We start from the raw sequence: 576,716 nt of genomic DNA, 5'->3' as shown, positions 1-576,716 counted from the left end.
GTCACAACTCATAGCAACCTCAAACTCCTGGGCTTGGTGCCGCCCAGACCTCCATAAGAGCTGTGCAGCGACCCCCAACCGGTGACCCGCACCCACCGGGCCTATTCATTCCCTGACCAGGAACTGCGGGAGCCACGCAACCCTGCATCCTCCCTCCTGTGTCCTCCCAGCTTCCACACTAGCCCATTCATCTGGACAGGGACTCTGGTAGCTGCGTGCCCTTTGGAGCCCTCCCTGCCTCTGTGTAGAGCTCTTCTCCTGGCCAAAGACTGCTGGAGCCTTGGGCTCTCTGTGCCAAAGTCACTGGGCGCCTGGCAATCCCAGAACCGTGCGCATCACCCCCAGCCCTGTTGCTGGATCCAGGTGTGTCACAAACTGGAGCTGCTTCCACAACCAGAACTCCCTAGCTATAACAGCCCCAGAGGAACTACACAGGGTCATTCCCTACAAAGATCCAGCAACAATAGAGTGATCCCGCTGGGGTCTAATCTTGGAGAGACACCTCCCCAACTCTGAGGACAGCCAGAGGCAATGGTGAAGAACAATCATGAAGCAAAATCAACAGAAAAACTCTGGCAATATGAATAATCAGAGTAGATCAACTCCCCCAAGGATCAATGGGGTAGAAACAGCACAAGACCACATGCACAAACAAATAGCTGAGATGTCAGAAATTGAATTCAGGATCTGGATAGCAAATAAGATCGAATTAGAATTCCAAAAGTTATCTCAACAATTCAAAGGATTCAAAGACCAGATGACCAAAGATTTTGACACATTGAGACAAGAAGTTGCATCCCTCAAAGATCTGAGAAACACAGTAGAATCCCTCAGTAACAGAATGGAGCAAGCAGAAGAAAGGATTTCTGACATTGAAGACAAAGCTTTCGAATGTTCCCAAACACTCAAAGAAGAAGAGAAATGGAGAGCAAAAACAGACCACTGTCTCAGAGAGCTCTCGGATAATTTGAAGAAAACCAATATTCGTCTTATAGAGATCCCCAAAAGTGACGAAGTGGCTTCACAAGGCACAGAGTCTCTTCTCCATGAGATTATGAAGGAGAACTTTCCAGACATGCCAAGAGATTCCAAAATTCAGATAGCAGACAGTTTCAGAACTCCAGCACGATTCAACCCAAATAAGACACCCCCCAGACACATCATAATCAATTTCACTAAAGTTAATGTGAAAAAGAAAATTCTGAAAGCTGCCAGACGAAAGAAAACCATTACCTACAAGGGGAAGAATATCAGAATAACTGCAGATCTCTCTGCTGAAACCTTTCAAGCTAGAAGAGGATGGTCATCGACTTTTAATCTCCTAAAACAAAATAACTTTCAACACAGGATCCTGTACCCAGCTAAACTGACCTTCATTTATGACAGAGAAATTAAATACTTCAACGACATTGACATGTTGAAGAAATTTGCCACAACTAAACCAGCTCTCCAGGACATTCTTAGACCTATTCTCCATAAAGACCAGCGTAATTCTCCACCACAAAAGTAAACCCACCCCAAAATTTTTTGATCAAATTCCAACTTCCACAGCCGCAAAAGGATTAAAAATGTCCACCGGTCTCTCGAAAGGCTTATCAACACTCTCAATTAATGTGAATGGTTTAAATTGTCCTCTAAAGAGGCATAGGTTGGTGAACTGGATACAAAAACTCAAGCCAGATATCTGCTGCATCCAAGAATTGCATCTTACATTAAAAGACAGATATAGACTCAAGGTGAAGGGATGGTCATCTATATTCCAGGCAAATGGAAAGCAGAAAAAAGCAGGCATTGCAATCCTGTTCGCAGACACAATAGGCTTTAAACCAACCAAAATAATTAAGGATAAGGATGGACACTTCATATTTGTTAAAGGCAATGCTCAGTATGATGAGATCTCAATTATTAATATTTATGCACTCAACCACAACACACCTCAATTTATAAGAGAACCCTAACAGACATGAGCAACTCGATTTCCTCCACTTCCATAGTAGTTGGAGATTTTAACACCCCTTTAGCAGTCCTGGATAGATCCTCCAAACAGAAGCTAAGCAAAGAAATTTTAGATTTAAACTCAACCATTCAACATCTGGACTTAACAGACATCTACAGAACATTTCATCCCCCCAAAATTGAATACACATTCTTCTCATCAGCCCACGAAACATACTCCAAAATCGACCACATCCTAGGCCACAAATCTAACCTCAGCAAATTTAAAAAAATAGAAATTATTCCTTGCATCTTCTCAGACCATCATGGAATAAAAGTGAACTAAATAACAACAGGAATCTGTATACCCATACAAAAACATGGAAGCTAAACAACCTTATGCTGAAGGATACATGGGTTATAGACGAGATTAAGAAGGAAATCACCATATTTTTGGAACAAAACAACAATCAAGACACGAATTACCAGAACCTCTGGGATACTGCAAAGGCAGTCCTAAGAGGGAAATTTATAACACTGCAAGCCTTCCTCAAGAAAACGGAAAGAGAGGAAGTCAATAACTTAATGGAACATCTCAAGCAACTGGAGAAAGAAGAACACTTCAACCCCAAACACAGCAGAAGAAAAGAAATAACCAAAATCAGAGCAGAATTAAATGATTGAAAACAAAAGAATTATACAACAGATCAATAAACCCAAAAGCTGTTTTTTTGAAAAGATCAATAAAATAGATAAACCTTTGGCCAACCTAACCAGGAAAAAAAGAGTAAAATCTCTAATTTCATCAATCAGAAATGGTAATGATGAAATAACAACAGACCCCTCAGAAATTCAAAAAATCCTTAGCAAATACTACAAGAAACTCTACTCTCACAAATATGAAAATCTGAAAGAAATCAACCAATACCTGGAAGCATGCCACCTACCAAGACTTAGCCAGAACGAAGTGGAAATGTTGAACAGGCCTATATCAAGTTCTGAAATAGCATCAACTATACAAAATCTCCCTAAAAAGAAAAGCCCAGGACCAGATGGCTTTACATCAGAATTCTACCAAACATTTAAAGAAGAACTAGTACCTATACTACTAAACCTCTTCCAAAATATAGAAAAAGAAGGAATATTACCCAGCACATTCTACGAAGCAAACATCACCTTGATCCCCAAACCAGGGAAAGACCAACAAGAAAAGAAAATTATAGACCAATATCACTAATGAATATTGATGTTAAAATACTCAATAAGATACTAACAAACAGAATCCAACAACACATCAAAAAAATTATACATCATGACCAAGTCGGATTTATCCCAGGGTCTCAAGGCTGGTTCAATATACGTAAATCTATAAATGCAATTCAACACATAAATAAACTTAAAAATAAAGACCATATGATTCTTTCAATTGATGCAGAAAAAGCTTTTGATAATATCCAGCATCGCTTCATGATCAGAGCACTTAAGAAAATTGGTATACAAGGGACATTTCTTAAACTGATAGAGGCCATCTACAGCAAACCCACAGCCAATATCGTATTGAATGGAGTTAAATTGAAATCATTTCCACTTAGATCAGGAACCAGGCAAGGTTGCCCATTGTCTCCATTGCTCTTTAATACTGTAATGGAAGTTTTAGCCATCTCAATTAGGGAAGAAAAGGCGATCAAGGGTATCCACATAGGGTCAAAAGAGATCAAACTTTCACTCTTTACAGATGATATGATCGTATATCTGGAAAACACTAGGGATTCTACTACAAAACTTTTAGAAGTGATCAAGGAATATAGCGATGTCTCAGGCTACAAAATCAACACCCATAAATCTGTAGCCTTTATATATACCAAAAATAACCAAGATGAACAAACAGTCAAGGACTCTATTCCTTTCACAGTAGTGCCAAAGAAGATGAAATATTTGGGAGTATACCTAACAAAGGACGTGAAAGATCTCTACAAAGAGAACTATGAAACTCTAAGAAAAAAAATAGCCAAAGATGTTAACAGATGGAAAAACATACCATGCTCATGGCTGGGAATCAACATTGTTAAAATGTCCATACTGCCCAAAGCAATATATAATTTTAATGCAATTCCTATTAAAGTTCCATTGTCATACTTTAAAGATCTTGAAAAAAAAATACTTCATTTTATATGGAATCAGAAAAAAACCTCGAATAGCCAAAACATTACTCAGCAATAAAAACAAAGCAGGAGGAATCATGTTACCAGACCTGAGACTGTACTATAAATCCATAGTGATCAAAACAGCATGGTACTGGCACAAAAGCAGAGAAGTAGATGTCTGGAACAGAATAGAGAACCAAGAGATGGATCCAGCTACTTACAGTTATTTGATCTTTGACAAGCCAATTAAAAACATTCAGTGGGGAAAAGATTCTCTATTTAACAAATGGTGCTGGGTAAACTGGCTGGCAACCTGTAGAAGATTGAAACTGGACCCACACCTTTCACCATTAACTAAGATAGACTCTCACTGGATAAAAGATTTAAACTTAAGACATGAAACTATAAAAATACTTGAAGAAAGTGCAGGGAAAACTATTGAAGGAATCGGCCTTGGTGAATATTTTATGAGGAGGACTCCCCAGGCAATTGAAGCAGTATCAAAAATACACTACTGGGACCTGATCAAACTAAAAAGCTTCTGCACAGCCAAGAACATAGTGAGTAAAGAAAGCAGACAGCCCTCAGAATGGGAGAAAATATTTGCATGTTATACCTCCGATAAAGGTCTAATAACCAGAATCCACAGAGAACTCAAATTTATTAGCAAGAAAAGAACATGTGACCCCATCTCAGGGTGGGCAAGGGGCTTAAAGAGAAACTTCTCTAAAGAAGACCGATGCAAAATCTACAAACACATGAAAAAAAGCTCATCATCCTTAATCATCAGAGAAATGCAAATCAAAACTACTCTGAGATATCACCTAACCCCAGTAAGAGTAGCCCACATAACAAAATCCCAAAACCAGAAATGTTGGCGTGGATGTGGAGGAAAGGGCACACTTCTACACTGCTGGTGGGAATGCCCACTAATACGTTCCTTCTGGAAGGATGTTTGGAGAATACTTAGAGACTGAAAAATAGACCTGCCATTCGATCCTATAATTCCTTTACTAGGTTTATACCCAGAAGACCAAAAGTCACAATATAACAAAGACATCTGTACCAGAATGTTTATTGCAGCCCAATTCATAATTGCTAAGTCATGGAAGAAGCCCAAGTGCCCATCGACCCACGAATGGACTAGCAAATTGTGGTACATGTATACCATGGAATACTATGCAGCCTTAAATAAAGATGGAGACTTTACCTCTTTCATGTTTACATGGATGGAGCTGGAACATATTCTTCTTAGCAAAGTATCTCAGGAATGGAAGAGAAAGTATCCAGTGTACTCAGCCCTACTATGAAGCTAAATTATAGCTTTCACATGAAAGCTATAACCCAACTATAGCACAAGACTATGAGGAAAGGGCCAAGGAAGGGGAAGGGAGTGGGGACGTTAGGGTGGAGGGAGGGTAATGGGTGGGGCCACATCTATGGTGCATCTTAGAATGGGTACAGGCGATTGCACTAATGTACACAGCTATGATTTAACAATAAAAAAAAAAGAAAAAAAATGAAAAAAACCCTGCAAGATTATTGCAAGTCTGCCCACAAAAATGTTTCTGGAGCCTTCTTGCCTTCTAGTATCAATGCCATCTCCAAAGATTTTCACAGAAAATAAATCAGGAAGTTGTCTCCTGTAGGTTGCCCTAGGTGCTTAGATTTACTGATGTATTATAGGGGCCTGTTCCTGAGCAGAGTGTGCAGAAGGATGTCTGAGATTCCTTGGCCACATGGCAATGTTCTAAACAGCCACAGTGGTTAAGGGCACGAACACTGGGGTGGATCCTGGCTCAGCTACTTTCTAGCAGTGTGACCTTGGTCCAGTTGTTTAATCTCTCTTGTCTCAGTTCCCCCATTTGTAAAATGTGGCTAATTGTGATGGGCAGCTCATGTGGTTGTATAGGGTTATGTGAGTTCCTACGTGTGAAGTGCTGAGAACAGGACCTGACATGTGCTAAACACTATAGAAATATTCATCCACTAAAACCTTTAATAAACTGCTTCAGCTTCCTGGTGGTAGTGTTCTGAGCTGTCCACCACAGGCCTGGTCAACAGGAGTTGCTGGATCAGCGGTCCCCAACGTTTTGGTAGCAGGGACTGATTTAGTAGAAGACATTTTTTCCATGGATGGGGGTGGGGAGATTAGATTCCTATAAGGGTCTTGCAACCTAGATCCCTTGCATGGGCTAGTTATAGATGTTATGATGTACACTACAAGTACCAATGCCGTCACTGATGTGACAGAGGAGGATCTTAGGGGCTGATGAAAATGATGTAAATACATGTGAGTCTTTGCTTGCTGGCTGGCTGCACACCTGCTGCTGTGGGGCTAAGTTCCTAAGAGGCTATGGCCCCCTACCAGCCTATGAGCCGGGGATCAGGGACCACAGTTCTAGGAAACAAGCTTAAATACCATGAGATAAAAAAAATTCTGGTTCCATAAGATTTTGCTTTTAGATTGCTTTTCAAATGCCTTTAAGTTCCCACGCCACCTTCAGGTAACCCAAACTGGAAATTATACACAATCCTTTGTGAGTGTGGTTTACATTAGAAGTTAAATGTTCTCATCAGCTGCTCCACACACAGTCTTTTTGACCTATATTAAAGTATTGCTGATAAAATACACATTTTCTGGTCAAGCTAATAGGAAATGTTTAAGGCAGGTGAATTTTTAGAGTGATTTTTACTGACTTTTTCAATTTATTTATTATTGGTCTCAATTATGTCAAATAGTATCTTCCTCTAATAACTATTTTTTTTTCTCAGAGTCTCACTCTGTCACCCAGGCTAGAGTGCTGGGGCATCAGCCTCTCCTACAGCAACCTCAAACATCTGGACTCAAGTGATTCTCCTGTCTCAGCCTCCTAAATAGCTGGGATTACAAGTACATATCACAATATCTGGCTTATTTTTTTCCTGTTTTTGTAGAGACAGAATCTCCCTTTTGCTCAGGCTGGTCTCAAACTCCTGAGGTCAAGCAATCCCTTCACCTCAGCCTCTCAGAGTGCTAGGGTCACAGGTGTGAGCCATGGTGCCTGGCCATCTAATATCTATTATAATAATCAAAATAACAAGACAATCTTATTACATCCTTATTATATTCCAGGCATGGTTGGAAGCATATTCTGTTTGTACTCACTTACTACAGTAACCCTATGAGTAGGTAGTATAATGCCCGCCATTTTACCACCTGACAATAGGTGGAACAGTGCAGTGGGAGGGACCTCACCGAGGAACATGAGTGCACCCATTGGAGTGTGAGGAATTCTAGGCAGTGTGGTATCAGGAATCCTGCTCCCTGGGGTTTATGGGTTGAAGGTTTCTTTTATGTGACCCTGAAACAAGCCTGAGAACGACCTGAAAAAAATGAGTATCCTGCATTCCAGAAAATTTGGAGAAAAAGAACATACCATGTTCATGGCTGGGAAGAATCAACCCATTTTAACAATCATTGTTAAAATGTCTATACTTCCCAAAGCAATCTACTGATTCAATGCCATCCCTAATAAAATACCAACATCATACTTTCAAGACTTAGAAAAAATAATTCTGCACTTTGTGTGGAACCAAAAAAAAAAAACCACATATAGTTCTTAGTAATAAAAACAAAGCCAGGGGCATCAGCCTACCAGATTTTAGGCTGTACTATAAGGCCACAGTGGTCAAGACAACATGGTACTGGCACAAAAATAGAGACATAGACTTTTGGAATCGAATAGAAAACAAGGAAATGAAACTAACATCTTACAACCACCTAATCTTCGACCAACCAAACAAGAACATACACTGTGGGAAAGAATCCTTATTTAATAAATGGTGCTGGGAGAACTGGATATTTGCATCTAAGAGACTGAAACTGGACCCGCACCTTTCTCCACTCACAAAAATTGATTCAAGATGGATAAAGGACTTAAATTTAAGGCATGAAACAATAAAAATCCTCAAAGAAAGCATAGGAAAAACACTGGAAGATATTGGCCTAGGGAAAGACTATATGAACAAGACTTCCATGGCAATTGCCACAACAATAAAAATAAACAAATGGGGCTTAATTAAATGAAAAGCTTCTGTACAGCTAAGGAGACAACAACCAAAGCAAATAGACAACCTACACAATGGGAAAGGATATTTGTATATTTTGAATCAGACAAAAGATTGATAACTAGGATCTATAGAGAAATCAAATTAATCCACATGAAAAAAGTCAACAATCCCATATATCAATGGGCAAGAGACATGAATAGAACTTTCTTTAAAGAAGTCAGATGAATGGCTAGCAAACATGAAAAAATGTTCATCATCCCTAATTATTAGAGAAATGCAAATAAAAACCACCCTTAGATACCAGCTAACCCCAGCAAGAATGGCCCACATCACAAAATCTCAAAACTGCAGATGCTAGCATGGATGTGGAGAGAAAGGAACACTTTTACACTGCTGGGTGGGACTGCAAACTAGTACAACCTTTCTGGAAGGAAGTATGGAGAAACCTCAAAGCACTCAAGCTTGACCTCCCATTTGATCCTGCAATCCCATTACTGGGCATCTACCCAGAAGGAAAAAAATCCTTTTATCATAAGAACACTTGCACTAGACTATTTATTGCAGCTCATTTACAATCGCCAAAATGTGGAAACAGCCTAAATGCCCACCAACCCAGGAATGTATTAATAAGCTGTGGTATATGTATACCATGGAATACTATTCAGCCATTAAAAAAGATGGAGACTTTACATCCTTTGTATTAACCTGGATGGAGATGGAAGACATTATTCTTAGTAAAGCATCACAAGAATGAAGAAGCATGAATCCTATGTACTCAATTTTGATATGAGAACAATTAATAACCTAGTACACTTGGGGGGGTGGGGGAAGAGGAGAGCAGAGAGAGAAGGAGGGAGGGGGGTGGGGGAAAGTTAGAGCAGAAAGAGGGAAGGAGGGAGGGAGTGGGGCCTTGGTGTGTGACACACCTCTTGGGGGCAAGACACAATCGTAAGAGGGCCTATACCTAACAAATGCAACCAGTGTAACCTTCTTTCTGGTACCCTAAATGCATCCCCAACAATTAAAAAAATATAGGATAGCACCTGTGGCTCAGTGGGTAAGGCACTGGCCCCATATACCAAGGGTGGGGGGTTCGAACCCAGCCCTGACCCAGCTAAAACAGGGATGACTACTGCAACAAAAAATAGCCCGGCATTGAAGTGGGCACCTATAGACCCAACTACTTGGGAGGCTGAGGCAAGAGAATCGCCTAAGCCCAAGAGTTGGAGGTTGCTGTGAGCTGTGACACCAAAGCACTCTACTGAGGGCAACAAAGTGGGACTCTGTCTAAAAAAAAAAAGGCATTTACCAAATGCAGTCATTTGTAACCCTTGCTTTCACAGTTGTTTGGAGCAAAGTAGGGATCAACTAAAGAATTAGCAATTCTTTTAGAGTCTTAAATTCCACAAATGCCATCATGCCCATATATGCTGCTGAGCTCTCAAATCTACTTGTTTAAGGAGAGCCCTTCTGCAGCGCTGACTTCCTAGGTTGGAATTCTGAATTCTAACTCTGGCGCATCAATTTAATTCACCATTTTGTAACTCAATTTGCTCATTCACAAATGGAGAAAGTAAGGGTACCTATATATTCTAGGATGTTAGAAAGATTAAATGAGCTAATGTACAAAAGTACTAAAGCAGAGCCAGGCGAATGATCAGTGTTGCCTAAGTAGTAGCTGTTAGCATTCAGTGATTCATTCTTTCTCTGACTCATTCTGCCACAAACTCAAAGGGAAATTTACTGAGCAGTGCTGTGCTTCTACCTCAACTTTACATTTAAAGGCTTTGTGCTAGATATTTTACCGGTTTCTACTTTGCATGTGGTCCACAGGTCTTCCAAAGGTGACTTTTATCTGAAACAAATTTTTCACGTTCATAATGACCCAGGTGTCAAAAGCATTAGGAACATTAAATGTTTATAAATACACGTTTTAATATTATCAGAAAAAATAGAAAATTCCTAAAAAGTGGGAAAGAAAAAAATCATAATTTACCATCTATGCATAGCGACTATTTACATTGTAATGTCTTTTCTTCAGGGTTTTTAAAAAATATGTAGTTTTCATTTTTAACATAATTATCTCCATTTGCTGTAGGCATTTTTTTTTACTATTTTTCCCAGTTACTATTATATCATAAGCATTTTCTACATTATACAGTCTTTGTGAACATTGCATTTTATGACTTCATAAAGTTCCATGAGAAGATTATGGCATGGATTTTTTAACCAAACATTTACAATTTAAAATTTTTATTTTACCATTACTTATGCTGTTGTAATGTTGATCTTATTGCATTAACTCACCCTGCCCCCACCCCAGCCCATCAGGAAAAGTTCTGGGTTATACATTAAACTATACATGCCAATGTGTAATTACTGTGCATAGAGTGTGACCAATTGAAGGCACTCTGAACACATTTGCAAATTATTCTTTTAAGAAGCCTACACCAATTTATGCTGATCTGCATTGTAAGAAAATAACCATTTGCTATACTTTTGTTAATATGCCTATTATCACTTTAAAAGACTAGCTAATTTAAAAGGCATGAAATGTTGTTTTTACTTGTATGGCTTTGATTAGTAGTGATATTGACAACATTGTCCATGTTTGTTAAACAGTAGCATTTCTTCTTTGGGGAAATACCTGTGGTGTCCACTCTTTGCTTATCTGTTGGTGTATTTGTTTTTCTTAAAGATTTGTGTTAATTGAAATATATAAACACATGGATCTTCTTTGTTATAATTGCTTCAAATGCATTTTCTTGTTTGTTATTTTCCTTTTAAGTTTGATTAGCTTTTTATGTACAGAAGATTTAAATTTTTTGTAATCTGTCCATATTTTCCTTTGTGATTTTTTAAATCTCTTCTAAATCTAGGCACTCCTGTCTCCAGAAGCTTGATAAATATTCATTTCTATTTTTTTTATAATTTCTTTATGCTTTGCTTAAAAAAACATTGATTTGATTTATCTGGAATAGGTTTTGGTGGATAACATTGAAGGGAGTTTTCACATGTTGATCAATCATCCTGGTATAATTTATTCCATTATCCTATTTTTTTTCTTATCACACATTAAATTTTCACACACAGTGAAGTATAATATAACTATCTGTTAAGTTTAGGTGAACCAAAGTACCACACTGTTTATAGCACAGTGTTTTCAAAGTCTGTTTATTTGTTCATGGTATTACTTGGGTGGTTCAAGTTTAAAGCTAACTGGAAGGAGCTACTCTTCATTTTACTAGTTGTACTTGACTCATGCAAGAAAATGTTCAAAAGGATCAACAATAGACAGAGAAGGGAGCCTATCTCCAGTGAGCCTCGCTCCTTTCTCATCTGATCTCTGACTCAGGAAGATGATTTTGTGTTCAGATTTTCCTCTACAGGCCACTTGACTTGTATTCTTACTGCTCCAAATTCAGACAGGAAGTTTAGTAGAAAGGGCACCGGTCTTAGAGATGGGTTTTATCACTACCTCTACTATATGCAGAAATAGTAAATCCCTTGGGCAGGCAGAAGTTGTCCCTTTACTAACTTTACCTCTACCAGAATCTCTCTTTTCCTTTCCCTCCTGATAAACACCAGGCCACTTGGGTTCCTCACTGGTCTGCCTTATTTTTCAGAGGACTTCATTTTTTCCCCTGACATGAGGCAGATGCCCCTCCCAAGGTTAAGACCTTATACTTCAATCCTCTGAGTACATTTATATCTGCTTCCTCCCAGACCTGATGATCTACAGCTTCTTGTTACTTCTAATCTTGTTCACAGCATCTCAGCTCTTTTGCTACACACAGTGGGGCTGGAAAGAGCTTTATATTGGGGAATATAGAATCCCTGGGACAGAAGGGGAGTGAGGAGCTGTTACAAAGAAAACCACCTGAGTGCAACTCCAAGTCACCCAGAAGTTAAAGGAGCAATGTTTGATACACATGCAGCCCTGTAACACTTGGGCAAGAGCCTCTTGACCAATAGGGTCAACAGACCATGAAATTAATACTCTATAACACCTGCAGACCAGCTCAGGCTTGTTATTCTCTCATCTAGCTATGGAACCTGCTCTTCTTGGTTTATTGTTTTGAAAAGTTAGAGTTCAAATTCTAAAAGATCATACTTTTCAAAATTCTTCAGGAAAATTCCAATAAAAAATTGGAGCAGATCAGATCCCTATGGGATCAGTGAGAGCAAAGACGCCATGTGCAGTAAATGTCCTAGGCAGGATTCGTTCATTCACTTATTCATTTCTTTCTTCATTCGTTCACTAATGACACAAACCTGTCAACTTCCTGCTCCACAGCAGGCATCATTCTCCTTCTAGGAACTTGGGATCCGGTGGTAAAATCAAGCCAATCTAGTGGAGGAAGAATTCTAGCCAAAGCAAATGGAGGGGATGGGTAAGACAATATACTATTTCTCCTCTCTTTTTATACATTTTTCAACCCTCTGCATTAACACTTAGACATGAAATGTGGGAATCAATTCTGGTTGTAGCTTATCCATAATCAGTGGCAATACCTTCCCTATAGGCAACACTGTTGGTGGTTATGTGGTGAATATGTCTTGTGATGCTTTTATAAATGTTTCTACTCATCATTGCCTCTTGAGAAAGATGGTTTCACACCCATTAGGAATTGGTACCTACTAATAAAACAACGAAGTGACAGATAACTGTCCAGGAGTTTCCCACACATGAGGCCAGACTGACTGGAGGATTTCAAGGTGATGGCAGAATCTTTGCTGTAGATCCACTCCATATATTAGCTTGTTTGAAATTAAAGAAAGTGTTTTATTTTTTACCCCTAAGGTGCTAAAAAAGGGAGAAAAAACATGTTTGAACATTTAAACAAGGAAGTTTCAAGATTACTTATACTCTATGTGTTTAACATATAGTTAGGAAATTCTTAATTCCAAGTTACAATCTCTTGACTTCTTTTATTTGGTTCAACAAATCCCTATCTGGCCACAGCCTATTATTGACCTTATACCATGTTTGGCATGTAATAGGTCCTAAATGAATTTTTTCTTTTGAATGAGGCACTGCATCAGCTTCTGGAGATATAGGATGCTGCCATTAACCTTAAGGAAATTCTAATTCGTGATGGAAGACAGTTATGTGAACAGCTAACTCTAATATAATAATGGCTGTTGTTTACTGGGCTCATCCTATATCCCAGGTACCATGCTAAGTGCTTTTTTTTTTGAGAGTCTCACTTTGTCACCCTCAGTAGAGTGCTGTGGCATCACAGCTCACAGCAACCTCAAACTCTTGAGCTTAAGTGATTCTCTTGCCTCAGCCTCCCAAGTAGCTGGGACTACAGGGACCTGCCACAACACCCAGCTGTTTTTTGTTTGTTGTTGTTGTTGTTGTTGTCATTGTTATTTACAGGTCCTGGCTGGGTTCAAACCCACCAGCCCCGTTGCATGTGGCCAGCGCCCTAACCACTGATCTATGGGCTTCGAGCCCATGCTAAATGCTTTTAATGAATTCTGTTTATTAAAGAATTTATACCCAGACCTCTCCCCCTCCCATCAGACTTTTCTAGGTCCAGCCTACTCACAGAGAGATGAGCCCTTACACAGGGTGTGATACTAGGAGATAGGGATTGTTAGATGTCTTAGGAATCTGCCTAGCACAGATATACATATGCTTAACAAAAATATCATTTAGCACATATGCCAAACATTAAGTAGGTGAACAGCTCAGCAACACTGAGATAATTTCAATCTGTAAAACCATCTACTCCATATGCAGTTGTGAGATTATTTTATTTCCCAAGTAAACTTGGAAAACTTGGGAGCAACTTGCCTCTCCCTTCAGTTGGGTGGCAATGTGACATGGTGGTGCTTGGCACCTGGTGGTTTTGACTCTTAACTCAGTATATGGCCCTGAGAAATTACTTCTCTATTCTTAGCCTTTATTTTCTTGTGTGTAAAATGCACATAAAGATATTTTACTCATAGCATCATTAAAGGAATAAAAGTGCTCATGGATGTAAGATGGAAGCACAGTGCCCAGAATGTAGTAAATGGTTCATAAATACAACTATGAGCTGTTATTATCATCACTATCAGGAAGGTCTAGGTATGTCCTAGAATGCCACAGACATATATTGATATCTGCTATTCATTGGAGTAAAGAGTTCACGTCATTCATATATTTTATTTTGTTTTCAGGTATTTATTATCCCTAATTTACAAATAAAAATAAGACTTAGGCAAACTAAAGAGTTTGTAGAGCATCATATAACAATTCAGCCAGAGAGTGAGGATCTTACTGCTTTTTAAAATTTTTTTCAGTTTTTGGCCGGGGGTGCGTTTGAACCCGCCATCTCCAGTATATGGGGCCGGCGCCCTACTCCTTTGAGCCGCAGGCGCTGCCCATCTTACTGCTTTTTTTGTAGAGTTGTTCAGGCTGGAATGCGGTAGCATCACAGCTTACTATAACCTCAAATTCCTATAATCTGAAACAATCCTCCTGCCTCAGCCTCTTGAGTAGCTAGGACTACAGGCACACAGCACTACTCCTGGCTGATTTAAAAAAATTATTATTTTTTTTTTGTAGAAATGGGGTCTCATTATGTTGTCCGGTTTGGTCACAAACTCTTGGGCTTAACCCATCCTCCTGCCTCGGTCTTCCAAACTGTGGGAATTACAAGCCTGAGCCATGTGCCCCGCAGCTTTCTTCTCTGCTGAGATGCCTTTATTGATTTCATGGTTTTGATGTGGCCCAAGGCTTGGCACTGCCAGGCTGATCCAAGGTTATGTAAAAGATCTCATTTTCTTTACTTAAGAAGCACTTTGGGCCCAAATAGAGGTTTTCCCCCATCCAAGATTCTTGGGAAATCAGGACAACTTAAATTACTTATTTTTATCATTCCTCCCTTTTTCTTTTTAAATCCTAACATTTCAGACTGAAAAAGCCAGGCCTGTCTTAGGGATTCCATACAACTAGGAGTGAGAGTTTATGAGAGATTGGAAGGGTGGGTTTGAAGCCAAATTCTTCAGGTCTCTCCCAGCCAGGCTTAAGTTCTATCACCTACAGCCTTGGGACTGTTGGGAGGGGGAGAAAGCTGGGTATACATCCTCTACCCCCACCGTCAGCTGTGTGAAGCTGGGCCTCTGCCTGCTAATGCTCTCCGTTGAGAAGAGCATTCTGCCCCGGCCTCCTGAGGAGCATTTGAAAGTGTTTCATTTCCATTCATTCTATTCTCTGGATTCTTCCATTTAATGAGGTCTTTACTTTTGCCTCTAAAGAGTGCTTTCACCCCCATAGAGTCTAGCTGTTAGCTGGAATTTGAATATGGAAGGGAGCCAGGACAGAATCAGGAAAGAGGGGCCAGAAGGTCAACCCTCCCACGCACTTCCGAAGAGCTGTCATCTCTGGCTCCCGTCTCTGGCAGGTCCTACCTCTGCCTTTCCTGACATTCCAAATTTGGTGTCAGGAGCCTCCCACTTAGGGTTATACTTGCCCCAGTTCCGGAGCAGACTTCCTCAGGGGCACAGAGTTTATTAATAGTCACCACCCCCTAGGACCAGTGGGGATCAGGATGCATTCACATCTCAGGAAACCCACAGCCCACACAACAGCTGGTGCCATGACTGCCAGCTGGCAGTCAGCTATCTGATAGCACTGGGAGGCCTGGATGCCCACATAGTCTCAGAGGCAGCACTTGTGGAATGTGGGGCTCCAGCTAGGTGGGCCCGTCAGTAGTCCTCTCAGGGATGCAGCTAAATGCCCTAAGCTCAGAGTTAGCTTCTAGCTCAACCCAGACCTAACTGTCTAGAGCACTCAGACTTTCTGGGATCAAACTGGGTCAGTAGGGAAGAGAAGAAATGAAGCCTGAGGCACCATGGTGAAGTCAGGCTGACCCTCTCCACCTACGAGAGTGTGGCAATCTCAGACTCAGGCTAAGCTCTCAGGAGCCATTTGGGAGCTAATGTTTACAGCCATGCAGGTGTTGGCAGCCGAGATCCTGGGGCAAGATTCCTTCTTAATATCACCAAGTGGTTCCTTACTCTGGCTTTACTGAGGGACCTTTTGAAATTTCAGATGCTCTGTCCCCACACCCAGAAATTATGACTTAATTGGTCAGGACTGGGGCCTGAAAATTAGCACTTTTGCAGAACTCTCCAAGGAATTCTAATGGGCAAATACTGACAATAATGAGAACTACTGGCCTAAAGAGAGGAGGATTTGGGGCCAACAAGGTTGAGGGCCTTCAGCTCTGGCATGGAACTAATACAAGGCAGGAAAAGAAAACACACAAACCTCATCACAGAGCCAAGCCCATCCCATGTAAGTTTTATGATTTCCTCCAGACCCACTAGTTATAGTCTATTCCAGATCTTTCTGTCCCATAGAGTGATAAGGTTTAGGTTCCCTAGTGAGTTTTTGTTTGTTTGTTTTTTCTTTCTTTCTTTCCTTCTTTCCTTCTTTGAGCTTTTCTCAGTAATTCTAAATGCTGCCAACTTTTCTTTAAAGCCAGCCGTATACAACGTCAGATGTTCATTTTTTTTTTCCTTCAGACTAATATTTGGGTACATGCAATTAGGTTGCATTCATTGTGTTTGTTAGGTAAAGTGCACATTGTAGTTGAGCCCTTCTCCCAGGAGGTGTGCCATATACCCCTACGTTGTACTGTTAGGTGGGAGTTTACTAACACCCTTCCCTCTTTCCCCTGCCTCTCCCCTGCTTTCTTCTTTCTGCCTTCCCCCTCCCTTTGTGAATTTGGTGATGTTTTCCTCTCTACGTGGCCTGTAGTTGTTTATCTCCTAGTTTCATATTAATATCGAGTATGTTGGATCCTTGCTTTTTCATTCTTGTGATACTTAAATTAGGAGGATGTTCTCCAAATCCTTCCAAGTAATTACAAAAGATGCAAAGTCTCCATCTTTCTTTATGGCTGAATAGTATTCCATGGTATACATATACCACAGTTTATTAATTCATTCATGGGTTGATGGGCACTTGGGTTGTTTTCACATGTTGGTGATTATGAATTGAGCTGTAATAAACATTCTAGTGCAAACATCCTTATGGTAAAATGATTTTTTTTTTTATTCTCATCTGATACCTAGTAGTGGGATTGTGGGATCAAATGGAAAAGGAGTGGACTAACTGAGTTTGGGAGTAAAGGATCACGCCTGGATGAGTCAGGGGCTGGCATTTTGGTAACATCACTATCACTATTCCCAGTAAAATTACATCTTTTATATTATTCTCTGACATAAAACCCTTTCAGAGGCCTCTTTTAAATTGTTACGACAAGAGGAAGCAGTAGACCTGGGATTCAGGGAAGATAAAATAAACCATTTAAGTAAGGGCTTCCTTTTTTACTTCCTTTTTTTTTTTTTTTTTTGACTGAAATGAGCCAAGTACATTCTTCTTTTCACAAAGTTAACCAGGAAAGAAAATAAACCCTATACGTGATGGTGATATGCAGAGAGAGGATTGAGCCTGGAAAGTGTGTAGGAGCGAAGCAATGCTAATGGCCAAACAACGATCAATTAGCTTGCAGAGTTGAGCAACTATTGGGTCTGCTACCAACCATGTCTGAGTGAGAGCTCTTCAGGGACACCCAACGGCTGTCAGTCCTAGGAACAAAGCTGTATGAGGCTGCTGATGCCTTTGGCCGGTTTCAATGAGCAGATGTTGCCTAACTATAGCTCAGCCTCATTTTCATATAGGCAGCCGTGCCCTGCCCCAGACAACCTCTGAGCGGCTGGGCCTTTGCTTTCCCCAAATTCACAGAGCCTTGACTCCAGGTAAGAATGCATGGAGGCTGCAGGTAATGCTTCTGAGACTGCTTTATGGGGAGAGAATAAACAAACCACCAAATACTACCCTTTCCTCATTGCTAATTCCTTCAACTGCCTTGCTTTTTGCAGGGATAGTATAAAGAATCTTATTTTGATGTAAAATATTTATCAAGTGGACAAAAGATTTTCTTCAGGCGCTGGAGATGAAGCAATGGGCACAACATACATTTCTTGCCTTCAGGGTGTTATTAGATTCAAGCTGGAGACAGAAAATAAGCTAGTATGCTAATAAATAAGTAAAATTTGAGATGAGCATAAAAGCTACAAGGAAAACAATAAAAGGTGACCTGGGTACCAAGAAATCAGCACAAACAACAAAGGAAGAAATAGATACATTGGACTTTATCAAAATTAATTTTTTTATGTTGCCATAGAAGTGATATAGCAAAAAAGACAACTTTTTTTGTTTTTTTAAGGGCCAAGGATCTGAATTGGTAGCTCTCCAAAGAAATATCTATAAATGACCAATAAGCACATGAAAAGTTTTTCATCAGCATTAGCTATCAGTCAAATGCAGTTCAAACCATAATAAGATACTGCTTTACGCCCACTAGGATGGCTAGAATAAAAATGACAGCGTGGGCAGGGATGTGGAGAAATCGGAGCCCTCATATTCTGCTAGTGAGAATGTAAAATGAAGCAGCTGCTTTGAAAAGAGTATGACAGTTCCCCAAACCTACAGTGTTACCTTATGCCCTGGCAGCTCCTGTCCTAGCTATATACCCAAGAGAGAGGAAAACATATGTCTAATCAAAAAGAATTATATATAAATATTCATAGAAGTATCATTCACAGTAGTTAAAGAAGTGGAAACAACCTAGTATTCCTCAACTGATGAATGGATAAATAATTGGTATGTCCATACAATGGAATGTTATTTGGCAATAAAAAGTAATAAAGTGCTGGTACCTGCTATAACATAGGTGAATCTTGAAAACATGCCAAGTGAAAAAGGCCACTCACGGAAGATCACATACTGTGTGATTCCATTTATATGAAATGTTTAGAAGAGGCAAAACTATAGAGACAGGAAGTGGATTAATGGTTGCCAAGGGATAGAGGGGAGAAATCAAAGGGGGTGGCTTTTAATGGGTATAGAGTTTTTTGAGGAGTGGGTGTTAAAATGTGGTGATGATTGTAAAACATTGTGAATATAGTAAAAGCCATTGAATTATATATTTTAAATAGGTTAATTGTATTTACATGAATTACAGCTCAACAAAGATGTTAGGAGAAGGAGGAAGAAGAAGAAGAGGTATGTCTTCTTCTACCAGCCATAGAAAGATTAAGGATTTGAGGAAATCATTTTGTACAGAGAGAACAGATAGGACATATTCCCTAGCTTTTCTGCTTAACACTTTATGGTATAATAAGAAAAATCATGGATTTGAGAGACAGGCACATCAGAACATCATCTCTACCATTTATCATAACTAAGTGTCCTTTAATGAAACTTTTTAAGTTGTCTTTTTTGAGAACTTATTGTGTATCAGACATTGTGCTAATAGAGACATGTAAATCATCCTCAGAAATATCTCTGAAGGATGTGATATTATCCTTCCTTAACCACCACACTGTACTGAGGGAATGACCTACAATAAGCCCATCACTTCTTTGGGTCTCATGCAGATCATTTATGAAAAGGAAATATTGTCTCCACACATGGTCCTGTAGATTGAGAACCCAGGTGTGCACAGACCTGTGCTAAGGATTACATGAAAGGGGCTTTTTAAATATTTTTTTTATAAATTCATGGAATTATTTCATATTAGTATCATATTTCTACATTAGATTGTGAGCCTTTTGTTAATGGTCATGATTTTTTTGCCTTTTTAATTTTGACCTTGTGATTCTCAAAAGTGTGTCTGATACTTAATAGTATGTTGAATGATGGCCTTCAAAAAGATATGTCTAAGTCCTAACATCCAGCCTTTGTGAATGTTACTTCCTTTGGAGGAGGGTTCTTTGTAGATGTGATTAAGTTAAAAATCTTGAGATGAGATCGTCCTGAATTACCCATGTGGGAACTAAATCCAATGACAAGTGTCTTTATCAGAGATAAATGAGGAGAAGACAGATGCAAAGGAGAATTCTTGACAATATGAAAACAGAAGCTGAGGTTAGAGTTAGGCAGGCACAATCCAAGGAAGACCTTGAGCCACCAGATGCTGGAAGAGGTGAGGAAAGATTGTCCCTCAGAGCTGTCAGAGCTTGACCCAACTGACAACTTGATTTCAGACTTAACCTCCAGAACTGTGAAGGAATAAATTTCTTTTGTCACCAAGTTTATGGTAATTTTTAATAGCAGTCACAGGAAAATAATACTTAAATATCCTCTCTTTTCATTCATTATGAGCACATTTTTCTTTACCATATTGAACATACTTATACTAACTGATTTATAGCCCTTGTCTGATAACTTTAGCATCTAAAATATCTCTTGGCCTCTGTTGATTGCCTTTTCTTTCAGGAATGGGTCACATATTCATTACATTCCATATGTAGAGTAGTTTTGGATTGAATCCTGAATATTGCTAATGTGATGTTTTGGATTCTATTATATTTCTTCGATGAATGTTGATGTTTATATCCTGCATTAACTTGGTTAGGTGAGTGGCAGCTTAAATCTCTTTCAATATTCTATATTCAACTGGCTGCTTGCAATGTATCTCATGCATATGTGGTCCCAGTTTAATCAGAGACATGGGCAGGGTTTACATGAAATTTAGGATTCTTCTCAGACTCTCACCAGCTTTAGGGCAGAAAGACCCTCATGGCAGGACTCCCTCACTTTTCAGCAGCCATGGTTATCCCAGGTTGACCAAAGAGTCAGTGGGTTTTCCATAGTTTTAGCATCCTTACGTCATGACTGAAATCTGCCACAGAGGTAAATTCCTGCAAATGGGAAACTCAACTCATGAAGATTCCTTCTTCTGACTTTTGACTTCCCTCACAAATATTTTGCTTGTCTTCACACTCCAGTGAGAAGGTAGTTGTTTTAGGGGAAGTTAGTCCAAAGAATATCACTATGATCTGTAGGAAGATCATTATATTGAAAGATTACTCCTCTGTCCTGAAATCAGAACCTAGTATTTAGCTGTAGGTAGACATTCATGAAGCCCTTACATAAGTGTGGCCCAATGTAGTCTTTAACAGTAATCATTAGGAATTGTTCTCATCATGACACTGTATGAAGTATTGTTATCTCATTGCCCAAAGGATGAGAGCTCAGAGAAATTAAATAACTTACCCAATGCCTTCTAGCTAATAATTGAAACTTTATCCAGTGAAATGAGTTTTAGTTTGGGGAGTTGACTAGCTATTTCTATGCCTATTCTCCCTTGAATTTTGAATGACCCTTAATATCTAAGCTCCATTTATTTCCATCTACAAATGGAGATTTATAATTGTACTTCTGAACCCCTGTGGCTTCTTTTTATTAGAAGAAATGAATTTGACGTTATGGAAGTGTCCAGCTCAGGTTCAGTTGAGGAGTACATACAGTAGCCAACAACAGTTACTATTTAAGTGAACAACAGTTACTATTTAAGTGGGAATTAGAGAAGGATCCCCAGAGCCCCCAAATCCTTTGCTAGGCTACTCAAATTTACCCAGATCCTCCCCTTTATTTACTGTATAGTTTTGATCAATATTTTTTTTCCTTTCTGAATCTCAGTTTCTTCAACTGCAAGTTGGGTAAAATAACTCCTAATCCCCAAAGTGGGAGGAAATTCTGTGAGAAAGCTGACTTTCAGATGCCTGATTTTATACCTCATAAGTGGCAAGCAATATACTTAACTTGGCAAAATCGGAATAGCAGTCTGTCTATGCAGTCCAAGAGACAGAGGTGACAAAATTCAGTGACTTGGAGGAGATCAACAGTTTCTCTTTGAGTTTTCCCATGACATAATTTTCCATTCCTTTCAGATGGGAGTGAAAGCTGGGAGTGAAGCTTCCACCTGGCTGGAAGGCCAGTCCCTAGACAATAAGCCATTGTACCCTCACTTTCTCCCTAGACAGTGTCCTCAGGCTTTGGCAAATGATTAGGCAGCTGACAAGACTGCTTGCAGTTTCTGGAGAAGTGGCCTCTTCTTGTTTGATGCTTCCTTTTAAGTTTTTATTTTCTTACCCTTCTCTTGCTCCAGGAAAGCAAGAACCCTCATACATACAATGGTACTTGTTCTTGCAAGGGAAAGAGCCATAGAAAGTAGAATTTGTAATTTCTCGGTCTCTCTAGGGATGAAATAAATAAAAACGATTACTTATTTATACCCTTGGATTTACACTCAAATATTGGGTCATCTAAACTTTGTCATGCAGGTTTTATTATTCCTATTTAACACACAAGGAAAAGAGGGTCAGAGATGTTGTGACTTGTGTGTGAGGTCCCATAGATTTTTACTTTAGAGCTGATGTACATTAAGGTCCTTGGAAAGATGAACTGTAGCTAGAGGATGATCATTTCTTCAGACATTTCTTTTGGCTTTTATTACCTATGTTTTTATAGCTATAGTCCAGATTAGGGACTTAATCTTTTTATTTTTTAATTAAATCACAAACACATAGATCATGTATACATTAATGCATTTATGGGGTACAATGTGCTGATTTCATATAGAATTAGGAATGCTTACATCACACTGGTTAATATATACCTCATCTCGTTTACTTAATTATTGTGTTAAAGCATTTTTACTCTATACTAATAGATATGACACATACCCTTGCATTATGCACCATAGGTATGATCACACCATTCACCCTCCTTCGATCTGATCTCCCCCTTCCCCGCCCATACTCCCTCATCCCTCCTTCATCTTGGGCCATAGTTGTGATCTATTCTTCGTATGAAAGTGTGAGTGATTGTAAAATGGTTTCATAATAATACTGAGTACATTGGATATTTTCTCTTCCATTCTTGAGATACTTTAGTAGGATATTTTCCAGCTCCATCCATGTAAATGCAAAATAAGTAAAGTCTCCATCATTTTTAAGGCTGCATAATATTCCATGGTATACATATACCACAATTTATTAATCCATTCATGGATGGATGGGCATTTGGGCTTCTTCTATGACTTGGCTATTATGAATTGAGCTGCAGTGAACAATCTGGTGCAAATATCTTTGTTATAAAGTCATTTTTGGTCTTCTGGATATACACCCTGTAGAGGAATTGCAGGATCAAATGGCAGGTCTACCTTGATGTCCCTGAGTATTCTCCATATTTCTTTCCAAAAGGGACGTATTAGCTTGCACTCCCACCAACAGTGCAGAAGTGTTCCCTTGTCTCCACATCCATGCCTACATCTGTAGTTTTGAGATTTTGTTATGTGAGCCACTCTTATGAGAGTTAGATGATATCACAAAGTGGTTTTGATTTGCAATTCTCTGATGATTAAAGATGATGAGTATTTTTTCATGTGTCTGTAGGCCATGTGCCTATCTTCTTCAGAGAAGCTTCTGTTCAAGTCCCTTGCCCACAATGACATGGGGTTATTTGTTCTTTTCTTATTAATAAGTTTGAGTTCTCTGTGGATTCTGGTTATCAAACCTTTGTCAGAAGCATAACCTGCAAATATCCTCTCCCATTCTGAGAGTTTTCTGCTTGCTTTACTTATTGTGTTCTTGGCTGTGCAAAAGCTTTTTAGTTTGATTCAGATCCAAGTAATGTATTTTTGGTGTTGCTTCAATTGCCCAGGGCGTCCTCCTCATAAAGTATTATCCCAGGCCAACTTCTTCAAGGGTTTCTCCTGCACTTTCTCCAAGAATCTTTATAGTTTCATGTCTTAAGTTTAAATATTTTATCCAGTGAGAGTCAATTTTTGTTAGAGGTGAAAGGTATGGGTCCAGTTTCAGTCTTCTATAAGTCGCCAGCCAATTCTCACAGCACCATTTGTTAAATAGGGAATCTTTCCCCCAATTTATTTATATATATTGAGGTGTATTATTAAATCATAGCTGTGTACATTAATGCAATCACGGGGCACCATACCTTGGTTTTATAGACCATTTGACATATTTTCATCACACTGGTTAACATAGCTTTCCTGGCATTTTCTTAGTTATTGCGTTAAGACATTTATATTCTACATTTACTAAGTTTCACATGTACCCTTGTAAGATGCACCGCAGGTGTAATCCCACCAATCATCCTCCCTCCACCCGTCCTCCCCCCTCCCTCCCCTCCCTCTCCCTTTTCCCCACATTCTTAGGTTATAACTGGGTTATAGCTTTCATATGAAAGCCATAAATTAGTTTCATAGTAGGGTTGAGTACATTGAATACTTTGTCTTCCATTCTTGAGATACTTTACTAAGAAGAATATGTTCCAGCTCCATCCATGTAAACATGAAAGAGGTAAAGTCTCCATCTTTCTTTAAGGCTGCATAATATTCCATGGTGTACATATACCACAATTTATTAATCCATTTGTGAATCAATGGGCACTTGGGCTTTTTCCATGACTTAGCAATTATGAATTAGGCTGCAATAAACATTCTGGTACAAATATCTTTGTTATAATGTGATTTTTGGTCTACCCAATTTATATTTTTGATGGGCTTATCAAGGATCAAATGACATAAGTGTCTGGGCTCATCTCTTGGTTCTCAATTCTGTTCCATGAGTCTACCTCTCAATTTTTGTGCCAATACCATGCTGTTTTGATCACTATAGATTTATAGTTTATTTTGAAGTCTGGTAGTGTGATTCCTCCTGATTTGTTTTTATTTCTAAGTAATGTCTTGGCTATTTGAGGTTTTTTCTGTTTCCATATAAAATGAAGTACTATTTTTTCTAGATCTTTATAAAGTATGATGGTGGTGCTTTGATAGGGATTGCATTAAATTTGTAAATTGCTTTGGGTAGTATGGACATTTTAACAATGTTGAGTCTTCCTAGCCATGAGCATGGTATGTTTTTCCATTTGTTAATATCTTCAGCTATTTCTTTTCTCAGAGTTTCATAATTCTCTTTATAGAGATCTTTCACGTCCTTTGTTAGGTAAATTCCCAAATATTTCATCTTCTTTGGCACAACTACAAAGGGAATAGAGTCCTTGACTGTTGTTTTGGCTTGACTATTATTGGTATATATAAAAATCACAATATTCACGGATTTGTGAGTATTGATTTTATATCTTGAATGCTACTATTTTCTTCGATCATGTCTAAGAGTTTTGTGGTTGAGTTCCTGGGGTTTTCCAGGTATAAAATCATATCTGCAAAGAGTGAAAGTTTGATCTCCTCTAACCCTATTTGTATACACTTGATCACCTTCTCTTCCCTGATTGTGATGACAAAGACTTCCATTACAATGTTAAAAAGCAGTGGAGACAATGGGAAACCTTGCCTGGTTCCTGATCTGAGTGGAAATGTTTTCTGTGATTTCTATTTTATTCCATTCAATATGATATTGGCTGTGGGTTTGCCGTAGATGTCCTCTATCAGTTTAAGAAATGTCCCTTCTATACCAATTTTCTTAAGTGTTCTGATCATGAAAGGATGCTGGATATTGTCAAAAGCTTTTTCTGCATCTATTGAGAGAGTCATATGATCTTTGTTTTTTAGTTTGTTTATGTGATGAATTATATTTATAGATTTACATATATTGAACCAAGCTTGAGGACCTGGGATAAAAGCCACTTGGTCATGGTATATAATTCATTTGATGTGTTGCTGAATTCTGTTTGCTAGGATCTTATTGAATATTTTGAAATCTATGTTTATTAAAGATATTGGTCTATAGTTTTCTTTTCTTGTTGGGACTTTCCTGGTTTGGGGATCAGGGTGATATTTGCTTCATAGAATGTGTTGGGGAGTATTCCTTCTTTTTTGATGGTTTGGAAAAGGTTAAGTAATATAGGTACTAGTTTCCTCTTTAAAGGTTTGGTAGAATTCTGATGTGAAGCCATCTGGTGCTGGACTCTTGTTTTTTGGGAGATTTCATATAGTTGATTCTAATTCAGTACTTGTTATAGGTCTGTTCAGCATTTCAAATTATTTCTGATTAAGTCTAGAAAGTTGGTGTGCTTCCAAGTAATGGTCAATTTCTTTCAGATTTTTATATTTCTGAGAATAAAGTTTTTTGAAGTATTCATTAAGGAATTTTTGAATTTCTGAGGTATCTGTTGTTATTTTACCCTTGTCATTTCTGACTAATGATATTAGGAACTTTAATTTTCTATTTTTGGTTAGGTTCGCCAAACGTTTATCAATGTTGTTGAATTTTTCAAAAAACTATTTGATTCATTGATCTTTTGAATAATTATTTTGTTTTTGATTTCATATTAGTTCTGCTCTAATCTTAGTTATTTCTTTTCTTCTTCTGTATTTGGAGTTGGAATGTTCTTCCTTTTCCAGTTGCTTAAGATGTCCCATTAAGTTACTGACTTCCTCTCTTTCCATTCTCTTGAGGAAGAGTTGCAACACTATAAATTTCCCCTGAGGACTGCCTTTGCAGTATCCCACAGGTTCTGATAATTTGTGTCTTCATTATTGTTTTGTTCCAAAAATTTGACGGTTTCCTTCTTGATCTCATCTATGACCCAGCTATCATTCAGCATAAAGATATTTAGTTTCCATGTCTTTGTATGAGTATGCAGATTCCTGTTATTGGTGAGTTCAACTTTTATTGTGTGATGATCCTAGAAAATACAAGGAATAATTTCTATACTTTTAAATTTGCTGAGGTTAGACTTGTGACCTAAGATGTGATCAATTTGGGAGGCTGTTCCATGGGCTGATGAGAAGAATGTGTATTCAGTTTTGTTAGGATGAAATGTTCTGTAGGTATCTGTTAAATTCAATTGTTGTATGGTGACATTTAAGTCCAAAATTTCTTTGCTTAGTTTCTTATTGGGGGATCTATCCAACACTGCCAAAGGAGTGTTAAAATCTTCAACTATTATGGTGCTGGAACATATTAAATTGCTCATATATTCTAGGGTATCCCTTATAAATTGAGGAGCATTCTGGTTGGGCACATAATGTTAATAATTGACATCTCATCATGTTGAGTGTTTCCCTTAACAAATATAAAGTGACCATCCTTGTCTTTCCTTACTTTTGTTGGTTTAAAGCCTAGTGTATCTGCAAATAAAATTGCCACCTTTGCTTTTTTCTGATTTCCATTTGCCTGGATTACAGATGCCCATCCCTTCACCCTGAGTCTATATTTATCCTGTAAGGTAAGATGAGATTCTTGTATGCAGCAGATATCTGGCTTGAGTTTTTGTATCCAATCAGCCAACCTGTGCCTCTTAAGAGGAAAGTTTAAGCCGTTCACATTAATTGAGAGTATTGATAAGTCTGGTAGTATTTTGGGTGTCAAGTTTTTCAAAAGTTCAGTGGATACTTTGAATCTTTTCACCACTGTGGAAATTAGGTTTTGGTCAAGAATTTCAGAGTGAGTTTACTTTGGTGGTAAAGCACTGTGCTGGTCATTATGGAGAATGGGTCTGAGGATATCCTGAAGAGCTGGTTTGGTTATGGCAAATTTCTTCAATATGTAGTTCTTCATTAAAGTATTTAATTTATTCATCATAAATGAAGCTCAATTTAGCTGGATGCTGGGTCCTGGGCTGAAAGTTGTTTTGTTTTAGGAGATTGAAGGTCGATGACCATCCTCTTCTGGTTTGAATAGTTTTAGCAGAGAGATCTGCAGTCATTCTAATATTCTTCCCATTGTAGGTTATGACTGCCTGCAGGATTTTCTCTTTCATATTAACTTTGGCAAAGTTAATTACCATGTGTCTAGAAGATGCTTTATTTGGGTTGAGTTGTGCTGGGGTTCTGAAACTGTCTGCTATCTGAATTTCAGTATCTCTTGCATGCTTGGAAAGTTCTCCTCAATTATCTCTTGGAGTAGAGTATTTGTGCCTTTTGGACCATCCTTTTCTCCTTCGGGGATTCCTATCCGGTGAATGTTTGCTTTTTTGGAGTAGTCCCACAATTCTCTCAGGGAATGATCCATTTTTGCTTGCCACTTCTCTTCCTCTTTGAGCATTTGGGAATGTTCAAAAGCTTTGTCTTCAAAGTTGGAGATCCTTTCTTCTGCCTGCTCAATTCTGTTACTGGGGGATTCTACTGTGTTTCTCAGATCTTTGAGGGGTGCAAGTTCTTGCCTCAATGTGTCAAAATCTTTGGTGATTTTGTCTTTCAACTTGAGTTCTTGAGACAATGTTTGAATTGCTTCTTGAATTTCTAATTCCATCTTTACCTCCATTCTGTTAATTTTATTTGCAATCCAAATTCTGAATTTGATTTCTGACATCTCAGCCATTTGTTTATAAATGTGATCATCTGTTGTGTCTCGTTTGTCATTCCTTGGGGGAGTCGATCTACTCTGGTTGTTCATATTGCCAGAGTTTTCCCACTGATTCCACCCCATGATTACTTTTCACTGTTTGACTAAAGAATCTGGCAAGGTGAAATTGAATTGAGGGCTCCTGGAGTTGTAATTAACCAGCCCTTTACCAAAGAACTGGGACTGGTGATTGCTACTTTTTCCTTAGAGCTTTCCAAAGGTCCCATTCAGAACTACATCCTGAAACTCTGCGAACCTGCTTGCTGTGGTGGGGCTAGATGGCCTGGATGGGTATTAAGCTAGTCTCTGTCCAATCCTAGTGAATCAGTGGCTTTGGGTTGAAATCTCAGCTGTAGAGATATATGAGCAACTAAGACACCCATACCCCCCCCCACATGTGACAACTGGAAGGGGAGAATCCCACACTCCCACAACACAACCAGGGTACAAACTTCGCCCAAGTCAAGAGTTCTAAACCAATTGTCCCAGTCAACACAAACACCAGTCAGGTGGGAGAGTTCAAAAGGTCTTCAGCATCTAGGCAGTGTGGGTCCACCGGCAGCTCAATCTGACCCCAGTGGGAGGGACTGTGGAGCCGCCATCACTGTCAGAGGCTGTGCTGCCACTGTCGGGGGTGGTGCTGATGGTCTGGGGTGATACTGTGTACAAGTTGCAGGAGCTGGTGGGGAGCTGGAGGGTGCTGCCACCAGCCCCATCGATCACAGGAGCCAGGCAGGGAAACAGAGGGTGGAGTCATTGGTCTTAGGGGCCTCAGGGGTTGCAGGAGCTGGGCAGAAGTTGCTGGTGAGGGTGGGAGGCCTCAGGAGCCAGGCGAGGAGGGAGCCAAAGGGTGGAATCACCAGCTGTGGGCCGCATGGTCACAGGAGTGGAGTGTGAGTCACCAGCTTTGGGCCATGGGTTGCAGGGGCTGGGTGGGAGTTGCTGGCCTGGGGTCATGTGTCTCAAGAGCTGGGTCGGGAGCTGGAGGGTAGCGTCTCTGGCCATGGGCTGGACTAGGGACTTAATCTTATATTTTCTCAGAGATTTTGCATTGAAGTTGTTTGTATGAGAACTTAGAGGGTGAGGACCAAGTGTGTGCATCATTTTTGTGGAATTTAAATGTGTCCGTGGGGCTGTACAAGAACAGACTTGCACTGAGCCATCCATTTCAGATCTGTTTACACTCAGTATTCTGTCTGGGCATGTAGCTCCTTTTCCTACAGTATCACAGCTGCCTCCCTCCCAGTACAATTATTTCCTCTCTCCGGCATGCACAAGGACCACAAAAACAAAGTTGTAGAGTATCACATGCAATGTATGTCTTTTGAAACTTTAAGTGCATTCCCTCCCACTGAAAATCCTGGCTCCCCAGGCTGGCCCACCTCCTCCCCTACATTGCTCTGCTGAAGAAGTATTTGTCCAGGAAGGTCTCTGACTCCACGTTTGTTTGGTGACAGCTGTCCAAATGTAAGAGGTATTATGCATTTGGAAAATGAAGTTATTTGGCTGAATTGATGGTGTGTGAACATGGAGTGGCAGATGTCTGTTTCTCTGCTGGGCACTACACCCTCACTTCTCTTGGTTTCCAAAGCAGAAGAAAGAGATGGGTTTGATGAAAATACCATTCCCCTTTGTAGAAAAGGGCTGATATTCTGCTGAGTGCGATACATCTCAACATGGGGGCTTCTCTGACCTAAAGCTGGTCCCTACCTTCTTTCTTTCTGAAAGTCTCAGTGGTTTTCCTCTTTGACTTCATCTGTGGGAATCCAAAGGCCCAGTGGACACTGAAGGATTCCATTGCAAGCCACATCTCTGAGCCTGTCCAAAGTAGACATTTCCCTTCAGAGCTGTAGTATATGCTACAGCACTGGTCTGATGCAGGTAGAATAGGCTGACTGGTGGGTTATTCTGGATGGAGTTATATATACAAGGGGAAGTGGGCAATGGGAGTCAAATGCCACTTCATCCTTATCATCAAAACATGTCCTTTAAAGCCAGCACAAACCTTTCCAACAAGGTAGGCTGCAAGGCACAACTAACCCTATTGCAGAAGGGAGCTTGCTCTCTTTCACATATAAAAACTCATTTCTTGAAGCTTACGTTTTCTGATCAATATGATGACAATACACCAAGAAGCTCAAGGGAGGAGAAGAGAGAATGGAGTATGCTAAAGCAAGTTAGAGATGGCCAGGGTGAGCTTGCTGATTTTGTCTCATGGAAACACAAGGAAGAAAGGACCATCACCATATACATACAGGCCCTCTAGTAACCCTAGAAAACATAGCCTGGCACTACCCTTGACTTTGACCATAAGGGATTAGCATTTCTTCATTCTGAGGAAGAATGAAGTTGAAGACTGAAGAAGATAGTGTCTGCCTTACTTTTTTTTTTTTAATCTAAACAAGCATTTAAACCTCATACTTTCGCAAGATCCTCCATGACATAATCAAATGGGAGAAAAATCTACATTAGTGGCAGAACTAGAGGAGAATGCCATCCATGGGCCAGGCATTCAAATAATTTCTCCAAGATAGAGTAAGAAAGGGAGGGGCCAAAGCAAAGGGGACTATAGGAGTTAGTCTAACTCTCCTTTTCTAAAATTGCAGTAGCACCTGGGAAGAATCAACATTGTTAAACTGTCCATACTGCCCAAAGCAATATATAATTTTAATGCAATTCCTATTAAAGCTCCATTGTCATACTTTAAAGGTCTTGAAAAAATAATACTTCGTTTTATATGGAATCAGAAAAAACCTCGAATAGCCAAAACATTACTCAGCAATAAAAACAAAGTAGGAGGAATCACGCTATAGACCTGAGACTGTACTATAAATCCATAGTGATCAAAACAGCATGGTACTGGCACAAAAGCAGAAAAGTAGATGTCTGGAACAGAATAGAGAACCAAGAGATGAATCCAGCTACTTACTATTATTTGATCTTTGACAAGCCAAGTAAAAACATTCAGTGGGGAAAAGAGTCCCTATTTAACAAATGGTGCCGGGTAAACTGGCTGGCAACCTGTAGAAGATTGAAACTGGACCCACACCTTTCACCATTAACTAAGATAGACTCTCACTGGATAAAAGATTTAAACTTAAGACATGAAACTATAAAAATACTTGAAGAAAGTGCAGGGAAAACTCTTGAAGGAATCGGCCTTGGTGAATATTTTATGAGGAGGACTCCCCAGGCAATTGAAGCAGTATCAAAAATACACTACTGGGACCTGATCAAACTAAAAAGCTTCTGCACAGCCAAGAACATAGTAAGTAAAGAAAGCAGACATCCCTCAGAATGGGAGAAAATATTTGCAGGTTATACCTCCAATAAAGGTCTAATAACCAGAATCCACAGAGAACTCAAACATATTAACAAGAAAAGAACACGTGACCCCATCTCAGGGTGGGCAAGGGACTTAAAGAGAAACTTCTCTAAAGAAGACCGATGCAAAATCTACAAACACATGAAAAAAAGCTCATTATCCTTAATCATCAGAGAAGTGCAAATCAAAACTACTCCTAGATATCACCTAACCCCAGTAAGAGTAGCCCACATAACAAAATCCCCAAACCAGAAATGCTGGCATGGATGTGGAGGAAAGGGCACACTTCTATACTGCTGGTGGGAATGCCCACTAATACGTTCCTTCTGGAAGGATGTTTGGAGAATACTTAGAGACCTAAAAATAGACCTGCCATTCGATCCTATAATTCCTTTACTAGGTTTATACCCAGAAGACCAAAAGTCACAATATAACAAAGACATCTGTACCAGAATGTTTATTGCAGCCCAATTCATAATTGCTAGGTCATGGAAGAAGCCCAAGTGCCCATCGACCCACGAATGGACTAGCAAATTGTGGTACATGTATACCATGGAATATTATGCAGCCTTAAATAAAGATGGAGACTTTACCTCTTTCATGTTTACATGGATGGAGCTGGAACATATTCTTCTTAGCAAAGTATCTCAGGAATGGAAGAAAAAGTATCCAGTGTACTCAGCCCTACTATGAAGCTAAATTATAGCTTTCACATGAAGACTATAACCCAACTATAGCACAAGACTATGGGGAAAGGGCCAAGGAAGGGGAAGGGAGGGGGGAGGTTTTGGAGGAGGGAGGTTATTGGGTGGGGCCACATCTACGGTGTATCTTAGAATGGGTACAGGCGATTGCACTAATGTACACAGCTATGATTTAACAATAAAAAAATAAAAAATAAATAAAATAAAATTGCAGTAGCAAATAAATAGATAAACTTTTGTTTTTATTTTTTAAAATGTCCAGCAGAAATAATCAAATTTAAAATTCATTCCTTTTTCAGAGATATAGTATTTTTGAGAGCATCAGGATGTAGAAAACAGGAATAATAATCTAGAAGATCTAAGACTATTTCAGAGAAATATTTGCTAATCTGAATTGTTTTAATCCTCCTTTTTGTTTTACCTGAGCAGGATTGGGGGAAATGATGTTTTGATTGTTAGTATAACTACATCTTTAATGACAAAAGTAAAAGAGTGTCATGATCAGTGCCATCAAATAACCTGAATTATAAAAATAAAGTCAGTTTAAACTGGAGAGTTTACTGACTTAATTCCCACATACACACACACACACACAAGAGGAGAAAAGAAGAAAAAGAAAGTAAGTAGAAGGTACGTTGCCAGAACTCTACCATCATCAACTGGTGGTTTGGAAGGGCAAGGACTGGAAGATAGATGACATCTGAGAAACACTGAACTCTGAATTTCTTTTTACTGCTGTTGAACTTGACAGAACTGGGAAGCCCCAGAGAATTAGCGGTGATACAGCACCAGGAAAGAGGCAGGTTTTTGCTGCGTTATATGTATGGAATAAAAGACAGGTCAAATACAAGATGTCAAACTCTAAATGATTGCTAGGTTGAGAAGCTGTAGAGAATATTAGTATGATGGTTACGTGATTGAACTACACAGCTCTTAGCATCTTTTCCTAATCTGAGAATGGTTGACTGTGTGAATTGAACCTAAGTGATTTCAACTTAGGCTTCAAGTGCTATGCTTTGTTATTGCTTTGTAGATTTTGATCAATTGACCCAAAGAAATGACATGGAATATACAGCAAAGACATGCTTGCAGAGGGAGTATGGGATTAATGTTTGTTCTGATCCAGTGCATTACACATATTTGAATGTCAATTATGTACTAGGTAATGGGAATGCAGTGATAAAGAAAACATCATCATGGATTAGAGAGGCTCAGAATTCAGTGGAGAAGAAATTCACATTGCGTTACAGTGTGATTAAATGGTATAATAGACCACTGCTTAAAGTGACTGGAGCACAGATGAAGGGTAATTTAGTCTGCCTCAGAGAAAGCTACAGAGAGAAGATGATTTTTGAACTGGGATTAACTCATCAGACGTGACTAAAGAGCAAATAATCTAGTATGATTAGGGTTGGGAGATGGAGGTGGCTGGATTGCTTGAGCTCAGAAGTTTGAGAACAGCCTGAGCAAGAGCAAGGCCCCATCTCTAAAAATAGCTGGCATTGTGGCAGGCACCTGGAGTCCAAGCTACTTGGAGGCTGAGGCAAGAGAACCACTTCAGCCCAAGAGTTTGTGGTTGCTTTGAGCTATGACACTATGGAACTCAACCCATAGCTTTTGCAATAAAGTCAGAAGAAGACTTCTAGGCAAGATGGTAAAGGAAGTAGATGCAAATATCTCAACCCTTCAATCCAGATACATAGAAATGATCAATAAAATACCTTGAAGATATAAAAATACATAAGGCCAGGCACAGTGGCTCACACCTATAATCATAGCACTATAGGAGGCCAAGTTGGGTAAATTGCCTGAACTCACAAGTTTGAGACCAGCCTGAGCAACAGGAAGACTTCATCTCTAAAAAAACCAGGTGTGGCAGGTGCCTGGAGTCCCAGCGTCTTGGGAGGCTGAGGCTAGAGGATAGCTTGAGCCCAAGAGTTTAAGGAACTGTGGCATAGTGCTATGATGCCACAGCACTCTAGCAAGAGTGACAAAGTGAGACTTTGTCTCAAAAAAAGTATATATGTGTGTATAGAGAGAGAAAAAGAGAGAGAGCAAGAACTACTAAAAGTAAGCATAAATAAATAAAGAAAATTCCTCCCTCATTACTTTGCCTGCAAACTACCCACAAAGTCCAAAGTATAGAGGAAGTGCCAGTTGGAGGTAATACTTTCAGCTGAGAAAGGAATAGAAAAATATGACTTCCTATAAGAAACAGGGCCTGAATATTCACCCACGTAGTGTGGGAGGTGGGGATCCTGTCTCCCTGTGTGCAGTCAGGGGCTGGATTTAAATATACTGCCTCATGAAGGGCAGGAGTATAACATAGAGGGTAAATTACTTTTAGGCCAGTCCTTCCGCAGTTTCTAATAAGTGACCTTAGACAAGTTAATCATCCTCCCTCTGCCTCAGTTTTGTCATTTTTAAAATGGGGATGCTGATAGCATCTTCTTTGTAATTTTACTATAAAGAATAAATGAATTATTTATGGAAAGTGTTTACACCTTATTGGAACAGAGTTGACATTTACCAGAGGGAAAGCTGACATAGATCTGCCAGCCTGTCCATGGTTGTGCCAAAAAATTATTTGCCTTTGGTAGACAGGGAACCAGGGCACTGGGTCTAAAATGCGGGCTGTTGGTAATGTAGCCACGTTGCTTCTTAGTGATCACTATCTAAGATTTCAAGGAGCTCAAAAGCCACTCATAACTATAGGAATAATAGCCATTCTCTATTCATGCATATCTAATGAAGACTAATGAGTCCTTTCATGTTCTGTGCTTTGAGATTCTTTTTTTTTTTTTTTTTTGGTGCTTTGAGATGTGCTTTCAGATTCTTATAGCAAAAATGTTACATGACTCTAAGGCAGGACTCTTAATCTTTTGTGTGTGTGTGTGTGTGTGTGTGTGTGTGTGTGTGTCAGTGGCCTCTATGGGAATTTGATGAAACCTGTAGACTCTTTCTTAATATAATGTTTTTAAGTGCATAAAATACAATATATAAAGCTAATTAATGATATCGAAATAGAGTTATCAAAATATAAAATAAGAACCCAAATTTACAATGTTACAATACACGTGGTTTTAATGAACACATTAAGTAAAAATATCCAGCATTGGTTCTAGCAATTACTTTCAGTAAGATGATGTGAAAATACCTGTGATTTTTTTTTTTTTTTTTTTTTTGCAGTTTTTGGCCAGGGCTGGGTTTGAGCCCTCCCCCTCTGGCATATGGGGCTGGCACCCTACTCCTTTAAGCCACAGACACCGCCCAATATCTGTGATTTTTATTAGTGACAGAATCACAGATACCAGTAAGAGTCATATTCAGAATTCAAATTTATCCCTTTGGCTTTTAGAATTAAGCCTCTAGAAATTATTTCTGGTGTTGACACCACAGATTCTGTGCACCTGGTAGGGGTGGGGAGGGTGATGTCTAATGACTATATGAGGATAGTGGCACAGAGAAGGTACTCAAGAAATATTTACCAATGAATGAATGAGTGACTGAATGAATGAATGGAGCTGATCAACCTGAAAACCAAGTAAAGGAAAATGTTTTTTTTGCTACTGCTCATGCTTTCCCTGTCTTCTTATTATTCCTTTTTATCCTCCACTTATACATTCATGTGTTCATTGCACTGATATTTATTGAACAACTACTACATGAAAGACATTAGGGTTTGTGGATGACATCAAGATGGATGAATAAGATGTGATCCTGGCCCTAAAAGAGGACATGGCCTGAGTGGATATGATTGAAACCCAGAGAAACCTCACCTGTGTTCATCATGTGACCATTTTTATCAATTGCCTATTTTTTCTCTTTAAGACTTCCCATAAAACCTAGGAAACCATCAAGGCAAATTTCGAAGTTGCCAGTAACGAAATAGCAGCTGAGTTGCAATAGCTGAAAAAGAAACCTGTCACACACACAGAGCTTGTTCTAACCACGCAATTTTCAGAGCTAGTTTGGAAGAAGTAGGTCAGTTTGCAGAGTTAGCTGCCATAAGATTCTGCAAACAGCTGTCTTAGATGGAACCTGTTTGTTAGGGGAAAAAAATCACAGATGGGACCTTTTTAAAATATTCCAGAGTGGTGCTTGCTATTGAATTTTTAAAAGATTATTTTATGAGATGTTTCTATACTGACTTATTAAGAAATAGGTCACTTCTGCCATGAAGTTTGGTAACACCTGATTGGATGTAAAAGCTTTCTTTTCAATGCTACCACTAAATTTTTAATAATGCCTACTCTGCTGTTGATTAAAGAAGTCCACTATGCAAATACAGTGGTGCTGGCTGATCAGGAAATCTTTCCTATTTTTCACTTTCCTGATAAGGGAAGTCTATGATCTAAAACAGTGGTTGGGAACCTACACTCTACAGCCTACTGCCTGTTTTTGTAATTAAAGTTTTATTGGGACATGCCACACCCATTCATAACTGAAAATATTTGCTGTTTAGCCTTTTATAGGAAAATCTTGTAATCCCTTGATTTAGAAGGTCAACAGTTCAGGTGCATCCTGCTCAGGAGACAAGTGGAATTTTCAGGATATGCATATGGATGGTAGAAATCAATACTGTGGACTGATTTAATTCAAGCAAGCTTGCCTCTTCTTTTTCAAACTTAAAAGCCCTATAAAAATGCTATGCTAGAGGTTACCAAAGTGTGCTCTATCTAAAGAGGAAGCATTTTATATTGTTGAAAGTATAGGAAGCACAGGACAGGTTCTTCAATAACTATAATACAATGATGAAAGAAATAAGAGAGATACAGAGAAAAGTACTTTAGGAGCTCAGTGTGGGAAAAACTACCTTGGATATAGGGAAGTAGAAAAAGCTTGCTAGGAAATAAAAAGAAAGTATTTAGTACAGGCTTTGAAGCATAAATAGAATTTGAATAAGAACCTCATAGAAAGAGTGAGAATTTACGTACTATGTGGGAACTTGTGAAAATCACCCAATGCCTTGGGTCTTCTATATCCACTTATCAATGCACCCAATGAAGATTTATTAATTTTCTAAGTCACAGGTATGGTATTGTGGAGATCCAAGAACAGTGGCCAACTTCTTTTTCCCTCCTCTTCTCTCAATTTTGTGCCTAAATGACCCCCCAAATCTACAAGGAGATCAGCAAAGGAAAGTGTGGCAGATGGTATACATATACCACAACCTTCAAGGAACTTCTCATAAAGTTAGAGAAGCTAGGACTAGATTAAAGAAAAGTAGCAAGGATCACAAGAAGAGCTGTGAAAGTTAAAACAAAGACTGCACTGCTTTCTCCAGGTTGGAGAGGTGGTATCAAGAGGGAAGGGCAAATCATGGTGCATATGGGAAATATAACATACGAATTTCATTCATCTGTTGAGAAGCCATTGTGTCCATGGTCAAAGATATTCAACTAATAGGAAGCTGGTAAGTAACAAGTCTTTTCTGTGATGTAGTATAATATTTCCCTGATGGAATGGGTGGTGTCACTAGGAGAATCAGGAGAACCACATTGTCTACTTGAAGCTGAGGTGAAATTTCATAGAATATAGAGTAAAGTGATGCCCAGCTCAGTAGTTTTACCAAACAGAAAATAAAAACAAAGCAAAGATTTCTATTAGCACCTGGCTTTCTCTCCAATCTAATCTGTACAGTCTGTAAGATCTTTCACCGCCTAATGAAAAAATCAGTTAAGACCATGCAGTTAAACAATAGACAAGTTAAGGAGACTATGAAGAATCTGAATTGTGATCTTTCACAAATATCAGGCCAGGATAGAAATACCTTTGATCAGGTCTAACAACCTAAGGAAAAGAAACAACTTAAATTCCACAGGAAGATATTTCAGCATAAAAAAAGAAAATAAAAGGAAAGAAAATATAAGATGCAAAAGAAAGTATCTTAGAAAAAAATAGAAGTACATTTTAGATACCATGTACTTTCTGCTTTCTGTGAAGGGAAAATAGAAAGATAGGAAGTTATCACCCCCATACCACAGTCTAAGATGAAAAGTTGTAGCCTGAGACAAAGAATAAATATAAGGAAACCAATAATGGCAGTGCACAGTTTTAAATTGCATTAGAAAACAAATCCAGTGGTATATATTATAGACTTGGGAAGCTCATGAAGACAGAGTACAAGAAAAAGAGATGGAAACCATGAGAGAGAGCATTACAACTTATGGCTAGAGGATAGAGAATGGAGATTCATGATATAGAGAATTGGTCTTAGGGAGAAAGAGAGAGGGATAAATGTTATATAATAATCAAAGACAAAATTGAATCCAGCACTCCTGAGCTGAAGAAAGAACTGAGATACTGATGTACAGGGTTCATCTGGTTGTGGGCAAATTTAACAGAAAGAAACCAACTCTGAGCTATCTATCTGTCTGTCTATCTATCTATCTCTCTATCTATCTATCTCTAAAATTAAAGACATAATCCTACAAGCATAAAGTCTATGAGAAATATTTACCTACAAAGATAGGAGATATATATCTATGTATTTAATGTGTCCTTTATCTTCCCTTTTCCCTTCCTCATTCTTATAAAAGAAAAAATTTGTCTGGGCTCCCAACCCACCATTTGTTCTTCCCTGGATCTTTGCAAAGGCTCCTTAATGGTTTCCTTGCTTCTCCACCTCGCCTGCCTCCCATAGTTGTCATTCACACAGCAGCCACAGAGATTTCTTGTTCATAAATGTACCAGGTAAAAATACTTGATTTTTCTGTTTGCTTTTATGTCATTTCTGTTTGCTTTTATGTCATCCTATCCCTGCCCATCCATCCATTTATCCATCCATCCAACAAATATTTATTCAGCACTTACTCTGTGCCAAGTGCTGCTCTAGGCACTGCAGATGTAGCAGTAAACAAAAGAGGCCAAGTTTCAACTTTTGTGAAACTTAAAAGTGTTTTTAGGAACTTCCCCCTAAGAGTGAGGAGGAAGATAATAAACAAATATTAAAAGATTTAATAAAATACATGAACAAATAAATATAGGGTATATTATTTGAGGTAAGTGCTAAGGAAGAAAAACAAAGCAGGCTAAAGAGAGAATAGGGAGAGTGGAGGACAAAGAATACCTCTCTGAGAAGAAGCTGACATTTGCACATAAACCCCAAATGGATTAAGGGAACAACCCAGGCAAATATCTTGGGGAGGAAGGAACAGTAAGTACAAATGACCTGAACTAGAAATATGCTTGATAACGGTGTTTGAAGAAGAGCAAGGAAGCTCGTTTGGTCAAAGTGGAATGAGAGGAGAGCTCAGGCACTTGTGTAAGTAGAGGTTAGACACCTAGGGTCTTAAGACAATGATTAGTATTGAATTTTACATCTGAATGAATGGGAACCACCAGTAGCATTTTGAGCCAAGTAGTCACATGCTCTAACTCACCTTTTAAGGAGGCAGGTGAGGGGAGATGCAGGGACACATTTAGGAAGCCCTCGCAAGATCTAGGAGGGAAAGCAAGGTGGGTTGGATCTGCTAAAATCTTCCCAAATTTCTAACCGAAGGGCAGGGTATACAAATCTCGTTTGTATTTAGCTCCTTCCTCATGGATTTCTACCCTCTGACATGGTACTCTCCTCCTATCTGAATCTCCAGGTTTCACATCTATGAACTAAAATTTTACAGAAAAGCAGCAATTGCTGTCAAATGCTGCCAGCAGGTTCTTACTGTCTGTCCTCACCCCTGGTGTCTTGGGGATGATACTTGCACAAATTCAATTTGCCTTCATTGTGTCCCTTCAGCTTTGCTCTTTGAATACAGAAGCGTGGTGGGTGGGACTTCAAGGATGATCCACCAGTTCCTGATTGCTGTGGTCCTCACATCTATAATTACTAAACTGAAGCAATACTGTTGTACCCTTTCAGGTGCCCTTGCTTTCATGATCAGCATACATGAAACCCTGAGAAACTCTTATTTTTCTTAATCCAGACCCATTTGCCCTATAATTTTGTCCAAAGTCAGGCATTGCAAATTTTATCAGTTTTATTTTGTGCTGTATTCATTTTCAGGGCCTCCATAAGTTTTAGAGAACAGATGGGAGTGCTAAACAAGAGGAGAGTGGGTAGAATGAGAGCTCAGGCACCTGGGTAAGTAGAGGTGCCATTCACCAAGCTAAACAAATACTACCAAGATCATACAGATAGTAGAGGCTGTCCTGCACAGAGGAACAAGATGAAAATGGCAGCGATTATCATTATTACAGGCATTTCCATAGCAGAATAAGTTTTCAAAATGAGAATCAGATATAGCTGCTTAATTAATTAGGAAACACAATTCATACCATGTGGTCCTCTAGTTACAACAAAATCTCACTTTTCTATGACCAAATAGGGGAAAAGCTATTGTGTACACCAGAGACACACATTCGCTTTGTTTTATAAATTGCTGTGTTTTATTTACTGAATTATTTTATCTGTAGCAGTTATACACTAATCAATGCTTCAAATTTCAGGTCATAGATGACAGAGGACCCCCAAGAAGTAGCTAAGGATATAGACAGAAGAGGAAATAAAAAAATGTTTAGGTCTGTTTTTGTAAATTTTAACTTGGCATTTTTAGCTTGTAATAACAAAAAAACACTCAAGGCATTAGTGTTTGAATCCCTTCAGGGTGAATAATATTATCATAATTCAGAAACTCTCTAACTCTATGACCATCATTCCAATGGATTTTTTTTTTACAATGCATTTTAAAAATTTGATGAGATATTTAAAATAAAATAACTCACAGCAAAACACACCACACATTGTTCTAGAGCAGCGGTTCTCAACTTTCCTAATTGCCACAGTGTAATTTCATTGTTAAAAAGGGGTCACAACCCACAGGTTGAGAACCGCTGTTTCAGAGTTTTCTTGCTAACATAATTAGGACAAGAAAAGATGAAATTGCTTGTGTATGTATCCAAAAAAGCAGAAACAAATTTATCTATCTATTTATTTATTATTATTTTTTTTATTGTTGGGGATTCATTGAGGGTACAATAAGCCAGGTTACACTGATCAAATTTATTATTTTTAAGTGGCGGGAAAGTCTACCTGCAAAACCCATGATAACCAAGCTAAAAACTATTCAAATTAATGTGAAAATTAAATGGCCAAACACAAGAGAAATATTAAGACATTAACACCTCCAAACATCTTTCCGAAAGGAATGTATTAATTTGCATTCCCACCAGCTGTGTAGAAGTGTTTCCCTTTTCTCCACATTCACGCCAACATCTCTGGTCTTGGGATTTTGTGATATAGGCTAATCACGGTGCATTTTACAAGGGTATATGTGAAACCTAGTAAATGTAGAATGTAAATGTCTTAACACAGTAACTAAGAAAATGCCAGGAAGGCTATGTTAACCAGTGTGATGAAAATGTGTCAAATGGTCTATAAAACCAGTGTATGGTGCCCCATGATCGCATTAATGTACACAGCTATGATTTAATAAAAAAAAAAAAAGACATTAACACTTTTCACATATGCCTCAAAAAATCAGAGAGAGAAAATACAATGGATTTAAAAGGTGCCATTTATATAACAAATTAAAAACAAAAGGTCTAGGAATAAACTTAATAGGAGTATAATTTTTATGAAGAAAAATTAAAAGATTTAAAAAATTAAAAAAGACTTAACTAATGAAAAGACACTTCAAATTATTGAATAAAAAGATGGAATTTCATAGATACTTCTATTTCATTTCCCAAAATTAATCTGTAAATTTAGGGAAATCCCACTACACATACCTAAATAGTTTTTAAGAGGTCAGGAGGATAACAAAATAATTTTATAGCTTCCTTGGAAGAAGATATCAGATTATAACCAGGAATGTTTTTAAAAGAAATGGAATGTCACACACCCTAGGTATTTAAACATTTTATAAAGGATGCACTGTTGAAATTGTGTGGTGCATGCAGAAACCAATAGATCCATTGAACACAGTAGAAAGCATAGAAATACATGTAAGTAAAATAAGTATTTACTACCAAGGGCAATGACATTTTATTTTATTTGTCTTTGTATTTTTTTACGTAGGCTCAGGAAAGTTTAATGAATGAATGATAGAGGGAAAACATTTTGAAGAGAGTTTGAATCTCTGCCTTCAGACAAAGCTAGCACATCTTCAGCTGTTAGCATTTGACATAAAGAAGTCCTTTTGGTTTCTTTTTCTTCTTTCCAAGCTGTTGTCATTTTATTAATCTTTAGAATAAACAATGATAAATATCTTTTAAAGAATTTTCTAATTGATATGAGGGTACAAATGATTAGGTTACATTGGTTTTGTTTCTAAGGTAAAGTTCAAGTTGTTGTTGAGCCCTTCTTCCAGGGGGTTTGCTGTATACCCTCACATTGTGCATGTTAGGGGAGAGATTACAATCACTTTCCCTCCTCCCCTTTCCCTCTATCTCTCCTCCCTCTTACTAGAATATACTTGTGTTTTTCTTGCATGTGAGTGTGTAGTTTATATATTGGTTTCATATTAGTATTGAGTACATTGGATACTTCCCCCCATTCTTGAGATACTTTATTAAGAAGAATGTGTTTCAACTCCATCCAGGTAAACACAAAAGATGTAAAGTCTCCTGTAGGAGACAGAGCACCACGTTTATACAAGTGGCCACTCGTTCTTGAGGGAGGCACTGGGAGCGAGATAATCTCCTGGCCGGCATGGAGATGTTTTGCAGCCCAGAGACAAGCCCTCAAGCAACTGCATATGTTAATGAGATAAGCTCCAGTATATGGGCTGCCCACACCTGTTGTATAATGCTTCAGTAAAAGGCCAGGACAGAGGTTACTCGGGGCTCTCCCTGCACCTAGAGGAAGCTCACCTTTTGCAGGTTTGTAACTTCATTCCATGTCCTGGCTGTTTTTTTTTTTTTTTTTTTGTAGAGACAGAGTCTCACTGTACCGCCCTCAGGTAGAGTGCCGTGGCGTCACACGGCTCACAGCAACCTCTAACTCTTGGGCTTACACAATTCTCTTGCCTCAGCCTCCCAAGCAGCCGGGACTACAGGCGCCCGCCACAACGCCCGGCTATTTTTTGTTGCAGTTTGGCCGGGGCTGGGTTTGAACCTGCCACCCTCGGCATATGGGGCCGGCGCCCTACTCACTGAGCCACAGGCGCCGCCCTCCTGGCTGTTTTTATTCACACGGTGACAGGGTACCACAGGGGGCACCAACAGTCTCCATCTTTTTATGGTTGAATAGTATTTAATGGTATACATATACCATGGTTTGTTAATCCATTCATGAATTGATAGGGTTGATAGGCACTTGAATTGTTGATAGACATTTGAATTATTTCCACGTCTTGGTGATTGTGAATTGAGCAGCAATAAACATTCTATTACAAGTGTTCTTGTGGTAAAATGATGTTTTTTCTTCTGGATAGATACCTAGTAATGGGATTGTGGGATTAAATGGAAGGTCCACTTTTAGTTCTTTGAGGATTCTCCATACTTTGTTGTGGACATTTTAAACAAATGAAAAGATGGTAGATTATTGAATAAATGACTCTGGAGTTAATTATTTGAAAAAAAAATTAAATTCCTATTTAATAGCAGGCACCAAAATAAATTCCAGGTAGACTAATGAACTAAATTGAAAAAAGTTTAAACATAAAACTACAGGAGGAAAATGTCGGTAACTATGTAATCTAAAGTTTAGTAAGGGAGCTTCTTGAGTATAGCACTAAATCAGCATACAGTAACTGCATGCCAGATGTTAGATGTTTTAATATCAAGTCTAATGAAGATTTGCATATATCTGAGGTGGTTGGTGACCTAGGCAGGATAGGCTTTAAAAAACAATGAGAAACTGAAAGGCTTCCCAGGAAGCAGTTCAATCCCTGGAGAAGTAAGTCAGGTGTGATAACATTGACTCTGTATCTAGGAATCATGTTTGCAGTTAAGGATTGCTTGGGGGAACCAGTGAGGTGGTTACCCCCCAATTTTATCCCTTTTTAGTCCCATGGATTAATTACTAGAGTTTGGGTAGAAAGACCTGCAAACAACAACTGAAAAAGCAGACCCAGCAGGCCAAAACTTAACACAACGATGAAACACAAGCAGCCCCACTTTGGTACTGTTCAGAACTGAATGAAAGGCTGAATGGATATGTGCAGGGAGACTAATGGGTATGTTTTGAGGCAGGATAGGCTAGAAGAAGAGGCAATAATTAATGATCCTCAAATCTCAGTAACCTAATAACAACAGATGTTTGTTTCTCTCTCACATTATCCATCCATCATCACTCAGCTGCAGTTCTGGAACAGGATGTCTGCATCCTGGAGTCAGGTTAACAGCGTATCCTCTGTTGGGGTCACTACAGCACTCATGGCAGGCAGAAAGGAAGCACAGCAAGCACACGCTGTCTCCTGAAGCTTCCAATTGGAGGTGACACTTCTGGCCAAAGTAAGTCACATTACAAAACCTGTTGTGCATGGACTGAGGAAATACAACCCTCCCACTGGGAGGGGTGTTGCTGGGGCACAAGGGACATGAGTCAAGTCAGTAATAAAATCTAAACACAGCCACGTTCCCAAAGACGACTTTTGCTCTGCAACCTACAGGGCCCTGGACACTCGCAGTCCATTTGGGAAACTTCCTGATGGCCTCAGACCCAGCAGGCCACAGAGTTTTTGTTGGAAGCCGTCTGTTTGCTTTTCCTTTTTTGAGGTGAGCACTCAGCCAGTAGAGCAGATGTTGGCTGCCAATGTGGTGCCAGACCCCACTGTGATGGACGGCTCCTTTGTTTTGTTTACTCTTCCAAGCAGGGTGATAAATTCTCCTTCTAATCAGGTTCCATGTTCCTCCTTCTCCGATGCACTAACCTTGCTAATGAATGATTCACGGAAGTTAGTGGCTAAGATACAGCATGCTGTACCCTGCTCTGCCTTTGTTATGCCGAGTCATGCCCTCGCTATCTCCCAAACACAAAATCGAGTTCCTGAGTATGGCGTGGATGGATGATGAAGTGTACGACAGCCTCGGGTAATTTGTTCACAGTAATTCAGGCCAGTATATTCTGTCAAGTCTGCTACTGAATACATTTGGTTTAACTTGCCGAGGGAGACTGGTGTTCTCAGGCCCATCACTGCACAGCCTTGGGAGTTCCCTAGCTGTGAGCCCAAGGGACTGGGGGTGCTAGTGCGGGTGGGTCTAGAGGAAGCTTCAGCTATAGAGGGATCACAGGAGCTAACTCCAAGGAAACGTGCCCCCTGATTGTCGCCATGGTTTAAGAAAAATTAAACTGAACACAGAGTGGAGATTTTCTTTTCTTTAGTTTACTTTATTTAAAATTTTACTTTATTTAAAATTTACTTTATTTAAAATTAAATCATAAGGCTGGGCGTAATGGCTCAAGTCTGCAGAGGCAGGTGAATTGCTTGAATTAGGAGTTCAAGACCAGCCTGAGTGAGAAGGAAACCTCCTCTCCGCTAAAAATGGAAAAAAACTATTGTCTTGAGCACCTACAGTCCCAGTTACTACTTGGGAAGGCTGAGGCAAGGAGATTTATTGCTTGAGCCCAGGAGTTTGAGGTTGCCGTGAGCTATGATGATGACACAGCACTCAACCCAGGGTGACAGGGTAAGACTCGGTCTTGAAAAAAAAAAAAAAGACAGACAATGAGAGTTAAAGGAACCTGTGCTTGAAGCTGGATCTTAAAAATGGGGAAGGCTTCAAGGCAAGGCATCCTCAGGTCTTAGTCACAAGGGCAGAGAACTTCGCCCTGCTGTGTGGCTGATTCTCCTGTGGGTAACAGGGTGATCCAATGTGGTGACTGTATCCAGGTGTCGTTTGGGGAAATGGTACTATCAAAGATAAGAGACTCAGCTGGCTAAATAGAGGTGGAAGTGAGGCCCAAAGGCATTGCATAGAAGAAATGTGATCACAAGATTGATTCTTTTACACTCTATGACCCGAGAGTTGAATTAGAGCCCATGTCACTTGAAATGTGGAAAAGTTAGATAGCCCATCCCAGGACTCACCTCAAGTCAGGCAGGGCCTTGAATTGTCAAGGGCTGCAATGAGACTCATCAGGATTAAGGACAGGATTCTTTGGATGTCAGCTGTCCAGTCTGCACAACATTCAAGAAAATTTATCAGGGTTAGACTTTGGGGACATAAAACACTCTGAAGTTAACTAACCTGCACGGGTAAAGAACATGAGGTTTTAGAACTTTGCAATAAGCACCAGATGTAGCAGCCACCCAGACAATAAAGGGATGTTGATAAAAGTGTCCCTGGCCATGGCTCATTTACTTTTTACATGGGCTGTCATGGCCAAAGGCATGGTTTGTCAGGAACAGAGACCCACTGGAGCCGCCTTAAGGAAACGGAATGATTATGTTAAGAGCAGCAGATGCAAGTCTCAGCCTAAGGAATATCTTTCTCTTGTCTTCCAAAGTGATCTCTCCCCCAATCCGCTAATCCTTCAGCAGTATCAGAAAACTTTAGTTCCAGTTTTTCCTGTAGGGCACCTGCTCCTTCCTGTAGGGGCCAGTTGTGATGCAGTGCTGAACAAACGTGTCAGTGGGATAGATTTCAGGTTCCAGTTTCTGGTTTTCATGGGTTGCTGCTGAGATGTCTGTTGTGTAGGGCCCTTTGGATTCAGGAGCTCTCCACTGACTTTTTTTTCAGGCTGCCAATGAGATTGGCCCCAGCTGCACTTGTCTATCTGGTCTGTGGAGACGTGTCCTCTCTGCAGTCCAGCTGCTTTCTTGCTAGTATGAATGGAAGCAGGGAGTAGGTTCCCTCTTTTTGAGCCAGTGCATTCATACAACTTCTCTCTTTCTCTCTCTCTCTCTCTCTCTCTCCTCTCTCTCTCTTTCTCTCCCTCTCTCTCTCCCTTGCTCTATGATGAGGGAAATGTCTAGGACCAAACATTTTCTCTTTTTGGCTAACAACTGACAATGCCTTGGACATTGGTATTTGAAAAGAAAATGTAGAACAAGAAGACAGGTTTGGTTGGTAACTTTGGTTTTCCACTCAGGTGCCTCTTTCTTGAGCCAATGATCATAGAACCAACCTCTATGAATTAAGGGAAATGATGGAATATGTATTGGAACATATTCTTCTTAGAAAAGTATCTCAAGAATGGAAGAAAAAGTATCCAATGTACTCAATACTATTATGAAACCAATAAATAATCACCTACACATTCATACAAATGATGAAACACAACTATAGTCCAGGAAGAAGGAGGGAAGAGGAGGATGAGAGGAGGGGACGGGAGAGGCCGAAAGGAGGGAGGGTGTTTGGTGGGACCTCACCTAATGCGCACAATGCAATGGTAGATTTCAAAACTATTAAGAGTATAAACGTCTGACCACATAAATGTGTAAGCGAGGTGATGGTTATGTTAACCAGTTTATGTAAGCACTCCACATTGTATCTCTCTCTCTCTTTTTTTTTTTTTTTCAGACAGAGTCTTACTATGTTGCCCTCAGTAGCATGCCATGGTGTCACAGCTCAAACTCTTGGGCTTAAGTAATTCTCTTGCCTCAGCCTCCCAAGTAGCTGGGACTACCGGTGCTCACCACAACGCCCAGCTAGTTTTTAGTTGTAGTTGTCATTGTTATTTTAACAGGCCCGAGCGAGCTGTGTTCGAACATGCCAGCCCTGGTGTATGTGGCCGGTGCCCTAACCACTTAGCTATGCACGACAAGCCTTCCATATTGTATATCAAATCAGCACATTGTACCCCATAAATGCATTAATGTACACAGTTATGATTTAATAAAAAAAAAAGAAAAAATAGCTTTGTGCTTATACACACACGCACACGCACACGCACACGCACACACACACCAAAAACAAAAAAATAAATACAATCCCCAAATACTAGATTGAGTGCATAAGGAAGCAGGATACTTCAGGGGACCCAAACAATGTATGCATGTAGGGTTGAATCTCACAGCAAACTGGTGAACATTGAAGAACCAAGGGAACGACTTGCTGTTTTAATCTGATCTGGCTCATGTGGTTTCTCAGCTCTGGTCTTGGGGGTCTGATTTGTCCTCCTTTCTCAACAGACTAGTTTCCTGTTGTTGCTTCTACACAGTCATCAGTGCCCACCCCACCATGGTAAATCCAGGCCTGAGATGATGTGACCTACATGTAGAGAATTTTGTAAGCTACTTAGAGTCCTAACCCCAATTTCAATCTCCGAAGAGAGAGGATTTTACTGTTTCCACTTAGGCCAGGCTCAAGGGAGTGGAAGTACATGACACAAATAGGACTTGAGTACTGATGCTTTTGGTGAGCATAGTTCTTAGATGGGGAGGTGTGAGTTGGACAGGCCCTGGGAAGGGAGACAAAATGTCCTAATAATTATTACAGTTTATCACCATACTGCACACAGATGCTATGAACACAGATGTTGCCTCGGTAGACATCAAGATCAATTCATTGGCAAAATGTGGAAGATTACGGTCTTGGACATTGAATGACCAAGTTGTGAACCTAGCTCCTTTGCCCAATAACTGAACAACCTTTTCTTTCTGCAGCCTGAGTTTTTTCATATGAAAAAATGGGAGTGAAATTAAACGTGTCACAGGGCTGTTACCAAAAACGAATTTATTAAGTTAATGATGTCTTGAAGGTACACAGAATTTAGCATCAGAATTTAGCCTCACCTGTCACTTGCTGGCTGTGTGATCATAAGGAATTTACTGAGTCTTTCCAGGCCTCGTATGCAAGACAGTGAAAAAAAACCGGTGAAAATGATAGCAAAGTCATTGCACAGCGTCTAAAAGAATAGATTTTAGTGTCAGAGCGACTCTGGTTTAAGCCTTCCTCTACTATCCCACAACCCTGTGTCCCATCTTATTGGTAGTTTATAAGCACATCAGGGGATCTAATGTGCAGCCTACTTTGAGCACTGCTGCTTGAATCCACAATGTTAACTTCAATGGAGCTTCCCTTGGCTAAATTGAGTCAGTCCCACCTGAAATCTCACCTGGTCCATGACACTTTCTCTGATTGCTGCCCTCGTTCAAGCATTTTTTTTTTTAATTGATGGTTCCAACAGTTTTTTATTTTTATTTATTTATTTAAAAAAAAAAATTTTTTTTTTTTTTTTTTGAGGAAGAGTCTCACTTTGTTACCCTCGGTAGAGTGCAATGACATCATAGCTCACAGCAACATCAAACTCTTGGGCTCAAGTGATCCTCTTGCCTTTGTCTCCCGAGTAGCTTGGCTTACAGGCACCCACCACAACTCTGGGATAGTTTTTAGAGACAGGGTCTCTCTCTTGCTCAGGCTGGTCTTGAACTCATGAACTCAGGCAATCCACCTGCCTTAGCCTCCCGAAGTGCTGGATCACAGGTGTGAACCACTGCACCTGGCCTCCAACAGTTTTTTAATTGATCTTTCTTTCTCAAGCATTTTGAGAATCATTTGTTCCCAGGTATGACATATAGATCTCAGAATATCCCTTAATTGTTTGGAAGCCTGTAATGATCCCTTTTTGTCTCAAGGAGAAAATAAAAACTTCATCATTCTGGGTGGCACCTAGAGTGGGTGGCTCACAGGAGTAGGGCACCGGCCCCATATACTGGAGGGGGTGGGTTCATACCTGGCCCTGGCCAAAAAACAAAGACCTGCAAAAAACAGAAACAAAAACTTCCTCATTTGTATACGAGCCCCTTCAAATCTGGTCCTTTAGCATTTCACTACCTCCTTCCTCCCCATTTCCTCCCTCCTTTCAACCTGTCCTTGTTTTATTTCTAGTTGCAAAATATTTAAATACATTCTTACTGCAATTACCCATAGACATATATGTACATTTAATGCAGATGTGATCAAAATACAAAGTGAAAATTCCCCTACACATTCTTCTACCTCATCTGCACATACCTATCTCAGAGGTAGTTCTTAAAATCAGTTTCATGTCTATTCTTCCACTTATCCCTATAGTGTGTGTATGTGTTTGTGTGTGTATACACAGAGGGTGCCCAAATTGCATGCACATTTTAAGAAAGGAGAAAAACTGTATTAAAATTATAGTACTTAAGATATACTGAAAATAAAAGATGACTACAAGTCACATTGAGCATCTCTTATAATCGCAGATGGCAAATGTGACCTGAGTACTACAAATTTAATAGTGTTTTTTTTTCTTTCTTAAAATGTATGCACATTTTTTGGCATCCTCTATGTGTGTATATATACATTTGTGTCTACAATTTTATCCATGTCTATATATCCATGGAGTGGGTGTTTGTGTGATCTCTTAAAACTATAGCTGAGCTTTGTATTTGTATGAATTTTAGCAGAAATAGAACCACATTGCCTGCATTGTTGTGCAACTTACTTTTTCCTTTAACAGTGTATGTTGGAGATATTCTCATATAAAGATTTATGAATCTGCTTTATTTTTGCAGGTTTTGGTTGGGGCCGGGTTTGAACCCGCCGCCTCCGGTATATGGGGCTGGAGCCCTACTCCTTTGAGCCACAGGCACCGCCCTAAATCTGCTTTATTTATTTGGCAGATGCATGGCAGTCTATTGCATAGACAGTCCACCTTTTATTTAACTGCTCTGTGTTGCTGGATATTCCGTTCATTTCCACTTATGTTGTCTTAGTGAATATGAGCTGCTATAACAAATTACCATAAACTGGGTGGGCTAAACAACAAACATTTATTTCTCACAGTTCTGGAGGTTAAGTCCTAGGATTAGGATGCCAGCATGGCTGGGTTTGGGCACGGGCTCTCTTCTAGGCTGCAGAAAACTTCCTTCTCCTCATATGTGCACATGGTGAAAAGAGGTCAAGACAGCTCTCTGGCCTCTCATAGAGCACTAATCTCATTCATGAAGGCTCCACCCTCGCAACCTAATCAGCCCCCAAAGACCTCACTTCCAAATGCCATCGCCTTGGAGATTAGATTTCAACGTGAATGTTGGGGGCACACAAACATTTTGTCTGTAACATGCCATGTTGTGCCTATGTTTTTCTCTGGGTTATCTATCCAGACTGTTTGGTAGAAGGTCAGATGAATTCCTTAAAAAAATTTTAAAAATCTGGGCTTCATGGTATGTGCCTATCTATAATCCCAGCTATTCAGGAGAATTGCTTGAGTCTAGTAGTTCAAAGGTGCAGGGTGTCTCAAAATATATATATTAAGGTAATATTGAATTGCTTTCTTGAAAACTTCACCAGTTTGATCTTCTATCAACAATGTATGGAAAGGCTCATCAGCATACACTTAATATAGGCTGAGCGTTCCTTATCTAAAATGCTCGGGATCAGAAGTGTTTCAGATTTTGGAATAACTCACATATATAGAATGAAGTATCTTAGATAGAACCCAAGTCTAAACATGACATTCATTTACATTTCATATACATCTTATACACATAGCTTGAAGGTAATTTCACAAAAAAATTTTTTTGAGACAAAGTCTCATTTTTTCACCCTTAGTAGAGTGCTGTGACATCCTAGCTTACAGCAACCTCAGATTCTTGGGTTCAAGTGATCCTCTTGCCTCAGTTTTTCATTTTTAGTAGAGACAGGGTCTTATTTTTCCTCAGGCTGGTTTCTAACTCCTGAGCTCAAATGATACACCCACCCTAGCCTCCCAGAGTGCTAGGATTATAGGAGTAATCCTAGCCACTGCGCCCGGCCTCTCATAAAATATTTTTAAACAATTTTGTGCATGAAAGAAAGTTTTGTTGCATTTTGGCTGTGATATATATCACATGAGATCAGGTGTGTAATTTTCTACTTGTGGTATCATGTTGTTGCTCAGAAAGTTTTTGCTTTTAGAGTACTTCAAATTTTAAGTTTTTGGATTTCAAATTTTCTCAACTTGTATTGCCTAAACCTTGCTATTCTACTAGAGAAAATCCCATGAAATATCGCTGTTTTATTTTATATTTTCCTGATTATTAGTAAAGTTGAGCATATTTCACTTGCATTTCTTTTTTGTCAACTACTTGTTTATATAGTTTGCCTAATTTTTCTGTTAAGTTTTAGTGTTTTTATCTTACTTATTTTTGAGAAATCTTGATATATTTGAATGTCAATCCTCTGGTTATTACACATGCTGAAAATACTTCTTTCCAGCCTGCCACTTAACTTTTAGCCCTTTTTAAAGAATATTTTTCAACTGATAGATTATCGTTAAATTTTGTGGTCAAATTTGTCAATGATTTTATTATGACTCCTGAATTTTTGCTTATGAAGAGCCTATACCAACTCTATCTTTTAAATCTTATGTATTTTTCCTATTACATAAAATTTTTGTTTAGAGATTCAGCTTTTTAATGCATCTAGAATATATCTTTTCAGTATAATCTAGACTGGTAGATATGTAATTTTCTTCCAAATGGCTAAATGCTATTTGTTGAATAATTCTGTTTTTCCCCTTCACCATTTTGAAATACAGCTTTTATAATATATGAAATGACCACACCTTTTCTGGGCTCTCTATTTTACTTCATTGATCTGTTTGGCTATTCCCACACCAGGCCATACTGCAATAGGATATAGCTTTTCAAGATGCCCTCTGGAACTTCAGAGGAAATGGAAAGGAATTATAGCACAGGTACCTGAGAGAGTAACTTACGCCTGTCACGTATGCTCAGCCCTCTCCCGGGGGAAATCTAACTTAGCACCTTTCTGGACCCCTGAGGCTATAGGAAACTTGCACTCATTGCTAGAAGAGATTCAGGAATTTGCATCATTCAATGTTTGGGTAAATGTGCTAATAATCTCAGAAAAAGGAAAGAGGATTCTGCATGCCATCCCAGTCTAGGCCTGCCTCTCAAATCTGCATGTCCTTTTCTAGGATCTATCTCTTTTCAGGATAACTGAGGACAGACCCATCTACCTCCAGGCTGATTCCACCTTGAGTGTGCAAACACGTGGCCGGACTGCATGGCCCCCACAAGAAAATCGCATCATGGTCCCACATCAGTTACTTCAGAGATACCCAGGTTATACATTATACAAAATGTATAATATGTATTATATCACACTTGTACTGTCTGAACTTGGTTAGTTTTAGAATGTGTTAAACCAACCTTATCACCCTTGAACTCCTTATCAAGAGTTAAGAAAAAATAAATATGGAATCCAGTCTCATCCAGGATCACACTGCTGTCCATCTACCACTTAACTTTATATTATGGCTTTTTGCTTCTATGTCTGCCTCTAGCTCTCCAGGCATCCTCAAACTTTTTAAAGAGGGGGCCACTTCACTGTCCCTCAGACCGTTGGAGGGCCAGACTATAGTTTAAAAAAAAAAAAAACGTATGAACAAATTGCTATGCACACTGCACATATCTTATTTTGAAGTCAAAAACAAAACGGGAACAAATACAATTCACACCACTTCATGTGGCCCGCGGGCCGCAGTTTGAGGACACCTGCTAGACCCTGAGTGCCTTTTGGGTGGAACAGCATCTGATGTACCTCTGAATACTTGTCTGCAGTGCTTAGCGTGCAGTCTGGCACAAAGGACAAACAATAACATGTGCCTCAATGGACTGAGTATTTGGCATTGTCGCACGCTCCCCTAATATTATCCTAATTAATCCTAATTACATAAAGCTTTTTAGCCTCTATCACACATCACCCCCAGTTCCCACCTGTTCCTTTGCCTTCCCTTGATGCCACTGTGTAATTTCTTTATCTCGGTGTTGCTCAATTGTGCATGTGACCCCTGTGTTTGTCTCCCTAGCATCTTTTACATTAAATCAGATATCTACACCAGCACAGGAGGCTCTTTGCAGCTTGATGGGTGAGCAATGGTTTGGGCAACTGAGCCATTGGTTTAATTGGCATGAAATAAGTAAGCCATCTGTTCCGTGGAGTTGATCTTTTAAGTGTTACTCTCCTATCTGCTCTGAAATTTCTTGGCCACTTGGAGAGACCATGTATGTCAGATGGTGGGTCATGAAAAATATCTGCTCCAAGACAGAGAGCAAGAGTTTAAGGAAAGCTGACAAATTTTATTGTGCTTTCTGTATTTTATCTTGCTTTATCTTTCTTCACTACCTGCTACATTACATATTAACTTGTTTACCTCTGTTAATGGAAGTGAAGCACCAAGGGGGAAGAGATTCTGTATCTCCATTCACTGCTGGATCCCAGGGCCTAGAATACATGGCCCACCCGGGTGGGCACCGATGAGGTCTGCTCAGTTCTTTGTTGAATTTAAGTTGCTGTAACCTGGTGTTACAAAGATTCATTGGGAATGTCAGGTAGATGGAAAAAGAGTACAGAGGCCAAAACAGGAAGGGTTCCAAAGACCAATTCAGCAAGTCCAGTTCCCATAGCAAACTTGGTGTCCAAGTAGAATGGCCTTGGTGTGTTCAAAGGGTCCAAACTAGAAAAACAAGGAGAGGTGACACAGCTGTGGCGGGTTGGGTCAATGAGGGAGACCTTGGGAATGTCTTTAATGTTTCTGAACCTAAATGAGGATAATACTTACTACCACCAATTATGAGGATTAGATGAGATAATCTATGTGAAATAATAGCAATGCTTAATAATAAAGCACTTACTACATGCCAGGTAATATTTTAAGTGTTTTGTATATACTGATTCACATAAACTCTCAGAGTTAGGAATTCTTACTGTCCTCAGCTTATCCAGATGGGGAAACTGAGACACAGAGAGGTGTCAACGTTCTCTAGCTAGAAAGTGCCAGAGTTAGGATTCAAACTAAGGGTGGTTTCAGAGTTCCTGAAAGCCAGGTGTATCGGTATTATAACGGCAGCTAATGAGACTTTCAATCTGAGAGCCCCCCACCACTTTCCACTTTTCTAGACTTTTTAGTGATGATTGGAGGGCAAGATAGGATATATTAAACAGGTTGCAAAAATAAAGACTTAGGTCATATATTTGAGTCAAGGTAATTAGCCTGTTCTTATATCACTTTAGTGAACTAATGAGGTATCAGAGGCCCAGATTCCAAAGGTTCTGGGAAAGACTTCAGTCCTATGGGAAATTAGAGTGGGAATCAGGGCAGAGTTGAGTGAACAGGCAGCCAAGAGTGCAAGTATGCAGGGAGATGACAGTTTGGAGCTCTCCCCAATGTCCAGGCATCGGAACATTGGCATGAGGCTGGTTATAGCCGCCTGACTAGGGGAGTAAAGATGTGATGATACCTTGTTAGGTAGCTGCAGCTGTTTCTAAGACTACCAGCCCAGCCCACCCCGCACACACATAGCTTGAGGTCACCTTTCCTACCTTGCCCTACCTCAGGTCAAGTCCTCCCCATCTGATTGGTCAGCACAATGGCCACGGCTTCCTTTCTGAGATAATGGATTTAAACAGCACTCATGATCTTAAGGGCAAAGGTGTTCCTGGGGCAAGTAAGGATCTAGGCTACAGAGAGCAACACGTTTTATGCAGGGGAATGGAAAACAGAAAAAAGGTTTTACTTTTGTTTAATGAATATTTATGTAGTACTCAATATGTGCCAGGCACGGTTCTAAACACATGACACATAATAACTTATTAAATATCTCAACAAGCCTGTAAGTTAGGTTCTTTTAGTCTCATTTATGGATGGAGAAGCTGAGGAAGGACAGTGTTAGTCTGGTCAGTACCAGTATGATATTGTAGATAAGGTCAGTGTTGGACCCAGTGTGGTACCCTTCTTTTCTTGGTCCTGGTGTCTTTGAAATGTGTCCCAGGCTCAGCTCCCAAAAGCTCCTGATCCTTCTGCTTTGTTCTCTCTGTCCTCCTTTTCCACCTCCTCTTCTTTATTTTCCTTAATTTTTAATAACAACCCTTCCTGTCAGACTTTGCTTTGTTTTCTGAACACTTCTATAGGTCTAAAGACAGCTGCCATATTGCTGGGCACTATTCTAGGCACCAGGGACCCTGCCCTCCTGGAGCTCACATTTTCACCAGAGTAGAGAGACAATGAATGAATGAACAAGCACATAGACACTCCATGTCATCTCAAGTAGCACTAAGAACCAAGAAGGGGATAAACAGGCTGATGAGAGAAGGGAATAGGACAACTAGGGAGGGCCTCTTAGACGAGGTGATATTTAAGCTGAGATTTGAGTAATTAGAAAGTGCAAAAATCCAGGAGAGGAGAATTTAAAATAAAGGGGATAGTAAGTACAAAACATCTGGAGTGAGAATGAAATTGCTACATTCCAGGCCTGGAGAAGAGGGAGTGACCTGGCAGGTGGGTTGGAATGAGGTGGAGAGGGGCAGGCCATGAACGCCTTTCGAGCACATTCAGGAACTCCTGGTGGCTTGGTTCCCACTTGTCCATCCTGACAGCGTGGATTATTAACCTTGTCTGGCAAAAGAATTTTAGGGTAGTCTAGTACCTATTGTTTACCATAACATTCTAGGAATTGAAGGTCTCACTCTCCCTTTCCAAAGTTGGCTTATCCACTACTTTTGAATAGCAGAGGCTGATGCTCCTCTGGTTTGGTTGTAGAAGTTTGGTTGTAGAAACCAACTTTTCCCAGGAGGACTCCAGGTCTGGCAACTTTCAATTCTTCATACAGTTTCTCACAGAAGACCTTTTTAATGACAGTTAAATTAATTATTCTGCTTAGTAAAGGGAAGAGAGTTTTGTCCAGGCCTCCTTCAAGGAAGGATGCTACGAAAACCTTTCACATTCTGCATGGGTTATTTGAAGCCCCGCTAGGAGGCTATGAGATATTGTGATTTTTGCTATTCTTTGACTGATAAACCATTTGGAAAGTGACGGATGTCACTAACCCCATGGTTTTGGTCTCCCGAAGTTTCTCCCCATTGGAATCTGCCCATCCTTTAACATTCCTGGATTTATCAACTCAACCATTGAGAATTCAGACTCCTTGGGAACCCCAGCTGGGGTATATATTAAAGGAGATGCTGGATCCAGCTTTACTATTCTACTGTTATTTTTGTAAGTAAATATAGAGAAAGAAGACACTGAAGAGCTATTGCATACAATCTAACAATTCTAATATATAAATATGTAAAGAGCATAGGCTAAGAAGGTTCTAGATTAAAGAATGAAAGAGGGAGAGAAAGAGAGAGAGAGAGACCTGCCTAATAGAACAAATATACACAATCTGTCTCAAAACTTTCTTAGTGACCCACAGATATGTATGTACACTACAAACACACTATGGTTATTCTAATAGACAAATATATAGTAAAAACAACTTTCCATATATTTGTTTACAAGAATAACTATAGAATAACAGAATGAAATATAAATATCTCTCTATATGCAGATATATACATACCTAGATCTATCTAACTATCTATCTATCTATCTATCTATCTACCTACCTACCTAACACCAAACAGAGCCAAGGCAACCATTGTAGATACACAAATATATGTAGAAGCACACTAAAGGGATTCTGAATCTGCTGCAGTCATTGTAGTATATACAGAGAACACACTGATGTTTGTTTGATCTAGAGCTTCCTTCAATCCATTCCTTACACAGTAAGCCTAGGTGATCTTTGAAAATCACAAAGTTGACTATGCTATAATCAAACAGAGCTCAGGAAACCTAGCAACATCACTTGGTGTTGGCTGTATCTCTTGGCAAGAAGGTCAGAAGAAGTATGTTTATAATACCTCTACAAACATTTGAGGATCAGATCCTAATGAATCTGAATTAAGTTCCTAGCTTATGGTGCTATCGAGAAACGCCAGCTTTCATTACCTGGGCCTCTTGAAGACTCTTGATCAGGTGAGAATTTTGGTACTGGCAAAACTCCTTTAATTAAGGATGATGGGGACTGCATCATTCATTGTCCAACAGTCGGATATACTGTCAGTCTTCTTCTACTCATCAAACATTCCTGCTAGCTTTAAAGCCTGTAATTATCATCTCATTCCTCTTGGATACAATTCTAGTTCTCATGCATTGCATACCAGGCAGAACTTGTTCCTTCTCCATGTTTCCTATGTTCCAACCATGCCAGCCTACTAGCCTCCTTTCCATTTCTTGGAAACCATGCTCCTTTTTGTCTCTGAGCCTTTGTACATTCTGTTCCCTTTGCTAGGGGATCATCACAGCTTTGACTTAAATAACTCTTGTTCTCTCTTTAGGTATTAACTCAAATGTCACTTATACAGGAAACTCTTTACACACCCCTGAAAGAAAAGTTTTCTCAATGGTATCCTATCATTTTTCTTGAAATCACTCAAGTATATTATTTAGTTATATTATTCTTTTGTTTGTGCCTTCTCCCAATTGCAAGTAATCTCATGAGGTCAGTAACTGCAGAGTTTGTTTTCTTTACTCTTGTGTCCCTGGTGTTAAACACAGTACTTGAAATATAGAAGGTACTCAACAAATAATTTGCAAAATGTCTGAATAAACCTTTAGAACATGCTTGTTCAAATTAAAACTATTCATCAACGAAACTGAAGAACCTCTCTAATTCTACTTATTATCTGGTTCAGGTTAGGGGGTCAGTAAATATTTGTTGACCAACTGGCATATATGGAAAGAGGTAATGAGGATGTCATCCAAACAGGCTTCCTGCCCTCGACATCTTTCCAACCTATCAACTCAGCCACGTACATCCCATCCATGTCTGCATCCACCTGCATCCTGGGGGCCTCTGGGATGCTTCCCAAATTCTGCCTCCAGAACCCACTTGCTTTGTTTTGCTTTCTCTCTACTGCTGATTATCTGCTGTTCCTTCTCTTTGTATGCTTGGTGAACCTAATGGTTCTGTGCTTTGTTCCTTTGCTCCAAACTCTGCCACTGAAAATAAGCCCATCTTTTTCTGAGATTAGAATTTTCTTTGTTCTAAACCCTTGGACTTGTCTCACTTTCTCCCATGCTCAACTGGTCTCTAAAGACCTCAGTTCAGACCAGAACCTTTGGACACCTTGGACACACTCAGGAGAGTGAGATGGGAAGTCATTCCCCACTGTGATTATTACTGATATTCGGGACATTTAACTGGTCACCAGTTAACTTATAAAACCAGAAATAGAGTGGCCTGCATTTAAACTACACAACCAGGCAAGGCACAAAAGCCAAGCCTCTATGCCTGACCAGATGGGCCATTTGTGGATCAGTTACTTTGGCACTGGCTGGTTATCATCTTCCAAGTGACTGAGTGTAGTGGTGGTTTCATTTCCTGGCAGGGTCCTTGGAAGAATTATGAAGTACCTGGGCAAATGGTGATTTTGGTTTCTTGGGGCCTGGGATGGGTCAGGACCCCCACTTCAACTAGCCTCTGGGAGTTTCCCTTCTATTCATACACAGTATGAACTACTGTATAGGCATGGCAACCCCCGTTCCTAGGCTTTGGCTGAAATCACCTCTTCTACTCAAAAAACGCATTCCTATTTTTCCAATTTGGAGATTCTGATATAAACTTCAACCTTGGCTGCCTGCATATTACAGCAAGCTGGAAAGTTTTTTAAAAAAACCCTAGTGTCCTACTTCACCCTAGACCAATTAGCATAAAAATACTAAATACTAAAAAGAGCTCCTCAAGAAATTTCCATGTGTACCAAGGCCGAGAACCATTGATATAGGACAGCACTTCTTGAAGTTAAACATGCTTAAGAATCATCTGCAGAATATGTCAAAACCCAGATGCCCAAGCCCCAAGCTATAGAAATTTGGATTCACTCATTCCTAGAGTGGGGCTTAAAAAATAGGCTTATTAGAATAAGCTCTTGGGAGATGCTGTTGCTACCTATCTACAAACCATAGGCTGTCCTAGAGCTTTGCACTCAGTCTCTAGGTGATGGTGTGCACACTAAAGATTGAAGAACATTAACACATAAAGAACAAAACCTTGCAACATCTGGACCAAATTTAGTTGTCAGATCTTTATTAACTGGCATGGATGGTATATATATATTTTTTGCAGTTTTTGGCTGGGGCTGGGTTTGAACCCGCCATCTCTGGCAAATGGGGCTGGCGCCCCACTCCTTTGAGCCACAGGCGCCACCCTGGATGGTATTTTTTTTTAATTTAGGCTTAATTGACAATGCTTAAAAATTGGGATTTGAGGCTTTTTTTTTTTTTTTTGAAAAAACAGGTGATCTAGCAACATTGGACCTCCATTCTAACATGACACTCTGAAGACAGAGTATATGAGCTCAAAGCTGCTACAGAAACTATTTTGTTCATTAAGATCCCTTCATGGGGCTCAGCACCCATAGCACAGTGGTTATGGTGCCAGCCACATACACCGAGGGTTTGATCATGGCCTGGGCCAGCTAAAACAACGACAACTGTAGCAAAAAATAGCCTGGCATTATGGCGGGAACCTGTAGTCCCAGCTACTTGGGAGGCTGAGGCAAGAGAATTGCTTGAGCCCAAGAGTTTGAGGTTGCTGTGAGCTGTGACGCCATAGCACTCTACCCAGAGCTCCTAGTGAGTCCTCACCCCTCCCCCGAACCCCTATTCAGAATTACTACTACCAAGCATTCATGGGGAGCTAGTCCACTTTATCCCTTTGTACCTCACTTTATTCATCTGTAAAATGGACTACTAACACCTACTCAGGGTTCTGACAAAGATTAAATGGAAAGGGAGATCTCACTTGCAAGTCCCATTCCTCTGTTTTACACATGAATGTTCTCATACCCAGAGTTTCTCAAAGCATGGTCTCTGGACCATCAGCATTAACATCACCTGGGAACTTTTCAGAATTGCAAACATTTGAGTGCTAGCCTAGATCTAAATGCTCAATGAATTACGGGTGTTTGAGGAGAAAGTGGAACATTGTGTGGATTTTGCCAGAATGAAAAGTCCATCAAGAGTGCCATAACTTAGGTGGAGAAAGTTCCATCAAGATGCACAAATGGCTGGAGGTTTGCAAGTAACAGAGATCAAGGGGAAAGTTAAGCATGTGTAGGTGGAGATTTTCCATCCCCTGTTTTATAGATTCTCAGCACCTGGTACCTCCCAGTACTCCCATCCTGAGCTAATGAGTCAATGATGGCTGGGACAGACATCTCATTCACCTCAGCCCAGCTAGGCTGAGACTCGGTGTCTGGGTAACCCACTGTGAGCCTGGGCATTAACAGCCTCCTAAGATAGACTATATCTACTTTCAACACATTGTACCAATCCAGTAAAGCACTTTCTGCCTCAGTTCACCTGACAGACATTCAAGTTCTGAATGGAAAGACCCACAGTCCATGCTGTGACTTTTGCCTTTTCTGACCGGGTTTTCCCTGTTACCTGTCCTCCCCTAATTTCATCTCATCAACTGGATTGGGTCTACTCCAATCGTCTTGTCTCCTAAACCTAGCCCGAAATGACTGTCCCATCTTAGACATTGCATATTGGGACCAGGCCAGCTTTATGGTGAGGTCAGTTTCCTCGACCCCTGCTTCTCTGCCTGTCTACACTGGCTGAAATTTTCCAGATCTCAGGATGCTTTAGCAATAGTGGAAGATAACTGGCATCAAATGAGGAAATTGTGATGGGTAACGCTATTCCTAAAGCAAGAAAAGTTGCAATAGAGAAATTTCAGAAACTTTTTGATCTTCGCTGGGAATAGAGCATGTGTTGGAACAGCCATGAAAGGGAAGGCTAGGAGATAAAATATTTTTCTAAAGGTGATGGTGGATACCTTGGGAAGGGTTCCTTGGAGCGCTTTCTCTGAAAGTTTTTAAAAAGTGACTCAGCAAGAATGACTCATGCATCTGGGATTAATTAGGTTTTAATACTGATGAAAATAAGATTCAAATGTGCTTTTTGGACATTATTTCTAAGCAAGGGAATGAGTCAGCAATAATGATAATGATAACAATAGCAGTTATCTTTTGTGTGACAGGTACTAATCTAGGTGGTTATCCTACATTATCTCAGTGGTCAGCAAACTTCTGCTATAAAGGACCAGATAATACATATTTCAGATTTTATGAACCTATGATTTCCACTCCAACAATTCAATTCTGTCCTTGTAGCTCAAAAACCACCACAGAAAATGAACAATGGGCGTGCCTATGTTTCAATAAAATGTTACTTACAAAAACAGAGTGGGCTGGGTCTGGCACACAGGCTATAGTTTGCCAACTCCAGCATTATCTCATTGACCCTCATAATACCGCAAACGAGGCACTTTCATCATTTTCTGTTTCACAGATGAGGAAATTAAATCTGAAGGGGGTTAAGCAAAGTGCATAAGGTCTAGCAGTGAGTAAGCAGCAGGTCTGGGCGTCTAGCTCAGGGTTCCTTGCGTTATCACATCTGGGCGAAGCCTTGTCTCCCCAGAAGAGTCTCATTCTGGTTCCTTGTGTGCAGGTTCAGTTCTCCAGTTATTTAATAATTACTGAGAAGCCTCAAGGTACCTTCCATATGTATATATTCATGTGCAATTTACTATTGTAAGCTATTTTAAATACTCAAACTTTACATCCACCCTGTATATTGTTTCATTTAACTACCAGGATGGTGGCATGAGATAAGTGCTGTTATTCCCATAGAGAGCCAGAGGCTCACAGAAGATAGAGCAGGATTCTCAGGGACTATCCATAGTGAGAAGCTTAGCTGAGAGTCAGGTGCACAGCTCTCTTAAATTCACTGGTCTTCCCTCCAGACCATCTTGCCTCCAAATTTAGAATGTCTTTAGATTTTTAAATTCTCAAAGTAATACATGTCTACTGCAGAGGGATTTTATTTATTTTATTTTATTTTTATTGATTTGTCAGAGCTATTTATATATATATACACACACATATTATATATCTCATAAAGATAAAGACAATGATAAAGAATCACTCAATCACTCATAACCCACCATCCCTAAGTAGCCTGTGCTACTAATCAGATACTTTTCCTTCACCTTGACCCATGACTATTTCTCCCACAAAATTACACACTAAATAAAATATTTTATGTATTTGTTGCTAATAACTCTAGAGTGGGAGCATTTTATTATGATATAAAATCTTAATAAAACCACCATCTTCTTGCCACCGAGGGACTTTGCCTAACAAATGCAATCTGTGTAATCTGGTTTATTGTACTCTCAATGAATTCCCAACAATAAAAAAAAAAGAAAAGAAAAAAAAAATAAAACCACCATCTTAATGACTGTGTATCTTCCATCGTAACATATAACATAATTTTGACAATGTAGACACTTTCTATTTTTTTCCTATCATAAATATTTTGGCTATGTTCTTATCAAAAATTACTTAATTGGAAAATAAAAAAATTATACATGTCAAGGCATACCATGTGATGATTTGACACGTGTAAATGTTGTGTGATGATTACCAGAACTAAATTATCTGACACATCCGTCACGACCCACAGTTACCATTTTGTGTGCGTATTTGGGGTATGAGGACACTAACTTAGAGCAACAGAGGGTAGGCAGCAGTTTACTGGGGGAAAGGGGCTGGGAGTTGGGAGAAATAGGGAGATATTAGTCAAAGTGTACAAATGTTTATTTATAAAATGAATATGTTCTAGGGATCTAATGTACAGAGTAGTGCCTATAGTCAGTAATACTGTGTTGTTTACATGAAATTTGGTTACATTCTTTTATATAAATCTCTATTTAGGTCTCTAGTCATTTCTCTAGTTAAATTTCTATAAGGATAATTATTGCTCCAAAGGGTTTTACTCATTTTAAAGGTTTTTTACACATAATTCCAGATTGGATATTTTAGAAATTTGTGCTAATTTTTATTTCCCTCAGTAGATCATATTTACCTTACCCCAAATCAAATCATTTTTGAAATTTTGATAATTTTATGGGTTAAAATGTTACAGTTTTACGTGGTCTTTTATTTTAAGTAGCGAGGTTTTAGAATTTTTATTGATTTGTCAGAGCACTTTGCAAATAAAGGACATTAGTAGCTCTTTCTCTAGCAAATATTGTCCTTAGTCTTTTTTGTTTTTGACAGGAAAATAAACCCATCTCTATTTACTTGCCATCTTATTTATAGTAGATGATATTCATTAGCTTTCAACAAACTTAGCAGCAAAAGTACTAGTGAAAAGTCTTCTGTGCCCTTAATCACACTTGCACTTCTGCAAGTAAAATTTACTAGATGGCTAGAGGTCATGGATAGGGAGACTTAGCTGCTCCTTGCAGATCTCTGATACAGACCTCACAGTTGCACGTACTTTGACACATGAAACTTCAAGGCAGAGTTTAGCCCAGTCAGGAGGCAGCCAGAAGACACAGAGAGGAGGGTTTGAGGTTGATCATCCTGAGCAAAAGGCTGCGTTTGTTCTATAGACAGTCAAAGGTACGTGTTACTTCACCATTCTTTCAGATGAATACAAGGAGGGAAAAAAACAATGTAATAAAAACTGTATTTAGAAGGCTATTTAACTGAAGCTGGCAGGACCTTTATTTTCATACTTCTTACTAAATTTAGAAATAAGAAAAATGCTAAGAAGCCTTACATTTCCCCTTCCCAATACTCAAGAATGCTTTGTTTTGAGGAAAATTATCTTTCATGTCAGGTAAGTTCCTTATTTGGGGCCAGTAAAATTTATTTACATGTATTGGAATCAACTAGGGTAGTGCTTTATAATCTTAGACCAGATAATTATTTGTTGCTAGGGACTAAAGAATGAATGAATGATTTAATGGTTGCATTTAAATATTTAAAGAATTATGATGTGAGATATTAACCCTTATTTTCCCTGTTCATTCATAGGGCTGATTTAATTACAGGTAGGAAGATACTGGAATCTGCTCAAGAAACTTTTGTCATCATGAAAAAATACAAAGATAGAGTGATCTATCTACAGAATTAATGAGCTCCTGTTCACTGGAGGCATTCAGGGCCAGATTGTTCTTAGGCAAGATGTTGTACAAGACACTCATAAAAGCATGGGTGATTCAAAGTCTTAGGGTATCTTCTACCCCTGAAATTCTGTAAGTCTATGTTTCTTATGATCTTTCTTTTTAAATATTTCATCTTCAGGTGGTAGTTCCACTTGAAAAACTTATTTATTTTAAAACAAAAGGCAACATTGTCTAGAGCACTGAAAAATCATCACACATAATGTAAAAAGTAGCTTCTAGGAGACCCTAGAGAGAAAGATTCTTAAAGAATTTAAGTTAGGAGTTTCCTGCAAAACTGAACCCTATTTCCACTAGTTCAGAACTAAGATTCTTCACAGTCTCTCTACTATACTGTTGAAAATGAGCAACAAAATCTATTTAGAGTTGGGAGAGAGCACAGGTATGTGTGCTTGTGTGTGGGGAGATGTGTGAAGGGGGAACTATTGTACTCCTAGTCAATTGCCATAGTTAGTGATGCAGAGATTTGTTAAGATTTCAGGCCTACCCTAAATTGAGATCTAACTTTCTAGAGCCCTAAGTCTTCTGAGGGATTGTATCCTTTTCTTCCACTAGAAGCTATGGGTGAACAGAGGTATGCATTAGCCAGAGCCATTTCCACCAAAGGACATGGGTCTGCAGAAGACAAGTCAGCAGCCACCATGAGTCAGCTGCTGCCAGGAGTCAGATGTAGCTATGAGTCACTAGGAGCCATGGGTCAGCAGAATCCATGGATCAGTAGGAACAAGGGGTGAAAAGAAGTTTTGGTTTGGGAAGAACTGTGGATCTGCAGAAACTGTGAGTCAGCATGAGTCAGCAGGATCCAAGAGTCATCAGAGGCCACAGGTCAACAGGACACATGGTTCAGCAGAAACCTGTTTATCAGGACCGTGGGTTGTCAGGAGCTATGTATGCATCACTGTCAGTAGGAGCCACTCATTGGTAGAGAGACTCAGCAGTAGGTAGTGGTGGTAAAAGATAAAAGATACATAGAAATATGCCAGCACCAGATTTGGAGGTGGCTAACGCCAGAAGGTAGTGGAAACCAGAATTGATCAAAAGCTGCAAGGTAACAAGAAGCTAAGAAGAGGTACCTAGTAACAATTGTATCAATAAAGAACAGAGAATCAGTAGGTTACCATCATAATTGTGTAGAGAACAATGTGTTTCTGAGATTATGGCAAGGTAGCCCAGTGTCTACATGTGCACTGAATCCCAAGTGACCTAATTCCTATACAACATCTTTGTCTCTGTTAGAACTGGAAGGTTGTGTTTTTTTTGTTTGTTTATTTGTTTTTGCAGTTTTTGGCCGGGGCTGGGTTTGAACCCGCCACCTCTGGCATATGGGGCCGGCGCCTAAAGAGATTCTGATCTTTCATAATTTCTTAGGTATGCTTATCAGGAACCTCTGCTACTAATTATTTCTTTATCTTGGATGCCTAAAAGGGAAATTCTTCAGACTTAGTATATAAGCGTGGCTTTTTTTGTTTGTTTGTTTGTTTTCGGTTTTTGGCCAGGGCCAGGTTTGAACCCGCCACCTCTGGTATATAGGGCTGGTGCCCTACTCCTTTGAGCCACTAAGGAGCCTATAAGCTTGGCTTTTCTTCATTTCTTGATAGGTATTGCTCAATTGCTTTTCAGAAATTTTGTATAAATTTGCTCTCTCCTACCTTCTCATTGAAATGTTTATAAAAATGTATTTCTAAAGGTAAGAAGTTTTGAGAGAAACTAAAAACTGTTAGCTCTGTCATCTATCAAGAGGAATTACCAGCACAAAGAATTTAGATGCCTGAAAGATAGAGCAAGAGAGTAAACGAAGATTGATAGTTGCCCTCCTGACTATATATACCTATGTGTAAGTCAGAACTTTTTGCCATTATGAGGGAAAAATTCAATTCAAACTGGCTTAAGTCAGTAAAAATAATGTATTAGGGCATATAACATGGAAATGTAGAAAGTAGTGTGATTTCAGGTATGGCTGGATCCACGGTCTTGATGATGTCAATCAGTATATACCAATCTACTTTTTATTCTCACCTCCACCTGGTCGTTTTAGCCTGCTGGTTGAAAATACTGAGTGATCAGGACAGGCCCATGTCCTCTGGGGGCCAGACGCAGAGGGAAATTCTACCCTTCCACCTACCCAGAGCTACATAACTTGGGAGAGATATAGTTTTTATGACCAGTCAAAACAGATGACCACAAAGCCCATCTTAAGGACATAGGCTTTAGGACACTCTCCAACTGAGTCAAATTTGCTTTTGAAAAGCAAAATACCATTTGAATATTTCTATTTGTAATTTTCATTTCATACTTTTTCTAGAATCTAGACTACCATTTCCAGTGTTGCAAAGTTATAGGTTAGGGAAAGAAAGAATAGACTGACCTGTTTCCTTTTCAGAATGTGGAGTCAACAGAGATTATAGTCTGTACCTGAAACAACCACAGGAACAATGCACAAAAACTTACTTTAAGATATTTTAAAATTTGTATTTCTTTATTTATTTTATTTTAGTATGATTTTTAATGATGGCATAATAGTCCCTCATTTTTGTGGGGGAGTGGAAGTTGGTGACATGACTCTTCTGGTGCAAGGTCCAGAAGCTTTCTGTTGACCATGGCTTGAGTCACTTTAGGCAGAGCAAACACCTTCTCCCACCTTGCCCCCACAGCAGATTGGAAGAAGGAGCATCAGTTTTTATTTTATTCAGGCCCTTCTAAAACCTCACTAAACAAAAACAATTGTCCTCAGATGTTCAGGAAATTTCCAGCCATCCCTCCTCTGACTTGCTCTCCCCCTACATAAAAACATTTCCAGAATATCACATGCTCCTGAAACCTGCTAACAGTTCCCATGAGAAATACTGGATTATGTAACAAGCACCCAGGCTCCTGGTGTCAGAGCTATGATGGAGATGGTGCTCTCCCCAGGGCAGCATTCCCTCCAAGAACTTCCACCAAGTGACCCTGGGGAGCAGTTGGTGTTAACTCCAGGCTGCTATGGTTGGGAAACCACTTTGCATAAAAACTCAATCTTCTTTTTCCTCAAGGCCCCTACGCTGAAGTGAAAAAAAAAAAAAAAAAATTATGTCTTCCACAGGCTGCTCAGCATCCGCTGCCCTTCTTCTGTAGAACGCGTCTCCAAGGAGTCTCAAATGTATCTCCATGGGCTGCATGATCAGGTGGGGAACACAGAAGTATAATTAAGCCATGATGATACAGTTTGAAAAGTACCAATTAAAAGAATCATCAAAATGATAGAGAACCTTAGGGGAAGGAGGAGGAAATTTTGCCCAGGGAATCTAGAAAACTTAGTGAGACAGGAAGCGTTCAAACTCAGTCTCGAAAGAAAGGGCATTTGCCAAATGGAGATTACAGGAGAGGATGATAAAAGATAATATTTGTTGAGCACTTACGTGTACCAGTTACTAGCACTATTCTAGGTGTTTGGCATGTATTTACATGTATTAGGCATAAAATTTATCTGTATTAATTCATTTAGTCATCACAACAACCATTTGAAGTAGTTGCTAATATTATCCCCATTGTACAGATAAGAAGACAGGCCCAGAGAGGTTAAGTTATTTTCCTAAGGTCACGCTGTAAGTATGTGGGATTCCAACCTAGGCATTTTGTTTCCAGAGTTTGTATTCTTAACCTCTTTGCCATACTATCTAAAAAGCGCAACAGTATCAGTATAATTAAAGGTTATAAAGAAGGTATTTGTAGGTGGCTTAAAAGAGTCCATTTTTTGATATTCCTTCCCACTGTGGGTAGGATCTAATTTCCCTCTCTTTGAGTATGGTCTGGACTTAGTGACCTGGTTCCTATGAATAGAATAAAGTGGAAGTGACAGCATATGGCGTTGGAGACTAGGTCAAAGACAGGAATGTGACTTCTTTCTCACTCACTCTCTCTTAAATCACTCACTTAGGGGGAAGCCCAGTGGCCAGGCTGTGAGGACATTCAAGAAACCTTTCAGAGAGGGTCATACAGTGAAGATCTCTCATCTTGCATCTGGCTAACAGCCAGCATGGAACTGAGGCCTCCTGCCCACAGCCACGAGAGTGAGTTTGTGTAGTAGAAGCAGATTCTCTGGTTCCAGGCAAGCCTTCCGATGACTGTAGCCTTAGCCAACATTTTGACTGTAACCTCATCAGAATCACTTAGCTAAGCAAGTCCAGATTCCTAGCACACAGACACTGTGGGAAAATGAATGTGGGTTGTTTGAAGCCACTAAGTTTGGGGGTACTTTGTTATACAGAAACAGATAACTAAGACCGGCATGAGGATCCTGGCATGAATGTGTCTTGCGTCTTCCGCACGCGTCGGCAGTCAGTATTTTGTGCCTGAAGTTCTCAAAGGACTAGCAAAGAGGAATAAGGCTTTTAGGATAAATTATAAAGCACTTACAGCCATTCTGCAAGCTCAAGCTCACAGGGCCTACTTACCAAAAGCAGCTCTTTAGCTCTCTAATTCCTGACCCTTCCAGAAAATGCTTCCTTTTCCGTAAGTTTTGTGCGACATGTTGCTCTTCGGACATCAATCCTCGTTGGGCAGCCGTTTGTGGATGGGCCTTTCTTCCCAACCAGATGGCAAGCTCCTGACACCAAGCTCACATTTTGTTCCTTTTCCTCCTTTTATGCAATCTTTTGGTCCCTGTGGGAGCCCTGTAAATGTTTGGGGGGATGAATGCTGCTCACTCAGAAACCATGGCTGATAAAGTGACTTTTATTCAATCCTAGCCAACAGGCTATTTTCTGGTTTGTAGGAGCTAGAGAATAATCTCTGTGAGAAGGATGGGTTGAAACCCAAGAGGCAATTCGTTTAAAATATTAGTAGATATGCTGGACACTTTAAACACAGTGGTGTGAAATGATTAACACCTGCAAGACTCAGGAGTGGTGCGTAATAGAACTTTCATAGTGGGCCAATGGAGACAGAACGATCAACCAGGAATATTCTTGGGGGCCAGGGAGACTGGCCACCAATGGTAACCACGTCAGCACAAATGATTAGTTTCTATGTAACATTTGAATTAATCCCTCCACCCCAGCTGCCTCAGTCTCCACTGTGGACTCAGTTCCTATAGCAAGAATAGGTTTGATATATACTTATTCAGTGAAAGAATGTTGATGTTCAATATAACCAATACTCATAATACTTGAGTTCTCTAGGCTGTTCCTACAGAGAAGGACTTGGCTTTTATTTCAAAGGGGTGTTTATGGATGGAGAAGGACTTCATCCAATCACAAGAGGCCATGGGCAGGCACATCCTAGCATGAGTAGGAAGGTACAGCTTATCAGAGTTCTAGGAAACCAAAGCAGGGATTCAGGGAAATAAAAAAACAAATGAGAATGACAGCCACAACAGTGTGCATAGGAGACATGGACTCCTCTGTGGGCTAGCCACGATTTTTTCCTTCCTTTACGTAATAATAGATCCCTAAGTTACACCGGAAAGTGATTCCTTTTGCTGCTTCTTTGTCTATATGATTTGAATAAAATTGACTCTTTACCACTGGATGGTGGGAAAGACACGGGGCCCAGACCTGACAATAGAAGTTCTGCATTCCCTTGGCACGAGTGATTAGTATTTTTTATTTATTTATTTTTTTAGAAACAGAGTCTTACTTTGTTGCCCTTGGTGAAGTGCCGTGGCATCACAGCTCACAGCAACCTCCAGCTCTTGGGCTTAGGCGATTCTCTTGCCTCAGCCTCCCGAGTAGCTGGAACTACAGGCGCCCGCCACAACACCCAGCTATTTTTTCATTGCAGTTTGGCTGGGATAGGGTTCAAACCCACCACCCTCAGTAGATGGAGCTGGCGCCCTACTCTCTGAGCCACAGGCACCGCCCCAAGTGATTAGTTTTGAAAAGGATAAGTGATGGAGGCAGAGTCAGTGAGAATCAGTAGGACTTTTGCCGTGACAGACAGAAGAGAACTGGCCTTCTTTTCTGCTGTACTTGAAGCTGGGAGAAGTTGGCTCCAGAGATGCTCTTACCTGTCTTGCTATGAAGCCAATAGCATGGAAGTCAGAGATGGAGCCGAGTGTAGATCAGAATTCTGATGACAGAGTTTCAGACTCACCATGAGGCCACATCCCAACATATCTTTGGACTTTTAAGTTACATGGCAACTTCTCTTGTCAGATTGTTCCCAATGTCAAATTCTCTATTTCAAGCCAACTTAAATTTAGTTTTCTTTCCCTTGAAACATTAGGAGTGATGATCCAGGAGTCTGGCTTTGGGTGTCATCCCAGTGGCTAAGGTGCCATGCAGGTACATGAAGCATCAGGCTCACGGAAGCAAGATGGAGTCAGTTTCCACTGGTTAGTAAAGCTGAGGATTGCAACCTGTTTATTCTCTTCGGCAGTGAACTGGGCTTTCATGTGGAAGAACTTCAGCCCCTGTAACTGAGCATGTTTGGCAAGACAGGGACTGATGCCACAAGCCACCATGACTGATGGATACCTTCCGTTTGGTTCCGTTAAAGGTGCTAATTACTGAATTATCTGGAGAAAGGTATCCAGGAGAAGTGTAAGCTGAGATCTGATCTCAAGTCAGCTCCAAATCCCTATAAGTGCATCAGCCAACACTTTAACCACAAGGATTTACTTTGGAGATTCATGTATAAAATCTCAGCAACTGTGTCTAGGAAGAAGGGTAAGAAATGTTGTCCAGGCAAGACAAACGGATATAGTCAAAATGATAAGCTAGTTATCTCTGCTTAAATATCAGAGGCCATAGCCAATACAGACATCACTCAGGCAGATATTAACATGAACAGGGGCCAATCTGGTAATGGCAGTGATAGTGGTAATGTGTGTATATGTGTATAGTGGAAGCCCCAGCCATGGTTTTACTGTGAAGCATGGTTCTGGGCAACCAGTCCCCTTACAGCAGGAAGCCGGCACCAGGAGGGGATAGCAGGAAAGTACCAACATCTCCATTCCCCCTACTATGGCAATGTGCAGTAATTGCAGGGAAGAAAATAAATAGAGGTAGATTCTGGTTAGGTTAGGTCATGCTAATGTGGTGGAAGTAGGAGATACTATAATTCAGAGAGTTCACAGTCATCAAAGATTCATCATATCCATTGATGTTAGGATTTAAGATAAGATAATGCATTCAACATGTTAATGGTTTAACTTGCATTTCTTTGATTACTAATGCAATTGAATATCCTTTCATGTTTTAACATTTGTGTGTCTTCGTAAGTAAACATTTTGCTGTTCATGTATTGACTCTTTTCTGGGGCTATTTATCCTTTTACGTTTATTTGTAAGATCCCTTTACACATTAAAGGCATTCATATTTTACAAAATTTCTAAAAACTTTTTTAAGTTATCTTCGGATGACCTTGCTTTTATGACTTAATAAGAAAGTTTTTCCTTTATGGATTCAACTGTGTAAGTCAAATATTATTTTTTTCCAAATGGCTAAGCAATAATTTCTAAATAATTATCCATATAAATGTGAAAGGCCACTTTTTATCCTATTTGAAACTTCCATGTAGTTTTCTTTGATCTATTTCTAGGCATTCTAGTCTATTCCATTGAAGCATGCATTTCTGTACCATCATTTTGCTGTTTTAATAATCATAGCTTTATAATACATATTAATATCTATTGAATTTTCATTACTTTTTTTTCTCTCAAAATTCAATTCTCTATTTCTATTAGGATATTTGCATAGATGAGAATTAGAAACTTATCATCCAGATACAAACAAGTCCCGGGAGACTAAGATTGGAGATAATTGGAGATACTATGTTGACTCTTGCCTTTCAGGATCTTGGTGTATTTTTTTTTTCTCTTGTTACAATCTTTTAATACCTCTTAGTTAGATTTTATAACATCACTTCTCCAGGTATAGTACATTTCTTGTTCAGTTGATTATTTGTTATTACATATTTTTTTTCTTAACAGTAGAATCTTTCCTACAATATATTTTATCACCAGTTATTTCTAGACAACGGACCTCATTAAATAATAATTGTTGATGATTAGAAAGCTCAGTGGCTAGATAATTAGGGAAAGAAAAACTCTCCACAGTTCATTTGTGAACTTGATCATTTTACAAATAAGTGAAAGAAAGAAAAATCATTACCACTGCTTTCCCCCTTAGCATCGATTTATTAGTTATGGTTATGTACATAGAGAATCATAACTTATAACATTTATATTTATTTATTTGTTGACCTGTTTTAGAAACTTGGAGGAGAAAAATAAATGTCACTTTTATTTTTCAACTTAATTGTGGGTGGTCACACACCTCACTTAGTGGGGCTTATTATTCCCACAGTGTCTACCCACACCACTTATTCATTCCAGAAGAAGCTGTCCTGCTTGCAAACATCAGGCAGAAGGAGAACCAGAGAAGATGACCCATCCTCAGACATAGCTGCTTTACCAGCTCATTCAATCTAATAGGAACTCACACGCCACCATATTGATAACCTTGCCGACCCAGGGTTCTGGTGACCACGCATGAGCTCCAGCATTATTCTACTTCTAGCCCACAGTCAGCTGCTGTTTTAAAAACGTGATTCTTTAGTGGTACGCAAAAGTTAATGCTTCTCCCATGGCTGCCTCATGCACCTCATGCTAGTGAGCAGGACCCAGGAATGTCAAGGGTGAGAAAGAGCCTTCCAGATCTATCCTATAATCTACGAGCTGTGACTACTCATAGCCCTTAACTGCATTGCTATGAGCTCCTATAATTCATATATATGTATCGGGCATCCTATGCAGAAAAGTTAATGTGTCTTGACATAAATTTCATGAATGCAAATAAATGCTGTTGTGATTAATAACACAAATTCATCTTAAAGTGTTTATCAAATTTGTGGCAGCCTTTATTGTTTGGTATTTGATAACAAATACCCCCTTTGCCTTAACCTGGTGGTCCTTGCAATCCCTTAGAGGAAAGTAATTTATTTTCTCCTACCCACGTGACTCAAGGGGACAGAAAGTATGGGTATTCTCATCTTTATTATTTCACTCTACGTTTTTGTACCTTTGTTCCAGCTCATTAAAAAAAAAAAAAAAAGCAAACCATTTTTTTGAAGTTCAAGCTGCTCAATTCTAACACCCCATTCTATCCTTTCCTTTTTATCTAATGACATTCTGGACTCTGCTTCTTTATTTATTTAGTTCTTGTTCTCCTTTTGTCTTTCCTCACTGGTGAATGCCATTACCTGCTGGCTACCATAGCCAGGTAGGCAGCCAAGGTAATGCGTCTCAAAGCCATCCTGTCATCATCTCTAATAACCTCAGTCTGCACTCCATCTCAGCCACTCATCCTAAGGATAGTACTCTCCCTCTTGTCAGCACCTCTAAGCTCTTCCACACCAAATCACTAATTCAAGCCGGAGAACCTCCTATCCTTCCAATTTACTTGCTTGAATATCTTTGTTAATACTGTTTGTTCACTTCGTAGGTATCTCCAGTTCAGTGATTCCTGTGTCCGTCAGGGCTCATTTGAGAGGAGGAAACCACACAAGTTATTTGAACAGTGAGAATTTAATATTAAAAAGTGTGAATAGGTATTGAAGAACTGAAAAGGCAAAACTCCCTAACTATAAGGTGTCATGAATTCAGTGACTGTCGCAAGAAACTACCACAGCTAGAAAGGGAGGCACAGAGGGGGAAGTTGGGAGTACAAAGAGATAGGGGCCGGGAGAGGAGTCCCATGGGGAGGACTCAGACCTGGGAAGAAGAGCAGGCCTGGCAGGTGCTGTTGTTTTTTGAGAAGGTGCCACAAGGCTGGTTCCAAGGGTATTGCTCACTGTCACGTGCTACTGCTAACAGCAGTGAAGAAACATCGCTCAGGTGACAGTCACAAGAACTCTAGGCAGACAGGAAGCCCCGAGTTCCTTGGAGGTCACCCCCTAGTGCTTCCTATTGCTGGAGTCTAATAGGACTAGCCAGGGTATTTGCAGACTAACAACCCTGGCTCCAAGCAGGTTTGAAGCTGCAAAACAAGGGCTTAAATGATCAGAACGGGCCATGACCCCGTATTCCTTGGCTTTCTAGTTTAAGAGCAATTATCCAGCATTTCAGTTACTCTCTTACTGATGTCATAAATTCATTTGTTTCAAACAAATCAATCGGTACCACTGATCACGAACCCAACACTGCCTGTAAGTCTCATTCTGTTCCCCTAGGCAGCTTGTTTCTCCACACTCTGCAAAGACTATTTGAAATCTTCTCCACTGACCTCAGATTTCTATTTCTTTTTTTCCTCTTGCTAGTTTCTGCTTCAAAGGAAGATGAAAAAATTCTTTTTAATCCCCTGGTACCAAACTGACATCTCCACCCAACCTTCCCACATTTTTCCCTTGTCACAAAAAGAAAGGGGCTTTTTCTTATGTCAGGTCAGCTCTTGCACCTGTGCTCTGGATCCCATCCCTGTCTTCTCTGGGAATTTTAGGATTTGCTGGTCTCAGCACTCTTCTATATCTGTGCTTTTTCCTCCTTTATTAGGTCCTTGATTTTCGTACATTTTTAATTTCATTCACTAATTTTTGAAAAGCTTACATTGAGGGAAAAATGTGCAGCCCCATTAGAGAAGGCTTTGGCAGTTTCTTATAAAGTTATACATGTATTTACCACAGGACTCAGCAATCCCACTTCTGAGTATTTACCCAAGACAAAGGAAAATTTAGGTTCATACAAAAACCTGTGTGTGGATATTTACTGCAGTTGTCTTCTTGATAGTCCCAAACCGGAAACAATATAAATGTTCTTTAACTGAGTAGATAAAGAAATTTTAATGCACCCATACCATGGAATAGTACATAGCAATAAAAAGGAATGGAATATTGACACACAGAACAATACAGATGAACCTGAAATGCATTATGACAAGTGAAAGAAGACCTCAGAAAGTGATGCACTCTATGACTTCATTCATGTGACATTTGGGGTTTTTTTTGTTTTGTTTTGTTTTGGGACATCATAGTCTTGTGGCATTATAGCTCACAGCAACCTCAAACTCTTGGGCTCCAGTGATTCTCTTGTCTCAGCCTCCCAAGTAGAGGTGCTGCCATAATGTCTGGCCTTTTTTTTTTTTTAAGAGACAGGGTCTTGCTCTTGATCAGGCTGGCCTGCAACGCCTGGGCTCAAGCAATCCACCCACCTCGGTCTCCCAGAGTGCGAGGATTATAGGCGTAAGCCACTATGCCTGGCCCAATGTGACATTTTGGAAAAGGAAAAGTTATAAGGACGGAAAACAGATTCATGGCTGACATCAAAATTTTAACATTTAAATAGATAAGCCTCTGCCGTTTTTTAAAACAAAACGATATGATAGAAAATCCCATTTGGATTCCATTCTTGCCTTTTGAACTGTCATCAATATTGCTCTCATTTTCATACAAAATTTTGTAAAAACAATTGTCTACATTCACTTTCTCGACTAGGGCTCCTTCAACCCATTCTCTGACCACCTTCATCCTTGCTTTCACGGTGTTAAATCCAGTGGGTTTTCTCTGTACTCCTCTTCCCCGAGAGTGAAATCATCTCTTCATTTAGTTTAGGGACTAGTCTTCCTGCCTGGACAGTGCAAAGGCAAGGACAGTGCAAAGGCGAGTACTTGGTTCTGCCCTACAGTTGCCCCCCTACCCAACACAATTCATGCCACAGAGTAGAAAAGACTCATTGAATGTTTCTGGAAAGTAGCTTTGGAACAAGCAACTATAAAAGATGATGCTACCTCATTTTCAGACTCAGTGTCACACCTGCTTTGCTTTTGCTTTTTTTTTTTTTTTATGATATTCCCTCATAAAGACTTTCCTGCCATTTATCCCCAACCATTGAAGAACAAGACAAAAATGAATTGCAACTGCATGAAAGCTAATGATTTAATTTTTACTTATTTAATTTTTGCCCCTCTAAATATATTTCTCAGAGTGATGGACTTCTTTTATTAAACCTTGAAGGAGATATCTTTTCCTCCCTGGAATGGATTCAGATTGTGGATTTATTGCAAATTCTATATATCCTCTTTGATTGATTAGTGCTGAACAGCTGAGCAGCAACATCACTAATTATCCTCAGAATGTAATGCAGTTGAAGAGTCATTAAGGACTCTAAATTTGGAAATCATCCACCGCCAAACAAAGGGATTCTCCTCTGGCTTCATCCAGGAGGAGAGTGCACAGTCAGGTCTCCAGGGCCCCCTTTGACTTAACTTGGGCTTCATTTATGTTCTAGCAACTTCACTAAAGCAGGGCATAGCCCCAATTTTGTCCTGTGACAAAGATGAAGCACAATTCTGGTAAAATACCAATACTTTATTTTTATCTTTTCTTTAGTAAGAATTTGGTAGGGCATGGGTTGCCACAGGGCAAGCAGATGGAACTGGCTTAGTTTCAAGGCAGAGTTAACATGATTTGAGGGGCTCAAATATTTCTGCCATCAGCCTGTCTCTAATGCTTGAAATTCCTCTGTTGAATATATAGTACCTTGTGGAATGAAGGAATTGTGACCTAATTAAAAAAAAAAAAAAGAAAGAAAGAAAAAAGAAACAACTGAGCAGGAGGGGAAAATGCACTGAACCTGATATGCTAACTCAGATCATATACGCAGAGTACTCACACAGTTTGTAGAGCATACAGGGTACTCAGTAAATAAGAGCTGTTGTTTCTATTACGAATAATTTGTTCAGCATTCACTGAACAAATCTTTGTTGAGCTTCTAGTTGGTGTCATGATACTGTACTAGATACAGAGATACAGAGATGGATTGCTGTCATTTCTGCTTTCAAACAGCTCAGGCAATCAGGGCAATAAAACACACAGATAAGAATTAGAATTCAGCATTAGAAGTGCTATCTACAAAAGAAGTATTGAGCACCGTGTGAAAGTGAGAGGCTTCAGCAGGAGCTGTGTTTGCATAAGACAGGGAACCCCATACCAGAGAAAAGGGTCAGGAAGAAGAGCTATGTCAAGTGATGAATGAGGGGAAGGGCAATCTGGGGAGATGAGAGTTCTTGGAAGGGAGAAAGTGACTTAAGAACAACACAACAGGGAGATAATCATTAACTCCCTGTGTCCAGAGCACACATTTCATGGAAGGGTGGGGAAGAAAATGGGATAGGAAAAAATATTCTAAAGAATTGAATGCCATAGCTAGGTAAATGAACGCAATCAGGTAAGAAAGAAAGGACCAAGGGCAAGATTTTTAGTCAGGAATACAGTAAAATTTACTGTTTAGAAAAATTCATTCATGGATAGTGAAGGACAGAGGTTGACAAACTACAGCCATCCCCTACCAGCAACTAAGAATGATTTCTGCATTTTGTAGTGGTTGGAAATCAAAAGAAAACTATTTTGTGGTGCATAAAATGATATGAAATCCAAATTTCAATGTCCATAAATCAAGTTTTAGTGGAAGATAGCCACGCCCATCTGTTTATACCATGTCGATGGCTGCTTTTGTGCTGCAAAGGCAGAGACTAGTGGCTGCCACAGAGTCTTCTACAGCATTTACTATCTACTATCCAGAGATGGCCCCTGGTTGAAGGATGTAGATTAGAGGAGAGAGAAAACAGAGTGCAGGGAGCTCAGGGCTAAGGTCCTGGCAGGAAGAGATGCTTTGCCAATGTTTCTCAAAGCCAAGTCATGTACACACCCATTATAAAACTTCTCCAGGTGCTTTGGTACCACTTAAATTATTTTATTCAAATGTAAAATTAATATTTACAATCACATTTTCTTGGTAAAAAAACTTCCTTACTCTTTTAGCTCTTACACTACTCTAAAACCAAAACAAACTTCAAAATTAAATGCAAACAAAAGTTCAAGACCATCCAATTTCACATTGAAGTCATTAATTTAATGTGACAAATCATGTCTTTCTGCTGAGCCAACATTACTACTTCTAAATCCACTGTTAGTTGTTAGATTCCTCTGCGTCTGAGTGCGGGTGTCTACCTCCATGTTGTGGGTGATGACTTAATTTTCTCACAACCTTCTCTGGGTGCAAATGCTTCAAAAATCTGCCTTCATGTAGAGCAGTGGTCAGCAAAATTATCTGTAAAGGGCCAGGTAATAAATATTTTAGGTTCTGTGAGCCCCTATGACAACTACTCAACTCTGCCATTGTAGCTGGAAATCACTCACAGGCAATATGTAAAGGAATTGGTGTGGCTGTGTTCTAATAAACCTTTATTGACAAACATAGCAGTGGGCCAGAATTTATGTGAAGGCTGTAGTGTAATATGTGTGATTATTCTAAACTGTGAACTTCTCCACAAGGAAACTGGGCAATAGGCAGAATTTTCTGTTCAGCTGTGGACAGAAAACTGTGGGACAAGGGAAAGCCAATCAATAATAGATTTTATTTACAAAATTTCATTTATAAATAGGCAATGGGCTAGATTTGGTCCACAAATCATAGTTTATTGATATCGGACATAAAATAGTATCAGATAACCTCTTTTCTTAACATCTGTATCCAAACCAGCTCACAGGAAATTGATCTTATTGCTTCATCCCTTTTTTTTTGACCAGAATATAGTTGCCACCAATAGTCTCTCAACTTTAAGAAGCTCAGAGATGCTCACAAGTCATAACCAGTTGGTTCCTTGACAAGACTTTCAGAAGGTCTGGGTCATTATGGGTCATATGTACTAGCCACCAGAGACCAAAACACACTTAACACAATCTGAGCACCATTGATGTTGTAGTCCTTAAACTCTGAAATGCAATAAGCAAGGAGATTTAGGATTTATTTTTAATTTGGTACTTCATTTTTTGTGCACACTGCAATGCATTTGGGATCAGTATTTTGATTATTTTTATGACACCTTTCTATATCCAGAGTCCTATTTTGCCTTTCTCTTAAAGCCTACCACACCAGAGCATCAATCTTACTATTATTATGTTTTAATTTTAGGCAAAAAATACATATTCAAAGAACAAAGAGCCAGGAAGTAATATCATTTAGATAAAGAACAGGCTCATTTATTAAAGCATTTCAAGTTTTGGGGAAGACCCCAAAACTTTACTACATGTTTTCCTTTAATTTAGTTGCCTTCCTCTTCCCAAGACAGTAAATTCAGGAAAAAATGAGATTTTGGTGTGTATGTGCTCACACTTCTTGTCTTGGTGAATGATGGGTAGCGATTTACCAGCTAGATGAGGAGGGTGAGTTCTCCAGTGGGGCTTATGTTTTTGACAAACTGTGTCTCATTAGTCCATAACCCTACTTATATGTGCCAAGCTCTATGGTAGGCACCAGTGAACCAGAATGGTAGACAAGAGGTGTCATACCCCCAAACAGGTAGTACTAATGTGAGCGCCACCAAAGAGTGTCTGTTATAAATGTCTACTGTGTGCCAAGAGTTACGCTAAGTGCTCTATATAAGATTTACCTGGCAATACTAATGACAGTCCCATTTAATAGATATTATTATCTTCAACCACTTCAAGGATAATACAACTGAGACCCACAGAGGCTCAATAACTTGGCCAAGGACGGACAGCTATTAAGTGGCAGAATCGCTGCCTGCCCTTGTCTCTGAGCTTCTATACCACCTCACACACAAGATGAGCCCCACACAGACAATTCCACAGCATTTCAATATGCTACAAAATGGTTAGAACTATAGGAGAGCCTCTGGGACCATGGGTGTCAGGAGAGGGTGGGCTAATCCTATGCAGAGGATTGGACAGCAAACAGATTAGGACACATGACTTACAGGTGGGACCCCAGCAAAGCCCAGCTTCTGCACTGAGTGGAGTGTTTTGCTAAGGACCCCACGCTGCCTTACTCTAGAATAGTTTGGAGGGATAAAATATATATCACAATCAAGCACGCTTTCCTTCTAGATATAGTATGGCAAACTTTTCAAATCTTCTTACAAATGTCATCTTCACAGTGCGAGTTACCCAACCATTTTATTTTAAATTGTAGCCTTCCCCTGCCTCACCATTACTTGAAGTTCTTTTACCAAGCCCCCCTTTTTCTTTTGTCACAGAACCATTTTTACCTTCTAACACGTGGTACAATCGATACTGAGTAACTTACGTATTTGTCATGTTTATTGTTGATTTTTATTATTTATTACCTGAGGGGAGATATTTGTGTCTGTTTTGTTTACTGACATGTCCCAACTTCATAAGAAGAGGGCCTTGTATACAGTAGGTGCTCAGTAACTGTTCAGTTAATGAAAGAGGGAACGAATCTTAAAAAACCAGCTGTGGGTTGAGGGATTTTGGAAGGCCCTCTTGATCCTATCATTTTCCTATTCTGAGAAAATATCTTCCTCTGGGACGCGGGAGCATGGGAAAGCAAGTTCTCCCCGTCTTGGCACCTGACTTAGGTGTCAGTGGGTTTGTGTTTTTGACCCCAGATTCAGCCTACATCTTTAATAAACTTACATCTTCTATCTACTATGCTCATCTTGATTCTGGTCTTCCATTCTACTGGCAAGAGCAGCTAAAGAAAAGAATTTAGTACATGCAGCAAATATTCCCCACATCTCAATGGCAAGAAGAAAAAACATTCAGTGATTTGAGTTGGAAATATTTTTTAAAAAATTCATGGGAGTGTCTTGGAGTGTGAAGTAACATAATTATAAAATTTATAAGCATCCAGTGTGCTTTTTATAAGGCTTCTATAACAGATGTGTCAAGTTTCTAGTTGTGAAAGGACTTCATAATTCAGACATAATTTCCTCTGGGTTAAATATTGGAGCCCACGAGTTGGGGGTGGGGGAATGCAAGAGCACTGCATTTCTTGACATGTCATCCGAATGCGGGATGGAACACAGAACACAGTATGCTTGTTTTTGTTTTTCTCATTAAGCTGAGTCCTAATGACCCTTATCGGGGTGAGGAACTCTTCCCTTCTTGAAAGGTGGAAACTACTTCTCAACTCTTTCTTGAGCACATTTGGGTTGCTACCAGGTTCAGTTTGTATTTGCACTCCAGGGATGGGAGGGATGGAGGCTACCAACCTAATGCTTGTGTAACGAATGGTGATCAGAACTGTGACTCTGATTTGACAATTGATGCCAGAAGACAAATTTAGTATCATTTATTTGTGCATTCATTTTTATGCATATTGATACCTTTTAAATATGGATCTCCCTAGAGTCCAAAGCCAGAAAAATCTGAGCAAATCATTCTGGATTATCCCTTCAATTTTACCAACACTTTCATTTAGTCATTAGGTTCTGTTAATTACCTGCTGTTTTACGACTCCACCCACTTCTCTCCTTCCTCACTGCCTTTGTTCTACTTATGGCTGCTATACTGTTCTGTGAATGTCCCACATCTTGAATGAGGCCCATAAACGTGTGGGCCAATTAATCCAGGTTTCCTTTTCTTTCTTTCTTTTTTTTTTTTTTTGCGGTTTTTTGGCCAGGGTTGGATGTGGTGACTTTAAAATACAAGTCCACATTTCAGGACCCAGTAGCCCCAGCCCTGACGTGCTCGTCACCTCACCTGTTCATCCTGTGTCTCTCTGCTTTCCTTGTCTACTCCAGCCCTACTGAGCTTTACACAGTCATGAACTTGACAGTGTTCCTCCCCAACTCAAGACCTTCACTCGTGTTGGTTTTCTATCTAAATTGCTGCCTTAGTCTGTTTTGTGTTGCTATAAAGCAGTGATTTTCAACTGGTGTGTCATGAGAGGATCTTAGGTGTGCCGTGAAAACTTTTAAAGATCATTAATTATATTATTTTCAAAAGAAATTCAAAGCATAGTAAGTATATATTTTTTACTTTTTTTTTTTTTTTGGTCACCATAATTTAAGACTGCTGTGGAAGTGTAACTATAGAACTATAGGTGTGAGCGTGCCATGAGATATAAAAGGTTGAAAAACACCACTAGAAAGAAATATCAGGCTGGGTAGTTTGTAAAGAAAAAAGGTTTATTTGCCCCATGATTCTGATGGCTGTAAAGTTCAGGACTGGCATCTGGTGAGCACCTCAGGCTGTTTCCACTCAAGGAAGAAGGTGAAGGGGAGCTGGTGTGTGCAGAGGTCTCTGGAGAGGATGCAGGGAGGGGATGGGGGCGGGCTGGTCCCCAGGGTCTTTTTAACAACCAGCTCCCTCAGAAACAAAAACTCACTCACCCTCTCACTGCTCCCAGACATAATCTATTCATAAGCGATGAGCCCCATAGCACAAACACCTCCCATGATGGCTGACCAACTTCACATTGAAGATCAAACTTCAATGTGAGGTTTGGAGGGCACCAACATCTGGTGGCTCTTCCAATCGCTCTTTGCCTGGCTAACTTCTTCACCGCATTTTGGCTTAAATGTCACAATTTCAGAAAAGGCTTTGGTGGTCCAGCACCTAGCCCCAACTTTGTTTTTGACCTTGCTGTAACCTCTCACTCGACCCTTTAATTTTCTTCACATTACTTCAATTTTCAGGGGTATTTTATCCGCAAAATGATATGTTTGAAGTAGGAACATTCCTCCTCGTCAGGAATACAGCCCCTCAAAGGCAGAACTGGTATCTTTTTATTCAGCTGTGTCTCCCCAGCACCTAGTGCGGGACCTCGCGGGGTAGGAAGCCCTCTGTAAATACATTTTCAGCAGATTTGCTTTCTGTGATTTTTCCTTTCCCCCTTGATGAACCGTGCAAGAATGCTATCTATCCTCCTTCCTTCCATCTCCCCTGCCTTCTCTCACCCCTTGCTCTTTCCCTTAGTTGAAGAAACAACTCTTTGAATTATTTAACTGTATTGTTTTTATGGTTTCTAAACCCCCAATTTCTGCTTTTATCAGCATTATTTAATTCATCTATTTTCCTTGGGTACGTTCCTTATTTTCATTTTTTGAGCTCTTGGACTAATTTCCTACCAATCTCTTTCTCCTACCAATCCTACTGCTATTGAATCTGCATTTTTTTTTTTTTTCTGTAGAGACTGAGCTGGTTTAACGCTGTGTCTCTTTTCTGAGCATGTTTTTCCCCTTCTCTGTCACATGCCCTTCCTTCAATAATTAAACAAATATTTACCAGATAGCTTCTTGCCCTGTCTACTGCACTGCTAATTCTTGAAGAAGTGGCTCAGCTGTACTTTGTTTACAGAGCTTTCCTTCTTCTACTCCCTGTGAGTTAATCTGTTTCTTAGTTCCAGAACCACACCTCAAGCAGATATCCATTACAGAACTTCTCCTGCACTAGAATTCATTATTAATACTCTACCTTTGCCACTGAACACTGAGCTTCACAATGCCAGTGTCTGACCCCTATGTCTATTTTTCAGTAGGTTACGTTCTGGATAAAAGGGGCATAGATAATAACATGGCTCTCCTTAATGTCTCAGCTCCCTAATCAGTGAAGAGATTTTCTAAAAAAACAAAATAAAAATAGGCAGACTAAGTCAATAGGAAAATGAACAAAAAGATAAATATAAAAAAATATACTAAGTTATGTACCATGTACATTTTCAATATTATTAAATAATGCTAATGGGAATTCTGAGAAAAGAAGAAAAAGGGGGGGAGGCAAATAAAAATATAAATTTGATTATAGATAAGAGAAGTTTTGAAACAAATCATTGAATGAACTCGTTCCCCACAAAATATTATTTTGAAGGGTTTTGACAATTAGAGTAGAATATGGAGTGGAATAGGTTTGAGGGACTTTAAGAATGTGTCACATAGTCAACTAGGGAAGAATCAAAGACTTTGGAGGCCCCTAAGGGCCCAGAAGGTAAAGAGCAAATGACCCTTGTGACTTCAGTGTTCCCTGACATTCTAGGTATGGAGGGGGTAATGGATGGTGCAGTTGGCAGTTAGGGAGGCAGGAATAATGGAATTTCATGGCATTTCATGGCATTTCATGGCAAGGGCATTGCCGGGGCTTACAAGAACCATGTCCTACTATGGGCTAAGATAAGGGAGGCCAGAGAGGCAAGAATGGAGCATGGCAGATAGTAGGTTCTGGGGGAAAATGGAGATGAAGAGGTGGAAGGAGAAATTTCTATGATGAGTGGGGAGGATTTCAGAATTCACACTGGGTTTAGGGTAGGTCAATGTAGGAGTTAGATCCTCTTGCTGGACAAAATCATGTTTTTATTCCACTTGATGGAAATGAAATAAAAAGTATGGAATATTAAAAGAATAACACTATTTAAAGGTTTATCAATCCCTTCACTGTCTATCAAATCCAATGCCAAGTACTATTCAGGTATTAGAACCTGCACTCTTCTTGCCTTCTGCGTATAGGTGGGATTTCCCACTAGCTAGGACAACCGTGAGCCCCAGAGCTGCTATGTTTCCTTTGGTGATGGAGCAGGTTTCAGAGTGATTGTCCTAGGTTGCAGCTAAACTTCTGTGTAGGCATGGCAGGAAAAGAGGATCCCCTCTTCTTATATTGATGCTATCCAAACACAGGCTTCTCACCTTGTTTGGAATACCAAAGGATAAGAGTGTACATTTTATGGGAATAAGGAAAACAAGCAAGAATGATTTCTAAACACATGGGGTTTAGGCTACAGATTTTCAGACATACTTTCTCCTTCTCTGTTGCATATCTGTATCCTTTTGGGAGGAAATACAGATCTTGGTGTTGCTGTCTTTGAAACAAGAGAAAAGGGTCAAAAAAATTAATCTCACATGCTTCATGTGTTAGGAAAGATCAGCACATCTTGCAGGGGGAGATGTTTGTTGGTAGCAGAGCTAAAGAAGAGGACTTTCCCAAAGGGTCTCTGTTAATGATGCTCTTGGAGGAAGGGGAACTCAGACTGATATAAAGACCCAAGGAGTGGGCCAGGCCCATGAGTAACTCAAGTTATATAGATGTGATGGTCATACCCAGTGAAAAGATCAAGGAATCATAGCCAAAAGTGTATGGATTATGCTGGCCTTGAGGATAACGGCAGAAGAGATAAGAGGATAAAGATTTAGGGGTCAAAGGCCGAGCTCTCAAACTTCATCACCTAAGATGATAATGATGTCACTGAAAAATGAAATGGATCAGGAAAAGCAAAGCTACTCTGTGAATAAGAACTAACCTGCTTGAGACTATAAAGTCATGGCTTCTTGACGTTTCATGAACTGCAGGTGAGGGAAGCTAGGGAAACAAGAAGGGGATGCCTACCTCGATCACCTTCAAATTCCAATTTAACAGAGGTCAAAGCTCCATCTTCTTCTCTGAGACTGTACACTAGTACACTAGTGCCTCTGTCTCTTAAGGCAGCCATCATGGCAGCTGACTTGGATGGATTATAGCCTATATCAGTTGTGACAGCTGTGAAAGCCTCAATATTGGGTATTCCTGATCCATGGTTGCCACTGCTTTCTTCCACCTCTACTCGTCATGAGCAGCATTAATAGCTGGGAAAATGACAAGTGGCTTCATGTGAGTTACTGCACCCATGACAAGTGGATGCTGAGTACCTCACTCACCACCCACCATCTTTGACATCCTGACTTCATAATATGTGTGGGTTGAGTTCATGCCTCAACAAAATTTCATGATCTTTCCATCTCAGAGTCACTTTCAAACAGTCTGAATTGCAAATATTGAATGTGTAAGTGCCAAGGGACTGATGTTTAAATATATTTGCATATGAACTAATTTCTAAATCATCCTCTGGGTCTCATGCCATTAGTTAATATCTCTATAGGCTCTTCAAACATAAGTTCATTCTGTTTTATTTCTTTGTGCTATTACTGTGTCTCCCTAAGGGGTTACATTTTGGAGAAGATACCGAATCATGGCTTTGAACTTTAAACTCTTTGGGAATTAAAACCACCACCACCCCAAATCCCACCCTTAACCAATTTAGTTTCATTTGTGGGAATGAGCAGATCTGAGATTGCCTTGTTGGTTGGTTCTTGGAGATTAACACAGAGTAGTATTTATGCTGAATTTTAGATTAAATGATTTTACTAAAGCCTCTAAAAAACCCTCTTTACCAGCTCAAAGAGCTTTGCTTCAGAAATGCCAGCTTGGTGTCCAGGGTGGAATGCTTGTGCATGGCATCACTTTTTTTCCCTTCCCACTTTCACTTCCCAGAGAGGAAAATCTCTTTAGGGACATCAGTTATGGGGCTACTATGTGGCCAGTTCCAGTGAGGACCATTCATATCCAAGCCTGACCATGTGAGTCTCCATCCCAGGAGGGAGTGCAGGGACCAGAGAGAAAAATTGTTCTCAGTTATGGGAATAGATATAGAAAAATCTCTTTGAAAAGCTTTCCTAGTGCGTTAGGTCAGGTTTCCAGAACGTGAGATGAAGATTCTGGTGAGAATGATCTATTGGGAGAGTGCTCTCTACGGAGGGGGTGTGAGGAAGATAGAAGATAGGAGGAGAGGACGAAGCCCCATGAGTGAGGTCTCAGCTGGAGATTCACTACAGTCTGCTACCCAGGAAGCTCGGGTCCGCTTCAAGGCCAGGTAGCTGGCCTCTCATGCCCCAGATAGTCACTAGATACTATTTGCCTCCCTGGTAACTTCCTAGGCAAAGAAGCTTCACTTTAGCACCCAGTACTCACAGCAACAGAGAAATGAGCTCATCACCAACTCAGGGGCCTGGGCTGGCACCAACAGCATCCACTACACTTGGGGAGGGGAGAGTTCAGAAAAGCAGGGAAGGCCTCTCTGAGCAAGCAGCTTACAAATGGAGATGAGATAATAAATAAGTAATAAATTTGGAGGAGAAGCAGTGAGAATTGTGTCCCAGGCAAAGGGAACTGTACTTACAATGGCCCAGTGGTGGGGTAAGCCTACTTTTCTTTTTCTTTGGCTTCTTGATTCTGGGACTGAGGGAAGGAATGTAGTGGCATTGCTGTAAAGCAGCAGCAAAGATTTTGTGTTTGGGAGGTTCTACAATGGGTCCGACAGATGGGTAGAAGAAAACATTATGACTATGCAAAGGGCTCTGAAGATGCATACCCTTTTCAAGTTCTGTGACCTCTGTATAAAAGCATATTTATGTGTTTTAGAGGGTAGGTACCTAGAAACTTTATAAATGCCTACCAAGGCTGAACCCTTGGTCTAGAAGGGTGGCATGATCTATTTTTCAAAGGTATGACATCTATGTACACAAAAAATTCAATGAAGATAGATGAAATAGATAGATAGATAGAATGAAGCCCAGGGAAGTAAAAATACAAAATTTTGCTTGGATTCTAAGATATCAAAAGCAATCAATAATGTATTAACTATCTGGTTAAGTTTAACACTTTGAGAAAAAACTATACTCTCATATATCCTTACTGCCTCAGCATGAGGTTTTTTTGATAAGTGATACTCAACTCGCTTGGAAGTGAGCAATGCAGGTGCTACAAGGGCAACAGGTAGTAAAGATAGGTCTTAATTGTGATCGCAGATAAAGGTGCTCAACAAATACTTATTGGGTAGCGAATGAATATCCTACTGAGGCCTCACCTCTTACCAGACACTATAAAACAAGCTGTAAAAGAGAAAAGACAAAGAGCAAAAGACAGGATAACAAAAGGAGTATAATAGATTAAAAAAAAGCTAGATTTTTTTTTAAATTTAATTATAGTGGGTACATAATTGTTGTATATAAGAGTACATGTGAAACTTACTAAATGTAGACTATAAATGTCTTAACACAATAACTAAGAAAATGCCAGGAAGGTTATGTTAACCAGTGTGATGAAAATATGTCAAAAGGTATATGAAACCAGTGTATGGTGTCCCATGATCGCATGAATGTACACAGTTATGATTTAATAATAAATGAATTTAAAAAAGAATAAAAAAATAAATAATTGTTGTATATCTTTATTAGGGAACATATGATATTTTTAAATGAGATAAGAGAATTTTAGTTAGAGATAGTTGAGGACAGACATACACCAAGGTCCTTAAAAATGTTTTAAAAGGCATGTATTTTTAAAATAATAAGTACATAATAATGCTAGAAAACCAGAAAGGCAGGCATTGCTGGGGAAGGAAGTTTTGAAGAAATCCTAGAATTCAGAAGCAGATGGGATCTGACTGATAAAGAAAACAGATCATGGAAATTTGTAGCTCAAAATTCTAAAAAGAAGAGGAATCCTTCCCATCAATGTCCTTTTAAAACTCCCAGCTCCTACTCCATAAATACAATGGACGAGGATGAGATACAGCACAAAGATGAAGGTAATTAATAGATTACTTATAGTCTGAGTCCTCCCACATGCTCTTTTTCATTGACTTTATATGTGTTTACTCACTGTCTTCCAGCCTCATTTGCCTTCCTTATGTCCCCTTATCTGGAACCATCTGTCTCTAGACCTTTACATGGTTGGCTCTCCTTTGTCATTCAGATCTTAGATCAAACTAAGACTTCTTTGACCACAATATCTAAAGTAGATCCAAACCCCAGTCAGTCATTCTATTACATTACCTTGCTTACTTTCCTTCCAGGAATATATTAGTCCCTGAAATTGCCTTGCTCATTTATTTCTGAGAGCAAAGACCTTATCTCTTTACCATAATATCCAAAATATCTGAAACATTCATACTATTTGGTGCTTGTGCCAGCTTTTTTTCATAACAAATTACTCCAAAATGTCATGGTTTCAAACAACAACATTTATTTAGTTTATAAAGGTTTGGGTTAGCTGAGAGAGTTCTTATCTCCATGAGGTCAGCTAATCTCTGCCAGGCCCTTTCAAACATCCACAATGAGATTGTGGTTGGCTGGTGCTTAGCTATCTAAGAGAAGTCTTTTCCACATGTCTAGTGTGTCATGGGCTGTTGATCAGTGCAATAGAGGCAACTGGGCCATGTGCCTTTGCTTATGCAGCAGCATAGCTTGGACTTCTTTTTTTGTGGATGGAGTCTTACTCTGTCACCCTGGGAATAGTGCCATGGTATCATAGCTCACTATAACCTCAAACTCCTCTGCTCAACTGATCCTCTGTCCTCAGCCACCCAAGTAGCTGGGACTACAGATGCCCACCGTGATGCCCAGCTTATTTATCCATTTTTAGAAAAGACAGGGTCTCAGGCTGGTATCAAACTCCTGAGCTGAAGTAATCTACCTGTCTCAGCCTCCCAGAGTGCTAGGATTACAGGCATGAGCCACTGTACCTAGCCTCCAGTTTGGGCTTTTTTCAAGAGCATCAAAAGAAAGTAAGCCCCAATGTGCAAAGGATTTTTAAGTCTTTGTTTCAAGTCACTTTTCTATAGTTTCATTGAACAAAGCAAGGCACATGGCTGAGCCCAAATTGAAGGATGTGAAGAATTAGATCCTACCTCTTGCTAGGAGGAACTCCAAAGTCACATCACAAAGAGGCGTGGATATAGTGATGGGCTGGACTTGTACCCATTTTTGCTGTTTTATCATACTACTCAATAAACACATGTTTTTAAAAGGTCTGACGATTAAGTTTGTGAACTTGCCACTGTCCACTTGCATTGGCAGCACTGTACCAACAACTTGGTAAGGTTTTATAACCTTGGTACATCAGTTTCTCACAGTTGTGTTTGTGTTGACATGTGGTAGTGTCTTCTGAGTAGTGTTCATTATTGTTGTGTGTTTTTGCGTGTCATTGTGAGAATGTTAGAGCTTGAATTACAACAAGAAACAAACATTCATAAATTTCTTGTTAAACTTAGCAAGAATGGAAGTGAAATCTTGGAAGGTACAGCTAGCTGTCTCCCATCTCTCTTCTCCCAGATGACAGAGGTTTTTGGCCCCATGTAAGAAAACAAGCTGTGCACTGTCAAGAAAAATATAAGCACTCCAATTTGGACAAATAATCAACACATTGAATCCCATAATGGCATAAATGTATCCATGATCTATGTACACATGACTTAATACAAAAAAAAGAAAAGAAAATTTTTTTAAAAAAGAAAAAATATCTAGCTACATGGAGATGCCTACTTATTTGAGTGTAAAACTATGAATGAGAAGCAAATCAGGGTTTGAGGAAGTTCTGGGATGCATAATAGTTAACTAATAAAAAAGAAAGACAAGATAGGTTTGCTCAAAAAGGACTCCATCAAGGTATTCCACTCTCGAACATAAAGCTCTCCTTTTTTTTTCCTTTTATTAAGCCATATACACATAAATTATGAATACATTTATGCATATATGGGGTACAATGTGTTGATTCTTTTTTTTTTTTGATTCATTGACCATAGCCTGCTAACCTTTATCCTCAACTCTTAAATGACACAGACTGTCATTACTGAGAGTCTAAATCTTTATTCCTAAATCTTAGAAACCTTAGCCAACAACAAAGAGTCAATAAACATGTGAGGAAATGAAATTACATACATAAGAAGCATTAAGTCAAATGGGTAAAATCATTTTCGTTTTTAGAAAATAAAGATTATGCAGGAAATAAAGAAAATTTTTTAAATTAATAAATGACTCTAGTGAGATTTGGAAAGATAATGCATAAAGTAAAAACACTCTTCTGCTCCAAAAATGGAGCAGTTCAATAACAAAAACGAGAGTACCTTGTAATTAAAAACATCTCTGGCACTGAATAGGAAGTTCAAAGGATAGACCAAGCAAGAAAAGGACCATGCCAATGATCTGGTGATAAATTCAATGGAATCACATAGTCCTGAGCAAGAGGCAAAATAATAGAAATTATGAGATAATTATTAAGCAGATAGATGTCTGCCATTTCCTTTATTGGGGTACCAGAGGCAGAGAATAATCAATAAAATAGAAAAAGAAATTCAATGAGCTATTAAAAGATAATTTCTCTAAGACAAAAGCCTCAGCATTCAGTTTGAACAAAGGACCTAATGAGAAATTATACATATTTAAAATAAAAAAATACATATTTAGAGAAGGTGCAGAACTTTAAGTAGTAAAAGGAAATCTTAAAAGCTTCCAGAGAGACAAAAAAGTTCATGTGCAATGACAAGGAGTTAGACTGAATTCTCATCAGCAACTCTGAATACCAGATGATGGTAAAATAGTGCCCTCAAATTTCTGAGATTATACTATTTTGAACATAATATTCAACACATTGTCGAATGCTGAAAGAATAGCTAAGGAACTTTAAGACTCAGAAGGTTTACCATTTAAGAACCTCACTGAGAAAAATTTCAGGGAGATGCTCAGGCCAAACCAAAAAAGAATGTAAGAAACTAGCAGCTGAATATCATATAAAAGAAGCAAAAAAGTTGAAAAGGCTCTAAAAGGGAGAATATTTGGACCCTAGGATTTGAGACATTCTCTCTTAAATGTAAGGATTTTAGTGACATTAAATAATGTCTTCTCAATGGATCTATTCACATTACTTGATACTTAATGAATAATAATTACATAATTTCAATTTTATTTATTTATTTTTTTCTTGACAAAGATTTTTATTATCTGAGCAATTTTTTTTATTGTTAAATCATAGCTGTGTACATTAGTGCAATCAAGGGGTACAATGTGCTGGTTTCATATACAATCTGAAATATTCTCATCAAACTGTTCAACATAGCCTTCATGGCATTTTCTTAGTTAGTGTATGTAGACATTTGTATTCTGCATTTAGTAAGTTTCTCCTGTACCCATTCTAAGATGCACGGTAAGTGTGGTCCCACCCATGCCTTTCCTCCCCCCCAACCTCCCCCCCTCCTTTCCCCTGCCTTGGCCCTTTCCCCATATTCTTGTGTTATAGTTGGGTTATAGCCTTCACATGAAAGCTACAAATTAGCTTCATAGTAGGGCTGAGTACATTGGATACTTTTTCTTCCATTCTTGAGATACTTTGCTAAGAAGAATATGCTCCAGCTCCATCCATGTAAACATGAAAGAGGTAAAGTCTCTATCTTTCTTTAAGGCTGCATAATATTCCATGATATACATGTACCACAATTTGCTAGTCCATTCGTGGGTCTATGGGCACTTGGGCTTCTTCCATGACTTAGCAATTATGAATTGGGCTGGAATAAACATTCTGGTACAGATGTCTTTGTTATATTGTGATTTTTTGGTCTTCTGGGTATATACCTAGTAAAGGAATTATAGGATAGAATGGCAGGTCTATTTTTAGATCTCTATGTATTCTCCAAACATCCTTCCAAAAGGAATGTATTAGTGTGCATTCCCACCAGCAGTGTAGAAGTGTGCCCTTTTCTCCACATCCACTCCAACATCTCTGGTTTTGGGATTTTAATCCTTTTGCTACTGTGGAAGTTGGAATTTGATCAAAATTTTCTGGGTGGGTTTACTTTTGTGGTGGAGGATTACACTTGTCTTTATGGAGGATAGGTCTGAGAATATCCTGGAGAACTGGTTTAGTTATGGCAAATTTCTTCAACATGTGAATGTCATTAAAATATTTAATTTCTCCAGCATAAATGAAACTAAGTTTAGCTGGGTACAGGATCCTGGGTTGAAAGTTATTTTGTTTTAGGAGATTAAAGTCAATGACCATCCTCTTCTAGCTTGAAAGGTTTCAGCAGAGAGATCTGCAGTTATTCTAATATTCTTCTCTTTGTAGGTGATAGTTTTCTTTCATCTGGCTGCTTTCAGAATTTTCTCCTTTATATTAACTTTAGTGAAATTGATCATGATGTGTCTGGGGGATGTCTTATTCAGTTTGAGTCGTGCTGGAGTTCTGAAACTGTCTGCTATCTGAATTTCAGAATCTCTTGGCATGTCTGGAAAGTTCTTTTTCATAATCTCATGGAGAAGAGACTCTGTGCCTTGTGAAGCCACTTCATCGCTTTCGGGGATCTCTATAAGATGAATATTGGTTTTCTTCGAATTATCCCAGAGCTGTCTGAGAGAGTGATCTGTTTTTGCCCTCCATTTCTCTTCCTCTTTGAGAGTTTGGGAGCGTTCAAAAACTTTGTCTTCAATGTCAGAAATCCTTTCTTCTGCTTCCTCCATTCTGTTACTGAGGGATTCTACTGTGTTTCTCAGATCTTTGAGGGCTGCAACTTCTTGTCTCAATGTGTCAAAATCTTTGGTCGTTTGGTCTTTGAATTCGTTGAATTCTTGAGACATCTTTTGGGTTACTGCTTGGAATTCTAATTCGATCTTATTTGCTATCCAGTTTGTGAATTCAATTTTTGACATCTCAGCTATTTGTTTGTGCATGGGATCTTGTGCTGTGTCTGTCCCATTGTTCCTTGGGGGAGTTGATCTACTCTGATTATGCATATTGCCAGAGTATTTCCATTGATTTCGCCTCATGATTTTTTTCACCGTTGCCTCTGGCCATCCTCAAAGTTGGGGAGGTGTCTCTCCAAGAGTAGACCCCAGCGGGATCACTCTATTGTTGCTGGATCTTTGTAGGGAGTGACCCTGTGTAGCTCCTGTGGGGCTGCCCCAGCCAGGGAGTTCTGGTTGCGGGAGCAGCTCCGGAGTGTGACACACCCAGATCCAGCAACAGGGCGGGGGGTAGTGCACATGGTTCTGGGAATGCCTGGCACCCAGTGACTTTGGCACAGAGGGCCCAAGGCTTCAGCTGTCTCTGGCCAGGACAAGGGCTCCATGCAGAAGCAGGGAGGGCTCCGAAGGGCACGTGGCTACCAGAGTCCCTGGTCAGATGAGTAGGCTGTGTGGAGGCAGGGAAGGTACAGGAGGGTGGACATGGGGTTGTGCAGCTCCCGGAGTTCCTGGTCAGGGTATGCGGAGGCCTGGCGGGCGCAGTTCGTGGGTTGTCGGTTGTGGTGCTGCTCTTACAGGCTATCTGCAATTTTAAAATTATAGATTTTCCACTGATTTTCAATTGTATTTATGGACACATAATTAGATTTATAGAAAAGAATATATGAGTCATTAATTTGTCAATATAAAAATATTAAAATAATGAAACCTGAGAGTGGAGACAAACTTAGTGGTAATGCAAAGGAATCAATTTCTTTATCTATTATAGCAGGATATCAATGGATGTCAATAGCAGGATCTACAGCTAGTAGTACACTGAAGAATAAAAAAGAATTACAACATATAATTTAAAATATAATGGTAACCAGAACTGTTCAAGTAAATGTTTTTAGGGAATAGGTCAGAGGAAGGTTGAAGATGAGGTAGTAGAATTTTTACTTTTCACTTTAGACTTTCCTTTACAAATGGAATAATTTCTTATTCTATTTCTGACTATAGGAAAGTATTACTTTGATTAAAATTATTTATGGCAATAGAAAAACAAATTGTTTAAGTAGAGCTTACAAATGATAAACTTTAATAAAGATTTAATGAGAAATACAATAATTTTAGAAGACCAGAAATAACAGAAGATTAAAATTAAACAAATAAAAAATTAAAACCAAAGTAAGAAGTGGTATGAAAACATTACTAAGTTGAAATTTTTTTAAAGTAGAGAGATTTTTAAAAAATACAAGTAATGGCACTTAAGATATAAAAAACTAACTTGCTACAGTTTTAAAAGAAATAGAAACTTAAGCCAATGAGATAAAAGTTAAATACGTAGAGACTGAATAAGTTAAGCTAACAAAAATTAAGATCTAGCATGTTAAGGTGAAAAGTATGAATAATAAGCATTAAAACTGTAAGGACTTTTTTCCAGAGGAAAATGTAAAATTTCATAATTAAAATGACTGAGAAAAAGAAAATAATCTCAAATATTTTTAAATAAATACTTTGATGTTTATAATTTTTGTTTATTCATTTTATCATTAACAAAAGACAAAAAGCCTTTCTTTAACATATTTAAGCAATAATCCTTGTGCAGAGGTAAGGATGAATAGACTCACTATATTTGTCAAATAAGTCAAAATAGGTCCAATCAAGAAGAGAGGGGAAAACAGGCACAACTAAATGAAACACAATAAAGTTATAACAAAGTTTGTACCATGTACTATGGAGCCACAGAGCATGGTGTAATTAATTTTTCTTAGCACATTGGGAATAATACAAAGAAGATATGCTTTTTCTGCTTCACTTGGAAAAGTAAGTGGGAATTTCCCTCTGAACTTGGAGATCCAGGTCATTCCAGGCAGAGGGAACAGAAGTGGAGGAAACATAGAAAGATCTAATATTACTTGGCAGCTTTGGAGAAAGAGATTAACAATTTAATATGTGACAGTTGAAGAAATATGGCAAGAAGTGAGTTTGAAATTGGATAGATAGATTGGCACTATATTGCAAAGAGTTCACGTAGTATTCTGACAGGTTTGTACCTTATACCACATACATTTGGAAACCCTTGGAAGATTTTATGCATCTGAATGATATAATGAGAACTCACCTAATTCTGATTTATAGATGAGAGTAAGCTGGTGCCTCATGATTAGCCATTTTCCATACTCATATACACACTCAAGAGGACATGCAAAATTTCAATAGTACTAGAAACTAGTAATATTATACAATGACTTGCTAGGAAACAGGAAGAACTTTCATGACTAAACTCTATAAAGCCTATAGATATAATGGTGAAACCATTAGTGAAAAAAATATATCAAGGAATTCAACAAGCTTGGATTTCTTCTATCAGAGTAAAGGACTTTAAATCTCCTTAAGTATGAGAATCATTTAATAGGGCACTAAGAGTCTTTTAACATCCTCACTCAGCCTTAGTTGTGATGTAAAATCCACATTTGGGAAGGAAATGAGCTGGAAGAGCCATCACAGTAGCATTTAACGGTGGTTGTAGATTTTTAATCATGAATGCAGAAATAGCCTATCCAGGTATAAATTCTAATTATAGAAAGACAATCAGGTAGTGGTAGCAAGATATCCCTCCTTAGAACATCACATTATTATTGTAAGGAATAGTTGGCTTTTAAAACTTGATAGTTGAATGACAGTTGGCTAAACTAGCAGACCTAATGATAGCTGTCTGCTTTAACCAGAAAGATGGCAATGGTTGTGCACATGTAATAATTCTTCATCTTCAGAGCAGGAAGAAGTAATATATCACCTAGCAAGTAGATGAGCATTCAGGGAAAATAAAGAGAAATTATGTATATCACCAATAGGAAAAGGCTATACATTTCTTATTCCTCAAGGAATAAGCAGAAGTAGAAATAAAAATAACATACACTTCAGCCATGTACCTCTACCTTTTCTTTTCAAAATTATATAGAATGAAGAGTCAGAGAAATTGTCTTTGAAAGAGGACTATCGGAGCAGATAAAAGTATACTTTAGAAATCACTGTTATATTTGTTTTCTCAATAAGGCTCAGGAAATTGCTCTGTGAAACAAGACATGAAAAATTATATGAAAAAAGATGATAACATAATCAATACAAATAGATAAAAAAGAAAGAAAAAGAATTTTTTTTGAGACAGAGTCTCACTTTGTCACCCTCAGTAGAGTGCTGTGGCATCATAGCTCAGCAATCTCAAACTCTTGGGCTCAAGTGATTATCTGGCCTCAGCCTCCCAAGTAGCTGGGACTATAGGTACCTACCACAAGGCCCGGCTATTTTTAGAGACGTGGTCTCACTGTTGCTCAGGCTGGTCTGGAACTCCTGAGCTCAGGCAGTCCACCTGCCTTGGCCTCCCAGTGTGCTAGGATTACAGGCATAAGCTACTGTGCCCGGCCCAGAAATGTTCTGAAAAAAATAAAATTTCCTCTTAGAAATAATGAAGATCAGAATTTAGACTACTGGAAATTAAATCAATAATGTTGAAGCCATTTTTGAAAAAATCTCTGAGTGAATTGGATGGAAAAAAAGAGAAAATAATGAGTGAGAAGATCCCAGCTATGAAAAAGACTGCCAATATGAAAAGGTGATACATGCACTTGTGTATTTAACTGCAGTACTGTTCACAATAGGAAAGATACAGAATCAACCTAAGAGTCCATCAAGGATTAATGGATAAAGAAAATGTGGGATAGGGTGGCACCTATGGCTCAGTGAGTAGGGAGCCAGCCCCATATACCAAGGGTGGTAGGTTCAAATCTGGCCCTGGTCAAAACTGCAACAACAAAAAAATAGCTGGACATTGAGGCAGGTGCGTATAGCCCCAGCTACTTCGGAGGCTGAGGCAAGAGAATTGCATAAGCCCAGGAGTTGGAGGTTGCTGTGAGCTGTGATGCCACAGCACTCTACTGAGGGCAGCAAAATGAGACTCTGTCTCTAAAAAAAAAGAAAGAAAAAGAAAATGTGAGATTATATATACATACATTATACATAAAAATGTGTCACACACATATATTTCATTTGTGTATGTATATATATATACAAAATGAAATATTATTGAGGCATAAAAAGAATGAAATCATGTCATTTGTAGCAAAATAGATGAAACTAGATGCCACTATGTTAAGTGAAATAAGCCAAAAAAGTAGAAATACCATATGTTTTCACTCAAATGTGGGAAATAAAACAATCCTATGGAGGTAGGGAGGAGAATGATAGATACCAGAGGCTGCGGAGAGGATGGAGAGAGTTTGGGCAATGAGTACAGGCATACAGTTCACTAGAATGTCTGAGTTCTAATGTCTGACAGCAGAGTAAGGTGGCTATAGTTAGCGATGATGTATCATATATTTAAAAGTAGCTAGAAGTGAGAACTTGAAATGTTCCCAACACATAGAAATGACAAATACTCAAGGTGACTCATATCCTAAATACCCTGACTTTATCATTACACATTCTATGCATGTAGCAAAATGTGACGTGCATCCTACAAACATAAAATAATCATATATCAATAAAAAAATCTAAGAGTCCATCAAGGATTGATTGGTATATCTTATGGAGAGAACAGAGCAAATGAGAAAAGTACTATTTAAAGGCATGTTGAAAAAAATTTTCAGGAACTTAAGAAAAAGTCCAGTCATCAAAAGGGTCTAATATTCCAGGCCAAATTAATGAGGAAAAGCAATACTCCCATAACACATATTGAAAATGTTTTAAAATTTAAATAATAAATAATTTTTTAACTATTCATGAAGAAAGAGAAAAAAGTCATAAAAAGTCATATTGGCATCACACTGCTCATCTGCAAGATTAGGATACAGTGGAGTAATGTGAGTGAATAGATATGAGGGACAAAATGTTATGAGATAAGCATTCTGTAGACAGACGATCTGTCATTCATGAATAAAGATAAAAAGAAGAAAAGATTTACACTAACATGTAATGGCTCAGCAAGCACATCATTCTACTTAGCAAGATTACTATAAAAGCAGTTAAAAGATGAATCAGACTCAGAAAAACATTAAAAACCCATAAAATAGACAACTGAATAATATTAATAGTGCAGAAGGAGCTTCCAAAACTCTACTGGAAAGTGAGCAACTAATGTCAATAAATAATTACAGAAAAATAGATACAGAAGACAAATATGCAAAGATATTCAGATTTATTAATTAAAAATGAAATTAGCAATGGTATACCATTTTCAACCATCCATTGGGAAAACTAATAATTCTGGACATTAATATATGGTGAAAAGCTTGTCAAAAGTGGCACTTGTAAAAACTTTTGGAGAACATTTGGGATCTGGAAGATAATGATAGCTACTTAACTCCAAATCTCTCCACAAAACTCCTTTAAATCATACAACCAACCAGAAGAATAAGCAAAAGAAAAATAAGCTACATGTAACTAAGTCTTCAGCATTACAAGAAGAGAGAGAATACCATAACCTTCAAATTACCTGTAGTTTCATCAATAGGAACTAAATTCCAAATTGGCTCTTACAACTACTGAAAGTCCTAGAGTGTGGACAGTGGAGGATCAGAAGGGTCCATGAAAAGGAAGAGATGGTCACAGAGAAATCAAATTAAACATGGAAAAAATCATCCCCCAAAGAGAAAATCCAACACTAAATGCTAAAGTACTAAACATACGTTTGGGGATGGTAATTCCCAGCATTGGCCCAAAGCAAGCAGCTTCAAAGTTAAAGACCCTAAAAGTGTCATCCCTGAAGAAATATTGCTTCTGTGAGAGAATTAGGAATATTGAAAAAAGAAGGTGCTCTTTAGAGATGTGTCAATTAAGGAAAAAAGAATTAAGAAAATAAAGGAATATAAAGGATTTTGCATAGATGAAAAAGGAAAAATATATTTGTCACTTTATAATAATATATGTATTACCCATTAAAGAAACTGAACTTCACCATACTGACAGAATGGGCTCTCTCAAGCTAGAAATAACATATATACTAGAAATAACATATATTTCATATAACATATATAAATATGTTGCCTATAACATATCTAGAAATATATTTAAAAAAATAACAAGGAAGAAGGGGTAAAGAAAAATGATGGAGTAGGACTCTCCATGGATTATCCCTTTGCCTAAATCAATTTTAACAACTATCTACACATAAAAATATTCTCACAAGAACTAAGTAAACCAGATGAGCATTCAGAGTGCTTGGTTTTAGCACAATAATAAGACAGGTGCATTGAAGTAGGTTGAATTTTTATGTTACCCATGTCCCCTTGCTTCAACCCTAGGCAGCATAGTGAGGAGAGAAACATCATCTGCTTGGCAGACAAAGAGGAAAATGAACATAGGACTTTGCCTCGACTGAAACACTAAGCCCACCATGGTAAAGCCCAGCACTGAGCAGACTCCTACGGCTCAGTATATGTTGGTACCCATGAACTGGGCCTCTTGCCAGACTAGACTGTATAGCCTCAGAATTTAGCATTGTTTGGTGGCCTCAATCTCTGGCCCATACCCATGCTGGGCCTACTTTAGTGGCTCCTGGATCTGAAAATATCTCAGGGGCAGGCAGCCCTTGACATTCACCAATGCTTTGCCAGCTGCATCTGCCCTGGGATTTTGTCTCATCTTAGTGCTACACCTGCTATAGTGGGCCCTGAGTTTCTCGAATGTCCCCGTGTCATATCTGCCTGAGGGTTTTCCCAAACAATGCCAGTCTGTGAAGACTGCAATAAGTACCCACTTTAGTTCTTCAAATGCACAGACATTGACGCACAACCACAAGGGTCAAGAACAATCAGGGAAACATGGCATCACCAAAAAGGAAAAATACAGTGCCAGTGACTGGCCACAAAGAGATGGTGATATATGAAATACCTAACAAGGAATTCAAAATAACCGTTTTCAGGAAACTCAGCAAATGTCAAGAAAATTCAGAGAAATAATTCAGCAAAATGAGGAATATAATAAATGACCAGAATGAGAAATTTAATAGATTGAAATACAGTAGAACCTCCATTTTGACCACCTCCTTAGGTGGACCTAATTTTCATAGACTATGTGTATGTATCAGCATAGTAGGCCTAGTTCTTTGTTGGCCAACTCCTTATGTTGACCAGTTTGTTACAGTCATGTGGGTTGTCAACTTATAGAGGTTCTACTGTAATTTTAAAAAATCCCAGAAATCCTGGAGCTGCAAAATGCAACGAACAAAACAAAAAAATGCAATAGGGATTATCAATAGTCAAATTGAGCAAGCAGAAGAAAACATAAGTGAACGTGAAGGCAGGATTAAAAATATATAGCCAGAGGAAAAAAGATAAAAAGGATGAAGAAAACTTATGAGATTTATGAAACAGCATCAAAAGGGCAAAGGTGTAAGTCCTTTATGTTCACAAGGGAGTGGAAAATGATAAAGAGATAGAAAGCTAATAAAAAAATAATAAAAAAATATAAAAAAGATAAAAAAAGGAGAAAGCTTATTTAAAGAAACAATAGCAGAATTTTTTCTGAGAAAGATACAAATACTCAGGTACAGGAAGGTCGAAGATCTCAAAACAGTTTCAATCCAAATAAGATTTACCTCAAGACATATAATCTAATGTCAAAAATCAAATACAAAAAGAAAACGTTGAAAATAGCAGAAGAAAAATAAATAAATAACTACAAGGCAATTTAAATGTGGCTAGCAGCAAGCTTCTCAGCAGAAACCTTACAGGCCGGGAGAGAGAGGAATGATACATTAAAAGTGCCGAAGTAAAAATACTGCCAACTAAAACTATAATACTTAAAAAGTTGTCCTTCTGAAATGGAAAGATAAAGGCTTTTGCAGACAAATGAAAATAAAAGCAGAGAGAGTTTGTGACCACCAGACCTGTCTATGAGGAATGCCAGGGAGTTCATCAAGCTGGAAGAGGACATTAATGTGTAATATGAAAACATGTGAACATACAAAACTCACTGGCAAAATTAAACACACACTTTAATTCAGAATACTCTAACACTGCAATCGTGGTGTTTAAAGCACATATCTTAAATATGAAGGTTAAAAGACAACATGATTTTTTAAAAGTATCTATAATTGTTAAAATATATGTAATATAAAAGATGTAAATTGTGAAATCAAATATTGAAAATGGGGGAGAGGGATGTATAGTAAAAGCACAGAAGGTCTTTTCCTTACCTGATCAAAGTTGTTATCACCTTAAAATAATCTGTTATAACTAAAACATGTTTGTTCTAAACCTCCTGGTAATCACAAAACAAAATCCTATAGTAGAGACACAAAATGTTAAAGTAGAAATCAAGATATACCACTAGAGAAAATCATTTAGAAGTCAGTAATAAAGGAAGACAGGAACAAAGGATCTATAAAACAACTAGAAAATAATTAACAACACTGTAGTAGCAAATCCTTTCCTATCAACAATCACTTTGAATATAGATGAATTAAATTCTCCAATCAAAAGACACAGGATGGCTGAATAAACAAAACATCAAGACCCGATTATGTGCTTCCTGTAAGAGACTCACTACACCTGTAAGGACACACATAAATGGAAGATGAAGGAATGGATAAAGATAATTATGCAAATGGAAACCAAAGGAGAGCAGGAATAGCTGTATTTATGTCAGATCAAATAGAATTTATGTCAACAACTGTAAAAAAGAGACAAAGAACATTATATAATGATAAAAGGGTCAATTCACCAAGAGGATATAATGATTGTAAATACATATGTATACAATATGGAGGCATTTAAATATATAAACCATATATTAATGGATCTTATGGGAGAAAGAGACTGTAATATAATAATAGTAAGGGACTTCAACACCCCACTTTCAATAATGGACATATCACCCTGATGGAAAATTAATAAAGAAACATTGGACTTAAACAATATCCTGGAGGTGTTACAAATGGCTCACCTTTGTAATTTCAGAGATTTGGGAGGCCAAGGCAAGAGGATTGCTTGAGGTCTGGAGTTTGAAATCAGCCTGGGCAACATAGCAAGACCCTGTCTCTATAAACAATTTTCATGTAGTAGTACATGCTTGTAACCCTAGTTACTTGGGAGGCTAAAGCAGGAGGATCACTTAATCCCAGGAGTTCAAAGGACAGTGAGCTATTATCAGATCACTGTACTCCAGGCAGAGTGACCTGGAGTGAGACCTTATTAAATAAGTAAATAAATAACATTCTTTAGGTCCATTCTAGATAAAATGGACTTAAAAGACATTTTCAGAACATTCCATCCAAAAACTGCAGTCCACACAGTTCTCATCTACACACAGAAAATAATCCTGAATACATCAAATATTAGGCCATAGAACAATTCTTAACAAATTTAAGAAGAATTAGATCATATTAAGCATATTTTCTGAAAATAATGGACTATAACTAGAAATCAATAACAGGCAAAATTTTGAAAAATTCACTAATAAATGGAAATTAAACCACATGGTCCTGAAAAACCAATGGATCAATAAAGAAATTTTAGCATTTCCTGAGACAAACAAAAATGGAAATGGCAACACAACACACCAAAACGTATGGGACAGAGTAAAATCAGTTCTGAGAGAGAAATTTATAGCAAAGAGCACCTCCATCAAAACAGAAAGATCTTAAATAAATGGACCGATTTTATAACTCGAAGAACTGGGGAAATGAAAACCCAAAGTTAGTTGTGTAAAGAAAATAAGAAAGATCAGAGTAGGTATAAATTAAATAGAGATGAGGAAAACAATAGAAGAGATCAACCAAAGTTGTGTTTTTAAAATAAAAACAAAATGTACAAATATTTAGCTAGACAAACTCTGAAAAAGAAGACTCAAATAAATACAATTAAAAATGAAGAGGAGACATTATAACTGATACAACTGATACAGAATCATGAGACTAGTATTATAAATAATTATACATTCACAAATTGCATAACCTAGAAGAAATTGATATATTCTTTGATGTGTACTACCAACAACACGGAATTGTGGGGAAATATAAAACCCTAACAGACTAATAATCAGTAAGAGTATTGAGTCAGTAATAAAAAGTTCCCCATCAAAGAAAAGCCTGGTACCCGATGGTTTCACTGTTGAATTCTATGAAACATTTAAAAAATTAAGACTATGTATTAACAAAAGTGTAAGACATAAAAAAATGGGAAAATTTCTGGCCACATATAACCTACCAATCAGGAAGATGTGGAAATCTAAATAGACCAATCATGAGTAATGAGGTTTAATCAGTAATAAAAAGTCCCCCAACAATAACAAAAAAGCCCTGAAATGGATGGTTTCACTGCCAAGTTCTACCAAACTTATAAAGAAAAACTAATACAAATTCCAAATTCTCTTGAAACTATTCCAAAGAGTAGGAGGGAATTCTAACTCATTCTATGAGACATTACCATATGAGCATTACCGTAATACCAAAACCAGAAAAGAACACACAACACACACACGCACACTACAGGCCAATCTTCCTGATAAACACAGATGCAACAATCCTCAACAAAATACTACAGGTACAATCCAACACTACATTTATAATAAAAGATAATACACCATGATCAAGTGGGATTCATCACACAGAAGTAAGCAGGTCTCAACACACATGAATCAGTAAACATGATACATTTCATTGAGAATGAAGAACAAAAACAATGCAATCATTTTTATAGATGTATAAAAGGCACTAGAAAAAATGAAACCAGCCTTTCATAATGAAAATGTCTAGAAATTACGTAGAGAAGGAATTTGCCTCAACACAAGGCCATACGTGACAAATGACAAAGCCACAGATAACATGATACTCAATGGAGAAAAGTTGAAGGTCTTTTCTTTGGAATCTGGAACAGGGGTGCCCAGTGTCGTTACTTGTATTCAATATAGTGCTGGAGGTTCTAGCCAGATTAATTTGGCAAGAGGAAGGAACAAAAGACAACCAAATAGGAAAGAAAGAAGTTAAATCCCAGCAGTTTCTTTTTGGTAGATATTTAAAAAAAATTATTCTAAAATTTATATGAAAAAGTAAGGAACTAGAATAGTTAACAATTTTTAAAAGGAACAACGTTAGAGGACTCACTGTACAGGATTTCAGGACTCACGATAAAAACTACGAATAATGAAGTTAGTACGGCATTGTTGAAAAGATAAATTCATAGGTCAATGAAACAGAAGAGTTCAGAAACAGACTCAGCACAAATAGTCAAGTGATATTTCAGAAATTTGCAAAGACAGTTAAATGGAGAAAGAACAGACTTTTCAACAAGTGATCTGGAACATTTTGACTGTTATAGCTTAAAAAAGAAAAAAAGAATATCTTTACATCTTTTGCATTTAACCTGGAGAGAGTTAAAGAACATTTTCCTTAGTAAAGTCTCTTAAGAGTGGAAAAGCAAGCATCCTATGTACTCAATGATAATTTGAAACTAGTGGATAAACAATTATAGGCCCACATAAGAGAAAAATGCAATTAATTCAAATGGGGGGGAGGAGATGGTAAGCTCCCAGCTTACCAAGTACAGTACAGTGCAGTACAGTACCCCTACCCTGTATGGGTAGGGGTATATGGCACCCCTCCTGGGTGAAAGACTCAACTACAACTTGAGCTTTACCTAACGAATGCAAACAATGTAACCCAATTGTATGTATCCTTATGTTAATTTGAAAATAAAAAAGAACATTATTGGGGTAATTCATAAAATTTAAATATGGACTGGATTAAAAATAATAGTATATGAAGGACAAATATTTTAATCTTTATCGCATACTGTGGTTATGTAAGAGGAAATTCTTTTTCCTAGGAAATACACATTGAAATACAAAGTGTAGAGGAGAAGATTATGATGTCTTCAACTTGTATGTTCAGAGAAAAATGCATATAGAGATAGAAATTGGGCAAAACAAAGAACAATTCTGAGGTATAGGAGTTTCTTGAGCCATTTTTGTAACTTTCTTGTAAGTTTGAAATTGTACCAAACAAAAGGTTATAACCAAAAACATTTCTACACTGTTAAAAATATTTTTTGTGTGGTTATACTTTCTAACAATGCCATTTAAGGCAGATCATTATATGGCCTGTCTATCTATCATTATTGTGTTAATGCGGAAACTAACATTTCCCCAAAACCAATATTGCTTAACTTCTGTTTGCTAATTGACAGAGACTCAGGCAGGATCCTTCCTTCCTTGCAAAAAGCGATTAGGAGCATTCATGTTACAAATGATCGCACTGAAAATCAGAGGGGCTAAGTTGGTTTTCCAAGTCACATACATGGTGATGACAGAGGGGGAATTAAAACTCAGACTTATTTGATTCCAAAGTTTTGTCTCTAGCTATTATGCTTTCTCATTTTAAAAACAGAGTCCAAATTTAAAAAAATAAATTGTGATTTTTGACCTCATTTCAGACTCGCAGAAAAGCTATAATAATAAAAGTAATTCCTGAATACCCTTAGCACAAATTCCAAAAATGAACATTTACTACTTTTTTTGATCCTTCTTTCTCTTTCCATTCATGTATTTTTTGTTTTCTGAACTACTTAAGGTAAGTTATGAGCATGATGCCCCTTTAGTGCTAAATATTTCAATGTTCATTTCTTTAAAAAAAGTCTTACATAATATAAGACGGTAAATACTGAAATAATACCATTACCCAATCTATAGACCCTCCTAGCTGAGTGTATAAATCATCCCAGTAATGTCCTTTCATAGTAAAAGAAAATTCCAAATTAAGGATGCAAAACCATAAGTCATATAAAATAAAGTGCAAGAAAACTTTCTGGAAATAAAAGGTAACTTGAATTTGCATTTTGAAAAAGCCCACAAGGTTCCTGGGAAAACTGACCTACAATAATTAACCGTAAGCCATAATCTAGTAGATGATTAAAATTCAAAGACAAAGAAAATGTTTTCAGGGGAGTGGCGGAAAGTGAAGAGGAATCTTGGGAATTTGAGGACATATCAGTACACACTCATGATTTCTAAGGTACAAATATAAACACTTCCTAGCTCTGCCAAGTGAAAGGACCAAAAAGCAATGGTTGCTCAGTAATAATGAACAAACCCAGAGTCCAGATCTTAGTTTTCAATTCCCAGTAAAGAGAACCAGGACTCCTGAGAAAAAAACTAATACCGGGGTTGGGACTGGGAAGGTTCAAGTACTTGGAGCATCTTATTGTGCCAAAAGGTAACTACTGAAAACAACTTGTGGAGACGTATCAAAAAAAGACATAAACCTGCAAAAGGGCCTTCCTGGAGAGAACTGGGAAAAACTGACAAACAAAATAAGTAAGATATTCATGTATCATAACCCATTGGAAAAAAACAGTCATCTGTAAATTTACATTAAGAGTAAATAGATGATAAGTAGATGGGTGGATTGATGGATGGGTGGATAGATACCAAGATAGAAAGATGGAAAGATGGAAAGAAAGACATAAATATAGATAGATTGATAAGAGCCAACTGATAAATGTGAAGGGTATAGGACAGTCAGAAATTTCATCATTTAAAAATTATTATTTTTTTAACTTTTTTTTTTATTAAATCATAGCTGTGTAGATTGATATAATCATGGGGCATCATTCACTAGTTTCACAGACAGTTTACCAAGTTTCATATATACCCTTGTAAGATGCACTGCTGGTGTAATCCCACCAATCCCCTTCCCTCTACCCACCTCCCCCCTCCCTTCCCTCCCTTTCCCCCTTCCCCTATTCTTAGGTTGTAACTGGGTTATAGCTTTCAGAGAAATGCAAATCAAAACTACTTTGAGATACCATCTAACTCCAGTGAGACTAGCCTATATCACAAAATCCCAAGACCAGAGATGTTGGCGCGGATGTGGAGAAAAGGGAACACTTTGCACTGCTGGTGGGAATGCAAATTAATACATTCCTTTTGGAAAGAGATGGAGAACACTTAGAGATCTAAAAATAGATCTGCCATTCAATCCTGTAATCCCTCTACTGGGCATATACCCAGAAGACCAAAAATCACATCCTGGCAAAGATATTTGTACCAGAATGTTTATTGCAGCCCAATTCATAATTGCTAAGTCATGGAAGAAGCCCAAGTGCCCATCGATCCACGAATGGATTAATAAATTGTGATATATGTACACCATGGAATATTATGCAGCCTTAAAGAAAGATGGAGACTTTACCTCTTTCATGTTTACATGGATTGAGCTGGAACATATTCTTCTTAGTAAAATATCTCAAGAATGGAAGAAAAATTACCCAATGTACTCAGCCCTACTATGAAACTAAAAATTATTATATTAAATACTTATTCAGACAATATTGTCAATGGATACTGTACCAGGAGATGGAAGTCTGACGAGGAATATTTGCATGGTCTGAAGGCATCTCTTTTCTGATAATTTAATACTTACAAGTGAACAACAGGGGAATTGTATAACACCTTCATCAGATGAACAAAATTAAAATCACCATCAAAGGGCAGAATCACATCATGTGTCTCCAGTTGAAATTTTCTGAGAACCCAGAATCATTTTTCCAATTTTTCAGTCGGCAATGTATAACATTCATCTAGTCATTAGGAAACTTCAGTACAACACAAACTGAGGACCAGGTATATCTGCCTTTTTTTTTTTTTTTTTTGCAGTTTTTTGGCCGGGACCGGGTTTGAACCTGCCACCTCTGGTATACAGGGCCAGCGCCCTACTCCTTGAGCTACAGGTGCCGCCCTGTATCTGCCATGTTTTTACAGAACTGTCATGAAAAACAAAGACAGGCTAAGCATTGTTTTCAGATTAAAGGAGGCTAAAGAGCTGTAACAATTAGCTGCAAAACATATTTGATTCTGAACTGGATCCTGTACTGAAGGGAAAAAAGTGCTGTAAAAGACATTAGCAGCACAATTGACAATATTGGAATATAAACCACAAAGTAAGATAGAAGTGTAGTGTCAATGCTGCAATTCCTGAACTTGGTAACCCTACCATGGTAACATAAGAGAATATCTTTGTTTTTTGGAAATTGACAGTAAAATATTTGATGATAAATTGGTATAACATATGCAAATCACTCTGAAATCAGAAAGAATGGTAAAAAAGGGAGGAGACAGAAAAGAGTGATAAAACGATTGTGGCACAGAAAAATGATGAATCTTGTTAAAAGCTATTTGGTAATTTTATACGTTAATTTTGTAAAGGTTCCGTAAGCTTATTATTTTCTCCATTGAAAACAACTAAAAATAACTGGCAAAAGTATAAATTGTCAGATTATGAAATGTACAATCCAGTTGACACAGAAACTTTTCTGCTTTTCTATACACATAGATACACACCCCAAACACCCAGGTGTATGCACACACACACATATGCTCATACCAACTCCCAATTGTAAATGAGCTTTATGTCCATCAATAGGCCAATTGTTTAATATCTTATTGTAGATACATTTTAAGTAATAAAATGGTCATTAAAAGAAATGGGGTATATCTATGTGTACTGATAAGAAGTCTCCTAAATCTGTGTGACAAAATGAAGTTGGTTAATAGTATTATTTAGTTTATAATCAAATTTTTATTTATAGTAGAAAAAACACTAGTGCCTATTAAACCATTGAAACCATTAACAATGGTTAGTTACGGCAAGTTTATATTTTGGGATAGATTAGGTTCTGAAAGGATGTTTGTAAGTCCACGTATATATTTATTATTATTTTTTTTTTCAAATTTTTAGCATTTTAAAAAATAATAATAATGATGATTTTTTGAGTCAAGGTCTTGCTCTGTGGCCCAGGCTAGAGTGACGTGGTGTCATGATAGCTCATTGCAATGTCAAACTCCTGGGCTCAAAGGATCATCCTGCCTTGGCCTCCTGAGTGGCTGAGACTTACATGCACACACCACCATGCTTGGCTCATTTTTCTATTTTTTTTGTAGAGACAGGGTCTTGCTATGTTGCTTGTGTTGTCGTAACTAGTCTTGACCTCCTGGCCTCAAGTGATCCTCCTGCCTCAGCCTCCCAAATTGCTAAGATTGCAAGTGTGGAGCACTGCACCCTTCTCCTGTATTTTTTTTTTTTTTTTTTGTAGAGACAGAGTCTCACTTTATGGCCCTCGGTAGAGTGCCGTGGCATCACACAGCTCACAGCAACCTCCAACTCCTGGGCTTAAGCGATTCTCTTGCCTCAGCCTCCCGAGTAGCTGGGACTACAGGCGCCTGCCACAACGCCCGGCTATTTTTTGGTTGCAGTTTGGCTGGGGCAGGGTTTGAACCCACCACCCTCGGTATATGGGGCCAGCGCCCTACCCACTGAGCCACAGGCGCCGCCCCTCCTGTATGTTTTTAAGCCCAAAGTAACTAAGACAGATTTAAACTTGTGATCCCCATTGCATTTCTGCCTAACAGGAGTGTGAATCAATTTCCCTGAAGCTCGAAAAGCAGGCATATTCTTCTCCCTCTTACATATCTATTTTCTAGCAGATCTATTTTTCCCCAAAAGACAAATTTTGTCTTCTCTGGAAATCAGTTAAGGCAGGTATTTGTCTCTTGCTGCATAATCTCTGCTAGTGCTATACATTATTCTTTAGCAATTTGAAGTCTACATGTGCAAGTTTGCCACTCACATTGACAGTGTGCTGATGCAGATATGCCTGAAACCCAGGTGGAAATAATCTATGAGACAAAGGATCAGAGCCCCTTCCAGCCTACTCACTTCTTACATTCTCTGTATCAATGAACACCAAAAGAATGGGTGGACATCTAAAATGATGTTAAACCTATTGGCACGGACTCAAAGTTCCCTGCCCTTCTTCCCCCATCACTTAGTTGAATAGCTTTTTTCTTTTTTCAATGCTTGATGAATACGGCCAATTTTATGGCCATAATTCTCTTCTGGACTAACACAATTCAAAATTATTTACATGCTCCTGTAAGTGGTAATTCCTGCAGGGTACAGGTGCCATGTTTTTCATCCCCTCACCTTTCATTTCTATAAAGCTCTCATTTGTTTCCTTTGTATTCGTGTGCCCTTTCTTAGTGACTTTTTCAATATCCTTGCTGCATGTCACTTATCAGATAGGATGGTGTCAATAATACTGGGGAGATATCTAAACACCAAGCATGAGCATGCAGGTGGACTGGTTGCAGGGACACTAGTGTGGAAAGGATCATAGCCTCTGTCAGGGGCAGACTTATATTACTTTGAGAAGTAGCTTTTGTTCTATCTATGAGAATCTGGAAATTCAATATTTGTTAATAGAGGAGCTTCCAATTATGCCTATATTCTTGGATTTATTTTTTGTTAGATTTGCTGGTACGTATTCCTATTTCATTTTGTAATTACAAAAACAGAAAATAATAACAAAGAAAGATATCTTATAATTGTGTTCTTTACTGGCAGGCAGAATTGCGTTTCTGCACATTTTAATTCCCTGGTGAAAAATGTTTTTGGTTTATTTGTTTGCCTGCTTTGATCTAATCATGGTTTGAGAGTCCTTTGTGTCCAGAAAAACAACCAATTCTTGTCTTTTATGTGAAAGCAGACTATTTAATTGGGGGCCTTGCCAAGTTCTGGCTCCAGATAGAAGCCCTAATCCTGTGGAAATATATATCCCAGAGAACTGAGTCAAATCAAGATTCCCCAAGGGAGTGCAAAAGGACTGGAAGGAACCATTGAAGGAATTTAACACAGCATGCGTTATGAGCAAGCGTTTGCATTATATAAATTTGGATCGAAAACATGCACGAACATGAAAGGAGCTCTTTCTGATAAACAAAGGTGTGATCGGTAATTTTACCTGTCAATTTGATTGGGTCACAAGGTCCCCACATGTCTGGTGAAAGGTTTTTCTGGGTGAGTCTGTGAGTGTGTTTCTGGATGAGAGTAATATTTGAATTGATGAACTGAGTGAAGCAGATTGCCCTTCCTAATGTGAGTGGGCCTCATGCAATCTGTTGGAGGCCTGGATAACACAAAACACCTGACATTCCCTTGAATAAGGGGGAATATTCCCTGTCTTCCAACTGGAATGGAAACATTAGCTGTCCTGGTTTCTAGGCCTTGAGCCTCAGACTGGAACTACACCGTTACCTTCCTGATGTCTAGTTTGCTTTTCTGCTTGTAGATGTTGGGGTTTGCCAGTCTTTCTGACCGTGTGAGCCACTTCCTTATAGTAAACATCTTGATGTATATCCCATTGGTTCTGTTTCTCTGGGGAACCCTGAGTAGTACGGGGGAAGTTAATATTCTTTTATTTACACCATTTAAATTTCCTCGTTTGAAATTCTTAGCTGTGTTACTGTGGGACAGCTGTTCATCTGAATCCATTTTTTCTCCACTCACCGTGAGCCGGTGCCACAGGACTTTGTTTCATATCATGGAACTGGAGGGGCAATGACGTGCTCTGTTTCCAGACTGGCACTTTTGGAAAGCAGGTATGTCTTCTCTACACATCCTCTTCTGGGTGTGCAGGTAGTTTTCAGGTAATCATAAAGCCCCCTTGGGGCAGCAGAGGCAGGAGCTAGAAGGTTGTGGGGAGCTGACATTCTCTGAACAGCCATCTGCCAAATGGCAGTGCCTGCTTGGCCTATAAGGGATCAAAGATAAAATTGCTATGGCGTTTAAGTTATTCTTTTTGGATGATCTGATTGTTACTTTCTTAACTAACATAGACTATTTCAAACATACAAAATGTATAATATAACCCATACTTACGGTCCCAATACCCAGAATAAACAGAGGTTAAATTTTGCCATATTTGCTTCAGATGTTCTATGAGCTTAGTAGGGCTGTGCTAACAAAATACCGTAGACTGCGTGGACTAAACAACAGAAATATATATTGTCACAGTTCTGGAGGTAAAATTCTGAGCTCCAGGTGAGAGCACGGTTGGGTTGTTCCGAGGCCTCTGTCACTGGTGTGTCAACGGCCACCTTCTCCTTGTGCCTTCACATCCTCTGTGCACCTCTGAGTCCTCGTCACCCCTGCTTATAAGGACAATGCTATTACTGGATTAAAGCTCACCAATGTGACCATATTTTATCTTAATCACCTTATTAAAGGCTCAGTCTCCAAATAGGGTCACACTTTGGGGTACTAGGGATTAGTATTCACATGTTGATAGGAATTTTGGAGGGACGTAATTCACTCTGTTTTAAAGAAGTACAATGTTGCAGTTACCCCCCCCCCATTCACTTTTCCATCCTCCTTCCCTTCATCATAGATATCAATGTCTTGAAATCAATTGAAACACTCTAAGAATACATATGTGTGGATGACCATTAACCAAACACTATATTTTCATGCATTTTAAAAATTTACATAAATGGCAGAACACTGCACATATTCTTCCTTGACTGACTCATTTATCAACAACAGCTTTCTGAGCTCTACCTATGATGATATGTGTAGAAACAGTTTTTTCTCTTTTTCTTTTTTGCAGTTTTTGGCCAGGGCTGGGTTTGAACCTGCCACCTCCAGTATATGGGGCCAGCGCCTTACTCCGTTGAGCCACAGGCGCCACCCAGCAGTTTGTTCTCTTTAACGGCAGTATATTATTCCAGAGCGTGAATAGACCACAACAATCCATTTCCTTACTGAAGGAATGGTTAAATTCATTCCCTTTTTAGGCTATGCAAAACAACACTCTACATATGTCTTGTGTTTATCAAATGAGCATTTTGGGGTGTGGACACATTTGGGTATTTGCTTATAGGATGACACACCTTTATTTTTACTTGACACTATTGCAGGTATTTTACTACCAATGTAGTTGTACATTTCTTTAAGTGATACGTAGTAACCTTTTCTCTTACATCCTTGCTAAAATTTGAAGCTGTAAGTTTTAGTCCTTGTAATGAGCATGACATAGACTAGTGCCTGTGTTTTCATTTTCACTATTCTGATGAATAGCGAGGTTGAATACATGTATAATCCCTTATGATTATTTGCCATCTAAATTTTCTCTGTTCTGAATTGCCTGTTTATATCTTTTTCTTTTTTTTCTAGTGATTTTCAAATTATTTTGTTGGCGTTTCTGATACATTTTCTGAATATTAAGGCATTCTCTTAGGCTACTTTGTCTTTTCATTCTGTTTATGCCATCCTTTGATTAAAAGGAATTCAAAATATAGGCAAATTTGTCAATCTTTTGCTCAACGATATATGCTTTTTTGTGTTTTGTTTATGACATTATTTCCTATTGGGATGTTAGAAGAAATAACATCTTATGTTTTTGTTGTAAAATTTAAAAAGTTTTTCTTTTTAGGCTTAAGACTTTAATCTCTTTTGCATGTGGTTCAGGAGGAAACTCGTTTTCTCTTTCTGCTATGGACAGCCAATGATTTATTAAATAGCCTGTTCTTTTCTCACTTATAATGGATATCAGAGTATGTAGTTACATCTATTCCTTCTTGAAATCTTCCTACTTGAGAGCTTCATTTTAGTTCAATATCAACACACCTGAGGTCCTTGATTAGTTCATGAAGTGGTAACTAGCTTTTTTAAAAAATCAGAATATAGGGCAGCGCCCGTGGCTCAGTGGGTAGGGTGTCGGCCCCATATACCGAGGGTGGCGGGTTCAAACCCGGCCCCTGCCAAACTACAACAAAATAATAGCCAGGCATTGTGGTGGGTGCCTGTAGTCCCAGCTGCTCGGGAGGCTGAGGCAGGAGAATCGCCTAAGCCCAAGAACTGGAGATTGCCGTGAGCTGTGATGCCAGAGCACTCTACCGAGGGCAACAAAGGGAGTCTCTATTAAAAAAAAAAAAAAATTAGAGTATAGATTTATATCATATCACTTGAATAAACAAATTATTTTCAGACTAAGAAGCTTACTTGAATGTTTAAATAAAACCCCCTTCTCTTCTTGAGGGGAGATGCATTTTCTGATTAAACATTTTCTTTTCTCAAAGAGAGGTTAGCATTACTTTTTTTGCACATTTCCATGTGAAACTTAAAATTGACTTATTCTTTTATACACATTCCACACCTACACACAGCCCTGTTGGGATTTTATTCAAAATTATTTGAAATTGACTGATCAATCGTGATCATTTTATCCTTCTGATACTAAATATTTAATTCATAAACATGATACATACATAAATGGGTAGTTTTCATTTATTTATTCATGTGTTTTTATACCTGTTGTGGGTTGAATTGTGTCCCCTCAAAAAGATATGTTGAAGTCCTCGCCCTGAGTACCTTCCTTGATTCCTTATTTGAATGGGTCCGTATTTGGAAATAGTGTCCCCATAGAGGTAATGGAGTCAGAACGAGGTGTTAGGGTCAGAACGAGGTGTTAGGGCACTATATGTCTGGTGTCCTTCTAAGAGGAAAATGCCATGTCTTCACATGGAGACACACAGGGAGGGCACCATGTGATGACAGAGGCAGAAACTAGGGTGATACAGTTGCAGACCAAGGAGTACCACGATGAACACCCATCACCAGAAGCCAGAAAGAGGCAAGGAAGGATTTTCTTCAGAGTCTCAGAGAGAACATGGCCTTGATGACACTATAATTTCAGACTTTAAGCTTCTATAACCATGCGAAAACAAATTTCTGTCATTTTAAGCAATTTGTGGTACTTTGTAATGGCAGCCCTCGGAAACTGACACAAAGCCTTCCCAAAAGTTGTATACTTCTATCTGTGCAGTTTGCTTGCCTTTTTATGACGTTTACTTCTAAGTGCTTACTGGTATGTACTGTAGTTCTGAATAAGATCTTTTAAAGTTATATTTTAAGTTTTTATCCTGGTATATAAAAATGCTGCTATTCTTTGTATTTTGAAGTTTATCCATCAACCTTGCCAAACTCTTTTGTTAGTAGATTTTCATAGATTTTTTTTCATTTGCCAACAAATACATGGTTTGCAAATAACAGCTTTTTCCTTTCTTTTCAACGTACATGTCCTTATTATCTTTTCTTATTTTATTCCATCAGTAGTGAATTCCAGTATAATGCTGAGCAGAAGCTGCAATGGAGGGCACCCTTGCTTCACTTCTTTTTTAAAGGGTTCAGTTTTAATATTTCATCATGTTTCCTGTATGGTTTTGAGAAATCTCCCTTTTCTCGTAGGTAAACACCTTCAGTTTAGGTTGCTTACTGTATTCCTAATGAATGAAGTGGATGAGATGTTGTAATCTTCTTTCTTTACCTGGCCTAATCAATTTTTTCCTTTATATTGCAAGTCCCTTCTGTGAAAGGTACACTGGGTTAGGTGCTCCATCACTGAGCTTCCATGGCACTCTCTATCTTCCCTCTTTCAGAACTTGGTTCACTTTATTAAGCTTGCTTGCTTGTTTCCATGTTTATGAAGATAGAAATCTTGCTGGTCTGTCTCACTGCTTTATCCTCCATGCCTAATAGAGTGCCCAGAATAGACTAGTCACTTCAAAATTACAATGGAAAGAATGAATAAATGAATGAAACAAATAGAAAGAGATTTTATAAAATCGAACAAAGCAGAATTAGATGTCAAAACACTGATCCAGACATGGGTTTGTTCGTGGTTTATGTCAGTAAAATTACAGAAGTCAAGAAGAGTTATAAAAGATTTTAATGAATGGACATTTGCTTTTTATATTTCTGTATTGGAAAATTATAGCATTATGGATTTATTATTATAATGATTATCTTGGAGTATCAAACTGTTGGGAAATAACTAGTGTTAGGAAAAGTTAGATACTTAAGCAAATCTGTACACCAAAATGGTTTTCAGGTGCTTTAAATATTTATATACAGAAAATAAGTAAAAATTGTACTAGAAGAAAGTATATATGAGCATTTATATACTTTGGGGAATACCTTTTTCCACCAAAGGTAAAATCCATAAAAGACATAATCAAGAGTTTGGTTGCATAATTATGAAAAAACATATGCCATCGGAAACACCAAAACCAGTTTACTGATAAAGGCAAATGCGTAACTAAATAATCAGAAGATACCTGATAGAGGAAAAAGCCTGGTATCTCTAATAAATTTGAGGCTTTTAGACATCAGTAAGATATGGTGACTAAGCAATAGAAAACTTATAAAAATATAACAAACATGTAAATAAACCTAGATCATGAAAGATAAATGTCTTAGTCAATTCAAGGTGCCCATAACAAAATATAATAGATTGAGTAGCTTGAGCAATAGAAATTTATTTTCTCGCAGTTCTGGAGACTGATGTCTAAGATCAGATGGCCAGCGTGGTCCAGTTCTGGTGAGGGCTCTCGTCCTGGCTTGCAGACAGCCACCTTCTTCCTGTCTTCACACAGAGAGAGAGCAGAGCGAGAAGGGGAGGAGGAGAGCTCTTCCTTTTCTTCTAAGGTCATAGTCCTATTAAAAATAGGACCTCATTTAACTCTGATTACCTCCTAAAGACCTTATCTCCAGATACAGTCATATTGGGTGGTTAGGGTGTCAACATACAAATTTGAGGGGCAAAATTCAGTCCATAGCAATAAATAAACAGCAAGTGAATGGAAACCAATGCTTAACTCTTTATTATTTCCTCACTTTCTCTCTTGCTCTTTTTCCAAATTCTTGAGTTGAACATGTATTCCATTTGTTTTAAATTTTTATTCTTTTACAATAAGTGTATTTGAATCTATAATTTCTCTTATTAAGTATTGTTTTATTCTATCCCTCAGAGTTTGTTGTGTTGTGCTTCTTGCTCCAAGAAATTTTTTATTTCCCATATGAGCTCTTTTTCCTATATGTTCCTATACGTTTGTACCATTATTATTATGTTTTAAATTTTTGGTTCCTTTTTCAAGTATATAATATTCCTTCTTGTTACCATCTTGTTTTTTTCTGGAGGCTTCCCTGGTTTATCTCTTAATTACTACAGATATATTTCTTTATTAACAGGTAAAGGAAAAACTGGGGAAATAGAGTTACTGTATGCGAGACAAGGGTTCTGTCCTTACTGCAAGGAAAATTTTATTTTAAACTGATGGAGTTTCTAATCTGTCATTTATCTACTTTTGTGAAACAAAAAACTCTAATACTGAAGGAATGAAGTCATTTTGTTCAACAGCAAGGAAAAAAATAGTATGTGTGTTTTAATAAACTTGTATTATGGTAGCAAACAAGCCCCAAGTCTTAGGAGCTGAATAAAACATAGGTTTGTTCCTTGATCATGTCGCTTTCACGAGGGGTTGGAACTTTGGAACTACATTATCTTTACTCAATGTGTAGGACTGACTAGATGCAGGCTAAGACAGACGCCTCCCTTTCTTCTGAGATTGCCAGAAGAAAACAGATTGTGGCAAATCTCCACTGCCTTTCAAAGCTTCTGCCTGGAAGGGACAAACTTCCTTTCTGCTCCTGTTTCATCAAAGTGTCAAAGAGTAACACTTCACTTGAAGAGGCCAATAGGTATCCCTGCCAGGTGCACACTTAGAGATTGGACGATATTTGGAGAAGTCAGTAAGGACTACTATTCACTACTGTCCTCTCCAAACCCTATTTTTGCTTTTTGTTTGTCAATTTTTAAAAATTGCCTTCAGTTATTTGAGTTATCATAAATCCTTCTAGTAATTTTCTTTAAGAAACAAACAAACAAAAAAATTACCCAGAGTCAGTATCAACTACTTAACCAATACTCTAGCAGGCTTTAGTCTTGTCATTGTCAGTGCTATGAACCAAGTAGCTTAGGAAAGTGAACTTCAGCTTTTTACATTGGGCTGGTTTTGAAAAAAGAGTATGCACATATTTTTTAAGAATAGCACTTTAACAGGATAAACAAAGCATGGCATGAACCGATATTTAGATCCAAATAATTCTTGGAAGCTACCCTGTATCAAACAGGGAGCCAGGTAGTTTTGCATAGGCTAGCCAATTCAATTTAATTCTTTACAAAAATAATTTATAATTTATATATCTAAAATTTGTATATGCAGAAACTGAGGCTCAGGGAAACAAAATGACCCATCCAAAAGCCATTTAGCTAGCAAATGACAGCTTTGTTTGAACTCTAGCATCTGATAATACAGAGGTAGAACAGAAGAACATAATTTGTGTATTAGGATAATATGCACTATTTGGTTTGGCAGAACTATGAGATGCACATAATCTGGGAGAGGACCTTTGAGTATCAAGGTAAAGAGGTTGTAGTTTATTAGTTAGGCAGAGAGAGAAGGGTCTCTGGAGTCAGGGAGGGCATTATCAGAGCTAGGGAACACTACTTTGGAAACATCGATCTATTATTGTCTAGAATGAATAGAAATGAAACACACCAGAGGCCTGCAGGCCAGTTGGAAGAATCTTGTAAAAACTCAAAAAGGCCTGAATGAGAGTAGGTGTTGGCAGTGGAAATGCAAGATTACAGTCTACCTTGTCTCCAGACCCCCTGGGAATGGCTGAATGACGTAGGAGTTTGCCCTATGTAGGTAGCTCTCACTTTTCACTGTGAGAAAAGTCCAGGTTTCTCAAGGACTTGCTCCTAGAAAAAAGCTTGGCTTGTAAGTAGAAAAAAAAAAAAAAATAGGTGACAGCCTAAGTGTGAAATTTACAAAGCTTTTCTTAAAAAAAAAAAAAAACCACCCCCTCCCTAGCACTTGTAGGGCCTGACATTTTACCAATGGGGCTACATTCTTTCAAAAGTTTCTTATTTTAAAACATGCCTATTTGAGGATCAGAGGCAAAAGAGATACTGAGAAGTTTCATTACTAGCTGTGTCTGGGCAAGTGACATAAATGTGGGGGCAATCTGGATGGGCACCATGAAAAATGTGGCACACACATTCCATCTAAAGGGGCAGCAGCTTCTCAGCTCTGGCTGAGGAACCCAAAATTCTGAGTCTGCTGAATTTTCAAGAGAAACTTCTTATTTAGGTTTTTACCTTAGGGAAAGATACCCCTCCTCCCATTTTAAACCATTATAGTCAGTTTAAATGTTTTAATATCCATATGCTGGCTACATTCAGCTGTCTGTTTGCTTTAGTATCATTTTATCATAATCTTTCCAAACTTGAGAGCACATCTTTAATAAAACTGGGTACAAAGCAGGTTCATTTGGATTACTGAAGAGGGTGAATAGAAAAGTTTTGGGGTGCTAGGCAAGAGTGGCAAGGAGGCCTGGACATCTGCTGGACACCCTGGTGCTTCGGCTTTGAATGGGAGATAGGTTGATAGGCCATAATAATATTTTTTGCAACCCAGGCTTCCTGGCTGACTACCCTGGTGCTGGGCTTGGAGCTCCAGGAGGGACGGGCAGAGAGTGTGTTTCACTGGTTCCAGTTGGCCCCTTCCCATCGACATTATGGTAATGTAGTTGTGCGGTGTTTGAAAAAGCATCCCTAGTTACACAGAATGATTTACAGGACACCAGACGCTGCATTTCAGAGGTCTCCAGTGTACCATAAAAAATATATTATAAAGGAATAATCTTTATCTGAACTGAAGCTGCAGTGAAGGAAACTCATGTCCAGCTGAGAGCAGCAGTGAGCTTTTGTTCACTCAGGGAAAAGTCCGTGTTCTTCATCTTATTTGATTAACGTTTTTTTTTTTTTCTCTTTGGCACTAGGAATCTCGTTAATATTTAGATATTATATACATTTTCTTTCAACTGGTTTTCCTATTATGTGATCAAACAAAACTGGAGATGCCAAGCCCCAGCAGCCACCATGGGGAAAGCAGCCCCACCAGGCACCCAGCTGTGGCTAGCAGGGTAAATAAATGGGTCTCACTAGAGAGGCCTGGGGGCAGCCTAGCCCATCTATGTGCAGGGCCAGCCACTGTTCAGAAAGCTCCAAAGTTTCCTGGAGCGCTTTAGTGGACACCCCCCCCCTTGCTCCAATTCCAGCCTCCCTCCTTCCTCACTTCTCTAAGTAAAAAGCAACAGGAAGCAGAGTTTAGTTTTGACTCTTCCAAAGCCTTCTGATGTTTATCATTTCCTCCCAAGAGAGGGAGGAGAGGGGTGGAAATCTTTCTGCAAAGAAAATACACTTAAAAAACAAAATTCAGAGAGCGATGCACAGACACCCTGCAACCCAGCTGGCCTCTGCTTATTAGGCTTTGAAAGCGATGATGCTCCTATTCTATTTCAGTCTCAGGGAAATCTTAACTCCTTTAGTGGCCGAGCCCCGCCAAGAGCGCGTGTGTGCACCTGGTGGTTAAGGGCGTCCAGGAGGAAACAGCTTCATATCTTGGAGTAGAAAGTACAGTCACCTGGTGATGGAACTGAAAAAAAAGCTCTGGGGGATTGTATCCAAAGCTCCACCCATCAGAAGCTTCAAGATAAGATAGGCAGGCTGGAAAGATGGAAGTTGGGATGGGAAAGCTATTGTGTTGAAGAACTCACTCTCTCATGGGGCAAAGGCAGGACAAAATCGGGGGTGAGGGATGGGCAGAGTTTGCTTGGAGTCCCAGGGGAAGAGCGGAAGCGAGAGCTCCCTGCCCGCTGTGCACCAGCTCCCCTGTGCGAGGAACCGGTGGCTGGCGTTGGGCTCTGATGCCTAAAAGTACTGAGGACAGGAAGGGAGAACCCGGAATCCCAAGCTCCCCAGGGAGGCGAGACATACGAGGTCAGATGGGGTACACCACAACTGGGTTGTCTGTTGGGGCGAGGGGCCACGATCTCCGATCTCCCGGGTGCCCCAGCCCTGGCGCTCGCCTCCGCTCCGGCGCCCCCCTTCGCAGGCGCGCGCGAGGCGTACCCCCCTTCCCCTGGCGGCGCCGGGCGCGCGCCCGGCCCCCTCCTCCTCCCCTCCGCGCTTCTCCTCTCTCCCGGCAGAAAGTTAGCAGCGGGGAAGGAACTCGGGTCTGCAACAACGCGCGGCGGCGGCGGCAGAGGCTGAGGCAGGAACCGCGGCGGAGCCGGGGAAGCGGGGGCGCTGCAGACGGAGCAGGTGCAGCCGGCGGGTCCGCGCTCCCCCCTCGGTCCCCTTGCCAGAGGCTGAGGGGGGGTAGTGGGGGGCCACCCGGACTCCGCGGGCAAAGCGGGGAGGGGGGCCATGCGGCCGGGCTCCCTCCCGGCGCAGCGGGACAGCGGCCAGGGCCGGGGGCGCAGCGGCGTCGCTTCATGCAGCCGGGGCGGCTGGGCAGCGGCGGTGGCGGCGGCGGCGGGGGCGGCGGCTGAAACCATGTCCGGGCAGCGCCGGGGGCTGCCGCCGCCGCCGCCGCCGCGAGCCGGGAGCCGCGATGGCCCGGTGGCCCGCACCTCCTCCGCCTCCGCCTCCGCCTCCACCTCTTGCCGCGCCGCCGCCGCCCGGCGCCTCTGCTAAGGGGCCGCCGGCGCGCAAGCTGCTTTTTATGTGCACCTTGTCCCTGTCTGTCACCTACCTGTGCTATAGCCTGCTGGGCGGCTCGGGCTCCCTGCAGTTTCCCCTGGCGCTGCAGGAGCCTTCGGGCGCCGCCGCCGAGCCCCCGCCAAGCCCGCCGACACCCTCTCTGCCGCCTCTCCCCGTGCGCCTCGGCGCCCCCTCGCAGCCGCCCGCGCCGCCGCCGCTGGACAACGCGAGCCGCCGGGAACCACCCGAGCCACCGGAGCCGCCAGCCGCCCCCGGGGCCGACGGCTGGGGGCTGGCGAGCGGCGGCGGAGGCGCCCGGGACGCCTGGCTCCGGACCCCGCTGGCCCCCAGCGAGATGATCACCGCGCAGAGCGCGCTGCTGGAGAGGGAAGCTCAGGAGTCCAGCACCACCGACGAGGAGCTCGCAGGCCGGAGACCGGCCAACGGGAGCAGCGAAAGGGGCGGCGCCGTCAGCACCCCCGATTATGGGGAGAAGAAGCTGCCACAGGCGCTGATCATCGGGGTCAAGAAAGGAGGGACCCGCGCGCTGCTGGAGGCAATCAGAGTGCACCCGGACGTGAGGGCTGTGGGCGTAGAGCCGCACTTCTTCGACAGGAACTACGAGAAGGGGCTGGAGTGGTACAGGTAGGACCTTGGGCTTGGAGGGACCGGGGAGACGCGTGGGGGACTCCGCAGGGGAAGCTGCCCTTGGAACTCCAGGCACCATCCTGAGCGCCCTTAGACCCCTGCGAGGGCTCTGCGGACCCTGGAGGCGTTCCTTAGGGGGTGCGGCTGAGAGGGCTGGACTCCCCTAACTCCAGGGCGAGGGGACGAGGTGTCACCCCGTGCTGTCGTACCTCAGGCTCCTCATCCAGGGAAGTGCTTTCTGAATCTAAGCAGCATCCGAGCCTGGGAATCCCCAGCACTTGTGCCTGCGGGGTGTTTCCCAACCCCGGCTCTGCCGGGCTCTGGGAGTCAGAGCAGACAGGATAGCGAAATTGACGAAGGGGCTTTGAGATCCTCTGGAATCTCTCAAAATCACCCTCAAGCGCATTTGCGTGGCCAGAATCCAACTTTAAGTAGGTCCAGGTCAGAGCACAATGAACAGGGAACAGTTAAAAAGATGAAGCTTGCGTGTGGACTTTCTAGTAAAGACAGGATGTTTCCCACCTCCCTAACTTTCTGTTCCCCTTGGCTGAATGAACGCCCAGCTCATTGGCATCGGAGCCTCAATGTCTGCACGACAGTTGGTGCCCTGAGAGTTTTTATGCCTTGCACGGCGGTGCCCTTCCTGATCTGCGCCTCCTTCGCAACAGATTGGAGCTTATGTTTTGTAAGATGTTCATTCCCTCCTCTGCCACCGTCTGCCGGTAGTGAGAGAAAGGGAGGAGAGAGCACCAGAAAGTTAAGTGCAGGTAAAATAAATTAATAATCCAGCTTTTTCGCCAGCTGTAGCATTTAAAACAACACCGGTACACATGCCCAAAATGCAAACCTCCTTTTTTTTTTTTCCTTTCCCTCTTTCCTCTCTCTCTCTCTTTTTTTTTTTTTTATCTTTCTGGAAAATAGATCTGGATGGCTGGCCCCATCTCAGTTGCATTTTAGTAATTAATTGCAATTGTCAAACCGAAACACAGGCTTTGTCAGCTGAATTGCTGTTATCATCTTAACAGAGCCAATAGGTAAAACAAGATTGTTTCCTAACAGGCCTGCCTAAAGAGATGTGCTTTCAGAGGTTTGAATTCCAGCCTGGGAAAAGTTTTAGAAATAACTTAACTTCAGAAGTATGTAATAAATGTGTGTATTGTGATTGATTTCTTCCACTTAAAAAAACATGCCTTATGCTTTAAAAGCTTGAGAAAAGTACACTTAGACATAAACGTTGCAGCACATTACACTGAAACAGCAAATGTGTCTGTTAATGTCTTGTCTGTTTCAACAAAGAGAACTAATTGCAGTATTTTAGGAGGCTTCAAACAGCCCCTTCCAATCAAAACATAAAACAGCAAATGCCTAATTTAACCAGAAAATCAGTATTTATAACATCACAAGCCACGACTTCCAGTTTGTGATTATAATTAAAAAGGTGTTAGGATGATTAATGCAACAACAGCAAAAGAAAGAAGGGGTATGATATTCAGTTTTTTAAATTGCTGGTTGTAGGGATGTTCTGGTCTTTTCTGTGGAGTAACTTTGGCTCTATGAAGGTAGCTGTGGTTTGTTTGTTCCTTTTTTCTCTTTTCTGTTCTAATTTTAATGTTGTGTTATCTTATGAGAAGTGTCAAGGGCCTTTCAGTGATGCAGAAAGATCCAATCTTTCCACCAGGTGTTTGGGTTGCTTTGAGATAGCTAGAAATGCAGAAAAGGAAGTTTTATTTAGATGACATAAAGTTAATGAGGGGTATGTGGTAGAACGCATACCGGAATGTCCCATCAGAGGGTCTGGGAAATTTTCTGAATGAAAGAAAAAGAAGATGCTGGATTTTCCTGGGTTCTGTTTTACTAATGCTGGGAAAGTATAAAAACCACCTGTCATGACATGACTGCTAAGATATATTCTAGTGCTGTGGTAGTTCTAGCCTTCTTCTCCAAACCAACACTTGTGGCTCAGTGTCAATATTTGGTAGCCACTTGCAGAACTGTTAAGCTGATGAGATGTAGCTAGAATGAGATTCCCTTGATCCTCACTTAAGAGGACCATGCAATATCTGTGTCCTGATCTCCCACCCTGCCACCATGTCCAGGGGCGTTGACTCGAAGTGCTGGACAAGAAACTCCCTTAAGAGCAAAGCTTCCTACCAATACGTGTCTATCTAACATGGAAGAGTCATTAGCCACTCAGACTTGACCCTTGGACCCATAGGTGCTGAGTGTGCTAAGACTGTCTTGGACACAGCTCTATTTTTTTCATAGTCAGTAATGCCTTGAGACATCTGTGAGGTTTTCATTAGTTCTATCTCTTCAGACTCCTCCTCCCTCTGTCCCCCGCCACTCCCATGTAGGAAGAGGGAATGACATCCTCACTATATTGTAGAAAAGGAAAGGGTGGCATTGATTAAAACTGGTACTGAAACCTTTCCTCTTGGTTTTCTTCTCCAAATCCGAATGGTGGCATTTGTGCCCAAATGGTATAATTCCTTCTCATACTGGGCATGCTGTCTGGGATCTATTTACCTTATTAGGGAGCCACAAATTAATTAAAGATTTTGATTTTTTTGACTATTTAATTATTGTTATTTCTTTAAGTGCGCTTCCATAGCCTACTAATTTTGCAAGTGTTCCTGGGTTTTGTGTTTTCAGTTAAGAGAAAGAGCTGAGAAGAAATTGGGGCTGGTCTCTCTGCATAGTGAGCGGGTTTGGGGTTTAGTCAGATTCAACTAAGCAGCCCTCGCAGTCTTTTTCCTTCCTCCGTGTCACTCTGCTTATCTCTAAATCTGGGTTTTGCTTTGCTCCAATGTTGTTGATCGAATGTGATGTAAAAACACATTTGAGATTAGAACATTGCCAGATTTTCTGGGCAAGATAGACTAATGGATTAGGATGTCTGTGTTAAAGCTGTGGGGAAGCGGTGGACTGACACAAGCCAGTGATTAATAAATCAGTAAGATTAAACCCTGCACTGCACTTCTTTTTTTTAAATTATTAAATCATAGCTGTGTACATTAATGAGATCATGGGGCACCATACACTGGTTTTATAGACCATTTGACATATTTTCATCACACTGGTTAACATAGCCTTCCTGGCGTTTTCTTAGTTATTGTGTTAAGATATTTATATTCTACATTTAGTAGTTTCACATGTATCCTTGTAAGATGCACCGTAGGTGTGGTCCCACCAATTACCTTCCCTCCGCTCATCCTTCCCCCACCCCTCCCATCCCTTTCCCTTTTCCCCATATTCTTAGGTTATAATTGGGTTATAGCTTGAAAGCTATAAATGAGTTTCATAGTAGGGCTGAGTACATTGGATACTTTTTCTTCCATTCTTGAGATACTTTGTTAAGAAGAATATGTTCCAGCTCCATCCATGTAAACATGAAAGAGGTGAAGTCTCCATCTTTCTTTAAGGCTGCATAATATTCCATGGTGTACATATACCACAATTTATTAATCCATTCGTGGATCAATGGGCACTTGGGCTTCTTCCATGACTTAGCAATTATGAATTGGGCTGCAATAAATATTCTGGTACAAATACCTTTGTTATAATGTGATTTTTGGTCTTCTGGATATATACCTAGTAGAGGAATTGTAGGATCCAATGGCAGGTCTATTTTTAGATCTCTAAGTGTTCTCCAAACATCTTTCCAAAAGGAACGCATTAGTCAACCCTGCACTTCTTCTTCCCTCTCTCTCTCTCTGAAAAGGGGCAAAGCCACAATGAACCTTTCCGTATGAGGCGATACAAGCTGTCTAAGCACAACCCTTAAACTCTTCTATGGGAGAGGACCTCAGGCCAGGTCAGCTGGCTGCCACTGCAGAACTCATCAAAGTGACAGAGACAACCTGAGCTATTTGCTCCCTGGTGGCTTTACAGGCTGTACAGTAACCGTGACCACTTTGCATTGGAAACCACTCAGGGTGGTGGAAAGTGATTCTCCCCGGTTGTAAGTTATCCTCACTGTCAAGAGTTAATACCAGCTTCCCACTGGGTAGGGGAAAGGAACTCAGGAAATTGCTCCCAAAGTCATGCTCCTGCTGCCCGGAGGAAAATGAGTGGCAGCCTTGTCTGCACAGGGTGTCTTGGAGGGAGAATGGAGGGGACTGGATGGTGCTGGCATTTATGGAATATCAGCTTTGGGGTGATTGGCATTTTACGGATGTCCTTGTCCGATTTGAGTGTCGTGATGATGCTGTGAGCTAAACTGCAGCTCCCAGAGGGTAAATGACTGGCTCACGGTCACTTGGCTGGTGAGTGCCACAGCTGTCCAATTTCAAAGTGCTGGCTTCTTCTCTATACCACAATGACATTCACAGAGGATTGGAAAGGTCTTATCTTTTGTTCATTCATTCATTGATTCAACAAGTATTTAATAAATACGTGTATTTGCCATGTGCTCAGTGTAGGTACTGGGGATTAAGTAGCCATTAAGACAGGTGAAGCACTTGTTGTCCTGGAATGGACATTTTACTAGGAGGGTAGAGGAGATAGCAAACAAACTAGCCAAAAAATACGTAGTAAAAATTCTGGTGGGAATAAAGCCTGCAAAGAAAAATAATCAAGGGTCCAGAACTCCGTTGTCTAGTATGGGAAATACTATCTGAATGTGGTATCGAACAGGCAAAACATTCAAATTGCATGTGCTGGAAGAATCAAATCCACAGATTGTTAATGTTTTCGTTAATGATTTTTATATTGACTGCATGTTGAAATTATAACGTTCATAAGTCAAATAAAATGCATTATTAAAATTTTTAACTTTTTTTTACCTTCTAAATGTGACCACTAGAAAATTTAAAATTGTGACTCACATTTCTGTTGGACAGCATTTGTGTGTGGGTAATGCTTTTTAAACTCCATGTGTGCAAAGATCACTTGGAGGTCTTATCAATAAGCAGACTCTGATTCAGCGGGTCTGAGAAAAAGCTTGAAATTTCAAATTCTTACAAAGCCCCCATGTACTGTTTCTGCTGGTCCTGGACCTTTTTGTGGAGTAAGGAGTCTAGAGAGTAACTGCGGGTGTGTGTATACACGGGTGTATGTGTGCATATGTGTGTTATTTTAAGTAGGATAATTAGCAGACACCTCTCAGTGGGGGTGATGTAAATGAGGTAAAAGAATAAGATCTAGGTGAAATTTTAAAGTAGCCAGAACAGCAAGTGCAAAGGTCCTAGGGTGGAAACAAGCCTCCTGGGTTTATAAAATAATGAAAGTGTTCTTTCATGATTTTAAAATTATTCCATCACTGGACAAAGCTGGGTTCAAAACCCGACTTTGACACTTACAAGTTGGATGGTCTTGGTTGGATGATGTATTTTACTTTACCTAGCTTCAGTAGTTTATCAGAGGGTAATGCTTTCTTTGTAGGATTTTTGGGAGGAATAAGTGAAATAATAGTGAATGTATGTTTTTCTAAATGAAATAATATCCACGAGCAGAAATCCAAATGGACCCGAATTCTGGGTTTTCCATTTCCCAAATCCTTTTGGTCTCATATGCTTCACTTTCTATTGTAGCTATTATAATATTGACTGAAGAGTCCCATATTTGAGATGGTTTGAGAAAAGCCCAGTAATGATTGGCTTGCAGTCTACATCCATTAAGTTTTTACACCAAAGGTCACAAACTCAGATACCTTCAGGACTCATGTGGGTCTTAAAAATGAGTGAGGTAGATTAAGTGGGGAGAAACTGAAGCATTTGTGCTCTGGCTGAAAGGATAGCTCCTACCTCTCAATTTCAGCTATTTTCTCTGTGCAAATGTGACATCAGGTTACTGAGATTTTCTAATCTGAGAAAATGGTAATCCAGATTTTGATGTGAAATTTTTTGATTTTTTTAATTTTGGCAACGGATTTAAGTTTCCTAAAAGTCCCTTGTGGGCCAACACTGTGGGCCAAACAGAATACATCTGTGGGCTGGACACAGCCAGCTGGCTACTGCTTTGTGACCTCTGGTTTAAACTCATTTCAGAAAGCAACTGGCATGCCCATAACCTTTGCAGTGGCCAGAATTGTGGCGTTCATGTGCTATCTTAGTTTAGAATTTTTTTCCCCTTTACGGATTTTGTAACAGCATGGGGGAAATACCTCCTTAGATATATTGCAACAATAACAAAAAAGAGCTTGATAGAAATAAAAACATTGAGCCAGAAAAATCACAGATAAATTTCCCTTTTGTTCTCAGTTAACATTCTCTTGAAGCTGGGAAAATTCTGAATTTTTCACTCATTAATCAGGAGTGGCTGTATTTGATCTACATAGATAACTCGCACTTATAAAATAGATTCTGGTCAGAATGCCCTTAGCGTTAGAAAAATTGGATTCCAGGCTTGGCTTTGCCACCTCCCAGTTTTATTGGATGTCAAGTTACTTATATTAATCTTTGTTTCTAAGGTGATGAGGCTGTATTATCTCTATAGGGTCCACTCACCCACTAAAATAATTCAGTTCTAGAACAAATTCCTGTATTAGAGCCTTTAGAGAGAGGAAGCTGGTGGAATCATGCAAGGGTCCTCAAACTACGGCCCACGGGCCACATGCGGAGGTGTGATTGTATTTGTTCCTGTTTTGTTTTTTTACTTCAAAATAAGATATGTGCAGTGTGCATAGGAATTTGTTCATAGTTTTTTTTTTTTAACCTATAGTTTGGCCCTCCAACGGTCTGAGGGACAGTGAACTGGCCCCCTGTTTAAAAAGCTTGAGGACCCCTGTATGTCTGGGCCAGAATCTATTGCATATTCAAATTAGTTAATATCACTAAGCCTCAGTTTCTCCATCTGCTAAATGGGCTCAATATTACCTGCTACCAAAGGATTACATGAGTATAAAATGAAAAGGCATTTCAAATGCCTTACAGAGAGCACGTGACAGCAGATTTCTCTCTCTTCTTTGCTCTCTTTCTTTCCCATGTTTTCTTTTCTCCCTTGCTTTTCTCCTTCATTTTCCTTCAGTGCCTTCCTTTTATCATGGCCATCAGTACTGAAGGCCCTGGAGAGAAAACTGGAATGCATTTTCATTTGAATATAGTCTTTTATTTTCAAGATTATGTCTGAATGAGGGATGTTCAACCCTGAAGCAGCTCTTAAGTAGCTCTCCCGAGAATAATCAGAACCACCGGATTCTAGAATTTGGCCCTATTGTAACTTGAACGCAAGAAGAGACTGACTTCAGGTGGTAATTGCAGCTAGAATTTGCCACAGAGGGAATGAGGGTGTTGAGGTGGACAGGCTTTCTGGGCTTACAGGCTGACTTTCTCTTGAGCCTCCAGTGGGAACTGATGCCACTTGCTCTGGGTAGAGCCAGAGGCTTTAAGACGCCAGGAGCATGCTCTGTCTTCAGGCTTCTGCAGAATTGAACACATTTGGGAATGCAGGATTGTTCGCGAAGACCCTGTGAAGCTCTCTCTCTAGAGATTTGGCTGATTGCACTGGTGTTCTCCAGCCATCCCAACGTGATTTACTTTATTTTTTATTTTTGTAAATCATAGCAGGCGTTTTTACTTTTAAATCAAGTGAGGAGAGAGGCCTCCAGACTTAGGATGAAGGAAACATTGCTAGAGTTGTACATTAGAAAGTTTTAAAGGTTTTGGTTTTTGCATAATGGATGATATCTCTGGAATTGATTAAACCACCGCCCTGTTAAAGTGATCTCTTGATTCCACTGGTTTCTGCGGTTTAACAAGCTCCTCTATAATTGTCTTGGGAATTGCATTCTGAAATTATAATTCACTAGGGGTGCTTTTCAGCCCATCTTGCCATTAATTAAAAACAGAGTTGGTGCTTTTTTTCTTTTTTTTTGGCCAGGGCTGGGTTTGAACCCACCACCTCTGGCATATGGGACCACTGCCCTACTCCTTGAGCCACAGGCGCCGCCCAGTGCTTTTTTTTCTTTTACACTTACTAGTTAGGATTGCCTTGCTTCATGTATTTTTTCAACCTTTATTTAAGAATATACAAAAGATATTATAGGGAGACAATGAAACATTTGTATCTTTTGGGGCACAAATGATGGAAATTAAACTCAAACTATTATTTTTATTATTTTTAAAAAAGATAATTTATTGACTTAGGTGATCAGGAAGTCTGAGGGTAGTTGGCTTCAGGAAAAGCTGGATCCAGGACTCAACCAATATCCCAGGCTTCTCTCTCTTTTATGCTTTGTCATCATTGTCTTTGCCTTGCTCTTTTTTCAGATAGGCTGTCTCACCACATCTTAGGCCAGATGGTAAGAAGCAATCCTAGACAAACATATTTTATGATCATTTATCCTTTTGGGAGATCATTTGTCTTAAGAGGTTCTGTAGGAAATTCCTGGAGACGCATTTTGCTCTGGTTGGGTCAAATGCCCATTCCCAAGGCCGTAATTGCGTGGTCTTCTAATCAGGCCTGGAAGATCTAGCTAGCCCTTTGGCTTGGGGTTGTGGTGGAAGTAAAGCATCAGGGTTAACCTCATTGTAACTGCATGGAATAGTTTTCCCACAAGCAAACAGGAGCTCCAGGGTTCTAGTGTTAGAAAAGTGGGGGTCAGTTAAATCATATGTCCATTAAACAGATAAGGATTCTTTCTGGGATAGGCATATAAATTCTCTAATGTGGTATTAACAGGAGAGAGGCTTAGCCTGGGGAGGTCCAGTGCACTTGTTGTTTATGTATTCATTCATTTGTACCAGTACTGTCAGCACTGTGTTACACACCAGGCTCAAACGTGAATCAGCCATGGCCTGTGGGCTGAAAGAGCTTGTAGAGGGGAGAAAGGGACGTGTGAATGATTGTAGGCTGAGGCAATTTAAGTCTTGACAAAATGGGATGTATTTCAAGAATGGAAGGATAGTTCAATCTTGGGAAATTTAACGAGGTGATTTACTGTTAGTATTGACAAATAAGAAAAATCCTTATGACTTATTCTAGGGAATATAAAAAGATATATGATAAAAATATCTATTTCTGGGCGTCACCTGTGGCTCAAAGGGGTAGGGTGCCGGCCCCATATGCCGGAGGTGGCAAGTTCAAACCCAGCCCTGGCCAAAAACTGCAAAAAAACAAAAAAAAAAAAAGAAACTGTATCTATATCTATTTCTGGTTTTTAGAACAAGCTATGATTAAAATAGGATCATAACCAAAAGCCACCATCATCCTTAGTTATATTACACAAGAAGTGTTCCTGTTCAATCCCCAAACAAGACTGGAACATCCGTTATCATTACTGTTATTTACCATTGTTCAGGAATTATTAGATCATGCAGCTGGGTGAGAAAAATAAGAAAGGGAGTAGAATTATCATTATTTTGCAATTAATTTCTACTTTTTTAAGGAAAAAACCTCTAATATAACCAATCTTCCCATGAATCTATTAGAAATATTACTGTATAATAATAGAATTCATTAAGGCAGCTGGTAAGGAAATGATTATGCAAAAATTTATAGTTTTCCCATATGCCTATGCCAACCATTTTAAAAATAGAATGGGAAAACCCAACAAATGAGATAAAGTATCTAGGCCATAGATTTAGCAAAAAGTGCATGGCACCTGTAAGAACAAAATATTAATACTGTTCTATAAGACACCAAAGGAGGTAGGAGTAAATGGAAAGAAACCCCTTCTCTAGGGTGACATTTCTTTCTTTTCCTTCCCCTTCCTCTGCTCCTCCTCCTTTCCCTTATTTCTTCATGTTTATTTAATGCTTTGCGGCCTAAATTGAGATCAGGTGTGTTTGAGAGTGATCTGAAAATATTGTTTTTATAACATGACCAAAATTTTGGAGTAATAATAACAATTATTATTATTATTGAGACAGAGTTTTGCCATCTTTCCCTTGGTAGAGTGCTGTGGCGTCATGGGCTTGAGCGATCTTCTTGCCTCAGCCCCTTGAATAGTTTGGACTACAGGCACCTGCCACAACTCTCATTTGTTTTTAGAGATGGGGGTCTTGCTTTTGCTTAGGCTGGTCTCGGAGCTCCTGAGCTCAATCAGTCCACCCGCCTTGGCATCCCAGAGTGTGTCGTACTTCTTATATAGGATTTCTTTACTTTCCACGTTTTATATGACAGAGGAAAGGATGGTAAGACAACTGCAACTGTTCAGAGTCAGGGTGTTATAATTCCTTGCAGGGGGCCTGACTGCCTTATACTCCAAATTCAAGGCTGGTAGGATCATAATCAAGGTTGAATAGATGTATATTCATTGACGTAGATGCACTTGTGATGAAGCCAAAAACAAATCAGGGGCAAGAGATGGTTATTTTAGGATGGGACAGGAGATGAAGACTTGGATCTGGAAGTGTAACAGTAGCTGTGATGGCGGTGGCAGCAGTGGCAGACACACACTGTATTCATGCGTGCCGGCTCTGCTCAATGTCTGAGTTCATTCAGGTTCCATGAGAACCTCATGAGATGGGTCCTGTGATCACCCGTGCTGTACATGTGAGGGAACTGAGGCACAGAGTTGAAGTCACTGGTTCGAAATGTGGAGAAGATTCAAACCCAGTTGTGGGCCCTTAAAACACACAACTTTCTCCTTTATTTTTCTCAAAGCTCTTTTCTACTGGAAGCGTCATCTCCTAGTATCATGGTCTTTGGTATCCCTGATCAGAGGATGGCCTATCTATAGGACAGGTTATTGCAGGTTCTTCCTCTAACAACAAACTGTGGAAGTAGCTTCCTCTCGGTTTGGAGACCCAACCAAGATCCTTCCCATTTTGAGGCCTTTTTATTTTCTATTCCCTCCTCTTGGAATACTCTGTCCTGAAAGCCTTATACTATGTTTGGGGTCTTGTTATCTATCCTTCAGGAGTTGGCTCACATTTCACCACTCAAAAAGGTCATCTCCACCTATCTAATTTAAAGACCTCCTTCCACGCCTGAGCTTGTTATGCTGTGTTATTTTCTTTGGTGCATATTTTACTCTCCAAAGTCATCCCAGTTATTTTTCTCTCTCTCTCATGGGAGCAGAGATCTTGTCCATATTGTTTCTTGCCAGTACTCAGGACAGTGCCTGGTACACAGAAGCATTCAACACATGGTGGTTTATTAGTTACCAATTATGTCTCAATGGATTAATGAACAAAAGTAAGACCTTCTAGGTGCAATACCCTGGGCTTCTGGAAAGAATGCACACTCACATTTCTTGGAAATGGTGGCTGAGAATTGTTCTAAGCTCTCTCACATACTATTTTTGCAAGACTATTTTGGGTGCAAGAAAGAGAAACCCACTCAAACAAGTTGTGTGGGCTAGACAATCTCCCCAAAAGGTTCCCACAGCACCCAACATAATCTCATTTATTCCTTACGGTAGCCTCATGAAGTAGATACTTTCTCATCCAAGTTTTACAGATGAGGAGATTGAGACTTTGCAAGGGCAAGCAGCATTCCCAGTGTCACACAGCAGACCCTTAGGAGCCCGTGGTCTTTCTAGTGTGACACATGGCTTTGGTTCCTGGTTTCTGTTGTTGGGGAGTCAAAGTTCTAGAAGAGCATGGATTATTCCTGATAGACCATGATGGTACGTAAGCAGTTTAGATGATTCTGTAAATCCATTATCAAAATTACCCAATTGCCATTTAATAAGCAAACCATTATACAGAAGTCTTGTGTTTGATTGTGCCACCCATGTAGATACCTTTCCCTATGCCTCTAGGTTAAAGCTTCTGCAGAGGGTTAGATTTAGGAGCCCCCAGATCGTAAGGAATACTTGAGACAAGCTATTTGGGCTTCTCTATCCAATCTCTCCAAGGGCAGTTTGATTGTTTGGAGCTATGTAGTGTTTTGAAAAAGAAGTTGAGTCTAAAATCCAAAGCTAAGAATTAGAGTCTGAATTCGGCCCCTACCCTGCTTTCTGTGCACAAATAAGCATTTTGCCTTTGAACCTTTGTTTGTTCATCTCTAAAATGGGAATAGCAACCTCTCATATCTCCACTGTGATTTTGTAAGGGTAGAATAATGATTATGTGCTGGAAACTGCTTTGTCTACATATGTTAGCTGTTATTAATCCACGCACGTTTTCTTGAATTCCCCTAGGTAATTGGTTTTCTGGAATGTTGCACTCCAGGGAGTACCTGAAAAACGGGAGAAGCACTCTTATCATAAAGTTAGATTAAGAGGTTTAATTTATAGCAACTCTTATATACTTATAGCACGGATATCAAATGTTCTTAGGGGCGGACTGCATAAAGATCTGGAGAATTCTGAAGAATCTCAGTCTCCATAACTCTTTCACCTGATTCATGGCTTTTGACGCATCCCTCTTTTATGCTGATACAATGGAAAAAGCTAAAGGGGTGAACTTGCTTCTTAGGACTGCTCTGCCATTGGTGAGCTTTGGAAGTGACCAGAAGATTCTCTTATTTTACTCTCAGCTGACCTGTCTTCTTCTGTCCCTGTACACCCTGCGGTCTCTTCCAGGTTGGAGTATTAGCAGTGTCCCATCTTCTAGTTGCCTAACCTGCTTCCTAACCCTTTTTAGTGGGCAGATAATAACCTCCCTGAAATACCTATGTCCTAATCCCTGAAACCCATGAGTATGTTTATGTGGCAAAGGGGAGTGGGAAGTAGGTTGCAAATGGAATTCAGATTGCTGAACAGCTGACTTTAAAATGGGAGATTATCCAGGGTTATTTGGCTGGACCCAATGTAATTGCAAGGAAGTTACAGAGTAGGCCCCTCATATCCATGGTTGCGCTTTTCTTGATTTTAGTTAACCCATGGTCAATAGTAGTCCGAAAATATTAAATGGAAAATTTTAGAAATAAATAATTCATACATCTTAAATTGCATGCTTTCTGAGTAGTGTCATGAAATCTCTCACATCCTGCTTTGTCCTGCCTGGACAAGGATCCTCCCTGTGTGCTGTATGTCCATGCTGTAGATATGACCTGCCCATGGGTCACTTAGTAGCCTTCTTAGTTCTAATAGTATTAACTTGGTTATAAGGTCACCCTTTGCAGTATCCTAGTGTGTGTATTCAAGTCACCCTTATTTTACTTAATAAGGGCCCCAAAGTGCAAGAGTAGTTATACTGACAATTTGGATATGCCAAAGAGAAGCCATAAATCTCTTCCTTTAAGTGAAAAGGTAAAAATTCTTGATTTAATAAGGGTGAGTATGATATAAGAAAATATTTCTAGAGAGGGAGGGAGAGAATATTCAGATAACATTTATTACAGTATATTGTTATAATTGTCCTATATCAGGGGTCCTCAAACTGCAGCCCGCGGGCCACATGAGGCAGTGTGATCGTATTTGTTCCCGTTTTGTTTTTTTTTTACTTCAAAATAAGATATATGCAGTGCACATAGAAATTTGTTCATAGTTTTTTTTTTTTTTTTTTTTTTTAACTATAGTCCAGCCCTCTAACGGTCTGAGGGACAGTGAACTGGCCCCTGTTTAAAAAGTTTGAAGACCCCTGTGTAGTTACTGTTGCTAATCTCTTATTTTGCCTAGTTTATAAATTAAACTTTATCATAAGTACAAATGTATCAGAATAATCATGATATATATGGTCTGTTATGGTACTTCCTGTGGTTTCAGGCATCCATGAGATAAGGAGGGAACTACTGTCAACGGAAGGGGAGGCAGAGGGACAGGAGGATGGCACCCAGGTATCCTTCTAGTGTAACATGTGGCTTTTGGTTCTTAGCTTCTGTTGACAAAGGAGGAGGCCATGAGCTAAGGAATGCAGGCAGTGTCTGGTCACTGGAGAAATCCAAGGATCAGACTTCCACCCACCCTGTCCGACTATATTCATTTGCCTCTTTGCTTCTGGTTAGGCTATGCTGGCCTTTTGAAGAGACAAACAAAAGCCCTGCCTTGGGGCATTTGTACTTGTTGCTTTCTCCACCTGTAATGTTTCTTTTCATTAAATAATTCCATAGCTGGCATCTTCCCTTCAGTCCGGTCTCTGCTCAACCATTTTATACTCAGTGTGGCCTTTTCTTGTATCATCTGGATTCACCTGCTAGTGGTGAGAGCTCCTCCCATTGGAAAATGCTGGTAAATACAATGTTGCTATTGATAACCTGCTTACATTCCATAGTTACCCCCTTACCCAGGTTTCTGGTATCTTAATGTTCTGGTTCTTAAATCTCCTCCATTGTGGAGAGAAGATCTAGTATAGACCTGGTACCACAAAATGACCTTAATGTTGCTGTGCTTAAAATTTAGGGGCTATTTCTGTAACTCTCTGAGCTATTGCTGTTATTTAAGTACACTGCCACCAGGTGGTGGTTATGTGACATAGGTTGAGTTGAAAGTGGGCATTTCTTGAGATACAAGATGTGGGTGACTCCTTGGTCCTTCCAACCTGTATAAACCCTGTATGTTTTGTCCCTTTATCATAAAATAAGAGTCTTAAAATATTTTACTTTTAGTAAATGATAATAAATATCAAAAGAGTTCTTTAGGGTCATGTTTAAAACAGACTGAAATGCAGTTGATTATTTTTTTTGTCCTTTTACTCCCTTTTGAGCCAAATTTTTCTTCATTTGTCTTGAGATACAGAAAGAATATTGGAAGATGGAAGTTTTCTTTCCTTTTTAGCAGTCCTATGACTGTCTGAACATGGACAATGGGCATCCTATGTTGCCATAAAAATATATGTTGAGGCATTTAATATTAAAAATATTACTATAACACATATGACAGAAATTAAATGGGTGCACAAGCCACTTAGAATCAGAAATTATGTTTTTTTATTAAATCATAGCTGTGTACATTAATGCAATTATGGGGTACAATGTGCTGGTTTTATATATAATTTGAAATACTTTCATCAAACTGGTTAACATAGCCATCACCACATTTTCTTAGTTATTGTGTTAAGATATTTATATTCTACACTTACTAGATTTAACATGTACCCTTGTAAGATGCACCATAGGTGTGGTCCCACCAGTTACCCTCCCTCTACCCATCCTCTCCCCTCTCCTCCCCTCCCCTTCCTCTTTCCCCTTCATCTTGGGCTATAGTTGGCTTATAGCTTTCATGTGGAAGTGTGGGTGCTTATAAATTAGTTTCATAGTAGGGCTGAGTACATTGGATACTTTTTCTTCCATTCTTGAGATACTTTTCTAAGAATATGTTCCAGCTCCATCCATGTAAACATGAAAGAGGTAAAGTCTCCATCTTTTTTTTTTTAAGGCTGCTAAATTATGTTTTAACCAACAAACCCCATCTCCTTACTCAAAACCACTGACTTCCTTATTTAGAACAAAACATTGAGTTTGTTCTGTGTTTGTTGGTTCTTCTGTTTCTGTGTTGAAAGTCCTTTTTTTAGTTTACCTTCTAACTCTTAGTCTCAGAATGTGTAGATCATCTTGGAATTATGTCCCTTTTCTGGCGTCTCTACCTCTCACCTACCAGGAGGAAGACATTGCCCCAAATCACATTATGTTAGAACACCTTTAAAGAAAATCATTGCCAGTGGTTCAAAACTCCATGTCAGGTGGAGAACTCTGTTGGTTAGCATTCTTTTGACTGTAACACAAGGAAATCTTACGTAAAATCTGAACCAAGAGTGAACTAAAAAGGAACGTGACGGCTCACGTATCTGAGAAGTCCTGGGTGGGGGTTGGGGACATCTTTTTAAATAGAATGTGGCTTAATTGGGGCTTAAACAATGTCACCAGATCTCTACTTCTGTATTCTGTGACTGAAGTGTTTGGCTGCATTCCCAAAACTTCTTTCCTTGTGGCTGTAAAGTGGCTGCTGGTCCAATTCTCTCTCTCCAAGTGCAGTTGGAGAAGCACACCATCTTTGCCCCACAAGTCTTTGGAGAAGCCTCATTGAAACTTAAGGGTTCTTAGGGGTCCTGCACATATCCATCAACCAGTCCCTTTTGTCAGGGGGTGGGAGGCTTGAGGCACTGCCTCTGGAGCAGAGGGAGGAGGCACTTCCCTCTGGAGCAGAGGAAGGATCTGGTGATCAAATAAAGGAAATGGATACGAATGCCAAAACAACAGATGTCTATTTTGAGGCTCCTCTGTTCAAACTCAATCTTTCCCTGAAGTACAACCAAATAAAATAGATATTCTGAGTCTTTCTATGGTTTACTTGGAGATAGACGGGCTGGGTTTTGTTGTGTCTTTTGTCCAAGGTGGGCACAAACTAGAGCAGCTGGAAATCTTCCTCTCTATCTCTCTGCTTAAAGATTTTGCGTCTTTTCTTTAAACCAAAAGGAAAGAAAGGAAAGAAGGGAAGAAGAGAAGGGAGTGGGGGAGGGAAAGTTGGAAAAGACTTGTCTGGTCCCTATACCTAAGCTGTGTTAAATCCTTTAAAAATCTACAGAATCTGCCCCTCAAAAATCACTAATTATTTATGTAGAATATTTTCTATTTCTATCACTTCCTTAGCAACCCCTAGCAGCTGCCTAGAAAAATGTAAAGGGATTTTACATCTTACCAGAGAATTCTTCAAATAGTAAGTGAAATTGTTTCATCACATTAAGTCTTCCTGCCCAGATTCACTTCAAGTAGAGAGGGAGAAATGATTTGGCATTTGATCAGTCTTAATATAACCACTAGAAAACCCAGAATTTCTAGAAAATCTTTGATTCTTTGCCATTTTATTTTCACTTAAGGTGAGGCTCACAATGTAAAATTAACTGCGATTTCATTTTTTATGATTTTGTGAAAATAAATCCCCATTTTGGGAAAAATTCCTTTGTCAAATCTAGTGTCTTGACTTTACACACACACACACACACACACACACACACACACACACACACACACACACACACATGCACCCCTTCCTCATTTGGGGGATTCTCATTAGCAAGAGCTGATATTTTCTTCCTCAGCTAGTGTGTAATTGTATCCTGAAGGATTTTCATGAAGATTCCTCAGCTGAGATTTCTTGGGGAGCTTGTGAACCTTGAACCTGTTAAACCCCAGGGTCATTTATCAGGTCCAGACCAATTTCCCAGGTCACCCATGAACTTCTTGAAGGCTCTAAAGCAGGAGTTCTCAACCTTCCTAATGCCGTGGCCCTTTAATATAGTTCCTGTGGGTCGCAATCTACAGGTTGAGAACCGCTGCTCTGAAGGTTTCTATTTTCCCCTCCTACCCGACTGCTGTCTTTTTTACATGGGGACCTTTTTTCTGCCCTGGCTGTGGGGTGAGAGTCTGGCTTCCTCTTCATTCTTCAGCCTCCCCCCAGCCCCCACCCTGTCCCAGCTTTGTAGAACTGGGAATAGTAATAAAATGCTTCTTATTGGGCATCCACTCACAATTAGGCCCCTCTGTGGGAGTGCTTCTTTTCAGAAAGAGATTTCTCTTCCTGATTTCTTGGCACTTATTTTAAGATTTTGAACGTTTCTTTTGAAAAGGCCAGATTTTTAAATAAATAGATTTTACATTAAGTTGGCTTTGGTGATTTCTACTTTCTAGTGATTGTGCTTTTGCATATTATACATTCTTAATAGCTGACTTCCACTGAGCGCTTATGTGATTAAAAGAATACCCGTGTTCAGCCTTTCTTTGTCTTGCTTAATCCTCACAGCATGCCCTGTTGAATTAGGGCGCTGTACGTAATGTGAAAACTGAGGCACAGAGTCATGGAATGGTACTCAGAGATACCCAGGTTGTTAGTGATGGAAGCTGGATTCTAACACAGGCATTCAGGGTGCATTAGTTTAGCCACCAGGCTATGTTGCTTCTCTGAGAACTAAGAATGTGGCACCGTCCAAAATTGCTACCCGAAAGGCGGCATATCACCCAAAGTTTCTCATGCCCGTGGTTCTCTGGAAACCACGTTCACAGCTGAATTCAGCACGTCCGCCACTCCGAGAATAGCTCCTGTTGCTGCATTTCCAGGCTGTTGGGAGGTAAATCTGCATCTTCTGACGTGGTGAAAGATGGTTGGGAATGTCTACCTACGGTAGCTTGGTTTAAAGATCTCAGCATTTCAGGTGAGTTCAGAGAGAGGTATTGATTTTCTGAGTCTTGCTGTGAACTGACAGTTTCAGAGACCTTGTGGCTCAGCTGCCCCTTCCCAACATGAGGTAGCTGAAGTAGAAGAATTGCCCCCGGGGTGTATATTCTTTAAAAGGAAAGGGAGGAAAAAAAAATCCTTGTAGCCTAGGCTATTTCAAGGCAGCCTGAAGGGTGGAAAACAACCCTTCTATCACCACCTTGCTTAGGAATGCTTCCGACCCTGCTGCCTTGGTTGTGTGGTAGCTCTGTGGGGACAGGTTGGTGGCAGAGACATCAAGTATTTTGCTTAGTAATGTAGTGATGTCATGCCCACGTTCTTATTCCATGGTGAAGAATTTTTTTTTTTTTTTTTTTAAATCCCCTAGAGATTGACAGCTGCCTTGGGAGAAGTGTTTCCAGGAATGAGACTTTAGCTAGAATTTTAGTAACACTGTGTTACTCCCTGGGGGTGAAGCTCTGTGACATGAACGCTGCCCACGCTTTATAAAGGCCGAGGTACCAGGCTGGAGAAGAGGAGCTTCTGAAGCCTGTTTCAGAGAGTCTGACTTTATTTCTGGCCTCACTTAGCTACACCGGGCAATGCAATTACGTACGGGATTTCTTCTGTCCTGATCAGGACAGATTATGCCCCATTTCTGTGTCTATCTATTAGTATTCCCGGGACTCTCTGCTCCTTTGCACTTACAGGAAAGAATTGTTGATTGAGTCCTTGCTCTACTCACCGAGACGTTTATGCGTTATCTTCTCAAAGAGCAGCCCTCAGAACAACCCCAGAAAAGGGAGACCAATATTATCCCTGTTTTACACAGGAGGAGACTAAAGCTTTAGAAAAAGTTAAATAACTTGCCCAAAGTCACCTTGATCCTAAAGCAGGTTGGAGTCTCATTGTTCTACTCTGGACCTCTATAGAAGTCAGGTCCCAAGCCACCTGACTGCTTGGCACTTAGCAGAGCACCTGGGATACAGAAGTTTACTCAAATTATATTATTTAAATAATCCACATTAGTGAAGACAGTTAGAAAATACTGAAAGCATAACAAAGTTCTATCACCCAAAGATAATTATTACAATAATTTAGTATATGTCTTCTTTAAATTTTTAACACTTATGCAGTATATACGTTATTTATTTCAAAAATGTGGCTTGGCACCTGCAGCTCAATGGTTAGGGCACCGGCCACATACACTGGGGCTGGTGGGTTCAAACCCGGCTCAGGCCTGCTCAACAATAATGGCAACTACAACAAAAAAAAATTGGCCGGGCCTTGTGGCAGGTGCCTGTAGTCCCAGCTGTTTGGGAGGGTGAGGCCAGAGAATTGCTTAAGCCCAAGAGTTTGAGGTTGCTGTGAGCTGTGATGTCATAGCACTCTACTGAGGGTGACATAGTGAGACTCTGTCTCAAAAAAAAAAAAATGTATTTTTTGATAGTTTGCTCTTTTCACCTAAAAGTATATCATGAACATCTTCCCATGTAGCAAATATATTTCTGTAACAACCTTTTAACATTTTTATGATTATAAAAACGATAGAGATATTTATCAATCATATCTTCATAAAGCTGAGGACAAAATAACATAGACAATAGACTATCCTTTTGGGAGAAAAAAAATCCTCCCCAGTTTAGAGCCTGATCACACATAAATTATAGAAATAAATTTCAGGTAAAGAATGAAACAAAAGAAGTGCCACAATAACAACAGCATCAACAACAAGAATTATAACAGCACGTGCATTAGAAGTATTAGAAGCTAACATGGATATATCTTAGTACTCTTGGGATGGCAAAATCCTTTTAAACAGAGATTAAAAAAAAAAAAGAACAGAAACTACACAGGGAAAGATTGAAGGATTTACACATAGAAAAAGTAAAATTCTTTCATCTGAGAAAAGAATCTCCAACAGAGTATTTTTGTTTGCTTCAGCTGCAGTAACAGAAAGTACCATAGACTGGGTGGTTTAACAACAGAATTGTATTTTCTCACAGTTCTGGAGGCTGGAAGTCCACGATCAAGGTGGCAGAGAATGGGTGTCTTCTGAGGCATCTCTGCGTGGCTTGCAGATGGCCACCTATTCTCTGCCTGCATCCTCAGCGGGTGTCTTCCTGGGCTGTGTGTGTCCTAATCCCCTTCGCTCTCTCTCTCTCTTTTTTTGAGACAGAGTCTCGCTTTGTCACCCTTTGTAGAATGCCATGGTGTCACAGCTCACAGCAACCTCAAACTCTTGGGCTAAGTGATTCTCTTGCTTCAGCTTCCCCAGTAGTTGGGACTACAGCCGCTTGCCACAATGCCCGGCTGTTTTTAGAGATTGGGGTCTTGCTCTGCCTCAGGCTGGTCTCGAACTTGTGAGATCAGGCAGTCCACCCACCTCGGCCTCCCAGAGTGGTGCGATCACAGATGTGAGTCACCACCCACAGCCTCCAATTTCCTTCTCTTGCAAGGACACCGGTCACATTGGATCAGGGCCCATCCTCAAGACCTCATTTTAACTTCATTACCTCTTTAAAGACTCCAAATACTGCCACATTTTGGGGTACTGGGGTTAGGGCTTCAGAATATGAATGGATTTAGGGGAAGAGGAGGGCACATCTGAGTCTATAACAAAGAACAAAAGCTCTGTGAGCAACCTGGAGGGTATACTTGCAAATGTGAGTCTGAGGGTCCAAATCTCATCTCCCCTGCATGCTGCTCAGATGGCTGTGCCACCCCTGTTGTATCTATTCCTCCTAAGCTGCTAGGATTCAGGGATGTCCCCACTCCAAGCCCAAGTGTATTCCCCTTAAGACAATGTTACGCCTGGCCCAGTGGCTCATGCCTGTAATCCCAGCACTGTAGGGAGGCTGAGGAAGGAGAATTGCTTGAGCTCAGGAGTTTGAGACTTGCCTGAGCAAGAGTGAGACTCCCAACTCCTAAAAAAAATGAAAAACCCAGCTGGGTGCCTTGGCAAGCAGCTGTAATCCTAGCAGCTTCTGGAGGCTGAGGCAGCGGGATGCCCACAGCCTGAGTCTGAGGTTGCAGTGAGCGACGATGCTTTTGCACTCTGCTCAGGGCCTAGGGTGGAACTCTGTCTCAACAACAACAACCACCCAAAGAAATAAGAAATAGGCAAGGAAATTAAAAAAAAAAAAAAAAGAAAAAGAAAAAACCCCACAATGTTACTGTTTCCAGTCCAGAGGCTTAGAATCTCCTTCTGGGAATCTGTGTGTCTCTGCACTAATACATGAAGAGGTGTAATTAAAATGTAGTTATTAATTACACGAGGCCAATATTGAAGAAAAAACACAAAAAATGCCTTTGTCATGAAAGTAATGTGAGCTCATTGTAAAAGAAAGACAGACATCTGACAAATAAATGAAAATAAAATAGACTTCTTTCCACAGCTTCTGTCTTCCCGTACTGCCAACTTCATTCCCCGGAAGGGAGCCATTGCTCACAGCCTGCTGTGTTTTCTTTCCTTCTCTTCCCGTGATTAATCCGGTAGATTAAGATGTGGTCATTGATAGAGCACAATGACACCAAGGACAAGTTCTGGATCGTGAACACCACCGCTGACACCAGTAGTTCCCATGTCCCCCATGCCAACTCACTGCACACTAGACTAGTTGCTGTGTTCATCCTTCCAGGACACTAGGAGATGTCATGACATTACCCCATTTTTCAGATGAAGAAATTCTGGTTTGTAGATGATGAATAATCCGTAGTCACAGAGCTGGAACGTACTTAAGCCTTCAGAGCCTACATTTGTTCTGTCCCCTCCTTTGTTTCACTTTTGTTGTTTGCTTTATCTGTTTACTTGTTTAATGTGCTTTGTTTTCTTGTGGTGAGATCGTGAATACTTTTCCACGACCATGCTTAGAAGTCTGGCTCATTACTTGGTAATATCTTCATTATTGTTCCCCATGGGAATATGTCACGCTTTACTTAACCACCGTCTTGATGGACGTCTCTGTAGTTTGCTTCCTTTGCTTTTCCAAACAAAGCTGCCAAGGGTATCCTTGTGTTCTGGAAGGCATATATCTATACAGAAAATGGAAGGAGTATGCACACTAAATTTTTTTTATTCATTTTGATAAGTTGTCAGAAGGCAATCTCATTTCAGGTTCTTAGGAGAGACCTCCATGTATTCCCCAAGTAATGATATAGATTTAGTAAAACGCAGCCCCTTTGTGCCTCAGGCATCCGGTGGCCTTGGATAAAAGCTTTTAATAATAAGGATGGGGATTCCATGTACAATTACCAAGAGATGAAACAATATATGTGGTTTGACTGTGGTTATGTGCTCTTATTTAGAATTTAGTTTCTGTTATCAAAATAATACCCAATGCTTCGTTCTCTTCTGAATGAAAGAGAAATAAAGTAAATACTTCCATTTTCTCTTTGAACTGCTGGAGAATCATTTTTCTATGAGACTGCAGAATTCTCAGTAAGGCCAAAGTTTCCTTTTTTTTTTAAACTTTTCCCAGGTGAATTTAAGAAAAGTGACAGGATGGCTTTAGCTCTGAAGCAAAATTAGATTTCTAAGGTGGCAGTTTGTGACAGATGGAGAAGCCCCCAATGTGTCAAGTACCACAAAGCCGGAATCCTCCTGTCCATGACCTGCCCTATAGGGGAGTTCTGTAGGCAGAAGACTGCCCTGGGGCTCCCTGAGAAGTCCGGCTTGGCACCTGTCAGCATGTTGAATATATTCAGAGAGCAAATTGGAAGGCAGGCGTATGTGAGTGACAGCGGCAAGAACCGCTGAAGGTTTCTCTTGTGCTGTGACAAGGGAAGAGGTCAGGGGAAACTTAAGTGAGATGAGAGCTGAACAACTTCCCTGGGAAGCCTGGACCCCTGGATCGAGAAGGTTCACACTTGGTGTGTCCGTAGTGGTGGTTTTGTTTAATATTCGATAAATACATTCACGTGTCAGTTACCGCAACAAGATGAATTGCTGTGGCTGGTGCTTCTGCAATCTCATCTGTCCAAATAATCTTTTATGGAGGTACTCCTTGACTTAAAGTGCCCAATTTTCATAGAAGGATTTTCCTTTCACTCTCTTGCTGTGATAGAGGCTATTTGTCCCTCTATTTTTGTTGGGTACAGGATAGTGGCGATAGGATAGTGACTACGTTTTCCAGTCTCCCTTCTGCCTGATGTGGGGAATGAAGTTAACCTTGGAGCAGTGGGATTTGAGAGAGGATGCCGTGTACAGCTTCTGGGAATACCCTGAGGAGGAATCATTTCCTTTTGCTACTGGTGAAAATGGGAACCTGATGGTTGGAACATGAACAATCATTAGACGCCACATAGAAGAAAGCCACCTCTTGATGATGATGAGGCAACAAGATTTCCCCTTTGGATAAGGCGGGAATAAATGCATTTTTGTACTGCTTAAGCCATATTGCTTTGAGTTTTCCATTGGTCCTGGCCAAACTTACTTGGCTACATTTGTCTTCTACCGTTGGGGCATTGTGCTAAGTGTTTTAGGTATATCATCTTATGAAACTCTCAGAAGAACCTTTGTTGTTATCCACATTTTACAGATGAAGAAATTGAAACTTAAAGAATTATAAGTGACTTGTCCAGCATGATGCAAAAAATAACTTAAAGAAGGATTATATCGACTGACCTTAGATTTTATCTATCTCACTTCAGAATATTTATAAATTTTACTCTCTATACTTTCTTTTCTTTTCTTTCTTTCTTTCTTTTTTTTTTTTTGAGACAGAGTTTCACCTTGTCACTCTTGGTAGAGTGCTGTGGCATTACAGCTCACAGCAACCTCCAGCTTTTGGGCTTAGGTGATTCTCTTGCCTCAGCCTCCTGAGTAGCTGGGACTACAGGCACCTGCCACAATGCCTGGATATTTATTTTATTTTATTTTACTTATTTATTTATTTATTTATTTATTTTGCAGTTTGGCCCGGGGACCGGGTTCGAATCTGCCACCCTCGGTATATGGGGCCGGCACCCTACTCACTGAGCCACAGGTGCCGCTATAATCTCTATCCTTTCCAGAAATTATTTGGACATCTTTTTTCACAACCAGTATTGACTAATTCCCAGTGTATCAGGCACTGTGCTTAGTGCTGGAGAGACAAAGGTTAACAAAAGTAATGGATTCTTGCCTTTGTGATGTTTGCCTTCAGAAGGGAAGAAAGATGCAATTACTCAAAGTGAATGAAGTTAAAATTAGGAGCCTAATGACTACTTTGAAGGAGAGATACCTACCACTATAAAAGATCATAACAAAGTGTGGTGTGAGCTTATATGGTGAGACATCTAACCTACGGGAGGGTCTGGGGAGATTTCCCCAAATAGCTGTGCTTGAGATGAGATCTGAAGGATGAGAGGGAGGTGAAGGCGTGTGCGTGTGTAGTGTATACATATCTGTGTGTGTGTGTGTGTGTGTGTGTGTGTGTGTGAGATAGCCCAGGCAGAGGGAATAGCATGTGCAAAAGCCTCACAGTAGAAAGGTATATTGCATGTTGGAAGAAGTAAAATTGCAGAGTGCCAGAGCTCAGTGAGAGAGGGAGAGGTGTGATTGCCTGGGGCTGGAGAGGAGAGTCATACAGGGACTTGTAGATCATGTTAAAGATTTGGGGGTTTGTATCATAAGGACACTTGTACTAGACTGTTTATTGCAGCTCAATTTACAATCGCCAAAATGTGGAAACAGCCTAAATGGCCACCAACCCAGGAATGGATTAACAAGCTGTGGTATATGTATACCACCATACTATTCAGCTATTAAAAAAAAAAATGGAGACTTTACATCCTTCGTATTAACCTGGACATTATTCTTAGTAAAGCATCACAAGAATGGAGAAGCATGAATCCTTTGTACTCAATTTTGATATGTGGACAATTAATGACAATTAAGGTCACGGGGGGGGGGTGAGGAAAAGCAGAGAGGGAAGGAGGGAGAGGGGTGGGGCCTTGGTGTGTGCCACACCTTCTGGGGGCAAGACATGATTGCAAGAGGGACTTTACCCAACAAATACAATCAGTGTAACCTGGCTTATTATACCCTTAATGAATCCCCAACAATAAAAAAAAAAAAAAAAGATTTGGGGATTTGTCCTAGGAGAGATGGAGGGATGTTTAATGGTTTTAGCAAGGATATAGCATGGTCAAGTGTATACTTTGAAATGCTCAGCCTGGTTGATATGTAGGGAATGGATTGGAGGGACAAGATAAGTACATATGAGAGGTTCTTAGAGTTGTCTAGGCAAAAGGTTTTTGGTGGCTCAGAGTAACGAGATGGTAGTGAAGATGGAAGGAAGTGAATGACTTTCAATGATATTTGGGTTTTAACATTGAAAGGATATGGCAGCTGAGAGAGAGGAAAGTCAGCAGGAACGCCTGCCTTTCTGGCTTGTGTAACCAGATGGGAAAATGATGACTTTATTCACCAAGACTGACCATAGTCAGTGGAACAGGCTTGGGGAGGCAGAGCACATTTGGTGAGTTTATCTGTCCAGCACACCAGTGCCCACTTTGCTCATGGTTTGGGGGGAGATTTTCCTTCCAAAAGCCCTGCTGACATGGTTGTTTCATACTGTGCCTACAACCTGGTGGGTGCAGGCGTTGACTTACAGATGCAGCCTTGCCCAATAAGATGCCTTTTCATGGATCGGAGGTGAAGGTAAAGGGGACTTTCCTTTGGAGACCTGGAACAGAGAGAATAAAGTGGTGATGAAGTTCTGGTTCTGGTCATGTCCTCTGCCTGTGGAGAAAGGTGGTTTGTATTAGCAGAGAAAATAATTAGGGAGGGATAATTTGGAGATGAGAGATGGAGAGAGAAAGAGAGAGAGAGACAGACAGACACGGACTTTTTTTTTGGTTATTTAAATCCCTGAATCTAGGCATGCCCCAAACCAGCTCTGTTCAAAATCTTTCTAGTTACTAGAGCCAACATATTTCCTTTTAGGTCTTAAGCCAGTGTGAGGTAGTTTTCTGATACCTTTATCTGGGCTCTGATTAGTCAGGTGAAATAATGAATTCAGTTCTGAGAATGTTGAGACATCCATGTATAGACATGAAATAGGTAATGGGGTGTTACGTATCTGAGCTCAGATGAGGGGATGGGGATCAGAATTTAGTCATTATCGGCATAAAGACAATAATGGAAGCTGTGCTCCATGATAATTTTGCATAGGGAGCAAGTATGCCATGGTCAGAGAAGAGAATTCAGGATTAGGCTTTGAAATTGGGTAAAGAATGCACAAAGATGAGCATATAAAGGAAGCAAAGATGTAGGAGAAAAATAAGAAAAAATATGCAGTTTTTTGGAACTGAGCATTTTAAAAAAGAGAGAGTGATCAACCACGTTGAATGTCGCTGAAAGATTTTCTACACTGAAGTCTGAAAAATGTCCATTAGATTTAGTTGTAGCTTGAGAAGGAGTTGACTTTTTAAGAAGTGTCTTTAGCATTCTGGGAGCTGGGAGATGGCAGGTCTAACATTAAAGATATCTGTGAAGGTTCAGAAAGCTAGACATGGGTCAGCCTTTCGTTTTAGTTCTCTGGAACTTGAGTAGGAGAAGTGAGGCAAATGAGTCACTCTTTAAACAAATATGTAAGGCATCCCATTTTTCTCCACATGCTAAGATGCTAGGGACTGGTAAACAACAAAGCACTTTTATCTTTGTGAAACTCACTCCAGAGGAGAAGACTGATGCGCAAAGGACAATTCCATTTTAGGCTAATAAATGCAGAATGTGTCACTCTGGACACTTCTGGCTGTAAGCAAGAGAAAACTTAAAGAACCATGAGTTAGCATACTCAGATTTCACTTAGCAAGAAATCCAGATAGGTGGAGCTGGGATAGATTTAGCAGTTTGCCAATTTATGAAGGGCTCAGGATGTTTACATCCTTCCCTCCCACCATTGTCACTTGTTGGATTTTGCACTGTGACCAGCGGCATGATCTCTCAATGGTAGCTGCCATTCGTGGATCATATCCTCACAACGTGCAAAGAAGGAAGGGAGAAAAAAAAGGGCTTTGTATTCAGATGGGTCTTGCCTATTACTGGGGAGAAAAATTCCTTCCAAAAAACCTCAGTGTATTTCATCTATAGGCCTCCAGTCACAAGTGGTCATATTCATTTTTTACATTATCCATTAATTTAAAAAAATGCTTTTTTTCACCAGTAACTACTATGGGCCAGGCAGTATTGCAGATACAGAGTGTACACAGTGACTGAAACAAACTTCCTTCTTCATTTAATAAGTTAACATAGGAAAATCCTTAGTGCAGTGATTGGCTCATAGTAAGGGCTCATTCTATGAGTATCACACACAATTTCATGGAACTCATATTCATTTGGGGAAGAAAGACAATAAACAGGTAAAAAATACAGAATAGATCAGGTGATGACAAATGCAATGAATAAAAAGAAAGCAGGAAAATTAAAAGGGAGACAGGGAAGACTTGTTGGGTAGACCACAGAAGGCGGTAAGGGAACCAGCTGTGTAGAATCTGGGATAGGACATTCTGGCTACAGGGAGTCGCCTTAAAGCATGACTGTGATTGGCATGTTTGACAGTTTGCAAGGAGGCCTACAGGACAGGGACAGAGTGAGGAAGGGAGGGAGTTAAGACATGAGGTGGCTAGGAGCCAGATCACATGGCACCGCTAGGTGAGATGGGAGCCACTGGCGGGTTTGAACAGGGGGAAGACATGATATGTGAAAAATCAATTGCAGGGGACAGGAGAGAAAGCAGGAAACTCACTGTGAGCTCCCTGCAGTGCTCCAAGTGGGAGGTGGTGGTTGTCTGGACCAGATCGGTGAGCACAGACATGGTAATATTTGGTTGGTTTCAGGATACATTTTGAAGATAAGATGTAGAGTGTGAGATAAAACGAGAAGTCATGGATGAATCCTAGATTTGAGGCTGGGCAGCTTAAAGAGAACTCTATTCTTTGTTTACCGATGAGCAGTTTGAGGGGGAGGAATAGGACTTTTGTGCTGAACATTAGATGTCCCCTGGACTTCCAGGCACACAGTTAGATGTATGAGTCTGTCTAATCTTATACCACCCTTTATTGGCACAAAAGAACAGACCATCTCAGAACAACCTTGCCTCATTTTTTAGGGCTGAGTACCCTGCTGCCCAAACAAAAGGTGAGTTCTGTTAGCAAGAACAGAAGGGGGGTACCTGTTAGCAGGTAAATACACTGCCTGCCACAGTGTTCCAAAGGAAGTGACATTTAAACTGAGAAGTAAAAGGCTTGTAGAGGTTAGTCATTTGCACTAAGAGTGAGTGATAGGGAAGAGTGTTTGGGCATGAGGAACAGAGGGTGCAAAGGCTTGGGAGAAGAGAGTGGACATGGTACATGAACGCCCGACAGTGAAATGAAAGGATTCTTTGTGAATGTGCTTGCGGTGTGTGTTATTACTGACAGGGGCTTGGGGGCTGTAACTCCAGTCTAACCTTGGGGACGCCTGGGCACACTCCCATGTTCTAGATGGATGGTTGCCTTTTATGGACTAGCCTTAGTCTACTAGCCTTAGTCTTTTTGCTTTTTTTTCTTTTTCTCTTTTCATTTTTTCCCCCTAATGGGACATGCCTACATAATAATAAAATACCCTCCTTTCACGCAAAGCAGTATTTTTCACAAATTGGTATTCACATGGATGAACACTCCCAGCTTGCCTGACTCACTTGGCAGGAACACGTTTTCCTGCTTTCACGTGGGCTGGCCCGGCTGACCGCTGCACCGAGAACGCAAGCCTGTCGGTGTATTTGTGCACAGACAGTCCTTGGAGGCTACTGACTGGTCGTTTTTCCTTCCATTTCTGCTGAATTACACCTGACATTCTGTGTAACGTGCATACGTGGGGTACTGCCCAGTGTCAGACTGGGGTAAAGGAGGAAAAGGAAGGAGATGAGAGGGGAGAGGGCCCTCACTCTACAGCGGCTGAATGTTTGTCCTGGAACCGCTTTTTTTTTGCAAAAGTAATGGGTGTATTTGTTTTGTGATTGAAACGCATGTTTATACCAAAGGTTTTTGTTCTCAGGACAAGAAACATCAAGTTGGAGGGAAGGCATGAAAGACCTGGAGAAGCTTTCATACATCTTCTTGTTCATCTGTGACCAGGTTTCTTTAGTGTTCCTGGTTTTATTCGTTCTAACAGAAGATTCTGATCCTCTGCTACTGGTGTTATGTTGTGGCAGTGTGCAGCCCATTCAGAAACTCTAGTTTATTAGATAACTGCCCTGGGGATTCTTTTGAGAGTGGGTTCACATAATTAGGTTTTAGCAGAGAATACAACTAACTCAGCTAACTTCATCCTAAAATTAACCTGCTACCTTGTACACCTTACAATGTAAATTGTTTTCATTAAAACCTGCAGGCCTCTGCCAGATCTCAGGAGGTATAAAACCTAGAATATAAGAGTCTGCCTCCCTGTATATCTCTGAGACTCCATGAGAAGGGTTATCTGGTCTACCCAAGGTACCAGGTAACCAGGTAAATGTTGCCATTCTTTTATTAAAACCATTTTATTTATACGTACACTGCCCAAAGAACCTCCTTGTTCCTTTCCTTTTGTTTTATTTTGACTTGCTTTTCAGCTACCAAGGAATGAAGCTGGCCTTGTGGGAAATTACCTTGGTTTCTCAGACAATAACCTAGCAAGGGCATGTGTCTGTAGAGGGACATGGGCAAGGTCACGAACAAGCTATCTCAAGTAGCTTTGGGGAAAAGGAATGAGGTATCATCTGCTGAACATTTAGACTTACAGGGCAGAAGGCAACATGCTTGGTGGTGATCATGGATGTCATGACCTGCTGGCTGTGAGACCTTGGATGAGTTACTGGCCTGGTAGGTGACTCAGTTTCGTTATTAGTAAAATGAGAGTACCAATAGTTCATACTTCATAGAGTAGTTGCAAAGACTAAATGAGATAGCATGTGCAAAGCTCTAGTAAACAATAAATGAAGTAGAAGATACAGACATTTTTAAAAATAAGAAGCCACTTATCAATAGACATATAGAATATAGACAGTTGACTCAGGTGCCATGGTAGGTTTTTTTTTTTTTTTTTTAAACCAATTGTTCTCCGTAAGGATGTGTATTTATTTTCTCAAATCTTCATTAGATTCCAACCATGGAACTGTATTTATCTAGTATTGGATGCTAACTCTACTGGTGTGCAGGGTGCTGGGAATACACAGAGCAATCACAGATCATGAAAAAGTAGCATAAATGTGACCAATCTGCCCTTCGAAAATCTCTTGAGATCAAGGAAGCCATCTTAGTTTGAGTGTAAATTTTCACAGCAACATTCAGAAAGGTGGGTTTGTCCATCTGCCTATCATGTTGTTACCTGTTGTCTTTAAAATGTGACCAGTGAAGCTCAGATGCTTTTTCCTCTTTAGCCTAGAAATGATGTACTTTTCTTGAGTTATCATACTTTTCCCCCATTATTCTTTGTACTCATATCTTTGTATTTATGTACAAGGTCTTATCTGGGTGGCAGGAGAAAGGGTAGTTTTAACCGTTCTCACTCCTACTTTCCACCAGCAAGCATTCTATCCCATTCAGAGTATTACTCTAAATCACCTATTGGTATAATAGAAATCCACGAGAGACCATATTCCATGGGCTCCCTCTATGGAATATGAACTTTTTGAGGCCAGGGTCGTATCTATACTCAAGGAAGATTTGGAAAGTAATGGAATACAATAACTAGAGAAGAACTGCCCTTTCCTTGTTCAAGATTGGGCAATTTTAGCAGCTCCCACCTTGCTGGGTTACCACTAGGGTAAAGCAGAATTTGAAGTAAAGTCACTAATGATTATGTTTTTATGCTAAAGCTCCCCTCAACTTATTTATTTTTTTTTAAATGTAACTGGGTTCATCTCACAGTGACGTCATCCCCTGAGCCTGACCTGATTTTCATAGACTGGACCTATCAGTACAATAGGCCTAGTTCCTTATGTTGACCACCTCCTTAGACTGACCAGTTTCTTACAGACTCTTGGCTGGTCCACTTACAGAGGTTCCACTGTGTATTTGATTGTTGATATTATCTCCGATTTGGGATTATCTGGCAGCTTTTAAACCTATGCATTCTAGTTAAACATAGAATATTGATATATTCCTATGCTTCTAAATATTTTATTACCACAATAGCTGTCAGTTTTTTTTTATTATACCTCACAGAAAGAAATGCATTTTATATAATGACCTATTATATACACTATACATACATGCATTTTATATTTATTTATTTTTTGAGACAGAGTGTCACTATGTCACCCCCGGTAGAGTGCTGTGGCATCACACAGCTCACAGCAACCTCAAACTCCTGGGCTTAAGTGATTCTCTTGCCTCAGCCTCCGCTTGGACTACAGGCACCTGCCGCAAGGCCTGGCTGTTTTTTGTTGCAGTTGCCGTTGTTGTTTAGCTGGCCCAGGTTGGGCTCGAACCTGCCAGCCTCAGTGTATGTGGCTGGCGCCATAACCACTGTGCTACGGGTGCCGAGCCCATACGTGCATTTTAACAAAACTTTCATGAAACCATACTATGTGTAATGAACTCTTATATTTTGTACTCGTTCATTCTATTTGAAAAGCTAGCCATGGCCCACTAAATTGGTTTCATGACTCATTAATGATTTGTGACCCACAATGTGAAAACTACTTCTTTACCACATGAATTTTATTGGGTATGTAGTGTTCATTGTGTGGTGTTGGGTATATTATAATGTATTTAGTTGATGCCATGCAGTTAGACATTTAAATTTCTTTCAACATTCCTCTAATCCTAAAACATTGCAGTGAACAAATGGGTACAGAAAACACACACACACATTTTCTTAAATTCCTGGACATATATTACTGGGTTAAAGGACAAGCAGTTAGAATGATTTAAAGGCCTTTGGTACACATTGCTAAATTCCCTTCCAGGAGGCTTATATTAATATTTACATTCTTGCTAGCTGTGTCAAGGGATGCCCAGTTCTCCCAGCCTTCACATGTGAACCCTGTATTCTTTGAGTTAACTTAGAATCTCAATTACAGATGAAATTTGTGGCATCGCTCAGCAGTGAGGAGAGAAATGTTTTCAGCAGTGATTGGTCTGGTCTAGGACCAGAATTGCTACTGTGTCTGAATTGTATTATGTTAATGTCTCACGCAGCATGAGCTGCCAGTGGGGTTTAGCATTTACCTGTCTCATATATGTGACCAGAAAGAAATGTGTACTTTAAAAATTTCATGATGCTTTATAGATAGTCTATATTTCCCATTCTCAGTGACCATGCTTCCACTGACTCTCAGGAGTGTGTATTCGGTAAGCATGCATTACATAATTTTCAGGACAGATCTCATTTCAAATGCTCATGGGTCTACATAGGTCTGCTTGTATTTTTTATTTGACGTCCCTACTTTTGAGTTGGAGAGTGGCATCTCTATAAGGTATATACTTACGTTGAGAGCAACTGTTACTCTATGTTCAGTTTTTAAAATCTCAATTGTTTAGCAAAAAGGACATATATAACACCCATTTTATTTTTTTTGGGGGGGGACAGAGTCTCATTATGTTGCCCTTGGTAGAGTGCCGTGGTGTCACAGTTCACAGCAACCTCAAACTCTTGGGCTTACGTGATTCTCTTGCCTCAGCATCCCAAGTAGCTGGGACTATAGGTGCCCGCCACAATGCCCATTTTTTTTTTTTTTTTTTGGTTGTTGTCGTAGTTGTCATTGTTTGGCAGACTCAGGCCTGGTTTAAACCCACCAGCCCCGATGTATGTAGCCGGCACCCTAGCTGCTGAGCTATAGGCACCAAGCCAAGACCCATTTTATTTTTAATGTTGAAAGCCTGGAGGACACCTAAGTGTATATTGGTATGAGATTGGTTAAATAAATGATGGGTTATCTACAGAAAAGTTATAATGCAGTTACTGAAAGGCATGAGATAGGGTTGTATATAGCCATGAAACAATCTCCAAGATCTACTGTTGAAGAGAAAAGCAAGGTAGCATTAATCGTTCACACCATGAACTTCCTTTTTTTAAAAAATAAAAGCTATTAAGTTTGTATTACTTCAATTAAAAACAGATACTATGTAATAGAAAAAATAAAAATTAGCGAATGTAAGATGTTTTAGAGATATGTCCATCAGAAAAAGGATGTCCTCAGTTGTCTAATATTGGTAGTGTGCAGTCCCTGGTTGGGAATTTTCAGCTGAGTTCTGCCAAAGTGGAGGAGATGAGAAAGGCATTTGGAGGCGTAAGGCCGCCTCCCACAGTGCCCGTCCACTCCCACCACTTTCACCCCATTTATATCCAGGGAGAACTCGCATCATTCAATCATACTTAATCCATTTAGAGGAGGCTTTCAATGCTGAATTATGCCAGTCAGCGTACCTCATGACTAGAATTATGATTGGCTTCTTGAGTTGCTGATCATTCAAGTGTTTTATGGAAAACGAAAACTGAGAAAAAAACCCACACATGTGCACACACACTTTCAAAATGATAAAGTTGGTATTTATGACTTCAACGTTATGGACCTTGTGGAAACGCTGGGATGAGCTTGAAGAAAGTAGATTTGGCTTAGTGTAGAGGCCTAGGCAACTTATCACCTAGATTTAACATGGCCTTTGTATTCTGATTGCATTTCCAGTCAGTTTCTTTTCAGTTTTTAGAGCCATTCTGACCCAGGCACATGTCTCAAATCTGCCAAGTCCTAGCTGTGTGACCTTGGGCCAATAGCTTGGGTTCTCTGTGCAAAACGCTTTGATTTTGCAAAGTGGAATGTGTAATATCTTTGCCATGGGGCTGTTGGGGGGATTACATGAAATAAAATATGTAAAGAGCCTAGCTGGTTGGCAGCCCCTAGGTAGGGAATGAATAATTGATAGCTGTTTCTTATTCTGATGATGCTTTGAGAACAGAGGCCTTAGGTAAGGAAAGTGTTAGTGGGAATTGAAGCAGGACCCTGGGCATGTCGGGCCAGAATGGTTAAAGCACCAGCAGTCTCAGGAATAGAGAATCAGAGACTCAGTGGAATAGTGGCTGTAGGAGCCAAGATTCCAAGAGTCTTCAGCTGTTTTTCCCCTTGTCGCTTCTGTTTCTCAGTAATGATAACAAGTAACACCTTTAACAAGTTTTACTCCTGTGGAATTTGAGGGCACCTCATTGAGAGATAAGCCCCTTTTTAGGCACCAGGCTGAGAACTGCAGACCAAAGAATCCAGCGGGGAAAAGTAGGAGTTTCTTCTCAGGATCTTCCTGAAAAAGAAATACGACATACTGCTTGGAAGATGACCCCAGACATCTAATGCTCTGTAAATCCTGTGGTTTCCTGTACTGGCCACAACTTCTTAAATATATGCATATCAAAATCTCTGACATCCCAGCCTCGCTGTAAACATCACAGCACACCCACATCCTTCTGATTTGGGAGATGCAGAGAGCCTGGAATAGATTCAGACTCTATTCCAGTGTCTGGATTCACATGCTTTTCTGATGAAGTGTCGTTAGGTTTAACAACATCACCTGGGCAGGCAGAAAAGCAATAGAGAGGAAGTTACTTTCTGGGATTTCAATCCCAAAGACAGATTTCCAAGTACAAATTAGTGACGCCTTGTATTATAAGAGACTTGAATTCTCTGATTTTTCACTCATTTCCTTTCCTCTCTTGTTGTCATGGGGACTTCTTTTCCCTGAGTTATTACATCTTGCACTTCAGCAAAAATTTTATTGCTTCGGGACCATCGAGTCTCATGTGAGACATTTTTCACTACTCGCGGTGTAATACACAGAGGTAATTTCTTTCAAATGATTTTTGCTTGAAGTGGTTTTCAATGAATTGGGAAGGGTAAGAGGACTCAGTTCTCAGCGTCAGGTCTGGGTATGAAGCATGGACCCTCTTCCTTTCCAGAGGATTGAATGTGGACTGTTCAGTTTTCCTGGCAGCCCAGAAATAGGTAGCAACTGTTTGATTCTCTTCTTTGATCACAAAAAGGAAAAAAAAAAGGCATGATTTAATGCTGCAGTCTAAGTCTCTTCCAGATCACTTTTGAAAGTTTTATTTTATTTCTGAAACTGGATCTTTCTTATCAAAAGAGAATAGTTATTACTTCTCAGACATGTACTGGGGAAGTGGTTAGACACAGAGTCGCAATGCCAGCCTGGTGGAGTGCTGAATTAGGCCCTGGGTATTGCACCAGCAGCCTCTGATTCTTACCTATTTTCACCGCCTTTCAAGGTTCCTATCTCCATGGCATTTTCTCTCCTATTGTTGCTTTGAGCCAAACAGTAAGAAATTTGGTGTTAAAACAATTCCTTGGCTTGTTTTCTTATTTTATTTCATTCCCTCCCTCTGTCCCTCCCTTCCTTCCTCTCTTCCTTCCTCCTTTTGTCCGTCCTGCCTCCCTGCCTGACTTGGGGTCTGCAATACCACCTTCAGGTCTGATGATTTGCTAGAAGGACTCACAGAACTCAGAAAAGCTGTTATACTCAGAGTTATGATTTAATTACAGTGAAAGGATGCAGAGAAAAGACAGGTAGGGCAGAGCCCAGGAGAAATCAGATGCATGCTTCCAGGTTATCTTCTCCCAGTAGACTGTCCTGGACAACACCCTTGATTACATCAGCAACAAGGTGTGACAGGTGCTAAGTGTAGTTGATGCTCAGTTGAGAATAGGTGTTCAGGAATTTCACTGGAGGTCAGTCAGATGGGCATGGAGCACCCATATGAATGACCTTAGCTGTCAGTCACCAGCCTCCTGCCTTCAGAGGTCAAACTGATACTACTACATCTGGTGTGGCTCTGGGAACCCAGCAAACAAAAAGAGCTGTTCACTATAAATCACACTGTTGGCATAAAGTATTTGGCATGGCCCAAGGTCTCAGGTATAAGAACAGTGTCATGAGGCATGATATTCCAAAGGCTCAGTGGTTGTTTTCTAGGAGCTGGTTAGAATGTTCAGGGTTTGGCCCCTCCAGCCCTGCTGAGTAAACCCTTTACTGCACCCTGCCCAACCAAACAGACTCTAGGTCAGGTGAGTGCAAGCTGCTGAGAAAATAAAGATGCTTCTTTATGTTGTGTGCAAATTTGAAGACTTGCTTGAGACTAATAGAAGATTTGCTTTTATCACTTTGCTATCCCACAGTGAGCAAACAATTTTTTTAGAATCTACTTAGTAAGGGTAAACCTTCTCAAAGGAGTTTAATCACATTGCTGTATTTCCATTCGGCTCCTTTTGATCCAAGATGGGGATAGAAACATTGCAAAACCCATTACAGGGTGTGAGTAGAGACAGCCTGACATTTGTTTCAGTCATTGCAACTGGATCAGGCTTCTGAGTTTTCACTTTTTTTTTTTTAATTTACGTCTTAAAAAATATTTGATATTTTTTTCTTCTGGGTAGATGCTACTGATGGGATTGCAGGATCAAATGGAAGGTCTATTATGAGTTCTTTGAGGATTCTTCATACTTCTTTCCAAAGAAGCTGTATTAGTTTGCAATCCCCCCAGCAGTGCAAAAGTGTTCCCTTCTCTCCACAACCACGCCAGCATCTGCAGGCAGTAGCTGAACTAATATATGTCCACACAAGAGAAAAACTCAATTCAATTCAAGTTGGGGGAAGATGGGAGGGAGAGAGGGGAGAAAGGAGGGGGAATGGGTGTGCTCCCACCTAATGGGCACAAGGTAAAAGTATATGACGTGCCTCCTGGGTGCAGAACACAATACAACAGGGACCTGATCTAATAACACAAATGTTGTAACTCAATTGTTTGCACACTTATATTAATCTGAAATAAAACACAAAAAAACTAAAACAAAACACTGTGACTTTCCTATGCCTTTTCTCTTTTTATCACCCCTTTTGCTGTCCCCCAGCCCCCCAACTCTTGGCACTAGATGAGCATTAGGAAAAATTTTCAAATAGGTAGTGCCTTTTTGGAGGCAGTTTGCATCAGCTGCCCTTTTATATTGTCTGCATTTTGTTGATACATGTTCACTAAAATAAATGGATGTCCCTAGCCTGACTGGCTCATTTGGTGAGCCACACTGATGCGCCATGTCTAGACTGACCCCTGTGACTCGGCCACCTACCAGAGAGAAGTACATGATTATTTTCATGCTAACAAGCATAGTCCAGCAAGAAGTTTTTCCTTTTCTGGCCTATCACAGTGATGCCTGCTGACCCTCAGCTGGTATTCTGGGTGCCACCATGGTTGGTCAGAAGACTGTAGAGCTCTTGATTCCCAAAAGAAGTATCAGTGAATGGCTTTTGATGATACTTTTACTGTGCAGTCTCTACGGATTTCACAGCAACAATGATAAAAAGCATCATACTACTCAAATAGGATCAATTAGGTCTCTGGAAGGAGGCAGTGTAGTGTGGGTTATTAGAGGCCCTCCATTTCTGTTACTGATTTTGCTTCTATGTCCTAGCTGTGGGATCTTGGACATGTCACCCAATTGTTCAGGTCTTTAATTTGTTCCTCTGTTACATGAGGGTAGCAATAGTCCCTCCTTCATGGCATCGCCATGCTGATTAGGAGGTCAGACTACGTGAGGTTTAGCAGCCTGCGCCTAGCATCCAGGAAACACAGCAACGTGCAACATTTGTTGTCATAATTAGTAGTAATAATAAAAATAATACATTCGGGATCTCTATACCTACCCTGTAGACTTATGGGTGAGAGGTGCCTTCCCAGGAAGACAATCTTTGAGATGCATCCCATGTAAGGCATTTCTAGAACCTTCTGCCTAGGCTTTCCCTTTCTCCAGGATGTGGGAATTTGGGAGCAGGAGCAGATTAAAGATTATAAAGTTGAAAGCACATATATCTCATCTTTCTTAAGCGCCAACAAATAGGTGAAGTGAGACATACTTTTTCTGTCTCTGGGTGCTGTTTATCTGAGTAATCACGAGTGTTCATCTCTGTTCTGAGTTGGCTGGATTTGTCAGTCTCTGCTCTCAAGCATCTTGGTGGAGGGTGATAGAAATTCACTTCTCTGCTGGTAGATGCTCATGCCCAAGTCCACAGGGGATGTCCCTCTGGGCTCAGGTGTGTGGCCCCGTGTACCTGAACATCAACCCACTCGTGGGGTAACTCATAAAGTAGGAAGTGAGGCTCTGTAAAATGACTCATTCCTCTTGGTTCAGAAACAAGTAACACTGCTTTGAAATCTGGTACAGGTTCCAAGATTAAATACCATGGTGTACTGAAGACCTTGGAGCTGGAAATCAGAAGGCTTGGGTTCTGGCACCTGGCCTGTCTCTAATTTGCTGTATGAATTTGGGAAAAATGTCACTTCCCATCTCTCGATCTTAATTTTTCCATCTTAAAAATAGTGGGGTACTAACAAATATTACTTCAGAGGTGAGTGCTATCCACTGTCACGAGGTAGTCTGGATTCTTTTAGCTCAGAAACACATTTCAGTGATGTGCAATATGTATGTGCAGGCTGCCTGGGTTCTGTTCCCAGTGCAGCTGCTTCCTGGCTGCGTGACCTTGGAGCAATTACTTAACCTCTCTGTGTTTCAGTTTATTCTGTTCAAAAATGTCTATTCACAGTATGTAACTTACAGGATCCCTTGGAGTGTTGAATGGGTTAAATAAATGTAATGTTCTTAGAAAGGTACCTGGCACATACTGTAAGTGCTATATAGATTGTATTATTAACCATGGTGATTAAGTTCACTCCTTCATAGAGAGGTGCTCTCTCTAAAGATTTTTTTAAAGATACGGATCTTATAAATATTTATTTACTAAAAAAGAAAGAAAACAGAAGCAGGGTTCAGGTGATAATGAATGATTGACTGACATGTGGCCTTGGTGCTGGGACCGTGATGGGAAGAGTGTGGGCTATGGAGGAGGGGAGATATCAGACTTCCCTGACTCCTTTCTGGTCCCTTGCTGCCATGTACAATGTGGGTTCAGTGTTGCCAGAGGATCCATTTTGCAAGAAAAGCCAGAAATCTGAATTTTCATATGAAATTTCCCCACATTTTACATCACCACAAATATGTGAAATCACAGATCACGCTAAACACAGCCATCTGTACACATCTGCCAGTTTTGATCTTAGATCTCAGAGACCCACCTCCCCATTTGTTGGTGAGGACCCAGGCCTCCAGAGAGGCTCGGCACGAATGTGAGCGTGGAGACTTAGGGCAGAGCTAGGACAAGCAGCCATTCCTCCTAACGCACATCCCCAGGGCTGTCTATCACAAACCATTCACCCAGTAAAAATTTATTCTATATTTCTGTTCCAGACACTGTGTGAGGTACTGGGGTAACATGGGGGCCCAGGAAGAGATAATTTCTCCCTTTAAGGAATTTACAGTGTAGTGGAACTCAGATCACAGTCAAGCAAACAATCCCAGGGCTTCCTGGTTTCCCTAAGAGGCTGCCAGCTAATGTAAGGAGCTGAGGAGCTGTGTGATATGAAGAAGATGAGCTCGTGAATTCAGGTGACCCCTGCTGCATGGCACAGATGTGTCCTCACAGAAGAGAGAGAGAGAGAGGGGGAGAGAGAGAGAGAGAGAGAGAGAGAGAATGAGAGAGAATGTGAGCAAAGGGCATGCTGGGGACTGAAGGGGACTTCTGATGGTCAGGATTTCAGGCTTTATTTGGGGATGGGGTGTGTGTGTGTGACCAAAGCTTACATTGATTGGCTCCGTGAGTTTTCTTGTACTTATCCCATCATTTTCTCTGGGGATACTCGTGCTAGGCGGTGGGTCACCTCACCCAACCCAGGGTGCTCTCTACGACGAAGTAGATTTTATGGATTCTGAAACAGGCATAGTTCAGAAAACCCTTGCTAATGTAACTGACTCCCTGGGATATTGTAGTCAGCGCACTTCAGATATGTGTGCGTTGAAGAGCCTGGCCCCCAGCCCCTTGCTCTTTAATAGAAGAAATTGCTTTCACAGCGTGGTTAAGGAGCCAGCATGGTCTACCTACCTGAACATTGAGGCAATCTTCATGGTAGAACCTAGTGTTGGTGATGCTAAGTCAGGACTATGTCCTTTGCAAGGGCCATTGTCTTTCCCCATGAAAAAATTTACTTGTTCGACTAACTGAAAAATTTGGTCTCCTGAGGAGGTTTGAGTCAAAACTGAACCTAGAGACTCTAAATTGCCACACATCTGTCTTTTTTCCAGTTCTTTTCTCTGCTTTGCCTTCCTTTGTTCTTACCTGGGCCTCTGTTAGGTGGTGACAGCCAACAGACCCAGATATAGGCTACCTTTTCAGTGGCCCACCCATAGTAGACAGAAGCATAGGTCCTTTTCCATGTAGACGTAGCAAATGTTCTATGGCTGATTCTGATTGGCCCAGGCTCAGCTACATACCCATCCCTGAGCCAATCACAGTGAACCTAATGACATAGAGCCCGAGCTAGGGAGTGGAGTCAGCCTGCTCTGAGCAACTTGGCCTAGAGAACAATGGGATATCTCCCATAGGAAAATTGGGGCCCTGACTACCAGAAGGTAAAGAATATAGGTGAGACAGAGAAGGGCTGGTGGGTCAAATTCTTTGCTTAAGATGTAACAGTTTCCTTTGTTTAATCACTAAGTTCTGCCTGTCTCTGCAGGACTTCTCATGAACCCCCATCATCTGTCCTAGGCTAGGTTTTCCTGTCTTCATGCCTCAGATTTGTTTCAAAACAAGTCTCTTCACAATGTCTGAGCAGAGGCCAAAAAGTATTTTCTAAGGCATAGTGGAGAAGCTAACTGGAATGACCATCCAAAACAATCTTGGAAGCACATGTCTTTGGGACCATGACCACTCGTTGTCATAACGTCCCTGCAGAGTGACCTTCGCCCTTACTATTGGATGCGGTTCATTTAAGTGAGAAGGCAAACTGTGGTACAGGAAGTGACTTACTAACATCTGTGAGGTGAGTTCATAGTACGGATTTCAAGAGTGTTACTGTGATGATTATGTGCTGTACAGCTCATATGAAATTCCTGGCACTCACTGGATGCTGAGTAAATGTTCTCAAATTTCCTCGAATTTGCAAAATATACTCTTATTCATGGGATCCCTAGGAATAAAACATTCTTAATTAAACCCCGATGATACTTCTGCACTTAGAATTTTAAAATTTTGCATTCAGTGAAAGAACATCTTCATACTTCAACATTCCTATTCTGTCACTCTTGTACATTCATGCATTAGAAAACAACAGATTAGCTCAAGCATTTCTAAAATTTCCTATTCAACGTCTGAACCTTCTAAATCACCTCAAGTTCTGAGTGACCTCCTCCTCTCCTCATAGTATTATTTGTTCCATCAAGGCTGTTGCTCTTGTCCCATTTCTTACAGGGTGCTCTGTTATTACCTCAGGATTTTCTTCCTTTGTTTTGCTTGCGACTTTATTGAACATGCTCAGGCAATGATAATACGTCATAATTACTCTTGGCCAGTGATAATTGTGAGAAGTACTCTGATTTGAGGTAGAGGAAAGTATGCATAAAAACATGCCCATTAGGATTAAAGTGTAATAGCAGTACCAGGGCAGCAGGTCTTAATCTCATTTCCCAATAATGTGAGGAAAGTGTGTGTGACTATAGATTCCATGCCTTACTCCTGCCGTGTCTCCTGCATGAAGTTTCCTCCTGATGATGGCATGGGGACCCAGTCAACCACAGCCAAGCACCGATGATGAGAAAGTCAACTCTTAGCTCTCTCCCCTCCTGTCATTATATACCAGGCACATTGGTCTTCTCTCTCTTCATTGAGTAGCTCAAGCTTAGTTCTAAGCCAGGGCTTTTGTTATTTTCACACAGGGGAGTTATTGCCCTTGGGAATAACTCTTCTTGGGAAGTGAGTGGGGGCATTTTTGGCTGCCACAATTCCCAGAGAGGGAACCATATCGATATTAAATACGTGGAGTCAAAGTTTGCTAAATGCCCTGCAATGCTCAGGGAAGACCCACGCAATGATCAGTGGCATCCAAGTGCCAGTGGCATCCCCTTCGAGAAAACCTGCAACTTAGTTGTTTTCCTTAGCTTTGCCTGGCTGTCCCTCCCACCAGGCACTCACAATGCATGTGTTGTCCTCTGTCATTGTCAGAACTCAGCCTGCACCCATAGGCTGCTCTTGATAGCCCAAGTTGCCCTCTGTCATATCACTTCCTGTATTCCCTTCATAGCCTTTGCCACTGCCTAATATCTTGTTTAGGTGCTTACTTCATTATGTTTTGTTTGTGTCTTTCTACTAGTATATACATTCCGTAAGAGCAGGGGGCTCACCTATTTTATTTTCTGCTCTATTCTCAGCTCCCAGAATAAAGACTTGCACTTAATAAATACTGAATGAATGAATGCCTAGAATTATTTGCTAATTACCTTAAGCCTCCAGTTAGAAAGGCTGCAACTTCTACTAGCCTACTTTTCTCATCTCCTTTTGTGTGTGTGAATGACATGCTTAAAAAAATACTCAAAAGACTCCCCAGTGGTTATTCAGCTGTTGTCATGACCGTCTGCCAGTCTTGTTCCTGTTTTCTAAGGAGCAGTGACATTGTTCATCAGAATCAAAGTGAATTGGATGGGTGATGTCGTAAGCTGATTGTTTCCAGAAAACTGCTTTGTGGAGCAAGACTTCCTAGACGTCTCTGTCTATTTGGAATAGTAATACAAGGAGGAGATTATGATGTTGGTTATTGAAAGATGTCTTTTCCACTTTAGCTTTCTTTGAGATTCCAAGTTTGGGTTCACAGACCTTTTGATTATAAGGGAAAAATGCTGTCTGACCCCGGTATCTCCTCTATGAGCAAAGTGATTAAAGAGACGGCATCATCTGAAAGCTTCCTCCCCTCTAGAAAGGTAGAGCTGAGACTTGGGGGACACTATTTAGCCAGAGCTCAGAGTTCCTTCTAAGCCAAGGACAAGTTTATGCCTAATTCTTTAATGGAATAATTTTTGTCCTCTGAATTGGTACAGATTTTTTTTTTTTTTAAGCTGGAATGAACTCCAAAGATCTTAGTTTGCAGATGACTCCTTTTACAGGTGGTGAATTAGTGTGGTCAAGGTAGGACAAGTAGGAACAGAGCCATGAATAAAAACCTGGTATTCCAATTGTAGCTTCCTTGATGGAGAAGATGCATTTTGAATTTGTGATGGCTGATTTAAACCATGCAAAATGAAAGGGTAGTTAAAATAATCATTCCTTCTGGTAACCACATTTGATGTCCTTAACAAGTCAACAATCTCTGAGGGCATTGTTAAGGGCACACAGGTGAGGAAACTGAAGCTCAGAGAAATGGAATGGATTGCAGAAGATCCCACAGTCCTTTTCACATCTTTTTTGTTCTTCTAACCCATGTTATTAATTGCTAAGTGGATGGAGTTCCCCTCATTATTTATTTTTTAATCTATTTGCTAAGATCCTTAGGAAAAAAAGAGTATGTGAGTAAATACAGTTGAAAGACCTGGTGAGAGGTTCTCATTACTGAGCTTAGCATAGATGTTTAGTTTCTGTCTAGAATCTGTCACTGTTAAGTTTTTGATGATACTTTACATAAAGTGTGTGTGTGTGCATGCGTGTGTGTGTGTGCGCACTTTACTTTTGCAAAAAGTGTTTGAAGGGATTTCTATTTTGGAATCATTTGTCTTCTTTCCTTCCCGTGCAAGACTTTAGCAAATGTTGCAAAATTTATTATACACAGACATTTTTCTGTCCCATTTTGCATCTGAAAAATCAGAGATGGATCATAAATTGTTTTTTTTATTGCTTTAAATGATGTACTCCTCAGTCTTTTTGTTTTGTTTTGTTTTTGTATAAAAGAATGCATTTACCTTGCTAAAATTAGACTGTAAGTACTTGAACTGCCTTCCCTTAAAGGAGACATTCAGAGTAAAAAAGGTAGGGGGAAAAAGGCAATGGGTCCAGACTGTTAGGACCATATGTAGCTTAAAAAATTACTCTGAGGATACCTCTTCTCATGGTTGAACTTCACATGCAATAAGTTTTAAAAACAAATGAGGCCGTTATATAGTCTGTGAAATAATAGTAAAGAATTCTCTGGAGCATATAAACCCCTTTTTGTCTGTATTTTATTTAATAGGCTAGAGTAATTTTAATGAGGTTTGTTTCTACTGTGAATGTACCTGGCCCTGTGCTAGCTGTGCTCCCCTGGAGAAAGCACATCTCTTGCCGTGGAGGAGTTTATGAAGGAATCTATGCTGTGATCGAGGTCTCTGTGGAGCACAGTGGTGATGTATTGACCATCACTCTCTGTGGCAAGTGTCAGAAACCAGCTGATTAACATAACTGGAAAATCCAGAGGGTATATGTAAATACTCAAAAAGCCGAATGGATCTTACCAGCATAGGTGCCCTAGATGGTAAAGAGAAGTCTCTTTCCTAATAATTTCACCAAAATTCTCTGTGTCGATTCTCAATGGACCCACTTAGGTCATCTATCCACCCTAAACCAACACTAGTGATCAAATAGACTATGGTTATTGGCCAGGCCTGTAACATGGGCAACCTTGGATTCAGGGGAGTGGGGTAAATCCCAGCAGGAAAACATGACAAGAGAGGTGTGTTTCCCAGAGGAAAATAAGGGTGTTATTAGTAAAATAAGAATGAATGAACTCTGGGCAGGCAGAAGCGACAAAGGTCTCTGACACTTCTTAATCATTCATCCTTTTGAAAGTCTCGTGTACTGTCCTCTGTAGCATTAGGCTATATCCATGCTTACCTGCCACTGGCTTTCTGTTCGACTCTCAGCGTGCAGTGCGTGCTCCATGGTTTGGGCCTTAGCGAACATCTGCCATTATTTTTCTCTGCTTTATATCTTCTCAAATGTGAATACTTCATGACTTCAGTTGTCCAACATCCACATGTTAATTTCAGCTTATTTATCTCTACCATTCTTACAAATGGGTGCCTCTAATTTCTAATGTGTCTCTTGAGCTACTTTTTGGTTGTGTTACATTCATATCAAAGTCCACGTGTTACCAACCCTACATATCAACTGCTCCACACAACCAGAATCTCACTGAGCTTCTCCAATGCTCCAGGTCACTGTAAGTATGAGAGAGCCCATTATACCCAACTGCATCCTGGTGATGAACTCCTGGGCTCTGCGGACCAGAACACTTCTTTCTTGGTTGCGCATCCATTTTCTTATCTGTGTGACCTTGAGCAAGTTACTTAACCTTTCTTTCTCAGTTTGCTTATCTAAAAATTAGAGATAATAATGGTACCTACTTCACAGAGTTGTGTGAATCAAATGAATTAAACATATAAAGCACTCAGAATAATGCTATCATGTAATCATTTTAAAATGTTAGATATTTATTTTGGGAAGAAATTAAAGTGTAAGTCAGTTAATCAGAGAAGTTAATATCCTGTATGGCAGCTTGTTTTTTGTTTAATGGACCTTTTAATACTGATTCCCTCTGACTCTGTTGCTTTTCCTCCTTCTCTAGTGATGTGGAATGATTTATATTGTTCTAGAACATGATGAATTTTCATATATTTCCCGTGATCTGTATCATACTATCTCGTTGCTCCCTTTTGCAGTTTTAGTAGCCTGAAGTTTCCACTTGACAGTTTTCTAGGCCCTTGGTCACTCTGGGCCTGGGTGATCATTCTGGATCATTTCAATTTTGTCAGCATTCTTCTTCAAATAAAGTGTCCATAAATGTATTGAATATTTCATCTTTTGTCTAAAAAGCCTATTAGGAAGCTCATCTTCTCTTTTCTTTATACTCTGCCTCTATTACTATAACCTGGCATTGAAATAGCTTTTTAAAATCAGCTGCAACACAAGTTTGGCTAATGTTGTCTTATGGTCAACTAAGACCCTTGAGACATAAGACTTTTTCATTTGTACTATTTTGGGCCCGATTGTTAAACATAGTTTTATTTTTTAATCATTCTAGAAATTTGCCTGAAGTGTGACTTTGCCACCCAACATGTTGAATAACCAAACCAGCTTGTTGTGAAATGCAAAATTAATACATGGGTCATTACAAAAGTTTTGAGGTACACAAATATGAAGAAATGTAAAATCCATGCAGAGGGAAACAAATGAATTCTTCCCAGCAACACTGATAAGCTGAGCAAGTTGAAACTTGCATGGGTGAATCAGAAAGAACACTGTCAACTGTGTTTCTTCGAAGTGAAATAATGAAGTGTAACACAGTCTGTCTCAAAGCTTTTGTTGTGACCCCCATAAGCTGCATGTATGATTTAGGCGCAGATTCAGCTGCATATAGCAGAAACATGACAAATAAGAGTGACTTAATGTGCCAGCAATTTATTTTTCTTTTCAATGTAAAGGAAGTCCAAAGTTAGGCCAGGTCTAATGTGGGCTAATATTATTAACAGGGACTCAGTTTCCTTTAAACTGTTACTTGTCTATCTTTAATATGTTGTCTCAGGACTCAAGACAGCTGCTGTGACTCCAGCCATTGCATTTGTATTCTAAGTGGGAATGATAGAGAAACAATAAGAGGAGATAAAGCTTTTCTATTGGAAAGACAAAAAAGGGCACATGCCTTCTTCTTAAGGAAGGTTTCCTAAAGGTTCTGAGAAATGCTTCTCATTGTCTAGGACTTAATCTTCTGGCCATACCTAGTTGCAAGAGAGTCTGAGAAAGATTAACTTTTGGCTGGGGAACTACGTACCTAGGTAAAAATAATTGTTCTATTACTGAAGATGAAGGGGAGCTTTAGCGTCATATTTATTTGTGATAACAATTTGAATAAGATTAAAGATTTTACTTTCACATTGGGCATCAGGTGGTTGGTTCATAGGCTATCGTTGTTCCATGGACTCATTGATTCTAAACTTTACTGAAAGCTTAGAGAGAGTTTGATATAAGTTATTAGGAACCATTTAAGATTTGTCAAAGATGCTTACAAAAGGTGCAGAATCCTGGGTCATGTTCTATGTTTTTATGCACAGTAAATATTCTATTATTCTCCATTCAGTAAAGTCTACAAAATGTACATGTTAAACTGGTGGGTCCTGACGAACATATTTTGGTCATGTAACCACCAGAGCCAGCAAAGTACACAAAATTTCTATCAGCCAGAAAAGTTCCTTTGTGCCATTTTACAGTTATTTTCCCTACTCTGGCCTCTAGAAATATACAGTTTATTTTTTATTTTTATGTCAGTTCATTTTTACCTTGATTAGAATTTTACATAAAAGAATCATATAGCATGTAGTCTTTTGTATACCATTAAAATCTGAGATTCACTAATCTATGTTTTGGATTAAAATTAGTCCTGACTTGTCCTAACCATTGCTTTCACTTTGCTTTATTTAATTCTTGCATCTGGACTCTATAGTATCATGGAACAATTTGTTAGATGTTATATTGGCAGATATTGAAACACAATGTCCACTGCAGACTTTCCCCTTCATATTAACCTTATTAAGTCATCATTCAGATCTTAGCGTAGATTTCACTTCCCCTGGAAATCCTTTCTGGGTATTTCCATGGGGCATTAATTGCTTGGTCTATATGCTACCATTGTTCTATGGACTTATCCATTGATTCTAAGCTTACCCTAAGTATGTTCCATTGGACTGTGAGCTTCTTAAAGGCAGCACCTATTCTTTGTTCATTATGGAATCCTTTGCACCTATGGCAAAGTGCCTGTTTAAGTGACAGTACTTGAAAAGTATTTTCAAATGAACATAATGGCATTTTAAAAGTTATAGTGTCATACAGAAGGGTGTAGGTCAGCAAAGGAATATGGCTGAGGAGATTCAGGGAATCATTTGCAGAGATTGTCTTCTGGACCTTGCAGGAATTTTCTAAACAAAGGATGTTCTTAGAACACTCTGAGTAATCACTGTGTGAAAGGGCATGGAAATATGAGTGGATATGAGGAGTTTGGGGAGGGAGGAATAGTTTCAAATGATTGGAGCAAGCAAGGAGGAAACCAACCTTTTAGTTAAAAAGTTAACTTTAACCATCACAATTAGAAAGAAGTAAAAGAAACTTGATGGCTGGCATGGAAAAGCACCCTCTTTGTAATTCCTTGATACTGGTGACTAATACTGTTTCCATAGATTTCTGGCTATTAGAGGCTGTAGAGGTGACAGCCTTACAGCTGGGCTATTGCGGAAGGCAGAGAGATGTCTTGCTTTCAGCACCATGGGTTGTGGACAGCACCCAGGGCAAAGCTGAGCTTTCGCTACCTTCTGTAGGTTACACGATCGCAAGAGGGACTTTACCTAACAATTGCAATCAGTGTAACCTGGCTTATTGTACCCTCAATGAATCCCCAACAATAAAAAAAAAAAGATAAGTTACTTGGCTTCTCCCCATGGAGGGCATGTGGCAGCCCGGCACTCACAGCCTGTGGTGACAGAACATTTCAGAACCAAGAAGTAATGGCTACCCTCAGTGGCTCAGGGGAATGCATAGCCTTCCTAGCTCTCCATTTAATCCTCACAGCTTTTATCAGGCAGATGTTATTTTTGTTTCTCTTTTACAGAGGAGGAAACTGAAGCATAGAGAGAAGAAATGAGGGGACAAGACAGAACCCGAGCCAGGGTCTTTCTGACACCAATGTCTGTGCTTTTAGTCATAGCAGTTGTTTTCTAGTGAGCACCAGCATAGTCTTGGGGAGGCCTCCGGTGCCTCTCAGATGCTCAAGTATAGGCATCTCCAGCGCAGGGAATGAACATTGCAGACAATGCATAGTTAGAATCTTGTTGCAGCCAGCTCAGCACTGCTAGCAATGATGAGAGGGGAGAAAGCTTTTCCTAGCTTGCCCTCTCCTGAGTTTAAAGGGCGCTCTCAGCTTCACATGTCAGCTGGCAAGCAGGTGTGTGCACTCAAAATGTTCTGGCAGTTGCACCTGTGAAAGGAAAGTTAGTGGCATTCAGGAATTAAGTTTTCTTTCTCACCCATAGGAGCATCTGAAGCTCCAGTTGTTGTTGTTAATGGTGGTGGATAGAATGGCTACTTTCTCACTAATTTCATTTATAATTATACTTCCCTAATGGTTTTCTGGGACCCGGGAAGTGGGAGGTCCATCTCGAAGTCTGTGGGAGAGATGCGTCAAGCTCTCTCCCCAGAGCTGCTGGCTCCTGGCTGTGCTTGGGTGGGCATGCTCACATATGGCACAGGCATTTCGTTCTTAATGGCTGCATGCTGCTCCCCTCCCCCCTTTAAAATGAGCCCATACTGTGCCCCATTAGCTGAAATTGACATGAGGGTTATTTTCAATGCCATTTCTTTAAAGAATTCAGTCTCAGTGTGCATTGCTAGCTTCCCCCTTTTGCTAAGTGAAATGAAGAACCCCTGGGAAAGTGTGGTGGCAGCTTTTCAGAAGCTGCAGAGCCCAGCTTCCTTCTGCCTTCCCACCCCCACACCTGCAGCTCAAAGGGCATCACTTTTTATGCAGACATTAAGGATTCCTCCCTTAATGCAGAATCCTCTGGAAATCTCAGAATCAAAAAGCTCTATGATAAAAATGCATGAAGCAATAGCCTTATTGGTAAACTTACATATCCAGCTGAGATACTGTACATGATAATGCAATTTTCTATGCAAAAAGGGTTTATCTCTATCCAAATAGTATTCCATATCATTATTCATTCCGGAGAAGTGATTGCTGTCCTAGGTTAACTGATTGAACTTTTGGAACTAAAGCTTCAAGCTTATCTTACTGGCTATGGCCTGACTTCTCACAAATTGCCATTAGATTGGTAGGAATGAATAAATGTACACTCCATTAGGAAATATTTAAGTTTTTATACCGGTTTAGAATAAAAACAGGATTAAAAGGGGGCATTTCTAGGAGTCAGTACAGCATGAAATTGAAATCTTTTTTGGTGTATAAAATGTACACTATGAATATTCTTCCTGTTTTCTGATAGCCAGGGGATTATGAAGAATGGACAAACCATTCCAGAGTTCGCCTGCAGATGCGAAAGCAGGGGAGGCAGGAAAAACCCATACTGGTACTTCCCAAGTCTATTTCTATCAATTGTCAGATTATTAAACAGTAGCAATACCCAGTGGCAGTAGCAGTAAATATTTCTTAAACTTAGATACGTGTCACTCTTAGCTGCTTGTCTATCTATGGCTTATATTAATATATTTAGTCCGATTAAGAAGCTGGGTCAAGACTTCTTTGGTTTCAAGTTCATATTCTGCCTCCTACTGTGTGAGTTTGAGCAAGGTAACGATGCCTCAGTTTCCTTATGAGCTTGTTAGGTGAATTAAATTATGTAGGTTATGTAAAATTGCTTTTGAAACATAGAAAACTCTACAACAAATGATGGTTGTTATTAGTATCATTTTATTTTGCTGACTTTTCAAAGAACCCTGTGTGGTAGATAGGATTAGTCTTGGTTTTATTTTCTAGATGCTGAAAATAATACATGGAAATTGATGATTCACTAGAGAAACAATGTATTTTTTAAACCATTGAATCACACATTTTATTTTATTTATTAATTTTTTAGAGACATAGTCTCATTTAGTCGCCCTCGGGAGAGTGCCATGGTGTCATAGATCACAGCGACCTCAAACTCCTGGGCTCAAGCTATTCTCTTGTCTCAGTCTCCCAAGTAGCTGGGACTACAGGCACCTGTCACAGTGCCTGGCTAGTTATGGAGGCGGGGTCTTGCTCTTGCTCAGGTTGATCTCAGACCCGTGAGCTCAGGGCAATCTACCCACCTCAGCCTCCCGAGTTCTAGGATTACAGGCGTGAGCCACCACACCCAGCCCTGAAACAATGTATTTGTAACACATAGTATTCTGGTTGGCAATTGTAGTATAGCAGACTCACAAAACTTTGTACATGAGACAACCACATTTCATTGCGCTCATAGATTCTGAGTGTGCTCAGAAGGTTGGTTTGTCTCTGCTCCACAGCGTGTGGGGCCTAAGATGGGAAAACTCAAATGTTTGGTACTGGAATCCTCTGGAAGCTTCTTAATTAACCCCTATGCCTTGAGCCCAGGCTGGTAGGATGCAGAAACTGGGTCAGCTGGGATGGTTGATTCAAATGCACATATGTGGCCTTCCTGTATGGCTTGGGCTTCCTCACAGCATGGTGACCTCAGGGTAGCCCAGCTCCCCAGGTTGCAGCTCAGAACCCCAAGAATGGATGTTCTAGTGACAAAGGGAGCAGCTGCATGCACTTTTATCACCTTGCCTTGGACATCACATACCACTGTTTCATACTCTCATGATCAAAGTGGTCACCAGCCTACATGGACTCAAGGGAAGTAAGTGGGCATAGACTCATTTTCCATCGAAAAAATGTCGTAGAATTTGCAGTCACACGTGCTGTTGAGACTTGGTGGCACCTTTGTGTGTGAACGTCAACTGCGTTTACTCCAGCTCGTACCGTGTGGCTCTTGAAAAGCTCAAAGCTCAGCATAGGAACTACTTGAGGTGCGTTCTCAGCACTTGTGAGCCCAGCCCTTCGCACTGTTGCCATTGTAGAAGCTATTTGCATTACTTACGCAATTTCTGTCCTGTGAATCTTCAGGCTCCCGCTCACTTGCCCGGGCCTGCGTGCGCCCTTGTGTGCGTATTTGAGTGTGTGTGCATGTCCGGTATCGGCCTCTTCTGTCTTCATCATTCTATCCTGTCACTTCACCCTCCTTTCCCCCCCTTTTCTCTTCCACTTCTCTCTTTCCAGTGGATTCAATTAGTTCTCTTTGCTGCCTTAGCAATAAAACAGTTCCCTCCACAGCATTAGAATGAGTCTCTCTCATTATTTCATTTAGATTGTTGTTATGTTTGAAAACTTGAGGGCAGGGCAGGCAGGAGGAAAGGAATGTTAATTTGTAGGGAATCCCCATTGTGCGGAGGGAGTGCTGTCAAACAGAAGCCAAGAAGCTGCCACTTGATGGACTCGCGGATACATAAAGAATTGATGAAGGATGCTTAAAACCACGCAACTCCAGTGTCTGCTCGTGCTGAGACCCGTGACCTTGCAGGAGGAAGCAGTTGTGTGGGTCCTGGCCAGAGCTCGGTTTGCAATGGCTGATTGCCCGATTCCTTTTTTCACTTGAATAGAGATATTTCCCCTGAAAAGCCTGTGTGTGCACAGATGTGGATGGATGTGTGTGTGCACATATGCATGTGCTCCTGTGTATATGTTATTTGTGTGGCTCGCTTCAGTTTCTCTCCAGACTCTCCAATTATGGAAATGCTCTTTCACTGTGGCCATTGCTGGCAAAACGCAGTGGGTTGCAGAGCCTGAGCTTAGGATCCTTGTAATTTGACTCACAGAATGTCAGGGAACATTACACAAAGCAAGGAATTAAGCTCTGTGAGTGCTGGAGTGACATTGATTATGTAGGAATGACATATAAATAATTACAAAGCACTCAGGGCTTTTGTTGGTAATCTGTGTTTAGAGCCCCCTTTCAGGAGTTTGAAATGTCATCCTGTAGCTGAGTAGTGCTAACAGACCTGCATTTCATTCCTGATTCACACTGTGCTAAATGGGAATCATATTTGTTACTACGCTGAAGAGCATCTTAGTGCAGAAAATAAAAAGAGTTGGTGGGGAGTAAGCAGGACTAGATTTAAATCTAATTGCCTTTCCTGTGTTCCACTACTGTTTGGCTTAGGCACAGTGGTAGTGTTTGTGGGAATTGAGGATTAGGCTGTTTGCTGGAAGGCAGAGTGAGGAAAGACTGGTGCTGGGGCCGCTGGAGCGACCTCAGACCAGGATGGATGAAAGGAAGGCCCTAAGCCATTATGCATTAGATTGTTTAAAAAAAAATGGCATTCCCATTGTGTTTCTGTGACTAGGAAGTTTTAAATCTTCTCTACTGCTTCCATTTTCTTTTCTTTCCTGTTTTTGATTCAAAGATTAAATCTGGGACTGTCTGTGAACACTTTCAAGCCAGGAAATAGCTCAGATTAGCTTTGGAATGTAGTTGGAGATTGGACTAGGAAGGGACCTCCCCATTCCATTTATTCTATGAATAAATATGTCACTGAAAGAGGAGTTTTCATGACAGATTCTGGGGTCACAGTCACTAATTATGCCAACCAATTATCAAATCAAGGTGTTGGGCTCTTCTCCAGCACTGCTCAGATAGCTTTAGATAAATTTCCTAATTGCAAATGGCCAGCCCAACAGGCCAATTGAAAACTATTATTAATAACCTAGAGAAGTGAAATGGAAATGCTTTCAGGGGGGTGTGTAGATATGTGTACGTGGACAAGAAAGGCCATTTTGCTCATGAAAAATGAGATCTTAGAGTTGTGTAAGAATGAGGGGAAAGTTTAGCAATTAATCACGTTGGTCATACTGAGGAGAGGAAATCAAAGTGATGAAAGGATTTGTCTGAGTGGATTATAGGCATATTTAAAAGAAGGAGGGGGAAAAAAGCAACAAAGGGCATTGCTGGCTTGGGAATTGTGCTCTTTAAAAATCCTCCATCATTCTTACAATCAATTCTGTATTTTCTCAATAGCCACGTGAAACACAGCTCTCTGTTCATTGTCTTAGATTAACCTCTAACGACAAACGATACATTAAACAAAGTATTGAGTATTTGTCTTCCGAAAATACACTTGAATGCTGTTTATTTCCCCTATAGGTCTGCTATGATGCATTTAGGTGCCATATTGCTAACTACATACTGTACTTTAATATCTGCACCAGCTAGTCTTCAACTGCCTTACATAGGAAGCAGCTGTGCTGAGGCCCCACAATTACAGATAGAGTTTTCCTCATAAACTGTTTAATTGTTTGCTTCTGGAAACAATTAGACTGATGGTATTTTAGAGGGAGTGTCGTATTGCAGGCAGCAATCCCCTTTATGAGTTTTCTTAGCAAAATGCCATGTTAGCATATATTGGATCCACAAAGAAGATTCAGTTAGATGGTGACCTGACCTCCAAAAAAATGTCATGCTCCAGAATAGGATGAAGTCAGTTGAAGTCTCCCTGGAAAGTGGCATTGCCAAGGGCAAGTCAAGTCTATAAACAAGAGCTGTTTGAGTATGAGCTGCTTCTGATGAGGTGAGGACTGGGTATGGACATGTTTCTCCTCTACTACAGTCATGGCAAACTCGGACGTTTTTGTCAAAGCTGATGGAATAGCAGAGTGTTACCATGATGTGTCACTCAGGACGTTTGTCTAAACCAGTCGTTCTCAACCTTTCTAATACCGCAGTGTATTTTCATTGTTACAAAGGGGTCGCGACCCACAGGTTGAGAACCGCTGGTCTAAACTAAGACACTTTTACAGAGCTGATGATTTGCAAAACCCCGATAAGTAAAATACTTTGGGAGCCATTCAGCTGTGTGGATATCGTTGTTTCACAGTCAGGCCTCAGAGCATCAGTTGATGGGTTCCAGTGGTAGCCCCTTTCAGTCGGATGGTCCATTTGTGGGAGACACTCTGCTATGCCTTTTTAATGCATGGTAGTCTCATTTAATTCCCTAAAAGGGCTTTATATATTTATGTTATCATTATTTTTATTGGACAGATGAGAAAACTAAGGTGTAGCATAGCTAGGTAGATTGCCCAAGGTCACTCAGTAACAAGGAACGAGTCCTAGTCTCAAACTCAAACTGTCTTTTATGCCACCAAGGGTAGTAAAAGCACCAAAGACATAGGTTCCGCTTCAATTATTTATTCCTTTAGTAATCAATCAATTTATTCAATCTTTATTGTGTTTATTCAGCATCCAGAATGTATCAGACACAATGGTAGGGGTACATCTGTAGCACAGTCTGCAGAAAGTAGCAGTGGGTGGGAGACACAGAATACACAGGTGAGCAGAAATATACAAGGCAACTTCAGACACTGACAGTCACATTAAAGTCATAATTATTAATGTGGTGGTGGGTTCTCATTACTGAGATGGTTGAACAATACTTTTCAGAGAAAGTTTAATCTGAGTCAAAGCCTGACTCATAACATAGAGCCAGTCTTGGAATGAGCTGGAGGGAAAAAAAGTTCAAAGTTCTCAGTAAAGAAATGACCTTGGTGTATTACGGAAACTTAAATAAAGCCAGAGTGTCTGAACTAATCCTCAGCAGCTGTATTTAAAGCTCTAGTGAAGAGGATTCAATCACATAATCTATCTATCTATCCATCTATGTATGTATGTATGTATGTATGTATGTATCTATCTATCTATCTATCTATCTATCTATCTATCTATCCATCCATCTATGGATCCACCTATCCACCCACCCATCTATCCCTCCTCCTATCCATCCATCCATTCACCCACCCACCACCTCACCTACACATCCATCCATCTATCCACTCATCTATATATCCACTTACCTACCTATTTCTTCAGCTACCCATCCACCTACTTATCCATCCACCCATCCATCCACCCACCCAACCATCCATCCATCTGCCCACTCATTCACTCATCCATCCACCTTTCTACTCACACATTCATCCACCCATTGATCCTTCTAACAAACATTCATGCAGGCCTACTCTACAACATGTGCCATTGCTAACATGGGAATAACAGAGATCAATGGGGTATAGTTCTTTCCATTTCTTTTACAGTATATGTTGTTTAATTAAAAAATGATTTAAAAATACGTATAATATATCTTGGCTTTGTTCTTCTATGCCTATTATTTAAGTCATGGTTCTTGCCTTTAATAAGCTCACATACTATTAACAGAGACAGAAATTAATATAAATAATGTAAAAGTGTATTTATAATTTAATGCTCAGAGAGCTAAAAGAGCCCAAGGGAGGCAGTAATAAACTCTGCTGTGGGAATCAGGAAAGGTGTAACTGAGGAGGTGACATTTGAGACATGCATTGGAGGAGAAGGAGTCTTTTCCAGGTAGAAAAAGAGGAATAGCCAACAGCATGCCCAAAGATCCAGGTTTGGTAAAGTTCATAGTATGTGTGAAAGGTGTGAGAGTGAATGAAGTGAGCCAGGGGAGCGCTGAAAGTTGAGGACAGAAATCCTTGTAGACCTTCATATTCTAGGTCAGCGGTCATAAAATGGAAGGCAAAGGTAAAGTTTGGCTTGCAGGTGTGCTTTTTTCATTCTGGACTGAAATTTTAAGCAATGAATGCAATTCTTCATTTCTGATTAGACAACACTGCACCCACATTCCCAGAAGGTTACGATGGGTTGGCTGTCAAATCTAAGTTACCCTCTTTAACTGGGGCATATGTTCCCAAATTCACCATAGTCCCTGCCTTCTCTAAATCTACTCCCAACATTGCAGCTGAGTATTAGTTTTCTTTTATCATCATGCTTGCACTGTTGTTTGTCTTACAGTAAGGGGAAAGTAAAATATTTCTTTTACTTATGTCTCTATCAAAAAAAAAAAGGAGAAAAACAAAAGCTAGATGGAAAGATCTGTCTGATTGAGGAATAGCAAGAGAGAAAACATATTTCTTTGTGGAAGTGAAGAATATTCCTTCATCTTTTATATGCAAACAAAGTATATCAATGTAGGAAGCATATAACTCTAGCTGGCTTTATAGAAACACACACATACCCTATTTTATTCTTTTGTGTTACTTGTTCAGCCCCAAAAGACATTTTTGTCTGTGACTGACTCTTCCTGCAGAGATGGGGGAATCCTGAACAATTTTAAGGAGGGAGTGACATAGGTATTGTTCGATTAAGTGAAACCACATTGGCTGTAGTGAGGAGGGTTGTTGTTGTTGACGATGATGGTTTTCCAGTGGGAGTTGAGGGTGCTGGGCAAAACCAAAAACAGGAAGGTTAAATAGGAAGATAGCTAGAATTATCCAGTTGAGGGATGATGTGAGCAATTAAGACAAGACAGTGGCAGAAGTCATGGAAAGCAAGGGCAAGGTTAGAGATTTAGACAGGACATGAAAGTGACTAAACACATGACAAACATTTGCATCCTTTCCCCTGTTCTCATTTCACTCCCAAAGAAGATCCCAAGTTTTCAAATTCAGTATTGACTGCAAATCTTCCTCAGGAGGCAGAGCCACTACAGTCTCTTGAAACCTACAATATATCCTTGTAGTGAAACTCTTTTGTTGATAAAAATGATCACCATGTGAAACAGATGTCACTGGTGCTGGTACAGAAAGATGAGGAAAGACAAAGAATTACCATGCAGTTGAAAAGCTGTTTTTGTTTTTTAAAGACTTAAGAGTATAGCACAGCAAAGAGGCAAAACTCCTTTGAAACCACATATCTTTCCTGCAACTGATGGTAAAATCCTGTGAAACTTCATACCTCATGGAAAGAATTGAAGCAAAATTTGCCCTTTTCCATTCATGCTGTATGTATGACTTAACCTCTTTAATAAGAACAAGAGCAACCTGAGAGTAAGTACCCAGCTATGTGTCCCTAGATTATTTAAAAAATCCTTTATCTGTGTTTATAGTTCAATCAAATCAGTCTTTTTTGTACTTCTGTGATTGCTATAGAAGATTGAGCATGTTGTATACTGCACAACTCTAGGGGAACACTATTCACATAGACAGCAGTGTGAACAGTGCTCTCTATACATCCTGTTCAGCCTGCATAAGTGTACTTGGAAGCCCCACTAGACTAAATGTTACACTGTTTTGATTATTGTAGCTTTGTGGTATATTTTGAAATCAGGAATTGTGAATCTGCCAGCTAGTAAATTTTCTTATGGTAAAACTTTTTAAAACATAGGTTCAAATCTCAGCTGTTTTGCTCCTAGGCTGTGTGACATTGGGCCAGTTATTTGACTTACTTTGAGCCTTATGTTCCTTACCATCATAGGCATACCTAGTTTTATTGTGCTTTGCTTTATTTCACTTTACAGCTATTACGTTTTGGACAAATTGAAGATTTGTGGCAACCCTACATTGAGCAAGTCTGTCAGTGTGATTTTTTTAATAGCTGATGCTCACTTTCTGTCTCTATGCCATATTTTGGTAATTCTCACAATATTTAAATCTTTTTTATTATTATTATATCTGTTATGAAGATTTGCAGTCAGTGATCTCTGATGTTGCTATTATAATTGCTTTGGGGCATCAAGAGCTGGATGCTGGATAAAGCAGTGAACTTAATCGATACTTGTCTTGTGTATTCTGATGACTCCACTGACTGGCTATTCCCTCATCTGTCTCTCCTTCTTTGGGCCTCCCAATTCTTTGAGACACAAAATATTGAAATTAGGCCAGTTAATAACCCTACGATGGCCTCACAGTGTTCAAGGAAGAATCACAAGTCTTTCACTTTTGATCAAAAGCTAAAAGTGATGAGACTTAGTGAGGAAGGCATGTGGACAGCCAAGTCAGGCTGAAAACTTGGTCCTTTTGCACCTGTTAGCCAGGTTGTGCATGCAAAGGAAAAGATCTCAAAGGAAATTAAAAGCACTACTCCAGTGAACACATAAATGAAAAGAAATAAACAGACATATTGGTGGTATAGAGACAGTTTCAGTGGTGTGGCTGTAAGATTGGACCAGCCACAAAATTCCCTTAGCCAAACTGCCATCTGATGCAAGACCCTACCTTTTTTCAAGTCTAGGAAGTTTGGGAGATGAATTTGGAGAGGATCTCTCTCTATAATATAAAAGCACACTGTGAAGGAGCAAATGTAAAAACTGCAGGGAATTATCCAGAAGATCTGGCTAAGGTAATTAATGAAGGTGGCTACTCTAAGAAAACAGATTTGCAGTGTAGATGAAACAGCCTTATACTGGAAGAAGATGCCATCTCTGACTTTCATAGCCAGAGGGGAGAAGTCAATGTCTGGCTTCAAATCTTTAGTGGACAGGCTGACTCTCTTGTTAGGGACTATTGCAGTTGGTGACTTTAAGCTGAAGCCAGTGCTCCTTTACCATTTCTGAAATCCCAGGGCCTTTAAGAATTCTATTATATTTACTCTGATCTAAAAATGGGAACACAAAGCCTAAATGACAGCACATTGGCATAGCTTACTGAATATTTTAAGCCCACTGTTGAGACCTATTGCTCAAAAAAAAAGATTTTTTTTTTCAAATTATGCCTGCTCATTGACAGTGTGCCTGGTCGCTCAAGAACTTGATGGAGATGTACAAGAAGATAAATGACATTTTCATGCCTGCTAACATGACATCATTCTGTAGCCCATGGATTAAGGAGGGATTTTGACTTTCAAACTTTATTATTTAAAAAACACATTTTGTAAGGCTGGAGCTGCCATAAATTCCTCAGATGGATCTGGTCAATGTAAATAAAATACCTTCTGGAAAGGATTTACCATTCTAGATGCCACTAAGAACATTTGTGGTTTATGAAAGGAGGTCAAAATATCAACCTTAGCACGGATTTGGAAGAAGTTGATTCCAGTCATTCCTTATGGATGACTTTGAGGGGTTCAAGACTTCAGCAAAGGAAGTAATTTGCAGATGTGACAAAAAGAACAAGAGAACTAGAATCGGAAGTGGAGCCTGAAGATGGGACCGAGTTGCTGCAAGCGTATGATAAAATTTGAATTAATGAGGAGCTGCTTCTTATGTATGAATAAAGAAGGTGGTTTCTTGAGATAGAATCTATTCCTGGTGAAAATGCTGTGGAAATTGTGAAATGACAGAGAGGAATATTGTGTAAGCTCGTCTGATAAAGAAATGGCAGGTTTTGGGAGGATTGACTTCAATTTTGAATGAAGTTTTCTATTGTGGGTATAATGCTGTCAGCAAATATCTTCGCGCTACCAGGAAATCTTTCATGAAAGGAAGAGTCAACCCATCACTGTTGCCCCTTTTTAAGAAATTGCCACAGTCACCCCAACCTTTAGCAACTACTACATTGACCAATTCACAGCCATCAGCATGGAGGCAAGACCCTCCATTAACAAAAAGATTATAATTCGCCGAAGGCTCAGATGATTGTTGGCATGTTTTTAGAAATGACATATTTTTAAATTTAGGTATACACATTTTTTAAGACACAATGCTGTTGTACATTTAATAGACTATAGTGTACCCCCAATGTTTACATGCACTGGGAAACCAAAAAACTCACATGACTCACTTTATTGCGATATTTGCTTCATTGTGGCGGTTTGTGATCAAACTCACAGTATCTCTGAGGGATGGCTATATTCTGTTTATTTATTTTTGTATAACCAGTTTATTTACTCTAAATAGCGAGGCATACAAAACTCCATATAAACACAAAGAAAGTAATGCTAAAATGAGATCCTGGCTCACTTTGGATCTGGTCCCCGTAAGTAACATGAGCCAGATTCTTAAAGGAGAGAATAAATGTGCAGAGAGAAGGGAGACAAGTGTGATTGTCTTTCTCACACACCAGAGGAGGCTTAGTGGAGCTCTCACTGTGTCCAGTACACTTGCTCCCAAGGGACTTATAGAATTAAATAAGTTTAATTTCATAACAGATGGAATACTGACATCAACGTTAAAACAAAAGCAACTTTCATCTTATTGATCACAAATGTAAAAGACTGAAAGAAGAGGCCCTGCAGGAAACACAGGGCTGATTCAGCACATGGAGAGCTTCAGACCAGTGGCAGAAGTAGGAAATGGTGACTAGTGATTGTACGGAGCAAATTTGGATTTGAAAAATTGTTGTCAACGACTTCTTGCCAAACCAATTTCTTTCTTTATTTTATTTTTTGTGTCATTAACTAATATAATTTGTTTTTAATTTCTTTTTTTCATTTTTTTTTTATTAAATCATAGCTGTGTACATTGATATATTCATGGGGCATCATTCACTAGCTTCACAGACCGTTTACCAAGTTTCACATATACCCTTGTAAGATGCACCGCTGGTGTAATCCCACCAATCCCCTTCCCTCTACCCACCTCTCTCCTTCCTCCCCTCCCTTTCCCCCTTCCCCCTATTCTTAGGTTGTAACTGGGTTATAGCTTTCATGTGAAAACCCTAAACTAGTTTCATAGTAGGGCTGAGTACATTGGGTACTTTTTCTTCCATTCTTGAGATACTTTACTAAGAAGAATATGTTCCGGATCCATCCATGTAAACATGAAAGAGGTAAAGTCTCCATCTTTCTTTAAGGCTGCATAATATTCCATGGTGTACATATACCACAATTTATTAATCCATTCGTGGATCAATGGGCACTTGGGCTTTTTCCATGACTTAGCAATTATGAATTGGGCTGCAATAAACATTCTGGTACAAATATCTTTGTTATGATGTGCTTTTTGGTCTTCTGGGTATATGCCCAGTACAGGGATTACAGGATTGAATGGCAGATATATTTTTAGATCTCTAAGTGTTCTCCATATCTCTTTCCAAAAGGAATGTATTAATTTGCATTCCCACCAGCAGTGCAAAAGTGTTCCCTTTTCTCCACATCCGCGCCAACATCTCTGGTCTTGGGATTTTGTGATATAGGCTAGTCTCACTGGAGTTAGATGGTATCTCAAAGTAGTTTTGATTTGCATTTCTCTGATGATTAAAGATGATGAGCATTTTTTCATATGTCTGAAGGCCGCGTGCCTGTCTTCTTCAGAGAAGTTTCTCTTCAAATTCCTTGCCCAGCCTGCGATGGGATCCCTTGTTCTATTCTTGCTAATGTGTTTTGAGTTCTCTGTGGATTCCAGTTATTAAACCTTTGTCAGAGACATAACCTGCAAATATCTTCTCCCATTCTGAGGGCTGTTTGCTTGCTTTACTTACTGTGTTCTTGGCTGTGCAGAAGCTTTTTAGTTTGTTCAAGTCCCAGTAGTGTATTTTTGAAGCTGCTTCAATTGCCCGGGGGGATCCTCCTCATAAAATACTCACCCAGACCGATTTCTTCAAGGGTTTTCCCTGCACTCTCCTCTAGTATCTTTATAGTTTCATGTCTTAAGTTTAAATCTTTGATCCAGTGAGAGTCTGTCTTAGTTAATGGTGAAAGGTGTGGGTCCAGTTTCAGTCTTCTACAGGTTGCCAGCCAGTTCACCCAGCACCATTTGCTAAATAGGGAATCTTTTCTCCACTGAATGTTTTTAATTGGCTTGTCAAAGATTAAATAACGGTAAGTAGCTGGGTTCATTTCTTGGTTCTCTATTCTGTTCCAGACATCTACTTCTCTGTTTTTGTGCCAATACCATGCTGTTTTGATCACTATCGATTTGCAGTATAGTCTGAGGTCTGGTAGCATAATTCCTCCTGCTTTGTTTTTATTTCTGAGTAATGTCTTGGCTATTCGAGGTTTTTTCTGATTCCATATAAAGTGAAGTATCATTTTTTCAAGATCTTTGAAGTATAACAGCGGAGCTTTAATAGGGATTGCATTGAAATTATATATTGCTTTGGGTAGTATGGACATTTTAACAATGTTGATTCTTCCCAGCATGAGCATGGTATGTTTTTCCATTTGTTAGTATTTTCAGCTATTTCTTTTCTTAGAGTTTCATAGTTCTCTTTATAGAGATCTTTCACGTCCTTTGTTAGATAAATTCCCAAATATTTCATCTTCTTTGGCACTACTGTGAATGGGATAGAGTCCTTAACTGTTTTTTCAACTTGACTATTGTTGGTATATATAAAGGCTACCGATTTATGAATGTTGATTTTGTAACCTGAGACGCTGCTGTATTCCTTGATCACTTCTAAGAGTTTTGTAGTAGAGTCCCTAGTGTTTTCCAGATATACAATCATATCATCTGCAAAAAGCGAAAGTTTGATCTCTTCTGACCCTATATGGATACCCTTGATCGCCTTTTCTTCCCTAATTGCGGTGGCTAAAACTTCCATTACAATGTTAAAAAGCAATGGAGACAATGGGCAGCCTTGTCTGGTTCCTGATCTGAGTGGAAATGATTTCAATTTAACTCCATTCAATATGATATTGGCTGTGGGTTTGCTGTATATGGTCTCTATCAGTTTAAGAAATGTCCCTTCTATACCGATTTTCTTAAGTGTTCTGATCATGAAGGGATGCTGGATATTATCAAAAGCTTTTTCTGCATCGATTGAGAGAATCATATGGTCTTTGTTTTTTAATTTGTTTATGTGCTGAATTACATTTATAGATTTATGTATATTGAACCAGGCTTGAGACCCTGGGATAAAACCGACTTGGTCATAATGTATAATTTGTTTGATGTGTTGCTGGATTCTGTTTGTTAGGATCTTGTTGAATATTTTTGCATCTATATTCATTAGTGATATTGGTCTATAATTTTCAATTATTGTTATCTATGCACCCAACCAGAATGCACCTCAATTTATAAGAGAAACTCTAACAGACATGAGCAACTTGATTTCCTCCAGCTCCATAATAGTCGGAGATTTCAACACTCCTTTGGCAGTGTTGGATCGATCCTCCAACAAGAAGCTGAGCAAAGAAATCTTAGATTTAAACCTAACCATCCAACATTTGGATTTAGCAGACATCTACAGAACATTTCATCCCAACAAAACTGAATACACTACTTCTCATCAGCCCATGGAACTTACTCCAAAATCGATCACATCTTAGGTCACAAGTCTAACCTCAGTAAATTTAAAGGAATAAAAATTATTCCATGCATCTTCTCGGACCACCATGGAATAAAACTTGAGCTGAGTAACAACAGGAATCTGCATACTCATACAAAAACATGGAAGTTAAATAACCTTATGCTGAATGATAGCTGGGTCAGAGATGAGATTAAGAAAGAAATCGCCAACTTTTTGGAACAAACCAACAATGAAGACACGAACTATCAGAACCTCTGGGACACTGCAAAGGCAGTTCTAAGAGGGAAATTTATAGCACTGCAAACCTTCCTCAAGAGATTGGAAAGAGAGGAAGTTAACAACTTAATGGGACATCTCAAGCAACTGGAAAAGGAAGAACATTCCAACCCAAAACCCAGTAGAAGAAAAGAAATAAGCAAAATTAGAGCAGAATTAAATGAAATTGAAAACAAAAGAATTATACAACAGATCAATAAATCAAAAAGTTGGTTTTTTGGAAAGGTCAATAAAATAGATAAAACTTTTGCTAACCTAACCAGGAAAAAAAGAGTAAAATCTCTAATCTCATCAATCAGAAACAACAAAGACGAAATAACAACAGACTCCTCAGAAATCCAAAAAATCCTTAATGAATATTACAAGAAACTGTATTCTCAGAAATATGAAAATCTGAAGGAAATTGATCGATACTTGGAAGCACGTCACCTTCCAAGACTTAGCCAGGATCAAGTGGAAATGTTGAACAGGCCCATATCAAGTTCGGAAATAGCATCAACCATACAAAACCTCCCTAAAAAGAAAAGCCCGGGACCAGATGGTTTCACATCAGAATTCTACCAAACTTTTAAAGAGGAATTAGTACCTATATTACTCAACCTGTTCCAAAAGGTAGAAAAAGAAGGAAGACTACCTAACACATTCTATGAAGCAAACATCACCCTGATCCCCAAACCAGGAATTTCTTTCTGTTTACAGTGCCATGAAATTTCTGATTCTGAAGGGAGCAAACTTCTTGATCATGCTTGAACCCTTTTCATGTAGCCCACTCAGTTTTGGCAGTAAAGCATGTTAGCCTCTGTTTGGGCTGGGTCTTGGGTAATGGATTCCTTTAGAAGTTCTTATGTTCCTAAAAAGATCTGTTGAATCCTGACAACGGCCAGCCTCCAATCCTGTCTTCCTTTATGATGAATTGTTACATGGTATCCGAAGGGAACACATTTGGGCAAAATGAGGGTGGTTCAGATTTACATTTTGGTAGCAAGGAGGGATAGTCTCCTTTGAAAAGCATTCACACTTCAAACAAGCCACCTTCCCACTGAGTCCCTTTCTTTTCTAGAATGGTGCACTCCCAGTTGGTGACGTTCATTGGGCCATCAGGATTTTTTGTTGACACAGCCACAAAAGCAAATGGGTAGTCTTTTCTCTAAGCTTTTATCTTCTGGGCAAGTCTGCCCAGGGTGATCCTGGATATATGCAAATTCCTTTAGACAGTAGAGGCCAAGCCCTCTAGTGCTTCCTGGACAGGTGGAAGATGGAGTCAGGGTGGGGTGGTGGAGCTTTGATTGGTCTCAGGATCCTTACAGTTCCTGGTCTTTAAACTTGGTAGACTTACCCTAGCTGTCCTCATCCTAAGCACTGAGTTTGAAATGCTCTTTCTGCCACTTCTTCGCTCAGTGTCTTTGAGAAAGTTAACTAGCTGTGTCTCCATTTTATCATCTGTAAAGTGGGGATAATGATAGCACATACCTCATGGATTGTTATGAGGAGTAAATGAGTTAATGCATGTGATATGGTTGGAACAGATCACTGCACATAGGAGGTCTTCAATGGATGCCAAGTGCATTGTGTGATATGCAGTAATAGATCAGTAGTTACTATTTTCATTCAGCAGAAACCAACAAAAAAAGCCCTACTGTTTTGTGGGTTTCAGATCTTATGCCCTCTGTGGAACTTGCTTCCCACTCTATAGAGGAGACTAAAGGAGATAGTAAGTGTTTACATAGTAAGTATTGACACATAGGAAGTGTTCAGTTAATTGAATGACTGCTAATATGCTGCAGAAGCATTGTCATTTTGGGTTTTTGAAAAGGCTAGAATGGGGCAATGCCAGTTTGAGCAATTGAAGCAGGAGATTTTAAGGTTTTGCTTTTGCTAGGTGGGCCCTACTTTGAAATTAATTAATTTATTTTTATAATCTTAAATATTTTTATTTGCTAAATTATTTCATTGTATTATCTTTCCATGCTTCTTAATTTTATTCTTTATAATCTATTTTTATACTCTGCATAAAAATAATGAATGTGTGCTCCCACCATATCCTGGTCATATGTTCCAGAATTTCTGTCCTTCTTCCTTTCCCACTCTTTAGATGTCTAATTTAGAGGGAATATCAGAATCCATGGGTTTTCATTCAGCTACCATTGAGGCTGTCTGGGTGCAGGTGTCTCCTTAGCTCAGCTGGTTAGAGAACCAAAGCCTGTGAAGGTCAAGGACTGAGCCTGCTTTTTTTTCTTGTTCACTGTTGAGTTCCTGATTCCCATCATGGGACATTGAAGAATCACAATAGGTGATATTAATATTTATGATTCCGAGTTGGGTCTTTGAATGGAAGATAACCTTTGTTTTTGGAGAGATGTCCCTTCCAAGGGGCACACAGTTCCTGCATACTCTCTGGAGCCCCCAAAATGACTTACAGCATTTTTTGTTTGCCACATAAAGATTCTTCCTGCCCTGTGATGGCATAAGTGGAGTCCCCATTCTCCTTGGGTGCTCCCTTTCCCTATTTCCTCCAATTTTCTCTACCCCCCACAGATGAGAGAGAAATAAGAATTCTGAGTAGGTTAGGCAGTTTCTGCTTCTTTCTTACCCCTTTAAACAGTGTATTTGCTCTAATCATTATATTGTTACAATTCGATACCAGCATTGATCACATCATTGATCTTCTTTAGTTATTTCCAGTTGGTTACAAATATTAATCATGGTCCCTTCCTAACAGATTGCATCTGTTACCAGGTCATATGTTCAAATTGCCCCTGCTTTGTAGACTCAACCCATTGTCAGGGCTCTTTGAGGACACCTTCACTTGTTGTCTCTTCTGTCATTGAACCAAGTCTTCTTCCTTTAGGGTCCTTCTTTTCATGTGGGTATAACCACTAGGGGCTTGAGGCCCCTAGGCCTGGCCTTTGTCCTTTATCTGAACTTCAGAGTGGACACTTCATTGGACGAGCCTCTGTCCCCTACCTCATCTCAGTGTCCTGCTACCCCTTTATGCCATACGAAAGCAGGTAGAGACATGGTTGATTCAGATCTTCCAAATAGTTGTAGCCAGAGAAGAAGAGGGGCCTCCAGTGTAAATAAAGGTTCCTAGAAAGGTAAGCATGGGTCAGAGATAATCTTCTTAGAATAGGAAAATAGGGGTTGAAGTCACCCAGGTGACTAACAGAGGATCAGAGCTCTTCTAATTAAAGCAATGTACTAAAAATAAAAATAGCTGGTATTCAGGAAGAACTTACCGTGTACTGGGCACTGTGTTGTGTATGAACAGTCTAGTTTAATCTTCCCAGTAACCCTTCCCTGTATTCATTTAACAATTCCTGTTGCATTCCAGGCATGGTGCTGGGTGCCAGGGATGCTAAGGTGAGCAAAAGAAAACAAGGCTTCTGTGTTGGGTAGCTTACAGTCTAGTGGTATACACTACATTAGTGAGATGACCACACACACTGGGTGCACAGGTCCCAGGGCAATGGGTGAGCTCATAGAGCTGGTGGAGCTTATAACAGGGGACTCTGAGCCCACCATGCAGTTTGGGGGTGTGACTGCTGCTGAGATCTGGAGAATGGGGTTCTGTGGTTGAAAAGGACATGGAAAGACTTCCTTAGAGAAGGATACAACCATGGAACAAGAGAGAAGACTGTAGGAAGTAGGTGTGTCCCTGGTTTATAAAGATGCAAACTGAGGCTAACAGAGATGAAGAAATCCACTGGAGGTGAAGGTACGTGGTGTATCCAGGACTTTAACATCATTCTGGCTAATAGGAATCTGCTCGTATTTTAATCCAACTCTAACCCAAATCCAACCCATTGTTTAAATTTAGACCACAGTGTTTAAACTACTGGGTGACTTAAACAACCAAAATTTATTTTCTCACTATTCTGGCAGAGGGGAGTTCAGGATCACGGTGTGTACAGGGTAGGTTTCTCTTGAGGTCTCTTTTTTGGGGCTTGCAGATGGCCACCTTCTCATTGTGTCCTCACTTGTTGTCCATTCATCTGTGTTTAATCTCCTTTTCTTATAAGGACACCAGTCTGTTGGGTTAGGGCCCACCCCAGTAACCCCATTTTAGGTCTTATCTCAAAGTACAGTCTCATTTGGAGGTACTGTGGATTAGGAATTCAACATATGATTTTTTGGGAGGAGGGAGGATATAATTTAACCTATAATAGCAACCATCCCAAAAAGAGGAGTTAATATAGTCTAAGGAAGCAGGAGAAAGCTGTAGGAGGTTGGTGCTGAGTAGGAGATGAGCAGTACAACTGCAGAAGCTCCTGATGATGGACTAAAAGCAAGAGTGTGTAGCAAAGGGATGAAAGCCATGCCAGGCAGGGGGGAGTGGTTGTGGCTTGCTGAGGGGAACGCATGCACACAGACTGACCTCCTTGCCAGACCCCAGAATCAAAAGGAGTCAGAGCCAAAGGTAAGTTGGAGGGAGCTTCAGGTCCTGGGGACACCAGGGCCTGGTCAGGATCCAGCAGTGGAGTTGCTTCAGCCACATCTTGCTCATAATCCCCAATCAGGTTCATCACTGTGAGTCATTACACAGCTCACATCCAACTCAGTGGCTCGAGACCTGCCCTGCTCCATAGAACTTTCTGTGATGATGGAAACTCTCTGTGCTGTTCATGGTGGTGGCCATTAGTTCCAGGTGGCTGTGGAGCACTTGAAATGTATTTAGTGTGACCGAGAACTAATAATTTAATACATTTAAATTGTTTACAGAGCCACATTTCCCAATATGTAGCTACCATATTAAATAGAATAGTTTCGGACAGGGCAAACTCAGCCTAAACTGATTGGTAGATGGGCCAAGAGAGATTTGGCATCTTTACCAAGCAGGGCTGGGCCTGAGCCTTTCTGGAAGTTGCCTTTGTTGGATGGAGCAGTTTGTCCTCCTGTTTGATGTGGAGACTGAGCTGAGAAACTGAGAAACTAGATCTCGAGAGTCTACGCTCCAATTCCCCATTCTAAACAAAGGGCGGAGCATTTACAACCCCATCCATTCTGCAGGTATTTCCTGAGTGCCTCCTTGGTGTCTGTGTTCCAGCATCATTGTTGTGTCCCGCCAGCATGATGATTATGACCCGATCGTAGCATTAACTGTGTAGGTGCCTTCTGCCAGGTACATACACTTTTAAAATGTATAGTAATTTAATCTTTGTGATGATTCTTTGGGAGTAAATAATATCTTTCTCATTTGACAGCAGAGGAAAGTGGGTTTCAGGGGTATGGAATGTCTTGCTTAGTGATATGGACTGAATGTTGTGTCTCTTCCCACATCCCAAATTAATACACTGAAGCCTTAACCCTTAGAGTGAAAGTGATTGGAGGTGGGGCCTTTGGGAGGTACTTAGGGTTAGATGAGGTCATGAGGACAGGGCTCCATGATTGGCCTAGGACTCTTAGGAAAAGAGGAAAGGACACGAAGCCATATGAGGGACAAAGCCAGGGAGGGAGTCCTCACCCAAAGTCTGGCCTTGCTGGCAGCCTGATCTTGGATTTCAGGCTCCAGGCCATGAGAAATATGAATAAATGTTTATTTTTTTTAAGCCACTCCAGTGTCCATCATTCTTTTATAGCAGCCTGGCTGACTGAGATATCTAGGCACAAACCTGGGTCGGTCTCATTCCAGAGTCCATTCCCATCATTGCAATGTTCTTGTGGAAGTTCCCACAGGAGAGGGTGTGTGGGTGAGGGCTGTGCGCTGGCTGGTTCCACGAAGAGCAGTGGAAGAACCAGCACATCTTGACTTCTAGAGACTCTGTTGCTTGCTAGACCAGCTGCCATGGGGTAGATTCTGGGGCAAGGCTTCTGGAGGCCCCCACTGAGGGATTTAACTCCAGCAAAAATCAGAGAGGAAGCTGATAGTGAAAATGCCCGACCAGAAGCCCAGATGCAGAAGGACTGGAATCTACTCAGCTACTAGGTTACAAAATGCATGTTGGAGAGCAGGGATAGTCAACAAGGTGCCTGGAAGGCAGGAAATGGAAGCGCTGGTCTCATCTACCTGATTTTGATCATTTCTCCCATCCTTGGCCCTCTACGAGCTTTATGATTTTCATCCTAGAGCAGTCATCCCTTGGTGTGGCAAGCTGCCTGATAAGAAGGTTGTTCCCACCCCAGACAAGGTCATGGGAGGTCTAAGAGTTATGGCAGAAAACGTCAGGTTTATAGGAGAAACTTGCCTTTGGGGAAGCTGCAGCAACTTTTGGTTTCAAAGGCTGTTTTGCTTTCTGCTCAACTGCATCTCCAGAATGGAAGACAGCCCGGGCAGCAGGAAGTGCCACCTGATGGCTGTCTCCCAACGCTCCCCCAGCAGGCTTCCACCAGAGTGTGAGACTGGGGTTTGCAGAAGTAAACACATCCAAGGCTCTTGTTGGGGGGGCAGAGAAGGCATTTTCTTGCCACATCTGGGCAAACCCTTGAGTATCATGATGTTCATGTATTTACCAAAGATTTACTGAGCACCAGGCACTCTGGCATGTGCCGGGATGTAGGTAACGGTGTGCAGGACAGACACCACGTGAAATACCCGAAGGATGAAGTGTGGCTGGAGCATTGCAGGAAGAAGGAGGGAATGTCTGTATAGGTCTGGACAATGCATTTAGGAAATGGAAATAAATTCATGGTGCCTGGATCCCAAAAGCAAGGAGGAAAGGGGCCAGAGATGAGGCTGAAGAAAGACTAAGAACATCAGACCATGAAGGCTTCATAAGCCACCATGTGTAAACAGATTATATTTTAAGCTGAGGGCAGTGATGAGCCACAAAAGATTTTTAAACAAGGAGTGACTTCTTCAGATTGGAATTTTTGGAAAAAAAAACAAAACAAAACCTCTATTTGTGGGGTTGGATAGAGGGCAGGAAAGGAGGCCCGGAGTACAGTTAAGACCCTATTAAAGGTATTAGCCTGGACTGAATTAGGGAGGCAGAAGCTGGGATGGAGAGGGATAGGATGATTTCAAGAATGGAAGAGGCAGATTGTAAAGGAGTCAGGGAAGGGGAGAGCAGCATCGCAGCTGACTCCTGGCTTAGGCAACTGGGGGGAAGGTGGTCCCAGGCAGTGATGCAGGGAACACAGGAGGAGCAGCAGGTGTGTGGGGGCAGATGATGAATTCTCTTTGGGACAGTTTGTGACAGCGCAGGAAGGTGCCCGCAGGAAGTCAGACTCAAGAGGTCTGGAGCTCAGCAGTGCATCTGGACTGCAGATGATTTGCAGAGCTGCAGGGTAGAAACGTTCATCAACATCTTCTCATTGAGCATTCACAATTCAACCCCATTTTACAGATGAGGAAGCAGGAGCCCAAAAGCCCTATGATCACACACAGCCAGGCAATATCTAAGCTGAGATTTGAGCCACATCCTGTGTGTGTATATGTGTGTGTGTGTGTGTGTGTGTGGCACCCACGTGTGTGCGTATTTTCCCCCAAAGGCAATGCTATCATCACTCTTCCCTTTGCCAGCCAGTGTTTGAAAATATCTTAGTTGCTTTTGCCAACTTGGCGAATCTCATTGGCTTAATTCTGCAGGCCATCTAGCTTCCACTACCCCTGGAACAGGGATGGCACATTGATATAGGAGCTTGGGACTCAAATTAGTGCTAGCTCCACGGATGGGAAAAGGAAGGGAGGATAATGTAACCATGAGTGGTAGATGCTAGATTTAGAAGGTTCTTTTTCGCACTCTGCCATATGGGCAGCTACCATAGCCATGGGCATAGATCTTGGTGAAGTTGCTTTTCTACTGAAGAACCAGAGATCAGAAAATAATTCCCCTCAATGTGGTGTGTACATGAACTTGCTGCTGTGGTACTGTTTGCAGTAAGAGTAACCTTGTGAGAGGCCACTTTCTGATCCTCTCAGCTATCTCCTCTACCTGGACACAAAGCTGAGACATAAGAGAAATAGCTTACGAGGAAGAGATGGAGGAGAGGGGAAGAAATAAATAGCTGAGACTGGTGGGCACAGCCATGTGTTTGCACGCTCTTGGCTATTGGAGTGCTGCAGAGAAAGCCTTTGTGAAACATTTTGAGGAGTAGCAGAGAGCAAGACCACAGCCACTGGGCTTCTAGAAACCACAGCCTTATCAAAAGTTATGTTTTGATTCTTGGAAGCAGACCCCTCTTTGTGTGTGAATAGGAAACGAATCCTGGCGTGAATTTCTGTTCCACTGAATTTATTCTCAGAGATGCTCCTGTTTGGTGGGCCAAGGAGTTATGCAAACCTGGAGATGCCACTGAGAAGCCAATCCTAAGAGATGTGCATTGTCAAGACCTACTTCAGGAGCTGGTTGCCACCTGCCTTTGTTAGAACCGAGCCAAGACTAAAAATGCTGCTTGGCTGCTTCTCTGAAGGCCCTTGAATGGAGAGCCAACTCAGATTGGGTTTAGAGCTGGGATTAGGGAACCTGGGTATAGATCCCAACTCAGATCCCAAGACAGGAGGGGCTGTCATTGCTTGGGCCAGAGAAATTCAGTAGACATTGATTCCATCTTTCTGTAAGTAGGACTGACTTTAGCTAAAGGGTGGGGCACTCTTCTTGTCCCTGTTAGGCCCTGCCTGGGCTCTTGGCTTCTGTGTCTCTCTGAGAGAATTTGCTCCAGCTGGTCCAGAGGGAACACCCTAGTCTGCTTAACTAACCCCCACCACCCCCTCAGTGGGGAGTGACCTCCATGACAATCCTCATGGAATTGTTGGCCAACCTATGGATGGATCTTTTTTGAGTCATGTGCCCCACATGAGTCCAAGAAGTGGCCAAGTCAGACAAAGCTGCATGCATCACTTTGCCAAGGAGGTGATGCCAGGGGAGGGCTTGGATGAGGTTGTACCGTGGCTGACTTGCCTAATGCACACTGCCAACATCTCTTGTCATAGGAGTGTGCTTGGCTCAAATCTGAGTTACCAGTCTAGTTGCTGTGTTAACTCACCAGTGTGATTAGAGAGTGGTCCGCGAGGAGCATAATGCATTGAATAGGAAGTCAAAACTCCCAGAATGATACAAAGACCCTCCTAACTCCAGTAGTCTATTCTGTCAGGGATGTGGGGACATCTCTGGACTTTGGTCAAAGCTCCAAAGTAGACACCGCCACCTAATACCGTGTGGTCTCAGGGAGCTCAGTTAATTAGTCAAAGCCTCAGTCTCTTGTGCTGTGACCCGGGCTAGCAACAATGCATCCAGTGAAGTCAGATGAAAGTGTCTGCCCCACCTTCTGGCTGCCACAGCATAAAGTCAGTCTCCTAGTGAGATACAAGTGATCATTCAGTGTAGAATGGATCATAGAAGGAGTATTTTCATGCAGGGACAAATGAATGGGATATAACTTGTGTAGAGATTTTAGTTATTGGAGTCAAAAGAGCATGGCAGACTATGGCCAAACTTTCTAGGTCAATACCAATAGAGAAGAGATATGGAAGGTACTAGCTGGGGATAATTCTTTTTCTTGCCTACTCATCTATTACTTTTCTATCTATATATCATCTATAAGTTCATCTGTTGGTAATCTATGTGCACATACATCATTTTTAACCAATAAATATTTGTTGAATTCCTATTATTTCAGGCACTGTAATAATCACTGGGGACACGGTGTTGGAAACAATGAACACCTTCACTTCATGGAGCTTACATTTTGGGGCAGGAATACAGTGGACTAGAGAAGAGCAAACTCATTGCAGATGCCTGTGGGGACAGTGTCACAAGCTTCCCCACGTATTATTGCCTTATTTTATGCTCATGACATCTTTGTAAAGTAAGAGGGTATTGTCTTTCCCATTTTAAAGATAAGGAATGTAGAACTCTGAAAAGTGCATTGATTTCTGCAGGTGCGCACACCCTATCTGAGGACGAGCCTCCGAATCCTGCATTGTTTTGACTTCCCCATCATGTCACTTCCTGGGGGAAGGAAAAAATGTGGAGTGGCAGAAAATAAAAGGAAGTTTTCAAACTAAGAACTTGCAAATCACCCTTAAGAAGTTCCTTGAATTTCAAGGGGACATTCATGGCTTTAAATTCTCATAGCACACTTCCTCTGAGTGGTTCAAGGTATTTTAGCTTCTCAAATTGCCAAGCAGATGTTTATCCTTATGGATATGGTAACGCCAGAGTCATCTACATGATCTTAAGCAAAAAAGTTTCTCCTTCCTCTGTGGTTTTGTACTAGTCCAGTGTTCTGGATTGCTTTCCTTTGTTCTTATATTAGTCCAGCGGCTGCTATGCAAATGCCCAGTGGGGTCAGAGTATCAAAATCAGAGACAGGCCAGTGTGAATACTGATGAACACACCTTGCAGGGTGTGGTCAAGAGGTTCAACTCTACTCTACTCAAGTCCTAGGTGGGTAGTGTGTATGAGGGTTCTCAGAATAATCAGAGTTTCTCGTTTTAAAAGAGAATCATAAATCATATACTTGTGTGTAATATCTCGATGTTAAATTTCAGCTCAGGTTCAACCAAACCAAAGCAAACCCAGCCCATGGTGTGGGTCAAGCCAAACTCAGTTGTAGGCCATTTTGGATTATAAACTGAGTTTTTGATCTCTGGATTTTGGTCATTGCTAGTTATGGAACAGCAATAACTTCTAAGCACCCACTATGTGCATGAGTACTTAGTGACGTCGGGCATACTGCACATGCTCAATAAATATGTCCCAGTGAGAAGAGAAGCTTAAAAGGGTTAGGTCACATGCATAGGGTTACATAGCTATAAATGGCAAGGGCCCTACTCAAATGCACAATGACTGATTCTCTTCTGATTCTCTTGGTACCCCAGCAAATGACATCATTTACGATGTGCTGAGTCCATGCCACTACACTTAGGGGTGAGCACTTGTACAAATAAAATCATATCTTTGCACTGTGTAGCTCATAGTGGAGATCAGAAATTCAAAGCTTAGGGCTGAAGGTTCCTATTTTGTAGAAGAGGCAGAAGCTCAATGAGATAGAAGGGACCTTTTGTTTGGATGTCACCTGTTTTGGGTGAAGCAAGATGCAGAACTAGGTCTCCAGGTGTGGAAGCCACTGCTGATGACACCCAATATTTGTGCCCTTCCTGACTCTCTTTCCTTACCTATTAATATCTAAGTCAACATACAGTAGAACCTCTGAAGTTGACCACCCAAAGGACTGTAAGAAATTGGTCAACATATAGAGGTGGTCAACATAAGGAAGTAGGCCTGCTGTACTGATATATACATGTGGCCCATGTCCAGTCTGTGAAAAATAGGACGACTTAAGCAGGTGGGAAGTGTGGGGAGGTGGTCAGCAGCCAACTATGGAGTCTCTACTGTACACGTTCTATTTTTTTTCTGTCTCACCACCCCCACCATATGCATGCCCATCCAGTGTCATTTATTCACTTATGGTTAAAAACCGACACAGCCTTCTGTTTGGTTGAACAGGGTGTATGTCTCTTGGGGAAATCAGACTAACTTAGAGGCTCTAGGAGGGCAGCTGTGTTAGATCTCTCTCTGTCTCTCTGTCTACCCCACATCTTTCTTTTGTTTGGGGCACAGATACAGACTATCTCCCTCGGAGGGTAGGAATTCTATGCATGGAAAGTCACCAGGAGCGAGCAGGCCAGGAGCTAAGGAGTCAGCACATTGCTTGGGAGTAGACTGCACATATTGCAGACCACATATGGAGGGAAACAGGGCCCGTGGGGTAGTGTGTGAGCTACCTATTATGACTTTGTGTCTGGAGCTGCACTGCTTGAATGGTCTCTCCATTTTTTCTGTTGTAAAAGTTGTCCTGGAAGAGGCGCCCAGGTCCTGCCATTCTCAGTGGGGTGAAAGAGCATCTGTATATCAGAAATTAGATTTGATTTGCTTGGACCAGAGAGTTTTAAGACAATTTTGAATCATTAACTAATATCTTAAGATTTGGAGATTTCACATTAAAAATTCAGATTCTTGGCTTCTTTAAAGAAAATTTTAAAATGGAACCAGACTAGGTCCACTTTCTTACCCAGTCACAGCCCACTGGCACTGAGTATTGCCAGACTGTGTAGACTGTTCGGGGCTGTCTCATTTGCCACAGTCCTCACCATTCCCTATTGTTGACTTCTGGTCCACTTCACTCACTGATGGGATCTTAGTGACTCCTAAGCCATTTGAGTTTGCAGGTTCAAGTCTGTTGGGTCGGAACATGAAACATGGAACAGTCATACTCACTAGGGGTCACCATGGATTAGCACGCATTGTTCTCCCCAAGCAGGAGATAGCTCCCAGGAACAAAGCCACTCCTGCCGGAGTCTTGCGACCCCAAGATTTGTTTCCTTTGTATGTGTGCCAGGCAGGAGGCCTATGTGTGTGGGTGTGGGTGTTTGTGTGTATGCACCATGTCATGGAGGTTGCTTCTTCTCATCTCTCCTTCCATCTCTCATTCTGTGCAGTTATCCCTGCTATCTCTAGCTCTGGCTCTCAGGCTTGCTGAAGCAATCCTTTGCTTACAGGGCAGGGAGGCAGGGGTCTTCCCTTTCTCTGCAGGGCTCTCTGAGTGGCTGTCACTCCTGGCATTTTACCCATTGTTCACCTCTCACAATAGTTTTCCATTTGTGATTTGAAATCTGTAAGCCATCTCCTTGAGAGATGTGTGTTGGGCAGGTGGCACCACGCAAAGCTTTAGCCCTCCATTCCGCCACCACTGCCCCTCCTATAGAAAGGATGTGAAAAGGAGACCTTGACTTCAGATTGATTTTTTAATAAGCACATAGTTAGCTGTTGGTGCTTGAAGCACAGGCAGGATTATATTCACCCAGCAGGCAAATAGTATTCTGATTCTCCTAGGTAATGAAAACAGGACGTCTGTGGGCAAGTCTGCATCCACCTCCCTTTGTGGAGGTGCTGGGGATGACCTGATATTTACCAGGTTGTTGCCAACACTGGGCAGCGAGGAGAAGATGAGAAGTGTGGGCTGGATGGAGCCTCTCCCTCCTCCCTCCTTCCTTCCCCTCTAGACACCTGCCAGCGTCTGCTCCTTCCTTCTGGTTCCATCAGCCTATTTGGGGGGAGGCGAGTCACTCTGAGGATTTTTGACCTAGTTTTAAGTGCAAAATGCAGACTTGGAAGTAGTGTTTGGTGTTTCACCTAGGGGACTTTCCACTAAAGGTCGTGGGGCAGAGTATTGAAGATTAGAATAGGACTTAGAGGTTTCAGAGTCCAGACATGCCTCTCACCTCATGCATATCTTTTCTCTACTTGTCCCAGTGATACCTAGAATCGAAAGCACTCTTCACAAGAGTTGAATGAAAGTCCTTGCTCTTCCATTGGGACTTCCTAGAGAGTGAGAGAAAAAAATGTATTCTCATTTTCTTCAAGTCAGAATAGACTTGAAGATGATAAGAATAAGAGCAAACAATTAGTGACATCACCCTATATGCCAGGCATAGGGTGCTCGGAACTTTTTACGTGATCAGTTCGTTTGTCCTTTATAACCACCTTTGGAAACTGCTCCTATTATCATCTCCAATTTATAGCTCAAGAGACTAAAGCACAAGCCTCTCTCAGGCCACCTGGGAGGAAGGAATGGTGCATGGCTTTGGGCTCAGCCCATTCTCTTATGTGTGGCAGGACACACTCTACAATACAGCCTGCCTTGATGCATTGTATTTGAGCTATTTGCTTCATGATACTTTTCTTACAACCAGTTAAAACTTCAGTGGGGGCTGTTAAGTTGCAGTTGACAAAGAGAGGTTAGTTTGGGTGACATTGCTAATCAGTCCCCATATGATAAAATTAACGATAACAGTATTCACTGGATCCTCACAGTGGTCACGGGAGTTACTTATCACTATCTTACAGCTCGGATTTGAAGCAGGGTTTGGTACAATAGGGTCAAATCTATGGCTCCTGTTCCTAGAACCATCCCTTAGGCTTACCACGACCTCTACTGTTCCCCCATCTAATGACCTGTCTGCTCCAACCACAGGACAGCTCCTTGCTGTGAGTTTAACATGCTGAGTGATTTCCTACTCCAGGACCTTTGCACCGCCTCCTTTTACTGCCTTGGCAAACCACACTCAGGACCCAGTTCAGGTGTTACCATGAGAAGGCTTCCTCATCTTCTGGGGAAAGATCAATTTGGTCTCTATGCCTGTAGCTCAGTGGCTAGAGCGCCAGCCACGTACACTGTGGCTGGTGAGTTTGAACCCAGCCTGGGCCTGCCAAACAACAATGACTACAACCAAAAAATAGCTGGGTGTTGAGGTGGGTACCTGTAGTCCCAGCTACTTAGGAGGCTGAGGCAAGAGAATTGCTTGAGCCCAAGAGTTTGAGATTGCTGTGAGTTGTGATGCCACAGCACTCTGCTGAAGGCAACATAGTGAGCCTCTGTCTTAAAAAAAAAGAAAAGAAAAAGAAAGATCAGTTTGCTTCTGCCTCTGAGGAAACACTCATGGCCCTCCTTATACTTTGGTGTCATAATCTGCGTACCTCTGTAGTTGTAAATTATTTGAAGCAGAAAGTGTAAGATATGTATTGACTGCTGTCTGCTCAGGACCTAGTCCAAAGACTGGCACATAGAAGGTGCTCAGGTGCTCAATAAACATTTGTTGAGTGAATAGTTTTTCTTTGTTGCTAGTGCCCAGCCTGGAGGAGAGTAGGGCCTTGAGTACATATAGTAGGTGCTCAGTATTTTTTTATGCATAGTTTCTCGTCTTTCTGGTCCTTCTCCCACTGCTTGTTATCTTCAAGCTTCAAAGAGCAGCACTTAGTCCAGGAATTGGCAAACTTTTTCTGCAAAGGGACAGATAAGAAGCATTTTAGGCTTCACAGCTGCTCAACTCTGCCCAGTTGCATGAAATAAAACTTTATTTATTTATTTGCGGTTTTTTTGCCGGGGCTGGGTTTGAACCCACCATCCTCAGCTTATGGGGCTGGTGCCCTACTCTTTATCCAGGGGCACTGCCTGAAATAAAACTTTATTTACAAAACAAGGTGGCAGGCTGGATCTGGTGCACAGGTGGTAGCATGCTGACTCTTCTTTGTCATACCAAGTACTGGAAGGTAACATTTGTACTTCTCTTTCACAACACACATTAGCTTAGTTGCCTAAACACAATATTAAATTGGGTTTTGAGGAAAGTATTGTCTGTTTGGTGCCATGCATTGCATCACTCTGAATGGAGTATTGCTGGTCCATTAAGCTATCGTTTTAGCCAAGAGTTGTAGGTATGTTTTGGAGTCAAGTATATTTGATAAGGATTCTGCATTTGGGCTGTGTGATCCTGGATAAGTTCCTGAGCCTCTCTGATCCTCTGTTTTGCCATCTATGTTAGTGTACTCAGATTAACATCCTTATTTACAAGGATTTTAATGGACTGATCTCGGTGAAAATGTTCAGCCTGTTTCAGGTACCTAATAGGGATCGAAGAGATACTAGTTATTTTGTCTGCTGGCAAGCTTTTATTCAAAACCTCAACCTTTCAACTAAAACATGGAAATATAAACTGTAAAAGTCAGTGGTGCTCTGGGAGGCCCAGTGCCTATAGAATTCTAGAAAGAGTCTTTGAAAAGTGAGAGACATTTAAGTCTGAGGAATTCATCGCTTCTAACTGTCTCACCATTCTCTTTGAGAGAGAGGGTGAGAAAAATTTGACATTTCATTTTTCACACCTGTAATGTTACAAGTCTAATGCAAGCCTGGGAATCAAAGGTGGTTGTGACATAGAGGGGGGGAGGGGGCACAGCAGTTGCAGGGTGAGGGTTGGGCAGACCAAGGGCAAAGGTGCCAGGTTGGGCTCTGCTAGGCAGGCACATTTGAAACTTCAAGATATCAAAGGCATTCTTAAGAAAATTCTGGGACCAGACAAAGTTAGTATGGAGAACCTCCATTAGGAAAAAAAAGGAGTTTGGATCAGACCACCACACATAGATACACATTCCACATATGATAAGTATATACATCGTACAACCACTCATGCATGGTATAGGGCAACTAAATATCACACGAAACTGCTGTCTGGAACCTCATCTGCCCACACTTCCCCAGTTTTGTTCCCAGACAGGATCTCTGCAGAGTCTTCCAAAATACCTCTGCTCAGTTCAGGCTGACTCTGCGTTCCTCGGCCCCAGTGTCTTAATCTTACAGCTACCCAGCTTTGGTGACCTTTTATATTTCATTCCCTGAGAGCGAGGTCTGCCATGACCTGGCCCCTGCCCAGGCACATTGAACTTCTCCTTACTGTCCAGTTCTGCAGCCTTTTGTCTATAAGACCACAGGTCACTTTTAACACTTCTACCTTGCTCATGAGTTTCTCTCCCTAATAGATTAAAAGCTCCTTGAAGACAGGTATCTCATTAATCCTTTCACTCTAATTCCTTGCATGGTGCCTGACATTTAATAACGGCTTGATAAATGTTGCTGAATTTCAAGGCAGTAAATCATTTATAAATGTGGAGATGTTTTCAAGCTGATAAACGGAAGAGGTCTTGAAATGCTGGCCCACCAGAAGAACAGGCTTTATGCTGACTTCTAAGTGAGCGATCTGTCCTTTTAAACCAGCCCTGCTAAACCCTGGCTGAATCTCAGAGTATCTTGGTGACCAAAGCGACATCACCAGGGCACTTGCTGGCAGTTGGCTTTATCACCGTTATTCCCATTATGTGTTTTGTGGGACTTTTCTGTGGGAGCTGCTGGAGAAGACAAGAGCCTGTTCAGAAATACCCAGGGTTCTGAAAGTTTTGACCCTGAGAACTGGTCTCTGGTATATATGTAAGGAGTGGTGTGGAGGGCAGGATGACTGAGTATAATGAGACACTCTAGGGAAAGTGATCAGGTTTCCATAATTGTGAGATGTCAAACCAGGGTACACCGGCACCATCAGAGCCCTTTGCCTGGCTTCTCAGTTTGGGATTTATCAGACTGAGTGGCTGCCTTCTGTGTGCCGGGCACTCCCTTGAGATAAGCAGAACTGTTCTTTTCATTTTATAGTTGGGAAAAACCAAGGTTCAAAAAGATTAAGCAACTATTCCAACAACTTGAGAGCTCAAGGGCTGGAAAAACTAATATTCAAACTCAAGTCGTCGTCTTCTTTTTTCAAGTCTTCTTCTTTGAAGAAGCATTCTCTTCCCTTGCTACGGCCAGATTGCCTAAGTTCCAGCTCTGACTCTGTTGCTTATGAACCGTGCATTAGTTTCCTCATCTGCAAAGTGAGGGTAATAATAGCGTCTACCCCCTTGTGAGGATTAAATGAAGTGCCAAATGCATCCAGCATACAGCAGTCGCTGCACAAATGTTTGTCACGCGCATAGGACCAGCTCTTCTATACACGCTGTCCCTACCTGATTTGTGTAGTTTTGCATTCATCTTCTTGATGGGCCAGTTGGCTGACAGTAGTCTGTTTGCATATTGCAATGTTCTCCTCTCCCACTGTCCCTTTCCTAGGCAGAACTGACTTCCCAGGGACACAGCTCGTAGTGGCAGCTCTGTTATTTTTCTCCTGCAAGATTTTGCATCTCAGGGATTTCTCTTTTAGCATTGACTAAATAGAGTGTTATTTATGCAGGGGCCTTGGTAACTGAGCCGCAGTCACACTGTAGAGTTTGTGAACTGGCAGATTGATCCATCAAGGGTTCCAGGAGCAGAAATGCATTTCATTCTGTTATTCTATGAAGACCTTGGCTATGCTCTCTGTTTGATATGTCGGAGGATGGTTTGCTGAGGGCCCCCAGCTTGCAGGACATCAATACTGAGGATTCTAGAGGATGGATTTGGACAATGAGTGTTGCTGGCATGTGTCTGCAGGACGAGCAGCTGTTGCCTGCCTCTTGCCCTCCTATAAAAAAGGAAACACATGACTGCAGCATGTGCTGTGGCTGAAGGGACACTGAATTGATTGCTACCCAGGACTTGCTAGATGTTTTAGGATAAAAGCCCTTCCTAAGCCAATTCTATCATCTCACCTGCCTGCTTGCCGGCTTCCCCTGGCTACCTCTTAGCATGGCACATAAGGCCTTTACAATCTCAGAGGCCTCACATCCTTTCGTGTCCCAAGAGTCACCCCTTCCCGACCACATGCCCTGCATAATCACATCCCTCTGAATTTCTTGGCTGGTGTCTGGGTGGTTTCCAGTTGCTCACAGCCTTTGCACATGCGGTTCCTTTTGTAGAACACTCTTCCTCCTCTTCTCCAATGTGGAGCTCCTGTTTATCCTTCACAACCCATGCCTGATGATACCTGCTTTCAAGAAGCCTTCTGCAGGGCCCCTAAGTGGTATTATTTGCCCTCCCCCCTGTCCTTGTCTTCCATTCCTTTCTCTGATATGATAGTGAATCCACTTACTGTTTGTTACGTCTCTCCACCAGGTCATACTCCTTGATGGCAGAGGCCATTTATCTTTGAACTCCTGGCATGAGTCCTAGTCTCGTGTTTTTGACAGAAATGAAAAATGAGTTTGAACTGGTTTCTGCAGGGCCCTGCCTACTTGGTGAGTCCCAGCTTTGGGTCCGGCAGTGATATCTTGCTAACGAAGTTAGTCATATCCTTTCCATCCAGAGGTCAACCTCTGGTTGAATTGCTGATGGCCGGTTCCTTCTCTTGGCTTCCCCACCCTGCTCTTGTTTGGAGTTGTTCTACACAGCCATGCAGGGACATGGGGCAGGAGACACGCCTCAGTCCTCAAATGCTTGGCTTAGTCACACTGCCTATGGTCATGGCCCCACGAGAAAAAGCAGTCACATGCTATGCTCAGTGTGTTCCCAGGTGCACACGCTCACAGGTTCCCTTTTATCTAAAGCTCAGACGACCTTGCCGAATGGGCTTCCACCGAACCCATGTTCCATCTTTTGTTAAGTGGTCACAAGAATGCCTTAACCCTAAACTCTTCTTTTTACTATTCATATGCCTCTACATATCTTGGAAATGGACACATCATATTCTTGCTGAACAAGTTACGTTTGTCTGATGTTACCGATTCAATGCATCCCATTTTTACTCACAGACTATAACAGAAAGTTCCCAAATATGCATGCCCTCATTATAAGGTGCATTTTTCCAGGGGTACTACTTAGCCACTATTTTCTTCTTGTTTTAATCCATGTCTCTTCCTGTAGTTCTTGTTCCCTGAAAGGCATTAGGTGTCCGTGATGCTCCCCTGAAACAGGGGTAGGGATTCTCTGTTGACTGAAGCACTTTAGTTCCTCCACATAAGCGAGTCAACTCACGTTGCAACCTTGGGATTAACATTTCCTGTCTCCCTTTTTCTATTTTGTTTGTTTCTCTAAACTTCTGCTTTTAGTTGAAATCTGCTGGTAGCCTTCACACCTCTGAACTAACTATGCCAGGAGTTAGTGATCATTCTTTTATTCAGAAAACACTTATCGTGAGTCTTCTAAGTGTCAGAGGCAGCTCTGTGCAGAAGGTACAACACAGTGCGTGTCTATGTGTGTGTATAAGACACAGTCTATCCATTAATAGATAAGTATGTGAAATACTATGACAGAAGAGGGAAGTACTGTGGGGAACCGTGGAGGTGAAAGAATAAGCTTTGTAGACATTTGGGGGCGGAGGATTCTGTGTAAGAGGAAATAGTGGATTCAAAGGCCCTGAGGTTGAAGGGTGCCTAATGGGTTTGAGGAACATCAGAAAGAGAGGGAGGAAGAGAGAGAGAGAGAGAGAAAGAGAGATCTCATATGGGGATTGGGAGATTATTACTTGGACTCTCTCTGGCTTTTACTCTGAATGAAGTGGGAAGACATTGGAGGGTTTGAGTAGAGGGATATGGAAGACTTCATGTCTTAACAGAATTACTCTGGCTGTTGTTTTGAGAATAGAATGTGTGCACCAAGGTTGGAAACAGAGAGAGCAGCTGGGGGGCTGCAGCAATCATGCAAAAGGTTATGGAGACTGTTCCCAGGTCTTGAAAACACACTTATTCTCACCAACTTGTGTTACTTTTTCTCCTGTAATATCCAGGGAAGAGGCATTATCCTTTTTAAACTCTTCCCCAGGCTGGGCTGTGACTTTTCACCTCTGTGCTCACATCATATTTTGTGTAAACTCCTATAGTAGCAGTTACCATGTGTTCCAGTAATCACTGATTTTTCTTTTTTAATCTTGTACTTGTTTTAATTAACTTGGAAATCTTTGGGCACTTACTCATTTGTGAATTCCCAGGGACTCTTGCAGTGCCTGGATAGTAGGCACATTTGGAGTCAGTGTTGTATTATAGAAAAGAACCTGTAAAGACCTTTCTTCAGATGTTTCCACATCTCCTTCAGCCTTGCTAGCTAAATGCATGTGGAAGAATCCTTTGAGGGCATTGTAAAGAATGAAGGAAGGGGCTGATTTTTGAGTTGATAATACTGGGCTGAGAACTTTGCCATCTTCATCTTTACACAGCCGCAGGAAGGATATTCTATTTCCATTTTACAGGTGAGATAACTGGGGTTCCAAGGGGTTAAGTCACTTGGCTAGTAAATAACAAAACAAGAAATCTAACCCCGGTCTATGACTCTCAAGGCCTAAATACTTTCTCCAAAGAGAGATTGTTCCGTTGAACCATCAGGAAATAATTAGTCATCATTTCTTATCATATTAATATGTAAAAGCTAGTAAAGAATGCTGTACCTTTTATTTTTAGGTGCTAATGAAACTGTCTACCCTGGGATGCATGAGTTTCCTAAGCAGTTTTACTTTCTTAGAAAAGAATTAGCTTTTTGTTCCCTGTTCATTTTCTACACTTCTCTAAAAATTATATATATAGGAAATGTATGTGAAATTGTGTATATCTGGTGCACGTATATGTACAATTACCCAGGATCTATATTGTCCAGGAAGTTTTTAAAAATACTTAATCCAGAGATCTTCACCTATAATTCTCAGTCAGTAGGCCTGGGACCATTGTTGAGAGCCTCTGTGTGTGTATGTGTGTGTGTATTTAATTCCCTTCACATGAACACACACTTTCATATTGTTGGTGGCAGTGTAAAACACTGGCTTAACAGACATTTTGGTCATAAGTACAGAATTATGCATTTAGTTTTATAATGTAATTTTACATGAGTGCAAAGACAAATGTGTAAGGATGTTCACTGCGGCATTATTGGAAATAAACAGAGAACCAGACAAAAATCTCACGTGCTGTCCATTGATGGGGAGTTAAGAAATGTGGGGTACGTCCTATTGCATCCATTATGCTGATAAGAGTTGAGGTCCTAGTCATATTTTAAGGAAAAATAAAATAATCAGTGTGAGCCACACTAGGGATAGTTTGTTTCTTTTTGTATAAAGAGAGAAACAGTCAGACACACAGGGTGTATACTTAGGAGAGCTCTGGAGGATGGACACAAAATGAATAGTGTTTGATCTGTAGGTAAGGCCAAGTAGATTGGGGATTGGGGAGGGTGGGAGACTTACTTTTCAATATTTCCTCTATGCTGTTTGGCCTTTTTATTTTTAAAAGATCACTCATATGTAAACATACATATTAAAATCTACTTAAAAATTTTAATGCCAAACCTAGGTAATTCAGAGAAAGAACTTCCCATCTCTTAGACACCATCTCAGGCCGTGCTGGCCTCTCCTGTCTCCGGGGACGTTGGCCACTTGGACTGGGACTTGCCACCTCTGAGGGTCTCCCCTGGCAAGCGTGGCCTGGCTCTGTGTGTTTAGCTGTGCAGCACCTGGCCTCCCTCACTCCCTCCCCTCATCCTTTTAGGCCTCAGTGCAGCAGAAAGGAGAGAGCTGGCTTCTCCTACACCTCAAACAAGTGCTGCCATTGGAACTTGCTGTTGCAATGGCTAATTTGATGTCACCTTGGCTAGGCGATTGGTCTAACACCAATCTAGATGTTGATATGGAGGTCTTTTTTTTAAAAGATGTGATTAATATTTAAATTGGTAGATTTTGAGTAAAGCATATATCCTCGGTAATAGGGGTGGGCCTCAACTGATCAATTGAAAGCCTTAAGAGCAAAGATGGAGGTTTTCTCAGGAAGGAGAAGGAGCTCTGGCTCAAGGCTGCCACATAGAAACTACCTAAGAGGCCAGCTTGCTGGTATGCCCTGCAGATTTTGGATCCAGTACTGCGACATCAAAGCGCACCTTCGTCTCTAGCCTGTTAGCCTAACCGCACCTTGCTAGTCCCCACCATCACGTGAGCCAAGCCTTAGAATAAATCTCTTTTCCGCTCAACCTCTCTCTCTCTCTAAACACACACACAAATACACTCTCACTCTACTGGTTCTGTTTCTGTGGGGATCCCTGACTCATGTATCTGGGACTGGCCTGACTCTGATGTTGCACCTCTAGGAAAGCAACACACTTGTTAACCTGGGCTGAAGTTCTATCTTCATTCACTCCTGGGACTATGGATCAAGTTTGAGCCACCCCAGTGACCATCGTGCTAAGGGGTGGAAGAGGGGTGGGTCACCAAACCCAAATCAAGATGTTACAGGAAGTAAAAAAAATCAGTGGACACCAGAAAGAAACCAAACAAAGTAGCAAACAGAAGTCCACCCTGTAGCTGTTACTTATTATCCCTTTGTACATAATCCACAAGGCTGAGAGAGGTCAAGTGGCTTGGCCAAAGTCACAAGGAAGCTGGTGATTGAGTAGGATCTGGGCCTAAGCAGGTCTGACCTCAGAGGCCATATGCTGTCCTCTGTATTAATCATTTCCCTCATTCGTTTTTTTCTCCATGTCATCAACCAACCAGGCAACATTAACATCTACTACTTGTCCACTGTCGACCTGCATGGATTGTGCTAGACCCTGAGGAATTTAAACCAGGTAACCTTAAAAGTATTCCTCGCTGGAGATCCTATTTCCTGTGCCACAGATAAAATGCACTTTCCTTGAGCTTCTCAGAAGCAGGTACATTCAAATCCAGATTGGTCTTCAGAGATGAATACAAATTATTTTTTTCCACTGAACTATCTTGTTTTTAATTCACTCCATGGAGTCAGGCACGGAAGGTAAAACAATCACAACTACAACAGCCACTGCTGTTTACAAGAGGGAAACATTCCTGATGGGTCAGAGGAAGATGTACAGCACCTGAGCGCCAGAGCTGGCCTGGCGTCCTGGCGAGCTGCGGATTTATGGCTCCGGCATCGCCAAAGGAGGAGTCCATTTCCACTGATTTCATTCCGAGGTCCCCAGGTTGGTTATTGCTCCATTTCTTCTTAACGTGAGTGATGAGAGTGTCCTAGGAGGCAAGCGGGCGCACAAGTGCGAACAGTTGTTTCATGGATTTATTGTTTATTCTCTGCCTGATTCACTTCCCAGGCTGCCCCTGTGAATGAGTTTCTCTGTGAGAGACCAGTCCTTGCTCTTGCGGCTCCTGGAATATGCCACATTCCCTCCTGCCTGCTCTGACACACCCTCTGTTATTTTGGCTTGCTCCAAATCCTGACCTCTCCGTATGGCTGTGCTATAATAATAGGAGCTATAATAATAATCACCCCATTTGACATTTGCAGTAGCTCATGGTTCACATCCCAGTTTACCTGCCATGGCTGGAGACTCTGGTGCCACTGACTGTCCCTCTGCAGCAGTTTGGTTGATCATGGAGACCTCTTATTGAGAGTAATTTGAGCTAATCCATGTCAATCACAAGGTGATCCCCAAATAAAGGATAATCATTATTTGTATCATGTAAGCCATCCCCAAAGAAAGAGGAGGTGCAAAGAATTGGCACACTGGCTGGAAATCCTAGCTCTATCACCAACTCTCATGACCTTGGCCAAGTTGTCAGTTTCCCCATCTGTAAAACAGGGATGGTAACAGTGCCCAACCCTTAATATGGTTGTGAAAGTTAAATGAGATGGTGTGTGGGATGGTACGTTTACTATGTTTCCAGCACTCAGTAAAGGTTCTTTGGAAATAAGAGTTTTTTAGCTATTACTCTGAGCCCTAAAGCATCTAACCACTAGGTTAAATGAGCATATTTTGTATGATTTAATCCTAAAGTAACTTTATTTTTGTCTCTATAAATTTAGTCAGTGGGGCTGGATTACCTCTGGATAAAAATTATGGAAGGGCCCCCTGACTTTCCAGTGACTAGTAATAGAAACTTCTAGTAACCTACAACTTCTGTAAGTTACAGAACTCAGTGACACGTCAATAACTAAAATATGCTGTCCTGTGCAATTGCCAGAACTTTGGACTTGATTTCTGGGGTTTGTAGTACACAAGGCAGCTTGTTGCCACCAAAGGGAGGTGGCTGATTTCTCTCTGTCTGCTGCCTCATCCTATTGACCATCAATTCTGTCCTCTGCAAGGTTGGAGAAGGGCTAGGAAGAAGAAAAGAAAGAAGGTGAAAGTGTTTACTTGACTGAAACTGTCAAGAGCTGGTGGCAGCATTTTCTGGAGTTGGTAGATGTTTTAAGCAGGCTCTTTTGGTCGTGGTTACTTTGGGGATTTCTTTGGAGATTCCCATACCCACCAACGCCCTTTATTGCTGGAGATCTCTCACTAACACTTCTCTTGAGGACAGTAATTGCATTTCTGTTTCTGCAATGTTCTCACTCAGGGCTTCCTCCTCCCCCCTTTGAAAAGCAGAATTTCATTTCTGTCTTCTTTCTCCTAAGATTCTATTTCCCTTCCTCTTGGTCAGAACTGTTGCTGTCACACACATGGCTCACATGTGGTGCGCAAACACATGAGTTTCCAAACTCATTTTATCTTCACTTTCCCTTATGCGATGGGAGCCGCTATCACCTGCATTTGGACCCTGCACAGTCTGAGGCATTGAGCATCCGTGTAACTTACCCAGGACCACAGCCAGCAAGGGTGAGGCAGGGATCGTAAAGTAGAAGATCTGCCCCAGAGCCCCAGGTTTGCACCACCCAGCTTGTACTGCTCATCATTGTTTTCCCTTACTCTCTGAGAGAAGATCTTTAAAGACGACGTAGAAGTAGTTTTGTTCTCTTGGGTGGTTACCTGGGGCCCAAAACGTTTTGGTCGTCCTCATCTAGTGCTTCCTCGTTTCTTGCATTTCCACTCCCCAAACTCTAATTACACGGAAAAACAAAAGCAAACCTAGCCATTATACAGAAGCGCCCCCTGGCTCTTGCTGGGGTCCATTTGTTTGGAACTCAGCCCTGTGGGTTATCTCTTTCTCATGAGTTTTCTCTGTGCCTCTTGATTTTTCTGTGTGTTTCACAGCAATTCTCTGTAGCTACACTTACATTTTCTCCACTGTAGGATCCTAACCATATATATCTTGAAATTCAATTTATAAGAAAAATCTATTACACTTGATCTGTATCTGTTTAGCACTGTCTCCCGTGTCTCAGGATTATTTTACGGCAAACCTGATTAAGACAGCGCTAGATTAGTGAAAGTCAGAAATACCTTACAGCTGCTTGGATAGCCAGTTGCTTTTTACTAAAATATTGGATAATCCAAAGCTAGCAACTCGAATGTCACCTTGTTTTTGTTCATTTTCTGACCTTTCTTAAAATTAATGAGATTTTATTAAATTCAGAGATCCAAATGAGTCCAATCTAAAATTGATCTATGTTTGCAAACATGGGCACGTGAAATCAAACTAGTTTAAAAATTCTTTTTATAGATTTTAGTTCTTTTGTAGTAACAGCTTGTCTGTTTCAGTCGTATTGGGTTTCTTGTCAAAGGCTTTCGTTGTAATCAGCATTTTCTTTTTCACTCCTCATTTTGTTGCTTTCTCTGAAGAAAAAAAAGAAGAGGTTGGGAGGGAGCTGCACAGCCAGTGTGCTCGGCTTTAATTTCTCATATCGGAGGAATCTCTTCTTTTTCTTTTCTCCTTTATATTTTGTGGATTGCAAGTATGTCTGGAGATGTCATTGTTGGCGAGAAGATTCTTTTCAATTATCCACTGCGTCTCTTTTCACCAATCTAATTATCACTTAACTCACCACTGCTTTTATATTTATAGATTGTGACTCCTCCCCCAAGCCCTTGGATATTTTCCAGAATGGTTCTGTTTTAAATCTATTGCTGATTGCCTATATCTCTGGTTTTTGCAGTTAGGACCACGGGGGCTGAGCCCCCTGCCTGCTGTTTTAACATTCACTCCCTTGATGTCAGTTGTCACTGAAAATCACTTTTCTGCTTTCCACCAGAGCTTTAGTAATCAAGTCAATTCTAGGTCCCCGCCACCTACCCCCAACCGCCACCCCAGTCAGCGGCATAATGTCAATTTCCTGCTTTCTAGACACTTGAGCTGTCTGGAAGCTGCAGCAACTCTTGAGAAGAAATCCGTTATGATGTAGAGGGCAAGGTAACTGTAAGAAATATGATTGGTAAAGAAGTCATGGTTATTCAGACACCGAGGTTAATTTTTTATTTTTCACTCAGAGAAAAGATATTTATGAACTTAAAAAAAAACTAGCAAAATAGACCTAACAAAATTGATCATTTTTATCATTTCTATGTATATTAAGTCCATTCACAGTGTGTGCAACCATCATCACCATCTGTTTCTAGAACTTACATAGATTTTAGAATAGAGAGTTGAACTACTTGGATGACCAAATTATGAAATATTTGGAAATGTATGCAGGCTTTGCAGACATTGCTTTTTTTTTTGTTAGCAAATTGAAGGTTTGTTTCAACCCTGTATCTATCTAGCAAGTCTGTGTGTGGCATTTTTCCAACAGCATGTGCTCACTTTGTGTCTTTATGTCACATTTTGGTAATTCTCTCAATATTTCAAAGTTTTTTATTACACTGTATCTCATGTGATGATCTGGTATAAGTGGTTTTTGATGTTCTATTGTAATTGTTTGGAGGCACCGCTAAGCTCAGCCATATAAGATGTTTAGTCAACTTAGTCTGTACGTGTTGTCTGTGTTCTGACCGCTCTGCCACAGGCTGTTTCCATCACTCTCCTTTTCCATAGGGGCCTCCCTATACCCTTGGATGTAATGATATTGAAATTAGGCCAACGAATAACCCTACAATGGCCTCTAAGTATTCAAGGGAAAGGAAAAGTTTCACATCTCTCACTTTAAATGAAAAAACACCACAAAACAAAGCTAGAAATGATTAGTCTTGGTAAGGAAGGCTGAGTAGGCTGAAAGCTAGGCCTCTTGCATCAAACAGTTAGCCAGGCTGTGAATGCAAAGGAAACATTCTTGAAATAAATTTAAAAAGCTACGCCAGTAAATACACAAATAGTAAGAAAGTGAAACAGCCTTACTGCTGATAGGGAGAAAATTTGAATGGTCTGGATAGAAGATCAAACCAGCAACAACACATTCTCTTAAGTTAAGTCAAGGCCTAATTCAAGCAGGGTGCGGTGGGTGGCTCATACCTGTAATCCCAGCACTCTTGGAGGCCTAGGTGGGCAGATTACCTGAGCTCAGGAGTTATAGACCAGCCTGAGCAAGAGTGAGATATCCGTCTCTACTAAAAATAGAAAAACTTAGCCAGGCATTGCGGTGGGCTCCGGTAGTCCCAACTACTCGAGAGGCTGAGGCAGGAAGGTTAACTTGAGCCAAGAGTTTGAGGTTGCTGTGAGCTGTGACATCCCAGGGTGACAGAGCGAGACTCTGTCTCAAGAAAAGAAAAGAACATAGCTTTCATAGCATTTTCTTACGTTAACTAGTGTGATGAAAATGTGTCAAACGATCTATGAACCAAGTGTATTGTGCCCCATGATCATATTAATGTACACAGCTATGATTTAATAAAAATTAAAAAAAAAAAGAAAAGAAAAAAAGCCTAAATCAGAGCAAGGCTCTTACTCTTTTCAATTCTCTGGAGGTTGAGAGAGATGAAGGAAATTCAGAAGAGAAGTTGGAAGCTAACAGAGGTGAGTTCATGAGGTTTAAGGAAAGAAGTCTCAAAACAAAGATGTACAAGGTGAAGCAGCAAGTGCTGATTCACAAGATCGGAATGAAGGTGGCCTCAGGAAACAACAGATTTTCAAAGTAGATGAAATAGCCTTATACTGAGAGAAGGACATTGAAATATTTCATAGCAAGAGACAAGAAGTCCACGTTTGGCTTCTGAACTTAAAAGGATAGGCTGACTCAAAAGAAGGCAACTGTGGTTGGTGACTTTAAGTTGAAGCCAATGCTTTTACCATTTCTAAAATCCCAGAGCTCTTAAAAGTTATACTAAATCTACTCTGCTTGTGCTCTAGAAATGGAACAACAAAGCCCGAGTGACAGCATATCTGTGTATAGCATGGTTTACTGAATATTGTAAGCCCTCTGTTGAGATCTACCATACAAAAAAAAATATTCTTTTCAAAATATTTTGGGTCATTGACAATGCACTTGATCACCCAAGAGCTCTGAGGGACGTGTACAAGGAGATTCATGTTGTTTTTATGCCTGTCAACACAACATCCATTTTGTAACCCATGGGGGTTCAAGGAATAACTTTGACTTTCAAATCTTATTATTCACAAAATATTGTATGACTAAAGCTGCCACAGATAGTGATTCGTCTGATGCATCTGGGCAGAGTAAACCGAAACCATCTGGAAAAGATTTGCCATTATCAGTGTCATTAAGAACATTCATAATTCATGAGAGGAGGTCAAAATATCAGTATTAATAGGATTTTGGAAGAAGCTGATTTCAACCCTCATGAATGGTTTTGAGGATTTTAAAAGTTCAGTGGAGAAGTAACTGCAGATGTGTTTCAAAGAGCAAGAGAACTAGAATTAGAAGTGGAGCCTGAAGGTGGGACTGAATTGCTGTAATCTCATGGTCAAACTTGAAGGGAAGAGGAGTTGCTTCTTATGGTTGAACAATGAAAGTGGCTTCTTGAGGTAGAATCTATTCATAGTGAAGAGGCTGTAAACATTGTTGACATAACATCAATGAGGATTTAGGTAAACATTACTTAAACTTAGTTGATATAACAGCCACAGAGTTTGGGAGGATTGATTCCAATTTTGAAAGAAGTTCTACTGTGGGTAAAATGCTATGGAACAGGATTGCATATGCTAGAGAAAATTTTTCTGAAAGGAAGAGTCAATCAATGTGGTTGTCTTATTTTAAGAAATTGCCACAGCCCCTCCAACCTTCAGTGACCACCACCCTCACTGGTCAGCCGCCCTCCCACAGCAAAAAGTTTACAACCTGCTGAAGGTTCAGATGATGGTTAGCATTTTTTAGCAATAATTTTTTTTTTAATTCAAGTATGTTTATTCTTTAATGAGAGATAATGCTATTGCTCACTTAAGAGACTACCTTATAGTACAGCACATACCACTGGAGACCAAAACCTTTGCATGACTCCCTTTATTATAATAGTCACTGTGTTGTGGTGGTCAGGAACTGAAACCATATGGAGATATGCATGAAAAGCTGCCATGACATCGTTCTTGTTTATTCATTCATTCCCTTATTTAATGGATACCTATTGGGTGTTTATGCTAATCCAGGCATAGTTCTAGGCACAGAAAGCTACAGTAGTGATAATTAGAAAGACATAACACTTACATAACACTTACAGGAGTGACTTATGTGTCTTATTTAACTATAAACATTTATCACATACATATATAAATGCATTCTTTTTAGAGAAGAAGGGTACACTTCATACTTCATATAAAGCCAAAGTTACCATGTAGCAGGAACTATGAAGAAGGTATTTTCATCTCTCTACTCTATTTGGTCTGGATAGTCACCCTGGGACTGAAGGAATTTGGCACTATATTCATGTTAGATATGAGAAAACTAAAAATCAAAGAGCTCAAGTGTTTGTCCAAGGTCATAAAGCTGAAGTCAAGTATAAGTAGAGTGTAAGTAGTGGTAAGTAAAGTCAGGATTCAAACTCAGATTTCTGACCTCAAAATATGTGCAATTTTATCATTTTAACCTATGGTCTCTGGTTGTTTTTCAATTCAGAAATTTCAGTCATTCAGACAAAGTTTGTATTTCTTTTTTGACAGTTTTTTTTTAATTTCAGAATATTGGGGGTTACCTGTGTTTTGTTTACATATTTTGTTTTTTCCCACAAATAATTGAGGCAAGGTGTAAGTATGCCTCCCCCCGCACAGTGTGCACCATAGTTTGTTTTTAATTTGTCCAAATGAATGACCCATTAATCATGTAGCCATATGCATACATTGTGATAAGTGTTTCAAAAGAGAAATAAGTGGTTTTATGCTAGAGGTTGACCTGGTCTCAGTTGTCCTTCAGCTTCCCTGTCTCAGTGTCCCCAGGCAGTATTAATGAGCTAAGATTTGAAGGGTGAATAGGAGTTAAGAAGGTGAAGAGAATTGAATTCAAGGTGGGGCATGGTGGCTCAGCTTGTAATCCTAGCACTCTTTTGGAGGCCCAGGCAGATGGATTGCTTGAGCTCAGGAGTTTGATTCGAGACCACCCTGAGCAAGAGCGAGACCCTGCCAATAAAAAATAGCCAGGCATTGTGGTGGGCGCCTATAGTCCCAGATACTCTATAGGATGAGGCAAGAGGCCCTCTTGAGCTCAAGAGTTTGTTTGAGGTTTCTGTTAGGTATGGTGCCACGGCACTCTACCTCCAGTGACAAAGTGAGACTCCATCTCAAAAACAAACAAAAAAAGTCCATATGTCTAAGGGACAGAGAGGAAGCAGAGAAGTGGGAGAGACAAGTAGGGAGGGGGCATTACGTACAGGAAGGGAGCATTCACCAACTGCCCACACTGGAAAGTGAGGGCTGCTGCAGTACTGAAGAAATGATGGCTTCTTGGACAAACTGCTGCTGGTGGTGAAGGCATAGAGATGAGAAGGGGTGGTGCAGTCACCAGAGGAGAGGTAGAGGTACAGTCTACAGGTCTTTAAGAGGTAATAAATTTGGGCAAGGAGGGGAGGAAGACTATGAACCAGTGATGGATGTCTCCTGGATTTCTGACTTAAGCAGCTCAATGTGACACTCACTAAGCTGGGGAAGATTGCAAAATGACTAGATTTGGCCCAGTGAGGGGTGTGTTACCCATGCAGGATATGAGGTTAGGTAGTTGATTTTCCAAGGGGGTCTCCTCCAATTTTTTAGATGGTGAATGATTGAGTGGTTAAGAACATAGTCCCTGGTATCAGATACAGACTGGATATTTTTCACCTTCTGAAAGATATGGCAAGTGACAGTTACTTCTTTGAACCTCAGTCTCTTAGGTGAAAGGGGTATTGTCAGTACCTGCCTTAAAAGGGTTAAGAGGATAAAGTAAAAAATGTGCATGAAACATTCAGCCCAGTGTTAGAAGATGGTTAGTACTCAATCAGGGTACTCAGATCATTATCTTTATCACTATTATTATTCTAAAATGTTTTGTAACTAAAATTCTAAAGGACCTCTGGGCCATGGAGGAGATAACTCTTTTACCTTTTCACTATATACCAATTAAATCTTCTTGACTTAACAATGGACTCCCCCAACAATATGATCTTGTTCCCCATAAAGGACATTTTATTACAAGTAAGTCAGACAAACAGTAGCCTTTGAATACAAGTAGTACAAGAGCCACAACACATAATTGTAAAGTCACCGGTGTCAGTTTTCAAATTAATTTTTCCCTTTCTTTAATAGATCAGATCAAATTCTTCATTGTATTAAGTTATTAAAAAAGCCACCCTGTCATTTCAGAGTAGGGCAGTGCCTCAAGAGTGACAGCCATCTGACGGTGACTCTGGGAGGGGGATGCTCTCAGCAGCATGAATGGAAAAAAATCATTTTTGTGAACACCAGATTCTCATGGGAAGAACCCAGCATCTGACACGTATCAAGAAGGAGCTGCCAAATTATTCTCTTCTCCGTACTCGCTAAATTAAAAGCAATTCAAATATTGCTGGTGGAGGTTGAAACTTCGAGGCTGTTAAAAATGTCACATAAAATGTGAGTGTATCTATTGGAAAAGGGTAATTTTCCTTCTAGAGATTGCATAGGTTAAGCCATCTGATTTTCAGAATATATTATACAGTTTCACTCAATAAATATATGCCAAAGCTTCTGTGCTTTATCTCTATTTGAAATAAATATCTTTTATAAGAAGAAAAATGCTGGGTATTTGGAGAACGGATATTAGCAACAGTGTAAGGATTGCCCAGGTGTTGGACGGAAAATAGAAGAACATATGTTCACAATGAGAGACGAGGAAGTAGTCGTGTCCAGACTTTATTCATCTTGCAGATGTGTTTGACCTGCGTAGGGATTAAAAAACACACAGCTGGGCGGCGCCTGTGGCTCAGTCGGTAGGGCGCCGGCCCCATATACCGAGGGTGGCGGGTTCAAACCCAGCCCCGGCCAAACTGCAAAACCAAAAAATAGCCGGGCGTTGTGGCGGGCGCCTATAGTCCCAGCTACTCGGGAGGCTGAGGCAAGAGAATCGCTTAAGCCCAGGAGTTGGAGGTTGCTGTGAGCTGTGTGAGGCCACGGCACTCTACCGAGGGCCATAAAGTGAGACTCTGTCTCTACAAAAAAAAAAAAACAAAAAAAAAACCACACAGCTGAGTGGATCTCAGTGCCCACCTAGGGCTGGGCATGTGCTCACTCTTTTCTGTACCAACTTATCTTACAACTGGTCCGTTTCACCTCATCTGCCTGATCCCTGCAGGAATATGAATTTGTAACCCCTTCTCTAAGCCTGTTGTTTTAAAATAGGGATATGTTACCCCTAGAAGTACTGAACCTAGTGGTGTGCAGGCTGCAGGGTCACGTCACAATAATATGGTGCACCTTTTTGGAGTATGGTTTTTATGTGACAATTGGTAGGAAATATTTTCAGATGAAGACAAACAGAATATTATGGAGTAGTTTGAAAGTTCACATGATTTTCTCTTTTTAAAAATAAGATGTGAGACTTCAAAGAAACATCAAGCTTATTGGTGGAGAGGTTCAACTGCTGAGCGTATTGATCATTCATCTCAGGCCATAAGGAATGCTTAATTAAAAGAGTTGGGAGTGTATTGCCCAAGTCATAGAATGTTAAAGATGGAAGTGGCCCTGGAAGTTTTTTTTTTTTTTTTTTAATTTCAGATTAATATGAAGGTGCAAATGATTAGGTTATATTTTTGCATTTCTATGATAAAGTTCAAGTTGTAGTTGAGCCCTTCATCCAGTAGGTTTGCTGTATACCCTTACATTGTGCACATTAGGTGAATCCTTACCAAGTCCCCTTCTTTCTCCTCTTTTTTCCTTTCCCTCTTCCTCTCCCACAACTTTAATATACTTGTGTTTTTCTCTCCTGTGGGCCTATAGTTCTTTTTCTATTTGTTTCATTTAATACTTGCTTTTACATTCTTGTGATACTTTACTAAGAAGAATGTATTTCAACCCCATCCAGGTTAATGCAAAAGATGCAAAGTCCCCATCTTTCTTTATGGCTGAATGAATTCCATGGTACACATATTCCACAGTTTATTAATCCATTCATGGATTGATGGGCACTTGGGTTGCTTGCACATCCTGGCGATTGTGAATTGAGCTGCAGTAAACATTCCAGTGCAAATGTTCTCATGTAAAAATGATTTTTTTTTTTCTGGGTAGATACCTAGTAATTGAACTGCAGGATCTAATGGAAGGTCTACTTTGAGCTCTTTGAGGATTGGAATTACATCAAATCTATAGCCTGATTTGTGGGACAGTTGGCATATGCATTTAATCGATCTTTTATCTGATGAATGTAGTATATTCTTTCATTTATTAAGATATCTTCTAATTTATCTCAGTAATGCTTTATAGATTTTTGTAGAGAAGGATTACATATCTTTTGTTATTCTTAAGTATTTGATGATAATACAAATGGTATCTTAAAATGCTGTTTTCTAATTATTGCTGATGTATATAGAAATATAATCAATTTGGGGGCTATTGATGAAATTCACTTTTATTTCTAGTAGTTTGTATATTCTTCTGGAGCTTTTGTATATGTAAGCCAGTGAGCTGTGAATGATGACAGTTTTACTTCTTCCTTTAAAATTTTTTTTGTTTTTGTTTTTGAGACAGAGTCTCACTTTGTCACCCTGGGTAGAGTGATGTGGCATCACAGCTCACAGAAACCTCCAGCTCTTGGGCTTAGGTGATTTTCTTGTCTCAGCCTCCTGAGTAGCTGGGACTATAGGAGCCCGCCACAACGCCTGGCTTTGTTTTGTTTTTGTTGTTGCAGTTTGGCTGGGGTTGAGTTTGAACCCACCACCCTTGGTATATGGGGCTGGCGCTCTACTCACTGAGCAACAGGTGCCGCCCTACTTTTCAATGTTTTTATTTCATTTTCTTGCGTTATGGCACAGTATTTCTGATGTATTGTTGGGTAGCAATGAGAACAGCAAGCATCCTGGTCTTGTTGCTTATTCCAGAGTAGAAGCTTTCAATCATTCAAATTTGATGATGATTGTCACTGTAGGGTTTTTAAGTTGCTTTGTGTTAGATTAAAGACATTTTATTTTATTCAGCAAATAGCTTGCTTAAAATAATCGTGAATGGTCTTTGGATTTTATAAATGGCCTTTAGGCATTATTATGATTTTTCCCTTCTTTTTTTCTGTTAATATGGGGGTTTATTTTGATTATTTTTCTTTTGAATAATTGAGATTATTGCTATATTCACTTACTAGATATATTTAAAATTTTTGTTTAAAAATTTTATATTCATGTACGTTAGAAAGATTGGTCTATAACTTTCTTTTCTTTTATACCAGTCATATCAGATTTTAAATAATTCTGACCTTACAAAAGTAGATGGGAATATTCATGGTATTTATTTTCCTCAGGAAGATTTTGTGGAAGGCTGGTGTTAATTATAACTTAAATGTTTGGAAGAATTTACTGATTTCTTATATTTATGTAGGACTGTTCAGATTTACCATCTCTTCCTGTTTTGGTTTTGCTCAGTCATGTTTCTCTAGGAATTTTTCCATTGATCTGAATTTTCAAATATGTTGGAATAAAGTTGTTTTTAATATTCTTATACTGTCTTTTAAATATCTGTGGGGTTTGTTATGATATTGCTTCCGCCATTCTTGACTGTAACTTAAGCTAGTTCTTTTTTTCCTTCACCAGTCCTGCTAGGTGTTTATCAAAATTTTGTATGTCTTTTCAAAGAGCCAGCTTTTTCTACTTTATTTTTTCCTGTTTTTTTTTGCCCTTATATTTATTATTTTTTAGCATTTTTTATTTTCTTGGCTCTTTTTCTACATTTTTTGTGTTAGATTACCAGATAATTATTTTCTACTTTTCTTTTTTCCAACAGGTACATTTCTAACAGGTGTATTTTCCTCTCATTACAACTTTATCTACATTCTACCAATAGTGTTTTAATTAAAATTCAGAGAAAATGTTATGTTATTTTCATGGTAATTAACGATGGCTATTAACAATTGAATTTATTTAGTTTATAAACATTTTAGAAGTCTTAGTTTTTCTAGTTTTTGTTTTGTTATCAACTTGTAATAATGTCATCAAATAGTATATTCTGAATAATTTCAGTCCTTGATGTTACTTGGATTTGGTTTATAATTCAGAGAATGGAAAATTTTAATAACCATCCAGATATACTTGAGAATTTCATTTGTTACATCATTAAGTGAAACATCCTATATATTTTAATTAGATAAATATTGTTAATCATGTTAAGATTTACTTTTTTTGATATTTTATTCTGCTTGTTCAACTAGATACTGTGAGTTGCTGAGTTTATTAAAGTCTGCTGTTATGTTTGTCCATTGGTTGATAAAAAAAACTTTGTTTTTTTGTTTATGTATTTGGTACATTATTAGTTACAAATTTGGGATGCTGTATCTTCTAGAAGGATTGACCATTTTATCAGTATGAATTTTCTTTCTCTCTGATTATATTTATGTTTCTTGCCTTAAAAGCTACTTTGCTTTACATTATTTTGTTTAGCATGTGCAAGATATAACTTTTCCAACTCCTTATTCTTGACTTTTATTTGTTCCTGTATTTAAGTTTTGTCTCTTCTAAGATTAACATATAGTTTTTAATTCAATTGTATACTTTCAATTGGTTGTGCATTTAGACCATTTATATTTAACTTAATCACTTATGCGTTGGTATTTTTTTTAATTAAATCATAGCTGTGTACATTAATGCAATCATGGGGCACCATATACTGGTTTTATAGACCATTTGACATATTTTCATCACACTGGTTAACATAGCCTTCCTGGCATGTTAAAACATTTATATTCTACATTTAGTAAGTTTCACATGTACCCTGGTAAGATGCACTGTAGGTGTGGTCCCACCAGTTACCCTCCCTCTGTCCATTCTCCCCCACCCCTTTCCTCTTTCCCCATATTCTTAGGTTATAATTGGGTTATAGCTTTCATAGTAGGGCTGAGTACATTGGATACTTTTCTTCCATTCTTGAGATACTTTGCTAAGAAGAATATGTTCCAGCTCCATCCATGTAAACATGAAAGAGGTAAAGTCTCCATCTTTCTTTAAGGCTGCATAATATTCTATGGTGTACATATACCACAATTTATTAATCCATTTGTGGGTCGATGGGCACCTGGGCTTTTTCCATGACTTAGCAATTATGAATTGGACTGCAATAAACATTCTGGTACAAATATCTTTGTTATATTGTGATTTTTGGTCTTCTGGGTATATACCTCGTAGAGGAATTGTAGGATTGAATGGCAGGTCTATTTTTAGATCTCTAAGTGTTCTCTAAACGTCTTTCCAAAAGGGACATATTAGTTGGCATTCCCACCAGCAGTGTACAGCAAACCCACAGCCAATATCGTATTGAATGGAGTTAAATTGAAATCATTTCCACTCAGATCAGGAACCAGGCAAGGTTGCCCATTGTCTCCACTGCTCTTTAACATTGTAATGGAAGTTTTAGCCATTGCAATTAGGGAAGAAAAGGTGATCAAGGGTATCCATATAGGGTCAGAAGAGATCAAACGTTCACTCTTTGCAGATGATATGATTGTATATCTGGAAAACACCAGGGATTCTACTGCAAAACTCTTAGAAGTGATACATTTTTGGGTAAAGTCAATATTTTATTATATTCATTCTCATAGATAGCCTTTCCATCCTACATTTTCTTTCCTTTTTTTTTTTTTTTGCAGTTTTTTGGCCCAGGCTAGGTTTGAACCCATCACCGCCGGTATATGGGACCAGTGCCCTACTCCTTTGAGCCACAGGCACCGCCCCTCCATCCTACATTTTCTGTATGAAATCATTTTTATCCCTCCTGAAGAATTCCTTGTCGTAGCTCCTTAGCACAGGTCTTCTGGCAATGAATTCTCTTAGGTTTTATCTGTTTTAGAAATGTTTTTATTTCACCTTCACAAGTGCAGAATGTTTTCCCTGATGTTAGAATTTTAGAATTGTGGTTATTTTTTCTCTGCTTTAAAGATGTCATTCCAATGTGTTCTGTTTTCCACTGTTTTATTGAAAAGTCAGCTATTGGTCTAATTTTTGATCCTTTGAATGTTTGTCTTTTCTACAGGATTTTTTGACAATATTCCCTTTTTATCTTTTTTCATGTTCAGCAGTTTATCTATGAGGTACTTAGGTGTAATCATTTTGTAATATTCTTGTATCACTTCTTAAACCCATACCTTGATGTCTTCAACAGTGTTAGAAAGTTCTGTTGTTATTGTCTACTCAAGTATTGATCTGGTCCAATTTTCTATTTTAACATGCAAATTTATATATGGTAAGCCTTTATCCAAGGTTTTATATGCATATGTACATGTGTATCTTTCATGATCTTTTTTGTACTTTTCATCATTTAAAAAAATTTTGGTACCTAATCTGGGTATCTCTACTCATGTGTCTTGCAGCTTTCTTCCTCGTAGTGTGATCTACCGTTTAACCTATCTACGGAATTCTTACTTTCAGTTATTGCAGTTTTCAGTTCTAGAGTCCCAGTTTAATTTTTGTATATTTATTCCATTTATGTAGTTACATGCTCTAACTTCTCATCTATTCCATCAAATATTTTACTAAAAGTGTGAATCTCATGGCTCCAGTTACTGACTCAATTGTGGGTCTCTTTTTATTGATTGCATCTTTCTCTGTTGATCCTGTATTTTGATATACCTGGTAATTTCAAGAGGATGTTGGATATTACATATGCCAAACTATGGAGGTTTCTGGATGACGCTGTTGGCCTTCTGTGTGGATTCGCCCTTTTCTCCTGCAGATGGAGGAGGAGGACACAGATCCTTGCACACCACTATGGCTAGAGCTGACTTGAGGGTGCACAACATTCTCAGGGCTGCTCAGTCTACCCCAGTTCCAGTGTGCCAGCTTGGAGCCTAAGCTATTTCCTAGAACTCTTCTCCAAGGCAGGTCTTCAAACCTAATTTTTGTCTCTTCAACACTGTGAGACTGTCAGTGCCTTCTTTTAATGCCTTTTATTGGGCCTCTGAGCCTTCTGTCCAATGACAGTTCATAGATAAATGCCTTGAGAGGAAAACTGGTATTGGATGTTGGCCTGACTTCTCTGTTCTTTCCTTCTATCTCTGATACTTGCTCAACTTCTTGCTAATTTGGCAACCCTGAACCCTAGTTTACTTTAACCCCACTCCTGTGCAATTACTTATCTCTCTGCTGGTTTCTATCCCTTGTGACAATCACCCATGCCTATCCATTCAGCCTCCTGACCTGTGTCAGTAATTGATAAATGTCCTGTGGAAAATATGAATATGTGGAAAATTGAGCTCACCTGAGTAAGCTTCCTTTCCCCCCCCCCCCCGAGGATCTGGCTTTTACAACTTAGCTGCCACAGAGAATCTCTGATGTTTTGAAACAGATGAATTTTGATATACTATTGGCTTTTATTATTGCTTTTGGTGGGAATTCTGGTTCTCTACAAGCTACTGTGCTTTGGAATAAAGTGCATGCTCCAATTTGATAGTAGGTTTTCTGTTTTCTGGTTTAATAGTACTTGTCAGTATTGGTCCATTGTTGCCACTGAATAGCCAATTATGGCATTATAAAAAATAAATTATTACAAATGACATTTACTTGGCATTTTGGAGTTTCCTGGTGTTGTTTCCATCACCTGCCACTTTCTGTCCTCATTGCAACCCTATAAAATGAGAATTATTGTCCTCGTTCTATAAATAAGGGAACAGAATTGTCAGGAGTGGTTAAGTACGTTGTTCAAGTTAACACAGCAAAAAAGCACTACTGTTTGGAATCCAAGAAAAACTATGTAGACTGAAAATTTTCAAATCTATCCATGTAACTTCTCTTCAAGGAAGATTCTAAATATGGAATGATTCCTAAATATTTTTATGTTTGGATCCTTAATCTCAGGCAGTGTAATATGGTGATTAAGGTGCTTGAGCTCTGATGTTAAGAGACCTGGATTCAAAAATCAAAAGATTCCATTGAATTATGATATAGGTCCTTAAAAGTTACCTTTTAAATTTTCTCTTTTCTTATCTTTAAGTAAGAATAAGTTGTATTTTATTATTAGGTCACTTAGGAAGGACAAAAGAATTAACACATGGGAGGAGCTGGGAACACCAAACACCATCTGGCAAAGGCTCATGTTGGCCATTTTGTCTAAGACCAATGTCATCATCATTGTTATTGCTGTTGTTCTTCTGGTGCCTTTTGGAGATTCCCAACACGTCTTGTACTTTCATTTCCTCCTGAAGACTCCTCTGTAATAACCAAGTAATAGATTTGCAGAGATCTAAAAGTACTGCTCGTAAACCATCCAGAAAGCAGATGCTTGCATTTTAGTACCAGTGACAGTGATGCCTTGCTAATGGCTAGAACTATAGATAACAGTTGGAATCCTGGACTCTTGCAAAATAGTGTTACTCCAACTGTAAATTTCCTTATGTAAGTCTTGAGAAATCCAGAACCCTCAACAATATTGACCAGAACAAGGGATTTTCTGTTGAGTCACTTTTTTGGCTGTTGTCTGAATACCTTCTTCATTTTTTGCTGGTGAAGTTATCTTTGCTTCTAATACCCTGTTATCACAGAAGTGGTAGGGGACATATGACATGTTTGAAGAAAGGAGACTTTTGATACAAGTCTTTGTGAAGCTTGTAGTAGAATGAGGGTTTGAGGAAATCATTCTACTACTTTATTCTAGAGACCAGTGATTTAAGTCATAATATCCAAAAAGGAGTAAAATGCTCCCTCACTGCTAAAAAGGAAGATGAACTCAGGCCAGGTTTTCTATTTCTAGAAATGCAGAAAGGTCACAGAGATTTTAGAAGAAGGTGATTCTTAGTGTTAGGCAGGTCTCCCAGTATAAAAGCAGGGCTACAATATTGTATCAGTCAATTTATGCTAAGCTATGCTACAGCAACAAATCAGCCCAAAGTCTCTTGGCTTGCAACCTCAAAGATTTATTTCTCACTTACATTTCATGTCCCCTTTGGGTCAGCTGTAATTATCCTACATACCTTATTTACTCTGGGACCCACACTAACAGGGCTTCCCCTAGCTGCAACATTAATAATTTTATGGTAGAGAGAAAAATCAGCGTAGCTGAATATCAGAGCACATAGTGACTGTTAAAGCTTCAAGTTAGAAGTATTTTCATGAAACTTTCATTTTTATGTCATTGGCTTAAGGAGGTCACATGGACACTCCTGATGTTAGTGGGGTGGAGAAAAATAATCCTTCCACAGGGAAAGGCAGATAATATTTTGAACAATAATAAAATCTACCACAAGGACAAGTTCATCCACCTGAAAAGGAACTAGATGCTAGAAGATGGCATGACTGAAGAAGATTTGAATTTTAAGAGCTGCCAGTTGGGAGTGGTAAGCTATATGGGCTTCAAAGCTCTGTGATTCTTTAGGTGTTTGTCTCTAGTTCTCTCCTGGAGCCTGTATTTCTGTGATTAAATAATCTCACCCTGAGACCTTGACTCACCAGAAATGCTCAACTGCCTGCTCTAGTCATGCCTTTATCTTTCCAGCACTTCCCCGGACATTAATTTGTGTCTATTGACAGTGCAGCACAGATCTTAAGACTGTGACCCCTCTACTAAGTAAGTAAAGCCTGCCTCCTTGAGGAATCCAAGTCTGATCATGCTGGTTTCTTTGAAGCAAGAAGGGCCTGTGCTATTTGAATATCCCAGTCGTCAAGCATCTCATCCGTAAGGTTGCTGCATTTTCCTTTTCATGGGAACAGACTAGAACTAGAACTAAAATTTTTCTGAACTTTACTTTTCTTTGTTGTTGTTGTTGTTCTTCTTTCTTTTATTGATAATTGCAGTCTTGAAGTGGGTTGATAGGTGCTATAAGTGAGTGATTTCCATGCCACTCACATTCTAAATCCCATTGTTACCTTGAAGCACCATTTTGATTTTTAAAAACTCTATGCTTCTTGAAGATTTTTCTCTGCTGGTTGGATTTTGTAGGGCTTTGTTCTCCTTGTGAGTTCTCACTCATTCTGTTAACATAACAAAAAAGTCCTCAATTAAATATTTATCACTTGTTATAGCCCAAGTAATACATGATTTTCATAGCTGGGAGAAATTACAAAGACAAACAGAGAGAAAACAAAGTTTAAACTAGCTTTAATTCCATAACCCACTGATAGCCATTGTTACTGTTTTAGCATCTAACTTTTCAGACTCTTGTCTGTGAACCATTATCAATGTTAGATATACCTGCTGCTCACAGCATAGTTATGACCAGTGTGGATTCTCAAGACAGATAACATGAGGTCACACACTGGCCCTTCTGCTCACTAATTTCGTGGTCTCAGGCAAGTTATTGACATTCTTACCTGTTTCCTTGTCTGAAAAATGGTAATTGTACTTTTCTCATATGGTTGTTGGGATAAAGTGAATCATTTTAATAAAGTTTTTAGAATGCTGACTGTCACATATTAGGTGCTTAATATTATTATATACATATTAGGGATGGGGTCTTGCTGTGTTACCCAGGCTGTAGTGCAATGGTTATTCAGAGGTGTGGTCATAGCATACCGTAACCTCGAAGAGGTTCAAGAGATCTCCTATTTCAGCATCCTACGTAGCTGGGACTAAAGGTGTATACCACCATGCACAGCCTATATTTTTTCTTTGTAACATAATAGCTATATTTCTATATCATTATATCTTCTTTTATCATTCATGCCATAGTTTGAAATGAAAGAATTATATTGCAATAAAATTGCATAACATAATTCTTTTAATCAATTTCCTATGGTAGATCATTTAGAATGCTTTCAGTTTTTCTAGTATAACTGGGAAAAAACATGTCCTTAACTATTTATCTAGGAGATATACGTAGAAATTGGATTACTGTGCCAAATATATGTCCAGTGTTAGAAATTTTGCTAGGAATTGGCAATGTTCTTTCTGCAATACTTTCTGTTCCCTTACACTATTGACTTCATTTGGTTTTATGATTTTTATTTCTTTTTTTTATTGTTAAATCATACCTGTGTACATTAGTGCAATCAAGGTTACAATATGCTGGTTCCATATACAATCTGAAATATTCTCATCAAATTGTTCAACGTAGCCTTCATGGCATTTTCTTAGTTATTGTATGTAGACATTTGTATTCTGCGTTTAGTAGGTTTCACCTGTACCCATTCTGAGATGCACCATAGGTGTGGCCCCACCCATTGCTCTCCCTCCACCCTGACTTCCCCTCCCTTGAGCCTTTCCCCATATTCTTGTGCTATAGTTGGGTTATAGCCTTCATATGAAAGCTATAAATTAGTTTCATAGTAGGGCTGAGTACATTGGATACTTTTTCTTCCATTCTTGAGATATTTTGCTAAGAAGAATATGTTCCAGCTCCATCCATGTAAACATGAAAGAGGTAAAGTCTCTATCTTTCTTTAAGGCTGCGTAATATTCCATGGTATACATGTACCATAATTTGCTGGTCCATTTGTGGGTCGATGGGCACTTGGGCTTCTTCCATGCCTTAGAAATTATGAATTATGACTTAAAAATTATGCAATAAATATTCTGGTACAGATGTCTTTGTTATATTGTGATTTTGGGTCTTCTGGGTATATACCTAGTAAAGGAATTATAGGATCGAATGGGCAGGTCTATTTGTAAATCTCTAAGTATTCTCCAAACATCCTTCCAAAAGGGACATATTAGTGTGCATTCCCACCAGCAGTGTAGAAGTGTGCCCTTTTCTCCACACCCACGCCAGCATCTCTAGTTTTGGGATTTTGTTATGTGGGCTACTCTTACTGGAGTTAGGTGATATCTCAAAGTAGTTTTGATTTGCATTTCTCTGATGATTAAGGATGATGAGCTTTTTTTCATGTGTTTGTAGATCGTGCGTCTGTCTTCTTTAGAGAAGTTTCTCTTCAAGTCCCTTGCCCACCCAGAGATGGGATCACTTGTTCTTTTCTTGCTAATACGTTTGAGTTCTCTGTGGATTCTGGTTATTAAACCTTTATCGGAGGTTTTCTCCCATTCTGAGGGCTGTCTGCTTGCTTTACTTACAATGTTCTTGGCTGTGCAGAAGCTTTTTAGTTTGATCAGGTCCCAGTAATGTTTGATACTGCTTCAGTTGTCTGGGGAGTCCTCCTTATAAAATATTCACCCAGACTGATTTCTTCAAGAGTTTTCCCTGCACTTTCTTCAAGTATTTTTTATAGTTTCATGTCTTAAGTTTAAATCTTTTATCCAGTGAGAGTCTATCTTAGTTAATGGTGAAAGGTGTGGGTCCAGTTTCATAATTTTATAGATCGCCAGCCAGTTCACCCAGCACCATTTGTTAAATAGGGAATCTTTTTCCCCACTGAATGTTTTTAATTGGCTTGTCAAAGATCAAATAATGGTAAGTAGCTGGATTCATCTCTTGGTTCTCTATTCTGTTCCAGACATCTACTTCTCTGTTTTTGTGCCAGTACCATGCTGTTTTGATCACTATTGATTTATAGTACAGTCTCAGGTCTGGTAGCATGATTCCTCCTGCTTGTTCTTATTTCTGAGTCATGTTTTCGCTATTGGAGGTTTTTTCTCATTCTGTATAAAATGAAGTATGATTTTTTTCAAGATCTTTAAAATATGACAATGGAGCTTTAATAGGAATTGCATTAAAATTATATATTGCTTTGGGTAGTATAGACATTTTAACAATGTTGATTCTTTCCAGCCATGAGCATGGTATGTTTTTCCATTTGTTAACATCTTCAGCTATTTCTTTTCTTAAAGTTTCATAGTTCTCTTTATAGAGATGTTTTACGTTCTTTGTTAGGTATACTTCCAAATATTTCATCTTCTTTGGCACTACTTTGAAAGGAATAGAGTCCTTGACTGTTTTTTTTGGCTTGGCTATTGTTGGTATATATAAAGGCTATAGATTTATGGGTGTTGATTTTGTAGCCTGAGACATTGCTGTATTTCTTGATCACTTCTAAGAGTTTGTAGTGGAATACCTACTGTTTTCCAGATATATAATCATGTCATCTGTGAAGAGTAAATGTTTGATCTCTTCTGACCCTATGTGGATACCCTTGATCTCCTTTTCTTCCCTAATTGCAGTGGCTAAAACTTCTATTACAATGTTAAAGAGCGATGGAGACAATGGGCAACCTTGCCTGGTTCCTGATCTAAGTGGAAATGATTTCAGTTTAACTCCATTCAATGTGATATTGGCTATGGGTTTGCTGTAGATGGCCTCTATTAGTTTAAGAAATGTCCCTTCTATACCAATTTTCATAAGTGTTCTGATCATGAAGGGATGCTGGATATTATCAAAAGCTTTTTTTGCATCGATTGAGAGAATCATATGGTCTTTACTTTTTAGTTTGTTTATGTGCTGCATTACATTTATATATTTACGTGTATTGAACCAGCCTTGAGACCCTGGGATAAATCCCACTTGGTCATGGTGTATAATTTTTTTGATGTCTTGTTGGATTCTGTTTGTTAGGATCTTATTGATTATTTTTGCATCAGTATTCATTAGTGATATTGGTCTATAATTTTCTTTTCTTGTTGGGTCTTTCCCTGGTTTAGGGATCAAGGTCATGTTTGCTTTGTATAATGTATTGGGTAGTATTCCTTCTTTTTCTACATTTTGGAAGAGATTTATTAATATAGGTACTAGTTCTTCTTTAAAGGTTTGGTAGAATTTTGACGTAAAGCCATCTGGTCCTGGGCTTTTCTTTTTAGGGAAATTTTGTATAGTTGATGCTATTTCAGAACTTGATATAGGCCTGTTCAACATTTCTACTTCATTCTGGCTAAGTCTTGGTAGGTAGTGTACTTCCAAGTATTGGTCAATTTCTTTCAGATTTTTATATTTCTGAGAGTAAAGTTTCTTGTAATATTCGTTAATTATTTTTTTTGATTTCTGAGGGGTCTGTTGTTATTTCATCTTTACCATTTCTGATTGATGAAATTAGAGGTTTTACTTTTTTGTTCCTGGTTAGGTTGGCCAAAGGTTTATCTATTTTATTGATCTTTTCAAAAAAAAAACTTTTGGATTTATTGATCTGTTGTATAATTCTTTTGTTTTCAATTTCATTTAATTCTACTCTGATTTTGGTTATTTCTTTTCTTTTGCTGTGTTTGGGGTTGGAATGTTCTTCCTTTTCCAGTTGCTTGAGATGTCCCATTAATTTATTAACTTCCTCTCTTTCTGTTTTCTTGAGGAAGACTTGCAGTGCTATAAATTTCCCTATTAGGACTGCCTTTGCAGTATCCCAGAGATTCTGATAATTCATGTCTTGATTGTTGTTTTGTTCCAAAAATTTGGTGATTTCTTTCTTAATCTCATCTATAACCCATCTATCCTTCCGCATAAGGTTATTTGGCTTCTATGTTTCTGTATGGGTATGCAGATTCCTGTTGTTGTTGAGTTCAACTTTTATTCCATGATGGTTTGAGAAGATGCAAGTTCAACTTTTATTCCATGATGGTCTTAGAAGATGCAAGGAATAATTTCTATTTTTTTAAAATTTTCTGATGTCAGATTTGTGGCCTAGGATGTGGACAATTTTGGAGTATGTTCTGTGGGCTGATGAGAAGAATGTGTGTTCAGTTTGGTTGGGATGAAATGTTCTGTAGACGTCTGTTAAATCCAGATGTTGAATGGTTAAGTTTAAATCTAAAATTTCTTTGCTTAGCTTCTTTTTGGAGGATCTATCCAGCACTGCTAAAGGGGTGTCAAAATCTTCAACTACTATGGAACTGGAGGAAATCAAGTTGCTCATGTATGTTAGAATTTCTCTTATAAATTGAGGTGCATTCTGGTTGGGTGCATAAATATTAATAATTGAAATCTCGGGAGGGGAGACAAGATGGCGGACTGAAGCCAGCTTTCAACAAAGGCTCCCATCCAGAAGGAGAGTTAAGGGACAGGAATTTAGTAAGTATCCTGGTGGACTTGAGCCTCACCAAGAGAGAAGGCTGAAGAACGCACATCAACACCGCTGAGGCAAGTTGTGATCACAAGGACGCAAACAAAAGGTACAAAATCCACCACCAAGCGGACGGGAGTCCCCCTCCCCCATGAGAACGGCTCTGGAGCCCCACAATTTAACAAGCGGGCATAAATTAAAGGCCCTCTCACTACACTCCACGGGAGAGACCTTCTAAAAACTGGACCTACCTCCCCTACTGGGGTGCCGTGGCGTTCTCCTGCCGGACATAGGGCTGAATAAAACTTTGGGAATCCTTTGCCGGCAACCCTGAATCCCCGGCGATCCCCTCCCGCCCACTGAGGTCTGGAGGCCTGTCCCCCAGGACTTCGGATCCTTGGGTGATTTCTCAAGGGGAGTGGACAGTCCCCGAGTTGCGACTGGTCAGCATTGACTCTGAGGCGCGCCAAGTGAGGAGAGGGCACCGGGCTGAGGGGGAGTCACGCCTCGCGGCACTTCCCTGCGGTGCAGTGCACCAACCCTCCCCGGGCACAAGACTGAATAAGACTCTGGCATCCCCGCTGAGAGCTGAGAGCCCCTACTCTCACTCGGGGTCTGAGGGCCTATCCCCCAGGAGTTCGAATCCTTGGGTGATTTCTCAAGGGGAGTGGACAGTCCCCGAGTTGCGACTGGTCAGCATTGACTCTGAGGCGCGCGAGTGAGGAGAGGGCACCGGGCTGAGGGGGAGTCACGCCTCGCGCACTTCCCTGCGGTGCAGTGCAGCAACCCTCCCCGGGCATACGGGGCCCAAGACTGAATCAGACTCTGGCCTCCCCGCTGAGAGCTGAGAACCCCTACTCTCACTCGGGGTCTGAGGGACTATCCCCCAGGAGTTCGGCTCCTTGGGTGATTTCTCGAGGGGAGTGCACAGTGCCTGAGCTGCGTCAGGTCAGCGCTGACTCTGGGACACGTGAGCGAGGAGAGGGCACTCCACTGAGGGGAAATCAAGCCTTGGCGGCACTTCCCTGCGGTGCAGTGCAGGAGCCCTCCCCGGACTGTAGTATTGCGTGAAACTGAATGAAACTCTAGCTTCCCCCCGCCCCACTCCCAATCCGGGTCTGGGGGCCCATCCCCCAAGAGTTCTGATTCTTGGGGGATCTCTTAAGGGGTGTGGACCCAGCACAAACTGCGGCCGCTCAGTGCTGACTCTGGGGCGCGGGACAGAGGAGAAAAGGGTCGCCTGAGTGCCCACACCAGAGCAGCAGTTCCCTGGAGGTAGATCAACAGCCGTTTTTTCTTTAACGGCAGAACGCTCACTTCTGGATATTCTGAGGCCACACCCCCTGTCTCCCTGGGCAACCAGAGGAGGCCACCGGTGACACGGCTCACAAACCCAGAAGCCTCCAGGGCGGGGCCGACCCAGAGAGGTGTTCAGACGCAATTCTCCAGCAGCAAAGACGTTTGAACTCAAAACAGCCCGTCTCCTGTAGGCGACGACAGGAACAGAGACAGAACCTCACAAAGTTGTCTGTTCTGTTCTGTTCTGTTAGCAGCATCCATCAGGGACGGGGCTAAGCCTGAGTGAACACCTCCTTCCCATCACCTGCATCAAACACTCAAAGATGTCAGGCCCCATCTCCTCCTGCTAGATAGCGGCAGTCTGCGGGGGCCTGGCAGACTTCCTCGCGATTCAGGCAGGTGCAAACCCCTGGAGTGTCTGTTCACTGCAGGCAACTGGGTTAGCCATCTGCAGAGATACCAGTGACTGGGTCCGACGGAGGGGCAAAGTGGGGAAGGAGACGTCAACCTTCCCAGACTGCTCTGTTTCCGGGGTGGCTCCTCCTGACTCCACGCTGCACTGGGGTGAGCTGTCTCAGAGGAGTCACCAGGCCCCTGTGATCCAGTTCCCAGAGACCTCTTGAACCCTTCCACCTGAGACAAGTGCCGATTGAGACAGTTGATTCGGACCTTTTGAACTGGGCTAATAGACTGAAGACTTTTCAGGTGGTGCCCTGGGTGTGCGATTGTGGGAAGGTTTGATTCTCCTTTTCCAACTGGGGCCAGAGGTGGGCAGGCGGGGTGACTTAATTGCTGATTTTTCCACACAGCTGAGACTTCAAGCCAGAGTAGAAGTTGCAATAGGATCGAACAGAAACCAGCTGAAAACAAGACAGAACCACTTTGCTCCACCACACCAGACAGGGCCCCAGTTTCTCAGGCCACAACACTGTACGGGCCCTCGATAAAACCCCAGGGGAAAAACCAAAGGGAGTAAACCATGGGGCGGAATCAGCGGAAAAACTCTGGTAACATGAATAACCAGAATAGATCAACCCCCCCAAGAAAAGATACGGCAGATGTGATTGAAGATCCCATTCATAAACAACTGGCTGAGATGTCAGAAGTCGAATTCAGAATTTGGTTTGCAGACAAGATTAATAAAATGGAATTAGGAATTCGAGGAGAAATTCAAAAACTGTCTCAAGAATTTAACGAATTTAAAGACAAAACCACCAAAGACTTAGACACACTGAAACAAGAACTTACAGCCCTCAAAGATATGAAAAATACAGTAGAATCCCTCAGTAACAGAATGGAGCAAGCAGAAGAAAGGATTTCTGACATTGAAGATAAAGTCTTCGAACGCTCCCAATCTCTCAAAGAGGAAGAGAAATGGAGAGCTAAAACGGATCACTCACTCGGAGAGCTCTCAGATAATTCGAAAAAAAATAACATAAGGGTTATAGGAATTTCGGAGACTGATGAAGTGGCAGCCAAGGGCACAGAGGCCCTTCTACATGAAATTATGCAAGAAAATTTTCCAGACATGCCTAGAGAATCTGAAATTCAGATAGCAGACAGCTTCAGAACCCCAGCACGATTCAACCCCAATAAGCCATCTCCCAGACATATCATAATTAGCTTCACTAAAGTTAACATGAAAGAGAAGATTCTCAAAGCAGCCTGGCGAAAGAAAACTATAACGTACAAAGGTAAGAATATTAGAATAACTGCAGATCTCTCTGCTGAAACTTTTCAAGCAAGAAGAGGCTGGTCATCAACTTTTAATCTCCTAAAGCAAAAAAACTTTCAACCCAGGATCTTGTATCCAGCTAAACTGAGTTTCATCTATGATGGAGAAATTAAATACTTCAATGACATTCATATGTTGAAAAAATTTGCCATAAGTAAACCAGCTCTTCAGGATGTTCTCAGACCTATCCTCCACAATGACCAACCCAATCCTATACCACAAAAGTAAACTCACTCAGAAACTTCGGATCAAACTCCAACTTCCACACTGGCGAAAGGATTAAAAATGTCCACTGGACCTTTGAAAAACTCGATACCCAAAAGCCCACCAGACTTATCCTTACTCTCCATCAATGTGAATGGCTTAAACTGTCCTCTAAAGAGGCATAGGTTAGCTGACTGGATACAAAAACTTAAGCCAGATATTTGTTGCATACAAGAGTCACATCTCAACTTAAAAGACAAATACAGACTCAGGGTGAAAGGATGGTCATCCATATTTCAGGCAAATGGTAATCAGAAAAAAGCAGGTGTTGCAATTTTATTTGCCGATACAGTAGGCTTTAAACCATCAAAAGTAAGGAAGGACAAGAATGGTCACTTCATATTTGTTAAGGGTAATACTCAATATGACGAGATCTCAATTATTAATATCTATGCACCCAACCAGAATGCACCTCAATTTATAAGAGAAACTCTAACAGACATGAGTAACTTGATTTCCTCCAGCTCCATAATCGTTGGAGATTTCAACACTCCCTTGGCAGTGTTGGATCGATCCTCCAGAAAGAAGCTGAGCAAAGAAATCTTAGATTTAAACCTAACCATCCAATATTTAGATTTAGCAGACATCTACAGAACATTTCATCCCAACAAAACTGAATACACATACTTCTCATCAGCCCACGGAACTTACTCCAAAATTGATCACATTTTAGGTCACAAGTCTAACCTCAGTAAATTTAAAGGAATAGAAATTATTCCATGCATCTTCTCGGACCATCATGGAATAAAACTTGAATTGAGTAACAACAGGAATCTGCATACCCATACAAAAACATGGAAGTTAAATAACCTTATGCTGAATGATAGCTGGGTCAGAGATGAGATTAAGAAAGAAATCACCAATTTTTTGGAACAAAATGACAATGAAGACACAAGCTATCAGAACCTCTGGGACACTGCAAAGGCAGTTCTAAGAGGGAAATTTATAGCACTGCAAGCCTTCCTCAAGAGAACGGAAAGAGAGGAAGTTAACAACTTAATGGGACATCTCACGCAACTGGAAAAGGAAGAACATTCCAACCCCAAACCCAGTAGAAGAAAAGAAATAACCAAAATTAGAGCAGAATTAAATGAAATTGAAAACAAAAGAATAATACAACAGATCAATAAATCAAAAAGCTGGTTTTTTGAAAAGGTCAATAAAATAGATAAACCTCTGGCCAACCTAATCAGGAAAAAAAGAGTAAAATCTCTAATATCATCAATCAGAAACAACAAAGACGAAATAACCACAGACTCATCAGAAATCCAAAAAATCCTTAATGAATATTACAAGAAACTTTATTCTCAGAAATATGAAAATCTGAAGGAAATAGACCGATACTTGGAAGCACGCCACCTTCCAAGACTTAACCAGAATCAAGTGGAAATGTTGAACAGACCCATATCAAGTTCAGAAATAGCATCAACTATACAAAACCTCCCTAAAAAGAAAAGCCCGGGACCAGATGGTTTCATGTCAGAATTCTACCAAACCTTTAAAGAGGAATTAGTACCTATATTACTCAACCTGTTCCAAAATGTAGAAAATGAAGGAAGACTACCCAACACGTTCTATGAAGCAAACATCACCCTGATCCCCAAACCAGGAAAAGACCCAACAAGAAAAGAAAATTATAGACCAATATCACTAATGAATATAGATGCAAAAATATTCAACAAGATCCTAACAAACAGAATCCAGCAACACATCAAACAAATTATACATCATGACCAAGTTGGTTTTATCCCAGGGTCTCAAGGCTGGTTCAATATACGTAAATCTATAAATGTAATTCAGCACATAAACAAATTAAAAAACAAAGACCATATGATTCTCTCAATTGATGCAGAAAAAGCTTTTGATAATATCCAGCATCCCTTCATGATCAGAACACTCAAGAAAATTGGTCTAGAAGGGACTTTTCTTAAACTGATAGAGGCTATCTACAGCAAACCCACAGCCAATATCATATTGAATGGAGTTAAATTGGAATCATTTCCACTCAGATCAGGAACCAGACAAGGCTGCCCATTGTCTCCATTGCTTTTCAACATTGTAATGGAAGTTTTAGCCACCGCAATTAGGGAAGAAAAGGCGATCAAGGGTATCCATATAGGGTCAGAAGAGATCAAACTCTCGCTCTTCGCAGATGATATGATTGTGTATCTGGAAAACACTAGGGACTCTACTACAAAACTCCTAGAAGTGATCAAGGAATACAGCAGCGTCTCAGGTTACAAAATCAACATTCATAAATCGGTAGCCTTTATATACACCAACAACAGTCAAATTGAAAAAGCAGTTAAGGACTCTATCCCATTCACAGTAGTGCCAAAGAAGATGAAATATTTGGGAATTTACCTAACAAAAGACGTGAAAGATCTCTATAAAGAGAACTATGAAACTCTAAGAAAAGAAATAGCTGAAAATGTTAACAAATGGAAAAACATACCATGCTCATGGCTAGGAAGAATCAACATTATCAAAATGTCCATACTACCCAAAGCAATATATAATTTCAACGCACTCCCTATTAAAGCTGCACTGTCATATTTTAAAGATCTTGAAAAAACATTACTTCGTTTTATATGGAATCAGAAAAAACCTCGAATAGCCAAGACATTACTCAGAAATAAAAACAAAAAAGGAGGAATCACACTACCAGACCTCAGACTTTACTACAAATCGATAGTGATCAAAACAGCATGGTATTGGCACAAAAACAGAGAAGTAGATATCTGGAATAGAATAGAGAACCAAGAGATGAATCCAGCTACTTACCGCTATTTGATTTTTGACAAGCCAATTAAAAACATTCAGTGGGGAAAAGATTCCCTATTTAACAAATGGTGCTGGGTGAACTGGCTGGCAACCTGCAGAAGACTGAAATTGGACCCACACCTTTCACCATTAACTAAGATAGACTCTCATTGGATTAAAGATTTAAACTTAAGACATGAAACTATAAAAATACTAGAGGAGAATGCAGGGAAAACCCTTGAAGAAATTGGTCTGGGTGAGTATTTCATGAGGAGAACCCCCCGGGCAATTGAAGCAGCTTCAAAAATACACTACTGGGACTTGATCAAACTAAAAAGCTTCTGCACAGCTAAGAACACAGTAAGCAGAGCAAGCAGACAGCCCTCAGAATGGGAGAAGATATTTGCAGGGTATAACTCTGACAAAGGTTTAATAACCAGAATCCACAGAGAACTCAAACGCATCAGCAAGAAAAAAACAAAGGATCCCATCGCAGGCTGGGCAAGGGATTTGAAGAGAAACTTCTCTGAAGAAGACAGGCGCACGGCCTTCAGACATATGAAAAAATGCTCATCATCTTTAATCATCAGAGAAATGCAAATCAAAACTACTTTGAGATATCATCTAACTCCAATGAGACTAGCCTATATCACAAAATCTCAAGACCAGAGATGTTGGCGTGGATGCGGAGAAAAGGGAACACTTTTGCACTGCTGGTGGGAATGCAAATTAATACATTCCTTTTGGAAAGATATATGGAGAACACTCAGAGATCTAAAAATAGATCTGCCATTCAATCCTGTAATTCCTCTGCTGGGCATATACCCAGAAGACCAAAAATCACAACATAACAAAGATATTTGTACCAGAATGTTTATTGCAGCCCAATTCATAATTGCTAAGTCATGGAAAAAGCCGAAGTGCCCATCGATCCACGAATGGATTAATAAATTGTGGTATATGTATACCATGGAATACTATGCATCCTTAAAGAAAGATGGAGACTTTACCTCTTTCATGTTTACATGGATGGAGCTGGAACATATTCTTCTTAGTAAAGTATCCCAAGAATGGAAGAAAAAATACCCAATGTACACAGCCCTACTATGAAACTAATTTGGGACTCTCACATGAAAGCTATAACCCAGCTACAACTTAACAATAGGGGGAAGTGGGAAAGGGGGGGTGGGTAGAGGGAGGGGAATCGGTGGGATCACACCTGTGGTGCATATTACAGGGGTATTTGCGAAACTTGGTAAATGTAGAATATAAATGTTTTGGCACAGTAACTGAGATAACGCCGGAAAGGCTATGTTAACCACTGTGATAAAAATGTGTCAAATGGTTTATGAAGTGAGTGTATGATGCCCCATAATCATATCATTGTATACAGTTATGATTTAATAAAAAAATTAAAAAAAATAATAATAATTGAAATCTCATGATATTGAGTATTACCTTTAACAAATATGAAATGTCCATTTTTATCCTTCCTTATTTTGGTTGGTTTAAAGTCTGTTGCATCTGTGAATAGGATTGCAATGCCTGCTTTTTTCTGCTTTCCATTTGCCTGGAGTATAGATGACCATCCCTTCACCTTGAGTCTATATTTGTCTTTTAATGTAAGATGAGATTCTTGTATGCAGCAGATATCTGGCTTGAGTTTTTGTATCCAGTCAGCCAACCTGTGCCTCTTTAGAGGACAATTTAAACCATTCACATTAATTGAGAATATTGATAAGCCTTTCGAGAGTCCGGTGGAAATTTTTAATCTTTTTGCGACTGTGGAAATTGGAATTTGATCAAAATTTTCTCTGTGGGTTTACTTTAGTGGTGGAGGATTATGCTGGTCTTTATGGAGAATAGGTCTGAGAATATCCTGGAGAGCTGGTTTAGTTATGGCAAATTTCTTCAACATGTGAATATCATTAAAGTATTTAATTTCTCCATCATAAATGAAACTCAGTTTAGCTGGGTACAGGATCCTGGGTTGAAAGTTATTTTGTTTTAGGAGATTAAAAATTGATGACCATCCTCTTCTAGCTTGAAAGGTTTCAGCAGAGAGATCTGCAGTTATTCTAATATTTTTCCCCTTATAGGTAATGGTTTTCTTTCGTCTGGCAGCTTTCAGAATTTTCTCCTTCATATTAATTTTAGTGAAATTGATTATGATGTGTCTGGGGGATGTCTTATTCAGGTTGAGTCATGCTGGAGTTCTGAAACTGTCTGCTTTCTGAATTTCAGAGTCTCTTGGCATGTCTGGAAAGTTCTCTTTCATAATCTCATGGAGAAGAGACTCTGTGCCTGTGAAGCCACTTCTTTGCTTTCGGGGATCTCTGTAACACCAATATTGTTTTTCTTTGAATTATCCCAGAGCTCTCTGAGAGTGTGATCTTTTTTTGCCCTCCATTTCTCTTCCTCTTTGAGAGTTAGGGAGTGTTCAAAAGCTTTGTCTTCAATGTCAGAAATCCTTTCTTCTGCTTGCTCCATTCTGTTACTGAGGGATTCTACTGTGTTTCTCAGATCTTTGAGGGCTGCAACTTCTTGTCTCAATGTGCCTAAATCTTTAGTCTTTTGGTCTTTGAATTCGTCGAATACTTGAGATATCTTTTGAGTTACTGCTTGGAATTCTAATACAATCTTATTTGCTGTCCAGATTTTGAATTCAATTTCTGATATCTCAGCTATTTGTTTGTGCATGTGATCTTGTACTGTGTCTGCCCCATTGTTCCTTGGGGGAGTTGATCTACTCTGATTATTCATATTGCCAGAGTATTTCCATTGATTTTGCCTCATGATTGTTTTTTACCGTTGCCTCTGGCTGTCCTCAGAGTTGGGGAGGTGTCTCTTCAAGATTAGACCCCAGTGGGATCTCTCTGTTGTTGCTGGATCTTTGTAGGGAGTGACCCTGTGTAGCTCTTCTGGGGCTTCCCCAGCCAGGGAGTTCTGGTTTCGGGCACAGCTCTGGAGTGTGACACACTCAGATCCAGCAATAGGGCGGGGGGTGGTGCACCAGTGACTTTGGCACAGAGGGCCCAAGGCTTCAGCAGCCTCTGGCCAGGAGAAGGGCTCCGCACTGAGGCAGTGAGGGCATGTGGCTACCAGAGTCCCTGGGCAGACGATTGGGCCGGTGTGGAGGCAGGGAGGGTCCAGCAGGGATGATGTGGGGTTGCAAGACTCCCAGAGTTCCTGGTCAGGGCGTGCAGAGGCCTGGCAGGCTCAGGTCACAGGTCACAGAGCAGCTCTTCCGGACATCCAGGCAGGTGCTGATTGCAGGTTGAGGGTTGCGGCGCAGCTCTTACGGAGGTCCGGGCGGGCACTGATCTCCGGTTTTATTATTTTTCTTAGTGCTGTTTATTTGTTAAATGGAAACGTTGTCCAATTTTTAATGTAATTTTTTTTTTAACTCTAGCCAGCTGGGATGTCTAAAACCTTCCTTTATTGGGCATTTTTTTTTTTTTTGCCTTTTGATGATGGTGGTATTAAATGTTTCATTCATTTTTCTGTTGGTCGGTCACACTTATCTCCTCCCTCTCCCCTATCCTTCTTCCCTCTCTTTCCCCTTTTCCTTTCCCTGTTTCTCCTACTAGTTCTCTCTCTAATGGAAATATATCCACTTTCTTCTTTGTTTTAACAATTTCATGACTATTTTTGAAGTCTTACCAATGGTTCGCGAGGTTGAGTGGGCCTTAGAATATCTTCAAGGATGCTGTGGTTTGCATGTGTACCTCCAGAATTCATTTGTTGAAATTCGATATCCAGTGTCATAGGAGTGAGAGGTGGGACTTTTAGGTGGTGATTAGTTTGTGAGCGCAGAGTCCCCAGCGAATTAGTGACCTCATTTTTTTTGTTTCAGATTAATATGAGAGTGCAAATAATTAAGTTATATTGTTTGTGTTTCTAAGGTAAAGTTCAAGTTGTACTTGAACCCTTCATCTAGGGAGTGTATTGTGTACCCTTACATTGTACCCACTAGGTGAGAGCTTACCATTCCCTCTCCCTCCTCCCCTCTCCACTTTCCCTCCCTCCCACTTGAATCTACTGTGTTTTACTCTCATATGGGCCTGTAGTTGTTTTCTATTGGTTTCATATTGGTATTGAGAACACTGGATACTTGGATTCCCATTGTTGTGATAGTTTACTAAGAAGAATGTGTTTCAGCTCAATCCAGGTAAATACAAAAGTTCTAAAGTCTCCATCTATTTTGTGGCTGAAAAATATTTCATGGTATACATATACCACGGTTTATTAATCTATTCATGTGTTGATGGTCACTTGGGTTGCTTCCAATCTTGGTGATTACCAGTTGAGCTGCAGTAAACATTTTAGTGCAAATGTCCTTGCCATAAAATGTTTTTTTTTTTCTTCTGGGTAGTTACCTAATAATGGGATTGTGGGATCAAATGGAAGGTCTACATTTAACTCTCTGAGTAAACTCCATACTTCTTTCCGTAGAGGCTGTATAAGTTTGCAATCCTACCAGCAGCGTAACGGTGTTCCCTTCTCTCCGCTTCCATGCCAGTAGCTGTAGCTTTGGGACTTTGTGTTATGAGCTATTTTTACTGGGGTTAGATGTCATTTCAGGGTGGTTTGGTTTGCATTTGTCTGATGATGAGGGATGATGAGCATCTTTTCCTGTGTTTGTTGGCCATTCATTCATCTTCTTCAGAGAAGTTTCTGTTCAAGTCTTTTGCCCACTTATAAATTGGATTGTTTGCTCTTGTTGATCCATTTGAGTTTTCTGTAGATTCTAGTTAGCAGACCTTTGTTAGATTCATAGCATGAGACCTTATGAAAGAAATGCAGGGAAGCAAATTGACCTTTCTGTCATCCATGTGAGGATGAAGCAGTGTGTGAGCCTTCACTAGACATTGACTTTGCTGATGCCTCGACCTGGGACTTCCTAGTCTTCACAACTATGAAAAATAACTTTTGTAAAGTTATTTCTATAAATTACCCAGATTAAGGTCTTTTGTTATAGCAGCCCAAACAAACTAAGGTACAGGGGTTTGTAAAATACAGATTCTTGGGTTCCATATGTGAAGTTTAGGATTCAGTAGATTTGAAATGAGACCTGATGATATGCATTCCTGACAAGTTTCTATGTTATGCTGCTACTGGTGTGGAAGAACCTCTGTTTCGTGAACCTCTGTTTTATATGCACTTAGAATATCCACATGGCCCTGTAACTTGCTGTCTTTTGTGCTTAATTCATCATAGATGTTATTTCACATAACTCTGAGCCATACTGGCATGCAGCATAGTGTATATTATGCCATGATGTTGATATCCCTAATCCATTTGATAGCATATCAAGTTGCTTACAGTTTTAAATACATTACTATTACAATAGCAGTGAATTCTTACTACTATATTTCTGTATACTTTTTCAGGTCTTTTTGAAAGACAATTTCTTAGAAGTGGTATTGCTGGTATTAACAAATGGCCATGTGCATATGTTTTATTCTTCTCTAGAAAGATTGTACTAAAATTATGACAGTTTACTGGGTGGTAAGAGTTCCTGTTTCTTTATACCCTGGTTGAGGACAAGATCTGATTGGAAGTTGCAATCAGTGAGGACATGAGAATTATATTTCACTCTGATTTTAATTTTAATTCTTTTGTGATCTGTGATGTTAAACATTTTAAATGTTTATTGACCACTAACCCATCTTTTCTTTTGGACATCATCTTTGTTCATTTTTCATTCTTATCATTTGATAAGGGCTAGTTGTTTAATAATAAATATTCAACCTTTATAGTATAGATTATACTTATTTATCCAGTCTATAATTTTGTTTGCCTTTTTTGATGTAGAGAAAAATGTAATTCATCTTATATTTTATGTATATATCTTTCTTTCATGTAACACTACCCTTTGATTTTATACCTTGGCAGACTTTTTCCAATCTTATATCATTCATTTAGTCAACAATTTTTTTTTTTGCTCAGCTATGGTGTGCTTGAAGCCTCCTCGGGAGCTGGAAATAAGCAGGCAAAAATCTTTCCCTCATGAAACTTACATTCTAGTGCAGAGAGAGAGATAGAAAACAAAATGGTAAATAAAATTATAATATTTTAGAAACTATAATGATTGCTTTGGAGTGAAATGAAGCAAGAAAGGATAATATGAATATTTGCTTAGATATCCTTCCATTATATTTTCATTCATTTACATACTACATTGATATAAAACCTGAGATGTGGTTTAAACTCTCTTTTCTCTAACTTTATTTATTGAACAGTTTGTTCTTTTTTGCATATATTAAATATCAGTTTTAAGGCCCTCAAAGTAGTTACACACAGGGTATCAAGTAATACTTAATTATTTTAAATTGCACATGAACTTTATGGACACCCAGTATTTGGGTCTGTTTTCTTCCCCTGTCATTGTATTACATTGATCTACTTCTGTTATGGCCTCAGCATACAACAGTTTTTATTGTTATTCATTTATGTTATATTTTTTCTTTAATATTAAAGATTCTAACTACTTATCATTCCTTTTCAGTATTTTTTTTAGCTATTCATATCTGCTTATACTAGCAGATTAATTTTAGAATCATGTTGTCAAGTTCCAAATTGAATCACTTTGGAATTTTATTTAATAATATTAAATTTGTAGATTAATGTTTAAGGACTTAGAATCGATACTGTATTGAGTTGTCCTATCTAGGGACATGGCTTGTATAACAATGTAGTCTGTTTTCCTTATATTCCCCATCAAAATGTTGTAAATATTTTTCACCTGGATTGTGCACATTTCTCTCTAAAGTTATTTCAAGGTGTTTTATGTTTCTGTTGCTATTGTGACTGTAATAACTGCATTGTATTTTAAGACTGGGTAATATTTCCATGTAAGGAAGCTATTAGCTTTTAAATTATCTATATATGTCAATGCAATATATATTTTATATATATTATATATATCCCAGCTTGTTTTATATATAAAACAGAATATTAAAAAGTTATATATCTGAGTATCTGTGTGTATATATATATATATATATAAACATGTATACCTATTATAGACAGTGCTTGCGTGCTCTGTAAAATGATTGTAATAAGTTGGCAGTGGTCTCTCTTGGATTTCTAAATGTTATTGTGTGATCTACAAATAATGATACAGATGCCTTTTCCTTCTCAATATTTATATAATATCGCTTCATCTTACATTTCACATTGCCTGCAATTGACGATGTTAAATAAAAACGGAGACAATTTCCTTTTCTTGTTCTTGACTTTAATGAGAATTCCTCCATCATATCATCATTCATAAATACGGTGGAGCTGACATTTCTTGATCGCTTATTCTTTCCCTCACGGTGCATTGTGCTGGGTGCTATTCAACATTGTCAGCACTTGCCTCTCGTCCTTTGGTCCTCTTACGACGTGCTTTTCCTAGAAATGAGGTTTTTAAAATTATTATGATTTTAAACTTCATGCTTTATTGTACTGAGTTTTTCTTCAAGATTTTTTTTCTCCCTCAAGAGAGGTAAATAATGACTTCATTTCTGTGGTCCTTTTCAATAAGAGAGTTTACTTTTTGTTATTTTCACAAAGGATTTTTAACTTGCCTGAACATAGAATTCCTGGGTAACAACTCTTTTTCATTCAAACTGCATCCCGTGTTCCATCCTTTCTGACACCCAGGACTGAGAACAGAGGGGATGGAAAGCAGTTCACTTTCTATATCTTTTGTAAGATCCCCACCCCCTGGGTAGGACTGAAAACATCAAGATGTCTCCATGTGCTTTATTTTCACTTGTTCCTTTGGTAATAAAGGAGTCTATTCATTTTCCATTTTTTAGTGGCCTCTTCCTCACTTCCCTCTCATCCAAAGAGACCTACTAGCTTCTGGGTGTAAATTCCACCTCTGTCCCCTGAGTTGATCGCAGACATGATAACTCTGAGCAAGTTACTCATTGCCTCGTTTTTCCTCTTCTGTAGAATTAGTATAACATGTTGTCTCATCGAGAGTGACAGGAGATTTAAATGTGACAATGCCAGCGGCAGCCATGTTAATATGGAAGGATTTTATATTCCCTTCCTTTTGTATTCCCCTTCAAGATTTCTAGTTTGTAACGTCTAAGATCAACATATAATCTATAGAAACCACCAGAAAAGCAATTTCTAAGTAGTTTTTACCACTTTTCATTTTTCTTTTGCAACCCAGAAAGAGCTTCTTAAATTTGTTTTCCTCAATTAAGATGTTGAAATTTCCTGTATTGTCCAGTCAGCTGTCCACCACCTTTCATGTTTTAATTCCATAAATCATTCTTTCTCTCCTTGAATTAATTCCTTAACTCTATCAGCTTATTCTTTTCCACCCTCAAGTCAATTGCCTTATTCTTCCCTCTTATTATAAAGAGTCTATGTTTTCTACGATTTCCTTGAGAGTGAAAAGCAGATGGTATCTAAAATTTCCTGAGCAATTTTTCTTGAAAATATGATCCTCCTCTGCTAGTTGTATGCTATCTTTAAATCCTTTTTCCAAGCTACACGTTCTCTTCATATGTTTCTTGTGGTGGTGGAGGTGGTGTTTGTTCTCTTTTAAATTTATCCTCAAATGTGGACAGGCATGTCCCAGCTTGTTATTTGCCCCTAAAATTGTACCACATTTTTTCTGGGGTTTAGACCTTTATGCCACTGGGAGCCTTATCTTCGATCTTGTAAGACTGTTGTGTGATGAAGTGAGATAATGTGTTTAATGAGCTTAATCCATTGGTAACACTTGATGTTAAATAATTGTTAGTTGCTGCTATTGTTATTATAGCATTTTCTCAGGCTAGAGAGGAGGATGATCTGGGTTGGGATTGGCAGGTCAAGGATACTACAACCGCAGGATGGGTCCCCAGAGGCTTGGCATCAAAGCAGGTCTGTTAACTCCCTCTCCAAGTTTGTTAAAATTCCAGAGCTTGTATATTGTGTCTGGCTGATTGCTAGCATAAGTGATGTCAGCCTAAAAACAAACAAACAAACAAACAAACCCTATCTCTTAATGTGATGAATGTATTCAGAAGTAAAAAGGATTACATCCAAGTTGCACAGCTATGGTAAGCCACATATGGACCTAAAGAGGGGAGGCTGAAAGGAAGGAAGCTTTTATTGGCAAAAGAAGAAGCTCACACAAGCTGCTTGGAAACAGAGTTCATCAGAGGCTCACAGCCAGGGTTGACATCCATCCATGGGTGGAGATGTCATTCATTACTGGGCAGGTGATCTTTGGAAGACATCTTATCTGAATTGCTGCAGTTATAAAGAAGGAGTGTTAGAAAGTCCTTGAGACGGTCTTTATCTCAGACATACAAGCATTATCTCTCCCCCTTGTAGTTTCCTAGTTTTCATTTGTTCGGGTGTGGAAAAGAGTGATTTCACCTGGGCATCTGCAGCTCTCACAGTGGGATGACAGAATCAGTCCTCTTCTTGATGGGGATGGCTATTGAATTGGCTTGTGTCCGACGTTAGCCTCCTGTCTTTCTTCCTTTAAGAAGGTTGTTAATGAGATTCTGTTTGATTTCCCTTGAATTATTTCTTGTTACCAATATTTTACAGAAAGGAAGTTGTCTGTGGTAATTATACTGATGTTCTTAGCTCTGTAATGTACACTGTCTACATCTCTCAAAGTGTTGATAAGTAGAGGACACCCTTTTCTGGATTCAGGGCAGGCTCAAGGGTCTGCAATTTTGGTTTTTATCTAGTCAGTTCATCTGTGCATGTGAGTGTGTGTGTGTGTGTCTGTCTGTAGGAAGGACATTAGTCTAATCCACATGCCTCGATTTTCATCTGACTCTCCTTTTCTTGAAGTACCAGCATGGTGGCCATTCTCACTGCACATTTTCTCCCAGTATTCCAAGGAATGGTGGGAGTTACATCTCCTGAATCCCCGTGTCAAGCTGTATGCACCGGCTCTGTGGTAGGGATCACACTCAGCTTTGTATTTATTTGCCTTCATCACCTTCTATCAGCTTCTGTACGGTGGAGTCTGCTCTTACTCATTTTTTTTGAATTGAATTTTTTATCTTAAAATAATGTGAGTTGATATACAGTTGTATGATATTACAGAGAGATGGCACATATCCCCTGTGTAGTCCCCTGCCATGATAACATGGTAACATACTGCAAAACTGTAGTGTCATATCACAATCAGGATATTGACACAGATAAAACCCCCTGATTTTATTCAGATGTTCTTGGTTTTACTTGTACTTATTAATGTGTGCACATGCATTGAGTAGTTCTGTGCAATTTTCTCACGTTCATAGGTTCCCGAGTCTGCCACCACAGTCAAGATACAGAAGAGTTTCTTTTACTACAAGGATTCCTCGTGTTGCCATTTATAACCACACCCCCAACCCAGTCTAATCTCCTGCAATTGCTACTAATCTATTCTCCATTTCTATAGTTTAGTCATGTAAAGAATGTTATATAGATGGATTCATAAGGTATGCATGCAACCTTTCAATTTTATCTGTTTTAGTCAACATCATTCCTTGGGGGTTCATCTGAATTTTTGCATCATCAATGGCCAACTCTTTTATTGCTGAGTAGTATTCCATAATATGGATGCAGCTGAACATGTTTAGCCGTTCATCTGTTGAAAGACTTCTGGATTGTTTCTAGCTTTATTAGAAATAAGGCTGCTGTGAATGTTCATGTAGATAATATAAATTTCTATTTATCGGGGATAAATGCCCAAGAGTGAAATTCTTGGATCAAATGGTAATTGCTTAGTTTTTTAAGAAAACATCAAACTTTTCCAGAATACCATTTTACATTTCCACCAGCAATATGTGAATTATCTAGATTTTCTGCAAACTTGTGGGTGTTTAAATTTGTCACTATTTTTAATATGAGCCACTTGGGTAGGTATGTAGTATCTCAGCGTGGCCTTAATTTGCATTTCCCTAATATGGAACATCTCTTCCTGTGCTTCTTTGTCATTTGCGTATTACTTCTTTGGTGTGTTCATATCTTGTGCATAATTTCCGTTTGGATTGTTTTTGATGTTGAGTTTTGAGAGTTCTTTATTCTAGATACCAATCTTTTATCAGATGTGTGACTTCCCAATATTTCCTTCTAATCTGTAGCTTGTCTTTTTATTCTTTTATTAGGGTCTCTTGCCCAGAAAAAAGGTTTTAATTTAGATGAGGTAACGGTTACTAAAATTTTGTTTTATAGAATCATGCTTTTGATGAAGTGTAAGAATTCATTTCCTAGCCTATATTCTGAAGAAGTCAAGTGTAAGAATTCGTTTCCTAGCCTATATTCTGAAGATTTTCTTCTATTTTTATTATAAAAGTGTCATAATTGTATGTTTTACATTCAAGTACAGAATGCATTTTGAGTTAACTTTCCTACAAGGTTTGAGGTTTTAGTCTATGTTAATTTTTTCCCCATGCAAATTGTCCAGTTGCTCAAACATCATTAATCGAAAAGACTGAGCTTTTCTCCTTTGAATTGCTTTCACATTTTTGTCAAAAATGTGAAAATATTTCTAGGTTCTGTTTTCTTTTCCATCGATTTATATGTTTATCCTTCTACAAACACCACAATACCTTTATTACTGTAGTAATATGTATAATAGGCCTTAAAGTGAGTGATTCCTCTCATTTTATTTTTTCTTTTTCAAGATTGTTTTAAACATTTTAGGGCCTGTGCTTTGCTATATAGAAACCTGGTGTAGGTTTTGATAGTAATACATTAAATGCATGGATCAATTTGGGGAGACTCGACATGTTTAACTGGGTTGAATCTTTCAGTTAATGAACACAGTGTTTTCCTTTAGTTAGCCCTTCTTGGATTACATTCATTAGCATTTTGTGACTTTAAGTCTACAGATCCTATACATGTTTTAGTATACAACGTCTTTCTTTTTCTTTTTTTAGACAAGGTCTAAAAGACAGAAGGTCCCCAGGCTAGAGTGCGGTGGTGTGGTGTTATCATAGCTCAAAGCAACCTCAAACTCCTGGGCTCAAGAGCCCCCTCTGCTTCAGCCTCCCAAATAGCTGGGACTGTAAGCGTGCGCCACCACGCTTGGCTAATTGTCTCTATTTTTTTCTATAGATGGGGTCTTGCTATGTTGCTCAGGCTTATAAATATTTTCTTTGGTGTAGACATAAATGACTTTGTCATTTATTTTAGTTTCTATGTGCTCATTGTTAGTATACAGACATGTACTTGCTTTTTGTGTCTTTATTTTGCGTACTACAACCTTTCTGGACAGACTTATTAGTTCTAGAACTTTTTTCCAGTCAAGAATCTGTGTCCATAGGCATGTCATCTGCAAATCAGGATTGTTTTGTTTCTTCCTTCCTAATTTATATAAGTTTTGTATTTTTTCCTTGCTTATTGCATTGGCTAAAACATCTAGTATTATATTGAATAAGAGTGGTGAGGGTGAGCGTCCTGTCTTATTTCTGATATTGGTGAGAAAACATACAGTATTTTACCGTTAAGTATGATGTTTATTGTGTTTTTTTTTTGTAGATTATCTTTAATTGGATGATTTAGTTATCCTCTTTTTTTAACAGAGGATATTATCATGAATGGTGTTAGATTTTGTCAAATGGTTTTGATGCAATTTTTTTTTCTTACAGTATTGATATGGCGGATTGCATTAATTGAGTTTTGAATAAGCTTTGCATATCTGGAATAAATCTCAGTTGGTCATGGTGTATAACCCTTTCTGTACATTATTTGATTTGCTAATATTTCACTAAGAATCCTTGTATCTAGTTCACGTGTAATATTGATCTGTATTTTCTTTTGTGTACTGTTTTCATCTGGTTTTTGTATCATGGTAATATAGACCCCCTAAAATAACTTAAAAATTGGTTCCTCCTCTTGTATATTTGGAAGGAGGTAGTGTCCAGCTAATGTATATTCTTGCTGAAGTATTTGGTAGAATTCTCCAGCAAAACCATCTGGATCTGAAGATTTCTTTTTGGGAGGAATTTGAAAATTATAAATTCAATTTCTTTATTGTTTATTGGACTATTCAGTTTTTTGTTTTCATCTTTGACTTTTGTTAGTTCATGGGTTTTGAGGGATTGGTTCATTTCTTCTATGTTTTTGAATTTATAAGTGTATAGCTATTTGTGGTATTTCTTTATTATCTTTTCAACTGACCCTAGGATCTATAGTGATATAGATCCCCTGTTTCATTCCTGATATAGGTGACTTCTGTCTTCTCTTTTTATTTTTGTCAGTTTTGCTAGAATTTTATTAGATTATTTTTTCAAAGAACCAGATTTTTGTTTCCTGGATTTTTCTCCATTTATTTTCTGTTTTCAATTTCATTGATTTATGTTCTTTATTATTTCTTCTGCTTGCTTTGGGTGTGTTTTGTTCTTTTTGCTCTAGTTTCTTTCTTTTTTCTTTTCTTTCTTCACCCTCGTTAGAGTGCTATGGTGTCATAGCTCACAACAACATCAAACTTTTGGATTTAAGCAATTCTCTTGCCTCAGTCTCCCTAATAGCTGAGATTACAGGCATCCTCCACAATGCCCCACTATTTTTTTGTTACAGTTGTCATTGTTGTTTGACAGGTCCAGGTGTTTGTCATTGTTGTTCGGGCTGGTTTGCTGCTGAGCTATGGACACTGCCTTGTTCTAGTTTCTTGAGGCAGAAACTTAGATTATTGATTTGAAATCTTTACCTCTTTTCTTCTTTTTTTCTTTTTCTCTCTTCCTTTTCTTTTTTTTGAGACAGTCTCAAGCTATTGTCCTGGGTAGAGTGCCATGATGTCATCACAGTTCACAGCAACCTCCAACTCCTGGGCCCAAGCAATCCTCTTGCCTCAGTTTTTTCTGTTTTTAGTAGAGACGGGTCTTGCATTTTTCTCAGGCTAGTCTCAAACTCCTGAACTCAAGCTGTCTACCAGCTTCAGCCTCTCAGAGTGCAAGGATTACAGGCATGAGCCACAGTGCCAAGCCTCTTTTCCCCTTTCTAAAGCAAGAATTTGGTTCTGCAAATCTTCCTGTTAGTACTACTTTAGTTGCATTTCACATATCCTGATATGGTGTACTTTTGTTTCCACTTAGTTCTACATATTTAAAAAAAGGATTTGAGACCTCCTCTCGGCTTCCTGAATTATTTTGAAGTGTGGTGTTTAATTTCTAAACATTTAGAGGTTTTTCCCTTTTAGTTTGGTTCCATTGTTTTCAGAGAAGGTAGATTGTATAATTTCAACTGTTTTTTATATTTGTTAAAGTTCGTTTAATGTCCCAAGGTGTGATCTATCTTAGTGAATGTTTTATGGTGCTTTTAAAAAAGTATATTTTATTGTTGTTGTGGGAGGTGAGGGAGTGTTACATACATATGAACTAGATCCTGTGGGTTGATTGTGTTGTTCAGAGCTTCTATTTTTTTGCTGATTTTCTGTCTGGTAGTTCTGTGCTTTGCTGAAAATAGGGTGTAGACACCCCCAGTTTCTCCTTTCAGCACTGACAGTTTTTGCTGCATTCTTTTCAGGCTCCGTTGTTTGGTGAGTACACATTTAGAATCCTTCTTTTACTCATTTTTATATTGCGAATGCAGTGCCTAGCATATAATATAGGCTTTCAGTAAATATTCCCCGAATGATTTAGCAAGTTAAAATTAAATAAGTACATAAATGAAAGATAGGAAAGATTTCACTTTCTCAAGCTGTGCTTTTCCCCCGGTTGTATAAATTATGCATCATATAGTTTTCAATTAAATTTTCTTAGTTCCTCATTTATGTTTTTTTGGCTTTGATTCGAACATGTTTAAGTTTGAGAAGGAACAAAACTTAGTAGAAAAAGCATGGACTTCTAAGTGAGGCAGATTTGACTTTAAATATCAGCTATGTGACCAGATGTTTAATAATTTATCTTCTTTAATCTTCAGCTCCTTAGTTTGGAAAATGGAAATGATGACACTTTATTAATTAGGAAACTGTTGGTGGCAAGTGAAGGACTGCAGCTTAAATAACAATGCAAACTGGTTTATTTAACAGAAAATTTCAGAAGTAACTACTATTGACCCTTGAACAAAATGGTTTGAACTACACGGGTCTCCTTATACATGTCTATTTTTCAGTAAAATTTATTCTGAGTGTGCCAGCCTTTCCTGTCTCCCTTCCCACCTCCTGCATCTCTCTCACCTCCGCCACCCCTGAGACAGACACCAACCCTCCTTTTTTTCTCCTCCTCCACAGCCTACTTAATGTGAAGTTGATGAGAATACTTTATAATGATCCACTTCCTCTAAATAAGTAGTACATACATATTCTCTTCCTTGTGATTTTTGTAACAGCATTTTCTTTTCCCAAGCTCAGTTTTTTATAAGAATACTATATATACCACATATGCAAAATATGGTTAATTGACTGTTTTGGGTAAGGCTTCTGGTCAACAGTAGGCTATTAAGCTTTTGGAGAATCAGATGTTAGATATGCAATTTTTATAACATAAAGTGTTGATCCCCCCTAACCCCAGCATTGTTCAAAGGTTAACCTTAATTCCAAACGTGGCTTGATTTAGTCCAGAGGTTTGTTTTATCCTCAGGGAATCTAGCTGTATATTTCTCTGTCAGTTGCTAGTTTTATTCTCTCAATGCCAGTTTATTTTATTTTATTTTTTTTATTATTAAATCATAGCTGTGTACATTAATGTGATCATGGGGCATCATACACTGGTTTTATAGACCGTTTGACACATTTTCACCACACTGGTTAACATAGCCTTCCTGGCATTTTCTTAGTTATTGTGTTAAGACATTTATATTCTACATTTACTAAGTTTCACATGTACCCTTGTAAGATGCACTGCAGGTGTAATCCCACCAATCACCCTCCCTCTGCCCATCCTCCCCCCTTCCTCCCCTTCCCCTCCCTCTTCCCCATATTCTTAGGTTATAACTGGGTTATAGCTTTCATGTGAAAGCCATAAATTAGTTTCATTGGTACATTAGTACATTGATTAGTTCATTAGTACATTGGATACTTTTTCTTCCATTCTTGAGATACTTTACTAAGAAGAATATGTTCCAGCTCCATCCATATAAACATGAAAGAGGTAAAGTCTCCATCTTTCTTTAAGGCTGCATAATATTCCATGGTGTACATATACCACAATTTATTAATCTATTTGTGGATTGATGGGCACTTGGGCTTTTTCCATGACTTAGCAATTATGAATTGGGCTGCAATAAACATTCTGATACGAATATCTTTGTTATGATGTGATTTTTTGGTGTTCTGGGTATATACCTAGTAGAGGAATTATAGGATTGAATGGCAGATCTATTTTTAGATCTCTAAGTCTTCTCCAAACATCTTTCAAAAAGGAATGTGTTAATTTGCATTCCCACCAGCAGTGCAGAAGTGTTCCCTTTTCTCCACATCCACACCAACATCTCTGGTCTTGGGATTTGGTGATACAGGCTAATCTTACTGGAGTTAGATGATATCTCAAAGTAGTTTTGATTTGAATTTCTCTGATGATTAAAGATAATGAACATTTTTTCATATGTCTCTAGGCTCTGCACCTGTTTTCTTCACAGAAGTTTCTCTTCAAGTCCCTTGCCCAGCCTGCGATGGGATCACTTGTTCTTTTCTTGCTTATATGTTTGAGTTCTATGTGGATTCTGATTATTAAACCTTTGTCAGAGACATAACCTGCAATTATCTTCTCCCATTCTGAGGACTGTTTGCTTGCTTTACTTACTGTGTTCTTGGCTGTGCAGAAGCTTTTTAGTTTGATTAGGTCCCACTAGTGTATTTTTGAAACAGCTTCAATTCCCCAGGGGGTCCTCCTCATAAAATACTTGCCCAGACCAATTTCTTCAAGGGTTTTCCCTGCACTCTCTTCTAGTATTTTTAAAGTTTCATGTCTTAAGTTTAAATCTTTAACTCAATGAGAGTCTATCTTAGTTAATGGTGAAAGGTGTGGGTCCAGTTTCAGTCTTCTACAGGTTGCCAGCCAGTTCACACAGCACCATTTGTTAAATAGAGAATCTTTTCCCCACTGAATGTTTTTAATTGGCTTGTCAAATAACGGTAAGTAGCTGGATTCATCTCTTGGTTCTCTATTCTGTTCCAGACATCTACTTCTCTGTTTTTGTGCCAGTACCATGCTGTTTTGATCTCTATCGATTTATAGTATAGTCTGAGGTCTGGTAGCGTGATTCCTCCTGCTTTGTTTTTATTTTTGAGTAATGTCTTGGCTATTTGAGATTTTTCCTGATTCCATATAAAACGAAGTATTATTTTTTCAAGAACTTTAAAGTATGACAGTGGAGCTTTAATAGGGATTGCATTAAAATTGTATATTGCTTTGGGTAGTAGAGACATTTTAACAATGTTGATTCTTCCCAGCATGAGCATGATATGTTTTTCCATTTGTTAACATTTTCAGCTATTTCTTTTCTTAGAGTTTCATAGTTCTCTTTATACAGATCTTTCACGTCCTTTGTTAGATAAACTCCCAAATATTTCATCTACTTTGGCACTACTGGGAATGGAATAGAGTCCTTAAATGTTTTTTCAGCTTGACTATTGTTGGTATATATAAAGGCTACCAATTTATGAATGGTGATTATGTAACCTGAGACGCTGCTGTATTCCTTGATCACTTCTAAGAGTTTTGTAGTAGAATCCCTGGTGTTTTCCAGATATACAATCATACCATCTGCGAAGAGTGAAAGTTTGATCTCTTCTGACCCTATATGGATAGCCTTGATCACTTTTTCTTCCCTAATTGCAATGGCTAAAACTTCCATTACAATGTTAAAGAGCAGTGAAGACAATGGACAGCCTTGTCTGGTTCCTGATATGAGTGGAAATGATTTCAGTTTGACTTCATTCAATATGATATTGGCTGTGGGTTTGCTGTATATGGTCTCTATCAATTTAAGAAATGTCCCTTCTATACCAATTTTCTTAAGTGTTCTGATCATGAGGGGATGCTGGATATTATCAAAAGCTTTTTCTGCATTGATTGAGGGAATCATATGGTCTTTGTTTTTTAATTTGTTTATGTGCTGGATTACATTTATAGATTTACATATATTGAACCAGCCTTGAGACCCTGGGATAAAACCGACTTGGTCATGATGTATAATTTGTTTGATGTGTTGCTGGATTCTGTTTGTTAGGATCTTGTTGAATATTTTTGCATCTATATTCATTAGTGATATCGGTCTATAATTTTCTTTTCTTGTTGGGTCTTTTCCTGGTTTGGGGATCAGGGTGATGTTTGCTTCATAGAATGTGTTAGGTAGTCTTCCTTCTTTTTCTACCTTTTGGAACAGGTTGAGTAATATAGATACTAATTTCTCTTTAAAAGTTTGGTAGAATTCTGACATGAAACCATCTGGTCCTGGGCGTTTCTTTTTAGGGAGGTTTTGTATGGTTGATGCTATTTCTGAACTTGATATGGGCCTGTTCAACATTTCCATTTTATTCTGGCTAAGTCTTGGAAGGTGACGTGCTTCCAAGTATTGGTCAATTTCCTTCAGATTTTCATATTTCTGAGAATAAAGTTTCTTGTAATATTCATTAAGGATTTTTTGAATTTCTGAGGAGTCTGTTGTTATTTTGTCTTTGTCGTTTCTGATTGATGAGATTAGAGATTTTACTCTTTTTTTTCCTGGTTAGGTTAGCGAAAGGTTTATCTATTTTATTGACCTTTTCCAAAAACCAACTTTTTGATTTATTGATCTATTGTATATTTCTTTTGTTTTCAATTTCATTTAATTCTGCTCTAATTTTGGTTATTTCTTTTCTTCTACTGGGTTTTGGGTTGGAATTTTCTTCCTTTTCCAGTTGCTTGAGATTTCCCATTAAGTTGTTAACTTCCTCTCTTCCCGTTCTCTTGAGGAAGGCTTGCAGTGCTATAAATTTCCCTCCTAGGACTGCCTTTGCTGTATCTCAGAGGTTCTGATAATTTGTGTCCTCATTGTCATTTTGTTCCAAAAATTTGGGAATTTCCTTCTTAATCTCATCTCTGACCCAGCTATCATTCAGCATAAGGTTATTTAACTTCCATGTTTTTGTATAAGTATGCAGATTCCTGTTGTTACTGAGTTCAACTTTTATTCTAAGGTGGTTCGAGAAGATGCAAGGAATAATTTTTATTCCTTTAAATTTACTGAGGTTAGAGTTGTGACCTGAGGTTTGATCAATTTTGGAGTATGTTCCGTGGGCTGATGAGAAGTATGTGTATTCAGTTTTGTTGGGATGAAATGTTCTGTAGATGTGTGCTAAATCCAAATATTGGATGGTTAGGTTTAAATCTAAAATTTCTTTGCTCAGCTTCTTATTGGATGTCTATCCAATACTGCCAAAGGAGTGTTGAAATCTCTGACTATTATGGAGCTGGGGGAAATCAAGTTGCTCATGTCTGTTAGAGTTTCTCTTATTAATTGAGGCTCATTCTGGTTGGGTGCATAAATAACAATAATTGAAATGTCATCATATTGAGTATTACTGTTAACAAATATGAAGTGACCATTCTTATTCTTCCTTACTTTTGTTGGTTTACAGCCTATTGTGTTTGCAAATAGAATTGCAACACCTGCTTTTTTCTGATTACCATTTGCCTGAAATATGGACGACCATCATTTCACCCTGAGTCTATATTTATCTTTTAAGTTAAGATGTGACTCTTGTATGCAGAGAATATCTGGCCTGAGTTTTTGTATCTAGTCAGCTAATCTGTGCCTCTTTAGAGGACAGTTTAATCCATTCACAGTAATGGAGAATATTGATAAGTCTGATAAGATTTTGTGTATTGAGTTTTTCAAAAGTCCAGTGAACATTTTTAATTCTTTTGCCACTGTGGAATTGTAGTTTGATGAAAAGTTTCTGAGTGAGTTTACTTTTGTGGTAGAGGATTGGGCTGGTCATTATGGAGGATAGATAGGTCTGAGAATATTCTGAAGAGCTGATTTGGTTATGGCAAATTTCTTTAACATATGAATGTCATTAAAGTATTTAATTTCTCCATCATAAATGAAACTCAGTTTAGCTGGATACAGGATCCGAGGTTGAAAGTTATTTTGTTTTAGGAGATTAAAAGTCAATGACCACTCTCTTCTGGCTTGAAAAGTTTCAGCGGAGAGATCTGTAGTCATTCTAATATTCTTCCCTTTGTAGGTAATGGATTTCTTACATCTGGCTGTTTTCAGGATTTTCTCCTTCATATTAACTTTAGTGAAGTTAATTATGATATGCCTGGGGGGTGTCTTATTCGGATTGAGTTGTGCTGGGCTTCTGAAACTGTCTGCTATCTGAATTTCAGAATCTCTTGGCATGTCTAGAAAATTCTCTTTCATAATTTCATGGATAAGGGCCTCTGTGCCTTGCGAGGCCACTTCATCACTTTAACGGATTCTAATGAGGCGTATATTAGCCTTCTTCAAATTATCCCAGAGCTCTCTGTGAGAATGATCCATTTTTGCTCTCCATTTCTCTTCCTCTCTTAGAGTTTGGGAGTGTCCAAAAGGTTTGTCTTCAATGTCAAAAATCCTTTCTTCTGCTTGCTCCACTCTCTTACTGAGGGATTCTGCTATATTTTTCCAATCTTTGAGGGCTGCAAATTCTTACTTAAGTGCGTCAAAATCTTTGGTGGTTTTGTCCTTAAATTCGTTAAATTCTTGAGACAACTTTTGAATTTCTCCTCCAATTTCTAATTCCGACTTTGAATTGCTCCTCGAATTTATAATTCCAAATTTTCCTCCATCTATTAATCTTGTTTGCAATCCAAATTCTGAATTCAATTTCTGACATCTCAGCCAGCTGTTTATTAATGGGATCTTCAGTTAAATCTACCATATCTTTCCTTGGGGTGGTTGATGTATTCTGGTTATTCATGTTACCAGAGTTTTTCTGCTGATTCCACCCCATGATTATTTTACAGTGTTTGACTTTTCTCCTGGAGCTTTGCTGAGGACCTGTACAGTGCTACGACCTGAGAAACTGTAGATCTGTTTGTTGTGGTGGGGCTAAGTGGTTCTGTCTTGTTTTCAGCTGGTCTCTGTTTGACCCTAGTGAAACAGGTACTCTGGGTTGAAGTCTCAGCTGTGAAGAAATACCATCAATTAGGTCACCCCACCTCCCCACAGGCAACAATTGGAAATGGAAAATCAAACCTTCCTGCAACCACACACCCAGGGCACCCCTTGAATAGTCTTCAGGCAATTGGCTCTGTTCAAATGGTCCAAATCAATTGTCTCAGTCAGCACTTGTCTCAGGTGGGAGACTATAAAAGGTCTCTGGCAACTAGATCACAGGGATCTGGTGACAGCTCAAATATGACTTGCTCCAGTGCTCCGTGAATTTAGGAGGACCCACCCAGCAAATAGATTAGTCTGGAAAGGTTGATGCCTCCTTTCCCACCTTGCACCTCTGTCACACCCAGTCACTGATAGTCCCACAGGGCTGTGACCCAGTTGCCTCCAGTGAGCAGATACTCCAGGGGTTTGCACCTGCCTGAATCACAAGGAAATCTGTATCTGCTCAGCGAGGCCACTGCTTTCTGCCTCTATCCAGCAGGGGGAGGTGAGGCCTGCCAACCTCGGGTGCTTGATGGAGGCTGGGGGTGTTCAGTCAGTTCCAGCCCTGCCCTTGATTGATGTTACCGACAGAACAGAACAACTTTGCGGGAATTTGTGTCTTTCCCTGCTAAATTCCCCTGCAGAAGAGAAGCTGTTTTGAGTTCCCAGAACCTGCGCCTCAGGCCCTGTCTTTGCTCCTGCAGGTTTGTATTTGGTTAACTGTCAGTTATAGCCGCCTGCCTTCCTTTGTCTATAGTCTGATGATCCCCTGAGGGCTGGGTATGTCTTAGACTCAATAAAGCAGTTCTTCTTGGTCAGCCCTGCCCTGGGAATTTCCCAGCTCTGCGCATGCGTTTCTAGTTCCCCACGCCACCCAGGCAGGTACCGCCTCAGGCAGACCCTTTACTCACGGGGTGTGCGTTTCCGTACCAGATCCTTTCCATGGTGGTTGCTACCTGAGAAGATGCCTGGCCTCCTCTGGTTGCCCTGGAAGACAGGAGGTGTGGCTTCGTAATATCTGGGAGTGAGCCCTATTGTTGCCAAAAACAGCTGATGCTCTGCACCTCGGGGCACCGCCGTTCAGGCGGCGTGGTTCCCTCTCAGCCGACCATCCTCTTCTCACTCCCGTGCTGCAGAATCTGCACTGAGCAGCTGTAGTCTAGACCTTGTCCACACCCCTCGAGAAATCACCCAAGAATCTGGACTCCTGGGGGACAGTCCTCCAGACTTCAGAGTGAGAGTGGAGGGGAGTGCTGGGAGCTCACAATTGTATATATACAGTTTTATACAGTTTTATGCCTGGCAAGAGAATGCTGTGGCACCCTAGTAGGGGAGATAGGTCCAGTTTTTAGAGGGTCTCTCCCGTGGAGTGTAGTGGCAGGACCTTTGAACTCTGCTCATTTGTTTGTGGGCACTCCGAGCCATTCTCATGGGGGAGGGGACTCCCATCTGCTTGGTGATGGATTTTGTACCTTTTGTTTGTATTTTTGCGATCGCAGCTCACCTCAGCGGGGTTGATGTGCATTCTTCAACCTTCTTTCTTGGTGCAGCTCTAATCCACCAGGTTACTTGCTAAATTTCTGTCTTTTAACTCTCCTTCTGGATGGGAACCTCTGTGGAAAGCTGGCTTCAGTCATTCATCTTGTCTCCACCCCCTCAATGCCAGTTTTATCCTCAGGGTGACTTTTCCCTGTCATAGCGAAAATGACTTCCTTTGTGGCAGACCTCACATATTTCTGCTTTCCCTCTGTAGCTTACACAGAAAGGGCAACCTCTCTTTGGGTCATTCTGATAGAAGCCTATTTCACAGAAGCTCCCCAGGTATTTTCTCGCTTGCTATTGGCTTTCACTGTATCACATGACCTTCCCTGAACCAATCACCATGGCTAGCAGGATGAAACAAGGGCTGAGAACTCTTGGCTGAGAGCAGGGGTCTTTGTGGATTTAAGTGGGAAATGAGTTCAGGGGGCCAGCAACACATGTCAGTTATAGCTGCTATTATTTCAAGGCTGTTTTGAGGATGGGAAGTAATACATAGAGGGTAACCCTGCTAGTGCCTGACATTATTAGTCACTTGTCAAATAGCTTGATATCATAATGACGATGAATATTAGTAGAGTCTAATAATGTTAGTCAATGTCTACAGAAAGCTCTTAGAAAGATAATATCATAAATATGCTTGTAAGGCAAATTGAGATTTCAAGGTTCCTGTCATTGTTTGTTTTAAACTATCAAAAATGACACTAACTTCTGAAGCCCAGGGAGATCTAGTTGTAGCATAGTCTTTTTTAAAATTTCATAATTTTAAGGGAGGTCAAGTATTTCATAATTTTAAGGGAGGGTCAAGTGTTTTTCTTACATAGATGACTTATATAATGCTGAAGTCAGGGCTTTTAGTTTGTCCACCATTCGAATAGTATACATCATAAGTAATAGGTAATTCTTTATACTTTATTCTTTATTCTTTATTATTTCCCTCCCTATCCCCTTCTTAGTTTCAAACATCCTTTATACCTGTGGTCTCCAAACCCAGGGTTGTGGACCTGTACTAGATGGTGGCCTGTTAGGAACAGCAGGAGGTTAGCCACAGGTTAGGGAGGGAAGCTTTGTCTATATTTATAGCTGCTCCCCATTGCTCACATCACTGCCGTAGCTCTGCCTCCCATCAGATCAGCAGGAGTGTGAACTGTGCTGTAAATGGCATAGGGACTTAAGTTGTTTGCTAAGAATCTAATGCTGGATGATCTGATGTGGACCTGAGGCAGTGATATTAGCACCTGGACTGTATACTTGCAAGAAAACAAACTGAAGGCTCCCACTGATTCTGCATTTTGGTGAGTCGGGTAATTATTTAATTATATATTATAATGTAATAATAATAAGAATAAAGTGAGCAATAAATGTAAGGTGCTTGAATCATCCTGAAACCATCCCCCCACACCTCCAATCTGTGGAAAAATTGTTTTCCATAAAACTGGTCCCTGGTGCCGAAAAGGTTGGAGGCCACTGCTTTCTATATGTACCAGTTTGTGAACATGTTTACCATCATTGAGGCCCCAGGGGAAAGCAGTGGGATCTGTTTTTCCATTCCTGAGATACTTCCCTTAAGATAATGCTCTCTAGTTCTTTCCAAGTTGCTGCAAATGACATTATTTTATTTCTCTTTATGGCTGAGTAGTACTCCATGGTGTATGTTCTTTTTTTAATGGCTGAATAGTATTCTATTTTCTTTATAGACTCATTAACTGATGTACACTTAGGTTGATTTCATGTTGTTACATTTGAGTTGTGCTGCAATGAACATTGAGTACAGGTGTCCTGAGAATAAAATCACATGGACCACATTGAAATACCGATTTTGATTTGAGCATTTCTAACAAGCTCCCAACTTAGGTTGCTGCTCTGAGGCTCATGCTTAGAGAAGGTAAGACTACATACTCTCAAGGGACACATACTCTCTGTGACAAAGATGCCTAGTAATCTGACCCTACATTCATAGCCTCATTTTCCAATCCATTCCAGCCTGCGCCACACGCTGAAGCCTGGCTTAAGTGCCCACGGGCATTTGTATCTCATTGACCCATTTATGTGTCTTTCTTACAGTCTAGAAATTACATCTTCTGTCATCTCCATTTTAAGGCTTACTAGTCTTTTGTTGGAAATTTTATGTTTGACATGCCTTTCCAGGTTCAATTAAGAGCGCTTGTAAATTTCTGTAGTTGAAGATGCTTCTTGCCTCTCCCTTCCTGTAGAGATTTTATTTCCTTGTTAATAGAAAGAGATGCTTTAAAAATATATTAGTAAGAACAACAGAAGGCTTTTTTATTATGTGCTGGATACTGTGTTAAAGACTTTCTATGTGTTATCCCATTCATTCTCATTTAATCCTCACATCTACCCTGTAAAGTAGGTATTTCTTAATGTGTTAATCAGGATTCCCACTTCCAAGGGACAGAGTCCAGAGACTCAATTCAATTGCCCTTTTTAAAAGAAGGATTCTTTATTGGTTCATATAATTGAAGGCTCCTGAGGGTAGGGATGGTAACATATATGGCTCAATGCAGTGTCTAAATAAATAATATTCACAGTGCATCTATTTGATGTACTGGGCTCATGTCCAGTATATATAAAGAATGCTTACAAAAATACATAAGCATGTTAAAATAGTCAGAAGGCTTGAAGAGACTTCAAAACAAAGGTCTACAAATGGATGATAAGTGGAGGAAAAGGTATTCAATATCGTTAGTCATTAAGGAAATGTAAATTAAAATCATAATGAGATACCATTCCACATCCACTGAAATGGAAAAAACAAACTAGCTGAAAAACTGGAAAAGCAGGTTGTTGGGATGTGGATCAACTGGCTGGCACAATGTATTGCTTGCCGGGAAAAGTGTCAAGTGGTACAACCACTTTGGAGAACTGTTCGTTAATTTCTTATAAAGTTAAACATTCGTTGACCCAGAAATCCTACCTCTAGGTATTTACCCAAGGGAAGTATAATCATGTGTTCACAAAGAGACTTGCACACAAAGGCTCCTAGTAGCTTTATTCACAATAGCCAAAACTTGGCATCATCTGGAGAATGGATAAATAGATCGTGGGGTAGGTTTATACAGTACAATATAATTCAGAAGACAAGCGGCTGATAGACACAACAGTGTGGATATAACTCAGAAACACTGTGTTGAGCAAATGAAGCAGGACACAAAAAGGTAGTTGTGTATGACAATGTTTATCTCATGGGAGGAATCAGAAGTGGTTGTTTCTGGGGGAGGGCAGGAATTGGTCTGCAAACAGCATGAGTGAATTTCTGGGGTGATGGAAGTCTTCTGTGTCTTATTTTCAGTGGAAGTCACTTGGCAGCACATGGTTGTCAAAAATCGTCAAGCCGAGTACTTAAGAACTGTGACTTTTATTGTATGGGACCTATGCAGTTAATTTTGGAATACAGTGGAAAATTAATTAAACAAGAAAGAGAAATTGTGGGGCAGGCAGAGACACCACATACTCAGTGCCGTCATTATGTCTATTTTATAGTGGGATAAGTTTGTACCCAGGCCAAATGGCTTGCACATGCTCACCAGGTATTACATGGCAGAGCAAAAGCCAAGAGCCACACATCATCTGCCATGTTACTCTATCTTTCAGGTATCTACTGCAAGATCTGGAAGATGGTAAAAGTATAGTAAGTGATTGTAAAGTGAGTGAACACATTTGTGATGATTGCTAGTATAGTGGCGCCTTGCTGAGATAATAGAACAACACATTCAGAAAGGTAAGAGAAATATAAGGTATAAGCTTATGGGAGGGCTAGTGCAAGGGCTGTCCTTGGCACTTGTACACCAGAAATGGTTTATTATTAGTTATGTGAGTGATATGTGCCTAGAGAAACTAGACTTGCTGGATTTGCTGGATTGAACCTGATGGTTGATAGGCCAGGATAGTCATGACATGTGTCTGTCTGTGTCCATGTGAGGAACATACAGAAAGCAAGTCTGAACAGAATGGCCTGTTTCACTGCTATGGACAGGGAAATGGGAAAGAAGTTGTTTGCCCTTGAGGGAAAAGGAGTGTCCAGTGACTTTTCTGCATAAAGCATCTGTCAATTCTTTACTTATTCACACACTTGTGTTTTAAATCATTGAAGCACGAATTTCATGGCAGGGCTCGGTCCAGGATTTGGAGTGCCCTCAGTATACAATTTGAGGGACCCTCCTTAAGCAAAAAAGAAAGGTATCAGCTTTAAAGAAAAGCAAACATATGACTATCTGAACACGTTCTTGGGCCCCTCTTAGGGCCTTGGGTGGGTGCCAAGCATGTGGGAGGGGTTAACTGAAGCTTTTGCTTCATCGACTTCATGGTCAAATTGTACCCAAGGATTTTCCCATTCCCTACTTCTTTCATACATCACTCACCTCATCCCCTGACAACTCCTGTCTCCAACCCTCCACCCAGCTCCAGCCTCACAGAACTTCCCACTGCTCCCTGAATTTATAAAGCTAATGGCTCTCAACATCCATTTGGCCACACATCCCTTTCTTATAACAGTATTTTGTAGGACCTTCTGAAATGAAATCCTTAGATAATATAACCAATCTGCATATACAATTAAAAAAATCAACGTAATAACCTACCTGAAATATAAAGGAGACATAAAATATAAGAGATTTATTATGAAGTAATAAACATGCCAATATGAAATGCTTGGTCGTGACTTATACCGAAAGGTCAAACGTGCCATGACTTACCAGGAGACCATTTCTGACTATAGCTTCAGTGCACCTTATACCTTCCTTCTGGACTTGCTTTCTTTTACTTTCCAATCTTCTAAGATCCCTCAGAATAAGGTGCAGACAGTGCTCCTCATCTCACCCCTTCTGAAAGCTTCCACTGACAGCTGACTTCTGCAAAGATAATAGATAATTTTGTCATCTTATCTTCAACATCCATCCAGAGTCTAGATTTCCATAGCTGCACTGTACTATTCCCACTGACATCTAATGTGATTAATATTATTCATCATTTTTATCCAGAGGAGAGGTAGAGATAGTGGCACAATGGCAGGACTTCGGGTAAAGATCACGGCCAAGATCGTCTGAGTTTATGGTTCCAAGAGGCTAGAACAGAAAGAGAATCAGAAGAACTTAAACTGGGAATCTCTGATATTGATTTCAGAGGCGTCTTTGTATATTTTCTACTGCTTATCACAGAATACCTTAAACTGAGTAATTTATGAAGAGGAGGAATTTTTTCCTTATTGTTAGGGACCCAGAGAAGTCCAGAGTTGAGGGGCTGCACCTGGTGAGGGCCTTCTTGTTGGTGAAAACTCTCCCCAGAGTTCCAAGGTGGTAGAGACATCACATGGCGAGAGCGTTCTCTTATGCTTCTTGTAAAGCCAGCAGTCTTAACTCCTGTGATAACCCATCAACTCATGAACGGATTAATACATTTATGAAGGCAGAGCCCTCATGATCCAGTCACCCCTTGAAGACCCCACCTCTCAGTACTCCATATGGGGGATTAAATTTCAACATGAGTTTGGAAAGGAACAAATATTCAAACCATAGTGACAGGCATTTCATTTTAAAGCTCCAATTTAAGTCTTAGCTCCTTTCTTTATGAGCTACATGGCCTTAGCAGGCTACTAAATCATCAAAAGCTTTGGTTTCATCAACTGTGAGGTAGGGTTAATAACAGTACCTGCCTCACAGGGCTGTTGAGAGAAGAAAATAAGAGATGTTTGCAAAGCGCTTGCACAGACTAGCACCTAGTGAGTGCTCAGTTAAGATGCCTGTGTTTCAGAACATCAGTAGTCCCAGATTCCTGGATAGATGAGTATAGAGGTTGGCAATCTTCTTCTGCAAAGGGCCAGTTGGTAAATATTCTAGTTGTTGGGGGGCAGACAACCTCTGTTGTGACTACTCACTTTCACCGTTTTAGTATAAAATGTGTAAATGGTTGAGTACGTTTGTGTTCCAACAAAACTTTATTTATAAAAATAGGCAGCAAGGCAGATTTGGCCCATGGGAATGTAGTTTGCTCACTGCTTTACTAAAGGATCAGGTAATAGGATGAACTGTACCCAGAAGAGAGGAAGTGTAAAGTGGCAGTCAAAAGCCTGGGCTGTGTACACACACATGCCTTTACTTTTTTCTTTTCATAAAAATAGGGTCATATTTTATAATCTGTTCTGTACCCTATGTTGTTTTTATTTATCAGCATGTAGAGCATATATTTTAAGTAAGTAACTATTATACAGCTTCATTTTTATTGCCTGCACTAATAATTCATTGTATGTGGATGAACTATCATTTACTTAGCTGTCCCACCATTGCTGGAGATATAGATACAGTTTTGGTCACTGAATTTCACAGTTAACTGTTTGTAATGTCATTTACTTAATACTTTTTTTTTTTTTTTTTTTTACATCAGACTGTATGGTTTTCGAAGTCAGGAATCAGTGGGTGCTATTCAGTATGTGACTGACATTTAGGAGACAAAACTCTTGCCTTGACACCTACCACTATCTTGGACGAGGTCAGTCTACTTCCCCCAGCCAAAGTTTCTTCACCAATAAATGTGGATCTAGGTGGAGTGGTGTGAGTGATGTAGGACCTAATGCTAATAAATGATTTTGGAAACTGCAAAGCAAATGCTCTTTGCAATGGACTGAATGTTTGTGCCCACCCCCCGCCCTTACATGCCCCATTCATCTTTTGAAACCTAATGAGTGAAGCCCTCATGAATTGGATGAGTAACCCTTCCCCAGGAGCTGAAAAATCCAGTGTCCTTCCTGTCCACCAGGTGAGGGCACAATTAGAAGTTGCCATCTATAAAGCAGAATGTGGGCCTGCTCCAGACACTGAGTCCTGCCAGCACCATGATCTTGGGCTTCCCAGCCTCCAGAACTACGAGAAATAAAATTCTGTTACTTAAAAGCTACTCAGTTTATGGCTTTTTTTTTTTTTTTACAACTGCCCAAACAGACTAAGACTCTACAAGTTTGAAGTGTCACTAGAGTAGCAAAACATCTTTTTTGGACTTAACATGTCATTTATTTTCTTGCTGGCCAAGGTGAGAACATGCTCATTTCCCATGAGATATGTCATTTCTAGCACAAGAGACAGAAATAAATAGTGCTTTTCTATTTGATAAAGAATTGAGAAAGTTAGAAAATAAAAGCGAGTGGGGAAAAGAAACCATTTGGGTGTCTGCATTATAAAAAGCTCTTAATATTATGTTTGGTTGTTCAGTTCAATCTTAATTTCTTTTCATTTTCATTCCTACTTTGTTCTTTCACATCCAAGGATGTTCTTAGTAGTGGTGGTACCTAAAGAGAGAGAGGGGATAGATTCAGAGATGGGACAAAGAGGAGAGACCTCAAGTTTCCTATGAGATGGCATATTTCCCTCCCTCCCTCATTCCCTCCCTCCCTCTCTTCCTTCCTTTCTTCCTTCCTTCCCTCCCAGAGTCTCACTTTATCACCCTTGGTAGAGTGCTGTGGCATTACAACTCACAGCAACCTCCAGCTCCTGGGCTTAGGAGATTCTCCTGCCTCAGTCTCCCGAGTAGCTGGGACTACAGGTGCCTGCCACAACGCCCGGCTATTTTTTGTTGCAGGTTGGCTGGGGCCAGGTTCAAAGCCACCCTCAGTATATGGGGCCAGCACCCTACCCACTGAGCCACAGGTGCTGCCCAAGATGGCATATTTCAAAGAACTGTGCAGGGTATGAGCTTGCCAGGCATACAGATGGAGGTTCCATGCAGGACTCCAGATTATACAGAGCCTGCATGGGAGTCAGGGAAACTGAGGCAAGAGAGAGAGGAAGTCAGAAAGGATTGGCCCAGGGTCATCCAATTCCTAGCTCTTGGCTAGATATACTATCAGCTTCTTTCCAGGAAGGTTGGGCTTTAAAAACATGAATTTGGATTCATTAGCAGGGGCCTGAGATCCTGCAGCCCTAAGGCTGGGAAGAAGCAGCTGGGTTGTTACCATACAAAGAGTTTTCTTTCCTCAACTCACTGCAGTCTGTGCCTTTACTCTCTTATGACATGCAGGGCAAGCCTCCCCAGGTGACATCTCAAACGTCAAAGGGTCATGCTCCCGTCACAGCCAGGTACAGTTTCTGTTGACACATGACTGGTCTGCAGAGGGGCAGCTTTCCATGGATGAAAAGCACTAAGAGATCCCAGACTTCTCCCTGAAAGTCTTGCACCTTTTTTCCCTAACTCAGTGGGATTGACAGACTTGCTGCTGCCTGCAAAAATGGGTGGCCATTTGTTTTGTGCTGGTGGGTCCATGGTCATTAATCCACAGAATTCCACGATCACTCACAGAACTGTGGTCTTAGGTAAAATTTCAGCTCCACTACACATGTGCTCTTGGGGATGCTCTGGAAGGAAGTGCTTTGTCATTCATAAGACAAAAGCTCCCTAGTAATGGGAAAATGTTTTTCAGTCAGCTATGGGTTGGCCTTTTTGTAGAAGAATAGGGAGGAGGAGGGATTTGACATTGGTGGGTCCGATCCTGGCCTGAAGCCCTGAGGAAATGCCCTTGGAGAGGGAGCTATCTAAAGTATATATTCTTTCTCTCTTTTTTTTATTAATATTAAATCATAGCTGTGTACATTAATGTGATCATGGGGCACCATACACTGGTTTTATAAACAGTTTGACACATTTTCATCACACTGGTTAACATAGCCTTCCTGGCATTTTCTTAGTTATTGTGTTAAGACATTTACATTCTACATTTACTAAGTTTCACCTAGACCCTTGAAAGATGCACTGCAGGTGTAATCCCACCAATCACGCTCCCTCTGCCCATCCTCCCCCCTCCCTCCTTTCCCTCTCCCTCTTCCCCATATTCTTAGGTTATAACTGGGTTATAGCTTTCATATGAAAGCCAAAAATCAGTTTCATAGTAGGGCTGAGTACATTGGATACTTTTTCTTCCATTCTTGAGATACTTTACTAAGAAGAATATGTTCCAGCTCCATCCATGTAAACATGAAAGAGGTAAAGTGTCTATCTTCCTTTAAGGCTGCATAATATTCCATGGTGTACATATACCACAGTTTATTAATCCATTCATGGATCAATGGGCACTTGGGCTTTTTCCATGACTTAGCAATTATGAATTGGGCTGCAATAAACATTCTGGTACGAATATCTTTGTTATAATGTGATTTTTGATCTTCTGGGTATATACCAATTATAGGATTGAATGGCAGATGTATTTTTAGATCTCTAAGTGTTCTCCAAACATTTTTCCAAAAGGAATGTATTAATTTGCATCCCCACCAGCAGTGTAGAAGTGTTCCCTTTTCTCCACATCCACGCCAACATCTCTGGTCTTGGGATTTTGTGATATGGGCTAATCTTACTGGAGTTAGATGGTATCTCAAGGTAGTTTTGATTTACAGACATATGAAAAAATGCTCATCATCTTTAATCATCAGAGAAATGCAAATTCTTTCTGTTTTGGATGTTTAGATTGCTAGAGTTGTACCCTTCTTCTATTACCCTAGCTCATGGTAACCCTTAGGTCACATAGAGATCAAGGAATGGCCAAGGCCCTGAGTTTGACTGATGGACAGTTACTTGCTGACCACCTGTGTCGCTCTCACCCCTGGACTGCTGATGTGTCTGCTAGGGGCTCAGAGGAAGTCAAATCTGAGCTCACATGCTATTTTGCTACTTCATAGCTCAAGGAACTTGGCCAAGTTAGGACAGCTCTTTGACCTTGTTTCTTGCTTGCATGACATGGATTTTTTTTTCATAATTCATTTTTCTGCCTGCAAGTGAGTGGAATTAATGAATGAAGCATTTACTTATTGTAGGGTTTTGATACATGTCATCTTTTTGTCCCCCAGAAAACTCCTATCAAGGTGTAGACTCACTAGCAGACTTTGACATTAACATTGGCACCTTAAGTTTTTTTTTTTTAGTGATGATGAATCTGTTACTACTTACTTGACTTATGACATTCGCATGCTTTAGAGGTGGTTGATAGCTCTACTCATGTCCTTTGCCCATCTTTTCTAACGTGTTTCCCTCTTCCTGAGTTATAAGGATTCTTCTCATAGTAATGCTCCTAGCCCTGCACCTGTTCGAAATGCAGCAAGTCATTTTTCCTTTACTGTCATTTTCTTTTTAAAACTATTTCTTATTTCATAGATTTAAAATTTTTTTTTATGCGATCAAGTCTATCAGTCTTTTCAATATGCTTTCCTTCTTTGCTTTTCAAAAAGGCTCTCACTTCTTGGCAGTCACAGCTGAAGAGCTTTGCATATTTGAGATTTCTTCTGCTGTTTGGATGGGATGTCTCGTAGACTGGCTTTCTACTGTATCTACTTGTCTTGTTTTTGGTGCTCCCAGGTATTTGGGATGTGCAGACATGTCTAGGTCTTGGAGCTTCTGCAATTGAGGAACTGTTCTAGGAAGCTTATTGTCTTTGTTTGGGCTCCTATAATAAAACACCACAAACTGGCTGGCTTGTAAGCAACAGAAATTTATTTCTTACTATTTTGGAGGCTGGGAAGTCCAAGATCAAAGTCCCAGTGGATTTGGTGTCTGGCAAGGGCCTGCTTCTCACGGTGGAAGGGGTGAGGGATCTCCCTGGAGCCTCCTTTATAAAGGGATTGGTCCCATTTATGAGGAGGGCTCTACCTGCATGATCTAATCCCCTCCCAAAGACACCCCCCCCTTAATGCCATTGCCTTGGGGGTGAAAATTTCAACATATGAATTTTGCGGAATGTAAACATTCAGTCAGACCATGGCTACTCCTAGACTTTCTATTTTGGGGATGGCTTCTTGGCCTTTTGACTGTGAAATGACTTCCCAGTTGGGACAAACAAAAATGTCTCCAGGTATTACTAAGCGTCCCCTGGGGGATGGTAGCTGCAAAGTTGCCCTGTGCTGAGAATCTCTGGGTTAGGGAAGTCCCTCTAGGTCCCCTGTAGTGTGCCCTTATCTCCAGCACTTGTTCTGCCTTATGAGGGTGGTGGTAGGTTAGAAGGAGAAGCTGAGCTGATAGTGTCCCCAGAACTACTTTTAATAATAGCATGTTGCTTTCTTAGAAAGGGACTTGCAATTCAGGCTCCCATTTCTTCTTTACAATCATTCTGTCCCTGCTATGTTTAGGAAGGATTCCTAGAAAGTTGTGCCAAATGGCGATTCTTATGCTATTCTAGGGAGCGAATTTCTTTAGCCCAGGGAATTTTTCAAGAATACTCTTCCACATGGTATTTTCTGTTTCCTGATTTCCCTGGGGGCTTAGGCTTATAAAATACAAAGGTCGCAATGTCTCTAAGACAAAAGCAAGAGAAAGACTTGTTCCTCTCTGGTTGTGCCACCCCTTTCCTGAGATAATGACTTGTAGCCTCATTTGTCCAAAAGGAGCAATGGTAAGAGGAGCCGGTGGTAAAAGAAATTACAGGGATGAGGCATGTAGTTCCTTACACAGCTATTCCTCATCTTAATTTTTCCTTCATCATTTAAGAGGCTGCATTATTTTTTGGATTTATAAGACTTTCAGGAATTCTTCTCCAGGGCCACTGTTCTTTATGTATTTACTTATTTTTGCCTTTTCATTTTAATTTAAATCAGCAAATAAGGAAATTTATATATAGCCTATAAAACAGTAGAACACTTAAGTAACATCATGATGTGGAGTCTATTTGGGATGGGGGGACATGAGTGGACTAGGCAAGCATTGTGCCGGGCAGCAGGTGGGAGTCATGTAGTGTAGTCTTGGCAGCTCCGGAGGAAACAGAGCTGAGTATGGGGTGCAGCTCACTGAGCTTCCCTGCCTTGGCCACGGGTTGCTGCAGAGAAGACACAAAACAGGGAGCCCTGCTTGGCTTAGGCACTCAGGACACTTATAGGAGAACCAGGGCCTGGTTTAGATACACTGTGAAGTCCAGTCTTTCTCTGTCCTATCTATTGCCCCTGCCAGCACTGTACCCTCCCAGTTGTCATATGAGGATCTTGTGTGTAGGTCATTCTGTCCATTTTTCCAGGCTCTAAGTTATCAGTGTTGTGATGTCCTGAAGGTTTTGGTCTGTTCTGGCATAGAGATGACTGCCAGGTCATGTACATGAAGCCCAAGTAGCCATCAGTTCTGCACCTGCTCCTTGTGTTTGATGTTTCACATGGGGGTGAGTGTCATGGGCTGAGTTATGTCTCCCCAAAAGATTAGTTGATGTCTTAAGCCCCCAGAACCTGTGAATGTGGCCTTATTTGGAAATAGGGTCTTTGCAGATGTGATCAAGTCAAAATGAGATCATACTTGTTTAGGGGCTCAGACCAATGATTGGTGTCATTGTAAGAAGAGGGAAGTGTGGACACAGACACACACACAGGGTAGTGCTATGGGAAGACACAGAGACAGAAGGGACACACAGGGTGAATGCCATGTGCCATTGGAGGCAGAGGTTATAGTGATGCATCTGCAAGCCAAGAATTGCCAGAAACCAGCAGACATTAGGAAGAGGCAAGGAAGGACCCTGTACTAAAGCCTTCAGAGCATGACCCTGACAACTTCCAGCCTCCCAAACCATGAGAGAATAACTCTCTGTTGTCATAAGTCACCAGATTGTGGTGCTTGGCTGTGGCAGGCCCAGGTGTTCCTGGTTCCACAGATGGTGCAGTAGTTTGCAATGGCAATGGAATAGACTTACATGTCCTGCTGCTGGAATTCTGCAGGACATAGAAGCAGTTGATGGTCCGAGTGTCCCTTGTCTTGATAGGAGCCACTATATATGTTGCTGTGGACCACAACCCTGTCCTGGGACTTCTCCTGGAGGCCGCTCAACTGCTTCATCTCCACTTTGCACTTTTCACCTTTAGGAAGCCACTCAAGAGCATTGTGCACAGAGGACAGTGTGAAAATGAGACTGTCATGGTGTTCACCGTCTTCAGGTTCTAGACGTTCCAGATGATAGTGTCTGCAGAGTCCATCTAGAGTTTGGTCTCTGGATACAGAGCTCCAGAGTGATGCAGCCATTTCTTCCAGTGTGTTCTGCCATCTGTAGGTGGTAGATGAGTTTCATACTTAGATGTTTTGGAGGAGTCTCTGAAGAGGACTATTGTATTCTCATGGAATAGTGGGGACAGATGGTATCTTGGTACCTCACCCTAAGTCCTTTGCCCTTTAAAACTTTTAGGGTCTGGGGTGGCGCCTGTGGCTTAACGGAGTAGGGTGCCAGCCCCATATGCCGGAGGTGATGGGTTCAAACCCAGTCCTGGCCAAAAAAAAAACCAAAATCTTTTAGGGTCTTAGGATTCTAGGATCCCCTACATATGTAGTCACTGGTGTGGATATTCAGCTTGAGTATTTCCCACAAGGCCTCCAGGAGGTCCTTGTTGACCGTTGGGATCTCATCCAACATGGCAAACTTGAGACAACTTTATTTTCCAGATGGCTTACCTTCTCCAGGATTGCTCACTATGGAACTCAGGAAGGCAGTTTCTCTGGGGCTATGTCACATGCAGCAGTAGGAATGGACCTGTAGGAAGGGCCCTCTGTCTGTTGAAGATTCTCCTTCAGGACCTCAAGAACTCCTTCAGACTCCAAAGCAGTGTATCTTCAAGTATGGGCTCACCTTGCAGGGGTCCTGGTTCCTCATTAACTTGGAACCACTGGTTCCGCATTTATATTTGGCATGAGGATAGTTAGTGGGCCTATTCCTCATGAGGAGGGCCTAATTTTAGGGTGGGAATTTGATGTTGGGACAAAGCATGGACCTGAGTCACAGCTCATCTTTGGTCCTTTCAAACATTGAGCTTGACAGTAAACATGGGCTGACCTTCCACAGCCATGGCTGTAGTAGGTGAAGATGTCCTCAGTCTGCTGGGCTACCATGATATTCTACATTACCACTATGAGCTTAGTTGTTTCCTGAAACATATCTCTTTCATCAACAAATATTTTCTATAATAAATGTGTCTGTGATGGTGACTTTAAACACATCACCACCCAGTTGGCCACACACCTTCACTAATGGCTGCTTGGCAAATAGCAGTCTCTCCCTTCTTCTTGGGCACCAAGGACATGCTGGATGTAAAGGGAAGGAGTGGACTCAGCTGGCTGTATCAGAGCAGTACTGATGGACAAGGGAGGGCATGCTGTCCCTCAGTCCTGTGGTGAGTAATTGGAGGAAGAGGGCATCCCATGGTGACATTTGTGTGCACTGGTCCTCTTGGTTCTCGTAACTATGGCTGGGAGCTTGTAGGTTATTTTCATAGTGATAATATCAACAATATCTATGCTAGGAGGCTTAGGGCTTTTTCCCATACAGTGGTTGTTGTGGTTGTAGTGAGAGTGCTTGCTGGTGTTCATTCTCCAGAGGGCAGCCTCCCCTCAGCACGGCTGTCCCAGAACATCACTTCTCATCTCCCTTTTCCCTGTGCTCCCTTGATGTGGGGTGGAGAAGGACTTGTACTTTATTTTAACAGACGAAGCATTTTCTTTATAGTATTAACGTCTGCATGTAAATCCTTATAAGCAATGCCAGTGACCTCACCAATTTTGTGCTAAACAACTCATTCTGGCCTCTTCATGTGATACCAGGATTATTTTATTCTCTGGAAGTCCATTAAGCACAGCTTGATCAGAGAGGCAGAACTGAGGGATTGAAGTAATTTTTAAAAACTTCTTCAAATGCCTGCTGGGAAAAGAACTATACTGTTTTTTGTTTGTTTGTTTTGGCCAGGGCTGGGTTTGAACCCACCACCTCTAGGTATATGGGGCTGGCGTCCTACTCCTTTGAGCCACAGGTGCTGCCCGAAAGAACTATACTGTTTAATCTCTCTTATTTGCAAAGTCTGTGATGTATTCTTCTCCCATCTGTATGTCAAAGAATTCTGAATGGAATTCAAGTAGGATCATGTGAGTCCGTGGTGCTCCAAGTGTGTGCTAGACTTTTGCAAATAGTTCTTACTATAGGTAGTGTGATTGTATCTACTTTAGAGTAGTAGGAGCTGAGATAACCTTGGATAGCCTTGGGTGCTTTTTAAATACTGATGGATAGAAGCTGGTTGAGGTGACATGGTTAAAAGTGGAGAAGAGAAGATTCTAAGAAGGTGAGGGGAGAGGGAGGATGGAAAGTGTGGGTGGAAAGGAGGGAGTAGTGAGAGAAAGAAGCAAATGCAGGCAGGGTTGTAAGTAGGGGGGTGTCAGAGGCTGAAGGAATTTTAAAACAAATTTTACTTGAGTGTGAAGTGGAGTTAAGATCACCATTGAGAGGACTGGGAAGCAGAGTGGAGGACATCTGGAGACAGGAAGAGAATGGAATAGATTAAAAATTGTCATCAAAGGGAATGGAAATGGAAGTTGTCCAGAGGATGGCACAGAATTCCTAGGCAATACCAAGGGTCCAGTTGGTGTCATACATGTGTAGTGAGAGCATTTTACCTGGTTGTGTAGTTTTTCTCCAGCAACTTTCAAATGCTCAGGTGAACGCACAGGGCATGGATTGTCAGGGCTGCCATAGCAAAGTACGAAGGCTGGGGGGCTTAAGTAACAGAAGTTTATATTGTAACAGTTCTGGAGGCTAGGAGTCCCGTGTCAAGGTCTTGTCAGGGTCGGGTTCTTCTGAGGGCTTCTCTCCTTGACTTCACAAGTAGAAGACTATCTCCTCTCCTCCCCATGGTCCTCCCTCTGTGTCCTAATCTTTTCTAGTCATTTTGGCTTAGGTCCCACACCCAGTGGCCTCATATCATCTTAACTACCTGTTTAAAAACCCTACCTTCAAATACAGTCCCATTCTGAGCTGCTCAAGATTAGGATTTTCAACATATGAATTTGGAGGGAGAGGATACAATGCAACATCTGACACACACAAACAGGATGACGTGGTTTATTCTGGGCTAGAGGTTTGCCTTGGTGCATGTACTGAAATGAGAAAGGAGTAGGGTGGCAAGGATGTTGTTAAGGAAATTGCAAAAGCAAGGAATGTGGGCCAAATGCACAGAGAGGGACATGAACATGGACAGTGGTGGAGGGGGTCACTACAGGAAAGGGAAGGTAGCATAGGAGCCAGTGACAAAGTGTCCTAGTGAGGTCATCAAGGGAAGTACTTGACAAGGCAAGTTGGAGGATAAGGTGATCTTTGGCTAAAGGGTAGGGGGATATTGTTAGTGATTTTAGGGGTGATTTTAATAGCTTCCATGGTACATAATTTCTATGAGTGGGTTTATATCTTTATAAAATACAGATATGTCTGCCCTTTTCAAGCCTTCCAGCATATGCCATTTTAAAGACAGTGATGATCCATCGTATTACCTCCAGCCTTAGTGAAAAGCTGCTTTCATTGGCGTGCCTTTATTTGCAAGTAACAGAAGATCATTCAAACTCAGCTATAAAAAAAAAATGAAAAGAGAACTTTATTATGAGGATTCAAAGATATAAAAGGGAACTCAGTAAGAAAAAGAGCCAGACTACTCAGGAGGCTGGAACCAGAAATTGGAAACCCAGGAGGGAGAAGAAACTGGAACCAATAACCAGAAAGGCACTGGGGTTTAATGTAGCTGCTCCCTCAGCTGCACAGTCCGACAAGCCAGACTTCCTGATGTCCGGCAGGTGTGGGAACTGCCCCATATTAGTCTCAGACATTGTATGTCCTCTGCTCAAGCAATAAGCAGAGGGTGACAGCCATCTCCACCCTGATTCCAGGGGTCTACCACATGTGCAGACCAGATCCAGGAGGGGCAACAACATTTACTGGCAGAATAAACTGCACTTCCCTAAATCCCTTTGAAGGTTTTTCTGTTTTTTCAATTCCCTGTTAATTGTAAGCGTAATAAGCAATAAAAACGTGGTCCTCACGAGAAAGCAAGCTTTTGGTTTCTACCTTCTTGGAGCTCATTTACTGAAGCAATCTGTCAAATATAAAGCACCAAAAAGAAGTTCTTAGAATAAAAAGCACTGCTGATGCTACATTTAGCATATTCTGAGTTCTCTCTCACAATAAATGATTTTAAAGTTTTTAGACTAATCTGTAGGACTATTTATCTTAAAAATATATTTAAACAAGAAATTCAGATATTGAATTTTCCCATAGATTTTGCTTTATTATTTATACTTACATTGTAAATAACTTTCCATTATATACAAATTAAGAACCGTGCATTACTTTTTACACATTTATTGATAGTATAGTACATACAGCTCAAAGATAGGCAATAGTTAAACTTAGAAAAGCTTGTGGAAAGAAGTACAAACTTTATCAGACTATTATTTTAAAAGGTTCTGACCTTACTTCTCTGTTAGATTGTTTCACTGAAACCATTCTTTGTTAAAGAAAAATGCCCAGGGCACCGCCTGTGGCTCAAAGGGGTAGGGCACTGGCCCCATATGCCGGAGGTGGCGGGTTCAAACCCAGCCCCGGCCAAAGACTGCAAAAAAAGAAAAATGCCCACATGAGGGGTGAGAGTGACAGTTTAAGTTACCACAGGATCCATTTAAACTGGTTAACAAATAAAAACATGTTACTTATTACTGTTATTAAAAGGAACATTACCACTGTCAAATAATTTAGACAAGTAGATTTGCTCTTCCATTCTGACACATTACATCGATGACAGCTGTATCTCTTTGTGACATAGCAAATGTTCCCTGCAACTTCAGGTTTTACTTGTAAACAGTTAAAGCACACATTTTGCAAAGACACTTTAATTATTCCTGGTCTTAGGTTACACAATGAGGAGTTTCTGTTTCATCAAGAGAGAAGCAGCACACACTCACCCCCGTGCACACACGCACACCTGTGCAGGCATTGCCCTACTCACCCGCCCAAGATGTGCTTGTCACTAAGCCCTGATAACAGCAGCACTTGTGCCTCGAGCACTGCACAAGGTTGCAATAGGAATTATAAAACAAGGAAGATGAAACATCTACTTGTTAAAAAGCCCCAAAAGTTCAGGTTGTGAAATGCATCTCAGAGGCTTCACACTTAGCCTGACGGGTCAGTTCACTGGGCTGTCCAGGCGGCAAACCCCACCTTCGATGGCCACGGACTGTCCTGACACTGCACCAGGAGAGAGTCTTGAAATGTGGGTCTTGGCTTTCCCATCCTGGGCTGACATATATCCAACACGCATGCTTTCCATCATGTGGCTCCACAGAAATTCCACTAGAAGTGTCTGCTTGTTTTGGGAGGAATCAGGCTCTGCAGAACATCCGCATGGCCAGAGAACAATCACTTCACCAAGCGCGCAATCCTCACTGGCCAGGAAATGTAAGCTGATAAACTTGTTTTGCATAGTCTCCAACAAAGCTTGATGAGTATCTTCAGCTTGTAAAGCATGTGAACATTCTCCAGCCAGTATGGTGTGTACAAGATGTTCTCCACATCCTGAGGTACTTGCAGCTGTGGAGTAGGGATGAGCTCTGGGATCTTCAATCCAGGAGCCCTCTCCATGAGGGGCAGCCTGCCCATCTCCCTGGATGTTTCAAGACCAGGCCTCATTGCAGATAGTAGAAGCAACATTCCTTTAGTGGTCCACAACCACAGCACCCATGGCGTCCAAAGTGCTGGAGTCGTTTTTCTTTTCTCTTGATTGTCTTCTTTTCTGTAGTTGAATGAAATCTGTTTCCACCCTCTCTTCCAGTTCTAGTTTCCTCTTTTTTTTTTTTTTTTAAATGCAGCTAAACTGAATCTTGTGGTCATGATGTTAGGAGGGCAAAAGGGGATTCCATGATCCTACTGCCCATCTGTGGGCTCCTTCTCTAACTAAAAACCACTCAATGCTTCAACAGCTCCAAAATCTAAGGATTTTCCATCCATTATGGTGGCATCACACTCGATTTCACCTAAGAGATTTAGATGAGATCCTATTCCTGCAATTGTAAGAGGAGAATCCTTTCCCTTTGTTTCTCCACATTTTGAAGATTAAACAGAATGCTCTTTGGAGTAATGTCATTTTCATTTCCACACTGCAGAACATCTTTCATATAGGAGCGGCCACCTTCCCTCCCAAAACCCTAAAGGGAGAAGCTGGTTCTGTGCAACTCTTTTTTTAAGAGTAAATATATCTTACTATGTGCCAGATTGATCTGTGAGTTGTATCTCATTAGTTTTCACAATACACTTCTGTGAAATTATCCTCCATGTTAATGGATGAGAAAACTGGTCCCAAGTTAGGGAGCTAGCAGTTAGGAGAGTTAGCATTTAAATTAAGAAATGGATTTGGAGAAACTTTCTTTACTGGTTGGCTTTGTGAACTTGAACAAGTGATTAACTTCCTTGGGCATTAGTTTTCTCATCTTTAAGATGGATCATGGGAATAAAATTATGAGGTTGATGTGAGGACTTTTTATTTTTTATTTCAGATTAATATAAGAGTACGTATGAGTAGCTTAGATTGTTTGTATTTGTGCTAGGGAAAGTCCAAGTGTAGTTGAGCCCTTCACCCAGGATGTGTGCCATATACCCCTACTTGGTACCCAACAGGTGAGGTGAGAGCTTACCAAACCCACTCCTGTATCCTCCTTGAATTTAAATATTTTTCTCTCATGTGGGTACGTAGTTGTTCATCTACTAGTTTCGTATTAATATTGTATACATTAAATGATTGCTTTTCCATTCTTGAGATACTTTACTTAGGAGGATGTTCTCCAAATCATTCCAGGTAAATAGAGTAAAAAAGATAGAAGTGAAGCTGCCATCTTTCTTCATGGCTGAATAGTATTCCTTGGTATACATATACCACAATTTATTTAACCATTCGTGGGTTGATGGGCACTTGGGTTGTTTCTACATCTCTGCAATTGTGAATTGAACTGCTATAAACATCTGAGTGCAAATGTCCTTATGATAAAATGATTTATTTTCTTCTGGGTAGATGCCTAGTAATGGAATTACGGGATCAAATAAGAGGTCTACTTTTAGCTCTTTAAGCATTCTCTATATTTCTTTCCAAAAAGGCCGTATTAGTTTTCAACACCACCAACAGTGTATAAGCCTTCCCTTCTTTCTGCACCCATGGCCAGCATTTGCAGCTTTGGGACTTTGTGATGTGGGTTATTCTGTGTGAAAATTTAATATACACAGATGTGTCCATTGGGGTCTTTAGGGCATTTTTCTTTTTTGCCTGAATTCCAAATAAAGATTAAGGAGTTATAGGTGGAGGCAATCGTGCCATCTTTATTAGTGCCCATGGGCAAGTGGAGATATGCCTTTGTATGCGACAAATGGGTCTGTTGGCCCAACTCCCACATTAGGCTGAGTTACCTATCCATGCACAGATAATACTTGATTGGGGCAAGTCTCCCTTCATGGAGACTTATCTAACAAAACTTTACTGTATACACAGGAGAAGTCCAACATCCTGTGGGAACCTTGCTTCCTAGAAGAGAAAGAACATTTTTCCTAAATGTGACAACCAGGACCATCATTCCATTCGCCTTAGGGAAGAGTAAGCAAAGAAGTGGAGAAAGGCCAGAGGTATTTAATATATGCTAAATGAGCCTTAGTTCAGGAGATAAACTCATAGACCTTTACAGTATGAAAGAAGATAGAAGACAATGAATGTTAGCTAAATATAACCACAGTAGTTACAAGTCTCAGATGAATGCATGTTTCACTTACCACAATTACATTGCTTTTCCTTTCTCACTTCACCCCCTTCCATCATCTAGGCTCGCGTCTCTTCTGTCACCTTAAATACAATTTCTCGTTTGAAGTATCAGATGATGTATCATAAGCTTCTGTCTTGCCCATGTCTTCTGTTAATGGGCTGTTTCCTCTGCAGGGAGAGGCATGGCTGGTTCTTCTTAATATCCTGGACCCCCTGACCACTTCTCTGAATTTTTCCTTGAGTATCCTATGACTTGACCTTCACACTTAAAAGATATCACCAGCATCCCAAAATGGATGTTTTGATTTTCCCCTAATCTGTTTTTCTCTTGATCAATGGGACCCTATTCTTTGATTTGTTGACGTCAAAAACTGATGAATTGGTCTTAGTTCTTTCTTTCCATTCATTCTCCACCTTCAGTCTATCAGCAAGTTCTGCGTTTTCTAGACCTTAACTATATCCTGAGTTGATCTGCATTTATGTGGTCCATGGCTTAGTTCCTAGTCCAGCCTCTTTCCATCTTTCATCCTGAGTATGACCTGAACACCCTTCTATCTGGGCACCTTTCCAGCTGGGCTCCCCCTTTCTCACTTTCTATCCATTTCACACATAGCAATGTTTCAGAATTTGTCAATGCCTTGTGTATGCACCCAAGCTGCTTCCCAGTCTGCTTAGAATCAATACTACACTCCATTCTGTGGCATCCAGGACTCCAGCTGACCTGACCTTTCCCCTCCTTGTTCCTCCTCAGGTCTTTGCCCTTGCTGGGCCTCAGGCACCCTCCCTGGGTCTTACATGGGTTGCAACTCCTCATATAAGTTATGCCTCAAATGTCACCTCTTCAGATAAGCGTTCCCTCACCACCCCATCAAGGGCACCTCTCCTCCAAGCACTCCCCACTAATTGACCCATGATGGGTCCATCACTCACAACTATCTGAAATCATATTTACTTGTATACTGATCTAAGCCCCATATTTACCTCTAAACTATAAATTCCATGGGGACATGGCCCTTGATAGTTATGTCCATGGCTCTAAGGATAGAATAACAGAAGGCACACAGTAGGTGCTCAGAAACTCTGTGTTGCATGAAAGAGTACATGAGGACATGAGTAAAGATATGTTTAGGGTCCCAGGGGCTTTCTATAGTCATATCTTTTCCTCTTGGGTCTTGTTTATTGATTCCTTAAAGAACAGTCTCCATCAGGGTCCTGCTCCTTAGTAGTCAGGGTTGATCCTCACAGCTAAAAAAAAAAAAAAAGTCTAAAAGTCCTCTTTATTAATCTGTAATAAAGAAAGTTTGTTCTCTAGTCTGTGAGCTAGCAGAGATACAACTCGATGCCATGAACACACATGGTTCCTGGGCCAGCTGAGAGGCCAGGGTCCCACAGGTTCAGAGCATCCACATGAATGCCACCAGGAAGGTGACAGCTCATTTTGATGTAATTGAAAAGTACACAATGGCTGGGACTTTATAGTTCCCTGTAATTTTGCTGACTTAGCCATTTTAGCAAAACATAATTTATTCTAATGTGATTTGCATTGCATAAAATTATAATAAATGTTTTTAAGAACAAGGTGCTGTATATTTATGAAATCGTTGTGTTTATATGAGGAAGAAGTTTAAAATGTATTGGCATGTATCTTCCACAAACACTTATATGCAAATCCATATACTATGCAGCCTCAACATTAACATATATTATTTGCATAAACCATAAACAGTGGGCAATTTCTTTGTCAAACAAAAAGTACTGATTACCTTAGAAAGGATATTAATATCTTTCCTTTATCCATATTTTAAAATTTTGCTGACTGTATTTTGATGATCATTCATCTTGTCTGGTAGCACAATTTGCAGCAAAGTCTCTCTCAATATTTCCCCAAACAAAAAATAATCATACAAGAAAAGCAAACTATTGAATGCAAATGGTCTGTGCTTGGCTGGTTGTAGAAAGCCTCCCTTTTGCTCAAGTTCACAGCTTTGAGACCTGGGCATATGCCAAGTGGACATCTGATTGACAGAGGGGTGTCACTAAATATATTTTCAAATTAAATTTCATGTTTATTTTCAGCCCTCCTTAACAGGTTTTCGGTTAGAGATTCGGTCCGCTGAACCTAGCTAGTTTCCTCTGAGGGAAACAAAAGAAGGTTGTTCAAGCGATTCTCTGGATGTTTCCCCTTAATAGCTTGGGATCTTTGGGACTAATTTCAGCTGAATTGATAGAAACAATCTGGGATTGTATCCCCCTACAGTTAGGATTCCATTTTATATGTGAAGAAATGAAGTGACTGATATTCACCAATTGGAATAACAAAGGAATATTGACTTTGGAGTTCACTAAATCTGGATTTTATTAGATTATTTAGGTTATTTAACTGCTCAAAACCTTTACTTCATTCATTAATTGGCAAGAATCAAGGTATTTGTACTAAGGATCGTAGTAAGGATTAAAATCGTTGATTCATGTAAGGAGTGCCAGATACACAGTAAGCACTCAATAACTTTAGCTGTCATTATTATTATTATTACCCTTGCGGCATGCATTATAGGTAATGATGCCTGTGATGTAGACCTCTTTGAACATGCAGTGAGATTATGTCCCTGGTGCCTGAGGGTTCATGTAAAATGAACACTGAAGGACAGGTGGGGCTCGGCCAGCATGAGCTCTGTTTTAGATATGCGCCAAGGATTATTGTAAGGAAAGAATTTGAAATCTAAAAAAATTAATAAACTCTCCAACCATGTCCCCTTTACAGGAAAAGTTTTAGTTCTTGCCTCAGAGACCGGAATTATTCCCATTCTCAGGGTAAGGATTCTGTAGGAGAACTAGCCGGCCATTCGCCCATTCATAACGCACTTTGCAGTGTGTGCTCTATGCTACGTCTACGAAACTATTCAGCTGTGAAAAGCTCAGTGCCTGGCGGGGAAGACCAATCAACAACTTTGGAAAAGAGGATTTTTCAGGGTGGATAAGAAATTAGAGAATGGGAACACCTAACATTGTTAATTCAACTGCTTTAGAAAGTGATTTAGTCATTTCTAGCAAAGTAATGTATATACTTTGGGGCCTACTAGTTCCCCTCTTAAACATAGCACAGAGCAACGATTCTCAAAGTGTGGTCCCTCGACCAGTAATGTCAACATCACCTGGGAATTTGTTAAAAGTGCCAATTCTTGGGTCTTATGCCAAGATTTACTGAATCAGAGACTCTGGGTGAGGGGCCCAGCGATCTTTGTCTTAAGAAACCCTCCACGTGATAGACTCTCAAGACGGAGAACTTGTGGCCTTAGAGAAACTGGCATCAAGGCATAAAAAAATTGATGAAAGAATGTCAGATGGGAAGTGAATTAAATGTTTGTTGCCAGTGAATTATGGTGACATCTTCGTCCAGTGTCATACTGCTCACACTGAACAAATGTACACATTGTTACGGTTGTATTCCAAAGTCATGATGTAGTCATGATAAAAAGCAAAGCAAGTTGTGTAAGAATCTATGAAGTGTGTGCCACTGCTTATATCACAATTTAAAAACATACAAACCAGTACTTTGAATATGTATGCATATATTTACATGTTGTTTAGGGATGAACACGTGAGAAATTCAAAGAGAAGGAAAGTAGTGTGATAGGGGAAACTGCACACGGGGTTTCATTGTCACTAGCAGGGTTTTATTTCTTCTACTGAATGATAGGTATGTTGGTTTTCATTTTATGTTATTCTCTATACTTCGTTGAATGTCTAAAATGTATCATCATCAATTAACTGTAAAAAGAGAGTCTTTCCTAAAATATGCCTCTTGGTCTCTAGGGCGGCTTTCTTTCCCCCTTCTTTGTTTGAACATCAAAACTCCCAACTGCTTGCTAAACATTCCCTACCAGAGGAATTGCTGAACAAACATTGCCTTGCTATATGAGCCAGTTCAATTCTGTGCATAAGCCAGAGGGCAGCTTCTCTATTGTTTTTCTGGTTTCATACTTGTAGATTCTTTATATATTTCCAAGTATGGTCTCACACATTTCATCCTGAAAATAACTCTGTGAGTGAGTGGGGATATTATTATTCCTCAGTTGACAGACGATGAGAGAACCAAGTTAGCTAAAGTTGATTAAGCACTGTACCACATGATACGGATGGAAAGAAGTGCTATGCCCGGTCTTCACAGAAGTCCAGTCCCCTCACAGTGATGCCATTTGACAGGTGAGGAAACTGAATGCATAGAGAGGGTAAAGGAGTGGCTCAGGTTCAATATGGGGCAAAGTCAGAAGTCAAAATCAGGTCTGCATATAAGGCAAAGACCTTACTTGAATGGCTATTCTGTGCTCTCTCTTTTTAATAAAGAAAGCGTGATTCTACCCTATAGCTTGACTAAGGCTGATTGGGATTAGAAACAAGTCTCCATCTTCTTCCTTATACCTAAAGGTGAGCCACACTGGTTCTTTAAATTGTTTCTTGTTTTTGTATTTGTTTTAACCCTCTCTCTTTCAAGTCAGCCTTCTTGATGGCAAGCAACAGATATTGACACTGGCTCATTCAAACAGAAGAGAATTTAGTGGGAGACTACTAAGGGGGTGATGGAAATCAAGGGTGTTGTAGAGGATTGGGTAGCAGAAACCATAGCCTTATCCAGGGAAGAAGAGAGAACAGCCTGGTCACCTCTGGGCTTGGGGATGGTCATCCTGAGTCATTTACCAAGTCTACAAAATGGAAGAACATTAAATGCTAGCTCCCAACCAAAATGTTATTAGGAAGGAGGAATTGTTTCTACCACCATGCCTTCTGTCTTCTTTTGGACCATAGTCCACAAGTAGGGAGAGCAATGGATGCCTGAATCATATGAAAATACATTAGGTGGTTGGGCAGTTCATGTCATACACATGTACACAGGAGGTTTGTACACCTAAGCAGGCAATCCCATTAAACAAGGAGGGAAAGAGATAAATACGTCTCTGTAGCCTGGCATCCCTCAATAGGTAATTAAAATGATGCCACTGCTGATTTTACTACATTCAAAAGTGTTTTAATTTGTGTTTAGCCAGAGGCTTTCCAGCAACAGGAACATTTTTACAAATCTAACAAATAATTATAAATAAATAAAGTCTCCACTTTTGCTATTTGGGGGAACGTTTCCTTTAGGTAACACATTTATAAATCCACCTGTTTGACAACATGGAACTGAAATAATAGCAGAGTTTGAACTGGCTGCTTAAGTGACAGTTGAAATGGTGTGTTTGTCAGCGTAGAAATGAAAAACAATATCATGCAGGGAGGTAATCTAGTCCCAGAGGCACTATGGACTATAAATGCTAAATTACAATAGACCTAGAGTATAACCTTACATAATTCTTGAATAAAGGATATGAGGAACAGAAAACCCAAGGTGGCAAGAATTCAGATTAAAGGAGGCCTCCACAAATTATAAGTAAGGTGTCTTCAAGGCTATCGATATGGTCTCCTTATCTTCTATCGTCTTCTCAGAAGTCTTTATCTGACTGGACTCATTCTCTTTATGGCTATTTGTCTCTTTCATTCAACATATACTGTGCACCTTTCATTTGCCCCCACCCCAGAGTATTTGACAGCCGTTCTTCCTCAGTGACACTGGGTACAATAATGACACCAGGCATTTAAGGAGAAGGTGTGATGTGGTTTCATGCTCACCTCTCCTCTTGGGACCTTCCTTGTGCCCACATCTTCTCCAGTTAGTGTGGGTTCACACCAATTATGGTTGATTTTGCAATCTCTGGTTCTCAAGTGATTTCAGATGGAGCTTAGTTGATACCAAATTTCCTTCTTGCGTATAATAACTGGTCTTATTTTGGCCAGCAAAGACATTTCTGCTGCAGAATGTTGTTGGTTCAGAAAATTCACTGGGTGCCATGTAGCTCATTCAAGTTCAGATAAGACACATGAAGACCCCGATGAGAACCCATGCTCATACCCTGTTTTCCTCTCATTCTGAATGGCCAAGACCTTATATAGGCAAGAGAGGATTGTATGTTTCCCCAGGGGAGTTTTTGCTAAACTGGTAACATATGAAGAAAATTACAAGGACCACTTTCTAAACATTTTTCAGGAATTCTTAAGAAATGGTGGAATCTTACACTTAAAAAGACTGGTGGGGGCTGGGCATGGTAGTTCACACCTGTAATCCTAGGACTTCGGGAGGCTGAGTGGGAGGGTTACTTGAGGCCAAGAGTTCAAGACCAGCCTGAGGAACATAATGAAACCCCATCTCTACAAAAACTTAAAAAAAAATTAGTTGGGCTTTGTGGCATGCTCCTATCATCCCATCTAACAAGAAGGAGGTTGAGGCAGGTAGATTGCTTGAGAATAGGAGTTTGAGGTTATGGTGAGATCTGATGATACCACTGCACTCCAGCCTGGGCAATGAGCATGAAGCTGTCTCACCAAAAATAAATAAATAAATAAATAAATAAAAAGGAGACTGAGGGGTAGAGCAGAGGAAGAAAGATTTCTTATGTCAAATGTGCAGAAGTTATCAAAACAAAATGTCTTTGGGGGGGTTGGGTTTAGGGGTTCCCTCTGGCTCTCTGAAGGCATGCGTGAATATTCCAACTAGGACCATTGTAAAGAGCATATAAGGGTAATAGTTCTTTGTATGTAACAGAGTTGTTGAAATATGTGCAAATCAGGTTTTCAAGGCACTATGAGTTTTCACTCTTAAAAAATCCTGTTGTAAATTATATATTTCTCTCGGAACTTAACCATTTTTATTGAAGAGAGATAAGCTTAGCATAGTGGTTAAAAGCAGGGATACTGGACCAAGGTGGCCGTGGCTTAGAATTTTAACTCTGCAGCTGTGTAAATGTGCTTTGGTTTCCCACATGCTAAATGGAAATACTGATAGAGGAGTAAGTTTGAATGGTGTGTCGTAAGTATTCAGTGGAAATCAACTACTACTGCTATTATTTAACTCCATCAAGTTTGCTAAAAGCTGTTTTAGCTTTCGTGGCAGTACAGTGTAGACTCCTTATCTTCTGTCGTCTTCCCAGAAGTACTTATCTGACCAGACTCATTCTCTTTATTGCTCTCCCTCTCTCTTTCATTCAGCATTTACGGTGCACCTGCCATTTGTAAGACATATGTAGCTGCTTCTAACAATAGGAACAGATAATAGTTACAGCTCTCAAGGAACTCACAATCTAATGGCAGAAAAGCAATGAGAATATGATTGTGATTCATATTTGATGTTCACTCTTCCATTTCCCTTTACTGGTAAAATTTCCCCTGCTTGCCTTCACTCCAGAGCCTCTGGATAATCCTCCGGTGTCCTCAGTTGGCTGTTCAGGAGCTGAGGTGGCCCTGCCTGCTTGTGCTCTATTTTAGAACACCAGTACCTTCTTTTCTTAGACCCTCCTACCCTCGAGCATAATATCTGGGTTTGCCTCTTCCCAGAGAAATCAGGATAGGTGCAACCCACTGAAATGGGCCCTTAAGCCCAAATCACTGAATACTTCAAAAAATAAGCTGAGAAGAGAGTGAAGCCCTTTTTGGGTCACATCTTTCATTAATCCCAAGGAGGGGTGGGAGGTGCCACGGGAGAATTCTCCTTTGTGATTTGCCTTCCCTGCCACTAGGTGTCACTGTTCTACATAAATAAAATGAAACCAAATTGGCCTTGGCACTGTGAAATTTGGCCTTTGGTTAAGGGGTTTGGCAATTTTAGGTACCTCCTCATGTTGAAGTTGTCAGGTAACCATCACTGTCACCTAATGACTGGCTTACAGTACAGGAACGAACCCTGCACAAAAGACCTTTAGAAAGAAAATATCTGACATATGTAAATCTAGAAATCTGTATATATCTTCTTTGGTATTGATCCTTTAAAAACAGATCTCTAAAGATTAATTTCTTGGAACAAATTTAATGTATTATAGAATGTAGGAAGGGTATCACTTTATTATTTATGCAGCTATTTGGGAAGATGTACATGGTTTTATCAAGTCATCATATAGAAAACAAGAGAAATCTCACAAAAGAAGAATATTTGACCTTCTACTGATGACTCTTTGAAAGACCAAGGAAGCCATAAATTCACACTCAGAGATAGTATACGAAACTATTCACTCTATTGTCTTCCCCTGTTCTTGTTTTAGAATATTCCTGTAATTTTCTACCTGTTAGGTAATTAGCAGTTTCTCAGCTGTTATGAGGGCTATAGGAAAATAGAAACATCCTCTCTGTCCTTTTGTTCAGCATTATCACTGAACCAATGATCACTAATTTCTGACACGCAGGAGTTATATATAGTTATATATAGTCTCTCTCTCTCTTTTTTTTTACTGTAAGATATTGTGTTATATTCTAGTGTTTATAACAATACATGGGCCTCACTATGGTGGTCAGTGAATATTTCTCTTCACTTTTTTGTCAATGATAAATTGTTGTAATGAGAGTCGGGCTCCACTATACAAGGCTGGAGAGAGTACTTTCTGTCGTTGACATGCCCTTCTTGGAAATTTCATTGTTAGATGAAAATCACAAAAGCCAGTCAGCACTTGGAGTTTCATATGGCACTGGATTTGGGCTCAATTTTAAGACAGATCCAGCGTCATGCTAGAGAAAGTCTAACAATAGTGCTTAGAAGGGAGAAAGTTTGGGCAGAGAGAAAATCATATGTGGAATATTTTTATTTTTAAATATTGTCTTATAAGACAGTGGCTCAGTCCAGAATGATATGGTTGGGTAATACTGAACATGGTGTGTTGATCAACGGAAACCAGAACATTCCTTTTGCTGGATCTCTTCTTGCAATAACAAAACACTCTTGGTCATCTGCGTTATCTTTTTTTCGTGATACTTGCTAGAGCATGAGGAAGTGTGTAAAGTTCTTGTTCATAATTCCTTAAATCCCTTTGACATAAGTGTCCTTAAAAGTGTTTCTGGGAAGCCCTCTGTTGTAAAAACAGTGGACAGAGAGCTTTGGTTATAGCAAAGAAATTTGAGATCAGTTTAGGATCTTTGAGCATTTTGAAAAGAAATCTACTACAGTCCAGAAACTTCCTCACATACAATGGATCTGTGAAGTATGGTATCTTGACTATTCCCCTAGAGATTGTTTTGATTGGGTTAATTTTTAAAACTTCCGTATTTTACTTTAATCTCAGTATCAAAAAGTTGTTGATTATCATGTAACTTCTACCCTAGCTAGTGCCTCTATGTAAATAGTTCTCAGATGCTATCAAATTACAATAGTAAAGATAATGTAGTGTCAGTTTCCTCAAATAGAAAAGTGATTTTTTTTCCATAAAGGCCATTTTTAAATGGATCATTAACGCATTTTATGGTACCTTAATGTCTTGAACACTGTGAAGAAATAAAGTATCAACCTACTGGGGCCAAAATTGATTCAGAAAAGAATTTAATCACCTACAGAACATCCTCTTATACATTATTAAACATCCTTACAGGCTGGATAAATAAACAATACGGAGTTGTTATTATTGCAGGCAGCACCCAAATATTACACTTGGTGGTAAACCTTTGGAGTCAGATCCAATCCATGGGCCATTTGTGGCCAAGTAGGCTTTTGGTTTAATAAAGATGATTATTATCATTGGCCAAATGAAATTAAATTCTTTTAATGTTTTATTCCTTTAGATTGAATTCAAAACCGGGGACAATCTCATGTAGCTCCATCTGTCATTAACTTGGCCTTTGCAGGTGGGTCTAAATTGTTTTCTAGTCTATGAATTTCCCATGAAGGTGGTATAAAGCAAATTAGAACCTGCATCGCTGGGTGGTGCAGAAAATCTTCATACGTTATGTTCCTCCCTTCCTTAGAGCTGGCAGTATAGTCTTAAACCCAGAGCTGTAATGAACAGTGTAGGATTATTGGTAGATAAGAGTCCTAAAGACATTCTGATAGAAGCTTATACTGAGTACAAATTGTAACGGCCGTAGAAGGAGCTGTTCTGCAGATGGCTTTATTCTTGAGTACTCAGTACCATCTGGCACTTTGGGGCTGAGCCCAGCCCCACCACTGCAAGAAACCATATTTGCGATATATTGGCACAAACACACAAGTCAATGGCTCCTTGACATTTTGGACTTTCCATCATATGTTGAGTCCAGCTGTAGAGCATGTCCTTTTCCAGTGGGCAGAGAAGTGGCTCCGTGAAGGTTGCCTTTTGTTGAAGAAAAAGTCATCTCAAGGAGTCTTCAAGCTTTAACTTAAATGTTTGCCATTAGACGAGGCACTATCAACCACTTCTTCTAGGGTGAGTAAACTGCTTACATTCCTGATGTTGAAATCTTAACAATTTTACATGGAAAGGCCTGCATTGATGGTAAATAATTCTGTTAAATAATTTATGTTCCTCCCTTCCTTAGAGAATAAATGAAATCGAGATAATTGAGATACTCGAATGACATAGGCTTTCTCCGATCTGTTTTTAGAACACTTCATACAGATTTCAGTTAGTGTGTGCATCATGCTGTTCTCTAATTTTTCCTGTTCCTGCTTCTCTTTTGCCCAGGGACTGTGATGTTTTTGGAAGAAGAAACGGTGGTGTTCTCATCTTTCTTCTCAGCATCTAGTACCCATACTGGTGCATTTTAGATACCAAGTACATTGGTTCAGTTAGCTCTGAAGTCTTTCCTATATTTGTGTTTTATTAATGTCATTATTAAAAAGTCCGTGAAGTATGGTCCACCACTTGAATTCTGGAAATCAGATCGTCAGGGATCAATAGCTATTTTGAACTCGCAGAGCTTAGTGCCATTTTACGGGTATCTGATCTCACAGACACTTTGTTAGTGTTTCCTGAAAGAATACCTGGTGATGTGAATGTGCAGATTTCACTGGATACTGGCTGTGTGGTCTTGAACAAGCTGTTTTGTCTAAGACTTTAGTGTTTTCACCTACAAAATGAGGTTGTTAAGACTATCTGTCTCTGAGGTAGGACAATTCATGAAATTAAGCATATAAAGATGTGAGCAATATGAACTTTAAATAGAAGCCTTGACCTATGTCTGACAAGAAGCATGAGCGCATCCCTGTACTTTCACAGGGTAACTTTCATTCGTTCCTCCTATAGGGCCATTTTCTTGGGAAAGCAATGATTGCTCTGATGGAATCATACCAAAAATTAGTGGATTAAAATAATAATGTGTTGTTGTTATTATTCATTATTTTGTGGATTAATTTGGCTCAGATAGACCGTTCTTATCTGAGCTCTCTAAAGTAGGTCTGAAGACTTGCCCAGGCTTCCTCTGTCATCTTCCTCTCAAGATCCGTCCACCTGAGCTCCCACATGTGCCCTCTCCATATGGCTTGGGACTTTCACAGCAAGGTGGTCTCAGGGACATTGACCCTTTACAAAGCAGCTGAGTTCCAAGGAGAAAGCATTCCATAACACCTTGTGAAGCTGTCAGATTAGACCTATCTTTGGAGGCTGTCTGTGATGTAACCTTAGACTGAAAGTAAATGCTAGGGCCAGTCCAAATTTGGGAGGAGAAAGCTATTAATATATTAGAGTGTGAATACTGGGAGGCATTATTAATTGGTGAGAAGAAGGGATAGAGAGGGTATGTCTGAAGACCAACCACCAAGGTGAGCCCAGCTCCTTTGGCAAAGAGACTTTGGGCATGAACCTGGTGGGTGTCTATCTAGTGATCTTCTACATTTAGCAACTGTAACCAGTTTCAATCTTTCTATCATGACTATAAATGAGTCCTGTTACATATGTGTCAGCATCCTGAGACACTGTATGCATGATTCTTTGATTGTTATACAAATCTGGACTGCATTATCATTTGAAGAACCAGGATTACCCCAAGCTAGGTGATCTGGCTTTGACACTGCTTAAAACTAAGTTTTGTATAGCCTCTCTCAAGTGGGCCCACTCCTCTGAGATCTGCATCCTGGAATTCTACAGCAGTAGATAATATTTTGTAAGCTTTATGTTGGTATTCCTGAGTTCATCTATAGATGAATAAAAGCACTAATTCACAATTGCTGAACAGGCAAGACATATTTTTCATATAATTATGTTTAACCCCCTCATATAAATATATGTTTATCAAAAAAATGCAATAGAAATGTAAACACAGAAAGCCCCATCTCAACCTCCTCCTCCCTGGTTCATTATCATTTTTCCCTAGATGTATCCATTTGTAATACCTTGATATCCATCCTCTGTTTTTTCCAAAGATATAGTTATAATCTTGTTGCTTATTAAACAAAATTGGGATAATTTATTCATTCAACTCTAAATTCACTTTTATTCATTAAAAATTATTTACTGAATTCCAATTTGTCTGAAAATACATTTTATTTTGAAACAACACATTTTAGCCATTTTTCTATATCAGTACCTATAATTATTCTTTTTTTTTTTTTTGAGACAGAGTCTCAGTGTGTCACCCTCAGTAGAGTGCGGTGGCATCACAGCTCACAGCAACCTCAAACTCTTGGGCGTAAGCAATTCTCTTGCCTCAGCCTCCCAAGTAGCTGGGACTACAGGCGCCCACCACAACACCTGGCTATTTTTTGGTTGTAGTTGGCCTGGGCTGGGTTCGAACCCGCCAGCTTCGGTGTATGTGGCTGGCACCCTAGCTGCTGAGCTATAGGTGCCAAGCCTATAATTATTCATATAATTGCTTCATATGATTATTCATGGAGTCACTTCTTTAATGATGCTCATGAAAAGCATTTTCACTTTTCTGATTTTGCAAACAATCCAATAGTGATCTTGTTTGAAAATTTATCTTTGGGGACATACACAACATGTTTTAAATGTAAGATAGAGTCTAGGAAGTGGAAATGCTGGGTCAAAGGGAAGACACATCTAAACTCATGATTAATTAAAGCTGAAAAATTGAACTGACTTTCAGAATGGCTGCGCCAAGGAATATCACATGATAATGATAAGGATTCCCCTGCCTCTGGTTGCACTGGATCGTATCTCTCTGTCTCCCTACTTTTGCCAATCTACAGGCTGAAAAATGTTATCTCACTCTTGTAATCTGTCCTTTCTAGCATGTTTATTCTTATAAGTTTAATGCACATTTGTTTATCTGTTCCTTTTTTTCTCTAAATTACCTATTCTGACCTTTACCCATTTTTTCCATTGGGTCGTTTGTCTTTATCTTAGTGATTCCTCTGATGTTCTTTTCACTTTACAGTTAGTGTCTGGAGTTGCCCTCTGTAAAGAACAGGGACGTAAATAAGAGCTTATTTTTCTTAAAAAGAAGAGAAGCCCAGTGGAAGGAAGCTGTTGGCATTTGTGCTGTGGCTCACTATTGTCAATGCTGGGGTCTCATCAGTATCTTAATTAAGTTTATAGTATTTTTTTAGCTCATAGATACTTACATTTTAAAGGGACTGAATTCTGTTATTGCATTTGATGATGGATTTTAGCATTCATTCTTTCTATCATGGAAAAATTTTTAAATGTTCTAACATATTCGTGGTTTTTATTTTTATGTGTTTTAGGAAAATCAATCTAAAATTTAGCTTTATCTGTGGAAAATACTCATTCTTTCTACCGGTAGAGAGTGAATTTTCTCATTGTCAAAACTGAGCTTTCCGTGTGTGCCTGATCTGTTTTAGTATTCTCTGTTCTGTTCCACTCATTTATCTCTTTACCGCCTTCTTTAAATTACCACAGCTTCGTATATATTCTAATGGTAATGTCTGGTATACAAATACCCCTCCCTTGTCTATTCTTGCCTCCCTCTTGCCCCCATCACCTCAATACCAGGATTTCTATTTTCTTTTTAATATAGTCTCCCATTTTCTAGACAAATTTTACAGGCAGTTTGTTCAGTTTTAGTAAAACGTCCCTTTGGGATTCTGAGTGGATTGCATTGAGCCAGTAGATTAATGTATGATCCCTCCCGTCAAGTAACATTGTATGTGTTTTAACTTATTTAAATATTTTTAATGTACTTCAGAATTCTTTTTAGTTGTTCTTACATTTTGTACTTTTTGTTATGTTTATAATCAGGAATTTTGTGTTCAATGTGATAACTGAGATATTTTTCTCCATTATAAATTCTGTTTAGTGTATAGGAGACTTCTTGCTTTTTGTTTGCAATTGGACACTTTAATGGCTTTCTTGCTAATTAAAAAATTAAGTTGATTTTAGCAGTTTTTTTAGGTGAAGAGCTATATAATATGCAAATAGTGACAATTTGTGGCTTTCTTTACAATTTTAATTTCCTTCAGTTTTTTGTTTTGTTGGGTGTTTGTTTTTGTTTAACTTGGTGCAGTGTCTGGAATGTGTAGAACAATGTTGAATATTAACAACCATAATACATTTCTTAATCTAATCCTTTATTCTAACTGGAATGTTTATTTTATGTCCCTTTCAAATGTATGTTTGTAGTGGATTTCTGCTAAATACTCTATTAGCTAAAATAAAATCTGTTTGTAGTTTGCTATGATATTTTCTTAGAAACTTAGGTAGATATTTATGAAGATTTTTAACATCTATTGAGTTAAACACATAGGGTCCCCCCCCCCTTTTTTAATGAAAGTATTTTATTTCAGGCATTTATTTTGAAGAATCATCGTAGCATTCCCAAGAAAATCCTACTTGGTCCTGGTGGGTTAAGGCCCTGTTAAATTAAAATTATTTATTTATTAGAATTGTTGGCATTTATATCTATATACTAGTCTGTTCTTTTAAGGGTCTTTGTATCTCATAAAGTACAGTTTGGTTTTGTACCAGTTTTATGCTTCTCTTTGAGAATGATTTTGAAAACTTTCTGTCTTTTCCAGTGTTCTAAGGCACTTATAGTAACCTACAGATCATCTATTGTGAGAATATTGGTAGAACTCATCCAGAAAACTATCTAGATCTAGTGATATGGGAGGGTTAGATATTTGTTGACCTTTATTTTCTTTTATTTTCCTTTGATCTTTCTGAACTGTTTTCGAGTTTACTTTGGTAATTTAAAGATCTTTAATAATAAGCCTTCTAATATAGACATTCAGATTTGTTGATATAAATTTATACATAGGATAAAGCCCTCCCATATTGGGAGTTCACGCCCACCTTCTTTATCATTCTTAAAAGTGTTATTTGTGGTGGTGCCTGTGGCTCAAAGGAGTAGGGCACCAGCCACATATACCGGAGATGGTGGGTTCAAACCCAACCCTGGCCAAAAATTGCAAAAAAAAAAGTGTTATTTGTGTTCTCTGTGTTTTTTGATCAGTCTTGCCAAAACTTTGTTTATTTTATTACCCTTTTTACAGATCTGGCTTTTAGTTTTATTGCTGCAGACTTCTATTTTTCTTTTGTTTTCTATTTCATTTATTTCTGCTTTTATCTTTATTCATTCCTACTTTTTATTTTCTTCTGATTTTTTTTATTGTTGTTTGTGTTCTTTTCCAGCTTCCTGAGCTGAACCTTCAGTTGATTTATTTTCAATCTTCCTCGTTTTCTAATATAAGCATTTAAAGTTGTAAATTTTCCTCGCAGGATGGCAGTATTCCAAAATTTAGATATGCAGCGTTTTAGTTGCTTGTTTCTAAATAGATCGTAATTTTGGTTTTGGATTTCTGTTTAACCCAAGCGTTATTGAGAAAGCTGTTTTTCATCTCCAAATGGATAGTTTTGTAGTCTTGTTATTTACTTTTGTTTTTTAGCCATCTATTCGTTAAGGATTTCTAAAAGTCCTGCATTAATTCCTCTACATACCTTTTACAATTTTGACATTTTTTTGGAACTTCTTGAGATTTTACAGCTTAACAAACACATTGAAATTGTTGGTAAACTTATTTTTAAAGGATGTTGATCTTCTGGCTACAAAGTATACATTTGCACACAGGTACACCTATCTTTCTCTCCATATTTACATACATGTAGGTGTATAGATGAACATATCTGTTTGATTGGACTTGTTTATTGTCATCATTCAAATTCTAGTATAGTATTCTTTTGATCTGTGAATCTCTTGAATCTCCGAGCAAGAAATATGCCCCTTACTCCTTGAAATTCTAAAGTGGTTTTGGTGTATTTATTTCAAAGTCCTGTCTGGTAGATAACTTTTCATGACTTCTAGAGCTTCTTAATGGATCACTTTTTTTTTTTTTTAATTGAGATAGAGTCTCACTATATTGCCTGGGCTAGAGTGCAGTGGCATCATCATACCTCACTGGAATCTCAAACTTCTGGGCTTGAATGATCCTCCTGCCTCAGCCTCAGGAGTAGCTGAGACCACAGAGTACACTAACATGCCCGGCTAATTTTTATATATATATATATTTTTTTAGAAATGGGGCCTTGCTTTGTTGCTCAGGCTGGTCTTAAACTCCTGGCCTCAAGCAATCCTTCCATCTCGCCTTTCAATGCCCAGCCCAAATCTTTTATTAAGAAAATATCCTCTTCTGTCTCTTATGACATTTTTCATCTTCATTCAATTTTTTTCTGATATTTATTTTACTAACTCCATGTTCTTTGTTTCTTCATTTGACTGATATTTTGCTCTTTTATTTTCAAACTTTAAGGTTACTTCATATTTTATGTCTTATAATGAACATCTAGATGCCTTTAAAAATAAAAAATAAAAAACATTCCTGGCATCAAAAATTGAAAAATTTGTATGAAGTGGGGAAAAAAACCTCCACATCTCGGCTGCCTTGATAAATCCTGCTTGGCCTTTAAGATGAAGTTCAAATAGTACCACCTATGTGAAGGCTTTCTAGAAATTTCTAGCCTGTAAAATGTGTTGATTCTTCCTCTTTATGTCTAAATCATTGCATTACCTCTAACTTTTGGCTCTTTTAACATTGTATTGTAAATATCTGCTCAACTAATATTCTCCTGGATTTGTAAAAAAGAAAACAAAATTCATATTTCCTTGTTTCTTAATCTCCATACTAGCTGCCCATCACCTCTCCTCAAACCAATTGCTCCTTCTATTCTTGGTTTGACAACTCCCTGCTGAAACTCTGGGATCTCATGAGGTTATTCCTACTATATCTGGAAGGTTTTCAATGTGACGGAAATGGGTGTTTCACAGAGGCATAAAGGCAGGAAAGCACTGCCTTTGTTTGTAGCTGGAAACTATTCTGAGTTAAGGAGGGAACAGGGAACTATTTGTTATGGAGATAATGAAAAAGGAACAGATTTCCATGTGATAACAGTCTCTTAATGCAAAAGAAGACACTGTATCTATTGATCCATTGAAAAGTCTTTTAGACTCACCTTGGACCTTTGACCTAGTAATTTCCCATTTTCACTGCCAGAGTTTAGTGCCTGGCAATTCTTATTAGTTAGAATGCTAAAGAGCAACAGTTAACTTGGAGACTTCACTCGAGGAAGATTTTTCCAAGGTAAAGGAGACAGGACCCAGCATTGTGGTGCTAATGCATAAATACTGCAACCTGTTTCCATTTCTCGCCCCATCCTGTACTAGTACTGAGCTCTAGGGGAGGTTTATATTATGTGTCTTCTTTTCTTGTAGATGCCTGGCAGCAGCCTGGTCACCAGGCCAGGTTGTTTTATTTCAAGTTTATTATTTGCTTACCATCCCTGCTTCCATAGAGCAGAGCACGTTGCAAATGGTGATCGCTATTTCCTGTTGTTCTCATCTCCCTGAGTAATTAAGCTTATGTGGTATTACAAAGAGGGCTGTTTGAATAAAGAGCCCCTCTGCTCTTCCTGTGTCTCCACTGTACACCCTGGTCCTGCCATGATGTGACATTCTGACATTCTCTTCCTTCTTAAATGATTCCCATCTCTGTCATCTATTTTGGTTACTCTTGAGACTGCCCTTCAGCACCTCACCTTCCACCTCTGGTTATTTGAATAGCCAGAGGTAGTTGAAACAGAAGTTCCTCTAAACAAAGCCATTGCCATGGGCACAATTATGGAACTCTGAGAGACCATTTTTATTGCCTTCAGGGAGGGAAGTGGGGTGAAACAGGAGAAGTGCAGGGTAGGAACAGGCAAATAAGGAACTAGTGGGCTTGAAATGCTCATGCTAGACCTAGCACACAGCCAAGAATTCATCACATGTTGGCTTAATTTTCAAAAGTTATCTTTGTTTGATTTTGATGGTGTCTCACAGTTTCTTAGTGAGAAATGCCTGTTGACCGCGGCAAAGTTACTAATGAATCTGGCCATGACATGACAGCAAGGATGGATAGTGAAAGACTATGTGCTGCACATCCCACCTTGTGCATCTTATATGCTCACTCAGATATGTTCTGATGAGGAAAGTGACAAGTAGAGAAGCAATCTCAGCTAAAATTGGGCGAGTAGGCAGTGGAGCTGGGATTTGAATCAGGTCTGCCTAACACCAATATGCTAAGACTCCAAATAAGAGAAGTAGCAGGGTCTCTCCTGACACGCAGACTCTTACTCGGTCTTGATTTTACTGGTTTCCTTCTGAATCCTCTCTGTCCATCTTCTCTCTGACACCTTTTCCTCTCAAAATATTTAAATGTTCCCGAAACACTCATCTTCAGTTCTTATTCTATGGACTCTCTGAAGAACTGCTACTGTGCTGGCCTGTCTAGTGACTGCCCCATGTTGCTGTCCACAGATTGGAATTTTCCCCTAACACGAGTGCCACACGTATGCTGGGCACTCCTATTTAGAAGATCCACAGAGCCTGACCTCAGCATCCCAGTAGTGACCTTGATTAAGGGAGTCTCTCAGGTGGAAACTTGAAATTCGTGCTGGATGTACCCCTCTCTCCTACCACCGCAGCACATACAGAGGACAGAAAATTCAGTCTTTCTGAGATCCACTGCCAGCCCCCCTGACTCCGTATTCCTTAGCAAAGCTAGAATGAGTTTTGAAAAACAAGGAAAAGAGATTCTGTCACCATCTATTTAAAACCGTTAAATGGTCTCCATCACTTTTGCGATAACAGATCATGGCAGAGACTTTCATAGCACATATTAACTCACTGAGCATTGAGTCCCTGGACCTTCCCAAATCTGCGAGGCAGCATTATGCTTACCCCTGTTATATAGATGACAAATGAAGACACAGAGAAGCAAAATTAATTCCCCAGAATACTAATGATTGAGCAGAGACTCAAACCCAGCCAGTGCGAGTACAGAGGCCATTCTTAGCCCTTAGCCTTTGCAGCCAATCTCTTTTGCGTGGCACATACCACATGACCCTATTTGAGATCTCAGACTTGTACCAATTTTCTCAGTCGAGGTGACAGGCAGAGTGGGTTATGGAGAGAGGAGGGCATAATAGAAAGCCTATCAGCCCATAATGGATGTACAGGTAAAGCAACAAATAAACCCCAGCTATTCTAGACGGTGGTGATTATTATTATTATGTACATGCACGTGCGCTGTCATATTATTGGGATTCGGTGCATTTTGGTGAAAGAACCTCTTATGTTCTGAGTATTTTACAGTGTGGTCAGTAGCATAATGTGATTATGGGGCAGTTCTAAAGTCAATAATTCTTATAGGAACACAAGATTAGGTCATTACAAATTTGTCTAAAGCAACAGAATCTACATTTGAGCTGTATTAGTTGCATCAAAATTTCTCAGTCTCATCATTTATTTCTCTCTCTCTTTTTAAGGAAATGCTATGGTTTTGTAGGACTGACTCTATAATCACCAATTTGTGAGGTTTGTAATGAATAAACAATATTGAATTACAGTTCTCAATAGGGAAAAAACTATCAAATCAAGGGCTATACAAGTAAAGCCAGGAATGTGTCAGAATCATTTCATTCTGCTTGGGGCTGATTTTATGAGGCAAAAACAACACAGGATCTTTTAGTCTAAATATTTGGATGGGTCTCAGCCCATCGAAAGTCTAGTAGAGAACCCACTCTATTTCTGAGTTCTTTTAATTTTATTTCTTGAATTAAATTACAGCAACATCTACCTTTTTTAGTATCTAGTTCTATGAACTTAAGCACCAGTATAGATAGATTCATGTGACCACCACCACAATCAGTCTAGAGAACAATTTTTCACTCCCAAAACTCTACTTTGTGCTGCCCCTTTGAAGTCACCCTTGCCCCTTACTCTTATCTCTTGGAAACTACTATTATGTACTGTATTAGTTTAGTTCAGTCTTTCTGAGAATGTCATCTAGATGTAATAATACAAGATGCAACCTCTTCAAACTATTTTTTTTTCCTACACAGTTCTCTTTGTGTGTTGATAGCTTACTCTTTTTTTATTCTTGAGTAGTGGCAGGTATTGGGTGGTTTCCCCTACAAAAATATTGGTTGAGATCCTGTCCCTCAGAAGCACAGAACATTCCTTGACTTGGAAATTGGGTCATGATAGGTGTAATTAGTTAAGATGAGGTTGTAGCAGAGTAAGATAGTCCCTAAATCTGTTTTGACTGATGTCTTTATAAGAAAACTAGGGAAACACAGGGATGAGAATGTTCTGTGAAGATCCAGATACTCACAGAGAGAAGAAGGCTATCAGAAGACAGAGGGAGGGCTTGGTGCCTGTGGCTCAGAGGCTAGGGTGCCAGCTACATACACCAGAGGTGGCGGGTTCAAACCCAGCCTGGGCCTGCCAAAACAACAATGACAACTGCAACCAAAAAATAGCCAGACCTTGTGGTGGGTGCCTGCAGTCCCAGCTACTTGGGAGGCTGAGGCAAGAGAATTGCTTGAGCCCAGGAGTTTAAGGTTGCTATGAGCTGTGATGCCACAGTACTCTACTGAGGGTGACATAGTTAGATTCTGTCTCAAAAAACAACAACAACAACAACAACAACAACAACAACAACAAAAAAAAAAACAGAAAAAGAAGACAGACGGAAGAGTTTGTGGCTCCTTTCATAAGCCAAGGAACTCCTGGGGCCACCAGAAGTTGTGTAAAGTCAAAGAAGGATTCCTACCAAGTAGACTTCCGGGGACAGATGTTCCTGGGGATGTCTGGATTTGTATTTCTGGTTTCCAGAAATGTGAGAAAATAAATTATTGTTGTTTAAAATCACTCAGTTTGTGGTATTTTCTTATATTAATCCCAAGAAACTAATACAAAATTTTTATCAGCTACAGTAGTAATAGAAAATGATCTTATAAAATACAGGACAAATATAGTAGAAACATATAGGGTATTTCAAGGAAATATAGATTATGGGCCGGTTCTGAGGTATGGAAATAGGAATTAATTGCCAGTTTCTTCTTGATATTATTATAGTACCTCAGTTCTACAGCTTTAAGATTTAAATCCATTTCCCTACTTACTAGTAAACTTGATTTTCAGATATTTGTCAGCTGTTTTTCTTTTTTCCTGAATTTTCTTCACATGTTATTTCACTTTACAAAAACGGGCAATCTTTCTTTAAAACCTGTTGTAGGGTGAAACATTGTGGATTTCAGCCCAATTTTTGTCCTATAGGATGCAAATCATTTCTCCTAGAATCTTACTTGTCCTTGTAATTTTCTTTACACAATATTCTGTCAAATAAATATTTTCTTTGATTCTTTGTTTTGTTTCATGCTTCATATTTCACCATCCCAAGACTATAAAAATATTATCCTTCATTCTTCTCTAATCATTTTGAATTTCCAATTCTTTAATTCATTTGAGGTTTAATTTTATGCCTACAATATGAAGGATCATTCTTGTATTATTTAAATTTCTCCAAGTGTATATTCAGTTGTGTTAACCCCAGTTTTTAAGGTTAGTTTCATCAGACATCTAATGTTCTGTTTCTCTTGTGTCCTGTTAATTCATTTATTCCTGCCTTTACAACACACTTCTTAAATTACCTTAGCTTCATAATATGCTTTCCCCAGCTTCATTATCAGTTATTATAGAGCTTTCACCTTTTTTTGTTCCCTTGACTATGTGATTTCAAATGACCTGTCTTTGAGGTAGGCAATTCTTTCTTCTGCATGATGGAATCTGCTATTGAAGCTCTCTGGGGAATTTTTCAGTTCACTCATTGTGTTCTTTAGCTCCATAATTTGTGTTTGATTCTTTTATGGTTTCAGTCTCTTTGTTCTTATTTTGTTCATGTATTGTTTTTCTTACTTTGTTTCATTGTCTGTGTTCTCTTATAGCTCTCTGAGCTTAAGACAATTATTTTTAATTCTTTGTCAGGCAATTCATAGATATCCATTTTTTCAGGATCATTTGCTAATGTGGGTAAGACACCAGCCCCATATACCATGGGTTGGTGGGTTCAAACCCAGCCCTGGCCAAACTGCAACAAAAAAATAGCCAGGCATTGTGGCGGGCACCTATCGTCACAGCTACTCGGGAGGCTGAGGCAAGAGAATTGCCTAAGCCCAAGAATTTGGAGGTTGCTTTGAGCTGTGATGCTGTAGCATTCTACCGAGGGTTAATAAGTGAGACTGTCTCAAAAAAAAAAAATAATGTTTAATTTTGTTTCCTTGGGGGTATCATGTTCCCCTGATTATTTGTGACCCTTGTGGCCTTGTGTTGGTTTCTATGCATTTGGAGAAATACATACCTCTTCTAGTTTTTACAGACCGGCTTTCACAGGGAAAGTCCTTCACCATTCAGTTCATCCAGAGATTCTGGGAAGGTTGGATGGCTGGATTCATGAGTGGACTTGCTGCTGGAGTCTCTTGGAGGGGGGCTGGTTTGGTATCTGGGTTGAGGGTAAGTTAGCTTGGTTCCTATATCTGTGAGGGTAGACCTAGAACTCTGGATATGGGGGAAGGTTATTAGGGGTCAGGTTGGAGTCTGCATGCATGTGGGATGGCCTGGTGCTGGAGCAAGACTAGACCCTGAATATGAAGGAACAGGCTTGGGTCCTAGGTTCACTGAGAAGCCTAAAACCTGGGTCTGTGGGGGCTGGCCTAGTGTTAAGGGCAGGCCTGGAACCGGAGTCCCTTGGCAGGAGGCTTAGCTTCTGGGTCCACAGAGCTGGGTTGGTGTCTACAGAAACCAGCCTTGAGCTTTGGTCCATGATACCCTGCCTTGAGCTTGGATCCATAGGTATTGTTCAGGTGCCTATCTAGGAGCCTAGAACCTTCAGGGCTGGCCTGGAAAATGAAGTGGGCCTTGAGGCTAGGTTGACAGGGACTGACCTGGCACCAGGACAAACCTGGAGCCTGGGGCTGTAAGGGGATGACCAGGTGGTAGAATTTACTGAAATGGGCCTGGCGCTAGGTGATGATGCAAAGTTTTGGCTTGCTTTGCTCTTCTTCTTCCATGTAGAAGATCTCTCTCTCTCTCTCTCTCTTTTTCCACATTGCACTGTGTGGTCCTGGGGCAGGGGTGATGTGGGTGATGGGAAACTATACTTCCCTATGCATCTTTTCTTGTTTCTGGGCTCCAAATGCTATAATCTCTCGCTTGGATTCCTTGGCTCTTGTAAAGGTATTTTGTGTGAGGATGGTTTTTCAAAGTGATGTTTTTGTGAGGAAACAAGTGCTGGAAGCTCCTATTCTGCCATCTTGCACATGTCACTCTCCTGTCATAACATTTTTTGATAGCAGATATAGCAAGTGGCCCTCCTGTTTTTACCAAACTTTTATGACTCTTTTTACATATTTACTTTAATAAAAGCTGATTATTTTTTATAAAAGTACTGATGAGTATTTAATTCATAGAGCACTAAATTTATAGATATTTTAAGGTAGAGATTTTAAATATTGCATTATTAATTTTCCCTGATAAAAACATAATTATTTATCAGATCATTTCTAAGATTCTTATATACATGTTTTCAATTTTCTATATGTTTATATTGTCTGTATTTTCCTGTGTATCTTGTTTGAAAAAGATATATATTTTAATAAATTCTTTTAATTCATGTTGTAGTATATGTCAGAAGTCTCTTCTTTTTAAAGCGAAATAATATTCTATTGCATGTATATATGTCACATTGTACTTATCTTTTCATCCACTGATAGACACTTGATTTGCTTCCATGTTTTAGCTACTGTGAATAATGGTACCATAAACCTGGGTGGACAAACATATTTTTAAGGCCCTGTTTTTAATTCTTTTGGGTGGAATTAAAGGAGTGGAATCTCTGAATAATATGGTAGAGTATTTCTTATGTTGGCATTTATTTCAAATTTTGTCTCACTTTTTCTTGAGTTGAGAAGTACTTTTCTAAGAATTTTCATGGATCTCTAAAGGGTTGAAATTCATAGAACGCCTTTTCAGTATCAACTAGAATAATCAAATATTTTGTTTTTAATCTGTAGTATAGTGAATGATACCAACAGAATCCCTAAAGTTGATGGGCCATTACACTTTTTGCCTTTTAACATACCTTGCATTTTTTTTTATTAGAAGTGGGATGTAGTATGTTGAATAACAGGAACTGAGGTACATAAGACTTCAGTGTGGGTGGCACCTGTGGCTCGGTGAGGAGGGTGCTGGCCCCATATGCCGAGGGTGGCGGGTTCAAACCCAGCCCCGGCCAAACTGCAACAAAAAAATAGCCAGGCGTTGTGGTGGGCGCCTGTAGTCCCAGCTGCTCGGGAGGCTGAGGCAAGAGAATCGCGTAAGCCCAAGAGTTAGAGGTTGCTGTGAGCCGTGTGACGCCACGGCACTCTACCCGAGGGTGGTACAGTGAGACTCTGTCTCTACAAAAAAAAAAAAGACTTCAGTGTACAATTTTATATTAACCTGACTGTGGGTTGGCTGGTGATTGATTTACTCTAGAGAAGATGCCAGAAGCTTCCTATCTATGTCTCTAGTCAGTGTTTTTGTCTCCCCTGTTGACTTTGGACTTTCCTGAACACTCCTTCTCAGAATGAGAGTACATCTTGTAGCTCTTTCAGTTATAATTCACCCTGACCAGGCTGTAGCCCTGTTGTGTGAGGGAAGAAATCTCAGTGTTTTAATGGACCTGTGACCTTCAAAGTGTTTCTTAAAGTCTTCTCCTTTCTTAGGTGGGGCAGGAAGGCTAGTGGGGTCTGGAGTGAGGAAATGCCCTTCCCCCAGGTGGGATAAGGCTTTGCAAAGTCTTACCCCCTGGAAAGTAGTTCTTTTTTCCTATTTTGTGGGCACATTCTTCAGGGTTTGATTCTTCTCCCTCCAGGCTCTACTAGAGCCACAGGGATCTATCTGCCTCTGTTCTTCACAGGGAAAAACCTGGTGGGGGGGTGTCCTAGTGGAGGCAAAACTAACTATGGTGTGGAGGAAGCCCTGTGGTATAATAAAAATATAAATATTTGATCTTTTCCCTGGTTCCTGGAAGAGAGCTGCTCAAGCCTTTGGAATGTACTGTATTTTATATGCTAATGAGATGACTCCCAGCAGGGGAACCCCTAGATGGGAGTTGGTTACTCAGGAAGACCAAGTCACTGTTAGAGGGTTGGAACTTTCGATCCCAAACCCCCACCTCCAGGGAGGGAAAGGAGATTGGAGATTTGATATCCAGGGGCCATTGATTTAATCCATTATGCCTACATAATGCAACCCGCATAAAGTACCCTTAAGTGGCAATGAGGTTTAAGGAGCTTTTGAGTTGGAGAACTTCTTGGTGTCCTGGGAAGGTGATGGGCTCAGAGAGGACATGGAAGCTCTGCACCACCTCCCAGCTCCCATTCCTTACCCTGAACAACGCTTCCATTTGGCTGTTGCTGAGTTGTATTCTTCATAATAAACCAGTAAATATAAATAAAGTGTTTTCTTGAGTTCTGTGCATTGTTGCAGCAAATTATCAAACTTGAGCTGGTAGTCATGGGAATTCCTAAATTTGTGGTTGGGCAGAAGTGTGGTAGAATGGGCACCCCATTTGTGGCTGACATCGAAGGGGAGCACAGCCTTATTGGAATTAACCTATGGGGTTAAATAGTTAGTGTCAAGATTGAATTGAGTTTTTGGAGACCCAGTTGATGTGAGAGGGTCATAGACCCTCTGAGAGCTGAAGGTCTTGGTATTTCTCACTCTCACACTAGTCCACACTTGGTCTCCTTCTAAATGGTAATAATTTGTCAAAATTACCATTCAAGCATTTCCACCAGTGTATGGCTCCAGGAGTTTCTTCTCGGGTAAGCAGATCTCAACTCTACCTCCGGATTCATCATGGGTCCGCCTACCTGTCTGTCTGTGTTACAAGGTAGCTGTTTGCCTCATGACTTTAGTTCTCTGATGTATCTAAGAAAAGACACTGATTTTTAGTCTGCTCAACTTTGTCTTGTTGGAAGGGTGGGAATGATGACTTGCAAGCTCTTTCCATGCTGTAACTAAAGTTGCAAGTCTCCTTACATTGTTGGAAGGAACCCTGTGTGGCTTTGGTATTTTATTCTTTCATATATGTCTGCATATGATGGGCTTAGTTTGCTTTGGTGTCTGTAAGTGGGCCTAGGCTATAGGTTTTTATTGGTGTGTGTTTCATGCTTATACAGCTTTACTATCAGCCTTCACAGATTGAGCTGACAACCTTTCTCTCTTTTTAGTTCTTGGGCTTTCTATTGGGCCTTAAAGGTTTGTCGGGACTATCTGTGAAAAGTCTGAGTTGGTTTCTCTTTATTATTTATGTTTTATTTTATTTTTATGATTCATATTTATGAATACACACAAAACACATACACACATGCATACTCAAATATACTCACATATAATTCTACATGGGAGAAATCATAGCAAGAAAGCATTTTGTCCTAAATTCCTTAATTTGTCATGAAATCCTTAGTATGCATGAAAACTTGTTTCTTACTTTTTTTTTTTTTTGCTAAATTCCTTCATTTTCCCTTAGAACTCATTTCTCAACCGTCACTCTATAACCAATGCTTACAGCTCAGTATATAGTTTTTTGCACGCAGCCTTCTCTGTGCTCATAAAATTATACACATGTACACACACATATATATTTATAATCACACACACACACACACCATGGAAGGATTTATTCTGATTATTGTTTCACAAAAATTGAGTATAGACAAGCATTTACTCTGCTGTACCTTGCTTTTTTTTTTCATTACCAATACATTCTGGAAGTTGCTCCAGGTCATCTGATAAACATCTAACTCTTTTTTATTAATGAGTATATATTTTTCTGGTAAGGTATTCACTTTGTCTCCTCTTTTTTTTTTTTTTTCTTTTACGAATGATTCTGCATTAACAGCCTTAACATATATCCTACGGAATGGGTGCTTTCATTTCTATTCGATAAACTCCCAGGAGTGGGATTTCTGACTTGCAAAGTATGTTTGTTTTTAATTATAATAGCTATTTCTAAATTGCTTTCACTGGTACCTTGTTTTGAGCAGTTTTTATGACAGCATTTGCAATTTCTACAGTGATTATTGGTCTATTCACATTTTCTACCTCTTCTTGAGTCAATTTCAGTAAATTATATTTTCTCAAAAAGTCATTCATTTCGCATGGCTTCAAAATTGGTGGTATAAATTTTACAAAGAGTTCTATCATTTTAGAAATTCTCCCCCATGCCTTTGAAACTATTAACATTGTGTTTCTGTCCTCTCTTTCTTTGTCTGGTTTTCTCTAAATGTAACTCCTCAACTTGTTTAAAACCTGAGAATACCCTGGGGCCTGCAACTTTTTTATATTATTTAATTTTGGGTTTGGAATTCAAACCCAGTCTTACCTGTGTAGCAGTCATATCCTGTTATGTGGGGGTTACTGTAGCATCCCTCCCCCACCCCGTCTCCATAGAACTGGTCTGCTTTCTTGGGCTTTTATGAATTTATACTTTAAAAAATAATTTTTTTTTTTGTCATTTCTTGGAATTGTGGAGGGAGAAAGCAGATAATTTTTCTAAAATTACATGCTAATTCAGTCTTCTTTATATATATTAGCAGTTTTAAGTGTTAAGTATGTTTGGCAAAACAGAAAGTACAAATATAATAAAACTTCTTGGAAAATCTCTGAAAAGGAGAGCAGCAAATGAAGGCATACATCAGGCTATTTCACATGTATTATCTTATTTAATTATCTCATAATTGTACTATGAGGTCACTGCATAGTCATATCCATTTTATAGTTGAGCAAGGCACATCACAGAGGGACAAATATTTACGTATTAAGTGCAGGACCAGCACTTGAAACCAGTTTCAAAATTATTTTTTCTGAATGTGTCCTACCCAGTACATTTCCTCTAAATGGATAAGTTATTTTATATATCTGATAACATTTCATCAACCTGCAAAATAACAAGACTGGATTACATGGTCTCTGTTGTTAATATCTGCTCTCCTGGATGCTCATAGATTTTTACATCTGGCATTATCCAGATAGAATTGACAACAAAAAGAAAAAGAAAAACAAACCGGGCAAGAAGAAAAACCAGGATAAAAGGTTTCCTTACAGAAACCTCATCAAAGAAAATACACAGATGGCAAATAAGCAAATAAAAAGATCTCCACGTGATGTGTTGGGGAATCTGGTAAGTGGAGATTAAGACAACGAGATACCCCTGCACACCTATTAGAATGGCCCAAATCCAGAACACTAACAACACCAAATGCTGGTGAGGATGTGGAGCAACAGGAATTCTCATTCACTGCTGTGGGAATGCAAATAGTACAGCTACTTTGGGAGACAGCGAGGCAGTTTCTTACAGAACTAAATATACTCTTGCCATATGATCCAGCAATCATGCTCCTTGGTATTTACCCAAAGAAGTTGAAAACATATGTACACACAAAAGCCTACACAGAAATGTTTACAGCAGCTTTAGCCGTAAAAGCCCAAACGTGGAAGCAACCAGGATGTCCTTCAGTAGGTGAATGGGTAAATAAACAGGTACATCCAAAGGATTATCATTCAACACTAAAAAGAAACAGAATATCAAGTAGGCATGCAGAGATGTGGAACTATCTTCCACACGTATTACTAAGTGAATGAAGCCAGTCTGAAAATGTCCGGAACGATGTGATTCCAACTGTACGATATTCTGGATAAGGCAAAAGATATGGCGACAGTAAAAAGATCAGAGGTTGCCAGGGTTTAGTGGGGAGAGTTGAATATGTGGAGCACAGAGTGCTTTTTCAGGGCAACAAAATTACCGTGTACTATACTGTAACATCGTGGTAGATTCATGCCATTGTACCAGTGATTTTCAACCCGTGTGCCGCGGCGCACTGGTGTATCATGAGAAGATCTTAGGTGTGTTGCAAAACTTTTAAAGATCATTAAATTATTTTCAAAAGATGTTCAAAGCACAGTAAGTATATTCTATTTTTTTTCTTTACTCTTTTTTTGGCTCAACATAATTTAAGTGTGCTGCGGAAGTTTAACTATAGGTTCAGGTGTGCTGTGAGATTTAAAAAAGTTGAAAAACACTGCACTATACTTTTGCACAACCCATAGACTGTACAACGTCCAGAATGAAACCCTAAAAAAACACTGCACTATACTTTTGCACAACCCATAGACTGTACAATGTCCAGAATGAAACCCTAAATGAGCCCTGATGGAAACTATGGCTTTGGATGACAGTGACATCATTGTGGGTTCCTCCATTGTAATGTAAGTGCCACTCTGGAGGGGGATGTTGATAATGGGACAGGCTGTGTTTGTGTGGGCACAGGGGCATGGGGAAATTTCTGTCCCTCCCTGTGAATTTTGCTGTGAATCCAAAACTTCTCTAAAACAAACAAACAAAGGATACAACAAATATCCGATATTCCCCAGCCTGCCTTGCTGTTAGGGTGCGGGAGTGGTTTCAGGGCTGCTACTCAGATGCCCTTGTGTGAGATACTCACTTGAACTGTGGCAGGTGCATCTGTTTTCCTAGTGTTATCAGGGCAGAAGCAGTGATGCCCTGGTGTCATTGGCTGCAGTGGTGGCTTTTGGACTCAGTAATTTCTTTGGTGATCCAGCTCTGCTGTGTGCTTCTTCAGGTTCAGCTGACAATCTATTTCTTCAGCTATTCCAATGACTTTCTGCGCTGCATACCATAATAAATTCCATTCTGCTTATATAAACTAGAGTATATCCTTTTGATTATAAATAAAAACCTTGATCAACAACAAAGGCCTGGTTGTACTATAATATTTTATTTTGGTATATGTGAAAACTTTGTTGGTTCTAGTTTTTTTTGGGGGGGGGGTAAAGTAAAACATTTATAGAAAAGTGTACCAAAAAGCATAATGAATGATAGGAATGAAACAATCATGTACCTGTTACTCAGGTCAGGGAGATAAGGCAGATAGCCTCCCCCCAGATCCCTGCTATACTCTCTCAAATAACTTGATCAGGATCACACCTTCCTTTCTCTCTCTTTCTAAAAAAACAAAATAAACGAAAAAAAAAACTGTATGGAGTGACAGTGACGGATTCCTTGCTTATATTTATGATTGTACCACTTATTATTCCTGAATGATCCAGTTTAGTTTTGACATTTGCATGAATGAGATTATACTCTGTGCATTATTTTATGTCTTGCTTGTTTTAGTCCACGTTATGTTTGTAAGCATCACTAATTTTTGTGTGTAGCTGTAGTTTGTTCACTTTCCATGTTGTGTTGTATTGTGTTGTACAACCATATCATCTAGTACTTAGAGGTGTATGTGTTGTTTTCAGTTTATGACAATTGTGAGTACAGCAATGGATATTCCCGTACGTGTATTTGGTGCGTGCGTTTCTCCTGGGTACTTACCCGGAAGTAGAAACACTGGATCATCAGGTATTTTTACCTCGAACCTCAGTGAATAAAGCCAGATTGCTTTACAGAGTGTTTCTACCAATTTTCACTTCCACCAGCAGTGTATGACAGTTCCTGTCGCTTCAAATTCTTGCTCTTTCTTCACATTGTTAGAGTTTTTCACCTTTGCCAAAGATATGTGGGGATAGCCTACTGTGGCTTTGATTTGCATTTCCCTAATTAGTAATGGCATTGAACATTCTTTTCAACTGTTTAGATTTCTTCCTTTTGTTGTATATCTACTATTTTACTCATTTTTTTTTCTGTTGTGGCCTGTTTTCTGATTGTTTTCCATTTCCTGGAATCCTCTGTTAGTTTTACGTGTTTGAGGTATATCTTTTGTCCTGTGGCTTGACATCTCTCTCCCTTAATGATAAATAGAACAACTTAAATGCAATCAAATTGATTATTCTTCACCTTTATGAGTGGAGCTTCTTGGGTCTTGTTTACTGGTTTTCTCTCATCTGTGAAGGCATGAAGGTATTTTACATGATCCTCTGAAAGCCTTATAGTTTTGACCAATTGGACTTGTAAAAATTACTCGATCTTGCTTAATGAAGTCATTTATTGGAAATAAGCATTGCACTGATTTTATAGGGAGGTATCACATGGTATCCCTTTTTTGAAAAAGAATTTAGTCTGATAGTTATAGGTTTAAAAATCTATTTCCTTTAAGGTCACCTGAACAAAAACACTTTGTGTTTAAAATTACCTTCTAATGCTTGGGCATCAGGTTACCTCAAATATCCAATGTTTGACTGGTTGGTTAGTCTACAGGGGCTCCCATAACAAAACACCACCACAAACTGGGTGGTTTAAACAAAAGAAATTAATTTTCTTACAGTTCTGGATGCTGAAAGTCCAAGATTAAGGTGTGAGCAGGGTTGAATTCATTTTGTGGCTTCTCCCCTTGCCTTTCTGAGAGCTGCCCTTCTGCTGCCTTTCCACATGAGATCTCTTGGTGCACGCATCCTTCTGTCACTGTGTGTCCTGACCTCCTCTTATTAGGACATCAGTCTGATTGGATCAGGGCCCACCCTAATGGCCTCCTTTTAACCTTTTTTTCTCCTCCCAGCTTTAGCAAAGCATAATTAATGAATAACAATTGCATATATTTATAGTATACATGATGTTTTGATACATGCATGCAATATGAAAGAATTAAATCAAGCTAATTAACATGACCATGTTCACCTACCATTTTTGTGGTAAGAACATTTCATTTTGGTTCTACTTATTTAGTAATTTTGAAGTACATAATAATATAGTGTTATTAACTATAGTCACATTATGTACATGGTATCTGCAGAACTCATGCATCCTGCGTTCCTGAAATGCGGTACCCTTTGACCCTAAATGTTCTCATCCCCCCCAACTCCTGGAAACCACTTTTCTAATCTCTACTTTAATGGGTTCAGCTTTTATAGATTCCACATGAGTGAAGTCATGAAATGTTTATCTTTCTGTGTCTGCTTTATTTCACATGATATCTTTTAGGTTCATTCATGTTGTCACATATGTGTGTAATACGATTTCCTTCCTTTTGAAGGCTGAATAATATTGCATTATATATGTACATATGTCTATATGTATATGCATTGTATATATATAACTATACATACACATGTACACAGAGGATGCCAAAAAATGCATAGACATTTTAAGCAAGGAAAATACTATATTAAAATTATAATACTCAATAACATTGATAACAAAAGGTGAATGAATACAAGTCATGTTTGACTTCTACAATTACAAAAAGTACTCAAAGTGGTTACCATCAGCGAAAAAATAGCATGTAAATAACACCTCTTAAAATGTGTGTACACTTTTTGGCACCCCAAGTATAGGAAATGTATATACCACATATTCTCTATCCAACTGTCCATCAGTGAACACTTGGATTTCATACATTAGCTATTGCAATAATGCTACAGTAAGCATGAGAATGCAGACGTCTCTTAAATGTACTGATTAATTATTTCCTTTGGATATATACTCAGAAGTGAGATTGTTGGATCACATGGATCAATTTTTTGAGGAACTTTCATACTTTTTTTGTAATGATTTAATAATGATTGTACCAATTGACATTCCCACGAACAGTACACATGTATTCCCTTCCTCCAGATCCTCATCAGCACTTGGTTTATTCTATCTTTGATAATAGCCATTCTAACAGGTACAAGGTGATATTTCATTGTGGTTTCTATTCGTGCTTCTCTGATGATTAGTGATATTGAGCATTTTTTCATTTGTATCTCTCCTTTTAAGAAATATGTCTCAGGTTCTTTGCCCATTTTTTAATCAGACTATTTGTTTTCCTACTGTTGAATTATTAGAATAAAACTGGAGGTATCATATTATCTGATTTAAAAATAAATTACAAAGCTGTAATAATCAAAATAGCATGGTACTGTCATAAAAAAGAGACATGCAGGCCACTGGAACAGAATAGAGAACTCAAAAGTGAATTCATTAAATTCTGGTCAAATGATCTTTAATGAAGGTGCCAAGAATACACATTAGGGAAAGGGAAGTTTCTTCAATCAGTGTTTTTTTTTTTTTTTGTTTGTTTGTTTTTGTGAGACAGAATCTCACTGTGTCACTCTCGGTAGAGTGCCATGGCATCACAGTTCACAGCAACCTCAAACTCTTGGGCTTAAGTGATTCTCTTGCCTCAGCCTCCCAGATAAGTGGGACTACAGGCACCTACCACAATGCCCAGCTATTTTTTTGTTGTAGTTGTCATTGTTGTTGGTCAGGCCTGGACTGGGTTGAACCCCCTCAGCCCCGGTGTATGTGGCTGGTGCACTAGCCGCTAAACTACAGGCACTGAGCCTCAATCACTGGTCTTGAGAAAACTGTATATCCACATGCAGAAAAATTAAACTGGATCCTTATTTGACACCATATACAAAATTAACTCAAAATGGATTAAAGACCTAAATGTAAGACCAGAACTTGTAAAACATAGGGAAAAAATTTCTTTACATTGGTCTGGGCAATGATTTTTTTGCATATAACCTCAAAAGCATAGACAATGAAAGCAAAAATAGAAGAATGGGATCTCATCCAACTAACAAGCTTTGGCTCAACCTGGAAAACAGTCAACAATGGGGGGACAATGTATGCAATGGCAGAAAATATTTGCAAACCATATGTTTGATAGAGGGTTTCATAACCAAAGTATACTAAAAATCAATTTAATTGCCTCTTTACTTTTTAAATTTTTAAAAATTTATTTATTTATTTATCTATTTTGAGACAGAGTCTCACTCATTGTCCAGGCTATAGTGCCATGGTGTCATCATTGCTCACAGCAACCTCACATTCCTGTGCTCAAGCAATCCTCCTGCCTCAGTTGCTGGGACTAAAAGCATCTGCTGTGACACCTGGCTAATTTTTCTATTTTTAGTAGAGATTGGGTCTCATTCCTGCTCAGGCTGGTCTTGAACTCATGAGCTCAAGTGATCCTCCCACCTCGGCCTCCCAGAGTGCTAGGATTACAGGCGTGAGCCACTGTGCCCTGCCTTAATTACCTCTTTGAAAGTTCTGAGATACTGGAGTTAGAGTTCAGTAGGTGAATTGCAGGGCACAATTCCACCCACATAGTGTCTAATGATCTGGACTTCATATGTGTCCTATATTGGTGTAAGCTCACTTGTACTTCTAAGTAATATGTGAATCTGATTGAAGGATTAGAGATGCACCTTGTAACTTAGAGGGATTATTTTTCTATATTAAAAATAGTGTGTATTACTGAGGAAAGAGTGAGGTTCATTGTTCCATGTACTGAGAATTTGCAGAGGAATTCTAACAGACAAAATTTCTATTTCACTATAGAATTTCTATTTCTCCAAGTCTCACATTCATAACTTCATGAATAGTCAGGGAATCCTAGAAGGCTCACCTGCTCATTCACACAGGGAAGGGGGTGAGCCTGAATCTTATCAGACCACAGAAAACATGTCCAATACACGCCATCTTCTCTTTGATACAATTAAAAACAAACTTTAAGATAAAATCTTTGCCTAAAATCCTGCTATCTATTGAGTTTAAAGAAGACCTGTCAGACTCTAAACCTTTTGTCCACCCTGGATTCAGAGCTGGTTTACAGACCAATGACATTGTCTTTAGGAAATTCCCCAAAGGCTTAAGAAGGATTCACAGGGGATAATCTCAGGAGAGGGGCTGGGAAGAGGATTGTAATGAGGAAGGTAACAACCATCCTGATAGGAGCGACAGATGTAGCCATTACTCCTCTGTTATTGAGCTGGAAGGAAGGAAATTAGGCCAACTCCTAGGAGGAAGGTCCACTGCCTCTACAGTTGCCCATGCATGGCCTTAGGATTCTGTGCTACTAATAAGACTGACTCGACTTCCATCCAGGTTAATACGAAGGATGTAAAGTCTCCATTTTTTTTAATAGCTGAATAGTATACCATGGTATACATATACCACAGCTTGTTAATCCATTCCTGGGTTGATGGGCATTTAGGCTATTTCCACATTTTGGCAATTGTAAATTGAGCTACAATAAACAGTCTAGTACAAGTGTCCTTATGATAAAAGGATTTTTTTCCTTCTGGGTAGATGCCCAGTAATGGGATTGCCGGATCAAATGGGAGGTCTAGCTTGAGTTAGTAAAGCATCACAAGAATGGAGAAGCATGAATCCTATGTACTCAATTTTGATATGAGGACATTTAATGACAATTTAGGTTGGGGGGGAGGAAAAGCAGAGAGAGGGAAGGAGGGAGGGGGTGGGGCCTTGGTGCGCGCCACACCTTCTGGGGGCAAGACATGATTGTAAGAGGGACTTTACCTAACAAATGCAATCAGTGTAACCTGGCTTATTGTACCCTCAATGACTCCCCAAGAATAAATAAAATAAAATAAAATAAAAAGACTGGCTCCCTTCTCAAATACATGCTGCAATGCATTCTGTCTGTTTTAAATGTGTCCATCCTTTGTCTTGGCCTTTAAGAGAAACAATCACACACACACACACACATACAATTGCTCCTATGGGCTATTGAAGGTGTTTTCTGTGGGGTTTTAATCCCTGGGACTCAACCACTATCTCTTTTGCTAGCCACAGGCCCTTGCTGCATAGTAGGTATGCAACACATGTAGGTTGATGGAACGAATGTTGAAATCATTTATAAGTCAAGATGAAGAATTACTGAGTCAGTGAGACCTTGATTAAGAATATTGGGAGTGAAATAAGAAGTGTGGAGTTCGTCTCCACTCCCCCACGTATAAGCCAATTGCTGAATGGCCCAGCATGTGGCAGAATGTGAATATTTGTTGGGTCTCAGTTTACCAGTTATACAGTAGACACAGATAGGCAGGTAGATAACAGATAGGTAGACAGGCACAGAAGCAGGCAGCTGCCCAGCCAGGTGGATAGGTAAATAGGTGTGTAGATTTAGATACATACGCAGCTCCCTCAGAGTGTTCTGAAAGTAGGCAAATAAGGCAATAACGATCTTGTAGGGTGGTCCCCCCCAGGCACATGCGTCTTTGCTGAATCAGGATCTATGCCCACCTGGCTTGTCTTGTTTCTCCTGCTTCTCTACTTCTGCCTGCCTCCCACCTGAAGGAAGCAAGATGCTGTCAGGATGGGAAAAGCCAGGACCCAGCCACTTTCTTTGGAGTCCTGTGAAGGGAGTAGAACAGACTTAGAACTTGGGCGGCTGCAACAACTTCCATGCCAACAAGCTGACTTTTTTTTTTTTTTCCAAACATTAAAGATTCATTGTAAGATACTAAATCTGGATGGAACAGCAGGCATCACAACCTGCTTCTCTCTCCTCCTTCTTCCCCTCCGTAGGAGTCCAAGGCCCTGACAACAGATGTCCCTTCTCTCAGCCTGCAGCAGACGCCCAGGAGCACCTTGACCCAGAGCAACAGCCTGCTAAGATTTCAGGGTCATCTTAAAAGAAAAAGAAATGCAACCACTGTTTAAGTTGGAGAAAAAAACATTTATAAACAGAGACCATTTGGCGAGCCCTTGCATTGCAAAGGTTTACCATTCAAGCAAACAGCAAGAAAAACCCAGCATTTCCTTCAGAGGCTAAACTCCTTATGGGTAATTTCTTCAGGGAGCAAATATTGTAATTCAGATGTCAGCTTTAAAAACCGGGTGAGAAACAAGAGAAGCAGAGTCCACCCCGATCAGCTGTAGTCGTTGCTGACCCCCCTGCCCTGTTCCTTGCAGGGAAAGTGGGGCTGAGGTGGTTAATGAACACTGTATCTCTCTGTAAGAGAAAAGCAGATTAAAAGATTTCTGGGTGGGCAGGTTTCCTACTACGGTGATGAGGGAAACTTTTCAGACTTACTTTGTCTGTGCTACAGCCTCTGACAATCCCTGTGGCATCTAAGTAAGTGGTTGTGTGTGTGTGTCTCTGTGTGTTTACTTTTTCTACTGTACCTTTGCGATCCTGAGTTTGTTAACTCCTGTTTAATGTAAGAATGATAGCAGTAATTACTGCAAGTTCCTGGGGTACCAGGGAGCAGTTAAATGAGAGATAGCTTCAGAGGTAGCCATCTGCTACCAGGGAGGGGAGGGGTTGGCATCCAAGTCACAGCCCGAGGGACCAGGCTGGCCATTTGCTCTCTATGGAGAAACAGAGCGGCTTGTGTGGCTTCACGGCTTCCCCTGGAGGAAGAGAAAGTCTGGGCTGTGAAATAATATTTTTCTCTTAACAAGTGGAGAAGGACAGGTTTCAGCGACTTCCCCTATGCAGGGTGTGGGAAGTGGATTGCTAAAGACAGACCCCTGAATTCAAACCCTAGTTGTTTTTTTTTTTATTATTATTTCAGATTAATATGAGGGTACACATGTTTAGGTTATATTGTTTTCATTTCTAAAGTAAAGTTCAAGTTGTAGTTGAGCCCTTTCCCCAGGGGGTGTGCTGAGCACCCTTATATTATGCACATTAGGTAAGAACTTGCTAATCACCACCTCCTCCTCTTTTTCTTTTCCTCCTTTTCCCTCCCCCTCACTAGAATATACTTGCGATTTTTTTTCTTGGGTGGGCATGTATTTGTTTATATATTGGCTTCATAGTAGTATTGAGTACATTGAATACTGCTTTTCCATTCTTGTGTTACTTTACTAAGAAGAATGTCTTTCCACTCCATCCAGGGAAATACGAAAGATGTAAAGTCTCCATTTTTTCCTTATGACTGAATAGTATTCCATGGTACACATATACCACAGTTTGTTGATCCATTCATGGGTTGATGGGCACTTGAGTTGCTTCTACGTCTTCACAATTGTGAATTGAGCTGCAGTAAACACTCTAGTGCAAATGTCCTTGTAGTAAAATGATTTTTTTCTTCTGGGTAGATACCTAGTAATGGGATTTTGGGACAAATCCTAGTTTTGCCACATCCCAGTTTTGCCATATGTGAATGTTGTGGCCTTGGGAACATTATTTGACCTCTTTGACTTTTTTTTTTTACCAGGTGCAGAATAGGTGGATATAATATACACATCTCATAGGTAGTTACAGGGAGGAATCAGGAGTTTGATTGTTTACCCCACTGTAGCCGTGGAACCTTACACAGGACCACATGTCCTCAAAACTCAGCATTCAATCACAGTGGGAGAGATGGCACTGCTAACATTCATTGGGTCATCTGCCCCAAGCCCAGTATCAAGTCCTATGCTCCTCCCAGACACTCCACTGTCATTTTGGTATTATTAACCAGGTGAGAAAACTGAGACACAGAATAACTTAACCCCTGGGAGTAACTAACATTTATTAAATTATAGATTCTGTGCTTAGGCCTCTCCATGTATAGTTTAATTCTTACAACACTTCTGTTGCTATAATATAAACATATTGTTATTTTAGTTTTAGAGATGAAGGAAATAGGGCTCAGAAAGACTGCACAGGGCCAGCATTCAAATCTCTGTCTCCCTTCAAAGCTTCAGGGCTTCCTGCAGTGTTCATCTCTATCTTTGGGATATTCACAGGTAGAAGTCACAGGCCCGTCCAAGCCTGTGTTGTCCCATTCAACTCAGGGCCTGAAGGATGAATTAAATTAAATTAAAGCAGGGTATTTTCATGGAAAATCCATGAGGTCACTTCCCATGGGCATCAGTTATTATTCTTTCTTGGGTGAATTTGCTTCTCTCTGATCAACTTCACGGCATTTCTACCACCCATCTGGCCCTTTTTCATTGCTTTCTTTCTATCCCTCCGTCTCTCTACCAATCTGTCCTTCCAGCTTTCCATCCATGAATCCACCCAGCTAGCCATCCATGAATCCATCCATGAATCCATCCAGCTAGGCATCTATCCATCCCCTTTGTGCCAAATACTATTCTGGGTACTATGGATACAACAGTAAATAAAACAGACAAAACTACCTGCTGTCATGGAACTTAAACTTTATTAAGGATGGATGGGCAATATCATCTAATATTATTTTTTAAATATCATCTAGTATTAAACTATAAACTATGTTATATAGTCATGAGTGTTATGAAAAAAAAATAGTGAAGACGAAGTTCACAATTTCAGGTAGAGTGGCCAGTGAAGGCCTCACTAAGAAGGTGACAATTGAATAAATTTTCAAGAGGCCGGGGAATGAATCAAATGATTATCTTTAGGTAGATAGGAGGAATGGCAAGTGGGAAGTCCCTGAAGTGGAAGATTCAGAAGAGAAAAGAAGCCAATGTAGACATGGTCAAATGGATGGGAGGTGGAAGCAAGTCTTTCAGACCATTGCAAAGACCTTGGCTTTTAATCTGAGTGAGAAGGAAATCTATCTGAAGATGTGAAGCAGAGGTGTTACATAATCTGACTTAGCTTTAATACGATCACTTAGTTTTAACAGAGCAGACTGAAGAGGGGCTAGTACAGAAACAGAGATCAGCTAGGATACTCTTACAGCAGTTCAGACAAGAGAGGATGGAAGCCTGTACCAAGGTGGTAGTGATGGAGGTGGGGAGAAGTGATGAGATCACAGATGTATTTTAAGGTGGGGGCAATAGGAAGGAGGATGACAGTAATGATGCTTCTTCCAAGTCCCATCTTCCTATTCTAATCTATCCTGTTCACAGAGAAGAGACAGATGCTCTTCGTAGGTCTTGAACTCTAGTTTTTTGGGTGATTATTGAGTTGGATGGCATAAATAAAGGAAAACAAAGAACGTAGGTAAAATACAGTGTCAAAGAGCATTCTAGTTTGAGTCTTCCAAGAAACAGAAGCAGACACCAATACGGGATGAGACTTTCAGGAGATTTTGTAGGAATTTCTGGGAAGGAAAAAGAGGGAGCATGATGGAGGTGAAATGGGAGACTTTAGATCACAATGCAGACACATGCAGGGAAGGGGGCAAAGGAAGGAGGATGGGGTAGGGAGAGTTGCAGACACAATTCTCAACAAAGTTGGGCCAGGACAGTAGAGAGTCTTCAAGCCAGAACTACAGCAGCAGATCTGAGAGGAATATTTTCTTTTTTTTTTTTTTTTTTTTTTTTTTCATTTGGCCAGGGCTGGGTTTGAACCCACCACCTCCGGCATATGGGACTGGCGCCCTACTCCTTGAGCCACAGGGGCCGCCCTGAGAGGAATATTTTCATGCTTGCCACAAAGAGGGTGCACAGGAAAGGCAAATCAGAGTTTGGGCCATAAAGTCAGAGCCCCACGTCTGGAGCTTGATAGAATCATGAGACAGAATAGAATGACAGGAGTCAGGAAGAAGGATAGTAAAAGATGATCACAAATGCTTACGTAGTGCTTACTGGGGTGAGCCAGGCACTTGTATACACGTGTGTTATCTTATTTAATCCTGACAACAACCCTATGAGGTAGCTACTATTATTTTTCAAATAAGAACATTGAATTACAGAGAGATTAACATAAATAATAACCCAGTCAGACAGTGGATCTCCAAAGTCTGTGCTCTTAAATGCTATGTTAATAGCCCAGAGAGATGTTGCTCCCCATTACTGAATGCTGTCAAGCAGGGTGTGGGCAGACTTTTTGGGTAAAGGCCCAGTATCAAGCAAGACAATTGTCGTAATGCTGTTTTGTGCTCAAGACTCTCCAGTGATGGTGTCCAGACCACATAGTTATTCACCCTGCTGCGTGGGAATAAGCATACGAAGCAGGAGTCGCTCTCTTTGAGGGACTCAGAGTGTAAGTGGTGTTAGAGGACGGTGGTTGAGTGTAGGTCCAGGATCTCCTAATGCCCTTCCAGGCCCTGATATGATTGCTTAGCCCTGTACAGGCAGGAATCACCTTACTCTCCCTTTGTAGGATTTAACCCCCATATTGGTGTTCAGTGTTTATTGAATTATTTTTAAAAATGACTGAATAAACAATACATGCCAGCTGTCTCTCAGATTCCAGGAAGTGGTCAGCTCATGTACTGGTACTGATCAGAAGTATTTCTGCTGAAATTATTCCTCTGCCCCACTGGCTGCTAACAGAAAGGTATGGCTCACCCACACCAGCATGTTCACCAATCTGATGAGTGGTCAGGGCTACTCATGATTCCCTGTTCAGAGCAGAACATATCACCCCAGTCTGTGTGGCTTAAAATTATAACCATTTTATTATTTTTCATGATTCTGTGGCTGGTTAGATGGTTCTTCTGGTGCGGGTCAACCCAGCAGATCTCTGTAGTCAGCTGGCAGTCTGGCAGGGACTGTAGCCCTTAGGAGGGTCCCCTTCATGTCTGAGAGTTGGGTCAGTGTCAGCTCGGGGAGTAGGCATGACTCAGCTATGGGCTGTCATTATCTAGCAGGCTTTGTAGCCTGGAAGTTCACATGACAGTGTTGCAAGGTTCCCAAAGCAGCAAAGGAACAAACTTTCGGGCCTCTGCTGATACCACATTTGCTAACATCTCTTTGACAAAGGAAGTCACAGCAATAAGACCAGATTTAAAGAATAGTTGACTAGATTCTGCCACTTGATGAAAAGAACTGCAAGGTCATATTGTAAAAGGGTGCCTCTGTAAAGACAGAAGACATCTGTGGCCACTTTCTGCAACACAGTACACTTGTCCCTCTGGGTCCTGCTGTCCAGGGAGGTTTTTGTGACACTTCTCCTACTGGACACTGTTCTTATCTCCCTTTGTCATCCCACTTGAAGTTTCTGCTTTTGCCCAATTCTGCTTATTTAAGAACTGGATGGAATTCTATTCTCCAGTTAAATAAATATGTGGACATTGACTCAGGATGAACTGGATATGCCCTTGGATTGCTCCCCTGTGGACTGTTGCTTCTTCTTTCCATCCATCCATCCCACTCATTCTTCCTCTCTTATATCCATTCTTATATCTCTTTGGGCACAATTATTTCATTTCCTCTTTAAGTGTTGTGTGAACCCCTCTCTAAGAGCTGTATTTAACAGGAGACACAAATGTGTGTAATAGTAGCCAACCCAAATGAAGTAGCACGGGAACATCAGGGAGGAAAGGCTAATTCTACCCTTGTCAAACACTGTCACAGAATTTTATATCTCTCTTCTCAGCACTCGTAGTACATGCTTGTTTATTTTCCCCTTGTCTTTCCTGCCTAACTAATATTAATTTGAATACAAGGACCATCTCTCTCTAATTTACTGTTGTATCTTTACCTCCAGCACAACGTCTGCATAAAGGACACAGTTCATAAATATTTCTTTGAATTGAATTGAAAGCCACAGAAAAGACATGGCATTTGAAGCAGGCTCCAAATAATAGCAAATAACATTTAATCTATGGCAACGATGTGAGTAGCTGGGGTTATTCTCATTTTCTAAGTGAGAAAATAGGTCCACAGGGGTTAAGTGATGTGCTCCAGATCACACAGATGGTAAAGGGATAGAGCCAGGCTGCTAATCCTAGAACCTGTGTGCATTCCACTGACAGATTACCAACAAATGCAGGGGAAAAACCCAAAGAAGAGGAACCTACAGCCTCTTCTGCTGATGACCTATGATATTCAATGGACCCTTTGTGCACACTTGAATCCTGCTTTGTTATTTATTTATCTATCAGTTCTTCCATCCATCCTTTCATCCATCCATCCATCCTTCCACTCATCCATTCATACATCTAGCCATCCAGAAATTATTTAATGAGCTTCTGGCCCTTTTAAAATTATTCATAGCACAATCCCAGCACCTAAAAATGTGGCTGGCATATGGTAGATACTCAACAAAATATTTGTCAAATGACTGTCTCAGGCAGTTGGAAGACAGCTGAAATACACTGATAATAACAGCATGAACGCTAGAGCCATTGTTTCAATCCAAATCCTGGCTCCGCCATATACTTCACAAGTTATTCATCTTCTGTCTTAGCTGACTTATCTGTATGATACTGACTACTTTATGGGATTATGGAAAGAATCACACACACTCAGAATATTGCTTGACGCATTGGAGTTCCATTGTAACGTTACTGGCTTATTATTATTTAACAAAGGGGATACAGTGTTGATCCAAAAAGACAAGGTCACCACTCTCATAGAACCAATATTTTAGAGGATTAGACAGACAACTAATAGCCAAACAGATGACCAAGAAAAATTTAGATAAGCCATTTATTTATTTGATTTATTTTCCATAGGTTTAGCTTTATCTGAAATTGTTCTCTTGTTCCCACTAATTGGATATCTGGGTATGAGCCTGGTGTTATAATGGCCTTCTTATTCTTTTATTTGGTCCCATTTGAGGAGGAAGGGACCATTCCCTCTCTGTGACATTGGTCCTTCAAGGTGCTGATGAGAACACCAGTCTGTGCATGTCCATGTGTGCAGCCCAGCCCGCATGTCCATCCTGACTCTGTAGGCCTCATTTCTTCCCTGGACACAGACAGATGCACCTACATGCCCCATGTGCAATGGTAGAATGGATTTCTGGTAATCCCTGGGCAATCTGACCCTGCTGTGTCACAACTGCTAAGCCCAATGTGAGGCTTGGGGACTGTGTGCTCATTAAGCACAGAGACTTCAGTCTTCATTCATTTCTCACTCTTACAAAATTTCTGGAGCCCAGAAGTGGAAATTTCTGGCACCCCTAAGTCTGATCGAATTGCATATATCTGGTGAGGGGGAGTCTTGGCCATCAGTTGTGTGATCTGTGAAGGTTATTGGCAGGTGTGTGATATGCATACCCAAGAGTCATGGGCTCCTGAAGCCCAGGGCAGTAATTCTTACCCCTGACTGTCTGCTTCCCAGCAAATTTATGGATATATATAAAATGCTTAACAGCAGGAGCATTAGGATCTGGGGCCATAACTCAGGCAAGGCTGTTCCTCTTGGGCTAATGTTCTTGTTTCTCTTGTAAAAAATTTGGAACCCAGATTCAGAAAACCAAAGAATTTTAGAAGTAGAGGGGATATAGCCTCCACAACAAAACCCAGACACAGCTGGAGTCTTTGTGACTTCTGACATGCCATCTTTGCAACCTGGACTGCTGTTTTAATTAAGAGTCATTTGGCGGTAGGTGCCAAGACATCAACACATGTTGGTTTAAGCAAAATAAAGTGTAACTATCAACTCACATAATGAAGGTGAGGTTTGACTTCAGGTATGGCTTGATTCAGGACATAATGTCAACATGGTTCTGCTATTTGCGTGCTTCTTGTGGATGGCTCCATTCCCAGGATCTGCTGTTATCTTGGCAGCTTCAAGATGGGTTGCAAGATGGTCCCGGAAGCTGCAAACCTCACATTCTCACAGCACAGAGTACAGTAGAATCCATAGTTTTGCACAATCTAGCAACCATCCCCTAAGTCTCTCAGTGGCTCTAATCATTCAAGAAAATAGAATACACTGACTGTTCTTCACTGTGTGGCACTATAAGTAAAGTCATCTAACTCAATCAATAGCACCAAGAATGCAGATGTCTCCCAAAGGACAATTTTTGTTTTTGTATTTTTATGAGAAAGAGGAAGGATGGAAACTGGGCTGGAGATAACATAGTTTTGTCATAATTTTTCTGCCTCTCATCATTAACACTTTAAGTATTCTGCCCTATCTCTTCCCCAGGTTGAGCTAATTCATTTACCTCTGTGCTTCCATAGCTCTTCATAGCTCATTCTGAAGAATATCAACATATTGTTGATCCTTTGCAGATCTGTCTCTTCCACCAGCCTTTGAGACTCACAAAGGGAACAACTTGTTGGAAAATCCCAACTATGGGACTTTATGCTAGGTATACAGCAAGCATTAGTAAATGTTTATTGAATGAAAGGATGCTATTCTAGACTGGCATTTCATTTCATTGCCTGAGTCCTCACTAAAGTCTAAAACTCTGCTTGACTGTTCCTAGAGTTGAAGCAGATCCTACCTCCTAACTTGGCTTATCCTATTCAGTGTTGTGCTGGATCAAATAATGTCTCTTCCCTCCCATGCTCCACCACCCCCTCCCCGTGTCCCCCCCCCGCAAATAAGTCACATTCACCTAAAATCTGTGAATGTGATCTTATTTGGAAATAAGGTCTATGCGGATATAGCAAAGTTAAGATGAGGTCATGATAAGTTAGGGTGGTCTTTAAATCCAATAATGGGTATGCTTATGAGGAGAGAGAGATTTGGAGACCGAGAGACAGACACATAGAAGGGAAGGCCATGTGTTGATAGAGGCAGACATTGGAGTGATGCACCTGCAAGCCAAGGAAGGCTGGCAACCACCAGAAGATGGGAGAGTCCTCTTTAGAACCCCCAGAGGAAGCACGGCTCCACTGACATCTTGGTCTTAGATTTCTATCCTCCAGAACTGTCAGAGGGTAAATTTTTATTAAGTCACCTAGTTTGTGGTACTTTGTTATAACAGGCCTAGGAAATGCATATAGTGATGATTGTACTATGGAGACTTCTTTTTTGTGTCCTTTAGTTTTGTTCTTGTTCATTGATTTACTCATTTCTTCAGGAAACATTTGTTAGTTATCGTGTATGAGGAACAAGAGATGTGATGATGACCTAGATCATCTTCCTGCCTCTCAGGAGTTTCCAGTCTAGTACAAAAGCAGACAGGCAAAGAGGCATTCTCTCCATTTGCCTTATTGCTGATGTGTCTCCATGGAAGGAGTCTGTCATCCCTGTGGCATGTAAGTTGTGGTTTACATGCTGAATCCAGAGTCAGCCAGACCTAAACTCACACCCTGCACACCAGATAAATGGTGTATGGCAAATCGTCTTTTACCCTTAATCAATTTCAGTTTCTTCATCTTAAGTTAGGGATAATGGTGGAGCTCTGGTGGTGACCAAATGAGTGATACGTTAGGAGTTTAGCTCATTACCTGGCACAAATCATCTACTATTCTTCTAGCTTCCGTAGAATTCAGGAAGAGAAATTACATCACCCTAAGTCTTCTCTCTTAATCACTCCCAGATTCTTTAACCACCAAGAGATGGCTTTAAATCCCCACTTCTTCTCTGGTTACATTTATTCAGTAATGCTCAGGAGTGCTACTATCTATCAGAACAGAACCCAAATTTAACAGCAAAATGCAAAGCAGAACAGAGATGTCACCTCCTTTGCTCCAGAACTTGACTTCAAGTAATACAACCAAAAATGGTCAGACTGTCTTTGAATGGTCAGACACATCACATTATCGACTATTATTGAGCTTGTTCTAGGTAATGAAGACTGGCCAGGTGCATTCACACCTGCTTCCCCAGTAAGGTCTTGTCCAGATGGTTGTTGGGAGCCAAGGGCAGGATCTTGTGTTTATCTCTGTTAAATTCCGCATTATGTAATTCAGCCTTCCACACCAGCTGGTGGAGGTCTTCTGGGAGCCTAATTCCATTATGTGACATATTGCCTACAAGATACAGTCCCAGCTTTGTATCACACATGGATTTAATCAGCCTTTATTCAAGTCCTCAGTCAAAATACTGAATATTAGGCCAAGGGCCCAGACTGCCCTCCCACCTGCTTAAAGTGGTGAACAATGTCTCAAGGCCCCTGGTGGCAGGCCCTGGAAAGAACTGAGAGGAGGAGCTACTGAGAAGCTCCATCCTACTTCCTCTGCCTGCTGTGGGAGCAAACAGCTCCCAGCCCTCCCCTCCCATAGCTGGTTTCCCTGGAAAATAACTTGAGGCAGGAGTGTGATATGAGGGCCTGGCTGCCTCAGGTTTCTAAGCCACATTCCCTGGCGTTAACTCTAGCTACCTTGCACACAAGAAATCTTTAGAGGTCCATTTAATTTGGATGAGCAATAGACCCACAAGTTCGGAGGCTATTGGAAAACTAATAGTCATAGCTATAACTGCTCCCTTTTATTAATCACTACTTTGGGGTAGACACAATGCACTGTCCAGTCCTTTCAACGGAATTTTGATGTTAGGCAGTATTTGGTAGATGAGGAAGCTGAGGCTAAAAAGGGACAAGTCCAAGGTCAGATAGCTAATTATCAGTAGCGTAATTACTCAAACCCAGGCTGTCTTCCCTGAGGCTAAGGGTTATCCCACATTCCTCTTTTAGCACCATGCAACTTTTCTTTATGTAACAAGTTGTATGATTCATGAATTCATGTAATGTATTGGATTGATGGCTATTTTATCCCTGAGCCTGTAAGTTCCTTTTGGCCAGAGACTGTGCCTGTTTGGCTTTCCCAGAGCTTATCACAATACCTGGCAGGTGGTTAACACTCAGTAAATAATTTGTTTAGGGAACTAACTGTGCCAGATGCAACTGTTCCATAGAGTATAAGCTGAACTTGATTTAGGATATTTTTATGTTGACACGCAACCTTGTCTGTGCAGTCGTTTCTGAGTCCCACAGGGGAGTAAATACTTTCCTCCCAGTGCACTGAATTAATTAAGGTTTGTGACACCCCTTAAAATCCCTTACACTATATAGCTGCTTTCATCTGGCTAAGTGCAAGGCAGCTTTATGGGGCTGTTACTAGGTCTGGTGCTAATGGGCATTTGTCACCTTCTGCACCCCACACAGTGCCTTTAACCTGTGTGTATATCCCAGTAGTTGCTAAATAACTCACAGACTGCTTAGGTTGCTAAATTAAGAAATGAAAGAATAAAGATAGGAAGAAGCATGTGGAATGAATTAAGATGTCCTAATCCAGAGGTTTTCCTTGCCTGTTGTGTCTTTAAAGAGTATGATACCTGTTAGGATTGTAACAATGGATTTTTATAGACTTTGAGGTAGTTCAGTGGTATTGTGGGAGGCTATGGTGGCTGTACTTGATGGGCAGTTTTCTCTAGTTTTTTTTTTTTTTTTCCTGAAATCCTGGGAGATGACAGAGGTTAGTCTTTTTATATTGATTGGAGTACAGATGGCCCATTCATGGAGGAGGTAAGTGAGAACCAGCTCTGTGACTGAGAGTAAAATGATGGCCAGTGATGTCTTTTCAACAACCATTTAGAAACAGGTTGGAAATGCAGGGGAGGGGATAAATACACGAGCCTGGTTGAAGCCAGGAGACCAGAGTGAGGACATCAAAACCATTCAGCTTAATGACAAAGATGTTCAACTCCATTTTGAGTGTTTTCTGATCATTTGGTCTGTCAATGCAAGTTAAAATCAATTTTGAGGAAGGGAATGTAACCAAAACTCATTGAATTTAGAAATTCAATGTTAGAGAAAAAAGATAGAGAAAGAAATCCCTAAAGATATAGAGCCTTCCTAAAATGAACTTGAGATTTGATCAGCATTTATTAGACATGCAAAATAAGATGAAATTATCCTTAGTTTTTTAAATGCCAGATGTCAAAGATTGACTACAAAGGACACCTGGATGTGTAAACAGATGCTCACAAGGGCATTGAGTTTTGAGCAGTGAACGCTAGGTGAAGTGGTTATTTGGACAAGATGAACCAAGATCTGCTTGGTGGTGTCCAGAATGCAGACCGAAAGGCCCTGGGCTTCTTATCCCTGTATGGCTCTTATCAGAAGGATTTGTTATGGCTGATGGAGGCTTGGGCTTCAGGTAGGTGGCCACCTGGCTTCCTAAGTAGTCATCCCAGGTGGTCGTAGGACCAGCCAGAGTGGAGGGGCAGGAATCAGAAGGCAATTCATCCTCAGGAGGGACAGTTAGCAAACTTAGTGACCTGCAAGTGTTGTTCATATTGAGTACAAGTCATATTGACTGTATATTTTATTAAAAATAAAAAAGCCTTCATATTCATACTCTGGGCTCTAACCATTCTTTTCTGGAGACAGTCATGATGGGAAGTTCTTTCCCAGTGAAGGCAGCCAATTAACCTTTGCGTCTTACGCTTTTGCTTTTGTATCATCAGATGGTTTTGCTTTAGAAGATCTGAGGACTGAGGCTCCTTGGGGGAAACTGAGGCAGTCACCCTCTATCTTCTGCCCCTTGTTGGTCTAGATATGAACAGATTCATTGTAAATCCAGGTACTCACGTGGCAAGAGGCCTGTTGCAGAGCTCAGAGGGCAGCCCAGGATGAACACACACTTTCTGAACTGAATACAACTTTGAGAAGCTCCTTCCGTCCCTTACTTATCAAGTCAGTTGTTAGACTTTCTGCAGAAGATTGCTGGAGTGTGGAGTCTGGAAAGCAAAAAGGATAAATTCGGGAGACTTGGGGACATAGTACACCCATTCTAGTACTGCTTTGTAGGAGTTTATGTTCCTGAAATTTCCTTTCAGTTCCAGGAAAGGAGGTGAATTGGAGGAGGGCAGTGAGGGAGCAGAGAGCTGTGTTGGCTTCAGGTGAGGTAGTTTCAGCCTCGTTTCCTCTGGGTTGTCTTTCTAGCAATCTCTTTTGATGCGAGTGGATAATGAAGCTGTGTGTATAATGAAGGCATGTTCCCGTGTCCTCCCAGCTCCAGGGAGAACTTAAGAACTTTTAGTTCCACTGAAGTATCAATGCTGATGCTTTTTCACCTAGATTTTTGGAGTCTCTGTTCTATCTTGAGGGCTCAAGACTAAGATGAGCTATTGTAAAGGGGTATATCCACCTGGGGCAATTTAGATGGCTCTGAGCAAAGTCTTAGGGACATAGAATGGTTTCTTTTTGTTGAGCCGTGCACAACAGACCTGCTGGCTGCTGTCATTATTAGCAAATGCCCAAGAGAAGAGAAACTAACACGGTGATACACTGTGCTCACATGACCAGCCAGAGGAGGCACCTACCTTTGCCTCTATCCGCAGAGTGCCCCTAGTTTTCTCTTAAACCTCCTCTACTGGTCTAAATCCTGGGAGGGTGATGGAGAACTCACAGATCTTGCTCACTTTCCTGGTCTTCACTTGAAAAGTGAGGAGAGGTTCCCCTTTACCCTCTTATCTGTAGTTTCATTCTTAACTCTTACATTTCACTGGACTTGGCTTCACCAGCCACCTTCATCAGATTCTAACTTTCCTGTTTTTTCACCACTGCTTCTCCCAGGCCCATAGAATTTTTTTTTTTTTTTTTTTTGTGGCAGATTAAAAACCTCATTCTCATAGATCAATGAGCATATTCTTCTATGCCTGTTATTTATCCCAGGATTTTGGTCTTTTGAAACTCTAAAGATACAGGCTCTTAAAACTCAAAAAGCCTTTTTGCTCAAGACTGTAGTCACTGCCTTGAGTTTCAAAGGCCCATTTTGAACCTCAAAGGGCAAGTACTGACTCTTTCTCTCTTTGGATCTCTGTTGGAAAAAACCTTACATGGCAGACAGTGGTATAGAATGCCCTAGCTATGGACAGGGTAGCAGGAAATACTTGGAACATAAAAATTATATCAGCTTCTGTTTTGCCATAATTAATATCAAACTCATTCAAAGAAGGGACTCAGCAGTCAAACTCAGGTTAGCTTTTCCACAGGAATAGGTATTTTTTAGCCTATATGAACCATAATGTCTTCTGGAGTGTGTCCATGGAAAACAGTAACATTGGAGTGATGAATCATTCTTGTGCGGTGTTTACCCAGGAGCAAGCTGGGCACTTTACACACAGCATTATATTTTTACAGCAATCTTATGAAATAAGTGTTATTATTCTTGCTACCATTTTACAGATGGGAAAACTGAGACTTGCTACAATTAGGCACATGGTTAGTAATGGGATTATCAGTCAAACCCAGTTCAGAGCTACATCTCTCCCCATGTAAAGGCAAATAGAGGGCATATAGAGAAAGGTCAGTGTTTGAAGAAGATAAAGAGAAGGTCAGCTGGAGAGTTCTATTGCATGGCTGTTGTACTGCTGTTCCCTTTACCAGAAATGCCCTTCCCTGACACCCTGTAAGGCTGCTTGTTCAATTAGTCCCAGATCAAATTATTTTAAAGATCATCACTGACCGCCTTGTCTAGTCATTCATAACATGTACATGTATACGGCACTCAGATGCCCATGATGGATTTTGATGAACCCTGTTTGATTTTTTTTTTTTAAGTAACAGCATTTCTTCTGGAGTTCTCTTTCCATTATTTATGTTCTCATGTATTTACTATCTCTCACTCCTTTCTAGAATCTTTCAAACATTAGCTTTTGAGGTCAGGTACTTTGTTGTGTCTGGCCTCTGTTTTTATCCCTGGTGTTTAGAACAGTGCTTGGTGGTAAAAGATTCCTTGTTAGATATATTTGAATGAATTCGGCGATCAGAGAGGTTACCAGCAGGAAAAAAAAACTATCTTGCAGATCTCTAAACCACATTTCAGAATAAAATGACAAGCTTAGCCACTCATTTTTTTCCAACCTTGATGTCAAAAGCTGCTTAGGAAGGTCTGGCTGGGTTGCCTTGGGACTGCCTCCTTAAATGAGGATCGGAAACCCCCTTTAATGTTTGGCTTCATTTGTTTATCAAAGGTAGAAAAAGCCTTTGTCCTACATCACAGCTGGGATTTGGCAAGACGGGGACTTCCTCTGCCTTGTACTTCAGCAGGGCCAAGTGTACCTAAAACATTGGTTTTTCAACTCTGAAATAATCCAGGAATATGAAAATTTAACTTAGAGATCCCGAGAAGAGGGGATCAGCAAGACATGCTCAAATTATTACTTGGTTTCTGAAGTCCTCTATGAAGCTGGGAGCATCAGGATCTTCAGAGATTTGGGGAGTGTTATGCCCAGAGTTTGGGGTACCCAATGACTACTCGAGAGAGCCAGGATCCAATGCAATGACACAAGGGCCTTTATTCAAGCTCACCCCAGACACAGCTGGGACCGAGAGCCCTGTGCTCACAGTGCACAGGGTTTTTATAGGGTAGGGGAGGATGAGGAGGCAGGATGCAGCTGCTGGATTGGTTGCCTCTCGTATCTATGGAGGTGCTTAAAGCTGATTGGGCCCTACCACCTGGCCATCAGTTGGGAGTGGTTTACCTGCCATCTGGCTAATCTGGCTGACAGTTAGAGCGGTTTATTCCTAGGAGTGGGGTGCGATGGGGTTTTACCAGAAATGGAGCGGGGGGACCTCCCAAATACCTGGTCTCCAAATGGAGGCAAGGTGCCTAAAATGGTATTGCTTTAGTCCTTCATTACCCACTTTGCTTGTAACTAAGAGGACCCAATCATGGGACCTCAGTGGTGAGTTCCAGGTCACCCGGAGGCGTCAGAGGCTGGTACTGGGCCCTAAGGACCATGAGTTGGACTGCTCCTACTCGTTATTTTACAAAGTTTATGAGTCTGTTAATTATACATGGTCCAATTGTCAAGGTTAGTAAGAGCAGTATTAAAGGTCCAACTAGGGTGGAGGTAAGGGTGGTGAGCAAGGGGGACCAATTAAACATAGTCTCATACCAACTCTGAGCTTGCTCCCCCTCTAGTTTGTGTTTTTGAAGTAGAACTAGAGCCATGGACTCCATGACTATTCCAGAGTGGTCGGCATAAAAACAGCATTCCTCACCTAATGTGGCACACAAGCCCCCTTGCTGTAGGAACAGCAAGTCTAGTCCCCTACGGTTCTGGAGCACAACCTCTGAAAGGGAGGTGAGGGATTCCTGTAGTAAAGTGATGGATTTTTCTGTTCTTTCGATGTCCCGGTCGATGGCGGCACGCAATGCCCCATAGTTCTTGTCGTTCAGGACAAGAGCTGATACCCCTGTTCCTGCCCCTTCCAGCCCTAACCCTAGCAGGGCAGAGAGGGTGATAGTGGTGATGGGTTCTCTTCTGAAGCAGAGGCTCGCACTCTCATATCTTTGGAAAATGGCTTCCTGCTCATGGTAAAGCACCTTTGGTATCAATTGTATGAGGACACGGAAATCTTTGGTTAGGTTCAAAACTCCTGAATGTATACAGGGGGCCAAGCAGTGGAGCAGGTCCACCAGGCATTATCAGGGGGCAGTAGATATCCTGTCTCATTCCACTGGTAGGTGGAGTTGCATAAATGCCTATGGGAGGTGGGTACCTGCCCAACGCAGATCCCCTGCCTTGAAACAAATTGGAGAGTAAGGAGGGGACGACCATGCTGGTGCCAGTGACAAGCAGCTGCTTCCGCAGCAAGAGTGAAGTTGCCTTGGAGGGCTCTGCCCTCAGAATAGGAGGGGTTTACGTCAAGGCAGAGCCAGCACAACTAGGTTAAGTCCAGCCACAATTGGTTGAGTACCTGATAGGTGTTTACACGGAGATCCCAAATAGGGTCTGGGGACTCGGTGAGGTTGGATGATGAAGGGCTGGTAGGGGAGTCTCTGTGAAGGGGGCTCTGGTATTGATGCTGCCCTACAACTGGGTTCTGGCCAACATCGATGGGGGGGCCTGAATGGGGGATGGTATAGGCAACCTTTAGGGTGAACGTTCCCCCTTTCTCCATGTAAGGCAACCAGACTCTATCGTATAGGCGAATACCCCAGATCTTACCCCCCTCTCACCCTGTTGCCCTCTGTCCTGCGTCAGTGAACTTAATGCATATGGGGTCACATGGTTGGTTTAGATGGCCCCACATGCCCGTCTGCTGTCAGGAAGGGGAGCTGGTCACCCTTCGTACCGTGATGAGGTCTCCTTTGCGAGGAGGATCCCACCAGATTTGGCCTGTGGAGACACAGCTCCAAGCCTGGCAGAAGAAATGCCCAGCCCCGCCACATTTGTCTATTTTATGGCCAGGGCATACATAATAGTGGCTGGTGTCCCACCCAATTGTCCCTATCAAGTGTCTAGGTCCACTGTTAAATCTGGGAACCAGGTGCCCTAGGGGTGCATGCCCCAGGTTTGATTCAGGATCCCTCCTTTGGCTCCTCCTATGATCTGCCAAGTCATGTTTAGGGGCTGGGGCGAGTTGTCGGGAACGCGGCATGAGCAAGTACAAGGGGTACATACAGTTAGTAGAAGGACCGTCAATAAGATGGTTGGGCGGGGCACTTGAGCTTGAGCGGGTTGGCAGGATCCTTTTAAAGCTTCCATTGTGGGGTACAGTGGTCTTTGATGGCAAAAAGGTCAGCCAGCTGGGCAGCAATTCCGTCAACCTTGAGTGCGGTGGGGGCAGTTAGGATGACGGTATAGGGTCCCTTCCAACGAGGCTCGAGAGTCTGTTGCTTGTGTCTTTTTACATAGACCCAGTCCCCTGGCCGGAACTTGTGGGGCTTTGGCGTTGGGCCTGACGCATAGGTGGCTCACAGGCAGTTCCAATTTTCTTTCTGAACCTTCTGGTAATACTGAAGGGAAAGAAGAAAAGTCTCATCATCTGCATCTGTTAGCAAATCTATGCGGGTGTTAGGAATGATGGGGGGTGGTCTCCCATAGAGGATCTTGTAGGGGGAGAGACTTAGGGTATACGGGGAGTTTCTGACCCTATATAGGGCAAAGGGGAGGAGAGTCACCCAGTTTCCACCAGACTCCAGGGTTAATTTAGTTAGGGTCTCTTTTCAGGTTCTGTTCATCCTTTCCACCCGCCCCGAACTCTGGGGCCTGTATGCGCAATGTAATTTCCAGGTTGTTCCCAGTGCTGTGGCTACCCCTTGAGTTACCTGAGATATAAAAGCAGGCCCGTTGTCAGAGCCAATCATAGATGGCAGTCTATACCTGGGAAGGATGTCCTCTAATAGTTTTTTTGTTACAGTCTGGGCGGTTTAATGTTTAGTGGGGAAGGCTTCTACCCATCCAGAGAAGGTGTCTACAAAAACTAAAAGGTATTTATATCCAAACCGACCAGGCTTAATTTCTGTGAAATCCACTTCCCAATACACACCAGGCTTGGAGCCCCACGTGTGGGTACCTTGGGTGGTGGGCCCGGCTCGGGCATCGGTGAGTTGACAGACTTTACAGGCACCAACTACCTGGTCTACATTAGCATCCAGCCACTCCATCTTGATCTGTGCATGTGGATCAGATCCCTTAATTTCCTATTGCCCATGTGGGTCGTCTGATGCATGCATTACAAAGTTTCCAGTCCTAATTGTGGCAGGAGGATGGTCTTTCCATTGGCGGTACGCCACCAGCCATTGTACTGGGGAGAGTTATGAGCCTGGCGAATGGTGCCGATCCATGCCAGGTCCTCTGGGGTATACCTGGGCTCCTCTGGTAGGACTGGAGGCCCAGTGTCAGGTAGGTTGACAGCTAGAGCCTGTGCGGCGCTGAGGGCCGCACTTTTGACAGCTTCATCCACCCGATGGTTGCCCCTTGCCACTAGGGTGGTGGGTTTCTGGCGTCCCGGGCAGTGGATGATAGCTAGCTTCCTTGGCAGCCAAATGGTGGCTAGGAGGTCCAGTATTTCCTGTTTATTTTTAACTGTCTTTCCTTCTACTGTCAGCAATCCCCTCTCCTGCTAGATGGCCCCGTGGATGTGGGCTGTGGCAAATGCATACTGACTGTCAGTGTAGATACTGAGTTTCTTCCCTTGCCCTAGAACTAGGGTTTTGGCGAGGGCAATAAGCTCAGCCCGCTGGGCGGAGGTCCTACCTGGGAGTGGCTTGGCCCATAGTGTCTCTGCCTCGGAGACCACTGCTGCCCCCGTGAACCGTCGTCCATCCTTCATGAAGCTGCTGCCGTCTGTAAACCAGGTATCCTCCGTGTCAGGCAGCAGTTGGTTGGCCAGGTCTTGGCGGATGCTGTGGACTTAGACTAGAATGTCCTGGCAGCACTCCCGCGTTCGGGTTGGGCAGGAGGGTGGCAGGGTTCAAGGTAGTACTGGGCAAGAACCGAATCCATGGTGGGTTTAGTAACAGACTCTGGTAGTGCGTTAACCGAGCGTTACTCATCCACCCATCTGGTGGTTGCTTTAAGACCCCTTTGATGGCATGGGGCATAGTTATCAGTAGTTCTTGCCCCAGAGTGAGTTTGTCAACATTCTTCACGAGAAGTGCGGTGGCTGCCACAATGCGCAGGCAAGGGGGCCACCCTGATGCCACCGGATCCAGTTTCTTGCACAAGTAAGCTACTGGGTGTGTCCAGGGTCCTAAGGTCTGAATCAGCACCCCCTTGGCTGCTCCCTTATGCTCATCCACATAGAGGTGGAAAAGTTTCGTGATGTAGGGAAGTCCCAAAGCGGGGGAGGAAAGCAGGGCAGTTTTGAGCTTCTGGAAAGCCTGTTCCCTATCTACCATCCACTCAAAGGGGTGCCCCTGTTTCATGGCTTCATAGAGGGGTTTAGGGATCTCAGCGAAGCCTGGCACCCACAACCAGCAGAATCCCACTGACCCCAAGAATTCCCTCACTTGCCTGGGATTGGTTGGGGTCCGGATCTTGAGCACAGTTTGCTTCCTGGCCTCAGTGAGCCACCTTTGGCTGTCCTTGAGAATATACCCCAGGTAACTTACGGCCTGCTGACAGATTTGGGCTTTCTTTGCCGAGTATCTGCCCAGTATCCCAGGTCTCTCAGGGTGGCGAGCAGGTCCTTTGTTCCTTGCAGACAGTCTTGTTTGCTGGTGGCTGCCACCAGGATATCATCTACATACTGGAGGAGGGTTAAGTTGGGATGCTGCCTGCAGAACTCACCCAGATCCTCATGCAGGGCCTCATCAAAGATGGTTGGAGAGTTCTTAAAACCTTGTGGCAGGCAGGTCCAGGTCAATTGTCCACTGATGCCATCCTCAAGATCACTCCACTTGAAGGCAAACATGGCCCGGCTCTGGAGTGCTAGTGGCAGGCTGAAGAAGGCATCTTTTAAGTCCAGTACCGTATACTAGGTCTGGGATGGGGCCAGCGAGCATAAGAGGGTGTAGGGGTTTGGCACGGTCAGGTGTATGTCCATTACCCACTTATTGACCTCCTGGAAGTCTTGGACTGGTCGGTAACAGAGGGGTGTTCCATGATGACTGGCAGGGGACCAGGATTCCGGCGTTCAGCAAGCGCCTAATGTGTGGGAGGATCCTGTTCAGTTTTCCTCCATTTTCAATTAGGACTGAGTGTTGCGTGCCCATGTCAACCAGGAAGTCTATTAGAGTTCCCTCCACTCTGAGGGTTACCCTGGGCTCGGGGAGGGGATCCGAACCCCGACCTCCCTAGTCACTGAGTTCCCCCAGCTCCAGGATGTGGGCCCGGCTACGAGGGGTATTCTCACTGTCTCGTTTCTTAGGACATTCTCTGGCCCAGTGGCCGGTCTCCCTGCAATATGCACACTGATTCTTTTGCAGCTGTGGTCGTTCCCCCTGGGGTAGCTCCCTACCTTCTCCTGTGACCAGCTTCCGTAGCCTCTGTTCCTTCTCCTTGGAGGTGTTTGCCGTGGCAGCGAGTAAGATCTTGGCAAGGTCTTTTGTCTGCTTATTGCTGACCCGTGTCTGCTTCTCCTCTGGACTCTCTTGGTTGTTGTACACTTGTTCAGCCACTACCAGCAAGTCTTGTAAGGATTTCTCTGCTAACCTATCTATCCTCTGAAGTTTTCTCTTAAGGTCAGGAGCTGACTGATTAACAAAGGCCATCATAACAGCTATCTTACTCCCCTCTGCTTCCTGATCCATGGGCGTATAGGTGCAGAACACTTCCATGATTTGCTCTAAGGAGGCAGCGGGGGACTCGTTTTTTTTCCTGCTGTACATTCCCTACCTTGGCCAAATTAGTCAGCTTTCTTGCTGCTTTACAGAGACCCTCCATTAGAGTCTGGCGGTAAACCCAGAGGCTCTCCTTACCGTGTGCTGTATTAAAATCCCAGTTTGGCCAGGTCGATGGGAGCGCTGCATCAATTAATGCCAGGTTTGTGGTGGGGTTCCTATCTTCACCCAGAACGGACTTTCATGCCTCTGCAAGGATCCGGTCCCTCTCCTCGGTAGTGAAGAGGACCTGAAGTAGCTGCTGGCAATCATCCCAAGTGGGCTGATGGGTAAAAAGGATAGAATCTAATAGGTCAATAAGACCGGTAGGTTTCTCTGAAAACTTGAGGTTTTGCATTTTCCAATTGTAAAGGTCACTAGTAGCAAAAGGCCAGTAGTGCAAGGTTTCTTCTTGGGGGGGAGGGCGGGAGGAAGGGCGGCTACTGCCCGGAGCGGCAGGGCAGTTGAATCAGCCACTACCTGCCTGGGCTGTTCGGATGCATCCCGCAGGGCCCTCCTGCAGGTATGGGGTGGACTGCCAGCGAGTGGCACTGCAGCTGCCTCAGCCTCCTCCTCTGGGACGTGCCCATCCTGGGGGGTGGTAAGGTGGGGGAAAAAGACCTTTTGGTTCTGCACCGCCCTGTAATACAGGATACAGGGGAGCAGAGGGTTGGGGCTCTTCATGCGTGGGTTTTTCCCATAGGGTAAGAACTGTGCCAGTCTCAGGTCCCCCAGCCGGGGCGGCAAGATAGTTTTTAGCCACGGGTGGGGGGTGGGGCTCTTCAACCAGGTCTTGCCAGGTGTTTATGTACGGGACCTGATTGGGATGGCCCATCTGGGGCTGGTAGATGATATCCTTAACCTGGAAGATAATGGGAAAGTGGAAAGTTCCTTCAGGCAGCCAGCCGACATTGAGGATTGGCCACTTGCTCTCCTGCAAAAGATCTTAAGCTTGTTTCTCTTCACTATCAGACCCAGGTTCTGGGGTCAGGCCTAAAAATCTTGGAAATGATCGAGAAAAAGTGAAAGGGGAGTCATCTGAGTCTGTCCCATTGTCAAAGTTGCCCAAACAATACACAAAACAACACATATAATACACAGACAAAGACAGATGTGGCCTCTGACTGACTTGAGGCAAAACTGAAAGTAAGTTGACGGCTTGATGCTCGTCCGTGGGCGCAACTCGAACCTACTCAGAAGTCCCAAGGAGATCAATTCCACGTGATCTCCACTATAGGGGGCTAGGGATTCCATGTCCCAGACCCTGCCGAGGGAGGTGGGAACATCTTCCGCAACCTCCAGCTGGTGGCCTTGCATCCACCTAGGCCTTATTCTGACCACTACATAAAATCCTGCCCAGCCCGCAAACTACCCAAACCACAGAGACAAACAGACCCACCAAACATACTTACCAGAAACAACCCAAACTACAGAGACAAACAGACACACCAAACACATTTACCGGCCCTCTGGGTGGAGTTTCTCGGGACCTTGGGTATCCCAGACGAGCCACCAAATGTTATGCACAGAGTTTGGGGTACCCAATGAGAGAGAGCCAGGATCCGATGCAATGACACAAGGGCCTTTATTCAAGCTCGAGCCTGGGCTGTCGGCACCCCAGATGCAGCTGGGACCGAGAGCCCCATGCTCATGGTGCACAGGTTTTTTTTTTTTTTTTTTTTGTAGAGACAGAGTCTCACTTTATGGCCCTCAGTAGAGTGCCGTGGCCTCACACAGCTCACAGCAACCTCCAACTCCTGGGGCTTAAGCGATTCTCTTGCCTCAGCCTCCCAAGTAGCTGGGACTACAGGCGCCCGCCACAACACCTGGCTATTTTTTGGTTGCAGTTTGGCCGGGGCTGGGTTTGAACCCGCCACCCTCGGTATATGGGGCCGGCGCCTTACCGACTGAGCCACAGGTGCCGCCCAGTGCACAGGGTTTTTATAGGGTAGAGGGGGATTGGTTGCCTCTAGTATCTATGGAGGTGCTTAAAGATGATTGGGCCCTACCACCTGGCCATCAGTTGGGAGTGGTTTACCTGCCATCTGGCTATCTGGCTGACAGTTGGAGTGGTTTATTCCTGGGAGTGGGGTGCGATGGGTTTACCAGAAATGGAGTTGGGGGGACCTTCCAAATACCTGGTCTCCAAATGGAGGCAAGGTGCCTAAAATGGCGTTGCTTTGGTCCTTTAGGCAGGAAACTTCCTTTGTGACAGTGCCCACCAAAGGTGTCACATATTGAGAGTCAAGAAAAGGGATGAGAAGATTTAGCCATTTCGGCCCATTGATCTGGGCTCCTCTCCTCTCCAGTAGGATTCATTTGAATATTATCTTCATAAATTTTTGTTGTATTCAAGCACTATTTGTGCTTAATATATGTCGTATGTACCCAGTATCACACATACATGTATATGTGTGTAAATACTTAGTATCTTTGTTTGACTCTTCACCCTTAAATGAAAACTTTGTCATTAAAATAAGTAGAAAACAAACAAAATGTATCACTTTCTTTAAGCAGAGTGGATTACAAACATAATACAATGAAATCATATTACTGACATTTCTTTTTGCCTGTTATACATGAGAGATTAACCAAAGTTAGGCATTAAAGACAAAGGAGTAACAGAAATTAGACTTTCTCGTATTGAGAGTGAAGCAAATTGAAATGAAGAGTACCTTTTATACTGTGTATTTTAATGTTACCTACTGTAGTGTTCACGTACCACCTGCCGTTATCTGGCAAAACACTCAAAAATAATGGTGGTGCTTGTCCTGAGCCTCGGGAACCACTTTATTGTCCAAATCTTCAATCCAGTCTCTAAATCTGACCAAGATATCGTCAAGCCTGGCTTGATCATCTGCTCCAAGAGAAGTAAAGTCAAGTTTCTGAAGCAACCCACTCACAGTTCTTCCTCTTTAGGGTGAGAAAGTTCTGGAACACATGAGTTTGGGTGGGTTGAGAAAGAAACAATTTCCTTAAGAACCTCTGAACAGACAAGATATTTCAGGCAGATGGAACAGCATTTAAAAAGGCAGAAGGAAGCAGACAGCATGACCTATTTTAAGGGAGCTGCAGGTAGTTCATTCAATTTGGATAAAATGCCGAAGGGAAAGAGGAGAAGGGTGAGAGGAGGGTGGGAGAGGAGGGAGGCAGGAGCCTGACCCTGCAGAGCCTGCAGACCTTGCCGCTGACTTTCGGCTTCAGCTTTGACACTGGCATAGCACTTGTCACCTGTCCTTTGCTCTGGCATTTAGAGGTAAATCATATTTGGGTGGCCACAGCATTCTCTTTGGGAAGAAATCTATTTTTTGCTGCATGAATGTATTGTTAAGTTTTTGCGGTGGGTGGAAGGGATATGAGCACTTTTAGGAGTTTGTTTTACTTCATGGGTTATGCTGGCTGAGAGGACAGATGAATTTCTAAGGATCGTACGAGGGGATTTGTAAAAGGGGGGGGCATTTGGGAGGGGGATGGCTGTCTATGAATGAAATGTCCATTAGTGGAATAAGAGAGATGGCTGATGGGGAATTTGTTGATGATTCTGTTCTCTAGGCAGAAGCAGACATGAAGACAAAGGTGGGGCATTTGTGGTTTACTTAGGAGGAAGTAGGGGGGTGATAGGGGCAAGGTAGAGCAGCTGATTAGGGCCATGGTGCTAAGCCAGCTATCATGGTGGGTACCTAAAGCTTAATCTCATGGTTGCAAATATGCTTCAGAATAATCTTCACCAAAGGGCTGGGGAAATGGAGTATTTAACCCTCCCTCCACTTTAGCCAATGACAAAGGGCTGCCCACAGGGAGATATCAATTTCCAGGCACGACAGACTGGTTGCGGACACAGGCCAAATGGGATTCTGTAAGCTGAGGGCTGCCTTCCTATAATGGTGCAGGGTCTGATTGTTGCAGTTCAGAAGGGTGAGTGTGAAAGTGTTAAGACTTATAGTGTGTATGGGTGGATCATCTCTGGCATCTGCTACATTTAATTTGGGCTGTGTATCCACCTTCTTCTTTGATGACATGCCTGTACGTTGTTCATGTAGTAGAAAGTTGAATCTGAAGATTTGAGTCATTGCTGAGTATAGCCTGAGACTGGGCTCTATGGATAGCGGGCGCTGTCTAAGCAGACCTGCCTCATCTGGGCTGTGTAGCCACATTGGAACAGTCAGATGCGTTTTCAGTTGCAGTGACTAAATCTGAATGCTAACTGGCTTAAAGCCAAGGAAAATGAAACATATTGGATCTTGGAAATGAAAAGTGTTAGAAATAGTTTTCAGGTAGAGCTTGATCCAGGAGGCCAAATGATATAATCAGATTTTAAACTTCCTGTCTCCCTCATTATCTCTGTTTTTCTACAGCTTGATTCTATTCTCCCCATATGGTAATAAGATAATTGCCAGACTCTTCAGGTTTGCATCCTTTCTCCCCAGTCACTCCAATATAAAGATTACTTATTTTAACAAAACAATTACAATAAATTCCCAAGAATGAGCAGCCAAGAATGAGCAGCGTTCCTGACTGCTGTTCCTTGGGTTATGCACACTTACCTGAAGTTCTCACTGAGACCAGGGTCTGCTGTGCTCTGTTCTGATGTGTCCAGATAAGCTCACATGCCTACCTACCCTCAGAGATGGAGTTAGGTAAAATTCCACCCAAATCTTACGGACTGAGATGTAGAAGAGGAGATATTACCTGGAGAAAAGTGGGTACTATTGATATTAATAGAAGAACAGAGATTGTCAGCTGGGCCAGCAAAACCAAGAGATCCTCACTACAACCCAAACCAAACCAAAACAAAAACAACAAAAACAAGATTCTTGAGTATTCAGAGGCCTGGAAGCTCAGGCTGATTTCAGCATACCCAGTTACCATGGCCTCAAACACCCAGTCTTGTTAACTGTCCCTCTTCCTAAGCCAGGCCTACAGCTTCCTTTCCAAGGCACTGACATCAGCTGATGGATGAGGGTGTCACTGTTTCCAAGGCACTAGATTTCTATTGACTGCTATAACCTTGAGCTACAAGCTTTATTGGCAGTATTTAACTCAAATCTGCTTTCCATCCTTGTCAGATCCCACTTCAGTATGCACCACAGGAGAAGAAGTTGAATGCTGAATTGATTTCTTTAATGGGGAGCGCTCTGCAGCAGAGAGTAACCCTTCTGGAGGTGCATTAGTTGGGTTCCCTTTGAATCTTTTCTCACTCATTCTTGTGGTCTTTCTTCTTCACCAGGAGGATGGGACTCTGAGTGCATCATTTGCCTCCTTGTTTTTTAGACTAAAGACCAAGAGAACCAGCCTCTCACCTTCTAGGTCAGAAGCAGGGTCTTCCAGTCACCAGGGATTCCAGAGAAGACTGAAATTGAGAGATGAGTTGTCTTCTGATTGCTGAGAATGATTGTGTCTGAATATTTCTTAGCAACCTGGGAACAATACATCATTGAAATCAGGTGAATGAACACTTACTTTGGAACCTGGAGGCTGATGTTCCCTGGCTCTTAGATTTTAGGGATTGCTGATACTATAGTTTGAAACAATGTAGTGTTTTGTTTTTTTTTTAAATCTAATGAGATTCTGATTACTTCTGTTCAGTAAAGATTCATTCCGTTTCTGTGTGTAAGCAACATTAGTAATGGTCATTTTCTGACTTTTATTATGTGCTGTGCTTTCTGCATTATCTCACCTAGTTCTCCCACCAACCCCATGAAATGGATCTTCTTATTGTCCCTGTTACATTGATGAAGCCGTGGAGATCAATGGAGGTTACACAATTTGCTCCAAGTCAGTAACTGATATGGTTAGTAGCAGGGCCTGCATTTATAACTTTCACTCCAGTGGCTGTTCTCTTGGCTTTCCTTGTGAAGGCATCACATATTCATCAAAGATGGATTTGTTACTATCTCATGGTATAAGCAACCAGAAGACCTTGCAATATTAGGTTCTGGAATGTGACATACAGAAATAAAAATTGGACAGTTCCTGGCTGAAGTGTATCTTCTTAACCCCATCCGCCACACCAACACATGGCGAAGGGCCGTCTTTGTTTCTTAGATACATTGATGATATGAAGTGTGTTTTCAAGGAAAGGGTGTAGGAGACTGAACACCAGGCTTGTAGGAGTGGTCCTTCAGGGAGCTGATTCTTGAGGGCGGGGTTGAGAGTGGGACAATCTCCTGGCTGGCGTGGAAATGTTTTGCAGCCTGGAGACAAGCCCTCAAGAAACTGCATATGTTAATCCGTTGCTTGTTAGCAAGCAGGTGTTTAACCTTGAGCATTTGTGTTGCTTCAGAGTAGGAGTCAAGCCCATGGGAAAAGAGCATGTAGCGATCATTAAGCACGTGATCCTGGTATGTGCCCCCCCCCCATTGTATAATGTTTCAATAAAAGGCCACGCCAGAGGTTACTTGGGGGCTTCCCTGTACCTGTGGGGAGTCTACCTCTTGCAAGCATTGTACTTCTAATCCATGTCCAAGCTGTTTCCTTCACACGGTGATGGGGTGCCACAGTGCCACTGACAGAATGGGGAGTCTGGACATGGGCTGTTGTGTATTTGAGGCATCAAGTACATTTTCTGCCTGAAGAAAAACCTGGTTGGTCCATCTTGTCGTCAGCCTTCCAAGACTTGACCTCTCTGGGGACACAGAGGGAGCTTAACCTAACTGCATGTCCCAAAATGGTTCATTCTCTCTGGCCTCGGGTTCTTCATTTGTATAATGGGAACAGTAATATTGTTAAATACATATAACAGCTTGTTAAGGTTCAATGGAATAATGAACATTAAGGGGGCAAGAGATGTCAGTTGTTACTATTTTGTTTCATTTTTCTTGGCTTCCATTTTTGCATCTCTCAAATGAAGAAGTTGGACCAGCTCCACTTCTGAACTATGACTGGGTGTTCTGTGAAAAGGCCATGTACACAAAGCAGCCTCCAAACACAGTAACCAAAGAAAGAGCCAGACAAATCCAGTTTATTGGTAAAGGGAACTTTACAGATGGAAGTGTAGTCTTGGTGTCAGTGAGACAGGTAGATCTCCCCACTGTTACTCCCCAGACTTAGGGCTTATATACCCTAAGTACATAGAGAAAGGATGTCTGTGTGCTGTTCAGACATTTAAAGGCAACCCTTTGAAATAGGTAAGAATTCTGTGTGCATCATAGTCTATAATTTGTGTGATAATATTAAGATTGCTTTTATCCAGAGAAGAATCTATGATGAGTCCGTGTTCTTACACTAAGGGCAGTGAATAAAGCAGAAATCAGGAGGTGTTTTGGGGACTGAGGTTCATCAGAAGTCAGCATGGTGGATTAGCATCCAAGGTAGAGTCTCTTGTCTCTAGGCTGGGACACTTGAAAATAGGTGAGGATGCTGGCAAAGGAATGAGACAGGAAACAGATGTATGGGCATGCTTTGAGGGGTCTAAAAGAGCTTCAGGAAATGAAGCTTGAGTTCAGTCTAGCTGGTAGCACTTGGTGTCATGAGGCTCTGGTACAGATGAAAAGAGGTAATTGAGGTTGGCTGTTGGCACTCAGGAAGCCCAACAAAAAGTGACGGGGTGACATCTCAGGCTAGCAGACTACAGTGAGCCTGTCACTGAGTATTAGGGACTGAACTACACGCTGTTCTGAGGCTGAACTCTACAGACTGGGTATAAACAAGGTCATGTGAGAGGTGATATTCTATTTACTCTTGCTGTGTAACAAATAGCTACAAAACCTGGTGGCTTAAAATGACCATTTTATTAGACTCATGCATTCAGTGGGTTAGGAATTTGGGAGGGTTTGTCTCCGCTTCCTGATGTCTGGGACCTCAGCTGGGAAAACTTGAGGACTAGGGGTAACTCAGTAACTGGAAAAGGAACCATCTGGAACATCTCTCCTCACATGTCTAGCAGGGATGCTGGCTCTCAGCTGGGACCTCAGCTGTGCTGCTAGACAGAACACTTGTGCATCACCAGGTGCTCTGTTTATGTGGGCTAGTTTGGGCTTCCCCACAGCATGGCACTAGACATCATGACTGAATGTCCCATGAGAACAAGACCGAAATGCATGGCATTTCTATTACTGTCCCCCAGAGTCAATAGCATTGCATATTGTAGGTTCCAGAGGAGGGGCCGTAAGCCCCAGCCATCAAGGAGAGGGACGTCAAAGTGATTTTTATAAGAGAGCATGTGGGATGGGATGTATTGTTGCTTCCATCTTTGGGAAATGCAGTCTGCTACAGGTATTTACAGTCTTATTAAAATTATTATGGTGTGATTATTAGTAGCAAAGGCTCTGGAGTCAGACTGTCTAGCTTCACATCCTGGCTCCACCACTTACTAGTTATGGGATGTTGGGCAAGGTCATTTGAACTTTCTGTGCCTTAGTTTTCTCATCTATGAAATGGGACTAGTAATGGTAGTCCAGTAAGGTACTACCTTACCTTACTGGATCATTGTGAGGATAACATGAACTAATATTAAGTACTCAGATCTGAGCCTAGCATGTGATAAACCCAAACTAAAGACAAACATTTACTGTTATTATCGTCACTGCAAGGATTTCAACATTCTGACCCTGATCACCCCCCTTTCACATTTCTTAGTGGAAGTCATGCTAAGTCAACGAGAGACAAAGGAAAGCAGCCTAAACATTATGACAGAGTCTTGTTTAAATATGTCTAGAGAACGTAGGAGTGGAAACAGGGAAGAGCTATCACATGGTCTGACTGCTTGGTATATGAAGTATGACAATTAAGTTCACAAACTCGTCCTAGAAAAAGTGCTAGATACCTCAGTGCTGAATATCACTGTAGTCACCTTTGAAGCACTATCCTTGGGAAGCTATACACTGATGTATATCTAATCCAACCTTCAAAGCAACTTTGGAATTATTTTCCTGTAATGACTGTCAAAGCAGCCATCATATTACCCTTGATATGCTGAATATTGTCAAAATTTCTTCCTTTCTTTATCTTGAGTAAAGAAAAAAGTCACTGGGGACTAGACATTGTCCATAGAGAGGATGTTCCAATACAGTTATTTGTTTACTGGCTTAAAGCTCCCTCCCGGACTGTGCCGTGTAAGCTGGTGCATTGTTGTGATGCAAGAGCCATGAGGCAAAATTTTCAATTAAGATTTTCCTACCTATTTTTCTGTCAATGTTTACTCGATTTGCTATGCTTCTCATAGTTAGCTGACAGTCTTGACACATAATTTGATGAATTTTTGCAATGTTTTTGTCAGTTCTTCTTGTTACTGGCCACCCTGACTTTTCTTCATCAATGATGCTTTCTCTCTCCCTCAGAAAAATCGTTAATCCATTTGTACACTGCCATTTTCTTCATGGCATTATCCTTATAAAAACTTGGACCAATTTAACTTTCATTCTTGCCAAGCTTAACAGGAAATTTATGAATGTTTGTTGTTGCTCTAATTCAAGTTGCAGTGTTCTTGTGAGAGCGCACAAAAAAACACAACAACAATAATGAACATCACTCTGCAAGACACCACCACATGTTGACACAAACAAAGCTGTGAGGTACTGATATACCAAGGTTATCAAACCTTATGAGTTGTTTCTAGTGGCTGCCAATGTAAGACCATGATGGCAAGTTGGGAAACTTAATTTTCAGACCTTATAAGTCAGAGCTCTTTGTTTGCAGGTGATAGACATCCAGTTCAAACCAACTTAGGCTAAAAAAAAGAATTTATTTGCTTACCAAACTGAAAAGTCCAAGGAGAGACAGCCTCAGATGGATCTGCATGCTCAAATGATGTTGTCAGGAATTTCATCTCTATTTTTCAAAGCCATTTCCTTTTCTTTTCCCCTTTGGGCTCTATTTTCAGTTAGGATAAATCTGTCTACTTCTTAGTTCATTCATCAAATATTTGTCATAGGCTTCTTATGTACGAGGCATGTTTTAGGTACTGGGGAGATAGCTGGGAGCAAGACAGCAAAGTCCTTGATCCCATGGGACTCACTTCAGAGTTGGGGGAGAGCAAATACATGTATAGACAAATTAAAATAGATATAATTCAATTAATAATGCAATGGAGATAATAAAGTTGGGTAAGGGAATACAGAATGAGAGTCAAGAGAATAATCTGTTTGAGCTAGTGACCTGGGAGAAGTCCCATGTGGAGTACGTACTGGTGTAGGGAGGAGTATACCAGGCAGAAAGAACAGACCTGCAAAGACTCAGGCACAGGGATGATTTTGCTGTCCTTGAGTAAATAAAAGGAAGCCGGAATGGCTGGGGCTTAGTGACGTGAAGACTAAGAGAAAAGTCATGTGAAGGATGGTACTGGGACTGTGATCATGATAAGATATTTAGAATTTATTTTAAGTATAAAGGAGATTTGTTGGAGATTTTTGAGTAGGGAGCAACAATATGATCTTATTTGCCTATTTAGAAGATCACGCTTTTAGCTTTATGGTGAATGTTGTGGCAAAGATGGACATTATTGGTTCAAAGCCGACATTCTTTCTAATTAATAGCCCCGCTGGACAAAGCCTCAGGGAGGGACTGCATTGGTCATCCTGGAGTCATATGTAAATTAATATGGCCACAGTGATGAGACATTTTGAATGGCTCAGTCAGGGTCACATTCCCATGTTCAGAGCCTGAGCATAAGATCAGCCCCATAGCATCCACTGACTAGGAATGGGTAATCCCTCAAATGAAAATTATAGATATGCTTAAGCAATGAGGTTGTGGGTATAGGGCAGGCAAAAGTGACAGAGGGCCTCTGTTCTCATGCTCAATTACTGCCCATCTCTGCTTGGGGTATCCAAGGATACCCCAAGATGTCCAGGGAGGTCCTTCCTGCACCCTGCCTTCCCTGTCCTCTGCTCATCACACCAGCCACTAGGAACTCACTTGAGTATAAAGCATTTCTTCTGGTTTTTAAACCAAGGTGATTTCCACCTGTGTGGTCCTTGCTCTACCCTGGGATGCCTGTTGGGTGAGTCCAATTATCATACTTAGTAGCCCTTCCAAACAGCACAGAAACATCTCCTTCAAGGACTTCTTTTTCTTTTGCAGTTTTTGACCAGGACTGGGTTTGAACCCACCACCTCTGGCATATGGGGCCAGCGCCCTACTCCTTCGAGCCACAGGAGCTGCCCAAGGAGTTATTTTTCTACCCAAAATACCCTCAGTTTCTTCCTTTCTCTCCCAGGTCATGGCTCCATTGTTTGAATTGCTTTCCTTGGAGTGCTTTGGACTTCATCAGATTTGCCAATGATCTGTTCTGTGAAAAGGGGTGATTCCTTGCTTAACAAGAGCAATTTCTTAGTTTAAGCCCTATTTAGCTGCACTAAAACAGTCTAGTATGTAAATAAAGTTGTTCCCTGATCTGAGTAGGCCAAGAAGTCACTAGTCAGTAAATCACTGGTGTTGGAGAAGGCAAGGTGAGTGAATAGCTGCTCCAACAGCAGCGTGGGAAGTTGCTACGGGGAGGTCTGCTCCTGGGACCCTCTGGGTTTTCTGTGTCATTACATCGTCGCATCCTATAGTTTGTAGGCTTCTTTTATTAACAGGAGTCAAGTTGGTTGGAAAATTTCTTTCCATATCATTGCATATTTATAAGCCCATGGAATTCATCATGTTTAGCAACCATGCATTTGTTCAGTGAGCATTTCTTGGGCACCTGCTGTATACTAGGTACTAGACAATAGTGACGTAGAGATGAGAGATGTCTTGTGTGGGAGACATATCTGAAAATCAGTAGTGGCAATGATATGTGATGAAGGTTATAATAAGCATATGCTAGCGGGATCCTGCCAGGCTGTGCCTGGGACCAGGGCTGTGAGGGAAGAAGGGATGGGTGAGGCAGGACATGTGAGTACATGGATGTGCGTAGAGGTTCTGGGCAATGGTAACAGCATGTACAAAGGCCCCTAGGGCTGGGAGAACAGAGCGATGTGGGTTAATGAAGGACCTGAGGAAGGATAAATGGGCTCCAGATGGATATTGAGTGTGGTTGGTGGACAAGGATCAGACAGTGTAGGCGTGAGGGTAGCGTGTGAGGGCAGCAGAGAGTGACTGGAGTTGTGTTATAGAAAGATGTCCCTGGTGGATTTGTAGGGGATGGATGGAGACTGGGGTGGTCACAGGACAGGTGGCAGGTGCTAGATGGGCAGGCAGTGGAGCAGGAGTGAAAACCAGAGTAAGACTGTGGCTGTGTCCCTTGGCTGGGCTGCTGTGACCCTGCGGACTGGAGGCCCCCACCAGGAGACGTTCCCCTCACTATGCTGGAGGGTAGAAGGCCAACGTGAAGGCCTGGGAAGTTTGGGAGACTGATGGGGGCCCTCTGCTTCTTGGTTTGCAGACAGCTGCTTCTTGCCGTATCCTCACATGGCAGAGAGAAAGGAGGTGAAGAGAGAGAGAGAGATCACCTCTCTCCTATTTCTTCTTAAAGGGCCCTGAATCTCATTCAAGACAGTTCTGCTCTCATGGCCCAATCACCTGCCCAAGGTCCCACCTTTTAATACCATTACAATGGGAATTAGGCTTCAACACCTGCATTTTAGGGAAGTACAAACACTTGGTCCATACCAGTGGGGAAGGGGCAGAGGGTCAGGAGTCAGAGAGAGTGGTAAGAGGTGGGCTGGGAGTGATAACAACTACCTTGTGAGTGTCTGGTCTCAGGGACTGAGAGGAAGTGGGCTTCACACCCCGCATCCCTCAGGGCCCCTCCCCTGACTGACAGAATCTCTGCTTCTCCTTAGCTTTTGATAGAAGCTAAACAACATCCTGGAATGGTGAGAATCCAGTGTCCTCTGCCTCTAGCTCCCTGTTGCTTATCTAAGCTACTATGCACATCCCATAGCGACCCTTTGGTAGCCGTGTGATCTTTGGCAGACCACCTAATTCTCCTGAGCTCTGGCCTCCTTCTAGGACTATGATGAGGTTGACTATGATAATGTGGGGAGTGGCTGGGGGGCCCTGCCTGCCTGCCCAGGTTGCCCACTGACTTAGGCTTTCTCCCATGCCCTCCCTTCTCTGCCCGGCCTCTGCCTCGGTGGGTGAGGGGCTGCATTACCTTACCGGGGAGGCTTCCTCATTGAAAAGACTCTGTGGCTCATGAGCTGTTCTTCAGACCAAGGTTTCAGATCTTTTTATAGTTTTTGCTCAGGTTCTTTGCCTTCTTTTTTTCTTTTTTCTTTGCCTTTCTCGTTTTAGCAGATGAGGACTCTTGCTATGTGTGACAGCTGATATTCAGAAAATGACAGGGCACCTCATTTGGGACCGGATATGTTTGGGGATTGTTTTATCTGCGTGTGCACTGTGTTCCTTTGAGCGAGTCTGCACAGGGGGCACCCGGCGGTGGGTCACAGTGAGCCGTGGAGGATTCAGACAGCTTCAAGCTCTGGCAGAGGGAAAGGAGGCATTCTCCTGGGCCTCTGTTGCTCAGAGAGCTGGAGATATCTTTCTTGCTAAATGTCTCCCAGTCTGTCTGGTTATTCTCACCGTTCCAGGATGTTGTTTAGCTTCTATCAAATTCATAGTCTCTTGACTCATGGCCCAAGTCCAATCCCCCACCCTGAAACTCACTTTGCCTCCAAACCAGTAATGACATTAGTAGCACTAATAGGACCCAAATAGCATTGTTCTTCCCCTGCGTGCTAGGCATGGTCCTAAGCGCTTTGCATGCATGAAGTTGTCTACTCTGCCCAGCAAGTCTGTGTGAAGCAGAACTGATCATTTCTCTGCCTTTCTGTAAAAAATATGAGTGGCTCCCTATATCCTGGAACAAGATTTCCCCAACTTCCCCTGCTTGGGTAACAGTGCTGTGATTTTACAAGAAAAAGGAGACGGCTGTGGATGATGATCATGAATTCTGTTGTATTGTGTGTGCCATCAAGGCCGTATTTACTCAAGCTTTTTCTGTAAACGAACTCACTTTTGGAAATACTTACATAGATTAAAATAAAATAAATTACAGCTTTCACTCAAATGCCCGGTGCCCTTTGCCATCATGGTAAGATAACCATAAGCGTAAATATGATGAGTACAGGAAAAAACCCGTCCTCACCAGGGGCTGTTGACAGGGTGCTCTGCCGAGGCTTTTTTCTCTGTTTGTGCTACAGAGAGACGAGACAAGAGGGAAATGTTGAAGATACAGCAAAAGCAACCCGAGACTTTCTCCTTGGCGCAAGAAGCAAGGCTTTTTTTTTTTTTTTTTTTTGAGACAGAGTCTCATTATGTCACGTAGAGCTGTGGTGTCACAGCTCACAGCAACCTCAAACTCTTGGGCTTAAGCGATTCTCTTGCCTCCACCTCCCAAGTAGCTAGGAATACAGGTGCCCGCCACTGCACCTTGCTATTTTGCTTTTGTTGTTGTTGTTGTTGTTGTTTGTTTATTTGTTTAGCAGGCTTGGGCCAGATTCAAACCCGCCAGCCCCAGTGCATGTAGCCGGCATCCTACACTGAGCTATGGGCGCCGAGCCCAAAAAGCAAGACTTAAATGAGAATTTATAAAGGAATATCTTTCTCATGTAACTCAGTGCTCTTTTTAATACTGTGTTCCTCTGCCTGCTAACATCATCTCATGTTTGCTAAATAGAGTCCCTTATTTTGAAAAATACTGATGGACAAGAGAAAGTACAGCTGGGCCCTCATCTCTTTCCAGGGACTAGCACAGTTTCTGTCTGCCGTGGTTGGTCTTTCTTGTCTTACTGGGCCCCATTTCTCTGCCTTTGTATCTGCCATTCTCTGGGACAGGAAAGCCTTGTCCCTCAGTCAGAGAGAACACAGGCAGTATCCCTGCACTAATATTACCATATGTTTGTTTCAGATGTTGCTCCAGTGTTGCCTTCTCCATGTATAAAAAGTCTTCTGTAACCCCCAAGTGCAATTATGTCAATCCCTCATCTGTTCCCTATTTAAATGTGTCCACTGCCCTACATCAGTTTTGGGGGTATACCTGGGGTTTCTAAGCAAGACATTGTTAGTCGGCCAACCCAACAGGTGTTAATGTCTGACTTCTCTCTTGCTGCTGACCTCTGTAAGTGCTGGAAAGCTTGATAGGTACCCTGCCAGCCTCCCAGAACCTGCAGCAGGAAGGACCTGGGACCCAGTTCTGTCCAATGAGTTGTCAGGAAAAATCTGTAGAGTGATTTGTAGAAAGTTTTGCATCTTGGTAGTAAGGACAAGCATGAAAGAAAACATCACCAGAACTTTCCCTCCTTCTTTCTTCCTGTCTTGAAAGCAAACGTGATACTGCCTTCCAAGGTAGTTTTATTGTGATCACACACTACCAAGCATAAGAATCAGGAGTTGATATACTCAGGAAGGAGAGACGGAAAGAGATCATAGCTTATTAGATAATCCTGGGCCAAACTACTTCCAAATATCTTGTTAAATAAATGATAAAGGTCCTCGTGGTTTTAGCCATTGTTAACTAAAAGTTCTGTTATATGTAGTTGAAAGCATTCCTGATAGTTTCTTCACTGCTCTCCAGCCCTTACTGAATTTTGAGTAATTCTAAGGTAGTTGTGGAATGTTTATCTTCATAAGCCTCCCATTCATGCAGGGTAAGTGGTAGTACTTAATATTATTATTTATTACATGTATTATTATAATCAACAAAGGTAGTTTGTATTTATTCAGACTCCCTATCTATCTGGCTCCACAGCCTGAATCCTTAATCACTGTTATATAATTTTGGCCATTGATCAAAGTAGAATGAATGAAGAAATGAATAAATAATTTAGCAGCAGAAGGATTTGCAGAAAATGGTTTTTGTGCCAATTTTATTTAACAACTTTATTATAATTTATATTATTAATAATAGAATTAAAAATGAGGCCCTATTCTTGGTCTTATATTTTGTTTGCTTGATTCCTTTGTCCTAATTCATGAAAATTTCCATACTCAAGCTTTCGGGGGTTGGGGGGTGGGATTAGAGAAAGACAGGGTAAATTCAAATCCCCTCACTTGCCTAGGGTATTAGGCATGTGGACTCACGTAAGGCAGCCATGTTGGGGAGCAGCTGTTATTGCTTCTAACTTTGAGTGGTTGGCTGTTTTGTTTTTTTTTTATTTTTATTATTTATTATTATTATTATTATTTTTTATTGTTGGGGATTCATTGAGGGTACAATAAGCTAGATTACACTGATTGCAATTGTTAGGTAAAGTTCCTCTTGCAATCATGCTTGCCCCCATAAAGTGTGACACACACCAAGGCCCCACCCCCCTCCCTCCGTCCCTCTTTCTGCTTCCCCCCCATAACCTTAATTGTCATTAATTGTCCTCATATCAAAATTGAGTACATAGGATTCATGCTTCTCCATTCTTATGATGCTTTACTAAGAATAATGTCTTCCACGTCCATCCAGGTTAATACGAAGGATGTAAAGTCTCCATTTTTTTTTAATGGCTGAATAGTATTCCATGGTATACATATACCACAGCTTGTTGGCTGTTTTAATGCAGTCCTGTACAACTCTAGATCCCACGCTCTTCCTGCTCTGTCACCAGCTTGAGAAGCTGTTGTGATACTTTGCCACTGAAATTTGATTCATTATTATGGACTTTGGTGCATCCTTAGGGTGAATGAGTTGAATGTGTGCCTCTGTGCTGCAGTATTAAGGGAGGATCTGGGCTTCCCTGGCCTCATAAGCAGGGAACTTCCTTAGCCAGTAGTTACTTTCTCTCCTCCCCTGCAGTTTCCTGATGGAGACCCCTGGGGCAAAATTCTCTGGATGCCTCAATAGTTTCTCTGCTTCTGCCCCAAGACTTGGGAGCTGTGGCTCCATGGTGTCCCAAGGCCATGTAAACCTGTCTGAGAGCAGCTCTTAATATCTGCAGAAGTCTAACTGATCCGCTGGGAGCTGGCAGTGCAGTATCCCAGTCCAGCTCCAGGGAGTAAGAGACAGTCTTCAGCCACCATTCTCAGAGTGCCCTTTCCTTCCTCCCTCCTCTGTTCCCAGCTCTCATGCAGAAGAGCTGTCTGAGCACCTCCCTTTCAAACTGATGTTCATCAGTTTTTCTTTGCCTTGTGCCTTTTTTTTTTTTTTTTATCATCTCTCTCCCTCCTTTCATTTTTTTCATTACAAAATTTCCCCAAAAAAACTGTCTGGCAAGTCAGGGCTTTTCTTAGAGTTTTGGGAAGTGGGAAGAAAATGAGTTTAGCCTGTAGGGTTAGGAGGAAGTTTAGAGCTGCAAGGATATTGACACTGTTTTATCTTGCAGTGTGTTTATGTCTGCCGTCTACCTAGTCTGTCACTGTGTCTCTTTCTATAGCCACCTCCACACCACACCTGTGTCATGATGTGGCTGTTAATCTGTGTTTCCTGGTTTCTGCATTTCCCAGTTTCTCCCTCACCTTGCTGCTGCTCCAGCCCCAACCAAGAGGTGGCCAGCTGGCTGCTCATTGCCTGCATCCAGGGAGGGGTGTGGCCGGAGCCAGGCCACTGTTGCCTCCCCTGCACTTTCTTCCTGACTTTTGTATTCAGAAGATAAGGCTCAGAGAAGGCAAGGGTTTTGGATACAGGGGAGCATGATGGGGAGAGTGTGAGGGCCCCTCTTCCTAATCCTAGAAAGAGATTTTCTCCCTTCAACCCATCCAGTTGGATAATAAGTGAGGAGGCTTGGGGGAGAGATCTCTGCGTGTAGAAGAGAGGCGACCCAGGCCACACTTCCTGGACCCTTGCAGGGGAGACCAGAAGATCACAAGAACGTGTCTGTGTGGTGATTTTAGGCAAATGGGGACCCAGACTGCATTTTTTAAAAGCAAATTGCCTGGTGGTAGGCATAATACAGAAGCAGCTGAGAGCTGTTGAGGCAGCTGGGCAAGGTAAAATACTGACACCAGCTGGATAGATGGTCAGTTTATAACCTCTTAACCCTGAACTCCCAGCACAGTGACACTGAGCCTCAGGGAGCATTGGGGATTATTTAGTCCTATTATGCCCTGCAAAGTAGAGACTTAGGATCAGAACTGAAGCTGCTTCACAGAAAGATGAAGTCTATTCAAATCTCCAAGTTTGAATGCTGTAGTTCATACCCGATTCATGTCATTGTTACTCTAAGGACATGGATGTAGAGGGTATCCTGAGAGTCGCCCCATAGCCTCCATACACAGGGAAAACTGGAAATTACAGGCAAATGTACCTTTATTTACAAAATACTCATTCCAAAATTTTACAAAATATTTACAAAATATTCTTTATGTGTTGGCCACCACTTTGTAAAATTTTGGAATGAATATTTTGTAAATCAAGGTACATTTAGCTACAATTTTCCATTTTCCCTGTGTATGGTGACTTTAGGGGTGACTTTCAGAACACCCTGTAGAAGTGAACATCGTTATATTGGTTCCCCAGTACTTCGTGTGCTCCCTCCCTTCCCAGGATCTTCTAGGGCAGATCCATGTTAATTATTGGCATCCCTTATTTATTAGGCACAAAAGGGAGGATCGGGCATACTCGTTCACATCTTTATCTCATCTTTCTCCCTTACTCCTGTTGCTCTAATAATCTCATCTCTGTTTGGCCCCCATGACTTCCTCCAATGCCTCAAGCATGCCCGGCTCTCTTGCACACCTGTTGTCCATAACGACCTCCATGCCCGCTCACCAGATAACACACACTGGTCTACACACTGCTTTGCCTGAGTCATTTTTATATATACTTCAAGTCACATTCAGAGATCATTTTTTATATTTTCAGAAAATTACTTTGAGCTCTCTCCCCCAAACATGATGTATTTCTAGCACTTAAATAGTTCATAAGCCTCAGCGCCTGTAGCTCAAGCGGCTAGGGAGCCAGCCACGTACAGCTGGCAGGTTCAAATCCAGCCTGGGCCTGGCAAATAACAGTGACAACTACAACTAAAAAATAGCCGGGCATTGTGGTGGGCGCCTATAGTCCCAGCTACTTGGGAGGCTGAGGCAAGAGAATCACTTAAGCCCAAGCGTTTGAGGTTGCTGTGAGCTGTGACACCACAGCACTCTACCCAGGGCAACAGAAAAAAAAAAAATAAATAAATAGGTCATAAAATGTACTAGAGCTTAACAAATATTTGGTGAATGAAAGAATGTCAGGATGGATCAATGAATAGACAAATGAGTAAACAAATGAAGACATGCACAGATCAATGAGAGAGTGGAAGGACGGATGGATGAGTGAATGGCATCCTGGTGTTACTGTAAGTGAAAAATATTCACTGTCTTCAACTTCTTTGAGTCTGGCATGCCAATCTAGCATCTTCATGTCCTTGATCTTGGTGTCAAGGCATTGAAATAACAGGTGGAGGCATTAGCTTTTTAAAATCAAATCTTATTTTGAGCTGCCAGAGGTCAGAGCAGTAAACCAGAAGCATAAATCACCTCCTTTGTTTTTATATATTAGCACTTGGCCATCTGAAAAGGGTATTTTCATTGACTTGTGGGGACAGGTTGCCTGGCTTCCCAGATCCCCAAGGGCAAAACAAGCTATTCATTCATTTATTTCTGTCTTCATTCATCTCTTCAGTCAGGCTTTCAATATAGCTTGGTAATCAAAAGAAGATATTTTGGAATTTTAATAAAATTGCATCTCTGTCTGCCACTTAGTAGCCATGCGTCATTGGGATACTTAGGTATCTTTTCTGAACCTAAGAAAAGGTTTAGCTCGTATCTAAAGGGGCTCATCATATTTAACTGTCAGGAGTGTTCTGAGCATCTGATGAGTTAATAAATATAAAGCATTTTATACAGCACCTCGTGTGGAGTCAATGCTTATTAAATGTTAGCTCTTATTATAAATTCCCTCATATACAAATCCTCCTGTCCTCAAACATTTATTGAACTCTTATTGAGTAGCAGAGCCTGAGTTGAGTAAAATATGTCTCCTACCTCTTAAAACCATGCAGTAGTGAGTTTGACAGAGTTATGGGTCAATAATTAGAAACTCCCTGACAGATTTAAAGGTGGAGTGTAAAAAATGGCAGACCCAAGGAAAGAGTGACTCATTCTCTCGGTGCAGAGATGGGTGGTATGTCTGGGGGTAGCTAAAGAATTCTGGCCTACCTGTGTGGGAAAGGTCATGGTGGAATTACCAAAATGTTTGCAGCTGGGAAATGATATGACTGGATCTCTCCTCTCAAACTTGGCAGCAGAGTGGAGGATGGAATAAAGGCAGGTGGATTGCAGAAAAGTAGTTGTGGTTGGGGGTAAGACATGTGTTAAACAGACCAGGTGTGAAATGAGGAGGGTCTGCTTTAAGGCTGTGCAAAAGTGGGGGTTCTCTAATACCTTGTTTCTCAAAGAGTGGTCCTTGGAGTAGCAGCATTGGAGTTACCTGGCAACTTCCTAGATGTGTAGACTCTCTCAGGCTGCACCTGAGACTTCCTGGACGTACACATTGGCGAGATTCTGGATGATGTGTGCAGACAGTAAGACTTGAGAAGGATTGCAGGTACACTGAATAGGATGTGGGGACCACCTGGATGTGGGATGAAAGGGAAAATAACTAACTGGGACTTAGAAACTTCACAAAATCAAACACTTGTCCTGGACTTGCTTCTTGAGAAATGGAGGAAGGTTACATACCTTATTAATGATTTTTGTGCCTTGATATTAATTGAGGATTAGTGTGAGGAAAGGGAAACAAACCCTTGGTTTCTCCTTGAGCCCACTGGGGCAACATCTCCAGAGGTTTCACATGCATATCTTTGTACATCGGGCCAGGTTTTGTTTCTTTATCACCAAAGCCATAGCTAAGTGTTTATGGCAGAGTTATAAATCCCCAGCACGTGGGTTTCTCACTGGAAGTGCTGACTCAACCTAAACTTGAGCAGTGCAAATGGTGCCACAATAAAACGTATATATCAAAGTTGTGGCGACTATAAAGGTCTTTTAAAATCGAGTTGACATTGTAGTATGTTTCCTTGAGATAAGGTGAGGATTTATGTTCATAAATAGAATTGTGAAGCCTGGGAAGCATAATTGGCAACTTGGGGCATTGAGATTTGGGGATCTTTTGTCCTTGATCCTAACCGAAGACTTCCTTCTCATTCTGCGTGAGACAGTCTCACTATTTTCACCTTTAATTCAGCTTTGACCACAAAGATGAAGAAGTCATTCTGAGGACCCTCTTGATGAGTTCCCCTGCAAAGTGCCATTCAAGCTGATTCAATTCAATAAAACATTTTTTTTTTAATGCATAACCTATGTACCCAGAATATGAAGTGAACAAGAAATTCCGACACAGTGTACTCACAGTCTGGCCTGGGAAGTAGCCTTTTATCCGTTCATTTGTTCAGAAAATACATTTTGAATGCTTATTACGTGCCTGGCACTAATTCCAGGGTGCTGGGGGCGAGCAGGACATGAGAAAGAAAGTCCCTGCCCTCGAATGGTTTATATGCCACTGAGGTTAGATGGGCAATGAAACGGGTAAAACAGATACATGCGAAATAAAATCTAACACTGAGATAGGGAACCTACAGGCTCTGTCTAACACAAGGCCCCCAAACACCCTGATCAAAGACAAAATTTAGTGACACAACAAGTTAAGCCTGGTTGAAACCAAGATGGCAAGAAAATTGGCCACTGCTTACTTAGCCTTGCAGCTCACTACACCCTATATGATAATATATCAGCATGTTAAAAGAAACTTCACTGACACCATGACAATCCTAGGTGGGTCCTTAGAAAGTAGAAAACGGTGAAAGTTCCCACTCTTAGGAAATCACTGCCCTTTTCCAAGAAATAACATAAATATTCCTGCCCTGCCTAGCTTATGATTAAGCCATTGCTTAAATAAAAATATAAACCCCAGAGGTGCTGCCCTGCTCAACAGGAAGGACTAATCCCCACTGCGTCTGTGGTATAGGTCTTTTATCATTTCTAAATAAAACTTGCATTCACTTTACACTTTCACTGTCCCCTTGAATTCTTTCTCATATGAAGCCAAGAATCCACTTGGACGTCAAGTGATTCCCAGCGTTGGGAATTACTTTCCTGTAACAATACTTGGAACTAAATGCTAAAATAGAGATATTTCCTGTGGGATCATGAAAAAGAAACATTTGCACCTGCCAAAGCAAATCAAGCAATGAGGACAGATAGAATACACTAGAACTGTGCGCTGATAACTTGTAACTAGTTGTTTACTGAGCGAATGTGTGGAGGTGCGAAAATCCAAGTCATGTGTGTGCCAGTGTGACTGGCATTTAGGAAGCGTGTTTGGAGATAGTGCTGGAGGAAGGCAAAAATTAAGGATATTCCTAATGAACTGCCAACAGTTTTAGATTTTAAGCAACAGAGAGACAAATTGCAATGTGATCAATGCAATGCCAGTCTTAATAAAAGGTGGTGCTTGCTCATAGGAGACACGGGCATAGCCAAGCCTATGGTGGAAGGGATTGAAAGCCTGAGACTTGGGGGCTGACTCTAGGGAGTCTTTGGGAGGGAAGCTTGGTGGATAAATGCCAATGGGGACATGGGGACGGGACAGGGAGAGTCAAAGATATCTAGGTGTTATACCTCTTCCCTGTTTTACCATATTAGAGGTCACATTGATCTTGACATCCCAGCCGGTTTTGTTTTGGGATTTTTTTCTTTTGAGCTTATAATTCTGGCTCTGGACTATTTCTAAAGGTACCATCGCATACAGGCTGCAATGAAAGCTGAAGCTTTATCCGTGACCCAAAGCCTTACCCTCCTGCCATAGCCACATGGCACAAAGCTTATAGACGGAGGTCAGAGGGGCAGCTCAGAGAAGGACTGGGAGACACCCTTATCCCAACAGTCAATATTTACACTCCTCAAAGGCCTCGATTCGGATTGTTCTGTCAGCGTGCACACCCCGTGAAACACATGCATAACGCGCATGTTCTGCATTGCAAAGTGTGTGTTTTTAATATTGATCTCTCAAAATCCAACAGGCCTCATCGATTTTCTTCCAGGGACCTGGAAGAAAAGACTGTGATAAACCAAAGATGCTTCATCGGCCCAAAGGACGTGACTTATTTTCCTCTTCCTTGAACTTTTCTTGGCTTCCTGGGAAGATAACTTATTTTTATTTCTTTCTTTATTTCTTTATTTTGTATCAGCCTGTATTAAAGTCCTATAAATAACCTCAGAGACACGCAGAACAGATTCATTTAATTTTCCTTTAGTTATCCGAAGTCAGAACAGATGTGTGTTTGTGATATAAAAAGGGAGAGAGAATGAATCATCCGTATGGAGAGAGAGATGAGAAAGCTCCTGGCATGTGTGGAGGAACATCTCACTGATTGTCAGGGGTCGGAGAACCTGGCTGGGTCAACTTGGGGGACTTGGTGACATCCACCACAGGTATCTAAGAAGCCGTGATACTAAGTCATGAGCACGCTGGGCTCAGATGGATAGAATGATGTGTTTTCCAGCAGCACCTGTCAGTGGTGCTACCCACTTGTACCTGAGCTAATTCAGACCCTGAGCTAACTCTTCTTACTTTCTTACTTGCTTATAAGATGTGGGCATGAGGCTAGGCAGGGACCTGAGATGCAACATTTAGCTTCAGGATTCATAGAGTGTGGAGATCAGTTGGTCAATCAGTAAGTCTTGATTGGACATCTGTTGAATGCCCTGCTCTGTGCTGGAAGTTTGGGCTGTGTAAGATGTATTCCACGGCCTCATGGACAAGGCATCTCACCCTCTTCAGGGGTCCTCAAACTGCGGCCCACCAGCCACATGAGGCGGTATGATTGTATTTGTTCCTGTTTTGTTTTTTTACTTCAAAATAAGATATGTGCAGTGTGCATAGGAATTTGTTCATAGTTGTTTTTTTTTTAAAACTATAGTCCGGCCCTCCAACAGTCTGAGGGATAGTGAATTGGCCCCCTGTTTAAAATATTTGAGGATCCCTGCTCTAGGTGAGGTCAAGCATCCCTTACATTGCCCAGTGAGGAATTACTGAGTGTGACAAAGCAGGCATGAGGCCGCCCGAGGCATCAGGAATCAACCAGGAAGAAGACAATTGTAGGCGGTCAGGAGAGCCGTCTGTGTCCAGGGGGCATAGGTTGTCTGGCCCCATATAGTATGACATTCCGTGGCAAAGGTATATTGTCAGTTGAGGGTCAGGAATCATATGCAGAGGGTGCGAGAGAGATGGCAAAGGGAATAAAAGCAAATCCTTAAGAGAAGAACCCATAAGAACCAGGAAAGGCATCAGATTCCAACAAAGTAGTCTTAGAAAAAGAATGGAGTTCCTTTTATCAAAGGATTAAGGAGAGAAAAATCAAGGCAGGCATCCACTGGAGCAACATGGTGAGGTTGTCTTGAAGCTTTATGGTGCCCAGGGCTGTGCTGGGCAGAGCCCGACAGGCTGCATGAGCCCCCATTGCACAAGTGCTGGCTGAGACTGATGCAATCATCCTGTCCTGGTCTGGATTTCATCGGGGTGGGATTAGAACAGAGCATCCGAAACGCTAATGTGCATGCAGGTAACTTGCAGATGCTGTTAAAATGCAGGTTCTCATTTAGTAGTTCTGGAGTGGGCTGTACATCCTGCATTTCTAACAAGCTCCCAGGCGGTCTGCAGACCAACTTTGAGGAGTGAGAAAGGGGGAGGGAGACATCCGAAGAGACACATCTGGGAGGAGTTAGAAAACGCAGCCTGGCATCTACAGATGGAGACGTGTGCTCTGAGAAGTAAGTACTCACTGGAGGCTGTTGAATGAGGCTTAGTATGTTTTTACTCCCCGTATCTCATTTAATGCTCCTAGCAACACTGCCAACCAGGCTTTACCATGACCCCCTCTGAACAAATATGCAAAATTGGGCAAGCCACTTTCCTCGTTTAAAAGGTCCCTTAGCTTGTGAAGTCGGTGCAGGCTCAGACAGTGAGGTTTCAGATAAAGATGATGTGGCAGGCATCAGTCAGACACAGCTTATGTGGCAACAGGATCCAACTCGATTCTGAGTCCTGATTGTCTTATCTGAAGAATGGGATCTTACGTAGGTTAAAGGTTTCTGACCTTTAACCTATGAAGTATTGGGCACGAATGAGGCTTATACTCTGAAAACACTAGTGATGGTGCAGGAGGTGGCAAACTGTAAAGAACCAATCTCAAGTATTTTGGGTCCTGAGGGTCTTACGGTCTTTGTGGCAACTTCTCAACTCTGATGTTTTAACATAAAAGCAACACAGACGATAGCTAAATAAATGAGAGTGGCTGTCTTCCACTAAAATTTCATTTACAAACACTGGTTGCAGGTCAAGATTGGCCTGCCAGCCATAGTTTGCCAATCTCTGTTACATATTGTTATGGTAATATTCTGACTAAGAATAAAACACAGAGGTTCAATGAGCGGGCCTTGGAAGGAGTATCGATAAAGCCCAGCGCTACAGCAGGGCCTCATGTAACTCACACATGGGTGGGAATAGCTTATTCACCAAAATGGAGAATAAAACACAATAATTGTAAGTAACTTAATGCCTGGTGATACCGGACTCTTTGGTAATAGAGCTGTAAGGCCCAATACAATAGTGATACTGCTGCAGTTCATTGTATTGAGAAATATGAAGACATCCTCTAAGAGGGCCTAGAAATTACAGAATGAATCTCTCAGAGGTACAGTTAACTAGATAAGTGTTATCAGTCAAGAAAGGCTGCTCTGTCCTGGACAATCTCCATGCCCGATAACAACTTAAGGAAACACAAAAGCCAGGCCCCCTGAAGAGTGCCCACCCACCCCCGTTTATTAGGAGATACATGGAGAAATGGGGGTCTCTGCAGCAGGTATTGGGGGATGTGGAGCGAAGGCCTCAGTGTCCTGACTGTGAGCATCTTCAGGACTTTCAGGGGCAGAGGAGCCAAGCCAGCCTGTTTGTTCTCCCCTTCTTTAGCCCCATCTCCTGCTCCCCAGCTCATGGCAGGGTACAGGGGAGGCAGGATTGATTTTTGTTTATTTTTCTCATGTCTATATTCATCTCTCTGTTGCCAGGGCTTGGCACATAGAAGCTCAAATATATTAAGGGAGAAAGTGGATGAGTGAGTGAGTGAGTGGTATGAGACACCTCCCCTAAATGCACACAGAATAGGAAAAGGACGGGGCTTAGGAAAGGCAAGATCCAGCCCTCTAGAGAGACTGGAAAGGGTGTGAAGGCCTTGGCTGAGAGAGCTGTCGATTTGGATGGTCTCAAGTCCATCTTGGAAAGAAGGCACTAGCTCTGCAAAGGAGATAAGGCTCATCCTTGCTCTCATTAACTGGCTCAGAAGGGGGTGGAAGTGGGGTAGAGATGACCATAATTAGGAGAGTGTCTGTTTCTGTCCTTCTGGGTCTGGGCTGGACTAGCAGCCTTGTGTCTGGCTCTGTCTTGTCCCCTGACTATCTCAAGTCTCAGCTGTGAACTTACCATGCTCCTTTTCTCATTACTGGATCTTCAACTGCTGTGCTCTTTATCCCAGAAGACTTTTTACCCCATTTCTCCTGGCCGGCTCTTATTTGCCTTTCCCTCTGAAGCTGAAATGTCACTCCCTGGGGGAGGAAGACTGATTTAGCAGAAGCACCAGAGGCAACTGCGCACAGTGCACCTGCTGCCGCAGTGTCTCCAGCCACCCTGAGATCATGTGTTCTTTTACTGACTCTCCCCAGGTTCTTCACATCATCAACAGTAGGAAGCAGGTCCACACTGCCAAGCCCTGTGCTGATACAGTAGGTTCTAGAGGAGTCCATCAGGGCAGGTCCTACATCTTCCTTTCCTGAATAGCGCCAGCTGCCGGGGCTCCACATGTTAACACACCCCCCTGGCTGGCCCTGGATCTGCCTTGAACTCAGCTGTCTGGAGAAGGACATGGTTTTCTGTTTGGCAGGGGCTGGGGAAGCATGATGGACAGATAACTCATTTGTTTGGGTCTATTTTGTGTCAGGTCTATTTTGATGCCAGGGATACAAAGATGAATAAAATATCATCCTTTCCCAGATGAGAATCACAAAGCACACAGGAGGACAGACACACAGATAGGCAATGGTTTATCAATTGCTTGATAGTGATCTACTTAGGATGATCTGAGGGGTAGCTCACATCACTTACAACAGTGTTTCTCAGGCATTAGTGGGCAGGCAGAGCTCCTTTAGAGCTTTGTTGAAAGGGACATTCTGATGGGGTAGGTCCAGTGGGAGCCTGAAGTTCTGCTTCTCTCATAGATTCCCTGGTGATGCTGATGCCAGTGGTTCATGTTAGGGTCTGAATGTTTGCATTCCTCTAAAATCCATGAGCTGAAACCTAACCCTCAAAGTGATGGTATTAAGAGGTGGGGCCTTTCGGAGGCAATTAGGTCATGAGGGCAGAACCCTCCTGAATGGGACTAGTGCCCTTCTAAGAGGACCCCTTCTGCCACATGAGGATACAATGATAAGATGCCACAGATGAAGCAGAGAATGAGCCTTCACCAGATGCTGAACGTGCTGGAGCCTTGATCTTGGACTTCTCAGCCTCCAGAACTGTGAGAAATAAATGTGTTCTGTTTTTAAGGTACCCAGTTTATGGTATTTTGTTATAACATCGAGAAGGGTCTGAGACAGTCCACTAACCCTACTTTCAGTGCTAAAGGTTTTCAGGAAGGATTAAATAAAGGTGACAGATTCAATCCTGAAGGATGAATAGAGTTTTGCAGTGTGAAAAAGATTCTCTGTGTGTGCATGCACAGGAGGGTGCGCAGTGTGGTGTCTGTATGTGGGATGTGTGTATATGTAGTAGTGTGTTTGTGGTATGTGGGTGTGGGATGAGGGTGTAATGGTGTATGTGAGTAGGGGTGTGGGTGGTGTGGTGTGTGTCTGGGGTGTGTGTATGTGGTGTGGTATACAAAGTCTGACAAGTTCAGGACCTAATCCTAGAAAAAGTGCTACATACCTCATGCTGAATGTCACTATGGTCACCTTCAAAGTACTCCCCTGGGGAAGCTTTGTCCTGACACCAGTACCTAGTCCACCCTTCAAAGCAATTTTGGAACTCTTTTTCTGGGATAGCCATCATAGCTATCATAAAGCACACAAAAACACACAACAACAATAATAAATGGTACCCAGCAAGACACTGCCAGATGTTGTCATGAACACAGCTGTGAGACACTGATATACCAAGATTATAAAACTTTACTGAGTTGTTTGTATGGTGCTGCCAAATTAAGCACACAGTGGGAAGAATGTGAACTGAACTGTCAGACACCTCATGTGTCTGGGGGTGTGTATGTGGTGTCAGGGGTATGCATGAGTATGCACATGGGTGTCTGTGAAGGTCCTGTGCTTGTCCAGGTGGCCATAGGAAGTTTAGCGCCACTGGCTCTAAGTAGGGTGGGAATGCGAAGACAGCAGAGGGCAGGCTGGGGAGGCTCCTGCATGCCCTGCTGACGAATTCAGACTGCTTTGTAAGAGACAGGGAGCCGCAAAGGCTCATTAAGGAAATAATCTAAAGGAGCGTGTTTTTAAAAGATCATTTTATTGATAGGCTGACAGTAATTTTGCTTTCAAATGATAAAATTAACGAAAAGAGACATTCCCCCTAATCAGAGTTTCCCAACCTTGGCACTGTTGATGTTCAGCTAGATAAATCCTTTTCACAGGGGCAGTAGGGTGGCGTCCTGAGCACTGTAGCATGTTCAGCAGCACATACCCATGGGATGCCAGGAGCGTCCTCCCCCGCCCCTCAGGGGTGACAACCAAAAGTGACTCCAGACATTGCCAGATGTCTGCTGGGGTGCAAAACAGCCGGCAGTTGAGAAGACCACTCTGAAGCAGGGAACACCTCATCCTTCTCTGCATTCACTTCAGAGAAGCCAGACCCTTCAAATATTCAGTAGCCCCTGCAACTCATGGAGCAGGTTTCCTTGAGAGGCGTGACCTCTGCTGGGGATCGATCTGTTCCCTGCTTCTCTGAGGCAGCAGTGAGGAGAGGATCCTGGCCTGGAGTGAGGAACACAAACACATCTGCTTATAAATCCTGTTTTAAAAATAACAAAATTATTTGTCTCTTCCTACCATTTCTAAAGGCCTTTCCCTCGTCTTGACACTCACAGAGTTGTTGCGGAAAATACAGCCACACAATGAAAATTCCAAGTCCCTGACATCTGTGGATGCATTTGAATTTACACCCAAAGTAAACGCTCACAGATGTTATTGAGCATCTAGTAATTTCCTGTCCATCCTGACATGAGATCAGGCTGGCTGATTTTACACAGCCTGAGCCGATACCTCTTAATCCTTCTGCCTTTACTTTTCCTGCCAGTTGTACATAAACATTAAATGACAGGTGAGGGGCTATTATTGTGAAAATATGAATGCCCAAGAAAGCTTTTATTTTCTCAATACCTTTTGTCTTAGAGTGTAGAGAGGGAGGTGGTTTGGCACATAATAGTTAAATAGCTTAGACATCAGCATAAAACAGACCCAAGTTCAAGACCTGGCTACAGTTCTAAGGTTGGGCAAGCTAATTAACTTCTCTGAGACTCAGTTCCATGATCCAGAAGAAAAAGAGGTTGTTGGAGGATTAAGTAAAATACAGCGCGTTATTAAGGGCTTAGCTGCATGCCTGGCAAGGAGCGAGCCCCCAGGAAAGGGAAATTGTCAATTTCACTTAAAATGTAGTTGCAGACAGGAAGAAGGAAAGGGGGAACTAGCATTCATTATGCATACGTGGCTTCTTGGCCAGAGGTGCAGAGATACTTAGCAAATCCCCTGACCTCACATAGCTCATCAATGCAGAGGAAGAATTTCAAATCTAGATTTGTCTGACTCCAAAACTCATGTCCACTTGACAACACCATGCTGTGCTCTGAGAATGTGGCCAGGCAGACCCAAGTAGCCTGCCCTTGGAAATTTGGAACCCCTGTGCTTCAGCATAAACTCAGGAAGTTACAGGTGCCTAATTTACTACTTTCTGTCTTGTGCTGTGTTGTTATTTGAATACGTTTCTTAATGCAGGTGCCATTGCCTTCAATCGTTAGCACGTTTTACAACATTGGAAAAGTTACTTAACTTACCTGAGTCTCAGTTCTACATTTCTAAAAAGGGATGACAATTCCTGTATGGAGGGGTGAAATTAGTTGTTGTAAATGGGGCTGCCTGGTCTCGTTCTGGCCCCATCAATATTCATCCTGTCAATACTCTTCCTAAACAGATCAAAGTGGAAGTGGATAGGGGAGAGTAGACTGGGGGTGCAGAGTAGCCTGAATCCCGGTGGCTGGCCATCGTGTGTGTGTGTGTGTGTGTGTGTGTGTGTGCGCGCGCGCGCGTGCATGTGCACGCTGGAAAGTCGTGGGTGTGACATTTGGAGCCTTTATACAAATTTGAGGAACTATCCTATCGTAATTCCATCAGCAGACCGGCCGCATGCCTCCACCCCCATCACTGCACACCATAGCTTTAACCTGGGCTGTACATGGGAAGCTGACTTTTGAAATTATTAGTCTTCTCTGGGAGAAGACAGACATTCTGTCATCTGTAACCATTTCCTTCGCTGGCCAGCCCTTCAAGCAATAAGCCTCACCTTTATTGACAAACTTCAGACACCTTTCAAAAAATAAAGCAAACAGGTAAGAAACAGAGAACTTGTTCAGGACAAAGCTCGCCCTGGGCTATGAATTTATTGATTCACCCCAACCATGCTGACTTTAATGTCTTCAAACCTTATGATCAGGGTGAAGCTTCTTTTTGAGGTAGGGTGGATAGCAGAGCATTGTCTGTGGGCCAGGGAACTGATATCAGCTTTTGTTTTATCTTTCTGCAGACATATAATAATAACAATTCAATTCAACACACATTTGTTGGACAGTAACTCTTTACCAGCTCTTGATCCTACAAATGTGGATAGTATAGTCTTTCTCTCTGGAGAATAAAAATGTAATAAAATAGTATGCTACCTCATGGTTTTATTTAGTCCATGAAGTGATATGGGCACAGGGAAGGGTGAATCTCATTGTTACCTTGTTATAGATGAGGAAACCGACCCTCAGCATCTTATAAAGCATATGGCATTCATTCATTCACTGATTGGACCAATTTTTTTTTTTTTTTTTTTAGATGTTTAAAATAAGCTGGGCACTAGGTATCCAATGTGTGAATACTGTTAACAAAGGGCATACTGAGTTTATGGCTTTTTTTTTTTTCAGTTTTTGGCTGGAGCTGAGTTTGAACCCACTACCTCCGGCATATGGGGCTGGCGCCCTACTCCTTTGAGCCACAGGCGCTGCCCTGAGTTTATGGCTGTCACCAAGGGAGACCACGCTGAATGATTAGGCACATGCGTGCACCAAATCAGAGGCTATAGGGAGTGTTATGAGGCACCGTATGACAGCACAGCTTAGAAGGGGCCTCTCAATGAGTGTAACAGACTGAAATCTGAAGGATGAGTAGGGTCTTCATGGTGAAGGATGAAGGCACTTTTCCAGGCAGAGGGAAGGTGCTGACGCAGAAAAGCACCTGATTCACTGGAGGAATGAAGAGCCAGCCAGTGGGGATGGATCTCAGGGTGCTGAATGGGGAGAAAGTCTGAGAGGACCCTGCTGCAGGGCTTGCCAGCCCAAATGCCTGTACATGTTGGGTAGGTGTTATTTTTTTATAAAATGAGCCAGACAGGGAGTGGCAGCACCCTACGGCCTCCTATTGCATACTGTCACCTGTGGAAATAAGGGTTCCCTGCTAACAGATCTTTCCATATTTTCCAGGAATGTTCATAATTGTTATAGGTTGCAATGCACTTTAAAAATTATCATTATGGGAACTAAGTAGGAAAGATGGGGGCATGCTGGAGGTGGGAGAAGACATCTAGGATTTTGTTTGGATATGTTAGTTTAAAATGCCTATTAGAAACCCAAACAGATGAAAAAGTTGTATATATGAGTATAGTCTGTGGTCAGGGGGCTAGTTGATTGGAGGAGTTGCTGGTAGTAGCCGCTACTGTAAGCATCACTTAGGGAGGTGAAGTAGAGTGAGAAGAGGCCCAGGCCTGACTTCTGGCATATTCTAGAACAGGAGAAGAAGTAGAGAGACCCAGGAGAATAAGAAAGAGTGGCCAAATGTTTGGGAGAAGGATGACGAAATCTGCTGCCACCAAAGCCAAGGAAGGAACAGCCAGTGTGCCTAAAGGCTGCTAGAAGATGTCCAAGGTTTCGGATGTGAACATTAATGATAGGATTCTCTGAATCTCCATCATTCCTTCTTAGTCTAGGCTGCTATCATATTGTGTCTGGATTACTGCAGTAACCTAAGCTGCTCTCTCTCCTGCCTCCTTATTATGGGGGATTTCAATTGAGTAGCTAGACTGATCCCTTTCAGCACGTTATATTGCATCATATCTCCCTCAAGACTAAACTATGGCTTCCTATTTGGCTCTGTAAAAAGCCATACATACCCTTGATTATAATCCTGCAGGGTCAGGGTAGTGCCTGTGGCTCAGTGAGTAGGGTGCTAGCCCCATATACTGAGGGTGGTGAGTTCAAACCCAACCCTGGCCAAACTGCAACAATAAAAAAAATTAAAAAAAAAAAATCTTGCAGGGTCTGCTAGGGTCTGAACCCATCCCTGAAGGCAAAGCCACTCTGACTTCATCTCCTGCCACATATGCTTCACGCCACGTTCAGATGCACTCACCTCCTTGCTACTCCAACACTCTGATACCCTCGGGCTTGGGGACTTCTTTGGCCTCTGCAGGTCTCTGAACCTGGAGGGGCCAAAGGCCATAGCCCTTGTTTCTCTCACCCACTTGAATATAGGCTTCATGAACGCAGAGGTCTTTGTCTCTCTTGTTTTCTGCTTTATCCCTAGTACCTAGAACAGTGCCTAGTACATAGTTGTTGCTCAGAGAACCATTATAGAATGAATCAATGAAACGATGTGTTAATTACAATAGATTCTCAAATTCTCAAGTTCACCCAAAGTTCAGTACAGAGATTCAGAAGCCACACACTTTTATTGAGTTCTTGCTATGTGTCAGTTATTACATCTTACAGTTTTATAGCCGCTGTTGTTTTTAAAGGGAGCAATACTATCTCTGTATCACAAATGAGTAAACTGAGATTCAGAAGATTTTAATGATTTTTTTTTCCTTGTTGGTCAAAAATTAAGTCACAAAGTCAAGTTTTTAGGTCCAGGTCTAAGTCAAGTTGATATGAGGTCTTTACTAGCTGTGGTCCTTGATCTTGGACTTCACAGCCCCCAGAACTGTGAGAAATGTATCTGTTGTTTGTAAGTTATCCAGTCTATGGTATTTTGCTATAGAAGTTCAAATAAATGAAGACACTGGCCATCACTAAATAATAAAACTCCTCAAGAGAGAGGATTTTTTTATCCAACCTGTATTTATCCAGCAATACTATGGCCTGGGACCATTTCAGACAAGTTGGACACCTGAGTACTCTTATGCTTGCAGAGACAACAGCTCTTAAGCAATACGCTCACAAGAGTCTTGGAGACAACATTAGCATCTCTGGGAATTTGTTAGAAATGCAAATTCATGGGATACACTCAGACCTACTGAATTCTAGTCTTTAAACACGGGTCCCAGAAAGCTTTTAATAAGCTTTTCAGGTGTTCCTTTTGTCCCTCAACCTTTAAGAACCACTATGGTATAGAATGCCTCCCCTTGGGGGTGTGCCTCATACTAATCCACTAACCTGTAGCAGAAGGGCAGGGCCATTGGTCAGTCTTCTTCTGAAGGGCCTGTTGCAGTGACAGATGTCCAGAACCTAATATAAATTTCTCCGGTGAAAACACAATTGCTTGAAGACTACAGCAGTCACCCTTAGAAATTAGGTTTTCCTATGCCACTGCATGAAGTTCACCAACCTTGTTTTATTACTCTTGCTTTCCCCATGATTTTAATCACAAAAGTACAAATCCATGTACTGAAAAAATTTGGAACGAAACATTCTAAAACGAGTCTCTTGAAACCCAGTTCTCTCTTCTCTGGAACTTCCTCGGAGGATGGGGTAGTGTTTTTTGTGAGCTCTTTGATTTGGGAGGAAAAACTGACACTGATTGGAAGAATGCCCACAATACTCAAGGCTAGATTCCATCTTTGTATTAAACAAAGTTATGAAATGCATACCCTTAGCCAGGCTGTTTCCATATATCCAAGCTAGAAAGCGCAGGGATTGGCTTGTCAAGTCTTTCTGGGACTAAACAGCAACTGCCTTAGGGAATTCTGCTGCATGTAACTCAAGGCATCTATCAAAAAGGAAGAAATTTTGGCAGAATAGTACTGAACAGATTTCTATGACTAAATTAAGTTTTCTGTTTGTTTGGGGGGATGAAGCTTCATTATACTCTATGTACCTGCAACTTCTGGCTCTAAATTGTTTTCAAACAAACAAACAAAACCCACCATATATGTAAGTAGTCAAAGAAAATCTAGAATTCAGGAAATAAAATTTGGGTACAGGGCATAGCCCACTTTTATTGCCTCCACAGGAGGATCTGATGTACTGCTCCAGCTTTCATTCCTATTCAATACATAAATATTGGCAAAAAAATCAATCAATATTTATTGAGCCGGGCTTAAGGCAGCAGAGGTGGGGGGCATTCTCAGTGAGTTATAACATCCATCATGCTGAAGTAGGTCCTACTGGCTTGTCCTGGGAATATGACCCTGGACACTTCCCTTTGGAGCAGCTCATGTGTACCCGTAGCTTCAACTGTGAACAATGATGACTCAAGATGTTTCCTTTTTAGGTTTCTCCTTTGAGCTTGAGACATCGATATTCAAATGCTTACTGGATATCTGCACTTGGATAATTTAAATCCACCTCCCCTTAAGTGTGTCCCCCAAACTACACTCATAACTTTTCCTACACAACTTAGGTCTCTTCTGATGTTCGCTATCTCAGTTAAATAACACCCTTAGCCATCCTGTTCAGATTTCAGTCTGAAATCTGAGTCTTCTTGGAGCTGTTGCTTCTTCATTCTATATAGCTGAGCTGTCAGCAAGTCCTGTCAATTCTGCCCCTTAAATATCTCTGTGATTTAGAAGCTTGTCTCTATATCCATGGATACCACTCTAGCTAAAAACACCATCCCCTCCCATTCTGAAGCTGGTAACAGCCCTTCTTCTGTCTTCTGTACCCTCTGAGGTTCTGAACCAATCCATTCTCTTCCCCACTTACAGGGGGATATTTCAACGTTCAGAACTGATGTTACTCCTCTTCTGAAAATCCAAATACTTCCCATTGACCCCACGGTAAAAATATTAACTATTGGGTGGTACCCATAGTTCACTGGGTAGGGCACCAGTCACATACCCCAAGGCTGGCGGGTTCAAACCCGGCCCGGGCCAGCTAAACAACAATGACAACTGCAATAAAAAAATAGCCAGGCATTATGGCGAGTGCCTGTAGTCCTAGCTACTGGGGAGGCTGAGAGAAGAGAATCGCTTGAGCCTATGAGTTGGAGGTTGCTGTGAGCTGTGACACCACAGCACTCTACCAAGGGTGACAGCTTGAGATTCTGCCTCAACAATTCAACAGCAACAACAAATATATATATAGATAGATAGATAGATATAGATATAGATATAGATATACTATTATTTACTAATAGTTACTAAAGGGGACCTAAAGGGGATATATAATATAATATATAATATATGTATAATATATATTAACTATTATTTATTACTAGTTACTAAAGGGGACCTAATAGTTACATAAAGTGGACCTTGAAATAATCATGGAAGTTCTATGTCAGTGCCTGGACTAATGAGCAAGTAACCTTGGTCAACTTGGATGATGAACTTCAAGATCCCAGTCTGGCAAGAGAGTGGGGTTCTCCTGTCAGTTTTGCATTGTGATTTTGCGTGAGCCCCTCTCTGACTCTGTTAGAATACATTGATTACAAGTGTATCTCTTTCAACCTTGTTTCAGCAAAATGTAGGAATTTCTTGGAAACATGCAGGGCATCAAACCAATCTCATAGGTCGAATAAAATGAACCCAACCTCACAGAGGGCGAAACCCAGATACCAGACAGTAGTTGGGATGGAAGGTGGTTGGTGCCCACATCTCTCTTTCTAGACCTGATGTCAATGTTTTGAAATATTCCCAGCTCCTACTTCTCCATGGGCTAACATGCAGTGGCCAACCCAGACTGGTCAACGTTCCTGGGCTCAGGTCTAAGCCCTGTCAAGAACTTATCTGGTGGGCCCAGCCAGGGCCACAGACCCAGTGATGCCAGACTGAGAGGACTGAGTCACAGAGAGTAAAGAACCCTATCAAAGTGGAAGGGGAGGCCTTTCAAAGGGAACCTGTGGCCTGGGCAGAAGCCTTGGAAAGTGCAGCCATTGGCATCCTCATCTTTCTCATCTTTAAAAGTTTCCCAAGCACTGGGCAGCACCTGTGGCTCAAAGGAGTAGGGTGCCGGCCCTATATACTGGAGGTGGCAGGTTCAAACTCAACCCCAGCCAAGAACTGCAAAAAAAAAAAAAAAAATTCCCAAGCACCTTGATTTTTTCCAGCTCGCTCACTCCCAGCACAGAGAGCTTGAAGCTCACTGTTGCAGATTATGCAGCGACACTCTCAAAACAGAAAGCCTGCGCAGCCCCAACTCTAAAGATCTGGGAATTAAGCAGAGAAACCTCTTGTGTCGTCTCAGCAAAGAAGCTGAAAATCCCCTAAGTACCGGTGAAGGGGAAGCTTTGACAGGGGAAACATCAGAGAAATCAAACACTTCACTCAGCTCTCATGTCCTAGGAGGGATCTGTGGTTTCAGACCATAAGTTCAGATGTGTCTTTTGCAAAGCCAAAGTCCACCATTAGCACAGGAGGTAGAATCTAAAATAGCAGGGGCTGGCTGGCATTGCTGAGGGCAGGGTGATACAACGCTGCCCCATCCCCAGGAAGCCCCACGTCTGGTGGTTTAACAATAGGTAGAAGGCCTCAACCAGCCTTCCACCATGGCTTTTCCCTCCCCTTCTGCCTTCCATATTGCTGATCCCTCTCCAGGTAAGTTCTTCCTCTCTCTGCATTTGCTTCTGTGCCAGACCCTCTGTCTGGGAAGAAATCAAATCCTTCCTCTGTATATGGTGATTATTGCCCATTCCAAAGGCTTGGCCCAAATGGCACCTCCTCTGTGATCTTTTTTTTTTTTTAAATCTTGTTTATTAAGATATGATTTGCACATACCACAAAATGTACCATTTTTAGTGTGTAAATCAAGGTTTTAAAAACATTCCTAGAAGCAGAGAGAAGGAAGGAGGGAGGGGGTGAGTGATGGTGTGTGACACACCTTTTGGGGACGGGACACAATTTTAAGAGGGACTTTACCTAACAAATGCGATCAATGTAACCTGGTTCTTTGTACCCTCAACGAATCCCCAACGATAAAAAAAAATTCATGGAGTTGTGCAACCATTACAAAAATCCAATTTAATACTTTTTTCTTCTCCCCCAAATATCTTTCATGCCCTTTTGTGATCAATCCTCATTTGTATCTCTGGCCCCGAGCAACCACTAATCTACTCTCTATAGATTGGCCTCCCTGAGAACTGGAGACTTCCCCTGGCAGAGTACTTCTGCCCTCCAGGCTCCTAACATCCTCTGTGGGGACTTGTGAAATGATCTGGCCAATTGCTGTTTCTGTGTGTGGTTAAATACTAAGACTACTTTCATAGCAGACTTAGCAGAACTCCTGCATATGGACCAGAATAGTCTATAGGAGACTGAATGCAGGTGTGAATGAAATCTATTGCTTGACCTGGGGCAAATTTCCACACTTCCTCTTTTAGAATAGCATAACTAACTTTTACTGAGCATTTAACATGTGCTGGGTGCTCTGATGCATGTTCACATTTATATGGAAACCTCACAATCCCTATTTAACTTTGCTTGAAGAGAGAGCGACTATTATATTTGGCATTTACAGGTGAGGAGACGAGACGGAAGATACAAAACATAAGAACGTAAGACAGTGTGTGACAGGGCCAGACCTCAAACCTGGTTCTATTCAGCCTAGAAATCCATTCTCTTAATCACAGAACTTCAGTGCCTTTCAGCTGTTGACCGTGTGTCCAGAAAAACTGTACCTAGTAGTTTTCCTGTGATCTCAATAGGTCTGTAATCTTTAGATTTCAATTTGTGTTTTGATTCCCCTTGGCATTCCTTTTGAGGTCTCCCTGAAGGGGTGGATCTATTTAGAATCCTTCAAAGTCTTTGACTAATTTATGTGAATCCATTTGATTTTACTGATCAGCTAAATCAACTGCATACTTTCTTTCCCCATTGATTTCTTACAGGTTATGGCCCTGTGGAATATGGAATAATAATAACAAACTTAGCATTGATAATGAAATAGTTTGGGGGAAAAAGACTTGCCAAAAGCTTTACTGGAAAAACTGAACTGGATTCTTTTGAAGTTGGAAGGATTCATGTTCAACCTTTGGAAATGTTGGAAGTAAAGTAAGAACAGGGTGTGGGACTGGATTGTGATATTTTGACCTCTTGTGGCCTTTGAATACTGGTGGAAATGAGGCCCTAGCTTTCTTGGGAAAGATGTTATAAGGACTAGCAATATAACTAATTCTGCATCCTCTTTAGGGACTAGGGCCGAGTTCACATGGCAAATTCTTACAACAACTTGGATCATAATCAAGAAACTTAAACACCTACATGCTGGTGAGTCATCAGTCCATAGAAATGAAGTGAGCCCAGTATAAAGAGTGGTGAGGACTGTAATAAACCAGACAGAACAGCTTCTATCTTCAGGGGGAAAGCTGTTACTCAGCCCCAGATCACTGCTTTCCTATTTTTTGTTCTAATATTTCAGATTTATGGAAAGAAGCTAGAGATCTGGTTGTTTATTTAAAACCTCTTGATTTTTCTGTTTTCATCTGTCAATTTAGTAAGTGGTTACTGATCACCTGCTATGTGCCAGATGGTCTTCTGGGTGCTGAGAATGCAACTGTGAGCAGAAAAGACAAAACCTTTCTTCTGCTTCACCAGTTAGAAATGTGAACAAATGGGGCGGCACCTGTGGCTCAGTCGGTAAGGTGCCGGCCCCATATACTGAAGGTGGCGGGTTCAAACCCGGCCCCGGCTAAACTGCAACCAAAAAATAGCCAGGCGTTGTGGCGGGCGCCTGTAGTCCCAGCTGCTCGGGAGGCTGAGGCAAGAGAATCGCTTAAGCCCAGGAGTTGGAGGTTGTTGTGAGCTGTGTGAGGCCACGGCACTCTACCGAGGGCCATAAAGTGAGACTCTGTCTCTACAAAAAAAAAAAAAAAAGAAATGTGAACAAATGGATCGTATTGGCAGGTCACCAAGCAAAAACAAAAACAACAAAATCACAAGGACAGCCTCAATTGTAATGTAGATGCAGAATTTTAAACGGGACATTTTCAAATGTAACAACCATACTTCCAGACCACTCTTAATGGATTCATGTGGCCTCCTATATTTTGCTCCAAGATGGACAGAGTGCTATAATCTTAATAACCTTAATATTTGCCATACCTCCTTAGAGATCTTCTTAAACACTTGGGAGGCATAATTGCTCTCCTTCCTATTTTTCCAGAGATTCTTGGTTCACTGTCCCAGGACCAAACATTTTCCCTAAACCCTGTCCTCTAGCTTTCTGTCATGGCCATGAAGTTGGCGTTCCTCACAGCCCACCCCGGGCATGAGAATTCCAGAGTTAGCAAAGTCACTGGAGCCCAAGCCTGTTCTACCTGCATCCCTGAAAGCACCTGAGAAGGTCAAGTGTAAATCTCCTGCTGTGCAGGGATGGGGATGGAGGGATGTCTTGTATTGTATCTGAGCATGGCAACACTCTGAGAAGCAGGAGAGAGCCTTTAGAGAACCACAAATAGTTCAGGAAGGCATCAGTTCAGGGTGCACAAGAGTGAACATTAGAATCTAGTGTAGAAAAATGATGAAAATGTGAAAGATGACAGGTCTCAAGAAGGTTAAAAATTAGCTTCAAGGGACACAGAGGAGCAAGGATCATCCTCCAGGTTTCTTGCCTTCGAATCTCATACAGCAGTCTACTGTTGTGACAGCCCTGTGCCTGGGTCCCTTGCCCCACTTGATGACAAAAGACAAGAAGACCAGCAGGAAAGCTTTGGAAAGAACATGCATGTGAAATGGTTGGGTTGTCTCCAAGGCCATATGTCTCAGGCCACTTGGGCTTGACCTAGTGGGAGGATTTGGAAGCTCAGTTTTCAGTACTAAAATCTCAAAGGCTTGGCAAGGGTGACCATCTAGAAGGTTGGCACCAGGGAAGGAGAGAAAGGGAACAGTTGCATCTAGCTTGTCTGAGGGGAAGGCAAGAGCATACTTCTGTTTGCTGACATTTGCAAAGCCATGTGGTGATTAGTCCTACCTAAAAAATGTTTCTGGATGGGGCCTGGGTGGAGCCTTGACTTCCCACAGATCTCTCTGGGTCAGCCCTGTCTAAACTCCAGCCACTCCTAGCCTGATCCTTTAGCTAGGGAAACAGTGAAGTGAAATGCATTTCCCACACCCACAGTGAGATCCTGGACTGGGAAATGTTTATCTCTCTTCATAGAACTTTATACTTTCTCTTTCTTTGTCTAGTGCATTAGAATTCCTTCATTTGCAAGTGACAGAAACTCATTTGATCTGGCTTACACAAAAGCATACTCAATTAACTAAATAATTTTAAAGCATAGTAACAGCTTCAGGTATGGTTAGATCAAGTATAACTCAGTATGATTGCAACTAAGAAAATGTCAACGGAAGTCTTTCTTTCTTCATCTCTTGCCTCTCTTATTTTGTCTGCCAGTTTTATCCTCAGCCTGCTCCTCCTTACATACAGATAAAGATACACTGGTTACTCCAGATTTGTATCCTACTAATGGGGGAGTCCCAGCAAAATGAGATGATCCCTTTTCCAACAGTTTTGGCAGGTATGTGTCTAGGTTCTGGCTCTAAAGGGACAGCTGGACCATGCGCCCTTTCCTGAACCAGTGACCATGATCAACTCTCATTGGCCATACCTTGATTGCAAACTTACCCTTGGATTTGTAGTGTAGAATTATCTACACCTTAACTTTAAAGGCTGGGATTAGAGGAAATTAGATGGGCGAACAGATGCTGGCAAAAATGTTAGATTCTAAGCTCCATGTGAAAATAAAGAGTTCACAGTGTTTCCATCACTCCATCTCCAGTGCTGAGTAAAATGTCAGACACAAAATAGATGCTTAATATAGATTTATAGAATAAAGCACTATGCCCCCATAAAACTCTTTACATCGTCTATTACGAACACTGATCAGAGTGTTTCAGAATTGGAAGCTCAGATACTACAGTGAAAGCGTCTTTCACCCTCACTCTCGAGGGCTGTGTCTTGATCATCATTTATATTCTTGATATCTAGTAGTATGCCCAGTAACGGCAGGTTCACAGTAATATTTAATAATAAGTGGAAGAAAAAATAAAGTTATTAAATAATGATAGCAGTGTTGAGACAAATAATTATACTTTCTGAGAATGAGTGAGCAATGGAGAAGAATTTGGGGAAACTTGGCCCAAGGTCATAATCCATCTGCTTATGCTACCTCCAGGGTGCTTATTGCAAGTGGGGTCCCCTCTCCTGCTCTTGTTGGGGTTCAGAGGCAGGCTTGATGGCACCTCAACAGAATAGGCTGGTGGACACAGTGTGGGGACTGAGCTGGCATTGAAAGCACCCAAAGAGGGCTGGCGTTTTCTGTGAGTACTAGAGGAAGGTGGAGTTGCAGCCCTGGGCAGCATTCAGGGTGTGGTTAGCACGTGCCACGAACCGTGCCAAGCACTTCTTCCAATAACCCTGAAAAGGAGATACTTATATCGTCCTCCCCCTTTTATAGATGAAGAAATGAAGACTCGGAAAGATTGCACACTTGCTGATCTAAGTAGTGGAGATTAGACACATTTTAATCCAGGCAGGCTGGCTCCAAAGCCTGTGTTCCTAATGACAAAATGATAGGATTTCCCATGAGCTAAGGAATGGGAAGTAAAAGAAGTGTAAGAGAAGCTCAGATACTAAAGCGAAAAAGACAAACTGAGGCTGCCTGTGACTTGACTTCTTCCAAAACTTAATTTCTTGTTCTGCAAAATGGAGGACATAAATAGGGGGTTTATAATAGAAGGAAAATTATGGACTTGGATTTGAGACACCTGAGCTCAGCCAACTTCTGGCTTTCCTCAGTGGCGTGCAGACCCCCACATTGGAGTTGGAGAGTCAGGAAGGGCTAGGTTGGGCCTCGGTAACGCACCGCCCTGGATCTCAGTGGCATGAGATGGGGAAGTGTTACTTTTTGCTTTTGCTCCATGTCTGTCCTGGCTGGTCTGGACTCTGCCCTGTATCTCCTCACTCCAGGCCCAGGCGTGGGGGCAGCCAGTGTCGAGAATGTTTTCAGTGTCATCATGGCAGAGAACATGGTGCTTTGCGCTCTTGCCCTTCTGCTAAAAGGGGTGTCCTTCCTTTTTGCTGAGTTGCAGGCCACACTTTTTCCACACATCTGAGAAGGGAGAGAACCAGAAACTTGGTTTCCAGCTAAGATCCAGGATGACCTCAGAAAAACTCCTTTCTACCTCTGGTCCTCAGTTTCCTGTTCTGTAAAATGGGGCTAAGCAATGGAAACTCTAAGAAGATTGAATGTCACTCATGAAGAAAAGGGCCTTGTAAAATGTAGCATCGGCACTAGAATAAGCGATTTGCCCCTTATTTCCGTGGCCCACATCCCTGCTACCGTTCTTTCCTCCAACCATGAAGGCTTCCCCCCCTACCTCCTCCACCCTACAGAAAGCAGTTCACAACTGCCCCTCCCCCACCTTCTGGAAGGCCTGTGGCTTTTACACATCCAGGTAATACATTTTTATTCCTTTGCAGGAACAAGGCCTAAAAATAGATAAAGTGCAGGGTACAAACGATAACCATTCAATGTATTGACCCAGTCACAAGTTTATCTTGGTGAAATTCAGATTTGCTCTTTATTCTGAAAGCAAAAGCACCTTCGATGGGCAGTTACGGAGGCATTAGCAGGGCCATTTGGCAATAAAATGTGACTGACTTCATTATGTAGGATGGAGACAAGAAATAGCTGATCTTAAATCACAGGGCCGCTGACCAGGATGCACTTGGCACAGGTATATGCAGATAGATTCTGTTTGGTGGGAAGCAGTGCTGAACAGCAGAATCTGTTATAAAAATGCAGAATTAGTTTACATCCTTTTGTTCAGCTCCGTGCTCCGTAATTTATGGGTAACGTGTCGTAAGCCATATGGCTCCGTCTGGGGGCTGCCAGCACCCCTGGCTGCTAATGCTCTGTCTTCAAGGCTTTCTGGCTCCAAGAGGTCAGGTGGCAAAGGTGGCCTCACAGCTCCCAAAGGATGGCTTGAGGGAAACAGTTCTATTGGAAGGGACTTGATCACATTTCCCTAAGGCAGACATTTTTGAAAGGAAAGGAGCAAAGCCCTGTACTGAAATTCTGAAATTTCATCTCACCTCTCACTGCCCCCACAAATTGCAACTGACTCTGTCAGGCAGTTTGCTACTTGTTACTTCTTTGCTGATATCCTGTCTGCATTTTTTAGCCTAGGCAGGAGGGCTAACTGCCTTTTTTTTTTGGTTTTGGTTTGGTTTTTTGCACCTGCTCCTTGCCAAGTATAGTTGACACTTTCACACTCTGGACTTCATGTCAACCTAACAATGTTCTATGAGATGTTATTATTCCCACCGCCTGGAGGTACTGTCTTGGACTCTGAGGGCCGACAAGGGCTGACGACGGTATCCTTCTACCTGATGCTCACTGGGAGCCAGGCACTGTGCTTAGCTCTTTAAATGCATGATCCCACTCACCCCTCACCAAATCCTTAAAAGGCACTTACCGTTACTATCCCATTTTTGCAGGAGAAGCTGTTAGGGGGTCTAACACAGCCACACCTGAACCCTTTCCCTTCTTCCTCTTCCTCCTCTCCTCTTAAGACAAAGACACAAAGGATCTGGCTAGACCCATGCCCCAGAGAAGTTCACGTAAAAGCTGGGGAACTTTCTGGGCAAGCTGGTGAATTTGCCCACCCCCTACAGCCCCTGGGTGAACACGCGATCTTAGCACTGCCCAGGCAGGTCCCCTTCCCCTTTCAATAAACCTGTCCTGCACATCTCCACTCCCGTCTCTCTGGGCACCATCGTTTACACCTCTCAAAAGCTACTGAGGCTTAAGAAGGTGAAAGTACTTGTTTGAGCTCCTAAATGGCAGAACAGAGTTTCTAAACCCAGGCTCTTTCCATTACTCCAGAAAGGGAGGATGAGATTTAGGAGCTCAGTTTTCTCCCAAGACGGGGAGACAAGGAGCGGATCTCATGGGCAATAGATCTTTTTCAATTCCTCCTTTCCTCAGCTGTCAACCGTGGCAGGTAATCATCGCCTTTCTGTTTATTCAGGCGCCTGCTTCCAAAAGTTTCTCATCCCATATTTTGCTGAGGGACTCGGTGATTCACACCCAAAAGCTTTAACTCATATTTCCTTCAATATCTGTTTTCTCCCGAAATGCCGCTCTCATTCAATCTGCTGTCTACTTCCCCTGCACTCAGACACCCCAGCTCCTGGGCAATCTCATTAAACTGGCTTTAATTACTTATGTGGAGGCGAAGAGGGAGACTTCTCGTGTGCCTCTTCACCATGGACGTTATTGATTGGCTGCTGAGAGGTTTCTGTTAGACAGCAGATTAGAAAAGGTTAGTTTCCCTAATTCTCTAACATTCTTCCTAGTGGTAATTGGTTCCCAGGTGAAACATTATCCCAAACACAGGCCCTTGCGCTGGCTCTCCGCCTTCTGTTGCATTTCAAGTGAGCTTTAGCACAGTTGAAAAGTCCAGATTTCTTCTGTTTGTTGGAGCAGAATTCAAAATTTAGATGCCCAGGTGAAGGTTGATCCTTCTTTATGAATCCTTTGGCAGGAATCACAAGGCTGTGTGCTATCAGATTCTATCTCCATATATCTTCTGCCTGTTTACCAGGCCGATAAGTCACAGCTGGTTTTCAAGGGTCCATAATCATCATACCTATTTTAGGAAAGGTCAGATGATCCCTGAGATTCCTTTCCACCTTAAGTCTCCTTGATATTTCCTGGGAGGAGGTTCTTGCTCTTTAGAGAGATGGGTTTGGACTTGATTCTAAGAACTTGCTCTCTTTCTGATTCTTTCTGCCTTCTGAATACTGCCAAACACTCATCGGTTAAGAGTAGGTAACCAGGTTGATAAGTCGGGAAACCATTACCCATTAGAAGTGGTGGAAAAGAACTGAAGTTGCCTAGATGGGGATCAAACATGCTCATTCTCTCACCTAGGGGGAGAGCCTGCAAAACGTGGATGCATCAGCCTATGTGGGAAGCATGTGGTCATTGTGGTTCAGCATGGCTCCAGAGGACCGAATCAGGCCTAATGGACAAAGAAGGGAGGTTGAGATGCGTGTTTAATTACCTGAGTAAGAATGTTAATGATCAGCTCTTTTAGAAGTCATCTCTGTGGCCCCATAGGCTCCTCCCTACTGGAGATGTTCAGGCTGAGGGTGTTTGCTTTCCTACCGAAGCCTTGCTTGAGGTATATATATAGGGCATCTGGACACGGTGAACTCACAAGCCTATAACAGTTGATTTAGTGCATTAGAGAAATGCAAACAGCAGGGTTTGCAAACTCCAAAGCTGATGAGGGCCAGGCAAGTAAGTGGACAAGGCCCGATGTGGACAGTAGCAAACTGGAGAATATTTCTCCCCAGTACTGTGCCTCTACTGTTACTGCAGTTTGGTAACATAGGCCCATGTTGCCCAGTATTTGAGATTTTCTAAATACAAACTTTGTCTTATAGAGAGGTTTCTGGTTTCACAGGAAACTTGAGTGAAAGATGCAGAAACTTCTCAAATAGGTATACACAACCTCCCCTGTTATCAACATTCCCGCTAGAGGGGTAGCTTGTAACGTGTTGAGCCCACACTGACGCATGGTTATTACTCAAAGTCCATACTATACGTTCAAGTTTATTCTTGGTATCAGACACCATATGAGTTTGTGCAAATGTGTAATGACACATACCCATCACTATAATATTGCATGGAGTATATTCACTGTCCTGAAACTCCTCCATGCTCAGCATACTCATCTTTTCCTCCCCCACCCCCGGAAATGACTTTCTTCATAATTTTCCCTTTTCCATAATTCCATAGTTGGCATCATGCAGTGTGTTGCATTTACAAATTATCTTCTTTCACTTCGTAAGATGTGTTTATGGCTCCTACATGCCTTTTCAAGGCTTGGTGGCTCATTTAGTGCTAAATAATATTCCAGGGTCTGGATATACCACAGTTTATCTATTCATTGGCTAAAATATTTTTTTTGTTGTTTCTAAGCTTGGGGGATTATAAGTAAAGCTGCTATAAGGTTGGTATGTTTACAGCATATTTGAGCTTCTATAAAAGCCAAAAATTGAGACATTTATTTGAAATCTCCCACATAAAAAAAAAATGTCAATTAAAAAATAAATTCTATGAAGACCAGACTCTCTTGACTTGCTGAGTAACTGAGAGATAATCTCCATTATGGCCGAGTTGATAAGACAGTGATGTGTTTAGGTGAGGATGATACGATTGTGTGGATTTCTATCTGGAAGGGCTAGATCTTTTTGCCTTGGAGATTTCTATTAATGATCCTGGGGCTCTGTGTTCTGTTCTGTCCTACTAAGTGATTGGATGGGGACCTAGAAGTCTGACAAATCAGCAGATGACAAAGGCTGAGTGTGGGAGCTAATGAAGGCAGTGATGAAATCAGGACTTAAGACTGTCTGATCAGCTTAGAGAGCTAGAAAGACACCAAGAAGTTGAAATTTAGTAGGGGCTCAGGTTAAAGTCTTTTCTTAAGGTCTAACATATGAATTATATTCTCAGCAAATGAGAAGGAAAACCAACTTGGGATGTGTTTGTGTTAAAAGGGAAAAATAAATAAGTTGTAAGAAGTGTTGTTTGACCACAAAATAAATATAGTCAGTTCATAAAGATAATAAAAAAAATAAACTAAGGCTGAATATATGGGGACAGTCATCGACTCTTACATAGCCTTTTCTCTGTGCCAGGAAACATGCTCCATGCAGGGAGCAAAAAGATGAATCAGGTTGGTCCTGGCTCTTACTACGTCTTGAGGAGCTCTCAGCAACCAATTAGGATACAGTGTAGTCTGATGGGATAAGCTCTATAGAGGCACTTTCTGCAGAGAACTGCGGGACTCCAGAATACAAACTACTTTTATGTAATTTCACATAGCTGGCAAAATACAGTTTTTGAAGGAAGAAGAGAAGTTTTTAAGTGGGAAAAATGGACAGTGTGGTGCAAGAATATGGTGATAGATATCTGAGCTTTTTGCCACCCAGTAGTTGACATTGGGACACCCTGGGTACCAGGCCATGTGCTGTGGGTAAAACTGGTAGGATATGTGTATGACTGATACAGCCTTCCATCTTTGGCCACTAATTTTGGGACGGATTCAGGACAAGATGATACCTTTCTGAGACTCTTTTCTGAGTTAATAGTACAGTTGACCATCTGACCTGTTGGGGGACCTAACGCGGCCACACACAAACTCTTGCCTCTTCTCCTCCTCCCCTACCTCAAGACAAAGGACCTAGTTAGCCCCACCCCCAAGAAGTTCTTGGCGAAAGACCTTTACTCACCAAATTCTGTGCAAACTGTGGAATTTGCCCATCCCCCTTTGGTCTCATATAAAAAGGGTTTCTAACTGCCCATGGGCACAGATGCCACCTTTGCACTGCCCAGGTGGGTCATCCTCCCTTATCAATAAACCTGGCCTGAACATCTCTGCTCCAGTCTCGTCTCTGGGCTCTACCACTTACACGTTTCATACCTACCTGAGAGAGGGTACATAGGTCACTACCAAAATTTTGAGACAGACTGAGTTATGCTCCGTTATTTCACTTTTAAGAGACACAGTAAATGGCTTCCTTTCTGATTCACCCATGCAAGTTCCAACTTGTTTGGTATATCGACATTGCTGGAAGGGCTTCATTTGTTTCCATCTGTGTGTGTTTTCTGTTGGTTAATTTTTGTATATCTCAAAATTTTTGTAATGACCCCCTTAGTGTAGGAACTACTGGAACCAGGTGGAGAGTATATTGCGGGTAAGAATGGAATGAATGTCAAGAAAACAGAGGTAAGAAATGAAGAAAGAAATTCTGTCTTACTGTCCTTTGAACTCCAGACCAAGTTGTGCTTGAAATATTGCCCAAGGACTATTCATATAAACTGGTTGATTCAGTTTTTCTTACATCACTTGAAGTTTAATTTTTTTCTCATTTTTAAATAAGTGGAATCCTATGTGGTCCTGTTTACCTACAGTGGTTATAACAAAGAGAGGACTTTGCAGGCTGAAGAATAGCATGGGAGAAACACAGGGGCATAGGAAAACCTGTATGTTCACGAGATCCTGAGTGGCCGTGCCACTAGTTGTGTGTCACCAGAGAGTCCTTGAGAGCCCCGACTCCCTTGTCACACATTTCCTGGTTGGCACTGAGATATTAATCTCAGACTTTTTTTTTAAACAGAGTCTTGCTCTGCCACCCTAACTAGAGTGCAGTAGCATCATTGTAGCTCACTGCAACCTGAAAGTCCTGGGCTTAAGTGATCCTCCTGCTTCAAGCCTCCCAATTAGCTGAGTACACATCAGGTACACATCACCACGCCTGGCTAATTTTTCTATTTGTAGTAGAGGTGAGGTCTTGCTGTTGCTCAGGCTGGTCTCAAACTCCTGAGCTCAAGGGATCCTCCTGTGTTGGCCTCCCAGAGTGCTAGGATTATAGGCATGAGCCACTGCGCCCAACCAACCTAGGTGTTTTGGGGGGCCCAGCTCTGATCTGTTATGCAAGGCTTCTATGGAATTTTCAGACTGCACAGAATGCTTCTACATTCATTATCTTCCCAATGACACAGGAAACTTGGTAAATGTATCTGTTTTACAATTACAGACCCAGGAATGAACCGAGTTTGCAATTAACCCAAAATTACCTAGTGAAGATTCTCAGCACTGCAGTGCCAGGGGTTCTGTTTGTGGAAACGAGTGGTCTTCTGGCCATGAGGAGGAAGGAGGGGATTAGGCCAAGATAAAGGTGCCCAGGCAAGGCTTTATGGGGCAATTGGCCTTTGTGCCCAGCAATGGCAAAGTTTTCCACCTCCAGGAGTGCTTCCGAGTTCAGATTCCACTAGCAAATGTTGAAACATACCAGGGCTGACCCAAACAGTAGTATTCTTTCCCCAAGGGCAAGTATAACATTAGCAGTAGTCACTAACCAGAACAGCTGGGCCCAGCAAGACAAGAAGCTCAGAGCAAACTGCAACTAGGAACATAATTCTGGACACACAGGAGGCCCACAGAAACAGCTGGGAGACAGTTGGAGGACCTCAGGCCATAATAATTTGCTTATGAGAGAAGCGTGTAATCTCATTTTGTAGTCACAGGCTGATGAGGTTGAGAACTTATAAGTTACATATATTTCATTGTCTTTTTAGGGAAAAAAATATAAATATGCATCTTCTGCCAGGGAGTCACACATTTGTGTGTAAAAACACAGGCCATAGCCAGCACACCTATCGCTTGCTTGACAATACCGAGTATATTAGAAAGATCATCATTGTGAAAAGGTGCTGGTACCTGTTCTTAGGGAAGAAACAAAATAAAATACTCCTAAGGTTTATCTACAGTATAAAAAAAGAAGAAGAAGAAGCAAAGAAAAAGACCATTTTTCAATTCCCAAAATGTGCCAACCTCCTTCCTGCCTCAAGGTCTGGGTGCCTGGTATTTCCTTGGCCTTGAACTCTCCTTTCTCCATTTCCACAACCCCTGACTTCTCCTTGTCCTGCAGGCTTGGCTTAAATTTCACATTCTTAGAGCAGGCTTCCCTGGTCTCCTGGACAAGGCAGGTTTTTCTACTATTTGTTTTAATAGTGCTCTCTGTTTTTTCTTGGAAGCACTTCTCACCTCTGCAATTCATAAGCAAGGCAGGTAACTCTTCCTTTCTCTCCCTTTACTGCTAAACCAGAAGTTTTATAAGGGCAGTGACTGTGTCTTGCTCATGGCCTTACCCCTAGAGTCTAGTGTGAGATTTCACACCTAGTAAGTGATCAATGATGATCAGTGATGGCTGAATGTGTAAAGTTGGCCCTTCTGATTCCAAATCAGATTTGTTTCTCACTGTTAACTGTTTGGCTTGTGATGCCTGCATGCAGAGATCAGAAACATATACACACCTCCTTGGGCCAGACAGAGATGGTGGCAAGTGAGAACGCACAGCCTTACCCTAAGGGAAAAGTACACGAGATGTTTGTTAATTTACAAGCTAAGTGGACCCAGTGTCACCAGGTCTTACAGTTTTTTAAAGAAAGGGTCAAGACCTTGATTTTATGGGTACTCTTTCAATTTCTAAGTGTTGACAACATTATTTTTCGGAAATAAACACCATATTGACCCAAACAGTCACTTCTGGGAGCTGGATCTGGCCTGTGAGCCCCTGGCTTTCCTTCTCTGAAGGGAAGCTCATCATAATTGCCTGTTTGCACTGCTAAGACTGCACTTGGAGGGGAGAATTCTGTCTTCAGTACTATTTTAAAAAATTCTTATTAAAAACCAGAGGCAAAAATAGGGTAGCCAGAATGATGAATGTTCTAGAAATCATGCCATGACGGGAGCTGTTGCCCAAAATGCAAATATTTAACGCGACTTTTCAGCTTTGCTGCCCTGGTTCTCCCACTTTGGTGCCTATTTTACCAGATAAGAACCTATGCCCCAAGGCACCCCAAGAGTTATGACCACAAACACATGGGTGAGTAGGGAGGCCATGAGACTAAACATGACCAAATACACTCTCATGTGGATGTGATTCCTCCCCCAAACAGACCTCTGAGGAGGTCACAGCTTTGTTCCAATTACATGGCCATTTCCCCGCTATACTGGGAACTGCGCTTTGGAAATTACGATCAGAGTCTGGAACATAATTTTTAAATGTCCTCAATTGTGACAAATCTCCAGATTTGATTTTTTGAAACAGCCAAGAGTTATTTGGAGCTAAGTCCAGTGAATTAGTCTGATGATTGAGCTTAACAGTACTGTTTTGGGGCCACTACAATGTACGATTAAGCATTAACAAGAGAGTGGTCAGGTCAAGGCGTGCTAGGAGTAGGCACAGGGCCAAAGGGAGGAAGAAAGAGAGAGAGGCCAAGTGGAATCCTACTTAGTAGGGATAAAAATATCAGCCTAGGGTATACTTACTGGGTTCCAAAATGCCCAAGATGTCAAGTCTAAAAAGCAGAGCAGAATTGAACATGGTTCAGGAGGGATTTACAGAATGAGCAGAGATTTACAGAATAGACCAGAATGTTGGCATCTGGTTCAGGTTTGCTGTTAGCTGGAACAGCTCTCATGTTTAAGCAAGTCTGCAAGCCTTGGGCAGGGGCACAGAGAGCAGAAAAAGATTTGTAAGGGCTATGTATAAATCGTGTCATTAGAGCTTTGGGAGAATACTCCAGCACTGTTGGGAGACGAGCATGAAACAGGTTGACCAGAGGGAGGAAAGTGCCAGTCAAGGCAGAAGCTTTACAATTGGAGTGAACACTAAAGTCCTTATCAAGTATTTCACTGCCCCAGTGGTGGGCTTCCAGGCTTCCTCTCCATCTTCATCTACCCTGCCCACTCCCCCTCAACCCCAGCTTTCTCCCTTGCTCTCTGAGCTTCACCCAGGAAGGCCAAACAATGATTTTCTTCCTGTTCCTTGAACACATATAGTTTGATTCTGCCCCAGGGCCTTTGCTGTGGTTCTCCTTCTGCCCAGGACACTCTTACATTAGATTTTCATGTGTCTGAGTCTTTCTCATGTAATTCTCATCTCAGGTGTGAATTTCTCAGAAAGGCCTGCCTGCCGCATACGGACCAAAGTCTAGCACTCCCACGTAGTCTCAACCCAGTGCCCTGTTTGGTATCCTTCACAGCATACCCGGACTTGCATTGCTATTCCTTCACTTCTTTATGTCCTGTCTCCCAGAACTGGCCTAGAATTGTATGAGGGCAGGATCTTTGTCTGGTTCATCCTCTCTTTTATCCTCAGTTATAACCGTGCATGACACATGACAGGAACTCAGTCAATGTTTGTTTTATGAAAACAACAAATGAATGACTGCTTGGTCCATAGGATATAATCATCCCATTAAATGTAGCGGTTGAAAGAATTCAGGGGATGAACAGAATCAGCCTGCCTCCCTTGGTCCCAGAATTGTTTGGCAACTAGACGTAGGTACTGGAGTCTGTGCCATCTGATGGATCCGAGGACTTAGTAGTGTTATAAGTCCTGGGGCCCCAAACTTGGGGATGGGGAGTGTGGGGAGGAGGAGAAATAAGAGATGGTAGAATATGTGTTGCCCGATTATAATCAGTAGAAAAAGTAGATACAGGAAAATCTGCCCAGCAGGATCCTTGGAAGAAGTGAATCACTAACAAATGAATGAGTTCTGAATATTGAGCTGGGAGTCTCACGGGGTTATAATCGCACGTGCTGTTGTATTTCCTCTTCTTTGACAGCCTCTGAGAGAAAGGCCATTTGCAAGAATAGAGGGGTCCTCTGCCACTCCAGATCCTTCCTCAAGGAGTTCTGTAGAAAGGGCTTTTCATCAGCACTGCTGGCTGGCTTACACTTCAAAAACAGGCTGTCTCTCCATAGAATTACTTCTTTGAGGCCTTTTAATTGTATAATAATATTTATTGTATTGGGTAATCGCTGCCCTACCTCCTTTTAAAAATAAACTCTATCTCCTAGAGAATCTTTTCTTTCTTTACCTTAAAAATCAAGTCAATAAACCAACCAGTTCAAAGAATAGTCTTCTTCCGTAAAGCAAAATGATAATAATAACCAGAATCACGGCACTAATAATGAATTCTATGTAAAATGTATTATTCTGCCAACCACCAGCCATAAACTGTATTTTATTTTATTATTGTTTCCCATCAACCATACTTTAAATGCTGGGATATTCTTAAAAAGCAGGTACATGGAAACTTTTTGTACTTAGTTACCTCCTGGAAAAGGGTATGGAAGATGTGAGGGTATTTCAACATGAAGGATGGAGGAAGTACATTATACATTGAATCTGGGAAGATTCTGAATGCCGTAGGGTAACACGAGGAGCTGTTAACGGCATGAGCAGAAAGCGCAGGTTACAAAGTGTAGAGCTCCGTGGTGCAATCGCCAGGTAAAACATGCCAATGAGAAAAAGCTCCAAGAGAAGCTGGCAAAAATGTAACAGTACTTTCATTCATTCATTCATACAGCAGATACTAGGTGACATTTTGCAGCTACTGAAAATGGGGGTGGTTTTATTTCTTTTCTATTTTATAAACTTTTAAATGTGGGTATAGGACTGCTATTTAAAGAAAAAGAAGAGAAAGAAAGAAAAAAAAAGAAAGAAAAGAAGAAAATGAGGATGATTCCTCGTAAAAACAAAATCATTCTTGTAAAGTGCTTATCGTCAGGGCAGATGGCTGAATAGAATACCAAACCCCATCATGGATTCCATTTCTAGCTCTGTTATCAAATTCTGTTGTAAAACCAACTACAACATAATCATAGTAATAAGCAACATTTGTATAGCATTTTACAATTTTCCAAGGGCATTCATGAGCAGTTTTATTTAATCCTCACAACAACTTGGTGAGATTTAAGAATTATGGGACTGGGTCAGACCTGAGATCATTTCTGCTCAGTGGCGTGTTTATCCTTATCTGCTTGGCATTTTCCTACAGCAGAGCTTAAAAGTACTTTGAACATTTGGATATTTAACTATAAATCCATTTCAGATGATTTATAAACTCTTTAAATAAGCCCACTGTCAGCAGTGATTCTCAGGAAGCCCTTCTTGAAGAGATGTGGTAAATTTCCTTACTCCTTGCTGATTCCTTCCCCCTGCCTCAACCTCAGTTGCTGATTCATAATGAAACAGCTTCTTTTTCCACATTTCTCAGAAGTTCCCGGTTGTCAGAGTTAGCACAAGGCTTGGACTGTCCACAGTTAGACCAGCCATCCGTGAAAGCTCTCCGAAGCCAGGTCTAGGCACCAGGAAACCTTGGGCTCATTCTAAGAGACTCTCCCCTTCTAAGTTTTGGGTGCTGCAATTTCAGTAAAATTTCACTAATATGAGTTTCTTGGTTTTCTTGTTAGTTGTTTATGCTGATTTGAACAAGCTGATTTTTAAAGGATTATTTTGAATTTAACAAGTATGATTATATGATCACTTGTGGAAAAAAAATAAAAGAAACCAAAATATTATACATAGCGCTGAATTCGCAAGTGAGCCCCAGAACCTATTCCAGCTCCCATCCATCCCCTAAGGTGACTGCTGTTAACAATTTGGGTTGTAATAATCGGGCCACCTGCTACGTAATTATACATAAGAATATAGCAGCAAAAATGGACAAGACACTGTATTGTTACCTTGAGTGTATTTAAGAAAATTAAAACATGCTAGCTATGTAATTTGACAACTTGATCTTCCTCCTACACTTCTCAATGATGCATCTTTGAAATATTTATATGTTAATACGTTTTTCAGGGCTGGCTAGTACACCATGGACGACTACATCAGAGTTTTAGTTGGTCCTCTAGTACATGAATTGGTTCCCAGGTTTTTGCTGTGATGAACATATTGCAGTGAACTTCTGTTATATGCCCTTTTTTATACTTGGGTGAATGTTTCTTTTGATATATTCTGAGAAGAGTAATTGCTGCATCGCCATATATAAGCATATTCATTTTTACAAGGTAATGCCAAAGTGCCAAAGCAACCGTGCCAATTTCTACTGCCATGTCCTTACCAACCCGTAATATCACCAATGCCATTTTTCTGCTCTCCAAAATGTATTCCTATCTTTGGCATCATTGCAATCAATTTGAGGATCACAGTGAGATTAGAACTAGCCCTTTCCTTGCCTATAATGATTTTCTGGGACCTAATTTCTCCATGTTGCTCTGACACCCATATGTAACTACCCATCATTTAACCTAATTCAGATATTGGTTTCTATCTTCTGTAAAGTGGCTGTAAAGTATTGATTACTCACTGAATTAATTTAGTTATTTCATAAACAATACATGAATGATGTGTACCCTTTTTCTCCAGCACAAACTATTCAAAATGAAGCCATCATTCTGTCCTACTCATGGTCTCTTTTATTGCCAGATCCCAATTCCTAGTCACTCCTCAAAAAAATCCAGTCTTTGCTTAGTACTACGAAGGGACTTAAACAGTGTGTTCTGTCACCAGTCACTATATTTGCTATTCAAGAAACTCATTTCTTGTGCATTGATTTCGAAGATGATGGTATAGACAATCTGTCGAGAGGGTTTGTAACATCCAGATGTTTCATCCTCTTCCAATTATAGGATTGTAGAATTACGGTGCAGATGTTGAGGGACATGGGATAAACACCTGCCTTGTAGATTGACCATATTGCAGTATGTTAAGGTCATACTTCCCGGTTGGTGATAACAGATTGATAATGCATTCCCACCACACTGTTGTTTTGTGAGAGATCTGTCTTGGCAAAGTCTCAGAAAAATCAGCTGAGAGTTGAAAGGGCTGATGTAAGGAAGAAGGATTAGTTATGTTCTTCTGTGCTTTAGGCAGCCAGAATAATCCATTGTCCTCACTGCTATCTAAGCTATCATGTTACAGAATTTTTTCATTCAACAAATTTTATTGAGCATCAACATTGCATCAGGGGCTATTCTAATGCTGGGAATAAAAAGATGTGGAGGAAAGAGAGAGAGAGAGACTCTATAGCTGCTCTCAGAAAGTAGACGATTTAGTGGCAGAGATGGGCACTAATCAAATTTTTTACACAAATGGTGAAATTATAACTGTAATAAGTGAAATGTAACAGAAGTGCACATATAACAAGGGCAATTGACCTACCAAATACATTAGAAAGGGCCTCTAGTAGGAAGTTACAATTAAATTGAGAATGAGTAGGGAGTTATCATAAAGCATGTGCAAAGGTCCCGTGGCACAAAAAGTACTGCACATTCAAGGAACTGAAAGAAGGCCAGTGTGGTTGGGAACACAGCACAAGGGGAGCATCGTGCTTGATGTGATTAAGGGCTGAGCACAGTCTACCCAGAAGGACCCTGGATTACGTTAAGGATTTGGTGTTTTATCCTAAGAACAACAGGAAGCTTTTGACAAATGTCAAGTAAATGTATTTGTGGAAATACAGAACAGAAGTAGTGACTCTATTTATATTTTAAAAAGAAGACTTTGTTTGCAATGTAGAAAATCAAAGTCATACCATTTCATGGCTCTATGTGAAAGCATTGGAAGATTCTCCATGGCTATGAAAATGGAAGTAAAATCTTTAACATTGTTTTTGGGGAGACATCCCAATGTGGATCTCAACTTTAAATCCTTATCTCTGAAAATTCTCCATTATCCATCTCATGTCCAGCAATTCAAATGACTTGTTGTGCTGGTCAGCTATTGCTATGATAATGCTGCGTAACAAGAACGAAATCCCCAACTTGCAGGGACCTACGACAACAAGCATTTGTTTTTTTCCTTTGTGAATTGGGAGTTGCCAGAGGCAGCTGTGCTTCCCATCATGGAATGGGTTCAGATCTGGTTTACTTTTCTCTCATTCTGAAGTCCACATAGTGGCCTGGGTCAGGCTTTATCATGGAAAAATCACAAGAATATGAGCAACAAAGCCCACTGCAAAAGCACAGCTACAGTTCACACCCTCTCTGTTAATATTTTTGTTAGCTAAAGCAAGCTCAAGTACAAGTTGGTTCTATCATGTGTTCTAGAACACAAATGTCCTAATGCTATAATTGGGTAAATGAGGTGAAAGCTATGCTGATTAGTATGATGTGAGCACTCCAACTTGTACAAATAATCAACACACTGAAATTGGCATAAATGTATTTATGATCTATGTACAAAAGACTTAATAAAAAAAAAATTTTAAAAAGCGAGCTCAATGTCGGTGTGGTGGGAAGTATAGTTCCTTGAAGGGGAGGGCATGGAAAGAGAGGAGAGGGAAAGAAGAATTGTGAGTAAATAATACAACCAGCCACACTTGCTCTTACTGAACATTATACACACACATAGACAAGTGATCAAGTAGTGTTTAATAGTGCAGGCTTTGAGGCAAGGCTTTGTGACTTTATAGCCTGCCAGAAACTTTCCAGCTGTGTGAGCCTGGGTAGAAGTGCACATATATCAGTTTTCTCATTTGTGTAAAAAACATAATACCAGTGCCTACCTATCCCAGGAGGATTCACTTAGTTAAATGCTTTAGAGAAGTGCCTGGAATACAACGAATGCTCAATCAATATGAGCTAATATTAATATAGGTTCATATCTCCTTATTCAAAACCAGACATGTTTTGAAATTTACAACTATTCCTATTTTAGAAAGGTAATGTGCTACATACACCCCATAATACATAACATCTCCAATGAGATTCTGGGTCAACAGCCCAGAACAAAACTCTTGAATGTTCTGCCATGAGACATGATCACTCATACAAAATTGGAAAATAAAATCTATAAACATTTTAAAATCAGAGCAGATTAGCTCCAGTTTGTCACAAAGAAACCTAGTTATATTATCCTTTTTTTCTTTCTTTTTTTTTTTTTTTGGTTTTCAAAACATTTGGGATTTTAAAACTATGGATAAAGGAAGGTGGCTGGTGATAATTTTGCAGCATCCTCCCTTGTGCGTGCTGCATTCTCCTCTTGAAATGTCCTCCCAGGTCCCTCTTCATGTATAAATTCCAGTCATGGCAATATCCCAATTATCATGCCATTCTTTGAAGACTCATCCACCTCCAGGCTGGAAATAATTCTCCTGTTGTTGCATTTTCACAACATCCATTGGTCTGTGCCCCGCTTTCTTGAGTTTAGGGGTTGTGTATAACACCAGGTGCTTCATAAACGTTCCATGTGCCACCATCACCTAGTCCCTTCTCTTATGTCCAATACTGATGACTGCTACACTATCGGTAGTCTCCATCAAGCACCTGTAGTGAGCCAGCCACTCCACTGAGTACTTAAAATCCCTTCCAGACTTGATCCTCATGTCCCTGTGCAGTAATGCTGTTGTTATGCCTGTTTTACAGGCAAGAAAACCGAAGCAAAGAAACAATATCCTGATATTTTGCCAGTTAATAAATGCCAGGTCTGAGAATGATAGCATTACATTGACTATTATTCCAAAGAATTTACAATGTCTAGATGATATTTGTTATCCCCTCTGACTCAGAACCATGGGGACACACTGCTTTTCAGAGCGGATGTTATCTAGTGATGCTATTTTTAAATGAGCAAATGAATCTTCTTTTCCGTGTGGACCTTCCTTTCACGGCACTTCTGTGTGTGAAAGGAAACCTAAGCCATAAATAAGTTAAAGCAGTTGGGGGCAAATTTGATTCAGGAACTGTTGCAACAGGGGAAGAGAGACTTCCATATAGGACTGGGCTCTACTCTGAATACAACAAGAGTGAATGAGGATTTATGGACAAGGAGTGGAGTGAGGAAGGGTCAGTGGCTAAAAAATCACTGCGAGGAAATATAGTGAAAAACTCACCCTACAGGATTCTTGTTTAAACTACCCTGTTTCCCCGAAAAGAAGACAGTGTCTTATTTTAAGGTGTGCTCCCCAAGATGCGCTAGGTCTTATTTTCAGGGGACGTCTTATCGGTCCTGTAAGTAGGTCTTATTTTCGGAGGATGTCTTATTTTCGGGAAACAGGGTAGATGGGCCAAGGACAGAGCCCAAGGTCAGGCTTCCTCACAAAGGGAGCCCAGAGGATCCTGATAAAAGTTTGGTCGAGGAGAGAATCTTGTCACAATGTGGGTGGTCATCTGGGCCTCCTTGAGCACCCCCAGTGAGCCCAGTACCTCATAATGCGTATCCCTTAATGGTCAGTTCAGAGTAGGAATTCACAAATCTATAAGTGTTTTACCAACTTGTGCCATCAATTCACCAACTCAGATTCTGATCTCTTAGGAAATAACAATGTTGGCATTAGAGAGGGCAGTGGGCAGAGGGAAAAGAAATGGAGGCTCTCAAGTGCCACAGACTCATGAATGTCCAGTTGGATGACCTGTATGACTCCCTGGCCTCAAATCGCTTTCTGGCAAGGGTCTTCATGGGCCTTTTTCCCCACAAGTTGCTCCCATCAATGCATGCAGGAACATCACATCTCTAAAATGTTAACCTCTGTCAAAGGACAGAGACAAATCTTATTTATTTATCTTTCCCTTCCCAGGGTTATCATAGGACCAGGCTAATAGGGTACACTCAGACAATATTGATTATATGTTTAACTGAACGATTGATTAATTGGATGGATATATAGATGTTTGGACAGGTGGATGGATGAATGGATGATGGAATGACAAATGAATGAATAATGACCATCAAATTGCTTGTTTGATGCCATATAGATCCAACCACTCCCTGCCTGAAATGTTTATTTTCCTACCAGTGCTGTTGAGTCATTTCAGACATCTAGTTCAATGGCTGTTGAGCCATCAGAGGCTGAAGGAGGATAAAGATCCAGATTTGACACGTTGGGACTGTACTCCTGAGCCCAGTAACTAGAAGAGTACAGATTTTGGAGTCCCACAGGCTTGCACAGCATGTTACATCGATCAGCTGAGCTTCTGTTCCTTCATCTGCCAAGTAAATGCAATCAGCCTCATCTTCTGCATTTGTCATAAGGATTAAGTAAAATAGCACATGGAATGCCCCTTGACCAAGGCCTAGCGTGGGAAGGGCACCCCATGATGTCTGCTTTGATTGCTCTTCCTGTTATCATTGAAAACGCAGCCTGTGGATCAGCTCCTCTGCCCCTGCCCCACTGGGCACTCCTTGTCCTGAGCAGCAGGTAGACTCCCAGCTGTCTTTGTAGGAAGCAAGAATTACATCCAGCAGCATCCCTCTGGGTCTTCAAATTAATCCTGCCTCTGTAAACACTGACCCCACCCCTGCTGCTAGGGTTGTGGCCTCCAGCATCATTTGGTGCTGGATTGAAATGGAAGCTGAGAGGGGTTTTTGATCAGAGGCTGCACTCAGCAGCAGGAGGTTCCTACAACAGGCCTGAAGCAATGAATATGCAACAAGATAGCTCCGAGTCACTGCCAATCTTTCCGGAAGGAAATTGAGCATGGTTTGGTATCTCTGCTCATGGAATGCCCAGATGCGTAGTACTGGAAACTGGAGTCAGGCAATGCTTGGGTGTGAGTTCCTTCAACCTGTTTGACGGTAGGCAAGTCCTTTAAACTCTCTTGAGTTTTGGTTTCCTTACCTATAGAATGGAGATAATAATATATCCCAAAGTATGTGTAAAGATATAAGGTAATAAAACACTAACATACTAAATCACAGAATTGTCACATGACACTATGCACCCAAATGGCAATTTAGATCAAGTTCAGCCCCTTTACCAAGGCTAATTATTATGTGGTCCATTCCACCTGGTTCCCACTTTCCCTTCTGGTGTTTAAGTTGCAGTACTTCAGCCCTAGGGATTGACGTGGGCCAAGCCAAAATTATACTCCAGCCTTTTTACCACTCTGTAGAAAAAGCAACTCATTGACATATCCTTAAACACCCTTGTATTGGGAAAGAAAACCTGCTCCAAGCACTAGGTTGCACAGATGCTTTTCTAGATCCTAGACCAAGTATTGGCAAACGATGGCCCCTGAGTTGACTTTGGCCTGCCTCCTGATTTTGTACAATCCACAACCTAGGAATGGGTTTTATATTTCTAAGTGGTTGGGAAAAAGTCAAATGAAAAATTGTATTTTGTGATACATAAAAGCCTATGAAATGCAGACTTCCATGTCTGTAATTACACTTTCATTAGAACACATTCATGCTCAGTTGTTTAAGTGTTGTCTCCGATGTGTTTGAGCCACAGTGACAGAGTAGCTGTGACAGAGATAGTGTAGATGACGAAACTGAAAAGATGCTTTGATCTTTTATAGAAGAAGGGTTCTGAGCTCCAACTGAGGGCAGATTCTAGTGTAGGCTGTTCAGTGTAAGAACGGGACCACACCTATGGAGCATATTGTAAGGGTACAAGTCAAATCTATCAAATATAGAACATAAATGTCTGAACACAGTAATTAAGTAAATGAGGTGAAAGCTATATTAATTAGTTTGATGTAACCATTCCAAATTGTATTAAAAAAAACAACACATTATAACCCACAAAAGCGTAAATGTATTCATGATCTATGTGTATATGACTTAATAAAAGGAAACAAAAAAATAAAAGAATTGGTCCTTCCCTTGGAAGCTCACAGTCTAACGTCTCAAAACAGTGACTATTCAGCTGCCTCTATCTAGCGAAGGAATGGATTGACCTAAGGAATGGTGCATTCTCTGACTCTGGGCATTTTTAGATAGTGACCATATGGCCACCGGTGGACAATTCCATCCAGAGAATCCAAGCATGTGCGTGGACAATCCTTCAATCCTGGTATCACTCTTCACTAGCTTCTAATACCTCTCTCAGCCCCAATTTCTTCACTCGTACAAAGAAAACCATAATCATACTTACTTCAAAGGCTACAGTAAGGTTTGAATGGCTTAAGCATAACAGGCACACAGCACAGTGCCTGGCCTATTTAAAAAAGAGTTAAATAAAATATGCACTACTATTTATTTGCATGTTTGTTAATATTATTTCTGGGCTGTCTCTTTCCTGCTGTGTGATCAAAGGCAAGTTATCCCATCCTGTAAGTCTTTGTTTCTTCATCTTGAAAATCATATAATAATGAAACCTACCTCCTGCATCTGCTGGGATTTGCATGTCTTCATAACTAGTATATTGCTGCATGCAGGGAGCATTGAGATGTTTCCTTAAACCTCTCCACTTCCCTGCAACACTGAAATTCTATTACTTTGCGGTGTTCTCAGAGCCTCCCAATGTGGCTCTCACTTCTGGACCTCTCCTCTGTCACTTGTCTTGTGCCTTCCTATATCTTTTCAATGCATCTGCCACATTTCTGTGTGAATCATGCACACATTTCTGTGTGGCACTTGGGTGAAGTAGCAGCCAGCTTGAGTGACTTTAATATACAAATTGCATCCTGGCATGGTTTGATGCAACTAAGCGCTGGCTTATCTCCCAGGTTTGGAGAGACCGAGTAAGTTTTGCTTAGACTGTGTTGAGGAGCAGGTGGGGAGGCAGGCAGCAAGGTGTGATGGCTTGAGGGGCTGCCAGGGAGGATCTTTGTGAATTGCTATTTATAGTTTATCAGGAACCCAAACACCTGCTCATGGGCCTTGGGTCCTCAGCCTGCTCCACAAAGCTTTGCCTTTTCCATCTCCTGCACACTGACAAGCTGGTTTATTGTAGACATTATTCCCTTCTTTCTAAGTAAGAGAAAGCTTGGTTACAGGGCATGTGACCACTCAGAGTAATGGCTACACTTCCCAGCATGCTTTGCTATCCAATGAGGTCAGGCAAGTTCTGGGCTATGGGGCGTGTGAAGGGGCACCATGAGAAACTCCCTAGAAATGTCTGTCAAGGGAGATGGATCCCTCCTTTTCACTAGTTTTTCCTTCCCGCTGGCTGGAATATAGATGAGTCAGGTGGGACATGAGTGGCCGACCACCTTAGACCAGGTCATTGGTTGGGTTCTCCCGGAAGAGCACATGCTAAGTCAGAGGTTTGAGAGCAAGTTATTTACTTGTCAAGTGATCTCAGAAAGTGCCGACAGGGAGGTGAGGAAGCAAGCTAGGAAGAGAAGGAAGCATGCTGGCTGTGTTAATGAACAAGTTAGAGTGGATCCACCAGTTCCTCCTGGAGAACTCTGGGAAACTGTATGGCACATACTTCAGAATTACCCAATGTGGAAGGTGAGGGTGCTGAAATATTTATAGACCCACACCTGTCTGCCACGGGTTAGGGGCTGCTCCTGAAGGCACTCTCCCCGCTGGCATTTCGAATCTACGATTTGTTGACCAAACACCTTGCTGGGGCCAGAGAAAGGGCTAGAGATCTCAGGTCCTTGCAGTAAGGAGCTGTCAGTGTCTTTGGAAATGGTGATTATTTGGGGGATGTAGGGTAACTGGCAGCAATTGCTCCAGACCAAGAGGTTGAACAACAGCAGCACAGCAAAATGAAAGAAGGGTCCTTGCTTGTTGCTGACAGTGAAGCCATCACCCTAGACTTGGATGACTTATCAAAGAAAAAAAATATATCTATCTTATTTAAGTCGTTGTCAGATTTTCTGTCACTTGCAGCCAAACTTAATCTCAAATGATGCACCAAATAATAATGTAGTAAAGGTAACTGGCACGTGTTGACCATATGACATTTGCATCTGTTTACTTGTTTATCATTCCCCCTCTTTCTCCCCATTGCTGCCCTATATGAAGGTCAGCTCTATGACAGAAAAGGCTTTTTGTGCCTTGATCACTGCTAGAGCCTTGTAAGGTATCTTATGCATGGAAAGCTCTTGGAAAATACTTATTGAATGAGTGAGTGAAGGAACAATGAACAAAAAAAAGAGCAAAAAAACAAAAAAAGCCGAGATTTGAACCCCAACCTCTCTAACGCCAGTTCTTCCACTCTTAACCACTCTGTTCTGGTGAAAATTTAGAAATATTATTAATCACTGAAGGAGCCCTGCAAAGGCCGAACATCCCGAATCCAAAAGTCTGAAATTAGAAATTCCAAACACGAAACATTTGTGAGCCAACACGTTGCTTAAAGGAAATGCTCACTGGAGTATTTCAGATTTTGCATTATTGAATTTGAGATGTTCAACCAGTAAGTGTAGTGCAAATATTCTAAAACTGAAAAAAGAAAATGCAAAATCTGGAATACTTTTTCCCCCAGTCATTTCAGATGAGGGAATGAATACTCAGCCTATGGAATGCTGGCGAGCCTGAGTCTTGGCAGAGACACAAGACCGGGATGGGAGGAACAACGAATATACTCATGAGGTAGATGATTTTCTGAAAAAGTCAGCAGGTGGGACTGACTGAGAGGCCTGTGGTGAAGGACCTGGCAGCTCTTCGCCTAGAAGCTCTGTAAGGGTCATTAGGTGCTGAACAAGAGAATGGGTGGCTCCGTGCAGGGTGTTGGCTGTCTAGCGGTGTGACTCTGGGAGCAAGGCATTTCTGCAAACCCTGCCATATCCCTCCTTGTCACTTCTAGCTCCTCTTGTAGAATTGCTGAACCCATGGCCAGATAACCTTAAAGGTACCCTTGACCTTTGCTGCAGTGGCACGTGCCCTAGGATAGTTCAAAAAAATCTTTGGCACGTAGTCAGAGATGCTGTACGGTTATGGCACTGAGCTAAGGGACAAAACAGGACAGCTTCTGCAAAATGTCCTAAAGGGGCAATAAACCTCATCTGTAGTTTTATCGCCTTCAGAATGAGTTCGCAGTCTACAATTGGCAAGCACCTTTTTTTCCTTAGTGCAAGTTTTTATCACTCCAAGAAACCCATACAAGTTTAGAGTTTTAAGCAATTGCCTTTATTGTTAACACTTCCAGTGAATTTCCCATGAGGAATCTTTACAGTGGTTCTGCAAATAGATGAGAATGCAAATTACACGTGCCTTCTGGTTGGGCATCTCTCTAGCCTGTGTGCTTTGAGAATTTGACTGCAGGTTGCTCAGCGGCATGATATTCCCAATGAAGTTCTCATAAGATAATGTCATTCATGTATTCAACAAGCATTTATCGGAGTGACTGGTGTGTTTTAGGAACTGGATAATACCAGTGCAAATAAGACATGATACTGTGGTTTGTAGTGTTTTGGCAGAAATAGTCTCCGTTAGATTACGATGTGACGTGTAATGTTGCAGATGTCATATAGAGGAAAGGGGGTCTGCCTTCACCTGAAAAGTTAGAGCAGCAACAACTCACCTTATGCTTTAACAGCACTAAGGTTTTCTCACCATTCTTCAAACACTGATGCTTTTGTGCGTGTTTGGCCCTCAGCCCAGACACCTGCTCCTTACTGCTGTTCGTGGAGAAATCTTATCCATACTGCAAGGCTGTGGCAACCATGTTGGTAACTTACCCAGAAGTTGTTCTCCTTTTCTCACTGTTTCTAGACTCTTGTTTAAGGAGAAATGGCAACATTTCAGGGTGGTTAGGCCCTGATGTTAAAGCTTGATTGATCCAAACCAAATGTAATATCCACTTCCCACTGGCTAGTTTATCTGACATTGTTATATAAATGGTGTCTTAAACTTATTATTGGTAGTAAAGGTGTTTCACTTCAAAGACATATTACCACTAGGGGCTTGTGCACCAATCACATTTATTTATCTTAATATGTAGTGAAGCCTGGAGGTAGATATTTCTAGATTGGGGCCATGGCTGAGAAGTGTCACCACACATTGGGGGGTCATCATGTTTCCACTCTTCCTTCCCCAGACTGTTGGCTGTTGTCTCAGGGAAGTTTGATGACTGCCTCAGATGCAAGCTTCACAGCCCCCCCACAGCTGTGCTCACAACAGGAGGAATAGGCAGGTTTTATTTTCATAGAGTAAAAACCTTCTTAGAATCTAAGTATTAAGTATCAATGGCCCAGACTGGGTCAAATGCCTACTGCTTAGGGTGGGTATTGAGGGTGACATGAAAAGTAGGCTTTGGAGGCAATTAGAAGACAAGAATTAGAAATACCTTGATTTTCTGTGCATGCCTTCGGGAAAACAGGATAGCATGATTAGATTTGTGTCTTTCAAAAAAAGAAAAAAGGGGGCAGTGCCTGTGGCTCAAAGGAGTAGGGCAGTGGCCCCATATGCTGGAGGTGGTGGGTTCAAACCCAGCCATGGCCAAAAACTGCAAAAAAAAAAAAAAAAAAAAAAAAGAAAAGAAAAGAAAAAAGGCTGGGTGCAGCGGTAATCCTAGCACTTGTAATCCTAGCACTCTGGGAGACCAGGGAGGAAGGATCACTTGAGTTCAGGAGTTTGAGACCAACAAGAGAAAATCTCTACTAAAAATAGAGAAATAGCTGGGCATTGTGGCGGGTGCCTGTAGTCTCAGCTAGTTGGGAGGCTGAGGCGGGAGGATTGCTTGAGCTCAGGAGTTTGAGGTTGCTGTGAGCTAGGCTGAAGCCCTGGCACTCTAGCCTAGGTGACAGAGAGAGACTCTGTCTCTCAGCAAATCACTAAATGAATAAAATTAAAAAATAAAAAAGATGGTTTTGGCATGACTTTTGGGTTGGGCCTGGGCGAGTCTAGAGACAAGGAGGCTATTGCAATATTTCACTTGAGGAAAGATCAGAGCTCAAGTGAGGGTAGTGGAGGCACAAGGAAGGTGGAGAATGAGGATTCATGCCCTGTGGTCAAGTCTGGTCAAAGGCCCTCTCCTTTCTCCTTTGGAGGAAAACTCCCCCCTCTCTTAGCCACATTGCACAGTATAAGCTTCAGCCCCTATCTCTGGGTCTTCTCTGACAAAAGCTGGGAAAGGAAAACCATGGCTCACAATTCAGAACAGTGGGCACACCACTGCAGGAATCTGTTCAATTAATCTGCAGCAACGTAGACTGTGGAAAAAAATTAGTGAACCTTCACAGCTCTGTTAGTTGCATGAACTTCAAATCACAAACAACCATGTTGAAGACAAGAGGCTTGTCATTTGGCTAAGTTTAGTGTTTCCTGGGAACCTGCTTTGAATTCTTGAGATACAGGTAGATGTGGGAACAGAGGACAGATCTCATTGCTGGCGTGGGGATCAACAGATGCTTGCCTTTCCCTGCATTCCTTTCGTTAGGAAATCTCACACCAAGTGCAGCCAGGCAGGATTGCTGTGGGTGTGGTGTGCACGCCCTGGGCCAGGCAGAGTGAAGACTTTCTCAACTGCACCTGCCCTTCCCCAAGGATTCTTTGCACATGTGCTCTGTGCCAGGGGACTGTTCTAGACTGTGGGGACTCCACAGTGACCAGGCCCTGGGAGTTAAATTAGGAGGGAGACAAATAATGCTGCGGTGGTAAATGTTAAGAGTAAAAACTACTTTTTATGGGATAGATGCCGTGGAAGCTTCTGGTTACATTTGCTGTGTAAAAACCATCCCGAAACATGTGCGTTAAGTAAGAGCAATCCTATTTTTGTTGGTGGTGGTTCTGGGACTGGAGTAGACAGCAGGTAGGAAGATTTTACTTTGTTCTCTGCAGCATTAGCAGAAATGGCTCAGCATGGCTGAAGGATTTACTTGCAAGGGTCTCACTCACAGGCTGGCAACCAGAACTGGGTTTCAGCTGGGCACTCAGCTACAGGCAGGGCAGTTCTCTTCCACAGGCTTCTCCTCTTGGCTTCTCCTCCTATGGTGACAATTGTACAGATGTGGATGTTGTTGGCTCCTCACAGTATTGTGGTCTTAGGATTCTCAGAAATCCTACTTGATGACTGAGTTCCTCCAATGCACCAAAGTGGAAGGTGGCAGGCCTTCAAAATGCATAACTTAGATGTCCCAGAATATCACTTCCATCACACTGTGTTGGTCAAAGAAGTCACTAGTCCATTCCAGAGACAAGGAGTGGGCAATGGACTTCTATCTCTTGATGGGAGAATGACTAGATCACATTGCCGAAGAGTCTACAGAACGGGAGCTCTTGCTGCTTCTGCCTCTGGAAATGCAGCCTGCCACTGGAACACAGAGGTGTGCCTGTCTGGGGACGGTACCCAGAGGAGGGACCGTAAAGGAGATTGGAAAGTGTACTAATGGAATTCAACCCAACTCTTACAGGGATTCTTCAGGATTCATTATCATAGTTTTTCCCAAGTAGCACTATTCTTATTCTAATAAAATAAATGAGGCAGGGGCCTCATTCTCTTGTGAGTCCAGAAAACTGTTAGCATAAGCATCTGGTTAGAACTAGGCTTTGAATTATTTGGAGTGTGGGTTGCAGGTCCACGTTGGCTGTCCACTTGCTCTGAGATACTGTCTCAGTGATTTTACATTTCAGACCCTGGTCCTCCAGGTCTTGCATTGGAGACCATTTCGGTAATATTACCAATGTGTAGAATTGTTGAGATGTTGAAAATGAGATAATGAATATTAAAAATCAGAGTGAGAGTTTGTCACCTTGCCTTGCCTAGCCTTAAACCCCTCTCCATGTGCTCTTGAAGGAAATTTAAATACAGGAAAATATGTGTATGTCCAAGGAAACTTGGGTAACAGTTGCTAACTTGGGACTTAATCCCCAAACTCACTGCTGTGGACTTCTAGGAATTAAGCTGGAACATTTGGGCTATTGTCTCCTTTTCACCCCCACTTCTACCTCTCCCTATAGTGAGAATTATACATTTCTTGGGAGGACAAGCTATGAGATAATTGGTCTAGAATAGTCCCTGGGAAAATTCAATGCCTCTTTCATCTTCTGCATGATTAGAGGAACAGAGAGAGTAAGACCAGTCTCTTGAGCTGATCTCTTAGTACCTGTAGAATAACCACACCACAGAGCAAAAGTGTCCCAGCAGGTATTCTGGAATCTGCCAGGTGCATACTTTCTCCTTCTGTGTGAAAGCCAGGGGTGCATTAAATGGTGGTCAGAAGAGAAGAGAAAGAGGAGGAAGGCTTCTCCTCCCCAAGATAATCATATGAACGTGCTGGAGAACGCCCATTAGCAACTTACCGTGTCTTTGGTGTTCGTGACTCCTGCCTGGTACAGGTTTCTAGGCAGTTTTCCTTCTGTCTTTGCTCATGTTGGTTCACACCTATGTGGTTAATTCATTCATCCTTTTCTAAAACATTCATTGAACTCTTATTTTGCAACCATATCTTTTGTTAGACAATGGGTCTATAATGTGTTTCTCACCTAATGAAAAAGAGAACTCACATTAACAACACAGAGTATGCTTCTTGCCTAGGGGAAGCAACTGTGTGCTGTAGAGTAACTTTGATTTACCCCTGTGCAAACCTAGGGCAAGGCTCAAGTATTATTTGATGGAAATATTAAAGCACCCTGATGAGATAAATTTCTGTTATTCAAAGGAGTAAGTTGATGCACATATAGAGTATGTGACATGTCTCTGATCGCACAGCAAGCAAATGAAAGAGTTAGACAAAAAAATGCATGACTTAAAAATCTTAAATGTAAAAAAGTTCCTACCATTAACCTTTTGGTGTGCCCCCTCCCAGCTCCCAAGTGTGCGTATTTGTTCTGAAATTGTGAAGAACAAGTGTACAGGCTATGCTGATACCATTGATATTTGGAAAATAAAACTCTTTAGGCTTTGAAATGATTTACAAGGTCATTGGTTACTAATTCTCATTTTAGCCAGGTGTAGTTGCAGTTTGTGATTATAAAAAAGAAGCGAAAGGCAGACAAATAGTTCTTGAACACACCCACTAGCTAGCATCTTAGGCGGAATGTCGGAGGTGGGCAGCTCTCCTGTATACCCAGGGAAGACACGCTTACAAACTCATGAATCTCATCCCCAAATATCCAAGCAAAAGGAGAGATTCCTTCCCCAACCACCTGGACTCGCTTTAACTTTTGCAACTGACACGTGATGAAAACCATGATGGAAAACATGAAGAGAGCTGCAGACAACGTGAACAAGATGAGGGAACAGAAGGAAGATCATGAATTCTGGAGCTGGATAGACCTGGGTTTAACTCCCCGCTCTGCCACTCACTGGTTATGTGATCTTGGACACATTGCTTATCCTTTTTTGTCTCCATATTCTCATCTGTAAAGTGGGCACAGCAACTACCATTTTAGTCAGCATAATTAATTCATACTTAGCTTCCATAAGAAGTAAACAACACCACCAAAAAATCAGTGCCTAATCACAGTACAGGTTTCTTGCTCATACTTACTGATCAGGGCCTGGAATATTTCCCCTCCAACCAGTAATAGGGATCCAGCCCATCCATTATTCACTTTACTATTTTGTGGTCCTTAGCCTTGAAAACAGCAGGGAGGTCAGATGGGTACTTTGCCATCTCAGGCTGAACTGGCACATGCTTTTCTGTTGCATGCCAGATAAGATACACAGCTAGTGCAACCAAAGCATGTGTCATCTGTGGGCACTGAGAGTGTCTCCTACATTCTCCTATTGTAATTAGATGAGTTAACACACATGCATCACTGGGAGCAGTGTCCAGCATGTAGTAAGAACTCAATGAATCGTATTAGTGCGAGGACCACCTCTCCTCCTCCTGCCATTGCTATCCAAGATCACAAATGCCAGGGATAAATTCTGGGGCCGCCGTAGCAATAGAAAAAAATACAATAAAATCCAGTCTAGAGAGCAGTGGCGGGCTTCTGAACAAATGCAAAGTCGCTTTCTTGATGTCACATTGGCATTACCCTTGTGCCCAGATTGCAAGCAAAGCTACAGCAGCCTGAACCTTGAACTTCCAATTTTGCTCATGAATCAACACATTTCCCTGTGCAGGGGCACTCGTGTCTGCCTTTTCTTTGCCTAACTCTTGCTCTTTCCGGCTTTGCAGAGCTGAATGCTCAAGTCTGCAGCGATTCACCTTCTCATTTTTTTAACCCCCCTTCTTATGTGTCTGAGATTAACTGTCCAAAGTACAATCCCCATAGATGTTCTTGGCCCTTGAATATTGGGAATAAGCCCACTATTCTATGACAATGAAAGTTCAGCGGTTATTAGTACAGCTAGACCTCAAATGTGCCCCTTTGACCTCCTGTCCAGAACTGGTTTAACTCTCCTCCCAGCTTAAGAATTTCCCATTTGTAGACAGATCTCTAGTATCTTCAGTGATTTGGACAAAATAGCATGTACTCCTGAATCATTTTATTCTCAGAATCATCAAAGAATTTAGTGCTGTAATGCCAGAGGCAAACGTTCCTGCACTTTAACTCTACAGGCTCGTCCTCCGGGCCCTGCAGGCACATCAGCTGAATCAGGACAGTTTTGCTGGGGATGGACCAATGTTCTTTGTGGACAGGATTTAATGAGTGCTCTTCAAAATGGAGCATTCTATTCAAGAACGTTAAAGAAATTTCACAAAATAAGTCCCTAATCTGCTCATCATAAAAACATGTGTGCCATTAGGTACTTACCATATAACAGTGGTTGATGGGTTTCAATTTAGATCATGTTCAGGGCAACCCTATGATGCAGTCCTATTATTATTCCCATTTTGCAGAGAAGGAAACCACAGCATATTTGAATACATGCCCTAAGTCCCCAGCCAGGAAATGGTGAATCTGGGTTTTGATTCCAGACAGGCTGGCTCCAAAGCCCATGCTCTTAATCCCTGTGGGTCCTGCCACTTGGTAAAAGAAAATTAATCAATATGATGTGTCTTGTATATTCTTTTTCCAGTTCTAACCCCAAAATAAACATTTCCCCATCCATTCAGTCATAGTATCCACACCTCTTTGTTTCCTATAATTTTACTCAGTGTTAGCTTGTAAATATTTTTTCATTTTGTTGATTATCTTGGTGATATAGATTATGTGATGTTCTAAATAAATATACCAGAAAATGTATACATATTTTAAGAAAAGAAAAAACTGTATCAAAACTGTAATGCTCAAGTCACATTCTGTTTCTGCAATTATAAGAGATACAAGATACAACAGATAAGAAAACAAACATCAGTACATATTGAGTATTACAATTTTAAATATGGTTTTTTCTTTTACTTAAAATGTGTGTACATTTTGGCACCCTCCTTATTTACATAATAAGTGTGTATTTTAATATATTACATATGTTTTTAAGAAATTATTTGCTTAAAGGGTTACTTAGCCATGTAGTCATTTTATTTCATCTATTTCACCAATATTGAAAAGTACCTACCATGTGCCAGTAAGTAGGCTAAGTACAGGGACATAAAATGAATTAAATATGTTCTCTGTTCTGAAGACATTCACAGGTTCATGGGGGACATTGTACATTGTGACAGATAAAAGAGAGGGAATGACTTCAGCTCTAGAGACATGCAGAGTATTTTGTGTAAAAAAAAAAAAAAAATGAGTTGAGGAGCTGGGGGTAGGAGGGTCCCCACCCTGCAGTCTCTGGGAGGCTGGTTCCTTTCAGCTGTGACATAGGCAGAAGCAGTGGGATATTGGTTGGCTTCAGCATCCAGGATCCTGGGAAAGGCAAGTCCGCTCACGAAGCTGTGGAGCAGAGGGGGCGCTGCCATTCTGGCTTAGGGCCAGAATTCCTTTCACACAGTGACATCAACCGTCAGGACAGCTGAGACAGTGTGAATTCTCAATTTTTGGTGTTTTATGCCCAAGAAGCTATGGGGTCCACAGGCTCATGCATTTCTTTCTATGGATAACTGAATTTCCTGGCTCTGATCTCCATCCCTGTTTTCTGCAAAGCTCGACCTTGGAACTCCCTTCCTTTCTTTATCATCCCTGTGTCTTCAAATATCTTGTTAACTGAAAATTTTCCTTCTCACCGTCAATGTCATATTCACTTGAAGGCATTTTATTCTTTGCCCAGAATCATAATGAACAAAATACTTAAAAAATGTACTTGGTGGTGACATATGGAACTCTTCACAAGCACCTCTCCCCTTCATGTAATTTAATTTAACATTGAATCTCTGCTTCGAACAATGATAGCTAACATTTATTGAGGGCCTGCCAGGTGCCACCACACTATTTTGAGTGTAGTCTATGGAGCATTCGTATCTCATTTAGTTTTCATAGTAATCCATTGTGATGCATAATTTTTGTGCCAGCTTCACAGATGAGGAAACTAACGTGCCTAAGGCCACATGGCTGGAAAATAATTGAGCTGGTTTGAAGTCATGCATGTCTGCACCTGTCTACTTACCCACTGTGCTAGGGGTGCCTGTCACTATGCAATGATGTTACACTTCTCTCCTATTAATAGGCTGCCAGGGACCAGTATCAATCTCAGGAGTAAGCTCAAGAACCCACCCTCTGACTCTTGGCAGAGCCAGTTGGAGTGGTGGTGCCTACGTTTCTCTCTTGGAAGATTTTGCCTGGTGTCCCCACCACAAGCTCTGTGACCTAAAGTGGCCTGAGTGCTTACTGTATTCTTTGCTCTTCATGAGTAGCATGAGATCTTACAGATACTGGGCCAGCAGCTGGAGCAGATTGGCTTGTGACTAAGGAGTGAACAGGAAGATGAGCCTACGAATGTGGCAGGGAGACTCCACACTGGGTGGAGGTGATAATCATATCCTTGTCCTCTGTTTTTGCTCTGGGAAAGTGGGTGGCCTGGTGGCAGGAGACGGTCTTGTAACATGTATGCCTAAATGTGAGATGGTCATGGGGGAAGGTGGAGATCGGGGATGTATATACCTGGGGCATGTTGCACAGAGCTCTGTAGAAGAAGACAACTCGGCAGGCACTAGAGCAGTGGTTCTCAACCTTCCTAATGCCGTGGCCCTTTAATACAGTTCCTGTGGGTTGTGACCCACAGGTTGAGAACTGCTGCACTAGAGAGAAGACACCACACCTCACTTTGATGTGTGAGTTCAGAATGCTGCAGTTCAGAAGTTCTTAGGATTTGGCATCTGAACCTGCAGCATCCCCTGGGAACCTGTTGAGAAACAGGACTTCTTGGGCTCCACCTCAGACCTGCAGAGATTCAGATATGCTGGAAGTGGGGCCCCTCCTGTGACAGTGAAGCCTCCTGATATAAGCTCAAGTTTGCAAACCACTGGTCCAGGTCAGGCAATGTCTTATATAGTTCCTATTTTAAATTCAGAAATTAAGATACATGTTTTCCTTTTTATTTTATCAACCATGCAATGTTCTTTTTAGAAAAATTAGGAATTACAAAAAGAAAAGTTAACAAAATTGCCCACCAATCTTATCTCTTAGAGGAAGAGAATCCTTATTAGCTTTTTTTTTTTTTTTGGGTATATTTCTCTGTAGACCATTTCCTATGCAAATCATGGTAAGATTATCACTACTTTGCCTTGATTTCTGAGTCAATCTGAGAATCACCTCCTGGACTCCAACAAGAAGAGAAGAAAGAAGGTGAGGGTGAGGCCTCTGACATGAGGGTGGAGTTTTTGTGCCTGCTGTAGGTGGGGGACGGTCTTGAGGTTAAGGGGGGCTTGCAGAGCTGCCCTAAAGGCAGTGATCTGAGTAGCTCTAATCCACCTGTGACTGCGTTGCCCTCTTTATCATTCTCGTTAGATGGGATAAGATTTATGTCAGCTCAGAAATCATCCCAATGATCAAAATATGTGAAGGGCTGTCAGGGGGAAGAGGGATTAATCTCTCAGTGATTATAGGAGAAGCGAGAGGCTCTTTGAGGGGAGGGCAGGAGACAGATGGATGCTGGATGGGGCTGATTTTAACTCAGGGTCATGAAGAGCCCTTGCAGTCAGAATTAACCGATAATGGAAAGACTGCCCAATGGAGGGGACAGCCTGTGGCCCATGATCTGCCATTCCCAAGGATAAGTTGCTGATGGTCATACAGAACACACTTGCAGGTAGAGGCTATCTGTGCCTGTATTCACAGAACCCACCCCTGCAGGTACAGGCATGTCTGAATGGCCAGAACTGTGCTCACATTTACAATGTGGACATTTCATCTAAAATCTGGAGGTCTGGTATCTCTGGAAAATCAGGATCTCTGGAAACACAGCAGCCACTTTCTTGTAAGGTAGCAGGTGGTAGGGAATGGACAGTGGCTGCCCCCCTTAGATGAGACATGTGTACCCCAATTCCATACCCCCTCCTCATTCACTCTTGTTTTTCTGACATTAAGGTTGAGTGACGAGTACCCATGATTATTTCATACGTGTTTTTATTTTTCTGAATTCAGTCACCCTCCCATAGAAATACTAATGAGTAGTACAATGTAGTATTTAAAAGTGTGGATTCTAGATCCAAATATCTGGGTTTAGATTCTTCTCCTGTGCCTTATGAGTGTGTGACACTTGTCTGGTTTATTGACGGCTCTTTGCACTTGAATTTCCTCAACTTTGAAATTTACAAATCAGGCTCACTAGGCATAATTAATGGGCTACTGTGAGTAAGGTGCACACAACAGTGTCTGGTAGTGAGTCACCATCAACAAAGGCTCTGAGTATTACCACTTCAGTGATAATTGTTACTAGTGCTCTTCCAGGTTTACCTTTTATCACTCTCATGTCAATATTTGAGTTACTACTGATTTAGGGACTTTCATGGCTTCTTTCAGGCTCCCACACCATCCGCCCAAGGTCTTTGGAGCAAAGCTTGGAGCAATTTCCTAGATGAAATCGACATTTTATTTCTGGAGACAGCAAGTTTTCTGGGAGGCTGGCTGTACAGAGGAGTCGAGCTTAATTCATTCAAGAAGAGTGCTATCCTGCTTTGCTTGGCAATCTACCTGCACAGAACTCCTGGGGCAGAGGCATGGTCTGAAGTGTGTGTGTGTGTGTGTGTGTGTGTGTGTGTGTTCAAGCGCGTGTGCATGTGGATGCACCTGTGTAAAGGTGCTTTGCAAAGCAGTCAGTGGACACCCAGCTTTGTGGTTAAGCATCTGGGCTTTAGAGCCGGATGCCCTTTATTTCCATTCCAAGACCTCTCTTTGAGATGTGACCTAGGGCAGGTCTCTCGGCATCTCTGGGTATCAGTTTTCCCTTGTGTAAAATGAAGCCAGTGGTAATGCCTTGGCTCATATCAATGTTGAGTGAAGTGCATGCAGATAGGAATCTGGTAGATGCAGCAGTTTTATGCCCATTTCCCTCTTTTCTGAGGGAAACTTGAACTTGAGCTCCTCATGTTCTGATAAAAAGCAGATGGCCCTTGTTTCAGATCTTCTAGGACAGGGGTCCTCAAACTTTTTAAACAGGGGGCCAGTTCACTGTCCCTCAGACCGTTGGAAGGCCAGACTATAGTTTAAAAAAAAGCTATGAACAAATTCCTATGCACACCACACATATCTTATTTTGAAGTAAAAAAATAAAATGGGAACAAATACAATCACACAGCTGCACGTGGTCCGCGGGCTATAGTTTAAGGACCCCTGAAGGAGCTGGGGAAGAGGAGCTGATATTCAGTGTGAGCTCTATTATGGTCAGGTGTCATGAGTTCAGATACCTGTTTCAGGCTCCCCATGAGCAAAATTCCATCCCAAATCCCAACCCCAAATATGCACATGGTTCCTGGTGCCTAGAACAATGGCTGGCACAGTCAGTACTTGTAGGCTACATGAATAAATGGTCAGCAGTAGACCAGGATGAACTGTCCTCATCCTAAACATGAACACACCTCCTTTGCCCCAAACCTCGTTCATTCACTAGGCATGAATCAAAGGACAGGCAAAGAAATGGCCTTTGGGGTCTGAAGTGATGGATGCAGAAGTCTAACACCCTGTGTGAGGGGTAGGCCACGTTACCTGTCTGAGCTCCATTTCCCCTTACAAAATGGAAATGGAACAACCAAACTTTTGTGGGGGATTCAATGTGATTTCAGGACAAGGCATGAAATATAATAGTTGTTCAATAAATACTGGCTTTCTTTCTTCTACTTGTTTTAAAGAGAAGGAAAAGATTTGGTGTCCAAATAATCATTTTATACAGAAATTAGATATTAAAGAATGTCATGGTAAAGTACATCCCTGTGCTAATCACTGTAAACTCATTGTGCTCATTAAATCATTCATTCATTTTTTTTTTTATTCGCTCCTCCATTACTTTCACTGTGGCACCCTTTATATGATACCCTTTCTGTGACAAGCCCTCTTTGCGGTACTTGGGATATGAAAATGAATAATGCCTTCTTTTTAAAAACTCAAGGACTTTACATTCTTTTGAGTGAGAAAGAAAACAGTTACCTACAAAATAACTTGATAAGGTGATGTATCTGATGGGACCTTGTAGCTGTGGGCATAATTGCATCATTGCTCAACCCATGCAACCTTTCTTCCACTTGCTGTTTACTCCATCCCACCTAAACATTGCCTTCAGCAAGATGTAGACATTCTTGCAGAGGCCACATTTTAGTAAAATGCTCTGTCTGGGGCTGATGGTTCAATTTGGTGAGATTAATAGAGAGGTCACTGTGGTTCTTGTCTCCTTTAGTGCTGAGAAATAGACCCCTTCAGTGAGGGAAAGGAGAAAACCACCCACCTGTTCATTCACTCATCCATCCATTTATCTGTCTATTGACTCTTACTGTTATAGCACTAGTGGTGAAGAGTAAGATTTTGGAACCAGACTGCCTGAGTTCAAATCCTAGGGCTACTGCTCACTAGCTACATGATTTGCATGAAATTCTGGGCCTCAGTTTCCTAACCTACAAAATAGGGTAGGAAGAGTGTTTATATTAGCTATCTATTGCAGTAACAAATGGTTCTATTATCTAGCTATTGCTTTGTAACAAGTGGTTGTATTGGCTAGCCACTGCTGTGTAACAGGTGGTTGTATTGGCTAGCTATTGCTGTGTAACAGGTGGTTGTACTGGCTAGCTATTACTGTGTAAGAGATGATTGTATTGGCTAGCCATTGCTGTGTAATAAGTGTTTCTATTGGCTAGCAATTGCTGTATAATAGGTGGTTGTATTGGCTAGCTATTACTGTGTAACAGGAGGTTGTATTGGCTAACCATTGCTGTGTAACAAGTGTTTCTGTTGGCTAGTGATTGCTGTGTAATAAGTGGTTGTATTGGCTAGCTATTACTGTGTAGCAGGTGGTTGTATTGGATAGCCATTGTTGGGTAACAAGTGGTTCTATTGGCTAGCTATTGCTGTGGAATAGGTGGTTGTATTGGCTAACTATTACTGCGTAACAGGTGGTTGTATTGGCTAGCCATTGCTGTGTAACAAGTGGTTCTATTGACTAGCTATTGTGTGTAAGAGGTGGTTCTATTGGCTAGCTATTGCTGTGTAACAAGTGGTTCTATTGGCTAGCTGTTGCTGTGGAATAGGTGGTTGTATTGGCTAACTATTACTGCGTAACAGGTGGTTGTATTGGCTAGCCATTGCTGTGTAACAAGTGGTTCTATTGACTAGCTATTGTGTGTAAGAGGTGGTTCTATTGGCTAGCTATTGCTGTGTAACAAGTGGTTCTATTGACTAGCTGTTGCTGTGGAATAGGTGGTTGTATTGGCTAACTATTACTGCGTAACAGGTGGTTGTATTGGCTAGCCATTGCTGTGTAACAAGTGGTTCTATTGACTAGCTATTGTGTGTAAGAGGTGGTTCTATTGGCTAGCTATTGCTGTGTAACAAGTGGTTCTATTGGCTAGCTATTGCTATGTTACAGGTGGTTGTATTGGCTAGCTATTGCTGTGAAATAGGTTGTTGTACTGGCTAGTTATTACTGTGTAACAGGTGGTTGTATTGGCTAGCTATTGCTGTGTAACAAGTGGTTCTATTGTCTCGCTATTACTGTGTAATAGGTGGTTGTATTAGCTGGTCATTGCTGTGTAACAAGTGGTTCTATTGGCTAGCTATTGCTATTTTACAGGTGATTGTATTTGCTAGCTATTGCTGTGTAAGAGGTGGTTGTACTGGCTAGATATTACTGTGTAACAGGAGATTGTATAGGTTGTTGTACTGATTAACTATTGCTGTGTAAGAGGTAGTTGTATAGGCCAGTTATTGCTGTGTAATGGATGGTTGTATTTGGCTAGCTATTACTGTGTAACAGGTGGTTATACTGGCTAACTATTGCTGTGTAAGAGATGGTTGTTTTGGCTAGTTATTACTATGTAACAGGAGGTTGTAATGGCTAGCTATTGCTACATAAGAAGTAGTTGCATTGGCTAGCTTTTACTATAAAAAGTGTTTGTATTGATTAACCATTGCTGTGTAACAAGTGGTTGTATTGGCTAGTTGTTGCTGCAATTGTACTGGCTAATAATTGCTATGTAGGAGGTGGTTGTATTGGCCAGTTATTGCTGTGTGATAGCTATTGTTGTGTAATAAGTGGCTGTATTGGCTAGCTATTGCTATGTGATACATTTCCTCAAAACTTGATGGCTTAAAACAGCAACATTTCTTATCTCACGGGAGATCAAGAAGCCAGGTGTAGTGTCACTCTGGTTCTAAGCCTCTCTCAAGGCTGCGATCAAAGTGTTGACTAGTGTGGTTGTAAGAAGACTTGAAGCAGATCAACTTTCAAGCTCACTCAAGAGGGTGCTGTCAAGATTCAAATCCTGGCAGCTTGTTGGACTGAGGATGTCCAACTTGTTACTCCCAAGCTGTTGGCTAGAGACTTCCCTTCTTCTCTTTGCATAGGACAGCTCATAGCATGTAAGCCTGATTCATCAGAGCAAGCAAGAAAGAGAATAAGAGAGAGCATGGACCAGGTGGAAGGCTGCTTTTGGTAATGTAATCTCAGAAGTGACATCCCATTACTTCTGCATATTCTGTTTATTAGAAGTAAGTCACTACCAGCCCACACTCAAGAGGAGGGAAGGTCACAGGGTGTGAATGCCAGGAGGGTGGACCTGGCGTACCATGAGTGCTGCCCGCTACTGCAGTTGTGAGGATTAAAGGAGTTATGTGTAGAAAGCATTTAGAAGACTGTCAGGGACGTAGTTCACATTTACTAGCTCTTAGCTGATATTATTATTTATACTACTATGATTATTATTTATGTCACCATTGTCAGCAAATATTTATTGAGTTTCCCAGTAGATAAAATGCACCATTCTCATTGTTACTGGGGATTATTAGAGGATAGCTGGGAACAGATGAATTATAAATGTGTCCTTCCTCAAAGAGCTTCCCATGCACTGGGGGATGGATGTTCAGTTAGAAAATAAAGACCTTAGAGTGGAAAATGATTGTTATATCATCAGGGGAGGGCAGAGATGCAGAGCTGGAAAGGCCCTGGTTGTGCACAGGGATTAGCAATTGTTCATTTTGGCTGGAAAGCAGGACACTTGGAGGTTGGAAAATTAGGTTAGTGCCAGGATGTGACAGGTGTTTGGAATTCACCTCCTGCGTTGTGGGAACCGGGAAGGATTGTTAAAGTGAAGAGTGCCATAGCCATAGGTGTATGGCATAGAGGGGAGGGACTGAGACAGGAAGCACTAACGCCATGCATTCAAGTTCAGAAAAGAGGCTGTTTCCTGGTCATAACAACCCAACAGAAGAAAATTCAGTGTGAGAAACCCAGCTGTTTCTCCTTTCAAATAGATGTGCCTATTTGAGAGCACCATTCTTTTTTTTTTTTTTTTATTAGAAGGGTAACATCTTTAATATTTAAAGAGAAATATTTCAATAGGAAAAACAATATTCTAACAGAAAAACAAGTGAAAATAAATAAAAGGTTTATCAGGAAAGAAATACATTACCAACAAAGAAATTAAAAAATGCGCGATGTCCTTTAGTCTGGTACATAGTAGCTACTCAATAAATATTTATTGAATAAATGAAGGAATTCATTAGTAAAGAAAAATGGTTCAGTATCAGTAGTAATAAAAATTTAAAGTTGAAACAATAATGATTTTGTCTATCAATTTTGTCTATCAAACTAGCATATATATACCAGTCTGGGTCCAATGAAAATATAGAAACCAAACAGCAGATTAAGCAGGGAAGTTTTTATGAAGATTATTAACTGTGATGAAAGAGTAACTATAGGATATAAAGGAAATCTCCATAGTACCCTAGAATTGAAGGATAGTACATGGGAAAGGACACACTTGGAAGAGGTTCAGACCTCTACGGAGAAAGTTTAGTTCATCCCACTGTATAGCAGAGAAATTAGCTGGTTTGTTCAGGCTGATCCTGGTTCACAGTCACAGGAGGCACTTTCAGAGTATGTGTGGGGGAATGTCATCAACAGCCAGTGGGGGGGCCCTATTAAGTAGAAGAATTCTCAGAATGGTTTTCAAAAAGCATTATTTTGTTTTAAATACGTATTTATAAATATTGCATATTTGAGAGCACCCTTCTTTTCCTCCCAGCCTAAGTACTTCCTGGCCACTGGGAAATAATCCCAAGAACTCTGGACCAATGTTAAGGAGTCTGATGCTAGCACCTGGGTCTGAGACCTGGGGCAGCCATTTAACCCTTTGTAACTTCAGTTTCCTCATCATGATTTTACTGGTCTTGAATACTTTGACATTTACATATGTATTCATACAAATCCTACCATTTATTAGTCATTTTTTAAGAACTTAACCATTTTATGTGTGTTTCTTTTCCCATCTTACAGGCGAGGAAACTGATATTCAGACAGGTTACAGGATTAGTTACTAATTGGCAGAGCACAACACCAGCTATTTGACTGCATAGCCCATGCACTTGAACACTCAACTAGCCCAACAGCTAGATGCTTTATAAATGTCCCTTTTTTCTCTGCAAACAAGCTATCAGAGAAAAGGAAAATTTGTATAGTGGCTTGAGAACTGCTATCCATATAAGGCAGCCTGCTTGTAAGCAGGGGCTAGGTCAAAATTAGCCCAACTCCTTGCCTGGCTCTGACCAGAGACGCTCTGATATACACTTGTTACATGAGTGAAAGAATTTAAAATGGATACATTATCTGTATTCCTTCATAATCCATCAGCCTCTGCTTCTGAGAACTCACCTTTATATCTGTGTCAGCTCTATTTATCTAAATGTGTTTTTAGGAGGCATCTAGCCATTAGTTATTATTTTATCTGATACTAGATTTTGCAAGCAACCAGAGAGCCCTGCATGGCCCCAGAATCATTTGTCTCTGAGGCTATTTTTAAATTCCCCTCTGTGATGTCTTAGATAGTATTATGGGACATGGAGGTGCTAAGCTGCTTAGCCAGCACTCAACACCATATCCTGGGAAGGCCTCTGTTATAACATGAAAATTGTGTTGAAATTGAGGCTCAGTAACTAAATGATGCAAATTCCCTTGGAGAGGTTCTTTAATCTGGATTTGAGGATGATAAATATGTCCTGGTTGAGAAGCCAGTAAAGGAAGATGCTGGATCCTTAACGCTCCTGATGACAAGGAAACCCTCCCCTCTTAAGAGCACTTGAGTGACTGTGAGGACCAAGTTTTAAAAACACAGCATGGAATACATCATTCAAAGCTAAGAAAGAAAGTGGTTGTCTTTAAAAGGTGGCATTATAAGCAATTTTTAATTTTAGTATATATTTTTCTTTATTTCCCACAGGTAAAAGTATTATTTTGTAATTTTTATAAGAAACTGTAATTAGAACAATGTGTCGTTTTAAGAAATAATACACCTCCATTCCTTAAATAATTTGTAACAGGAAATCATGGACATATTCCAAATTATGAAATTATATGAAGGTACCATAATCAATTTGGGCTAATGTGTTTAATCCAGACACTTAATTTTATTTTTACTCTTCTCAAACGTTCTCTGATGCTGGCTTCCCCATCTCAGCAAATAGTTCATTCAGCCAGTTGTTCAGTCCAAACTCCTTGGAATTATTCTTGAATTTCTCTTCTGTTTACATCCCATAATACTTCGGCAAATCCTGGTATTTTTGGAAAATGTCCAATTAACCTCTGTTTTGCACTATAACCCCACTAGCCTAATCCAGCACCATTTCTTACTTAGATTATTGCAATCACCTTCTAATTAGGGATCTTACACCCTGGCAGTTTATTCTTGACATGACAGGATGAGAGATCCTTTTTAAATGTTAATGCAAGCATGTCCCTTCTCTGTCACCTCACTTCAAGGGCTTCTCATGCCACTCAGAATAAAATTCACACAGTAAATGTTCTTCAAAAACGTGATTTTTGCTAACGGCTGCAGTGGCTAAATCGTGTGACTACTACAGTCTACTTAGTTATTAGTATTTAAAGTTTTTCAGTTACATGATTTATTAGTACATCTACACATGTTGTGCCAAGAGCAAAATGAGAAATATGCCAAGTGTAGTTTGAGTTTGAATTTAAGGGAAACTTCACCTGTTTGACAAATTTCAATAAGGTATTTTTTGTTGTTTATGAGTATTAAGCCATTTTAAGCCATTTGTGGGTGAAAAGCCCTAAATTGTATAAAATACAGCACACCGGGGAAGCAAATCAGAAATAAATACACAAACAAACAAGAAAATAAAAAACTTTGAGTCTTACATTAATTTTGAATATTTCTATTCAGAAATATGTGCCCTAAGGTTGACTCAAGCTCTAGGGACTAACAGATACTGTCAATTTTTTTTTTAAGTGCTTTAGGAAAGAAAAGCCAGATTTAGGGGATAGGAGAAAATGCTGAGTAAAGAGCTGGAACCTAGGTGGGTAGTTCTAAAATACAATGGTGAAAACCTGAATTTCAAATCATTTGATAGATAATAGTGGCCATGAACTTCTGCCACTTTTCACTCTAGAACCATGAAATTAAATGAATTTACTTAATTATTAAGCAGTTGTTGAACTTTCCCCCTCTCATTTATTACCAGGATACTATGATGCACATATGCATTGGCCTTTTTCTATATTTCTGATGATTTATCTTAGGATGGATTCTTAGAGACGGAATTAACTTTATTAGGGACGAAGAGAAGTTGGATAATGTTGCCAGTTACATTACGTCAAAGTTTGTCTTAGTTCAGATTTCCCCCAAATATATCTGAGAGTGTTTGTAAAACTGCACCCTTAATAGCAGTGAATTTTTCAAGTTTGTCCAGTATTAATTCAATTAAAAGTATTATAGGGTTTCTAATTCTTAAAGCTTGCATTTATTTTGTTGGCCCATACGCCTGGTTCTCACATCCTCTTTGGTCATTGGTGGATTGCTCATTGGTCAGCTCTGCTCGTATTTCTCCAGGGGTGTCAATTTATTTCTGAATTTCCCTCATCAGTGAACCTCTAGGAGATTTTTGGAGCTTCCTAAAAACACATATTTATGCTAGGAATGGTTGGTGAGAGGCAGCGTGGGGTTTCAATTGTGATTCTCAGGAGGTACCAATTATAAAAGGTGAGTATGAGCCATGTTGAGCACCTCTTCTGATTGCAGAAGTTAAATGGGACTTGAGTATTACAAAGTTAATATAGTTTGTTTTTTTCTTAAAATGTATATACATTTGTTGGTACCCTTTGTATTTAATTTAATATTAATAACTAATATTATTCTTGTTATATGAATACAATTTTGTCCTATGGTATCACAATTATATTCATTTGTTTGTTTGTTTATTCATTTATTTATTTATTTTGGAGACAGAGTCCCACTGTCTTGCTCTGGATAGAGTGCTGTGGCATCATTTTTTATCATTTTTTAAATGAAGATTCATTCTCTCCTTACGTAATTGCTGGAGCATGACTTTAATGGGTCTAATATGTGTGGACATCCTTGATACATCACAGGCATTTTGTGTTTTTGTTTCTCTTGCCCCATGAAAATGGGGATAATATGCCTCACACGTCTCATTCTTCACGGCTTTCTATCTGCCTTCTGTATTCCAGCTGCACCGAAACCCTTTAGTTCCCTGAACATGCCATGTTCTCTTTCCACCTTTAAATTCTTATCACATTCTACATCTTAATTCTTTAGATATGGGCCAGGCTCTTTCCTCTCAATGCTGAAACAATGAATAATACAGATGCTTAGGCCCTAAAAGTCTTTACACATCCAACATTGTATTATCCAATACAAAGTTTTTTTCTTTTTAAATGGTTCCCCTCATAGATCACGTCCAAGTTTTCTGAAATTGTCCTTGAATGATTTTGAAAACCCTGTCCCCAAACCTAACACTATTAACACCATAGCAAGTTGCTGGTTTCTATGGAATTTAAATCCCCTGTCCCACGATAGTTGGCCTATAAAAGGGAAGTGGAAGGACGTTGTTTATTCTTTAATTAAATCTGTAGCAACTACAGCTGTCGACAGTCTGATTTCATCTCCTCTGTGGAGGGAAAGTAGAGCTCCAAGCCCTTCTGTGGGTGCCCTGCTGTGTCCAGTAGTGTCAGACACAGATTCCTGCCCCCTGCCTGGATCCTTCAGCCAGAGGTCTTTCTCACAGAAGGGCAGCTTGTAATGGAAAAAACAAGGCTTTGGGAGAAAGGCTGACCCAGGTGTGCAGTCAGCCTCACCAGTTATTAGCTGTATAACTTTAGCAGAATAATGCCTTAAAACTTCTAAACCTCTACATCTTCTGCAAAACAATGATACAAATGTCTACCATGCAGAAATGTGGTGGAGAAGAAGAAGGCTGCCTTCAATGTATTTGACACACAACAGGTATTCAAGCCCAGTAGGTACTAACCAGTATTGTTTTAGCCAAAGCTGCTTTAAATTAAATATGTGGGTGTGTGTGCAATAAAATGTGCAGAGACCTGGGACAGTGACACCTGGTTCTCCCAATCCAGAAATCTCAATTATTAGAAAAAAGAATAGAGACATTTTCCAAAGTCAAGATCAGTAACCTTTTTTCTAGAGAGGGCCCAAAAGTACAGATCTTAGTCTTGCCAGAGCCTATGATCTCTCTTGTAACTACTAAACTCTGCCCTTGGAGAAAACAGGACGGACAATACCAAATGTGCATGGTTGTCCTGTAATAAAACTGTGTGACAAGTTCAGGTGGCAACTGGACTCGGCTGTAGCTTACCAACCTCTGGTCTAGGCCACGTGGAGTGTGGTACAGTGATTGAAGTCTAGAACTCAGTGGTAATAACAGTGCTCACATCTCATGTCTTTCCTTGGCCACATGAGTGATCTTGAGTAAGTCCACCCTCAGTTTCCTTATCTGAAAATGAGCATGGGAGTCACTGTTTCTTTATGGCTCTCAGAGTGACTGTGGCTTTTTAGCTCCCCTCACCTGCACCTTCCACTCTTACTGTGAGATCATCTGCGGTGAGTGGTAATGCCACCTACCCCATTATGCACAGCCCAAACCTAGCATCAATCTTACTTAACCCTGCCTCTCTCTTAAGTCAACCACCTGCACTGCATTTTCCTTGTGCTACTTTGGATCATCATGTGACCTCCCCCTGATTTTCCTGCCTCAGGCATGTCCTCTTCCAATCTGTTCTCTACACTCCGAGGGTGGTTGTGTTTCTAAAATGGAAATGAGACCTAGTATTTGCTGCTTAAGACTCTTCCATGGCTCCAGGGTATCCCTGGGAAGAAGTCCAAATGCCCAGGTGTGACTCTCCAGACCTTGTGTTCTCTCCAGCTTCACCTGTGCTGTCCCCAATAGGCCCTTTGACCAAGAGGTCCCCATTCACAACATGCTCACAGCCCTCTCCCTGAGGCAATCCTCTTCCTACTTTTTCCTCTTCTCCTGGATGGAGTCTCAATGTGGAATTTCATCTGGAGAACTTTCTCTGATACATTTTCCCTCTGAGGCTGGACTGAGTTTTCTTCCTCTTGGTCTCTTGACACCCTGTAGCTCCTGAACACAGCGATTGTTACCCCATATTGTCCAGTGAGGTCCATGATGGAGCAGATGGAGCCATCCATCACTGCATTCTCCATGTGCCCCACATGGGGACCATCCCCTGTGGTACCTGGAAACAGAAATTCAGTAGGATGGGCAGAACCAACCACCGAGGTGCAGAGGAGGGCTCTTGCCCTCTGCCATCCCATGTGGTATCTTTCCCACTTTGGCACTTACACACCAGCAGACCTTAACTGCTTTAAAGCACACTTGGGATCTGTTTTACTCAGGTATAGTAAAACACGCAGGCATGGAGAGGACTGTTAGGAAAGAAGTTTGTACTCACAGAGCCCTAGAGACAGGGAGCATGTCAGTCCATCCAGGGCCATGTGAGGAAGCACCAGGGTTGGTCAGAGGTGGACAGAGCAATACGAAAACACACACAGGAGCCTTTACAGTGGCTTCAGTGGTAAGAAAAGGTGAGGCAGGGTGGGCAGGGAAAGCAGGTTCTAGGATTGGCTAATATGAATAATTTCATCAGGCTCTGGAGTGTGAAAGTTGTTCCTGGCTGCCTGGTACCTGGCCCCCCTGGGAAGACAGGAATAGAGGCTTGGCTCCTGAGAGCTCCATAGCAAGGTAGTTGGGGATGTGGGTTTGGGATTGGTTGGTTTCCATATGAAAGGGGCAATCCAGGGTGAGTTATTTGCTGTCTTTAGCAGTCAGCTAACTCTGGGAAGGACAGTCGCTTCCAGTGCCCGTGAGACCCCAAGATGACAAGCATCAGCATGGGAAGACGTGCTTAAAACACCCACACTTACCTCCCACCTGAGCACGGATCTCTTCCTTAGGCTACATTATGAATCACACATAGCGCACTTTCCATCTCGCAACGATGTAATTACGGAGTTCTTAGAATGAACGTCTGGATCCTACAATCCTTTGCGCTGTAAGCCCAACCAGGCAGAGACATGGGGTGTCTAAATCTGCCTTGTATTCCCAGCCTAGTACGAGATGTGCTCAGTAAAGAGCTGCCTGATCTTGGAGGCTCAATATTTTACTCAATATTTTACTGGCAAAACGGGGATAACAATAGTATCTACCTCATTGATCCTAAGTGGAAGATACTCAGCACAGCAGTGACGTGCAGCTACTACTGAATTCATGGGACCTGAATTCATAAACAGCTGCAGTCACTTTCCATGCAAAATTTAGGAGATCTGTGCATGAGTGTGCAGAAGCGAGTGAATTCACATTCACAGACTCGGCCACATGTGCACACACACATGCACAGGGGTTCCATCCACGTGCCCAATGACCCTAGTTAGTGCCTACACATCCCGCCTTTGGGGAAGCTTGTCCAGAAGAATAATGAGGGCCCTGGATACACCTGAGGCTGCTGGAGGATGTTAAGGGGGACAAACTGATGCTCTCATCTTCATTGTTTTCTCCACTCTTCACTCACCCAGCAGGGCTATTAATTTCCTGGTGTTGTAATAGTTCCCCCTTTGACAAATAGCCATCCTTGTGCTTTCCAAAACCCCTAGCAAGAAAGTTGCCCAGGCTTGTTAAAACATCTCAAGTCCAAATGCGATCTGGCAGCCTGACTGTTGCCTCAGTCTCATTTGCTTCATCACGGCAGGTACCTGCCTTCACTTCCTGAAGACAATTGCCTCCCCTCTCTTAATAAAATAAAACCTACCATGACACCGCCCTCTTTGAAACTTTCAATTCTTGTTTAAAAACCTGTGTCTCCAGGCTATAGTCCAAGTCCGACGTTTGAAACAGCCTCTTATATATTCAGCAGTTATTGAGCACCAGCTAGATGAAGAAATAGGTATGATCCCTACCCTCACATGGCTTAGGTTCCAGTGGAGAAAACTAGTGATGTCAAATAAATACATAAATATGTACTTACTTATTATATGTTACCTTTTACACAGTAAGTGCTAGAAGAAAAATGGAATGAAAGGAGAATGATAGGGTAGGATCCCCAACCTTTTGGCACCGGGGACTGGGTTCAAGGAAGACAGTATTTCCACAGCCTAGGGGTGGGGGGATGGTTTTAGGATGATTCAAGTGCATCACGTCTGCTCCTCAGATCATCAGGCATTAGATTCTCATAAGGAGCACACAACCTAGACCCCTCATAGGCAGTTCACAGCAGGGCTTGCCCTCCTATGGGAATCTAGTGCTACCACTGATCTGACAAGAGATGGAGCTCAGGCAGTGATGTGAGTCATGGGGAGCGGTTGTAAATACAGGTGAAGCTGCTCACTTGCTGACACGCTCACCTCCCACTATGTGGCCCAGTTCCTAACAGGCTCAGATTGACACTAGACCACTCCCCAAGGTTGGAACCCACAGGGGTAGGGAACGTGACTGCTGCTCAGGTCCCTCCACCTTAGGAGTTCAGTGTGTCCTCCAGGCTCACTTCTCACCACTCTCCATCCTGACCTACTTAGACCCCAGCCTCACCAACTTTCTCAACCTTCCCAAATCATTTCCAGGTCTCAGAGCAAGATAGAATGGGTCTCCTTACCGTATGTGACCTTAAAATAAGAATCATAGTGCCTACATCCCCAGATTTTTGTGGAAAACAAATGGGATGAAGCAGGAACCCCCTTCCGGCAAGCCTTGCCCTGTGGTTTGCAGGGTGTGTGTTCTTAGAGTGCTAACGCTGCACCTGGAGTCCTCGTTTCTCCTTTTCTACCTCCTTTAGTAATACCCCCATCTCTTGGGGAGCCATTCTCTCCTGGGATCCCTCTGAACATCCCTTTCCTGTTTTCCTGGCCACACTTACCCCCATGAGTTGTCATTTGCAGTGGATGTCTGAGTCCCTGGAGGCCAGAGACTCTTACTCTGCTGTGTGTCCCCAGTTCATAGCAGGCTCCAGTCCATGCGTAGTTAGGGCTCTGTCAAAGCATGAGGAGTGAAGCAGTGAAAGTGTGCCTTGCATGCTGTGCGATGCCCGTCATTCACCAGTTTGTGAGTCAGGCTCTGAAAACCGAGAGGAACAGCCAGACACAGATGGAGGTTTATTGACGTGTGACATGGAACTGTGTTATCTTAGGTCCAGCAGTGGCTCTGGACCCCAGGGAGACATGCAGCATGTTTCCTGGAGAACTGGAGCCTCAGCTCAGCATCCTTCCAAGATTGCAAGGTGCACACCATTAACCCGGCTCTCAGCTTTCTCATTTGAGAGGGAAACTGTGCCTTGAAAGCGCTGGCCCTGAAATTAGGTCGCAAATATTAAGCTCAACGATTCCTTTGGCCATGTCCGTTTCCACTCTTGGTGTACGTTCCCAACCCACTAATTACTAGTCCAACGACAGTGGAAAAGTTACTTGAATGTTCTGTGCTTTAGTTTCCTTGGTTATAAGATGGGTGTCTCATGCTCAGCCCTCACGGGGTTGCTTTGGGAACCCTAGGAGAGCAAATTATGAAAAAAAAAAATCTAGTTCCATGCCTAGCATGAAGGAGTTATTCAATACAGGTGAATTGAGACCATACTTTGAGATATCATCTAACTCCAGTGAGACTAGCCTATATCACATAATTCCAAGACCAGAGATGTTGGCGCAGATGTGGAGAAAAGGGAACACTTTTGCACTGCTGGTGGGAATGCAAATTAATACATTCCTTTTGGAAAGAGATATGGAGAACACTTAGAGATCTAAAAATAGATCTGCCATTCAATCCTGTAATCCCTCTACTGGGCATATACCCAGAAGACCAAAAATCACATCATAACAAAGATATTTGTACCAGAATGTTTATTGCAGCCCAACTCATAATTGCTAAGTCATGGAAAAAGCCCAAGTGCCCATGGATCCACAAATGGATTAATAAATTGTGGTATATGTACACCATGGAATATTATGCAGCCTTAAAGAAAGATGGAGACTTTACCTCTTTCATGTTTACATGGATGGAGCTGGAACATATTCTTCTTAGTAAAGTATCTCAAGAATGGAAGAAAAAGTACCCAATGTACTCAGCCCTACTATGAAACTAATTTAGGGTTTTCGCATGAAAGCTATAACCCAGTTACAACCTAAGAATAGGGGGAAGGGGGAAAGGGAGGGAGGGAGGGGGGAGGTGGGTAGAGGGAAGGGGATTGGTGGGATTACACCAGCGGTGCATCTTACAAGGGTATATGTGAAACTTGGTAAATGTGGAATGTAAGTGTCTTGGCACAGTAACTGAGAGAAGACCAGGAAGGCTATGTTAACCAGTGTGATGAAAGTGTGTCAAACGGTCTGTGAAGCTAGTGAATGATGCCCCATGATCATATCAATGTACACAGCTATGATTTAATAAGTAAATAAATAAAAAGCTGAGAGGTAGCCATTAGTGGAAGAATGGGAGATGTAGCGAGACTCTTGAGCATTTAGATGGTCACTTGTAGTTCTGTAGAGAGTGATTTAAGTGAAGTGGTGGATGAAAAATATCTCAGAGATGCAAAGCAGTTTGCTGAAGATCGCCAACTTGCTGATGGTGGTGGGTGGAGCTTGTTTGGGAAGCAGGTTCCCTTACTTCAAGTTCATTTTCTCACTTACAAGCTTCCATAGTACAACATGACTTTTGCCTGTTCCCCTTCATACTCTTTGGCTACTCCTGCTGTCCACTTATTCCTTCCTTTCCCCTTAAGGTCTCCTTTTGCTAAAGAATAGTTCTTCATTTTTATTCTTTTCTCTCTTCTTCATAAATTCCACCCATCATTTTGGTTTCATTTTCTGCTCTGACTCCTCCATTTAACATGGCCTGCCTCCTTCCTCACCTAATCCTGTTATTCTGATCTATTTTTCTCAGTAACAGTTATCTCTACATAACACAGTATACAGCATACTCATTCATTTTCTACCCCTCTGTCTTCTCCCACTAGAAGTCAAGTTCCCTAGAGCAGGTGGTTACTGTTGTGTCTCTGGAACCAAGAGTGGAAACTGACATGGCCAAAGGAATTGTTGAGCTTCATATTTGCAACATCTCTCTGAGGTTGGCTTTATTGCTATCTCCACTTGACAAATAATAAGACTGATGGGGTGTTGCTTTCCATTTTTGTTTTTAGTTAATTTTTTTCCCAATGTCACAAAACAGACGAGGCGGGAGGCATGACCTGAGTCCGCACTCCAGTCCCCCGCTGTCCCAAACAGCCACATCCAGGGGAGACAAGTCAATTCACTGGCAGCCCTGGTTGACTCAGCACTACTGTTTATATTCAGAATGTCCATAAAAATGTTATTTTAGTCCTGACACTCATGCTTATAAATAAAATTTAGTTCTCATTCAAAAGCGCATTAGCTGAAGCCATTTGGCGTCCTGTTATAGCATTAATTTTTATGGAGAAGAATACACTGACAAGAAGCACCTTTTCTGCCTTCAAACAGAGCAAACTTCTCACAGGGAGGCTTGGTGGTGCCCGCTCGGATCATAAGACATTCCAGCTTGTGACTGCAGCTTTACTTAGGGGACCCAGGATGTAATTTTCAAATGGCAATTTTTTTTGCCACCGCACTACATCTCAGGCTTGGCAATTACATTTCATTAACAGGAAAACATAAGCCATAAATCATTGATCAGAAGCAGGTTGTTAATTGGTCTAGTTACAGCATCCGCCAGCTGGCGGGGCATGGACCACAGACTGATGGATGCCTGAGCTCCCAACTTGCCCAGGTAACCCATTAAGGCAATGCTGCTAATAATTTTCACTAATATTTATTGAGCTAGTTTTCTCCATGCCTGTAAGTACATTATCCTTATAGCAACCCTCAAAAAAACTATTCCCATGGGGCGGCACCTGTGGCTCAAAGGAGTAGGGCGCTGGCCTCACATACCAGAGGTGACGGGTTCAAACCCGGCCCTGGCCAAAAACTGAAAGAAAAAAAAAAAAACTATTCCCATATTGCAGATGAGGAAATTGAATTCCAAAATGGTGAAATGGGCTGACTGAAGTTCACACAAATTGAAAGTGGCAGAAATGGGGTCCAAACCCAAAGGTTATAGACCCTGAAGCTTGTGTTCTTAATGCATCCCTCCTTCCTCAATGCTTGGGTCGGGGTTGGGGTAGAAGGGAAGAACAATTGGAGCTAATGGCCCAATGTCTGACTTGCTACTGCCCCTGTGGCAGTGCCAATCCATGACACCCTGCTAGAACCTTGAGGAGGTTGTGGGAGAAACTTAGAATCAGCAAGATTGAATTTTCACCTGTGCCTCCCAACAGCTGAAGTTGACTAGCCTGGCCCGGCCGCTGGCTAATTCATCTAACTCAGCCTGCATGCCTGTCATCCGCGAGCAGAGAGGCGGCAGCTGGGCCCGCTCACATCCTATTAACCTTGTCTGTTGGAATGACACCTGGCTGTGCAGAAGCCTTGGTTCCTGTAATTAGGAATGTAAACAGCTCTGCCTCCTCCCGTAGGCACTGGCTCTGTGCCTGGCTGCAACTCACTCCACCCCCAGGCTGTGCCCCCTGAAACAGTTGCCCTGCCCCAAGCCGAGGCCAGCTGGGACTGTGGATGCCTTTTAGTCTTGGGTTAAACAGTTATTTGCTGAGCCCCAACCCGAGTCAGAGGTTTTTTTTATTGCACGGCCTTATTTAAAATCATGGGGTCCTTTCCTGGGTTGTTTGTCCCATTTGGAAAGATTGCATACATGACCGAAGGTGACACAGTTCTCTCTGGAATGGTTTTTTTTGTTTTGTTTTATTGTTAGGAAGTAAACTGAGGCAAACCAAAGTTTATTTGAGCAAATAGTCATTTATGAAGTGTATCTAGAAGCAGTTCTAGGACTCCATTGAGGGAATGAGAGGGGAAGACGTTTATAGAGTCAACCAGAAAGTAGACAGAATATTTGATTCATTGTAGTTAAACCATTGCCTGATTTGGTCTGTTGTTCTGGAAAGTCTCTAGTTCTATACCTATAAGTTGGTTGATGGCTTCTGATTCATCAGCTTTAAGTTTCATTTTTCTTTAATATAGTCATTTACAAAAAATTGCTAAAGTTAAGTTTTGGGTATGTTTGTAAATCAGGCAAAGTTAAGGTCACTTTTGAGGTCTAATTTTGGCTTTGTCTGCTCATGGATTCTTCAGGCCTGTTGTCCATTTTATTTTAATGTTAATTTACTTCAACTATTTATTCTAATCACCCAAGTCCATAGTTGACATTGGGTTCATTCTTGGTGCATTCTATAGGTTGAACATGGGGTTCATTCTTTTTAATTTTTAATTTTTTTATTGTTAAATCATAGCTGTGTACATTAGTGCAATCAAGGGGTACAATGTGCTGGTTTCATATACAATCTGAAATATTCTCATCAAACTGTTCAACGTAGCCTTCATGACATTTTCTTAGTTATTGTATGTAGACATTTGTATTCTGCCTTTAGTAAGTTTCACCTGTACCCATTCTAAAATGCACCTTAGATGTGGCCCCACCCATTACCCTCCGTCCACCCTAACCTCCCTCCTCCCTCCCCCCTCCTTGGCCCTTTCCCCATAGTCTTGTGCTATACTTGGGTTATAGCCTTCATGTGAAAGCTATAATTTAGCTTCATAGTAGGGCTGAATACATTGGATACTTTTTCTTCCACTCCTGAGATACTTTGCTAAGAAGAATATGTTCCAGCTCCATCCATGTAAACATGAAAGAGGTAAAGTCTCCATCTTTCTTTAAGGCTGCGTAATATTCCATGGTATACATGTAACACAATTTGCTAGTCCATTCGTGGGTTGATGGGCACTTGGGCTTCTTCCATGACTTAGCAGTTATGAATTGAGCTGCAATAAACATTCTGGTACAGATGTCTTTGTTATATTGTGAGTTTTGGTCTTCTGGGTATAAACCTAGTAAAGGAATTATAGGATTGAATGGCAGGTCTATTTTTAGGTCTCTAAGTATTCTCCAAACATTTGGTTCATTCTTTGTGCATTCTACAGGTTTGACAAGTAAAAATGCAATGTTCCCACCATTATGGCATCATGACCTGGAAAACATGTGCTCTGCCCATTCGTCCCTCCCCGCCTTCCCACCCCTGGCATCCACTAGCTCTTTTTTGCTGTCTTCATTATATTGACTTTTCCAGAATGTTATTAATACACAGTTGGAATCATGCAGTCTGTAGTCTGTAGCCTTTTCAGATTGAGTCTTTTACTTAGTAATCTGCATTTAAGGTTCCTCCATGTCTTTTTTTTTTTTTTTTTTTGCAGTTTTTGGCTGGGGCCGAGTTTGAACCCACCACCTCCGGCATATGGGGCTGGTGCCCTACTCCTTTGAGCCACAGGCGCCTCCCCTTCCATGTCTTTTCATGGCTTAATAGCTCGTTTCTTTTTGCACTGAATAATATTCCATTGCCCAGCTGTGCCACAGTTTATCCATTCACCTACTAGAGGGCATCCTGGTTGCTTACAGGTTTTGACAGTTATGAATAAAGCTGCTATGAACATCAGTTTGCATATTTCTGGGTGGACATTAGTTTTCACATCTTTTGGATGAATACCAAGGAGCATAATTGCCGGATTATACGGCAAGTATGTTTAGCCTTCTAAGAAACTTTCGAACTGTCTTCCCAAGTGGCTGTAGCATTTTGCGTTCCCACCAGCAATGAAAGAGAGTTCCTGTTGCCTCACATCCTTGGCAACTTTTAGAATTACCAGTGTTTTGGATTTTGGCCATTCTAAACAGTTTTTTATCATGAATGTTAGGCTCAGTGATCCTTCTGGGAGGATAACAACGCATACCCAAAAGAACTAGCTTGAAGATTAAATGACATTGTGCGCATATTATGCCAGTGATAATATCTATGTTTGGTACGTGTCAGGCACTGTGCTAAGTGACTTGGGTGGATTTGATCTTCCCAGTAACCCATGATCCAGGTGCTATTATTATCTCCATTTTGCAGATAAAAACCCAGCAGATCAGAGTCAGTAAGTGCTGTGCCCAAGGATATGTAGGGTGTCATAGAGCTGGATTTAACCCCAAACCTGCCTGACTCTGGAGCCAGTGCCCTTATCTTGGTGCTATGCATTGCCTCATCTATAATAAGTGCTCGGTAAAATATGTTCTTCTGCCCCAGCCATCCAAGAGGTCAGTTTCCATTCATTTCAGGAAAGAAACCCATTATGATGCCAGGTGACTATGAAGTGGTTTGACTCTTTTCCTATCACCATGGGGTGTGTTTGGTCCTCCCGGTACCTTTTGTTATAAAACCCTGCAGTCAGCTCACCTGCTATTCCAACAGAGCCCTAATCCTTGCTTGGTGGAGACTGTAGAAAGCCAGAGTATCACCCGCCTCATTAAGGCCTCTGCATGCTCTCTGAGTTCTCCTATCATCAATAACATTGATACCAACTAATTTAAACCCACTGAACCAGGGAACTCAGGCTGCAGATGTGTTTATGAGCAGGATACTAAGCAGATATTTCAACTAAGTGGAACATTTCTTGCTTCAATTAATGCAAAAGGTAGCAACTCAAAGGAAATATTAGGAGCATTAAGTTTTAGATTGGTACCATTTATTATATATGATATTTAACACTTTTAATCACTTTATTTCTTTGTTGACAGCTACTGAGAGAAAAAGAGGTTCCCGTAGGTATTGTGATGCAGGAATTTCTGTCAGACCAAGACAGACTGTCATTAACCCCTACATTGTCTTGATATCCTGAGGAAATACCGAGGATTATATTAACATTATTAGTGGCAATCAGGGAGATCAAGTTAGCGACTAGCAAAGAACAACTCCAAATTTCTTCGAAAGAGTAAATGAAGTATAAAGGAATTAATCATGGAGCACTCACTGGGTGCCAGAAATGTGCTGGGGCATTTACATAAAGAATTAAATCTCCAGGCAATTCCACAAAGCTGGCTACAATTATATCCATTAGATAGATGAGAAAATGGAAAGGTTTATGAAGTACCTACCCCATGCACTGTGTTGAGACCTGGGAATCTGATGATGAATACTCTGGCACATCCCCTGACCTCATGGTAAAGGAACTAGACACTTACAACTCTCTTTTGATTATGATTATTTTGACTATATAACAGTGAGATAAGTCCTAGGACAAGGGAGGAATGAAAGTGATTTGGAGACTTGAAAAGGTGAACTTTATTTAGATCTTAGGGTAAGAGGTCAAGGAGGACTTCCTAGGGAAATTGATGATGGCCAGCAATTAACCAGGTAACTGGGGGAGGTGAAAGAGTATTTCAGGTAGAGGTAACAGGATACTTCAAGGCACAGAGGTAGAAAAACAACACTAATTTCCCAAAGTCCACGTCTGGTATGTGAGAAAGCTAATATTTGAATCCGGGTTTATCTGACACTGTTGAAACCCAACATAAAAGAGAAATTTTAATCTTCCACACATAATCAAAATATCCAATTTTTAAAGGACACGCCCAGGTGGTTTGAAGTGTGCTGAGAGCTCCCAACTAGGGCTGACCCCCATGGCCCCATGTTGGAGTCAGCACTTGGGGAGGTTTTGAGGCCAGCAGTGAAAAGCATTGCTGTCTTCCTCCGTGGCCTCCCACGATCTGGGTGTAAGGCTTCAAGCTGACGGGTTTGGTCCAGGTTTTGCTTCAGGTTTGGCATGATTGCGGCAGCAGCGACGCCACCAGGATGTGGTGGTTCTTTCCTTTGTGCAGTTCTGTTTTGCACTGTGTGTGGCCCACTCTCAGGCAGAGGTGAGAAAAGAACCACCACTATTGTGGCACTGCCGACTGGCAGTTTAGGTCCAGCCAGACGGACATAGGATGGGGTGGGATGGGGGTAAGAATCCCGCTGTCTGTGAGCCCAGACCCGATCCCTGCCGTTGGGGATTCTGGCTTTGATTGGCCCGCTTGCATCGCCTGCCCACCTTGCAGCCAATCATTGTTGTCATGGAATGGGAAAAGCTGATTGGCTGAAGTCTGGGTTCTCTGCTCCTCCACAGAGCTGAGGATGCGACATCATTCAGGCTTATGGGCTGGGAGGACGGGAAGATTCCCAAGGAGAAATGAGGCTACTACTTAAACCATGTGAGATGGATTCTGTGCTCCAGCTAGCCTTTATTTCACACCCAGTGATGTCAATCCTGCCTTGAAATCCCAATGACAATATAGCAGCTGAGGGGTAGCCCTGGCAGTTTTAGAGGCAGTGTAGGGCGAAGCTGCCCTGCTCTGAAAGCTACAAGACTGAAATTCCCATCTAAGCTCTACTTTTACCTACTGTAGAACTGGGGATTATCATTTAACCCTTCTGGGACTCAACTTCCCTGTCTGTAAAATGGGAATGTTAATACAAAGCTCACAGTGTTATTGTTAGGATCCAATGATATAGTAGATAGAGAGCCCCTGGCACGTGCTGTGCAGTTAATAAATACATGTCAGGTAGCGGTTGCTGACTGGCAACCTGGAATCCCTCCTGTCCTAGTCAGCTCAGACTGCTATCACAAAATTCCATAAACTAGGTAGCTTACACAGCAGACGTTTATTTCTTATGGTTCTAGAGCCTAAGAAATCCAAGATCAAGGTGCTGGGAAATTGGGTTCCTGGTGAGTTGCCCTTCTCTGTGGTTTACAGATTGTCTCATCTTGCTTTGTGCTCATACGATTTATATGATCTCTGCTTTGTGTGTACATGTATGTGCACATGCTACGTGTGGCGAGAGAGAGGAAGAGAGAGATCTGTTTGTCTTCTTATAAGACATTAATCCCATCATGAATGTCCAAACCTCATAACCTAATCTAAACCTATTACTTCCCAAAGGTCCCACCTCCAAAACTATCACCATTAGGGCTTCAATATATGAATTTGGAAGAGACACATATGCTGTTCATAATACCTCCATTCCTTTGAGTACCTTATTTTATTTAACTCTAATATGTATTCCTTTATTATCTTATCACACTTTTTAATTTTTTTCCATATAGTCTTCTTCGGTAATTATCATTCTTTAAATTTATTTTTTCATTCTTTTTATAACTTATTTATTCTCTTTATTTTCTCATTTTATTTATATTAGGTATAGATATTACCATTTTATACAATATTACAAAGAACACATCACATACGCTGTATATTTATAGGAGTCACCATTTTTATCTTTTCAATACTGTCTTTTAGCTAATTTTACTGTTGGCAAATGCAATTGACTTGATCCTACTTATTTATTTTTAACCAATATTCATTCTTTAAATATGTTATTTGTTTTTAATGCTACGTCTAAAGACTCGTTCACCATATATATTGTTAAGAATGGCACTAGAAATCTAAACTGTAACCAAATACCTCGTCGAGATTTAATAATAGTACATTATAGTCCCTTGCAATTAAGGAATAAATAAAATTAACAGCTATAATCTCATTTTTATTTCATTCATGTTCTTCCATCTCTCAGGAGGAAGAGAAAGAAGGGTCAGAGAACTGTATATTCTTTCCTGAAATCACAGAGCTAAATGGTGGGAGCAGAATTATCTTTCTGCCCTGTTGATTCAGAGTCATAGTTGTTCTTCCCACTTACTGATAATCTTGAGATATATATTTCAACAGTTCTTTCCCCTGAATGTCACGTACCTATTGAATACAACCAAATCCTTGGGAACTGGACTTCATTGTTTGTGGTTGTGTTTTGTTTTGTTTTGTTTTAATTTAAATCTCATTTCCACCAATGTTCCCAGCATGTTTTTGCCTAATCCCATTTTCAGAGACATCATGGGGTTCATAGCAGTCTGAGAATTCTTTTCTGAGTTGTACTCCTCCTCTAGCTGACAAATGGTGTTTTTCCAGAAAGCATGGCCTTCATCTTGGCTCTATCATTTCCTAGCTCTGTGACTGAATCAGGATATTTCCTGTGCAGGGAACAGCAGCACAATATAAAGTGATTTAAGTAAATAGGAGAATCTGTTGGTCCATGTGGCTGCAAAATCCAAAGGTGGCCTTTGCTTCAGGTATGACTGGATCCAGAGACTCAAACTATTTAATCTTATCTCTATTGCCTCAGCTCTTGATTGTGCTTTTATCTATTCTGCTAAATTCTCAGATTAGTTCTGTTCACAGGAAGGCTTCTGGCAGCTCTAGACTTAGTTTACCAGCTCAGCTACACAAATAAAATAACTTTTGTTTTTTTAGCAATTTCAGTGAAAATTTAAAATTGACCGTACTGAGAGCAAGCCAGGTTTTCATGCCTATCCCGGAGCCAATCACTGTGGCCAGGGGTTGGCAGAGTGACTGGTTATGACTCAGCCATGTGCCCTGTTTGTACAAGGACTAAGAATGTGGGTGGAGTGGTTTCCCAAAGAGAAACAAGAGTGGTGGAGGGAGAAAACAAGCAAGAAGATACATCAGGAAACCTACCACAGCGACCTTGAGGAAGTTGCTTAACCTTGTTGAGACTTAGTCTCCTCATTTTTAAGACAGAAACAATAACACACACTTACTCTGGTTGTTTTTTAAATGAGAAATATTAAGTACTTTGCACATAGAAAGTTAACAATATATGGGTTCTCTTTATTCTTTTTCTCTGATGGTTTCACTTCCATTTCCCCAGACTTCACCAGGGCTGTGAATTGGAACAGTGACTATGTGTCACCTTGCTAAGAAGTATACTTGCTTCGGTTAATTTGTTCTCCTTCTTAGTAAAACATGGCAGTATTTGTAGATAAGATGGACTAGGAGATAATCAGTGTAAATAATGATACAGGAAATTCTTTTTCTGACTGAGAACTAGCAAAGAAATGTGATGAGAAACCAGATAAGATTTGGGCCCCAAATACCTTCTAATTGTTGGTCATAGAAATTATTTTCAGGCATTGGTGGTGACAGCATCATGTTTGATGCCTTCCGAGATTTTAAGAAGACTCTTCCATTAGTTATGTGATTCTTCCTTCTTCACCAGAACACCAGGGAAAGACTGAGGACAAGTTGGATGGCTAGGAGAGAGTTTTATAGCTTCTGAGTATTTTGTGAGCTTTAAATACTCAAAAATGTGTGTATCATTTTAAATTATAACTTAAGATTTTAAATATTTCCTTTTTCTTTTATATTTAAGTTTCTAATCTAGCTAAAATTTAATAAAGAGTATAAACTAACAGACTTCCATTTTATTTTTTGCCACATGTCCCAGTACTATTTATTAAATAAAACTATGCCTTAATTACTGGCATTTTTATTATATATAGAATTGTCACATATAATACAATTTGTCTTAAGGTTAATCTTCTGCCTCTGATCTATTTATTTACTAGTATCAATACCCACTGCTTTACAGTGATTTTATAGTGTGTTTTAATATCTGCCAAGGCAAATCGTGCCTCACTATTCTTCCTTACTCACATGTTTTATAAATAGGGTAATTTATTTTTGCTTATTAAAATTAACATCATCTAAAAAAATTAACAAAAATTTGGTGTCCTAATTGAAATTATAATTAATGTGATAATATTGAGATTATTGATATTTAATCCATTAAGAGTTATCCATTTATGGATATAATAAATCTTCCCACTTACTGATAATCTTGATATATATATATATATATATATATATTTTTTTTTTTTTTTTTTTTGGAGACAGAGGCTCACTCTGTCACCCTGGGTAGAGTGCCGTGGTGTCACAGCTCACAGCAACCTCAAACTCTTGGGCTTAAGTGATTCTCTTGCCTCAGCCTCCCAAGTAGCTGGGACAAACAGGTACCTGCCACAATGCCTGGCTATTTTTTGGTTGTAGTTGTCATTATTGTTTGGCAGGCCTGGGCTGGGTTCGAACCCACCAGCTCCAGTGTATGTGGCTGGTGCCCTAGCCACTGAGCTACAGGCGCCAAGCCTTGATTGATGTTCTTAACACAATTTTATAGGTTTCTTCATCTAAATTATATGTTTTGTGTTTAATGCATTTCTAAGTATTTTTATCTATAATCACGATCATGAATATAATATTTATATTGCTTTTCTAGCTACATAGTGTTTAATTTAGGAAATGTAGCTGTTTTGTATATTTATTTTATATCCAGCCACTTTGCCAAAATAAAATTGTTTTAACTGGAGCCTCTTAGGCTTTCTAGATTCATAATCACATCAGCAAAAAGAAAAAAGAAGTTCTCTCATTTTTTCCAATAGTCAGAAAAACTACAGAAAATACAAAATAATACCAGTTATGCAGGCCATCCTTATGTAGATTTCAAGGAAATAATGTTTAAGCCTTTGAAGAGAAACAATAAATGGTCATCATGTATTGTTTTAATTTCATAATCAATAGTTTTTTAAAAAATCATTTCTCATACAGCATGTTTTTTTTTTTTTGTGTGTGTGTGGTTTTTGGCCGGGGCTGGGTTTGAACCCACCACCTCCGGCATATGGGACCGGTGTCCTACTCACTGAGCCACAAGCGCCGCCCCATACAGCATGTTTTTAAGGCTGAATTAACAGAGGCTTTTTGCCAGCAAATGACATAAACTAACCTTAAATGACTTAAGGAATATTTGTAGATTCATATAACTGAAAAGATCATACTTAACTTTAGGAAAGTCTGAACCAAGGTTCTCATTCAATGGCATGAGAAACCTGTCTCTCTTCATTGTTTATCTGTGGGTCCATTGATTTCTTGATTATGATATATTCTAGTAGCTCTAAACTTAGTATTCCACCAGGGAATGATTAATTTGAAGCTAATCAACAGGATACGTTAGATGAACCCAGATGAGAAAAATTGCATTTAGAAGAAAAAAGTGTTGTATTTTTCAAAAATGTCAGTGTCATAAAAAATAAAGGTATAGAATTAACAATATTGGAATTTGGACAGTACATTAGATAAAAGTATTGAATCAATGTTAAATTTTGCAAAGAGGATAACTGGGGGGGGTTATTAGAAACACTTGATAATCTTAGAAATACACATTGAAATATTTAGGAGTAAAGGACCACTTTATATGCAATGTACACTAAATGGGTTCTGAAAAATAATTGCCTCTGTGTTCTGTGTGAATATATATGTAAAGAACAAATGATAAAGCACTTTTCTTTAACGGAATGTTAATAATAGTGAACCCGGCTAAATCATAAATAGCTATTTTTGTACTGTTTTTATTCTTGAAACTTTTCTGTGAGTTTATTTTCAAATAAAAAATTTAGAAAATATTTGAGTTTATCTTTTTTGAGGCAATAACAAAGTCATTGAGGCTTTTCAACAAGCTGTGATAAATAACATGTTTTTAAGTCTATTTTGAAAGATAACCACAATTAATATGAACTCATCCCTGATTCAGAATGCAATTGATTTCTTCCTGGTAGCAGAGCTATCACTCCATTCTTTTATTGGTTGTTTGAAGGCATTCTAAAGGAAATGTGAGAAAGAGTTGTCTCACTGCTGGCACCTACTTTAGCATTTTCTCCAAGGCTCTGAACTTTCAGTGACTTTTGAAAAAAAGATCACACTAGTTTCAATGAGGAGGGCAGATTAGGAGGGACATGACTTAGGAGTGGGAAGTATATTTAGGGGGCTGTTGCAATAGCCTAGGCAAGAAGAGGTAATGAGAAGAAAAGAAAGAATGTCTTTGAGGGATATTTTAAGGGAGAGTTGTCAGGACATAGTACCTAACTGAACATGGGAGCCGGGGCATGGGTGATGAACAAGCCAAGCTGTCTGTTTAAAATCCTGGGTGAAGGAATGATATAATACCTTTGACTAAAATGAAATATAGGTAGAGAGGAAAGTGGATCGAGGCTCTGGAGCAGCATGGAAGAGAATGAATTGTCTGGATGTTGCTGGATTTGTGAGATTTCCAATTGCATATATTTGATAGGAAATTGAAATTATAGGTGTAGTAGTCAAAAGAAGAGTCAAAGCTTCCTATGAAGTTTGGGGATCTTTAGTACAGAAATGGTCATTAAAGCCTTGGGAGTGGCTGATACTACTCAGGAAATATGAGGGTGTAAAAATTTAGGGGGTAACTTATGACTCTAATAACACTGTTTAATGGATCACCCCAGAGCACCTGGGACAGTGTTCAATTGAAGTGTGTATCATGAGGCAGAGGGGGGCAAAGATGAACTAAGTTCTAGTTTCTTTATTGTAAAGAAAATTAACTAGAAATAGTGAAAGAGGTTAAGACTCAAATTTCTTGCTGCTACAAAATCCGAATAGCTGACAAATACAGATAACAGGTATAGGAGTATGCTTAGATGTTAGAGGAAATCCAAGAAATAAGGCATATTGAAAATTTAGACTTGAGAGTGCAATATTTGGCTCATTTAATGTTTTATGTTTGTCATCCTCTGCACAAGTTTCAAGAGAAAGGATTTTAGCTTCTGAGAAGCATCCCTAGAATTCCTTACCTGAAATGGCTCATAGGGGAAGGGTTTGTAAAGGCATTGGTTTATGCCTTTTGCACAAATAGAGTTATAACATGTTTGGCAGGTTCTCATGAGTAAAGATGGGTGGGAAGACAAGACATAGATTAGTTAAATCTCAGGTAGAAAGGATGTAACCCCAACTTCAACTGACTTAAATGAATCAATTGGTTTACAGAACTAACATCCAGGAATTATGTAAATATAATGTTTAAACTTGCTCATTATAGAGCTAGACCTGTGTTAGAATCCTGGTGTCACCACTTAACTTGTCCGAACAGTTTTCTCATCAGTAAACAGAGACAACTATTGTAACTACTTCCTAGGGGTGCAGTGAGGGTTAATTGATCCATATAAATAAATCTCTTAGAACAGAGTCTGACACATGGTAAATGTTCAAGAAGTGTTAGCTAATTTTATCTAGGAATCACTGATTTCAGGGATGGCTGGATTCTGGTACTCATGCAATGTCTATCATGAATCTGCCTCTGTTATGTTTTGGACTGTCTTTCCTGTTGACTTTAGTGTCAGGCGATTTCTCCCCTGAGGAAGGATGACAATCAGAAACTGCAGGCTTGGATGTGACCAGGTGAACCATTTTAGCATAAGGACTGGGTGACTTTCAGTGGAGCCACCTCTGTACTGGCCACTATGATGAGTGGAATGGAGCCATGCACTGTGTTCGTTTCCATCTCTTAAATATTGGGGTATTTTCAGAGTGGCATTTGAGGAGGGAGGCTGGAGTAGGAAGGAAGGAGTTGCCTGGAAATGTAGACTTCAACCCACACGACTGCATTTAGCTCCATGCCATTTGTTCATACCTGCTCTGGAAGTGCCTCCGAGTCTTGGATGTTCCATGTTCCTTTGGAACAAATTTGCTTGCTTCATTTTGGTGTCCACCATGGAGGGTGCTTAGTCCCAACTTTTTCATCCTGCCAAGCAGTTTCCTCTCCCACTCTTGTCTCTGCTGTACCACTCTTTGTCCATGTGTATTTATTCCATGTGACATGAGTTTACGGTCATTTTCCTGAACTTTCTGGAAGCAAAGGTCCAGAAACCAAAGGTCGAGAACCTGGAAGATGTGCAGGTTCACTCCACATTGGACTCCTAAATCCCTGTAGAAGGTTTTCTTTTCTTCTTTTCTACCTCCTCCTCCTCCGGCCATCCTGACAAATAATGTTTTGGGTTACAACAGATCCACCCATAAAGATGTGCTGGATAAATAGGAGATACCTGGGATTGTATGCACTTCTCTGAGCAGTAAGTATACCTCTGTCTCTCCCATCCATCTGTATTACACAAGAGCCATGTTTTAAGGGCAGCTGATAAATATGCCGGTACTAAGTACTTCATCAAGATGCTGTGGTAAAGGCAGCATTGGTAGAGAGATTTATAAGGGTTGAAACTATGTGTCCATCGAACAGCAATCCTATTAATCCAATATAAAGGTAAAAGAACCCTCAAATGAAGTGTATGGAAAAATACAACACAAGGAGCAGGCACTTAAATTCTCTGCTCACTTCTTTAGAAGCATGGATTTCATGCAGCAGGTAATGGCCAGTGTCTCTGTGCTATGAGTATGCAGTGCTGTCCTCTACATGCTAACACCCTGAGCTGACTAACGGAGGTGGTAAAGTCAGGAAGATAAAGTCTTCACTGAGGCTCAGTTTCCAACTGGGAAGGTTTAAATCATTTTGGTAAAATATGGTGGCTGCCATCAAGGTGGAATGTTCCACGTGGCATATAATACATTACACAGAATAAATTAAAACATCCATTTGATGTGACTTCATGATTGCATTTTTTCAGACTCCTCAGTCCATTGTTTATCCCTGAACTGGAAAGGTATTTCTGGGTTTTGTCTCGGTCATCGCTGAATCAGTGCCTATGGTTAATGTTCAAAGTTAACCCACTTTTATGATAATGCCTGTGGGTTTTGTAGTTGTTGTTGTTTTTAAATATCCCAGTTCACCTTCCTGTTTAATAACCTTTCTTCCAAGCATAAAATTTCCTCTTTTATGCTAAAATAGCATTTTAAAGAAAAAAGGATTCCTGTGAAAGTGTGTGGTTTTGTGCTAAAAGCAAAGATCATGTTAAAGTGAATACAAAACCCTACTTTCTGGGTTTGTGTTAGAGGTGGTAAGGATGGACGCACAGGAAGAGGAGAAACTCAGGCCAATTTGGGAAATCAAAGGAAAATTATAAAAGTGAATTTTAAAAATAATACAGCTCATCCTGAAAACTAAGGTGACTTTGTTTTAATTCAATAATATAATGAGTTTTATTTTGAGTGATGCTGGATTTAATGGCTAGATCAATATGTGTATTTAGCGTTGGGCTTTATTTCTGCACTAAGTGACAGGAGATAAGCAGCCTTAGAGTGTGTTAATTGGTTTGTGTTTAGCATTTAAGCTAATCAGCAGGAGCAGAGGTGCCCTGGGCCACTTCAGGCTGGTAATGGGGTTTATCTAAACCAGGATTTGTTTACATTATTGACTGGAGTTGAATTGGTCCTGTTTCTTATACACTTGAACATTAAGCTGGATTTGCAAGTGTAACTCAAGACCTTCAGCATTAGTAAGAATTAGCTCAGGTCTGGAGCAAGACAAACCAGATGAAAAGCAAATAAATGTCATCATACCGCATTCCTGGCAGAGGGTGACAGCAAGGGGATACTAGTCCCTGGAGAAGACTTATCTGGGGGTAAGATAAGTCTTACTTAGAGCAGGATTTCTCAACTTCAGCATTATTGCCCTTTGGGGCTGGATCATGCTTTGTGGTGTGGGCTGGCCTGTACATTTCAGGGTGTTTGGAAACATCCCTAGCCAGGTTATAGTCCCTGCCAATAGTGTGACAACCAAAAATGACTCTAGATACCCATTAATACATCCTGGGAGAAAATCACGACTGACTAGGAATTACTTTGTTAAATGAGGCTTAAGCACAGGCTTGTTTATTATGTGCTGAAGTTGTTTTTATTGTTGTTGGTTTGTTTAAGATGCTAACATTTTTAACAGGTTGATGGTTGTTAAGTATATGCTTAAGTACAGGTTTGTTTATTATATGCTGAGGTTGTTTTTAATGTTGTTGGTATGTTAAGATGATAGCAATTTAAACAGATTCCACAGGATTGTCTGGATTTGAGGATTCTCTTGAAATACGAGGATATCTGACAAATTGATTAGTAACTGCTCCTTATGAAAAAGGCACATGAGTCCCAGGTCCCATGGTTTCCACCCATCTCTACTGTTTTCCTCCAAGTCATCTTCCTTCATTTACCCTGCACAGGCTCCTGGAGCTTTTTGCTTTTATAACTCTTGATTTACATTTTGCACAATAGGAACCTTATCCCTTAGCATCAGGAGGACTAAGAAGGACTCGGAATCAGACAGAACCGGGATCAGGGCTTAGCTTTACTGGTTACCAGCCTTGTGACTTCTCTGTGCCTCAGTTTCCTCATCTCTTATGTTGTTTAGCCTCTGCAAGCGTTTGTGAAGTGAGAATGTCAGGGTGATACATTTGAGGGAAGTTAGCGGATTCAGACAACAATGTCTGAAACTCAATACACATCGCTGCACCGTCCTATTCTTTCAAATACTTCCTCATCCCCAGCTTCCATCTACTTGTGCAAGTCTACTTGTGCAGACTCTTTTTTTTTATTATTACTTTTTTTTATTAAACCATAGCTGTGTACATTAGTATGATCATGGGGCACCATACACTTGGTTCATAGACCGTTTGACACATTTTCATCACACTAGTTAACATAGCTTTTGTAGCATTTTCTTAGTTATTTTGCTAAGACCTTTACATTCCACATTTACTAGGATTCACATATACCCTTGTAAGATGCACCGCAGGTGTAATCCCATTAATCCCCCTCCTTCCCGCTCCCTCCCCCCTCCCTCCCCTCCCTTTCCCCTTTCTCCCTATTCTTAGGTTATAACTGGGATATAGCTTTCATGTGAAGGTCCTACATTAGTTTCATAATAAGGGTGAGTACATTGGGTACTTTTTCTTCCATTCTTGAGACACTTTACTAAGAAGAATATGTTCTAGCTCGATCCATGTAAACATGAAAGAGGTAAAGTCTCCATTTTTCTTTAAGGCTGCATAATATTCCATGGTGTACATATACCACAATTTATTAAGGTGCACTGATTCCCAAGACTAAGCCATTTTCTCCCTTTCTAATTTGCACTTTCACGCAGTGAAGACAGGTACCTGAAGCCTTCCGATGACAATGTCCTTCAGGGATGTTACATTCTGTTTTCATGAACTGTGTGAGTGGATGGCGGTGGGGTGGGGAGTGGGGCGTTATGAGGCAGCAACAAGGGGTGCTGCTTCACCATACAGCTTTCCTCTCCGCCTCCCAGGACATAAACTTCTGAGACCCAAGGCAGTGAGATGCATGGCCAGTGTTGGGAAAATGAGCCAGCATCTAGTGTGTGCAGACACAGGCCCGGTGTGACTGGGTTCTAGTACTGGGGACCCTGTGGTCACCTCCAGCCCTCTCTCAGCTCTTCCTGGACTCTTTAGTGGGAGTTAGAAATCAAGTAGTTACCAGGCAGATCAGCAAGAGAAAACATACAGATTGTATTAATCCTACGTGTACATGGAGATCTTCACCAGATAGTGGCGTCTGAAGAAGTGGCCAAGATAAAGAATGATAACTTTGAGAAGAGATGACAAGACAGTGGGGACTTGGCTAGGGGAAGTGCATTTTCCATGGGAGTCACTGAGAGACATAGGGGGGATATGAAATGATGGAAGGTAAAGTTTACCTTGGAAAGTATATGTAGTTGGGTCTGTTGCAGCCCCCAATGCCCTGCTTCTTGTGTTAGGGCTATTTTCTCATCCTGATAGGGGGAAGGTACCCCTCCAAGAGGAATCTTTACAGCTTGCTCTCTTGCAGGAAGATATAGGTTGGCTAAGCCTTTTTAAAGCTACAATTTCTCCAATGTTTTCAAACCTCCCCCAATTTAATATACCAATGTGGCATATTTTGAGATGGCACCTCCTTCTCTCTTTCACTAGGCACCCTCAAGGACTTAAGGAATTTCGCATGCACCATCTCAGCAGTACTCACGCCTGGCATCTTGGTGCTTCCCCACTGCTGGTGGTCAGAGGAAGTGGGGAAGTTCTGAGCCAGCTTCGCAGGAGCTACAACAGGACTTCACTCAGTTCCTTCCTTCCACCCATGGGGTCTTGTCATGGGGTCTTAACTCAGGCTGTTCTCTCTGTCTTACATGTTCCTCTCTCTTCCCCTAAATGCTTTACCTAATTAATCTTTCTCTTCCTTCAGCTCTTCGCTCAATCATGCATTCCTCAGGGACATCTCCTGTGATCTGTGATCACCTGATTCCATTAACTTATTATAGCACCGGGCTTCTTCCCTATCTCAAAGCATTTGTCACTGTTGTCAATGTAAACGTATGTCTTTCTCTAACGAATATTCGTCTTCCCCAATAGACTTTGCTTTCTATGAAGTCAAAGACCATATCTGGTCTCACTCATCATTATGTCCTTAGCTGCTAGCGTAGATCCTGGGACATACTGAGCATGCAATAAATTTTTGTGAAGTGAGTGAATTAACTAATGCATGTAGGTTTTTGTATCAGTCAGGACAGGCGAGGCTTTGCTGCAGTGTGATCTCCTTTACCCAGCAAAGGGACACTCCCTAGTATTCTTCCTGTCCCTAACAGTAAGCTCAAGTTTCTGCCCCAACTTACTCAGGTGTGTAAGTAGATGTGGCCTCTGCCATCTGGAAGGAAAATGGCAAATTGAGTTCATACAGCCTTTCATCCTGAAGGGCTTTTCTTCATTTCCATTCATATTTTATTGGTTAAACTAACAAGTCATGAACTCTCACCTTACCTCATTGGGGCCAGGAAGTACAGTGCTCCTATGTTGCAGGATAATTGGAAATGTGACTTAAAACTATCTCTCTTGTCTCAGCTCTAAGATCTGAATGAATTGCAGCCACTGACCTTGGAGAGTCAGCCCTTTAAAGTCATCCTTTTGTCTTTTGCCTAATTTATCTCAGCAATATGGACTGTATCTTTGTTCTTAAGGAGCCCAGATTGTCATTTATTCATCTAACACTGTAAGAAACTATATTCTGACCAGGCCTGATGCTAAGCAGTGAAGATCCAAAGACATTGTCCCTGCCTTCAAGATGTCTACAGACCAGAATGGGTGGCATTTTTCAATATTCCTATAGTCTAAGTGGCATCAAAGTATGAAAAATGTAATTTAAAAACATATTTTTGTTTGTTAGCATAGAAATTTTAAATTGAGGTCAAGGAAACCTGGGGATGTTTGCCCATATCCTTGGGTGTCTATAATTTTTGAATCAGAGAAATACTGATCTAGTGGGATATTTACCTAGAATCAAACAGGTGCAACAAAGTCTGAAAACTTCACAAAGAGATATTGCATATAATGTTTAGAGAATTGTCAAGAGAAACTAACTAATTCTTCCTGTGGAGTCTCAAAGATGTCTTCAGAGAGAAGGGCATGTGTAAATTAAGGCAGAGTTACTGAGATAATCTTGAGGGAAAATAAGGTTATATTTTAGAGGTGATGGTCTAATTTCTAATCTAGAGTTTACCACTTATTAGCTATATTATATTAAATAATGATCCTAATTTCTCTAAGTCTCAGGTGCCTCTTCTATAAAATGAAGATAACAACAGATCCTCTTTCATAAGTGTAGCTTTGAGGGTTAAGTGAGCTAATGCACCTGACTGCACAGCACAGTGTTCTGCCTCTGCCTGGTCCTCAGCAGTTGTTACTAGAATGGAAAATGTGTCCAAGTGTGGATAGCAGCTTGTGTACTTACCTACAGCCAGGACACAGCTCAGCATGGTTAGGAAATTAGACTACACATTTGCATTGCAAATTCAAGTTCCTCCATAGGCCACGCAGATAAGATAAATAAATGAAACCAGAGAATAAAGGCTGGTAGAGATTATGGAAAATTAGAAGGCCCAGGTATCACTTAACAGCATTCAATTTCAGCTGTTAAAAATTCATGAGCAGGTACAATCAAACATGACCTCAGGCTGGGTTGAGTTGGTGAGTTGCTGTTGACAGTCTCATATAGCGGGGTGTGTGTGCATGGTTGTGTGTATGTAAGGAATGGGGTTAGAATAGAAATATTGTGGGAGTTATAATAGAAAGAGAAGAGATATCTATATTTCAATAATTGTTAGAGATAGTCTGCGGGACATATGAGGCTGAGATCTGTTGTAGAAATAAGGATATGAGCTCTACAGATTCTAGGCTTGCCTTCCTCAAACTGAGATTAATGAAAGCCAGGCTGGGGCCAAACAACCCTTGCAGTTTCTGGAAAAGATTGAAAGGGCTATAAAATTGAGGAACAGAATGGATTGTACACCTGAATAATCAATTAATGCCTCTTTAATGATTGTGAAGGCAATACACACAAATTCCAAATCAATCTCAAGAATCAATCAACCCAGGCAACAAGGTCTGTGTCTCAGTAGATAAGTCAGCAGGGTGTGGTTTGCAGGCAATTCTATTTTGCCATCAAGCAAGAAGACAGAGATCCATGTTTTACCTCCTCTTCTGTGGCGTAGGGAAAAAGGACTCAACAGCTTCCTGTCAAAGTGTATGAACTTGAGGACCAGGGAAAGAGGAAATTATATGAAATAATAGCTAAAAGGGAAGATTTGTTCCTCATTCAATCAGCCAAATATTCTGGTAAAGAGGAAAGATGAAGGAAAAAAAAATCAAGACTTAAGCAGCTGAGGACAATCTTCTATGTGCAATTGGAGATTTCCTGACATTTGTAATTCTGCTACTGTAGTTTTTGTTTCTCAGAAGCCACTAATATTTTTCCCATTGTTTATGAAAATGTCCAGATTCTCTAGCAATAATTTTTATGTATCATGACGTTTGCTGACACACCCAGTTGGGAAGATGAGCTGAAGACACATGAGACAGTTAAATGGTATTTTCAAGCCTTGAAAGAGTGCGTTATAATTTTGCACTTGTCTCTAACCCCACGTTCAGATATGTATACAAGCTGAGCCACATTCTTTATATTCTCAGCGCCTGTTCAAGGGCCAGGAACTTCACTTGGCAGGTGTTTGATAAATGCTTGTTGAATAAATAGATTTATTAAATAAGAAATTCATAGTAAAAGTCCTAGTGTATTTTGAGAGGTAAGGAAAAGGAGACCAGGCAGCAGGCTAGAGCTGTGATTGCTAAAATGTGCAGTGTGGGAGAGTGACTGGGGTAAAGGTGCTGGGAGATGACTGCCTAGTAGCTATTCCTGGTGCTATTCACACTTAAAAGCTGTGTGAATTTGGGGAATTGTCTTAATGCTTATGTCCCAATTTCCTCATCTATAAAAATGGTGAAGACAGTGTTATCTACTTGAAGAAGTTGTTATAAGGATCAAATAATTGAATTAATATAAATAATACGGTAACTACACAGAGAATTCTATGATTATTCCTTGGGATGTTTTTAAAAAACATTTAGCATGGATTTATGCAGATTCACCTAACAGGTGCTTTATTTTTATTTACTAACCTCATCCATACTATAGGCTTTATTTCATTTAATCCTATATGACCACACATTTTATACATCAAATATGTGCTGAATGTGTTTCTACCTCAGGGCCTTTGCACAGTTGCTTCCTCTCCAGCGAGGTGTTCTCAGACTGTACTATTAAAAAGAGCATCTAATCCTGCCCTCACTTTCTCATGCTCTCCCCTACTTTGTTTTCCTTTGTGGCACTTACCATCTGAAATTATAGGACATACTGATTAGCTTTTGTCTATCTCCCCTAGAATGTAAACTCCCTGGGGGCAGGGACATCATCTCGTTCACTGTTGTATCCTTGGGGCTAGATCAGTGACAGTCCTATTGTGGATACTCCATGAATACTTAATGAATGAATGAAAGTTCTATCATCACCATTTTACACATGGAGGTACCAACTTTCAAAAAGGCTGAAGTGACTTGACCATCATAAACAAGCAAAAAAACAGAACAAAACAAAACAAAAACCCATAGAAATAGGATTTGAACTCATTATTGAGAGGTTTAGAGCTATTCCCACCACACTTTAGAGATTTAACATGTTGGAAACTCCTTCTGGCTATTATGGTGAACTGACAGAATATAGTCCTTTCTGACAAAGAGCTATGGTGAACTCCCGGAGAAAAGATTTTAAAGACAGAATTAATGAAATTGATGGTAAAACAGATGACCCTGTTAGACCTGTATTTGAAGTTAACCAAACTAAAGGTTAGGGTGCAGTCTTGTAGACAGCCAAGTTTGCCTTGTGGCTTCTGACACCAGCCACAAGTTCAAATGTCCCCAGCTCCACCCTCACTTCAGATCAGCTATCTACACATTTAAGGATTTCTATGATCACCCTTAAGGGCAAGTAGTTACTAGAATGACTTGTAAGATTCAGAGAAATTCTATGCTTACAATAACATTTGACTATGTTAAAAATATACTTCAGGAGCAATCGAAGAAAGAAATCCACAGGGCAGAATTTGGTTGGGGATGGATGGTCTAAATGCAGAGTTTTTACCATTCCTAGAGATGCCTCATCCCCCAAACATCAATGTGTGGCACTATGTACACAGTATTGCCAATCCAACATACTCACCAAAGCCTTTGTGTCCGGAGTTTTTATTGGTACTTAGGCATAATTGATTAAATTATTGCCCACATGGTTGAACTCAAACCCTAGTTACTTTTTTTCTTTCCAGAGGTCATCGTGATATCATGAGGCTCAAAGCCCTAATTCTTTAATTATGTGGTTTTGCCTTTCTGGCATGGCCATCTCCCACCCTAAGTCATCTGATTACCATCAACTATCAAGGGTTATCTGGAGGTTCTGCCATGAATAACAAAGATGCTCCTATCACTCAGGAAATTCTAAGGATCTAGCTTACTTCCCAAGCCAGGACAAAGATTAGACCTCTCTTCTTCAGAGGCCAAATTCCTTTCTCTACACTATGTCTTTCCAATTCGAGAGATTTAGATTAAACTAGTATTTTTCAACTAGGGGTGATTGTAACCCCCACCCTACATTTATCAAGGTGTAGAGACATTTTTGGTTGTCACAACTAGACGTGGGGTATACTCCTAGAATCTAGTGGGTGAAGCCAGAGATGATGCTAAATTCTCTAATGCACATGGCAGCTTTCTTCCTCCAAAGACAAACAGATATCTACCCCAAAGTATCCTAGTGGTGAGGCTGAGGAACCCTGTGTTAATAGAAATCCAGAAATAAGCCTACACATGTATGGCTCACATATACACAGAGTTTACCCTCTCCCACGATATATTGTTTCTTGGAGGACTCTGATTCGGCTGTTCTAGGTAAAGTTTCTAGGAATTTGCCATCAAATATGGTTGTAACACCAGGCCCCACATATTCCAATTCTGTCCACCCAGACATGCTCTGTCAGAGTAACTTGTAGATGTAAGTACCAGGGGTGAATACTAAACCATTTTAGAGGCTACACGAACAGGGCATTAGATAACACAGAATCACACAATAAGGAAGTTTTCCACATTTTACGTCATTTCTATGATTATGCCAAGGAGAGTTTCTTAATTTGGCTAATTTATATTTATAAATCTCTATCACTAGCTACCATTCTCCTTCTTATAACAAGAAAGTGGGTCTCAGACTTGGGTGATTGATCAATAATATCTGGATAAAATTTAATAATGTGTTTTGTTTTGTTTCTTATATCATTTGTCCTTACCACCTATTTTCAGCAGTATCCTGTGTCTCTTTATGGAAGATATAGCAAATCTACTTATGCAAATAATTTCTCTCATGAAGTATTTGCTCTAATTTAAATTAGAACTTTTTATGTAAAAACCATTCAAATCATTTAAAGAAGATGTTAAGTTCAATGAAGTAGAAATGTTTAGTGCTCATGCCCACTAATATCTGATTCTTTTCTTCCTCCTGGGCACTCAAGAGGACCATATTTGACATTATTTTTGGCTCAATGGTTGCAGGCAGGGCAAGGCCTACATGACCTTCCATCAATCTATTACTTGGCCAGTCAACCAAGAGCCATTTGTTCAGATAACTGCATCACATCTGGTGGAGTCTACTTGAGGGTCTATGTAGAGCAGAACCTTCTGTAATACAGCTTCCTTTGTAATACAGAAATTAGTACCAGGAGTTGGATGACTGAGTAACAAAATCTTAAAATATACAGCCTTAGCTCAGCATTGGGGAGGAGCCAAGAAACTGCCTTTAGAGGCTACCAACATACTGATCCTTGTTAGACAGTGGTAAAACTGTCCCTTGTGATAACTTTGGAGGTAAGCCGTTTTGCTTGGTTAACTTGTACCTCTAGGGAAAAAGTTGGAAAATACATCATTAATAGTGTATGTTGGTTGATATTGGCTGCATGTGGCAATATATTGCGTGAAACCCATGAGCTAGGGGGAAGAAGAGGGCAGTTTGCCATCAGAAATGAAAGAAAATAGATTCCAGAAATTGCATAGTGGTAGAACAGGAGGGATGTGGATGGGGGAGGGGGTGGAATGACCAGGTTTCATGGCAGCACTTTCTCATGAGGAGGTTTGTTAAATGAAAATCCTCCTGTATCAGGAAAACATTTCTTCATTATTAGTGATTAATACCTTCACACGTTTCATCTGGAATCAGAATTATGGGCCTTCATGCTGGGAAGAGTCCTCTGGGGACTGATTTCATGGTCCCCTGATGAATAGGGATAGGATATAGGGTTAGAATATGTCACCAAAAAGAGCTGAAAGGGTGAGATCCTGGGAAAAGGCAATTTGGAAGCTAAAGGCAGACCTCACAGGTGGTATTTGTGGGAGATTTGGGACAGCCAGGGCTATGAAGAGAAGGCCTATTGGTACAGGGCAGAGAGGACATTCTGAATCAAATTTTCAGAATTTGGGTAATAGCAGCATGACTCTAAAATCTATTTTGTAAGGAAGGATTACAGGTGAGTTAGACACACAAGTCAAAGAGGTAAGCCGGGATGGTTGCTTGCATGAACTTTCTTTACAGACCTGACCATCACATTGCATTCTATTTTTACACTCACTGGTCATTCCAGCTCTCTTGTTTGGCTGCTGTTTGATAGAAGGGCTGATGCTTTTAACCTCCATGTGCCCATTTTCCATCACAAGACCTCAATAAGGACAGTGGACTACATTAAGATTTCATAGATGCAAATAATTGAATGGGTGTGAGCCAGGCCTGCTGCTGTGCCCTGAGAGTACCAGTAACAGCCAGAGAGACATCGTGGTTGTCCTCTATGCACTTCTAGTCCAGAATTCTTTATTTTACACTTGAGGAAACCGAGTCTCAGAGAGGCTATGTGATTTTTTTGTAAACAACTCTAGAAAAATGACAAATTCAGAGAAGGACACAATATCCTAGCCCTCTACCTTTGTGAATTTGATACAACACCAAGGACCATAAGTAGTGATCCCAGCAGCAACACACGGGGTCCTTATGAATATGGGGTTTGGTTCACAGTGTTTCAAAAATCAGGAAACCTCAAACATCAACTTTTTCATCTTCTCTTGAAAATCAGAAGATCTAGCAACTCTTTTTTTTTTTTTTTCTCATACTAAAAAAACTAAAACCAAACCAAACCAAACTGGCTAGAGTTAAGTAGAAAGCAGTTGTTTTCTTTCAATACAGTCATACTGTTCTCAATCACCTTGCACGGACCCAGCTGATTGGTTTTTGTGACCTGCCTGCCTTCTGTAGCTATGTCATTTTGCTGTTCCTACTCTACCCCCTGTTATCTTTATGGTGAGAAGCACTTTTCCTGTGTTTCCTTCTATGAGTTTCACAGTTTCAGGTTTTACATTTAAGTCCCTAATCCATTTTGAGTTGGTTTTTGTGCATGGTGTAAGAGAGAGATCTAATTTCATTCTTTTGTTGGTGGATGTTCAGGTTTTCCAGCACCATTTGTTGAAGAGACTTTCCTTTCTTCATTGTATATTCTTGATATCTTTATTGAAAATAAGTTGACCATATATGTGTAGGTTTGTTTATGGCATCTCTATTCTCTTCCACCAGGTTATGTGTTGGTTTTTACAACCAGTACCATGTTGTTTGAATCAGTAGAGCAGCGTAATATAGTTTGAAGTCAAAATGTGTAATGCTTCTAGTTTTTTTCTTATTGTTTGAAATTGCTTTGGCCATTCTAGTTTTGTTGTTCCATTAAATTTTAGATTTTTAAAAAAATTTTGTAGGAAATGCGACTGGATTTTAGTGGGAGTATAATTGAATCTGTAGATTGCTTTATGTAGTATGAATATTTTAATACCACAAGTTTTTCATCCATCAACATGGAATATCTCTCAAGAAAGAAAATTAATAATAATAATTTCCTCATCTTGATGCAACAGACACTTTAGGCCTTCTAACGAAGAGTGGAAAACATCACATTCCCATCCGGCAAGTGGATGCTGCCAGCTACTATCTTTTCTCTCATGTGCTCCTTCCCTCATCCAGTGACATCAAAGTTCAGGGATCCAATGGCATTTGCAAGCCCTTCCACCTCCCAGGCCCCAAGTAGCAGCATTGACTTATGAGAAAAGGGCACCATCATTTAGCATTTTCATGTTCCAATCATTCTGGTCTCTAAGTTCATTCATTATGTATGCAAAAATTATAATCTGCTGGTATTTTAATGCTCTTAAGCATACAATATTCTTATTAATACAAGTGCCTTTTTTCCTATCCATAATTGAATGGTTTACTTTATTATTGCTTTATGGTAACGACTCTGTATTTCCATTTTTCTATAGGGTGCCTAATTTTAACAGGAGGGCAATCAGCATCAGAAAGGCTGGCTGCACTAATTGCCTTCATTATAAGAGCAGTGAGCATTCTGGCAACCGAGTGACAGATACTCACTGGCACTAGTGTGAAAACACACAGGGAGGGCAACAGGCCTCTTCAGCTCCTGGGGATCCAGAATGCCACTTCTTATCAACACAGATCCCAGATCTGCAAAATGTAGCCTGTTTCCCTCAGTGGTGACACTTTGAACATTAACATGGATCGTGGGCTATTTATATCAGTTTGTACATTTAATCAGTTTTTTTGCAGTTTTCAGCGAGATGTGAACTCTATCCCTGTCCAAGGCGTTTGGTTCAAATCAGCTGAGACAGAGAATAATCAAAATTTATGATTCTCATTCAGACTCGCATCACGCAGTCACTGCAATTGCTATTTACCAGCTGCCTACCCCATCCCCAGCCTGACTGACACCCACTTCACTTTCTTTCCAGCAAGTGATTGAATGTCCATCTTGAAAACTGTCAAAACACTTCTGGTGCTCCAGATAACAGCTGTGTGGTTTCTGAGCTTACCCCAAACATTGCCCCTCTGACTATACCCAGCTTCCACTAATCCTGCTTTCCAAAGACTATGTGTGTCTGTAAAACCCAAGGTGCAGGGAGCTTCTGGGCATAGGTGTCAAGCCCAGAGAATGAGGCAGCAGTTGCCTTTGACTGCTGGTAATGGTAATGGTATCAAAGAGATAGACGACTTGACTTAAATTGGAATAATTTTATTTTGCTTGATCTTGGCCTGAGCAGAAGGTAAATGATGTACAAAAAAAAAAGGAGAGGGTCTAGGACCACCACAGCCTTTTTGTCTATTTAAAGAAGTGGTGCTGCTCTCTCTGGGGTACCAGGAATTAGAGACATACTAAGAGGCACTGGCACCCTGTAATGTATCTCCTGTCCCTAAGTGAGAATCAAGTCTTACCACAGAGAAAAGGCTCACTCTGACCATTCCTGTAGCCACCTAAGAGATGGTCAGATATAGCAGAGCGGCAGAAGCCCTAGCCTTTGCGTTTCTAAGAGCTCGAGCTTACATCATCAGAATCATCTTGAGCTGTGCTCCTCAAAGTTTTTGGCACCAGAGACCTGTTTTATGGAAGAGAATTTTGCCATGGAGGGGACAGGTGTGGTTTGGGGATGACTCAAGTGCATTGCATCTCCACCTCAGATCATCAGGCATTAGATTCTCATACATGCGGATCTCATAGATCCTTCACATGCACAGTTTACAGTAGGGTTCAAGCACCTATGAGAATCTAATGCCACTGCTTATCTGACAGGAGATGGAGCTCTGACAGTGAAGCAAGCAATGGGAGCGGCTCTAAATACAGATGAAGCTTCTCTTACTTGCCCCCACCCTACTCACCTCCCACTGTGTGGACCAGGTTCTAACAATACTGGTCTGCTGCCTAGGGGTCGGGGGCCACAAATCTAGAGAGCTTGTAAAACAAAGATTGTTAGAATCACATCTCTAAGGAGTCCCCTGGTGATGCTGCTGCTGCTGCTCTGGGGAACACAGTTTGAGAACCCTTGATGTAGAGGTTAAGAGCTTTGCCACTCAAAGTGGGCCTCATGGGCCAGCAGCATCAGCATCACCTGGGAGCAGGTTGGAACTGAATCTCAAGCCCCACCTCATTCCTTCTAAACCACAATCTGCATTCACCTATATCAGGGGTCCTCCAACTGCGGCCCGTGGGCCCCATGAGGCGGTGTGATTGTATTTGTTCCTGTTTTGTCTTTTTATTTCAAAATAAGATATGTGCAGTGTGCATAGGAATTTGTTCATAGTTTTTTTTTTTTTTTTAAACTATAGTCCGGCCTTCCAACAGTCTGAGGGACAGTGAACTGGCCCCCTGTTTAAAAAGTTTGAGGATGCCTGACCTATATCTTCAGTTGGTCTGTGTGCACATTCAAGTGTGAGAACCCCTGACTAAGACCACAGGTCTGGTACCCACATTCCCCAAGTTCAAACCCAGCCTCTACATGTACTAGCTTTGCAAACTTTGGTGTGAGTTAATTGTCTATGCTTCGGTTTCCGCATCTGTAAAATGGGGATGGATGGGGAAGGTGTTCTGTGTCTCACAAGGAATAGATGATATCATGTGTATAAAGCATTTGCAGCACCTTGCCTGCAGCAAGCACTCATGACACATGATCTTCATATTTAAGGGTTTTGAGCTTCAATACTTCAAAGCGGACCGGTGTGAGGTACTAATCACCACAGACCCACACATTGTGAGTTTAATTTAAGCAGAGTTGAACTGCTGTTAGCCTATGAACCAAGTTTGTCTGACAAATTTATTTTATATGCGATTTTTTTCAAAAAGGGTAGAGGGACTTTGTTGCCAAATTTTGCATATGGGCAATTTTACATACTTATCTATATCATCCTGTCCCTTGGAAAAGTTAGAAGATCTGTCCATACCACACCTTCATGCCTGTCAGCAGTGCCCAGCCCCCATCATCATTAGATGGATGGGATAGACATTCTGTCCTGCTGACAGCGCCTTGCCTGCTGTCACCTCATCACTCCCTCTTGCCTTATACACAAGCCACTCGACTCATTTGTGTTCCCTGTCAAGTCACAATGGCTATGCGAGTTACCAATTCCTGCACCATGCTATGTAAGTTTCACTAAAGAGCTGCGAAGTGGCCATTCCTGAGTCACTGTACGCAGCAGAGACTCAGGGGGCTGCACAGCTCTGAGGAAGCCCAGCCGTGTGCTCACCTCCCACACTGAACATGTGGCTCCTCCCGGTATAAACATGGCCTCTGAGCACAGCCCATCTAAGTTCCCCTCTCAGCAAAGTTGTAAATACCTCTGGGGGGGATCTTGGTTGAAATCAAGAAATCTAAATCTGGAACGTTAGTGGTAGATGACTCCTGTTGGTGTCCTCTTCATGTGCTATTACTAAACTGGGGTCGGGGAGCTGTTCCTAATCTCACTTCTCTAGGTCAGAGAAGAAAGCAAACTTCTTCTGTACGTGGCAAATAGCAAATATTTGGGGGTTTGCAGGCAAAGAGGACACCTCTTCTATCTTTGCAACTCAAAAGCAATTGCAGACCACAGGAAAATGAAGACGTGTGTCTGTGATTTGCAGGTTGTGGCCCAGAGCAGACAACAGGCCAGATCGGGCTTTTGGATCTAGTTTGTGATCCTGCTCAAAGTCAATACAAAGATCTATTTTTGCACTGTACTTTCTGTTCTATAAAAATGCCTTTTATTTATATTTTTATTGTTTGGGATTCATTGAAAGTACAAAGAATGTTACATTGATTGTTTTTGTTAGGTTAAGTCCCTCTTGTAATTGTGTCCCACTCCCATTTCCCTCCCTCCTCCCAGCTCCTCATCCTTCCCTCCCCTACATCCCACTTTTAAAATAACTGAAGTTACTTCTGTGTACACACCAGGTGTTATTTCTTTCCTTCCCTTGTCTCCCTTTATCCTGTGAGCATTTTTCCATGTTTTTAAAACATTATAATAGTTTCATTATTAATGGCTGCAGATTATGTCATAGTGAAGTAAACCTATGCCGCTTACTTCCCCATAAAGACTATTTGTATTTATAGTTTACCTAATTTTTTTTGCCCCAAACACTGGCACAACCTGTGCACTGCTAAGGATATTCAAACGGACAGAGAACAGAATTAAAAACATTTTTGAATTGTTTTTATTAAATCACACAAAACTGTGTACATTAATGCATTTATGGGGTACGATGTGCTGATTTTATATAACAATTTGGAATGTTTACATTCCATCAAACTGCTTAATATAGCCTTCACCTCACTTATTTGTTGTGTTAAGACATTTATACTCTACTCTTAATAGTTTTGACATCTACCCTTGCATTGTGCACAATAGGTGAGTCCTACTATCTTGGAAATGCACTAGGACAAAGGAGCTGTCCTCACTGATTCTTATCTCTGGGTTGATATGGCAGAGTAAAGTAGAGTGAACATGAGGTTAGCCATCTGACATGGATGAATTTGTACCCCAGCATTGTCACTTATAACTTACATAATGTCAAGAAGTTGTTTAACCTGAGTCCTGGTGTCCTCAACTGGAAATGCTTTCCCTGAAGAGATGTTCTGAGTATTTTGACACCGTCTGTAAAGCACTTAGGTCAGTGTGTGGTGTCCAGGAGGTGTCCACCACGGAGATCCCTGCTCATGGTAATGGGTCATTAGGTGGTGTTGTGTAATGGTCCAGTTTACTGAGCCCTCTTCTCTTACAATTGTGATGTAAGAGACATGTGTAGGAAGAGCACCCTGGAACTATTTTGTTTGTATTTGTTTTTGCTTTCGTTTATTTGCAAAACAAGTCTCATTCCACATAGTGCTTCACAGTTTGCAAAACACTTCCAATTGATCTTCAGTTAAGCTCTGTGTAATTCTAGCCTTAGACAAATTGACAAAGCTTAGCCTAGCATGGGTCTCAGTACTGAATAATCCCACTTTTTGCCCTGTATTCCAGCATTTCCATGTTTGGTGAGTAAATGAAAAACTAGATAATTTAAGTGGCCTGCTTATAGCGGCCTGGCCAGCTAGGTGCTTGTCTGGGGGATGTGACTTGCCCCCCGCTCCTGTTCCATTACTCGTAAAGTTACCAAGAGGTAAGGTTCTGACTTTATTGTGTTACTTAATTTCATTCTATTCCCTTCAGACCATGTCTTTTATAGATTTAGAGAGAATAAAAATTATGCTCCTAAATTACTTCTGATATAAAAGAAAATGTGTTACTTTATAACAAAAGGTCAAATTTTTCCAAGAGGAAAGTACAATAAAATCACCTGATGTTAGGAGAGATCCCAGCTGGGGGTTTGGTTGATTGCTAAGTTTCCCCGAGCAGCTCATTATCTGTCACCATTTCACTATTACCTTAGGTCCCACATCTGATATCCAAAATGCTCCCTGAAACACTGGTGGGCTTTTTTTTTTTTTTTTCCTGAGGGGATATTTTGTGGAATTTTTCAGATCTATAGGCCACAAACCCAACAACCCCAGAAACTCTAGCCACTTTGTTTGATGTTAAGGTCCCAGGAGAGCTGAAATGCTACCACTCAAGTTGGGGGGTGGGTTCCACTGGTTCCTCATTACATAACAAAGAGGGGTGGTGAAGTCAACTGTAATATTTGGCAAGAACTAAAGGCCAGAATTGATTGCTGCCCTGCAGTGTCACATGGGAACCTGGGCAATAACAGGGAATTACATTTACCAAGGAACTGTTTCTAGCAGAACCCCGTCTAGGCTTAGAAAGAACATCCTTTTGGGGAAACCTTCCTGGTTTCCCTTACAGTGATAACCAGGACCAATTCTTTGATTTCAAAAGATGATGTACTTGGGTTCAATCAGAAAGGATGCTTTTGGCCACAAATAACAGAAAGCTCTATTTCCTTAGCTTATAGCATAAGAGCAATTTATTATTGCATATAAGAAGGAGATTGGAAAGAGGTTGGAAGGAGCGGCTTGAAGGTTGGATAAGTCAGTGACTCTATGATGTCACCAGTGTTCTGGTTATTCCTAGTTTTCTCCTCTGCCATTGTGGTGTGTCAGTTTTCCACATAGGCTATACTTTTCCTCGTGGTCATGAACTAGACACAGCAATATTAGGTGTCACATCCACAGTCAACCCTGTCCAGAGGAAGACAAATGTGAAAAGTAAGATATGACCTTACTTTCTGGTACATGCCCCTTTTTATTAGAAAGGAAACCTTTCTCATCTGATTTTAGCTCATGTCTGCTCTTCAGCATTGGTTCACATGTCCACCCCACATAAATCACTGGCAAGACAAGTGGAATCATCCTAACCGTTTGGGGCTAATCAGATGTATCCTCTAATCAGATATGGGAAATGGTACTGATGCTCAAACTATCAAAGAAGAAGGAACCACCAGGACTTTCTACTACAGGGCAAAAGGAAAGGTAGCTGTCCTTCTGCAACATTTAAATGATAAAAGCTAAACATTTGGCTCAGGGCCTGTGGCTCAAGTGGCTAAGGCGTCAGCCACATACACCTGAGCTGGCGGGTTCGAATCCAGCCCCAGCCCACCAAACAACAATGATGGCTACAACAACAACAACAAAAAAATAGCCACGTGTTGTGGGGGCCGCCTATAGTCCCAGCTACTTGGGAGGCAGAGGCAGGAGACTAGCTTGAGCCCAGGAGTTGGAGGTTGCTGTGAGCTGTGATGCCACAGCACTCCACCTAGGGCAACAGCTTGAGGCTCTGTCTCAAAAAAAAAGAAAAGAAAAAAAAGCTAAACATTTTGTGTATGTATCTGTGGGTTGAGCATTTGGAAAATCCCATGTGACACTTGGCAGACCTCTGAGCCTGTGAATCCCTATTCATAATTCAGCGCTTTCTCTTTTTCTTCCAAGTTCCCCATGCTTATAAATATTTACTGCCTAAGTCTCACCTGCAGACCTTTAGAATAGGAAGAAACATCTGTTTTACTTTTCAAAAATGAAGCTAAAACTCTGAACTGGGGATTACCTCTGACTACAGCCACATTGTTGGGAAACAACAGTTCATTCATAAGACGTTTCTGTGGCTCTCATTGGCCAATAGTTGAAACATGACCCAAGGAGCTACTCATTAGTCAATCTAAAAACCCAGACTAATGCTCCCTTTTCCAAGAAGCCTTCCTTGATTCACTAGCCTGGGTTCCTGTCTCTATGAACATTGTCTACTCTGCTGTATAATTAGTTAGGTCCACATCGACATCCCCCTTGTGGACTAGTCTGGGAACTCTTCCAGATTTATGCTTTGATTACTTCTATTTTTACAAACTGTGCTAGGACTTGGCACATAGCAAGCATGGAACAATATTTCTTCATGTTGAATAAGTGGATGAACAGGTGAAGCGGGTAGCAGAGGAATTAGATGAGACTAGCTTGTTAGTGTTACTACTGCCAATTATGCTACTACTAATTGTTGACATTCATGAAGCATGTTATTTGTCTACTGGGCATGTAACAGTCACCTCAAACCTGCCACATAGGCATTCTGCCATTATCCTGGTTTAACAGATGAAAACGGAGGCTTTAGGAGAGTTTTAGCACTTGCTCAGGTTGACACATCTGGTCATACCAGGGGCTGGGCCTGAACTTATAAAAGCTGACTCTATGGTCTTAAGTACTTTGCACAGCTAAGAATCCAGCTGGATTATATTCCATCACCCAGAAAAGAAATACTCTGGATAACAAAGAGTCTTATTAATTTGGGGTAAAAACTAAATAGAATTAAAAAGTTAGTGAACATGAGGGAGGGCCATATTTTTAAATACCTTTAAAAATTATGATAATTAAATAAAACACTCCTTTGAATGAGTGTGATTTGTTATCAGAGAGAAGGGCTTCTTCTTTTTTTTTAACAGAGTCTCCCTCTGTCACCCTGGATAGAGTGTCCTGGTGTCAGAGATCACAGCAAGCTTAAACTACTGGGCTCAAGCGATCCTCTTGCCTCAGCCTCCTGAGAAGCTGGAAATATGGGTACATACCACAATGCCTGGCTAGTTTTTCTACTTTTAGTAGAGACAGGGTCTTGCTCCTGCTCAGGCTGGTCTCTTGAGCTCAAGCAGTCTGCCTGCTTTGGTCTCCCAGAGGCTAAGATTGCAGGTGTGAGCCACCAGGATCAGCTTGTTGAGTGTGGGGTGATGGCCTAGTCTGCCTGCCAGCCTTGGATGAAGTTGACATGGCAGCCAAAACATGGTGTACGAGAAACTGACACTACCCAACTTCTCTGTTTGTGCTTCTTCTCCAGGATTTAGGGGAGATATTCATGACACTGGACAGTGGTTAACATGGTCTTGGTGTCACCTCTGGGCAGAAGCCTAGCTGGTCCAGGCATGAAGCCATCCAAGTTCTAGATTAAACATAGGACACAGAGTAGCAGAGTGTCTAGAAACCTGGGTTTTAGAGAATCTTAGTTTTGAGTTCTGGGTCTTCCCACACATTAACTGTTAGTTTTTGCTTTATTCTTATTCCCATCCTCACAGAGTTACTCATTAATGTTGAGAATTTGCTTAAGTTGTTCTTCACCTTAGAGTTGCAGTTTTTGCAGCGGGAACTTGGGCAGGATCATAGTCAGTTCCCAGAACTGTCATGAGGAGAAAATGAGCTAAGAGATGTGGCATCATCATAGTTCAGGGAGACCTGGGGGCAGGCCTGGCTTCATGGTCCTGTGGCCTGAACAGTAACATGAGGCTCTACACTTCAAAGAACCCCATACTGGGTTTAATGGTCTGCTGTTGCGGTCCTGAAATTCTTAATCATTTTTAAAGAGTCCTCCTATTTTCATTTTGCCCCGAGCTATGCAAAGTATGCATATGTTCCTGAGTGGGAGAGCTGCTCAGCTAATCGAAGGACGCTGGCTTGAAGGAACTGACCTGAGAGGGGCTGTTACCTGGTTAAGTGACCTTCATTTCCACATCCAGTGTCAAAAGGAGAAAGGGATCCCAGGCTCATTTCTTGAGAAACCAGGATACGTTCTTCATTATTTCCTGTATCTCCATGCATGGTGACCTCTTTGCTGAGAATACTCCCTCCCTGTCCCCTGAGCACCTGCCAAGCCCAAATTCCTGTCCTCCCACTCACTTTGCTCTTTATGAGAGTGAGACCTGTCAAGCCTGTCAGCAGGTGGCATGGCCCTTGGGACATTTGGACATCCCTTGAAAGGCTACCTCCTTTCCTGTGATGCATTTGACTCATCTTTATGCAGCCAGGGAGTGTGGGGGTGAACAGTAGACCAGCCAGCCTCGGTTGACATCCCAGGCCTGCCCTTTCTTAGCTCTGAAACACCCAATCCCACAGTCTCTTCACCTGCAAAAAGGAAATGATACTAAAAGTGTTCATATTCCCAGGTAGTGATAGTGAGTAAACAACTCAATCAGCAGGAGTTCTGGCTGGTGCATCATAGGTGCTTGTAATTATAAGCTAGAATTGTGCTTTTTCTCCCTCTCTAAATAGTTAAGTGAAAGACCTATAGAGCCAGGAAGAACAAACTTTGAACTTCTTGTGGGAAGCTGGGCATCAGCTGTGTCCTATCTTGAGTCTCACTCCCCTCGATCTTAAGAATCTGAGAAGTGGGATCTGCCATCCACTGTACTTGGTAGGATTTACTAGTATGGACATAACCTTTGGTCTTAAAAACCAGGTCTTGGATTTCATGTCTGCTTATTAGCTGTGTAAGAGTCCAAGTTATGAAAACTCTTCAAATCTTATTCCCTGTTTAAAAATGGAGATAAGAGTAAACATGTAAAAGATGCTTCTTCTACTGAAGAACAGGGTCTTTGCAAGGGCGGGGATGTTTGGCTGCTTTGGTTCTTGCTGCTTCTCTGGGACAGTGCCTGGCGAGCAGGAGAGGCGTGAGAAGTATTTGTGAAGGATACGACTGTTGGGAGACTCAGATAACCCAATTTATACCAAGTACTTAGCGTGGAGAAGGGCACCCACACAGCAGACACTGGGTGAAGCCGTGGCGATAGATGTTATTGAGATGGTTGTGGGTTTAGCCAAGGGCTCCCTTCTGAGCAGCATGGCCTGTCCCTGCTGCCTGCCTGGGCATGATGCTGGGGTTGAGAAGAGAAATCTGATACAGCAAGGATGAGTGGAGATTCGGGAGCCTGGAATATGGAGCACCCCAGTAGAACCAGGAGAAGGAGGTAGCTGCAGATCACTCAGCAGCTCCCAGCAGCACAGCAGTGGGGAGTGTGGTCTGGGAACAATCCCAGGCCACAGTCCTTCAGGCAGGCACAGGGCTCTCAGAGTCACTTATTTCTATTGGAATAAGCTTAGAGTCCTGGTAGGACCTCGCTCATCCAAGGAGGGTGTTTGTATTTCAATCAGGGGAGGGGGCTAAGGAAGGCTTTCATACACACTCCATTCCGCTCCACAAAGGCAGGCTTGATTATCATTGAATTTATTTTGACTAGGGAAGTGTTAGATCCTAATCAAGCAGAGAGGAGCAAATTGGTCCCAAATTAAAAAAACCAAAAGGGAAGAATCCTCATTTAGAAAGCATGTCAATAGGAGGCTCCTCTGCTTCACTTCAGCACAGCCCAGCAGGAGAGGGAGGCGTGGTTTAACTCTAGTTTAGACTCTAGCCCAAAGCATCCTCATAATAAATTACGAAGAGGTGGCCCTAGCGCAGGAGTTCTCTTTACACCCACTGGTGGTTGGGTGTAAATGAGGTGAGACCCATGAAAGAGAGGCTGCCAGGCTGAATGGAAAACACACAGGCTGTGGAACTGAGCGGGCTGGGATTTGCTTCATGCTCCATTGCCTGCAAGCTGGACAATCCCAGGCTCGCTGAGACTCTATTTCCACATCTCTAAACAAACATAGTAAGAACGCTGGAGTGCAGCGAGGATTATGTGAGCAAAGAGGGATAATAGGGCTGGTAAGAGAGCACTTTGCATATATTAGCATCCTTTAACAAATGTTCTGCCTGTGCGTTTCCCCACAATCTAGAGTCCCAGGTTCCATGATCAGATTTCAGGCTCTGGGTAATCCTGGGACAGTCAGTGAGGGCCGCAAGGAATGAGATAGTCTCAGCTCTTATGTCCTTTTCCCTTTGATCTTTCTGGAGTCTCTGCTGCCTGGCCCTGGCTTCTGTAGGTTTGTAGGATGAAGCAGAGGGAGCAAGGGACTGGCTGGAGGCAGGCCCATGGTCATGGTACTAGCGGAAGACTGTGGTGGTGCACATGCTGGTGACCCAGGCGGCATCTACGGGAGATGTATGCTCAGATGCCTTAATGTCCCTTAGAAGCCTGACCGTGGCTCCTTACATTCCTCATCTACAGAGCCGTTCAACACAGTTACTGCAGCCCACCACTTACCGGGCCTGTGCTGTAAGTCATGGCCTCTGCTCTCATTCTGGTAGCCACGTAGAACAAATTGCCTTTCCCTTCCCTTCCCCTTCCAGGCCTCTTGAGACTACCACAAGGTAACCTACTCCTCATCTGATGTGGCTTTTAGGTTGTTCTCTGTCTTGGACACTTGTTCACGAGACATGATCAGTTTCATCTATTTCTGTGCTAATGTCTGATTCCCCCAAACCTGAGATATTCCATGAAGTGGTGGGGCAGAGGGACTTACCAGCATAGAGTGTAGGGCTTTAGACTTTAGGTGCCTGCTGTCTCCATGAGGAGAACCAATAAATAGCAAACAGAGTTGGCCTCATCATCTGCTTGTATCTCTTGACCATCTCTATTCAAGACATTGCTATTACTTGTGCTACGGAAAATATTTAACAAATGCAAAATACCATCCCCAGAAATTAACATTTGTGAAAGTGGGTTTAAGTAGAAATAAGTCACAGGTAGATATGTTTTCAGAAGAAGGAAAACCCACGTCACGAATATAAAATGGAAAGAGAAAGTTGTCAAAGGGAACATAAAAATTGGGAGATTTTTATGGGAGATAAAAATTATTGACCTGGTCCCTGGCTCTTTCTTCTTGTCTCACTGACATTATGGGTGTTTTTGGCTTCAGCTGCCACCCATACATGGACGCACAAATTAACATCTCCAGCCCAGACAGGTCCACAGTGTTCCATATTTGTGCATCCAGCCACCTGCTAACACTTCCTCTGAGATGTTTCAAAATATTCCAGACTAAAGCTATGCTCTTTGCAAATCTCTTCTCTTTCAGAGTTACTTCTATTGGTGAAATCAACAATATCTATTCTCTGCCTCAAAACACAAACTTAGGAATCATTTATTACACTTCCTTCTGCTTTGGTCTCCCCTATCTAATTAACTTCTAACCCGTTGATTTTGAGTCACTTGAGTCTATCTCCCATCTCTTGTCAGTACCTTAAACTGCCATTTCTTTCATTAAAACTCTGGTCCTAGTAGTCCCAGCTACTTGGGAGGCTGAGGCAAGAGAATCACGTAAGCCCAAGAGTTGGAGGTTGCTGTGAGCTGTGATGCCATGGCACTATACCCAGGGCGACAACGTGAGACTCTGTCCAAAAAAAAAAAAAATTAATTAATGATTTTTATTTTTTGAGACAGAGTCTCACTATATTGCCCTCTGTAGAGTGCTATGGCGTCACACCTCACAGCAACCTCAAACTCTTGGGCTCAAGAGGTTCTCTTGTAGCTGGGACTGTGGGCACCCACCACAACGCCTGGCTATTTTTTTTTGCTGTTGCAGTTGTCATTGTTGTTTGGCAGGCCCGGGCCGGGTTCGAACCTGCCAGCCCCCGTGTATGTGGCTGGCACCCTATGCATTGAGCTATGGGTGCTGAACCTTAATTAACGATCTTTAATATTTTTCCAGGTTGGCTAGGCCTGGTGGCTCCTGCCTATAATCCCAGCACTTGGGATCCTCCCAAGTAACTGGGACTACAGGTACCCGCCACAACACCCAGCTATTTTTTAGAGATAAGGTCTCGCTCTGGCTCAGGCTGGTCTCAATCTTGTGACCTCAGGCGATCCACCTGCCTCAGCCTCCCGGGGTGCTAGGATTACAGGTGTGAGCCACCTTGCCCAGCCACTACAAAGTACCTTCCTATTATATGCATTTTATAATGTTATATTTAAATTATAGGATTCAAGAAAAAGAAATTACAGGTCCAAAATTTGTTTGTTAATTACTTCATTTGCTCGATAACATTAAGATAGTTAACAGTGTGCCATGTTCACCCCTTTGAGTCTCCCTTCCTCAGTGTAAGGTGGGGATCAAGAAGGAAATCTTTTTCAAATGAGAGGAAATAGGGAGGGAACTAAATAAATGTCTTCTGTGTACTAGGGTACATAGGTCACTATGAAAGCTTTGAAACAGTGTTATGGTCCATTCTTTCACTTCCAAGAAACATAGTCAACAATGTGTCAAATGATCTATGAACCAAGTGTATGGTGCCCCACGATCATACTAATGTGCACAGCTATGATTTAATAAAAATAAATAAAAAAACCCCAAAACAATGTACTTTCTGATTCAATCATTAAAGTTTCAGTTTGCTTGGCAAAAAAAAAAAAAAAAAAAAACCTCTGGTCCTATATGGATGGACTGAAACTTTAGCAAGAGTCTTAGATGCCAGACAAAGGTTAGGAAAAGCTACAACTGAGCAGCATGAGAGCACATATACTGAGCTTACAGCAGCCCCATTAAAATCACACTAGCTGGAGAGGCCAGGGCACCTAAACTACACCCTGCTGCTGAAATGTTTCAGTTCACGGAGCTAAGCAGGATTGGAGGAAGCTGCTGACAGGAGTTTGGCATGACTTGGTCATACTGAACCTCTGCTGGCTTCTCCCTGCTCAGAAACCATCTGTTTATAATGCCTTCTAGAATTGGACTGGGGTTTGATGTTACGTGGCCCAATTTGTACTTTCTGGGATTCAGCTTTCATCGTTAGTCTTGACTGAAAATGAGCTCATTTGCCCATATGCAATTTCCTGGTGCTTTTGTTATTCACCCGCCCTGGAGTTTTCTTCTTTCTTTCTTGAAGTTCAACTTGTCCTACACCATGGATGCCTCTGTTTAAGTCACTGTGTGAAGTTCTGGGGGGGAAGGAAAGGTCATACTTTCTTCCCTTCCAGTTGTGTTCATTGTCTCTTCTAGACACGTTAAACAAACAAACTAGGCCACTCCCCTGTTTTAAGTCTTCCAGTTTTCTACAGACTAAAGTTCAGGTGCTCAAATGCAGCATATGGTCTATGAGGTTGGACAATTAAGTATGCAAACTCGTCTTAGAAAAAGTGCCCCACACCTCATTGCTGAATATCACTATGGTCACCTTCAAGGTACTCCCCTTGGGAAGCTATGCACCAACCCCACTGCCTCGTCCATCCTTCAGAGCAATTCTAGAACCTTTTTCTGGAATGGTCATCAGAGCTGTCATCTTAAGAGGTCTGGTAATCATGTTCGTGTACTCATATTAGAAAAGGTGTTTTGAAGGGTGGGCTAGATGCTGGGATCAGTGCACAGCTTCTCAAGGGGAATACTTCAAAGGTGACCATATTCAGCAATGAGAGTATGTAGCCCTTTTTCTAGGACTCATTTGCAAACTTAATTGTCAGACCTTATATACCTGCAGCCTTCTGATTTCAAGAGTGTTACTTTTTAAGCACCAGAGAAGGCAAGAAAAGCTTCATCTTTCTGTGCTGTACCCCTCTTAATGAAAGGATTTGTTCTGTAAAATTTGGATTCAGTTAAAAGGCCTCACTTAAGGACCAAAGAGACCACATGGTGGCCTTGTGGATTTCTTGGTTGCAGACACATATGAACAATGAAAACCTCAAAAGGAATGTATTGAGAAATGCTCATGGAAAGTAAGGAAACTCTGAACAAAGAGGATCTCCAAGAATCCAGGAATTGGAATCAAGAGACTGTCTCTTTAAGACCCCGTGGCCAGCGTGAACCAGCTCCAAGAATTTTCCTTCTCTTCTCCATCCATGACTCAAATTCCTAGAAACCCTCCCCATTGTGTAGCTTCTTGGTGTAGGTACCAATCACTTCCCTTGGGTAAAGAGCAGTGACCTAAACTCAGCCAGCTTGACTAAGGATGGGGGTGGAACATACTCTACTTAACAAAGCATCACAAGAATGGAGAAGCAAGAATCCAATTTACTCTGTTCTAATATGAAGGCAGTGGATGAGCTAATGCAAGGGGGGAAGGGGGATGAGCAAGTGGGGAGAGACGAGGAGGGAGGGGATGGGGGTCACAGTGTGTGGCACACCTCTTGGGGGCAGGACACAATTATAAGAGGGACTTTACCTAACGAGTGCAATCAGTGTAACCTAATTCTTTGTACCCTCAATGAATTCCAAACAATAATAATACTAATAATAAAGGACAGCACCATTTTTCTTTTTTTTTTGGAGACAGTCTCACTTTGTCACCCTCAGTAGAATGCCATGGCATCATAAGTCACAGAAACCTCAAACCCTTGGGCTCAAGTGATTCTCTGGCCTCAGCCTCCCAAGTAGCTGGGACTACAGGTGCCGATCACAATGCCAAGCTATTTTTAGAGATGGGGTCTTGCTCTGGCTCAGGCTGGTCTTGAACCCATGAGCTCAAGCAATCCACTCTCCTCAGCCTCCCAGAGTGCTAGGATTACAGGCTTGAGCCATGGAGCCTGGCCTAGGCAGTATCCTTCTAAAGGCCAGGGATGCAAGAAGCATCCTTGTCCTAGCCCACATACCTCAGCAGACTCCACTCTAGCCATGTGCCTTCCCAGACCAAGGGCGCGTACTCTTCAGAACCTGCCCCCTCCCTTCACATTGGTAGCAGAGACTCCTGGACTCTCCTGCCCAAGTTGCCTCTTCCCTGGATCTGTCCTCCCGAGGGAAGACTGTGCCTTAAAGACCATTGAGGACATTATCCACTCATCTCCAACAAGAGCCCTGCGTTGTGCTCATACATGTGCAAGAACCACGAGGGCCAGCTGTCCCCAGGCTGCCATATTTTGGCCAGGAAATCTGAGAAGTCAGAGGATTCTAAATCTAAACATACTTCACTGAACAGTTTATTAGATCACTTTATGACTTTCAGTTACCTAGGCATGTGGTATATGGCCCTTCATTTGTACTCTTTTTTTTTTTTTTTGCAGTTTTTGGCTGGGGCCGGGTTTGAACCCGCCACCTCCAGTATATGGGGCCAGTGCCCTACACCTTTGAGCCACAGGCACCGCCCCATTTGTACTCTTACTCTGAATCCTGCAAGTGTTCTAGATGGATCTGTTACTGGGAATTAGGGTGCTGCTACCTGAAGAAGGGGTGCCAGAGAGCTCCCACGTGATGTCAAGGTGCTGTTTCCCGAGAGCTGGGCCTGAGTATTCTGTCCCCAGGTGCTTGGCAGATCCTGGTCTTCCTGTTTCCAGCCATGCCCCCAAGCTCTATTCTCCACAGAGTGGCCAGGGGTATCTTTGAAAACATATAGCAGATCAGGCCAGTTTTCAGGTCAAGACCATCCAGTGACTCTCCTCCCAGAGGAAAAGCGAAAGTCATTTATAAATTTCCCAAGGCATTGAACAACATGTGGTCAGTCCCTGGCTCACGCTGACCCTCTCCTTGCTGCTCTTCCCTGGCTTCCTCTGCTCTAGCTCTACTGTCGTCCTGGTTGTCCCTCAACCATGCCAAGCTCAGCCTCTGCACCTGCCTCAGTCCTCTGCACCTGCTGTCACTGTGCCTCGAGTGTTGTTCCCTGATTATCCCCGTGGCTGGTTCTTTTAGCCCCTTTGTCTCTCCACGCATGAGGCCTCTTCTAACTCAGTAAAAGAAGGGCAACCCCATCCTTCCTGCAGCATTTCCCCCCTCATTCTGGGAACACCTCTCGTCACAACATGCATTGTACTTGTTCATTTGTGCATCCTCTATCCAAACAGCCAAGAATAGAATCATTACAAGGCAGGTGCCTTCCCTCCCATGGCTCCAGCACTTGATCTTGCAGACTAGCACGTGTGCCAGGAGCAGGTGGTCCCTAAATGCTTGTTGAATGAATCAATGTAGAGTTTCCCTGTCCTGGTCACGGTCTCCACCTGAGACGATGTCCTTCTTTTCCCTAGTGAGTTATGCCCCAAAGTCCAGCTCAGTGTTACCGTACTTCTAGCGTTTTCTCTATCCGACCTGAGTAGAATGCTACACCTTCTCTTTGGTACTGCCATCATACTTTACGAACACCTCTATAATAATACCCACCACATCAAATTACAGTCCTGTTTTTCTCTTTTAAAAAATACACGTAAGAAATACATGAATGCATTCACATTATTAAATATTTGAAGAATATAGGTAAAATGAAAGATCTCTATCTTACTCTAAATCTGTCTTTCTTTCCCAGGGGCAATCTTGCCTAGGAATTTACATACATATATGGGAATACAAATGTGAAGTTTTATTTTGGGTGTGTGTGCACATATTGTGTGTGCACAATAACCCATGATTATACATGGGTTGTTACATTTTCTATTAGTATTTGCAGCATCTCCATGAAACACTTTAGATGACTGTCCATTGCATTTTACAAAAACTTCAGTGTTGAATCACATAGATTTGCAGGATGATTTGGAGTTGGCCATTTCCCAGTTGGCCATTTCCATCTAAATGTGTGTTTAGATGGTTTTCGTTGTTTCAGTGATGCTCCAGTGAATGTTCTTTTACTGGCTTTTTTAGTGTGTATTATTTCTGTAGACTAGATACCTAGACAGGAAATAGGGGATTTAAAAAGTACAGATTTCAACCTACTAATTCACCCTCTAAAAAGCCAGTAAAAATTACACTTTCCTGAAAGTGGAGTATTTTCAGTGTTTTTTTTTTTGTGTGTGTGTGTGTGTGTTTATTTGTTTTTTAGATAGAGCCTCAAGCTGTCACCCTAGGTAGAGGCCTTGGCGTCACAGCTCACAGCAACCTCCAATTCCTGGGCTTAAGTGATTCTCTTGCCTCAGCCTTCGAAGTAGCTGGGCCACAAGTGCCCACCACAACACCCAGCTATTTTTTTTTTTTTCGTTGTAGTTGTCATTGCTTGGCAGGCCCGGGATGGATTCGGACCCACCACCTCTGGTGTATGTGGCTGGTACCTTAGCCACTTGAGCTACAGGTGCGGAGCCTATTTTCAGTGTTTTTAATGTTTGCTAGGAGAAAATGTCTTTCTGAAGTTTTATTTTTCATTTCTGATTATTACCAAAGTTGAACACCTTTGTTTGTATTTATTGGAAATTAGATTCTCTTCCTCTTTGGTTTGTCTTTCCATATATGTTGGCCCATTTTTCTTTACTATTGCTGTCAATACCTTTTTAGGCACCTGTTCGTTTTACTTGGCTGGAGCTCCTGCAGGGTCATTATTGAGTTTCATTTATCTCAGTTTCCCCTTTCAGAGCACACCACTGGTGCCTAATAAATGTATATTCAATTGTATTATTGAAACCATAGGTATTGCCTTCTATCATAGTTTTTATCACTGTCATCATCATCATCATCACCATCATCACCATCATTGCCAGCATTTAATCAGCCTTACTGTATGCTTGATCTTGTCTTGGGAGGGTCACATATATTGTCCCTAATATTTATTAGATCCTGCCCCATAAGATCACTGGTGACGTCACTTGTTTTACAGATAAGCAGCTGAGACACAGATGGCATAAGCTAAGAACACTCAGCTCTGGGGAGGTAAGATTTTGAAGCAAGTACTTCTCAAGCTGGGCCCAAAGCATGTGTGGTTTCCTTCACAGCAGCAGGCTTCATTATCCCGATCTACGTTAGAGTCAGCTCAACAGCCTTATAAAAGACACCTTTATCCCAGTCCTTACCCACACCAATTGCTTCAGCATCTCTGGGAATGGGTCTGGAAGATGAGCATTTAAAAAAAATTTTTAAAAAAAACCCTGTGTGATTCTGATACACAGAAATGACTGAAAACCATTGGTCTACCTTAGGGATGGGTAAATTTTTTTCTGTAAAATATTATAAATTTTTTTCTGTAAAGGTCTACTAGTAAGGATTTTAGATTGTGCAGGCCATAATGTCTCTATGGCAACTACTAAACTTTACCATTAAGTCCTAGACAAAAATGAATGAACGTGGTTGTATTCCAATCAAACCTATTTACAAAGACAAATGGTGGCCAAATTTAGCCCATGGGTGTAGAGTTTGCTGACCCCTGAGTCAACTGTGCCAATGACTCTATATCATACTTCTAAAAATCTGTAATTTAAGATTGTTCTGGTCAAACCATGAAGTCTGGCCACAAAAAGTACCATGGTCAGTCTCAAAGGACAGTAGCTTAAGAATCCTTGCCCCCACTCGCAGAGAGTCTGCTTCAGCAGGTCTGGCCCGGGAGTCTGCGTTTTAGTGCAAGTGATTCTGATAAAGACAGACTTGCTTAGTGGACCAGACCGGAAGAAGCCCTCATCTATTGAAGCACAATGTTCCTGGCAAGGACAAAATCTTGGCTGGCAAAACAGAACTGGCTCGTATTCAAAATTCTTTAAGATCACAAATAGACAATCTCTGTATCCCTGCTAGCCTCACTGCCTTATGTTTCACCATCCTGCTTCCAGGGTTCTGGAAACTTTGACACCCTGGCATCAAACTTTGACAGTCTGTATGTTGAGGGAGGAGATAGATGTTCTATCTCTTTAACTCTGAAATTAGTCAGAGACCAAAGTCCCCCTCTATTTCAAAACATTGAAGAAGAAAGTGACTGTTTAACCACCTACATAATAAAACCAATGCTGGCATTTATCTGTGTGTGTGTGTGTGTGTGTTTTAGTTCTTCAGTAGTTATAAAAATGGAGCCTCCATTCTCCTGTCATCAGCTTTCAAGCTATGTGGTGGGTGAATGCAATCATTTCTGTTTCCCGACCTCTTTAACATCCATTATTTCTCTGTTGTCCGCATCTAATAGTCTCAGTCCTTTTAGTTGTTGATGGCTTGGCGATTACCCGGGCTACCGCTTTAGGATTACATCCAAATGCATCTGAACAGTTGAATTTACTTACTGCTTTCCTCCTAAAAGCTTTTTAGCATGATCCAGCTGGGATGGTCGCATCGGGAGAACCATTATTTGCAGCTCTCTTTTTGGGGGGATGGAAATAAATTTCCCAAAAGATGAGAGTGAACTCTGTTAAGTGTACTTCTGCAATATTGCTTCTCCTCCTCTCTCCTTTTTACATTCCATTTTCCCAGTGTTCCTCAGGAATGACTCTTCTCCCGGGAAAAAGGAATGTTCTAAATTGCACAATTGAGTCAACTCAATATTTAGAGTGGTTTGGACTTGACGCCTTTTGCTGGATTTGGGAAGTATCATCTTACACTGTAAAACCCCTTTTTCCCAGGAAAGCTATAATATTAATATTAAACATTATTCACAGCTTTCTAACACCCTTCCCCCAATTTCTCTTAGCTATCAGCAAAGCGAATCGTGCCCAAGACTTAAAAAGTTGCTATTCTTCTAAAGCACAAGCATTTTTATGTTAAAATGGTAATGCTGTGTGTTCCTAATGTCTATATTCCTATCTACCTGTGCGTGTGGTAGCTTTCAACATTGTAATTAGATGCTTAAACCACACCCTGCAGACATGAGGCACACACACAGATTTGAAAAGCAAATTTGACAAGTGCTTCGTATGGTGAAGCCACTGCGACGGTATATACAAGGAGGGTTTCAATGAAAATTATGTCGAAGAATCTGAACTATTTCATCCAGAAAGATTTCCCAGATGATGAGATCTGGCATACCTCTCTGGTAGAGGGTATTTGAGAGGCAGTGTTCAATACTGGAAGGCCCATAGCATGGGGAGGCCAGTGCTTTGGAGTTGAAATCTTAGCCTATAGGCTGTGTGATCTCAGGCAGGTTGCTTTACCTCTCTGAGGCTCAGACACTTTGCTACATTACAAATTCACATTACATAATAGAACTCTGTGGGGTTCTTATGAGGACTGAGTGAAGTCACAGGTGTCAGGTACTAGCCAGTTTGCTCGTTTTGAGGATTCTAGCCACAGTACAGCGGTGAGAAGGAGAAGAGTTGGGTAATAACTACAATGGTGCGCCTCTGGAGCTGGAATACACCTGTCTCTGTGATATGCACAGCAAGTACAAGTTGTCTTTGTGAACTAGCTTGGGTATAGCACCGCCTTTCCTCAAGAACCCTAGTGAAAAAGTAGGAAGCCACCTTTTCACCCCTCCCTTTCCTTTTGTACTTCTGCCCTCTGTGGTTAATTGATCACCAAATTGACCAACTCACCCTCCTACATAACTTGCAAATCCTGTTTCCTCATCTCCATCCTCCTCACCACCACCTCAGCCCCAGAGCCTTACTGACATTTGGATTAGTGCAGGTTTGTCCAGATGAACTGCCTGTAACATGTTTCACTATCTTCAGCTTGGATCGTTCATTATTAGCTCGATTTTGCAGGTGAAGAAATCGAGGCACGGAGAACTTTGATAAATAGCCCCAAATCACACAGCTATGAAGTGATGTTGCGGGGATTCCAACCAGGTAGTCTGGCCCCAGGGTCTTGCTCTTTGCTACCTTGAAATACTGGGTGCAGTCCATTACAGGGATGAAAAACCTCAGCAGCGCCTCCCAAGCCTTAGTGTTGCGCCTCCTGTGCGTCCTGGTGCTCCCTCAGCATATCTCTCTCATCAGTGCTGCTCTGCTTGTTACTTGACTCTGCAAGAGTGCTGAGGAGCAACCAAGTGGCCATTCCACAGGAAGAGAGGGAGAGGGAGGGATGGGCAGGAGTCCACGGTTGAGCACTGAGAAAATGGCATCTCTGTATTGCAGGTGTGCTATCCAGAGGTGGGAGCTGGACCAGGGATGGGCACACAAGGAGTTCAAATCCATTTCAACATTCAACCCAGGAGTGTCCTCCAGTGGATGGGGCCAGGCATGGAAATTCTGAGGCTGGGATGGTGCTTGAGTTCTGGTAGATCTAGCAGAGGCTGCTTGATTGGAGCAGGGTCCCACGTGATGGTGTGGGACCGTGGGGACAAATAAATCACCCACGTCTCAGCAAAGGGACCCAGGGGGTTGCCATGTCCTATGGTCACAGGCACTAGCATGGCAGGAAACATAAACCAAGGTACATAAAAGCCAGGATGGGATTGATTGCCGACCAACCAAGGGATCTCAGTGCTCTCCTGGGGCGGGGGCTGCTGACAGTGCTCTTTGCATCCACAATTTTGCAGAAGACACTGAGAACCCGTGCAAATGTGTAATTCGTCTATCAGCCTGTTCTAAAGCCTGAGGGTGTCGTACTGCGAGCACATCTAGAAAGCAGAAAGCCTGACATATTATGATCCTGGCATTTGCTTGCTCAGGTCTGCCCTGGCATTTCTCAGCTGTGTCTGAGCGATGTCAGTAGCTGTTACGAGAGATGAAAAAGAAAGGTGGGGATAGCATCATAGTGAAAAGTATCAGGAAAAAAAATTGACCTCTAGCCTTTCCGAATTTAACAACGCAGCATAATAGCACTGTCTTTGAAATTCATCATGCATGTGGGCTGTAAAGTTTTGTAGTAAAGAGCTCTGTTTTACTTTGGTTTAACTTGTTCTTACCCATAGTTATTTGAAGAGCTAACTGTTTTTACCCAGAAGAGATAGAATATATTGCAAACACCATCCCTTAGGATTTAGTTTGGGAAATACCAATTTAGTTTAACGTAGCACGGGGACTTGCAGCATGTAGGAAGATGGGAAAAGAGCAGGCACACGGGGTAGACTGTCTGCCGGTGGATTTAGCCCGATTCCCAGGATTCTCCTGCAGTAGACCGTGAGCTATGCTAATGCAGGCCCCGGGTGACCTTGTTCAACATCAACTCTTCCTTAGCCTTGGCTGGTTCATCTTTTATGTGTATCTGGCCCCTCTTTTACTAACAACTATCATTCACGAAGTTTCCGTCTCTCTAAACCTTTTCTTCCTTTCTTTTTCCTTTTCTACGCACTTTTATCACGTTCTAATTTTTCTCCCACATTAATATTTTTGCACATTGAAACATGCCTTTCCCTTGACCACTTGAAATGCGTATTTTAATTCTCTTTATTGTATTTTCGTTTTCTACACATTCTAGCTTATTTCAAACAACTCTTTCATTTTGGTTAGGTTTTATCATTTCAGCTTTATTTCTTCTGTCATCGAGTTCATGTTTCTAATGTTTTATAGAGAGCATGAAATATATGCTTTCCAAAAAATCACCTTCATTTCCTACGGTGTATCTTCCCTGTAGGCATATTCTACCTGCGTTTCATGATTACTGCAGCCTTCTCTTTTGCTGTACAAGTTTTGGCTGTTGTTATAAGTCATGTCCTCACGTAAGGACAAGAAGAATTCTTATTCAAACCAGCTATTTGTCCACATTAGGCTCTGCAAATTCATCTTTGGTTCTTCCATGGTACTTCTGGTTGCTCTTAGATCAATGATATTCACCATTTCTTCCATCTTAGAGGATGTTTAGCTGATGTGGTTCTTTAAGACTCAGGAGGAATGTCCTATCTGTCTTTCATGCAGAGAAATTTATATGTGCATTTGCATATATGTGTATATGTATATATAGAGGGTGACAAAACAATGTGTGTGCACATTTTCTTTTTTTTTTTTTTTTGCAGTTTTTGGCTGGGGCTGGGTTTGAACCCGCCACCTCCAGCGTATGGGGCCAGCGCCCTACTCCTTTGAGCCACAGGCACTGCCCTGTGTGCACATTTTAAGTAAGAAATGAACTGTATTGAAATTGTTCTGCAATTCTGAGAGACATAAGATACAATATACAAGGTAACAAATATTACTGATGTGCATGTATATTGAGTATTACAAACTTAATTGAGTTTTTTCTTTATTATAATGTGCATGCCTCTGTATATATGTGCTATAGTTTATTTAACAAGCATTACTTGAGGCGCCATTCCAAAGCCCTTTAAGTCATTGAATCTGCACAGTAACCCCATGAGGGTGATGCTTTTAGTGTCCCCATTTGACAGATGAGGAAACTGAGTCACCATAGTTTACCCAACATAATATAGCTAGTAAGTGTCCAGGCCAGAATTCAAACCTAAGTAAACTGGTGCTGAAGTCTGTGTTCTTAACGAGCATACTTTTGCTTTCTTGTCATTCCTTTCTTGCCAAAAGGGGGGGGGAAAGAACGAAAAGCTACAGAGCAGCCTTGACTTCTCTGTTTCTGTCCTTGCCTGAGAAGCCAAGCGATTGCTGAGCGCCACTCCTGGGCCTCGTAGTCTTGCAGGAGTATAAAAATCTCTCAATGACTGATTAGAGGAGTTTTTGCAGGGATGAGCAGCCAGGGCACCTCCTGATAGGGAACCTCCCACAGTGGAGGAGCTTTCCTGCCTCTGCTTTGCGAAGGGCTCTCGTCTCCGAGCCCCTGTGGATCAGAAGTTATAGCAGAAGGTCATGGCTTTGGTTTTCAGCATCAAGAATGGGTCTCTTCTTTGATGAGTGAAAATTCCTCAAGGGTCCAGAAGATTTTGATCAATATTTGTTCCCAGAGCTGCAGTAACTTTGCATTTATTGGTGAGTGTGTTTTCATGAATATTTCAGCGGGAAGTTGGTGGAAAGTGAACCCAGGCATTACCAGCTGGCATCTTGCCCCAGAAGTTCCCATTATCAAATTTAATCCTTCAAACAACCTTGCTGGGTGCTGTGATGAGCCCCACTTGCCAAGTGACAAGACGGAAGCTCAGAGTGCTTTGGAGGTCACTTAGGGTCACACAGCTAGCAAACAAAAGAAGAAAGAAAGTGGGGACATTGACACTAAAGCCCTTGTTTTCCCAGCTGTTACTTGGTTCCTCCAGTCAATTCCTTAGTTCCTTTCAGTTTGCTTTCTATTTTTGTGTTTTTACACAACTCGATCTTACTGAAGACACATTTTCTGAACTCCTGTTATATGAGCAAGACTCAGGCCCTGAGCTCCAGAGGCGAAGCCAGAGGTAGGAAGTGGTGACTTCATGATGGGAACCCCAGGCTACAGGCACAGAAGACTGCAGGATTTTGGCAAAAGCAGCAACTCTACGTGTGTGAGTGGTTGGAAAACATCTGACGGAGAAGGCACTCAAAGTGGTGCTTGAAGAGAGGCGGACTTCTGATCCCATCAGGTGTGAGGGAACCACCTGGGCAGAGCAAGGCCATGGAGAACACAGGGAGTTCGGGAAGCATTGGGACTTTTGTCATGGGCTTATAGTAGTTGTCTAGAGCAAAGTACCACAGGCTGGGTAGCTTCAGCAGCAGAAATTTATTTTCTTGCTATTCTAGAGGCTGGAAGTTCAACATCAAAGCATCAGCGAGGTTGGTGTCACCTGAGACCCCTCCCTAGGCTTGTTGCTCTGTCCATCTCTGTCCTGCTCTCCTTGTCTTGTAGGGACTCCAGTCAGATTGGATTGGGGGCTCATGGTAATGACTGCACTTTAACTTAATTACCTCTTTAAAGGCCCTATCTCCAAAAACAATTACATCCTGAGGTGGGCGTGGGGGTGGTTAGGTCTTCAACAGGCGAACTTTAGGGAAGAAACAACTCTTCCTGCAATAGGCTGAAACCAATGGTAAGTCCAGGTGGCCACATGGAAAAGGCTGAGGACAGCGAGCGGAGCATAGGGCAGAACCCTTGGAATTCAGCTCAAAGGAGTTTAAAACTCCCTCTGAGCCACCACCATAGGGAATATATGTGGGACTGTGTGTGCTGCGGTTTTAGGCAGTACTAGGACAGAACATTAAATAACACTGAATCCCATGGCAAGAAAGTCCTTCTCTCTTCATTTCCTTTCAGTTCTTCAAGGAGAATATTTCAGTTGATCATAATGCCTTTCACACCTCTCTGCCATGTGTTAATGTCCCTTATTAAGAAGGAGGAAGACAAGGTGCCTTGGGAAATAACGACATCTAACTAAAATTTGAGAGGCCTATTTTGTTTTCATCTAATTTAATTGTTATGCTTGCTTTTCACTTAGGGCAAGTGATTGTGGGCTTCCACGTGCAATAATAGTACAACACTTTCCTTGTTATCTCAATGTAGCCAAGTTTTTGCTTTTTTTTTTTAAAGGCAAGTTACTTTAAAGGAAATATTGGGGAAATAATAGAATGAATCTCATAAGCAATGGCAAAAATTATGAAGGTGGGATGAAAAGCTGCCTGTGAGGTACTGTTGTGGGCCAGGGCAAGTAAGGAAGGAAGGAAAATAATGAAAACTGTGGGAGTCATCTGGAGAATGAGAGAGCTGTGAACATGTGAGCCCCTGTGATGTGCGTGTACTCGTGAGCATGGCCATTGAGCGGAAAACACACAAACTGTTCCTCCTCTGCTCTCCCACCACCAATCAACACAGAACACTTCTGTGACCAAAAGTGTTGGTTTTGTCCCCACACGCCAAGCAAGCAGTCAGTCCTGCAGGGGCCACCAGCTGGGTGTCCTTCAAGTCAAGCCAATTCCAACTCTGTCTACCTGGACAGAGTTGTCAACCTGTGTCAGATCCCACAGGTTGAAGGCTCAGTGCCACTGGACTGCTGTAGTAGGCTGAATACCAAGTTTATGGGAACAGTCACGGGTTCTTGAGGGAAACACTGGGAGCAGGACAATCTCCTGGCCAGTATGGAGTTATTTTGCAGTCTGGAGACAAGCCCACAAGCAATTCAGTGGTCTAACGAGATAAGATCAGTTGCTGGTTAGTAAGCAGGTGTTGGACCTTGAACATTTGTTTTTTTTTTTTTTTTGTAGAGACAGAGTCTCACTGTACCGCCCTTGGGTAGAGTGCCGTGGCGTCACACGGCTCACAGCAACCTCTAACTCTTGGGCTTACGCGATTCTCTTGCCTCAGCCTCCCGAGCAGCTGGGACTACAGGCGCCCGCCACAACGCCCAGCTATTTTTTTGTTGCAGTTTGGCAGGGGCTGGGTTTGAACCCACCACCCTCGGCATATGGGGCTGGCGCCCTACTCACTGAGCCACAGGCGCCGCCCGGACCTTGAACATTTGTGATGCCTAAGGGTAGGAGTAGAGCCCGGGAAGGAAGGGAGCACTTAATGATCCTTAAGCACTGTAGTCCTTGTGGGCGGCCTCCCACACCTGTTATCAGTGTTTCAATAAATAGCTGCTGCAGCGGTAGCTCGAGGTGTTCCGGCAGCTATGACCAGAGATTACTCAGTGGCTAGGTTCCCCTGCACCTATCTGGAGCCTCACCTCGTCCAAGCTTGTACATTCATCAGTCCGCAGTAAGGGCTGTTTCTTGCATGGGGTGCCAGCGACACAGCGGTGTGGACAGACTGCCCCCTACTTCTGATATCAACTATAAGCCCCAGGTTTTCTCACTTGCGCTTCTGACAGACCAGGTATAAATTGGGATTCCCAGGGCCCCTTCCTTGGGTTTGATTAGTTTGCTAAAGATGCTCACAGGACATAAGGAAACACTTACTGGTTTATTGGGAAGGATATTACAAAGGATACAGATGAGATAAGTAGGGTGAGGTATGGGGGGAAGGGGTGTGGAGTTTCTGTGCCTTCTCTACGGGGGTCACCTTCCATGGTCCTCCACATGTCCCTTCAGCTTGGAGAGTTCTCTAATCCAGTTTCTTTTGGAGTTTATGGAGGCTTCATTAGATGGGCCTGATTGATTAAACCATTGGTGATCAACGCAACCTTTTTAGCTCCTCTCCCCTCCCTGGGCAGAAAGTCCCACCCCTTTATCCTGGCTGAGTCTCTCTGGTGACCAGCCCCCTTCCTGAAGCTACTTAGGCAACCCCAGCCACCTGTTAACTTATTAACATCAAAAAAAACTTCACTCTGGAAATTCTAAGGATTTTAGGTATCGTATGCCAGGAAGTGGGTGAAAGACCAAATATGTATTTTAGAATATCCCATCATCCCATCAACTGAGATGAATTAGTGAGATTGGATATGCCTTCGCTTCCACTCTCAAAGCAGATGAACATACCCACACACTCTCCTGTATGAAGTTCACAATGGTAGAATTATTCTTGTTTCTCTACAACAGTGGTTCTCAACCTGTGGGTCGCCACCCCTTTGGAGTGTATTAAAGGGTTGCAGCATTAGGAAGGTTGAGAACCACTGCTCTAGAACAAACAGTAATCAAGCATGTTCCGTGTGCCAGGCACTGCACATCGTGTCGGGTTGAAACAGACAAGGTCTCCGCTAAGAGGTTAACAACCTGCGCATGACCCCCTCAGGACCCCTCCCTAGTCAGGCACCATCTGCCAAGCAATTAGAGATCCTTGAGCCTCAGCGTCACTGTGCATTGAGTGGTCAGAGGCAGATTCCATGCACAAACATACAGCCCTGGTGATAAATGAGCCAGCCGAGGTGTATGAATGCACTCTGCAAATTGTGCAGAGGCGCGGGGCCATTGTCATTACTGTGAGCCATGCATTCCATGTTTCAGAAGTGCCATTCCAAGAATCCTTGCCTTTATGGCCCTCAGAAGCATGCACATGATAAAGCTTCTACTCAGAAGACCTAATTGCAGAACTTGAGCAATTTAGCTGGAAATGATAAAAAACGCCCAGCAGCAGGGAGCTGGGATGGAGGGGTCCATGCAGTCAGCAGGTCAGGGGTGTCCCTTCCGGAGCTGTGAGTTTTCGGGAGACTGGCATCTGCTGTGTTCAGCTAGAGAGGCATTGTACACTGATAATATGCGGCCCTGCATTTTAATAATGATCCCAACAAATGCGCCAGACTCTGGGGAGAATAATTGAAAGGAAACTAAATCAGACCTGGTTCATCCGAACCCATTTGCAAGCGCTCTTCCAGTAGGGGTGGGGATGGGGAGAAAACTTCAGGTTAACAAGTTAATGACACCTGCCTACTGCGCCTTTAATTACCCTGCAAACCTCTAGTAGCGACTGACAACGGCAGGAGCCATAGGCAGTCTGCAGGGCTCTCTCTGTACGGCTAACGCAGCCTTCTTCGCACAAGCCTTGCTGATGAGGATGTATTATTATTCCAGGGAGCCCGACCTTACAGGGCAACGAAACTAATAATGTTTTTCTCATAGAGTGTCTCTTTTAATCTTCAGAACAAACCCTGTGAGGTCAATATGATTGTGTTTATTTACCCAGGAGGAAACTGAGGCCTAAAGATATTAAATGGTATGTCTAGGATCACACGGACTGGAAGAAAGACATTTGTAAGTAGAGCTCAGGTTTGGCCAGAAACCTGTGTTCCTGCACCTGTGGGGCCAATTTGCTCTTGGCCTTCCCTTCTCTTCTCTTCTCTTCTCTTCTCCCCACTCCCTTCTCTTCCCTTCTCTTCTCCCCACTCCCTCTCTTTCTCTAGGGTCCCTCTCGCTCCTTCCTCCTTTCCTTCCTTCCATCTTTTCTTCTTTGTTTCTTTCTTCCTTTTTCTCTCAGCACATATGAACTATATACCTATCTGTGCTACTCTAAGCAATGCAAATACAGAAATGGTTTTTATCTCTTTGATGTGAGGAGTCTTTGCTTCTGTGAGTTTTCATGGCCGTGGAGGGATATGGATGAGAAATAAGCAAAAATAATATCAAGTACACAAATGTGTAAATTAAGGTCAAGAAAGGGCAAAGGTGATGGTGAGTGATGCCCAGCAATCATATCTAAAGTGGAGGGCCTCGAAGGCTTTCGAGATGGTGATATTTGAGCTGAGTTCCACATGGGATTAAGGATAAGCTGTGTGAGGTCTGCCCTCCGAGTTGCACAAAGAAGCAGCAGCAGGTTTGCAGGAGCAGATGTGGGAATGAGCATGGCGTGTTTGAGGAACAGCAAGAAGATCTGTGCGGCTGGACCAGAGTCAGCAATGGGGAGTGGAGGTGGGGGAGTTGGGGGAAGATGAGTTTAGACAGGAGACAAATGGGCCAAGGCAGGGGGACTTGCGTGTAGTGGCAAGAAGCTGTTAGCAGATAGGCCTGGGCCCTGGATACAAGCTGTCTGCTCCTTTAGCCTTGAACCTTCTTTGCTGCCTGGCCTCTGCTTTCTAGATCTTGCATAAGTTTTCTGTCTGGCCTATTCGGGGTGGCCATAAAGTTCGTGTGCAATTTAAATGCACACGAACTTTATGGCCACCCTGTATAAGGCTCTTTTTCTTCCTTTCCTCCTTTCCTTTCTTTTTTTGGCTGTCATTTAAAAGTCAGGTGACTGCATTTAAAAAAATGTAAGATCCAACTGCTGACTTATTCAGAAGATTTGGCAGTGCTGGGCCTATATTTTCTTCCTGGTGACCATCAGCTATCGCATGTAGCTACAGACTGTTTCAAAGCGGACCTGTGCTTGGTCATCATCCCCACGGACTCCCGGTGCTTCTCCGACTCTGCGTCAGAAAGTGTTTTCAAGTTCCTCTCTGCTCTCTGTGCTGCTCTGCTTCCATACAGGGGCCTTTTGTTCTGCAGACCATTTCTGGCTTGAGATGGGGACTTCAGATCTACTTAAAGTATGCTTTGTCCAGTTTCTTTAAGTCTTTTCATCTTATGCAACATGTTGTCACACCTTCTGCTGATTCCATGAAGTTTGTTGGAACCACAGGACAGGACGCTGGCTGAAGTCCAAGGTCTCTAGTTTCCCATGTCACCTTGGCCAAGCCCCCTGCCCTCTCTGGACTTCAGTTTCTCCATCTGTAAAAGACCTTCTCTGCGTACCTTTGAGCTCTGCCATCCATATGTATGTCCTGGCAATATAATATGCTCTCCTTGACAATTCACATCCCACATAAGCTGGTGACCACAACGTTGCCCTATAATGGTCCCTAAGAGCAGGTACCAGTGTGTGTGTGTGGGGGTCTCTCGTTTACAAACATTAAGTGATGTAAGTCAGTTTAAGTGCTTATCGCAGTGCTTGGAACAACTAATGTATGTTAATACTTACCACTGTTATTTAACATGAATGCCTGAAGTCACAGAAATATCACATAAAGAAAAATGAACATGTCTTCTAGATTTAAGTGACAGTGTCTTAGGAGAGAAGCATACATAGAAGAGTGGCCATAAAGTTCCTGTGCAAATAAAATAGTGTGCAATTTAAAACTGCACACAAACTTTATGGCCACCCTGTATGTATGTGTGTATATACATGTATGTGTATACATGCGTATATATGTATATGTGTGTGTGTGTGTATCATTCTGAAAGGGAACCAGGTTTGGTTTTCAAGAAAACCAAAATTGGGACTTTAGTGTGGTTCTGATCAACGGGGACAGGGAGATCTTGGTTTCTGGTGTAGAACGGCATGAATGTCACTGTGCATGGCTCTAGTCTAGTTATTTGACTCAATGAACTTGCCTGGAGACCCTCAAAAGAGATAACATGTATATGCAATTTTTTTTTGCCAGTGCAGTCTTTATTTATATTCTTACTTTTTATTGTTTTAATGTCATTTACAATGGATGCTTAGGCCCATATAACAATGTAGGCTAAGCTGGGTTGTAGTAACGAGCATCAGAAAATCTCAGTAATTGGAAGCCCTGTTTGTTTTTCAGTAATGTTGTGTTGCTGTTTTGCATCAGCAGGGGCGCTCTGCCCAGCAGAGGCATTCATGGATTTGGGGTGATGGAGCCTTGATTGTAGCGCAAACTTTTACCACCATGAAGATAGGGAAAGGTGTGCTGGTCAGGAGACTCCCTGGCTCTGACAGTGACACAGAGCACTTCTTTCTACGTGTCATTGGTCAGAGCAAGGGGTGTGGCGTGCCCATGCAGGCAGTGATACAGGCCTCCACCATGTGCCCCAGGCCAGAGCAACAAACGTGTGCAGGGCTCTGCCTTTGATCACAGAAAGGTGCGGGCTCTCCCCTGGGGCAGGTAATCTTGACTCCCCAGTGTCTCCCAACAGACCCCTGAAGTCATGTGCATTCCCATGCCCTGGATTAGATGTTCTAGGAGGATCTGACAAAAATTAGACCCCAATGTTCTATTTTGTTCCCATGAGATGAATAATATTCAGAGTGACTCAGCCCTGCGAGATCACCATTACTCTTTGTTAAATTTGATAAGCTGGTCTTTTTTGGCCATCCAAAATTGCTTTTTCATATGCATCGTGAATGAGACAGGTGGGGCTCGTTCTCATGCCCTGGGTCTAAGTGTCTTCCCCACTAGAGAACCATGGCATGAGAATGCATGTGGGAGCTCTGTTTGCCTGCCTCTCCTCTCAGGTGTTCTTGGGATGAATAATATACTGACGCATTGTAACTCGCAATGACTGAATATACACACTGACCAGAAAGAAGTGGTGTGCTAACTGTCTGATTTGATTCATGTGGCCAGTGAAGCTTTGCAGTTTGGGCCAAGAGTTCTCAGTGATCTGGCTTGTCTATCTACACGGTTTAGGCTCACTGGACATTTGATAAAGATGCCCTTAGAGGATAAACACCATGCCACACCTGGAAGGCTGGATTTATATCATAACATATATTTGTCTCAGAGAGAGGAGGAATGCATTAAGATTTCTTGTTTTTCATAAGGATTCTATTAAATAATTTTCCTCCCTTCAAATTAACTTCCCCTCTCAATTGATTCAGTTTAACCTAACAGTGCAAGGGCTAAATGTTTGTCCTCTCTGAATCCTTGTCAGTTTCTATCAAGGGGTCAGGGAAGCAGGTGCAGGAGGTTTAATGTCAGAACCAGTGGTCAGAAAAGGGCAGTGAAAGAAACTGACTGTCTTCATCAAAAGCAAATAGAAAGGTGAGAACTGGGACCCATAGTGGGTCAGCACCTGTTCATCATTTTGGTGGCAAAGATCTCATCAGATTCCAGAAGTTCAAGGAATGCCCCTGTGCTGGGGATTGGAAGTGTAGCTACGGGTTCATAATCAGGAGCCAAGGGCACAGAGGTGCTCTGACAACTGTCCCAGGGGAGCAAAGCTGGTGATTTGCACAGGGCTCTTTTCTCCAGCAGGAGGTTAAGTTCCTGGCTGTTCTTTGCCATGCGTGCTCACTGTAAGGTGCCACCAGCTTCTTGTCCCCTGGATGGAGCTTCTCTCCGCCACTTCCCTCCCACCCTCATAAAAATAGAAAATCACAAACGATACCATTGTTGCCCCCAATAATGAGCCATGACATATAGGCATTTATTTATTTATTGCTGTTATAAGATCTTAATGGTAGCACAAATCAACCTGCATTCTTCATCTTGTAAATATCCTACAGCTGACAAGTTCAGCCTCTGTGTCATGATTAATATTATAAAATATATCCATATTTATAATTAGTGCTAGATAAACTTTGTGGACTAGTTTGTATGTCATATTTGATCTTGACTATGACCTTGTGAAGTTAGTATACGTTGATCATCCAACGTATACTAACTTGCAGCATCCAAAATGCTCCAAAGTTGAAGCCAATGGGTTGCCCAGAGGAAATGCTCATTGGAGCATTTTGGATTTCAAATTTTTAGATTTGGGATGCTCAACAAAGCAAATATTTCAAAAATTGAAAGCATCCCAAATCAGAAGCACTTCTGGTGCTAAGCACTTTGGATAAGGGGTATTCAACCTGCATAATCTCCATTTCAGAGGTGGAAAAACCAAGGTTCAAGGAGACTGTGTAATTTATACAGTGACACAAAAATACAGCTGAATGGCATCTGTCCATGTCAAGGAGAGGAAGGCAGAGATTGGGGACCAGTGACACCTCTATCTCACATTGGCGTGTACCGGGGGAGTTAGAGGAAACATCTCACAGAAGGCTAAGGTAGAAGGCCACAGCCCCACCCAGAAAGTATGAGAAAGAATCAAAATCTAGTTTGATGGTTATCTGAGAAGTGCTCCCAAGAAGGAGACATTTATTTCAGCGGATCCTAATGGAATGGTCAGAATTGAGTCCTGTCAAGGGGCAGGTAACAAACATTGTTGCAAGGAACACAGCCCCTGGTTAGAGTGTTGTATTATAGATGATGTCTGAGCTGTAGAACTGTCGCTGTGTGATTTCTACCAAGTCACCAAACCTTTCTGTTGCTTGCTTTTCCCCCGTCTGTTGGAGAAAGGGGCTGAGCTAGGGGCTGCTGTATCAGTGCCTGTTATTTGAGCATTATCTGGGCATCAGCTCAGAACAACCCCTGGTGATTTTCCATTTGTCAGGAGAAGAAAAAGAAATCAGGTCCCAAGTGAATGGTAATATTTTTAGATTGCATTGCTTCATGCAGGCTTTTTGCTCAGCTTAAATGTGGGCTTTGAGGCAGGGTAGCAACACGAATGAGCTAACAGAGCCAGCGGGAGAGGGCTCCTTGGCCCAGAAAACCAGGAATGGCATGGCTCACAGGCACAGCAGGAGTGGGATGGCTCCGTGGCAGCCATGGCTAAAAGGTCCTAATGGATCATGCCCTCTCGTGCTTCCTGATTACAGTAGTCCCTCCTGTCCATCATGTCGTGTCCAGTGCTAAACAATCACTGCATTTCTGCTCAGCCCCTCACTCCACAAGGGAGAGGCAAATCTACTCGGGGCTAGAGATGGGCTCTGTTGTATCCTTTGCCTTTGCTTTATTTCACACAAAAGCAGATGACTGTAGAATCTCGGCTTTGGAAACATCCTCAGAGAACATCTCACTCGGTCCCTTCCTGGTGCAGGTAGGGAAACCGAAGCTCAGACGGTGAAGTGGGTGGCTGAGGTCATACAGAAGCAGAACTGCTGAGCTGAATCCTCTAGTCCTGACCATCAGTTCTAATGAGCCAGGGTCATGGGAGCATCATTTGCCCCATGCGTTGTACCATTTCAACCTGGTGGGTTGGGGCTCTTGCTGTGAAGAGCTGGACTTTGGCAGCAGGCAGTCCCTATGGGCTAGAACTTTCTGAGTGAGGTGGAAAAGTGTGATTCAAAGGATGAGTGCAAGACGGCATCAAGCAGAGAAGCCCAGAGAATTGACCCTAAGCCCTAGGTTTAAAGAATGAGGCATAGCCAGAGATCCAGACGTGTGCGGAAGTGGGGCAGAAGCAAAGGCGGTTAGAGGGCTGGTTGGAGTGACAGCTTTGGGGGGTTCAGGGGATGGAGGTATTGGGGCAGATCCTTTTCCTTCCTCTCTTTTTTCCCTCTCCTGTCTCCCTCCTTCCCTTCGCCTCTTCACTGTTTCTTTCTTCTCTCTCACTCTTACTATCTCTCTAAAATACTGAGCACAGGGTGTGAGATCTGTTTTGCTTACAGAAAACTACCGGGACGGATGAAACAGAACCATTTTTCACAAAACCATTATCTTCTATTCCTAACAATAAACTAGGGAGCCGAGTTCCTTTAGGTACCAGTATTGGACAAACAGGATACTAAAACTTGGGTCCGAAAAGCTAGATGAATTACCTCAGTCATTCATTAATTCACTGATTGAACAACATGCCTAAGAGTAGCCAGGTTCCCATCTCCATTCATCCCTGACCCTGTGAAGCAGGCAGGGCAAATGGGCGTGCTCAGCCAGATCTGTGAGGATAATGAGAACACTTCCTTAGGATTTTGATAGGACAGAATAGGTCACTCTAGGAAAGTGACCGCACCCTAACATCTGTAAAACTCTCTCGTCATTATTATTATTATTAATTATTATCACTACTTTCACTTGTGATTGTGTTGCTTGTTGTCAGAACCCTAATTCTGTGCATTAGGGGGTTTCTTAGTGGCCGAATCAGAGACACCCTAACCCTCCCCCAAGAAGTGGGTGCCATAATTGGAACCTGATCTGTATTCTCCCTTTATTGGAGTCTCAGGGCTATCTGTGGCTGGTAAACTGGGGTAAACACCACTGATACATGAATTGAAGCCTTTTCCCTACCAGATTAGACCCCACTTCAACTCTGCACCAGCCCTGGTCTTGCTGCCTTGCTCTCAGAACTTCCAGGAGGCAATTGAGTTGCTGAAGTGCACTGCTGTCTGGCCGCCTTGCTTCCTGCTCTCAAATAATAGATCAGCCCTTGTACATCTTTGCACTGTCCTCTGATTCTGTTTCCACAGCAGACATTGCTGATCAATCTTGACATGATGTGTAGCCATGAAGCGGACTGGGAGTTTTTCTCAATGTCATTCTCCAATTGCCTGCACAGGTGGTAGATCACCCAGGTACGGCATATTCCTCATCTGAAATCTGGTATAACAACGTGCATAATGATGGAACGCCTAGTGTGTGTTCAGCACTCTACCAGACGCTGTATGGAGAAGGAAGACGACAGCAGGTTCTAGTGTGATCTAGAAAAGCCTACAACAGGAGGGTAGTTTAAAATGCCACCATGCATCTGATCAGCTTGGATTTGGTAATTCACTCATCAGTCATTAATTACTAGCTGGCTGGCAATTCTAGTCAGAATCTCTTTCCCCTTTTTGGCTTACATTTTGGGATATTTGACTCTACAATGAATCCTCCATCATTTATAAAGATGTTTAGTAGTAAGACAAGTGCTGTCTTTGATCCTGCAGGAGCATCACTTGATACATGTCCCCAACCTCTAAAGTGCCTGTTATTTTATTCTCTATTACTGGTTTCTGAGCAAATCCTCTACTCGTGGCAAAATGCACACAGCTTCCCCAATCCCATGGTGATGCAGTATTTAGAACAGCTTTTGATGTGGAAACTTGTCAGAGGTTTTCCTATCTTTCTTTCTCTTCTTATTTTGTCTTAGTCTAATTCTTTCCACAGGGATACTTTAGCCAGATGCCTCTTTGCCATCCCAGAGAGCCCTTGTGAACCAGCGGAGCCTGACTGTGGAACCGACATTGCTTTCCTGTAGAGGAGATTGTTCATTACACAGCAGGTACAGATTCCTAAACAGCGCAATCCTGGCTCTCTGTGCGCTGTGAGGTCACAGTAGAGACCAGCCAGTCTTAACTTAGTTCCTAGTCTCCGCTTCCCTCTTCCAGCTCTCCATGACCTCCGCCCACCACACCGGCTACACAGCAGCATCAGCAGCAGCTGTGACCAGAGAGATGGTGAAGTTAAGAACCCTGGCCAGGTACTGTGGAACCTGGCTTATTTTTAACTCAGCTGCTTGTCCAGAATTTGAGCAGGACTTATGGTCTAAGCAGCAGGGGGTTTACTGGCTCAGGAATATGAAAAGTATGAGTCATCCTTGCAGCAAGTACAGCTTCATCCAGAGACTCAAGTGACATCATTGGACCTTGTTTCTCAGTTTCTCTTTCTTTTTTCCTATGAAGGGTCTGATCTCTGTGTGTACTTAATTCTCTCATCAAGTCAAATCTCATGGTGGCAAGATGAAACTGGCAGCTTTCTCGTCAAATTCTCCCACATTCAAGTCCCATGGAAAAAATGAGGTTTGGGATCTTTTTCTGGTTTTTGTTTTGTTTTTTCTTGAGGCAGAGTCTCACTCTATCACCCTGGGTAGAGTGCCATGTCATCATCATAGCTCACAGCAACCTCAAACTCCTGGACTCAAGTGATCCTTCTGCCTCAGCCTCCCAAGTAGCTGGAACTACAGGCACCCACCTCAATGCCTGGCTAGTTTTACTATTTTTAGTACAGGTGGAGTATTGCTCTTGGTTAGGCTGGTCTCAAACTCATGAGCTCAAAGGATGATCCCGCCTCAGCATCCTAGAGTGCTAGGCTTACAGGCATGAGCCACCTTGCCTAGCCAAAAATGAGCTATTTAAAAAATGTTTTCACCCAGTAGCCTTTGAAAAAGTCTTGAGATTCTCCCTAATAAGACTGACTTAGGTCACAGATTCATCCTTAAACAAGTCATTGTGTGCCAGAAGAGTAACATTCCTGGTGAGGCCAGTCCTGTGTTCTACTTTCTGGAGTCCGGGGTGGAGCCCTACCTGAAGTAAATGGGCTGAAAATGGAGGAAAAAATCTATTGAATACAGGATGGCTAAAAGAGGACAGGCCCAGTATCCAGCTGTTACAATTCTGTTTCAGAGCCCTGTTCCCCAAATCCAAATGCAACCGAACTTCTCAGATCCAATTTAGAATGCTTAGAGAGAGAAGCCCTGGAGTCACATAGATCTGGTTCAATCCCTGGAGCCAATTCTGATTTGTTAATGTCCTTTGGGCCTTATCCTTCTCATCTGTAAAATGGGGGTAGGCGTAGCTTTCTCACAGTGCTAGGTACAGTGATTGGTGCACACTATACTTGTGTAGATGGGAGTCCTGCTTGTTCTTCCCATCTAGATTTCTGCCATGATAACTTCTTGGTCACTGTCTGTCAGATGAAGACCTGCTTTGCTCTTACCCATCCCTTTTTGTCCCCAGATGCGAGATAGTTATACCTGGACCTTGGCCAGGTGCCTTCAGCCCTACTGGCTAACTTCACTAATGCACCCTTGTCTATCTTCCTCCGACTCTGAATCCTCACTGCTGTGCGCCATACACTACTCCTATAACCTATGCTGAGCTCAGCCCATGTATATCTCTATGCTTTCCAGAGTTTTTTGGTTAGTCTGACTTTGTCTTGTAACCTAGAGCTGGATCTAACTATCTCCATCATTCCCAGGATCGGCCCAACCCCTTTGGTTGATTGAATTACAGCCCTGTCTGTTCCCTGTGCCATCCATTCTTAGCTAACAAGAAGCATATCATGCTCACTCTTGATATGAGATGTGATAAGGAGAATTCAGGTGCGCCCAGGACCATGCTTATCTTAAAGTCATCTGATACAACTTCTCTCCTGCAGGAAAAGTTCTAGCTGATCAAATGGGCTAGGGATCCCGCCTGCTGTTTGGTTACCAATTGGGAACATCCAGGATGCAGCGCAGTTACCAGTGGGTAAATGGTAGACTCCAGTAAATTAGAACATAGTTGACAAGTGGCATCTCCTGTTCCTTCAAGGAAACAGCTAAAATTCTATTAGGACATACTTTCTGAATAAATGGTCTTAAATTTGGTCTTAGGGAGTACATTAGGTTTACTACTCAAATACATAAGAAGCTACATGGATAATGGAAATGGGTGAATGGGGCTGGTGTCTACACATGTTGTCTGAGTGGGTGGGGACTACAGGGAACCAGGTAACGCAAACCATAGTTCATCTCCTTCCAATAATAGATGAAGGAAAGTCCAGTGTAACTGGGCATGATAGAAATCTGGACTTTTTAACTAAACTCAATTGTCAAATGTTGGTTACCTGTAATCACTAGCGAAAAACAAAAGCCTCCAATGTCCGCCTTAATGTTTAGGAAGGGCTTTAGGGTGTGGCAGGTGGAAGGGGAGGCTTTCTAGGTGGGGCAGAGCATGGGAAGGGGTCAGAGGCAGGACTGATTACCACGCTGGAGCCACAGTGAGGTGTGTGGATGGGCTGGGGACGTTGGAGGCTGGTGGGAAGAACACAGTGACCACAGAACCAGAGTAAGAAGAAACTTGAAGTCAGTCAGACTAGGACAGACATGATTTATGATGTAGACAGGATGGGGAAAGCCTGGGAGCACAGGTGGCAACTAGGAATATGTGTATAGTCTCGATTACCTGGCTATTTATATGGAATAAATACCCACTGGTCAAGTGAATTTGAGGTTGAACTGAAAACACAGTGCAGGACATTTGGAAAATCAGCTTAGACTGAACCACAAAGCAGAAACAAAAGAGTGAGAGGAGGCAAAGTTATGCCCATGGATTTCAACATTTATTAAGGATCCTTGTTTCCAAGCTCTGTACACCAGCCCAGTCGCAGGAGACCAAATATAAATAAGAAGTGAATCACACCTTAGACTACTTACAGTCTAAATGGAGACGTCTGCATAGAGGAAAATCAGAGACAAAGTTCCAAAACTCTGCACTGGTGTCTTAGAAAGAGCAAAAAAAGACTGCAGAACAATTGTCTACATGTCATATGCATTAATAAAACAATGTCTGCTCATATTTATGGCACTATGTCACTCCAAACTGGTGGATTTGAGGTCCATGTGGCTGTGACATGCCGTATGATTACCATCTCATAGAGAGGAGCAGTCTTCATGATGAACCCTAAAATGCGAGAACAAGGAGGACCATTCAGTAAGAGACTTGCTTTGCAAGCAAGCTGCCTAAGACACGAACACCTACATGTGGGATACAAGCAGAGATGGCAAATGTTCTTACAAACGGTGCAGGGGAAGTAAGATAATTATTAGATTAAAAAAGTCCTTCATACCCATCCCATTAAACTTATTTTTTTTTTTCCTGGCCCTAAACTCCAAAACGAATCTATAAAGGCGGGTGGGAAGAAAGGTATTCTTTCTGCAATATACATGGAACATTTTAAGATGGTTTTGAGAGCAAGAAAATTATCGCTGCATCATTTTGTATCATTTGTTATTTGAGGAAATGAAACATTCTACAGAAGAAATGAATAGAGGTGGGAAGTTTTAATCTATCCTTTCCTTCTCTCCCTTGCTTCCTCCCTCCTCTCTGGCCTCTTCTTATTCTCCGAGCTTCTGCAAGATACCTGGCTGACTCTTAATAGGACCCGTCCTCAGGTAAATGAGACTCACCACCAGCAGCCGCAGTGCTGAGACACAGGGAGGGTTAGTAACTGAAAGACACCAAGCACCTGTAAAAGCACAGATGTGCTGATGATCTCTTGCCGAATCGGTGCTGCAAAATCCCCAGTGATTTCTTGCTTCTCACTTTAGAATGAGAGCATCACTCTACAGTCTTTCTGTGACCCATGAAAAGAGATCCCTTTGTGGTATGCAACATTCAGGGACATCTGTTCTTTGGCCATTATGTCTGCATATGGAATGAATTCCTAAGGGACTGTGTAGGCATCAGCACATTTTAGGTAGTAAATAATCAGTGGCACAATCTGTGTTGAGAAACAGGGATACAGACACAGGTAAAGACATGTGGGGGCTCCCAGGAGTTTGATCAGGTAAGAAGGTCCTTGTAAGTACATGGATTTGAGAAGAAGAAAGGAATAAATGTACTTCATAGGCTGCACCAGTTGTCCAGAGGGATGGCCTGTCCCTCATTAAAAACACTCACATATCTTCTCTAGACAAATGCACAATTGAAATATAAAGTCTCCGTGTGCCTCCTGTGCAAAGATTGTTTCCAGACAAAGTCGCCAGCCCTTCTTTCAACCAAATGGCTGCCCTCACACCTCCTAGAGAGAAGTTCTGAATCAGTATTGATTAGATGCCCCTCTTCCTTTTTGACACATAAAATTCTGAGCACTAAAGCAGTGGGGTCATTCCTCCCTCCCCTTCTCCGCTGGTTCATGTCCCAAGAAAGATGACTGAAAACAACCTGGAGTCAAACATATTTGGGTGCGACTTTTCTCTACCACTAATTGACTTTGTGACCCTAAGCATGGGTCCCTCCCACATCCCACCTCACTGCTTCTCAGTTTCCTCTTTAGTAGGGTAGATGAAATTTTCCTCCCAGGGTTCATGTGACTGTTAAATACAATCAAGAAAGATTGCAGCTGGCACAAACCAGGAAGTCAGGGAAGTTCATTTCTATAGACTGTGCTCCTCTTTCATGTATTCAAACTGTGTACAACCTGAATACAGATACTTTGCACGTCCACTTCCCTAAATCTCTGATGTACGTATTTTCCTCTTCCTCCTAACTCCCAGGTATTGAGCACTTACCGGGGACAGATGCTGTTCTAATTAGTCCACATGGATTATCTTGACCCTCTGAGGAGCACACTTTCATTGACTCTAAGATACCATTAACTTCATATGATACACAACTTAAGTTTCACTGTATCATGACATCAATTGTGTTTTACACTTCTAGTTCAGAGATATTAGAAAGTTACAAGTGTATCTTAGGAGCAATAAAATAATATTCTACCCACGTTTTACAAATGAGCGTTCTAGAGAAATAGATCAAGTGTCTTACCCAAGTTGACATAACTAGTCGGAGTTTGGAAGAAAATTTGAACTTAAGCTATCTGACTTCAAAGCCTGCACTTTTAATCATCTCACTAAACTTCCTCCCTGCATTGGGAAATGAATGAACTGTTTCAGGCAATCTCATTTTCAGCCTGAGTTATATGCACTTTGAGGCTTAAATGTTTGCTTGACTCTGTTCAGTTTTGAAGGAAAGGAATGAAATGAAAGAATAAGCACATAATCCTGCAAATGCATCATCAAAACTTGTGTCTAATACATGAGCTGTAATTTGGCCTTTTAAGATGTGGTTTTGCTTTCTGGAACCCAAATGTTTTTCAATATATAGGTGGATTGTTTGCCTTTCACATGTTAAACTTTTTTTTTTTTTTTGAGAAAGAGTTTCACTTTGTCTCCTCGGTAGAGTGCCTTGGCATTACAACTCACAGCAACCTCAAACTCTTGAGCTAAAGGAATTCTCTTGCCTCAGCCTCCTGAGTAGTAACTACAGGCATCTGGCACAATGCCTGGTTACTTTTTCTTAGAAATTAGGTCTCGCTCTGGCTCAGGCTGGTCTCGAGGCAGCAATCTACCCGCCTCAACCTCCCAGAGTGCTAAGATTTGCATTTTAAACGTTTGTGTATAATTTCAAAGGTATATTATATGGAAAAGTTGCCATACTGATAAGTTGTTTGTAAGATGATCCCCATTCTCCTGCCTGCTTCCATACCCTTTGAAATTGGATGTCTGAGCTTCTTCCATCAAGAAATATTCCTTAGTCTGTACCTTTTGAATATAGGCTGTCCTCAGGCCTTGTTTTAGCCAATAGAATATGGTAGAAGTAATAACTTACCAGTTCTGATCTGGTCCCCAAAAGGTCTTCTGAGACTTGGCTTTCTTTGGAACCCTGCTCTATCATGAGAACAAATCCAGGGTAGCTCTCTGGAGGATGAAACACTACATGGAAAAGCCAAATGATCTCAGCTGAAGCCTTTTTAGACCAAGTAGCCCCTGCTGATCTGCTAGGTGACTGCAGGCCCCTAAACAAGTTCAGGTGAAATCAGATGAGTTTAGCACAGATAATATAACCTTAGACCAACCCGGATCAGCCAACCCATAGAGTCATAAGAAAAATAAATGGCTACTTTTAAAATTACTAAGTTTTCAGACTGTTTGTTATACAGCAATAGCTAACTGATACAGCTTCTGTCATAGAGCTTTGCCAAACAATGTAATGGCATAACTCTTGGCTAATGTCAAAACTTCCTGAGTTATCATTCACCTTTTAAAAGGATTCTTTACGTTTACTTTTGCACTAAAAACTTCCCTATTGAAACAACTCCGTTTTCTGTATATCCAGTTGCTATAGCAACCCAATACTTTTGTTCTCTGCTCTGGTCTTCCTGATCATATCACTTTGCAGTTAGTCAACATGATGTTAGAAACTTGGTTGTTCTGGTAACCTGGGACTTTTTTTTTTTTTTTAATGTATTTCATTGACATTGTTTTTGCGGAGACCTGCGATTTAGTCTCATACTCATCTGGAGAAACTTGTGCTACCAAGCAAAAAGCATTTCAGAAAATGCTCATCTGGGGAGAAATTCTTCATTAAAGCCGCCTTCCAGAAGCCTCAGACATTCTGTGCTTTTATGGATTTTTCCTATTTAAATGCATCTCAGAATTTTGGTGAATTGCAAAGTATGTTTTAAAAAGTCCTAAAAGAGTCTGAATTGCTAATAGAAAACATGTGTAACTGAATGGTCTTTAATTATGCAGGAAACCCCACAGGCGCCCCCATCCTGAGCTCCACAAACCCTGGAGATGAAATTCTCTGAGATGTGAAGAGGAAGCTCATGAAATCCCCTAACTGTGGAAACATCCGTGGGATTTGGTGAGGGGAATGGGGAAGAGGAGGTTGGACTTGAGAGGCCATGGGAAAGGGACTGACGGACCAAGGACCCCAGGGCTTGTGGACAAACATGGATTTTTAGGAGTAAAGAAAGATAACAGAAATCTAAGGAATCTAAGTCCAAAGCAGAATTCAGATGGAAAAGAAATACCGAGATATCTCAGTTTTTGAGAAGGCCAAGGGCACTTGCATTTCTTGAGGCTTTTGTTATATTTAAAAAAAAAAATCATGAAATGGCAAAATGACACTATAAAATGGTGGCATGTTTTCACTAATTAAAATGTGATATGATATAGTCATACACTTGACATGACAATTAGGAGATTTACTTGAAAATATATTCCTTAGCCATATAGCAAAGGCCAGTAGTAGGACTCAGGCATCAGCTGGGACTATGATGGGGTAAGTGAGGTTCTGGGGGTACAAAACTAAAGGAGGGTCTGGCACTCAGCCTGGGACCTTTGTCAGTTTTGTACCCCAGGGGCTTTGCTCTCCTTGCCCCAGACTCTGCCCTGGAATGCAACTTTTCTTCTTTCAGTCATTGTTAGCATGTAACTAACTACCTTATCTCATTCAGAGCCCGAGGGGCCAATTGGAAATGTATGATTTGGGCCAGAAGGCTCCCCAACCTTCTCCTCCAATGGGCCCTTCATGTATATGGCTTTTCCCTATCTTTGGGTTTTGATGTACCTGAAGGAAGGACCGTGAAACCTGGAGAATTTTTCGAGAAAGACAGCCCATGGTCACAAAGAAACTCAGCACCAAAAGCCCTGGGTTCTGCACCCAGTGGGAGCTGCTTGGGTGCTATGCGATTTTGAGCAAGTGCTTTCCTTTCTGGCCTCTGTGCTCTCAGCTTTCAGAAAACATTCTGATGAACTTTTTCTAAGGGCCACTCTGATTCAATCTATCTAGAGTTCTAGATGACAGGTTGTTAGCATTTGGAAAAGTAAGAAGGGGGATGTTCCACCGTCTACTTTGCCATCTGGAATCCTGAACTATGAGCTGGTGATACCTTTTGTGTGGGGCATGGGGCCTCAGACCAGTGGTTCCTAGAGCCCTGTGATTGGTACAGGTATCTGCGTACTGGTAGTCTCAGTCTTAGAAATTTAAGATGTCAATCAAGACACAGTAACTTCCCATTCTTATGTGTGAGAGGCAGTATAGGATGCTGGTTAGGAGCATGTTTATGAAGTGGGGCAAAACACTACCACCTATCACACGAGCATAAATGAGTTAATACATACAAAGACTTAGAACAATGTTCAGAACATAGAAAACATTGTTACTATTCTTAATATTTTGTCCACTTATTTATTCAACAGACATCTATTGAGAATTTCCTCAATACCAGACACTGTACTAAGCACGTGAGGTGCACTGTTGTATGACAACTTCACATCATCCTTTACAGGACTGCAGTCCTGTCTTAGAGGGCAGTTGGGTTCCAAGGTCAATGCTAAGGGTAAAATTTGTGTAGAGTCAAAATTACTCCTGAAAATGCCTTAAGATTATGCAAATTTGGAGACCTACAATGCTTTTTGACTCCATAATGTTTGCCCTTAATATCTAAGTACCCTTTAAGGCCCTTTAATGTTCTAGGTCTCATTACCTTTCTTTGATATTCTGTGGAAGACATAGTGTGGTATTGACAACGTGGTGCAAAACATTCTGGCTTTGGATTTGCATTTTGCCAGGTGTCACCTGTGTCCCTTTTGCATGGATACTTTATTGCTTTACTGGAACGGTCTTTGATTCCTTAGTTTCCTTTCCCTCTGGGACTGCCATAGGACTAAAGAAGAGAAAGCATAATTCTTTGTGTTGTAAATGCTAATGCAATACCTGAATATTATGAAATTATAGCAATCGGTAGAGAAGCCCATGTTTGTACCTTGCACTGTGTTTCCAGTATTGATTATTGTTTTGCTGAACATTTTAGAAATCTCTTAACCTTCTAGTTTCCAAACAAATACCTTCAGTTTTCTGAAGTAGGATTTCCAAGTTGCCCCTTTCCCCTCCTTTGTTGCCATTTATCAGGACCCTCTCAGGGCAGGAAACTGTGGCTTCTCGTACAACTTCCAGAAGTCTCTTTTCATTGATTTTTGAAAATGAAAAATTTGCTTAAAAATCTGGAGGCAAGACATGATTGCAAGAGGACTTTACCTAACAAATGCAATCAGTGTAACCTGTCTTATTGTACCCTCAGTGAATTCCCAACAATGAAAAAAATAAAATAAAAATAAAAATAAAACACCAGAAAATAAAATGACTCCAACTTCTGGGCAATCTCTATACCTGTACCCTATCTAGTCTGTACTACCGGATGAAGGACCAACTAACGCTGCAAAGTGTATTTGGTTTGACCTGGAGATTAAACCATATTTCCTAGCCCAAAAAAAAAAAAAGTCTCATATGAGGCAAGGTTGTTTGGGCAAGGTTTGACAAGAAAATTTCTTTTCTCCTTTTATATCTGGAAGGGCATACTGCATTTCCAGCCTTCTTTACGACTAGGTAGAGACCTTGTGGCATGTTCTGGACAATAAGAGGTGAGCAGACATTTGTTGGGGTCTGGGAGGACACCCAGGGCTAACGCCACCTCCACCCCTCCTTCTCCCTACTTTGAATGTTGGTGTGATGCCTGTAGCTAGAGATAGCCTTCTGGTGACAATAGGCAGTAAAGACAAAAGCCAACATGTTAAGAATGACAGGGCAAAAGGAAAAGAGGTTAAGTCCCTAAAATACAGTGTTTATCATCTCTGTGTTCTCTTATCATTCTTTTTTTTTTTTTTTTTGCAGTTTTTGGCCAGGGCTGGGTTTGGACCTGCCACCTCTGGGATATGGGGCCGGCGCCCTACTCCTTTGAGCCACAGGCACCACCCAGTTCTCTTATCATTCTTAATATACAAATTCTGGGTGTTTGACATCAGAGTAAGGCTTTTCTTCTCAGGCTTGACACACAAAACCATTTATAATCTGGCTCTTCTTGCTTTCTAATTTTATCTCCTGCCTTCTCTCCTTCAGCTTCCATGTTCCCCACATGTGTCATTGCTCGTGTCCTGACTCTGAGCTTCAGCAAGCTGTTCCCTTTGGGGAAAATGCCTGTCCTTGCTTTCTTCATCTGATTAACTCTTACTTTAAGACATAGGCCAGATGTCATTAAGCCCAGGAAACTCTCCCATACCAACTCTTTTCCTGAACTTGCCCTCTGCAAGGGGGGCTAGCAGACACCCTAGATGATTGCCTGGCAGCCATTCATATCTGCCATAGCACCTAGAACATTCTATGATAGTTATTAACAAGTGTCTCCCAATTATTAGTTAGAAATTACCTGAGAACATGGGCATTGTTATATATCTAGCACTTGCCCTTGAACCTCGTTAATAATTTGCTAGAAGGATAAATGAATTAAGACTACTGGCCATTGGAATTTACTTCCACTTAGAATCTAATGGAGCCTCATTCCAAAACATAGTCTTATGCAGTTTTCTACAAAAATTCTGTAAACTGCACTGAGGAGCTCAGGAAATAATATACCATGAACCTTAGATCCTTTTCTCAGCTGGCTGAGATATAAACATGGTTGGAATTTGTTTCTTCTTAAATACACTGAATAATCCCCAAAGGGCATCCCCATGCTTCTTACACTCTCCAATTATTCATCCATCCCAGCGTGGTCCTTTTGCTTCTAAAAAGAATGCATTCTCTTTGGCAATACTGGACATTTTCTTCTCAAAATAATTTTCAGTATCTTAAACTTTGTTAGTTACATTCCTCCCTGGGATGTCTATGTTGTTTGTATATTGTTATTTACAAATTGAATAGTTTATCCTTAGCCTTTGTTTTCTGAATAAAATCTGTTTCCCCATCAATGACCCAAAACATCTCTCTTCAACCTTCACTCCTAGCCAGTCCCAGACCATCCAAGTTTATAGATATACTTGAAATGGTAGCATCTTCCTAGAAATGTTGGTTGTATTCAAGGGTGTGGCTTCAGCCTACAAGCTTTGTTAACATATAAAAGCATTTATAGGTATAAGCTATAAACTGAAGGTGGGAGGCAGGGAGAGACATTACAAGTTTGTAACCGCGCACAAGTTGCAGGGCTCTGATGGGGAGGAAGGTAGGTGTCCCAGTAATTCAGTAGAAGAACAATAATTGTGTTGATATGGTCAGTATAGTGACTCTGAGTGTACTCAAACCTGGGCTTGCTGTCCCTGAAAGATCACATTCAGATAGGCTGACATGTTGGCATTCATTGAAATTTAGCCTCTGGCATGGAGGCTCTTGGGCTCATCCCTGCTGTGAAAAAGGGGCTGCCATGAAGGGAGTGGAGCCAGAAGGAACTGCCCCAGCAGATGAGCCTGGGGATGGGGACAGAATTAAGAGGTGGGAGCTAGAAAAGCACAGTGATTAAAACATGGGTTTTAGAATTACTAATAGAACAATTTTGGTTCTTTTGCTCACTGGATTGGTAAAAAACTTCTCTCCAAGCAAAGTTTCCTCATTTCTATACAGGGAACAATAGATTTCATGTAGGACTGCAGCCATGATTAAATAAGACGCCAAGAAAATACCTCAGTCAGTAGCAGTTGCTGGACTATGAAGATGGCAGGGAACAGGGGTGACCATTGCTTATACAGTTCTTCAAGTAGGAACCCTGAATTTTTTAGAAATTATTTAGAGCGCTTAAGGATTCACATACCATCCATTCCAGCCACACGGCCAGCTTGTGGTTCTCTGAATACCCCTCCTCCAAAAACCGTCTTTGTATTACTGTTCCCTCTTCTGGGGCTACTCCTTCCCTGATGTTGCAGCTAGCCTTTGCTGCCTAACAAAGCATCCCAAAACTTAATGCTTCAGAACAACACTGACTTATGATTTCTCATGTTTCTGTGGAGTGTCTCTTCTGCTCTACTTACTTGGGATCATCCCTGCAGCTATAGTACCCACATGGTTCATGCTGGCCTCAGTCATATGTCTTGCCACTCTGCTAGCTATTTACCAGGGCACCTCAGCCTCTTTGCATTGTGGTGGCCTCAGGGTTCCAAGAGGGTGAACAAAAACAGGAGCTGTAAGGTCATTGAGGGCTCAGACTGGCGGAAAACCATTCCCCCTACATGTGATTGGTTACACTTGCTGTGTGTGATGTTACTTTGACCAATAGCAATCCCAAATTCAAGGAAGTGGGGAAACAGACCCCGCCTCTTAGAAAAAGCCCCCTTATCCTGTTGATAGCGGCTGGTGAGATCTGGGTATCAGCACAGCTTTCTGCCCCTCTCATTCAGCCGCTGACCACCTTTATGTAAGGGGCTGCAGGGCCCACCAACAGCAAGAGATAGCCCTTGATCTGCTGTGCTTTGGTTCTGGGAACTTGTGGCCACCTGACACACTACTTATGTTTTTGTGTGTTTGCTTCTCTGACCCCCACTTTGGAATGGCAGCTCCATGAAAGCAGGGGCTTCATTGGTTTTGTTCACTGCTGTATGTCCAGTACCCAGGCTGCTGCCTGGAACATTCCAGAGACTCAGCAAAGATTGGTAGCATACCTAAATTGGGACTGTTCAAATGATATTTGTGTGGGTATGACTGACAGAATATTTATCCCTAGCACTTTCAATAACCCTCAAAATGCAACAGTGTTTGCATCCTTGGGATGGAGGCAGGAGGACCCAGGAGAACCAAATCATTTCACTTGTAAAAATTGTTTGTGCTTTAATATATTTTTTTTAAAAACAGACCCATGCACATGGCCTAAATCCTAGAAATGTGTATGTATTAGTTGGCAGCAGCAGATTTTGTGTGTCTTATTAGAAATGACTGGCTGCTTTGATTTGGTAATGTGCAAAAGGATTGGGCTTCAGAGGGCTTAAAATTATTTCCAGCATTAAACACGATATATCTGAGCCCTGCCGCATCTAGTCTTGAATATAGATTCCCAGACCAGAAAGATCATAAGACATTAAAACTATGTAAATTCAACTATTAATTTATGTTTGAACAAATTCAACAAGAGATTTGACTGGGGGGCTTACAGACAAATAGATTTGGTTGGGGAAAATGCTTACTGCGTTCTTTAACCATGATGCCGCATTCCCCTTGAAGATTCCACAGCTGAGTGAATCTCTAACAGGTCACAGTTGAGAGCCCAAGCAATTATGCCAGAATGTGTTAATAATAAAACAGGGAAATGACTGTGTTTGTCTTGTATAAGGATGAAAGCATCTGTTGGTACCAATTCAGAAAAATGATAGCGAAACAGGCGGCTCTCATTGTGGGGCCCCGAAGGATGAAAGGAAGGGGCTGTTTCCAGGAACTTCTCAGCCTCGACATTTTCTCAGGCTCCTGTGCTGTCAGTGACCAGGGCCGTGGGTGCCACTGTCAGCATGTTGCTCCGTGGCAGAAGCTGGCAGGGGGAGTTTACAAAGGCTACCCTGAGCAAGCGCCTGGGATGCCCAGCACATAATAAACGAGCTGCCGCCACAAGATAAATGACAGCTGTGACTGAAGGAATAAACAGAATAATCTGGACTTGCAGAAGCCACAGGAGGCTTCTGGCAGCATGCAAATTCACAAACTTATCAAATGTATCCTTTGAAAATGAAGAGCTCTTTTTAAAGCTGGCAGGCAAGGAAAAAGTAGTCAAGCTTGTATCCCCTGGTCCATGTAGGAGCAAATTCTGGCAGAACTGAAAGCCCCATAGCTTCTGTAGGTCTAGTAATAATAACAGTCGTGATAACAATGCCAACAGCAAGTGTTGACCGAGGTCTTACTATGTGGCTGGCACTTTATATGCATTAAGCCATTTAAGCATCGCGATAACATTAGTAATGTGAGCTCCCATCATTATCTCCATCATGCAAGTCAGTATACTGAGGCTCAGAGAGGTTAAGGAATTTCCCAAAGTCAGCAGTGGCAGAGCAGGGATTGGAACCCAGGCCTATCTGATTCCAGAACCTCCATTGTTATAAGTAAAATGATTCGCATTAAGGAGGAAGGAAGGAGAGCTTCCTCTTGGCGCTCATGCATCTCCCTCTGACTCCTGGCTCTGTTCTAGACGCTGTTTCATACTACAGTCATACAGGCCGTAGGGCAGCAGCTGGCTTATTGGAGGGAGCCAATGCTAAGGACGGTAGTGAGAGCTACTTCTTTCCTGAGCACAATGCGTCAGGCACGTTTGGGGTTGATATTCACAATCTCATTTAATCTTCAAAATAACCATACCAAAAAAATTTATAAAAACCAGGATGAGGAAACTGAGGCACAGAGAATTCCAGCATCCTGTGAGAAATTGCCAGAAAGGAAATGTGAACTTAGCAGCCTGACAGCCTCCATGCTGCACTCCTCTTGAAAAACACTCTCCATCCTCGGCACTGCCTCTGCTTGGGGAGCTCTGCCCACTGTGGCCAAGGCTGGACAGAGGAGCTGTTTCCTTCTTTCCTTTCTTCCTTCACCAGGATGTGTTTTTGCCTCTTTGCTGCTAGCAACTGGGACCACAGAAAAGATAAAGACCCATCTGCACCTTCAGGCAGTGATCGCCATTTCACTGCATGGCCACCTGTGGGCTGAATGAATCCATGAAGAATGAATCACCCAATGACTGAATACTTGATAAAAGCCTGAGGGCAGTCCCGTCAGATAGCTGAAGTTTTAGGGACCTGACTTAATTTTGTTTCCCCTGAAAGCAGCGCCTGAAAGAAAGGCATGATTGTAAATGGTTTGTGTAGGTACTGATCCTAGGAAACACAAGTAGAGGAGTAGAAAAGAGACAGAGAAGGGGGGGAAGGAAGCAGCAAATGCATGATCAAGCATGTTACCAGTGTGGGCAACAGAGGCGCATTGGGAAACACCGGGAGACACGGTGGGGAATGTCTCAGGGCTAAGCCTATAAGCGAAGAGGGAGCTGAGGTATTTATCCACCAATGCTCATTAGTTTCTGGTCAGTGGCTGCTCCTGGGGTCATTCACTCTCAGGCACTTCCACCTTTCCCCCTGCAGGAGCCCAGTGGGTCTCAGCAGCCAGAAAAAGACCTCAACCAAAGAGTCATATGTACTGTCACTTACCACCTATGAAGTTGGCTTCTGTGGGAACAGGGAGATGATGGCATGTGGGCAGGGAATCAACATTTGCTACAGACTTGCTCATCAGAGTGTGTCCACAGGCCACCAACTAAGAGCTTGTTGGAAATACACAATTTCAGATGCCATCCCAGCCTAACTGAATCAAAACCTGATTTTCAAATATCCCTGGGTAATACCAATCCACATCAAACTTTAAGAAGTGTTGGGCTACAGGATTTTTTAAAAAATATATAGTCATTTATTTAACAGATATTTATTGGTAATCTGAAAGGTACAAGGCACTCTGATAGGTGCTGAGGAATCAGTGATGTATCAGTTTTAGGCTGAGCCCTTGAGCAGTTTATGGTAGTGGAGGCATTTCAAAGACTGTGCCATATGGCTCAGCGCCTATAGCTCAGCAGCTAGGGCACCAGCCACATACACCGAAGCTGGCAGGTTCGAACCCAGCTCAGCCTGCCAAACAACAATGACAACTAAACCAAAAAAAAAGAAAGAAAAAAAGAAAAACTGTGCCATGTATCCATTGATGGGGTAGGTATATAGTGTCCTAGAGGTTCTATGGTGCATCAAACAGCTCTGCTCAAGCTCCCAGGAGAGGCAATGACAGCTGAGCCATTGAGGACCAGGAGGACCTATCTAGGTAGAGAAATCAGGAGAATGTTTGAGGTGGAGGAAATACCAGGTATCAAGACTTGGAGGCCATCAAGAGAACCCCAAGCCATTTCAGAACTGCCAGTAGAGGCAGGTCCCACGTAATTCAGGGATGATGTAATCTTCCAAGTGGGAGGGGGATTGGAAAGTAAGTTAATTGGTGTTCCATAAGATTGTAATAACATAGCCTCTATGATGGCGATCTGTTCTGAGCATCCTCTTCTCTCAGTCATTTTCCCATTCCCTTACAATTCTCTAAGCTCTGCCATACGACTCCAGCCGTTTCCACACACTCACCTTCCCAGGCTGCAGCTATGACTAGGTGGTCTTCCATGGTCCTTGACGGCTTGCTGGTCTTCCTTCTGTTTCTCTTTAACCATTTACCTAAAGCTGCCTTAACTTTTCCCTCTCTCCCTAAGAAGCTCTTGTTCACTCTTGGGGATCATAAAATGGTTATGCGGACAAGTAATAGGATGGAGCAGACTGGTTTTTGAATCCAGTTTTGCTCCTCATGTGAACTTGGGCAAGTTACCTAAGCTTTCTGCACCACAGTCGTCTCACCTGTACCTAATGTTATAATAGACATTACTCAAGCATACCACGATTTCCTGTTTTCTCTTGGCACTCTTCAAGTCCCTTTGAAGTCAAGTACGGTCACGGGACTTGTTTTGAACAACAAAAAGTGGCACATGCCACGTATTTTAAGAGCTGGCACATGATTTTCCATCCTTCCCTACCCTGCAGCAGCAAACCTGGAGCTTCCCATTTAAATGATGGTTTTGTCAGATGGTGGAACATCTGTCATCCTGGGATGCCAGGTACCAGCTTCATGGAGCAAACTACCTCTGTCCCTTTGCTTTGTACAGATTGCATTGCCCATGCGACAGGAGTAGGAAGTAAACCTTTGTTGTTTTAAGACATTGAGGTTTGAGGATCGGTGGTTGCTTCAACATAACCTAAGCTATTCTGACACAAGCATCCACCATATGCGTTTGTTGTCAGGTCAGAGTGTGATGAGCTTTTCTGCAGTACCTGGCACCAAGCAAATGCTCAGTGAATGGAAGCCACTGTCAACAATATTGAAGGCCTGGCTGCAGTATCACAGATTCAGTGAGGCTCTCCCTTAACTGCGTCTGTTTCCTTACCTGGTGTAACTAGCTTCTCCCTCCTCCGCCCTCTGACAGCACACAGAATCACAGCAGTTGATTTGTTAGTCTCTCTCCCACACGGTTCTTAGAGTCTCCAAAACTGGAATGATGACTATTACTTCTACCATTTCTTCTAGGCAGTCAGTCCCTGGCACTCAAGTAGGTATTTGGAAAAACTTATTGTGTTAGATTGAGAGAGTTGCATTGTTTCAATAGTTCTATAGCTGATCTGGGCATCATATAGTTCCCCCCACCCTTGAAGCCTTCATTTCATTCCATTTGTTAATTTGATCAAAGACATTTGAAGTACTGAGTATTCAGTGCTAATCTAGACCAGGGCTCAACAAACTTTATCATTAAAAGTCCAGGTAGTAAATATTTTAGATCTTTCTTTTTAATTTTTCTTAATTTTATTCATCAAATTTTATTTACTTTAATTTCTTTTTCTTTTTCTTTTTTTTTTTTTTTTTTGAGAGAGTCTTGCTTCATTGCCCTAGGCTAGGTGCCATAGCTCACAGCAACCTCCAACTCTTGAGCTTAAGCAATCCTCTTGCTTCACCCTCTGGAGTAACTATAACTATAGTATGTGCCATCAAGACTGGCTAGTTTTTTTGTTGTTGTTTCTGTTTTTAGTAGAGATGGGGTTTTGTTCTTGCTCAGGCTGGTCTTGAACTTCTGAGCTCAAGCGATCCACCTGCCTCAGCCTCCCAAACTGTTAGGATTACAGGCATAAGCCACCACACCCAGCTCAATATTTTAGATTTTGTAGACTATGTGGTCTCTCTACTTGATTCTGCTTGTGTAAAGTGAAACTGGCCACACATGATGCATAAATGGATTGATGTTGCTTTGTTACTGTAAAACTTTATTGATAAAAATAAGTGATCGGCCAAATTTAGCCCAGGCACAGTACTTGGCTGACCTCTGGTCTAGACAAACAGGAGCTGACATCCTTATGTTCTAGTCCAGGAATGATTAAAAAAAATAAAACAGTAAAGAAGTAAATAAAAGCAATAATTTCACATGTACCCAGAATGAGAAAAACTAGAGTCATTTGATGATTGGCAGAGGAGAATATTGGGCTATTTTATTTGGATTGTGATTGCCTCTCTGAGGGAGATAACATCTCAAAGAAACCCAAAGAAGTCTTGTGGGATCTAGGGGGAAGAAAATTACGGGGAATATAGAATTACAGGGAAGTGGCAAGTGCAAAGGTCCTAAGACAGGACTGCGCATAGCATGTTAAAGAACAGAAAGAGGGCCCGACCTGTAGCCCCTGAGAAGATGGATGGTTTCCCTGCAGAATGTGGTCTCATTGTCCTGGGCTTAGCTTTACTCCTCTGCTGCTGGCCATATCCCCTTGTGCTGGCTTCTGCAATGTGTGTCCCTCCTGAGCAATTCCTTCCTTCAGATGTCTGTGAATGCTTGTTCTATCTCCCTTTGGTCTCTGATTATCCAAGCTAAGTAGAATTAATTTGTTTAATCGTCCCTGAGGTTTCAGGGCCTCCCGCAGTGGATGGTCTCTGAGACCTTAGAGGATTTCCCTTTCTCAAGGCCACCAGAGCCCTTCAGCTGTAACCTGTTTCCTGGCACTGACTTGCCCTTTCTTCCTCTTGCTTTTCTTTCTGAAGCCAGGGCTCAAAGCTCCTGCCCCAGCTAGTCTCTCATTTCCTTTTCCTGCAAGACTATAGGGATTGAAGTATTAAATGTCTCCTAGTCTGTGCGGTCTCCTGAGACCAATTCTACCTTATTATACCAATAAGGGTTGGAATTTGTTATAGTTTCTTTTCCCTTGAGTTCCTGGTTGCTAATAGTTTTGGGATGCTCCCTGCAGACCTCTCCTCATGCCTACAGTGGCTCCCTCAGTGATGGGCACACGGCCTCTTAGGAGTGACTCTTTCATGGAAGGTCATGTAGCTCCATTGGCCTCCCACTCATCCAGCATTCTGGGCACTTTCTGGAGAGAGCTGAGCCTGGTGACATGATGTCAGGGTACAGATCCAGGAAAATCAGACTTGAATCCTGACTCTTTCATAGCAACTCTGTAATTTAGGGCAAGTTAGTTTACTCCTTGGTGGAAACCTCAAATATCTCATCTCTAACATGAAATCACACCAATAGTACCTGTCTAAGAGGACTGTGGAGACTAATAAAGAGGGTACATAGGAAAGTGAGTTATTCATTCACCCAACTTTTATTAAGTGACTATTATATACCCAGCCCTTCAGAGGGATCCAAAGATCCCACAGTATCCTAGATTATCAGTGAACAATATAGACCCAAACACTGCCTTTCAGGCTTAAATACTCTTGGCAAAAAGAATGATAAACTCCTGCCATTTCTTGTATGTTATTTGAACTGTGCATATGCTAGTACATGAATTATCTCAATCAGTCCTATGAAAAATATTTATGAACTCTACTTTATACATTGGGAAGATGAGATTAAAAGAGGTTATGGATTTCGTCCAATGTCAACAGATAATAGAAATACACTTTTGAGTCTAGGTAAATCTATTGTCTCTAAAACCAGTGTCCTTAACCAATAAGAGGTGCTGCTTCATCAGAGCACACAGTCTGGTAGAATACCTCATTGCTATAATTTATGGCTTCATGCAGGTTAAGAAGATAGTTTATTTCAATTATGGCGAACATATCTGGTATTATGGTTTTGTTTTATTTGGTCTTGCTTTTCTAGAGTTGTGACAAAATCTTTTTGAGTGATTCCCTTAATAATTATTTAAAACTTTCAGATACTTGGTTTTTATTCAAAAATTTATGTATACTAAGGAATCTTTAGAGCATCTTATATTATACATCATATGTTAACCATAAATACATTTATTTAAATGCTACTGAGTATTGCAAGGCCTCCAAAGTCATATAAAAATCCTTGATCTCAACCCCTGAAAAGCACACTTTATGGTTCTGTTTAAAGACAAAGCAATGCTTTAATGATTTGTAAATAGAAAAAAAGGAATCTTGAAAATCTCATAAGAGGGGGGAAATTTGGCTTGGGTTTCAACAAACATGTAGGAGTTCTCTGCTCATAGTAATAACTCTCATTTAATGGGCACTTAGTTTATAGATAGGAGCTCCTTGATAGTATCCCCAACCTTAGGTACATTTTACAGAAGAGAGACTAAATCTATAGCAGTTCATGTGTGAATCAAGGGAGAAAAAGGGATCTGTCCTCTGTGGCCTGTGTCTTATCCATCTCTGTCATCCCATATTTTTTCCCCTCTGTTGAAACCTAATTCTTTAGACAAGATTTATATGCCCATGTTTAGTTATTTGAGGAACTGAACTCTCCTGTTCATTGAGGTAAACTGAATAGAACTTAACAGCCAATAGGTAGTTGGGTATAGTTGGAAAAGTAGCTGATTTAAAGTCAGGCCAGCCCAAGTTCAATCCTCAGCTTTACCAATTTCAAACTCTGTCACCCTGAGCATATCAACCCATTTCTCTGACCCTCCACAGCGTCATCTGTAAAATAGGTTGCTAGAGTGTACTGGTCATGAGCATTAAATGGAATTTATCTGGGGTATGGCCGGCAAGCTGTCCCCCACTTAACCCCAGCTCTTGTTTTCTCATTTCATTCAAGTGCCCTGATTGAATGTCACCTCCCCATTGCTCTGTTTGTGATCACACCCACTCTATCCCTTTCTGTTTTTTAAGTAGTCCTTATAATTACAAGAGCATATAACATACTTATTTCTTATCTGTTGTCTAACTTACCCTACTAGTGTGTCAAGACTCTTAGGGTAGAAATCGTGCCTGTTTTCCAAAAATCTAGAACAATGCCCAGCTTTTAGTAGGTGTACCAAAAATAGTTGAGGAGTGAATGAGCTATCAATAAATATCGAGCTATTCCTTCATTCACTTGTGTCCCCACCTGTTAGTCTCTGACTGTACTTTCAGAACTGCACCCAGGAGTCTTTTCTCTGTATTTTCTGAAACCCTGACCCTGAGTTCACTGGGTCTCCAGAGCCTGCATTTCTGAGCCCAGATGCAGAATAGGTCCTGCCTTGGCAGTCGCCTTCTCTCTCTTCTCCTCTAGGTCCCTGCTGTCAATGTTAAGTGAAAAATTTCTTTCTCTAGGCCACAGCAATTGTGCAGCAATATTTTTTTCCCCACGCCTTTAACGTGGAACGTGCTGATTAATTGTTGTTTAAATGGTTTGGGGGGCTCCAGTTTCCGCCTCTGTTTGTTATTGTGACACCTGGAAGGGTGGTGGTAATCAAAAGTTTGCTGGCATCTTCTTCTCACGCCCCCAGTGGGGCCGGGGTTTATGTGATTTGACCGTTAATGTAGGTAGCAGATGTGCTGCTGGCCACGCCGAGCGGGTACCTCTGAAGGGCTCAGATGTATTTACTTAACAATGAATGGGATTGCAATCATCTTGACTTGGTTAGAGCAAGCCCCAAGCTGTGCTGGAAAGTAAATAATGAACCACCTGCTCACCAGGGGCCTTTTTCTTCCCATTAAGGGACAAGCTGGCACTGGAATTGGGATTCAACCAAACGAAAGCTTCCCAGGAACAAAAACACCTGGCATTCCACTGAGCAAACCTCAAATACAAGCCTTACCCGATGCCTCTGGCTTCCTCACTCCCTCTACACCCCAGCCATCAGCAGGTCTTCTGAGTGAAACCCTTAAACAGCTCTCAAATCTCTCCACATTTCCATATTTCTGCCACCGTAGACCAAGATGACATCTCTTGCTTGGCGCTGGGCATGGTGGCTTATAGCTATAATCTTAGCACTCTTAGAGGCCAAGGCAGTGGATTGCTTGAGCTCAGGATTCTGAGACCAGCCTGAACAAGAGTGAGACCCCATCTCTACTAAAAACAGAAAAACTAGCCAGGAGTAGTGGCAGGCACCTGTAGTCCCAGTTACTGGGAGGCTGAGGAAAGAGGATCACTTGAGTCCATGAGTTTGAGGTTGCTGTGAACTATGATGCCACGGCACTCTACCCAAAGTGACAGAGTGAGAGTGTGTCTAAAAAAAAAAAATCTTGCTTGTTGTAATAAAAGCCTGAATATCCCATGTCCACAGTACGTGGGACCAGAAATGTTTCAGATCCTGGATTTTTTTGGATTTTGGAGTATGTGCATTAGATTTATCAGCTGAACATTCCTGATCCAAAAATCTGAAATTCAGAATTCTCCAATGAGCATTTTCTTTGAGAGTCATGTCAACATTCAGAAAGTTGGATCTGGGAGCAGTTCCAGAATCCAACTGGATTAGGGATGCTAATTCAGATTACTTGATTAGGGATGCTCAACCTGGAGCTTTGAGTCCTGACACCCTCAACTCCAGGTCATTTCCCTGCCTCCACTCAATCTGTTCTTCCCACAGTAGCTACAGTGATCATTAAAAAAAAATAATTTTGCTTATACTCCTCACATCCCAATTGCTTGAATCTCTGCAACATCTTTCCATTTCTCTTAGGATAAAGGTAAATTCCTCTGAGGTCCCGAGTGCCTCCGCCCCTGCCTCTAGATTCTTCTCTTTGTTCCAGCCACACTGCCCCGAGCCCTGTGGCCACACAGTCTGTACATGTGTTATACTCTTCGCTGGGATGTGTATTCCTCTTCTAGCGAATACATCCACCTTTCAGATCTCAATTCATCTGAAACTCATCTTCGTGGAAGCCTTCATCCCACCTGGCTGGGTCAGATCCCTCAATTACCAAGTTCTACAGTTCACTGCACTTCATCTTTGCAGCACTTGTAGCTATGAGCTTTCTCCCATTAGGCACTACACGCCAGGAGGCAGGATTGTATCTGTTTTGGCTCTTAGTTATCTGCCATTATCCATCACTGTGGGAAAACCCAAGTCTTATACAGGAGAGCAAGGAGTGCGCTGGAATGTTTCCTTAGGTGCTGAGAGTGAACAGTGCTGAGAGTGAACAGTGAACAGAGTGAACTTAATGGGTCAGAGCAGGACAATGTGCAGCTCACAGCATAGAAAACAGTAGGGGCGTAAATGTGGTGATAGTTGCACTGGTTCCTGTGGCTCTCTAGTCCTACAGGTCCAGAAAAAGGCTTCCTAAACTGTTCTACCCAGGAGGAACACGAAGCCAAGAACCTTTAGAAGCCTCTTTGTAAAAAAACAATCAACAAGACTACCCCAGGAATGAGCAGGTCCATGGCAGCCTTACTGCCCTTACCTTGACCTGCTTGGTTGTCTGTGTGGGCAGTTAGAAGTGGCTCAGTGTCTCAGCAGCACACACAGTGACAAAACACACAGGGCTGCTAGGGCCTGCTGTGAGCTGCCTCTCCCTCACCTGCCAGAGTATCAGCACCACGTGACACCAAGAGAGAGAATTGCCCGCGGAGTGAACAGATCTCCCTGGGGGTGCCATTCCCTCAAGGCAGCTTCAAACCCCTGAGACCAACCCTTCTGCTCTTTTAAACAGACCATTCTACAAGGCTTTAGGCAGGTCTCTTTAACTCCACTATCCCCTGTTTTCTCACACTAAAAAATTAGATCATAGTGTTTTCTTTTTAGGGTTGATAAGGAATTAAGTTAGGTGATTCGTAGGAAGCACTTACCATGGCACCTGGCAGTCGGCAGGGGCTCAGCGCATGATGCGCATCGTTCAAAGCAAATAATAGAGAAGTATTTCAGTCTCAGGTCAGATGGCCTGGGTTCAGTTTCCAAATCTGCTATTTACTAGCTGTGTGGCCTTGAGCAAATTACTTAATTGCTCTCTGTCACTTCTGCATTAGTTGGGATGATCAGTGCATCAGGGTACAATATAATATAATGTAATATAAGTAGTAGCAGAGAAAGCAGTGGAAGTAATAGTGGTAGTAATAGCAGCAGTAGCAGCAGCAGTAATAAGGTTTCCCTCACTGCATAAGTGTGAGGGAAACATGAGTCAATCCACAAAAAGGATTTAGTACACTTCCTGGCACATAGTAAACGCTAAATTAAAGTTAGCTACTAATGGTATTTGATTGTGGTGGGGACTGGTTCAATATACAGGTAATTGGCTGTGTTGGTAGTTAGTTGTGTCAGTGCTTAGATGTAAGGTCTTGTTAGAAGTGATGGTCATTGATTAGCTATGGTCATTGTTGATTAGTTGTGGTTGTGATGTTTTCTAGTTGATTGTACTAGACGGTTGATTGAGGCAGCTGGTTGTCTGTGGTGATGGATAGTTTTGAGTGATGATGTTTGGTTAGCTGTGTGGTTGATTGGCTATAATGGTGTGTGGTTAGTTGTGGTGGGTGGTTGATTACTGTGTTCATTGCTTGGATTGGTTGTTTGGTGGTTGTGGTGATTTGTTTTTGTTGTTGTTGTTGTTGGTTGAGGTTGGTTGATTGTAATTGTCGGTTTGTTGTGGTAATGGCTAGTTAGTTGAGGTGGGTGGTTGGTTCCTTGGTTGTGATAATGGCTGGTAATTTGCTTCTGTTGGTTGTTGTGCACTGTATGGGGAGGCCGATGAACTCAACAAAGCTCTAATTTGAGTTAGAAATCCTCCTGACATATCCCTTTCAGTTATGCTTAGTGACTGAACAGAGGAAGAACCTGCAGGGTGTGACTCTTCAAGGACGGAGCTGCTCATTGCAAACCAGCACCTGTGATTTGGAACCTCAGCTTATATGTTAAATCTTAGCTCATTTTATCTGCCCTTGATGTCTTAGCAAGTATGCTACGTCTCTTCCAATTAGCAATCACAAGGTCCTCATGTTTTCTCTGTTTCAGATGTTCTGGATAAATATGGCATTTCTATTTGGGGTCTCCACCAGAATTGCCAACATTAATTTTTCTATGTGCCATGGAGGCTGTATTTTAAGTGAGACCATCCAAAGCCTATCTCCCAAATTCTGCAAACTCAGTCCATCTTTTTTTTTCTGTTGTGATACAGACAAATATCAGAAGTTTACCTGTCTCTGAAAGGAAGTCTCCCCAGAGATATGTCTCTTACCAGTTGCCTGCCTATAGAGTTGCCCCAGATTCCTGCAAAGGCCGATGTGGTGTGCGTTTGTGGTGGTGGGGCTGTGTACATGACTGCACACATGCACATATTTTCACAGGCCTAGCACAGTTTTTCTGAGCAAGTGTAACATGGTGGTCTGAGCACCTATTCTCCTATAAGATTGCATCCAGAACCCCTCAACACTTCCTAGGGAAGGTGCATATAAAGAGGCAACCTGAGGACCCCTGGAAATCAAAACGGAGCCTTCTGCATCTCCTCTCCAGACTGTGCAGGTTGGCATCTGTGCAGTTGACGTCTGTGCAGGTTGACATCTTCAAGCTGGGAGGGAATAGGGCAGTTTTCAGTCTGTGGCAGCCGAGAGCAGAGCCAGTTGTGACCCTGACAGTACCGACGAAGCGTGGATTCAGCCTGATGTTTGCAGTCTGTTATGAAGCCCAGTGGAGCAGGAGTGTTTGACGCAGTAGCCGGTGACGGTTGGGTAGGTGTGTGAAAAGAAACAACAGGCAAAGTGTCACTTCAGGGTGGGTCTGAAGAGCAGATAGAAAGACAAGGACACTGGAAGGACACAAGAAAGGAGCCTCACATGTGCTGGACGCTTTCCTCATGCAGAGGCTGGTCTGCGGGCGTTCATAGATTTTAGTCTTAAGCCCAGGGGTGACATGCTTTGAGGCAACCAGAGTTTTGTTTAGAACCTGGATCTCCCGTTTGCAACTGGTGTCACTTACAGCCACTTGTTTTGTTTCTCTTAGCTTTAATTTCACATCTGAAAATTAGAGCAATAATGCTTAAGAGATAGGATAGCATATGGGCTTGTGAGCCAGTCAATTATGAGTTTACATCCTAACTCCCCAACCTTTGCACTAAACAACTTTAGGTAAATCTCTTAACCACTCTGTGTTTCAGACTTTTTCAGACAAAAAGCATCGCCCATCTCCCAGGGCCCCATGAACTCTCTGAGCAAATGCACAGAAAACCACTGGTCTGGCACAAGGCTCAGAGCAAACATTTTCACTCCTATCATTATTATTACTAATTCCTACTTTGTAAGTCTGTTAACAGGGCTCATATGAAAGAATATATTTAAAGTATCAGACACATTACAGGCACTTAATAAATGTCACTGCCTCCATTTTCTGTCCCCTGATTTTCACAATTATAGTTTAGGTAATTTTCTAAAAACTAAAAGTGGAATCAGATGAAACTTTCCAAACATAACACAACTGAAACTAGCAGGGATGGAATGGAATCCGTGCTCCTCCACCTGCAGCGCCTGCATTCGCTCTGAGATTGAGGGTCAGGTGGATCACATGGCACCTCCCAGCATGTGGATGTTTATGGTCCTTTCATCCCTCCCCTGGAAGTCATTAATCACTGAGCTGTGTCCACGTGGGCCCAGAGTCCCCAAAGTATGTGTGCTGACAGACGTTAAGGATGATTGTATATAGGACACTAAGGCCCCTTCCTAGAGGATCATTCATTCTTTTCATTCCTACAGAGGAACTTGGAAAGGGTGCACCAAATTTCCCAGGGGGATAGGATCTCTCTTAACAACTGATGAGACCCAAATTGCTGAGCCCATAAAAGCAACTAGATTCATAAAGGTGACCTGCAAATCCTCCGCTGACACACAGCAGCTCCTCCCATGGAGACCCTGGGGGGAGCCATGTAGGAGATTTGTGCCACCATCCAAAGGGCATGAGATCATAAATAGTCATAAGAGATTTTAATTTGGAGATGCTGAGCCTCCAAGCAACAACAATGAAAATCAGTTAAATTGAGTTATAGGAATGGAGGAAGGGAACGGCATGATGCCAGAGAGAGCTGGAAAATTCTCCATCATTCCTGTCCCCCCCTTCACCAGGCCCTGAAAACACATTGAGAGACTCAGGAGGAGCCCAGAGTGGGCACAGGAGTTACACGCCTGAGAGTGAGTCTCAGTTTACTGGGCTGAGTTATGAAGTCAGCACATGAGGTTAAACCAGCATATTGTGTCAATGCCACCCTCGAGAATTCCTCAAATCGCACGTAAAGTACAGTTTAAGCATTTTATGTACACGAGCTTGTGAAGTTTTTCTGAGGCACACTTAGGTTTGAGAACCACTAAGTGAGCCCAAAGAAAGAAGCAAAGACAAGGTCCACGTGCACATCTCTAGACATTTAAGTCATTCCTCCTTTAAGGTAATTAACAAGTCCTTAATGAAGATGAGGAACTATGAGATGTTTCTTTTTACCTGTAATGTTCATCTTGATGTACAATAATATTAAGCCTCAACGACTATAATGTTATCAAGTGTATTGTTGGATGGATTAATCAACAGATAAATCAGAAACATCTATCACAGGATCTTACACATAATAGAAACTCAATGAATGATGGTTGAGTATAAGTATTTCCCAGTCAGATGCACATAATCACTGTTCTGTTGCTGTTGTTGTTAAGTAGGAGAGAACTTGGCAACCTGCTCTCTGCCTTTACAAGGTGTTATGATACTTGCTACTATGACATCTTTTGCATCTTTGGGCATTGGTTTCATGACACCTCAGATAGACCATGGTGCTGAATCCTCCTTCCACCTTAGCTACCATGCAAAGGATAAACTGAAATAAATTTCTGCTGAACTGCAGATACCACATCCTGGAGAGATGCCAAAATGCAGTTAATAAAAGAGCATTCAGGTCTCCATTCCAAAGGGCTAGGGATTCCGGACACTAACCCTGTAACCTTATGAATACTCAGGGAGGAAGAGGAGAAAATGTGGGCATTTATTAAATTCCCATTATGTGCCAAGAACTTTATCCATGGAGGATTCAAACCAAAGACTCCAAGTAAAGTGAGGTTCAGGAAGCAAATTTTCAAGAATTCATTTCTTTTTCTTTTCTTTTCCTTTTCTTTTCTTTTTTTTTTTTTTTGAGACAGAGCCTCAAGCTATCACCCTGGGTAGAATGCTGTGGCATCACAGCTCACAGCAACCTCCAACTCCTGGGCTTAAGTGATTCTCTTGCCTTAGCCTCTCAAGTAGCTGGGACTACAGGCATCTGCCACAACACCCGGCTATTTTTTGGTTATAGTTGCCATTGTTGTTTGACAGGCCTGGGCTGGATTTGAACCCGCCAGCTCTGGTTATGTGGCTGGCGCCCTTAGCCGCTTGAGCTACAGGTGCCGAGCCAAGAATTCACTTTTTTAAGAAATATGTATTACACACCAGCCATAGATCTCTGTGAACAAAGATGTGCAAAACCTCTTCTCTCGTGATGTTTCAATTCTGCTGGGGGGTGGGGGGGTTATTGTGGAATTAGAAGGAACAGAGCAGCTGATGGTAGGAAGTTTTGGATGAAACCTGGAAATGCCAGGCTGATGTCTTTGGTGACAATTTACATGCTTCTAGCATGACTGTGTGAGACAACCTCAAATGGGTCAGAATGATGTGCACACAGTATATGATATTCTGGGACCCCCTGGAACCCTCTTCCTGAGACATAGTTCAAGGGCCTGTCTTTGGCCCATCCCTGACCCTGGTCATAGTTGCTCTTCCCTAGGCAGAAAAACATGGCAGAGAACTGATCATAATCAGCTCCTCCGCAGACCAAACTCAGCTTTGTTTGGCTTACAGAGAGAGATTATGTGAATTTGACTGGACAGGAATCATAGTACTGTCACTAGGAAATCTGTCCCAGGTAGGCAATGTGGTTCCCGCTTCTCAATGTCCAGTCACTGCCCCAAACCTGGCAAGAGAGAGGTTCTAGGACCTGACTCTAGATCCTCCAGGTGGGAACACTGTCTTATGTACCCCTGGGCCTCTGTGATGTGATGTGAGACCTTGCACACAGTAGGTATACAGGAAATGTTTATTGAATGGATGAACAAACAGGTGAGTGATCAGGACAAACATCTGGAAGCTGGATATGCAGATGATGGATGGATGGACGTAAGGACAGATGGACAGATGACTGGGATGATTCATGGGCAGAGGCATGAAGGGAAGGTGTTGATATACCTAACTACTGAGAATTACCCTGTGGGTCAACTCTGTCTGAGGCAATCTGCAGATACGATTCAGGCTAATGGGCAATGTAGGGGGTCAAGAACAAAACCCACAGGATACAGAGAGGAGCAGTGGGAAGGATATCGCAGAATCAGCCTCTAGGAAACCTGTCAGTGATGACAAAACAGACTTACAGTGACCCTGTTAAGTAGCTACTCTCATTACCCTTCCTTTATAGACCAGGAAACAGGCTCGGAGTGGCTAAATAACTTGTCCCAGGTCAATCATCCGTTATATGTCACTGCTGGAATTTGAGCCACAGTAGTCAGACTCTATCCTTGTGCTAAACCCTTTATATTAAGGACTGCTCTGGACAGGCTGGAATAAACACCGCTTTCACAGTCAATGCCCTGAATACCTGTCATCATCAGGATCCAGGAGGAATTTGTTCACATGCATGTATTTGTCTGTTCAACAAATATATACTGAAGGTCAATTATGGCCGGATACTAGGGGAAAAGCAGTGAACAGGACTAATAAAAAAGTCCTTGCCCTGGTGGCACCTGTGGCTCAAAGGGGTAGGGTGCCGGCCCCATACACTGGAAGTGGCGGGTTCAAACCCAGCCCCTGCCAAAAACTGCAAAAAAAAAAAAGTCCTTGCCCTTACAGAGCTTACATTCTGTAAGGGGGGAGGCAATAGTAAATTAATACATGTATGTGTACGGAACTCAGTGGTGGTAAGTGTTACGAAGCAAAGACAGTGTTTCTCAACCTTTTTTTATCTCACAGCACACTTGAACCTATAGTTAAACTTCCGTAGCACATTTAAATTATGTTGATCAAAAAAAAAAGAGTAAAAAAATATGTTTACTGTGCTTTGAACTTCATTCAAAAATAATTTAATTAATGATCTTTACAAATTTTCCTGGCACACTGGTTGAAGATGACTGCTGTAGAGGTTAGCCTATTTCAGTAAAGAGGAAAAGGGGCTCCTTGAGAAATAGGAAGTACACAAACTTTGAAGGATCCACATGGCTACCTTGGAGAAGGGTCTTCCCATCTCTTGCATTATTTAATTCTCACAAAGAAGTGGTGCCTGGTATGAAAAGATGTGATTATTAAACATCAGGAACTTCTTCAAGGTCACAGAGCTGTGGTGAATTTGGAACAAGTCTGCACACCCTCAGTGACACACACTGTGAGGGGCCCTCTAAGAACCTCTAAATTTATGCTTGTGGGCAGGGGTCTTGTAAGTTTCCTGAAGCTTCGAAAGATTCCTTACTGAGTCATTCGAGATTTTTAGGACTCATTAAAGTATCTGCATTTCTCATTTATACACTCCCTTACACCTGCTCTGAATCCATGGTACAAGTATATGATAATGAGAAAACTTTTCCACTCTAATGATGAAAATTTGTCCCATTGCATTATTTTCATGCCTCACAAATCTCCCCCAGTCAAATCTGAGTCATTGATATGAGCCTAAAAGAAATGATTTCAACTGCTACCTGGCATCATAGGGAGCTTTTGTTCTTCCCATAATGCCTTCATTAGTGTTTTCATCATTACCATGTTAATTTATGTGATCCTCTTAATAGTGTTAATATTCTCATGAGGTAGTTGAGGAAGCTGCTATTATCCCCATTCTGCAGATGGAGCCGGGACAGCTCTCTGAGCCAAGCCTGCACACCCTCAGTGACACACACCATGTGGGGCTCTCTAAGAACCTCTAAATTTATGCTTGTGGGCAGGCGTCTTGTCAGTTGGGGAGGGAGCCAGGCTCAGCGGTCTTCTCCATACGCATGGTTACCCCAGCCCAGAGCCTGGGAGTTGTCCTTGTGGCCCATATTCCCCACTGCTGATAACCAGGCTGCCAAAAGGCCTTGTTTACTAGAGTTTATCCATGCTGCCATCATTTCTCACTTAAGTGGTCTCCTGGCTTCCATTCTCAATCCCCATCCGTTCCTGCCCTCCATTCTAATCCCTTCCTCCCACAGTTTAGGCAAAAGCTTTTTAAAAAGATCAAAGACCCACTTTGCATTATCCCTTTACTCAAAGGGCTTTTTCTGGTGAAGCCCAAACTCTTAATGCCCTCCCTGGGCCCTGCCCTTCTCTCCAGTTAAAATCCTCTTCCATACTGGTTATTCTGCAGCCAATTGGTTACTTTTTAATTTCCATGGCTCTGGGCCTACATCCCTGTTACTCTTTCCACCTGAAACACTCCTGTTAGTGTGCTTTTCCTTTAGAACCCAACATGACGTTCCTGACCACCCCTTCTCCATCATCTCATCACTTGCTGCAGGCTCTAGCTTCTCAGTCCCCATTCTGTCACATTCAGGAACTATCTCCATGGTCTGTGCCACCACACCCCTGCCACTGCTGGAGTGTAGGCTCCACGAAGGCAGAGAACTAGCTTATCATTCCAGCGTGCAGGATCTGGAAGGTGCCCTGGAAACTCTTGTGAAATGAATGCCTTTAAGTAAGTGAAACAAATGAGTATAGTGAAAGATCACTCATTTTTGTTCTATGTGTTAACAATCAGAATGTTATAAAAGACATCTTATCTTCTTTACCATAGGATTCCTAATAAATTCTCCTGACACTTTTTGCACTTATATATAGTATCTAGGTGTAGAAGGTCCTCAATCATCAGTGGTTGTTAAGTGGATGGATCGATGGATGGATGGACATATGCTTTTTACTTTTAATTTCACATATCTTTCTTTATAGATTTATTTCTTATAACCAAGTAACTACGACATGAGTTGTTCCCCAAATGCACCTTTTTTTTTTGGCTTTGGCTTTGGCTTTGGCTCCATTCTTCCAAGGATATAAAAGAGAAATAGTTGTAAAATCAAAAACATAACCCACCTAGGGGCATTCTTGATTTACAGGTATAGAAAGTGGTTCAACGGAGGGTAGCAAGGCCAAAAAAATCTTGATCCTAAAACTGGCACGTGGCACTTGAAAGCCTTCATACCAGTCTTTGTAATTTCCCATGGTTCAGTCACAACCAGGACTCTTTCTTATCTAGAAAATCTCCAAGATGTCTGTCACCACCATCACCCAGGATCCCAAGTTATCATATTTCCTCCCACCTGTGACATTTGTCATTAGTCCTGGGCTCTCAAAAGGTGGTCCTTTGAATTCTCCCTGTTGTTAATGGAGAAAATTTTCTGGGTTTCTTCTCAACACCATCACTATTTCACTTTCTCTCTTTCTCCCCTGGTGTTACCATTTCCTTCCTATCCAGTCCCTCACATAATAACAAATCAGGCAAAGTATAACACACATTCTCTGAAACAGCTGTCCCTTGGGCACCATGAGGTACATTATCCTGTTAAAGATCTGGTATATACAAAACAAATGCATTCCACCTCCATCTAACAATCACTGTGCGTTGTGTCTACCTGCAGCCTCCTTTGATGAAAGTTACTTGATTTACTCAGCTCATTTGTTCATGTTCTTTCCAGAGAAGATGGGTGCAAGAATGAAAATAAACATTTATTTAGCACTTACTAGGTGTCAGATTCTGTCCTTATCAGTTGATCAGTTGGGATAGGCTAATATAAGAGGAGTTTCTTTTTTTTCTTCTCCTTCTTCCTTTTTTTTTTCTGGTTGAGACAATCTCACTAGGTTGCCAAGGGGTTAAGTGTCGTGGCATCATAGTTCACAGCAACCTCAAACTCTTGGACTCAAGCAATCCTTTTGTCTCAGCCTCCCAAGTAGCTGGGACTACAGGCATCTGCTACAATGCCTGGCTATTTTTTTTGTTGTTGTTGTTTGCTTGTTCCTATTTGTAAAGACAGGGTCTTGCTCTTGCTCAGGCTGATTTTGAGTCTACCCCTCTTGGCTTCCCCAAAGTGCTAGGATTACAGGCATGAGCCATTGAGCCTGGCCATGAGTTTCTTTTTTTACTCACATGAATAGTCAAGGGGGATTGCTAGTTATTAGGCAAGAGGACAGAAGAGCTGTACCACACTGTGATTCAGGGGTCCAAGCTAATAAAGGTTCTCAAATTTTAAACATCAAGCTTCCAAGATTGTTCTGAGTATAAGCACCCATCATGCAGAAGTGGGAAGAATATGGGAGGATCATGAGTGGGGAATTTTTATGAGGCAAACCTGGGAGTGAATGCATCACTTTAGCTTGTACTCCATTGGCTAGAATTCAGTCACATGAACACATCCAACTGCAAGGAAGTCTGGGAAATGTAGTTAGAGGTATGTCCTAGAGAAGGAGGTTTTGAGGAGTAGCTAGTGTTAACTCTGCCAGCCAGACCTTAGTGTTTTATATTGTTACTTTATTTAATCTTCACAACAACGAGGTAAAGACGATATCACCACCATCAATGAGAAAATTGAGGCTAAAGACAAAAAGGAAATTGCAAGAGAACACATCAGTCTTACAGCAATTAAGTTGTAGGATCTGATTCAAACAGTTGTCCATGTGACTCCCACTCAAGTTTCTTCTCAGGAAGTTAGTTTTTCTTTAAGGAGGGAAAATCTCTGGTTCTGGAGCTCACAAATAGATGGGAAAACTATTGATGGCTAACAAATGTGTGTGGAGTAAAATCCCACTGGCCTCTTAGGATGGGCAGTAGTTGTGGTGAGGAAGCATTTATCCACTGACTCTACCTTCTATAGCCCAGGTAACTTCTCTATAAGAACATTAACTTTATTCCTTCTAAGGAATCTATCTGGCTTCTTTATTTGATCCTAATAGATGAGACTTTAGGTATTTAGTTAATCAAAATCTCCCCCGCTTAATTAACTAATACCATTTTGCCCAATAATAAATTCACTTAATGATATTATCATTTAAAATTCAGTACCCTTGAGTGTTTAACTATCCATTTATGTATCCCATTTTTTAATCCTTGGAAACTAAATTTAAAGAATGAGTTTTTATCTGTGTCACAAAAGAAACCACTTAAAGTATTTAAAAGTAGATAAAATGTAAGGCAACACCCACACCAATGCACAGAAAGCCCATCGTTCATAAATTGTGAAAATTTGATAAATACGGACACACACACACTCACATAAGCAATAAAATTTTAAATTGAAATGCTCTAAATATATTGTTTAGATTCAGAAAGTGCCATGAAAATGGTTAAAAATATACATGTAACTGTGTTTGGAACTCCCCAGAGAAAGAATGAATTTCAGTGACTTAACCACTATATGAGATGCTCGTTAAGAGAAATAGATTTAAATAAACTGGCTCAGTTAGTGATGCGTAGACCTTAGTTATCTTGCTTAACAGTGTACTTCCTCTGATACTGCTAACTGGTCATTCTTTCTAAGTGCTTCTAGGCTTGGTGCTCACACCCTGTGGTGGCCCTGCCTGCTGGGCCATGACTGACTTTGTTGACACAGGATGACACAGTTATATATTAGACTCACTCTCCTGACTATGGTGATCAAAACAAAACAAAACAAAACAAAAATGGCCATTCTGTGCTGGTTCCATTTGTTAAAAGATCAGCAGAAATCATTTTAGGAAGCTCTGTCAGTCAAGGTGTTCACTGACAGCCCCGGGACTCAGCCCTCAGTGGTTTTCTATATTTTCATCTACTCATTTTGTAAGATCAGCCAGTTTCACGCCCTTAAAAATCTTTATTTGCTGATTTCCAATTTATATCTTTCAATCCAGACCCGTTAACTCTAGATTTGAAAATCCAACTTTCTCCCCAACATTGCACTTGGATGTCTCATAAGCACCTCAGGACTGACATGCCCCAAAGCCAACTCTCTATGTCTCCACTCCTCCACTCCCCAAACTCTGTTCCTCTGTGAATCTTCCTCTCCTCTGAGAATGGCAGCTCCATTCTTCTTTTGTTTAAGGCAGAAACCCTGGGGCTGTCCGTGGTTCTTCTCTTTCACAGCTCCAATCCAATCTACTATCGAATTCTATCAGGGCAGCCATCTCTAATCACATCTCCAAACATTTACCTTTATCCAAAGCTACCATCCCTTCTCACTTTGATTATTTCTGTAGCATTCTAATTGGTTTTCCCTCTTCAATTCCTACCTGCTAAAGTCTTTTCTCCCCACAGCAATCAAAATGATTTCTCAAATGTATAAGTCTGTCTTTCTCTTCTTGAAAACCTTCTAGTGGCTTCTATCTCACTCCAAGTAAAATCCCAAGTTCTTAGAATGGCCTGCAAGAGTCCACTTTGCATAGCCCCCATTACTCTATGGCTCTCATCTCTACCTGCTCTCCCCATCCCACACTTCTTTCTGGTCACACTGTTCCCTCCCAGATCCTTGGACATTGCCAGATGCACCTTCACACCAGAATTTTTCACCTGCTATTTCCTCAGCCTTCCTCCACAGGTCTTGCTTTCACATCTCTTCTGTATTCTTGAGATATTACCTATGAGCCGGTCTGGTTCAAAGCACCTCAGTGTGCATAGGGAACGGCCTGTGCCCCCACTCACTGTGTGTGGGCTGGGACTGTTACATGCTTAAATTATAAACTAGAACAGTCAGCTGTTTTCTACTAGTACTTTGAATCTTTAGCAGGGTGGTATTGAAAAAGAAGAAGAAGAGAAGGAAGGGGAAGAAGAAGAGATATGTAAGAAGTGGAAGAAGGATAAAATGAAGAACAAAGGAGACAGTTAAACCTGATTCCTTCCTATGCTGGGGCCCTAACAAGACTATTGATCCACTCCTACACCTGTCTCCTCAGAGTTTCCTCATTTCCTACCTCTAGAAATGCCTATTCATAAGTGACTCCTTATATCAGTCACCTTGTTTATCCTTCAAATAAATTCCCTTCTACAGTAGTTGTCCAGTGACATTTCTTGTTGCTCATTGAAAACAAATATTCTAAGTGCTGGACCAAAAGGCATGTATGCAAGTTGAAAGTCAAGGTCACTGTAGAGTGTGAAATTTGAATAACTCAAAGCATCCTCATTTACAGTCATTTAGCTGAAGCTAATCCTCTGGTTAGACTAGAGGGATGAAATAGCATACCCAGTACCCTACTTTGGGCAGCCTTAAGAATATTTGGCAGTTAGAGTGAATAAAGGCCAAGTTTGACATCCAAAACTCACAGCAAAGAAGTGGAAAGTGAAACCAGATACCATTTTTTCCTGTGCTGAACCCTTAACACAGGTGGAGAGGGAAGGTAAGATCTTGTGGGAACCATTCCCAAGCACACCCCCTCCCATAGCTTTTATTAAATTTCCCTCCTTAATTTCTTCTCCATTACTGAATGCAGAACAAATTGTCATGCCTTGCAAGCAAGAACTTAGGCAAAGCAAAAACAGCAACTGATATTTCCCCTTAGTATCTGCTTTTCACTTGGCTATAAGGAATGTTCTTCTCTGTATTCACAACTTAACTAGTTGTCCCCCCTTTGCCAACTCTCTCAGAGGTTAGTTATTCCCTCTTCCAACCTCATAGTGCCTTGAATAGACCTTTGTCTTCATTAACTCTCCTGCCCCTTATAAGCATGAAAAGAATTTGATGTTTGGAGTCAGATAATTCTGGATCAAATATCAGCCTGGTGGTATATTATTAGCTTACTCTCTGAGCCTAACTTTTCTTGATGAGATGGAAATCAAAGAGCTTACTTTCCAAAATTATAAATTAAAGGATTTGTTGACCATAGAATTCATCTACCTCAAATCTATATCATGAACTATGTGTAATAGATGTTCAGTCATCATTAATCCTCTTTCTTTTGCTTGCTTGCCTACAAAAGTTAGCATTCAATAGTAGTTAAGGGAACAGGATTTTTTGGAACCCTGCCAGCTGAGTAACTGGACATGTCACTAACCGAACCTGTGCCTCAGTTCTCTTATCTGTAAAATGAGATGAAAGTAATTTTCACCCTAGAGTATTGTTGTAAGTATTAAATGAGTGTATTCTTGTAGAACTCTTGCAAAGATGCCTGGCATATAGTAAGACATCAATAAAGAATAATATTAAACATTTGTTGGTGTAGGTAAGTTTTAGATGTAATCAGGGACCTCACACATGGGTTCTGAATTCCTTGACTGGGGACTGTACGATATGGATCTTTATGTTGTAGGACTTCATAATCAATGAGACATTGCTTAGCAAATGAATGAATAAAATAATGTGTTGAGTAATGAGCATTGGTGCCCAATGGGTCTTGTCCTGAGAGCACTATGGGGAATTCTGCCTCCCTGGCCCGCCCCGCCCCTCTGCCTCCCCCTCCCAGACACATAGAATAACCTAGACTACAGGGACATCAACATGTTGAAGACTAAATTAGGTGCAAGATGAAACCAGAAAGATGACATCACAAAAAATCCCTCAAAGAAAAAGGAATGATCATTTAGAGTACTCTCCAGCAAAATGAACTGTGATTTACTCCAGCAAATTACCAACTGTAAAATATTTACAGCTAATTCCCTCTACCTTTCAGGGTGGCAGTGGCAAAGGGAGGCAGGTTGTATAGGCAGTAAAAGCAGGATGCATTTTCTATTTCAGCAGCCCTGTTTTCTGCAGCAACCTCAGGCAACAGTGCCATTTATATCTTCCACACACACAATCTTTTCTGCCTGTGCGTGAGTCTCGATTACAGGCAGTTGAGGTTTGTGTGGTAGGCATTATGCATTTATGAGCCAGAGCAAACATTTACTAGTGCTAGTAATTTGTCTAAGAGTGGAGAGGGAGAAAAGCAGGAGCAGGCACCAGGCACAGTGCTGGTTCTCTGGCAGCTTATCAAGGAACTCTGGATGGGTTGAAGAATTGGTGCACAGCTGGGAAAAAACATATTCTGTCCAGCCAGAGGCTTCCCCTGGCCCAGGCATGTCCATCTCCCCATTCCTGTAATTCAAGGGAGCAGTGTAAAAGTGTCCTTGCGCTCAGGACTTAGAATTCCTCATCCTTATTATGCTACAGTGTACACTATAGGTACATGTGGTTGACAACTAAGTTTAATATTCCTCCAGTTCAGATCTCTTCCCATATACTTACTGCCTGCTTATCTGAACATTTCCATTGGAAAATGAGCTCTTGGCCTCCTTTCTCTGTGCCCAAGACTTCTCTCAGTTTTTCCTCCAAATTAGTACTTATTCTACCTGCCCGGGGCTAATAGCTTGAGGTTACCCTGGTGCTTCTCTTTATCTTATATACACACAACAACTCAAATTCTGATGGCCTTTCCTCCTATGTTTAGAATCTGCCACCTTCCTCACCCTACTGCTGTCTCTGATCTGGACTGTTGCAGTTGCTTCCTTGTGGGTTTTTCTGTTCAGTCAGTTCTCAATGCATCTGGGAAAATGGTCTTTGGAGGGCGGCGCCTGTGGCTCCGTGGGTAGGGTGCTGGCCCCATGTACTGGAGGTGTCAGGTTCAAACCTGGCCCTGGCAAAAAACTGCAAAAAAAAAAAAAAAAAAGAAAGAAAGAAAATGGTCATTGGAAATTGTCACTCAGATTGTGACACTTGCTTCTGCGCTCAAAAACTGCTCAGGGCTTCCCTTTGCATTCAGAGTCAATTTTCATCCTCCGGGCAGGCACTGCTTCTCTGATCCCATCTTCTGGCACTGTCTCCCTTTCTCATCATCTTTAGCCACCCCTTTATGTCCCACCTCACGATCATTGCACTATTCTCTGTGTGTAGAAGGCTTTAAGAAGGCTTCCCTTAAAGCGATACACAAAAGCGATACACAATTAAGAAGGCTTCCCTTAAAGCCATACACAATTTGCTCCTTCAGTTCCTTCAGTCTGCTCAAAGACATGTGTATGCATGTGAGTGTGTGTGTGTGTGTGGTCTTAGGTAGGAAAAACTTCCTTAAACAAGAAACAAAAGTACTAGCCACAAATAATGGTTGAGAAACTAAACTATTTTAACTGCAAAACTCTTGACCATCAAAAAACATATAAAGAAAGCAATAACCCCCAAATTGGGAGAAGATATTTGTAATCTATAAAAGAGAAAAGGGAGTAGCATCCAGACTATACAAAGAACTCCTGCAAATCAGAAAGAAAAAAGACAAACAATCCAATAGAAAAACAGACAAAAAGATATAGACACAAATCACCAAAAAGCATAGTGAAAAGAAAGAGCTTTTAAATATAGGGAAATTTGAATTAAGACAATGGTGCAAATTAATATACAAGGAGGCAGATAAATGTGAACTTATATGCACAGGGGGAAGGAATAAAACTTGCTACAAGCACATTGTAAAACATACCCTAGAGACTTTTTGCCCTTTTATACTGGGAGGCACAAAGAATATACATAGCAGCACTTTGCATAAAACAAAAATATAGAAACAATGTCAATGTCCATCGTCAGAGAAAACGGATTAAAAATGCCACATTTACACGGTGGATCATGATGCATCACTGAAAGCAAATTAACTAAAACTAAATGCAATGACATGAATAGACCTTACAGAGATATTGTTTAATTGTTTAAAAAGTCACCAAAAATAACAAAACAAGGACGTCACCTGTGGCTGGAAGGGGTAGGGCGCCAGTCCCATATGCCGGAGGTGGCAGGTTCAAACCCAGTCCCGGCCAAAAGCTGCAAAAAAAAAAAAAAAAAAAAAAACCAAAAAACTAAGCAATGCATTGTTAAGAAATAAAAACATATGATATATATTTACACAAAACTATGGTAAACACAAAATTCAGGAGAGTGATGTTTTGAGTTTCAGGCTGCTTCTCCAGCTCTCTCCAGCTCTCAGCCTGTTTGGTCCCTTATGGGAAAATGGGTGATATGGCTGGTTTTTGTCAGTTAACAGAAATCCTGTGAGTCATTCCAAGCAGATCATTTAATTACCAATGTAACATCCTTCAAAATGTCTGCATGCTTTCTCTCCTTGTCCTCCTCCTCCTCTAAAACCTCCTCCCTCTTCACACCCTGTCTATCCCTCTGGTATGGCATCTGTCAAAGTTTTCCAAAGTTGTGTCTATATCCTTTTGTCTGTTTTTCTATTGGATTGTTTGTCTTTTTTCTTTCTGATTTGCAGGAGTTCTTTGTATAGTCTGGATGCTACTCCCTTTTCTCTTTTATAGATTACAAATATCTTCTCCCAGTTTGGGGATTATTGCTTTCTTTATATGTTTTTTGATGGTCAAGAGTTTTACAGTTAAAATGCAGATATATGCAATGTATGTTGCAATACTGCAACAGGAGCTCATCATACTGGTTATGAGTCCGTGTGGGCATATGTTTATATATTTATGTACATGTGTGTATGTTTCCCCCTGCCAGGGAAGCTGTACAGAGGAGGATGATCAGGCATACTGTGAACAAGAGGCAAGGGTTAGCACCATCAGTGGTTAAGAAGGGAGGGGCATTTCAAGGAAAAGCAGGATGTGTGGCACAAGTCTAGTATACCCAGAAGATGGCAAAGAGTTCCAAGAGGCTCAGGTGCAGAGTGTACAAGGCAGGTGGCCAGACAGGGCTCTAACTGGGGAGTCAGCAGAGACTGGCTAGTATGTTTTCCTGCCAGAAGACCCTTTTGTAGATTTTGTCCCTCTCCTATTTATGCTCAGTTGCACCAAACCACAATAATACCTATACCTAATTATTCTCTTCTCCCTCCCTTCCTTCCTTCCTTCCTCCCTTCCTTTGTTTTTGACAGAGTCTCACTTTGTCACCCTGGGTAGAGTGCCATGGCATCATCATAGCTCACAGCAACCTCAGACTCCTGGACCCATTAATCCTTCTGCCTCAGCCTCCTGAGCAGCTGGGACTACAGGCACCAGCCATTATGCCTGGCTAGTTTTTCTATTTTTAGTAGAGATGGGGTCTTGCTCTTGCTCAGGCCAATCTTAAACTCCTGAGCTCAAGCAATCTACACACCTCGACCTCCCAGAGTGCTAGGATTACACACATGAGCCACCATGCCTGGCCACATACCTAATTATTTTCATGCCAATAATTTTCAGTGTCCATAGCTGGTATGAAAGAGGGACTTTGCCTAACAATTCCAATCAATGTAACCTGGCTTATTGTACCCTCAATGAATCCCCAACAATAAAAAAAACAAAAAAAAAAAGAAAGTACACTTGTTCTTAGTGATTCCAGGGGCATGAGAATTCCTGGTTAAGACATATAATAGCATCCCACAGAACTCACAGTCTAGTAAAGAAATCAGGAAAATATATACATGCCATATGGCGTGATGGGTCAGGGATGGAAACGGAGTGGTTGGCACAGGCACCAAAGCAGAGAGGAGTCCTTTCAACCTGGGGAAGAGAAGACACTGTACCTCAATCCTATCAGTCACCATATTTGTAGAAATAAGGAGATTCAACACCATTAAGGGCTGAAGAAGGGGCATGATACCCTCCTGCCTTGTGGGGGGAGGGTCATAATTTGGCATAACACCATGGACAGCAATTTGCCAGGATCTATTAAAACCTTTAACACACAAACCTCCCATGACACAGCAATTCAACTTCTCTGTGGTTGTAGTAGGGAAATACTAAAAAAAAAAAAAATGCATAAAGGGTCATGTGTCAGGTTGCTCTCTTTAGTCATACTTGTCATGATGGAAAATGGGTAGAAATTAAAGGACTCTGTATAGGGGGATGGCTAAATAAGCAATATGGTTTTCCTATACTGTAATAAAACCTTTATTCAGAAAATGAGATGTGCACTGATATGGAAAGATCTCAGGAAGTGTTATTGAATAGAAAACCAAATGTTAGAATGCTATATGGAGTATGATACTACTGTGTCAACACACTCCTACACATACACAGGCACTCACCCAAGACAATATTAAGTTTTCTATATAATTCCTATGGTTATTTATGTGTATATACACAATATATATGTATCTATCGCTCTATGTGTGTGTATCTATAAAGAAGTTCCAGACAGATATCAAAATGAGAGAGAAAGTTTCGTTTCTCCCCTGGGCAGTGCACAGAGATGAAAGGATTTGTTTATAAAGAAAATTCCCTCAAATCCAGGGCTATGCAGAGGAGTGTTCAGCTATGATACAAAAGATAAAGCAGAGTCAGGGACAGAGCTTTTCTGATGGCAGTTGGAGGTCCCTGGGAGAATAGGAAATATCTATCCGGAGAAGAGCCAGTGGTGTTTGTTATTCTATACCTTAAGTCAGCCATTTGGACCTGGAAAGGGAAACGTTTTATTCACCTGGGATCAGAGTAGTGTAGCTATCCTAACTCAAGGTGCACAGGTTTGAGTCTTATTGAGGAGACAGCCACAGAGGCTGATAAGGGGGCAGAGGGAAGCCTGCCTCTGAGGCAGCATATGGAACGGAACAAAAAGTCCCAGAGACTTGACAAAGTCCAGGCAGAAGATGAGACCCAAGATCAGCTGGTGCAATTGTGTCCTATTTCCCTGTGACCTATCAAGTAAAGCAGAATCTTGCCTTGCCAGGGCTACTGTGTGAGGGTTCTCCAGGCAGGAGCAATTTGGGGGAGAGTGGGTTAGAAAGAGAACAGCAAGGGGATAGTTACCTTAAAAATATGCTCCAAAAATGGAGCTATCATAACATGTTGCTGTGTAACAATTGTATGATTATTGTGGATAGATGTGAGAGGAAAAAGTATATAGATAAGGTGATCAGACATGCAAAAAAGGCCATAGCTTCTCATGTGCCCCTTCCCCACTAGTCAGCAGCACAGATCTCACCCACCCCTGAGGCCTGGATCTTTCTGAAGTTCCTCCCTGTCTAGGACTCTGGGTCCAGCCCCTGAGAAGTCAGACAAAATATGTAGAGACTCAGTGAAGGGAGTTAGGTGGATATATGCTTCCACTATAGTGGCGAGCTAGAATTTTGAGCAGAAAAATGGGCAAGAAAATCTCAGTCCTGTAGAGAGAAACAAAGTGGTGGAAACAGGACAAAGACAGGTGCAGAACCTTGTGTAGGAGCTCAGCTGGAGGCTGTTACCTGGAGGCTATCTTCTGGGGGTACTCAGAATGCTGACACATCCCCAACTTGGGTGAGATGTAGATCTGGAAGCCCAGGGAAAAATGTGATTGTCTACAGGAATTAAAGACCAGAGCCATGCAATTAGATAGAGGTAGGGGAAAGAAAATAATCTCTTTACCATCTTTTTGAAAAGATGTATTTTAAGTCAAAGGATAACATCTCAGTTTGGTGCTGGCAGGTCTTTAAAAACTAACATTGCTCTCTTCTGGGTAAATGCCTAGTAATGGGACTGTGGGATCAAATGGAAGGTCTACTTTTAGCTCTTTCGGGATTCTCCATACTTCTTTCCAAAGAGGCTGTATTAGTTTGCAATCCCACCAGCAGTGTAAAAGTGTTCCCTTCTCTCCACATGCATGCCAGTATCTGCAGCTTTGGGATTTTGTGATGTGGGCTATTCTCAGTGGAGTTAGGTGTTATCTCAGGGTGGTTTTGATTTGTATTTGTCTAATGATTATGGACAGTGAACAATTTTTCATATGTTTGTTGGCCATTCGTCTATTTTCTTCAGAGAACATTTGCACTAGGATGCTTACTGCAGCTTTATTCATAATCCCTCAAACATGGAATCAACCTAGGTGCCCATCAACACGTGAATAGATTAATAAGCTGCGGTATACACATACCATGGAATACTATTCAGCCATAAAAAGATGAAGACTTTACATTTTTTTGTATTTACCTTGGCAGAGTTAACACTGCCCAGGTTAATGAAACACATTCTTCTTAGTAAAGTATCACAAAACTAGAAAAACAAGTATCCAATGTACTTAATACTAATATGAAACCAATAGATAAACAACAACCTGTCCACACTCAAGAATAACACAGTTGAATTCAATTTGGTTGGCGGGGACAGAAAGAGACAAGGGGATTGGTATGATCTCATCTAATGGGCACAAGGTAGGGGTATACAGCACATCCACTAGGTGAAGGGCTCAACTACAACTTGAACTCTACCAAAGGAACACGAACAATGTAACCTAATCATTTGTACCCTTATTTTAATCTGAAATTATTTGAAGTGCTAAAAATGATGTCTGGCACAAAGTGAATAATGTGTATTTTCAAAATTACTCATATATATAATCTATATAGATATAGATATACACTGTAAAAACTATAAGCAACCAAATTGAATTCAACTGTGTTATTCTTGAGTGTGGACAGGTTGTTGTTTATCTATTGGTTTCATATTAGTATTAAACTGAATCCTGCCAACAACGATTTGGAAGCAGATTCTTCACCACTCGAGCTTCAGATGAGACCCCTGCCCCAGCCAACATTTTGATTAAATCCTTGCAAGAAATTCCAAAGCAGAGAAACTGCAGAAATTGTGAGATTGTAAATGTATTTTAAGTCCTAAGTTTGTTATTCAGCTATAGAGAACCCTTGTAATTCCTTACAATTGCCATATATAGGAAGTAACCATAAAAGAGAGGCCATAAAAGAGAGGAAGGGTAAGATTGTTGCCTGCCCCTCACTCTGAACCTAATATCTCCTTTTGGGTAAGGGAAATAAGCAATGTTAATTTTTTATTTTTAAATTATGAAATATATGTTTTAATTAAAATGCTGTTTATCAGAGATGGACCATACTTAAATGCTTTTGATTTGAAATTTAGTAGAAATCCTATGCATATAGGATTTTCTACATGTATAATATATGATATATAATTCTGTGCCCTGCTCTTTATTGAAATTTCTACTAAATTTGCTTATTTCCCTTACCCAAAAGGAGACAGTTTTTTGTGGGTCATTGACTGAAGACCTCAGCTTCTTGCTGGCTGTTGACCAGAGGTTTATCCTTAGTTCCTTAATAAATAGTCCTCTCTATAGTGTGGCTTTCTTCATCAGAGCTACCAAAAAAGAGAGCTATTAGAGACAGCCTGCCAGCAAAATGGAAGTTGCAAGTCATATGTAATGCATCATGAACATTCATTTAATTCCCATTGCCAAGTTCTACCAGTCAGAAGCAAGTCCCCGTTCAGACCCACATTCAAGGGGAGGATGTTATACAAGTACCAGGATATGGGAATAATTGGGATTCATCTTAGGCTCTAAGGTATAATCACTTTCCATTCAAGGTAGTTACATATAATTGCTATTTTAATAGATTTTTAAACCAAATAAAAAATAAGTAGATTTAAAGAAAAATATTGAATCTACTATATTGAGCACAAATACAGGTAGATGTCCAGAAATGATACAGTGTGAAATATTTAATGAGAAATATTAAATGTTCTCCAAATGTGCTAACTATTCCTTCATTTGCTTATTTATTTGTCCATCTATACATATATTTATTCATGGAATACAGGTTGAACATCCCAAATCCAAAAATTTGAAATATGAAATGCTCCAAAATCTGAACCTTTTTGAGCATTGACCTCATATTCAAAAGAAATGTTCATTAGAGCATTTTGGCTTTGGGATTTTGGGATTGGGGATGCTCAACCAGTACAATGCAAATATTCCATAATCTAAATTAAAAAAATTGAAATCTGAAACACTTCTGGTCCCAAGCATGTTGGATAAGGGATATTCAACCTTAGCAGGATATTCTTTTTCTTGTTCAAGGAATTTGGCTTGGTGATGTGTTTCTAAATCCTGACTGCACATTAAAATCCCCTGGAAAGCTTTTCAAAAAATACCAGTGACCAGGAACAGCCACAGACCAATTGAATTAGAATCTTCCCTGTGGGGACTGAAGAATTCTTTTTATTTATTTATTTTATTATTTTTTTTATTAAATCATAACTTTGTACATTGATGCATTTATGGGGTTCAGGGTACTGCTTCAATATACAATGTGAAATGCTTACATTAAACTAAGTAACACATCCATCACAATTATACTCATTTGTTAATAGTTTTGAAATGTACCATTGCATCATGCACATTAGGTGAGGTCCCCCCAAATACCCTTCCTCCTCCCAAATCCCCCTCCCCTTCCCTCTTTCTTCTCTTCCCTTTTACTTTTTGGACTACAGTTATGTTTTGCCATTCGTATGAGTGTGTAGGTGGTTATATATTGATTTCATAGTAGTATTTAGTACATTGGATACTTTTTTCCATCCTTGATATACTTTACTAAGAAGAATATATTCCAGCTCCATCCAGGTAAACATAAAAGGTGTGAAGTCTCCATCTCTTTTTTGTGGCTGCATAGTATTCCATGGTGTACATATGGTGGAATGGGCGTGTGGTTGATGGGCACTTGGGTTGTTTCCATGGCTGGGCTATTATGAATTGGGCTGCAATATATATTCTGGTGCAAATGTCTTTGTTGTAAAATAATTTTTGATCATCTGGGTATATACCTAGTAGAGGACTTGCAGGATTAAATGGTAGGTCTACTTTTAGTTCCTGGAGGGTTCTCCAAACTTCTTTCCAAAAGGGTCGTATTAGCTTGCTTTCTCACCAGCAGTGTAGAAGTGTTCTCTTCTCTCCACATCCATGCCAACATCTATAGTTTTGGAATTTTGTGATGTGGGCTAATCTTACTGGAGTTAGGTGATATCTCAAAGTGGTTTTGATTTGCATTTCTCTGATGATTAGGGATGATGAGCATTTTTTTATGTGTTTGTAGGCCATGCACCTGTCTTCATCAGAGAAGTTTCTATTCAAGTCTCTTGCCCACATAGAAATAGAGTTATTTATTCTTTTCTTATTGATTAGTTTGACATCTCTGTAGATTCTAGTTATCAGAACTTTGTGGGAAGCATAACCTGCAAAAATCTTCTTTCATTCTGAAGGTTGTCCATTTGCTTTACTTACTGTGCTCTTGTCTGTTCAAAAGCTTTTTAGTAATCAGATCCCAGTAATATATTTTTGGTGTTGCTTCAATTGCCCGGGGGGGTCCTCCTCATAAAATATTCTCTCAGGCCAATTTCTTCAAGTGTTTTCCCTGCACTTTCTTCTAGTGTTTTTACAATTTCATGTCCTAAGTTTAAATCTTTCATCCAGTGAGAATTTTTGTTAATGGTGAAAGGCGGGGGTCCAATTTCAGTCTTCTACAGGTCATCAGCCAGTTTACCCAGCACCATTTGTTAAGTAGGAAGTCTTTTCCCCTACTGAATGTTTTTGATAGGCTTGTTGAAGATCAAATGATGGTAAGTAGCTAGGTTTATCTCTTGGTTCTCTATTCTGTTCCATAAATCTACTTTCTATTTTTGTGCCAGTACCATGCTGTTTTGATCACTCTAGATTTATAGTATAGACTGAAGTCTGGTAATGTGATACCTCCTGATTTGTTCTTATTTCTAAGTAATGTATTTGCTATTTGAGGTTTTTTCTGATTCCACATAACACGAAGTACTATTTTTTAAGCTCTTTAAAGTATGACAATGGTGCTTTAATAGGGATTGCATTAAATCTGTAGATTGCTATGGGTAGTATGGACATTTTAACAATGTTGATTCTTCCCAGGCATAAGCATGGTGTTTTTCCATTTGTTAACACCTTCAGCTATTTCTTTTCTCAGAGTTTCATAGTTCTCTTTTTAGAGATCTGGGACTACAGAATTCTAATGTGCATCCAGAGTAGTGATGACTTTGGGGCATTGATCCGTTTGCAGCAGAATTGCAGGTGCAGAAATTGTTGGAGATAGAAGCAGCAGACCCCATAACCACAAACAAACCAGCTAGTTCAACTCCCTACTCCCCTAAGAAAGTAGCTTCCAATGAGGTGGTTGAGTTTGAGGGTAGAACAGGTTGCTCCTCACACTTCTGTTCCCAGTCCTCAGTTTGTCCCTGACCTGCAACTTGACCTCTAACATGAACTCTAAAACTAACTTTCGGTTAAAATTCTAGCCCCAGCTCTTCCTCTGTTTTGTCTTCCCAGAGGCTGGAGGCTGAAGATTCTATATTATATTTAGATTTCCTGGTCGAGGTATCTCCATAGCTACTTATCCTGTGCCTGCTGCCCTAGGCTAAGAATGCGTCAGTATCTTCAGAATCTTCACCTCAGCATCTTCACCCTGTTCTGCCTTCTGAACAACTGGTAGCAAAGAGATGGAAGTTGACCTATCAGCAGCTTAGGACCTGCCTCCTTCTCTGCATGTGTGTGGCCTCTTTGGGTATATAAAATATATGTGTGTGTGTGTGTGTGTCAGTAAGAGAGAGAAAGAAAATGTGAAGGTGCATATCTAGAGAGGTCATTTATTTATCTGGTCACTTACAAAGCCCTTATCACATCCCATGCTCTATTGTAGGTAAAGGAGATAGAGCAGGGAACGAGGCAATGTTCTGCCATCATGGAGCTTAATTCTTGGTGGGGAGATACCAGCAATCACATAACCAATGAGTAAATTCAATTGTTTCCAGAGCCTGACCAAAGTGTGATGAAGAAGATAAAGCAGAACACTTGGATGGAACATGACTCTGGGAATGTGCCATTTTGGGTAGAATGATCAGGGAATGTCTGCCTTAGAGAAGACTTTTAAGTGGTGTGTAGATGTTACCAAACCATAGTTGATAATCTAGATCATCATCGTATAGAAACTTTCTCTGCTGATGTTTGAAATTTCCTATGTCTGCACTGCCATAACAGTAGCCATTATCCATCTGCAGCTGCTGAGCACTCAAAATGTAGCTGAAGAAACTGGGAAATCATATTTTTAATTTTACTGACTTTTTATTGAAATAGCTGCTTGTGGCTGGTGACTTACATAATAATGGACTACACAGGTCCAGACACTTAATATAAGACCTGCATGATGAGACAAAGCCTGCTCTGCAAAGTGGGGAGAAAGACCATTTCAGGACAAGGAAAAAGCAAATACCAGCTCCCAGTGAGGGAAGGCATTTAGAATTTTTGGAGACAGAGAGAAGGCCAGTGGTGCTTGGACTTTGATGAAACAGTATTTGAGGTTAGAAAACACATAGGGCCTTGTAGATCATGAGAAGGGGGTTAGTTTTTGGTAATATGATGAGAGATTTCTGAAAGGACTTAACCAAAGGAGTGATGTAATAAAAATAACTTAACACTTGGGTGCATATTTTTTGTTTGAGCAAATTGATGAGGTGCATGAGAAAATTTGTTACATGTTTATAATGTGTAGTGGTCAAGTCAGGGTATTCCAGGTTCCATCACTGAGTACAATATGATTTTGTTAAGTATGGTCATGAAACCTTTAATTGATTCCTTGTGTCTTTCTGTATGTTTGTATCCTTTAACCCACTCCATCTTCCTCGCCACCCCCCTTTCTTCCCTTTCCCAGTCTTTTAGTCTATTTTTCCATTCTTTGCCTCTGTGTGTTCCAAATTTTTAGCTCCCACTTAGAAGTGAGAATATGTCATATTTGTCTTTCTGTGCCTGGCTTACTTCACTTAAGATAATGACTTCCAATTCCATCCATGCTGCTGTGAATGACATGATTTCCTTCTTTTTTATGGCTGAAGAGTATTCTATTGTGTATATATTCCCCATTTTCTTTATCCATTCATCCACAAATGGACACTTAGCTTGATTCCGTACCTTTGCTATTGTCAATAGTGTTGCAATAAACATGGAAGCGCAGGTATCTCTTTGATATATAGATTTCTCTTCCTATGGGTAGATACCACGTAATCAGTAGTAGAATTGCTGAAATCGCCTCACTAAAAATTTCCGCAGTGGCTGCACTAGCTTGCATTCCCACCAACAGCTTGTAAGAGTTCTTAGAAAGATTTTGTAGATAGATTTTATGTGTATTGGCTCACACAATAGTACCAATGAAAAATTATTGTTATCTCAGGAAATTCATTTTTAGATGGAAAAACAGAGGCATAGAGAGGCTAAATAAATAACAGGCATGACACAGTCTGCAAATAGTAGAATTAGTATCTGAACCCAGGCAGTTGGCTCCAGAATCTGTCACTCAGCCGCCTATCCTGTCTCCCTCTCGGCTAGTGTTAGCTTTTCAAAACTCACTCCTACCTGATGTGGAAAATGACACCAGGACATGTCATTTGGGAACAGGACAGGGAGAAACAGACTGTTGGAGTAGTAGAGGCTAAAGATGACAGCACATAGACTAGGGTATTGGCATGAGAATGATGGGAAGAAGGATGTGTTTTAGAGATAGAGGCAACTGACAGTCTTCCTGGATGGGCTTATTGGATGTGTCAAAGGGTGAGCAAGCGAGGAAAAGCAGAATCACTGCTGGCTTAAGACAGAGCGTGTGAGCAGATAGTGGTGGGTGAGACCTGGGCTATGGGGGAACGCAAGGGGATGCTGCCATGAGCCGCTTTAGGAAATCTATTTGGTTTGCCTCTGCATCTCGATTTGGGCACATTTTTCTTTCTCCCTTCTTTTTTATTCCTCTTTCTCTTCTTTCTCCCTATCTTTTCTCCTTCTTTTCTTATTTCTTCTGTGATGCAACAACATTTTTTTTTGGCAGTTTTTGGCCGGGGCTGGGTTTAAACCCGCCACCTCTGGTATATGGGGCCGGTGCCCTACTCCTTTGAGCCACAGGCACCACCCCTGCAACAAATATTTATTGAGACCTATTTGGTGCCAGACACTGAACAAGGTGCTGGGACTGCTGACAGACAAACAGACTATACACCAGAAAACGAACATATAAACAAGATAATTTCAGATAGCAGTAAACCTTGCAGAGAGAACAAAATAGGCTGATGTGAAGGAGAGTGATTTTAGATGGGGTTTCGGGGGGGTGGGAGTTATTCTCTGAAGAGGTGATATTTGCTTCAAGAGCTGAATAAGAGAAGGAGCCAATTATGGGAAGAGCAGAGGGAAGGGAGAGAGAGAGCCAGCTAATGAGAGAGCCAAGGCAGATACCAAGAGTGACAGAGACTCTGGGGGATTGGCATGCATGAATATCTGGTAATGTAAGAATCTTCACAGCACAGTGTGTACTAGTATGTGTGTTTGTGAATACCTAACTAGGTGTGTACTTATTTCCTTTTCTGTGTGTCGTTTCTCCATCTGTTGCATGATCAGATTGATTGGTTCAAAAATTTGTTTAGTATTTCATGCACCTCAAACGGTGACAGCCAGGTCTAAATGCAGGCCGAGTAGCACGCACTAATTGATTTGTGATTATATCTACATCATTGGAAGCACGAGCTCTTGATTTGGGGCTACAACTTTCTGAAGGAAACAATTCAAGGGCAACATAGAAGGCTTTTGCCAAGTGCAGCAGAGATTTTCCTGCTCTCCTAGCCAAATTTAGAGAGAAGGGACTTCAGGACTGAATTTATTAAGCAGAGAATACGTGTTCCCTTCAAAACTGTATCTCAGTCTCGACCAAACTCTAGAGCTGGTGCATGGCAGTGTGGCAACACACACTTGTTCTACACAGAGATGTTCACACTTGTTATGTGAATGGATGGATACTTTGTCTTGACTGACTCATTTTACAAGTTCCCACAGCCAGGCATTATTAATCCCAGGGACACGTGCACCAATAAAACACTAGGTGTTTTGACTGAACAGTATCTGTCTTGCTGACCAGTTTTCTTGAATCTCCAGGAAGAAACTTGCATAACTTATTTATAAAAAATAAAGTTCATTTTGAAGATGAACATGAAGTAAAAGTTAATGACCTCACTCAGCATCCACACAGGTTGGAAGACAGCATTTTCTGAGAACACACAGAGAAGAAACGGGCTTCCTAAGGAATAGCAGCATAATCCACACTCCTGCTGTGTGGTTAATTCCTTTCAGTCACCCTGCGAAGTGTGTCATAAGCACTACCCTCTTGACCTGATAAAACATGCTCTGAGATTGATCTTAGTTGTGATCTTCACTTTGTATGAAGAAGAAACTGAGGTTGGAGGTGGGTAAGCATGTCTTTCAAAGTCACATAGAGGGAGGATCACAGAGCTAGGGTTACAGGAACAGAGAGCAAGTACAGTCAGCTGGAGAAGCTGGAGGGATATTTACCCAGGGAGGTAGACAATGGCTCCAAAGGGGCCAATGAGTGAGGTTCTGGAAAATCCACTGGTGGACCTCCATCAAGAGAATATGGAGGGTTTGGCACCCATAGCTCAATGGTTAGAGTGCCTTCTCCATGCACCAAGGGTGGCAGGTTTGAACCTGGCCTGAGGCTACTAAACAGAAAAAAAGAAAGAGAGAAAATGGAGGCCAGGCATTGTGGCTCATGCCCATAATCCTAGCACTCTGGAAGGCCAAGGCGAGAGGAGTTCAGGAGTTCGAGACCAGCCATTTCTACTAAAAATAGAAAAATTAGCCAGGCATTGTGGCAGGCACCTATAGTCCCTTACTCGGGAGGCTGAGGCAGGAGGATCACTTGAGCCAGGAGTTTGAGGTTGCTCTGAGCAGTGATTATGCCACTGCACTCTACTCAGGGTGGCAGGATGTTTAGATTCTGTTTTAGTAAATAAATAAATAGGATGTGGGAGTATTTTGCAAGGCAGGTAGAACAAGGGAATGAGTCGTCCAGGGAAAGTCAAGGCAAGATTTGAATGAAAACTGGGCAGATTGGTGGTCACCTTCATAAAGAGCAGTGTCTCCATCTTGCAGAGGCTCAGAGTTGTGAGGGTGCACACAGTTCAAGGTTGCAGGGCTTAGACATGCATGGAGTGGGGTGGGTCAAAGGCAGATTCAGAAGAGCAAACCGGGCTCGGATCAGCTGCAGGATGCAGGTGAGAAGGAGGGAAGGCTGATAAGCATCCCTGAGGCTGTGATGGGCTGACACACAGCTGGGAGTGGAGTGTGAGATTGGGAGACCAGGCATGCAGGCTTCCCGAGAGGAGCCGGCTGGTGTCACTGTCTGTTCAGCTGTGAGCACAAGGTACATATGCAGCGTGCTGACACCTCCATAATTGTCATTTAATTGTTGCACCTTCCCTTTGAAATGCTGAGCCTGAGGAAAGAACACACAATATAATGGCTAATAGTGGTTGGTGTGTGAGGTTCTGCAGAGGGTTGAATGTGTATGAATAAAGTAGCAGAGAAGCGCAAACCAGGGGGTATCCCCAGTCGGGGGCAGGTAAAGTGTGTTCCATAATCTTGTTAGTTCAAAATCAGCCAACATATTTGTGTTATAACCTCTGAAGTGAGGTGGTTCAATCACACAAGAGAAGGGGGCAGAGGGAGAGTTGCCAGGATGAGCACACTGATGTAAGCTGAGGTTGCAGGCTGGCAATAGTTTAGATTTGAGATCGGTGCTTCTCAACCTGTGGGCTTGAGAATAATTCCAAGTTATTACCACATCCCTGTAGAGACCAAATATTGAGTATAAACTAAGTTGCAGTTAGATCCATGCACACACACACACACGCACACGGCAACCTTTCCAAAATGTAGATTCAGTGATGATTCAATCAAAAAAGGATTATTGAATTCATAACTTTCTATCCATATGTGCTTTAAATCAAATGATATGACAGACTTAAATTATGTTTTATGGTGGTCTATTGATGGTTAATGGCATATGGTGGTCTGTGAATGGTAAAGATGAGTAATTCCATGGAGAAAAGTCAGAGATGATAGAGAGAGATAAAAATTGTGTAGCATAAGGCCTGGGCCCAATGGAATAGACAAGCTCTGCTTAGTAATGAGACTTCTGTAACACTTGGGGATCTCAGAGTGGCAAGAGGAAGGAGATTTCCAGTTGGGATATCTGTCAAACCCACTGGAGAGATTTTTTTTTTGTGAATTGGAGTTAATATTTATGTAGAGTGCGTATATGAGTTAACCACTGATAGTAACTTAGATTAAGAATTTGAGCAGGGGGTGGCGCCTGTGGCTCAGTGAGTAGGGCGCCGGCCCCATATGCCGAGGGTGGCGGGTTCAAACCCAGCCCCGGCCAAACTGCAACAAAAAAAAAATAGCCGGGTGCTGTGGCAGGCGCCTGTAGTCCCAGCTACTCGGGAGGCTGAGGCAAGAGAATCGCTTAAGCCCAGGAGTTGGAGGTTGCTGTGAGCTGTGTGAGGCCACGGCACTCTACCGAGGGCCACAAAGTGAGACTCTGTCTCTACAAAAAAAAAAAAAAAAAAAGAATTTGAGCAGGGCTATTCTCCTTCACTCACTCAACATATAGATTTGTTTGCATTTATTATATGCTCCATTGTACTAGCAGTTACAACAAGAGGCCTCATTACCAATACATTGTTTCTTGTGAAAGAACATTGAGATGTTATCATCCACAAAGGATAAAACAGAGAATCAAAGACAGGAAATGAAGTGTTCAGGGTACGTGTGGTACAGAGATGGAACACTGAGATTCAATCCTCAGCCACAGGCCTCTATCAAGAGGACGACGCACTCAGGCATCTTCTGAAAGAGCTGACGAGGGACTCGAATCCAGCCCAATGAAACTCATGGACCACTGTGAGTTCTTAAGAGATTAGATGGACCTCTCAAGCTATTTTTACTATTTCAGAAAATGAAAACTCCTTAAGGGCAAGGTCTTACTCTTCATTTATCTCCTGATATTAATACTAGTACAGTGCCTGGCACACTACAGTTGCCAAATTAAATGAAGAAATGAATAGTGTTCTCTCCTTCTCTCTCTCCCTACCCCCACTATGACTAAAATTTGAGTATAGGGACCTTGGTTTTCTCCTGTTAAAAAACACTAATAAGCATTGTATATAATATATGATGCTGATATAAAAATAAATAAATTCGTAATTACTTGCATAAGAAATGGATTCCAAAACTCAGATCCCATGAAGGGAAACAGGGTCATTCCAGAGATCAGTATGGAAATCTGTTAAGAGCATGGGAGTAAGACTTTCAGTCCTCTATGATAAACTAGCATGTTGGTATTCTCCAGGGCTGGTGGGACATGCTCACAACACCTACACACTCTTCCAAGCATCAGAGAAAGTGCCACATGGCTGAATCTACCAGGCTGGCTTCTCTCTGGGGCCCAATGCAAGAACATGGATGTGGGGGGCATCGTATTATTTGTGACCAGCTCCTAACTGATGAGGGAGTAAAAACTCATGTAAAGTTGACAAAAAACCCTAACATTCTCTCCAAAGAGCCAGGAGCCAAATTGTTACAGAGGTGGAAATGGCCTGGAAAGAGTTTTTCTCTTTTCCCACTTCTTTTTGTCTTTTATTGCCCTTCTGAACACCAAGTAAAAAGAAGTTGCCTCATAGGATCCGCAGCACCCTTAACTTCTGATCCTTTGAGATGACTTCCATCCATAAGTAATTCATGGCACTTGGGTGTTCTCAGGAGAGAGTAATGTGTATCATTTTTCCAAATAGTCCTTTTCTCAAACTGAAATACATCCTCATAAGTCTCTCTTCTCGTTTCTGTTTGCTGGCTCTACTGGGACCCTGAACACTCACCTCATTCCTTTATCATGAAATCTTCAGAAGTTCATCTGCGGTGGTTTTGTCTTAGAAGAACCATCAAGAAAAACTTGAAGAGAATTCAGTTCTCTCCCATCGTGCCTACAGAGGCATCAACTCTTTATCCCCAATGTTGACAGCAAAACCTCTGGACCCTTCTGCTCCCTGTTATCTTCCTGCCCTTCACATGTCTCCCTAATTCCTTCCCTCATCACCTGGCTGAGTCACAAATATGGCCCATGGCCCATGGCTTAAGCACTCAGAAGCGTCCTCACTTTCATCTCTTGGCCTTTCTGCCACCCTGCCTGACACAACCCCAGAATATATACCTGGCCCCTCAGAACTGAGTAGATTGTTTTCATTTCACAATACAATCCCAGACAAGACCTGGATACTTGGTGTCTGTGGATAATACTCTTCTATAAAACAGATAAATTACTCCTTAGCCCTTAGGTTTTAAGAAAGATTCTTAGGGCCAGGTATAGTAGTTTATGCTTATAATCCCAGCACTTTGGGAGGCTGAAGCAGGTGGATCTTTTGAGCTCAAGAATTTGAGACCACCCTGAGCAAGAGTGAGACCTCGTCTCTATTAAAAATAGAAAAAATAACCAAGCATGGTGGTGCACACCTATAGTTCAAGCTACTCAGGAGGCTGAGGCAGAAGGATCACTTGAGCCCAGGAGTTTGAGGTTGCTAGGTTGCTGCGAGCTATGAGGCCAGAGCACCCTAGCCTGGGGTGACAGAGTGAGACTCTGTCTCAAAAAAAAAGGGGGAGGGGATCTTCGTTACTAATTCAGATTAAAACCCACATGGCTAATTTGAACATAAGTCCTGTATTGGTCATTATTCAGAGCCATCTCAGACAGCTCTTGTGGAGCAGCCTGGGGACATAAGAGAACAGCCCTAATCTTTTCATGGTCATAGGGTTTGGCTCCATTGGTGGCTCTACCCCTCTTTGTGGCACGCATGGGCAGAAGATCTTCAGAGACTCAGGACTTAGTGCCTGTCCATGTGAACATCCACACAGGAGGTTTCCCAAATCCAAGGCTTTGTGTTCAGCAATCCCACTATTCACCACTCCAGGAGTTGTGACACAGCCTCCTGATTGCCACAGTGGTGTGATGACATCCACAACAATGATGATAGCAAACTCTTACATAATGCTCATTATGCTTCAGGCAGTCAAGGTAGCATACGCATTGGCTCATTTAATTGTTTAAAAAATCCCTTCTGAGATATGTATTATTGTCATCATCATCATCATCCCATTTTATGGATGGGGAAATGTAGACATAGAGAGATGAATTAATGTGCCCAGAGCCCCACCTCTAATAAAAGGAAGAGCCTGGACTGAAGTCTAAGTACTGTGGTTAGACAAGTGGCTCTCAGTTTGGACTTGGACACTCAAATCATCCTAAATGGAGATTGCTGTGGCGTCTGGGGGCCAGAAGTCAGGGATCCAACTGAATAAACATCCTACAGTGTGCAGGACAGCTACTACAACAGCTACTACAGCTACTACTACAATTACCCATCCCAAAATGTTGACAGTGCTGAGTAAGAAACTTTGGGTTAGACCTAGATCTTTGAATCTAAAGCCTTCGAAGTGGGTGTGTCAAAGGTTCTCTAAAATCCTTTGCAGTTCATAAAGTAGAGAAACTGCTCATCTTCCTAGAAATAAAAAAATTAGCTAGACCTTGGGAATAAAGGACTGGCCACCCTTCTTGGTCATGGAGATGTAGAGTGGTGGTGGTGGGTGGTTGTAGTAATGAATCTCTAGAGGCAAAATCAAACAGGACAATTTCTCAATAGGTCACCATAATCCATTGGTTTTTCATACATCATCTAGCCACATTCTCTTCCCTTTGAGTCCTTTGATCTCCCCCTACCCACTCACCAAGAGCCTTAAACTTAGCAAATGACCCTTCTCTTCTGTCACTGGGAATAATGTCCAAGCCCTCAGGCAGGAACTTCCTAAATACTGCCCTCCCTGATGCTAACCTCACCCCTACTGCCAAACCTTAAGACCTTACTGGTTTCTTTGTTTCATGTGCCCAGGAATTCTCCCCCAGAGTAAAGAATGCCTACTGGACCCTGTTTCTGCACCTGAGGTCACCATCCTATCTTTTCTTGCTCTCTCCAGCTTCAGTTCTACCTTCTTGTTCTTTGTTACATTGAATAGAGGTAAGGAGCACAGACCCACTAGGCGGGGTGTCTACTCCCAACGCTACTATATACATGCTGTGTGACCTTAGATGGAACATTTAACTTCTCTGAGCCTCATTTTATTTGTTAATGTCATGGAGAATAACGAGTATCTCCCTTTACAGCCTACTTTAATAGGGATGTTGTCACTACCATCTCAGGGGAATGTCTCTGACAAAGACTGTCACAAAACTTCTCATCTTGAAGACTGTACCTCCCTGGCAGAAATTCTCAAACAACAAAAATGCATCAGACCTGGGTTTACTATTTTCTACCACAATGTGGTTTTGTGTCATTTAAACCTGGGATGTTTTCCTCATTATTTTCCAGTTATTTAAATTCTTTGTGCATCTTCAAAGCTCAGTTTTCCGACCCCTTCTCATTGTCCTTTTTCCTCTTGTCTTTATTTCTTCTTCTCCCTTCTAGTTTCCCTCATCCTTGTTTCTCCTTCTCTTCTTCCTCTCCCTCTCGCCCCGTGCCTCTCTGTCTCCTCCTCTTTCTTGTAGGTGGGTGGCAGTGCAGCTGAGACTCAGCAGATACAATTCTGTTTGGAAAGAGACCTCTGTCCACAGCAGAGATGTCTCATCTGAACCACAGACCACTTCACTAAATGGGATAGTCAGGCCTTTCCTATAAAGAAGTTATAGTCTGCTGAAGGGCAGGCACGAAGCTTGCTTTGTCAGCAACACATACCTAACATCTGGTCCATAATAAGCACCAATATTCAAGGGAATTAATGAGGAATGAATATTAACATAGCCCTTTCATTGTACAGGAATTGGAAATCCAAGGAGGGAAAGTCCCTGCCTTAAATTAATTCGAGTTCTATCGTGAAGTCAGAACTGCAACTCATAATCCCTTCTTTCTCAGCCTAGATTAGGCTGATAGCCACTGGGCCCCAGGCCCATGGGTAGGACTGCTTTTCTTGGGTCTATATTATAACAGTGTGGTCTCCAAATGGTTTGTCTATTCACCTGTAGGAATTTTAGGATTTATGAATATGAATTTGAAAACCATAGTGAACTTTCCAGTATAACTGGGCAGGGCTATGCATCCTTGGACTAGGTTCACTATATCTCTGACTCTCAGTTTTCACATCTCTATAAAGGGCTCAGTGGTACTTGTGAGGTTTAACCAGGTTAACATGTGCAATTGCCTCTCTCAGGGCAAAGCAAGTGGCAGGTGCGCCACTGAAATTTTAAGTGAATTTCTTTCCTCAGTGCAGAAGAGCTGGCCTCATGCCCTTGCTCTAACCACCATTCTCTCAGGTTCATCAGGAGGGCTCAGAAAATATTGCTAATTTATGCACCATTTGTTCCACTGCATTTGGGAAAATGTAAGGTGCCCACATACCTCTAATTCAGGCCAGGCAAAGGCAAGCTGTGCTCCTGACCCTTCCAGAGAGAATGGGCACTTTATATCTAATACGGGTTATTGCTTTCTCCCTCGGCATTCATGATGGTGCCATTTGCTTCAACTGAGGAGGCCCCAGAGAGAGAGATCACAAACTGAATGATGTAGCTTGATCTGGCAAGAATTTCTGGGGCTCCTGGACTATGTTTCTGTAACTTGCAGTGGTCAGTCCTGGGTAGCTCACCTTTGCAGCACACATGAGTCTCCTTTTAAGATTCAAGGTTACCACTTCCTAGCAGAGTGACCTTGCATCAGCCATGTAACCTTGTTGAGACTTGTGGTTTGACTAAGTGTTGTCAGACTGTGGTGTCAGACAGACCTAGGACTTAATTCCTGACTTCACCTATTGCCGCTTTGGGCAAACAAATCAATCTCACTGTTTGGGTAAACAGTGGCAAACTTTTGGGCAAACGAATCAATCTCACTCGGTCTCTGTTTCCCAATCTCTAAAATGGAAATGATTATGCAAAATTTAACAGCTGGCCAGGTGTGGTGCCTCATTCCTATAAACCTAGCATTCTGGGAGGCCAAGGCAGGGCGATCCCTTGCGGTCAGGACTTTAAGACCAGCCTGAGTAAGAGCAAGACCTTGTTTCTACTAAAAATAGAAAAATTAGCCAGGTGTTATGGTGGGCACCTATAGTCCCAGCTACTCAGGAGGCTGAGGCAGGAGGATCACTTGAACCCAAGAGACTGAGTTTACTGTGAGCCAGACTGATGCCATGGCATCTAGCCTGGGCAAGAAAGTGAGACTCTGTCTCCAAAAAATAAAAAACAAAATAAAATTTAATAGTTAACATATTCAAAGCTATTACATACAGAATGTACATATTCCCCATGGGAAGAGTTTTATAATTAGTATTATGATGTCTTTTTTCCAGATGATGAAATAGATCCATTAAATTACTTAGGTTAAGTAAATTGCCCAGGATTACACAGCTAGTAGGCACAACACAAACCTGGCAAGTTAAGTTAAAAAGTGGTTAGGGGGCCCGGCGTGGTGGCTCCCACCTGTAATCCCAGCTGTGGGAGGCCGAGGTGGATTGCTTCAGTTCATGAGTTTAAGACTAGTGTGAGCAAGAACAAGGCCCCATCTCTACTAAAAATAGAAAAACTAAGGCAAGAGGATCGCTTGAGCCCATGAATTGGAGGTTACCATAACCTGTGATGCCAGAGCACTCTACCCAAAATGACAGCTTGAGACTGTCTCAAAAAAAAAGCACATAGGGAAGTCCTCTGGCCTTTCCATAAATGGTGGATGGTGGTGCTCACCATAGGCTGTGTGTTAACTACTGCTATCATTGTTTCCTGTGAGCCCTCCAGAAGCTGACCTGCATTCCCCTGGGGTGATAGGGCTGTGTTGAGCAAAGGGCCAGCCCCAGCCGATGGTGTTGGGGCAGGGTGGGTGAGCCAGGGAGTGCCTTATAAACATTTGGGGCTGTGAGAGCAGATGTGTGATCTTGTGGAATGATTCTCGCTTCAGGACTGTGTGTTGACACCGATGTCACGGTTGCTCTGAGCACCCAAGATGCTGTTAACAAGCTGTTGCAAGCCCAGATGCAGTATTTTCTCACCATATGGCCCACGCTGAAGTGCATGGTCTTTCAAACTGGGATGGTGTGAAACTTACAAACACTGGACCCCTGTGCACACAAAACCTGCTCCTACAGGAGCCATGTCCTCCAAAAGAGCCCCAGTTCTCCCAGATTTCTAGGGACCATGTATTCATTTACATGTCATTCATTTATTCATCTGATGAGTAAAAGTCATTATGGGGCAGCTATGCTGTGGCAGATACCATGTTAGGCAGTGGGGTTACAAAGGTGAACCAAACATTCCCTATGTTCTCAAGAAACTGAGACTAGCTAGGAAGGGTATGAGGACAAATCATAGATAACATTATTCTAAGCTCTGTAATACAGGCAGTTATCAAGGACTCTGGGGATTAAATCAAATTAGTGAAAATCTTTTTAATGGATTTTTTTTTTTTTGCATACCCAACATCTGAGCATCTATCCTATTTGAAAAAACTTCAGAGAAGTTCAGAGGAAAAGGGCAAGTCCTGTCTTATAATAGTGAAGGTAAAGAGTGGCAGTAATTCTTCTCCCTGCTCCCTGGCAGGTGCATGAATACATTTCATAAATGTCCACTTCCAACCTGAGTTTCCCTTAGATGGCAGCTTCTGTTATCAAGATGTTTACTCAACCCCTCTGCCTGAGTTTGTAACAGATATCTCACATTACAAGTCCAAAATCAGACCTGGTATCTTCCCCCCAAACCTACTGTATTCCCAGTATTCTCCATATCAGTAAACTACACCACCATTTAGCCATTAGCACAGGCTGACAATCTTGGAGTCATCTATGACCCCTCTCTTTCTCTTGCATACCCACATACACGCATGCATACATTGCTCATTGTTAAGGATGGTGGCCTTCTTTTCAAAATCCATCCCAATTCTGATCACTTCTTACCGTGTTGCCCTCTCCACCTACATCCAGGCCCCACTGTGTCTATCTTGCTTCCCTGAAATGGGCTCTTGGCTGATTGCCTTCCGTCCCCTGCTACACTCTTATCTGTTCTCAACAAAGCCACTAGGAAAAAAAAATGAAGTGTAAATTTTATCATATTTTCCTATACAGTATTCTTCAATACCTTTCCATCACATGTAGAAAAGATCCCAGCATCTTTCCTGTGGTCTCTGAGGCCCTTCGTGGTCTATTCTCTGCCTATTTGCCAAATCTTATTTTTCAACTTTTTGACCTTTCCTCACTCTTCTCTGGCATTACCGTTCTGCTCCTCAAGCACTCCAAGATGTGAGAACATGAGCATGTTGAAATGTCACATGAGGCTGAGAAGAGCTTACTGCAAGCCTGGGAGAAGGCGAAAAGTTCCTGAAAAGGTGGAGGGGGATAAGATCCAAAGCCCAGGTTGGGAGTGGGATGGGGGATGTGTCTTCAAAAAAGAGATGTCTCCTCCATGTGACAAAAAGAGAGCGACTAAGACACTATAGAAATCATGGCTGGATCGGAGGCCCAAGAGAGAGTCCTGGTGAGGAATCAGGGGGAAAAGGAAAAGTAAAGGCTCCAAACCAATCACAACAAAAGCCAAACCTTAGGACTGGTCTAGAGTTAGGAGTGGAGATTAATGGCTTGTTATTCATATGACAGGTATTTATTGAGCACCTGCTTTTTGCCAGGAACTGGTGTTAGGCATTGATACTGGTATCGAATTACTTTGGCTCAGCCACTGAACTTAGAAACAAGAGGAACCCTCACTCAGTAAGACCTTGGAATGTATCTTTAGGTTTTTGAGCCTGTTTTCTTCTCTGTAAAACTGTAATAATAATAGTGTGTGCTCTGTTGATTAAAATAATTCATTATATGATGCTGTGAAGAGCTCAACATTTGTCATCTGACAGCTTAGTGGAATAAAGGACCCCTGTCTGTTGTGTTCATTGTTACATTATTGGGAAGGGATCATTGATGGAACAAAAAATGACTGAATGAGTATAACTGATTCAGAATCTGTTTTATAATACAAAGGAGGGAATTGCTGCTTCATAGATTTCAAGCAGACACTGGATATCTTTTTAGTGCAAAATAACCCAGGTAACACAGGCCACTATGGTTGAGATGGACTTACCACCTGTACCTCAAATACAGGAGCTCTCTTAAACATTCATCTGTACCATGATAATCAAAGCCATATAGGCACCTCTGCTCCCCTTCACCTTCAGCAGAAACTTTTCTAATGCCTCCCCCCACCTCATTCCTTTCTGCACAGAGCTCTAAGCTAGGCACACACTAACTCTTCTCTGTCTGCCGGCTTATAAATTGGGTACCGTTTCATCCTAGATGCTTCAGATAAAAGACTCCAGATCCACAAAGATCTTGACAGGTTGTCAATTAGCTGGAGTAAAGGAGATGGATTTGAACGGGGCTCAATGTAAAGGCAAGCACTGAGGTCTAAGAAGCAAAGAATGGATGAAAAGAAAAGCTGAGCAGCTGCTCCAGCACTAAAGAAAAATACAACACAAGCACACGAAAAATACATCTGAAGGGCTAAAATTTGAAAAAGGCCAATTTTTCACTTTTTTGCATCAACATTTATTTAATATTTTATACAGGATATGAATTTCATCCTTAGGTAAAGGAATACATCTCTACAACTGAAATATTAATAAAAATAGGATATATTTCCTATACCTCAACCGAACAAATGGTCACCAGCCACCAGATCAGGAGGCGCAATTGATGGTATTGCCTTGAATTGGAATACATTTTTTTTGTAAATTGGTCCCTTAGTTATCGTATTATTCAGCCTTTTCCATTTTGGTCAAATCTAAGTATTTTTTTCATTGCCCTTCTGTAAGAATTGATGTAACAGTGATCTTGATCTTGGGCAGCTGGCTTAAGTTAAAAAAATGTTGGCATTAATTGGGCACTCTTCTAAGTGATTTTCCTGTATTATCACATTTAATCTTCATTAAAAGCCTGTGAGGGATGGACTCTTATTAACCCTATTTTTTAGATGAGAAATTAAGTCTCATAATGGGTTTAGTAACTCCATCAAAGTGCCATGGGAAGCAGAACTCTTACCGCAGGCAAATCTGATTCCCAAAGGCTGTGTTATGTGGTCCTGCCCCTGCAAATTAGACAAATTGATCTGGTGAGGGGCAAATAGGCATGCACACAAAAAGACATTCAGAATACTTTAGAGAATGTGTCACTCCAAGACAAGCATGATTATTTATGGCCAAGTCTATTGCTTTGATTCAAAAACACCATGCTGCCCAGCCATTATGCTCCTAACAATGTCCAGTGCTATGTGAATTTCTCCACGAGGCAAATTCCTCTTGCCTCATAAAAGTGCTTGCCGAGAAACCTCAAAACCCAGTTGCAATTAATTATTGACAGAGCATGTGAATTAGAGATAAAAGAGAAGTCATTCTTTCTCCACACACACGATAGTAAATAAATTTAATTATGGTAGAGGAAGCTAAGGGATCTTCATCTATATTAAGTTTTATTAGCTGAGACATTTAAAAGCATGTCATCATAACAAAGAGGTCTTGTGTAATCCTAAATGTACCACTTTGGTGCAAGTCTGGGAAGTGAATAGACTTAATGGAGCACATGGTGGCAGATGGCCTGTTGTACCAACAGGTATTGAACAGGTTTATCGTCGATTAACTTTAGTCTACATATGCCTATAGCAAATTGGCTGTATAATAGGATCCCCAGCTTCATTTTATCACTTATAGGCCTGGGATGATGGGGAGGATGGCATCAACCCCTTTTAATATCTTGGAGTTCCCCCATAAGGCAAACATGGACGGTGAGGTCGTGTGGAGTAGTAGAGAACCAAGAGATTTGGGCCCTGGTCTGGAATCTGGAGTGACTCCCTGAGCAACCTCTAGAGCAAAGACAGGATACAATCTCACATACTGAACCAGACCTACGCTAGACGCTTTCATTTTATATGTCATTTTATTCTTAACTAAACTTTAGGTTAGGTTTTGGAATTTTATAAATGAGGGCAATAAGGCTCAGAATGTACTTCAGTTTGCTGAGGTCACAAAGCGGGTCTGATTCCCATTGCCTTCCCTGTCCCCGGGCTGCTGTTTTCTCATTTGCAGAATAAGACCTTTGGAGTCAGGGGTCAGCAAACTTAAAGGACTGAATGGTAAATACTTCAGGTTTTGTGGGCCATGTGGTCTCCACGACCTGCTCAGCTCTGCTGTTGTATTGCAAAAACAGCCATAGCTGATATGTAAAAGGATGAGTGTGGCTTTGTTCCAATGACAGCTTATTCATGAACGTTGAAATTTGAATTCCATACAGTTTTCATACATCAAAAATACACTATTATTATTTTGGTTTTTCTTCCACCATTGGAAGTTCATAAATAATTCTTAGCTGGGGGTCACGTAAAAACAGGAGATGGGTGGTAGTTTGCTAACCCTAGGCTAGATAATCTTGGAGGTCTTGTTGACCGAGTGCAAACATTTTCTGAAAGCCTCTGCAACAATAATAATATCCTTAATTTATTAAGCTCTTACAACCTGCAGATTCAGTGCGAAATGCTTTTCAAGCATTACCTCCCTTAATCCTTACGCTACAGTGTGAAGTCAGTGCTATCATTATCTCCATTTTAGAGATTATAAAACTAATACACAGAGAAATTAAGGGTATATCTAGGTTAATCATAACTGGTAATAGGTAGAACAGCAATCCCAAAAAATGTTCCCAAGAAAGAATGTGTATGCCTCACGCTGCCTTTTCTGATAATGCACCATCAAGACTATAGTCAGGACATACAGGTGAAAAGAACTTCCGAGTATTTATCAACTTCATTTGGTGACTCCTCACTACAGTCTACAGGAAAGAAACCATACTCCATAAAATAATTTAGGGAGGTTTATTCTGAGCCAAATTTGAGACCCATGACCCAGGGCCACACCCAAAACCATGAGCAAGTGGACTTGCAGTGGTGAGGTTACAGTTTGGTTTTATACATTTCAGGGAGACAGTCAATACAGGTGAGGCCATAAATCAACACGTGGAAAACATACATTGGTTTGGTCCAAAAGGTGGGACATCTGGAAGGAGGAACCCACAGATTATAGGTGGGTTTAAAGATTCTTTAGCTGACAAATGGCTGAAAGAGTGAGATTCTGTCTGAAAGACCAGGACCAGTGAAAAAGAATGCTTAAGATAAAGGATCTGTTAATTGGAGGCAAAGCAATGGACTGACTCAAGTGGTTTGTTATGAACATTGAGGCCCTGCAGGTAGGTCTTACGTAGCCTTAGGCTTGTTAGTGAGTCACAAAGGACATCTCTAAGAAGGTGAGGGGACATGATGAGTCATCTCTGATCTTCTTTCTCCTGGCCAGCAACTCAATTTTAGGGATCCTCTTAGCCAAGAGGGGGTCCAATCCATCAGCCAATTAGGGTAAGCCTTGAGATTTTTAGTTCAAACCAGGTTATTTATGTCACACATTTTATGCAAAGAAGTTATACTATTTCTGAATAGCAATAACCATTCTCTCCCCTTTTCCTTCATCTTTTAGGAATGTGATGCCCAAGACTGTGGATGGGCAGATAACCATGGAGAAGACTCCAAGTTACTTTGTGACAAATGAGGCTCCCAAGCGCATCCACTCCATGGCCAAGGACATCAAACTGATCGTGGTGGTAAGAAACCCTGTGACCAGGGCCATCTCCGACTACACGCAGACACTGTCAAAGAAACCTGAGATCCCCACCTTTGAAGTGCTGGCCTTCAAAAACCGGACCCTAGGGCTGATCGATGCCTCCTGGAGTGCCATCCGGATAGGGATCTACGCTCTGCACCTGGAGAACTGGCTCCAATATTTCCCCCTCTCTCAGATTCTCTTTGTCAGTGGCGAGCGACTCATAGTGGACCCTGCTGGGGAAATGGCCAAAGTCCAGGATTTTCTAGGCCTCAAGCGTGTTGTGACTGAGAAACATTTCTATTTCAACAAAACCAAGGGGTTCCCTTGCCTCAAGAAGCCAGAAGACAGCAGTGCCCCAAGGTGCCTGGGCAAAAGCAAAGGTCGGACTCATCCCCGCATTGACCCTGATGTCATCCACAGACTGCGGAAATTCTACAAACCCTTCAACATGATGTTTTACCAAATGACTGGTCAGGACTTCCAGTGGGAACAGGAAGAGGGTGACAAATGAGGCTAGAGATGTGGAGGGAAGGCTAGTGAATAGCTATGGAGGCTCCTCAGTCCTGATCTCCTTCCACACCCTGGAGCTGCAGCTTCACTTGCTGGGGTGCCAAGCAGGTCTCCTCCTTCATCACACCATGGTTGCCTCCAGAGCTGCTGGCTTAGGCAGAGGCGTTGAGAGCCAGACCTGCCTGGGCAGCAGTATCTGGTTGATGCCCTCAGAAGGCCATCAGAATCCACTATTCATTACCCTGTGCTAGTTAACAGAATCTGAAGACAGGATAAACAGCTGCCAATGTCAGAGACAATGCTATGAATGTTTACCAAGTGACCAAAAAGAAAGAAAGGTCTACTCTGTGGGGTTCTTACTCTAGTTTGGGGAGCCATGGTTCTAATCTTGTACCTGGCACAAGCACCTGCTATCTAAACTCCGAGAAAGCACTTTGTGCTCCAGGACTCCTAGGGAGCGAGGTCTTCCTTCTCTGGTGTTTCTGGCCTTTTCTTCAAAGGCCTCATCTCACAACCCTTGGACTTCCTCCTTTCCCACATCATGAAGGCAGAGGCATGCACATTCCTCACCAAAAAAGCTGACACCCCTGAGAGCCTTCTTTCTAAGAGTCCCTTTAAGGAGGGTTAGTGCTTTCTCTTCATGAGTAGTCTGGATTACACAGAAGCTTGTCCATATGCCCTTGCATCAGGCTCAGGCCCACAGGGCTGTGCTCAGAGCAGTGTAGCAGAGTTCAGAACCCTAAAGTTGGCAAAGGTGAATGCCTTATCCAGGGAGTGAAAGAAGAAATCCACTTCTCTTGGTGGGAGGTGTCCTTACCTGAACACCCTCTTCCCCAAGGACTAGGATTCGGAGGCATGCTTCAAGGGTGGGCTTTGTTCCCTACGGTCCCCAGAAGAGCAAAGACCAGAGCTAGCATGCCTCTCACTATGAATAACCCTTAACAATGCCAAGGAGAGTGGAGTAGTCACCACCCTTCTGTTTGCCCTACCCTGTTTGGTGGGGCAAACAGAATGACCCTCAGGGTCATCTCATGCTTCATTTTCTCTCTGCAGAAATGGCAGATACTGGGGAAATAGAGGGATAACTTGTCAGATCCTGTTTATGTGGAGCAGGAGAGAGCAAGGGCTGTCTGCAGATACCCCAACCAAGGGCTGCCAAATAAAGTGCCCCCTCCCATTAGTTGGATTCAATTACAATGTACCATTTGACATCAAGCACTTGTTCCCAGATGTCTAAAACCAGGAATTACTCTAGTCAAACTGGAAATTTGTATGAGTGGGGGGAGTTAAAAATCTGTTCAGTTGTTATTAAACTGTCATTTCTCCTGCTGAATGAAAACGGTGTTGTTATAAAGCATCATGCAACCTCATCAATGGGTTTCGATGGTGTGTTTGTGCTGGGCACCTGCACCCCAACACCACCCTGGAATGCCAGGGGCTTCCTTCCTCTGGGATGGTCAGAAAGGCCCAGATCCAAGAGTTTTGGGTGGGTTCTGTCTGCAAGGCAGGCTGATTCTTGCAATCGTACAAAGAATGTGGCTCCTGAAAGGGGTGCAGCCTTTCCTATCTTAGCCAATCCTGACATGGCAGATTCGGAAGCAGCCTTAAAAATTCTTTTTTCTGGATAATAAAGTGGTTATTGAACTGGCGGCAACAGATATACCTGCATTATCAAGTAAAAAAAGAGGAATATCAAAATATACACACTCACCCTCACACACACACACACACATACACTTGAAGGAAGAAATGCGTGTTGCTTATTCAAAAGTGTGAACTGTGAGACTGGCGGATGGGGGGACTGCTTTTAGAAGCAGAGCAAGTAGTGAGTGTCAACCTCTACACATCACAGTTAGTTGTGGAGTTTATTCAAGATACAGCTTCTCAAGCTCCATGTCAGACGTATTAATGAATCAGAAATACCAGGATGGAGCTCTGGTGTTTATCCTTTCAACAATTTTCATATAAAAGCTGGGACTTAGAACCACTGGAAGAGAATTTTGTCTGTGTATTTCTTTGCCCTGCCTTCCTCCTTTCTACGCCCTTTTATGCTTCTGTGGGAATTATTCCCAAGGGAAGTGGCCCCGAAGGTTCTATGGCTTCCTTGAAGGGACATAGTCTCCTTTGAAGTAATGGCAAGTCGGTAAGGGGTGACCTTATAACTCAGTCAAAAGCATCTCTGGTTTTAAACAAAGCCTTACAGACTTTAATCTACTGGTTAAGAAAGACCATTATCTAGGCTACCTTCATCACTTCCATTCTGGTTGGACAAACATTCATTCAGCTCTTCCAGTCATACCTACTCACCACTATCCATCTCCCTGACTGTCTACCTGTCCCCATCAGCACAGAAAATCAAGATTTGCTTCTAAAGAAAGGTATTAAGCCTATGTCATCACACAAATATGTCACATAAATTTGACAAGCAAATCCATTTTTAATATGGTTAGCCAATGGTGAATAAGCCATTTCCCCTAAGAAATAAAAATGGGGAACCTTCCCCTTAAATTATTTACACACCCTTGCATATAACAGTAGACAAAAATTCCCTGGAGAAAGAGTGCAGAGGCCTCACTAAGCCTTGGGATCTTGAGGATAATTATATTAAAGAGTCTATTTGGAGATCTTGTTGAAAGCTCATGGTTCTAAAAAGAAATGAAAATTTCATATATTTAAGTTCTATTTTTTTGTGGTGTCTACTCAGGCTTGATCCTTGTCACTCTGGGAGTGAGTCACTAAGCCATGTGCCCTTCTTCAATAGGGAGGCTTGATGAAGGAATTATTTTCTATTCAGAAAAGCTAAGTCAACTTGCTGAAATAGAGCCAGGTTAATAATACTTCTGCCCTATTTAAACGTGATCATTGCAACTCACAGGAGATTAAATTTTGTATTTGATTTCAATTAGCCAAACATAAATTATATTTAATTTTCTACCCCCTCCTTCCCCTGGAATGAATGATTCATGGGCTCTGGAAAAGTGGCTGTGTGTGGTTCAGAGATGACAAACGGACACTCCATCCTTCCAAATAGTGCAGCTATCAGTGCCCCTCCATTCCTCTCTTTGGCCAGTGTCATTCTGTACCTGAAAGGTTTAAGAGCCTTGATGTTGCCACATAGACCTACCAGCTCAAACCAAAGCAACAATAATAACAGAAACATTTAGCAGCCCCATTTATCTTTAGATGGTATATAAAAACCATGACTTCAGGGTCATAAAGACATAAAGACTGTCAGGTATAGCCAGTCACAGGGATTCCCTGCAACCTTTAGGAGCACCTCAGACCAAATTTTATGTCCAAAAGAGTGTGACCTGCTCTTTCCTTTAGTGCTAGGAGTCCCCAACCTGTACCACATTTCTCTAAGACCTTACCTCTTTATTTTTTTTTTTTTTTTGCAGTTTTTGGCTGGGGCCAAGTTTGAACCCACCACCTTCGGTCTATGGGGCCAGCACCCTACTCCTTTGAGCCACAGGTGCCGCCCTAAGACCTTAATTCTTGGTTCTTCCTGTTTCTTACCTTTCCCATCCCCCTTCCATTTGCTCTCCCCATTATTTTCCCAACAAAGTTTCTTCATGACCTCATTACTGCCAGGAGAGAGAGCACTGGACCTTATCCTTGCCTTTGTCTATGTTTTGGACAAGTAGATTAACCAACGTGAACCTTAGTTTTCATATCTCCAAAACGAGTGTATTTAATCCCTACTGCCCTGCCACCTACAGCTTCTGTGATGATCAAAATAATTTGGGCAGGTCCTTGAAAGGGATGCTGATGCTGATGCTGATGCTGCAGAACTGGTGGTGATAAAGATGAGGATAATTATTAAGAAGGAGGAAGAAGAGGAGGAGGTATCTGACACCCCTTCCAGAACTCTATGCCTTTCTGGTGTTCCAAGGGGATATCTTCAGGTGAGACTACTGTTTTGCTCAGACTGAACAATTACGGAAGTGCTAAAAGAAAGTGAGACACCCCTGATTTGCTTAAAGCCAAGACCAGAAGCAAAGCTCTCCATAAATAGCACTGAACTGTTGACTGTAAGGTATTCACATATAAAACCTTCTTTCCTACCAGGAGCAAGGCCCCTACTACGCCCCATACACAGACAAGTTCCCCTCCTTCTGGCCTTTCCCTTGCACCATACTTAAGGTTCTTTTAGATGTACCAAGGGTTCAAGATTCATTCACACAGGACCCCACAAAACCCTTGTAAGGTAAAAAAGAGTGAAGTTTTCAAACTTCCAGCCTTTGAACCCAGTGCCTGATGCTCTGACTCCTGACTGTTCACATGGAAGACAAAGATGGTTGAGAACCAAGGTGCATGCCTGGGAGCGGCTCTCAGCCATTTCTAGAACTAAGCTGGGGTTAGGGGAAATCTCCTTACATTCTTTTTGTAACAAATTGGGCTTGGGAGAGATGAGTTCATAGAGGTATGTTTCCCAGTTTCTCAAAGAGATGAGGATTTGTCATTTTCAGACCTAAAAGATACATGAGACTTTTTTAAAATTGTGAAATATCTGGTATGATGAGGTAATGATAGCACATCATCTGTCATCCAGGCAGGAAATAAAGGCCAAAAAAATGTATCTCCCTTAATGGAAGATAAGCAGGAATCTCCAGTGTTCCTGGTACAGGGAAACAGTGCTGCTCCAGAATCAGTCACATTTTATTCTGTCGTTTTATTTTATTTTAATAGAGTGACCAAGAGACATGGGAAGAGCCAAACTGACTTGACTTGACGGGACTTCCAGCCTAACTGGGAAGCTGGATGTGGAAGTGCAGATCGCAAAGGATTTATACTATTATGAGAAGGGGGTGCTGAGGGTCAGTGGGAAACGGGGCAGAATGAGGAAAGGTGGCGTGGGGAATAACCAACAGGAAAAAGGAAAGACCACCAAGTACTTGTAGCCTTAAAGACCACACTCAGCAGTGTTTCATTTCATCCCAAGTCATAATTGTTTTGCTCCAATGTTAGGCAAAAACACAGACTGGTAGACACCAACAAAAGAAAAGATAATAAATACAAGGTTGGACAGTTAAGAAGGCTATGAGGTCAAAAATGGAGGAAGGGGTGACAACAGTGTAACTAAGGGACATTATTACCAAGAAAAATCTTTTTCCAAAAGGGAAGATGCTATCTCCTTTCTTTAAGTGACCAGAGCCAAGCCACTAACAGGCAACGTAAATCTGTCCAGAAACCTCCTTCCACCTATGGTTTCCTAGACATTGTCTGAGACCAAGTTCAGAGGATGACCCTCTGCCCTTAGGGCCAGATACTCATAGATTCATATATCAAGGAGGAAAACCAAACCGATGGAAATTTGCCTTTTCTAAAAATGTGTTAAAATCAGTGATAGTGAAAATTAAAACCCACATACTCACCCATCTTTATTAGATTAGAATATAAGGCAGACTTGTCTTTTAGCTCAGAGATGATCAACAATTCTTACAACGGGTATTTAATGATAGGGACTGGGAGGTGTTGGGAATTCTGGAGGGTTTCTAAAACCTCCACAGCAATGTGACTGAAATGAAACCAGAACATGGGTTCATGCTAGAAATAACAGGAGAGGGAAGCCTCAGTACACCTTCCCTAGAGCAGTCAAAATGATTTCAAAGGATATTTTCATATTCTTTTTTTCTAAGCCAAGAAAAGGTAGTTAGAAGGACTCTGACCCCATCTAATCATTCTGGACCACTTGGAAAAGAATTGCTTTGAAATAGGAGAATTGATACTGAGTTTATTTATAGAGAATAGGGACTGGTTGGGAAGTCATCCATACACCATGCACAGATGAACGTTAGAGCAGTTTTTCATGTTTGGGGGATCTGAAAGGTCTTCACAGCTTCTTTTGGGCTCTGAGTGAAATACCTATGGGGAACAAGCATGTGTGACTGTGAGACATGGAGCCCTTTGGGGTTAACACTTCTCATTCGGACCAGGCTCAAGCATCATGGACCTATTCCGGGGGTCCTTTTCCAACAGCAAAATAAAGATTTACATTCAAACTGAGACCCAGAGCAATAGAGACTTTTCTTATTCATCTGGTCCTAGGAAATGCTTCCTGGCAAGTTTTTTAAATGGATCCTTCCTGGGATAGTTTATCTCCATCTTTAAGTTCTTAGTCTTCACTCTTATTTCTAACACTCACATATCACATAGTCTTTAATGAACAAAGCATCCTTTACAAGGATGCCAGCCTGTCTATCCCATGTGCCTCAGGAACCTGGGTCCTGAGCATTTTTCCAGGGCAGGCTATTCTGAGGGGAAAAAGGCAGTGGAAACTCGAGGAGGCTCCACAGGGTTGCACTAAGCACAAAAAGTCGATGCAAGGCAGGACAATAGTGGGGCTGGGAAACTTGGTGTATAGAATCCTCAGCGTTCATGTCACATTTCATCACTTTATAGATGTAAAATTAGAAAGTACCCTGGTAGCAGAAGAGCTGGGCTTTGCACCTGCATCTACTGACTTCTAGCCCAATGTGCTTCCCATTACTCTCATATCAGAGACCCAGGAGATAAAACAAGGGCATCTAAAGGTGGCTTTGCCTAACAGATTGGTCTCAGAAATTGGTCTCTACAAACATAAAGAAGGTGGCCTTTTCAGGAGGCAAGGGTCAAGTGCGTGTGTGATTCTGAATGGGTCCCAGGCTTGCATCATTGAATCAGAGTCCCACTTTCTCTGATGGTCTTTCTAAAGCCACAGGGTACTGATGAGCTATTCACCATACATGGCTGAGAGTTTTGTTCTGCAGAGAGCACACCTTTGGGTGAACCTAGATATGTGTGTATGTTTGACAAGTGCACACACCTCTTCACCGCCCTGTGCCAACTCTACATCTAGTCTGTCAACCAGGACCTGGAGAAGTAGCTTTTTTTTTTTTTATTAAGTCATATATACATAGATCATGGATACGTTTATGCCTTTGTGGGATTCAATGTGTTGATTATTTGTACAAATTGGAGTGCTTACATCCTACTAATTAGCATAGCCTTCACCTCATTTACATAATCACCATGTTAAGACATTTGTGTTCTATACTTGATAGATTTGACTTGTACCCTTGCAATATGTTCCATAGGTAAAGTCCCACCATTAAACCTCCATCTATCAAACCACCCCCTCCCTTATTCAATGTACTCAGTACTACTATGAAACCAATTTATAATCACTCACACTTTCATATGAAAGATGAATCACAACTATAGCCCAGGATGAAGGAGGGAAGGGGAGGGGGTGGGAAGGGAGAAGTAGCTTTGAATAAGGAGCAAGACAGTGTCCTAAAGAGGCCATGGGCAATCATTTCTATTTAGAATTAACTAAGACACAAGAAGGAGGTTTTCAGCACTGACAGTTGTTAAACCAAACCAAGTAGCTATGAATCTCATTTATTCCATTCTTTACCTTATTCTGCAAGCAGTTGTATATCATCATTCTGCTAGGTGCTAGAGAAAGGTTGTGAATGAGAAATTCCATTAACTGTCCTCATGAAGCTTTAGTAGGAGAAAGATGCCATGTGTTTGGGAAAGTACTAGAGCTGTCCAGCCAGTAACCCAGCTGGGAGAGAGTGGTGAAATTTGATTATTAAATACTTTCTGGCAAATTTCTTAAATTGACCCTTTCTGGGATAGCTTGTCTCCCTCTTTAAGTTCTTAGTCCTCACTCTTTATTTCCAGCACTCATGGGCTACAGTAATATTGGATCTCTCTTTAACTATATATCTCAACTTAAGAGTTGATATTAAGATTTTTGAAAATGTCTAGCTAAATTGTGTTCTTGTTTCCACTACTTCCTACCTGGAAGAAACACAAAATATCCTGGAACAAAAGAGGACAAAATGAGCTAGAATCACAAGATTAGACTAAAACCAGATCGGAAAAATGACAAATTATGGTTCTTGAAATGTTAAGAGTCCATGTCCTGCTGGCCTGTATAGTGGGTCCATGGAGGCAAAGACAGCAACGGTCACATGTCTCTGTGTTGGATGGGAGGACCTGGTCTTCTTTCCCCTCTAAAATTTCAAGAAGCCTCGATCCCCCGGCAGATCTACCCCTGCCACTTCTTTGCTTACAACTCAATTACTCCTGTTTCTCTCTAATAAAGGATGTTTCCCCTCAAATGTATTTAGGGGCTAAGTTTTTGTCACCAATTTGTTTTTAAGATCATGGAAACAGCCTTGGGACAATCAAAAATCTACAATAAATGCTGAAAATAAAAAAAGAAGTGGTGTATGTTCTTTATGATAACTCATGGGGAAAAAAGCAATATTTAGCAACCACTTCGGTTCCTTCTATCCCCAGAGAAAAGAACAGGAAGCTTTTGAGATGATGGCTACAGATTCCACTGTGACTTTGCCCATCAAAGGCAAGACTTTACGACTGAGCAGGAGATAGTCTTTTTTTTTTTTTTTTTTCCTGTCATTTAGGGAAGAAAATAGTTCTTAGTTTTCATCCCAGTGGAAGTGCCTATAAAAGGTACCAAGGGAGAGAATTTGCTCCTGGGAATGCATGGGGAAAGGGCTTTGGAAATAAGGGCTTTCATTACCCCAGGCATCCTACTGAGAGGAAAGAAAAGGCAAGAAATAAAATGGGAACTGTTTACACCACAGGAACCAGGTCGAGGACTGAGTAAATCATAGACTCAGACCAGGCCCCCCGAGCCAGAATGAATCCTAACGTCCATTTATTCTGCCCTGGCGCTAATGGGAGAATACAGATTGAGATCTCTATAAATTTCTAGTTTCTAACCTCACCTAGGCCCTCAGTCCTGCTATTCATTCCTTTTATTGGTCCCCGAGTAGCTCTTTTTCCCAGGCCTCTTGCATTTGTTTCAAAGACTCACCTCTTTTCTCAAGCTTTCTCTCCCTCCTCATGTTCCCTCCCTCTGGCTCCCTTGGCCAACGGGAGTTGGCTGCATGAAGAAAGTCCAGTCTGTCTCCCCTGCTTCTTGTGAAACTTGGGTTCCCTCATCCATCAAATGAAGGTGGTATTAGTTCCAGCTTTACAGGACAGGTGAGCACTAAAATGACATGTGTAAAGAGCTGAAAAGAGAGAGTGATTAAAAAAAAGAGATCGGTGGGTTTGCTATTTCCTTAACATCATTATTATTAATCTTCAAATGTATTAGTGATGGCATGAATCCTTCATATCCCACGCATATCTCAGCATTGGATTCCTAGTTCTCAACCTCCAGGCATCATGAACTCTATTCATTTACCCCCCTTTCCACCTAGACTTTATTTTGAACACCAGTCCAAAATAGATCATCCTATCTTCAATTTAAGGACAATACAAAAATTTTTCTGTAGCATTTTCCAAACACTATACAACATCCCTCTGCCATAGCTAATGTCTTTGAAAGTAGATTCCACCCTCTCACAACTTTCACTTACCTTCCTCTTCTTATACCCCTGCCTCCTGGTGTCTGCTCCCATGAATCTAAGGAAAGTCTTGATAAGGTCATTAGTGATGCCTTAATTATCAAATATGGCATCACTTTCAGCTCTCATTGACTTGACCTATTTTTGGTGTTTGGATGGCTGTTCGCCACCCCCTCGTTCCATAAAACATTCCTGCTTCCTCTCTCATAATTGGTCTCTCTCTAATGCCTCTCCAAGCTCTGTTCTGATTCTATCTTTTCTTGGCAGACTATCCTCTTCTCTTTTTCTTTATTTAATGTTGGAGGTTGCTAACTTTGGTCTAGTTCTCATTATATGAATGTTCTCATTTACCCCCATAGCTCAAACAACACATCATAAGCTAATTCCCAAAGTTGTATTAATAGTGGCCACAATTTCTTTTTTTTTTTTTTTTTTTTAATTTGGCCGGGGCTGGGTTTGAACCCGCTACCTCCGGCATATGGGACCGGCGCCCTACCCACTGAGCCACAGGCACCGCCCTGTGGCCACAATTTCTATAATAGATGTTAATGGTCTAACCAGGAGTCATGTACTCCCCCTTCCTCTTTTTAACAGAACCCCAGCTTCATTTTGGTAAGGGGTGACAAGGTGTGCAGGGTAAGTGATGCCCTTCCTTAACCCCAAGGAATGAATTGTGACTAATCTAAAGCCAATTATGTGATCTACTAATGGCCGGTGGAGCCTGAGCCATGGTCATCTGAGAGCTTCTGAGAAATATAATCTTTAAAGATAAAAATAAGACTGACTAATGGTAAAAGTCAAGGAATCCCTTTTCCTCCTTTGGAATGACAGATTTAGAGCTGTGGCAGCCGTCTTGTGGCCATAAAGGAAATATGACTGACATGGAGGAGGCCCGAGTAAGACTGAGGAAAAGAGCTTGGGTCTTGGCCGGCCTGCTTCATCTACTGAATCTTACAGCCACACAGCCGCCTACCTTCAAGCTTTTTGAAGAAACATCTTTATTGCTCAAACATAAATAAATATTGCATATGAAAACATTCTAAACTATAAGCCCTTAGGAGTCCATAGGACAATAATGAGAATGGACACTAGACCTCAGTATCTGGCAAAATCATTATGACCTCATGATGTTAATTGGCATCGCAGGGTAAGACAAGGGTAACAGCAAACCCACATTAAAGGAGTAGCACTGGCCTCAGACATAGGTGGATTCTACCCTATTTATCACACTATCTTGCACTCTATCTGTGTATCACTATAAAATGTCACATTTTGTGACAGATCTTCAGAGTCAACATCTGTACCACTGCGGTAATGGAAGTTGTAGATTCATCTACAGACTTCGAATACTGGGGGAGCCAACATACCATATCAAATCTATGCATGATCTCCCAAAGTGCAGGATTTAACATCTAACATCCCACACAAATCCTACTAAATACTAGACTATGAGCAGCTCTCCCTCCAGCCAAAGGCTCTGTCTTATAAACAAATACCAAGACTAGTAATAATAGTACTTTGTGAATAATCACATATTCATGCTACTCAGCCTATCATCAGCATCTGTATAGTTGATCACTCATTCATTCCTGTCTTGCATCACCTCCAATCACACCACCCCTCCGTATTTTCCATCTACACCACTCTTCAACCTTACATGCTGCTCACTCGTCATTTGCCAGGGCTCAGTCCTTTATGTGCTTTTTGCTCTGGGTAACCTCATACTTTCTCATGGTTTTAAACACTAGCTCCATGCTGGTGACTCCCAATCTCACATTTTTAGCCTGTATCTCTCCCTTGAACTCCAGATTCTTATATCAAAGAAATTTTGATTTGTCCATTTGAGGGTATAGTAGGCATCTCAATCTTAATGCATCCAAATCAAGTCCTAGATGTTCTAAACCAGTGATTCTCAACCTTCCTAATGCCACAACCCTTTAATACAGTTCCTCAAGTTGTGGTGATTCCCAACCTTAAAATTTCATTGCTACGAAAATAATTTTATGGTTGAGGATCACCACAACATGAGGAACTGTATTAAAGGGTCGCGGCATTAGGAAGGATGAGAATCACTGATCTAAACCTTCCAAACCTATTTCTCCTAAAGTTTCTTCATCTGAGTAAATGAGTACTCTGTCTTTCCAAGCCAGAAATCTATACTCTTTCTTGCTCCTCTGTTTCTCTTACACTGTGCATATAATTTAAAAATAGATGTTTCTAGAATCTACCTTCTCATTGATCCCATTTAGTGCTGTCAAATTTTGCAAATAATTGCATAGGACATACTAACGAAAAACATTTGTATTTCTCTTATGTGGTCTTCTGGGGTCTCCCCACAGTGGTCTTCCTTCCACGAGTGTAGTCCCTTTCTTATTTATAATCCATTCTGCATCTAGGGCCAGGCTAACTGACAAGGGAAATGGATTATGTCATCACCTTACTAATAAACTACTCTCAACTCCTATATTAGTGAGTCACTTATTTAACTGGAAGTGACAGGCAGTACAACTCAAAGAGGATCCAGGACTAAATGGAATTTACTGGCTCACGCAACAGGTTTCCAAAAGGTGGCTGGCTTAAGGTAAAATTTATAACTGATAATTTAATAATAACAGTAAGTTTGCTCTTTTTAAATCTTCTCCATTTTAACCCCTCTGTCTTTTAGTATTTTGCCTCTGCTGATCTTTTTTTATTTTGATTTCATTCTTAGGTGTTTTTTTTCTCATAATAATATTATGGCTGCTTGCAGTATACCCTCCATCGCTGTTAACAATTTCAAAGAAAAGGCATTTTTCTAAGAGCGCCAGCACAAAATGGATCCCATGACCACTCAGACACCTATACTTGTGGCCAAGGATCTAGAGCGCTCTCATAGTCTGGCCTGAGTCACCCTTAAGAGTGGGCATAGCCAGCCCCTACCCTTATGGCTTGAGAAACGTAATTATTGAATAGGGGAGAATAATTCCAAAAAGGAGATGCTGGGAAAACCAATACAATGTTTTTCATGGTTCCTTATTGCCTGCATGATAGATTCCAAATGCCTCAGCTTAGCACATAAGGCTTTTTACAATCTGTCCCCAACCCTTCTCTCCAGCCTCCTCTCTGGCAACTAGTCCCTGCTCAGTGTTCTTGCCACACTGATTTGTCATCATCCTCTACACAGTATGTGCTGCACCTTGTACTTGTAAAATCTTTTTTCCTCCTGCAAGATATTATTCATGCTTAATGCTGAAAGACATGACCAAAATGCATCTTCCATGATTCCCCAGCTGAATTGTTTGCTCCATCCTCTGTATTTTAAATACTCGGCACTGGCACCGAAGATCAGGTAATGCCACTTTTCTGAGACATTATTTTCCACTAGATTGTGAGTCCTTCGAGGAAGGAATGTCTCAGACATCTCTGTTCCCACAATGCCTGGCCCTAGGAATGATGCAGCAACTATTGAACAGAAAGATGAATGAAGGGCTTAGCAATCGAATAAAGACAGCATTTAATGAGGGGAACACCAGGCAGAGTCTTCAGTCCTCATTTGAACTCACTTTCGGACCTCTTCATCTCACCTCCACAGTTATTGCCTCTTTACTCACTGAGCTTACTGGTCTCTTCAAAAAGCTAATGAAATGAGTAAATGAAAGGGAAGAGATGTTCACATTTCTGAAGGATGAAAGACTTCCCGTTTTCACTGTGCATTTTGCCAGCCTACAATGGGCAAATGTTTTCATTTGAAAATATCATTGAAGACCTCAATAAAAAGATAGAGACAGTTTCTGTCTCTTCCTGAAACCTTTTGGAAACTCCACAACTTCAATCAATGCTTTTAGCACTGTTTCATCAGGGATAAAAACCCCACCTTTATGTTGGACTAAATACCATCGGTTTACTTTAAGGTGGTGTTTCTGAGCATTTACAAAGTGTCAGGTGCTGTTCCTTCTTGTGGAAGGTTCCTTTCTGGATATGCCCATGGCTCCTTGCTTCACTCCATTTCAGAAAGGCCTTCCCTGATCACCCCATTTAACACCATAACCCTTCCTTCCAGCCTGGAGCTTGGTCCCATTACCCTGGGGTGCTTTGGTTCGTTGACTTCTCAGTGCTTGCTGTTAAAACACAGCATACATCAGATTTCTGTGCTCAGTCTTTGCTGGCTCTTCCACAAGAACATAAGCCAAGCCAACGAGACCAGAGACCTGCTGGTTCTTGGGTGTCACTCTGACCCAAACACCTAGAACAGTGGTTGACATAAAGCAAGCACTCTGTATTTACCAAGCAGATGGAGACATGCCAAGCAATACATAGACGATGTTATTTGATTTTACCCAATAACCCTATGAGTTGGGATCTAATATCATTCTATTTTGTAGATGAGGAAACAGAAGCCCAGAGAAGTTAGGAGGTTACCTTAAAGTCACATAGCTAGCTAATAGCTCCAGGGTCTAGTCCAGGGTCTAGTTCAGAATTTCTCCCTTCGGGGCATGCATCTCTGTGCTTCACTAGAAATGGGATTTTATATTCTTCTGAAATACATAGTGGGACAGTTGCACAGGATAGTAGTAAGCCATTCTCTGTCACTGTGGAGAGAAGAGATTTACTGAGCTATTGCTGGACTGACACAGATGAGCTATGATACTGACTTAACTTTGCAACCCGCAGGTTATAAATTGTTTTCCTATCCATGATGTCACTTGACTCTGATTTAAGTTATGAACCCCATTCTGCAGATAAAAAAGCAAAAGAGGGAGAGAATCATCTGTCCCAGAGGAATTTTACCAATTCCGTGCAGTTCTTTTAGCCTACCTGTGTCCCAGGCGGTGACCAGCATATAGCCACATGAGGATCATGCAGGAATAAGGACTCAAAACTTGGGCTTCTGACCAAGTTTTTGCCATTTTTGCCAAACGGAACTTTTTTGGAAGAACTTGCTGGAAAGCCCATTCCACGGCCAGAGCTTTGGAACAGTCATTACATCAGTATATTGTATTTAAACCAGGAGACCTCACGGACAGCTAGGGTTGCTGAGAATTTTACCTTGGTCCAGATAACATTATTCTAGCTAATAGCTCCCTGAATTTTCAATCTTACACAGTGCTTCATGGCAAAAGAGAGTGACCAACACCCAGGAAGAAATGACCACATCTTATCAGAGATGACTTTATTAGGCCGTGGGGAAATGGCCCAAATAATCTATTACTCAGGAAAATTACTAGACTCCATCAGACTGTGAAACAAAAAATTCCTATAATATCAAAAGTTGATGTAAAGTAATACCAGAAATATTGGAGGTACATTTTTGGTTGAGCATTCCAAACATTTATATATTACATAACATCTGTTCTCAGACCAAATAGTTGCAGAAGTATTTTATCTGGCCTGTACCATTCTTTTGTTTTGAAACTAAGTTAGAATGCTTGTAGGCAGGGTATGGGTCACCACCTCACCCCAAACATCACATGTCCCGGGGATCTTACACCAGCTGCCTTACCATGTTTCTGCCCCTAAAGGGTTTAGAATCTCTTAGTATAGGCAGGATGTTTTGATGAATCAACAGAAAGAGTTTTCTAGGCCTATAACTCATAATATTTTCATGACACTTAATAATACAAAGGGAAACAGTAACGCCCAGAGTTTGTGCAGCATCTTTCTTTTTTTTTTTTTTCCAGAGCATACTCTTACTTGTTAACTTACTGGTGGCTTTTCTTCTCAAACTCTAGCATGCATAGGAATTACCCACAAATTATCTAAAACACAAATATTAATATCTGACTTATATACCTAGAGTTTCTCTTTTAATAGTGTTGGGATAGGGCCTGAAATTCTGCATCTCTAATCAGCTTCCAAGAATGCTGATGCTGCTGGTCCAGAGAAGAGGACTTTAGCAGTAAGGAGGGGAAAATTTATCACACCCATTTCACAGACGCAGACACTGGTTGTCATCAATGAAGGGTTTGTAAAAGACACTCAGAGTCTCTACTTGTACTAAAAATGATGGCAACTCATTTCTCTTTTTTTTTTATTTTTTTTTTAAATTTTTTTATTAAATCATAACTGTATACAATGATATGATTATGGGGCGTCGCAACTCATTTCTCTATCAGTCATGAGTAGGTTGTCCCAGAAAGGGACATCCAAGGAAATTCTTTAGTAAAACCCTTGGCAAAATCCTTGGTAAACACATTTCTATCACCCAATTTTCTCCTCGTATCTCTGGGCTAGTTAGGAGGAGAAAGGGAGGGGTAAAATTATGTGTTGGAATGAATATTTCTGTAAGCTCATTAAGGAAGGACACATCAGGCCTAATAAGAAAACAATTTTCTTCTCTTCTCCCACTGCTAAGTTAAGAGATCCCAAGGTCAAGGCTAAGTCATCCCCAAGCTGCCTTCCTACAACTTTTCCTTCATTGTGATTAAGGATAATTTATTGCAGACTCAGATCGGAGATTGGGGGAAATGGGGGAATAGTGGCAGAAGGGCCTACATTCCAATGGATGAAACTAGATAGCCAAACAATTTTTTAAAACATGACTTATCTCTTTATGTGACCCTTGTTTACTTGCCTCTGGGGCAAGTGATTTTATAGCATGTTGTATCATGGTGCCTGATAAAACCATTGAAAAAAAAAATTATCCACAATATTAGGAAGTAGTGAGCTATAAAATTGCTAATTATTTTCTACTAAATTTACTTTTAAATAACTTTAGACATCAATTACAGGCACCATTAAGCACTGGGTGTGTTTACCAAACAAGGGCAGCACATTGCTGATTCCCGCCCCATCTGTGTGGACTTCTCATTCAAGTTCACCACCCCCTTCAGCTGCCCTCCCCAAACCCTCTTCACAACACAGCATTAGTATCAATAGCCAAAATTACACTCCATTAATAATGGCAGATTGCTTCCATTTTAAGTGTCATTGCCCACTCACACCCCCAGTGTCTTAGATAAAGGTTAGTTTAGGAGAGTATTTTAATTTTAATTGTCAGTTTTAGGCGCATTTCCCAGCCTAGTGTTTCTCTGCCATTGCTACATATTAGAATCACCTGAGAACTTAAGGTATACACATATATGTATATCAGAGCCCAATTTCTGACTGATTTCATTGGGACCTTTTAACAAATTATTTTAAATGTATCCCCAGTGATTCAAATGTGCAGCCGAGGATGACAGCCATGGCTCCAGTCATCCCCAGCTGTAGGCTTAGGCCTCCCTGGACCAGAGAGGTAGTAGCACTCTAACCTCTGCTTCCCCCCTCAACCCTGTGCTGCTAGCTGGTGGAGCTTTGCATTAAATACCAAGGCAGAGGCTCAGCGCCCATAGCTCAGTGAGTAGGGCACCAGCCACATACACTGAAGGTGGCGGGTTTGAACCCGGCCCAGGCCTGCTAAACAACAATGACAACTGCAACAAAAAAATAGCCGGGTGTTGTGGTGGGCGCCTGTAGTCCCAGTTACTTGGGAGGCTGAGGCAAGACAATCGCTTAAGCCCAAGAGTTTGAGGTTGCTCTGAGCTGTAATGTCATGGCTCTGTACCGAGACATAGTAAGACTCTGTTTAAAAAAAATAATAAATAAAATAAAATAAAAATAAGTAAATAAATACCAAGCCAGAACCTTCATTCCTTGGGTCAACCTTACCTGTGGGATCTTCTCAAAGGAGGCTCTGCCTGCCAATTAGTCACAGAGCTTAGGGGTCTTTATAACTTTTCCTTTGTAGCAGTCTTTTCAAAGAGCCATTGGATACACCAGGGGTTTGGGCAGGACTGGGTGTACACCCAGACTTCTTTGCAACCATGGGCAAACCTCAAGGTCCTCACCTGCCAAATGGGGATAAAGGGCAGGTGCGGGGATTGCACACCTCGGCTCTGGGCAGAGGTTCAGAACACTCACTCCCATGTGAAACCTCTGCATTCTCCGTCCGGCTCTTCCACTCTCTAGCTGTATCATGTGGCCTCGCTCTGCCTAGGGTACTCTTCTCAGTTACTTCATTAGATTGTTGGGAGGATAAAGGTGTAAGTATAATAAAGGACACCTAGAACACTGGAAGGGATCATCAATGGTAGTGTCCATTTTTAGCGCAGAGCACAGATGCATGGTAGGTACGATCCTCCCCATTTGGAGGCTTCCACTAAAACTGAAGCTTTTGCCAACACTTTTACCCTTTCAAGAAAAGGTAATTGGGGGCCTTCACTCATCTTTTTTGTTCTTCCCCAAGTGAGGTGGAGTAGCCATGTGATTGATGAGAGCACGCCATCTAACGAGTAGCATTTGCTAGCAGATGTGAAAGCTATTCATGGGTTCCACAGTCTCTTCGCTTTCTTGGAGTGGCCTGTGGGTAGAAAGAAGAACTGAACAATGAACTGTTCTCCAGCTTCTTCCCATTCAACTGTGGATCAATTCTGGGTCTGCTATACAGCATGACATTGCCCCCACAGCATGAGAAGTAGAATTGGAAACCTCCATCCCCAGGGTCGGGTCTAACCCATGCTCTCCAGATGGCCTTCCTCTCTAGCCAAAGGAGTCAATGAGAGGGTTTGGGTA

The 576,716-nt window shown here is 41.2% G+C and overlaps 1 protein-coding gene and 1 pseudogene across 2 annotated transcripts; one reads left to right on the top strand and one right to left on the bottom strand.

The window, feature by feature from the left end:
- The first annotated feature begins 121,691 nt into the window (after positions 1-121,691).
- Positions 121,692-560,181, top strand: HS3ST4 (heparan sulfate-glucosamine 3-sulfotransferase 4). 2 transcript variants are annotated; one of them, XM_053556165.1, is made up of 3 exons: positions 122,010-122,864; positions 558,178-558,301; positions 558,497-560,181. In XM_053556165.1, the coding sequence occupies exons 1-3, from the start codon at positions 122,131-122,133 to the stop codon at positions 558,812-558,814; spliced, it is 1,176 nt and encodes a 391-aa protein (XP_053412140.1). In that variant the 5' UTR covers positions 122,010-122,130; the 3' UTR covers positions 558,815-560,181. The 2 variants fall into 2 exon arrangements, with proteins under 2 accessions (XP_053412139.1, XP_053412140.1); XM_053556164.1 differs by having other exon boundaries at positions 121,692-122,864; positions 558,178-560,181.
- Positions 279,113-328,046, bottom strand: LOC128561073 (threonine aspartase 1-like; annotated as a pseudogene).
- Positions 560,182-576,716: the final 16,535 nt, after the last annotated feature.

The sequence above is a fragment of the Nycticebus coucang genome, chromosome 12 (genome assembly GCF_027406575.1).
Source record: "Nycticebus coucang isolate mNycCou1 chromosome 12, mNycCou1.pri, whole genome shotgun sequence".
NCBI classification, from domain to species: Eukaryota; Metazoa; Chordata; class Mammalia; order Primates; family Lorisidae; genus Nycticebus; species Nycticebus coucang.
This window is presented reverse-complemented; position numbering and strand designations above follow the sequence as displayed.

Bases quoted from the DNA above. Each gene is read 5' to 3' on its own strand.
- HS3ST4 (XM_053556164.1), top strand. From the start codon at position 122,131: ATGGCCCGGTGGCCCGCACCTCCTCCGCCTCCGCCTCCGCCTCCACCT. The intron at 122,865-558,177 runs GTAGGACCTTGG...TTCATCTTTTAG, and splicing joins AAGGGGCTGGAGTGGTACAG to GAATGTGATGCCCAAGACTG.